Genomic DNA, 465,985 nt, shown 5'->3' with positions numbered 1-465,985 from the left:
AAGGCAATATTTGCACTACCCTCTTACAAAACCATATTTTGATTTCAATAAAATCTCTTGTACATTGTATGTCCCATGCTTAATACAGTTCGCTTTATTATTGTCTCTAAATCTGCATATGTTCCTTCACTACCATGAATCCAATATGTTTAATGCTTTTGATCACCAGATTTGCTTTTCTCTCCACTATTCCTATGTGATAGAACATTCTGACCTTTTTGGTGAAACATATTTCACAGATATTCCCTGATTGTCAAATTGGTTGGTGTATGTAATCCTTCTTGAAAATAAAGGTATACTCAGTTTAGGATCAGCTTAAACAATGTGTTCTGAGCAAAGCAGGAATTTGAAGAAAAAATATTGGCTTGCCTATTCCTAGCTGAAGAATATTGGCATTCCTATCCATATCTGAAGAATACTGGCATGCCCATTCATTGCTAAAGATTATTGGCAAGCCTATTCAGAGCTGAAGAATATTGGCATGCCTATCCATAGCCTATTTACTGTGTAGACACTGGTGCATACCTTCATTGTTTTGCATATTTGCATCCATGTGTTGCTATTGACAATGAGGAAAAGACAATGTACAATTGTATTATTCTGAATAATCGGACTTAAGCATCACAATAGTCTCCACCACCCCCTAACCCCATCCCCAGCGAGCTTCAGGTAAGCATGCCAATTAAGATGACTACCTCTACATTTTGACAAGTTTTCATATACACCTACTAGATTTGATTTCTAGCAGGCGGGTTAAGGTAGAATGGAAGATTGATCTCTTACTGTATCTATCATTTAACTTACATTTTGTTCCTATTTTCTTAAAGGTGAATTTATTTGTGAACCTATGTGAACTGAAGTCTGGCCCGGACATGCACATATTTTCATTTAAACCCATACGTGATCCAAACAAGACTACCCCATTAAATATTTTATTTTATATTTTAATATTTTAAAATTAAATATAAATATTTTAACATAATAAAAACACAGACAACCAGCTGTGGTATAACCTTAAAATGAATTAATGCAGTAGGACTAACTGAACATTTTCTAATGGAACTAGTGGTAGACTGGGACTATCAATGCAGTCCTAGTCTGTTTGATTCACTTAAACTCATTGAACATTTCAACACAGAAAAAATGGTCATTCATTCATGCCCAGCATCAACACTAAGCGATACAACTTAAAGCATCTTTAATACAACTATATTTAATTCATCATTAAAATTGAGCCTATAATGTAGTTTATGCCCAAGCTCTTTGTTTCTGTGTTTTTTTTGAATATTTTTGAATTAAACTTAGTCATTATCATCGATTGTTCATTTCATGTCTCATATTTTGCTCATTTTACCTGAAATTAATGCTAATGAAATTAATGCAGATATATACAATACGGTATATCTGAAAGTAACACAAATATACACAAATACTAAATATATAAAACTTTGCAAGCTTGATGTAGCCTAACAGTAACACAAACGCACAGAACTTTGAAAGTTATCAATGCTTAACATATTTTTATATCATTGCAGAACACAAAGTTGTAGTTAACACACTGGCTATGACATGAAAAAAAACAACAAAAAAACTATTAGATTTCAAAAGTCATATTGGATTTGACAAGATGTGACAAGATCATCTCATCCTCTCTGACAGCTATACCCTGTTTATACCATCATTACATATAAAAGTGTGTGGGGAGGAGCCATGTACTGCATTAGTGTAATGTTTTGCAGTCAAGTAGTCAACATTTGTTTTTCTGATTGCAGCTTTGTGTTTTGCTATAAGAATCTTAAGTGCTCATTTAGTTTGTCTCATGTCCTGTAAGACATTTAACAGGGACATGTCAGCATATAAATGACTCCTGTAACATAAGTCAGCAAGGATAGGAAAATAATTGGTACTCAAGCAATTTACACAGTGCCTGCAGCTAGAGTTACCATCAGGGAGATTTGGAAGCCAAGAAATTGGTTGAAATTGACTGTTTAAATGAAGGATTTATATTGAAAACCTGCCAATGCTTAGATTCCAAAAACATTCTAGTAGTTGTGTTATGCTGAAAAACATTTGCCTCTGACTTTGTAAAGTTCAATTCACCATGTGAAATTAATCGCACAATAAAATGCAGCTATATGTAGATACATTCATATTCACAGAAAATAGTAGCATGTATCGTTTTTGCTGCTCTGTGTCTTCAGATGTGCACTCAGTTGTACAGCATGTCCTGCTAGCACTCCCCTGCAGTGAGAAACCAGTGCAGCTGGCCTACTGCTGCTTGAGATAGCAGAAAGGAAGATTGAAATGGAGACTGAGAGATAGAGGATGAAAATAAAGAAGAGCTATAAAACGTTTTGCCATTGCCGTTCTTAATTGTCACCTTTATTTGCCTGTTTCATAGCTGTCATTGCTATTATCACCCAAACGGATGATTGTTGGAGATGCAGCAGTGTGTCTTGGTGCTTCAGCACCATCATTCCATCATCTGTATGATTGATGATGTTTATATTTTCTCCTGTTGCAGGTGAGAGCTGACCCCCTGTTACCCTCTTTTCCATTGTCAGAAAGAAGCCCCACACATAGGCAGAGCAGACCATTTAAAATATTGACATTTCTTTGCTATTGGATCCTTTTTTAAATATTAAAAAGTTTTAAAGACTTACATATGACAGTTACATTTTAGTACACAATCACTGCTAAGAGTCCAGTAAAGCAAAATATGTTGCCACTGGTCTTTCATTTGAACTCACCATGTCTATTGAGATGGTCGCGCTGCAGCTTATCAAAGTCAGGGGCTGTAGTCGAGAGCGCGCATCTCATCTCATCTGTCACGTCTAGCCTGGAACAGTACTTTGATTTCATGCAAACAAGAGCGCTAAGTCCTGCTTCGCACAAAGTGCTTGCGAAGGGAACTTTTTTAAAGTGCATCCGCTGCCTGCTCAGCTCATCACGTTTTCTTTCGAAACATGATTTTGGCTTCCCCATGTATTCTTTGTGTGTTGTCTCAAAGTGTCTTTTACATTTGTTTGGTTTCATACTCTCCGCACAATACCGCACAAGAGGCATTTGGGCTTTTCCGCGTTGTTCACGATGACGCTCGTAAATCCATACCGAAGAAATGATTCATCATATTTTCGAGACCGTTTTGAATGTTCAGTATCAGGTTCGCTTGATGATGTGGATGGTGGAGCTTAACAAATCGGTCCATTTTGTTAACTTGCTACCCGCGCTGCACAGGAAGGCTCCCTGTGCGCTGAATGACAGGTTGCGTCAACGTACCTGAAGTTCAAGGTTCATGCAGCACACCCGTAAATCAAGCAATTTATTTTTAACACGTTTTCGTGTTTAATAATTAAATTTAAATTAAACATTTTTAACACAAACTTGATTTAAATTAACTTCATATTTGTAAAATAAAATAAAATAAAATAAAAAAACAAAAAAACTTTATGTATATATATATATATTTTTTTTTTATTTTTTATTTTTTTTTAATTTTTTTTATTTTATGTGTTTCTATTTTCTTGCGACCTCATTTGCATATCAGGCGACCCCACATGGGTTCGCGTCTCCAAGGTTGGGAAACCCTGGTTTAACACAACTACTATATATGTTTTTGTTCAGCATTTTAAACTCCAGTGGACCAGAGAAGAGGGAGGGGGAAGGGAGGTTGTGTTGCCATTAAGATTCACTGTTGTAGCATATTCCTGCCCTGTCACCCCTTTCTGTTCACAGAAATCCCTGGACCTCTAGAATGTCAAGGCGACAGAAGTTACTGTACAATTAGCCCCGCAGTTGCTTCAAATGAAAGGCAGTATTAAGGTTGTTTTTATTCTCTTATAATTAGATTGGAGACATTTTCAGTTAAAGGGCGATTATTGTCATTGTTAAAAGGTTGTTTAATTGCCTTTTTCAAGCTGATACATTTGTGACTACCTGTGAATATTTCTGTGTTTGAAGACACGTGGTTCATATGCTGAATCAGTTCTTAAAAACCTTGATTGCCATGAAAATGAGAGGACATGGGTTGAGTGGGAGAAATTAATTATTCTGGCAGTCATTCAATCACTATGGTTATTAGCAAGTTTGCTGGATTAGTTCATGCCATATGCTACCCATTAGCAAATGCTTATAGGGCCGACTATATTAAAGGAAGGCATAGATGCAAATACAGGTCAGTGACTGTGCTCTAGTCATTGCCATTATAGTCACAATATCGTTCTTGATGGCCTGGTTTGCATTTGTACCATGCCAGTACCAACTTGTGTGGAGTTCTGCAGGGTGATGCAAAAGTGTATATTACTCAGGGAGTGGGTATGAAAGCAGCAATAGTCCTTTCAAAGCTAGAGCGATGTTCTTGTCCTATAAAGGGATACAGAAAAAACAAGAAAGGACAATGGTTGGGTGAAAAAATAAATGCCAGTAGAAAACCATTAGGAAGTTCTCTAAATTTTTTTTTTTTTTTTTTTGTGGGGGGTGGGGGTAGGCTATTGTCTTGGAGGCCAGTGATGGAACAATGTGGCTAAGCTTTGTATTTCCCTCTGTAGTCACATCTTAACACCATACCTTTCATCCCCATGCTGAATATTCTCCAAAACTGACTGTATATATCTGCAAAGCACCAAAGCAAATGTCCTCTCTAATACAAAGGCAATGATTGTATGTTAAGCACCAATAACTTGGGCATCAGATCTTCATATTGGATTTCTTCTTTTTCCTTCCTTATAATAATTACTGATTGCTGAACCAAAGGTGTGAGCTACCAACTTCAAAAGGAAAGTAAATTATTTTTTCTTCTGAAATTTTCCTCTGCTCCTAGAGGGTACATCAAGCAAACTCAAAAGCAACCTCCATTTTCATCATTTTACCCCAGAGAGACTCTTTTATCTCCTTCCATCAAAGGTGAGGATTGGATTTAAATAACATTATTTATTATTATATTCTTGATAATAATACGCATATGAAATATGCAATATAATACTTCATAACAAAGCTTTCATTATCAGAGAGCTCAAAAATGTATCCAAAAGCAATTACATTTCAGTGTATTCGTTTTAGCTACTCATATTGCCATATGTCGACAAATCCCCTCTTTCATAAAAAAATGTAATATGGAAGCCATGTTGAGTGCTGGATGATTTAGTGCAATAACTGAAGCTTATCTATATTCTTTACAGTGAAACTGCCTTCTGGACCAGTGCTTTACACCCCTGAGAATGACGGGTGTCTGCAACAGGACCATTGATCCAATCTCTTTAGTGCTGTCTTCAACATAGCCTGACAGCACACTGAACATACACTGTAAGCTTCATGAGTGTTTGGTATTACAATTTTGCCATGGTTTGAAATGGCAATATCGGGATTATTATCGCAAAGCTGACTTGTGATGAAATGAAGGCGAGGCTCAAAGGATATGGTTCAATTTAAGTGCCAAAATGGCAAGATGACCAGAACAGGCTGTGCTCAAAAAAAAAAAATAGAAATGACCAGATACAAGGGCCTTAGAACATGCATGCAAAGTATGTGCAGTGTGATATGGGCAGATCTCCTCCACCAAGCACTAGCACATCTTTGTGTACATATTTAAAAACAGGCTCCACTTTGAGTCTTGCACTATAGTCACAAATGGAGACCTCAGTGACACTCATCCCTTCCAATGTCAGTTACAAATGGTCCGAGGATCATAGGCAATATGATTCTGAGCTTATCAGTGGGATATGATCTGTCAAGTGACATTCTCATATCCGGTGACAACATACAGACCCCTATTCCTTCAAGTGTTTGTTTCTAACAGTCAAATGTTCTGGCCATTTCATAATGGTTTCCCTGCCAAGCCCTGCATCTACATTTTACACTAGGAAGCAGAGTTGATGCTGTGTGAAGCATTAACATTCTGAGCTGTCATCTGCTTCCTTGTGATGCAGAATGTTCTCCAAGCTGGAGTGGAGTGTTCTAATGCTCCGTTCCACAGAGCACATTTTTCAACAGGATGCTTGAGGAACATGAAGATTAGCTTATCCATCTGCCACGGCCCTCTCAATCACCAGACCTCAATCCCATAGAGCATTTCTGGGACTATCTACCACCGTTATCCTTGTGGAAGAGCAGATTCTTGGATGACAGCTCCATACACTTGTTGTCTGCATGCCAGCCTCCTTGCATGATGGCCCAACACACTACTGAATCACATTTTATTGGTGTTTACACTTTACTGGTGCAATGCAATACATTAAATATTAATATCATTGCATAGCATGTCCATAGTGCAGGGGTAGCGTTGGCATTCTTGAATGCATTTACTCCTTGCATTTCTAACTGTTAACATAACAGCACTGCATTATAGTACAGTAGTCACTATACATACAATTAATGAATTGTAGTATACCACTGCTACTACAAATATCAGTAATATAAAAAGCAATAAAACCTTCACTGACAGTGGCATTCAATATTCTTCTTTTTTTTCTAATCAAATGATAGAAATACTAAAGGGCACTTTTGATTTTGAATGTCAATTACAGAGAAGCTTATTGCTGGAAAAATATGACATTCATACCCTGCATATAGAATGCAAATGACACAAAATATGCAATTATGTGCAATTAAAATAGTCTCAGGCTTTTTATTTAATCATCTCTTCCATACCCCTGCTACATGATTGCAATGCATTACAGATAATAATACAGATAATACAAAAATCCCTGATGCAGATGCCGCAAAGCGTTAATCAACATTCAGTATTATTCATAATATTATTATTACACATTAGTCTCAAGCTAGCTGTGCCCTCCTTCGGAGTGTAAATCTAAAGCGTAATCAGAATTAGCCTTTGTAAACAACAGAAAAGTTGATTATGCTGTTTAAACTAGCATAGAACCATGATCTTTGCTGGCCATGCAAAGAAGTTTCCATATAAAATAAGTTACAAAGTTCAGAAATGAGAATTCCATTGCACACATTCAGGGATAAGGGGGAATTCACAGTATGGCATCCACTGGCTACCTTAGGACACATGGTCAGTTTTTTCTGTTCCCTTGTTTCACTAGTTATGTAGTGTTCTTCATAAATGTGTGTCAGCTTTGAATGTTGTGTGTGATAGGAAGAAAATGATGTGTGCAAACTGCATATGTATGTATATATGTGTGCATGCCTGCATGCTGGTGTGTGTGTGTGTGTGTGTGTGTATGCAAGTGCATGTATGTGTGGTTGAGCTTGTCATTCCTGACCCTCTCGACTCTTCTGAAGTTGTTCTTCATAGTACAGCAGCTGGTCCACCTCAAAGCAGTCACTGGGCTTCTCCACCAACTTTCCCAGGAAGTCTTTGATGTCAGCCTCACTCTCCTGTTGCTCTCTTGCCTTCTTCAGGTAGTCATACACTTTCTGGAACACCTCTGCACCCAGTCTGTCCATAATTGACCTAAATCACAGAAAAGGAGGCTTAGTTAACTTGTGCCACTTACCCTATGTCCTGCTCTCCAGGTGAATTCAGCCACATTCAACCCAGATTTAGCTGTCTCATCTGCAGCAAACCCCCTATCCATGGAACAATCAATAAATAGCAGCAGGTACATCATGAGCAATATAAGTTCAGTCCAAAGCCCTGCCAAATGTCAATATTTTATTTTCACAAAAACTTTTTCTCCATTCTCACACTGGTAGGGCAGTGCAGCCCACAGTGAGGAAGGGCTCTCGTGTGGGCTGTTTCCCTGCTGGATCTGTGGGCAGAAGTAGATGGACAATCGATAAGGACCAAGGACGCAGCTGAAGAGTGCACAGAGATGCACAAAGGCTTTGCAGGGTCCTTGGCCTGGCTGGCCTGTTGAGGCTGTGTATTCAGGTCGTGTGAACAGCTGTAGGAAGAGGCGAGGCAGATGCATATTGCAGGCACAAAAAATCTCTTCTGCAGATGAGATGATAGCAAAGAACAAGCCATTGACATGGGAGGCTTTTCTGGCTAAGCCCCCTGGTTTTGATGTCTCTTAGCGAGGTGCATTGTGGGGCAGTATGGTACATGCTTCCCTGGAACAGTCAGTGCTGACGTACATTAAAAATGCATTCTTCCTTCTTTGTCCCCTCCTCTCCTTGTGACCCAAAAGGGGTTAACTGGCAGCCATGGTTGGGAATATGAATTATTTAATAAAAGAAAGAAGTAAATCTGATACACTTTTATTCTGCTCTTTCTGTGAAGGACACAATGACACATCCTGTGCAGAAGAGTTGTGGACTATAAATGCAATTCCCACAACACTTTGCTTTGAATAAGGTATCAGAAGGAAATCAAAAGAGGAATGAAATAATAAAGATATATTTTGCAATAATGATAACAATAATGACAGATAACACAGCCATACATGTACGATAATATCAACGAATATCTTACAGAGGCAGAAAGATAATTAAAAAGTAACAAAAAAAACCTGTTGTTAATTTAATCAAGCATTCAATCAAGTTGTATTTGTTATAGCACTTTTTATTTTATGTACATAATGGGAAAAGTTTTTAAAGCATGAATGTGTTAACCACAGTTCTGAATCAAAAGTGTGGGCAGGGCACATGAGAAATTCTTGGCACGTTTCAGGAAGGTCAGATTTCATGTGTTACTTTGACGTTCTGTGACAAAAATTCAGTCAGGCAGCAAAAGAACAAGCCCTGCCTGACAGGTGTTAACCAATGAGAGAACAGCATATATGCAATCCCACAGCTGGGCTCCATTACAAAGGCCTCTCTATGCCCCACAGTCACAGAGATGGCACTACAGTAGCACAGCCATCACCTCCACCAATCACATTTTAATATCCAGCCCACCTAGTATTGTCTAAAAGAGGATATACCTTGAGGCTCATCATCAAGTATGGGGTCTTATCCCTGAGTTGATGCCAGAACGGGCTTGACATGTAATACAGGCCTGGTGTACCTGACATGTATGATGGGAGTCCTGTCATGTTCTCACTCATTAAATATGGCGATTTTGTGATGGATCACTTGCATTTTGGAGTCTACGCATTAAATATAGTAACTGTGGTACATTATCATGAGAACACGGTGATTCATCATCATCATCAGTTAATGGTAGTAGCTGACTGGGAATCGTACATCAGGGACTCAATCAACAGCGTACACCAGAACACTCGTCAATCACTCCATTCGCTCACTATTCATCCATCAGCTCTGCATCAGTGCCTTCAGATGGACTCGGTTATAGTAATATGTTGCTGAGCACAGTGCCCGTGTATCAACTGAAATATGCCAAACCTGCAGTAAGTTATATTATCACACAACATGGCCTATTAATGTATACAATACAAAAAATCTTTTCCCTGTATACATTATGCAAGAATTCCACACTACATTTTTTGTTCCATTTCAAGACTCAATACTCATCGTTTTGACTTGCATTTTCTTTTTTCGCATCTTAGAGAATGGTCATATGCAATATCACAGACTGCAGCCGGTCGAATTACCAGGGCTGTGGAGTCATTACTGCAAGGCTGAGTAAAGATTTATGACTATAGCCTAGATGATCCCACAGAAACTGACCCTCCAATAGGAAATAGTACTTTTTGGCACTATGAATCATTATATTGCCCAAAATTGCATTGTTTGAAGGATTTGAAATACTTAGGAATGAAAAATGAACCCATATCCCTTACAAAGGAAATATAAACTGGCCAGTTCACTCGATAACTCCACTCCACTTCCATGTGTCTTTGAAACATGTGACACTGAGCTGTGTCTTTGTTTCTCAGGCCCCAATGACCTTTGCCCTTCTCAGGTATAACCAATCAAACCAGTACATAAAGGGTAGACCCTAACCTTAACCCAAACTGGAAACCTGAGCTGTTTGGAGTTGAACGAATTGACAGTGGTTAATCATTTTCTGCTGAGGAAAGATGAATTTGGAAGAACAGAAAAGACACCACATTTTAGTCTGCAAGAACAGGGATACAAAGGACATGGATGGGTCTGTGATAAAACTGCCCAAAGCTTTATTGCAGACACTTTAGTGGTGTTAATATAAGACCAAGGTAGGGGTGAATCCTCTCTTTCATCGGCTTCTTCAGGCTCTTTTTCCATCTTTTGTTCTTTCTATGCAGTCACTGCATCATTATCTCTGCCCCACTGCCATTCTCTCACTGTCTCTCTTAGAAGCCAATATTTCAGCAAGCCAATACTTGTGGCAATCAAGCCAAGACATATACTAATTAAACAGTAGGTCAGTATGCACACTGTATCTTTCCCTCGCCTGAAGTACCATTCAACATTGAAGCATTAAGCTGAAACTATCCCTGACTCAGATAAACACAATAGATACCTTATTTCATATGCATGTAAAATACACTTTGTCTTTCAACATGTCCACACAAGTCTTGACTGTCTTTGACATTTCTTGCTTATGTTGGCATTAATTATGCATCTCCTCTGGTTAATTATGGACGAGCAAGGACGGACAGGCTCATTCAATTCTCCACTTTCATGGAGGTGCAGGCTACTGGCAGCTCGCAGATTAAGAATCAATGTCATCTCATCAACAGTGGTGATCAGTCAAACCACTTGTCTTTAAAGGATGCCTTCACACAGTACAGTGATCCATCACCATTCAGTTCCGCTATTACAGTACAGGCTGCACAAGGGTGGAGAGGATCAGGGTCATGTAACCACCAAACATGTACCCTTACAGACCCCAGCAAGGCTCGTACTCATGAACATGCATAGATATATGTACAATATACTCACAAATAAGATATATACACACATTCACATACCATACTGTATACAGAATACACACACATAACATACATAGACATTACAATATATATGAATGCAAACAAACACATTCAGATATACAATATACACAATATCTATATAATACATATACAATATCTATATAATACATGCTTACATATAGTGTAGTTACCCAGTATAAGCGCACAATACAAACACTATCAAATACTGTATGCACTTATCTCCAAAATGATTGGCTTGTTTCACTTAAAGCTAAGTCAAAAAAGTTTGTCTATTAGACAAAACAGTTGTTAATGACTTAGACAGATGAGACCAAAATAGGATTTTTTGGCCAGGTACACCAGAGTTTGGCTTGGTGAAATAAGGGGGTGGGTCTTTGATGTTACAGTGTTGTTTTGCAGCTACTGGTCCTAGGGCTCTTGTTAAGGTAAAATTAATTAAAACTCCAACAAGTTCCAAGATAATTAGGACATAAATCTAGTATCCACCTGCCAGGAAGCTCAAGCATGGCAGCAAATGGACTGCAAGACAGTGATCCAAAGCGTACCTCAAAATCGACCAAAAAGTGGTCAATTACCACCACCACAAAATTACTACTTTATAATGGCCATCTCAGTTCCCGGACATGAACTTGATTGAAAATTAGTGGTTTGAATTGAAGAAGGTAGTAGCTTTAGTTTTTGTATTTATTTGTTAACATCTCCTGACTTATGAAGGCCAACAACCCTTTGTCTTGTTTTTAGTTCTGAGAGTTCTTTGCCATTTCCTGTGGCGGTTGATGAATTTTACACGAGTGTTATCTCATTTTATATCCCAGTAAAACAGGAATCCATGGGAGGTCACAAAACAATTGGCTAAGATTGAGATGAACTTTTAAAAACTAGAATGTTAATGCAAATTTATTTTTAAATGGATTTTGTTTCAAATAATTATTCAGGCTGCAGAAAAAAACTAAATTGTTAAATGATTAAGCAAAATCTTTTCCTCTGAACAATTATATTACTATAAAATATTTTTATCCAGTTTTCTGAGCATACAGTACAGCTCATGAACATTACTGTTTCACTCGTGCTACCTTCTTTGTTCATCATTATCAAGGTATGAATCATTTTGGGGAGAATTGTAAACAGCCACAACAAGGTCAACTCTGTGTTTGCTACAAAAATCTTTCACAACTCGAGACACAAGAAATACATCGCTACAATTCATGTCGCTATTTAAGGTTTATTTACAACCATTACATTACAGGCATTTAGCAGACACTCTTATCCAGAGCAACTTACATTGTCTCCAATTATACAGCTGGATATATACTGGAGCAATGCAGGTTAAGTACCTTGTACAAAAAAAGAATTACCAGCCCATGCGCTCAAAGAAGTTTTTAACAAACTAGGCTATATAACAAATAAATGGTGCGTTGGCTTCTCACAGATTATTATAGAAAGGAAAGACGGGAGCCCGCACTCTTAATGAATAGATATAGATTATGAATGTCTACGCAACAAAATCATTTTCATTTTTATTCCTATTCGGACAAAAAGACAGACATGTTTCGGCCTAAGCCGCCCTCAGTGTCTTCAGGTTAAGTACCTTGCCCAAGGGTACAACAGCAGTGTACTACCGGGGAAATCGAAACTATGACCTTTAGGTTATAAGACCAACTCCTCAGCCATTATATTACTCTGCCATTAGCAGTGTTAACCAAAATTTATTAAGGAAACCTCTACATGGACCCCAGATTAAACAAAATCTTATGAATTTAAAATAGAAATGAGATAAATCTATCTTGATTTAAAAGAAATGCTAAAATGCATTAAACACTTCAAAACAAGCCAGAATATGCAAATTTCGAAGTTGTGCATCTCTAAAGGTAGAAAAACCTTGACTACATTTAAAAAATTGTTTCAGTGAGGATTTATGTTCAAAATTAAGGCGTTGAAACACAAGCATTGCTGACACTATTTATTACTTGTTTCAAAGGCTTTTATGCTCACATAAATGCTTTTTGTGCAAACTCCAAATGTTTTCAACATGTTTTATTTTTTTACATATACAGAAGACATACACAGAGGATAAAGCCATTACCCCATTAAAGTGTGAGATCACAAATGTGTGATTAGAATGTTCTTAACTGAAAATTCCAATGGTGGTGTAACAACCACTTCTCTAAATTGAAAGCAATGGAGTTCTAGAACATTGACTTAAAAAAAAAAATTATATTTTTTTGTGTCCATAACATGTATTCCATAAACTAGAGGATACAAAACAGTATTTCACAAACAGAAGAATGTGACAGATTTTTCAGAGTGGGGTTAGGTCTTCTTGGTAGTTTACAGTAATTTAAAATGACAGTAATTGTTTCCTCGTCCATAGCTTAGGGTAAACAACTCACAAAGACCATAGCAATTGCTGCATTGGTACAGAGTAATTAACAAATTCTCTCAGGCAAGATATTACTGAAATATCTGGAAAAGCATAGCACATGGCTAAAATGGCACAGTTAGTACTGTAACTGTTTCTGACCTAAATGGTAGAGATAACTGGTTGAAACTGCTCAGTGTTTAGTTTATTCATTGGTTATTTTATTTTTCTCCCTGTCCACCCAAGGGTAAAATAGGTTATTTGCAGTGAATGTTAATAACTGGACTGCCCTTCTACAACTGTCTATCTGGCCCTATTACTTTACTATGTGGAGTTTAATGGACTAGTTATAACAATACAGTTTCCAAACCCCATACTACTTCAATAAAAGTGATTTGATAAGAACTGCAGAACTTGTTGAATTATACCAAGTTTCTGGATCTTTAAAGGCTCTCTAAAATTGTATTATGTAATTATCTATATAATATCAATTTGCAGATTTGCTTAATTGTACAGAAGTAACTCCTCTGGTCTGCCTCCACTGTGTAGGTAGTGCAGTCCCCTTGCACAATGACTACGCAGCTCAGCTGACTGACTGCTGATTGAAATCAAGAAAAGTGGTTACATGCATCTCAGATGACATGTATGCTATACTCAGATTTGCATTAGCATGTCTAGGAATCATACAGGATGAATGGTGGGACATAATCGGCCTTATCCTGGAAGGAAGAGGCTGGAAGGAAGAGGCCAATAGTGAGATATTGCCTCTCTTCCAACTGTGACCTGTGGGTTGCAAAATGTTCACTGGGCTCCTGGGCGATTTCATTAAAGGGCACACTTCAATAGCAATGGCACTGTAATGACTTTGAATAGTAGTTTTGGGAAGGATCCAAAACTAATAATAAAAGAGCGAGAAAATAATTGTTCAAAAACACAAATGAGAATGATCTGGAAGGCACAATTGGGAAGTGAAATTAACTGCAATATAATTATGAGGTAAAACAAGTTCCATGTTGTCAAAAAAAAAAAAAAAAAACAATGCACAAAATGTGCATAGAAAATACAGCGGGTTTGTTTCATTGAAGGGAATTGTAACTGTCATGATGAAGTGTTTGCATAATCCTCTAATTGCCACGCTTGCGGAACAGGAAAGGGCGAGGAAAGGCAGTCTGGAATTAAATTGAATTGTGCTCTATGCCCTGTTTAGCATGAGATAAATGCTGTCTCCCTCTTCCTCTTTCTAGGCTGCTGTGCAAATGAAATATGGTTCTGTGAATTTTAGAATGCAGACAGATGGGTAAACACAGGGAGGGAGTGATCTTTTGGGCCCGTGGATGATTTCAGCTCCCTGTCTGCTGATATGCAAACAGCACTTTAGCCAGTGAGTTTTATTAAATGCCCTGTTTTCGCTTGCAGAGAACTCCAGGGACTGAACGATAAATGAACTGCCTCCCACGACAAAACATTAATTACAGAGAATCATGTAAAGACACAGCATTGATTGAGTCCACATACAAAAGTGGACACTGCTGTGAAGTAGGTGAAGATCTGGGAGGTGGTATATGCTGGGAACAATAAAGTTTCAAATGATCTATTAGCAGTCCTGAAGATTGGCAGATATAGTACCTAAAATATGTCACTCGTAGAAACTCTCCCTGTACAGGGTGAGTGTGAAAACTTCCAACACCCTGTTATCAACTATTCCTCAGCTCAGACGCTGTCAACCAATCTATCAGAATCACCAGACAGGGGCAAGTAAAGGGTCCGTCCATCTCTCTAGCTGCTCTCAATTCTTTTGGGTACATAAAACATTTTCCTTTTGAATCTTCTCAACTTCTTCTTGCTACTCAGCTTGCTCTAATTTGTAGGATAGTTTCTTATTCTCTGTGATAACTATCAGTGAATTGCTTTGTTCAGATGCAATGTATTTTTATTAATGTTTTATATAAGTATGACTATCTTTATTATTAACATTAACAAGGAGGTGAAGAAATGTAGTAGGCGAAGAGGACAAGAGAGGTACCAGTTTGAGTTCTATGAAACAAAACCCATAATAAACACAACTGAAAAATAATGCTTGAGAGTTTTCCCCTTAAACATTGAGATTTTTTGATGAACAGAACATGAGAATAGCTTTTTCATGAAATGACAAAGACATATGATTTTATATAGGCATGGCTACTCTACAGAAGTCGGTGAGATCATTATTTTCAAATAGAGATTAATGTCCAGCTTGAAAGAGTAAACAGTAATTTCATAAGCGATAAAGTATAACACATACTGTAACAGTACAGCACAATGAATCAAACTAGGACAAGAAAATGAGGTAGATTGTACTGTATATAAATCAATATATAAGATAAATCACAGGTACATAATACCTGTATTTCAATAAGAGGGCAAGCTTTGTCTCACGCTCCATGAATCAGGGAACATAGAGCTTAGAGTGATATCCTGGAATGTTTTAGACTAAAAATAAATGACATAGAAGTGAAGGGAAGAAGAGATAGTTTCTGAGTTCATACAGGAGGCTGCTCTCAGCCTTTCTTCTCATATGCCTTCATTCTCAGGGTTTGTAACAAGGGTCAATAGAAATTAATGAGTAAAACATTAAAACAACTGATTCCACAAGCCGTTATTGCATATGCTGTTCAAAGCTTGGGATGTTAATGGGGTGATCTCCATGACTCAACTGATTTTTTGAATCAGACCGATTACAGTATTTTAATTATTTGATGGGGTTTAAGAGAACAGTACCATGTGAGACAACAATTTCCAATGGATGAGATGTATTCAAAGATGTGTTCAGCCTCACCAATTTCAAGTTCTCAAACTACCACCAAGTTCATTGTGGAATGAATAAAAAAATATACCCACCAGAAAAGAGTGTAAGAGATGCGAAACAAACAGGTAACAGATAAACAAAGTGCTGCACTGCTTCTATGTTTGAGGTCTGGATGAGACTTTCCATGGATGAGAACTAAATAAACCCACATGGCATCCAGGTGAAATTTGTGGCAGTTAAATCACAAGATTTGTTTTTGCCATTTGGCATTTTCCAGTTTCAAAAAATTCAATGAACCCATGCAAGTGTAATTGCAGCCTTTAACAGACTGGGACTAAAACACACACATTACAGCCTGAAGCTACAATCAGAGCCATTAGCATGAGGGGTTTTGGATTGATTAGTGGAGGTAATCAGAACTTTGCAATCATCCAGGCTTATTTACACCCTCCTCCATCTCCTGGCCCAGTGACGGTGGGCCTGTAATCAGCCTAGATTCACCAAAACCTCTTAAAAAGTACACAAATCAGATGGAAGACCAAAATAAGGAGGGTGGCGTAGTTGATTTGCACACCCTGGGACCCACTGTCACACACCCAGTCAGGCTGAACATTTTTACTTGTAATTTCATAAAGCACCACCGCTTTCATCATTAATGGTCGAGATAAAAGGTCGGCTTTCCTCTATATACATGTTTTCTCATTCCTTAAATATACAGTGCATTGTGTTCTAATGTCTTTATCCCCTTGTTTTTTTCTATTTGGAATGCCCAAGTGTATTCCTCATTGCTCGCTGCAGCAATCTCCACTACAGATTTGGGAGAGTATAGACGTGCATGTGTTCTCCTCTAGAGTACGCACTGCTTTTCATGACACCGCAGTTCAAATCAGGCTGAAACCCTACCATCCCTGGCCAATGCTTGAGCCAACTCTGCATCACACTGCAGGGCTGCTGGCCACAGTAAGCACGGGCACAAGTCTATACCAGACTGTGGAGCCCATTCACATGCACTGAAACAGACCCTTAACAGAATAAGTCACTCAGCAGCCCATCTCACTGCCTTTTAGAGGAATTTTGCATTTGATGGAGTGCATCATCACCTTCTGTCCTCTGATGTGCCATAGAAAATATCCTAAATCAAATTAGCTCTTAAATTTATGCATAACAGATTGCAATAATAATGTTAATCACAAGAGAAATAAAGGTTACTGTGGAAACACAACAAAGGCCTTCACAAAGCATTGGGCAGAATAGGGGCCTGTCACCAAACCACTTGCCACAATCAAAGTCCACAGCGGGCTGCTCTAACTTTAACAAAACCACTACCATTGTAAATTGCAACTTGTTACAAAAGGTTTTTTTTCTCTCTTTCAATGTTAATAGTGTGGGAACTGGCAGGTGGCAATTCAATTTCCCACAGGAAGTGCACTTATTTGCAGGACAAGCACTTTGGGTTGTCTGAAAAGCAAGTAAAAGCAGTTTTGTTCATGACACTACAAAGTGCTCGGGGCAGGCATCAACAGCTTGAAACCTAACTGGGGGAGGTCATGCCAGCCTACCACTGTAATGCCATGTGCCAACAATAAACCAAGGTATTTCTGTGAAGTCTATGAATTAGGCATGACTGAATCTATAACTGCAGCCTTTCTCAGATGAGGAAGACACTATGCTACAGCTCTTGTGCATACAGTTGAGACCTAAAAAAAAAACCCCAAACTTCTGAAAACCCAATTCAAACCTGACCCTTTCTTTCACTCTGCACTTACGCTTTCTGCCATTATACACTAGCCCAACTCCCTTGCAGGAACCGCAGAAGAGCTCACCACATTGAATGCAACATGCTCCCTTTGCATGTCATTAAGGTCACCATTTTTCCTGTTTTCCCACCTGCAGTCATACCTCAGCATGGGGTTATTTGAGCCATTGATCAAACATTATCACATTAAATTCACATTACACCTCCCCAGTTATCCATGTTGAGTTGTAAGTCAGTTGCCACTGAAGTACGATTGGCATGAATGTTAAACCAGAAACATGCGACAGTTGTATTTTTAGTGTTGCGCTATATTGTTGTTTTTTATTTTATCTATGGAAAGGACCCTACACACACATAAGCAGGTGTAGACTATATTATGAACAGCCAACACACATATGAAGAGAAATTATATCACCTGCACAAAAATGATAGATGAAGAAGGCTATTTATAATGATGAAATTGTTTGCAGTTGAGGTAGGCTAATAAAAAAACTAAAATTGATGAACCCAATGCGTTGTGGCCAAAGCCAAAACACCACCTCCTCCGTATTTCACATATGAGGCGGTATGCCTTGGGCTGTTCTTTCTTTTATCCACACATTCAGTTTTCTGTCGTTTTGGTAAAGGTTCATTTTGGTCTCATCTGTCCATAAAACTTTGTGGTCACCCCTGACTTCTGGAGACTGCTGACCGTAGTTTTACGGTTTTCCTTAGGATTCATGAATCATCAACAGCTGTTCTCTTCTCTGGCCGACGTGTAAGGTGTGTACTTCGAAGACCACCAGTGGCTTCTTTTCAAAGACTTTCCAAACTGCTGTATTTGATATACTGTACCAAGTTTCTGAGCTATCCTTCTTAATGAATTCTTCTGTTCTCTCATCCTTACGAATTAGTTGTTTTTCAGCCAGTTAGTTCTCCCATCTTCATAATGGTACAGTATACGCCTTTTGACAAATGCAGTCTCCACAGAAGAAAAAAAGGGTAAAACCAAGACCAGCCACTTGTGCTCTTTTACGTGTGAACAATCCATGCAAAAGTAAACACCTGAGACACAGTTAACACCTACAGGTATTAGTCATCTGTTAACTTACTTTTGCACAGCTGAAACTGGAGGGACTCAACACAAAAAACAGTTTCTCTAAAATGGTAAAACACATATGCATGTAAATACCATGAAATAAAAGCTTTTTGTCTGTAGTTTTGTCTCATATTCATCTTTGGATCTCAAATGCAAATGTCTTAAGTATATAGCAAAAATAAATAATTTCCCTCTACCATTACCATACTTTTGGAGAGCAGTGTATAATGTCTGTGACTCCCAGATACAGCAAACATTCAAAATATTTACAGTGGATTTATATTGAGAATAAGGGTTCACACTTTCCATTTACTGCCCCCTCCCGGGCCGTGAGTCACGTGTATTCAGCCATGAACAGAGCGAAAGCATCCAATCACTCCCCCGTCTACAAGGCCACTTCAGTCCTCACTTGAAGCAGCCCAGAGCTGGTGCCCACAAACAGCAGCAGATTTATATAATCAAAGATGCAGCAGCAGAGGCCCTCCTCCAGAGACAGCACGAGTCAATTAGCGCTCCGCATCACTTACCCCTCAAGACGGTGCTCCAGTTTATTAAAATAAAAAGCCCCTCGTCTCTGAGGCCAGGCTTGATGCGAAGGAGGAACAGTTAATTGCTCCTCATAGTGAGCTAGTACCTCCAGCGAAGCAATACAGCAAGCAGACAGGCCTGCAACGTTCAAGAAAGCCAAGTCACATTGTTTATTGTGGTGACGTCTGACAACCAAGACTGTCCCCAACCAGAAGTGGATTTATATTATTTCCAACTGGCAACTGCAACCAAGGCAAAAATCTCAGATCATATCTAAGCCCTCCCGCCCCCCAGCTTCTAGTACTGGTAATGTAATTGTAGTCCACTTGTGGTATTTGCATATTATCCCTTGCTGATGATTAATTATGTGTCCTGTTCTCAGAAACCCACTTTCTAAGAACGGGTCCTAACCCATTTTCTGAGGATTTTGGGTTATTCTTCACTGCTGGATCAGAGCACATTGGGCTTGCTTAACTGAATCTTTACTGTGTTTTTGTGCACCATGGAAATTGATATTAGCTGGTCCTGTAGGAGATGGGAATGGGAATCTCCAAGATTGTCATGCTCATAGACAAAGCAGGCATTGCTCAGCGGTTCCCTCTGAGCCCGTTGGTTGAAAGTCCCAGAGGAAATCAACAAATGAGAGGTGGGCACCAGACCCTGACAGAACTGGGCTAGGGGACACAGACCTTATGACAGGAGCTTTCTGGCTGCCAATCCTAGTGGTGCTCTGAAGACCAGCCTGGGGAGGCGGGTGTCAGAAACAAAGGACTTGCTCACTTTGACAGTGAGGTGAGAGTAGGTGCATCTGAGGAATGCTGGGTTCTGAGGGTTTGCTTGCTGAAATACTTAAGAAGAAACAGCAAGAAATAGGTGTGTTTCACTTGGAAGAGAGAATTCTAAATATGGCAATATGAACATTAGGTTGATAATAGTGACGATGTATGTTTACTGCAGCTGAGCTGAATCACAAAGCTCTCTTCCCAAACTTACTCCCTCATACGCTGCAATCTGGTCTCAGCCATTGTGCAGTTGATGACACCGGGCCCCTGGGGTCCCACTTGGGCTTCTTCTGTCACCGTTTCTGATCCTGAAACAAACAAACAGAAGGCCACATATATCTTAGGGCCGCTCTAACCCTGGAATAGGCAGACAATCACACTCATGCACATATACATAAATATGTACCGCATGCACGACATACACATACATACAGACAGTGCCATGAAAAGTATTTGCCCCTTCCTGATTTCCTCTATTATTGCACATCTGTCACACTAGTTTCAGATATTTTGACAAAATGTAATGGCAGATCAAGGGAACCACAGTAGACAAAAAAGTTCTAATTATTATTTCATGTATTTAATGAAAAAAGTTATTAAAAACCCATATGAAAAAGTAATTGCCCCCTTAAACTTAATAGCTGGTTGCACCACCTTCAGCAGCAATAACTGCAACCAAAATGCTTCCTGTAATTTGATATCAGTCTTTCACATTGTTCACATTGCTGTGGAGGAAATATACCCCACTCTTCTTTGCAGAACTCCTTAACTACAGAGAAACTGGTAGATTTTTTTAAATGGAATGTTAAGTTTCAGGTCCTGTCACAGTATCTCTATTAGGTTCAAGTCACGACTGGACTAGGATACTCCAAAATATCAATTTTGTTTCTTTTAAGCTATCCAGATGTGGACTTGCAGAGAAGCCAGCATTTCTTTGCAAGTTCCTTTGGTATCTTTTGTCACTCCCTGGATGAGTTGTTGTGCCCTTGGAGAAGTTTTGGCAGGCCAGCCACTCCTGGGAAGATTTATCAACGTTGCAAGAGTTATCCATTTGGAGATAATGGCTCTTCCTGATGGTTGGGTGGAGTCCCAGAGCCGTAGAAATGGCTTTGTAACCCTTTCCAGACTGATATGTGTAACACAACAGTTTTTTCATCTGAAATTGCTTTGATCTTGGCTGCGTTCCATCAGTTGAATCAAATTATTATGTTTGGTTAATTGGTTGATTTAGTAACTAAGGAGGCAATTGATTTTTCACATGGGTGATTTGGTATTTGATATATTTTTTCGTTAAATAAATGGAATCATTTAAAAAATGTGTTTTAATAATAGAGGAAATCCTGTCCAGTTTCCTGCCCCAGCCATGTTTTTTCTCAACAAAGGGACCCAGGCCCACTTGACTTTTCAGTGAAAAGGCACTGCCAAGCTTCTATCTAAAGATATTTTGTAAGACCTATCAAAACCATGTGCCAGATGTAAGGTGCTTTTCTTTTCTCTTTGCTTTCACTGCTGAGATTATGACATTATCTCTGTCCGTGGAAGTCTATTTACAATTAAGTCTTCTGCTGCCTTCTCTAGAATAAAATGAAATTCATCTCTCTTTCCACATTGTGTTTGGAGAGCAATAGGGGTAATTACCATTTAACAAATTATACTATAACAGTGCTTCAGCTGTTCGAGTTATTAAAGCATAGATTTATGTAAAGAATCCTGCGGAAGTGTATTAAAATGTCATGCTTAAAACATCCTTATTGAGCCTATGAATCACAGTATATTGTACATTAGGCATATTTGTTGTGCTTCTCCTTTCATCTGTAGTCTCTACAATTTTTGGAACTATAATGAAAAATATTACATGGGGAAAATGAGAGTGGTCACTTTGAATCCACTTGATCTGTAATCCTATCCACATTTTCTAAAATGGTCACAGCACAGGATTGGCATGCAGAAACATGAGCATGCAAATATGTATGTGCAGTCTGTACAATTGATCTATAGTACTAAAAGTTAATAAATAACAATAACTTCACTTTCTCCACTGATTCCTACAGGGAAGGGAGCATCAGAAGCACCAAAAAATGTGCATAGAAACTTGAATGGTCATGTTCTACAGGGATTCTCAAACTTCCTTGAATATTATGCAAGCCCAGATCAAATAAATTCTAACATTTGAAAGCTGTGTTTCAGGTGAACAAACAGAGGAGAGCCATGTCCTTCATCTCTGGCAGGTTGACATGAGGCTTATGGTTCATTGGGTCTGTGTGTCTGTGTGCATGTGTGTGCATATGAATGTGCTGCAGGTGTATGTGAATGTGTATGTGTGCGTTCCTGCATATACTCTTGTGTTTACGTGCATTGTGTGTGCATGAAATAAAATTAAATAAAGTTACAGTTATACAGTTAATCCGTTTCTCTGCTTGGGACTCTGGCTTGGGGTACCAGCTTATCCTTTTATTTGACCTTCAGAGACAAGAGAAATGCATCTTCTGACTCCACCCCCCGTGTGCAATTATTCAGTCAGACATGGATAGAAATGTCATTTTAAACATGGGACCTTAAAGGTCAAGGTTGTTTGGAGTATGTTAACAGGAAATGAGAGGGGTGGGTGTCGAGAGAGTTGTCACAAATTCATTGTGTTATCGTTTTGCTCCACATTTTTCTGTACCTACTGTCTATGAACTGATGTTTTGCATCATTGCCGCACCAGTGAACAAATTCATTGATATTTACAACAAATGCATTAGACGTAATAGTGGTCTTAGTGATTAGGATCAACCATCCAGATGATCAGAATATCAGTGAATCTGTTCATCACTGATACAAAAAATAGGCCCCATTAACCAAATCGAATGATAGTGTAGCCAAGTTGAAAAGTGGTTGCAGCACTGAAATGCTACGCAAAAAATGTCCAATATTTATTCAACTCTAACAGAGTATATATGAGTCCAGTGGAGACCAGTATGTACTCTACAATAGACTTAACTCTGAGTATTTTACTGTGTACAGATCCTACAAGACCTCATGGTTTTGGGTTGGAATCCCAGCTTGGGCAGGGTAGAGCTGCCATAACCAGTATCCCAGGCACTTTACCTTGAATACTCAAAAAATACAGCCCTATAAATTGGTGACATTTTGTTTATTGGTAATAGTAAATAAGCTTAGATGCAGGGTATACTTTAGCCATTGATTTAATGGATGGTGTGCTATGTACTCACCACTGGACTCAGTGTCCAGAACATTCTCCATGTACTTCACCATGGCTTCCATGTCACTGTCCTGAAAAAGATATGAGAGAGAAAAATTAATTGATCAGTGGGGCAGTGGAGAGCATTCATCCATTCAATAGGAGAGGTTCACAGAGCACTAGCTATCTATGAAACATTCAGAGAATGCTGGTCATTATAGTGAGATTTATGGTCCTATTTAAAATGACTGAATACAAAAAACTAAAAACAATACAAAATATATTTTTTCAGAGGAAGCCTGTGGCTCCAGCAGGATTGGAAACCAACTGTAAATTCAACATTTATCAATTCTACTGTATTGCATCTCTGTCTCCTGACATCTGTTCCAGGATATAAGCAGCTGAAATCTAGGGACAGGCACAACCAAGAGGCGTGCAGTCAATGACGCTAGGGGGTGCCATTCCATTCTCATGAATCACCATGTCCCCATTTTATTTAGTTACTTTTTTATTAGCTATCCACAAAAAGAATAAGAATTTGATTTGATTTTAAAAATATGCTCGTAGAATATCCATCTATGTGTTAACTCGATGGTATAAACGGTTTTAAAATGTAGCCTATGTAGTGCCATGTCAGCAGAGCCTGTCAGTGGCTACTTTCTCCTTTTATTAGTGGGGGTGCTAGCCATTCAATTAACTATCCTGTGAACGTCGTTCACTGTTATTCAAGGCAGGCCTTGCAGACATCTAGTGAAAATGCCATGGAAGCAGTATCAGTAGCTAAATGGTGCTTATTCACGTAGGAGCTGTGTTGGACATTATTGCCTGTTATTAGCCTGCTTGCTAAAGCACTCCAAGCTAAGTAGTTAGTGAAAGCAAGCAAACATGTTTGTAGCTACTAGGCTATCAAGCTACCCAAATACCCAGGGACCCCAGGCCGAATCTGCACAAATTCCAGCCTGGCAATCCTGACTTTGTTAAACTAGAAAGTGTGTCATTTCCACGATATGAATTGAACTGAATTTAATGTGGCTTTATCATCCGGCAAGTTCGCAGCTAGCTGTCTATCTGCTAGTCTTTGAGATGATAAAGCCAGTTACAGAGCCTTGTTAGCTACCTTAATGGCTAAGAAAGCTACATACGAAGCTACGAAGTTAACCACCATACCAGTAACTTGTATGTACGCATGCGCAACAGTCTATGGCTGAAGTACACAATCATGACATAGACTTGTATCCATTAAGGGGTCGATGCGTCTAAATGACATTTGAACCAGAAACAGATTGACACAAGTTTTGCAGGTTCACTGTTTTTGCAACTACACCAGCTGGCTAAAAGACACACTTCATGTTTGTAATCAAAATAGTATGCTCCTGCAATCCTGGCCTGGGGCAAAAAGTGTTTATCACCTTGGTTGGCCATCAGAATGTGGCAGACTTGATCATCAACAATTTAATGTATTACATCTTGTGTTTCTGGTTCTTTTATTTAACTTTCATCTTTGCAAAGCTATAGAAAATATATAGCGTTAGAATAACTTTTTTTTTAGAACTTTTCTGTTGTGAGCTAGCCCATATAGTTGCATTTACGTTAAATTATCGTTACATTATCTTTAAACCATAAAAATCAGTGAGATGCTGCAAACATTTTTTCAAAATCGGTAGCTAACATGCAAAGTATAGGCTACCAGGGCAATATGCAGGGGAAACAGACACTGAACTTAGAAGAACACCAGAACCTGGATAAGTCAAGAAGCATTGTTTTTCTTGCTACCTGCAATCATGAATTACCCCCGCCCCCTGCCCCGGCATTCGCTGATCTCTTTTCTTTGGCTGCCTGATGACAGGCAGAGTTTTAAATCCTGCACACAGCCCTGGGTACACCTAAGAGGGAGACACACCATGTTTCCTAACAATTACTGACAGAGATCAGTTCATCATCAAGGTTAACTTAATGGGTTCAGAAACCAGGGACCTGGTTCCTCCCCTCAGCATGGTAGGGAGATGAAAGAGGCATGTAGCGGCAGACTAGGGGTGGAAGATTTTACAGCTTTCTATAAATGATGACAAGCTGATTTGGCCACATGTTTTCTTGAGTACTCTTCATATTTTTCATTTATATTATTTTTTGGAGGGGGGGCGGGTGGGGGGTGCATAAAGCCTGTTTTACAACAGCAGATGCACTTACAGGTATAGGTGTTGCAGAGCATTTTCCATTTTCTCTGGCTTTACTTCGCACTGAATACCAGGACAGGAATAAGTGAACAAGCACCCAACAGCTATCGGTCTCCTTTACAATCAGTATCAGGCTTTCTATTGATAAATATTTTATTTAACTATCCCTGGGAACAAAGACATAAAGAATAATCAAGATGATCACAGACCATTAAACAATTGCGTGAATATGACTGTGTTTGTGTTGTGGGAGGGTGTCTGTGTGCGAGGGGACCTTGCAGTCAAAAAAAAGTAGTAGAAATCTGAATAGGGCACTCTTTTTTGGCCCATCAGTTCAAAATATATAATCAAATAAATATATAGTCAAATGGTTATAAAAACAAGCAAAAATAATTTTTGGTATATGTTATTTGACATTTAAGTTAAAGTCAGAATAATGTCAATATTAGAAAATAATAATAAATATATGCCTTTGTCCCAAACATTAAGGAGCTCACTGTATATATAAAACACAATGTGATATTAGCATTTTTTTTCTATATTGGTTGCACCTTGTAACCTTGTTTTCACTAGACAAAAAATATCAAATATTCAGTTTACATTTTGTTCTAAACATTAAATAATCTGCCGGCGAGTGCTGGTGTACTCGTTTACGTAAACGTCCCACCCCTAATACTGGCACCATCACTTCCATTTATTCACAATACCCAAACTATTGCCTAGCTAACTTAATCTGAGAAGCTAGAGATCTGACCAGTTTTAGCTACATTCATTTGGGGCGCCTCACACAATCTTACATTAATTAACCAACATACTCTGCCTTGGATTCTAGCAGATATGGAGTTCAGCATGATCAGTATGCAGGTAGAGAAAGAGAAATACTCAGCAGTGCAAAAAAATACTTTTCTAACCATTCCACAACTGAAAGAAGAAAAGCCATTTAGAATCAGATAGAATAAAATTCTGAATGTGCACTGCTTCTGAACTTTCATTTCTAACTTACTGCTGGGCAGAAGTCAACCTCATCCCTCTCTCTAATTTGGTTTGGTTTTAAGATTCTACTTCCCCACTTTTGTCACAATGACAAATAGTTTTAATCTACCTCAGCTTGTCAGGACTAATATTTGAGTGGAGAGAAAACAGCAGGAAAAACAGCCCAGAGACATTCAGGACTACAATGGTATGCCACAGGAATCTCAGCATTGTGGCCTGTGATGTGAAAAAGTTATTTTTTAAGTCTAAGGAAAAGGTACATCAATTTCAATAATGATTGGATGAAAGCGCTATATAAAAAAATGCAGTCCATGATATTACTATGTTCTAACCTTTGTGACTGAAGTAATAATTAGGCTAAATCTGTTTGTATTGCACCTGAATTGCATTTCCCTACATAATATGCATTGGCATTATGCAGACAGAAACAAATTTACATGAGGTTCAAATCTGCCTGTTCTGCATCTGCCTGAGTTTGAAAATGCAAAGCCTAGACTCTCTCGGAAATAAAGTGTTTTGCAATGGCATCTGCATCTTGGTTTCAGCTCTGGATTTAATCTGTGTATAAGACTATTGCAATTATAGACTACTAAGAGAATATTTCCCATCTAAGGTGAGGAAGCAGATATCTAAACTAAGTAAATATTTATGTTAAGTAGCCAAAATAGTTTAAATGGAACCAGCAAATCATGAATGAAATTTCCTACATAAGGAAAATATTGTGCCGATTTAATTAATAAAAAGTCAATTGCAAACTATTGTTTAAAATATAAGGTGACAAATACTTTACTTAGCCTCACTAGTTGCAACATATTGTAATAGGAGCATAGCTATAAACCATGATTTGTGAATTCCTCTATTGCTTGTTGTGGACCATAAAATAATTGCAAACTCACGCTGATGAACACTTTTTTTTTCATTGGAGGTAATAAGCAGACATAGTAAAGTTTTCATAGCCATATCATTCTGCTGCCAAAATCATACCCTCCCCTATAAAAAATAAAAGGTCTGACAATGATCAAACTCACCAGGCATAATCACCTCGATATGCTGTTAATATTTAAAACCATTTGCTACTAATAGAAACAGGACAAGGTTTGGGGGGGTCAAATTCTGCAAGGTGCAATGTTGAAGCTGCCAAAATCTGACTCCTCTCCTATGCAAAAAAAGTCTAACAATTACCAGACTTACCATGCAAAGTCTGACAATCACCAAATTCACCATGCATAACCATCTTAGTAAGCTGTCAGTATTGACAAACTTTCATTACTGGTACTGCCAGGGGAGGGTATGAAGAGGGATTTTGGATAGGTGCAATTTTTCAGCTGCCACAATGAGACTCTCCTATATTCTAATTCTGACAATCACCGAATTCATTGTGCATAATCATCTCTCCATATGCTGTTTGTAATTACAACCTTTTGTGAGTAATGAAAACCAGTAATGACAGAGTAGAGTATGAGGGGAGGGGAGTCTGTCAGGTGGTTTACAGAAGTGATAACTGTGCTGACAGGGAGTCAACCGGGTTTGATAAAAAGTGAAATGGCAGTTGCTAAACATTCTACTGGATCAGCATTATGCCAGCCTTAAGCTTGTGTCTTTGATAGTGTGGTACAGTGGGTGCTGAATAACGAACACCATTCAAAAGCCGTTATGATTCTGCAGCCAGCTACAAAGGTTAACCTGGTCTGATAGGCTTACTGAGATAGCACAAAGGATTTTGTTTTGATTATCACTTTATTAGATGACTTGGGGTTTTCTTTGATCCTTGGGTATATAAGGGGAAAGTGGAATGGTTTGTGGAGACTCCTCAACATGGTCTCCTGCGTTATACAGTAATCATCCAGTGATCTAACTTTCTAGCTAGCTAAATGGATGGTGTTTACATACATGTCACAGTTTCAGGTCTAGCTAGATGTAAATGTATAAAAATATTACACATATTTTGTAAATAAACATTTTTGAGGTTAATTAATGCTGTTAGATAATTGTATGCACATCTTGAGAAGAACTAAATTATGTCCTGAAATAATACAACTGCTTCTGTTTCTACTGTATTGTTACACTGTATCCCAGTTTTTCGCCTTCAAGTATTTGCTTCTGGAATACCTACAGTAACTGTTATGGTTTAAGTTACTGTGAATTTTCCATTATGTTTTGTGCAGGTAACATAGGAGCATGTCCTCGTGAATAAGAAACATAACTAATGTGAATGCGGTTTTTCTTATTAATGGGAAATTCTATTACAGTTGATCTGCAAAAGTAAAAACACGTTTTTAAATAAAACATTCTGTTTCTTATGTGTGGTTGATTACTTGAGAGAAGGTTTAAATCGTAAGCAAACTGCCCAGGGGTGAGTTTGAAAAACAGTAGACACATGCTGTAGCAGTTGTCAAAACAGCTGTATTGATAGACCTTGTTGGGGTGCAGGCTGATGTTATCATTATGGCTGATAAATTAAATTTCCTTTCTTTAAATTTCACTTAAAACATCATTTTTTGTGATTAACTATTTATTGAATGAAATCTAATATTCAGTTAGAAATTTTGCTAATGTCAATGGTTCCATGTACCAGCTAAAACATAATTGAGGCTGGTGAGTGAGGCTACCCTGACTAATTTTCATTCTCTTCCTTATCAGAAAGTTGATGGTTTTATTGAATCACCAGAAAGGTGTACCTCTCACCTGCCCACACGTTCTGTGGAGAGTGTCCAAAGAGTTCTCAAAGTCTTTCTCCTCCTCTCCTGTTTCTTCTTCATCGGAGCAGGATTCAAATCCATCTTCATAATAGTATGCCTCGGCAGTCAGTGGATCCTCTGGGATCTCTGAAAAGGAAAAAGAATAGGAAACTTTACTACCCAAAAACATTTTTTCAATTCTTACAGCACAATGTTTCAGTTATTAATGAGATTGATTAAAATAAAATTTGTCTGAAAAACCAAGAAAAATGTTGAAACTGGGAGAGGGATTCAATCACATCCAAGCACTAAAGCTTAGTGATTAATGTCCAAGGTGTTTCATTTTATTAACAGATTTTTATGTCATATTTCATTATGTAAAAGAAGTACTGGTCTAAAATATCAGTAAATCTGCTAAATGTATTATGTCTATCCCCCTTAAGATAATGAATAATAATGAATTTGCCATTGTCTGTTCAGTTCAGAAAGGTCATGTAGCCTACTTGCACAAACAATTGATGGTAACCTGACTTTACAACTCAAATACACTTCCGTTTAAGATACAACTGCTCAGTAAAACACACAGCTCATCTCTTTATGCATTTATGGGAGACCTTACATTACAATGAAGAATTCAATTCTGACATGAATTGCTTTGTGAATTTATTTTTGTTCCATATTTCTCCAAATATATCTCTAAGATATTCTGAAGTGGCTGACACAGTTATAAATTTGTTTTTTAAAACTATGCGCTTCTCTCACACAGAATTGTGAGAAAAGGAGATTTGAGGACAATATGGATATGTTGCCGTCCTTAAAATGAGACAAAAATGGCATTTTATTTGTCATAGACAGGCATCAGATGCTGTGTTTGGCATATATACTTCTGCTCATGTAATCAATTGCACACGTGCTGCATGCTTTTGGAGACATCTCATTCACGATTACACACTTGTCCATGTAATCAAATTAAGGAGTCCAGACAGAGCAGACTGCAAGTCTGCAAGCCGATTAGAGAAAGCAGAAATCATCATCTGCAAATCTGAGCCTTAATACAAAGGTTCTAGAAATGAAGAAGAGCAGTCTGTGTGGGACTATACTGGTGAGGTGGTAACTGGCAAAGCTGTCGGACAGAAAGAGGACAAAATAGCCAGCTGGTTGTGGGGGCTGGTAGGAAGCTAAATGAACTCAAATATATTGTATTGGAGAGAGAGAAAGTGATAACAGACTGAGTGAGAACTGAGAATGTGTGAAAGGAAGTGGAAGGGATTAAGACAAACAGATTTTGTTTCTTTAAATTGGAAAATTGGACAGATTCAAAATAACAAATCTCAATTTTATCTTTAACATGAAGTGATAATCAATGAGGTCTCCCAAGATTGCAATCAGTGAACATATGCATCATGTGCATCACAAAAATGAGTAGATAAGGAGGCAACAATGTACTAAAAGTAATTAAAAACAAAAATTCAGTCCCAATAATGCCATCATAACCACTTCCTCTGCATGATCCCAAACAAATAGAAAGTTTGTTTCGGGGCAAAATTATGCATGGATATACGCAACATGGCCAAAAGTCTGTGGGCTCCTGACAACCAACATCTCATCCAAAATTATGGGCATCAATTTTGAGTTGGTGCCCCCTTTGCTGCTATAGCAACCTCCACTGTTCTAGGAAGCAAGGCTCCAACATCTAGTATCTGGGCATTATCTGATGCAGGGATTTGCTTCCATTCAGCCAGAAGAGCATTAGTGAGGTTGGGCACTGATTGGGCAATTAGGCCTGGCTCGCAGTTGGCTTTCCAATTGATCGAAAGGTGTTGGATGGGGTTGAGGTCTGGGCTCTGTGCAGGCTAGTCAAGTTTTTCCATGCTGTTCTCATCAAAACCATTTCTATATGGACCTCACTTTGCCCTCACCTGTTGAAACAAGAAAGGGCCTTCCCCAAACTGTTGGGGAAGCACAGAATAATTGAGAATGATTGTATGCTGTAGCATTAAGATTTGCCTTCACTGGAACTAAGGGGCCCAGCCCAAACCATGAAAAACAGCCCCAGACCAAGGGGTGACTAAATACATTTGGCCATATAGTGTGAATTTCACTGTGAATAATGCAAACGTGGACAGAAATCAAAAGCACACAGACCACATACCAGGTACTGTCAGACACCACCTCCCTCCAGATTCTTTCTAATGAATGGGGGCCACTGTGGGTAAGCCAGCAAAGGTAATTGGGCAGCATGAGTTGGAGAATACTTTAGTTTGAAGCAGTGGTTGACAGGCTTCAGTGAGCTTATAAATAATGGACTGTCCTAGACTGCTTGACAGATATTTTATGAGCTGAGGTGGGAGCGACAGGTAGAACCCCCCCCCCCCCCCCCCCAAAAAAAAATATATTGACCTCACCCAATGAAAGTGCATTCTTTCTACAAATCCCATGCACTTTACATTCTAAGAGTCCTTAGAATCAGTGTAATATCTGTGAGTAAATAGTAAATACAAAATCACATAGCAACCCCTTAAGAAATATTGGGTAGCATTGCTTTGGAACATAGTTTGTTTAATTTATGTGAGGTAAGAAAGCCAATATTGTTTCTTGTAACTGTTGATATCAATACTTTTAATGGCAGGCCTAGATTTACCAGTTTGAATTAATGACTTATAGACAGTGCTTTGTATGTGTGAGTAACTAGGCATTTTTGTACGTTGAAATCGTGTTTTTCATCACATACAATTTTACATAGATTGTGACACTGATACTGGCATTAGTGATGCAAGAGGACAACATAAGAATAACAGTTATTTATCTATAAGTTATTTATCCTTATATGCCCCGAAAAGACCTGACTGCAACCCAACCACCCCAAACTGTTTTAATTTCAGTTCTAACATTAAGCCACTTGCGATACCAAATTTATTTATAGCAAATCTCGCAAGTTTCTCCAAACATTACATCATATTTTATCCAAAAACCTCCCAGAAGACACATACAAGCATGCACGCATGCACACACACATACAGTAGGAGTAAAGGCATAGCCTCTGCTCCTTCCAGTTCAATTACTAGTCCACAATCTTTTACTAATCATACAGAAACTAGACCACTTGACCCAGGAATACATGCTGGGTGTGGAGAAAAAAAATTACCATTTATTTTAAATTTCTACAAAGAGATCCACAGTTGTGAGCAGTAATGTGCAATGGGTATTGTATTTATTCAGTTCAAGGGAAAGAGTTTCTGTCTCAAGTGGGCTTATTATGAAGTTTAAATTAGCATACGCTGCTGAAGGACTTAATTAAAGCAGGAAAAAGACAGCAATCAGATCGCTGCCACTAAGGCCATTCCCAAACACTCAGAACCCATACAATTTTACCATTATGAAAAATAAATATACACTCAGTGGCCGCTTTATAAGGTACAGCTATCTCGTACTGGGTAGGACCCCCTTTTCCCTCCAGAAGAGCCAGAATACCTGAATACAGCATGGATTCAACAAGGTGCAGGAAATATTCCTTGGGTCCAAGCTAACTTGTTAGCATCATGCAGTTCCTGCAGATTTTTCAGTCACACATTTATGCTGCGAACCTCTCGTTCGACCTCACCCCAAAGGTACCGTTCGATTGAGATCTGAGGACTTTCCATTAATCTTAAGTCACTGCCATGTTTGTTGAATCAGTCTGAGGTGATGTGTGCTTTGCAGCATGGTGCACTATCCTGCTGGAAGTATTGATTTGAAAAAGGGTATAAAGTGATGCAAATGGTCAGCAACAATGCTTAGGTATGCTGTGCCACTGAAATGATTTTCAGTTGGTATTATGTGTGTGGCCTGATGTGTGTCAAGAAAACATTCTCCACACCATTACACCTCCACAATCACCCTGCACAGTTGACACAAGGCTGGATGGATCCATATATTCATGCTGTTTACGCCAAATTCTGAACCTACCACCTACATACAGCCATACCACGGTTGCCTAGATCATGCATCTGCCCATTCTAATGTTTGGTCAAAAACAACTAAATCTCTTCATCATGTCTGCATGCTTTATATATTGAGTTGCAGCCACATGATTTGCTGTCTGGAGGAGCTGTCTATTTGCTGAGCTGCTGAGTGTACTGTATATGGTAAAACATGAAATATAAGGTAAAACATATGGTAAAATATGAAAAATAAGGTAAAACATATGGTAAATATGGTAAAACATGAAAAATGACAGCGGGTGCAACTCAATGTGCAAATCAAGCATATGCCTAGGGTGTGCTGCTGACTGCATTGTTACATTTATATTTTTAATTTATGAGAAGCACCATATAAATATTCACATTATTACTGGCCTGCTCTGTGGTTTCAGATTATTCAAATTTTATTCACACATAATTACAGACCCATAAATTTATCAGTAATTACCCATTAACTCATTGATGTGAATGGGTAATGTAAACTAACTGAATCGATGCCAGGGAAACTTAATTCTTGGTATTATTTCCACATCTTCAACTGTCACCGACACTGTGCAAATCAAAGATCAATTCATGAGTATACATTTGATGTTTACACAGGAATGTGAGGTCAGAGCACTCACAACATGGGCACCAGTGGGCTTTGAAAGCAGCAAAGGGAAACAGAATTGTAGTTGGCATTAAAACTTAAAATGTGTAGTATACTTACAAACTGCTTCCTGGAGATTCTAAATAAATTTCACTGAAAATGACAGAGGAAAATCCGCAGGGATTTCAAACACGAACATGAACTGCTCTGTTTGCACCAAGCTCAGATAGTGCTGAGAAGTCAAACATACAAATGTGTGGGTCTCAAGGTCTGTTCTGGTAATCTCTTTTAATCCCTTTCATTTCTATAACTGAAACCAAAATGACTTTGATAAGCTGTTTAAAGCCCATGTTGCACCAATACAACCATTCCATGATTGTACCCCGCAACAAGATATGCTTCTGCATTGCTAAATATAAATGAGTAATGTGCAGAAAAAAGTTACGACCCACTTAAATCGATAAGAGGAAAAACATGTCCTATGCTAGTACATTATTTAATTAGCACAATTAAAGATAGGCACAGAAAATCATGCCATTAGTGCAAATCATTATTAAAGTACTGCATCTGTCAGCAAAAAAGTACTATTTGTGCCTGATCAAGAACTGCTATTTGAACAAAAGCACAACATCCGAAGCGCATATAAAGGTGTTTTTAAAAAACTAAATGTTTGATGTGTATTATTACCAACCTTTTTATGACCCACCTTTTTATGACCAATATAAACCATTGTGGGGACTATTTAATTTTTCTATTATAAAATTAATAATCCTTTACTTTGTTCTGGCATTACAGTGTTACAACCAACTAGTTCTAATGCATGCATATAATCCCATTTCCTTTCTTTACAGATGCCATTATACACAGGAATTTGCTCCACATTCTGTTCATTTCCAGTGAAGAGCTGCGTCCACTAAAAAAAGTGGCACTAACATCCACCTAAAAGAGTAGTCTCCTGAACAGAAGCGATAAAGGAAACCATTAACAGAAGCCATCCATGTATTTATCACAAAAAACTGTAAAACTGAAATGTTTGCATTTGCCAAAAGCCTCAAAAGACAGGAAATTAAATTTATCTGCCCTAACGCTAACATCAGCCTGCTCTCCATCAAGGTGTATCAGCACAGAGCTTTGACAACTGCTACAGCTCTGTATATGTCTACTGTACTTCAAACAACATGTATTCACCACTAGGCAGTTTGAGGTTTGTCTGCACACAAAAAAGCGTACTTTCTTAATGCTAAATTATCAGGGTTTCAGGCCTCATTTCTAAAATCATTTTGGAATGAATCCTATGTAAACATGAGCATACGACCATTTGCTAAAATGCTCCCATGAACGATTCAGAAAATTTCCATATGCAAAATAGTTCCTAAATCCTTCCTACACATGATCTGTTTATAAATCAAAGATCATCCTAAAACTGTGCACACAAGCTTAACAGCTCCTCCCACTGAACACCCTCAAATATCTCTGTATGGCTGTGTTTTCTGCTATATACTCCCTATGAAACCATTGTCACACAATATAAAATGGATATATAGTCATTTTATATCTTTATCATTCTTTATTTTTCGATAGTTTACAGCAATGTTAATGTCACACATTTCAGTATTGCATAGCTTAGTATTTGTTGCAATCATTTTATTTCAGTGGAGTTGTCATTGGCAGCCATCAATCACCTTTGCACTTTCAATACTAATCGTTATCTGTAACCCTCTCTGCTTTGCCCTTGTCTGAATATAAGTGCGAAAATACATAAGAAGGGACGTCTGTTCGCTCATTGATTTTCACAGCTTGTCTCATGTCTTTGATTATGTTCAGGGCTGTCCTGAAGCTACATTAGCACCACCATCCCCTCACCTCTACCCCAGGGTGTGCCAGGGGGAATGAGGGGTTTTATTGGCTGTATGCAGAGAAGGGTAATGCCCAACAGACCCCCCAGCAGCCACACATCCCCTGAGAAGCAGGTTTCTCTCCTCTCTGCTGGAGCCTGGCAGCTAGAGCAAAACCACCCCCACCGCCTCAAGCCTCCACTCACTCCCTCACTATGGTGCCTAATGGGAAGAATGTCTCTCCTCTTCTCATCTACCCCCCTCCCACAGGGAGAAGCACCACCCCCACCGCCACTTCTAATGGAATCTACACATGAAGCAGGTTGCCAGGGCAAAACAACATTACACATTTTCTCCCAGATTTTCGGAATTTATATCAAGCTCATATTCTGTGTTTCTGCTGTAAGTACAGGGGTCAGAGGTTTGATTTATCCTGAGCCAGGCAGGGATGTCATTTTCAATCTCAGAGGTGTCTAACAATGTGTGTTATTTTATTTCACCTGAATAAACTGTTGCTTGATAACAGTGAACCTGTAATTGCTATTTTGCACACAAATATGCACACAGGCACACACAATTTATATCACATTATACTGAATATACTATATATATATATTTTTTTTTTTTCAGGCACACACAGCGTTTGTGTGTGTGTGAGTGCATGGGTTGGTGGTCTTTTTTTATTTGGGTTAATTTGAGATTTAATATAAAATGTCCAGAGGAACATTTATAATGAAATACAAACTATCAGAGGAATCACATTACCCTGAATTCTCTTTGTGGTAGTGAATGAGACTTCACACAGTAAAGAGACTTTCTAGCTTTGAATACAAGAAAAAACCATTAAATCCCTCCTCAAAAGGAATGTCAAATGTCTCACCAAACTGACTACTTTTATTTCTCATTTTCCCTTTCATCCTCTAAAAGGGGGAACACAACAAAAGAGAGAGCAGGCAGAGCAAGACTCCCTCAGGAGGGCCTATGAGCTCTGAGACAGATGTTCCAGACTGTACAATCCGCCATACTGTACTGTATGTGCTGTCTGTACAATATATTCACTCATACTACACTATATACTATTTTTCAGCTGTATGTTTTACCCCATTTTGTAATGCCATTGAGTTTCACAAAAAATGATGACTAAAAAAGGAAGAAGAACTCAGGTGAGCAGTATCATTGTGACTGGGATTATGAACATTATGGTTGAAAAGCCCAGCAACTGATGGTAAATTCGCAGCAGCTGTCCTTGTGGCCGATGCAAAGGCACCAGCTGTCAGAGTTTCCAAGCAGTCCAGTGAACCAGATCCCATTCTCTTGGCTGTGGTGACACCGCACAGCAACTCACCTTGTTCTCCAGGCTCAGACATTGACAGTCTGTCCGGGTGCTGCTTGTCCGTTGGCTGTGGGCATCCCAGAGATTGGTAGTCTCGCGCTGTTATTGGCTGGGTCTTGCTGGCTACCTCAGCCATGCTCTCCTGCAAAGCATAATTGAGAAAAGTCTCTGGAGGTGTCTTTCAATTATGACCATCTGATGGAACTGGCAAATACACGTTGCTGAAATGGAAATACACAAATGAACGCTCTCGTGTTGTAGTATATTTCAATGCCACAGCAGAAGTTTTGGAGCAAAAGAAATCTCTGTGCAGCTTAACGAAAACAAAACAACAACAAAAAGTTTGAATGAGAGAACTCACAGCTGATTGCATTTGCACATCATTATTAAATATAGCAGTTCTGTTTGTGAAGTCTTCTGTGCACAGTAGTAGCTGCCACAACCACGCCAGAATCCTGAAGAATGTTTCTGATCTGCCGGACAGGTATTTTGGGGTTTTTCTTAATTACTGCGAGAATTCTTATGTTATCACCTGGCAGTTTTCTTCTTATTTTTCAGCCTCATAATGGCTTCTTTGACCTTCAGTGGTTCTCATGGTGACAAACGACAATAACAGACTCCAATGCAAATCAAATGCCTAAAATCAAGACTAGATACTAAAAGTTGTCTTATACCTGCACCAAGAAAGCAACTGAACACACCAGATTAATCAGAAACACGTGTGAAGCCATTTGTCCCAAACATAATGGTGCCCTGAAATGGGGTGACGATGTATAAAAAGTGCAGTAATTTCTACAAGGTAAAACCAAAATGTATAAAAATAAACTTTCATAAAAGCTAAGAATCTGCACTCTCTCCACACCACATGAATTGTTGATTTCAAACCTATAATTGTTCAAGAAGAAACATGTCTTTGTTCCCAAACATTATGGAGCACATTGTATTTATCTGCAGTTAAACATTGTGTGCTTATACCCACAATTATATGCAGGCTATTTCCAGTCTTATAAGAATAGAGTGCCTTACATTCAGGACATCCAAACTGACTTTCTGAAAATTCCGGCACCGCAGCTCCTGCATCCGTCGGTAGTTTTCCTCATATTTCTCTTCAGCGAGCTGCCTGTTGTGTGACAGGAGATGAGGGTAAGCTATCATAAACTCTGTGTTCCAAAGTCAATTTATCATGCAGTGCTCTTAAAATACAGTTAAAAATGTCACAGCTGCTATATGTTTTACAGTTTTATGTTCTCTACACAATTCACATCTGTAAGCAGAGCTTTAAATAACAGCTTGTGCCCAAGTGACCGGTGGGACTCTCAGTGGAGCTACGATCTGTGTTATATCAGCTTCCTGCTAAAAGATTTAACACCGCCCGGAGGCTCCGTTCAGCATTCTGATACAGGAGTAGTCCAGCATGTGGAATATAGATCAGTCTAAATGCAATTACTCACTGTTACCATAATTACAAATAACAACAACATCAATTTCAAACACACCACTCATTATCCTTGCCAGGACTTGTGGTGCCTTTGGTTTCTCCCTTTGTAAAGGAAAGACTGGAGCCTAAGCGATAATAGTGTGGAACCTGGAAAGATGACAGGTGGCCGTTTGGCAATGTGGAACCTTCTCAGAGACCAGCATTAATGTGAGCGCTCAGATCTAAACAGGAGTGAGATCCCTTTACTTCAGTTTCCAGGCCTTCTCGTCCGCAGCCTGCAGCTTCCTCAGCCTCATGCGCTCCCTTGGTGTCATCTTCTGGAACTCCGACTTCTCCCGCAGGGTCTGCAGGTGAACCTTGTTTTGGCTGCGGGGGGGGGGGGGGGGGGGGGGAATATAAGATGGGAGGGGTGGGGTTGGGGGTCAGGAGAGCCAGGTAAAATGGTCGGACAGCAAGGCAGCAAAGCTTCTGTCTACTTGCCTAAAGGGGCTGCAATACAAGCAACTACTCCACAAATGAAACTTGAATGCACCACCATGTGATCTCACTTACTGCAGTGGGGATGCGATTCAGGTAAAATGGAAGGCAGAATTCACCGTGAAACCAATAAATACACACAATGCAGTGAATTGCATTTGTCAGTATAAGGAAATGGCGAAAGCATACAGCAATAAAGCTTTAGAGATGAAAATCTGTGAAGCAATATAAATGTCAAATATACATCTTCTGCATGTCAGAAAAGTGCTAGCTATATTTCTTTTCTTTTCTGTCATGACTGTGCACCAGGCAATGGCCGGTGATGTGGCACATAAGATGACAACGGAGCAATTAAAAGCAGACATCATGGCTGGGCTGATTAACACATTCCAAACACAAGATGTTACACAAGTGATACAGGGCCGAGTATTTTTAGGTCCAATCGACAGACTGCATCTGAAAAAAAAAGATCTCCCACATTGCTGTTGTCATGTGATTTTCATGTGCAGAGGTGAAAGTTATCTTCCTGGAAATGCTGGCACACTTACAGAGCTCTCATGATCTTTGCAGCATCTCTCTCACTCTTCAATGTTTTGTCTTTCAGCGTCAAGCTGGAAAATTTGTGTTTTATGCTCTGCGGTGAGAAGAAAAGATGTTAGTCAATGCGAAATTCCCGTAATTTTCACGGTTTGTAAGGATGAAAGGGTGAATAAAACAGTGAAAAATGATAAAAGCTTGGCCCCTCTGAGATTTCACTTTAAAGGAATACAGAATATAGGTCACTAGAGGAATTCAGCATTTTTCTACTTGATTGCTCCAAGAGAGAAGAGAATGCATTTCACAAAAGTGAGAAACTGACATCATAAGTAGTACTGTGCATAACCAAGCGTAGTTCCAGTGAAGGAGGAACATATTCTGGAAAATATACAAGAAAGAGAAGAAAAAAGAAAAACACAAAGAGCAATATTTGCACTCCCACTTATATGTCCTGGAATGCCATACAAACACCATGCAAATAATTATGGTAGTAAACCTCAGGCTTCAGCACGATGGAACATGATTTTGATTCTTGAGGCAATGATATCTGGCAACATCATAAATTTTGCTATAATACAATCCAAAGTGATATACTGTAGGTCAATATATATGATCCAGCTGATCCTGTTACAATGTACACATGTAACCAAAATGAGTCTGAGGGTGCAAAAACCTATTAATGGCACTTTTAAGGAAAAAGGGCACTAGCACAAATAATGATAGGGTTCAGTAGGAAACATAAACTGTGATGTCCGCAGTGTTGGCAGTGTGTAAGATTATGAACATTTAAATAAGTATCTTGCTATGATTCATAATGATACAGATCGATTTTTGCATATCGGATCAACTGGATCCGATTGGATCAGATTGTTGCCCTATGAACTGATACACTGATCCGAATCGATGTATCGTTACACTCCTACTAATAGTGTATTTTTAAGAGAATGCAATAATTACTTATTGGAGGAACTTGTGGATATAAAGCCTCCCTTGTCAAGCTATTGAAGGCAACAGTAATGTAAATTATAAAATGTGGGTAACGCAATGTTTTATGTCTAGGAGATACAGTATTATCGCTTTGAAAAATCTCATGTGCCAGGCCCAAACACTTCATACGCGTCTCCCTTTGATCCAAAATAACAAGAATGAACAAGATAGTAAGAATTATCCTCTGACTTGAGACAAAACACATTCAAGCAAGTGTTTACCATACCAATGCCCTGAATCCACGCAGATACTCTTTGCCATCGCCTGGCCAGCTCCAGTGGACCATACCATTGGACGGACAGCCCGGTGTAAACATTCACTAGCACCCTGGGACTGGTGGTGATATGCAGAGGAATTCACTCGCTGTATACCAAGCATATGCATAACTGCCTGAAGCACAGCAGAGGTGAAATTACTTCCCCCGGCCAGGCTGCAATCGAGAAAACTGTTCCAAAATCATATGTAGCGGGAGCAGGGAAACCGGTGGTGGTGCATGACTGGGCTTCCCAGCCAGCTGACGTATCACATGACTGGCAGAATTTCACAACATCTGCACTCAGCCCCGGTCACCAAAAACGGTGCCCAATCCGGGCTAATGTTTGGCACACATCACCATGACCCGCCACAGGCGCCTAATGAGCCATCCAGAACACACACTCCCAATATACCAGTGGTGACACGACCTAGTCAACCACGCTCCATTCCTCTGCCGGTGGAGGTCGCCACCGCCGCATCAAGACTTGGTCCTGTAAATGGTAGCTCCCAGTCCTCATAGATTCTCCAGTCTGAGCACCTGTAACGCTAAAGGTATCATTCAAAGCAGGGAATGCCTGCTGAGCCTCCACAAATTATTTTCGACTTAAGTGAGAATTCTGCTGTACTTCCATGAGTGAGGTTATAAAGGTGTCTGATAAGCCTGTATCAGACGCACCTATCTGATGCTGGGAGGCAGGACGCGGTCAAATTCAGCTTGAGTTTGAGTCAACACACAGGCCGTAAAAACTTTGTGAAGGAGTGAAGGAAATTCCCACTCAAGGTCTTTTGTGCCCACTTCATCACAAGGAACACTTGATACTGTGGGGTACCTGGGCACCAGCAAGGTCATGACGACAGTTATCATATCAGTACCAATTTATCACTGTCACTCCATCAGCCTGGCTGACGATAACAGCATTACCTCAGCAATTTTGCATGGCAGAGTGAATAGTTACTGTACATGAAACTGAAGTGAATACTGGTTTAGTCATATTAAAGGTCACACTGATATGCATACAACACATATGCTTCATACTTTCAGTGTATCATACAATAGGGCCATTAAAGCACATGCACAGTGACGCTTTCAACCCTTCCAGCTTTTGTTCAGTGCCAGAGCATTTTTTGGCTCTGGTAGCTTGTCATTTTAAGAGCTTCATAATCTTGATCACACTGCTATAAGTTCCTTGCCTGACAAGGGCTTACATCTGGACTGCACAAATCTGCAAAGCTGCTCTGAGAGAGGTAATCAATCCTACTGAGGAGTGAGTCGGTAATGGGTGCTAATTGATCATTTCTCATGGGTTAGGCAGAGGAGGGCGCCTTACATGCATGTTCTCCTCAATGAACTTCATCTTCAGCATATCCCCTGCAGACAGCCTCTGATCTGGGTCCTTATTCAGCATACTAACCACACAGAGAAAGACACAGGTTCAGATGTCACCTCTGGCACCATAGTCATTTGTTAGTTTAGGAGACATCATAAACCTCAGTGACTTACAATGCTTAAATCTATTAACAGGTGTGTGACGCATTTCTTACTGGGAAGTAATGGGAACAAAGGCGATTGCCTTAGGGTATAGCAGCATGACTTAGGGTATAGCAGCATCCTTAGGTCCTGACTCAACCCATTATTAAGAACCAGTTCCTAGGCAGTGTATTTTACAGAGCATACATCACATATATGTGCTTATATCAACAAACACAATTATGGGATTGATATATTTCACTTAGAAATATCCTCAGAACAGAATTTCTACCTACCTGGATTCACTGATTGGGCTTTTCCCCCACTGACTGGAACATTCTTACTTTGTCACTTCACAAAGATTTTTTTTCTTCTTTTTGGATATCTGCCATTTTTCATTCTCAACTTATTCTTGTTTTTATTCTAATTTGCTTTTGTTAGGAGGGTGTTGCTTAGGAATTATTATTACTTGTTTAACCAGCTGTTGTTGTCGTATTTTTTACTGTTTTTCTTTGGGTTAATGTCTCTTCCACCATTTTATCTGCCCTGCATCATCCACAAGTATTTTAGCCATATTTTTGTTTCTGATGCTGCTTTGTGTGGCTCAAAATCCAGTTCTGTTCCTCTTATCCAGATTTCATCCTCACCCATTTTGTATATTCACATTTAATACTAATTAAAAACTGCATTTCACTGGGAAAATATCCATCTTTCAGTTTGGCAAAGTATTCTATAATGAACCGACAGAAGGGTAATATACCCTGTATAACAAGCCAATTTAAGAGAATGATTTTATTTGCAAATGAAATATTTCTCAAGCGACTGTGCAAGGTAAAACAAAGGCTTTAGTTGTGTTTGACTTTAGATGACCTATGCTGGCCTCACAGTCAGTTCCTTGGGAATTGAAGAACTGATTGACTGTGCAGAATGCAGTGACCAATGTAAAAGGGTCCTTTTTGACAGCCTGGTATCAAATCATTAGGCCAACTGAAGTCTCGATCTCACCTAACGCCGCTGGCTCAATAAGAAAATTTAGACGTCAATCCAGCGTCAATCAAAAGCTCACAAACGGGTAATAACAGGAAAACAAGACCTTTAGTGATATTGCTGTCTGCAGTGTTCACAGATTAAAGGTACCTTTGCATTACTGAATTGAGCTCCTTGGAGTATTTCTCTGGGAGAGCTGGGGTTCCCCCTTCCACAATCTTCATAACAACTGTAAGGAAACTGTGTCCGTTGAAGGCATGCTCCAGGCAGCACATCTCATATAAGATGCAACCCAAGGACCTGTAACATTACACTGTATTACTTATTTGCTAAGAAGGCACCATTATGTTCTATACCGTACCAATCCCACAACCCTTCTATACAGTCTGATATGCATTCCATATATTTTGGTTGTAAAATCATTGCAATACAGTTTTTATGAACTATGGCCAGAAAAAGCAAACATACCACAAACAGCTGTCATTAGCTTGATAAAGGGGTTAATATCCCCCTTCTTCAGGGACGTTTGTGTCAGCTTCACCAAGGTTTGGCTTTTGTAAATCACTGACAAGATTAATATTTAACAAATGAACTTCGATTGTCCTTAGCTAAGGAGATACTCCCTATGAAAACTCCTTATCTTCCTGTTTGGCTGGGTATCGGCAAAACGACAGAACATGGAATGCATTAATGAAACTTTGTATCTGTAGATTGTTTTTTAAAAATGCCACAGAAATAATTTCAAGAGCTGGGTTGATCAAACCAACCTTTTAATGATGTAAAACAGAGCGTGTTTCACTCCTATTTATTTATTTATCCTGGAGTTCATGACATACCATCAAAACACAATTGCATTTTTCATCACTGCAAGTCATTTACTTCCTAACCATGACAGACACTGAGAACATAAATAAATAAGAAAATGTTGAATGAGAACAACTCAGTGATTAAGATTGATGTGATATAGAATTCAATGGAAATAATACATATCAATCATCTCACTCCCTCTGCCCATCTCTTCCTTTCTCTCACTTTGTCACAGGCAACCACATACACATACATGCACACACACACTTGCACACACAAGTGCACTTGCAAAGACACACGTACAGACATGCATGTACACATGCCGAATACACAAATAAGTACAGTACAAATGCACTCATATGCATATAGGGCATTATATACCCACATATACAAATACATTCATGCACAGACTTATATTTCCCACATACATAAACATGAATGCATGTACACTCTCTCTCTCCTTTCCTTTCTCCCCTTTTCTTTCACTTGTAATCTCTTTTCTTTCCTACCCCAGTCCTTCTCTCTCCTTCTCTGAAATGAGAAAAAACAGCATCCTATTTGGAAGAAATGAACTGAAACGAAGCCTCAATCAGGAGACCTACCCAGTTCCTGTTTCTCAGAAAATTACAATTTCAACTGGTTCATCATTTTTTCTTATGGCTGGCTATGTGTCAGGTGGGGTGCACAGAAACTGTTAGTTATGCATACAATTCTATCTTAAGTGGAGAAATCATAACAACTTAAGTTGTTAATGTCAATTTAAATTAAAAGCAAAAAAATGCAAATTAAAAGCAAAGCATTCTATTCAAATCCTGGGTACATCGTATGACGATATATGTCAGCAGATTAATAATGCTGATAAAAGACAGGCAACAGATAAAATGAGTGTAATCATTAAGAAGTAAAAATCTTTTGACCAGCCAAGACAAAACTGATGAAATTGGACGTGTACAGCAGGCTTCAGTTAATGGGAAACAGGACATGAATTCCATGGCAACCACCTACAAAATTGTTTCTGTTGAAAAGATATCTGCTTACTGCTATGGATGAAATGGGATGCATCAGTATTTTGAATATCAATATAATTTAATGGACATCATATATGCTTCAGCTAGAATGGAAACAATGGGTTGCAGGGAACACCACTTAAATGAGAGGGAAATATTATGCTGTCCAAAGTCAGAACAATATACCGGACAGAGGTGGAAAATCCAGGTTCAGAAAGTCAAAGTACTCCCCAGTAATTTGTTCCAATCACCCGGATTTGCTAATTAGCACAAATCTTCAGCCAGTTGGTAGAACTAATTAGTGACATTATCTGAGTTCATGGGTAGAAGAACATATGGCAGGATGTTTGCTGACCCCTGGACTTTCAGAACGAATACATAAAATAAAAAAAATACAACAATTCAAGGTTGTACAACAAGAACAAGGTTGTTCTGCCAGGCCGCAATTGTAAATAAGAATTTGTTCTTAATGACTTCCCTGGTGAAATAAAAATAAAAAAGGTCGTCTACAGGTGTTTTATTGGAATCATTCATCACCATCATCAATGGGACTTCAGTGTACTAGAGACACCGTTTATATTGCCTCCTCTTAACCCCTTTGCGGAAGCCTTCTAGTGGCCAGGATGCCAGCATCCTGTGGTTTCTCGACTCAGACATTCTGTGCTCCTGCAACCAAACTATGAGTGGAAACAACAAACTCTGAATTCTAGCTTTATTAGTAGATGATACACGACAAATATGCAAAATATGGAGTTTCTAAGTGCCACCATTGCCATAATGTTCCTCCATTTAACAAGCACATCAGTGTGATTGTGAGATGAGAGTAATGTAAAATGAGATTGTGCGATGTCTGATCCAGAATGCAATTTTATCCAAAATGCTTCCTAAGCACAGGAAGTTAGGCCAGTGTATAAACTGAATGAATAGTCACAAGTACAGACATTTTCTATGAAACAGGAATTTTTTTTGTCGTGAGCCAGTCTTCTCACATATAGTACCAGCACTTTTTCTCAAGTAAATACCATGACTCAATTGTGCTTCACTTCCAAACCCTGTTTGATTGCTCAAAAACTTCCAGCATGAGACTTGGCTCATATTCGAAAATGGCTCCAATGGGAGTTTATCATCTGAGGGCCCAAAATGTATCAGTGTCTGGATGGCAAGCAATATCCAAGAACTAACAGAACTATTTAGACTACGACGTAATTATTGTAATTATTTAATTATTAAACATGACATAGGCATTTTACCTCTAGTTTGACACAAGTAACTGGATACATCAGTAGGCCAAGTACCCTCTCTCCCCACAAGTTTAATCAAAGTTACCAACTGCATACTATGTTTATGTTGCTAGATATTTACTCAGACAAAGCAACTTACCAAGAGTACAACAGTAGTGTTCCGCATGGGATTTGAACATGCAGTTCTCACCAAATTAACTAGTTGCTGTATCACACAGGCACCCATATACTGTATGCGTCTCTTTGCCCATCTTTCTGTCACTCACCAGATGTCAGATTTAGAGTTGTATCCCTGATGGCTGAGAGCCTCAGGGCTCATGTAATATGGTGTCCCAGTAAAGGTGGTGGCTAAGTCACGTGACCCCATGAGAAGACAAGACACTCCAAAGTCACCTGAAGAAAAATAAATGCATGGCAGCAGCAACCCAAACCTTACTAGTCTATCCTTGGGACATGAAGTGAAACAACATGCAGTAAATTAAACCACAATAATGGTTTGTGGACTTATCTGTGGTGCCTGCATTTCAATACAGACCACTGTATCAATATGTCATAACTAAATGGCTCATTGTTTTACACAAAATTGACACAGTGTGACTGGTATCAAGCGTGGATCAATAAGAAGTTGAGGGAAAAGTCACAAATCAGTGTGTCTAATTCCATAGACTACAATAAAACAAATTACTTGTATAAATTTCTAAATTAATTTTTAACGAGCAGACCAACGCACAGAAGCCCATTGTTGAATAAGGACTTAAAGAGTCCTTTAGAATCTGGATAGTAATCCTGTCTCTACAGATCAGTCCTTGTTACCATACTAAAAGGAAATCAGTTTTTCAGCTCCACAAAAGTCTAAGTTGAGATTTCACACAAACATCAAACACAGCCATTCCCAAGAACTGAGGGAGAGATTGTTACCTATTTTAACAATGTTCTTCTTCAGAAAAATGTTTTTAGCCTTTAGATCTCTGTGGAGTATTCGCCTAAAAGAAGAAAAAGAAATAAATAAATAAAATATAAAAAAGACAGGAATGTGAGAGCATACCACTACAGTAGCAACCAGGTCTGCTCTTTAAAACAGTAGATGGCCTTTGAGAAATAAGAACTTTTAAAATACTCTAATGTGTATTTAATCTCTAGAGTGCATTACATGTGGTTTCATTTGAAGAAAATACAGAATTCCCTTCTGAACAATGTATAGGGAATCCAAATGACTTTACATGAAATACCAAAATAAGAAATGCTTTAAATACGTTCCTTGAACAACTAAAAACTTTTTGGACTTATTTTGGTATGGTTTATTTTAACAAGAAATTCATTTATATTTACTCACTGTAGGTAACCCAAAGGATTCGTGCTTTTCATGGACTAGAATTTGGATGTATCCAGGTGAACAACACACACCCACCTCTGGTGCATGTAGTGGACACCCAGCAGTAACTGAATGAACCACTCTGTGATCTGTTGCTCTGGGAGTGTCCTTCCTGTCTCTCTGAGCTCCTGGATCTTATAGTCCAAATCCTTGTCCTGCAATACACACATGCACGCCAGCAGTGATGCGTACTCTTGTTGGGCATCCTGGTGAACATCCAACCACATAAGACAACAAGTAACCAAGTAACTGGTACTAATGTGTTGAATAGACAATTTAGATAACATAAACACATACAGTGTATTGTTAATGTCCTGTGTAAGGACATATTTTCATTTTTTTAGTCCATGTGAGTAATAAAAATTATAGTTGAGGCTTGTTGCCTTGAGGTTATTGACAGTCATTTATCATGCACACAATTTCATAATACAAATTTGAACACAATTTATACAATACTCTGATGCCCCAGAAATATTTACACATGCATGAATACATACAGTATACATACAAGCAGGGGCTAAAAAGTTGGAAACACTTGGGTAAATGAAGAACACAATGTACATTCAAAGCTGATACATCCACACAGGCATGGTTCCTTAGTTAATTAAGGAAGTCACAGCCAATTCAATTCAATTGCATTTTATTTGCACAGCGCTTCTTGCATCACAGCATGGACATGATCACGTACAAAAACGGTGAGGAGTACATGTTCCTCGTATGGATTGGTGAACTCATCCCCATAGAAGTAAGAGGAAATGCCAATCACTACTTAATGATTCTGAGTGATCACCTTCATCCCAAGTTGCCACATTTCTTTCCTGCAAGAAGGGGTTTATTCCAGCATGACAGTGCCCCTAACAACAGAGCACGTGTGGTAACCTATTGGTCTATTGACCATAACAGTAATGTTATCCATATGGCCTTGTCACATGTGAGCCCAACCAACAATTTATGGGAGATTCCAGAACAACATTTGAAAGAGCATTTTCCACCACCCTTCGTGACTACATGATCTCAATGAACAAGATTGTATTATAGCGGGCAAAACAATTTTTGATGATAGTGACTCCTGGAGCTAGAAGTAAAACCTAGAGTGACATAACCCTTTTATCATTGTCAGTTAAGTCTCTGCAGGGTGGCCACTCGGGTGAAGAGTACATAGAGATCATAGGGATTGTCTAACCTAGTACAGTTGAGTTGCCTAATGTGTGGCTGTGCAAAAATGACATGTTGAAACTTCAATGGATGTCCTTACACTAATGACCGCAATCCATGCTGGTCACAAGGAGCACCGAGCTGCTTTCCCTCAATCTGTGAAAAGCAAATTGTTCAAAGGAAAAAAAAAAAAACTTGAGGTTTGACAAAAGCTGTTCTGTAACAAAGACCTCTGGGATTTGAGCTGCTCACTGTTAGTTTAGTCACAGGCAGAGTCACTCTACTGAGCAGAGAAACACAGAGGAAAAGGGTGTAAAGCAAACCACTGTCAATGGGAGATCTTCAGTGACATGGGTGGTTAAAGCATATGGTGACAGCAGCAGTTGCTGTTATCATGGGAATTACACCAAGGGTTTTGCATCATGTTTGGAACAGCATGTGAACCTACCCTTCAAAGTAAGGACTACACAACTTTAAGAGCCACAGCGTGTACAGTACATCGTTCCTGAACTTCAGGGAGTCGATCAAGGGCTGCCAGGTCATTAGCATGAGAAGGGAATCGGCCTAAAACAATTTGTATGCCAAACACTTTGAAAAGTAAAGAGAAGGAAAGGGACCTGCTTTCTTCCTTTTTCAGATTTCTTTTATGAACTCCAGGAGCTCAGTTTTGCTTGATGAGCAGGAATAGGAGCAGGAGACAGCGGCACTGATCAATCATTCACACTGCACTTCACATGCTGTGGAAGCCTCAGGAAATCAAAAGCATTTGAAAGATGAAGGTGAAGCCACACGTGCCAAACACAAATTTTCATCAAACAGTACATACAGTACAAAGTCTTTTCATATAGTTATTTGAGGTCTAGGGAGAATCATTTTTATAAAGCCATATAGCAGCACTTATTAACAGATTTATGCGGTACTATGCAGATTTCCTTTTCACATCATGTATGAACACTTGCAAGTAACTGTATTGTACTGGATAGAGTGTTTTGAATGGTATTATGTATAAAACAAGTTTCAAGTGCAGTATGATACAATAACTGCTCTATAGATAAGTGGTACCCATGGCCATTGGAGCCACAAAGAGGAACACCAAAATGGCTATTATTAAGTATTTTACTGAATGCATTTAAATTGCAACAGACCAATATTAGTTTTGCAGGAAAATATTCATAAGTGGAAATATATTACTGCTGTCAAATGTCGTCTTATTTACAGGAGAAAGAAGTGCTCTGGTAAAACTGTCTCATCAGCAGCAGAAACTCTAACAACCTGCCAAGACAACACAGGGCTTTTCCCACTGATGTGGAGCAACATCTAACCAATCATGTGAACTTCAGAAGGCGAAAGGCATTTTACCTCGCAGTATTCTGTTATTATGCAGAAAGTGTCCCTCTCAAGGAAGCTGGAGAAGAATTTCAAAATGGCAGGGTGGTGGAGTTGAGATAGGAGCTGGGCCTCCAGGTTGGCCTGCACTGTCTCATTGGGGTTAAGGTCACCAACAGGAATCTCCTTCAGCACCTTCCTGCAGAGTCAAAACCACAGCAAAGAGCTAAAGGGATGAGCTGTCCCCAAAATCAGCCTCATCAGGGTCTGGTACAATGTAGCCAACTGAACACATTCCCTGGTTTCTATTATCCATTCAGCCATCCATTATCAATACCCGCTTATACTGGTTAGGGTCGTGGGGGTGCTGGAGCCTGGTTCCATTTTCAAATGTCAATTTTTTATTGCATGATTGAACTGCTGTGCATTTATTTATAATGAGACATAAAATCTTTTGTGAGAGATCTAATAAATAACAAACACACTATATTGCATCTTCTGTTTTTGTGATGTGTACCATACTTTATATGCTTTGCAATGCCCCAGTGCTGCATATCTATGCATGTTTATGCAGTGAATGGTGCTTTATACAGTGAATGCAATTTTGGAATTTGTAAAGTGGAATGAAGCTCATGAAGCTGCCTGTTGGAAGATGGAACATTCTGGTAATAAATGGCATTCTACCAGTGCTGCCTGTGAAGAGACCTGTCAGATAACTGGACACAGTGATAGATTCATTCTAAATCACAGGCAAACAAGAAGCCAAGGCAGGCTCATTGGCCTTTTCTCATCATTAAAAGTATGCATAATTTATATGCTTTATTATGAATAATATAATTGAAACAACTCAAAATGATGTCATGGTTGCACAAAGTTTTATTCCATTTAAAAAAAATACATTTGAATTTGTAATAGCTACTTATAATAAAGCACTTTCTTTGACACAGAAATTCATGCTGGAATTTGTATTAGTGCTTACTGAGCATTTACAGATGTACATTAAATACAAGTATGTAAAAAGTAAATATTCAGAAAGATTATTTGACATTGGATGGGTCTGCTCTTTTTCTTTTTCCTGCAAGCTTCTGCAATGTTTACTTGATTTTTGTTGTGCAAATTTTGGGAGCGGCAGAAACTACAAATAGGCAGTTCACAGGAAAAACCCTCTGTTACCTTATAAATATTGTCAGGGAAGTGAGGATTATGTGAAATATGTACAATTTTTCTGAACCCAGCTGTTTTAATCGTTAACACCCTTGTTTGACATCCAGCACTGTGAATAACAAACACAAGTGCATCAACAGTTAAAACGCCTCACTTATCCAACATGTAAAATATATTTATCTGATTTAATTAGCTAATTATCCTCAAAGATATTACATTACATTACATTACATTACAGGCATTTGGCAGACGCTCTTATCCAGAGCGACGTACAACAAAGTGTATAACCATAACCAGGAACAAGTATGACGAAACCCCTAGAGAGAAGTACCGGTCCAAGTGCAGGGAACAACCGCATAGTTCAACTTGGACCCTGAAGGTTAAACTGATTAACACTAACAACGAGAACGGCAACAACGCAGTCTATGGAAAAAATACAAGCAGTAGTTAAGACAGTTAATGCACCTAAGTCACCTACGAAACAGCTGCCTAGTTACAACCCTAAGCTTACAGTCATTTACAGGGGGGTAGGGAGGGATGGGGAGAGGTGCAGCCTGAAGAGGTGAGTCTTCAGTCGTCGTTTGAAATGGGTCAGTGTCTCAGCTGTTCTGACCTCCACAGGGAGGTCATTCCACCATCGTGGGGCCAGAACAGACAGGAGACGTGTTCTGGAAGTGCAGGTGCGAAGAGGGGGAGGTCTTGAATGTAGGGTTTGAATATCTTGTGGAGGTATGCTGGGGCTGATCCCTTGACTGCCTGGTATGCTAGGACCAATGTTTTAAATTTGATGCGAGCTATAACAGGCAGCCAGTGGCGGGTAGTGAGCAGGGGAGTGACGTGGGAGTGTCTGGGGAGGTTGAAGACCAGACGAGCCGCAGCATTCTGAATGATATCGATTATCAATTAAATTGCAGAATTCATTGATAAGCAGATCAAACTACTGGATCAACCTTTATCAAACAACCAGATTAAGATTTTTGTTAGTTAAAGATTAAGTTACAACAAATATTTCCGTCTAATCTAAAGATGATGTTCAACTATCGTAAAACAATTAACAAAGGTTACAGACACAGAGAGTCACACAAAATATGAATGAAAGAAGATACCAAACCACAGCTTGTTTGTCCTAAAGTAATCTGAGTATGTGCCAAGACCAAAATTCACTATTCCAAAAAAACCAGAGATTAACTGTAGAACACCAGACCTAGATGTAGAACTCAGATGCCCAAGTCACAGTTACAAACTTCTTGCCAAGTTGCTAAAACTGACTGCTGATGAAAAGAAAGCCACATATTTTATCTAGTGAAAGAGAGGAGGGGGTTGAGGAGGATGGGCACCCACTCTGACACACACACAGACCCACACCCACACACGGACCCACATCAAATAGCAAGCCCCCCAGTTCCTGCTTCTTATCTCTTGCCTTTGAAGTTTTCAAGGACCCGCAATGGGGCACCAGGGCAAATGTGTGAATTTGAGGTTCTTGACAATATCAAAGCTTCATTTTTCAAGTACTATATTACATTATGATCAGCAGACAAATACAATGATTGAACCTGTCGCTGCTTCACAAAACCTATTTGCTTTCAGAAAAGTCATTACATGAGAACGCAATTATATTCACTGAATACTGGTAATGGTTTCACACCCACAGCCATACGCTAAATTCAAAGGTTCTAATGACTGTTCTGTCAGTATATAATAAAGAACAATTTATCCATCTATTACTGAATTACTCTAAAGCTGAGAGTAGCCTATACCTGATAAGAAGGCAAACTTGACTGAAACCACAGCTGAACACAGCGCCCCATACAAATGCATGTATACAAATTACGGGTTTGTACTGTTCGTTTAGTGTCACTCCACACCAGCAGGGGGTGCAGATTTGGATTCTGCTGTTGTGATAATAACGGGAAACACTGAAGCGACAATGTTTGCCACACCAAACACAGAAAACAATGGCTGCCGTAAAGAAGCAGAAACTGTGACAGATGGGCCTGGATAAAGATGGAAAGTTTGTTCGCTCAATCAGATGAGGAGACAGGACACAGCCAATGCAGCCACCCCTGTAATATTTTAGACCAACATCCCTGCTAGTGCACACTGCGGTGGCTAAATTCAATGCAGTTTTATTTTACTACTACTCATCTCCACTTTGGCTGGGACTGCCCACTCTTGGTTTGCTTCCTATCTTGCAGATAGGTCCTACCAGGTCACCTGGGTAAGATCTGTTTCTGCACCTCACCCCCTTGTTACAGGAGTCCCGCAGGGATCTGTACTGGGGCCTCCGCTGTTCTCTACATACACTAAATCTCTTGGTAGAGTCATTCATTCACATGGCTTCTCCTATCACTGTTATGCAGATGACACAGAAGAGTACACAACTCTTCTTCTCTTTCCCTTACAGGTCAACGAGAGAATATCTTCCTGCCTGGCTGACATCTCAACTTGGATGGCCAGGCATCATCTAAAGCTCAACCTCAACAAGACTGAGCTGCCGCATCCCCTGCAAGACCTCCCTACTACGCAAGCTCTCAATCGCAGTTGATGGCACCACAGTGACTGCCTCTCACTCTGCAAAGAGCCCTGGGGTGGTCCTGGATGACCAGATAGACCTCAAGATGCACATCAAGGCAACGTCACGGTCCTGCAGATTCTTCCTGTGCAACATTAGGAGGATTCAACCAAACCTGACCACGCACTCGACCCAGTTACTTGTCCAGGCTAAGGTGATCTCCCGTCTTGGATTTTCTTAATTAGTTGATAATTAGTTGAGTAACTAAGCGGCAATTACTTTCTCACATGGGTGATATGGGTATTTGCTAAAAAAAAAATAATAATTTTTTTGTGTTTTGTGTTCATTCAGGTTTCCTTTCTGTAATATTACATTTTGCTGAAACCATTCAGTGTGGCAAATATGCAATAATAGAATAAATCAGAAATCAGGAAGGAGACAAATATTTTTTCATGGCACTGTATCCATCTCACTCCTCAATGACCAGTGTTAAGTTGTAGAATGTAAGGGCAAAATGAATGCCAATGTAAAAAAAAATTTTTAAATTATATGACGGTAAAAACATATAGTGATAACATGGACCAGTTAACATAAAACTATAAGTGTGTGTGAGGATGTGAGTATGTGCATACATGCATGCATGCATGTGAAAGAGCATCAAGAATTCCCATTTCAGTTTATAGCATCATCACCCCTGACAAGATTAAATGTACACAAAATCAAAGGTCACAGAAGACTCCAGACTGTCAGCTGTTGTTCGTCCCTTCAATCTTCTGCTGTCACTTTTCAATTTCCCATTGTTTGGCACCTAACACAGGTGTCATGTGAAGACCGGATATATGTATGAGCTGTGTGTTCCTCAATTACTGGCACAAAAATGGCTGAGGAATGCCATTTATTGGTGATTGAGGAAATAGATTGGGTTTCTGACCTTTTAAAGTAACAGAGTGAGACTAAGGCTGAGTCCATTCTATGGATACAGTCTGTCATTAGACCTCTAATGATGTTGACTCAGGGCTGCATTGAGACACAAGGGACAGAAGGGCTTTCGGCACCCCAAGGAGCTCTGCATCAACAAGATGACATACTGTTCCATACATCATTGGACTGAGTACAAATGACCAATAGTGTAAAGTATAAACTAGTAAAAGTTGCATCCAACACAAAAAGGCGAAGAAACGCAGCTATCAACGCTTATCACACCAGAGTCTACAAGTCGGGACCACGCAGACGTCATGTGCAGCTGAACTAGCAGAGCACAGGCACCCATGCAGTCGGTAGGGGTCATTAGTGAGCAATGAGGCATTGTAGTCTTTGCCATCTGACACCCTCCTTCCCTGGGGCACACCAGCATGAATTGTGCGTTACCCTGTAGCTAACGGCCACAGTCAGCACTGGCACAGGCCTGATTAAAAACCCGACTATGCAGCCCATTCATGCATTGGAACAGTGCCTTAAACAGGATAACCCACCCTGCAGCCCCAAGTCATTTCTAAATTGTTATACAACTGAGTATATTATCTACTGAGCTTATCTCTTCATTCCAATGATTATATCTGATGATATGGCACTTTTGAGGTTGAGGGCAGCTGCTGTATGCCATGGAATATAAGTTTTGGACTATATAAGTCAATATAATATAAGTACAGTAAGACTTGAAATTCTAGCTTGGTTTCCTTCAGCAAAGGCCTGCCTGTTTCAGTGAGCTGCAGTGTCGCTTTGATGAATGTGCTTGCAGCCCAGTAAATGAACGATAACAGTGACTAATGACTGAGGTCACCCTGACGCACTACTGAGAAGTCCCTGAAGACTAACTCCAAAGCTGGAGATTAAGAAGTAGGCTGAGATTCATCAAGATGCTTTATGCACTTGGGATTTTATGCACTTTCAAATAGAGAACATATGTGAGACCGATACATCAAATATACCTTTCTTAATGTTAGCAATAGGATTGGGGTCCACCTTAGTGATGGTTTAACTGCAATGAATGACAGCTAGCCAGGATATATAAAGAAAAACAAATTAAATTACGTCATGCATTTTTAAAATCCAAAGTCTAAATCAATGGCAGTTATTTCCTTCAAACAGCAATAAGAGACCATTCAAGAATGAAATGAAACAATATATTAAATGACATTTTAAAGCTATGTCTTCATCCTTCCAGCCTTCAGGGAACTAATCAAAGACCACTACAGGAAATGACTGCAACACCATAGGCAGTTCCAGGGTTCTTGTCAAGGTTTTAATTGGTTTTCAGGCCATTGTTAGCTAGGTGCTAGGCAATCATTAAGGCTCTTGCTTTTCTTGCTCCAGCATGAATATTTAGACTGTGTGAGTCAGCCATAGCAACAGCCTTCACAGGTGATGCGGGTGCATTCTGTTTAGCTTTCATTTTTCCCTGCTTTGAAGAAATGCTTCCTGCCTATGACAATGAGTTATGAGTAAACAGTGAGCCCAATATAAGGGAGTGAGCCCAAAACCATCGTTTTGCCCACTGGAACAATTCTTAGTTCACTATCCTTGTTAGGCTAATCTGATTGATCTCACCTATTGGTTTGCCGTTTTTGGTTTTCAGTACAGTTGGTTTGCAGTACAGGTTTTTACTGACTGTATCATGCTAGGCATGCTCACTTAAATAATTTGCATAATGAGCATTGTAACTTAGACATGACTCTTGTCACTGTCTTGGAATACTGTAACATCAGCAAAATTTCAAAGGAGAGAAAAAGTAACATTAGATGCAGCATATTAAGGTGATATTACCCAAACGACTAGTGTGGATTAGAGGATTGACTGGCATTTTTATCATTCTTACACACACTTCCCCGTATGTGATTCACATTTGCCTGGTGATAACACAATCCAACCTGTCCATCAATCTAGGGATGAGGAGGAAGAGGAAGAGCACAGTGGCAGCATCACGATGACAGCACTGACAACCTTCCGGCAGCAAGCCCGAAGCCGTACTTGGATAGCACACACAGTCCCAGCAGGGACCCCGCTAATCATACTTTTTATGTGTCCCTGACCCACAGGGAGTCAGGAAATGCCATATCACGAAACCTGACAGGGTGCTTTGACACTTCAGCTGAGCTCTTTACTGTGATTACCCCAGAAGGCTCGAGAAATGTGGGTTTGCTTTTTTATGGTCTCAGTAACTGTAAGGCATTGTTCTTCTGCGCCTGCCAATTACAGTTGGGTTGCAACATGCTGTTCCAGGGCCATCTTAGTGACAAGTTAGAGCTTCTTTTACAGTCCTGTCAGAGCAGAATGACCCACAACACATTGATTCCCCATGAAACTGTAATTGCCGTTATGTACAGGCGCAAGATATGGTTCAGTAAGATGGCAAGCCTGTCACGACACCTTGACTAGACAGTAATTCTTAGAGATGAGCAGTAAAAGATATCAGAACATTTTCTGTCAAACTCTGACAAACTTGGTAGTAGGGACGTGAACAATTTGTCAATTCAAGTGACTGTGAGTCGCAAGCTCAAATGTCAAATGCTAAATAAGTGAAAATTGTTTTGTTTTTTTTGGTTTTTAAATTCGCAAACCATTCAAATAAAATATCACCAAATCCTACCTAGGCTTCTGATCTAAATGGATAATAGAGGGGGTGGGCAGGGCTTGTTGTCATTCTCTTTACTTGCCATCAGCTGAAAAGATGGCCAGCTTACAAAACAGTGCCGTGTGGAATGATTTTGAAAAGCTCAAGGAAAACTCTGTTCAGTGCAAAATATGTGCTGCCAAATTTGCGTATCATACGTCAACATTTAAGATGTTAACCCACCTAAGAACCGAACATCTGAGGCCAAGGGATCACAGCAAATAAGCACCCAACTTCATAGAGAGACCTTGTCACTGTGACAGCTGTCCAGCTGAAACCACAACAGATTTAATTACTAAAATAATAACAAAAGACTTTCTGTCTGTAAGCATGGTAGAAGGCAATGGGTTTCAGGACTTTGTGGCATTTGTTGAGCCCAAATATACTCCTGTGCGGTATAGTCTACTATTGCACAAAAAACTATCACAGATTGGCTTGAATGTAGTGAAACAGCCGCCTCTATGAGTGGACAGCACTAACTACTAAGTCTTAACGTGATTATAAATTGCCACTTCATTGAAGATTGGACCATGTGTTAACCTGTGCAGAGAGCAAAGAAGCATAAAATCATTCTGGAAAAAATATAGCTAGACTTATGTTTATATTTGCAATAAACACTTTAATTTTGTGATCAGTACTGATTCATTTAATTAGCGGTATCAACGGCATCATTTACAGAGGGGATAGAGGAGTTACAACCCTCCCCAATATTACAAAACAGATATTTTCCAAACAAACACCCAGCCGTAATGATCAGTAACCTGCAGCAGCCTATTTCCCCCATATAATCCACCAGAATTAATCATTTAAGAGCAGCTCTTAAAAAAAATGTGTTCCAGCGGCGCGTGCCCTATGGACCCACTTCTCAGGGCCTATGCATTTCAACCCCCACCCACCCCCCACGCCCCCCCACCGCCCCGCCAATATTCCAAGAAACGTTACACCCTTGAGTGATATCCTACATCAAGCGGTACAAAAATGATTAGTCGTAATCGCCTTTTTCGGTGAGCAACTACTTGACAGACAGAAATGTGTGTTGTTCACATCCCTACTTTGTAGTACCACTTTGAATTTACACCCTATGAAAACCAATGCTAGTTATTCTTTTTTACTTGCAGCTGTGCACATTCAGGTAGCAATTAGGAAAGTGCACATAATGTACATCTGAGCAAGGTGCTATCCCCGGATGATCAATGTTGGGACTTCTGCTCTTAGAATGCCTTGACATTAGCAGCAAAATCTGTAAATGACACAACACTTTGGGGATTGGCAAACCATTTGGAATCCACAAAAATAACCCTAAATTAATCATTGATCCAGAATCCAGGACTGGGCAGAATCCTGGCAAATTAAATTTGACCCAGTTAAAGTAAAGTAGTATACATGGGGAAATAACCATTTAAGACAGGATTAAATTAAGGTTGTGGCAAAATTAGGATGTGCTATAATTCTGAAAAAAGATTTGAGTTTAATAGTTCTCCAAGTCAATCAGGATCAAGATATTGCACTTCAGGATTAAATCAGGTCAACTGAATGCTGGGATAGCAAAATTTCCTGAGTGTAAATCACTGGAGGTTATAATAATGTTATATTATATTTTTGGCAGACCATTTAGAGCTTTTTCATTTCAGGGCACCACATTATAAGCTGGCCATCAGGTCCTTTTGGAAACTGAACAGAAATTTCTCAACAGAAAACTAATCTCAGGCAATGCCCACAAATGGTTATCCTCATACATTTTTTTCTGATTGCTCCTATCAGGTCATCTGGCATGGCTGTATCTCAAAGTCACGCAGCTTTGCCACAGGAGCCCCCCAGGATATCTGTTTCCCCCCTGCTGTATTCCTTATACACCAAATCTCTTGACTCAATATCTTCACATGCTGTCTACCACCACTGCGACGCTGATGACACACAACTGTTTTTCCCATGTCCACCCACAGGGGAACATAATGTCACATAAACCAAAGTTTGTCTAAATGATACTTTCTAATGATGATCAGTCAGCATCTGAAACTCATTCTTGCCAAAACTGAGGTATTCAAACAACCAGCTACATTCTCCCCCTCAGGGATCTGTCACCATTTCTAACACAACAATGTCTACATTCCAGACTAACATCTTGCTGTAGTCCTGGATAACAAACAGACTTTCACTGATAACTTTTGTAAAAACTACTCTGGGCTAGACAGCTCAGAGTAAAATCCATCCTTACAGCATATGCTACGTACTTCATTTTTCAGTTTTTATTCCTTCATGTACAGTCATAGTTTAGTTTGCATAGTTATACACTGAAAAGTCCCACCGTCAGTTCTCTAATGGTGTTCAGTAAATAAACATGTCCCCCAGAATCGTTGAGTGTAGCAGGGAAATGTTAATGACTTCACCTTATCCTTTACTGTGAGTATTACTACAGACATTTTGAGATTTTAGTAAAAATTGAAAAATTTTAACTTGAAACTTCAATCCTCACATCAAAGATACATGAAGAAAAAGAATCCCCATACACGGAGTTCAGGAGGTCTGCAGTGTGAAAATACAAGATCTTAGTGTCTCCATTCTCCACCAACAGTGTCAGGGATAGGGGGAGAGGGGGAGCGTGGAGCTCCAGTAAGCCTGTGCACCAGGTGTTACATTACCCCTTTATTTCACCATTTATGTCGAATATCAGATGAGCCCCATTAATTAACTTGTGTGTTCACCCTTCTCTCATGTCCATGATAGGAAAAAAGATGGGCCTTGAATCAAAGCAGTTCTCTTGGCTGAGGAAGTTGGTAAAGGACATCTCTGTCTCATCTTTGATGCATGTCATGTCATATAGAACAAAATATAACAGCAAAAACCTCTTTTCTATAGTCAACACTGGACTCAAATAAATATGCTATAGCTACTGCCACAAATGATTTATGATTTGTAGCCTGGTACCCAGTGATCTAAGAGCCCTGATCATAAAACACTGTGCTACATTACATTAATTAGCAGACACTCTTAAACAGAGTGACTTACCAACTCAAATCTGGTATCAAGAATAAAATGATAGCAAAAAAATCTCCAACTAACTCAGAGTAAGAAATGGCACTGTTGTAAAAAAAAAACAATCAGTTCTCCAATCAGTAATTCCATTAGTAATTCAACTTATGTCCACCCCACATGGAACTATACTTTATAACACAGGAACTATCTATGAGGACGGCAAGGACCCCATTGGACCTGCATGCTATAGAAGCTCTGGGCTTGCTTTCTCTCAGCATGCATTTCCACCTGCACGAGTATAATAAGATGCATAAATATGAATGGCGAAATCACCACTGAGCCCAAGCCTGCTTATGCACCTGCTATCCATTTCCGTGTCCGTTGACTGTCCCAGTCTTCCTGATAAAATACACTTGTTTGGGATGGCTTTACATAATTGCTGTTGATTTTATTCACCTTTTCTATTTTTTTTAGCCACTTATTTGATTTTGCATGTGATGCTCCACATATTGTATGTGTTTGTCTTTAATTCCAGGATGAAGCACTCAACAGTGTTTGTTTCCTTGTATGAAAGGTGTTATATAAATAAAGTTTATATTTATTATATTATCATTACAATAAACAACTCCACCACATCCCTCCTCCACTCTGGCTTGGTACCTACCTGGTACTTCTGTATTCATGGTGCTTCTACTACAATATTCATGACAGCCATATTCATGTCTCAGACTCTTTAGCCATTCCATTTCTTTTGTAGCGACACAAAGATTCACTAGTTTTCCATAAAATCTAAATCCACCTTCCTTCCGAAACTCCAATTAAGCATCAAACTGACAGAACCAAATGAGCCACATATATCAGCTGCTTCCGCATGATGGCTGATCGAGGTCAGTTAGACTGCATCACCATTTATGGAGATGGCTTGAATCAGGCTGGATGAAGCAGCAGCGCCAATTAAACAGGGACGAGGGGAGCCCCAGATATGTCAGTAGGCTGGATAAAAAGAACTCAGGGGAACTGCAGGGGTGCGCCAGTGCACTAGAACATCTCTGGGGCCTTGGGGCTGTGCAATGGCCCTGATTGAGAAGAGGTAAAAATAACTGCCGCTAGCAGGCATCTCAGGGGGCTGTGCTGACAGGTAAGAAGTAAAGGTGGCGAGGGGTGAGATGGATTGCTCCTGGATGGGGGGAAACCCTGGGAAGCACTTGTAAACCAATGTGACCCAAATTGGATGACGTACAGTGGGATATTTGTGTGTGTTTAATATATATTTATACAGTATATATATATATATATATATATATATATATATATATATATACACACATTTCATTGTTGAATATACACAGTAAAGAACAACATTTCAACAGAGCTAAGGAAACTGGGGTCATATATTTTTATAACCAAAGTTAATAGGTACCTTTAATGTCACTCACAGCTAAGTGATCTCTCCGAATTTCAGACAGGGAAGTTAAACTATATATATATATATATATATATATATATATATATACATATTATTGCTACAGCAAATGCTACCAAGTCTTGGTAAATTGTTTCAATGCAGCATAAATTCACATTTCATCTGTACTGGCCTTTGCAATGGATAACTGATGTAGTTATGCATTATATTGCTCCCTGTCCTGTCATATGTCTACAGTGAACATATAGTGGAGGTTGTTTTTGTCACAGGACATTGGCTCCAGAAAACCGAAAATAACTATTATCAAGTATTTTTTTTTTCAGTCAGTGTCCATCTTTGTAAACAACCAGCTATTGCCTAAATAAAAATTTCAAGAGGCTAATTAGTTGATAATGACTGTTTCTACAAATGCTCTGATGTGACTTAATGTGCTTTGAAGCACTGGGGTGACGTATAGTGGGTTTGCTGATTGCTAGGAGGAGGAGGCTGGAGAGAACATGAGAGAGAGAAAAAAAAAAGACACAATTATTACTTTATCCAGAATGGTGAGCGCTACTCACAAATATAAGTACTGCTCCCATTTAATGTCTTGCCTTCTTACATTGCCTGTCACTTTTATTTATTAAACAAGTGGTGGAACGTATTGCTGTTCATTCCAACCCTGCTTTTTTGACACCACAATGAAGTGGCTATCACTAGGGCTGAAATAAGCATTCATTATGTTCTGCTACCAGATATTAGTTACCAAAGACAAGCAGGAGGCCTGGCTTTCAATCTTGATGCAGCATAAAAAGCCGTCATTAGGGAAAATTATCTGCCACCCTGGGGAGCAGTGTTCTGCCCACATTTCTCTTTGTGCCAGTGTATCTGTTTTCATTAGCCCGCGATTCCACTTAAGCCTGTTGGAGTGATGGATATGTAATCAGTTATAACTAGTGGGTCATGGATACCGATTCCAACTGGGGGCAGTGTTTTTGACCCCCCCAAGGAAAATGCATCGCTCAAGCTATTTTAATAAAACAGATGAGAGCTTCTTGGCAAAATATGGCCTGGCTGTTAGTAACCAAATACCTCGGGCAATTCCATGTTCAATCTGACTGAGACACAAGGTTCACTTCACAGATACATTGTCATCATTGAGACAATTGACGTCTTCACTATTCTGGCTGTTTTTTGTTACAGTCATCCAGGAAATTCAGCCAAGTAAAAGGTCACAAACATGATCACCATCTGGTGCAAATAGGAATCTGCAATAAACACGTCGCTGAGCCCAGTTTTCACATATACAAATGATGAAATGATCAACCAAAGAATGTGCTGTGTGTTTGAAAGCGTCACTCTAAATCTTACCTATGGAAGTAAGATTTCAGTTGCAAGAGTTGACCATGGGCCAGTTCCCCAAATATATTTGTCTGTAGGTCAGTCTGCACATTACCATGCATGAAAAAGTGCACATTTCCCTCCACATTTCAGAGCAAGGAACTGTCAACTGTTGCTGTGTGTGTGTGTGTGTGTGTGTGTGTGTGTGTGTGAGTGAGGGTGTGTGTGTGCATGTGCATCTGCGTCTTTGTGAGTACACAGATGTATATAATGGATGTTTCCATGTATGTTTTATGTTCCACGAAAAGTATTCATGTGTGCTTCTTTTTGTGTTCCTGGAGAGTAACTGTCTGAAAAAATGTATTTTTTCATTCCAACCCTAATTAGGCACACCTGATTCTACTAATTAGCACCTCAACAAGATACACCTCCTGGATTGGCAGCCCTGGTCTAGGTTACGAGCAAGTTCATTTGTGTGTGCATCTTTCTGTCCGCGCATATGTACAGGTAGGTCACTCAAACCTATCCTTCACGTCGAGCATATTTATGATGGTCCACATCCAATCTGCTATACTACACAGAAGGTAATGTAAAGGTCTGTGCAAATAAGGTTTCTACTCATCAATAACATGTGTCTGATTCTTCATGCCCCAGTGGATCAGCCTTATCAGCAGTGCATACATGCACTGCCAATCTCCTATGAAATTATCCATATGAATTCATTTGAGTGTCATGCATCATAAGTGCATATATAAGTGCATATATATATATATATATATATATATATATATATATATATATATATATATATACTTACACACTCTTGAATAACAGAGCCCTCTCTCAGCAATACTGTAGCAATGGGAAAGTGTGAAAGATAAAATAGTGACAGAAACTGACAAAGCATTCAATGAAAAGGTGCCCTCAACTCCTGATGCTTTTGTTTATGCTCACCACAGCGTCCTTAGTTTAAAAAAACTGACTACAGATCAATGATGTGATCACTAAGGGGTCGTCCCAAATGTGCCCCGCTTTGAAAAATGTAAAACAGCAGACTGACTAACCACCTGGAGAACAAGCACCATATGTTACTGGTGAAGAACAAAGCCGTTGAGTTAATGAATTCAAGAGAGCAAACACGGCAAAGTTAATGCACTCGTAACATTTTTAAAGAGCTACAGTATACTACAACAGATTTGACCCAAACAATCAGTAAAACGGCAATAAAGATGATTGCTCCACAGTTCCTTTTCTAGGACTGAATTTCGCACCTGCGTGACTATCCTTTGTTTCATTATAATACCAAAAATACCCATGTGATATCATACCCTAGAACAAAAGATTACCTAAGCATAAGAACATTGTTAACATAAAACTGGGGTGGAAAATTAGTGGTATAGTAGGAAATGGACAACGTAGATATGGTTATATATTTTGAAGGCAAACTATACATGTGATTATGAAAATTCAGGGAACAGAGTGCCATTGTGTTAATTATGACGCATTTTCTTCCAAGGAGCACATGTGCTCCTAAGTTGAAAAATGTATGAGAACGTGAAATTCATCTCAACCAGTAGATGTGCTCCTAAATTATTTTTGCAGTTATCACACATCAGTTTACCGGAGCAAATACTTCTATAAATTGAGAGCAATGTAGACAGAGCTGGCTGTAGGATTTTGGTGGCCCTAAACGAGAATGAACCGAGGGGGAAGTGATTGTGGACCTGGGGGGAGGGTCGTGTGAGTGCAAGAGCAGTAGCATCGATAAAGCTATTCACACCCTGTGAATGCTGCAAATTTAAAAAGTGTCCCACAGATAGTTGTGGCCCTAAAATAACCGCATAGGGCGTCTATGCCAGCAGCTGGCTGTGACTGTAGAGTACTGAGAAAAAAGTCAAAAGAAGGAAGCAATTGGGCTCTATGCATTGCTGGGTTTGTGGATGGATCTGAACTCAGTTTATTTAAAAATCTTAAGTGACATGTTCAGTCATAAGATTTAGCTAGTGCTGGTTAGCTTTCATCATTTCATCAGTCAATTTTTCTGCTATATTTTTCATGGCTTTTGCAATTAGCACGATTTTGTGATGTGATGATGGTGGGTTTGGTCAGATCTCCCATGATTCAAAGGGCAGAGAAAGACAGAAGCTCTGTCTGAAGGTTTTGGATAATTTGTCCATGACTTGTATCCAGTACAGAGGGAATGGTTCACAGACAACAATAAGGCTGTAAGATTTTCTCTACATAGCTATTTTATTAACATATAGGAGCAGGAGAACAGAACACACAGACCATTCTGCAAATGCCTTTTGTGTATACCATTCTATTATTTTTCTTAACTTAATGTCAATCATCTATTTATCACCTCTAAGTCAATACCCGTATCACTTTAATAGCCAGATGCACCTAGACAATTTTAAACACACTGAAGAAGGCACTTGCAAAAAGTCAAAATGACTGTGTTCAGTTCCCCTGCTGCTATAAGTTAACAAAATAGGTGTATAAGCAGCTTTTTGCAGCCTTATTGGATGATAACCATTCCTTTGTCACTATATAATTAATTACTTTAACGCACCATTCTACTCTTACTAAGCAGTTGAGCAATTTCCATTACGTCTATTCACAAATGTTAAACTAGCTGGCCTAGCCATTTATGTGGACATATTTGTCAGAAATATTACTTCCGTGTGTATATTAAAATCAGACCGTATGAAGGTTTGTGTTTAGTTCAGCATGCTCTATGATATGATTGCTTTATCGCTAGTATTTTGAATGGAGGACCGTGGAAAGGTATTATTAAGAATCAGCATCTGGTCATTTTACAATTTTTTCCCCATTCAAACTAATTGCTGGAATCAAAATGCTGTCTTGGGAGCAGAGACATTTATAAAGCTTTGGTACTTTTATTTGAGTCTGTTGTTGTTTTAAATCATTGAAATGGTAAATGATTTTCTAGTAAATTACTGATGCTAATGTTATATCCTCAATTGTCAAAGCAAGTATGAAATCTTTTCTAGTGATAAAATTTGTAGGATATCAGACCAGCTCCACCTAAAAATTGTATTTCAGGTTTTCTTTTAAATACAATTTGGTGTTAAAGGTCCTGCCATAAGAAAAAAAAATCATATGCTTCTGCGGCCCTGCAGTTCTACAAAGCTGCATGACGAAAAGGTAAAAAACTGGATATAAGAATTTCAGCCACTTTGAGAGAAATGGAAGCACAAAAATATATTCATTGTTAACAAGCCCCAAAAGCCAAAAAACACCAAAAGTGTTTTGGCTTACAGCTGACAGAAAATTGACAGATGGTTGCTGAATATATGCTGACATATAACACAGTACAGCGCAATGCCATGGGGAGCAAATATTGCCAAATGCTCAGTACCCATAATGCAACTCTCTGGTGGATTGGAGCTCACTGTGGCCCCACTGGCCAAAACACAGAGAGGAGGCCACAGAGCTAGCTAATGAGGCACTGAAGGAGCTGGAGTGGGCTGTTCAGTCGCATGGCGCGTTGACATTTCTCAGTCATGAAAGGGAGGCATTTATCAAATGCAGCTTAAAGAAAACAAAAAGGAGATATGCACAATGACGCTTGGTAGGTGCGCGGCTCCGACAGTGAGAGGTGCTTCGACGCATCAGTGTTCTGTAGCAAGGCCAGGGTGCTTTGGGCAGCACGTCTGTGAGGGTCTTTCAGGGATGTGGTGATGAATGGAAAATAAAGTACAGTATCCAGCAGATAATGACCCCAGGCGTGGCATCTCCCAGCACCAAGACAGTGAATAGACCATAGGTCTAATTGGTTGCCATTTCTTCTTCTTTTATTGTGTAGAGATACGCCCTTTTGCTTTTAAATACTCAATAGGGATGCATGGTGATGCCAATGCTAATTCTGCAGGCATATTCGACAGTTATGGAACAAATCTGCCACAGCAAAGAAGTTCCCCTGGAAATGTTTGTCAAAACAGCACACAGTAGGATAATAAACATGATCTTTCGAAACCAAAGAGGGACATTTTACCTTCCTATCTACATGATGAACGACATACTATAATATTGCAGAGCCACATTTGTATTGGGGCTAGTTGAAAAACCTCTGATGGAGTGCCTGACTGTACAAGTACAAGAGTTTGATGGTTAAAACTGGGTTTTATGGTGATGTAATTTGGCAGTCCAGCTCAGTTTATTTACACATTCTGCTTGTAGTGTTTCTTGTGATATAAGGCTCCTATTTTCACATTTGGCTCAGGAGCCCTGGTTTTGTAGACAGCAGACAGAGAGCAGAACATGATCACTGCTGTTCCAGGTAATTTTAAGGTATTTGGGAACCTAAATCATGACATCAAAGTTCACCTCAAACGCTGAAAATATAACCTCAGGACATGACCATGCATCTGCTAACCAGGCGCCCTCCTATTTAATCAAAATACAATAACCTGTATGCTATTTTTGAATTAATTCTACTCACATCATTCATGGAAAATAATATTTCGGCAATGCTACTCTAACTTCTCCTTCTCTTGGCTAACATTTCTCAGTTTAAATAGTTGTTTTCCAAAGAATCCTTATTCAGTTTACAGACAATAATTTATGCAACAAGATTTTAGCTACTCTGCCAGTACTGCCATTTCTCCAAAGCAAGTGTATTCCTATATTCAGTATGCAGTATGTAACATATAGGCTACAGTATGTTACAGCCTTAAATTGGGGGCCATAAAAACATAGACCAGGGGTGTCCAATCTGATCTGAAAAGGGCCGGAGTGGGTGCAGGTTCTTGTTTGAGCTTAACACAAAGACAACAGATTCTAATTATCCATGTCTTCATTGAAGACCACAATTAGTTAATCAGTTGAATCAGGTGTTGTAGTGATGGGCTAAAGCAAAACCTGCACCCACACCAGCCCTTTTCGGATAAGATTGGACACCCCTGACATAGACCATTTCTGCCACCCAATGGCCATTTGCAGAATTGCTCAAATAAAAGTTGACTAAGTTGAGGAACAAGTTGCTAGTCTTCTGCACAGCAGACAATAATCAAACATGGGGAGGGTAGCGAAGTCCCCAGCAGTTGTGATGCATTGAGCAAGTAATAAGCAGCAGTGTACAGGCCTCAGGAGGTAGCGGTACGCCATGAGCTATGCTTCATAACCATCAACATGCATATAGCATTTCAGCCATATTGTTTATCATATGCAGTCCAGTTTGTGTGCCTAGTTTCACATCGTTTGTGAGTGTTGGGCAAAACATAAAAGCGCTGCAAAAGGCAATACTTTTCTATGAACCACAGCAAAGACAGCTGACAGGAAGCTAATTTAACTGGAAACAGAAACAAGCTGCAAATTCCCCAGGTGTCATTTTATCGCGAGGATACTAAGTCTTCAGATTTAGGAGCTGGTAAGATGTGGCTACCCTCAAGCCCTGTTGCCAAATTACACTCCCTTCACAGTGCTAGAAGAAATGATCTTACATGCTCAACTGGATACACTGGACAGTGCACAGTTATTATGCAGCCTGAGTACACATGACAAACTGACAACCTGCTAACAGACACCATTCTTAAATTTTTAATTGCATAAATGTTATCAACGCCAGATAAGGATAAAACTGTCTCTATGCTGAACAAAATCACTAGTCAGATGAATCAGAATACTGAACGCCTGTGGCATGGAACAGAACAAATGACATTTGACAGTAAAAGACAGTAATTAGGTAGTACCACTCAGTTTGGCCATGTTGTTATGTCTTCAAGAAGCAAAATTGGCTGTACATTTCAAGGCTGACTGCATGTTAAATTTATAATAAAACATTTATCTGCACCCCCTTGTCAGTCCATCATCTTAAAAAACCACCCTGCTTCGTTCTCTGAAAATCTATTAGTAATTCCTCAGCACAATTATCCTTTTATATGTGAGCATGTGTCTCCTTGGCACCAAAACTGGATGCTTCTGGATGCTTAAAATTAAAGCCTGCGATACGTGTATCAGTGAATGTAACCCACACATACTAACCCTCTGGATCTAATGAGGCTTATTTATTTTTTAAATGAGGTTTGTTTATAATTTGTCTGGGCTTTCATTTTTGCTGGCTAGTATGCTTTCAAAGTGGTCTAAAATCAAGCATTCAGCCTTTCACAGCCATGATTAGTAGCATGCGGCTACTGGACAATAGATATATCGACACTACATGCCAAATTAAACACAACTTTTCTTATTATCAGCACAAGCAATCACTCATTATAGCTGAACATAAAACCTCACTTTTTATCACCAGGAGCAGGTTATTTTCCTCTAATCACATGAGAGATATAGAGCATGCATTTGATCATTCAGCACAAAATACTGAGTGAGATTAATATTAGTAATTATGAAATTATGTTGGGGGGTGTGTGCATTTACATCTGCTTATGAATTTGACAACAACTGACCTTAAACAATTTTGTGTAGACAGTTGAAAAAGTGTAACATTAACTGATGTTTCTTTTCTGATGGAATGGGAAAAGGGAAATGTGGCTGTACGTAGACCTGAATCATTGCATTCATTACAGCATGTTATAAATGTTTAAAAGAAGGTTCACTTACAAGTATTCTCCCTCTCTGGATTTGGTGTCGTGCACAAGATACACCGTGCCAAAACTCCCACGGCCCAGTCTCTGCTGGATAATGTATCTCTTAGCTATCAGACTGCTGGGGTCAGCGGTCAACGAGGAAACAGGGAAGGAAGCTGACCGTGCTCCCAGCTCCCGGAACTTGGGCATCTTCACCAAGGTAGGCTGCCAGTAAGAGGACTTTCAAGCCTAAATCTCTGGGGACTGCGGTAAATATAAAACCACAGGACAAAACGCTTTATTACACCTGTAGCTTCTACAGTTTTAACAAATGACTACAAAAAATAAACTGGTCAGTTTTGCACAAGCTGCTTTGCTATTTTTCTATTTATTTTGGCTTATTTTTGGACAGTAATTGGTAATTAGCCTAGCATGTGGGCACAAATATACATAAAATCACTGTCATGAAGGTTCACAGCTCCCACTGTAGGGTGACTATACCTTTGTGTGTGCTGCAAAATTACAGTAAGGTGAGACCATCTTGTCTTGTGAGAAGCAGCATGAGAGGATCATGTTTCAAACTGTTAGCTGGGGATTTGCTATTCCCTGGTGTTTCCATGAGATACAATCACACCACACAAAAAATCCCAAACGTCTAGATGTTTAGATTTCAAATGCAGATTTCTTCTTTTCACTCAAGAGGCAGAAATATGACGCATGCACCTCCCATGTCACTATATTATAGGACACACACTGTGCTCCATACAGTTTCTTTATTTTATTTATTTTTTTAGTCTTTGCTGACCCATGTTTTCAGAATCAATATGAAATGAAAAAGAGAACGGTGGAGATTGACTGTGGCAGAGTCTACTTGTGTCTGGCAGCTGTACTGGGATGGTACATTAGCTGGTACATACTGAGGGCATTTATAACCCACAGCAAACAAATGACTCGAGAGTGCTAGTTTTCTTTGTTGTTTTTTTTTTTTTTGTTGTTTTTTTTTGTTTTTTTTTTACTGTGAAGCTGTGAATTAATTAATTAGCATTAACTAGTCATAATCACTGTGTGACTGCAATGAATGAGTGACAGACTTGGTTTTAATCAAAGCAAAGCATATTGCTGCATTATTTTTTTATGCAAGCATTTGTTTAGTTGCAATCTGTTGCAATCTTGTCCCATCCTTTTGCGAAAAGCAAACATCGACCCGACAGTATTTTTTTTTTTCTTTCGTCAGGATATTTGGAAAGACAATGCAATAAAAAAACTGTTACGAAAAATGTGCTCACCTTGTTCGTGATGCGTGGATTTATTGCGGAAACATGCTACAACAAAGCTGTTGTTCCACATCCGTGTTTATTCTTGTTCCTATGGAGACGAAGCAGAGCACATTTCCTTCTTTTACCCTGGGTGGCGCTCTTGTCCCAGATAACGACTTTATCAGCCAGGAAGGACATTGCAGCGCCCAAAACTTCAAAAAATGGTTCAGAATAATAGATTTAGCCACGGGCCGCAGTAGGTCCTCTGATAGCTGAGATTGTGGATCGTATGGTTTTCAGAATGCATACAATGTTGCCTACGTCTAGTCTTCTATGCGATATTTCTCTAGTTGATCATATTATTTGTTAAAAACATAATCGTGTTGCATGGCTAATTGGTAGATTTGTCGATACATTAAATCGTGATACGTTCAGTTGGCTGTTGTGTGGGCACATTTAAGTTAATGTAATGACGGAAAATTTTGATCAGTGTGCAGTGTCCATGTTCAATGAATGAATTAATGAATCAATCAATAAACATTTTGAGTTGATGCAAGATATGTGTAATGTGTCATCTTTTTTTTTTTTTTTTTTTTTTTAATAGAGGAGAGTCGCAATAAATGTTTTTGAATTTTGCTCATTTAGCCTATAGGTAAGTATACTTTGCATGCATTGAAAACCATACTATCCGCAAGCTGTGTTAGTTCAATTCCACAATCCACAGCATTAACTAAACCTTTGCTGGCTAGGCTTGTGACTACATTTCCCATGTGTACTTGCGGGCAAAGTTCTATGAACGTCACCTCCTTAATTTCCTTAGTTTCCTGTTGGAGTACTGTATGGGATATGACACAGACATTGAGGGAGCACAAATAAAAACAATTACCGAAACTCTTGCGGAAACGATTAAACAACCATATTGCATACTAGATTGGACAAGAAAGCAGCATTGTCAGAGGATACGACAAAGTAGTTGGCCGCAATGGAGGCAGTGCCTCGAATGCCCATGATATGGCTCGATCTAAAAGAGGCAGGGGAGTTCCAGTTCAGCCCGTCTGTCAAGCAGGTGAGCGGAGCATTCATGGTCGGAGCAACAGGGCGTCACAGAGCGAGCGCAATCGGAAGTGGATAAGGTTTACGGGACATCGTGAAATCTTATTTGTTATTAAATGTAGCCTGTCTCTGCCTCAAATCGGAGGTATCTTATCGACAATTAATGTTATATATAATAGCTATTATCAATATGCTGCTAGTTTGTTGTTAGAAAATTACCCGGTTAGTGTTAGCTGAGCTAGCTAGAGTCAGACAAGGCCGTGTGGATTTAAGTTAGTTTGTTAGCTAGCTAGCTGCCTGCATAACTTAATGTAAACAAAAAAAAATAAAATAATAATCGTTACTAGACTGTTTTATTTTCTAATCGCTATTCTGACTGTGTAACTAGCTGTCGAGATTATGTAGGTAGCCATCCTTAAAGGGAAGCCTCCTGCTTGTTTGGGGTTTGTAGGCTAATAAATACTGGCTAGTTAGCTTAACTTCCCAGTATTGCACCGGGGTTATTTGAATAATCAAATTTATTACGTTTATAATGCTAGTGTAGTGTTTCAGTTAAATAAAACTATGGCCTCCATGGCTTCAGGTGAGATATTCTTAGTTTCTTAGCAGTGGAATATTAGAATTTAGCTACATGATTGCAGGGTTCCCGGTGCATTATATAAAAATCAGCGCTGATATAGTTGGTCTCTGTTGTCTGTACTGTAAACAGGTCCGTTTCCCCAGTCTCATTGAATTGGGGGACAGGGAGTGGTCCCGGTTCTCTGCAATTCGCGCTCTCTCTCACAGTTCATCTTTAAAAAATAAAAACTGGGCACTGGTTGTAGTGCTGATGCCCCACCCTCCTGGTCAGTTGTGCTGCCGACATCTGTGTTGGCCCAGGCTCAGTGACTACAGTAGTCTCTGTGGCAGTCAGTCAGCAAGGGTGCAGTGGTGTCCCCTTCTCACCCCTTAGCAGATACAGAGTCATGGCCTCCAAGGGCCACTCTAAGCCCTCCATGTTGCTGATGGTGTGCTTACGCAGCATTTACAGGAAGCATTGGCCACTGTGTCAGGTTCAGCCGGAGTTGGGGTGGCTTTTGTATGGCTGGATTCCAGACCACCCTACCGAACCCAGTCCAAGCAGTGACTCTGCTTTGGCATCCTGCCGTTGTAGTATTTTGGTAATGGCTTAAATACATTTAATGTTATTTGACATTTGAGTTTAATTTGGCATGTCCCTGGTTAATTAAATGGTGCAAATTTAAAAAATAAATAAAAGTTGAGCATTGTACTGCAGTGTTCCTTTTTGTATTGTTTGGGGGTGAGCCCAATTCCTATGAGGACAGCATCTCATAAATCTGTGGGAAGTCTCCAAAGAAACACATTTCGCAAGATTTGATTCAGGTCGGGGAAAAAATGTTTTACTGCGAAATGAATGCTTATGGATGGTGGTGCTATTACTTGTTTCTGGATGGATTTGAGTGTTTGGTGGAGAGGTTAAGTAAGATAGTGGCTTAACTGAGTTCAGTATCTGTTGTAGGGTCTTATTTGGAAAATCCACCCCTGGTAGGCACCCTTGAGTGCAACTATCCTACATCACAGGCAGTTAGTTGATCATGCAACCATGCAGAGTTACCTGTAACCTACCATATAAGCTGATTAGTTTCGTTGTACTGTGGAAAAGGCATTTTTCATGTTAAAGTTCCTGAGTGGTTTCAGACATGATTAGTAGAGTCCATTATTCCTACCCAACTAAGAATAAGTTTTACCTACGGTACTTACATATGACATCCTTATTCTTATCCATGTTTCTTTGATAGTATCCAAGGTATAAACACAGAGTCCCATGGGATATAAGACCAAAGCTTTTATCAGTGAAGGTAATTAAGAGACTATATAAGCTCAATGGGTTATAATGTGACTGAGTTGACTGAGAGCAGATATTGACTTTTATCTCAACCTGTTAAAAATATCTAACCAGTGTATTACAAATATTACATTTTGTAACCGCACATGTCACTGTTGGCATGTATAATTCTAGCTATACAGGTTGAGACAACATGGACATTTTGCTAGTGTTAAATATGAAATGGCTATCAAACTTAATTTGGCACCTGCTTTTTTTATAGTTTGCCTTTAGTAATGTCACTAGAAAGCTAGTTGCACCACACTGCTTCAGAAAAATGTATAGAAAAAAGTAAAGCATTAGCCTTGCCACACAGCTCGTTGGTTCTTTGGACAACCAAATATTGAAAATATTACCAGAGCTCAAACGTATATAAAACAGTTTATTTACAAACATGCAGACACTGAGACTTTACATAGTATTACTCGGCCATTTGCATGAAATTTGTTTAGGCAAATTTGGCAAAAGCTTTGCTACCATACTGCCCGAAACGTTTTGTGAAAAGATCAGCTCCCATTAGTCAGCACAGCTGATTTTAAATAGGCCCACATTTAGTCACACCTGGGAACATTCCTATCAACCTTCAAGACAGACCATGAATATTAATCCATCAGTCAGTTTATGAAATGGTGAATACAGCTTTCAAGGCAGACATTTGTAAATGAAATTAAAATATCTAGGAAGAATACCATACCCACGCCCTCTCTCTACAGTGAGGGCTACTCCTTTATCATTGTTTCTACTGATCAATGTCAAACACCTAAAAAAGGTTTTGTATTACAAGTTGCAGCATCTCAGCCCAGCAACTGAATACTGTGGTCAAGTCCATTAGTTGTGGCCTACCCTTTCTGGTCAAATGTGTTTGTGTGCCATTCAGATCATATAGACATACTTTTGGATATCCATGTCATTCATCTCAAATTTCCCTCAGCCAAATCATATCATTTTATTTGTGTGTCAAGGACCCTGCACTGCACATGGGGCTAATATCAGATTTAGCCTATTTCACATGGGATTTAAAAAAAATTCTCTATCATTCTCCAGAGGCATTGTCTTGTATGCTATGTTAATTTTTGGAGTCTGAATTTGATAGGAAAATCTCCTGTGTTGTTAAAAGGGCAACACCCACCCACAGTAGGGATAGCAGATTGTTACAGAACCACTGTAGTGATCTATCATGTGTTGTATCCCATTTAATACATTTTTTCTCATTGTAGAATCAATCTGGTAGTCCTGTGCTAGCCTGTAGACTGCACCACATTGCTGTTTGCCTCAAATAGTCTTGTGGACTCTTACAGTCAGCCTGTGTCCAGAATATAATATTTCAAAACCTAATTTACAAAAATTCTTGGCAGTTTAGATTGTAAAGGATAGCAAGGTAGATAGCAAAGTTAGCAGGTGAGATTTGTTACATGATATAGACCACCAAAGTACCACCCCTTGGTTAATCCAGAAATAAAATCTGGAAAGTAGAAAATATGGTGTTTGTGCAGTTGATAGTATGTTCATGAATGTTCTATCAGTGCAGTTTATGAGGGAGGGAATTCTTACAGTAAATGTGTGTGTGTGTTGTACTTGCTGCCACTCCCTCGGTTTTTGGCTTGTGCTCTGTTATTTCTCACTTATCTTACAGTAAACTGGAAGCAGCCTGGGTTGCTGATGTCATCATGCTCCAATTGGGGGGCATGTGTTCAGATGATGTCACTGTCACATGCCTTGGACCAGTTTGTAAGAGAAAAGCCAAGACTTTTCTGTATTTTGATAATTTATAATGCGTGGAGTTTTTCTGAGCTTACCTGCCAGACTGATGTTTCTATAAGTCAGCGGGGTATCTTTTGTCATCTGCTCTTAGTTGGAATTTAACCTTTATTTCCATACGTGAAAAGTATTATAATTAGCTGATGACTTATAAATAGCTTGTTTTGTGCGACTGTCAGCTCTTCCTGTTTCAAATAAATAATACCCTTTGTACTTCCTGGTCTTAAAGTTCTAGAAGGCTCTGGGCAAACTGGCTTCACCTCAGGTTCCCTCATACCAAGAAATAATTGTGTGAGTTAGGAGGAGTTTATGAAGGGAACGGTGGGGGTGGGGAGGAATGAGAGGGCCTGGGAATGAGAAACAGGGAGTGAATTTAATGTTTAGGACAGTCTGGAAAATGGTTGTAACATCCATAAAAATAGTGGTGTGAGGGATGGTGTCAAAATTAAACACTGGTCCTAAAAGCACTGTTTTAACTTTCCAGAACCTTTGATCCTGATCTCAGTTGTGCAACCTAGAGGTACAAAGCACTAGGTTTTTGACTTGCCTGATTTTTAAAAAAAATTCAAAATGTTTTGTTTCCTTCACTGAACATTCACCCACTTACCAGTGTCATAAGACTTTACTGTCAATGCCCATGTAATAGTTTTTAGCAAAATATCCGTTCCTCTGTGCAAGATATTACATCAGGGTTGCACAACTCCAGTCCTGGAGGGCTGGTCTGTGTGTTGGTTTTGTTCCAACAAATTACCTTGGTTTTAGTTTTCTGATGGATCTATAAACTACACTAGTTTACTCCTGTTCTTGAGCACTGTGAAATTTTTAGGATATACTTGCAGTCTGCGGCTGTAGCTGATGCTCATACAAATGTCAGATTGAGATATGGCTGAACGAATTAAATAATTAAGAGCATGAGTTGGCACAAAATCCTGAAACAGATCAGCCCTTACTGTGCACCCTTGTATTACACCATAAGGCTTCTCATGAAAAGTAACTTTTTTCTGTTTTGGACAAGTGTGGTTGCATCTCCCATCATACCTGAAAGACAAAATCATTAAACATTAAACAAAAGTTAATAAATGTAAATTTATGATCATGGTCATCTTCTGGACAGACATTTACAATCTCTTTTGATTGCTCAGTCACTTTTCACTGTGGTCAAGCTGTCAGCCCAAAAATGAAGATCAAGGGCAATTTTGGATTTGTGTTTTTGTAAAACAACTTCATCAGGCCTGAAAATTTTATGTATCAAGTAGTGTTGTACTGATGCGGTTCAGTGTCAGTATTGGGAAGTCCAAAAGTGGGATTTCCCTGCTATGACGTGCAAATTCTTTTCTCCACCTAGCAATGACGAATGACTCTTCAGTGCAGCCTCACGTGTTGTGGATGAACAGAAAAATATGTTGGCATTCGACATAGCAGGAATGCTTCTATTTCTTGAGAACGTTACAGTTCTGTTCAAATGAACCCAAGACTAGGTAGCATTGGTTTAGTTAATTATGTGCAATTGAATAGAATCAAGATGATAGCAAACTTCAGCTGTAGGTCTTTGTTTTTCATTCTACACAATTTTATTTGTATAATGCTTTTCTACACGGCGTCAAAAGGCAGAGGAAGAGGAAAGTGTAGAGGAAAATCTATCTTAGGTTGTGAGCAGTGCCTTAAGGCTGACTTAGTTTTTTTTTTTTCCCCAGAATTTTTTATTGGGGTTTTAGATTATATATTTATTTATATAGCACATTTCTAGCATGTCACACAAAGTGCTTCACAGACAATAATAATAATAATAATAACTTTATTTGTATAGCACCTTTCATACAGACTGCAGCTCAATGTGCTTAACAGGAAAAATAAAAACAAAAGGCAAAAACAGGGAAAAGCGCAGCAATCATAGTCAGTTAATGTATACATAATCACAATGTATATTGATAGAGCTCAGCCTGTCTGCAAATTTTTCTTGATATAATGTAGTGTGTTAGTATGCTCTGTATCAGAATCTGCCAAAGGAAATGGTATTGCTGCATCTAGTACCAGGTATTGACAAACACATGCTATAGTTATAAAACAGTTATAGCCTATATTTTCTGTGTTTTGTCCCTGTTTTCTAATTTTAGATTTACTGTAATGCCGTAATTTATATCACTGTAGAAACTGTTTGATTCTGTTCATATGCCCAATGCTAAAGCACAATTGTAGTTCTGAAGGTCATTATGAAATACCAGCAGTTATACGGTTATCACCGTGAGATGATTAAAGGGGTGAGTTAAATGAAATCTCATTCCTGAGGAGGGCTGGGATCTCAGAAACAGAATGGTTCTGGGGAGGTGTGGGAGACTGGTTTCAGGGCCTCCTTGGGAGTTGCATGGCTCAGTGACTCGTGTCTCTCCTCTTTTCTCTGTCCCAGTTCATCCTGAAGAACTATGGCGAGAACCCAGAAAACTACAATGAGCAGCTGAAGAAGCTGGAGCAGCTGCGCCTGGTAAGTGATGGAGGAATGGGAAAGGGTAGTGGTCCGGGTTCAGGAGGGACTGTGGTGAAGGTGGTTTGTTTATGGCGAAATACAAGAGGGGGGAGGCCTTGAGCTACAAGGGTAGGGAGGCAGCAAGGAAACATTCTCACACTAACGGTAAGAGAGGAGGTGGTGTCGTTATTCTGTTATGAGCATAGTGTTCCTTATTGGAAGACACGCATATTTATGGTGAGAAAGATGTTCAGGAAGCAGAGGAGTGGAGATGCCCAGTCCCCCAGCAGGAGGCCCCAGGACATTGCTATTTCCAGTCTTTCTACATTGTAAAAATAGGGCATATCTGATCATTATTAATTAAGGGTACAGTGGATGGTTTAGTTTCAGGCTGTGTGTTTTTGCATGCCTCCTGGCTGAGCCTTCTGTGTGTCCCCTACAGAGCGCGGTCAATGTGACGCGGGACTTTGAGGGGTGTAGCACGCTGCGGAAGTACTTTGGTCAGCTGCACTACCTTCAGAGCAGGGTACCCCTGGGGACAGGCCAGGAGGCCGCTGTGCCAATCTCCTGGTGAGGACCACAATCATGCCGTGCATGCACGCACACGCAAGCACGCACACACACACACACACACACATGCACACGCAAACACAGATCCTTGCTGTCATCTCAGATTTCACAAGCCAAGTCATTCAGACACCTACATTGGAAACAAGCACCTGACACAGTCCTGTCCTGTTCACCTATCTATTTGTGTATTCTCTGTGTGAAAAGAAACTGCAGGGTATAGTGGCATCACACTTGCATTGTTCTTACTGAGGATGCATGTGCTGTTCTGAGCTTTCTGCTGTATTCCCTAATAAACATCTCTGGACCTGATGCACTGTTTGCTCTTTAGCCGGAATTTAGCATGGAATGTTGCTGTGTTAACATTTCTGGCAGCAGCACTGGCTGCTCTTGTTTACCATCTCATGACTATTCGTCAGTCTATGGGTTGGTGGCATTCACACACGACAGTGCCAGTGATTGTTGTTTGAACAGCAGCTGTCAAATACTCAAAATGAGGAAACAACAGGATGGAAGTACGTCAAAGGCAGGGTGTACGTTCTGGATTCACTTTTTTTTGTTGTTAAATTTGGCATCTCCAATCCCACCTGCGTTTGGAATGTCCAGTTCACTAACTATGCACAAACCTGCTCAAACCCCCTGCTGCCATCTCGGGAGATTGAAGACGACTTGCAGTTCTCCTCCGAAATACACATGGTGCCAGCCAGCTGCTTCTTTTCACACCGCAGCCACAAGCTGTGCACACGCAGAGTGGAGGCAGAGGAGACCCAATCGCACATGTGCTCAAGCCACGGGCAACTGGTGACTGAATCCCACCCATATATCCCTTGGGCGATGCAAAGCCAATTGTGCAGCGCAACTGCAGGGCTGCCGGCCACAGTCGGTACAGCCCCGGGCCGGATTTGATCAGGAGATTGTGGTGCTCACTCGCACACTGCAAGCTGTGCTGTTACAGAGTGAGATACTCAACAGTCCTTTTATTCACATTATTATTTTTTTGCAGTTGCGAGAAACTACGTAGCTGGATAGATATCTTGGCAAAACAAGCAGAGATTTGCTTTCTTGTTCCATTCATGTTGTGGCTTCTCACTAATGTTTAACCTCAACATTTACATTAATGTTACTATGCCTCAAGCTGGCACATTGCTCAAGAAGCTTTTCTCATTTTCTCATTCACACATGACGCCTAAATAGTGAAGTTCTGCAGCATTTTAGGATAAGGTTGTACTGTGTATGTGAAAGGGTTTTTTCTTTCTTTCTTTTCTTTTCTCTTTCCCTTTCACCCCCTCCCTTTCTCTCTGCTTCATCCTGTCTCTCACAGGACTGAGATTTTCTCTGGAAAGACTGTCACCCATGATGATATCAGCTATGAGCAGGCCTGTATTCTCTATAATCTGGGTAAGCAGTGGCTTCACTGTGCTGACAGCGTGCGGTGTCCTATTATAAAGTACCTCAGTGTGTTGACTGCTTTTGGCTGTTCGTATTGATAATGCCCCCTGTGCTGTCCTCCCTGTAGGTGCTCTTCACTCCATGCTTGGGGCTATGGACAACAGGGTGTCTGAGGAGGTCAGTTGGACTTTGAGTCAGTAGGAAGTGTTCTTCAGAGCTTAAATCGCTCATAGAGCTTCCCTCTGTCTCCCACTGTGTCAGTTCAGTTCAGTTGACTTTATTAGCATAAAATGACAGTATTCTCAAAGCTTAACATTAAATTATACATTTTAGTCAGTGACCATGAGAAGTAAGCAATGCTATCATGATAATGATAGCTGAAATCTTAAAAGATTTTTAAAAAGTAAGGCGAGGAGTGCTGCACAGATAAAAATAGTATTAAAAAGGTGCGCTTAGAAAAGAGGAGGAAATGCAAGTGTATAAAAAAAGAGGTTAACTTTGCCAGTCAAAAATATGAAATGGTAACCATGGCAAACAAGTGGGAGTCCGAGGCACACTTAATAGTGAAGTTAAAAGCTTTTATTTAAACATGGCAAGATGATTGAAAAAACGTTCTGGCCCGATGAATTGTGGCCTTAAACGGCCTTCATCAGGGTTCAGTTTTTAAAATAAGCCTGAAATAAATTCTTATACTGTATTTCTGATGCATGACTCTATTCTGTTAGTTTTCAGTAAGCAGTGTTGACTGAATTCTCATTCAAGCTGTGACAGGCTGACACGCTGTGGGGCTGTTGGCTCTTCCACTAATATGACTGGAGGCATTTTTTTTTCATTAGTGAAGAAGGAAATTTGTACATTTATTGAGACACACTTTCATTATACCTGAATATTTTCCACAGTGGAGGACTTTCCCCTCTGTCTCTATCTTTCCCGTCTTACAGTGAGTGACTGCATATGTTATTCTTTCAGCAACCGTGTCTTTCTCCCTCTCCTTCTTCTCTGTTTCACTCTCTCCATTCTCAGGGGATGAAGGTGTCCTGCACTCACTTCCAGTGCTCAGCTGGAGCCTTCTCCTACCTGAGGGACCACTTCAGCCACAACTTCAGTGTGGACATGAGTCACCAGATTCTCAACCTCAACATCAACCTCATGCTGGTAATCACGCCTATGATGATTTCTAAGGTTGTTATGGTTACCTGGTGTGTTGTAATACGTGCTCTGCTGTGCCATGAGGTTTTCTGACTTGGGGTCTTATGCTCTGCTGATAATCCCTCTTTTCTTGTGGATCAGGGACAAGCACAGGAGTGTCTTCTGGAGAAGTCCATGCTGGATAACAGGAAGAGCTTCCTTGTGGCGCGCATCAGTGCTCAGGTGGGTACCCATCCTGCCTCACATGTAATATTACCAGCTAGAGCGAGGGTCGAAGCAAAGTGACCTCAGAAAATGAAATATTATTTTACAGGTCAGAATAAGCTTTCACTCCACACCACTCCGCTGCCCCCCCCCCACATGCACACACACACACAGACACACACTCACACACACGCGCACACGCATACGCATGCTCATTTGCACAGCGCAGTTGTGAGTTTTTTTTACTCATGGACCCCTGCAGGTGGTCGACTACTACAAGGAGGCATGCCGGGCACTGGAGAACTCGGACACGGCCTCGTTGCTGGGGAAGATCCAGAAGGACTGGAAGAAGCTGGTTCAGATGAAGATCTATTACTTTGCAGCCATTGCCCATGTGAGTCACCACTCGCTTGCAACAGCAGTTTCAGGCGGCAGTACCACTGAGTCTGACAGAAATTTTGGGGCATGTCTCTGTGATGCTTTCATGATGAAGTCCGTATTTCAAACGCAAGTGACTCGTATGCATGGTATTTTTGGAAAATGACTCGCCTTTTCCCCCTCTTCAGCTGCACATGGGCAAACAGGCAGAAGAGCAACAGAAATATGGTGAAAGGGTATGTCTCTGTCATTTTTATTCATTAGAGTCTGCATCTGTAGGGTTCTTGATGCCCTGCTACACTAGTGCCATCTCTTTTATTTACAGTTCAAATATTCTGAATTCTCTGTCTCTCTGTTTCTCTTCCTCTCAGTCCCCCCTGTCTCTCTAACCTGTGTGTACCCTGTGTTCACTCTTCACATAGCTGGCATACCTGCAGAGCTCTTTAGACAAGCTGAGTGAAGCGGTGAAGCTGGCCAAGGTAACGCAGCGCTCTGTCACAATGTGCCCTCCTCTACCTCACCTCTCTATGAAGAGCCCTGATGTGTCTCGGACACTTCACAGATTTTGCACAGTACGTCAGTTGAAAAGTGAACCCTCTGCAGCCTGGAATATTCACCCCTTTTCTCCTTTCTTCCCTCCCTCCCTATTTCTCTCCATCTTCTCCCCTCGCTCCCTTTCCATTCTTTGCAGGGACAGCCAGACAGTGTGCAGGAGGCCTTGAAGTTCACCATGGATGTCATTGGGGGAAAGTAAGACTCCATCCATCTCTTTTTGAATCACTCTCTGCAGAACAATCTGGTGACCAATGACAAGTGACCTAAACGTTTGGTGGTTACATTTTCAGAACACTGCACACAAATCTTGCGTTTTGAATGTAGGTTTTACATCTGTGGTCAGATATAATTATAATGCATGACAGAATGATACGAGCCATTTGATTTAAGCTCCATTGATAGGGGAACAATGCTAAATTCTGCTCAGCCTAAGAGCACTAGGCTTAATACGTATGTAATGGTTCTTTACAACAGTAATCATGCAAACCCCTGCATTAGGTTTGTGTGGGTGTTTGATCCTAATCTCTGTTCTCTGCCTCATTCTTCCAGGTTCAACTCTGCCAAAAAGGATAATGACTTTATTTACCATGAGTCTGTGCCTGCACTGGACACGTTGCCCTCTGTTAAAGGTATGTGGGGCACACAGCCCTCATGTCCAGAGCCAGACTGCAGTTAGACCTGCTCGGCCCTATATGAGGATGTTGGAATTGTTCATTTGAGCCACTCTGAGTCCATTTTGCAGTGTCTGTATACTGTTAAGTTAACTGGACCCCCTGCATCGCTACAGGTGCCCCCCTGGTGAAGGCCCTGCCCGTAAACCCCACTGACCCCAGTGTCACCGGTCCTGACATCTTCTCCAAACTGGTTCCCATGGCTGCCCATGAGGCTTCCTCTCTCTACAGGTATGAGGCACTGCCCTCCCTAATTTTGGTAAGGCTGGCAAGACACAACTTTTTTCTGTTTTTTACTTCTTTGAAGGTTCCTGTCCTCTTCAGCTGGTGGACTGTGGGGTACCATGGTGTTTATTGATGGAGTACCTGCGGAAAAACTACATAAAATCACAGAAATTCTAGAATATTCTGTGGCATTCTGACTTTATGACCATACGAGTTCTGAGTGTAGTCAGTCTTTAAGGGCCATTGTACACCATCATTTTGAACAGTTCTGATAAGCATAAAAGTGGAACTAATTTCCTTCCATTTTCTTCTCCTAACCCCTTCACTCCAGTGAGGAGAAAGCCAAGCTGCTGCGGGATGTCATGGCCAAGATTGACAGCAAGAATGAGACACTGGAGTAAGTGTGAGAGAGCTGGGTGGGCAACAAGTACTGTATTTCTGTGTTCGTATGTTTAAATGTGTGTTTGTGCTTGTGGTGATAAGAAGCTGGTTAACAGAAAAATTACGTATGATTTGAAATCTGGTTGCATGTGCCTTGGTGAACTAACAAAGAACAGATCCATTGCCTTACACAGTTGGACACGCTGACCCTGTGTGTGTGTGGGTGCATTTTGCAGGCAGTTCATGGACTCTCTCAGTCTGGACCCTGACACTGTGGATAATTTGGACATGTACAGCCACATCCCCCCAGTGCTGATGGAGAAGTGTGCAGCCCTAAGTGTGAGACCTGATACTGTGAAGAGCCTGATCCAGTCCATGCAGAGTGAGTATACACACACACACACACACACACACACACACACACACGGGCTATTAACGGCACTCAGAGTAAAGGCCTCGCTAAGGTAATGCCATTCACCGAGCCCTGCCCCACACTCTCTCTCTCCCCTGCAGTGCTGTCGGGTGTGTTCACGGATGTGGAGGCTTCTCTCAGGGAGATCCGGGACGTCCTGGATGAAGACGAGGCGGGTGAGCGGAGCCTGGAGGACGCGGTGGGGAAGCAGGCCGGGCCCCCCGCTCCGCCCACCCTGGCGGAGGTGCGCCGGGACCTGGACAAGTACCTGGAGGCCCACGAGAAGGCCAGCTTCACCAACACGGAGCTGCATCGAGCCATGAACCTGCACATCAGCAACCTGCGCCTGCTGGGGGGACCGCTGGACGCCCTGAGAGACGCTCTGCCCCGCCCCGATCTGAGCGAGGGTGAGGGGGGGGGGGGGGGCGGGTCTGCTTCAAAGTCCTGGGCTGGGGAGGCCAGGAAACTGGCATAGATGGAGAAAATGGTGTGCGTGTGGACGTCTGTGTGTCATGCATGAAGAGAGGGAGAGGGAGAGAGCGAGAGAGAGAGATGCGCAGTAGAGAAAGAGAGAGAAAAAAAAGAGAGATGGGGAGGAGAGAGAGAGAGAGAGAGAAACAGAACGTGACCGAGAGACTCAGCTATGCCTCCTCGTGGACAGGAGGGCTAAGGAGAAGACATTATATGACTTCAGGAAAAAGCGTGAATGTGCTGGTGAATTTGTGCATGAGATGTTGCTCCTTTATGCCCCCTGGTGTTCAGAAGAGGTAGCGGGGCTGCAGTGCATGAAGCGGATCTTGGGGAAAGTGCAGGAGATGAGGGACCAGCGCAGCTCGCTGGAGAAACAGCTACGAGACCTCATTCACCAGGATGACATCACCGCCGCTCTGGTCACCACGGAACGTGCTGACATGAAGGTAGATGCCATGCTCCCAAAAACTTCTCCACTCTGCAGTTTGGTGCGCTTACATTATGGCATGGACTGCTTTTCCCATGGTGCAGTTCAGTTCCTCCACTATCCAGAACACGCAGCTCTTTGCTTAGTGGTCTGATCATTATAACTTTCATTAAATTTGCAGACCTAGTTGCAAGTACTTATACCATGCACATAATGTAAGACACAAACTTTAGATGTGCAACCTGGGCTTAAATTCTCCAGACACTTGTAAGAGTACAAATAGTTTTAATGCGCAGAAATCTTATATCCATTTTAAATGATCTTCACTAACCTTGCTATTCTCTTTGTCTTTCTCTTCCAGAGGCTGTTTGAGGAACAGTTGAAGAAGTATGAGCAGGTTAAGGTGTACATTGACCAGAACCTGGCGGCGCAGGAGAATATTCTGAAGGCTCTGACGGAGGCTAACGTGCAGTACGCCTCTGTGCGCAAAGGCCTGTCAGAGACTGAGCACAAGTGAGCATCCGCACGTACAGGAACTACAGCCATCACCGTACACAAGAACAGAAAAACGAACCAAACTAAACAAAACCAAAGTACCCAAGACCAGAAGCTCAACAAACACTTAAAGCCATAGGCTTGTGATTTTACTGAGTTCCAATGCATAAAGCATATGGACAAAATGACTGACACCACCCATTGACTTTCCATGGGCTTGTGAAAAGCGCTTTGAAACCGCGGAAGTGCAGTTTTCGTCTCGCCGTGTTGTACAGATTTGAGCCAGAAACTGCCCGATAGGGAAATGTCTGGACCCTTATATGGTCATGAAGCCCGGCATGGTCTGGGTCGTCCACAAAGCATACATTGACACGCAGTGACTTGCCAGTGACACAAACTGTCCCGATTCATCCACAACATGCTAAGATGCAGTCCAGATGACACAACAACTTAACAGATCGCCACATGGGGAGATATTAGACAAACAAAAACTAGAAATTCTTGTGGGAAAATAAATTCCTCAGAAGGACATCAAAACCTTAAGTAGCACTACGGGGCAGATGTGTATACGCCAGCCATTCTCAGTCATATGACTTTTTTGAAGATTGCCCAGGCTTATGTTGTTCTGAATCAGGCCTGTTGCCTGTTGCTGTGTATCTGCAGGTGGAACAGCACGGTACAGACCCTGGTCTCTTCTTATGAGGCTTACGAGGACCTGATGAAGAAGTCTCAGGAGGGGAAGGAGTTCTATGACGACCTGGAGGGGAAAGCCTCGCTCCTGCTGGAGAAGGCCAGAGCCCTGTGCAAGGCTCGGGAGGAGGAGAGGCAGGCACTGCTGGAGAGGTACTGTCATACCCGGGTCCCCTCCTCACCCAGAAACCTGCCACAGATACACCCTGACACTATTCTCACCTGACATCAGACACAGGTGACCCCTCGCTTTCAGGTGCTGTCCATTATTGTGTATTGGAGATGATCATTTCTAGAATCAGGCCACTGTTCAGCCATTTTATCTTTGTCTTCAAACCCTGTTTATCCCCTCACTGTCCTTTTTCTCCCTCTGTCTTTACCCCTCTGTTCTGTCAGAGAGGTGCAGAAGAAGACGCCACCGCGCCCCACTGCCCCCAAGCCCCCCCTGCAGAAGAAGCCCTCCGACATGGACCCAGCCTCCAGCCTGGAGGACCCGGAACTTGCCCAGCTGAGCGCGGCCATCCTGAGCCTGGGAGGGGACCTGCCCGAGGAGCTGCGCAGCATGCCCCCCGACTTCTCCTTCCCGGGCGGGGCTCGCCCCCCTGCCCCTGACGCCTTCCACCCGGGAGGCGGGGCCAGGCCCTCCCTCCACTGGCCCCACTTCCCCCCTCACCTGGCTCGGCTGCCGCGCTTCCCCACCCCGCAGCACCCGGGCTTCCCCCCCAACATGCCCCACCTGCCCCAGCAGCAGCCGCACCCGCCCCAGCAGGCCTTTCCCCAGGGCCCGCAGCACGCCGCCGTTTCCAGCTACGGGGGGCCGCCGCAGCCCCAGGCTGGCCCACTGAGGGGAGCCGTCCCCGTCCGCCCCTCCACAACCACAGTGGACAGCGTGCAGACGCCCATCGCCAGCTACACCCCCGCTTCAGGGCAGCCCGTCGCCCGTCAGCCCAACCCCCCTGTGCCTGGGGGATACGCTGTGCCCTCACAGATGGGCCACTTCCCCCCGTACCCCCCTCAGCCTGGGGTGCCCGTACACCCACAGCAGCCCTTCCCCCAGGCCCCCGGCCAGTTCCCTCAATACCAGCCGGCCCCCGTCCCCGGCCCCACTCCCGCCCCTGGCCCTGCCCGACCCCAGCAGCCCTTGTCCAGGCCCCAGGGACCCCTCCCCGCCCCACAGCCCCAGTACCCACACTACATGCCCCAGCCCCGACAGCCAGGGCCTCCCCACTTTCAGCAGCCTGCCTTTCCAGGACAGCTCCCGCCTCAGGTGCTCCCTGGCCTGCCGCCCCAGCCCCAGCCCGGGTACTTTCCACATGCCTCACAGTCCCACATGATGGCTGGCCCCCACCCCCCTCATCCACAGATGCCCCCTGTTTCCCAGGCACAGTTACCCCCTCATGCCCCTCATCCACAAATGCCCCCCTCTTCTCAGGTCCAGTTACCCCCTCATGTGCCTCATCCCCAAATGCCCTCGGCCTCCCAGGCTCAATTGCCTCCTCATGCCCATCATCCTCAAATGACCCCGGCCTCCCAGGCTCAACTGCCTCCTCATGCCCCTCATCCACAGATGCCTCCAACCTGCCAGGCTCAGTTACCCCCTTATGCCCCTCATACACAAATGCCCCCAGTCTCCCAGGCTCAATTACCGCCTCATGCCCTTAATCCCCAAATGCCCCCAGTCTCCCAGGCTCACATGGTCCCTGGTCAGCCACTCCACCCCCAGCTCCCCCTCCGCATGCCCCAGCAGCCTCTCCCCCCTCACTCAGGGACGGTGTGCTACCCTGGCAGTGTTCCCATGATGCCCCACCAGGCTGCACCAGGGGCCCCCCAGCAGCCCCAGGCACTTCCCCCCACTGGCCCCACGAACTACACTACCCCTCCCCCTCCAAGCGCTGCTGTCCAGGCCGGTCCCTTGCAGCACCCCACCCCTATGGCACCGCCCCCAGGACCCCAGCCCCTCCCACAGCACATGATCCCCCCCTCCCCTTCTGCGCCGGTCGCGCAGCCGCCCAACATCGTCCCACCCTCGCCGACCCCCTCGCCCTCCCCATCACCAGGACCCCCCTCCCTGGGGCTGATCCCCCAGAGACCCTCCCCTGCGCTCACTCCCGTAGGCGGGGCCCACCTGCCCCCAGCCGCCGCCGCCTCCTCCTCCGCCTCGTCCTCCCCTCCCAGCTCCTCCGACTCTCTGTTCCAGCGCCAGACCTCCAGCACTGACGACCTGCTGTCCTCCAGCCCCGAGAGCCAGCACGGGGGCGTCAAGGCCGCCGCCAACGTGCTGCTGCCCACCAAGGCCGACCCGCAGGACGGCCAGCGCAGGAGGAAGCAGGAGGCCGTGCGGCTGATCGAGGGCGACCCGTACCAGGCGCCCGAGCGGGTCTCGCGGCTCTGCGCGGAGTTGGAGCGCTTCCGCGAGACGGTGCAGTCCCTGGAGCGGCCCCAGGCCGAGTCGGGGGGGCTGTCCGAGCTGGACGCCCGCTGGAAAGAGCTGCAGGATCAGCAGGAGAGGGACGCCCGGCAGCTGTCCATCGCCATCGCCCGCTGCTACAGCATGAAGAACCGCCACCAGGACATCATGCCCTACGACCGCAACCGCGTGGTGCTGCAGTCGGGGAAGGACGACTACATCAACGCCAGCGCCATTGAGGACCTGTCGCCTTACTGCCCGCGCATCATCGCCACCCAGGCGCCGCTGACGGGCACTGCGGCTGACTTCTGGCTCATGGTGTACGAGCAGAAGGTGTCTCTGGTCGTCATGCTGGTGTCTGAGCAAGAGCTGGAGAAGGTACGTTTACTCTAAAGCCGACTTGTACAGGCCTGCAGTCCAGCTGAGGTGCAGATTTATAAAAATGTTTTTAGGGACTAGAGTGCATACAGTTACACTGTCAAATCAGCAACCTGGAATTTTATTCTCCCCTTCCAGCAAAAAGTGCTGCCATACTTCCCCTTGGAGCGGGGCCAACAGCTCTCCCAGGGCCCCATCACGCTGACCCTCACCACCCAGAAGACCACGCCCACTCACGTGGAGCGTATGATCGGTCTGCAGTTCCGTGACCAGAGCTTGAAGCGTACGGTCATCCACCTGCAGTTCACGTCCTGGCCTGAACTGTAAGTCCAATTATGCCGTGGGGACCTGCTTATTGTTCTGCTCATTCACTGACCCCACATTCTATATGCAGTGTCCTTTCTTAAACCGGTTTTAGCTGAGATTCTTTTGTTGTAATTTTTTCATAATTCGGGTTGGCCTAACCTTTTCCTAAACTGATCTCATCCCTTCAGCACCTTCTAAGGAGAGCACAGATTAGCCCTTATGTGCTCCAAAACCTGTGCTGCCAGGCACTGTTTCTTTCACTGTGCAGTCCAGCAGGCCCACATGTAGTCATTGTGTCAGATGGGTATACTTTATGCTCAGCTGACACAGGCAGAATAACAGAGACAACCCTACTGAAAAACTGACACATTCACAGCTGCAAGCAGTATTGAAGGAGCTGAGCACTGCAGTGCCACCATGCAACCAGATTGGTTGCCAAATTTTGACCAATTGCTGTTATGTTCCCCCAAAAAGTATCTGCTTTCAGTTCAGAGTCATTTTTGGTATAACGCTCCCAAGTAGCCAAATTTCTCTGTGCTCCCCAGGCCTCGTGATAACCATGTGTACCAAGTTTGATGTCAATAGACAAAAGGGTTGCAGATATATGGCCACTCATCCTTTCTGGTGACTTCATCACCAAATTCATTGCCGTTTTGTTTGGTTACAGCGGCCTTACTGTTTGACCTAGCAACTATCTTTTAATAACTTTTGGTCACAATACTCTCAAATTTCACAGTCATTTATTCTAAATGGTGAAAAATCCAATATGGCAGAAATTAACAAGAGTGAGCAAAAATGCGACTGTGGGCAAAATAGTTCAAAAGTTACAAGAAAGCATTTGGCCAGTTAGTAGTGCTAGAGGGGTGGAGGGACGGACCTGAATTTGGTACCTGGATACCATGGCCTGCCGTCTATGAACTTGCCAAATTTCACAAAAATCCACCAAGTGGTTCTATGTGCTGCCAAAGATTACTATTACGGAAACAATAATAGTGAGAAAAAAAAAAACTAACAATTACAATAGGTGCCTGTGCACCATTGGTGCTTGGCCCCTATTTAGAATGCTGCTACACTACAATTCTGTGATTTAGATCCATCGCTTTGAGCTAACCTACATTTGTAACACCCCAATAAAGCAATTCCTGTTACTTTACCCTAAGTAAACGCATTGCCATACCTGGAATGTTTCTGCTACTATATAAGTGCACTGTGGTTCAGACAAGTATATACACGCATGCATTCATGCATACAAACCCTGACCAATCTCAATCTTTGTATGTCTGCAGGGGCCTTCCAGACAGCAAAAGCAATTTGATCCGCTTCATCCAGGAGGTTCATGGGCACTACCTGCACCAGCGCCCGCTGCATACGCCCATCGTAGTTCACTGCAGGTACAGGGAGCACTTTCCTGTCATTTTTGATGCTGGTGGTTATACTGCCAGGATGCTGTGAAGACATTGAGATGCGTTGGGATGTTTATAGTTCAGAAGAAATATGTTCTCCAGCATATACATATTTTAGGATTAGCGGTCACACATTTATTTTAACATTGATATGAATGTTATTGTGTTACACAACTCTTTGAGCTCATAGTGAGGAGTGTGTCTGAGTGGCAGCATTCTCACAGTCACCCGATCTCCTCTCAGCTCGGGCGTGGGCAGAACTGGTGCCTTCTGCCTGCTGTACGCTGCGCTGCAAGAGCTGGAGGCGGGGAACGGCATCCCGGACCTGCCGCTGCTGGTGAGGAAGATGAGGCAGCAGAGGAAGAACATGCTGCAGGAGAAGGTGAGAGCAGGACTGCCACGGGAATGAGCAGACGCACGGGGAGGTCCATTCAGTGAACCTCCTGCAACGCTGGTACGGGTAGTGCAAGAAGGCTTTGTGCTGTAAAGCCTTCATTTGTTATTAAGCCACAAAGTTCCACAAGGTTGCTTTAAGTCTGTCAATCATTGAGCCATTTGTTCGGTTGCTACATTGACGGTTGTTGACTAGGACCGGCTTGTCTCCCTGCAGCTGCACCTTAAGTTCTGCTATGAGGCCGTCCTGAAGCATGCTGAACAGGTCCTCCAGCGCCACGGTGTCTCGACCGCCCCCTGCAGCAAGAGCAACAACAGCATAGCCCCAAAGGTAGGACCTGCCATCCTGTTAGCCTCTTACTCAACCCCATAACATTATGGCCTGAGCTTCCAAGATTCCTCACTTAGAACCAAGGACTTCTAATCCTTTCTGTTTGTCTGTCCTATATGCAATCCTTTGTTTGTCCTGTGTGTAATTCTGCCTGTTTGTCCTGTGTGTAATTCTGCCTGTTTGTCCTGTGTGTAATCCTGTTTGTCTGTCCTGTTGTCCCAGACTTACTCGCGGCAGGAGTCCCAGGACATCGTTCTTGGGGGTGACATGCCGATCAGCTCCATCCAGGCCACCATTGCCAAGCTGAGCATCCGCCCTCCCAGTGCCTCTGAGCAGGGGCTTGATTTAGGCCAGGATCTGCCGCCTCCTGCCTTAGCTGATGTCCTAATTCCAGGGGATGTAGAGCCCAGCTCTCTGTCACCTCCAGAGCCCACTCTCAGTGAGCCCCTGCCCCTGTCGCTCAGCCCCCCACCCTCCTCTCCTGAGAAGGCGCAGTCCCCTCCTCCCCCAAATCAGGAGCATGGCAATGGCCTGGATGGGCCTGTCCCTGCAACCGCCAATCACCATTCTGATCCCACCCAAATGCCAGCTCCAGCCCTGCCCCCTGCACTAGGCTCCTCCTCTTCCTCTTCCTCATCTTTGGAGCTGCTGGCCTCCATGACCCCCGAAGCGTTCACGCTGGACAGCGCCTATCGGGGGAAGCAGCGCATCAATAAGCAGAGCTTTCTCCAGCCGCACGAGGGCCAGGGCTTGCAGGGGGTGCCGTCAGAAGATGATCCGCTCAGCAACCTGGATCCGCTCTGGACGCTGAACAAGACTTGAGCCGGCCCCGTAGGTCCGGTTCAGCTCCTTCGCTCTTTCTCTCGCTCTTTGCCTTCTAGCGCAGGATCGGTCCAGTTCTGTCGGCCCACTATTATCCTTCATCCTCCAGAAATCGCCTGCGCGCGTGGGACCACTTCAGTGTCAGTCTGTCTGTTTCTGTGTCCTAAAGAGTCTTCTTCCAGCTGTGCCACCAAACATAAGCCCCCTCTCCCCTCCAGTTTGAGTCTGTCCAGTCATACCCCGTATCCCAGCATGCTATCCTGCTACAGTAACACATTGTCTCAGTACTGAGAGCATGTGAATGCACAATTGCAGCACGCTTCCTGCCTCCTGGATACCGGCCTTTTGGGGTGTGGGACCCCACAGAGTTAAGTTCACCAAAGCTGCTTGATGTTGACGGTGACTGTGGATCTCGGACACCTGGGATGAAGAAGCACTTGGCCATCGCATCGGTGTGCACTAACAATGACAAAACAAAGAGGAACAGCTTCCCATCCCATCAGCATGGGCAGTGGAGCAATCCCAGAGTCCACCTGGCTTCCTGAATCAGAAGCTTGCCTATCATAACAGTTACTGTACACACTGGCACTACAGCATCCCACGTGTGAGCTGTTGAGATTGTGTTGATCTGTATGTATGTATGTAGAATGGAAGTGTAGCGAGTAATGAAATAGGCCACATATTCTCACTTTAATGGCGTTACACAGACACACACACACACACGTTATCAGCAGACCTTGAATAATAACGCACCTTTTTAATGCAGTGACTATTCTCCTCCTTTCTGTAACAATGTAAATAAGTCTTAATTAAAATAAACCTGGAACTCACTGTCCTTGTGTTTTATTTAAGTCTCTGGATTGGTGGGGGAATATTAAATTGGGTGCTGATGGTCTTGTGGTGTGTAGAACTACAAAATGTATTATGATGATCATTAGAAATTTTTGAATGTTTGATGTCTAAATTGTGTGTACAACAGACACAAGGTTTTACAGAATCTACAGACGGGTGACAAATTAAAGGAAAAACCAACATTCTAATGCACTAATGAACTAATGCACAAGCATCTCAGTCATCAAATGTGCACTTTCGTCCACGTTTTCCGACCCTACTTACTGACGTCTTTCCCATAGATGGAGATGTCACTGTTCACATTGAAACACTAGCCAGTTCAGCAGTCTGTGTGACTGAAGCTCCTGCCATCCATGCCCCAATAATGAACCCTTTCAAACCAACCAAGTCCAACTGGGCGTGCTCAGCATTTTTATACATGCCAGAGCATAGGATGTTCATTGTTTAATTGTATCTAGCAGTACACCTGTATGGAAGAATCTGCATTTGTTTCTTCACTCATTTAATAAGGTTTTTCCTTTAATTTGTCACCTGTATGTGAAGTAATTTACAGAATACCTAACCGTATTTGGAGCACTATGCCATTTATCTAAATGAAAAATGGAGGCTTTCATTTGGCCAGAATTACAGCACCTCATCACGCACTAGCATCCCACGCTGGTCGATTGGGCACCTGCAAGTCCGTCTGTTAGCTGCACAAGAAGAGACTCCTCCAAGTCATGTCTGCAAACTGTGGTGTGATAGTGTGGCTGACATCACATGCTTCACAGAACACCTGCTCATTTGTCCTTTCCCAAATCGACAGCAGAGGTTGACACCGGGCACTGTTAAATATGATTGGCCATTCTAAACTGGGAAGAAAAAGTACTATAGATATACTTGAGAAAATGTTTTTTACTAATACCTAGACTTCTAATAAATGTAATGTTTTATGTACACAGTTAATACAGCCACAAAGCCATATTTGAACCTGTAAACCCAGCTTCTGAAGTTCAGATGTTCACATACATTACCAGACTAATTTGAGATGCTTCTAACGTGCCCAGGAGCAAGGTCAGATGTTCAACCAGAAACACTTCAACATCCTGCTGCACAAACTGATCCTGCAAAATGAAAACAGCACTGCTAAGCCAATAATGTTAACATTAGTAGAAAACTGCTTAATTATTAATGGTGGGAAGAACCTAAGGCAAAATTGTCTTCCTTTTTTTTCATATTGTATTCATTTCCAAAACTGGAATGCAAGTGGTAATGCAAGCAGCAAAAATCTTTTACACTATAATTTGCTGAATAAACACTGAAAAAAAACAGTAGACTGCTCCAAGGTATTAAAGCCTTTTATTTGCAAATTAGTATAAAGTTTTGCTCCTGTGTTAAAAATATTACAGATTGTTAGTTTCATCCTCTGCAGTATGTTTACACTGTATAGTAATGGAAGGGTGGGGTGGAGGTGGAATGGGGGCAGGTTTCAGAGTCTCACAATATTTACACCCAGTCACCCTACTCCACACCCACCACCCACAGGGCACATTCAGAAAGGAATTAGAAAATAAGACGGACGTCTAACAAGCGGACAAATGTACAGTATAGACTCATGGGAAATGCGGGGGAGGAGTCAGGTCAGGGCCCCGCCCTCTCCCTTTAACTGAACCACTCGTTCAATTTACAGGTATTCCTGCAGTCAAGGAGCAGGTACACTCACACACACACACACAAACGCAACGGTGCATGCACAAGCACATGCGCACACACCCGCAAACACTCATGCACAAGCACACACGTGTACGCATGCACACAACAGCTTGACACACCGTATGACTCAACAGCCCCGGCTCCCCCCTGTGGTATTTTAGAGCCTGGGTATGAAGGTTGAGCCCCGCAAGCTTTGGTTAGAGCCACTCAGGTTTCGATTAATCAGCCTTTCTGCAGGTCTACTTTTGTGCCTGGGATGTGACACATCTCACCACACACTCAAAAAGTGAGGGAGGAAAAGTCTCAAAACCATAGGCCCAGGTTCTGCTGGGGGAAAGAAGACAGATTCACACATGCACGCCTGATACTTCATAGCTGGCATGCGCAGCTACAGATGCATGGGGAATGGCTCCGCACTGCAAATGGAAGTTGGGTTTTCAACACATCCAAGACGCAGACCTGGCCAACACATCCAGTCACTGGACCTGGCCCGACCATCGAGATGTGGGTGAGCAAGTCAGTGAAGAATTTTATCAGCGTGTTTTATTCTTGCAGCCAAACTGCTACAGGGCTAGACAAGAGTCTACAAGCAAGAGTCCAATAGCATTTCCATGAGAGACCTTAACGCACGGTAATAAAACACGCAACACACCGCATCTTCGCAAGCAATCAGTCATCTGTGGTCCTCAAAAAAGGTTGAATATAAACAATGGCCACACACTCTTAACAGTGGATCACAAAACAGGCTATGATTTCAGCCCAACTGCGACCCATTTAAGTATCGGCTAATCAACAGCATACCCAGGGAACAACGACCCCCAGAAGAGGAGCTCAGATGTATGACGATGATTCCTTGGACACTCATGCAATGGCTAAGCAGTGTTAATTGGATAACAGATATTGGTTTCGGATATCAGGTAGACTGCATGAAAACCCTCCACAGTAACAGGTTAAGCACAGTTACAGTGCCCCACCCTTCCAATAAAATTCACTATGAAACCAAACTTACAACCGGGTCTGAAAAAGTATAAAGTTAAAAAAAGAATCACATTTTTTATCTAATAAAAACTCACTCAAATCAAATAGCATTTCTATAGCTTTCTCACCTAATATTTACATCCAAAAACTAATAAATTATAACCATTACATAAGACATTCTGTCTGGTGTGCATTTCTACTCGTTCAAATTGCTATTTGCAGGTGTATGTAAAAAAAAAAAAAAAAAAAGAAAAAAAAAAAAAGCATGCATGTCTGACCAAGTGAGTCCAATTTCAGCTTTATGTTTACATGTAAACAGGTTTAAAATGTGTTTGTTGCTTGCATGCCTGTTTGAATGCCTAACATTTGTATGTACGTGTTCTGTCCATCCATGTTCGTCTCAACTGCCTACATTTGCGCATCACTAAGTACAGAACAGCATGTCCTTATATACATGGGTTTATCAGTGTATTCTTGTCTTGCTGAAAACGAATAAAAAAACGTGTGGATGTGTGCCCTTATACGTATGGATTTGCGGTTAACATGCGTGTCTGTATGTGAGTACACTTAAATCTGCATGTGTGTGTGTTTGCAGGGCAGGCCCTGCTGTAGTACATACACACACTCATACTGGGCTGGGGAGAGTATTTGTGGAGTGAGTCAACAACAAAGAAAGCAAGGGCAACACTGTCACACCACAACGAACCCTGTATCATCCAGAAAACCATCAGACGTCTGATAAAAACTGAAGACCTCTCTGACAACAGACAGGAAAATGAGACAACGCACTGCCTTTAGAAACTACTGAACAGACCTCCAATGTGGCAGATTAGAACGTCCTAGAGCCATTCGGACGTCTGTCTCTAACGACCATTATCTCTCCCTTACACTCTCTCTCTCTCATACACATACACACACACATACACAGGTAAACATCCAAGAATGTCTACGTGGGACGTTCATTAAATTACCTGTGATCTACAGTATATTCAAACATTACTATTTATCTTTAAAACCCAATCCATTATAACCATGATAATAAAAGAGCTCAGTAAACATTTATAGCAAAAATTTCTATAAACATTACATTTTTCCTTCCAAAAAAAAAAAAAGTTGTGCAAGACAAGGACGGCGTCCTTCTGAAGGAGGAGAACGGGAAGCTGCACAGTAAGACGCCCTGAGCATCACCACAGCCCACAGCAGGTTAACGTTAAGCAGCGCACGGGCCTCCAGCCTATCAGTGATCTGCAAGGTCGAAAGAAACCAATCATCCCCTAATGTGAACGAATGAATACAGCCAATGCGTGACTGTCCTAACGGAAAGCTTTAGCGTAAATGTCCGACAATGTGAATGGACAGCACTCAACGCAGCAATAAAGCCTTTCGTGTCCGACTGAGAATTCTGCTTTAATTTTTCCGTTGGCTGATGTGAATGAACAAACAAAGGAATGATCCAATGAATAGACCATTGCACTAATCAGGAAATTTAGTCGTAAATGGACGATTGTGATGAATGAACTGGAGTTTGTTTTAAATGGAACACTGGCTAATTAGGCAAGGCCAGTAGCTGGGTCTCTGGAGGACGTGTGCAAAGATTCTGCTTTCTTTTTGCCCTCCCCCTTCATCATCTCCCTCCTCTTCAAACAAACAAACAAACAAACATCTGTCAGTTCTTTGACATAAATATTAATGTTAGTATAATCACAACTGCCAATTTTAATCGTTATACACCTTACATCCCAGCTTTGCACATTTTGCTTTTTTCATCCCCATTAAAATATTGAGTTTTTTTTTTAATTTCATACAAATTCTTTTTGTTATTTAAAATTTATCTAATAAATAATAAATTCAGACATTAAAAAATGACCCCCCCTGGAGGTTTTGCTAAGTACAGTATGCTGCTCTAGCAAACGAACACACACACACACACACACACTCGCACGCACGCACATGCACACAAACATACATTCAAGAGCAGGCGAACAGGCGCACACACAAAACGCACGGGCACAAACTTTTCAGTTTGTATTTTTTCTCCCCCAATTCTACTTAGTCAGTATTGTTCACACCTCTTTTTGTCCAGTCTCTGAATATACACACATTCATATTACCTCGCACGCGTGCGCACAGATACGCGCACGCTGTAGCTTATAACCGCTTCAGTGAAGCCCGCGGCCTGCGGACCCCGCGGCCTGCCCTCATCGCCGCGCCCGCTGGCCCCGCCTGCTGGGAGGGGTCTCCACAGCCCCGGTGACATCAGACGCGACGTCGCCTGGGGTAGCTCGCCTAAAAACACCAGCTACGATCAAAGCCAAGGGGCCAGCGGAAAACGTCGAGATGCGCAGAGGGCTGGCGGAAGCTCCGCCCCGAAGAGCCGGTCCTGACCAGGCCCCGGGCCGGCCCCCAGCCCATTCTCCCGCCGTCCACCGAGTCTGACATCACATTGCTATGGAAACGGAACCCCACCCCTCTGGCTATTAAAGAGGTCTACAGGAGGGGGAAAACAAAAGGATGGAAATAAAAGAGAAAACGATGGAATCCAGGAGTCAGCTGCTGTCAACAGTTGTTCTGGGGGGGGGGGGGGGGGGTGGTGCGAAGGGGTGGGCGGGTGGGGCCTGGGAGGCCGATTCACAGCCAGGGCGCTCAGTCCAGCTTCTCCAGCACGGAGGGCACGTACACCAGGCTGAGCTCGCTGCCGAAGTCGCAGACGATGGCGGCGTTGTCCAGCACCAGCAGCTGCCGCACGCCCTGGCCCTCGCTGCTCTGGCCCAGGTACACCGTCTGCAGCAGGTCCCCGTAGTTCAGGTCCCAGAAGGACACGCAGCCCTGGCCCCCCGTCACCAGCAGGCTCTCCGAGATCACGCCCAGACTGGCCCCGCAGCCCACCTCCTGAGGGGGAACAGGGACAGTGAGCGCAGAAAGGCAGCCCTGACCGGTGAAGCGGCGCAGGCTGAACGCTGTGACACAGACGCGCAAACGCGCTCGCGGTCACGCTCGCGCTCGCGGGCCCACGCACCTGCTGTATGGAGTAGAGCTTGATGTTCGTGCTGCGGTCCCAGATGCAGATGAGGTCGTCCAGCCCGCTGCTGATCACGCAGGAGGTGGTGCAGACCAGGGAGGTGACGTCGCCGCGGTGACCGTAAACGTGGCTGACCCTGCTTCCCGTCAGGACGTCCCACAGGCAGATGGCCCCGTCCTGCCCCCCACTGGCCAGAACCATGGTCTAAAAGACAAAGGCAGAAGGGGGGGCATAAGAGCCCAGCAGCGCACGGTTTCTGTTCCAGCATCTTAACCCATCAGGATTAAAACCCTTTAAAACCAACGGAAAAAGAGCACGCCCCCTAAAGTGAAAATGGCACACTGGGTGCGGCAGGGAAGGGGACAGACCTGGTCGATGTAGATGGCAGTTATACCCCCAGAGTGACCCTGCAGAGTGAAGAGACAACAGGAATCCTCCAAGCGGTACACCTGAGACAGAGGAAATGAGTTTGCCACTGTTATACATATAGACTGGCAAAAACACTGCACATATTAGTGTGTGTATGTGTATGTCTGTATGACTGTATGTGTGTATGTATGTTTGTATGCGTGCATGTCCGTATATGTGATGTGTGCAAGCGTGATGTGTATAAATGTGTGTATGTATGTCTGTATGTGTGATGTGTGACATCTGTATGTATGCCTGTGTGTGTAATGTGTGTATGTGTGCATGTCTGTATGTCAATATGTGTGATGTGTGCATGCATGTCTGTATATGTGATGTAGAAGAGAACACTTATTCAGAGGAGTCACTAGGGGGGTGCGGGGGGTGCGGACCGCACCGGGGGAAACCATCAGAGACATCAGTGACACCAAAATGTGTTTTGTGCAGCGATGGGTTGAAACAGCTAGTTTCTCCGATGCAGTTTACTGCCGGTTGATTTAATTTGCGGTATTAATGTGATGAGAAGTGCTTTGTCGTTTGAATGCATAACACGCAATTCCTTGCGCCCACTCCCACCAGTATTTTTTTACCTCAGATTTGACATCAAACCATTTTTTTTTAACTTCATCAGTTGTGCGCCCTTCTCCGGATACAGCGTTCACTGAACGAGTAATAGCATCCCATGCATCTTTTTTTGTGTTATTTTATATCCACTACTGACACTACTAAATATGACATGTCGTTTGCTGTTAACTTCCTGCAGCAGTACCTCCACTTCAGAACTACTGAAGTTTTTCTTACGTTTGGAGTCCGGGGCTCCACCGACCTTAGATTTTCGTTTGGGCATTCTTGACTTCTCTCCAGGCTTTTTTTTTTCTTCCGGTCCAGGTTTTTTTTTTTCTTCTAGTCCAGTTTTTTCTTATTCCAGTCCATGTTTTTTTTTCTTCCAGTCAGGTTTTTTTTTTTTTTTTTTTTTTGCAAGTTATTTCTCAGTAAAGGGACACCTCGGCCTTTTAACAGTTCTAAAATCAATGTGCTACAAAATCCAGCATTCTAAAGCAGTTTAAGGGGAGGCACCACCATCAAAAACGATGATTTTGGTTCCATATGTCAATTCTGATATTTTTTGATATAACTTCTATTGTTTCATAAAATGAACAAACTAAAGGTAAATAATCGTTATAAATTGTTAATTTAGATGATAATATAACACCATCGTCAAGTACACAAAGCATAAAATTAGCTTGTGATAGCACCTTTTATGATTAAATGCCTCTGCGGTTTTAAAACTGACCTGGTTGAATCATATATCATTAAATACAGCATGTATGGATGTCTCTATGCGTGTATGTCTGTATGTGTTATGTGTGTATGTGTGACGTCTGTATGTGTGATGTGTGTATGTCTATATGCGTGAAGTATGTATGCATGTATGTCTGTATGTGTGATGTGTGTATGTATGTATTTATGTCTGTATGTGTGATGTCTGTACGTGTGATGTCTGTACGTGTGTATGTATGTATGTATGTATGTTTGTATGTGTGATGTATGTATGCATGTATGTCTGTACGTGTGATGTCTGTATGTGTGTATGTATGTATGTTTGTATGTGTGATGTATGTATGCATGTATGTCTGTATGTGTGTATGTGTGCATGTGTGATTTGTGTATGCGTACATGTGCGCTCACACCCTCACCCTGACAGTGTGGTCCTGGCTGCCCGTCACCACCCTGCCGGCGGCGGCCCGCAGCACAGTGATGGGTTTCTGATGGGCGCACTGCACCGAGCGCGTCAGCTGGCAGCTGATCACGTCCTCACTGCTGTAGCAGGGAGAGGGGGGCATGCTGCCCCGCCCGGGGGTCCCTGCAGAGACACACAGAGCACTGAACCAGGAGCCCCATACGGGCACTTTACAGGACACCCGCCCTGGAGTCCCTGCAGAGACACACAGAGCACTGAACCAGGAGCCCCATACGGGCACTTTACAGGACACCCGCCCTGGAGTCCCTGCAGAGACACACAGAGCACTGAACCAGGAGCCCCATACGGGCACTTTACAGGACACCCGCCCTGGAGTCCCTGCAGAGACACACAGAGGACTGAACCAGGAGCCCCATACGGGCACTGTACAGGACACCCGCCCTGGAGTCCCTGCAGAGACACACAGAGCACTGAACCAGGAGCCCCGTACGGGCACTTTACAGGACACCCACCCTGGGGTCCCTGCAGAGACACACAGAGCACTTAACCTGGAGCCCCGTACAGGCACTTTACAGGACACCCGCCCTGGAGTCCCTGCAGAGACACACAGAGCACTGAACCAGGAGCCCCATACGGGCACTTTACAGGACACCCACCCTGGGGTCCCTGCAGAGACACACAGAGCACTTAACCTGGAGCCCCGTACGGGCACTTTACAGGACACCCGCCCTGGGGTCCCTGCAGAGACACACAGAGCACTGAACCAGGATCCCCATACGGGCACTCTACAGAACAGACAGGCGGACAAGAAGATAAACAGACAGAGGGAAGAGCAGTGACACAGGGGAAGTCAGTGAAGGAGTAGGCCTTGTTATGGGATAAAAACACACAATGATACGTTGGCAGGAAAGACAGGCAGACACATACAGAACAGACAGACGGACACTGAGACAGAGACACTGTCCAACAGACAGCCTGCCATCCCCTCTCATTCGGGAATCGGGTACACATTTGGACAGAAAAACGGTTCTAGCACGGCATTTACACAGAGAAGTGAATGCTTGGACTCACCGCGGTACTGCAGCAGGCCGAGTGGCTTATTGATGTCCACGGTGAAGAAGTCCAGAGAGCCGTTCAGGCGGGCCGCTACGATCCTGCAGCACAACAGCAGCATCAGGTGACCAAGCCTGCACTCCAGAGACCATCATATCCCCTGCCATGCACGTGTGTATGTTACTGTGTACTTCAAGTGTATTTGTGTGGTGCATGTGTGTATATGCCTGTATGTGTCTGTGTTTGTGTGTGTGTGTGTGTGTGTGTGTGTGGTGTGTGTCTGGTGTTCATGTGCTTGTTTTTGTGTCTGTGTGTGTGTTCGTGTGTGTGTCTGTGTGTGTGTCCGTGTGTGTGTCTGTGTGTGTGTTCGTGTGCGTGTCTGTGTGTGTGTTCCTGTGCGTGTCTGTGTGTGTGTTTGTGTGTGTGTTTGTGTGCGTGTCTGTGTGCGTGTCTGTGTGTGTGTCTGTGTGTGTGTCTGTGCGTGTGTGTGTGTGTGTTCCTGTGCGTGCCTGTGTGTGTGTTTGTGTGCGTGTCTGTGTGTGTTCGTGTTCCTGTGGGTGTTTGTGTGTGTGTTCCTGTGTGTGTCTCTGTGTGTGTATTCGTGCGGGTGTTTGTGGCTTGTTTACCGGTTATTAAGGAAGGCCAGCGCTGTGATCCCTGATACACCATCTTCATTACTGCAGCGCAGGCTGCCCTCCACTGCATCCCACAGCTGCCACAGGGAACAGACAGGAGGGCACTTACCGACAGCACTACAACTACACACACTCTACAGACATATACACACCCACTGCAACACACACATACTAAAACTATACATAGTGCACACACACAGGAATCCACTACAACTACACACACACTACAGACATATACACACCCACTGCAACACAAACATACTAAAACTACACATAGTGCACACACACAGGAATCCACTACAACTACACGCATAGCAACTACACACATGTACAGGGCATAACTACACACACAAACACTACAACTATATACACACTATAAACAAACAAAATAAAGCTATGCATACTATAACTACAGGCACAGACACACAAATAGCCACTACAATTACACACTGTGTAATTATACACAGCTACACGCAAGTACAGTACACCAATACAGACAGAAACTCATCACAAATGACACATTAGGTCCATCACTTCAAGCACAGAGAGTAACACGGCAATGCACACATGCATGCACACACACCACACACACACACACGCTCTCACCTCCAGCTTGCCACTGCTCCTCCCTGCTGCGATGAGGTTACCCCTGAGCTCCATGGCCCACACAGAGCTGTCCCAGTCGGGAGGGTTGGGGGAGGGGCGGTCCGGCGGCAGAATCGGGGGGTCCCCCAGGCTGCGGCGTCTCTGCTGAGCGGGCGGGGGCGAGGGAGGGAACCCCAGGGTGGGCGAAGGCTCGTGCTCCTGGTAGGCACGCTCCACCAGACCCCCAAAATCGAAACCAGAGTCGGGCAGCGCCTGGGACGGGGGCTGCTTGCCGAAGTTGGTGTCGATGAGGGGGGTGAGGTCAGGCTGGTCTACGAACAGAGTGGGGCGCGAAGGGGTGGCTCTCCTCCGCAGGGGGTAGCCCGCTCCGTCCGCCCCCACCAAGCCTCCGACCATCTCCAGCTCATCCACCCCACCCAGACTCTCAGGCTCGGCCATACCCACAGCATCCCAGCAGTTCTGCTGTTCCCAGCATCCACTGCTGCTACACCTGCGCAGACTGACAGAGAAACACTATAAGACAGACTGAGAGACACTGTGAGACACACTGAGAGACAGCCAGTATGAGACTCACTGAGAGACACTATGAGACACACTGAAAGACAGATACTATGAGACACATTGAGAGACAGACAGTATGAGACTCACTGAAAGACAGATACTATGAGACACACTGAAAGACAGATACTATGAGACACACTGAGAGACAGACAGTATGAGACTCATTGAAAGACAGACACTATGAGACACACTGAAAGACACACTATGGGACTTACACAAGCTGACAATGCACAGCCACAATAACTAAAAAACAAAGTTGGACTTATACTACCCAAATTAACACAATTTAATACAATCTGTAATGCTTTGTTAATATGTTCAACTAGTGTGGCTACAGCCAGACATAACAGATACCAACTGAGTTCCAGGCTTAAGCCCTGGTCACCAGGCTGGGCTGTTGCGAATGTACAGTAACAATTAGGGTTAGAGTTAGGGTTATAGTTCATATAAAAGGCTGTTACCCATGGTTTGGGATGAGCGTCAGACAGTCCCCTGTCTGTGCGTCCCACACACGGATCTGTCCCGCCAAGCAACAGCTGGCCAGCAGCATTCCATCACTGGCCAGACACTCAATATCCTGAACACAAGAGGGAAATGGTGAACTACAGACTTGCATTTACATTAAAAGAAATGTGCTGTACGGCTACTGTTGAACAGTGAGATATATAACCGAACATCAATAAACTTCATTCGTAATACTGTTCAACAGGCAGTGCTACTGAAAATGTTAAACTGTAAAAAATATGTGTGTGCTCGCGCACGCATGTGTGTGTGTGTGTGTGTGCGTGTGTGCGTGTGTGCGTGTGCGTGTGAGCGTCTGGAAGTATCATACCATGCTGTGCCCACGAAGCAGCAGAGGCGAGATTTCACTGACAGGAGGCGAGTACCCGTAGTCATCGCAGGGCAGGTCACCGCGACGACGGCGGCCGTGGGGTACCCCGTTCTGCCCGTAGTTGCGGGGACACAGCACCCGGTACAGGCAGAAGAGCAGGAGGACAAGAAGCACCCCCGCAGCGAGACCCAGGGCCGCCACCCTAAAAGGGACAATGGGACACAGCCTTAGACTCAGCTGCCTGGGACACGAGGAACATAGCCCACATTGCTCAAATTTCCTGGATCCCATTACGGTAGGAGCTCCCTGCCCAACAAACAATACACAATCTATGTGAATCGCACTAAGTTAGCATGGTTGGTATTGTTAAAAAAGTCCTGTCCAGTATCTGCTCAGCATTACAGGTTGAATGCAGAGTATTGTATTTTGTTTGTTGCAGGTGGGATAAGGTTGCCCTCTTGTGGCAAATCTGCAAACAGCAATGATACACCCTCAGACCTGGGAGGTGTTGGCTCAAATTCAGGCCTCAGGGAGTATGAAAGAGCAGAAGAAATGTCAGCAAGCTACAGACTGATAAAAAACAGACAAACTTCTTTCACATACAAACACAGCCACACAATGACACATATAACCCGACAGGAGTACCCAAACTCACACAAACTCACTTAACCGACAGACAAACATCCTGCTGGGTGTTTGTCTAATTCTGGTACTGATATTTGAAATGATTACTGCATGGATTTTAGATTATACTGACGATGCACCATGGATGATGGCGGTTTTATAGCTGAAACCATTTTGGGTCAATGTACCCAGCTGGACACACTGGAATGATGGCAAAATAAAGAACTGCTCTATTTCTACAAATGCTCAAACGCTCTTATAATGTCTCTTAGCACTGATTACTCATGTTGGGAAATAAATAATAAATAATCCAATTATACTATTATTAATTTTCATCTTAATATGAACCAGACATGACCGTGGCAGTAGTCAGTGGCAGTGCACTCATTAATAGCTTCTTAAGATGCAGACTTCTAATGTTACAAGAAAAATGTTTCAAAGCATGTTTGAAAGAGAAGGCAGTTCTGTTAGCCAAGAGCATTAGAGCACAACAAACATCAATTTTCCCATGGTGAGCGACGGCTGGTTAAGGGTCAAAGATAACTAACAAGAGCAATGTTGGCGTTGGCCCTTTCCTGGAAACCCGTAGCTGAATAAGTAATAATAGTGTACTTCAGCGGCCTTGAAAATCTGACCCTCCCATATCTGTCCTTCAGAAATAATATCCAAGAACGCACTTTAAATGACCTTCATCTTAGAACAGAAAATAAACATTGAAATTACATTCTGAAGAGTCCTTTGATCTTCCAATCCCCACAAGTACACTCATTATACACAACATATTGAAAACAGCTATATAAAACAAGCTTTGTATTGTAAAAGCTATACCATTGGTCTACATGTGGGAAGCAGGGTGAAAATACATGTGGCTTTCATTGTGCTTTTGAATTTCACCCTGATGATTACACATGCTGAAAACATCTCCCACTCCTGGAGTGACATCACCTACTGAACTGGTATCTTACGAGCAGGCCATTAGCCAATCAGCCGCAGCAGTGGGCGGGCACTGGCCACGGTTGTCAATATTTGTCAATAGTGAAAACGTATCCCGCCCTCACAGATAAAGAGGGAGAGAGAGAGAGCGCAGAGAAGACAGACGAGATAAGAAAGAGCGCTTACGCTCTCGCTCTCCGATAAACCTCAGCGTATTCACTAGCGGGACAGCGTTTCCACATCGGACCGTGAGGTCAGATTCCACTGAGCACATAATGGGCCGGTGCAGTATAGGAAGCGTGGGATACGCTCGGCCTCCAGACGCCTCGGCGGCTGTAAAAGCAGTCTGCTAACGCACTGAGATTGACGGCCGAAAGAGCACAACGCCTCCTTCTCAAACCCCCCCAGCCGCAATAACCTGTTTCCAGCCTGTTGAGTCATCGCACCGCCACGGCCCGGGGCAGAGCCAGCGCAGCTCAAAGGGGGGGGGGGCGGTTATCTGCAGACATGCAGGAAGTTTGAGCAGCGATAAGAAAAGCCAGAAACACAATGCTTTACGCAAAAGGGACTTTGTTCTGTGTAGTGAATACAGAAATATCACCCAGACAATTCATAAATGGTCGCCTCATCCACACCACTAAAGCAGAATGAGCTCTTTCTGGGTCAATGTGACAGTAAAGATTTTTGTATGTCTGTGTGCATGTATCTGAGAGAGCGGGCATGTATGTACATGTCAGTGAGTGTGAGATGGTGTAATGGCGTAACACTGCAGTGTTATTCTATAGTGCAGATACTGACTTGTAGAGAGTCAGGTCTGTCTGTAGGATGGTCCCATGTGGGCCACGAGGCAGCTTCAGTTCGGGGGGAGGAGAGTGGCGGGTGTCCTGGGGGTGACGCGTCTCCAGGGCCTCCTGGGGGCTCAGATGGAGCGTCACAGGGATAACAGGTAGGATGCTGATATACCTGCAGCACAGCCAGAGACACACAGCCCAATAAACATAGACACAATACTCTAATACACATATAACAAACAGCTCTAATACACATAAAACACAATACTCTAATACACATATAACAAACAGCTCTAATACACATAAAATACAATACTCGAATACATACACAGCTCTAATACACATATAACCACAATACTCTAATACAGTGTTTCCCAACCCTGGTCCTGGGGACCCACTGCCCTGCATGTTTTAGATGTCTTCCTGTTCCAACACACCTGATTCAAATGAATGGGTCATTATCGGGCTTCTGCAGACCTTGATGATGACCCATTCATTTGAATCAGGTGTGTTGGAGCAGGGAAACATCTAAAACATGCAGGGCAGTGGGTCCCCAGGACCAAGGTTGAGAAACACTGCTCTAATACACACACAGCTCAATGCAAATGTAAACACAACACTCATACACATACAACAAACAGCTCTAATTCACGCATAAGCAGACTACTCTAATACACAAAGCTCAATGCAAATGTAAACACAATAATCTAATACACACAGCTCAATGCAAATGTAAACACAACACTCATACACATACAACAAACAGCTCTAATTCACGCATAAGCAGACTACTCTAATACACAAAGTTCAATGCAAATGTAAACACAATACTCATACACATATAACAAACAGCTCTAATACACGCATAAGCAGAATACTCTAATACACAAAGCTCAATGCAAATGTAAACACAATACTCTAATACACACACACCAAGCAGCTCTAATACACATATAACCCCAATACTCTAATACACATCTCAATGCAAATGTAAACACAATAATCTAATACACACAGCTCAATGCAAATGTAAACACAATATTCAAATACACAGACACACACAACCCTAATACACATAAAAACACAATACTCTAATAGACACAGCTCAATACACATAGGCTATCCGTCCATACATCCATCTTCTAACTGCTTCATGCAGATCAGGGTCGCGGTGGCAACAGGGCAAGCACAGCAACCCAGGCGTCCCTCTCCCCAGAGACCTCCTCAAACTTCTCCAGGGGATCCCAAGGCAATCCCAGGACAGCCGGTAGATATAATCTCTCCAGCGTGTCCTAGGTCTGCCCCTGGGCCTCTTCCCAGGTGGCCATGCCCAGAATACCTCCATAAGGAGGCCCCCAGGAGGCATTCTTATCAAATGCTCAAGCCACCTCAACTAACTCCTTTCAATGCGGAGGAGCAGCGGATCTACTTTGCGGTCCTCCCAGAGGGCTGAGCTTCTCACTTTATCAAGGAGAGTAAGCCCCGCCACCCCAGGAAGAAAACCCGCTTTGGTCGTTTGTATGAGCGATCTCACCCTTTCGGTCACTACCCATAGCTCGTGACCACAGGTGAAAATAGGGACGAAAAGCAACTGGCGAATAGACAGCTCTGCCTTTCGGCTCAGCTCTTTCTTCACCACCACCGTCCAATAAAATGAATCACTGCGACCACTGCACCTAGACGCCGGCTGATCTCTCTATCTCTTTTTCCCTCACTTGTGAATAAGACCCTAAGATACTTCAATTCCTCCACCTGGGGCAGCTGGTCTCTCCTCACTTGAAGGGGTCAAATCATCTTTTTCCGGGAGAGGACCATGGCCTCAGTCTAGGAGGTGCTGATCCTCATCCCGCCTGCATCAGACTGCAAACCAGACTCAGCTGCAAACCATTCCAGTGCTCATGAAAGGTCACAGCATGATGAGGACGACATCATCCGCATACAGCAGAGATGCCACTCCTCTCTCCCTAACCCGACTCACTCCATACCTCGGCTGTGCCTTGAAATCGTCCATGAATACCAAGAAAAGGAGAGGATAAGAGGCGCACCCTTGGCAAAGTCTGACACCCACTTTGAACAAGCTCAACTTGTAAACACGACTCTTGCCACACACAACGTTACGGTGAGGCTCCATCTGTACAGGCTTGCAATAGCGACTCCGGCACCCAATACACCCGCAGCACCTCCCAAAAGATGCCCCGAGGAACACTGTCATATACCTCCTCCAAATCCACAAAACACAATGTAGACTTGATAGGCAAATTCCCACGCCCTCTCAAATATCTGCAAGAGGATAAAAAGCTGGCTGGCTGTTCGGTGGCTTGGCAAAACTTGAATTGTTCTGCAGTTTGACTATCAGTCGTAGCCTCCTTTCCAGCACCCTGGCATAGACTTTCTCAGGAAGGTGTGATTCCCTGACAACTGGAACACACCCACCGGTACATTTTCTTAAAGATAGGGACCACCACCCCTGGTCTGCCAATCCAAAGGCACTGTTCCCAACTTCCATGCAACATTGAGGATTCGTGTCAACCACGACATGCTTCAACATTTCTGGATGAATCTCATCCACCCTGGTGCTCTGTCACTGACAAGCCCTTGAACCACCCCAGTTACTTCTGCCGCAGAGATAGGCTCTGATCCCCGACTGTTCCAGTTCAGTCTCCTGAACGGAGGATCTGTCTGCCTGATTTAGGAGTTCCTCAAAGTGTTTCTTCCACTTTCTGACAATATCCCCAGTTGATGTTAGAGTTTCACTATCCTTGCTGAGAACAGCATGGATGGTGTCTCACTATCCCCTCGTGAGATGCCGAATGGTTTTCCAAAACCACTTTGGGGCCAACTAAAAGTCCTCTTACAAGGCCTCTCCCTGGATACGTGCCACGGACCCACTGGGCGGCCGTGGACCCCAGTTTGAGAACCACTAATCTAATACACAGACACGCACATGACTAATACACCATAATATATAAACACAATACTGTAATAAGGACACACCACTCTAATACACCAACACAGAGCTCCAGTTTGCACACACAGCTAAAATACAGAGAAAAAAAACTTAGTTTCGCAGAGTCACAAAGTGCTCACAATACACCAACACATCAATCACAGGTCAAGACAGAACACCAGCACATGTAACGCAGGCTAACACAGAGCACCAATGCATACAGCACAGATTAATGCAGAATACTAACATGTGCAGGACAGAATGACACACACCAATACCGAAGCCACACAGAGCAACAGAAACACGCAGAACAGAATCACTGACGTCTTAGCTGAGTGCTAATGGACAGAAGCACATAAACCCAGCAGATGCCGCTGCTCACCCACCTCTTGGCCAGAGTGATGTTGTAATAGCTGAAGAGAGAAGGCCAGTGGCGGAAGGACAGGCGCCTCCAGACCTCCTCGTCCTCTGGGCCCCAGCTGATCTGCGCGTAGGGAGGGACAGCACGGGCGGGTCCGGGGGGCCCGTGGCCCTGGGACTGGTTTTCAGGGAGAGGGGTGGGTTCGGGGGCTGGCAGGACGCTGAGCGTGCTGGTGGGGTCCCCTCCGGGGAACACAGGGGCCACGCCCATATGGGGAAGCCCCGCCTCTCCCAGGGGGCTCTGCTCGGATACCTGGGCTGCCAGGTACGTGCGCAGCCCCGCCGGATCAGTGTAGACCAGGATTCCGATCCAAATCACCGTGCCAACCTACCGCAGGACAAGCACACCTGAGACACGAGCAGCCCCCTTCCCACGGTCAGAACATCAGACATGGACTTCCCTCACCAGCCTCCTACTCCTGACAGGATTCAATGAATTCCATTTCAATTTTGCAATGTTTAGCAAAACAGGGGAGATGAACTATTTAACGAAAAGGCAAGTAATCAGAAAGGCAAATCGCTGAGAAAGAATGAAGTAGCTAATCCATTCTGACATGATGCTGCTAAAACATTCCATTGTTAGAATCCTAAAAAGGCCAGTAGACGGCTAACTACAGACAGTGTTCATCATAAACCACTCGATGAGAAGCATATCTGCTGCCCTCACTGAACTAAACAAGCTCATGCGTTTTGCCAGAGATGTCAGAGACTCCTCCTGGGACGAGCACAGACGGCGCAAAACAGTGGAAGCAGGGCAGACGGCTGGCATCTACAGTAATGAACAGAAACCACTGGCAGCTGAGAGAATGAAGAATTGGGCTGGGGAGGGCAGCGCTGGGAGGGGGGGGGGGGGGTCAGAGACGCGTCCATTTTACGGAGTTGCGTGCGCGGCTTACCATGATGATGCGCTGCGCCAGACGTGTGCGCGCCAGGAAGTACACCACCCGCAGCCTCTTGGGAAGGCGCAGGTTGCGGAAGGCGGGGGTCTGCAGCGTGATGGTGTGGGGGGAGGGCCGGGGAGGGGGCGGGGCCTCGCGGGGGCGGAGGGGACCTGGTTTGGTGGGGGGCATCCCTGCCTCGGCCGGCAGCCTCCTGTTCAGATCTGCCAGCTGAGGGGTTGGAGGTGGGGGGGGTGGTAGGGAGAGAGGCAGTCGGTCACTGCTGCGTACAGCTGGTTCTGATGGGGTAATTATACTGGTTGTAATGACTAACCTCCATGCGACGGATGTCAATGGACAGCACCGTGGTGAAGAAGAACATCTGCAGGAAGAAGTCAGAGACCAGGCCCACCACAGCAAACAGACAGAACTCCTGAGGACAGACAGACAGACAGAAAGCCACATTAAATATAGCTAAGTGATATTTATTGTACATGTTTGTGTGCGTGTGTGAGTGTGAGTGTGAGTGTGTGTGTGTGTGTGTGTGTGTGTGTGTGTGTGCGTTCAATACCTGGATGGCAGGCACGAGAGTGAAGTAGCCAATGAGGATGATGCCCAGCTCGGTGGCCATGTTCTTCATGATGGACCAACTCTCGTTGCTCAGGCCTGCAGAGAGAGCAGTGCATCATGGGACATGGCACTGGTGGTTATAATAATCCCTGTATCCGAAGGCCCGTCTACATAGCACCAACACCTGCTCACCTTGGGCAATGCGCAGTTTGACCTCCAGGTCCACAGGAGTCGATACCACTGACTTGGTGAGGACTAACACATTCTCCAGCCCAATAACAACCACCAGATAGGGGAAGATCTCCCTGAGAGAGTGAGAAAGAGAGAGAGAGAGAGAGAGAGAGAGAACAGTAGAAGAATTAGGTTACAGTCAGAGATAATCAAAATCTACACTTTGAACACATTACAATGTTATTTTGCATAACAGAGCCCATGTCAGTACATTATTGCAGCAGACACGTAGAGAATAGATAACACACATTTATCTGAAGAGAGAAGCCCTGTGTGTGCATGTGTATCAGTGTCTGCTGGTCATCTGCAGTCAGCCAGCCTGCTGGACCCTGGCTCTGAACCTGTGTGTGAGGTGAGCCTGCAACAGCACCGTCTGTGTGTGTGCACAGTCTACAGGCCTGCGACAGCACCGTCTGTGTGTGTGCACAGTCTACAGGCCTGCGACAGCCCCGTCTCTGTGTGCACAGTCTACAGGCCTGCGACAGCACCGTCTCTGTGTGTGCACAATCTACAGGCCTGAGACAGCACCGTCTGTGTGTGTGCACAGTCTACAGGCCTGCAACAGCACCGTCTGTGTGTGTGCACAGTCTACAGGCCTGCGACAGCACCGTCTCTGTGTGCACAGTCTACAGGCCTGCGACAGCACCGTCTGTGTGTGTGCACAGTCTACAGGCCTGCGACAGCACCGTCTGTGTGTGTGCACAGTCTACAGGCCTGAGACAGCACCGTCTCTGTGTGTGCACAGTCTACAGGTCTGCGACAGCCCCGTCTCTGTGTGTGCACAGTCTACAGGCCTGCGACAGCACCGTCTGTGTGTGTGCACAGTCTGTAGGCCTGCGGCTGCCCAGGAGCCTCCTGTCCCTGCATCCTCTTCTCCGCCACAGTAAGCCACGCCCCCTCGCACAGTGCCCCATTAACCCCGGTTAGACATTAACCCGCCACTCACACAGCTCATTAACCCGTACAGCGGCAGGTCAATACCGAAGCAGAAAAACCGGTTTGAAATTAATGAAGCATGAAATGTGGGCTAATAATCCCAGACAGCTGTGATTCGAGTGCAGAAGGGAGGGGCGTAATATCGCACGACAGACTGGGGGGTGCCTGAGGGGTTAGAACCTCGGACTTTGGTTTGTGAATGTAATCTGTACAGCTAGTGCTGGATATGGGAGCATTTTCCCAGGGTGCTTTCACAGTCTTAGACTGCGTCCTCTCTGACCCCACCCACCCTCCACCCCCACCAACACCACCACAGTGTGCCAGCCTGTACGGGTGGGAGTCCGGCTCTTACCCCCCATTCAGCGTGGGCGTCAGGCCAAAGAGGGTGCACAGCCCCACGGACATGAGGAGAGAGCTGAGCACCGTTACCACGGCAGCAAGGGCCAGACCCCATTTGGATTTCACCATGTCAATCTTCCCTGCGGTAGAGAAGAAAGACAGTGTGTTACAGTACGTTCGTGCACACACGTACGTGCGCGCACACACACACACACACACAAGAATTTGGGTGTGAAACTTTGTTCTGGCAACTCTGTGGTCTTATCTGTAAAAATTCTTGCTGGTGAATATCCCGTTCTTTAGCTAATCCCTTGGCCAGACTCGTACAGCCTTGGACAGGGTACAATCCAAACGGGAGCGCGCTGCCTAATCTTCCGCTTGGCATGGCCAGCCCTTTTCACACGGCTCCCCGGGCGACTGGAGCCCGCTGCGGGGGGTACCTGGCACCACAGCCAGGTGGGCCCCCATCAACCAGGAAAGCAGGCCGCCCCAGGTCCAAATTTTACCCGAGGGAGAAATGCGGCCGCACAGACAGGGAGAGAGAGAGAGAGAGAAAAGGGCGGAAAAGAGGAAAAGCAGAAAGATGAAGAGGGGGACAGAAAGAACAAAAGGACAGCGAGCCAGTGCTGTAAGAATGTGTGGCCGGCTGACTGTGGTGTGAGCGTGAGGGAGAATGAGGCCTTTTCAGACACTGGCTCTGAGTGAAGGAGAAAGAGAGTGAAAAAGGAGGGACAGAGAGAAAGAGGGAGGGACACGGCAGCTGAGGGTTAGGGAATATGCATGAGAGGAGGGAGAGGAGGAGAGAGGGGTGCGAAGGGAGGTAAAGTGAGGTGAAAAGGACTGACGGAGAGAGGGAGAGAAGAAATCAGAAAGGCAGACAGAGACGCTGATGCATTCAAAGGAGCTCTGATGGAGCGAGGGAGCGAGTGAAGGAGGGGAAAAGGAGAGACGTGGGGAGAGCTGCGTTACTGCAGGACGGCTGGGGTCCTGAAGGGGAGAGCGGAGGGATCGTACGCGTGGAGAAGTAGATGTACGCGAACAGGATGATGTAGGTGGTGACCAGGGGGATGAGCTCCGCGATGCCGATCTCCTCTTTGAAGTGCACGTGCACCATGTGGTCCTCACGCAGGCTGCAGTTGGCCGAGGGGTGCAGCTGTTTCAGACGGGACCGCAGGCTGCCCAGGAACCTGCCGGAGGGGGAACGGGTCCGTAAAGCCGGCTAATATCGCGCAGCAACTTTTTACAAGGCCAATCAGCACACAGGCGCTGTTACCTCCAAATCGGTGCACAGGCAGAGGGAGAGAGGAAGGCAAAAGGAGGATTGCAGGCACTAAAATGGCAGCATGTGATTGGCCACACTACTGCCAATGTGGTGGGTGCTGACCTGGCGTCGTAGCTGCTGAGTGCAATGGTGATGGTGTAGGTGACCACCCTCTTCCTGCTGTAGAGACTGAGTTTCCCCGGGACGCCGAACAGCAGGTCTGAAACATCAATGAACAAGTCAATGGAGTTAAACACAAACTAGAACAGACACGCGCACACAAATAGGACAGCCAGCCTGCAGCAATCAAAAGGGTCACTTTCGCACCAATCAAATCCCAGCTAGAGAAACAAACAGGATTCCATAAATATGCAGTTAGGCTGTGTGGCTTTGGGGTTTTGTTCACAATAATGAATGGCTACTACCACAGGAACCTGCTCCAGTTTCACTTCCACAACCAGTTCCTTTATGCCTACTCTCACTCTCGCTCTCGCTCTCTCTCTCTCACTCACTCTCTCACTCACTCTCTCACTCTTCTCACTCTCTCTTTCTCTCTCACCTCTCAGTGTGGCGGAGGTGTGCAGGCCCTTGGGTTCATGCTGGTGGACGGTCTTCAGGAGGTCGGGGTCTGAGTCAAACAGCTCCCGCTGGTTCTGCCAGTAGTTTCCGGGAGAGACCAGCAAGCAGCCGTGCTCCGGCAAAACGGCTTGCATGCGCCGTAACCCTGGCAACAGATCCGTCACCTGCAGGCAGAGCGCCTCCAGGCTTCGGACTCCGGTACTGCAGCACAGGAGAGGAGCATGGAGAAGGGGAGAGAGGGAGAGGAAGAGAAAGAAAGTGGGACAGAGACACAGAAAGGTAGAGTGTGAGACAGAGAAAGAAAAGGTAAGAGGGAGGGGAGGTGGAGGTTGACAGGAATGGAGAGGAGCGAACAGGTCAGCTACCTCAGGGCCTCAGTGACGGTGAATGCAGGGTGCTGACATCAGCAGTGCTTCACTAATGTAATTCTAACGCACTGGTCCTCAAGCATTAACTACATCTAAAGTGACAGCTTCCCACAAATCATCAGTGTTTGACTCCGCAGATTGTAACAGGAGCGCCGCGGGGCGGAGGGCGTGTCCGCGGCGTGCCGAGCGCGCCGGGTCGCCAGGTGCGGCGGCTGCCCTACCTGTCCGAGTGCACGTGGTTGCGGATCTCCTCCAGCAGGGTGAACACGCGCCCCAGCGGGGAGCGGAAGGCATCGACTGGAACCAGCTTGCTGTCCCAGGGGGAGACGGCGGCCTTGACCAGGACCTGCTGGATATAGGCCACCGGGGGGCCCCGATACTGTTGGGGAGGAAGGACAGGGGGGGAGGCGGGTTAACCGCAGGGGCTAGAGGAAGGTGGTTTGTTTCAGTGTAATCTGTGAAATGACTGGGCGCTCCATTCTTTTAGCAAACCGCTATTCTACCAAGCGGACATGAGACATGCAAACTTTACTCCCCATTAGGGGTCAGCACTTTCCATTAAGATATAGCTCTTTTGTTAACACCAGCACAACCCTAGCTAGGTGGAAGAATACATCTGTGTCAATCACTAGACCTGCCCATTAGTGAGACTATTATGATCATTTGCATCAGATCACCTTCTCTGATCTGACTGGTGAGATTGGCCTTGGCAGTATTCTATAAATAAATTGTCAGGAGTGTTAGAACAACCGCAGGAAGGTGCAGAACACAGGAATGTTACCAGTGCCTGGGGGTGTTGACAGTGCATAGTGTACTGTAGAGTGCGGTGTGTGCTTACCCACTCTGGATGCTCCCCGAGGTCTCCCTGGGACTCATGGGATGGGACAGCGTAGTCTCGCACACCTGTGGTGAACTCCACTGGCCCCGTCCCAGGCAGAGGCAGCTTCAGCAGGGGGTAACTGCCAGAGGGGGGGGGGGGGGGGAGGGAGGAAAGGGAAGAGAAGGGGACAGGAAGCAAAAAAGGATTGAGGAGAGGAGAAAAAAAGAGGAAGAGTAAAACGTTACCTCCAGCAAGAATGATTTTATCTCCCTTTCCAGAAACTTGTACGTCCAATACGATACGGTAGCTGTGTGCAGGGCCACGAGCACAAACTGGTGATGAGGACCCGAATCCACACCCCTCCCCCACCCCCATCCCCACCACAACCCAACTAACCTCCATTCCTCACATCACGGGGCCAGCTGGCCCCATGGGGGACATCAGCTGCAAACGGCATGCTGGGAAATCAGGGCCTGGCAGTGCGGAACAGGATTTTTAGACAGAGGAAGTGCTGCCTGGCAGATCAATAATGAAACAGCCCTGGTTCGCGGTGCAGAACAGGCACCATGCGTATCCGACCGTGTCCCGCTGTGCTTAGAAAACCAAACTTTGCTCTGGCACGAACCAAGGAAAGGGCTGCTCAGTACTAAATCATGTTTTATGATCCGAATAAAGTTCAGACATGCATAACCAAACACTGCAGAAGAGCACTGTGCAGGTGTGCAATTTGGCCCTGCTCATCCAGATGATGGACAGCCCTGCTTTACTACTTGCCCCAGCTTTTCTTTGCGGTGCACGGAGCAACAGAAAAGCGATTTCAACAGTTATACAGCTATCAGATCAACCGAAGGCTCAAAGAAGCGTGTAGAAAAACGTCTCATGAATGTATCAATGCCATTTATGAACGGTGACAATCGTACCATCAACAAACAGCGTGAAAAGTAAGATGGCGTAAGCACAGTGCTGCATTGTCAAATGATTTTCGAATATTTTCAGTCCCACATTCCCCCCTCGCCACTCCTCAGCCACCAGCCCAGGGGAGGGGAATGGCAGAGTGCTAATGCTGACACCATAGACCAGTCTCTGGATCTAGAGCATGAATATAGACCCCGAAACGTGGGAAACCTCCCCCTACTCGTCAAAACCAGACTGGAAGAAGTTCATTTTACAGGAGACCTAAACAAACAGTCCCATGAAGAATCACCATTCCTTCATCAGAACTCCCTCAGTGTCAGCACACAGCAAACAGCCACCCATTCCACAAAGGGCAAGCTTACCACGGGCTTCCTCTCATCTCAGACACAAAGACTACATCAATGCCTGAAATCACCTGATCACAACAGCAGCATAGATATATAGCAATTTCCCTGAACTTGGGCAAAGTCAACCAATGAAAATGCACATACTGAACAGGACCAATCAGAATTAGCCTGCAGTTGCATCCACATGTTCTCAGTGTTGAGAAAATAAATATGAAGTCTTCTGAATGAATTTAGTGCACCATACGTGAACCAAGATAAAGATTCCACAGGACTTCACAGCTCAGTGAATGAGAATGAACCATAATTAGCTGTTTTCATTTATGCATTTTATGAATATATAATTTAATAAAATGGTCAACAGAAATAGGATTTTCATCAATTCAAAATAGCACTTTGTATGATGACAACTTGAATTTAAAGGAAATATTCCACAGTTTGCAGGCAGTTACAGGAGTTGCATCATACACTGAAGTGATGAGGCTTAATGGGACTCCACAGACCACATTCCAGGGGCGTGGCTTCTCTTACCTCCTAAAAAGAAAGGTAGACAAGAGAGGCAGAGGGAGGGAACAGACAACACGAGCAACTGCAGGCCTCCCTGGGATCCTGTATTAACACATGTGGCACCCCCTCTCAAGGGGTTGATCTAGCTCTTTTAATAGCTTAAACCCAAAAGACCGTACCATTTCATCCCAGCAGGAGGGGTAAGGTAACGGAGGCTGATTTCATGTTCCACTGTGCGTGATTTACTGCATGACTTACTGCATTCTTTTATTAGATGGGCAGAAGGACCGACTTTGCTACCCGGAGGGACTCCTAAATCACGACGCAGAAAGATGTGGCACGTCCCTTCCTCCAGACTAACAGCTCATTATTCCCTAGGGCCATGCAGCAGGTAAAGCGTATAGTTACAGTGTTAGCGCTTACAACACCCATCTACAGTAACCAGCCGTATTCTGCCCCAGACAACAAGCAATGGGGCAACAAACAATTAAAATGGCTCACATACTAAATGCAATACAGACATTAATGTTTTCCTGTCTTTCTGTCAACCAAGGGGATGCAGAAAAAGGATAATAGTTTCTGATTAATGGAGGAGAAGGAACCCAAAGTAGTCTATTATTTAACTAGCAACAAAGTGAGTTATTTGAACATTAAATGTCAATAGTGAGCATGTCATGGAAATTTCTAAGCATTTCTAATGTTTTATTTTTGCCTACAAAATTGTGCATTCATAGCTGCATCTACAAATTATCAGGGTTTCTAAATGACTAAATAGTTTCAAATGACCTCCATTTCACAGACTGTGTTCAGGTCAGTGTGTGACTTTACAAAAGCGGGTTTTGTTCGCGTAGGAGACCTTCCTCCAGGCAGTCCAAAATGACAGCAGTCCCAGGTCATTTTCTCAGGGTCACTTTCTCACAGGCATTTGCCTGCGCTGCATTTTTAGTGCTCTTTCACAAACTGACCAAGCGCAGCGTCCTTGTAGTACGAATGCAATGAAATTTATGCGCGCTTTATTCCTTTTTCCTACTTTCCATCTATGCCATCGTACGGCCTGTTTGATGTTGGCAGGTGAAACCTTGCATTGATTCACGACCAAAGGTCTACTTCATCCAACTGTGCCGCTGTACAGGATCTCAAGGTTAGCCCGACCGCTGACCCTACAGTCCCAACCACCCCCACCCAGCCCTCTTTTCTTAAATAAATATAAACGACCGCTTCAGGGGCAATTTTCCTGCTTCGTCCCAATGATTAATGGTCTAGGGTCTCCAGAATTCTCTGATCTCCCCTCTGTTCAGCAGGGAAGTGGGGGAGGGGCTTCTGACCATCTGTTTATCGCAGCGGCGTGCTACGCTTTAGTCATGGTCCGGCAGCCAGACCCTGCTCTCCAGGAGCGGGAAGCACAGCCGCTATTCTCGACCGCAAATCCAGCCACGCCCCACCCACACGCCGCCTGCTTCCCACAGACCTTCGGCATTACGACTTCAACTGCAAACCAGGTGTCACGTTCAGAGGAGAACCAAGATTTCTGGCCGTGGGGTGTGGGGCTGGAAGAAAGGCGTCCACGCTGAAAAGGGTGACACAGCAAAACGCACGCGCCACTCACCAGCAGGTCAGGATGCACACCGCAGTGAAGACGATGATGGGGACGGGGTAGGAGGCGCACAGCAGGCCGTGCCTGTAGAAGCCAGCGGAGATCTTCTGACGCAGCTTCTCTCGAACCGTCATCCTCGGGGGCGGGGTCAGCTGGCTGCCATCAGGCGGGGTTACCGCGCGGCCGAGGGAGAGGCACCGGGGGGCATCCAGGGATCTGTGTGCGGACGGGGGAGGTCAGGGCGTTCGTCTCGCACGCACGTGCATGTAAATGCGCAAAACAAAATTCAACACTGAAGATGGGTGTCTCACGAGGAGTGGGGTTTGGCCTTTAAACACGATACAATGCATCGCAACTCAGCCAGCCGATGGCAATGCAACATAACCCAATGCAATGTAACACGATACAAAGCACTGTTACTCAGGGACCCAACAAAATTACACTAAGTGCAAAACAGCAGACCCCAATGCAGTGCGAATACAATAGCACATTGAAACATGACCCAAAGATGGGCAATAAAATGTAGCTAACGGGCAACAGAACACATCACAGCACAAAGCAAAGCATAAGACTGTAAAATAACAAGGAAAACACAGCAGCACAGTGCAGGCCAGCAAACAGAACTGCAACACGGTAAAAACAAACTCAAGCTAGAAAAACACTATGTGACAAAAAGGACACAAACGGGAGACATAACGTGAGATAATAATCAACTGTAACATGAACATGCCGCTTATGCCTCAACACTACAATGCGATAGTGCAAAGACTTCAGGACAACAGACCTCAAGGGCAACACAGCACCAAACACGCCCAGCAGAGCAGCCGGGCTGTTTACGTAACTCGATCAATTATGCTTTATAGAGGAGGCTGGGCCCTTTTCCAGACAGGGTATGACTAAAGAGGTTTTCAACAAAGCTATCCCACAGAATCAAGCTCTCTTTTTTCCAAATGCATACCTCGAGAGACTGCAGCTCCATCCCAGCATTCCCAACTTTCTCAACGGCCAATGGGACATCATCTGCCTCGTCTTTTTAGGGAATTTGGACTTAGTTCCTAAGGCCTATTAATATCCCCGAGAGCGCAGGCTTTTACAGGCTTTATTGGCAGTGCGCGGTTCAGACAGAGGCCTTTTGTCAGCTGGCTGCATCTGCGAATGCGCAGAGCTGCTCAGGAGAGGAGCAGAACATTCCTCTCCGAGTCCAAATCACCTCAGAGAAACAGAGGCAGCAGCGCGCCACTGACTATAAAACACGTAGGCCTACCACCTTCACAGAACAGCCGGAGGACAAAGACAGCAGCTGCAGCGGGTCTACTGGAGTCTGTGGGTGCAGGACTTTGCAATTCGTTCACCGCTCCTGGGTCCACATCAAAAACCAAGTGATGATTCCCATTCCAATTGAAATATTGGTTTATAACATGGTCTCTGTCACATCGGAAAGTACGATGGACTCCCTTTTTACACTCCCTCCCTACATGGACGTTCCCTCTGTCCCAGGTGGGCGTGGACTCGCTAGGATACGTCTCCACGGCCCATAAGTGTCACAAAAGCACCTGCAAAAGAGGTTTTGGTATCGCATTTCTCTGTGTGTGCTTTGAGGGGTTACTAAGAGGCCGCGATTTGGCAAGTGCTCAATGTCTGTGTCAGTGAGCTAATCCAGGATTGATCTGGTCAGGGCGGTGCAAACAGGGCTTGGCTCCAGCAGTGGCTGGTTGGAAACGGGACTCTCCCTCCCCTGCCACCCGGCTGAGGAAGCTTAGGCTCTCAGCAGCCTGAGGAACATACTGCACCCTGCTCAGTGCCAGACAGGCATTGCATTGATCACTCAACACCTCACAACTCTAGTGAGCCTCTGCAAGCTGAGACACCAAGCAGGCACGTGCTAAAACTCACACACATCCAGGAGGCTTGCTTAAGACGGGATAATAGGTTACTTTTCCCAGATACCCCGAGACCACCCCCCATCAACCAACCCCTTACAGGCCCCACCCCAACCTCCACCCAACACCATAAGTCTCCCTGACATTCCTACACTTAGCTGTGATCCAACCGCTGCCCCCCCCCCCCTCCCCTCCCCCCACCCAACCCACCCACACACTCTACACCCAGCAGACCAGATATTGCGAAACTCAGCACTGCAACATTTCAGCCTCAGGGTTAGTTTGCTCTCCTTTGTCAATTATGGGATGCCAAACCATGAGCACCTAAAACAAAGAAAAGGACACTCGTTTTGTTTGCAGAGCCAGGAAGCAGTCATTGTCCAGTGAGACAGTGTGACTAAGCCAATGGCTGGCTTGGACAGCAGGAGCAGAACCCATCAGCAGCTTCTGCCCTGGTTTTCTCTTTGCCATCATGCTGACCACAGAAAGAGCTGGATCTTCAGTGGCAGATTAGACATACAGGGTCACTGAGGTAGTCTCTCTAGCCAGAATAGAACACCACTGGCTCGGAGATGTAGTTCATCTAACCCATCAGTGCTGGACTATGCTGTGTGCACTATGTAATAAAGGTGCTTCCACTCAAACTACATGACCAAGGGCTCACTTTTATTCTATCCCAACAAATTCAATGTTGTGACAACCAAATAAAACACTTTTTTTAATTTCTGGGTGCAAAACTGGGATTTACAGGAATATTAAATGTGGGGGCAGTCATATCTGTATCATGATTTACTTAATTATTAAATGGGGAAGGGAATACAGTTCAGAATGCTTAATACACTACATTTACAGTTTGCAGTTCGTACTGAACTTACGCCAGCACCAACTGCAGCTGGACATGCCATGAGACGATGTACGATACTCCACAGTGGCTCCAGGGCAGTGAATATTTCAATTGGAAGTGCAACGCCTACTTCATTTCTCACCAGCTACTGCTCTGCTTGAGCAGCCGCACTGCAATCTGCCTCCATCAGCTGCACAGTGCTCTGATGCAGCAGCTCCATAGCCCAGAGGCAGAGTGAGGGAATTTCAGAAGGTGCACATGCCAGTCTATGGTCTCCTGAACAAACAGGGGCTGCTGCAGTGATGGATCAGGCCAACAAGCATCACTAAGCACAAATCAGTGTTATAAGATTTGCAAAAAAAAACAAAAAAAAACAAATTAACAGCCCAAAATGGCAGCTGGGTCACCTGTTGTATTTGCTCTTAGGAGGAACTTAGCTACCTTCTCCAAGATCCTGAAAAAGAATAAATTACTTCTCTTGTTTTAAAAACATGAGGCTAATGGTTAACTAACATGACTAGGCTATATTTTTAATGAATGAAATCCCCTTTTTATCGTTTCGCCTAGGATAATGGACAGACACATGCTTACTGTGTGAACTACACTTGCCGTTCATGGCTATGGATAACAGATACTTTATGAGAATTTTCACTTGTTGGACCTGTGTTCCATAGTTGTTCCAATGATAATCAGTACGCACTAATAATATGTTACATTACATTACATTACATTCATTTGGCAGACGCTTTTATCCAAAGCGACGTACAAGCAGTGCATTTTCATGATCGTAGACAACTGCTGAACACGGGTTCAGTAAGGTACAATTACTTATTTTGTACAGCTATTTCTAGCTGAGAACAATGAACACTATCCTGGTCTAACATCTGCAAAGCCAAACTAGGCAGAAGATTAAGCTAGAGTATTAGGACAAATACAATTTACCAAGAAGTGCAGGGATGGGGCAACATGTAACAAGTGACAAGGAAAAAGGTTTTTTTTTTTTTTTTTTTCATATGTCACTTCGGATAAAATGTAATGTAAAGACAAAATACACCTTTAAACTGCACCCACCAAATACTGTAAGCCACTAAGGGCTGCAGGTCATACAACTTTTTGGTCTTTGCGTCGAATTTATTTCTGGGTAGCGTATCTTACGTTTCCTGTTCTGTCACTGCAGGTTTCTTATCTTGTCAGCCTGATAGTTTTTTTGTGTATGTCATGACGTGAATGAATATCATCATGACATACACAAAAAACTATCAGGCTGACAACACCAGAAACCTGCGGTGACAGAGCAGGAAACGTAAGATACGCTACCCAGAAATAAATTCGAACAATGGCATGACCATGGTTGATCTAAGAACTTCCAAATGATTTGAACTAAGTTATGTATCGAATTGCTTATGAAGTGGCCTCCGTCCGGACAACTAACCACCCTCGCTAACAAAGTCGGAACACATCCATGCGTGTATCCTGACCGCCTGAACACTGCGAGATCACGGCAGAAGCAAAGACTACACACATACCAATGGATAAATCAATACCTCGGTTTGCGCTATGGTGTGAAAGGTCAAGAACATGAAAAGTAAGAATCTCCACTGTGATCCACGCCTATAAGCGTTAAGAAAACGCACGGACAGTACCACTATGATGAACGCACGCCACTGGCCGTGATGCAACATCGCTGCAACACCGCTGCACTGCAACGTATTAGCTAGCGAGCTAACTACGGAACACCGTTGCTCAACGACGAGCTAACTAACGACGTTCATGAAAGAGTACCATAAATCCAGCACTATTAGCTAACTTAGTCAACATATTTTGTGATTTGTAGCAAACCGTCGCAAAAACAGGATTAGACTAACGTTGTTGTCCCGAGAAGCCGCTAGCCTATTTGGCTAGCATCATCTAGTATAACTAATGTTAGGGAGGGCAAAACGAAGCTTTACTCTGGTTAACACTCCAGTCTAGTTGGCTAGTAAGCAAAGCATGGACATCTGCGTAGTAGCTAGCCATAACACGCTACAATTCTGTTTTACTTGCTAGATAACTTATTAGGTAACATTGAAGGCAGCTAAATTCTGAGCTGAACTATATCTAAACTTTTAAGTGGTTTTATTGTGATATCAAGTGACACTGACAGCCAAAAGTCCCAACACGCTTATAGCTTGCCTCTGCTGAGCCAGCAGCAATACTTCGACATTAAAAACGTTTTTGTGTGTTGTTGTAGATTTCTAGATAGCTTTATGTCAAAACTGGTGTCTCTGCGACGGTAATGTGGCTAGCTAGGTAGCTAGCAAATAAGATACATATAGAGTAGACGGCTCGGTAGCTATGGAGACACAGTATCGCTTGTCTCCTACTTGTCAAAGCAAATTAGCTGAAATGTACTCATTGGAACGCGCTCGTCCAGTCGCACTGTGGCTAACAAGCTAATGTCGGCTATTCACCCTCTTTACCATGCACGATGCCCTTTCATCTCTCAAAAACCTGCACGAGAAACCCCTACCCAAACACAACATCTCTATATCAATTCAGCCACTTTCCGGGCGCCACCAGCATTATTACAGTGCGACAAGTGCTTGGCAAATGAATATGAGTCCGGGGCCTGAAGCACAAACCCGGGGATAGCTAGCTGTCGAGCTAGCTAGCTAACTCAGCTCGACAGCAATCATTCCAAACTTAAACAGAACATCCAGGAACCACAGTCGTCCATCCACTCACCTAACTGCTCCTCTCCCGGCCCTCGGTTAACGCGGATCCTACTACCCAGTTGGTATTTTTGCGGATTTATTACAGTTCTTTCCGCACTTCAGTTCAACTGGAGGGTCCCTCCGCTACTGTGTCATAAAAGCACTACACACAGCAGCGTGAAATCCCGGGGACAGACCTCTCCACTTCGACCTCTCACCCCATGTCACAAACACTAAGATCGGTCATATGGCGGCCTCTGCTGGAAATGGTAGATTGGTGTCGGCTATTATCCCTATAGCGTTATTTTAGATGAAAATGGGTTCGCACAACTCTCCAAACTTACAAAATGCGGTCCCCCCTAACAATTATTTAAAATACAAATATGGTATGGTAAGGTTCATTCAATTCGTCTGTAGCTCAAAAAAGTAGGAACAGAATTTTAAGTTGAAATCAAGCCTTAAAATTCACAACTTCAAGCTCAGACACTAACCCTCACACACAAGAATGCTGACATTTAAGAGATAAAAATGAACTGTAACACTTAGTCCTATGCTTTTCTTTTATAATTCTTCTTTTTGACACATTTTAGCCTAATTGGTACTAGTGAGGTTGATTCATTATACAAAACATGATATAAAACGATTTAACCTCTCTCAGTTAGAATAAAGGAAATGGGAACTCTTCGGCCTCTATGCGCCCGCGCCCCCGCCCCTCCTCCTCCTCCTCCACTACAACGCAACCACTTAAATTTTGGCCCATAATTCCTGAACGTGGTCTACAATTAAAATTATTTTGTCGCCAGATCCTTGGCTCATGTCAAACAAAAGGTATACTCCCAATTTAATTTGTGCCATATTACATTTTCTGCCATTTAAAAAAATTTTGTAACATAAATATTGTCCCATCTTCACCAAATTTGGCTCAAACTTGGGAGTATCCTGATAATGGCTATTCAATTGATTTTTGAAATTCTGAACCATTCTACTGTAAAAAAAACTAAAAGAACCCTTTGGGCGTGACGGTTCTTAACATTAGGTGCAATTTCACCAATAGGTGGCGATATAACACAATTTTCTTCTGTTATCTGATGGTAAGCAATTAAACAATCATAACTCCTGCACTGTTTGACTTGAACCCAATGTCAGTCGTTGTCCCTCCTGACAAAAAACAAACTTGAACTGTAAGACTGAATATAGCATTTTTAAAAACACTACTTTCGCAAACTAGTGCAAGGCCATTAAGCTGAGCATTACCAAATTAGGCTTGAAAGGATCTGTGGAGTCTGAAATTAAATAATTATCAAAACAATGTTGAACTTTCAAAACAATATGTCCACTGTATTCAAATCAATTGTTGTGGGCATGGTCATTTTTCCTAGAACAGCTGTAACACATGAATGATTTGTCCAATCACAAAACCTGGAATACATATGCAATGGCTGCCTCTGAGGTAGCATGCTAATTTCGATGGACTACAATGCCTCAAACTCCACAATTGCTTGAACAATCAAGCTGAAACTTTGCATGCTATGGTGTCAGTGTCTTGGTGTCAGTCTCCCACTGGATGTACAATGAGATCTACCATATCTAATATCTAATAGCCATCAGCCAATCAGTTGTCAGTGGGCATGTGACCAGCTTAGCAATCGGGTGATCATCATGAAACCTGTCTTTATGGTGACCTCTAAGATAGGGAATACCATGTCAAATTTTGGGACAGAAACCAAAAATCTTTGTACCATTCATCCAATATGTCCTTACAGCTTGCAAATTCATAATTGTAGCATTCTTCAACTCTGTTAATTACCACTTGCAGTTATTACCTTTGACACAACCTCCCTAACCAGTAATCAGACTTTAATAATAAACACAACATTTATTTCATGTTTACTTTGATGGGTAAGAATTAATGGATTATTATAAATTAAGTAGTGGACCTTCCCCAGTCACACCACACCCCTCCCACCCCGTGTTAAGTCAGCTGATTCACCTCCAACCACTGCTCCACCAGACTGTTCCACACAATGATGTTTAGCAAAACACATTTATTAAAGCAGATACAATAAAGAGTCCACTGGTCCTGGCATTTATTATTTACCTTAGACTGCTGCTTTTTTTCGTTTGTAACCTGAGAGGTGGATGTTTGTGTTTGAATATCTGCTGTATTGCAGTCCTCCATTTCCAAGAGCTTCATACAATATAAAGAGGGAGTTTTCTGCCTAAATACTGCATTATATACCACATTAAGTGTACTTTCACTATGCTGATTATGCTTCTGTAATGCCTTCACCTGCATGGTATCCTTACTCCATAAAACGTTTACCAGTTTGAATTACATTTTAAAAAATTAAATCTGCCAATGTGCATACATATGCAAACATATCACAAGTGAGCTGTCACAAATAAGTCAGCCCTCCTGGCAATGAACTCTTGACAATATAATTCCACGTTTGTGAAGGCAAAGTATCTTTTATCAGATACTTGTTGCCACTGGACTGGCATTCTTCTCAGAGCATCCAAGGCCATCTTGTGTGTGCGTGCGTGTGTGCGTGCGTGTGTGTCCAGGGAAGCACATGTCCCTGTTACCCTCCAGCACTGGTCATAGCCAGGCTGTTGGGTCTCTGGAGGAGGACCATTGTGGTTGGGGAATCAGAGCACAGCACTGGAGGTGCCCCGGGCAAAGAAGGATGCCCCCTTGTCATGGACCTTGAACTGGAAGAGGTTCTTGTGAGTCTTCAGCCCTCCAACACAACTTCCACTGACCCGCCGGAACACCTCCATCTGGGGCAGAACCCACAGTCTCAGGTTATTTTACAATTTATACCTGGTCGCTCGGCGTAATAATCATTCACAATTTTCTTGCTTTCTGTAGTTCTCATATAGAGAAACTGGAAATATGTTTCTTCAATGCGATTGTTCCACAAAATTCACTCACGTAATTTCACCCAACATTTTTACAGAAAAAAAAAATCTGGAAAAATGTAAAAACATGGCAAACTGACCGTTTTCTTACTGATTAGAAACTTGAAGTGAGTGAACACATATTTAAAAATATTTGTTAGACACACACATTTCCACACTCACTCACTAACCTGCCCATGGATATCTCTGCAGTAGCCAGTAGGGAGCCCTTCCACTCGCAGCGCCAGGCTGCACTGGTGAGTGAGGCCCTTCAACAGTAATTCCGAGCCTTCCTCATCACCTTCCTCCTCCTCACCTCTAATTAGCATCACCACATTGCCCTGGATAGACAAACCATATTTTACAGACAGATTACAGACATATCATTATGAGAACAACAAATTCATTGTCATTTCTCCATAATAATATCATGTAGAATTCTGTGAAAATTCCCTAAGCTTCCAAAAATAAATACAATTTTACCTATTCAGAAGACAGAGAGTTTGTCTATGCATGCGTTAATCTATGGGTGTTCATCAGTGGCTATGTACAAGTACTGGTAAAATTGATAATGTGCAAGCTAGGTCTGTGAGCTGCTCACTGTTGCTACACAACTTATGGATAGTGAATTATCATGGTTTCTGTGTGCATCTACAGAGTATCTGGGCAGGCTAATGCAAATGTACTAATTTCAGTATGTGTAGTAAAATCTGTTAGTCTATGTATAAGTACTGCAGTCACAAATCTATACAGTCCATAGGTCAATCACCTGCAGCTTGGAGCACACAAAAGCTCTGCAATAGTGTGTGAAGTCCAGTACCGCTCCCACTCTTACACCAAGACTCAGGAACACTGTCAGGTCATCTACAATCAGCACAGGTGGGCCCCATTTTCCCTCTTCACCCTTTGTCATTAAAGATTCTTGTACAAACTCATACAGTCCCCGCAAGCCAGTATGTGGAGACCTGGAGGAGAAGAGAGGTGGGAAGGAAGAGACAGGATGTAGGGGATAAAACAAGACAGGGAGAAAAAAAATCAAGTAGGACTGGGGGCACAGCACAGTGTGTCATATTGCATATCACAAAGCAAACCAACCAAGAGACACTGATGAGAGACATAGAAACATACATTGTGGCCAATGCAAAATAAAGTAGAGCCTGACCAGTGGCTGTACACAAACCAGGCAAAAGAATCAACTAAACAGCGCTGAAAGACTGATCACAACTGTTTTGAGTAGTCAGTGATACCTGAGGAAGCCCAGTGTTTGTGCTGAAGGGTTGGGCTTCTCCTCTAGTAGAACTGCCAAAGCACCCTTTAGCCCCTCCAGGAACACCAGCTGCCCTTTCTCCCTGGCTTGGATAAGACTGACACCCTGCATACAAGCACACAAAATTAACACACACATACACACAGACAAATTACGATGCATTTGGTACTGTACTTACCAATCTCTGGCTGACAGCACTATAGTGACTGAAGGACTGCACAAGCCCAAGGAAACACACCTTACAGCCCGCTGAAATAAATGAACACACGTATTAATTACAACCTGACTGTTAAAGACCTGCATTTAAATAAGGTCTACCATAATTTGTCAATTTCCTGTGCAATTAGTCCTGTGCTTGTGGAGCATGTTAAGCATTGCACTTGTTTCATAAAACGTTCTATCAACTAATAGGCTATATTTTGTAAAAACACTAGTGGGAGTCCTTTTTCTAACTCACTCACCTCGCAAATAGAAAGAAAGGAAGTAGTGAATGAGAAACGATGCATCCGCTTTTCTGTCAGATACAAGAGTAAACTCCGTCTGAAAAAATATATAAATACAATTTTACCGAGCCACAAAAACAATATTAGTGCAGCTAATAAACGCAAACACCGCACGTCCATCTCAAACACCCGACCTGGAGACCGTAGCAAACTAGTTAACCCCAGTGGCTAGGTACGAGCTAGCCATGTAGTTACCTGCGGGAAATTCTCCGGACTGATATTAAGGATGCTATCCAGCTCGGAAAACATCTTGCTGATGACGCCACTTGGCGAAGATGGTCTGTCCAAAATAAAACTTTGAAGCTGAAAAAAATAATATTGCAATCACCATTAACGCACGTGGAATTCGCCAGCTGTCGAGCTATCAGACTTAACCGTCGTGCTACTTCAAGTACTAGGCCAGCAAGCTAATATAAACAAATGACAAAAAATCGATTCACATTACGATTCGTGAATCTAAGCTGACTGCAAATATGATGCTTACTCATGGTCAGAGTAACGTTACAGCGTTTTTACGGTCTTGTGTGGCCATCGCGTTCACGGTCTGTGTGAGGTCTGCGTTTGGGGCGGTAGAAAGTAGAATGAATCCCACAAAAGTTTTGAATATCACAAGTCGATCGATAAATTGTTGTCATAACAAATTATGTCTCACTCTTTCCAAAACCCATGTGGCAGAGCTTGTTTGCTAGCTCCTCGAGCAGTAGTTCCAAGCCAGGCAATAGACTTCCGGTGCAATTTCCTACGCAACTGCCAAAATAAAAGTCGTTTTTAAACCGTGAATTCTGGCTAAAGCGATCATCCAAAGATAAAATAAATCCAAGCCAGGCAATAGACTTCCGGTGCAATTTCCTACGCAACTGCCAAAATAAAAGTAGTTTTTAAACCGTGAATTCTGGCTAAAGCGATCATCCAAAAAAGCTTAACGGTCCATGTATCAAATATTCAAGCTATTTCGATATTGCCCTATGTGGCAAGCACTCCAACCCGAGGTTTATAGTACCCCAAATGTCTTTCAAATTGAGAAAAATTATAAATGTTTATAATGTGATCTTACATGGCTGCTGTGTGCTTCAAACAAACGAATAAATAAATAAATAAATAAATAAATAAATAAATAAATAAATAAATAAATAAATAAATAAATAAATAAATAAACAGTGTTTCATATTGTGTAGCATAAACTTCACTTTACATTTGAAATAGAAATAGTCTTCCTTGGCCCCTTAGATATGAAAGCTAAAACATAACATTCAGCATCTGAATACTGAATGAAATTAAACCCTTAGAGTTCAAGCAGACTAACTAGTAGCCTACTACTTCAGAGTAATATCCGAACTATTTGCCAATATGCCATAATATCATAAACCTATTTTGTGGGGCTGGAAGGCTCAGCAATGTAAGACTAACTGATATTTTAAGTTATGATGAAAATTGATATGCTGAGCTATTAGAGTTAAAATGATGATTCTTTACTATTATTATTATGCTCATAATATTATATAATAATAATATTGTTGTTGTCTCAGTGGGCTATCCTTGGAAATATTGTTGTTAGCCCAAGTAGTGTGAAACGTGTATTCACGTGTAGTTGTTTCTAAAACGAAGTTGTATAACTTAAGTTTTTACACAGAACGTAGCGGGGAAAGAAAGCAAGTAGGCCTACGAGATAATTTAAGCTTGCATGTTCTATAAGTGCTCCATTATGACATATTCGCTGTAATTCGAGTTGTTATGAAATTCCCTACCCGCAAACATTCTAAATAGGTGTTTCAAGGAAAACATAAAAAATGTACCTGACGACTTATTGTCAAGATAGCTGTGGCGTCACAATGATAGCGCCGTGCATAATATATATTTATGAAGTAGCCAGCGCAGAGTCGGATGATTGATTACACGAACTACGATGGCATGCTGTTTTCCTAATCCCACTGTCTCCTCCGTGTGAGTCATCACAATAATTTGAAAGATAAAATAAATTTCCATGGCCACCCCATGACCGCTATTGCCTGCATGGGTTATATTTATAGTAGGCTCGTCTAGATGCAACAAAAAGTGGTATGAAGTTGATTTAGCAGTGAGATGTTGTTATTAGTTAATGCGGTACAATAACCATCTAATAGGCTACCAACTGAAGTAATGTTTTATTTTTAGGTCTACGGACTCAGACGCTGCCGGGCAGGCAGCCATTCCCAACAAAGATCAGGAGGGAGAGACAGAGCAGTTTTTTGACAGCAACGATGAAGGAAAAGAAGACGATGATATGAATGCAAGAGAACAAGAGCAACAGGCTAAAGCAAAAGAGAGGTCACAACGCCCCGAGCCCAGCATTACACGCCTCTATCACAGCGCAGTCAATAGGAAACGTGAAATGGAGAGAATTGACAGGGAGAACCAGGTAGGCCTAAGGCGATATTCATTTGGGTATTCAGTAAAACGGTTTTTTGATGCTATATTTGGCATTGATGTTTTGATGGGTTGTGTAGGTTAGGCATTGGATTGGAAATGGATTTTGTTACGTATTCCAGTTATTGTAACAGCCTACGAGTAGGCGAAAGTAGGCATACTCCAATTGGAAAATTGCCAGAGGGCAAGAGGGCAATTGTGTCCTATTCACTTGCTAAACGGTAACTGGCTACTAGTCCTCACAGTGGGATGCTTCAGTCGTTTTTCTGTTTGCTTGTCCATTATTATTATTATTATTATTATTATTATTAATATTATTATCATCATCATCATCATCAAATGTGTTTTTAAAACTACAATAGGCCAATGCTGACACAAAATAACCTTATAAGCTAACTCAGTAGGCTATGGTAAGATCCAGAGACAATGCGGGACGGACCATGCAAACTGTCCTAATATGGTTCATTTTCATGTAAATGAGCGGCCAAGGGTGGCGTGTATTTACGTAACGTCGGGCCTATTGGCAACAGAAATTATTCAAATTCAATACTAGTTAAACGCTGTTGTTTTAAACTGGACTTTTCTCGTTATTTTCAGTTATAAATAGAATTCACGATTTCTGAATAATGTTTATCAGGCTTGTGTAATAATTTGGAACAGTTATAAGGTTACACATTGGAAATAGGTAAGTAAGCAATGCATTATAGCCTACTGCTTCTTTATGGTGTGCAGGCATGCATAAATGTATGCACACATACCCTAGAAAATACTGATTAAGGAGAGTCATTACCACAGTGTAGTTAAATTCGTTTCAAATGAAATTCTCCATTATTGTGCATTGTGTTAACCAGGACATTGTACCCAGTCTTGTGGCTCCATGCTCTCTGTTCTTGGATCGGGGTAACTGAACATGGCCCAAGAAAATATTATTCTCTGCCTTTCATGAGTACTGTATTCAACGCACTCCCCACACAGGCTAGAGGCTTTAGAACTGATTGCTAGAAGTTGGTTACATTCATTATTCTCCCGGACAGTGGTTCTTATCTTGTGCTGTCTGTACACATATTAATAAGATCTGAAACACAAAGCAGTTTCAATGTAAGCACAAGGGGTTGTACCATCATAATTCATCCTTTAATTGCTTTAGATTGAGTTGAGAATGAACCGATGCGCAGGCCTCAGCATGTTTGGCATGAGCCTTTGTGGAGCTGGATTATTCACTTCCCACACACACTGGCAGTGTGGAAATTCATGAAATTAAAAAGATATTTTTGTAAGGTATTGGTGAATAAGAAGTGAATGAAAGTATTACTTGTTACCTGAAGCACATACAGGTTGTACATTCCTTGGACGTACCAGCAAACAGCTTCTACATGCTTTAATGTTCTGACATGTGCTTTTGAAGGTATGGATGTATTTCGTCCTCAGGCTCTCCTGAAGAGGCTGGACACCATGAAGCCCTCTCGAGGAATGAGCAGAACCGAGCAGCTGGCTGACTATGACCGGCAGGCTCCTTACAGGGGACTACCCGCCCCAGGCCCCTCAAATTTATTGGAGATGCGCTCACCAGGTATTCTGTCTTCCACATAGTCCCACTTGCTGTTCTAATGACACTATTTTAACTACTACTTAACCTACCTGTTTGTTATTCCTCGAGAGTCACAAATATGTTACAAACTCACCATTAGATCGCATGACAGTATGACAGCAGCAATAACAGCTGACATACAAAGGGTTATTTTCACTCCGTGCATCTCTTCCTTGCGTCCTTTCCTCGCATCTTAGCTCCACCCAATGGAGGATGCGAGGAAGAGATGCAAGGATGAGATACGAGGATGGAGAAATCAAGGCAATATGTTATAACCAATAGAATGCCCTTGTTCAGCCAAGCATCAGTATGAAGCCACGTCAATTACAGACAGATGTGGAGGGCTGGATCCGCTGGTGGATCATTTATATGTCACGTGGTCTGAAAAAAGACTCAAAGGCCGCGCTCGTGTACCCTCGGTGAAGCATCCTCCAGGCACCTCCTGTCTCCTTGCTGCTCCTAGGAGCATTTAACGGATTGGAATGTCTTTAAAGATGGCAGACCAATTCCTAAGCCTCTTGAGGACTGAGGAGACTAGGATGGATAAAATAAGTGATTGGAATGTGACTCTGTGAATGTAATGCAAGAATAAAATAAAAAAAAACATAGCACTTAACAGGAGGCAGCTTCACCATCTGTATCAAACCTGGAATTACAATAGGATGAGTACAGTACAGCTCCTCCTTGTTGGGGGCCAGGCCAAATCAAGTCTCCTTGTCTCACTACAAATGATCAGAGCTGCATTCAATGGCAATGGCCCAAAGCACTGCCAACCAAAAGAGATTTGGGGCAATAAAAATCCCTCCCTGCGAATTTTAATTGAACAACATTCAATTGCACATCTCGAAAGGATGTGATAGGTGTGTTTGTTTTCCCATGCAAGCAGCGCCCATGCAGGTAGCTGCAGATACCTTTATGATTTAAAACCTACTGATATCAGCAAGTTTAGCCGTGCCCTTATGTCCCCACCCAATGCAGTTCAATTCAATTCAATTTTATTTGTATAGTGCTTTTTACAGAGAACATTCACAAAGACACTTTACAGAGTAGCAAGGTAAGCGACAGAGCAAAAAGAACAAACAGAAAAAACACCAGGCCTCAACTCACAAATAGCAAGTACATGAGGTAAAAAAACTTGCAGTGGGGAGAAAACCCTTAAATGGTGGTTCCCCAATGGGAAGAATTCTTGAGAGGAACCTGGCTATGGAAGGGGAGCCCATCCTCCACTGGCCGGCCTGGTGTAAAAATGCATGCACAACTGCATGATTTACCAAATAGGTTCTGACGAAATAAAACACCAAGAACAGGGGCCTGTATCACAAAGCAGGATGACTGAGATAGCTGGATAACTGCTCGGAGTAAAACCCAGAACCCTCCCAAATCTGGAACATGGATCAAACTAAAAATAGCTGTTCTGGGTTTTACTCACTGCAGTCATCGAGCTAACTCACTAATTCTGCTTTGTGATACAGGCCCCAGATGTATGAGGATGGTATGAGTAGGATACTAATGTGAATCCTAATCTTAATTCGTATGTACAGTTTTGTTTGATGGCCAAGTGAAAAACCATGTGCGGTTTTATTGTTTTTATTTTCCTATTACTTTCCCTTCTGACAATCTTTTGTCTTTATTTTCTTCCCCTAAAAGATCATTTTAAGCTGATGCTGAAAGCTCACCACTCCCGGGCAAAGCTGTCTGGATTCCTTCAGTGATTCCTGTCTTTCTGGCACCATCGTGTGAGCCTGTTCATGAGGGACCAAAGCAGGTCCCAAACACGCATTCCAGATACAACTCAGATTAGCAAATTGTAACTTCTGTCGTCTTGGGGTATCTCAATAAAGTTACTTGTTGAATGAAGCGTTGTATGTGTTATGTGACCCCTGATACTCACAAGTTTAGCAATAACCAGGAAGTTTGCCCTATGTGACAAACAGTTAACTTGCTCAATTTAAAATTAAGAAATGCACTGAGTGCAACCAGAAACCAATGGCAGGTTTATTTTTACATTCAAACAGAAATGTAAACATAACAAAGTGACCTAAAACGAATAGAAAAAAACTACGCTGAGGCTTGCTGAGAGCAGAGAGAAGAGATCTGACTTACTGGAACAAAAAAAAGAAACAAAAAGTCTTGCACATACTATCTTGGCTGACTCCTAATTATATTTTTTAAAAGAAGAAACAAGAGCCTGCCAAGAAGTTTGGTCACAGTTTAAATTAAATGTTAACAATAAATACCTCAGACCCAGTTGAGCTCAGTTACACACCAGCAACCAAGCTCCCAGCTCTATTTGCAACACACCAGGAGCAGCCATTTCTTAAGCAGTACCACAGCTTGTATAGGGTCAGGCAGGTGGAAGCCTTCAGGCATCATCAGCTCATCAAGGCAGGACTCAAAATCACTGGGAGAGAGAAGAGCGAGTGAGCAGCAAAGGATCACCAGCAGGGGGCAACAGCGTCACCAACATGTGAACAGCAGACACAGATCTCTGCATGCAGCAACGGTTTAATAGTGGAATATGCAATAGTATAATGTAATAGCAGCAATAATAATAATAATTATCTTAGTTGCTTTTCAATACTGTTTGCTTGAGATCCATGAGCCCATCAAGGGCAGATTTGAATTGAACTACATTTGTAAAATAGTACCAGAGAAACAGTCAATTGGTTTTTTTCAGTAATTCTGGGGAAATCTGTGTTTATATACAGCAGAAATATGACGTATATAGTGCCATGGCTGGGGCATGTGTTTTCAATATTAAATCTGATGGAGTGTTTTTATGAAACAATTTTGTAACAATTTTCTACAATTTGGGATTGGCATTTACCTCAGTTGACTGATATTCAATATGCATCCAAGGGGCACTCCAGCTGAAGAATGTGCAGTCCTCCAAAACATTCACTTCAAAGCTATTATGTATTCATCCACAGTATAGACAACACAGTTTGACAGGACAGTGCTGCAGGAGAGCAAGAGCCAATCAGAGGAGAGGGAGAAGAGAGGGACTGAGAATATGAATGATAACAAAAGTGATAGGAACAGGTGGCTGTGATTAGACCCTTGTGACTTATGCCATTCCTGCATTTACTGCTGCATTACCAGGTTAACTGTTCAAGGCTGTCAACATAAGGAGGGGGGTAATGACATGAGATGGGAGATGGAGGGGAGGACAGGGTTTTGGCAGAGAGGGCTGAGTAGAGAACACACAAAGAGGGGTCTGTAAAGCAGAGAGGGGGCCAAATACCCCCACTTCCTTTGCATTCTGTCACTTCACTTCTTCCTTGATGCAAATGAGATGTTTGTTCTCTTTGTGGGGAATGTGAAAGTGGTTGCACAGCACCAACATTTGTGGAATGGGGAGAGCGTATCAGAGGACAATGGTACCTCCTCAAGCTTCCATATATTTCATAAAAACGAGTCAGTTGTACATTTTCTGAGCATGCAAACACATGGAAACCAGAACAGTGATGGATCATCCCTCAGTATGCCTGTGCTACTTCTCAACTCTGTCTCTGTAATGTATACCCACTTACATCACATTGTTTTCTGTAGGGATATTTTTGGATCAATTTCTGAATTAGATTGAAACTAGACCATACACTAAAGACTGTAAGCTACAACCTTAAAATAAATATTACAGATATAATCAGTTTCATATTTTTTGTCATGTTTTTTTTTTTGTTTAGCTTAATCATGGCTCCTTTCTCATTTTGTTAAAGAAAACAGTTTATTTAACAGTTATCTCATATGGTAAGATATCCAACCTAAATATCATATTTGTCAGTTACATTTTTTTCAAACCATATGAAGTATGATGTCAATTAGGGTGTCAATTTTTCTAAAAGTCATGCATTATTTTTATTTATTTTTTAAGAGCTACTGTAGCAGTTTTGGGCCTGTAGCCAAGCTAATTTAAGCATTGTTGGGCTGAATTGCCTGTTCTCGTCATTATGTTATGATATATTAATAGAATCATCATGATTGAGTGAATGAATCTGGCTCCTGATTTTCCCAAAAAAAAAACCTTTTAAAAACAAAACAAATCCAATACACAACCATGTGCCAAAAATAGCTTGTGTAACCGATTTGAATGTTCAGGCCCCTCCCAAACTGTAGTACACTATATTGCCACCAGAGGACACCTAAGATCCCTGTTGGTTTGGCTTCAGCTTTTCCCATGAAATGCCTCCTGTTTTTGATTGTCTTTGCCTACATCCCTCAGGCTCACTCCAGTTGTATAATAAACAGGGAGTTGTCTTGCTGTTCTTTTCAGCATTCAAGATTGGTGGCCCCAAATAAAGTTGTCTGGGCTAGCATGGTTCGTTTTAACTTAAGAGCTTTCCAGACTCGGAAGTGCCCGTGTGAAGAATGTTTAATCCTGAATTATGGTGTTTTTCCATCTCCTTGCCATGTTTGGCCAGCTTTCAAAGCTTGACAATAGCAGGCTGAGTTAGCGGCGATGTTTCTGGGTTTGTGAGAGCTGGGGTGATGGTTGAGGTTTCTCTCAGCAATAAGCCTCTTCGCTTGCTTCTCGTCCCTGCCAATAGCATATGTCTTTCCCAGATCGGGCCAGTGTCTTTGTACCTCAGGATGGCTAATGGTGCATGGTAATTAAATCCCTGTGTCACAAAAGGGCCCAGTGCCCTGCAGCCAAGGAGACCACCCGGACCTTTCTCTGTGACAGCCATGCACCACCTTGCTCACACATGGGGAGACCAGGGGGCAATGGGTATGGGGGGGAGAGAGAGAGGGGGTCACATATAGCTCTGACTTATATATATGTTTGGCACAGTGCCCCATAAATGCAGATGTCTATGTATGCATTGTACAAGCATACATGAATATCACACAGGCTGGTGTTTATTGGTTTACTACAAGTGTGAAGGACTGTTATTGTATTCTGCGTGAAGGCTGTTATTGTATTCTACATATGGTATGGAATGTTAATGTAATGTTAATTATATTATTTTCACTGTAAATGATTTCGTTTTGAAGTTCAAGTCTGAGATATCCAGACTCAGTTGATTTCATATGGAATTAAATGCAGATGAAATTACATCAAGGTCTGACAGACTATTGTGTAAATAAAGTGGCTTAAAAAAAGATGTCCACTGCCTCTCTGCAGAACACATGCATGCAAAGTCATTTTAATTCATTTACGATGCAAATCTATTCCACTGGCCTGTTTTTTCTCAATTGTGCAACAATAACAGCTCCCCCCAGGATCTTTAATACTGTTTTCATCAGCAGTATACCTTGATTCAGAAGCACAATTAATTGTCAGTGCCATAGGTAATCATATGCACACACTATGTATGCATCAGTCTTGCACTTCACTGCTCAGAGAATCTGGGTCACACAGCCAAACTGTGGCAATCAGTGACCTCCATTCCTCACTACTGTTCCACTGAACCTCACTGCTCACTCAACTGCCAGGAGTTTGCTGAATCTGCATGTTTGCCTACAATTGTATTTCATTGTCTAATTTCCAGTGGTCCTTATTTCAACTTTCAATAAAGTTATGTATTTTCAACTTTAACACACACACAGAGTTCTCACGGAAATGCCAAAAGTGGTCACACACACACACACGCATGCACACACACACACACGCACACACACACAGTCTACTTACATTCACACACACACAGGCTCACACAGTCTACATACAATCACATACAAATGCACACAGTATGCTTATGTAATTCACATAGACACACACACTTTCAAATGAGAGGGAAACAATCTTTTTAAATGCTACACTTGCTACATTTTTTCAAGATTACTAGTTAACTGATTTCTGTGGTGAGTACTACTCCCTTGCCCTTTCTTTCTCCATGCAGCTCCTTACGCTATTCTGTTTCCTTTCCCTTTCAAAGACCTTTCTCCTTGTGATCAACGGCAAGTACAACAGTAAAACCCCTTTGAAGATGAAGGAAGTTTATAAGTTTATTTCAAGTAAATAGCATTACAAGATTATGAACATCAGAAAGCTTTTGCACACAGATTGTCTATGAATGTGGCCATTCCTTAGCATGAGTAACTGTTGTTTAACCACCATATTCATATATCCTATCACCATCTCTCTCAGGTCAATACATATAGTATATTAAAGTTTGTCAAAATATTATATATATCTTGTAGTTTCTATGTAGCCAGATATTTGATTTCTCATAATATATTATGCCACATTCACAGTGATATCGTGGTGTAGGTACCCTTAATTGTCAGGTCAAAGTAATTCAGCATTATGGTTTGCCTCTCTTCACTGTCTCACCCACACATACATGCTATGAGCACTGTAGCTGATGGACGTGCACTCCTCCAGTGCACACACCCGCAATCTAGGAAATGTTTTACACCCTGTGGTCCGCATAGCAGCACTGGAGAGGGCAGACACAAAAAGCCACTATTGGGTGGAACTAAGGCAGCAGTAGACAAGAAACCCTGGCCGACTTAAACACATCCTAACCCTGGTGGGATGAGGTGGACTTCCTGTCTGGCTTATGACATAGCCAAAGCTTACACCTGAAACCACCACCCAGCCTGCACTCATAGGGAGCCATTAAGATTGTTAGGTTTTATAGTCTTATTATGCCACTCAGTACATTGCTGTCTGGACTACCCTATTTGTGGCTAATGAGTTGGTCCACTTGTTTTGGATCAACAGGATCTTAATTTATAATACATCAGCATCAGCCAGAGTAGGACTATTTATATGAATTCATTATATCAGCAAGTATATTACAGTTTATTTGCTATTATGTTAAAGTGCATCAGTCAGTATATTATGATTTATCTGCCAGTATGTAAGTTCATCAGTCAGTAAACCACAATTTGCTTGCCATCATGTTACAGTGTATCAATTGAGTCTGGGTAATAAATCACAGTGAATTGCATCAGTCAATATATCATAGTGTAACTGTCAGAACATCATAAATATGTCAGTGGATATATAGTAACAGTATCAGTAAAGTACAGTACATTACTTCATTCGGTATGATGCAGACATATATAAGCATATTACAGGCAGTCACTAAGTAGTGCTGTTTATCAATCAGTATTTTGCAGTGTCTCAGCCAATGAAATCATCAATCTTTTTGCTATATCAGTGTTTTCCAGTGCATCAGTCTGGTTTCAGAGTATTCTAGTCAGGGAGATGGGGGAAAGCACAAGTCAGAAAGTGTATGCTTTGCCCCCTCGAGGCTGAGACATTTTGGTGGGCAGGGTGGGCAGGGAGTGGGTGCTGATGGGGCTGCCCACCTGCTGTGGAGGGACGTCCCGCTGTTCTAATTGGCTGTCTGCCCTGCCCCTCCGCCCCAGCTCTGGTGAGGAGTAGTGGTGTCTGTGGAAGCATGCGTCATGGTCGAGCGCTGAGGAGGCAGGGGGCTTCTTACTGCTGTATTTTAGGAGTCGCTCCTCCACTTCGACAGTTACCCCTCCCTGCAAAGAACAGCACATCTGCACAAGCTCGCACACACACACACACAAACACACACGTGCAAAGGCTTGTTCTCTATTTTTGTAAAGTCACATCCACGCCTAACTGAGTCTGTACTCCACCCTGATGGAACATGTAAGTATCCCTGCTCTGTATCCCTCCATAGTGCCATGGCATTATGCTGTGGTTTCATGTAGGGGCAGAGACAGCAAAGGGAGATGCCAGAGTGTGCAAAAGAACGTTACCATGGGAATGGGAAATCACTTACTATAGTGCAGCAGTTGTTCCCAAAATTTACATCTGAGAGGATTCATTAATAATTGTCAGCATTCCTCAGAATGAATTTGGTTGCAATGGTCTGTTCAATTCTACCAATTTATTTTCTTTCTTACTGTGCAGTCCCCAGCTGTAGTAATGGTTTCTCAGACTTCTAGTGTGACTGTCTGAAGGTGAGGCAGAGAGTGTGTGTGTGTGTGTGTGTGTGTGCGTGCGTGTGTCTGCATGTGTGTGTATTTGTGTGTGCCTGCAAACCCCACTCAACCAATCATGAGGCTCTCAGTAAAATCCAAACGCTATCGTTCCACCACATTCCTAGCCAATGGTAGCAGAGAGACCAAATCTCCACACGCAGAGCTTCCCGTGGCAGAATGCTGTCATGCCACTCCTCTGACTGGCCGCTCATTTCACTGACCACGCCTCACTCCTATTGGCAGATAGAAGCCTTGTGCCCATGGGAGCTGCTGCCTTGCTGAAGATAAACAGAAGCTAAGGGAAAGAACTCCCAAAGCATTATGATATGGATGAAATATTACCAATATTCATACACTAAGGGTGTTACGTTTCAGTCAGTTTTATCAAGTCCTACTGCCTGTCAGGCCAATGGGTAAAAGAGACACTGAGTAATCATCAGTTCAGGTTCATGATCAAATTTAATATTCACTTATATGAAGCTAAACTTAAAAACACATAAAACTCTTTATGATGAAATATACCGTACATGTGTTTGAGATATTGCACAATTGATATTCCTTTAATATAGCAGCTTAAGCACTCAGAAAGAATATGGTTCTCGAATCATCATATCGCCACTAGGTTAAGGCACATATGTATGCCTTTTATGGGGGTAGGAGGGAGTTAGGAAGCATAACCCCGCATTCAGGCTCAGAGAAAGAGTGGGAATATTCTTCTTCACAATGACTGTGGCTGGCAGCATCAGGTACGGTTGCTATGACAACAGTCCTACTGTAGTTAGTGTGTGGCGTGTGTGTGTGTGTGCAAGAGAGAGAGAGATAGAGAGAGAGAGAGAAAGGGGGAGAGAGAGACAGGTCGGGCATGAGAGAGAATTGCGAAGACAAAGCCACAGATAGACAGAAGGTGAGCGTGAGATAAAAATAGGGAGAGAGAGGGGGAGACAGAAAGTACTGATATGGACTGGTGGGGCGAGATGAGGGTTTGAGACATAGAGATGGGCAGAGGTTAGATGTGTATCAAAGTGAGAAAGACTTTAAGCTCTCCAGGTGTGCTGTCAGAAAGAAGGAGCAAAAGGGGAGGGAAAGAAAGAAGTAAGTGACCTCACACGGCAGGGCACTGGGGCAGCTGCTGGGTCCTTTTAAAGAGACTGCCCACCATGCAGTTTCACTGGCACAAGCCTGCCTCTCCTGCAAATATTAATCACATTTATACAGTGATGGCAGGCTGCCCCACTGCCCTCACACAACTAAACTCATAGCCAAGAACTGAGCCAATTTGTAGGCTGTGCAGCGAGGAACAGGGCCCTCTGTTGGGTCACCGGGTCAATTGCAGTGTACTTAGCTGGAGTTTAAACCTCAGGTTTAAATCTCTAGCCCACACAACTGCATTTCAACTGGAACAACACATTCTTATTCCACAGCTTTGGGTCACTGCTTTGGTTGTTATGCCGTTCTGTGATCTAGAGGTTTAAACCTGAGGTTTATACTCCAGCTAAGTGTATTGCATTGAATTCACTATGTTTTGGAAGTAGATCTATTTTGTTTATTTGTTAATTATTTTGTAGAATTGTGTGCATGTATTTTTGTGACTGCTAAGAGAGAACATTGCCTTGCTTTCCAAACATGTATTACCAAATGTCATTAACAGCTGGCTATACTCTGCATCCATTGCTATCTATCTTGCTGTAACTTAAAAGATGTAATATCCATGATCAATACTTATTGAGCATTACAGGGGTACCAAGATTATGTATAATGCTTGTTGTACAGTGAATAGCATGATTGTAATAGAGTCATGACTACACTGTAAACAACAATTCTTATGGCAAAATCTTTTCAAAACACCGTAAAAATCATGTAAAATAACTAATTTATAACTCATTATTTGACAGCCATCTCATAAACTAACAGGATTTATACAGTTGAATAAGAGGATTTGCACAGTTAAATAAGAGGATTTATACAGCTTTTCCCTTCATTAAATGGTTTTGCACTGGCAACATTGCTGCTGTTTTTTATTTATTTATTTATCTTTTTAATTGGATGTTTATACAGTTTATGAAAATGAATGCATTGGAGAATAACAAATTCTCTGATACATATACTGTTTTCATCCTGTTGCAAAGATTTACCAACGCCGCAAGCATTACCACATATCTCTGGCTTCTCTTTTCACTGCATCTTGATGCTCCTGCATGAACACAATGCTGCAGCTAATTAAATCACAAATATCGCCTGCTGATGCCAATTTAAGGGCAAACACATCCCACTGCAGCTAATGTTTACTTCATATTCATTTTGCTCAGTGCCTGTGCGTTCAGTCTTGGGTGCTGCCATTTTCACAGGCATAGTTACCATGGTATCCCACAGGGCTTCAGAAATTCAATTTAGAGGAATGTTTATAATGAGAGACCATGCAAACTGTGTGGAGATGGTCTTGAGCTACCCCAGCCCCCCATTGCCATTCCACTCAGAACCCCAGGACTAACAGAGCCCCTCTGTCACAGTCATGTGAAGATGGTGGTGTCCCCCATTATAAAGCACATAATGACACAATAAGGGACATACCAAACCTGACCTCCTGGTGCGCTGGCAACGCAGGGTCAGCAAGAAGCGACAAAGATAAACAGACAAAAACATGGGGAGATGGCAAGCAAAAGAGAGAGAGAACAAGAGAGAGAGGAAAAGAGAGAGTACAAGATCATGTATGTGTGTTTGTGTGTGTGTGTGTGTGTGTGTGTACGTGAGAGAGAGAGAGAGAGAGTGAGAGAGGTAATTGATATTGAATTGATATTCATCACTGCTTTCCTCTCAGGGATAGGTTGTGGTGGTGGTGAATGTTTTCTGTGTGTATGTGTGTGTGTGTGTGTGTCTGTGTGTGTGTGTGCATGTGCGTGTGCATGTGCATGTGTTTGTTTGTGGGAGGGAGGCTCCCTGGCAAGGGAAGCAGAATGCAGCATAGTCCACATACAGGCTTCTGTGGGAGGCATGTTCAGAGCACCAGAGCTCATTGTTTCAACTGTCAAAGGGATCAAAGGCAGAAACAATACAATGACAGAACAAATCTTATTCCAGTCCTCTCAACATATCAGTTCTCTCAGCGAAACAAAGACTAGCTCTGCTCACATCATACATGCGGTTGCTAAGCATTTTACAGCATCACAAAAAAACATTAAACAAAACTTCAGAGTATTCTGCAGTTCAAACAACAAAACTCATGACTGAAACAGTGTCTACACCTATAATATCAACTGAAATGGTAATTCCTTGAAGGAAATGCTCACAGTAAGTTAGTGTATTGCATATTGCGTGTGCTGGGAAGGCTGGAGTAAAAAAGCATGGGCCTGTGTGGCTGCGGCTTGAGCCGAGTGCGGGTTCATGGGTAATAGTGCACAGGCCAGAGAGTGGGCGTGAACATTTGAGAGCGTGCTGAGCGGGAAGACTGTGAGTGACAGGGGCACAGCTTTTGGCTTCACATCGTGTATATGAGCATGAGAGAAAGGTGAACAAGTAAGCCCGTGCAGAAATGAAAGGTAAGTGACCTGACATGTGCAGTCTTGAGGGGCGGGCACTAGCGACAGGTCATGTGTGAGCATAGAAGACTGGGAGAATGGCCGGGTATGTGTGAGTATAAGCGTGAGCGTGAGGGGTGAATAACCAGACGTGGGAGTCTACTTGTTTTCTGAGTGTGTGGAAAATCATGGGTGACTAGACTATCAGGCAACGATGAGGACAGAGAGAGGCGGGAGACGTGCAGGCAGGTGGGTTTCTATTGGTGAAGGAAAAGGAGTGTGGATGAAAGCTGGTGAGATCCAGGGTAGAAATATCTGTTTCGTAGGTGACTTAGGTGCATTAACTGTCTTAACTACTGCTTGTATTTTTTCCATAGACTGCGTTGTTGCCGTTCTCATTGTTAGTGTTAATCAGTTTAACCTTCAGGGTCCAAGTTGAACTATGCGGTTGTTCCCTGCACTTGGACCGGTACTTCTCTCTAGGGGTTTCGTCATACTTGTTCCTGGTTATGGTTATACACTTTGTTGTACATCGCTCTGGATAAGAGCGTCTGCCAAATGCCTGTAATGTAATATAAATACACCCTCAAGCTCAACAGTGGGATTTTCCTCAGTGTATTTTGGCGAGACACAGCGTAACTGGGAACTCAGTTTCTTTCTGAAGGCAATGACACAGTTAATAAAATTAATCACCATATTTTTCATGTTGGATGCTAAATCACTTTCCAAATAAGACTAAATGAAATATAGCACATGTGGTAGTTTTCTTCACGTGAACAAGAGATGTTTTAAGAGTACTTATCCTTCTAAAAGCCATTTTTGTCCCATGTAGGGGACATTAGTCTCTGGTTTTAAGCTCAAGAATCATATACTGCATTCTACTAAGCTGAAGCCTGCTGTTCTGTGTAGAGGACGTAAAATAGAAAAGTACTTTACCAATAAAATACAACATTGTTTTTCGCCCTCGTCTCTGGAGGTTATTAAATCTCACATGCACTGAGTGGCAAGACACCTCATTTCAAAAAAGGCAATGAGAGAATACTTTCATTGCAGACAGAGCATGTGGCAGTGTCCAGCACTGTGCTGTCCAGTCAGTGCGCCCGCTGTCCAGGGTGCTGAAGATTTAAATACAGTCCTTCAGCTCACACTGTGCCCCATGTGAACAGTTGTGCCCATATGCCTGTCTGTGCAACAGGTCGATACAAATCACAATACAAGGACTACGGTCAGAATTTACAAGGTAACCAGTTAAATAGGGAATAAAAGATGAGAGAAAGTGCTGATTTACAGAAGCACACCATCATATGTTTACTTTTTATAACAGATTTCATTAACTCAGATGGCAGAAGGCTGTATTAGGCTGTCACTCACCAATAAGGCAACCTCTAGATGAGAGTGCTATTGGCCTCATACCATGAAGGTGTGAAGGGATGGGGAGGGATGTAGGGAAAAAGGTCAGGGGTGGGAGGCAATGCATATAAAGCAGGTCGCTGTGCTCCTGGTGGTTATATGAGAAAGAGTCATAGCATGAGTACATATCTATCTGCATCTGTAAGTGAACAAAGGCCTAGCGTTCTACTAACTACTACTAACTGAGCATGTCTGTGACATCAACAGGGCACCTCTAGCAGCAGCGAACAGACACATACACGCACACAACCAGACTGTGGCCACAATGACACACACACATACCACCCGACAATCAGTCTCGGTGGGCTTTGGGATATGTACCAGTCATCAGGTCATACACAAGATATTATTATTATTATTGTGATCATTATTAATATTATTATAATTACTCATGATCATTCAATGACATACTTCTGGATAAACAATGTAACTCCATTCACATTGCAGCTGAAGTTACACGTATGTGAACTGGCTTCAGAAGAGTGCGTGTGTGCGTGTGTGTATTTGTTGGAAGGAGCGATATTTCAAAGCAGCCCATAGCTTCAAATACTAATCAGAGAGATAAAGAGAGAAAGGGAAGGAGGAGCAGAATAGACCAGGAACACACAAGAACTGCATCTTTAATGTTAAAAAGGTTTATTTCAACAACAGTCTGATTTTTTTTCTGTTTGTATTCCATATTCCCAAAAAGTACAAAAAAAACCCAAATACATCAAAGGATTAGAAATCACATCAATGAAAACGAAGACACATTGTGTTTTTATATCAATCCAAGCATTTTTTTCATATATTTATACATACTCACTGAATTAGTCAAACAAACATCAAAACCTCTCAGTAGCTTTTGTTTTGTAACTTTTTTCCCGTAAATCTTTTTCTTTTGTACAAAATACACCAACGCATGCCGTTATTCAGTAAGGCAGGGGAGGGCGACAGGGCGGGGCTGGGCTTGTGGGGACTAGGAGGGGGTTGGACTAGGGCAGGACATAAGTAGGTGTGTGTGTGTGGGGGGGGGAGGATCTGTTGAGTGTTTCTGCTGTGGCGCTGATCGGGAGTGGTGACAGTGATGTAGACGGCAGCGAAGGGGCGGGGACAGGTTGGGGTGGGGGCAGGGCGGAGGCGCCCGCGTGTGGCGGATTGTGGCATTACATCATGTTGTTCTGTAGTGAATTTACCTCCGAGGAGTTCTCCTCGCACGCCGCCTTGTTGTTCTCATGTTTGGGGGTGAGCGAGTTCTGGATGTTCAGGGGCTCGTCCTCCTTGGGCGGGGGGGACTTCACCGGGTCCTCCAGTTTGTTCTGGGCGTTAGGATCATCCTGCAGGACGACAACCCGTTAGCGTCACACTCACACACCAAATTCTGACCACAGGCGCTGGAAGGACCACATACCCACCCATGATCATGACCCAAACCAAATCAGGCTGTTGCTATACCATATACAAATTTTAATGATGTAAAAAAAAATGTATTACTATGAATAGATAAAAAAATGTTGCCTTTTATAAAGATGGTTCTTGTGCATCAAATACAAGGTCATAAAATTCAATACATACTGCATCGTGGTCATACAATCCATTGGCTTGCCCACTTAAAGTGTATGTTTTAATACATATACACTTCAGTTTGGTTAAAGTGACTGAGAATACCTATGTTAGACACTGCCTTTTTGTATTGAGAGCTCATATGGAACATAGCCACGATGGCTAGTTTTTCTGATCTCCATCTCCCTCTGAAGCTGCTCTGTGCTGACTGCAGCCCAGCACAAAATGAAGAACATCCCTGTGAAAACAGACTGATTCTGGGTATGTATTACAATCCTTGTTAAACAGTCCCTTCATCATAGAATTTAAATCATGGTTTCCTTATTGAAGTATACGTGGTCACTGACTAACTGACCACATGCAACGGACAGACAGAGTTAAAGGGGCTGCATCAGAAGACCCTCCCCCCACCCCTCAAACTCATGCATGCATGCAGCCTCCCCCCCAGCAATACACAACCCCTCAGGGCCCCAATACAGCCCCCTTTCTCAGACCTGTCCCTCCTGCCTTGTTCAATGTTCTTGTGGGAGTGAGAAAAACATTGCACTGCTTTGTAGCAAGCCTCAGTACAGTAACACCTGGAATTAATATGGCAGCCTCATTAGTGATGTAATGATGAAACAACTTTTCAAATCACTGCCATATAATCAAAACAGTAGGAGCAAGTGTATGTTTCTTGGCAGCAGTTCTCCCAGATTAGCCTCTTATGCCTGTAAAGTTTGCACTTTTACAACAAGGCAATGGAATGAAAGCAGCTTCTTCTTGCGTTCTCCTGCCAAGGAGCCAAAATGCACATGTGACATCTCAAGTTCATCCATTTGTCATCTGTTCCCACTGCAGCAGGATACAAATGCCTTCATCACATGCTAATGGTTCTCGTTCAGCTCAGGAGAGCAATCAAATGCACACAGTATGACAGGAGCCCTGTGGGCTGGCTGCTGCTGAATTAATGGTGTGTTCCCTTCATTTTGAATAGTTGTAGTAAACAGGAGCAGATTTACCCCATTTGGCGATGGCTAGATTGTGACTTCAGGCAGGATGTGGGTGTAACCGACCTCTTTGGCTACAGGATAAGGAGCTTCTTTTCCTCCATCGACGTGAAACTGGAAAATGTGTGTTTCAGCATCTTTTCTTATTTCAATTTTTTTTCTTTTATTGGAGAAGGGTGGGGGTGAGGGGAGTACTTCTGTTTTCCCAATAACACAGCAAAGTCATTAGGAATCAAGGGGAAGATGGCAATGAGTATGTCTCTCTCCTTCTCTTTTCACTGCATGATCTGCTGCTTGATAAATACTGTACTTTTCTCAATGCATCTTATACAGGGCTACCTGATCCTTTTTCTTTTGATTGACAGTAGTTTATTTGAACACAGATAATTTGCCCTTTTTTACTGTGTTGCACCTTTCAATTCTCCGGTATGGTCTTGTGAACTGAATGTGCTCTAAAGCTTTCACAGCCTGGTGTACCACATAATAATAGTTACTGACTCATATTATATGCCATTATGTATGTGCTAGGGCCAGACAATGGCTGCTGATGTTAAAAAATGTAATAAAGTTCTCCAAATATTGCTCCAGCAGTCATTAATTCAAAGGCAAATTAGATTAGATTTTAATTAGTCAGATTTAAAGAGGTACTAAAATGTAGGTGGTTGGTGTGACTTTCTTGGGCCAAAGCAATAACATTTAATGTTTTGATTGAGCATCAATGCAAGTTGTAAGAACTGCTGGAATGCATGGAAATAATGAGCTGTAGTTTTCTGCTCAATGGTAGATGAGTTTGAGTTCATCACACTCAAGACATTAATTTTAGAAATATACGTTTAAACAAAAAGGCATGGGACTCAAATGGACCACATTATGAGTCAGTGTAAATTTGTCACCAACTGCACAAGTGATTGTGTGCGAGTGACTGTGTGTGTGTCTGTGTGCGTCTGTATGCGCAAACGTGTTGGATGGATGAATGGCGGGTGGGTGCAGGGAGGAGGTCTGTGGACGGGATGGCAGAGATGAACATTATGGAAGGTTGTTGGAGTCAATACAGAAGGAACTTCACTGGCACAGCACAACATGGCTCAGCACAGAACAGCCCGTCAATCAGGACCAGACAAAAGGAGCATGGAACACGTCTATTTCCCTTTAATAAAGATGTTTTTGTGCATCTAATAGAAGGTCAGAGGAATCAATACATATTGCATTTTGGTCATATTATGTGTACTTTCCATAGAAATACTGATCTAGCTCCGCTCTAGTAGCAGAGGCAGTGTCCAGTTACACAGTGATATGGCCCATTTAATGTTCTACACCGCAAAATCGGTTCTGGAGTCTTAGCTCTTCTGTGACTGTCAGCGCAGCACAGGTAGGAATACATTTCATCCCAGTGTGATATTTTAAACAAAAGCACCCAATACCATTGGACCTTGCAAATTTATGATCAAATGCTTCTTCCAACCTCTTCATCAGCTTCCTCCTGACAGGAAGATGAATGGTCAGATGAACAAGTGCTGACATGTTTCTTAGGCCAAAGTCGGCAATGGCAAAGTCCACATTCAACCCGAGGCCATGAAGCTCATCCATGCACCGCAGTATTGTGCCCTGAAAGAATGAGCCATCCCTAAGCTCCATCTTGTACTGATTCAATAATGCAATATTTTATTCTTCAATATGGGGTGATTCTGTATTATAAGGAATGGGTGGCAGCCCTAAAGGACAAGGTCTACCAAAAGAGTAAACATTTCAAAACTGAAGCAGGACTACAAAAAATAGATAAAGACAACAATACATCTTATATGTAACTGTTGCTTTTTTCCTGTCACTTCCTCCCACTTTGCATAATCTTCACTGTTCTCAAGATGCAGTGGAAAGCAAACACAACAGTGTTTCCAGGAGCCATGTAGTTCCTGTTGCAGATAGTTCCTACAACCCAGTGGGAAAGGGCCAACTGACTCTAAGGGGTCAATACAAACAGGAACCAAAATGCCTTACGGTGGCAAACTGCTTCAGTTGTGTATTGATTGTATATGTATATTCACATTCTGCAATGTGCTCACATCTCTACTGTTGTGTGCACTTTTAAAGCATGCATTTAATCCTGAGATATGGGACCTATGGGACATATGAAGGTTGGCTGGATCTAGGTGGTTTAATTCAGTTGCCAACACTGCATCGATCCATGACAATCAGCATAAATTGTGCTCTTACGGGTAAGCAGAGATGCTGATGGACACAAACTAGCCAGTTATCTTAAAAGATAGCGTCTCCAGTGCCAGCACTTCATTTATATCAGCACCTTCCCAGGGTCCAGCCTCCCACTCACCCTTGAGCTGACAGGACAATCAATATCCAAGCCCTCAGCACTTGAATCAGGCATGGTTTTTTCAGGGTTTGTTCAAAAAAATTCACAAGCAAATAAGCAGAAGTCTACAATCTCAGGAGGGCCCTGTCATGCGTTTCTTTCTTTTTTTCTTTAAGGAATTGCAGCATCCAGAAAAGATGCCATTTGTAAACCCATCAACTTGACTTTTCATATTATAGCAAATGATTAATGAGAGTATCACTTGTGATAGTGGAGAAATGTATAAAGATTTCACTAATGAACTTGTATCTTTTTAAAATCATAAGTAAGGTATTTTGCCTGCCAGTTAAACCCTTGGTGGGCAACAGTAATAATTTGCATGATTCAAAATGATTTATATTTTCTGCCTTCCACTGGTTATGCATCTTAACTAGTTATTGTAACTAATTAGATTTCAGACTGCATGTTTAAGGATGAACCTGAAATTGATTACACCTGCAGTAAACAGGAAATGGACTGCACCACTGCACAGGGAAGCTGGGGGTGGAGGGGTGGGTCCACGTGTTGGTTCTTGGGGTCAGTTGGTTGACAAGGTAACAGGACAATGTTGCCCAAGTACTGCGAGGGGTGGACAGGGGGAGGGGGCGTCATCTGCAGATCTGCTTACCTCACACTCGGGTTCCTCTTTGGTCTTACACTCCCAGGTGTATCTGCTCATGGTTTTCTGGGTGGGGGTGGGGGGGTTGGGAAAGGGTTATAGTCCTCAGAGATAAAAACATATTTAAACAGGCAGAGAGAAGGAGAGAGAGAGACGATGGGTGGGAGCGCCAAAGGAGAGGAAGCGGGGGCTCTGAACCACCGCTCACCGGCTCATCCTGAAAAGACACCCTCGCCTCACCCACTACAGTGAGCCAGTTGATTCCCAGCTCATTTCCATATCATGGGAATTACTGTGGGCACAATAAATAGCCTTTTTACCAGCATTTCTGTTTTCGGTTTACCGTTCATTCAGAAATGGTCTGCAATAGGGTGGTATCTGGCTGCACCATGTTCGCTTTTGAGATATCTTGGTAGTCCTGAAACCTGAATGGATACAGGTTTGCAACTATTTACTCCTGCTGGGCGAGGCCAGACCACTGTTCACATTATAATGCCCTTTACTGGGAATGGGTCTGTTTTCAGCATTCCTATGATAGACACAGCCACTGAATGTAATGGCTTAATGCTTAATGACATGAATGAGCGGCGCTACATCTTTCTTTGTGTTAGCCTATTTCAATGAGGGTTAAAGCGACATGAGATTATTGGTAGTGGTGCTCTGATTGGTGTTAGTGTTGGCGTTGAGTGGCTGTGTACTTACAGACTTATGTCAACACACTGAGATTTTATGAGTGTTTTCTGTTGAGCAGGAAATTATAAAATGATGTCATGATATGCAGAGATCCAAATGACGATAAAAAATATCATATATACTCAGGAATATTACAAAATACTCTGCTAGACTGATATCATGGGAACTGAGCAGAACAGAGATGTTGTGGTCAGTGAATCTCTCTCCACCTCTCCTTTGATTGGGCACCATGGCCCAATCAAGTTCTGAAGTGGTTGTACCAGACCTGGCAGGCGTATCCCACCCAAGGGGACAACGTCCAAGTTAGCTCTACAGAGAGTGTTCTATTGTGCCTTGTGATGCTGTTAGACTGCGTGCTCTCTTCCGCCCCCTCCGGGGAGCAGTGAGGTGCTGCATCTCAGATGTTTATCCTGAACGGCCAGCCACCAGGATTTTTCCTGTAGCGTTACATTTTTCACACAGCGTCCACACCCCACCCCCACAAACAACTCAAATTAACAACACCCTCACTGCCCATCACAAAACTGTTTATCAGGATAAACACATGAAACACACAGATACAGTATAGCAGCAGCGTGACAAACATGCTGCAGTGCCACACATGACCAATGGGGGCACATGCGAGCAGTCAAGCATACAGTGACCGAATAATGCAAAGGTGATCAAAAAAGGAAAAAGGAAGAGAAGGAGAAGGGGGGGGCGCGGGCGGTTCTCTCAGGGTCGAGCTAGCAGGAGCTGGTTGCCCCAGTAACAGAAGCAGCAGCAAGCTCTATCTGTTCCATGGTTCTCTGATGAGTCTTAATCCCTCTCCTGTTACAGAGAGTGTTGACTGCAATGTGCAAATGTCTGCCTCGGTATTGATCTACTCCAGCAGAGTCAATAGATTTCTCATCCCTGCTGAGGCCAGACTGGACTGTATTCACCTTGAGGAGTGTTCTCTGCCCTGGGCAGATGTCTTGAGTCAAGAGTAGACAAGTGGTTTGCCTTATGGGTACATATATTTAGGTTACTAAACACAGCAATTAGGTAAAAATCTCAGTAATCTGCTGCTATAGACTGGCTGCAGTGAGTCCCGGTCAACAGGATGAGACAAGACAGAATAGGCTGTAGTAAGGCCCAGGGGGGTAGGCCAGGAATTTTGGACTTGGAATGTGCAGACTGTGCTGGAAAATACCTGAGCTTTTTCTGAGTGACCTTGGGACACTTTGATGATGGTGAAAGTGTATTCCCAACACTCCATCCACTTGAAATATGACCAAATGCAACCCCATAGAAACGTTCACATCAAAATGAAACCAGATATACAGTTGAACTGCAGAATAAAGTAGGTGTTTTCCCTATTATATCTTGCGGTGGCACTGTCTCATTTTATTGAGACGGTTGTCATGGAAAGCTTGTCCCATGGAGAGAACCCTCCCTCCCCCATGGTAAGCGTAAGACCCATGCAGGAAGGGGAGAGAGAGACAAGAGGAACGTTACCTGACATATAATGTTATCATAGTAAGCCAAAGCACGCGCATGAGGAAGGGTAGGCGGGGTGTCACAAAGTTTCCTTACATTTGGGTGGGAGCCCTCAGCGATGGTGGACAGAGAGAAATTATCATTGTGCTGCTCCGACGGAGGCCTGTACTTACTGCTGTGGGGGGAGTGGGGGGGGGGGGGTGGAAGAGTGGAAGAAGGGGAAGAGGAGAGGGAAATAGTAGAGGATAGACAAAAAATGAGAAAAACAGAAGGAAGAGGTGGGGAAGTGATGACAGAAAAACAACATGGATGTGTAGATGGATGGTGAAAGAAGGGCAACAGAGGAAAAGAATGGCAACAGAGAGGCAAAGGGAGGTGTCCAAAGAGGCGGTTATGCAAAAACAGAAAAGGTCAATTTTTGATGATGAGGAGAAGGGTATAAGAACCGGAGATGATTAAAAGAATATGGAATGATAAAAATGGAAAGGAGGGAGGGAAGTTAGAATGAAAAACAGGAGTACCGCGGGAGTAAAGGAGCAAGAAACGAGGTGTGGGGAACAAAAACAGGGAAAGAAAGAAAAAGAGAAGAGAAAAAATCAAGAGAGAGAAGCATTAGTGTGAATCCAGCACCTCAATTCACAGACAGACACACAGATCCCCACTGTAATACAGCATGGCAGATCACAAGTCTAGACAGACTGCTTTGCTCAGATGTGTGTTCTGTACCAGGATGCTGTGTCTCCCAGTACTTGCCATCCTGCCCCATCTCCAGCCTTGCAAAAATGTCCTACAGAACACCCAACATGACCTAGGCAGACAGTAAGATGTCCCAGCTTTATAGTCAGAGCCAGTCCTATAGGACATATTTGTAAGAGTGCCAAATGCTCTCATTGAGCCCTGTGGCAGCATCAGGGACCAAGAGCTATAGTATTCATCTACATCTGTCTTCACTGTCTGCTCTCATTCCAATACATCTGGGGAATATAGCTGTTGGCTGAATGCTGTGGTGCTTGTTTAGCCACTCCCCCTTAACCAAAGCCCTTCGGCCCCTCCCCATTCCTCCCCTCTGCAGTGTAATCACTGCACAGTCTGGCTCAAAGATAAATATTTAATCATCAGCATGATTGGCTAATCAAAGCTTCGCTAACGAGCAGAGAGAGCGCCTTCCAATTAGCCTTCCCTGGCTGTGAGTCTGGCTCTCCTTTCCATCTCCTGTGGAAGAGTAAGGGGGAGGAAGGGAGTAGCAGAGGGGGGAACTTAAAAACACCAATCTTATCATCCCCAAATGGCAATGGATGGGCTGTTTGTACTAGTAATTATTTTAAAAGCAGTTGGATTTGACATGGCAATGGATTGATATACCCAGTGCACCACTGAAGTCCCAGTCACACTGAGAACAGTAAAGATAAAACAGAACACGTGCCATAACAATAATAATTTGGTCACTACTTTAGCTCAATGCCAGAATGATAATTGTAAAAATGACTTAAAATGACGACAAAGTGACTTCATACAGCAAGAAACTCATTGATAGTTGTCTTGAATGAAAAATCAACTTCATGGATTGATGCTGGCAAACACTGGATCCATATTGTTATAGTTCACAGTAGTAGATTATACATTGTTGTAGTATTCAGCATGGAATGCATATATGTGAATTGTGTGTGTGTGTGTGTATGTGCTTATGCTTGGTTGTAGAGCATTTTGTGGCAAATGGACATATATCAACTAAATCAAAAGTTCCTCTTTATAAAATAGGTGTAGCAGTGCTTACAGAACACTTTGTAGCCATTCACTTCATACAGAATTACTGTATACGGCTGAGGTATGCAGCTCTTTATAGAGTGCTAATGCAGGTAAGGTGGACACATGGCCACTGCAGCTAAATCATGCTTAGGAGTCACTTCAGTCTGAGTTTACTGAACTGGAAGCTTTCTTTGTTGCTTTCGTATGGCAAGCTCAGAGCACAGAGTCTTCTGTCCCTGTATATTCTCAACTGTCCTTTTCTTTCTCTATGGCAACCTGTGGGACAGCACAGAGCCCAATGGCGTATTCCTAACACTGTGTGTGTGTGTGTGTGTGTGTGTGTGCGGAGGTGTGTGTGTGTGTGTGTGTGCGTGCCTGCGCGCCTGTGTGTTCATGCATGCATGTGTGTACGTTCGTGTGTGTGTTCATGTGACAGAGAGCTCTTGTACAACAGGTTTCATAATTTGAGAAGGCTTAATAAAGATCTCTCTCTCTCTCTCTCACTCTCTCTCTCTCTCTATCTCTCTCTCTCTCTCTCTCTCTCTCTCTCCCTCTCCCTCTCCCCCTCCCCCTCCCCTCTTCCCCAGTGTGAAAGGCCATAATTGCACTTCTTTCAGCTCTCTGAAGCAGCAGCTTATGCGCGCTCGGACTGCGCAGCCGGCTGCAATTATCCACAGCAGATGGAGCAGTGGGCGGCCAATGTATTCAAAGACCCCTTTGGCAGGGCTGATTCACACACACACAGACACACACACAGACACACGCGCACACACACACACACACACACGGACACACGCGCACGCACACACACACACACACACACACACACACAGACACACACACACGCGCACACACACACACACATGCGCACACACACACACAGCTCTATCATGAGTTTCCATGTTCCTCCTTTCCTACTCCCCCATCCTCCTCCTCCAACTCCTGCTACTCCTCCTCCTTCTCCTCTTCCTGCCAGTTTCATGCTGATGTGTTGGTTATAAAATTCTGCAACCTGTGTCTGATCAAAAGCAGTCCTCCATGGGCCCCCTATTCTGCCTAAAGAACAAACCAAAATGCTGCATCCTCAGAAGCAGACAGAGGGCAGCAGAAACAGTCATACCTCTGCCTATTCAGAAATGCTAGGTAAGATTACAAGCCAGCAGTTTTACCCTTGCACAGCATTGGCATGTAAAAACCAATGTTCATTACAATTAGTGTGTTTCCGGCTTTGATTGAGAAGAAAAGTGCCGACTAGCATCACTTCTCGGCTGTATTTTCCCTTTCGCTATCTCGTCCTTCCATTTTACTCTCCTTAGTATTCTCTTTCATATTTTCCCTTCGCATCCCCGATTTTCTCTGGCAGTGCTTTCTGCACTGTCAGTTCAAATCCCGCCTGGAAACCCTGCCCCCACCCCACACCCCCAGAGTCACACAGCTATATGTAGGTCAACCAACCCCCCCGCCCCCCTGCCCCACTCTACCCCCACCTGTCAGACTGCCCTACTTTCAGGAGGAGTTGATGACATCATTGTGTTGAGAGATGGACTGTATCATGGGATTGTGTGTTCGTCCTGCAACCTTCCCATCATCTCTAGACATGCTGGTGTCACATTTAGGGGTGCTTGGGACCCCTACAAACACACACACACACACACACATACACTCATAACACTAACACAACACTGCTGCCATCTTCCTCCTATCAGTTAATTCTGCCTCACTCTGGCACACAAATCAAGACCAACAATCAATTTAAAGGAAAACTCACATGCTACCACTGCTTCTTACTCTTTGACTCATCCACATTTCACCCCCTCTCCTTCAATTTATACATCCAATTTTATTTTCTTTATATCTCTCAATCTCTTACTCTCAAACCCTTCTCTTTCTCTCTCTCTCTTTTTTTTCTCTCTCCGTCTCTCATTCTTACTTTGCCTTCGTCTGTCTTTCCTTTGCTCTCTCTTCGTTTCTCAACATGATTCTAAAGTCCAGCTCTCCCTCTCCCTGGCCCATTCCCCCTGCTGTCCCTCACCTGCGTTTGCGCAGCTTGCTGTTCTCGGTCTTGAGCAGGTGCAGCTTCTTGGCAAAGCAAACGGTGATCATGAAGAGCAGCAGCACCATGAGTGCTGCTCCTCCGATGGCGATGCACATCACCTGGAACTCCGTGATAACGGACTCACACCTGGAGCCCTTGTGCCAGATGTAGTCCTGGACGTTACACCTGTGGGAGAGAAACAGGAAGAGAGGGATAGGAAAAGAAGATAGAGGAAGAGGATGAAAACATATGAAAATTCAGACTGTGAGAACTCTCCAACCCAAACACCCCATTGGTTGTTGTGACCACAGTTCCCCTGAGTAACCCAGCTCTCTAACACACTGTCAGAGAGAATCCCACCAGCCCACACAAATACAGCAGATTTGTAACTCTTGTTTCAAATAGGATACCTGCAAAGAAAGTAAGTAATGTCCAAGAAATAATGTACTTCCTTAGAGGTCCTTTACAGTGGCTTCAAAGGGAAACTACCCTGGACACAATAGGTACTACAGTGCTGTCTCAAGTTTGCATAGCCATTTTAGAGAGCGAGTCAATTCAAGACCAGCTTTGGATGAATACACCTCACAATCCTGGTCCTGGAGGACCACAGTCTATCATCTTTAACAGTGGGGAAATAAACTATCCTGGACACCATTCCTTCCCATCTTCTCATAAAAAAGCAGAATATGCAAAAGGAGCTCCAAGGAAATAAAGTCTCATCTTAGACCAATTAGGGTGGCTGCCTGACTAAACCAGGAGGACTGAGAACCAGATGCAAGTGCCTGTAGTCAAAAGCCAAAGGGATTTGTGCGGGCAGATGGAAGAGGAGACTGAAGCTGACAGGCACCAGCTATGTCTTGAGCTAAGCCTGGTGTTGCAGTGTCCATTTCCAAGACTCACACTCACATGATTTGTATCGTATGTAGTATATTCTAAACATCAGATTTCTGTTGGCAGCTCAAGCAATTGGGTTCACCATTACCATCTACCGCTCTCCCATTTTTGAAAAATTGTGTTCAGTTATATTTGAATAGGGCACGGTCCTCAAACCTCCCAGTTTCTGATCAAACACACACACACACACACGCATACACACATACACATTTAGCAATCGTCATGCCAGGAAGGCGGGACCGGCCTTGGAATATTGTCAGAACCAGTCTAAACTCCCAGCAGACAGAACTGACAGCAGTGGTTATGGAGACAGAGGGAGTCACCCTCCCAGATGTGTTTAAAATTCTGAGTCTCATTCTTTCTGTGTCTCTGCTGTGCCGGAAACAACAGGCTTTTGGCTGGACTAGACTCCATAGGTCTGGCAGAAAGGTGTCTGTAATCTGTCTCAGTGAAAACAAGCCCATTTCTCTTCAGAAAAAATTCTTGTCACCAGGTCACAGAATTCAAAGCACTGCAAAGACTGTGAGCTGTCTGCTGAACAATGTGTGTGTGTGTGCGCGCGTGTGTGTGTGTAAGCGCACGTGTGTATGTGTGTGTGTTCTTAGCTATACCATTCTAGCACATGCTGCTCTCTGCAATGTCCCTCACTTTTATTATTTGGTACTCATATTTAAGTAAAAAACAGACATGACAAAAATGTATATTTACCAAAGGTAAGGCAAATAATCATGAAAATAATTATGCATTAGGCTGTATTTACAACATTAATGCAATATAAAATTTAAAAAATGTATGAACACAATTTATAATGCTGTATTGTGCCTCAGTTACCTGCTTATGGTCTGTAACTATGCATGTGCTATCTTGCTTCTTCCATTAGTCCTAATTTATGAAGATTACACTGCTATTCATTTAAATGTAATAATCTAGCAGAGGCGCTTATCCACAGTCCATACAAAAAGGTTTGGCAAAATTGCAGTAATGTAGCAATTTTTAGAGTTTCCAGTAAGTGTCATAACAAACTTGGAACTGAATGTAGTAGGTGCAAAATGAAGATTGAGGAAACAACTCTCATACCACTAAGGTACTGAAGGGGGCAGTGTAAACACTGGCTATTAAAGTTCATTAACCATTCCATAATGTGTGTTTAGCCATGGCGCCATAAGCTAGCAGCCTGAAATGAACTCGAACATAAAAGAAATGGGACAGTCCATATCACCATCATCCTAGATGTTTGTCAAATCCACCCTAAAATATTTGTCCCTTGTCTCATGGCCATGCATTACAACAGGCATCATCTACTTACAGTACACCCATGTCCATTCTATTTACTGGGTAAGCAGACATACAGGAATAACTTAACAATGTGTGCTCCACCACCCAGTGGCAGAACTATATAGTGTACTACTTATGAAGTACTGATAACAGGAATATTATATAAAGGAAGAGTTTTTAACATGTTACTTGTGACCCACCTGAATCCCTCCAACCACCCATAAATATATCCCAACCCACAGGTTCAGGAACCGCAGTACTGTAGGAAACACACCTCAGCCAGAGAGGCCCACATCACAGTTTTTCCCTAAAACAAGCATTAGCTGTCTAGTACAGGCTATGACGTCACCACATTCAGATTGGTTCCACAGCAGCCATTGGCTGCCCTGCAGCAATGCTGCAATGAATAACAAATCAGTATCACACTGTAAGACTCACATTCTGAGTACCGTATCTGCCCTGTTGAGTGATCTGTTCATGATGGGAATGTCACATACTACATACATACTACTTATGTGACATTATGTATCGAGTCGGTTTATGTGACACTATATAACACTGTGTGAGAAGCTGGTCTGACAGCACTGATGTGTTAATGTTCAACCAAGAAAAGAACACATATATTTCTGAATAGTATCAACTAAATAATACATAAATACAGTAAAACTGAGCAGGCCGCCGGGTGGAATTTAAGAGTGCAAACGTAGTGCAAGTATTTTGAAAGCTGAAAGTTATCATTGGAAGAAAGGGACATGCCTCTACTCTTCTGGCCAATGGTACTTGTGATTTACTGTGTTCATTTGGAGATGGATTTCACTGGGCTGGGACAGGCAGTATCTCACTGCTACACTGCCCAAAACTTGTCTTAACTACAACAAGCTGTCTGCGACTTCTGCATTATTCACACCATCGCTCTTTATAACTAACAACCACACACAAACATATACTTTCTCTCACTCACACACACACATAGCTGTACACACACTCACACAGACACACAGACACACACACACACAACCTGGCTGACACAGTGTATTTCCATACTGACAGATCGGGGAATGTCTGAGTCACTCTCATTCTGTCTCCTAAGAAGCTTTAGCTTCGTTCACTCGACGCTGCTTTTGTTTCCAAAACGTCCTGGAGATTTAATTTTTCACCCCCCTTCCCTAGAAAATAAGAAAAAAAGGAAAAAGGTTTTGAGTGGAATAAAAATGTTTTTCACTGCATGTGATGGTGTTAGCTGGGAAAAAGGCACAGCAAGAAGCCATGGGTTATTTTTTATGAGTGTTAAAGTTTGTTTATTTATGTTGGCCCTGGAATGTGTAACAGCATTAGCTAAAGATGCTTTAATTAGTTAAAGCGTTGGTTAAACATCACTAATGAAAAACTCTCTCCTGGAGCCCTCTCAACCAGAATAAAATTTTAACACACACACACACACACACACACACACACACACACACATGCACACACGCACACACACAGGCACACACAATACAGACACAAACAAAGGTAGGTACATGCATACACAAACACACATCTGGGGCACAGAAGAGTATGTGAGGTGCACTTTAACATCCTTGTGCAGATGCTGTGCTTTGTGTAAGCTTTCTCCTGTGGAGTGTAAGCATGTGCTATTTTACTGAGCACTGGCACTAGGATTGTTTTTCTGTAAACACTGTAGAGTCAAAGAGAGAGGGGAATAATAGAGAAAGAGTTACTGGACAGATAGAGCAAGAAAGAGACATATGGGGACAAAAAAGAAATAAGCGAGAGACTTTCTGGGTTGCTTGTGTCTTTGTCCCTTCTTTTCAAGGGTGCAACAAAAAAACTGAGACAAAGACAGGGAGAGGATGGAAGAGAAACACAAGAAAGAGTGCATAACCCCAAGAGACATTTACAGACAGATTGTAACAGCAAAAGAGCTATGACTACAGCTCATATTTTTATAATGCTATAATTAAACTGCAGTTGTTAATGAATTCATATATTCAGATAAGCAAATCAGTAAACAAGCCCTCCTGGAATATAACTGACCACCACAACTATTTTAACCCAATGGGTTACAGCCAGACAATGGGGATGGGTGCTCTTCTCTGACCAGGAGATCTGCTCACTCACTGGGCACACACAGCAGAGCAGGGCCTAGATACTTAAATCTGGTCCTCAAGGCCCACAAGGCGCACTGCTTTTTCTATCTGATAGTCAATTGTTTGATTTGTTTCACTGATTGGTCAGAAATTCGACTCACCTGGTGTCCCAAGTCTAAACAAATCCCTGATTACAGGGAAAGAATTTACAGGAACAGATTTTATTATCCCTGCAGCAGAGCCTTAAACTGTCTACAGCTAACCACAGTACCTCACTATGTTCCAAAAAACAAAACAGGAACCAAGGCACTCTGCCTATTTGGAGTTAAAATGCATTTATTTCATTGACAGGTTCAAAATAGAAACAATAAGATATCCCAATGGATTTTGGCCACATGGTCTTCATCAGGAGGTAAACCAGAACTGCAGAACAATGGTTAAGTAGGAAAACAATAAGCCTTAATTAGCTTCACCTTTGTCTAAATCAATGGCTAGAAGTGTGGCTAACACGTTCACCTGTAGAATTAATTTGTCTTGCAGTATTACAATGCCCCCATGTACAAAGTAAGGTCCATAAAGAAATGGATTGCTTGGTGGGGAGTTTGGTGGGGAAGAACTTGACTGGCCTGCACAGAGCCCTGACCTCTACCCCATCAAACACCTCTGTAATGAATTGGATTGCCAACTGTGAGCCAGAGGAGTGGGGGCTATTACAGCTGCAAAGGAGGGTCCAGCTTATGAATCCCCATGGGTTTGGAACGAGATGTTCAACAAGAACAAAAGGGGGATGATATTCAGGTGCCCAAAATACTTTTGGAAATGTAGTGTAGGCTAACCCTCAAAGGAGATTATGAAAATTTGGAAGAATGATCAGTGAACAAATCTTGCGCTATGTCAGTCGATTATCAGATGGTGTTTCAGAACTCCTAGAAAGTGCAGCCATGGACTGCATTGTTTCTGTTTTAGTAGTACCAGGTCAGGGTGATGATCTCATCATTGGTCCCAATGAGATCAATTAGCTGATACATTGGATGAAAACCAGTGATGACTACTGGAGAGAGATAGCTCATGAAAATCCACAACCATCTCCAGAGTGTGAACAGTGTCTCAACACGATGGCAAGTCTAGCACGTTGGTGGGGTGGGGAGATGCCCAAGCAAGTTGGCACAGTAAAATTAACCCAATCAGTCACTTTATTTCCAAAACAAGAGCATTTAGTTTGGGACAGTCTGCCCAGTAGGGTTCTTATGCCACCTAGGAGTACAGTGATTATTGGGCCCACCACATCAAGGTCCATGCCACAGAATGTTTTAATGAGGAGGGTGGTCACGCCAATGTGGGGAGACCGCTGTTCCCCCATGAAGGTGCTCAATCCAACTAAGAAGCCCATCACATTGAAAAGAAATAGCTAACTGGCCGACATGTCTCTGTGTCTGACAGTAGATTTCACTGCTTTCCAGGGCTCATGTCAAAAAGCATGTGAACCCTCAGGGACACTGCTGCTAGGCAAACGATGTACAGATGATGACCCTGAAGTCAGGGGATATTGATATAGAGTCTTGCAGAGTCAGTAGTAGTAGTTCAACTAAGCTAGGTCTAGTGCAGTTACTGACAGATTACCAAGTTGTGTTTTTTAAACACTTATTTGACTGTGGTGAAGCCAAGGGTTTTGTACACTGAAATAGACTGACAGATAAACGTCCATTTTGGGCTTCCTGACCGAAGAATGCCTCCAGTGCAGGAACTAAGGCAGGTTCTAGTGGAAATGTAAGTTAGTGGTTGTATGGAAACAGGATAGAGGGCTCAGAATATGCACAGGCTTCTAATGGTGAAACACGAGAACCATCAACGATGTGCATCCACTCCCACACAAGTCCAACTGCCTAGCTGCACTCGGGGGCAATACTTACTTTAGCACTGTGGATTTGACTTTTGGCTTTTATAATCTCCCGAAATGCGAAGAAGACAAGAAATATACAGTGTTTTCCACTCCTTTAGGATTACACAAATATAACAGGATGACACAGGTACTCTGCAATAGCCCTGCCTTGTTCATGAGGAAAATGTTAAGTATATTTGGTGATATAAATTGCAGCAGTTTACTCTGTTACTTAGATGACGTTCTGGTATTCACACAAACAGAGCAGTAAGCTGCTTAATGCTTACAGATTATCACATCGTCAGTCATAAGGGAGTTGCAATGTATGCAACAAAAGTGGAAGTCATTTCCAATATGCCCAAGTTTGACCTAATGGATGATGATGGTTGCACCCCATCAGTGCATAGAATCAAGCTAATGCTTGTTTTAGGGAAAAACTGTGATGTGGGCCTCTCTGGCTGAGGCATGGTTCCTACAGTACTGCGGTTCCTGAACCTGTGGGTTGGGATATATTTATGGGTGGTTGGAGGGATTCAGGTGGGTCACAAGTAACATGTTAAAAACTCTTCCTTTATATAGCTAATATGAAATTTTACTATTAACATTTCATACTGAATTATTCTTTTGTCACTAAGCCACTATTTGCACTCATAGCAGCACAAAAAGAAAGCGGGAAAAATTCAGAAAAAAGATGAGGTGAGGAACATGGATGGTATCCATAGTGTGAATACAGGAGCACAATGGCAGATTAGACCAGAAACCATGGTGAAATCACCAAAAAATGACAACCAAACCCACCACTAGACACATCAACACTGCTAACAAAACTAAAATGTGCACTATTGTTAATTATATTGCTAGCTAGTAGGCTTTGCCGTGTTTGATTCCACATTTAGATCAAACAGGCTCAAGTTGGCTAAAGTTTAATTGCATTTAAGCACTGGTAGAACTGGTGATACTGCAAATATATTTCTCAGACCCACATAGGCTACTTCTGTCTTTATTCCATTAAAATGACAAGTCAAGCAGGTAGTTTCTCTATTGATGCGTTGCTTAGAAAAGCAACAAATGATGTTAATAAATGAACAAGAGACAAGCATGATATTGTTGTCAGATAATTTACTGAAATGTGTAGATGTGGAGAATATCTGTATCAGCTCTCGTAAATGTCAATGAAACCATATATTTCTCCTTGCCTTCCTAAATGCTTTCTTCTCCTCTCCCTCATTCTCTCACCACCAATACTCTATAAAAATGTCTGTTCTTTCCAGCTTTATTATGACAAGCTTCCTAATGCTTTCTACTGCTGGCTTAGCATATGTCAGCTTTGCAAACTGTCATTTATTGTAGCCCTTTTTATTGCTTCAGGTGAACAGTGCCGTGCCACGTATGTTGCCTCATTTTGTTATTTTAGCACCTTTAATAAACGGGCTGAACGACATCCGGTGTGTGCCCCCCTTAATATTCAACAATGTAGAGTGGCGGCCTGGGGTGGCAGAACAATTTTGCGTATAAAGTCCCAAAGCCACCAAATATTGATCAGAAAACCAGAGCACAAGAATTGTGATGGAATTTGGCCCCGCCCATTATAGTTTTTCCAGTGACTTGTCATGATGGAAATCTTTCTAAATTTTTCCAAGGGCATTCATTTTTCTCCCTCACCCAAATATATAAAATTACAATTGTTCACAATTTTTTCTGCAAACTTTATATATATTTAAAGAAGTTTGCTATATTACCTATGGGCTGTAATGCATTTGGATATATGTCTGGAGAAGGAAGCATTTAAACACAAGTTAAAGCAGATGTCTGTTATAGACATGGTCTGGTATAGATATGTTTGGAAAGAATCCTCTCCCTGCTTGCTTGATCTTACCTGCAGAAGACTCCTGCCCCCTCCACCAGATAGCACTGACCCCCATTGAAGCAGTAGCTCGGAAAGAAATCACAGACAGAGCGGCAGGTGGCATTGTGGCGCACGTAGCCCTGGCGACAGAGAGACCCATTGGTAGCATCCACCACTCCCGGGGCAGCAGGGGGTTCCTCATCCTCAGCAGACCCACTTGGCAGCTTGATGTCAGGGCGGCGGGGGTTAAAGTGCACCGAGGGAGGTGCAGTTGCGAAGCGCATTACGGACTCATCCCGCCTTTCGACGGTGGTGTACTGGTTCTCGATGGTGGAGTAGCTGTTCTCGTAGTTGGTGGTGTACTCATAGCCTTCAGGCAGCTCCCAGGAGTTGGGGTTGCCTCCCTGTAGCTCGTGGGCACCTGTGTCGGACAGGTCCAGGTTCCGACGGCGTGAGGCAGGGTCAAAGAAGTCCACAGTGAAGGCATCAGGTTGGAAGTGGGGCAGGCTGGGCGTGGGGCTGTGTGGTTGACGGTCCAGATCGAACACAGTGACTTCCTGGTGTTCTTTGGCCCTCTGCCAGGGAGGATCAGTGTGCGGCAGTTGGTCTTTCTCATCCTTGAAATCCAGATGTACGTCAGCTGGTCCGCGGGGTGCAGGTAGGGTAGGTAGGTTGGAACCCATGCCCTCAGACCCCACGTTAAGTAGGTGGTCGTTTTCCGCTGAATCCAGGCTGATCTCATGGCCATTGCCCCCAGGGGCGATACCCTCTCCCAGCATGCCGCTTCCCGGCTCCTCTCCCCCCCTTGGCTTGCGTTCAGCTCTCACAGGGAGGGAAACAGGGCTGATGGACCCTGTGACTCCAGCCATCTGCTCGTCCTCCCTGTTTAATGGTGAGGACACGTTCACCTTGTTGTCCGTCTCTGTGCCATTGGCCCCAAAGGAGTTCCCTACGAACAAACAAATTCCGGTCAGCGTGAGGTCTCAACTCCCATCACACAGATTGTGTTAAGTTTTTACAAAATGGAAGCCAAGCATTGGTTAATACAGTTATTAGAGCTTTATTTAGCATTAATAATTGTCTTGTTTTCTAAACTGCTGCTAGTAATTCCTTCAACTACTGATATCGAAGCTGGAGATGGTGAAACAATCCCAAACCTCTCGAGCGGCCCTCCTCCAAATCCCACCCCACCCACTCCCTACGCCTCCAATAATTCCATGTCAGGAGTGAAAAGTGAAACTCAATTCATTTATTACCCTAATTTAAAATGAAGGCCAGACAAGGATGAAACTTAAGACAAAGCAAAAAAGAACAAAAACAAATAAATCAATCTAAGCTCCTTTTGTCTCAGATCATATGCACTTGTGTTGGTTTCCCCAGTTTCTATCCACAGCCTCTTGCAAGCCTAGGATTATTACAATTTACTAATGCACTTCACAGGCAAGAAACTGGGATTAAGATTAGGATTTAGAGATAAGGCCATGGGGATTGTATCAGTTGCCACAGGGATAGAATGAGCAAAATCTTTACTGTATTCAGCCAGGTGAGCAGCTGTTCGTGTTTCTGCCTCTCATGACGTATGAATGACAGTCAGACACACGGTTGCAGGGTACATGGACAACCATGCCTGTTCCTATGAAACCAAAAATCACCTAATCAAGATTGATAAGAGATACATTTCAGCAGTGGGATATTTTATTTGCAAGATTGACTAAAAATTAAAAACAGAAGATGAAGATTAACACTCAACTGTATTCTTGTTGGAATGGATATGACAATACAAACTATGCTGTTTGCCTACGATGGATTCCTGCAAGGTTTCCATATATCCATTTTTAAATTTAATAACATTTATTTGTGATTTTAAGCTTTATTAGGGCCAAGCAAAGTTCAAAAACTTAGTTGATGCTGAAAGGACTGAGCCTGAACCTGTTAACAATGAATGATACATTTGCACCAGTAAACATAAATACTGTATTTAGTTCTTCACAGTATTACATTTTCTCTGCTAAGTTTCCTATAACACACCCAATTAAATAAATATTAAAATAACAGTTTTCTAACTTCCCAATAGTTAAAATATCAGGACAAAAAATATAATAAAGGAGTAGCAGATTTAGCTGCAAACATTGTGCAGATTCAAATTGGTTATTCTTCAGATTGACTAGTAGCCTTTTTAGCCAGTTAAGATTCATATTTTGGAGAAACCTTGTTTTAAGTATGAGCCAAGACTGTGCAGGAAGCCCATAATTCTGTATGCAGACAATTTAACTTTCTCAATAACGCATCAGCACACTTAGAACTCAGCAGAGGATTACAGCGAAAGCAATGGAAACAATATTTATATTCACTAATTCCAAGGTACAATTCGTCTGTTTTGAGTGGGCAAACTGGGTAAAGAACACAAAAGAGTAATTTGGAATGAAATGGAATGCCTTTTTGCTATTTAGGGAAATGAAAGCATGTAATAAATATGCGAGTGGCAGTAAAAAATGTTTCTTGGAAGGGTCTGTGAAATATTTCTGAGATTTTTAGAAGGGACACAGAAACACCGAGGTCAAAGTCAGGTAAAGACATTAGTTTCAAAGCAAAAATGGGGTGCGGGGAGATGGGGGATTGGGGATTGATAATATTCCCTTTCAATACGTGGTAGTTCTGTTGATGCAAAAAGAATTCACGTTACATATCACATAGCCAAATTCTGAGGTTGGATTTCCTGCTCAGAAAGCTTTTTGCTTTTGGGATAGCCTTAAGTTCCAAGAAAATGGAGTTCATGCGAAAGTCCCATCTGCAGCAAGTCACAACATTGCTCAGTCATCCCCCTCCTATTTCTAATGCAACAAAAAGGGGATAATTGAGTTTTGCTAAAAGTTAAGATCAATTTGCTGGCCTCAGACTGGATCTTATCAACATGGTCCTCTTCATATCTTGTAGTAGTCATAAAACAAACCCCTTATCAACAAATAAGTGAACTGATAATAAAAATGAAAATGATTTTATGGGTATGATGCTTTGTATTATGACATTCTTTGGTATTTTAGATATGAAATGGATCACATTTCTGAACATTAACCTTGAATTTGTCCCAGTAAAGCTTTTAACATTTTCAGTCTATGCTGTCTGCAATAAACCTATTTATTATAATACATAATAGCTATTTAAATATCAATGAAAAAAAATTAAATAACCAGAATTTATTGCCTAGTCAACCCGTTTAATCACTAAGCATTTTGGAGAGGTTTGTAGCCGTGGAGACCAAAACATTTACAGTAATCATGCCCCATCCTGAGCAGTTTGAACCATCAATTATGAATTATGATTAATAGGGACAAATATTTCTCAGGGATAAGACAATTATTTAATTACAAGGCCATTACAGGACCATTACACTTTTCAAACTATTTAATGCATTTCGTCAGTTAAGACTTGGATGTATGCCTGACATGACAAACCAGCCTTATGTTATAATATTTCAAAAAGTATCATTAGCCTCCAGTCAATGGAGTCGTGCTAGGCCAGTCCAAAAATAATAAATCTTGTGTTGTGACATCGCCCAGATAGAATACACACATTGGGGCCAAATCTCTTGGTTGGGTCATAGTTTCATATGGCTTTGCATTGACATGTGGACTCACAGACAGACACACACGGAGGAGAAAGGAGCATTGTCCTCTTTTGAGGCTCCTTGTAATGTGAAAAGCTTCTGGGCAGATGCCATCATCCTCCCTTACCACATTTACAGCATACAGTTTGTCTGCCGTGGGCAGTAAATATACTGTATTGTATGCGGCACTTAAAGATGAGGCAGGAATAAAAATCTACTGTCAGGAAATGATTTGTTATTGACAGTTAATGTGGCAGTGTTACTCATTCAATAATTACTGGGAGGGCTTGCCCAGGAGAGCAGAAATGCAAGTAATAAATACAAGTGAGCACAGTGAAGTGCATAGTCAGTGGCAGATCAGTTCCAAAGTCCTGGGGCTGGTAGGGGCTTCATTGTGTTAAAGCCCTGCCTATGGTGCTTAAACCAAGAATATTGCACCACTGCTCTTATCTATAATGCAGAGAGCAGATATGCTAAAATGATACTGACAGTCAATGTCATCAATCTGGGGAAAGGAGCTCATTGTGTTAGTGCTTGAGGCTAAAGGAATGAGGGATTAGCAATGCCCCAGGCACACGGGCAGAATAGAGAGTGAGTAAAGCGTCTGCATCTGTTAACCCTCGACTTCAATGTAAAGACTGAGAGAGATTTGATCATGATGTCATCTCACTTCCACACACAAACAGCACAAGCTTCTCCTCACATCTCCTCGTCAAAAATAGACATGCACATCAATACACACATTTTTATAAATACATAAGCAGAGAGCTGCACATTTAATCCTGTTCACATTTATTGCTATTTCATTCCTTTTTTTTTTTTTTTTGCATATGGCACAACGTAAATTCATGTCCAGATTTATATGGAGGTGCATATGTCCCCTTTCACATTTACTCTGCTATTCTTCACCATTGATTTCCACCCTCCATCTTCCTCTCCCTGGCACAAGTCCTCCCATTTCACCAATCAACAGGTGGTGGAATGGAGGTGGGAGGAGTTGCCATGGGAACAGACCAGCTCACACTGTGTAGGCATCAGTGCAGCATTGCTACCAGAGAGGCACTATGCTATTCACTGTGCTATATCGCACTCGGTCACATTGTATAGAAAGAATGGGCTGGGCCAGGCAAGTATAGGCTAGAAACTGAATATGGGTAGGGGGTCAGAGAGATGGATTCCACCTAAAAAATTTTCATAAATTTCCAAACTTTAGGTTGAATGGGGGTTAGGAAAATGTGATAAGAACAATGTGGGCCTTGTCCCAAACAGAGGTTGAACGGGTACCAAAGTATAAGTAGACCATGGATCAGACCATAACCGCACTTATCCACCCACAAAACCTGCATGGCATGTCTTTGTGGGCTCTCCATTTACACTGATTACATCATACACAAAGAGACTGATTAATGACAACCCTACATGATAATCACAGTTTTCCTGTGATTGGAAGAAGTACATTTCCAAACCTGTGAACCTGTGAGGGCACTTTGGACTCTCAGCTACATTTCAGTGATGACTGTAACCACAGTAGTGCTCGGTCCTTTTGATTTACTGCTGTTCACTCATTTCACTTCATCCATTCCTTTTTCATTATTCCTCTGGTGCTATTCAGCATCTCCAAATCAACAAGCATGTGTACTGTCAACTCTCATCTAATTAATTAGCCTAATGTGAAATTACTTTCTTTTAAAGGGAAAGCGCAACAGGCATCCAAGTGGAAGAAGGGTAGTGTAGGCCAACTTAATTTGTCCATAATATTATTACCTATTGTTTTTCCTCTGAAGTTTATAAGCTAACAGAGGTCATTTTCTTTGCAAGAAGGAGGCAGTTACTGCATTTATAAGACAGGCTAATTGAGAACAGATTAATTTGTTATTATGATGTAATTTGCAGGGCAGAGTGGACAGATCAGAGACGGATGGTGAAGTAGTGCAGTCAAGGAATCAAACTCAGGCCAAAGGGTTGTAAGCTGAAATGCCTAGAGGAAGTTTGCTGTTGTATCACTGAGAAAAGGACTTGACTGCACTTCTAGCTTCAGAAGGGGCCAATGTGTAAAAACTAGTTAAGCATAGGTAAATCTATTTAGCAGCGTTAAAGAAAATGTCTTGTGACTCAATGTGGACCCAGGTATCCCCTTGAAAGTAACTGTGCTGCCACATAACAAATAGGTAATAAGACAAATGCTAGAAACGTTAACCATAGTGATGGTGCCCATTCAGACTGGTGTCATGGGCACACAATATATATGATTTGTGAGATATATGAAAGTTGTGGTAAAAAAAGTATTATTTTAGCATGCCCAAATCCATATAAAACACTGACCTGCATTATTACATTGCTAAAATCCAGTAAAATTAAATGTTGAGGGTAAGGTGAGTGTGCTTTGAACTTGTTCCTGCTGTTATCACAGAGATAGCATCTAAGAGGGCTGAAAGGATACAGCTGTGCCTCAGAGAGCCCAAAACATCAGTGACCAAACCCTCACACTGGCTAGGGCATCATGGCTGTCTCTCATGTGGCAATCGCCATTATGTGAACATGTCATTTTTATTATATAAATACGGGTGAGATCCACTAGCATTACCTCATAAAATAAACCACTGTATAACTACACATGCACTTCCCTATGTGCTCCCAGACAGTGGAAGAACAGATGGTGCACATTGATTGTTTATTGATTGCCTACAGAGTTAATGCAGGGGTAATATTAACCATTATGAAAACTATTCAATATACTGCTGGAGACAGGGATTTTCTCTACAAATTAATACAACCCCCAAGAATAATATGTGAATTTATGAAGGGCTGTGTGATATTGTATTTTTTTAATGTATGTTGAATGATCAGCACATTTCTGTGAGCTGATTGGTTATTGGGGGATCTGAAATGTAATGTAATGACTGATTCTAGAGAAAGAGAAAAACTGTGGCTCACAAACACCAAACCCGAACTTAATTACATATACAACATTTCTGAGAAATGAGGATGGCTGAGTTCTTTTTTCCACCACCAGGCCCATTCCTTCCAGTGCCAAGTCATCCATTTATTCCCTGGAAACATTGGCCGGAGTCTTTCAAACCTTATGTACTAGCCCTGGAACTGTATGAAACAGTGGAAAAAAGACTAAAGAAAGAGGGCTCTCCTGTTGCATTGTCTTGAAGCAGAGGATCAACGACCCTCAGGAGGTTAATGACAGCTGACTGCAGTAGGTGACCTGGTAATTTGAATGTAGCTGGTCTCTTTCCTTGGAATGACAAATAACTTCTTCGGGTTCCTCCCACTTGCAACCAGTTATGCTCATTAGAGACAGCTGCTGAAGAAGAGCACCCAGTAGACCTACTCAACAGACAAACAGGCCACCACTCAGTAGTTATAATGAAGCAGCAGCTCATACCCCTTCCCACACTCTGGCCACTTCAGCCTTGCAGCACCAATGCTGGTTACCTGTGGCACTTCAGGTGTGGCCTTTCGAGTGGTTTTGTCAGACATTCATAGGCTCAGTGGCTTTTGCATCTTCAGCATTAACACCAGTTGAGTATAAATGTTTGGTGGGAGGCAGAGGTGCTTGCTTGTGTGTTGTCCTGAGAGCAATAGCACATGTTCTTCTATGGCAGACTGTTCACACCGCAGACTGATCATACGGTTCTCACCACCCCATGCCTCACAGGGTTCAGGACACAAACTAGTGAGACAGTTCAGGTGGGTGGACTGCCTGAACGGATTCAACTTCAGTCTTGATTTCACACAAGGTTGGGAGAATGTAAAGCCCAACCTGCTGTTGCGAGCCACTCAGCCTGTGACGATGTGGGGTTGGCTGCAGACATGAATGAGAGCTGGGTTCACATGCTCCAAGGCCCACCCAGTGTCATGGTTTCAGTATCAGCACTTTGGGAAGCATCAGAACATGATGCTCTCCAGGATGCTCTCGAACTGCTCTCAAACTTATGGTCCTTCATCAAGGATGGCTGGCCAGTGGATGTGGACATCTCACGTTGCCTCCTTGTGTTCCACAACCTCCACTCCATATAGCCTGAATCCATGGCATTGAGGTTAGTGACCACTATAACCATTGTCAGCAGCCTCAGTAACTTCTTTGGCCATTGGGGTCTACCAAGCATAATTACTACAGACAATGTCTCTCAATTCACATCAACAGAGTTCACCACCTTCCAAGTCAACCAATCAATCTGCCACTTCAGAACAGCACTGTATCACTGAGAGGGCTTAGCCATACCATAAGAAATGACACCAAAGCATGTCTGGTGGGACAACCCAGGTCCCTCTTCAACTCGCTCCCATGTCCAGAAGGCGTAACAATAGAAGAAGGAGATCAGCACCAGCAATTGAAATCTTCACTACTGATAATTTCTGGATTCAGCTTGCCTGCCTCTACAACAAATGTAATGGAGGAATTTGCGAGAAAGAAGAAATGGAAGCTAAAAAATTATGTGAGATAAAAAATACTGTAACAAACACCAAACCTGAGTTTAATTACATAACAGGCTGGTATGACTACTGAGATCTTTGACCTCAAACACACAACCAAAGTCACGACTTCACTAGCACATCTTTGTCTAAACAGAAATTGCAGATGAGGTTAATGAGTTGCACCCCAACTCTGAGACAGAAATTACATCATTGTACACCACACCCAAGAGACACATCAGCAAGTGAAGGAATGGTAGGCTATATAAATTTGACTATGTTGTAATTGCCATCCTAAAAATAACATGCCAATAATCACAAAATTGGAATGTATATGTTAAACTATCACCTGTCTGATTCTACCATGCAGTATAAACTGTACAGCAGGGAAGCTTCCCCAGTGACCTTTTTTGTTGTTGCAAGATTGCAGAAGTAGGCTCAGTCAGAATTTTGTGTGGAATACATTTGTAGGGAAAATGTGAATCTAGCCTTCTCTATGCATAGTCTTGGCGATTCAGACATGGTCATGTATGTGCGCGCCCATGAATCTTGGGCTCGCGCTCTCTTTCCTTCACTCATACACGCCCAGCCATCCTGTTGCTGGGCGGCGATGTGCAGAAATGGAGCTTGGAGCCGGTTGGATCAGAGCGCACCAACCCGCACAGGCGAGAGTACAACCTAGTGGGCAATTCGACAGGAATCTTAAGGGCTTCAGCGAGAAGCTTTTTATTGTAGAGATGTCAACGTGTAAAATTGTCAAGCCTCGGCTTTGTTGGTGTGTGTTGATATTCCGAGACCAGGATGCACTGTCGGAATGTCTGCCTATAACGAAGTAACCCTAATTGCGAAGCTGCATCATCGGTAAATGGCAGATAAAAAGAGTAATCTGTGACTGGTCTGCCAGGACAGTAATCACTGATGTAACAAAAGAAGTGTAACCAGTGCAACGACATTTGGTGGCTTTGACGGCGAATAATTTATTTTAACATAATTTTAACAGATAAATCAAAACCCCCGAATGATTCCTGAAAATATCAGACAATGGTAATGCCGCTGGAATAATTCGTTGCAGAACATTTGCGGTGGCTGTGAGAAAACATCCGTTGAGCCACGCGCAAAATGTTAAAGAGGGAAACATACAATTTTGCTGTTGTAACACCCAAATGAAAGCCTCGTTCAAAGCTCGTGTGAAAGCCGCTGTATGAGAATGTCAGTGTAGACATGAGCATGAATAATTCAACACAGTACCGCTGCCCTAATCCCGCTTTTGTGTCGCCCCATCATTGCTATAGAGACCGCAGCTGCTCCAGGGGAGAGCAATCACTGCATCAGCTCGCCGCCTTTCTCGTTTCCCCACCGTTACCTATCGGCAATTGTTATTGGTTAAGCGCTTGTCTATGGGAAACTGGATTTCACAACGCAACCGTGCCAACGTGTGGTTAAATACAGGCTACCTAGCAGGTTTACTTGACTGCATTATACATACATTTAAAACGACATCATATCGTTCTTTAACTTAACACAGTGAATATCGTGTGTCAGATTCGACGTGACACTGTTGCATTTCCAACGTCACCTAAAACTGAAAATTAAAACAAAGAAAAACATCGCCAAGATAAAGCTTAAAATCCCTGCGCGGCGTTTAACCTACATTTGACGGCATGAGTCCAGGGAAGCGCTCTATCAATAGTATGGAGCTCTGTGATACTGAACCGGCGGACTGCAAAAGTCGGATTTGACAGTACAATATTAACTGACTATAATACATTGTGTTTTGTTCATCTGGGTTTGCAAGTGTTGGTGCAACCTCCATGGATATTTGTAGTTTGTAATTAAACCAAGTTCTCTTACCATGTGCATACAAAGGAATCAAGTGCAGAACGAGAAAACTGGACAGCATCACCCATCTCCAGCATCCTGAACAAAATTGTGTCTCCCTGCCCATACTTGCGCCTACTGTTGTTCCAAAATACTAAAAAATCTCTTGAAAAAAGATATATTCTGAATAAAGGCGACCCGACTATAAATATTCCAAGTGGTAAATCCTTTTTGTGGTTTCCACCACGTTACGAATTTTGTTCTTGGCGTTTCTCCATAGTTACTCCGCGTTGAGAGATTTGTTCTTGTCCTGTTTATTTGCTTAGTTACTCCTCTATATTCACAGGAACTCGATCTCCTACGGTCCCATTGCCGCCGAATAACAGTCAAACACGCGCACACGCGGGCGGACAGCTCCACAGCTGACTAAGCGCGAGCAGGGCGTTTAGCGTTGCGCCTTCACCAAGGAATATAAAATTTCTTCCTTGCCTGTGATGCGATCTTGCCTGTGAGAGCCTGTGAGGGGAAAATATAATTGTGCTCCCACAGTCCCACTCTCCCCCCAACCTCAGTATCCCCTCCCAGGGTTTTTTCTTTCAATAAATTGCTATTCAGCTGAGTCTATTGGAGCTCTCTTGTGCGCACGCTCGGTCCACCACTCCAGTGCTTTTTTGATGCTGGTCTAAGCGGAGACTGTATTGAAAAAATCGTTTTGGTTTATAATGTGTGTCTGTGTTTGTGTGTATCCGAGTATGCGTGCATGTATGTGTGTGCGTGCTTCACAGATAGCTTCACGGATATTTAAGGGACTGTGCCTTGAGTCTGCATGTCTCAGAAGACAGGGAACACCAAGCTGCTGTCACAATCAAATCCTGACCATGCCAGGCCAGACCTGGCTAACCAGCAGTGCCTCACAATTTCCAGGGAGGGTGGAGTCTATTGACAAGATATTCCATGTCTTAGTTGCCATTAGAGACTCCTTTGGATGTTCAGGTACATGGTGGCACAGTCCTCCAACACCATGCTTGTGTATCTCAGTTAATCGACTGTGGAGTGAAAAGAAGATGTTGCAGGGAGCATGCATTTGTGTGTTAGTGTACCCTCTGCCAAACTGACGTATTCTGTGTCTTCTCAAGACATCTGTGCCATCTGGCACAACATGTCTAGCCTCCATGCCTTCCTGTGAGTGGGACTGGGTGTCAGAGCCCTGTATTTAGGTGAGAGGGCTATAATCCTCTTTGTGGGCAACAGACTGGGCTCCAGTACCTAGACAAATGGCAGGTGGCCATGTTATCCTCATCTCCCACAACTATGGGGTCTCTGCACAACAACCCCATAAAGCATACGTGGCTGAGGGTAAATAAAAATGTGTCCTTCCTCTGGATTCTCTTCCCATGAGCTGGGTGGTCCATTTACCAGTTCAGGGCATGGAGCATGTTAGGTGTCTTCAATATGGCAAATTATTAGATGGATTGAGTCAAAGTGCCTGGCATATTAAACATCATTTTAATTGTCCTTCATGTACCTGAACCTGAAAGGTGCTTCCTCCAGGGTATGCCTCAGCTTTTTTTTTATTCTAACAGATACCAAAGTTTGTCCTTACATTCCTGTCCTGGATGATGTTCCTTCGGCTTTATTATTCCTGATGATTAAATGATGATGAATTTAAGTGAAAGGAAAAACTACCATCACAGGAGGCAGACAGCAATTCCCTCATGAGTATAAACATATAGTCACATACACAAATATGTACACATATACACACATCTCCTTGGTGTACTGCCAGAGAACCTGTGCATTGAACATTGAGTGCTAATGTATAGGGATTTGATTCACCTTGGTCCTTCCCGATCCCTACATCTGCATTTCCAGCGAGCCTCGTTTGCATGATGCCCCTCCCCTCCGAGCTCTGTACACCGAGCCCGAGCGAAGGGCCGTTCCCACACGGCACTGTGAGAGCCTGAGTGGAGCGCCAACATTCTCAGCATCAATAGAACCTACAAGGACAAGGAAAGGGGGCTCATTGTTCACCCCAAACTCCCCCTCCCTTCACCCGCACCATCGAGAAAGGAACACATCCAAAATGCAGGGGAATCAGGGGCTGGGAGAGGCAAGAGTTGACACCTCCAGTGCCTTGAATAGGAAGCCCTCATCGCTATTCAGAACACAGGACAGAGGGGGGGGTGGTCGAGAGAAAAGAGCTGGCTGAACACACACGGTCTCTCAACCACAAGCATGCGCATGCACACTCTCTCTCTCTCACACACACTGACATGCACACACACACATACACACACACAAAGGATGCAGGAATGCGAACTGAAATCACAGGAGACAGAAAATCTTCAAATCTGCAATCATTAAAATGGATAAGTGGAATTTAATCAGAAATTTGAGCCAATTTCTCACAGATGTAATGTTAATAGCGTTTTTTCACCCCGTCAGACTAATTACAAAGTGTGCGGTTATGGAAGTGAGGGATTACAAAAGCTTTTACCTTGTTTGAAATGTACTATTGTAGTTTTGACACAATATTTAATTAAATGTTTCCATTTTATGTATTGTAAAGATGTGCTGTTTCAAATATTCGTTTTCCTGAAATCCACGTCATATACCAATGAGCAAAAGAGACATGAAATGTCTTCTTAGCTTAAAAATCTAATTGTTACAATTATATGATAATTGAGGAATGTGATGTTTATATTATGATTGAACCAGGCTTAGTGTTGCACTGGGGGCGACATAGCTCAGGAGGTAAGAGCGGTTGTCTGGCAGTTGGAGGGTTGCCGGTTCGATCCCCCGCCCTGGGCATGTTGAAGTGTCCCTGAGCAAGACACCTAACCCCTAATTGCTCCCAACGAGCTGACTGGTACCTTGCATGGCAGCCTTTCACCGTTGGTGTGTGAGTGTGTTTGTGAATGGGTGAATGAGAGGCATCAATTGTAAAGCGCTTTGGATAAAAGCGCTATATAAATGCAGTCCATTTACCATTCACTGTATGTCTGCAGATTCCATCAATGTGTTCTGTAGCTAGATAAAATTGAATGTAAGCAACCCTCTCATAGAAATGCAATGGCTCTTCTGGGCAATATGAGAGAAGTTCTTCCCAATATTAATTCAGCTTCAGAAAAATTGCGTTTACATGTTCTAGTGACTCTGATTGTAGTTAGTCAATAGAGAGAATTAGGGAAGTGATGTCAGTGTTATATCAGAAAGAAAGCTTTTAGTTATATCCCACATTCTTATTCAATCCATGTTCAATGTTCAGTACAGCTTTCCACACTCAGCGTGAACATCTGGAAGTCGGCTGTGCTAATAATAGAGCAGCCAAACCTAATTAACAAGGAGTATCATTTCTTCCATACATTCTTCACTGGAGTACGTTTGTCAGTATGGAAGAGTGGTGTAGGGGGTACAGGGGATTTCTAAGCCCTGAATAATTCAGTCCACCCTGTGCACTGAGGTGAAAACAGACGAGCCTCGCAGTAGATCCCTGAAATATGCAAGACACGTAATTCACGTTACACATATGAAAAATGCATGTCATTATCTGACCATGCATAGCATGAGCCCAAAGCTGAGAGGGGGAGGAGGAGACATAAGATGGGTGGCGAAGAGAGCCCCCTGGTGGTGGCTACTGGCACTGTGCCCTGTCACCCCAGGGCACAGACTCGGGGTACTGACTTCCACCCCAGGGCAGGTACTAGACAGCCATCCTATGCCAGCCCCTTAGCTATTTAGTTCAGTCTCTAAATATCCTACATGACCCATTCTCAAACTTCCCTCAGCTCAGCTTCCCTTAATTCATCCTTCATTCATAGTATTTTATACATGCAATTAAAGTTCCCCCTTATGTACACCTCAAGTATTTGTTGTTTTGAAACCATATGGCTTATGTGTGCTTTCCTACTGTACCTAGGTTATGCGAGACAGTTTGATGGGTATTGACTGAAGCACACAACATTTTTTCTGTGCAGAGTTAATTTAAATCATCACTCAATACTAAATTAAGTAGCCAACTGATTTAATTATTATCCACTGTATAAAGCATCTCAGTTACACTTCTTCCCTCTGTTACCAGAGCAGATTCAGAAACACTTCATACACACCCATTCACTTCTATTATTCCTGGGGTATAAACCATCCAATCTGTTTAAACTGGTGCAAGAGTGATGCAACAACAACAGAGATTAGTTATTAATCTCACTATAAAGCAGCCCTCACAGAATGGGGATCCTATGAACAAAGTATGGTTAACAGTGATTATATGTGCAAAGATGCTGAACTGACATCACTCCACAAAAACAGGCTGGAGATAATCACGGTTTGACCCCTGCCACTCATCAGACTACAAACAGCACAAAAACAAAACTCAGTTACCAACAACAACAGCAAAGTAACAAAAACAAAATTATTGGATAGATGTCACTGAGGGGCCAGCAGTTTCCCCAAAATAGCAGTTTCCCCAAAATATTGCCTCCTTAGATATTATATTTTGTACAAGACACTTCAGCAAAGTGTTGTAAGGGTTACACATATGCATAAAATTACCTGGCAGGGCTGCTCACTGGAAAAGTATTTAATGTGAAAAACATACCATGAGCACACGTTAAAGAGATTGAGATGTGTAAAATGCAAAATGGTTTTGAAATTAGGGGTCCAGGCAGTGGAAGATGAAAGATGTTAAATCATTCAAAAATTGTTTTCAAAATGACAGCACGAAACTGTTTTTCCTTGCTCTGAAGAAAACGTGGCCCGGATTACTTTCCGTCAGATACTTCTGGATATCAATTTACTCCTACAAAAATGGCCAAAGGGAATCGCTTAAAACATGGTGTGCGCTCCAGAAGTCTTCAAATGTCGCAAAAGTCACCAAATGTACTCATGGAAAAGCATACTATGCATACAGTGAACATGCTATTGTATATAACATCAGGTAATTTCTTGATCTGGATTATATTCTACCTTTGGAGAACATTTTCTGGTCATCAGCTCGCCTAAGCTCATCAATGATCTAATGAGTTTCCTCGAAAGTTGCATGCACTGCCAATTTCCAAGCTTGTTAGTAATAAACAGAGATGTAGTGATTATTTTTCTTGGTCAGTAAGTATTATGTTGCTTCATAGTGTACACTGCCTCTTGTTGTGAAATGTAATTTTTTGGCATATGTTTAATGAATGGCATGTAAGCCTACAGTAATGGTAATTTTGTGTTCTATTGGCAGTAATCATATTGCCCCTTTCCATTATGAAAATAAAAAACTGGGTCTGCCGCACATCCGACACCTACCTAGTCAATGGAGTGAGTGACCAGACCGAGAGGGAGTGCAATAGATTACAGGCACAACTCAATAACAGCTCCATGGCCACATTCCGTCTGGTGAGTGCATTATGGGTGCTCTGGCAGACCGGTCACTGCTTCCTGCAGATCACACAAGCCAGCTCCATGACCACATCTACACAGCAGCACACAATGTCTTTGCTATCAATATGATTGGGAAATTGAATGGATTTCTGTATATGTACACAAGGAGGGACATTTCTTTGCCTCCAAAACACTTAATAACATAGATGCCTTGTGCTTCTGGCTTTATGGGTTATCACATTGTTAGTTGGCAAATGATTTATTATTGAGAGACCATAATTATGCTCATGTTTATTTACAATAAGTGGGAGGTGACATACATAAAATGTTCATGGTCTTCCCCCAGTATAAAGGCAAAGATTTAGAAAAAATAGGTGTTGTGCCTGAGGCCCCATGAAATTCACAACAGGAACAGAGAGGAGCCTGGTCGTGATCACCCATGAGGTAGCAAAAACAATCATCAAAATCTCTCTACCCCTCACACACACACATAAACACACACACACACAAGCACACTCACACACATAACACTAATGGGTTTTCATCCAATACAGCAAGACCTCGATGTTTTAAATTCCTGAAGACATCAGAGTATTTTCACCTTTCATTGGAAAAAGCAAGGATCATTTTGAAACACTGCACATGGTCTTCAACAGGATTCAGGTTTCAGATGCATTTCTTTCCTCTATTCAATGTGGAGAGCTTGTTCCCTGTTCCTTGATAGATATTTCCTGTTCAAATAGTCCTCTTACTTCTCTGTTCCATCATTTTTACTCCCGTTATTTAAGTGCCATTAGTGCACGTTGCTATTCCTGGCTCTGGGCCGTAACGTGGAGAACACGTTGGTGTGTCGTTAACCAGAGCAGAACTAAGCTGTTTGTGCAGTATCCCCATCCCCCACATCTCCCTCTCCACATTAGTAGTAAGGCCTGCAGGAAACCAGGGTTGCAAGTACAATAGTATGTATATATGCATGACCCAACATCAGTTGTACGGTAGACAAATACAGTTGCATGCAAAACCATGGTCAAAATGTGCAGTTAGCTCCATAATGTTTGGGACAAAGATGTGTTTTTTTTTCTCCTTCTTATGCTTTGTACTCCACAATATTATATTTGTAATCAAGCATCTTCACAAGCGGTTAAAATAAACATTCTCAGCTTTTATTTAAGGGTATTTAAATCAATACCCTCAATCATAGTGCCCAAAATGAACAATGAACAACCAGAACTGTTCCAGGTCCAGTAAAGCAGACCGGCAGTCACATATCTGCCAGATATGATGCAAACAGAGGTCCTAATTTTAACCATTTGCTCACACTTTCAATCAAGCTATAATTACAAATTAATTCAAAGAACAAAGAAGGTTATTCTCTCCTATTTCAGGCCACCATTCTTACATAACAGCCTGTCTGAAAGGGTGACAAACAAGGGAGACAGGTAATGGGGTTGATGAGGCAAAATGGAATGTTAGATTGCGGAGTCGATTTTTGGGGAGCACTGAGGCATATGAAATGCAGGTATAAATGAACTGTGATGGAGGGACTCTGAGTGAGTGAGAGGGAAAATGACGATGCTGAATAGTGTCCCTATTGTCAGTGCCTCCTCATGTGTGCTCAGCTAATGCATTCTCACAAAATAACAACCAACAGACAAAGAGAAAATCTTTGATCATCCACTGCAGACGGGGATGAATTAAAACAGCCATTAGCTGTTTATATCACTGAGAATTCTTCTCTAAATCCCTCTATTTCACAATTGGTAATTGTGATAATTAACTAAGGCTCCTTTATTTAACTTCTTCAGAACTTGTATTTGATTCATCATCAAAGAAAGTCATGGATGAAAACAGGCCTGTCCATTCAATTGGAGAAAAAGAAAAAAGCAAAAGCAGAGGGACTGGGGGATGATTCCAGTGTTGGTCTGCTGTTTCTTCCCGAGCAGCCCAACAGGCAGACTGAACCATTGGCCTACTTTCTTTGACCCACTCCAACGCTGTTGTAATTAGCCACTTACATCCTCACCATGACTACACTTGATATGTTGCAACATTAAGAGAGAAGGAAGGTGAAGAGAACACAAAGTCACAAGTACACACACTAACACACACATACAGTCTCTAAGACACAGAAGCAAACACTTAGATACCTATTAGCATTTCTAAACTACAGACTATACTGACAATTGTAATTTCCACACAAACACAAAAGAGTAAGTACATTTTGCTTGACATGTGCAAATCAAATCTACCCATTTCTCCTCTAAGCATCGGTGCAGGGAGTCACAAAGGAATATTAATACTGGAGAATGGCTTGCGGCTTCCTGAGGTATTAGAATGTCCCAAAAGCTGCTTTGTTGTGGTGGAGACCTTTTGTTTGAGCTGTGCTTGGATAATTGAGCAAGAGGGCATCTAAATCTCCAGAATTTTCAAACTATTTTTCTTTTACGTCCTGTAAGGTTCATTTCACTGCTAGAGTCAAATGAGCTAAGGTGTAAAACTACACAACCTATATTTCCAGTGTCTAGTTCAGTGCTCACTGCACCATAATCACCTAATAAAGAAGTAACCATTCTATGGACGTAGGAGGGTGCATAAAGCCAATTTAGATTGAAGTGAGTGAGTGTGAGGGAGCAGAGGAAGTGATTGCTATTATTATCATTAAATTGCTTGACAAACACCTGCACTTATGCAAACCGCAGACAGCCGGCGACCATTAAACATGCATTCTATCCGTTATAGTCCAGTTCCTTAACCTCTGCCACATTACCTGTCACTGGCAGGTATCAGTATGCCAGCGCACAAAGATACAGCGATGAGGCTCAGTGTCAGGGCAGAGGTAAACTCCCAACATACGGGGCCAATCTCGATGTCCGCACTCACAAGCTCATGGACTTTGATCGGCTTTCTTGATAAGAGGGCTCAGGTCTGTACCACTGTAAGTGGCATACGCATGATCCCTCAAGGGGACCTGAAGGTGCTGAGGTGCTGACATGCGGGTGCATAGCCTGTCCCACATCAGGCCTACTCCAGTCCTGGATGTCAATTGGGTCAAGTAGAGCGGGGGGATCAAATTCATCAGACTGGAGCTTTGGCTGTTCCAGGACATCCCTATGTGCCAGGCACACATTACGGAGTAACACACTAGCCAGAGGAAACTCAGAACAGTGAGGAAACTAAGAACGCAGTGCTTTGAAGAGGGTGCCAGCCACTGTGCTTTCATGATGTCATACTCAATTACTTTATGGCCCCTGGCATGCTCATTGATAAAGCGGACACAGGGAGAACATGCAGACACCACACAGACAGGCTGGGATGTCCCCAGTTATGATCCCTCTCCTGGTGCAGGCCCACTGAAGGCCTGTCTTGACATCCTGATGTCCCTCTTCATGTCTTGTTCATCATCCATGCACATCCTGAGGACTGGCACATGGATGTTCAGCCTGGCATAGTAGGTTTCAGGCAAGAGCCTGGAGGATGTTTAAATCAGGCAGTCAGTCCTTTGCACACCCTGACTGCAAAGAAAATAAAAAGGTAAAATAAACTAATTCCACCATAATTGTGACCTACATGTTTGACAGCAGCATCTGGTGTCATCAAGGTAACATGTCACAAAGTGCTGAACCATTCTGTGTGTTCAGACCATTTTAACCCCATGCACTCTCTTGCACGTAATTATTGATAAGCACTCGGGTGATATTCGATTAAAGTCAGTGGTTCAGTGTGTAGGGCATAGGGTGGACATTGAAAATGGGCCACGTTCACCTACCTTCCACCTGGAAAGAGAATGTGGGAGTACCTTTCTGTGTGTTAGCGTTTGCCTGAGTCTCTAGCAGGGGAGAACAGCAGAGGACAGGCTGTTCTGTGCTCTCCCCACCCTGCCAGGGCCTCCCACTGCTCCCTTCTCTGTTTACATTTCCACCTCTCAACTATGCTCCCCGGAGAAAGGGGTGCCAATGTATATATCATTCTCATTGTCAATAATGTTCCAAATTTTGATAATGGCATTCAAATTCACACAGACAATGGTATTGATGAAACAATCTCAACCCTGAACATGTACAACATGTTCACGATACCCTGATTTTGGAGTTCAATTAAAAATAGATGTTAAGTTTCTGACCTGGCTTTTACAAGATGGTAAATGGCTAATGGCTGGATAAGGCCAATAGCTGAGGTCTGCGATCCTGGTCCTGGAGAGCCATGTGGACTGCTAATTTTTGTCTTCATGTTATAATCAGAAACCAATTTAGAACGAATCAGCCTCAGAGAAGGCCTCCAAGAGGAACAGCTGATGTTCCTGCTTAACTCAGCAGGTACAGTGGAGCATGGCACCACTCACCATATGTCACTGCTCTCCACCTAACAAAAACAACTCACCTTCCAGCCAAGGCCAGCATGCCAGAGCCCAATGTCACATGGTTAACTGTGGGTTATGAGAGCACTACTGAGCTGCTAGTGTTATTGTTAGCAGTGTTACAACTAGAGTGAATACTGCCACCAGGAAACTAGGCAACAACATCAAGACTTACATACACCATGCAGTTTCGTGGAAGGCAATGGCCTAAACCATCCACACCAAAACGAAGACTTGTACACCTTTTCCAGAACCATTAACTTACTTTAGACCAAAATTTGGCAAACATTTTGACTTCCTCAGCTTTTATCAGGAACACTGCAAAAGGTCACAAAATAAACAGCTGAAGCCACATCATAAGTCTTAAGTGGTCTAACATGGTGTGCATACTCTCACACCTCTCTGATGTGGAGCTTTTTGATTTATGCAGCTTTATATTAAGAAATTCAGATCTTCAGCACTAGCTCAACTACACTTACCAAAAAGGAGGTTTGGAACATTCAGTCCTTTGGTCAGCAGCCCAGTTCAATGACCATTCAGACCGAGTGCCCCTCTTGGATGAGGAGGGCTCGATTGAGCTGACGGTAGGATTAAGTACCAGTGGCCTCGGGGCATCATTATGAGGCTGACCCCCATCTATCCCTCCTGTCTCTGGGACAAATGGCAAACAGGAGCCTGACTGTCTGGGATGAGGCCAGCTCTCAGGAGCTTAATTGGCAACCGGCAGCCAGGAAGACCGTGCTACCCCTCAATGTTTTTGGGATGGGGATACAGATGAGAGCAAAATTACAATATTGGTACTGAGATGGGCACCAGCACTGGAACCAGAACACTGCCTAATTGATACAGGGCTCATCCCAGGCTACCCTGCCTCTCACCTAGCTCTGGCATAACCCAGCCAGCTGCACAGACGCCACGCTCCTGTCTTCACGATGGGGACAGTTATGCCATGACCTCAGATGACACGGAAAACCAGTTTTCCACAGCACCCAGTATCAAAAGCTTCAGCAATGGGAAAGACTTGCATAATAAATTTTGAATTTTCAAAAAAAATGTCAGCCGACCTTGAATGGTAAGCAAAAAGGGCGCCCCATCCTTCTGCCAGTGTGCAAGCTGCAGCAATCAGCAGTCCACACACAGTCCTTTCTTTTTTTTCTCAAATGTATTTTTAACCGTTGCCATGGGGACACACACCTGGGTTCTCTTCAGACAGGACCAACCTGAGTTTGTGCATTTACTGAGTTAGATACATTTATTCGGTAACACGAAATTGTCCTTTAGCTTTCCCCAAGGACACTATACAGTTAACTGTCTGCAGGTTTGAATAAATCTGAATTTGGAATTACAAAAAATTGGAATGAATGAAAAGCAATGTGACATTTAGGAGGTGCAGGACTGAGGACTGAATCATCGGTAAGAAGGAGCCCATCGACCACTGCTCTCAGCATCACAAAGCAACACCATCGTAAAAAGGTTTGGGTTATGGCTGGTGACATACTGCCATCCCTTTATAAGCTTGACTGCTGATGTGCTGCTTCATTCAGCAAAATTCAGAAAACAACCATAGAAGACACCATCCGTTACTGTGAATGGGACTGAAAATGTGATTCTGGGGAAAAAAGTGACCATGAGCCGTCCATGAGGTCTTTAAAGAGAAAACCAGACGAAGCCTCCCTTCTCTCCAGCAGCAGAAAGCCCAGTTAATACACATTAGTCCCCTGATATGTGGTGACGTGAGGAGACCTTAGTGCCTGCACTATGAATTCTGCTCTCCATATCACATGCCAGAGACTGCACTAGATCTGGCACCCTGGGAACTGATAGGAAGAAGGCACACAGGGTGGTGCAGGAAAAGAAGCTGGAAAACACAGATCAGAGATGGAGAGAAGAGATGGGGGAGGAGATAACAGAACCGAGGGAGGGGATAGGTACGCTTGAATTACAGGGGCATGAGCTCATTCATCGTGGCAGAATCAGTGCAACCCAGGGAGGCAGGAGGGCAGTTGGGGGAGGGGGATGCACAGGGTGTTAATTATGAAAGATCTGAACCAATTCAAGAAGCTTCTCAGCTCCTATTAAAACATACACGTCTGGTAAAATGACACACAGAGCCAAAAGGCTTGATGCAAGACATATTGGAGACAAGGGCAACATAGGCAATGGATCAGACGATAACATTACACCTCATCCTACTCAAACAATGGCCTCAGATCACATCAGGCATATATGCCAGGGAAGGGTGGCTCAACACTTATCCGCAAAACCTGCATTCATCACACACAAAACACACACAGGGTGGAGGTGTGAGTGCACAGCATCAGTGCTATTATTATGAGTTTTATTCATATATGCACGCACGCACGCACGCATGCACGCACACACACACACACACACAGTCCACCTCACAGTATGTTATAAGGAAGAGCTCTACACAGATTGGGACACACAATAAGGCCATATACAATCCTCAGTGTCGTAAGGAGAAAAATCACCAAATGCAACCATGGACAGCAGCTCCAACAGACAGCAGAGTCTTACACTAATGTCAGTTCATACAAAACCACTTTTATTCGACAGTGTTTAGGTCTCAGTACCAATTTAACAATAAAAAAAGCTACAAACTTCAAGAACAGAGAAAAAAAGTAAGCCTATGCAAAGTTCATTTTTATTTTTTTTAAAAATACATTACCATAAAATAAAAAGCAATAAAAGATATATAGGGCAACAGTTTTGGTTCCCATCACCTGTGAGAAAATGTTGTGGGGTGTGCAGTGGGGTGCACACGGGGGCAGAGGGGTGTGGAAATTCACCTGAGGGAGGACAGTCAGCCTCTACACAGCAGTCACAGACAGTACAGAGAGAGAGGGGAAATGAGTGAGATAGAGAGGAAGAGTGAGAGGGTGGCATTGCAAGCCTAACAGTGAGGTGCAGAAGGAAGGAGTGGCATTGCCAGCTACAGTATCAACACCAAAAGGGTGTTCTTAACAGACGGTAAAGAGTAAGACACCTAACGGCACCAGTGGAGCGGAGGTTCTCCATCGCTACAGGCTGAGGGTACAGGGGGAGAAGGGAAGCGCAAGGCCTGCCTGCAGTACAAGCTCAAACCGTGTACATGCCTTCACCTTCCTGTGAGTGTGTACACCTGTGCGCGAGTACATACAGGCAGTAACTATTCCCAGCACTCCCTAACTCCCCCCTACAAGCTACAGCAGAGGCAAGCTAAAAACTCACAGTCCATTGGAAGAGGTATATGCGGACATCCGTGGCACGCGCTGAGAGCAGGAAGTAGAGAGGCTACAGGGAAGATGTGGAAGATACAAATCTCTACGCTACCACTGTCCTCTGTGCTTTGGCAGAGGAGAAACACAAACACACACGCACGCACGCACGTACACACACGTGCGCGCGCACACACGCTATCCAGGGAAAGACACGCAACCCTCTTCAACGGTCCCACAAACAGCAGGCTGCACTGGACGATTCACTCCAACGCCGGTGTCGGCTGCTCCAGTGAATAGTCTGAGGAACGCAGCTTAAAGGTGAGAAGAGGCAGGCTGGGTGACGTGGGGCCGCGGTGGAAACCATGGAAACCGCGCGGCCCCGGCTGGCCAGATGCGGCCCAGCGACGTGCTTGCGCCGTGAGGTCAAGAGACAACCTCAAGCCTGCAAGCACCGGTCCCCAACCAACCTGATCCAGTGTGTGTACAAACGCACACACAGAGTGCGGCGGGGCAGAGGGGTGCGGGGAGAGGTAGACTTCCAGTGAGAAGATGAGAATGGAGGGGGGGGAGCGATCGAGCGAGCTGTCCCAGGCAGCGCCTGCTTTCATGTCAAGCGTAGCTTGGTGTCAGCTGTTACCAAAGCAGACAGGCGGCTACAGACGCTGTAAAGAGGAAGAGGGGGCAAGCCGCAGAGGAGCTAGCTATAGCGCTATCTAGTGGTGAGGGAGTCAGTGAAAGTAACAGAGGCTGCTCTTGTTCAGTCTATAGTGTATGTGCTCTCTGACAATCCTGTTCACACCAGACATGAACCAATATACATATACGCATCACATTTCAGGGAAAACAAACTCCTCTGGCTGTCTGGCCCTACTGGGGGGGCTGTCAGTGCTGCGCACTCCCTGTAGCACCCCCTGCTTTCCTCGGGCAACACTCACATATAACCAGTGTCAGTACTAGGTAAGAGACAGCCAAACAGTGGCTGTCTCCCAGCTGCCCTGCTAATGCTTGCCAGGATATCATTTCCTGTGTGATCCCCCTGTCTCTGAATGGCATTGCCTGTGATTACAGTGTGTGTGTGTGCATGCATCAGCAAATTCCCTGTAGAGCTCAGCGTGTGTGTGCGTGAGTGTGTGTGTCAGGATTTTCCCTGCAGGTAATGCATGTTTATGGGCATGAGGCTGAGGAGGGGGTGTGAATGAGGCAGCACCCTGCCAAAAACCTGAAATCGTAGAGGGGATTGTGGGACGGGGGAAGGGGTGGCTGAACAGACACGGGAGAGGGGTGTCTGTAATGTTCGTGTGGGGGGGGGGGGGGTGGTTGGGGTCCCTGGGGGATGTGTGTGTGTACATGTGCGGAGTGGGAAGAGGGGTTTTAGTTCTCGGCCACACGGGGCGCTGGAGGTCCCACGGGGGCAGGTGGCATCCCATCAGGCTGTGCAGGGGGAGGGCCGGTGTCTGTGAGAGAGAAATAGCAGTAGAGGGCAGTGGTTAGCAATGCTAACTAAGACCCAGTCCCCACTGCTCGAACACACTGATGGGGTGGGCAGCAGCTGAACAGACAAGTGATGACCTGCAGTGGCATCGGCCATTAGCCTGTACACCGGATCTCTCGGGGGGAAATAGAGGATATATTTACTCACATTACGGGCGGTGGACATTTGATGCAAAATGAACAATAAAACTACTGAAAATCGGCCCTTCCGAAATTGCATCCAAATTAATACCAATTAAATTACACAGCCAAAACCACAGCAAAATTCAATTTACAATGCAATCCATCCATATGTTTTGCTAGCATGTTTTCCCCCTCTGAATTTCACATATAACATACACTAACCTTGCAGTACTGTCTGAATATGTTGAGACATTATAAGAAGAACATGCATCTTTTGTGGCTCTTACAAAGCAATACAAGACCCAGACGCTATGGGTGCAGAGAAGAGGACGGCGGTGAAAACAGCCACAAGCAGACAGACGCACAGACAGACCAGTACAGACCACAGACATCCTGACACAGATGGAGAGCGGGACTCTGACTGCTGGCTACTCACACATGCCGTTGGGGGCTCCGGGGTGCCGGGGTCCCATCATGGGGGGCATGTTGGGCATGTTGGGCATGTTGGGTTGGGGCTGCCCGACGGGCGGTCCACCGGGCATCATGCGCCCGGGCATAGGCTGGCCGGGGACTCCCATGGGTCCTGCAGGGGAGGAGGCACACAGTGACACAAACCCAAACGCCAAGCAGACCTGGCCACAAAGCCTGCCCTTCCAGGCACACAACAGACCCAGAGATCACAGAACTCGCTCTTCACCAGGACCACGGAGCATGTGGGTGAATGACAAGGATCTCTTAGCTCAGTAAAAGGGACACGGGGTCACAGGTAAAAGGACTTGCATGGGCACAAAGCAGGCGGAATTATGCACCAGGTCCTGGGGAAGCTGGTGCCATACAGACATACAGCAGACACTTATTTGAACCGCAGTGCTGCTCACATGACCTCAGTACACACAAGTACTGCTGTCCCTTACGTAGAAATGACACATTCCACATTCAGGCTGCAACACAGGAAACAACCTGATCAGGACACAGTAACCAGGTCAACAGGATGGATAAGCAGCACTCAAAATAAATGGGCTCATGCACATTCAGTTCAGATGCCTCCGGCGTTCTTTGCCCTCTGAATGACACTGGCAGGCCGCTGTCTGTCTGGGTGACTCCAGGTTCCAGTGTCGAGTGTCGGTGAGCATGCTCAGTGGGTCCGTGCGAGCGCTCACCTGTCTGTGGGGGGTGGTGCGGGCCCATGGGATGGTGCATGGGCGGGTATCCGGGGGCGGGGTGGCCGAGGTGAACGCTGGGGTTCTGGGCGGCGGCGGCAGCGGCCTGCTGCTGCTGCTGCTGCTGCTGCTGCTGCTGCTGCTCCATCTGCTGGCGGGCCTTCATCTCAGCGTACTTCAGCTGCTCCATGTGGAAGGCCTGCCGCTCCGTCAGCAGCTGCTGCCTCTGCAGCTCCAGCTGTGTGTGTGTGTGTGTGTGTGTGTGTGTGCAAGCAGGTGTGTGTGTTTGTGTGTGTAAGCGATATGGAGAAAGACAGAGGGAAGAAGAGTTAGGACCAAGTCATCAGGTATGGACAGGTGAATAAGGAAGTGTGATTTCAAAGAGGAGAAAAAAAAACAAACAATCAGTGCATATTTTTCAGTATGGAGAATTTTGACAAGCTGAAAGGGAGGGAGGGACAGGGTATCCAGGGTTTCCTGTTGACCCATTTACCCCAGGCAGCACACTGGCACTGAATTCCCCTGCCACCAAAGGGAACACAAGGCTACTCCTAGAAGTCTATTAGCTATAGCTGCAAGTTTGCACTGATTGTTTGTTTGTTTGATAGCTGAATTGCATACTACAAGCAGATGGGTATAAGGAAGTTTCCTGATAAGTACATTCGGTGTGTCTAGCAGAAAAAACACAGAGGAGATATATATGGAAAATTGAACTAACAATAATAACAAAGCATAAAGATTCTATAAAAGAACAGTAGTTTGTACTTCCTGCAAGAAAACATTCTGTAAATAAAAAATTCACAATTATGTGACATAAAGAAAATGAATCCCCTAAGGGGGAAGCAGTATCACACAATTAAAATGGAAGCCATAGGCTAGGTATTGAAAAGTGCCTGATAGACCCATCAGCCCAGGAGGGAGCTTCAGAGCAGAAGAATATCAGTGAATTATTCATTCCAGTTTCAGGTTCCCATGGTGACAGAGGAGCACATTTCTGTCAGCTGTGCATGGTCTCAAAATGACCCAGCTTGCATTATAAAGGTAAGCCTACAGGCAGTATCTCTCACAGACAAAAGACTGCGCAGTTCTCTTCAGAACTGACTGCACATTTTGACGGACTGTCATTTTTAAGAAAAAGGCTGAGGACTTCATCTCGCTAAAAATTCTTCAATTAAACAATCATCTCAATCCTACAATTTGAGGTGCAGTGCGGGTGAGAAACAGTTAAACAATATTTCAGTGTTTACTGTGACTTAAAAATGTAAAAATGATGCTCAGGAAGCAAACATGAATAAAAATAAACAAATGAAACTTCTCTGAATTACATAAAAATGTTTCTTTATTATACCCTATACCCAGCTGGTAAACTGGGTTAGTAACTGTTCTCTGAAACTTTCTGAGCATGTTCCAATCTTCCAGGAGAAGCTTTCTCCACTCCAAAAAATTAATATCCACACTGAAGCCACGCCCCTGCCCAGTGAGCCTCACGCACATCTCACCAGTGGAGGAAGCTTACGCTTGGCTCCGCCCCTGTGGCAGATTATTTTTCACCATTTCTACATGTTATTCTCAGTCTGTGCACTGAGGTAACCTGATGCCCCCAGCCTCTCCCCTGCCCTCTCCGCGGGTTTGCAGCTAAGAGGCCAGACTGGGCCATTGTTCCCCCCTCTGTGAGCTCCACTCAAGGGCTCGACTTGTGTGCCTGACACCCCTGCTCACCGTTCTGAAAGACTCAAGGTATTTTCTTCACTTTCTAATTAAATCCAGACATATTCAGTCATAGGGGCGCCAGGCTGAGTTCCCGAAAGGTAGATCTGCTAGACGAGCACAAATGCTAGCCTTGTTAGCCTGTCATGCTAGTTTTCGCATAGCATGCAATGCGCACTGGTATCCAGATAAAAAACAGACTCACCGCTTCCTTCTCCCGGTCCATGATGGTCTCCAGCTCCTCGAAGTGCCTGAGTTTGATCTCCAGTTTCTTCATTTGGGTCTCCACCAGAAGGGCTACCAGAGACTTGATCTTCCTCTCCTCCACTGCTGCCAAGTGCTGAGAGAACAGAAGGGTTCAGAACAGGACCAAATCACAACACCGAAATACATTTTTAGTGACGCCATTTTGCTCCTCGGCTGAGGCTAAATAGCTTCATTTTCCTGCGCTGGTTGGCTTGTTGTAATGGAGGTGTGGAGGTGAGGTTGTGCCCCTCCGCCTGTGTGTGTGTGTGTGCTCCCGGCCAGCGAGCATCACCTTGGCCTTGGTGGCGGCGGACGCGAGGGCGGCGGCCGCGGCCGTGGCGATGTTCCCCTCCCCGACGTCGTGCTCCAGCTTCTTCTGGCCTTCCTCGCCCTCGGCCTCCTTGGGGCCTTCGGCCGTGTCCATGGGCTCCTCCCGGTCCTTATCTGAGACACAGAGACACGCGGGTCAGCCCGGTTCAGCCCGGCTCAGCCCAGTTCAGCTTGGTTCAGCTCAGTTTAGTCCGGTTCAGCTCTCCGGCTCGGCGCCAGGCCTGAGGGACGTCCGCAGCCCCTACCTGCGGTTTTGGCCTCTTCCCCTCCGTCGCTCTCGGCCTCTTCTCGGTCCGCCGGCTCGGCGGGCTCGGTTTTCGGCCTCTCTCCCTCCGCCGGCCTCTCGGCCGACTCGCCTGGCTTCTCCGCCTCGTCCTTGGACTCGGCCTGACGCGCCGCGGGGACGCATCGAGAGAAAAGCCAGAGTCACGCGCCTTAGTGTCTTTACATGGAGCTAATGTGCCCCGTGTTAAGAGGCATGTGTGTGTGGGACATCAACACTGTGGAAGAGTTAACGTTAACCTACAAGGGTCGCCATCTTGACCAGCAGCATAATCATCTTTAGTCATTAATTTGAGCAGGACCCATTGTGACTACGAATGCCTCACAGCAGTGCAAGTTCATTGATTTTTGGACAATAGCTAGCAGCATTAGTGGCAAGCAGTCTACTGTTTAGAGAAAGTGCTGCAACCGCTAACTGTACAAAATAGAAATGAGTACACAAAATCACACATGGCCACACCCTGATTTCTGACAAAAATAAGGTGAATAGTAACATGAGAATGTGGAACCATTAACTTTACAGCGGAGTGACAGAGAGCAGTCAGTAAATAACTTGCGTAAACCAGTAAGAAGCCACTCCTCCACACATAAAAACCATGGTCATCAACTCACCTTGTCAGCTTGCTGGGACTCGCCATCGGTCTCCGCCTTCTCCCCCTCTGATGACTCTGCAGGGAAGAGCGAGGGCTGAGCAACAGAAAGAGAACTAAAAACAAGCAAACCCGACAATCTAATCACCTCTACCCAGCATGCCCCTCATAACAGCTCTGCCACATTATGGACCCCACATTCAACAACTGGCCCCGGTGACCTGAAAAGGTACGGCGGAGCGGGTGAGCGGGTAATGCTGTATAATACTGTATCACTCGTCTCTTCATTTCCCCACAGAGAGGGTGTGCAAATTCAAGTACATTAACAACAATGAATCTAAATGCTTTTTAGTATCGATTACCCCCTGAAAAAGTATTACGTGGACTACTGCTCACAACTCTGACATGTTCAGAAAAAAAAAAATGGGGGGACGGTTTGACATGTATTTGTTTTGTCCACAGGAAAGCACTGATTTGGTTATAATGCACTATTCTAGCTACATCCACCTGTATCCCACATTATTAAAAAAAGAGAACTGGCTTTTACCATCGTTGAGAAAAAGGTACAACAGGCCTCCTTTAAGCAGAACTTCATGCCCAACTCCAAAGCAGACAGAAATTGTATCAAGTCAATACGATAGCATTATTTAGCCAAAGAGCTCCCTGTCAACCAATCATAAATTGTAGATGAACAGATCAACCAAGCAACTAAAAACCAAGACCATTTAAAACATGTACATAAAGGCTCTGTCCGTTGACATAAACCCAATGCGCTACTTTCGCCAACAGAGATGAGGCAAATTAATCCAGAGACAGGTGGCTGCTAATGGCCTCCGGTAGGAAACTGAACATTTCCTTTTCATGTCTAGCACACTGTGGCTCGGTCCAGAGAGTGCAGACAGCCAAGATAATGAACATCCATAATGGAGGAGCACATCATTTAGCTATTGGACTGAATGAAAGATTAATGGAGTAATGCCCATTTCAGCCAAGCAGTGCGATGCAGGGGCCCGGTCTATCTATGTCTCTCCAGCTAAAGTCAAACAGACAGAGGCAGCCTCCTCAAATGTACGACACAGACATGCTGCGTACATCGGTGCAAAACGCTCTCTCGCCTTTGAACACAGGAAAGAATGTCTGGCCTCCTTTCGGCACTTGGGAACAGGCCGCCGCCCCTCCCGGCCTGGAAGGCCAGGACGGGACCACATTTTCCAGGCCAGACTTCGGACAGAAGGAAAGCGGAATGCTTGGCGTGCCTCCGATCATTACCGCTGGTTACGGTCGGCACAAAGACGGCAGGAAAGGCTTCTCTGGCGGGAGAGGCCGCGTTAGAGCCGCGGCTTGGACTCGGCGGTGATTTAAATCACGCTGTTTTACGGCTTAGCGGACGCTTTTATGTGCAGCGGCTTACACAGCCGATATCTGACAGCGCGAGGTTAAGATCTGTGGCTCGGGTGAGGCTCCTGCCACATCGCGCCGGGGATTTACAGCGCGGCCTTTCACAGCGCGGCTTCATGATGCCGCCGGCCCGCCGCTGCTAGCGCTAGCCACGCGTGGACCAGACACAATCAGGAACACGCTCAACCCCGCATATCACGACGGACTTAAGAGTCATGGCATCTGCGACTCTCCTGTGGCAGATTAAGGGCATCAGCAGGTCACTCTGTAAGCTAGACGTCCATTTCATACTACAGCAAAAACCCTCATTAAATCTGATGGCACTGAAATTCATATAGCCGCCTGTCAAGTTCTTTGTTTCTAGTAAACGCAGTGATATTTAATGTACTCGTTTTCATTAACTTTACATAGTTTTTTCTAGTTGCAATTATATAAAATGGGATTTGTTATTGAACTTGTGCTAAACCTGACGACTGTAGAGAACCAACAGAAACTGATCCAGGGTCAGAGCTTGGGAGCCTTCCATCAACATCTGCAAAAGACATCCACGCCTCTCAGGGCGAACCGGTCAGGACATCAACAGGCTACAACAGAGCTAAAAGCAGAAAATGACACACACTGGTGCCCTGCTGCAGCAGGAGGACCAGGGTTCTTTTTTTTTTTTACTGGACTGAAGCTTGCGTTCACCAGCACTTAGGTGACTGTGCCGCTTAGCCAGCGTGGCAGGCTGTGGCACGCAGGGTTCAGTGACCCAGTTTCTGCTCCTCCCCCTCCACACGGGGACCCATCTGCTAGAGCTGCTCTAATCCACTTAACACTGTCCCCTGCTGGCCTGCACTGCTTCACCCTCAGCCGTAGCCTCGCCCCGGTCTCCACACTGCCCCCTACTGGCCAGCACGGCTTCACCCTCAGCCTCGCCCCCGTCTCCACACTGCCCCCTGCTGGCCTGCACGGCTTCACCCTCAGCCCCTCCCCCGTCTCCACACTGCCCCCAGCAGCTCGGTCCAGAACGCGGCCAGCCCCCTGAAGAACCTTCCGGCAGTACGGCTTCAGGGGCTTTGGGCTGAAAGTCTGCCCTCGGGAGGAACACCATTTCAATATTTATGCGCTTGTCAGGAATGTGAGGAGGACCCACGATTCTCAAAGCAGGGTTACGGGTCGTCTGGGAGAGACTGGGAACCGTTCAGGCACAGCGACAGCCTGTGCCACAAAGACAGCAGGCAGAAGCCAATGAGATTTGAGACCTACTGACCCGCAAACGTACTGCTTACAATAGCCTTGCACTTGTCTGCTAAAGTTAATGCTATGCTGCCCCCTGCTGACCAAACACACACATACCAGGAACAGTCCACAACAGGGACTACACTGTTCCTGGAGCACAGTGCTTTCCACTATACCTCAAGAACTGTGAATATTAATAAAATTAGGGGGGAAGTGCGGAAAAAGCCAGATGACGGTCACATTTAAGACGTATTGTGTTTTTTTTTTTTTTTGCAATCCTGCTTCAGTTTGTTTCCCCAGCATTGTTTATAACAGAGTGGTCTATGCCCAGTTCAGCTAAACGCATAGAAATCATTTGGTCTTCAGCTAAACACAGAGACCTTTTCTTTGAGGGTTGCCACCCGTTCCTTATAATTCAGATTTACCCCATTTAGAAAAATAAAATGTTGCATTCCTTACTGAATCAATACGGAGATACAATTTATACCATATTTTCCAACACAAAGTTCCTCACACGCACTCAGTCTTCACTATAGCGAGAATAACATTCTAAATAAAATGAAGATAATTTCACATGAAATTGAGACAGAGAATCAATGGAAGCAGCAGCCAACGCTGCAAGCACTGTTCCGCTGTGCGTGTGTGTGTGTGTGAGCGTGTGTGTGTTAATCAGTGCATGTCAGAGGTGTGAATGTCGTCAACTGCGGTAGCCTATCCTTACAGTAACCTCTGAGATGTGTCAATTTCCTAACGTTCCTCATTTCTCAGCTCTGAAGGTGCAGCCCTGTTTCTGTCGCGGTGTAAGAGCGGAGGGGGGCGCACCCGTCTTCTCGGGCTCTTCGGGGGCGGTGCCGGCGATGCCGCTGCTCTCCAGGCCGTAGGCGGGGTCCACTTTGCCCGTGCTGCGCGCCGCCTCCTGCACCTTCTTCACGTGCGCCTCCACCAGCTCCGCCGGGACCTCCTCCCGCACCCGCGAGAACTCCTCTGAGAACACACGCTCAGTCACACAGCGATCTGCACAGCTGCACCGCACGTTACACACACCCGTGCTCGGCCAGAGGCCCACACACCGATAAACCTCACACAACACCGGTAAACCTCACACAACACCGATAAACCTCACACACCATCGATAAACCACACACAACACCGATAAACCTCACACAACACCGATAAACCTCACACAGCACCGATAAACCTCACACACCATCGATAAACCTCACACACCATCGATAAACCTCACACACCATCGATAAACCTCACACACCATCACTTTGCTTACTCATCCTTCCCATTTCACTCATTTTACAACTTCAATGATGCCCTAACATAAAGAGACATTTCAATGTAAAGAAGGAAATGATGGAAAATAGAAATAAACTCCCTGACAACCCTATTAAACATTTTTTGACTGGACCGCAACAGCGGGGCAAGCCCTACAAACGCGAATGTCTGTGACTGAGTGACTGAGTGATGAAGTTACACCATTGGTCGGCCGGTCCAGCCGTATACTATTCTTTGACCTGGTCTTGTGTTTCCACAATTTTAATGACACCCAAATGTCCACTTGCGGATCATTCATCTATTTTTATAAACACATTTACTTCTTTTGCCCTCAGACCCTTCTCTTGTCCTCGCCCACAGGCACGCAGACACACACACTCACAGACGCGCGGACACGCACTCACAGACATGCAGACACACACACACTGGCAGACAAACCCACCAAGTGCAGCCTTGGCAGCGGCGGCAGCCACCCGCGGGTCAACCACAGAAGCCAAGAAGGCCACGGTGCTCATGACCGGGTTTCCGGACTGGCTGAAGGGGACGGGCTGGTAGGCCAGGGGTCCCAGCGAGGCGTCCGAGTTCTCCAGGTACGGGTCCTCGATGGGTAGCCGCAGAAAGTGCAGGATGCACTCGTCCTGCGTGCGGCTGCCCACGTGCTCCGACACCTTGTTCCAGTCGTCCTTGTACATCTCCAGGGCCTGAGCGACAGAGAGGGATTAAAGAGGCAGAGCAGAGCAGACAGAGAGCCAATGGGCGTTAGAGACGCATCACAAAGGGACCATCAACAGGTGAAGTGGCACATGAAATATGTTAAAGTGTGCACATTTAAATATTTCCTTAATGTTGCCAATATAGTCCATTACATAATTATTTGTAAGGGATGGGCGGGGCAAGAAAGCAGGAGAGGTAGAGGAAAAACTTTACAGAGTTACAGAAAGCAGGGAATAATTTTCTAAGAAGGGAGTGCATGAAGACCCAAAAGTCCACTATAGACCTACAGGTAAAAATGTATTACATTTCTGTACAATAATGACTGATTATCAAAGACTGGCACAAATACACAAGGGAAATTAAATTCACACAAACGATTGTAAGTTCAGAAAGCTATGGCTTTTCTCTGATTGGTGGGTGCAATAATGAGGTTGTGTGTGATTGGTCTTGTGATTTCCACTCACCTCCAGTAGCAGCAGAGTCTCCTGCTCAGTCCACTCCCTGCCGGCACTTGCACCTTTACTCTACAAAGACACAAAGCCTTATATTACAGTTTTTATAATAGCAAATAATTCACTACTCCACCTGCACTATGCACAATCAATTGAATGAATCACAAAGGAAGTTAATGTTCAATAATCGATTCATCATATTTCCATCAGTACATTTTACTACTTTCAATCTACAAACAAAGATAAAGAGTGTCCGATGTGGATGCAGGACAGGTTTGAGGGAAAGGGCAGGGTTAGGGTTAGGGTTCAAAGCCTGGATGGACAGCACGGGGCCCAACCTTGGGGTTCTTCTTGGAGTAGATGTCCGTGCGAAGGCCGAAGTTCTGCAGGTCCGATGGCTTGTCTTTGCCTTTCTCTGGGAAGCTGAGCATCTGCTGGGAGGCTGGAACCTGAAAGGGGGAAAAGGGAGGCCACTGTGACAGAGCACAAGCAGGATGCCACCTCCAGGATACCAACTGACAGGGGCCTATAATGTAGATTTAGGATCACTCTTATTGCATGTATCCTTTTTAAAAAAAATTTTTATCTTCTACCACTGTCATATTACATGCATCTTCATCCATACTGCACTTATATTGTTATTTCGATGTTGTAGGTCCATCGTATCTTGTTGTCATGCCTCTTTCTGCCTAGTTTGACATAACTCTCTGACCTGGCCTATGCTTATTCTGTGAACTGGACTTTATGTTCATGGCTACGGATAACTGTTACATAACGAGTATCGTACCTCATCGGACCTGTGTATTGTAGTTGTCCAATGACCTTCGGTATGCACTAATTGTACATCACCATGTAATGTAATCTATAAATATGCTTAGACTGAGTGAGGAGACAAAGCACTGCACTTCACCCTAACTGGGATTGAATAGATGTCAAACAAATAAATATTGTGATACCTATTTCTTTCCAAACATAACCATAAGCATTTGTAAAAGCTTTAGGTACTTCAGGGCGAGTTCTCAGCTCAGAGTTCACAGGACGAGTGAGCAGATGGGTGTGGGCAGAGGGGGGCGCTGCTGTACCTGTGGGGGGCGGTGGTGGAGGGGCACCAGGCCGGAGGGCGTGTCCGCCAGCACGTTGAAGTGGGGAGTGGGCGGGGGCCCCATGGGGAGGGGCCTGCTGTCAGCGTCCACCTGGTAATTCACCAGGCCCCACTGCTCCAGGAAGGCGTGGACTCTGAGAGGGAGGGCATTTAAAAAAGGCGGTTGTTTTGTTGGGTGCTTTCCAGAGGGCGGGACCCCCAGAGGACGGGGGCCCCCTGGGACCAGAGCTCAGCGCAGCGCCGGAGGGGCGGCAGTCCTGTAACTCACCTCATGACAGCGCACACGTCCCCCGTCAGGTTCCTGCGGCAGGACGTGGAGGTCAGGTACTCCTGGGGGTTCAGCCGGTACGTGTCAATCATGAAGTTTCGGTAGGCCAGGTATCTAAGAGGGGATGAGAATAAACACATTTATATGCGCATATATTAATGCAAATCAACGACCTTTACCAGCACTGCCGGTCAACACGTTTTCATCCATTCCAAAACGTTCGCACGGTTAGAAAATACGCTACTGCGGCAAAAAGGAGGCAAAGAGCTAGAGGTCTACATCGGGCTAGAAATGAGGACCGAACCCAACTAAGCCCCACATCCTTACGGCCTGACCCAAACAAGCCCAACAAGCTCCAGTCAAATTTGAAGCCCCTGACAAAATCACAGCATACCTCTGGGCCCTGTCAGGCTTGGGTCAGGATGCAGACCACTACCAATAGCCAAGTGTATTCACAAAGGACTCCACTTTTTAAACGTGAATAACAAAAATGTTAGCATTTTTGTAAAGGGAAACAAATTATAAATATCCTTACTCCGCAATTCGAGCTCATTTTTTTCCATCGCAACTTCTAACCGTTTGCTAACATTTGTCATTCCCTTTCGTGCATGCATGGGTGCCTGAATCGTATGTGCATGTGCGTACTCACATCTCTGGAGTCTTGGACTTATTCTTTCCATTGAAGAACTCTGGCAGTGCTCGTCTTTCAATTTCGTGGATGCTGCAGAGATAACCGACAGAAGGAGAGTGAGTATGGAAGAGAACACCACAGAGACCCAGCCGTGTCCATAATACACACTTAATGCCACCTACTCTCCAGTGATTCTTCAATACAGTGGTCAGCTACTTGGAGGACCACTAGCAGAAGGTACATTTCTCTAGTACGCTAAAAGCAAAGAGCTAGAGGCCTGCAAGGGGAGGATGCCAAAGCTCTCACCAGTTGTAGTCAAACCAAGCGGCGTAGCTGGGGATGATGATGTGATGGGTTTGCTCCGTCACATTGTCCTCACTGGAGTCCATCAGGCGATTCACCTCCGCCTTCCCTGGTTCCTCTTCCTCCTGCGTAAGGTGCAGAAAATGCAATAACCTCATGCTTAAGTGGTATTAATTGCAATTGCACACTGGGGCACCTGCATGGAAGAAGACCTAAGAATATTGCTGAACTTAAATGGCTCGGCACAGAAGAGTGAAGAAAAGATTACTGGCGACAGGGGCCCTGGTATTACCTTGCCTCCTGAGACCATGGAGTCATCTTCCTGTTCATCTGAAGGAGAAAGCGGAAACAGCAATGAGCAAACCATCTGTCTAGAGAACACAAAGATCACTTCACTCAACTCTCTCTCGCAAACGCACACCTGCACACACACAAAGCTCACCCAGATCCGCCACTGTCCCGCCCTTCACCGGAGTGTTCTCACTGTCCTTCTTGGGGTTCACTGCGGACACCACGGCAGGAGGAAAAGGACCACGGGGGAGTAAAACACAAGTAAAACATGGTTTCCACTCTCAGCACCACTTCAGCTTGCCATCACAGACATGCTCAGTGTCATAACGCTGTCCTACGAAGCTCCCCGCAGGGATGGCGGGTGGGGGTAAGGACTCGGCGTGAGGCGGGGCGAGCGCACCGTTTTTGGGCAGGGTCACCTCCTCCATGTTGGGGACCGGTGTGGGGTCCTCCATGTCCTTGGTCAGGTCCTCCTCCGGCTCCTCCTCCTCTCGGTGGCCTCGGCGCTTCCAGTACGGCCCTGGGTTCCTGGAAAGGAGAGGGAACAAGAGGGTCACCATGGTAACTAGCGCCCACAACAGACCCGATGGGACAGAACCTTGACCGGTTATTAACCATTAAATTGTGCTTTAAAAATAAGAAGGCTATTCCAGCGAGGCAAAATGAATGCACACACCATGCCCTGGGATAAACTGCTCTTTAATCAATCCGCATTTTGTCCCACTTTTTCAGTTTTGTAAATTTTTTTACGGTGGTGAGGGGGAGAGTAAAGCAAAGCCCTTACCCCTTTTTGCCCCCCTTCTTGCGGGACTCCGCAGGGGTTGCTGGGGGCGATGGCGAGCGCCTCCTCTTCTTTCCCGAGGCGGCCTTGCGGTCCTTGCGATCGGGTGTACGGGAAGACTGATCAGACGTTGGGATGGAGGATGAAAGAGAGAGCGAGAGGATGAGTGATGAGACGGTCTCACACAGGGTGGGAGGGCGGGGCGGGGGTGACTCAGGGGAGGGACGCGGGGTTGGGAGGGAAGGTGGTGGGGGTGAGAGTGAGGAAACTGTGTGATAGGATGGGTGACGGACGAACGGAGGAATGGACGCACTGCTCTGAAGCACAACGTTCACAGCTCCATGCAACTGGAAGCATACCCAGTACATGGCAGAAATCAGACACACCTCCCTCTGCCTCTCGCCTGCACATGTGTACACACACACACACACACACACACACCTCCCTCTGCCTCTCGCCTGCACACGTACACACACACACACACCTCCCTCTGCCTCTCGCCTGCACACGTACACACACACACACACACCTCCCTCTGCATCTCGCCTGCACACGTACACACACACACACACCTCCCTCTGCCTCTCGCCTACACACGTACACACACACACACACACCCCCCTCTGCCTCTCGCCTGCACATGTACACACACACACACACCCCCCTCTGCCTCTCGCCTGCACACGTACACACACACACACACCTCCCTCTGCATCTCGCCTGCACACGTACACACACCTCCCTCTGCATCTCGCTTGCACATGTACACACACACACACACACACATACACCTCCCTCTGCCTTTCACCCACACGCGTACACACACACAGAGCTGAAGCAAAAACTTCCTTCAAAGCTACATGCATGGGCGCGGCCATTCCCCCCACCGACTACAGCCCCTGTTCCCCGAGAACAGGCACACGGCAGGGGTGCCTACCTCTTCCTCCCGTGGGAAGATGCGCTGGCGGAAACTCACTGGCTTCTTGTTCTCGTCCACTTCATAGTCCTCCTCATTCATCCATTCATTAAAAGCGTCTGTGTCCAGGACCCACTTGGCATGAACCTGTGGGAAGAAACAGGGGTGTCGCGCCAGAAGTGAGGACAGGGGGGCTCAGAGCACGAATGACAAGCAACTCCAGATGTCAGTGCGTGGGAACATAAAATAAGGGGGAAAATAGTTTAAAACCGAAAACAATGAGCCTTATTTATAGTTCAAATGCAAACTGCAACCAAATATCACATATGTGGACAACGTGAGCTACTGGGTCACTGCACTGCTTTGCATGTGAATTTGAAAATGATACATTAACAACAAATAAAAACAAAAGGTACAGATTACTCCGATTAGGCGACATTGTGAACGCACTGACACTGTCACTTAAAGTAGACATTTGCACGTGGCTCCGCCCTCACCTTCCACGGTTTCTCTGGGTTGGGCGGCTCCTCCACATCCGCTTCCACATCACTGGCAGGCACCCATGTGTCATAGCTGCAGGGCAGGGAGAAGAAAGTGTTCAGGGCCTCAAGGAGAAACAAGCCCACAGGCCAAAAACCCAATTCCTTACTTCCCTTAATGAAAATGGCCATTCTAGAAATGATAGTCACAGTCGGACTAATAAGCCGATTCGCTCCCTGCACATTTTAAAAACGCAGGGCTCTAGAGAGTTTACCATTTTATTAGCATACGTGAGTAAAAATCTGCCAAGTGCCACTACCTTAGCCTCCTTAAAAGATGCTATACATCATAGTTTGATGTATTAGATCATCTCACCTGTCAGGGTACATGCCCCAGTGCACCAGCACCTGTTTGTCCTTCCGCATGACTGGGCGGAGCCACTCCTCTGAAAGAGAACACACAGATGCTTATGAAATGACACACAAAACAAAAGGTTTTGTAACAATTTGTCTAACCATCTACCAAAGCACAGCAGAGCCTTACACAGACATTCACAAGCAGCCAGACTTTCACACTCTAGTAGGTGCAGCAATAATAGTACATGCCCAATAAGACCTTGCACAAGTTAAAAGAAAAACTCCAGGCTAAAACACTTACATTTTTAGTGAATGTGTAGCAGCGAAGTGCAATTTATTCCAGGGTTTGTTAGCTGATACTAATATATATATATATATATATATATTTTTACTTCAAAGTGTTTCCAATTTTCATTGCCATCCTGTCAGGCGTCTTCCAGATCTATTCCAGTGCAATATTTTCCTGCTTTACCCAGAACTATTTTCACCACCCCCAAATGCAAGAAGGTTAGCTAAAAGGCTAAAAGCAAAAGTGGAGAGCTTGGCCACGTGAATGGCCACGCCCCCAATTACCTGCAAAGCCACGCGGTTCTGGACTACTAGCTGCTAGCATGGTGGAAATCAGTATGTTCTCTAGATAAATGACTGATTTCTCTCAATAGGATGTCACATCATCAAAAGAACTACTTGATTTTAACTTTTAAAAAACTGAAATGCTACACAAAATGGGAAAATAGGACTTGGGTTACGTTTTACGATACCAATATGCAGATTCTAACAATGTCAAAGTCGAATAAAGTTTTAGGTTGGAGTTCTCCTTTAAAAATATGTAGAGCACTGACAACTGTACTAAAAAATGTTTCCACAAAAGCACAAGGGTGTAGCATGGCTTTAAAGAACTACAACAGAACCTAAGTGCATCGCTGTGGCGAGAGACTGCCCCTTCTGTGAGGTGCACGGGCTAAATTTACACATTACCTTCCTCTGACTGGGCTGGGGAAGGGTAGATGTGGTGTGTGGCCTTGGACTTGTCCTCAGTGATGGAGCCCTGCAGATGGAAAAGACGGAAAGAGAGATCAGACATACGGGCCAGTCAAACTATTGATCCCGGGTTTTTCCTGCATAAACAATTCAGGACGTGGCTGCTTTTAACAAATTTTGGGCCGCTTTCGCAAAAAATTCTTACCGATGTTGGCACCAAAAAAAACATGAACACGAGCCCTGCGCTCCATGGATTTCTAGCGTTTGCGATTGAAATGGAGGTATTACTCTGATGTGGCGCTGTACCATAATCAGCACAATGCACAAGGAAAGTCCAAACCGAAGAAGAAAGCAAAGCCGCAGCAGCTGTAGTGCACGATCACACGTTACTGAGTTCCCTGCATTTGGACAGGAAGATCTAGTTTTCTTTTGCGCCCAAGCACATCAGTGGTTGCGCTAACAAAGGATTCCGTTTTTTTATGCAGAAAGAGCCAAAATGCCGCAAAAAACCACTGCATTCAAAAAACGCAGATATTCAGAGGTCCTGTTTTAGGAATACAAAACATGTACAACACACATTAATAACAAGATGCGGTAAATCACGTTATCATGATTAAAGAACCACCCTCTGCCTCATTTTGAGCCACTAAAAACCCAGGGAAAAATTCAAGATGACCAATGATTTGAAAATTAGCATTTACTGCATGTCAATGACATATGTTGCATCATCAAATTGTACCGCGCATTCATCTTGGTAACAGGCAAATACCAAGCTGCTATTATATGAAATCCATATGCCTTGATATTATTGTGCATCCCTAACAACAAAATAATTTATACACCATTAATTTCCATGCCTAAGAGTGAGTGAATGCAAATCGGCCTCAGAGAATGATCTGCATACTGTGCATTTCCATTATTCAGACATGCGTGTTTCTGTGGAGATAACACACAGGCGCACCCCATTCCCAAACCCTACCCACGGACCAGTGTTTCCATGAAGACAGCCCACCACGTTCCCACAACAAAAAAAGCAGTGCACATATGGACGACCGTCATCGTGAAGGCTCCCTACCTGGTGTCTCTTGATGATGTCCTTCAGCTTATTAGCCTGTTTCTGCTCCATTTCAGGGACCAGATACACAATTGGTCGCGTCAGGCAATTGTTCTAAAAGAGAGGCCTGTTAGTCAACCAGTTTACAAGGCAAGCAAAGTGATGCCACACTGACATCTCCATTACGACCCACATAACATTAAATGTCAATATGAACAAGAGAGCACAGGATATACCCTGCATCAGAAACTGCAACCACTGCTTCAGTGGTACATCCACGAGGTCACTCTAAACGCTTATTTTTGCATAGGCATTAGGAGGTCTGTACCTGCACCAAAGTCTTCTCCACATTCATAAACATCTCAACATTCCTGTCCATCCTGGAGGGGTTCTGTAGGTCAAAGCGGCGCCTGTTCAAAGGGAGCAGGACATGGATTGTACACCGTCAGCCCGGCAAACAAGACCAGCATGCCACCACCACCCTCCTCCTGGACATCGGCTCAACAACTAGTAGACATGGGCCGATATCAGTATTACTGTTCACTGCGGTATATAAAAATACAGATGGTGTTAACTGAATACTGTTCAAACCATTTTCAGAGTGCATGTGCGACAAACAGCACAGGAGCAACTTCCTCGTTCTTTCAATATCAGGGTCTTTCCTGCATGCGGGCCATCTAAGTTTATTTTCAAACTGCCTAAGCTGCCTATAGGAGAAATTATACAAAAACAAAAAACACCCACAAAATCAATTAGAAATGGTCCATGCATTTATTGGGACAATTTGCTCATGAATAATACTGAATTTCGAAGTTTTGACGGCTTTTCACTCTTCTTAAGAAAAAAAAACAAACACCAGCAGACTCCGTGCCTCTCCAGGACGAGGACATGAAAGAATACAAAGCTGGTTTTTGTTTTAGCCCAGCACCAAGACACTTGGTTATTTTTATTTAATTAATCAGTTGAATCATGATTTTAAAAATACATTTTTTTTAAATGTATTTCATTTTTTGAGCAAGTTAAATGTCATAAAACTTCTCTCATTTGGGCATTTCCTTCTAACAAAAACAAACATGCCCTTGCACAACACAAAAAATACTGTAACATATCCCTGGTAGTAAGTAATCAACCTGGATTTAACACCAGAGTGTTGCTTGTAAACATCGCTGTCAGTCATCATCTGTGCTTAATTAGTGCCAATTACTTTATCAACATAGTGGTGGTGCAAATGGGATAATTGTTTGAGAATTGCCTAAGGCATCTGCCAACTTTTAACATATTTATATATCATTATTTAATGTAACTGGACAGAATCCCATGAAAATATCCAAAATATGTGACAATGCTTTATGCAAGTATGCAATCTCTTTACAATGGAATGAATGGGAAAGATTTGGGATTTGACACTTCTATGTAAATACCAGAATTATGCGATAATCCATTATGCAATTAAGGGGATTTTACTGTATTATCATTACCCGAAAACATTTCATGTTGTTACATGGTACAAGTAAAACCAGTGACAAAATGCATTTTTTGAGTGAAAGCGTAAAAATAATTTAAATACATTAAGATGGCATTCGTGTGGATTAATTACGTTAAAAGGTTAATATTGTACCTTAGGTTTTGAGTGACAACCCCCCACCCCATTCTGGTACTTACAATGTGAAACCTTTCAATAAATATTTAAATTGTTCTTATGTCACTCACCAGCCTTGCTCACTCTTGAACTTGTACGCAGAGCCCAGGATGTGGCACAGAGCCCCCCCTGCCTTGAAGTCCAGGAAACTCTTTGCCTAATGAACAAAGGCAAATAAAAAAGACAAGTTATGGTAAAACCAGGAGACACCAGCGCTGATAAGCCAACTAATCATATTAAGAAAACACCATGAATTGGTTAAAAAAATTTAAAAAAAAAACTGAGAACATGGCATTTGCTGAAAACTAGACAGAGGTTTAAAAAAAAAACACAAAAGATATTAACAATTAGTTTGCAGAAAGGGCTATGGCTACTGAGAAGCTTTGGTCAAAACAAGAAAACTCACAGGCAGTTTGGTGAGAGCTGGGTTGTTGACTCTTCTGCCGAAAGCATCCTCCTGGAACTGCAGCAGCTGGACAACCAGGCTTGCCAAAAATTTGCTGGAGGGAGAGTCAGCCTGGACATACTGTGGGACAGGGGCAGTGCATACTCAGTGGCTAGAAAGAATACCTAATAATAACCTAATAATCAACTTGTAATATGTAACGTGATGTGAACACAAAAACAAAACAAAAAAATCTTAAATTCCCGGATACTGAGCACTCGGAAGAATCCCCATGAGCAGTTCATATAAGCTAGCCAACGCCATCAGCGGCAGTCCTTGCTAGCTTGACAGATTTGTCCGTGACGCACGGTAAATAAAATATGGTTGTGTATATAAAATGTACATGTAGATGTACTATACATAACAACCAGCCACTTATGTACCGTTATGGTTTATAGGCTTTTTAGCGAATTCCAACTCTTTCTCTAATCTCCTCTCCAACCCCGCCCCCGCTAGAAGCACGCCGGTTACTTTGATAGCAAAAGACGAAAGGCTCCGACACAAAAATGTCAAGCGACTTGCATATAAAGGAAAAACTTTTATTAGCAAGTTCTCTCTGATTATTTACTTTTTACATTATCAGTTACATGCAATTTTATATTTATCCTGAAATTTTAAAAATAAGTTTCCATTGCCTTTGTGAAACCTAATACAAACACAAACACGCACCAGAAGCCTTTGTCTGCTTATGCAGACTAAAGCGTGGTTATAGGGTATTTTCAGAAAGCCTGTAGGATGCATAGCTAACAAGCCAATTACCTCAATATGTAACGTTGCAGTCTGATATTGAAATGTAAACACCAATTCAATTCAACAACAAATGATCAAGGTAAACTATTTAGTCGAATTACTATAAGCAATCAACTGTCAGTGATGGCCTACGGGGTTTTCTCCATCCGGCCAGCAAGCTATGAAGCTCACCCGTATGTTTTCATTATTCGACTAATGATAATGTCACTGGAAAGCTTGGCTAAGCTTTTGAGTGAACTTGCTTTTCACTCACAATTACATGGATATAAAGATGCTGAATGATAATCCTGGAAATACCTCCAAAAGCTACTTTTTGTGTGATCTCATTCTCAACTCACTTAGCTCAGTACCTACCTAGCGCACAAGCGAACAATAAAACCTCTATTTCTGTTGTGTTTGCAAGCTAACTAGCGTTAGCTACTTCCTTTCTGGTTTACAAGAATTACATTTCCTACGCGTTTGCTTGTAAAAACACAGCAAGTTATCAAGAAATTCGGTGATGGCGAGAACACGTTTATTTTGTTGACACTGAACACAACCGAGCAAGCCAGTTGCCTTTTTAGCTGGTACCAGTTTAACGTCCCAACCCCCTCCCGTTAGTTAGCATTAGCCACAAAGCAAGCAACCCTGTTCAGCTGTTAACCCAATTTGACAAATTAGCGGCACCCTGCAACCATTAAAATTAAGTTTCTATGACGTTATATTATTTGACAAAGACGACAGATGAGGAATGCAGACTGTATGCATTGCGTGCGATGAACCGGCAAATGTACTGAGGCGCGGGGAAAGGCCAAGGAATCAATGGAGGGTAGCTAGCAAGCGCTAACCTTTTTGTAGTGTTTTCCGATCCACAGACGAACCGACTCTAACTGGGAGACTGTCTCCGCGCTCTCCCAATATTTCGAGGACGGACCACCATCTTTCTTCCTACCAACTGAGGGACCGCTGCCCGCCTGCCCCGTCGCTTGTCCGCTTGAACCCGTTCCCCCCGTCACACTTGCCGATGTCGCCATTGTTAGTTATCCACTGTTATTCCCCTCTAAAACGCGACACTCCACATCGAAGGCCAAAAGTACTATTGCGCAGGCGCGCAATGGAACTGTACAAAGTATCGCGATAAAGCACATTTCTGGGCACTAGCGAGTTCAGTGGGTGTTAGTTTACTCCCGCCATAGACACAGTTCATTGGCCTAAGAAAGCATAAGAAAACCAGACCGGAGCGCTGGAGAGGCTTTCTCCAAAACATGATTTTGAAGCCGTGGAAATTAACGATTCACAAAACATAGCTAATATTTACGAACGAAAAAGCATACATCTTAAATGTTTGAAGATCATTTTGTTTATTTTAATGAATTATATATATTTTAATTTTATTTAACCTTTATTTACCCAAGGTAGGTTCGCTGAGCACGGATGCTCGTTTGCATGAACCCCCTGCTTCACACTCATTCGCACCTGGGAGCTGCCCAGTACAACTACAATCCTCTATTGTTGGCCACTGAGCAGCTCCACTGGAGGTAGAGAACATTTTTTAGCCAATTAAATCAGGGGATGATTAGGTGGCAAGTTTTTTTTTTTTTTTTGCAAGAGCTAGATCTGGGATTTTAGCCAGGGCAAGGGAACCCCCTACTCTTTGCGAATAGTGTCATGGGATCTTTAATGACCACAGTGAGTCAGGACCTCTGTTTAATATCTCATCTGAAAGAAAGCATCTCCTACAACACAGTGTCCCCATCACTGCACTGTGGCATTGGGGTTTATTTGACCAGAGGGAAGATTGCCCCCTGCTGGCCCACCAACACCACCACTTCCAGCAGCAACTCAGTATTCCCTGGTGGTCTCCCATCCAAGTACTAAACAAGCCCACACTTGCTTAGCTTCAACCTATTTTTTACAGTCTCTGGCTTCAACCAGTCAGCAGGAGCAGAGTGCGTGGTGGTATGGCTGCTGGCCAGAGCCATTTGTACCCTTGGCTCTCTATATTATTATTATTATTATTATTATTATTATTATTATTATTATTATTATTATTATTATTATTAGTAGTAGTAGTAGTAGTAGCAGTAGTAGGAGTAGGAGTAGTAGTAGCAGCAGTAATTTTGCATGTTCGTTGGTTTGTTGTAATATGTATTGCCATTATTAGTGTGATTGTTGTGAATGTTAATGTTTGTCTGTAAATAATAATAAAAACATAGCTAATATTTGGTATGAAGAAATGTGATTATTTATTAAATGTGGTTATTTGTGAATATATTATTAAAACAGCAGCCACTACAAGAACAACAAATATATTTTAGGGTGATATTTAGCATCATTGAGGAGTTTCATATATGTACATTGATGTTAAAAATGACTGTGTAAGTGGATGACGGTGCATTAAAATATATTATTAAGAGCAACAATTAATGTCTATTCATTATTGTTTCTGCTTGGACCCTGAGCACCACCGTGTGACGGAGCTGAGCCATATGCACTGTCGGGCAAGTGAGGATTACAGTAAGTGAAAATACATTTATTTTTTTTAAATCCAGCAGCGTCAACAGTCAATGCCCTTGTTAAAATGTTCAGCACTCTGAATAGTGAACACAAGTGGTATTGCATGCTAGAGGCCCTCATTTCACCGACATATAAAATATATTTTTTTAAATTTAATTGAATAATTATTATTGAAAATGATCAATTAACACTTTCATACATTACATTACTGGCATTTAGCAAACACTCTTATCCAGTGCAACATATGTAACGTTTTACATAGCATCCATTTATGCTACTGGATATGTACTGAAGCAATCCAGGTGAAGGGTATAATGGCAGTGTCTTACCTGGGAATTTAACTTATGACCTTTTAGGTTACAAGACCAACTCCTTACACTTTATACTACACAGTCTCCCCAAAAAGGCAAGATCCACTAGTAAAATGGCAATGAGTCCCCATTAACATGGCTGCTTAATGCTAAAGCATTCTCATTACAGACACTGCATTTGAACAACCACGAAGGGACTCGAACCCTCAATCTTCTGATTCGAAGTCAGACGCCTTATCCATTAGGCCACGCGGTCATGTTCTGTATTTTGTATGGTGTCCAATGGACAGGGCTTGGTACCTAGCCAAGAAATTTCTGATCTCCAAACTGCTTGAAGGTAGGTTCCTTTGACCTTTAATTAAAATTTGATATACTACATATTGTTACATTTGATTGGATTTTCTCTAGTTAGAATGAAGGTCAGAATAGTGGGTTGAGGTGGAAATGTTTAAAGTACCTGAAAGTAACTGTGAAAACCTTCTATTCCTAGAGAACATAAGCACATAAGATGCAAGGAGCACTGTAAGTTTGAAACAAGTGTTTTTTTTAACTATCTGTTTTAAACAAAAAATTACTTTAGTTCTTATACTTTGTATGAAAAACCTTATGTCTACTCTAGTGGACATCATGCATTAAGTTGTAATCTGCTTGTGCAGCTTATGTTTTCATGGAGCCAACAAGCTTTTAACATCCTTTCACATGTCCTTAAAAGTAGAAAAAACCAAAAAACAATGTGAACAAATTATTGCTCTGTTTTGTAATATTTCATACATGAAAGGGTTGAATTGCCAAATTTGTTTGTAGGTAAGTTTATAGTAACCTAGTGGAATCAACCAACAAGTCAAAGAAAAATTCATATCAGGTTTTAAGATTAAGTAATCCATCCATCCAAGGGTCAGGGTCACAGAAGGTTCTGGAACCAGCATGCATTGGGCAATAGGCAGGAATACACCCTGGACATTTCACCAGGGCACACACACCATTCACTCACACACTCATACCTTTGGGCAATTTAGACTCTCCAGTTAACCTAACCTGCATGTCTTTGGACTGTGGGAGGAACCTGGAGGACATTCACATGGACACAGGGAGAACATGCAAACTCCACACAGGAGTTTGTTTACTGAATGCTGGTTCACTAGACGAAGGTTCACAGGCATATCCAGCATTACAAAATCGATTTCTGAACCAGCAACAACCTAATTTCATTAAAAAAAATTATTAAACCATATATTGCAACACTTTTTTTCTTGAAATAAAGGCCACAACTGAATCAATTTCAACAATTGTTTTTCTAAATTGTAGTGGTTTTGTTTTATAGGCCAAGGCAAAATGTATCAAGGCATATTACAGGAACATTGAGAAAAGAAAATAAAACATAAATGTGCATGGCAAACCACAAAATGGAAAAAGTAGTCATAGAAATACATAGTGCAATTTTTAAAAAAGTAATTTAATCAGTCAAAACGAATTCAGCACATTTCTCCCTCCTTTATCCTTGGAGTGCACTTTTACATAGGCTACGCACTGTTGCTCTCCTTTTATCAATTCCACAGAGAACGTGCTGCTTCAGTGGTTTCTGGGACCGCATGAGCACAAATCAGTTACATTTCAACAATATAAACTTGAATAGAGATAAGACCTGGGCTGCGTTTCCCAGTTTCGATGTACCTTAATGTTCTACGAAGGTTTCTGAAGTATACCTTTCAAAGGGAGCGCGCTATTTTACGAGTGTTTCCTAGACTATACCTTAGCAGTTGCCTTAAGGGACAGTTTCACAGGTACGTCGTAAGTTGGAGCTGGCCTTCACTGTGGTGCTGAAAAGTGTATCAATCGATGCCATGCAAATCGATTGTCTCACTTGTAAAGGCGTATGAATGACGTTTTAATATAACAAGTGTTTTCATAATCATTTTACATCAATCTAATATTGCAGAAGAGGAAGCTATGCCTACTAAAGATCATCTGCTAATCTCTTTAAGAGTCAAGATGAGACCTTGTGATAGTTTCAATAAATACATATACAGTAGGCTACAAAAGGTAAAATGAAGAGCATCAATCGGGACATATAAGCCATAGTCTGGGACTTCTTGGAAGCCCAGGAAAAAGGATATAGGCTACATATGGGTGAATTATTTTGTTCTTATTGAAACAAAGGTCTAATGTTAATTTGTTTTTGTCACACAATATATAGGCAACTGTAGCAGCATATCCACTGATTCCTGCTGACTTTTCTCTGCAGTGCAAAAATGATCGTAGATGAAAGGCAAAAGCGCGTCTGGAAATTGATCATGATTAATTCTATACCGGGTATGCCTTATGAATAGGCTTACCTGTTAAAGTGATATGTTCATCCACATTGATTTGCTGTTGGATAGTCTTAAGTTAAGCAATGACGATAGAATCGTAAACAACCCAGCTCCAGTGTGTGAATGGTACCGACCCACTAAATACCCACCTAAATGCTGGGTTTCAAGAGAACATTGGGCATTCCATTAACCAAAGTATTACCCACTAAATCTGATCTGAATGGGGCTTTAATTACATATATTAATAAACATGTGACACTGTATTGTCTCCAGTAGGCTACTCACAACAACTTGTGTCTCCATATCGTCCCTACCTTAGCTAACAAGAACGTTGCAGTTAGAAGGCATAGGAAGTGTATGGGCTTCGTATTTAAAGTGACCAATCATACTAGTGAATACATTAGCATAAGTCTCCACCCCATCCCCGCCCCCACACTGACAAAAATCAATTCTAGTCCGCGCCAGGAGAAAGTGGCTCTTCGCGAGCGCGGAGAAATATTTTGCGAGCGAGTAGAACCAGCTCGCGCGCGGCTCATTGTTTTACTCTCGGTGTTGAAATTTTCGTGCGCGAAAGTGGTTTTGTGCTCGCGCAGTGAATATCTGCGCGCGTGTCTGCTTGTTTTACTCGCGCAGTGAATATCTGCGCGCGCGTGACTGCTGTTTTTTACTCGCGCGGTGAATATCTGCTCGTGCTGATTATTGGCATTAGATGCCATATACTTGCTCTGGAAATCCGACTGCGCGAGCCGCGGAAATCTCACGGGAGCGAGGCGCTCAGTTTTCAGGGTTGATCTCCACCGGCTGCACATCTTCATGCATGATGGGAAACGACTTGCTCTGGTTTGAGCGAAGCGCCAATTGGCTCTGAAAAGCTGTCACCACCCACAAGGAAGTTATGAGACTTCTGTCTTATCCATCATTATTCCAAGATAAACTTCATGAACTATCAGACAGACACCAAATTATTTTTATCAGAGTACTGACATTCACAATTGAACACTTTACACATTCCTCATAAATGCTGTCTTAATAAATATCTCTGCAATGGAGTTTATATCGAAATAACTATCAAAACCCCTGAATAAAATATGAGAAAGTAATTAGAAGACACTCTTGGTACACAAACTCCTGTATCCAATAATAATAATAATAATAAATGAAGACTTGATTCACATCCATTTGTAGTGAGTGTTATTATATAGTATTTCTAGCTGTTCTTGTATACCCCCAGTAAAACAAAGAATAATTAGCTGGCCAAACATTATCAATGGTCTCGAAATTATAATTAGCCAAAATTGCCAGATGTAGTGGGATTTCTATTGCATCCACTTCATCGGCAACAAAGAACGCGAACGCGATATCTGCCATTGGCTTTGCTCACACGGGTTTTATATTCTTAATAAACCAGTGATTTGTTCCAAGTCAGTGTGATCATTGACTCACACACAAACAAACTGATTTCTACAAGGTATGCAGTCAGAAAAGCCATATCTGTCACGGATTGTCGAGGGAATGGACCCAAATGCACAGTTAAAAAAACCCATGAACTCCAAAAGTGAAATACAGACTTTAATGACAAAAAAAAAAAAAAAACAGAAAATCCAAAGAGAGACGCTAAACAGGTGAACAGGCAGAAGCAGGTGAACAAAAACAGGCACGGGGAAACACGGGCAAACTCTCAGGCAGACACATGTGGAACCACGAGCGAAAACACAACCAACAAGGATCCAGCCCCTGAGTCCAGGAGACGGGAAATTAAATAGACAGACACTGACGAGACACAGGAGGGCACCATGAACAATCAGGCCACGGAAGGGAAGGGGAAACGAGACAGCCAGAAAACAATGATTAGACAATTGAAAACAATCATACAATTAAACAGGGGGGAGCAGGACACAAAACAGAAGTGCCGCCATCTGCCGGCCCAACAAGGGAAACACAGACAGGAACACAGAACCATGACAATATCATCAGTAAGCTCCACTACGTAAAAATAATATAAGCTTATTTTTTTCACAAATTGGATTAGTATTATGGATAGGCCCTAATTTATTACCATCATGATGGGAATAGACAGGTGAAACGACAACATTCTCATGATGTGCTATGCATAGAAACGTGGTTTGGATAATAAATTTTCATAAAGTTATTATTAAGCTATGTCATTTGTGCATGCAAATGTAGGCTACTAGATGAGCAATGTAGTACAACTGTCGATTTAAAAAGCAAAATGTTGGCCTAATAATGCTAAAACTGTGAGAGGATGAGCGGAGCGCATAGCTAAGGGACAGCGAGTGCCTCAGACCACCCTTCTAAAGGTATACCTTTCAGAAGGTATACCTTAGCTAAGGAGGTGCTGGGAAACAGCTCGACAACTAAAGGAAAACTTTAAGGTATACGTTATGAGGCATTTAGCACTAAGGAGGCTCTGGGAAACGTAGCCTGATACATATCTTAATTGCCTCAAGGATGATCCCATTCATGTTTGTGGAGCAAAAGGGTGGGGAGCGGGGACAGGGAGTAAATAGATACATTCCTCTGATCATTCTAATGATATTGTTTGTTTATCAAAGATGATAATCGCAAAGACGAGATATCTGACAGTATGTTACAAAAATAATTAATGTCACTCTACCGTTACTATATTGTAGGAGGGCAGAAAACAATACAAATACAAAGAGCTTTCAGTGCAAATATTGGGAACTAATATTTACTGTACACTGGACAGTTCGGGGTAAAGTTCAGGTTTGCGTGGCTATGTAATGGAACAGATGTCTTTTATGAAGCCAAAATTCTTGAAAAAATACCATTGGTAGACACAGCTCTTCATAGAGCTACTATAACTTCTGCATTTGTGAAGCTCTCTTTCTCACTGCTATCTTTAATCAGTGTCCCAGAAAACAGATGATGATCCTCAAAGAACAAATTTATGGAAAATTAAGGTAGGTTTTTATGAAGTAGGTTTTTTTTTTTTTTTTTTTTTATTTTGAAATGCAGTCATATTTAATGAGCACAAACTGCTAAAATGTCCACTGTAAATTCAGGAGACAGCAAATAATCATGTGTTTTTCTTCAAAATGTGATATCAGTAGTTGCTTTGTATCATGCTGCAGTTCACAATTCAGGCTCACATGGACATGAGATTGAGAAAGACTTTATGTGCAGCTCAACTGGCAGCATAGATATGGTCTGGATTTGATACCTGACCTTGGGGCCTGTTCAAGCAGTTCAACAGTGCTTTAAGAGAATAAGCTACCCAGCAGCCCCTACATTGTGATTTATATGGCTGTAATACTACAAAACTATCTAACACACCCAAAAGTCTTTATTATCCAAATTATTGTAATATGCATACATGGTGAAGAATAAATACATGTGTAAAGTGAAAAACTGTAACTGGCCTACATAACGCAGAAGCAGGAATTTCAGCCAGGTTCTTTCCTTGTGCTTGAGCAAAACCAACTCACAGTGCAATTTAACATTTGATATAATGCTTCATAAAGCACAGTTAGGCTATATGGTGTAGTTTTTAATTATGTTGAGATTTTGAATTTGTCTTTATATCTTGAAAGCAAAAAAAGTTATTATATTGCAGACTGCTGAAGGATTTCATATTAGTCACTGAATCTTTGTTTCAGATGTAGGACTGTCAAAAAGTTTTGAACAATTGAAGAATGAATGTTGTTCAAAATTTTTTTCCCCAGTTCGACCTTAAAATTGAGAACTGAAATTTTTGTTATAGGTCCTGTCTTTTGTAATATTATGCAGATTTCATATACTAAATCACGTATTGAATGGAACTCACTATTTTCAATGCCTACATGCTGTGGCCATACTGTCACTCTATCACAGAAAGAAAAACACACAGGCAAAAGTTAACGCTCTCTACCCGCTCACAAGAGGAGATGATCAAGTAGGCTACCAGAATGAAACATCCCTCCAAGCTGACCAGAATCTTGTTGTCGAAACAGACTGAATAACTGAATTATCTGAATATTGGAACGAGTTGGCTATGTTCTTCTGCGGAGAGCACTGTGAACCGAAAACGTTCTGCCTTTAACTACAAGTTGACCATCTTGTGGTCCTTGCCGTTAATATGAAGAGATGCGTGTCCAGCACTATGGACAACTCTCGTAACTCTTAACCAGAAGGAATGTAACATTAGCCAATGTTTCCATGAAAAAAATGTTTCCATTTGTGCTGACTTCCAAGTCATTTGGCAACTGTGCCGCATTGTTTTGCAATGGTGAAATAATACAGGTCAGACCAGTTATGATTTATAGTATTTGATTTATAGCCCTATAGCTCAGTATGTCAGGGCTTCCAACTGATTTGCCTTTGAGAATGATTTGAAAAAGTATACAGTGTATTACAAACTTTTTAATTTATTTTTTAAAAGGAGAATTGCATGTTTTTGACACAAGAGATCTTAACCTTAAAGTAGACTGGAATTACTGTTGTGTTAAACATAAGAAGTTCCCTTAGAACATTTAAAACATTTCAATCATTGAACAAATTCATGCACATGTATGATAGTGAAGATCTCTGCTCTTCTGTTCTAGGATGAAGGGGGTCACAGTAATTATACTGACTGGAATCCTAGCTTTGGGACAATGTGAGGACCATGAACATACACTAGGTAACTGGCTATCGCGGAGGGGAGGGGAAATATTTCTTATTTTTGTCCTGATCGGCACAAAGAATTGCACAGACAAGTACTTTTTGTGCTGATGTTTTTAATGGCGCTTCATTAAATATAAGGAATCGATAGATGAATTGATAGATTGCTTTCTTGCTGATAGATGACATCAAGTGTGATAATACTCTATTTTTATAAGAAAAACTTTTAGAAGCTTTCTCTTCTGTTCATCTGACATTGTGAACCATATAATTTTCCATATTGAGACTTGGGCATAAAATGTGCAGATTCTAGTATGTCCATGAATATGTAATGATACATCAACTGCAATGATGGACACTGTCAGCCACAGAAACATATTTTGGTTCAGGAAACTCTGTGAGGTGGAGATGGATGCCAGTGTGATTCATAATGGTACTGAAAAAAGAATAAGTTTTATTGTCATGGCTAGGAGTAATAAAGAAGTATGCCATAGTTAAGAAAATAATTCTGCAATATCATATTAATATATGATAAATCTTTAATTTTTTCAATAATTACAAAATAATTGTGAAATTGCTGTTACTTGATACTTGGAACTTGATACTTTTGCTCTGTCTGTCCTATAGAGAATGTGGCCCTGAGGGGAAAGGCTTCACAGTCATCACAGTATAATTGTTTAGCTGAAGCCAGGAATGCAATTGACGGCAGACGTGACTCAGAATATACCTCTGGATCCTGCACGCACACTAAAATCCAGGATGACCCCTGGTGGAGAGTGGATCTGCTCAATGTATACAGCGTGACCTCAGTGACCATCACTAACAGAGGAGACTGCTGCAGTGAGAGGATCAATGGGGCTCAAATACGCATTGGGAACTCAATGGAAAACAATGGAAACAACAACACATTGTAAGAAATGAAGGAGTTAGCCATAGTTATGAAAATTCATAACCCTTATGATATTAATCTCACCCTTTAACTTATCCCAGGTGTGCTGTGGTGTCCACCATCCCAGCAGGAAAGTCCATAACTTTTCAGTGTCATGGAATGGAGGGGCGCTATGTCAATGTCTTCCAGCCAGGAAGCTCTGAAGTCCTAACTCTATGTGAGGTGGAAGTCAATGCAAGCTCTGTTCCTGGTGGGTATGAACAAGGGTCATTAGCCTGAACACAGACACATGCAGGTTTTGTGAGAAGGACATGTCTGCATTTCCTTGAAGGCACAATAAAACTTTTTAGGATAATTCAAATGTAAAACTGTAAGGGACTTTCAACTGTACAAACAGGTGGGCGGCACAGTGGCGCAGTGCATAGCACTGTCGCCTCACAGCAAGAAAGTCCTGGGTTTCAATTCCTTTTTGTGTGAAGCTTTCACGTTCTCCCTGTTTTCCTCTGTGTACTCTGGTTTCCTCTCACAGTCGAAAGACATGAAAGTAGGCAAATCGAACTCAACTCCAAATTGGCCATAGGTATGAGTGTGTGAGTGAATTGTGTGTGCGCCCTGTGATAGATTGGCGACCTGCCCAGGGTGTATTCCTGCCTCTCGCACAATGCATGCTGGGATAGGCTCTAGCACTATTTGCTCAGTGGTATCCCTGATTTTATTTTCTTACTCTACACAGGGAACATGGTGATGGATCCAGTGACCAGTGATGGAGATGAATTCACAGAGCCAAAGTGTCGAGTTACAACACCAGGTAAATTTTCACGGCCATTACTCTGACATGTGTCACCTCTAAATGCGTTGTGGAGCGTAGTGCTGTCATTTGTCCACATGGGGAATCATGAGCCGTACTGACTTGAGCAATTTAATATTAAATGGCAACACCAAATTGATAGAAGTGAATCTTTGTATTGACTTTGGCCGCCATTTTGTCTTTCCTGTTTCTACGGTAGATAATGCAGCAACTGGTGGAAAAGCAACTCAGTCTTCAACTCAACATTATGGTGGTGCAGACAGGGCCATTGACAGAAACCGCAGCCCATTGTATGATGCTCAAACCTGTACTCACACTACAGTTGAAAAAAACCCCTGGTGGAGAGTGGATCTCCTTAGAAAACACAGAGTCACCTCAGTGACTGTCACTAACAGAGCGGACTGCTGTGCTTCCAGGCTGGACGGAGCAGAGATCCGTGTAGGGGACTCTTTGGAAAACAATGGCAATGACAACCCAGTGTAAGGCATCGATGCCTGGCTTAACGTTAGAAATGCTTTGTCTATGTCATTCTGCTGATTTAACACTGAAGCTAAGTGGCACTGGTTTTTGTGTATTGTTGTTTCTTTCTGTCTCATCTTTACAGCTGTGCTGGGATTTCCCACATAAAAGGAGGGGAATCTGTCACCTTCCAGTGCCATGGGATGGAGGGACGCTATGTTAACGTGTTCCTCCCTGGGAGAGAGAGGGTCTTGACTCTTTGTGAGGTGGAGGTGGACGCCAATGTGATTCATAATGGTACTGAGAAAAGAATACTTTTCATTGTCATAGCTAGGAGTAATAAAGAAGAAGTATGCCATAGTTAAGAAACTAATTCTGCAATATCATATTAATGTATGATAAATCTTTAATTTTTTAAATAATTACAAAATAATTGTGAAATTGCTGTTACTTGATACTTGGAACTTGATACTTTTGCTCTGTCTGTCCTATAGAGAATGTGGCCCTGAGGGGAAAGGCTTCACAGTCATCACAGTATAATTGTTTAGCTGAAGCCAGGAATGCAATTGACGGCAGACGTGACTCAGAATATACCTCTGGATCCTGCACGCACACTAAAATCCAGGATGACCCCTGGTGGAGAGTGGATCTGCTCAATGTATACAGCGTGACCTCAGTGGCCATCACTAACAGAGGAGACTGCTGCAGTGAGAGGATCAATGGGGCTCAAATACGCATTGGGAACTCAATGGAAAACAATGGAAACAACAACACATTGTAAGAAATGAAGGAGTTAGCCATAGTTATGAAAATTCATAACCCTTATGATATTAATCTCACCCTTTAACTTATCCCAGGTGTGCTGTGGTGTCCACCATCCCAGCAGGAAAGTCCATAACTTTTCAGTGTCATGGAATGGAGGGGCGCTATGTCAATGTCTTCCAGCCAGGAAGCTCTGAAGTCCTAACTCTATGTGAGGTGGAAGTCAATGCAAGCTCTGTTCCTGGTTGGTATGAACAAGGGTCATTAGCCTGAACACAGACACATGCAGGTTTTGTGAGAAGGACATGTCTGCATTTCCTTGAAGGCACAATAAAACTTTTTAGGATAATTCAAATGTAAAACTGTAAGGGACTTTCAACTGTACAAACAGGTGGGCGGCACAGTGGCACAGTGCATAGCGCTGTCGCCTCACAGCAAGAAAGTCCTGGGTTTCAATTCCTTTCTGTGTGAAGCTTTCACGTTCTCCCTGTTTTCCTCTGTGTACTCTGGTTTCCTTTCACAGTCGAAAGACATGAAAGTAGGCAAATCGAACTCTAAATCGAACTCGACTCCAAATTGGCCATAGGTATGAGTGTGTGAGTGAATTGTGTGTGCGCCCTGTGATAGATTGGCGACCTGCCCAGGGTGTATTCCTGCCTCTCGCCCAATGCATGCTGGGAGAGGCGCCAGCACTATTTGCTCAGTGGTATCCCTGATTTTATTTTCTTACTCTACACAGGGAACATGGTGATGGATCCAGTGACCAGTGATGGAGATGAATTCACAGAGCCAAAGTGTAGAGTTACAACACCAGGTAAATTTTCACGGCCATTACTCTGACATGTGTCACCTCTAAATGCGTTGTGGAGCGCAGTGCTGTCATTTGTCCACATGGGGAATCATGAGCCGTACTGACTTGAGCAATTTAATATTAAATGGCAACACCAAATTGATAGAAGTGAATCTTTGTATTGACTTTGGCCGCCATTTTGTCTTTCCTGTTTCTACGGTAGATAATGCAGCAACTGGTGGAAAAGCAACTCAGTCTTCAACTCAACATTATGGTGGTGCAGACAGGGCCATTGACAGAAACCGCAGCCCATTGTATGATGCTCAAACCTGTACTCACACTACAGTTGAAAAAAACCCCTGGTGGAGAGTGGATCTCCTTAGAAAACACAGAGTCACCTCAGTGACTGTCACTAACAGAGCGGACTGCTGTGCTTCCAGGCTGGACGGAGCAGAGATCCGTGTAGGGGACTCTTTGGAAAACAATGGCAATGACAACCCAGTGTAAGGCATCGATGCCTGGCTTAACGTTAGAAATGCTTTGTCTATGTCATTCTGCTGATTTAACACTAAAGCTAAGTGGCACTGCTTTTTGTGTATTGTTGTTTCTTTCTGTCTCATCTTTACAGCTGTGCTGGGATTTCCCACATAAAAGGAGGGGAATCTGTCACCTTCCAGTGCCATGGGATGGAGGGACGCTATGTTAACGTGTTCCTCCCTGGGAGAGAGAGGGTCTTGACTCTTTGTGAGGTGGAGGTGGACGCCAATGTGATTCATAATGGTACTGAAAAAAGAATACTTTTCATTGTCATAGCTAGGAGTAATAAAGAAGTATGCCATAGTTAAGAAAATAATTCTGCAATATCATATTAATGTATGATAAATCTTTAATTTTTTAAATAATTACAAAATAATTGTGAAATTGCTGTTACTTGATACTTGGAACTTGATACTTTTGCTCTGTCTGTCCTATAGAGAATGTGGCCCTGAGGGGAAAGGCTTCACAGTCATCACAGTATAATTGTTTAGCTGAAGCCAGGAATGCAATTGACGGCAGACGTGACTCAGAATATACCTCTGGATCCTGCACGCACACTAAAATCCAGGATGACCCCTGGTGGAGAGTGGATCTGCTCAATGTATACAGCGTGACCTCAGTGACCATCACTAACAGAGGAGACTGCTGCAGTGAGAGGATCAATGGGGCTCAAATACGCATTGGGAACTCAATGGAAAACAATGGAAACAACAACACATTGTAAGAAATGAAGGAGTTAGCCATAGTTATGAAAATTCATAACCCTTATGATATTAATCTCACCCTTTAACTTATCCCAGGTGTGCTGTGGTGTCCACCATCCCAGCAGGAAAGTCCATAACTTTTCAGTGTCATGGAATGGAGGGGCGCTATGTCAATGTCTTCCAGCCAGGAAGCTCTGAAGTCCTAACTCTATGTGAGGTGGAAGTCAATGCAAGCTCTGTTCCTGGTTGGTATGAACAAGGGTCATTAGCCTGAACACAGACACATGCAGGTTTTGTGAGAAGGACATGTCTGCATTTCCTTGAAGGCACAATAAAACTTTTTAGGATAATTCAAATGTAAAACTGTAAGGGACTTTCAACTGTACAAACAGGTGGGCGGCACAGTGGCGCAGTGCATAGCACTGTCGCCTCACAGCAAGAAAGTCCTGGGTTTCAATTCCTTTTTGTGTGAAGCTTTCACGTTCTCCCTGTTTTCCTCTGTGTACTCTGGTTTCCTCTCACAGTCGAAAGACATGAAAGTAGGCAAATCGAACTCAACTCCAAATTGGCCATAGGTATGAGTGTGTGAGTGAATTGTGTGTGCGCCCTGTGATAGATTGGCGACCTGCCCAGGGTGTATTCCTGCCTCTCGCCCAATGCATGCTAGGATAGGCTCTAGCACTATTTGCTCAGTGGTATCCCTGATTTTATTTTCTTACTCTACACAGGGAACATGGTGATGGATCCAGTGACCAGTGATGGAGATGAATTCACAGAGCCAAAGTGTAGAGTTACAACACCAGGTAAATTTTCACGGCCATTACTCTGACATGTGTCACCTCTAAATGCGTTGTGGAGCGCAGTGCTGTCATTTGTCCACATGGGGAATCATGAGCCGTACTGACTTGAGCAATTTAATATTAAATGGCAACACCAAATTGATAGAAGTGAATCTTTGTATTGACTTTGGCCACCATTTTGTCTTTCCTGTTTCTACGGTAGATAATGCAGCAACTGGTGGAAAAGCAACTCAGTCTTCAACTCAACATTATGGTGGTGCAGACAGGGCCATTGACAGAAACCGCAGCCCATTGTATGATGCTCAAACTTGTACTCACACTACAGTTGAAAAAAACCCCTGGTGGAGAGTGGATCTCCTTAGAAAACACAGAGTCACCTCAGTGACTGTCACTAACAGAGCGGACTGCTGTGCTTCCAGGCTGGACGGAGCAGAGATCCGTGTAGGGGACTCTTTGGAAAACAATGGCAATGACAACCCAGTGTAAGGCATCGATGCCTGGCTTAACGTTAGAAATGATTTGTCTATGTCATTCTGCTGATTTAACACTGAAGCTAAGTGGCACTGCTTTTTGTGCATTGTTGTTTCTTTCTGTCTCATCTTTACAGCTGTGCTGGGATTTCCCACATAAAAGGAGGGGAATCTGTCACCTTCCAGTGCCATGGGATGGAGGGACGCTATGTTAACGTGTTCCTCCCTGGGAGAGGGAGGGTCTTGACTCTTTGTGAGGTAGAAGTAAATGGAAGCGCTGTTCTCAATGGTATGTGCTTGTACACAGTGGTGGAATTGTAAAATGATAAAAAGGGCATGATGTTTGTTAGCCAGAAGCAAGGGGTTGAGTGACTCTAGGGGATTCTAGAGGCCTGGTCTTTCATGACAAAATTGTTTCTAAACATCACACTGAAATGGATAATTCTGATGACCTCTGAGTGTAGAAAAAAACTTTATTCAACAGTTACATGACCCTCATGGATGCATTTTGCCAGCCTAAAACTAAAATGTGTGACTTACAAACAAATTCACCAGACCTAGCTTTTCAATAGCATAGCTATGCAACAAATGTCACGACCAGGATACTGTTTTTCATGGTAATCATTTTACATTTCTGACTATACTTATAATGTGTAAGCTAAATGTACAGTCCTTTCGGAAAGTATTCAGACCCCTTCACTTCACCACATTTTGTTACATTACGGCCTTATTCTAAAATTGAATAAATTAATTTTTATTCTCATCAATCTACAAATAATACCCCATAATGACAAAGTGAAAACAGGTTTTTATCAATTTTAGCAAATGTATAAAAAATAAAAAACTGAAATATCACATTCACATAAGTATTCAGACCCTGTGTTATGACACTCAGAATTTAGCTCAGGTGTATCCTGTTTCCATTGATCTTACTTGAGATGTTTCACCACTTGATTGTAGTCGACCTGTGGTAAATTCAATTGACTGGACATGATTTGGAAAGGAACACACCTGTCTTCATATGGTCCCACCATTGACAGTGCATGTCAGAGCAAAAACCAGACCTTGAAGTCGAAGGAATTGTCTGTAGACCTCAGAGACAGGATTGTGGCGAGGTACAGATCTGGCGAAGGGTACGAAAACAATACCGCAGCATTGAAGGTCCCAAAGAACACAGTGGCCTCCATCATTTTTAAATAAAAGAAGTTTGGAACCACCAGGACTCTTCCTAAAGCTGGCTGCCAGGCTAAACTGAGCAATTGAGGGAGAAGAACCTTGGTCAGGGAGGTTATCAAGAACCCGATGGCCACTCTGACAGAGCTCCAGAGTTCCTCTGTGGAGATGGGAGAACCTTCCAGAAAGACAACCATCTCTGCAGCACTCCATCAATCAGGCCTTCATGGTAAAGTGGCCAGACGGAAGCCACTCCTCAGTAAAAGGCACATGACATCTCACTAGGAGTTTGTAAAAAGGTACCTAAAGGACTCTCAGACCATGAGAAACAAGATTTTCTGGTCTGATGAAACCAAGATTCAACTCTTTGGCTACAATGCCAAGTGTCACATCAGGAGGAAACCAGGCACCGCTCATCACCTGACTAATACCATCCCTATGGTGAAGCATGGTGGTGGCAGCATCATGCTGTGGGGCTGTTTTTCAGCAGCATGAACTGGGAGACAGGATTGAGGGAAAGATGAACGGAGCAAAGCACAGAGAGATCCTTGATGAAAACCTGCGCCAGAGCACTCAGGACCTCAGACTGGGGTGAAGGTTCACCTTCCAACAGGAAAATGACAACTCATGAGAGACCTGAAAATAGCTGTGCTGCAACTCTCCCCATCCAACCTGACAGAGCTTGAGAGGATCTGCAGAGAAAAATGGGAGAAATACCCTAACTACAGCTGTGCCAAGCTTGTCGCGTTATACCCAAGAAGACTCGAGGTTGTAATCGCTGCCAAAGGTGCCTCAACAATGTACTGAGTAAAGGGTCTGAATACTTATGTAAATGTGATATTTCAGTCTTTTATTTTTAATAAATTTGCAAACATTTCTAAACCTGTTTTCACTTTGTCATGGGGTATTGTATGTAGATTGATGAGAATAAAAATTAATTTAATCAATTTTAGAATAAGGCTGTAACGTAACACAACATGTGGAAAGGGGTCTGAATACTTTCTGAAGGCACTGTATCTCCAAGGTTATATATTTAATCCATAACGAAACACTTCCAAACAACACAAAATATTGGGAAATATTACAGAATAATCAGAGTAAACTACAGAGCCATTAAAGTGAGACAAAGAAATAAAATATTACAGCAATTGCTTCCTTGTGTGTGCTTATCTTTGCCTGATCCTCTTGCACAACTAAGAATGGCATATATATGATTGGATCAGATGCAGATATCTTGCTCCAATCGCTGTTGAGGATATTTGCATATAATCACACAAATTGATTAGATATGGCTCTCATTCCATTGGGATGGCAGGTTGAGTTAAGTGTGAGGTTGGTTTTGCTGATGTGCTTCAACATTACCTGCAGGTTAGCTAACGCTGAGTTGAAACTAGGCATGCGTCAGTATATTGTCTAAGTAGACTGTTGTTGGGGAAGTGAGGATTAACACAGTTTTTTAGACGGATCAGACCAAAATAAACCTTTACCAAAACACTGGAAACCAAAAAGTGTGGAGAAAGGAAGGAACATCCAAAGCACACCATCTAATTTGTGGAATATGGAGGAGGTAATCACATGGATTTGGCAAGTATGAATGCTTCTGGAACAGGCTCACTTGTCTTTATTGATGATGTAATGGAGGATGGCAGCAGCAGGACAAGCTTGGAAGATTTTGTCTGGCTATGTACAAAGAAATTCCTTCACCCTCATCAGCTGGTGCTTCATCCTGTAGCAAGACAATGACCCTGTGGCAGGGCTCAGTTTTCAGGAGGAATTCAGGGCAATTAGAGGGCCACGCCTACTAGTTAAGTAGGCACACACCTGGATTACGTTATGAATCAATCCAGAATTTTAAAGTGTGCTTTTTTCCACATTAGGCGCCTGAGGCTGGGATCCCCACGACAGCGAGAGAGAGAGCACGTACAGGCTGTGGGAAAGGCTGAAAAGTGACCGTGTTTAATTTCATTTATTTGGTCTTTGTTGTTTTAGTTTATTGTTTTTGCCCAGATCCTGTGAGGGTGACAGGCGAAGGTTTTTGCATTTGTTTGTGCTCAAGTGTGCTTATATTCTCTTTCTCGCTATTTGAATAAAATGCCAGAGTTATCCGGAATCCCCACATCTCCCTGTGTCCAGCTCTTCTGTCCCTACCAGGGTGGTAGACCCCAAACACACGGTCTAGGCAACCAAAGGATTCATCAGTGCAGAAAAGCAGAAAGTTTTGGATTGGCCAAGTTTGCTGCAGATGAAACTGAAGACAGAAACAACCCAAAATAAAGATGAACTGAAGGCAACTGCACTGAAGGCCTGGAAAAATTTTTCCAAAAAAAGAGATACCAAATATTTGTTGATGTCAATGGGTCGTTGATTTGATGCAGTTATCATTAGACTTTTTTGTTTTGATTTACTAGTAAATTAATCCCTTGGGCTCTATCTTACACCCGGTGCAAAGTGGCGCCAAGCGCAACGCTAGTGTCTTTGCTAGTTTCAGGCCGACGCAGTTGTCATTTTCCCATCCAGCGCCCACGTTGTTCAAATAGCAGATGTACTTGCACCCATGGTTGGTCTTAAAATGAGGTGTGGTCAGGCGCATTGTTGGTGCATTGCTATCTTGAGGCAGCGGAAAGCGATTGCGCGAACAAAAACCTGGTCTTAGGCCAATGGTGCAGTATTTTACTGTTATTTTAAGGGCGCATTAAGATAGTAATATGCACCTACATAAGCAAATGCACAATGCGCAATGTTGGAAAACATGGGAGCTACAGTTTACCCCTCTGAGGTGTCTCACATTGTAGTGGGCCAGTTGCAGATAACATTGATTGTTTACCACCAAACCCAGTTAAATTGAGCTTTTAATCACACCCTTTGTGCTACATCCTCTACCCCCTTGTCCAGTCAAATTGTCTCCCCTTTATTTTTATTTTTTTAAATTTATTTTTCTACTTACAAAAGTATGGCGGAATAAATTTAACTCTTTAAAATTCCACACATAATATTTAGAAAAAATACACGTCATAATGGTTAGTCATAATATTTATTAGAATTATCCGCCATTATAATAGCAATCCACCAAGGTGCAAGCGCATCTGGCTTTTAAAGGAATGGGAGATGACACTCTGATTGGTTTATTTCATGTTACGCCCAAAACACACCTATGATTAATTAAGAGACTAAGTACAACCCCTTCGAACAATGTGCCTTACTTTGTGCTCAGATTATCCGCCGTTAAACTAGCAAAAGTGGATTTGGACACGCCCTAAATGCACTAGCGCCATGCGCTTTAGACTGTGCGCTTAGATCGTTAAAATATAGCCCCTTAACTTAATTTTGCACAGCTGAAAATGGGGGGACTCAACACAAAAACAGCTGTTTCTGTAAAATGGTAAAATGTATACACATGTAAATACCACAAAATAAAAGCTGATGGTATATTTGCCTTATATTTAGCTTGATCTCAAATCCTTAGTGAAAATAACAAATTTTACTCTACCACATACCTTCGGAGAGCTCTGTATTACAAGTATTATACAAATTCATAAATTTGTTGCATATATTTCAGATATTATCTTCATTCCATTAATGAATGCTTTTTCCTGACTTGATATGTGTTTTTAAGCATTAATAGGCCTAACTTTTCTTTATGTATAATATAATCTTTGTACATTTGAAATATTATCTGTTAAATCAAATCATCAAATCTAATAAAATGTATTTATTTAGTGCCTTTCTCAAACAATTGTCACAATACACTTCACAGACAATCCAGGCCTAAACCCCCACAGGAGCAAGCCTAAGGCAACAGTGGAAAGAAAAAAAACCCTGGTTACAGATAGGAAGGAACAGTTAGCAAGTTAACAACTTCTCATATCATTTCTTAATCCCGAAACTATGGAAAATAAAAGGGTTATTGATTGGTGATTTTAGCATATTTGTGTTAAATAATAATGGTGTATGTGAAATAGCCTGTATAATTTGCATGAGACCATGCCATTTGACATTTTTAAGTAAGTAGCATCATTTTGCCAAGTGGTGAGACTTCAATCTCTGGCATGCTTCTCCTTATTACCAAGCCGAAGCCAAATATTGTGATATGATTTTTGTGACTTAGGCTGATGCCAATAGCCTGTTATCCCTGCATTAGTGCTACTTGTACAAAAAACTAGAAGATAGTACATTTCTGTTATGTTTCTTTTAAGAGGGGCAAATCGACTTTTATTTCGCTGAATCATTTTATCCATGAGGATTGTTCTGTATTAATGCAAGCCAGCTTTGTAATTTAAGTAATTATTCCCATATATCACATATGCGTTGTTTATATATTCTTATATATTGTTGTAGATCTGTTATAAGCATTCAAAGACGTGTAACATATTTAATATATTATTTTAATTGCATTAATGAAGGTGTTATTCTTTGACTTGATTTTTAATTTTTTTTAATTACTTTTTGGCAAAAATAGATTATACCACTGATTGTTGAAGTACATAAGCCATTTTGGTAAATTGAAACAAAGCCTTTTAACAATGTTAAATTGAGCTGACACCTCACATTGAGAGAATCAGTAGGCTGATTCACACAACAAATGAATGATGAACTGAGGAATGCAGTAGGACTCATGGGTGAACTGAGCAACCTTTCTGTCTTTCCAGAAGTAGTGCATGAACAAACAAGCAAAATGAAGAACACTTAAAAGAAGTAAGTGAAAACTAAAGTTCCTATTATTTTTTCAAAACAGTATTTTTTAGTTGATTATCAGATTCAGGCAGTAGAGTTTATACAGAATTGTATACATTTAATTGTTTCTGTTACTTGATATCCACATATTCTTGTTTCTCTTGACAGAAGTTCCATCTAGTCCCTCCACTGACACCATAAAGCCCCATCCCAAACAGTACATTTTTCATTCTTGTGATTTTTCGGTGAAGTCTTCTCAGACTTGCTTGATATTTGTGGGGTAACAGTTTTTTAAATTATATATATATATATATATATATATATATATATATATATATATATATATATATCTTTAAAAGGCATCTTTGGTCATACTGATCTCTGGCCCCCAACGGTTTTGTGTTCTGTGTCTCATCAGGGGTAGTTTAGATGCTTGTAAAAATGAGATACCATGACACCACCTTTTTATGCCTGTTGATGGGAGGGGGAGAAAAACGGACCGTCTGCATGACTCTAATCGACCCAAGAATGTTTCGTTTGATGTTTATGGAGGGGGGAAGAGAACAGATAACATTCCTATGGTCACACAGGGCAAGGTTGCCAGATCAAATTATATAGTCTGTTTCTCAAAGGCAGTAATAAAAAAAACAGATATCCAACACACTCGGATATAATACTGCATGGTTAGATCTTTGTAATTGGCTGGGTAATTAAAGTATATTCTGAAGTGTTGGTTAGCATGCAGCTCTTAGATTTTTACAGATATCCTTATATGGATAAGATCCTGAAAGCAATCAGAACTCACTGTATTCTGACTGTATGTTTTGCATTGAGATCATCATCTAACTTTCATTAATCCCTCTTTTCTCCCTCTGCACAGAAAATCTGGCATTGAGGGGGAAAGCGACTCAATCAACTTTATATGGTACTGGATTTGCTCTCAATGCCATTGATGGAAACCGTGATGGTGATTATTTTCATGGGTCTTGCACCCACACTAAAGCTCCATCTAATCCCTGGTGGACAGTGGACCTGAGGAGGAGGTACAGAGTCATGTTGGTGACTGTCACAAGCGACTCAATCAACTTTATATGGTACTGGATTTGCTCTCAATGCCATTGATGGAAACCGTGATGGTGATTATTTTCATGGGTCTTGCACCCACACTAAAGCTCCATGTAATCTCTGGTGGAGAGTGGACCTGAGGGGGATGTACAGAGTCATGTCGGTGACTGTCACAAACAGACAGGACTGCTGTTCTGAAAGAATCAATGGAGCTGAGATCAGCATTGGGAACTCTCTGAAAAACAATGGCAACAGCAACCCCATGTAAGGCATCTAGCTTCTGTTTGATTGATGAAGGATGTCCAGGCATAGATAAAATATCATACAATTAAGTTCACACTTTCTGGTATTGAGATGCTGTATTAAATTTTTTAAAAACGAACATTTAATCCATCTGAAGGCAGACAAAACATCTTGTGTTTCATCTTCTGCATATTGTATGAAACTCTTGGAATTCCTAATAACTGCCCCTTGCATACTTTGTTTCCTCATATAGGTGTGCTAAGATATCCTCAATACCAGCAGGGGATACCATCACCTTTCAGTGTAAAGAAATGGAGGGCCGCTACGTCAATATTTTTCTCCCAGGAAGAGAAAAATACCTGACTCTGTGTGAGGTGGAGGTACATGGCATTGCTGCAAAATCACCTCAGGAAGAACAGAGCCTTTCCCTTGTAGAAAGCGTGGTGATGAGGAGAGGGAAGTTATATTTTTCTGTTAGAATGCCAAGCCAATGGCAACACAAGCGATTCAAGAAGCGCAACTAAATATTGATGTCTGAAACATAGTAAATGGTGCCATTTTTAATTGAACAGAAAAAATGTCTGTGTCCGAAATTGCAATACAATGGTCAGCTTCAGGTACTGCCTAATAGCCTAGCAGGTCAAAAATAAAATGAATTTACCAATGCAATACTTTCTTTACCTAGTTATTTACAAAATGACATTTGCACTTTTTAAGCAGGTTGGGTGGAATAGGCACTGGGTGCAGTGTGGTTTTAACAGATGTAAGTGGTCTGAACAATACACCAGCAGAAGCCTGTTCTTGAAGAAAAAAACAATCATGCACTGGCTTACCATGGACATTTATATGGTGCAGTTATAAAATAAACTTTAATGTATTGCAGACATTCACACATAGATCCTACTGCATATGTGTTCTTACATCACACTTTCATCTCATTACACATCAAAACCCTACCTAGCTGCAACATGTGCCATGTACATTTTGTATATTGCATCATTAGAATAGCATTTGATGGACACACATCATATGTATTCATACCAGAACTTGCACACTGCATTTGCTATCTGCATTAGTATTCTCAAATTAAGGCCCTGACGTTCTCTTTCCATCACAACACACTGCTACCCACATGAAATCTCATAGTATAGAGTCAGAGCCGAGACAGTTGGATTCAGCTCTTCTTCAAAGAGGCAGCATTTCAACTGAATACCACTTCAGCATAGCAGACATCTGGAATGATCAAGGATATATTACATCAGTCAGATACAAGAAAGCTTTACCAAAGTACAAAATGATTGTTTGCCTCAGCATTCTGGACAGTACATTGACATAAATACGGAAGTGTAGTATAATGGCTAAGGAGTTGGTCTTGTAACCTAAAGGTTGCAGGTTTGATTCCCCAGTAGGACATTGCCATTGTACCCTTCAGCAAGGTACTCAACCTGCATTGCTACATATCCAGCTGTATAATTGGATACAATGTAAATCGCTCTGGAGCGTCTGCTAAATGCCTGTAATGTAATGTAATAAATAGGTTAATTTGATTAATTAAATTCACTCATCAAATAATATGCTAAAGACCAAGTAGTGAGAACAGAACCCCAATGCTGTCAGAGAAGTTTTTTTTTTTTAAATCCCATCACCACACCCTCCCCCCTTCAGAGGACTACTTTATTGAACTTTATTATTAATAATAATATTTTAAAAATAAATAAATAATAAAATAATAATAATAATAATAATAATTATTATTATTATTATTGTTATTTAATTAGAAATAGCACACGTAGATATATAAAATGACACAGTCCCTACTACTTCAACCTTCATTTGCTATCCGACCCACCCTTGCCCAACATATAAAACAAGAAACATCAACTGTAACATCAGACATTAAATTAAAGCCTAAACAATAATATGAAAACAGTTAATGTTTGTACCTTTCAGTGATCCTATCCTCAATAGGATACACTTAACGTAGTTAGGTTTAAAACCTGACAGTTTAGAACAGGTAACAGTCTAAGTTACTTGTTAACGCTCGTAACGATGAGAGGTATGGGCTTAGTGGAATGTTAGTATCACCTGCATACATAGATACTTTTGCATTTATGCCATAAGTTATGCTCCCCAGGAAGTGATTGCTGAGGGTATTGTCCCAAGGAAGTTTTTTTTTTCTTCTTCGTAGGTTTCATGCAGTAAGCATAATATATTTTGAATGATGTTAGCATACTGTCAGTGTCTCCCATTACTCTTTTACACAGCATTCCTTTAAAAGGAAAATAGGAAGAGAAATAATAGAAAGTGTTCGCTTACCTTTGTCTTGATCTTTAATCGTAGGCAGCACCAGATCTGTGTAATATAAACCACATTACAGGGAATTACAACTCTGCCTTATATTATTCCTTTACATCATTAAAAAAGGCAATGTTTATTATCAAGACTGTATTGACTGTATTAACTGTCTGAAATGGTTGTTGCAAAATTTTCTGAACTGTATACAAGTGCTGTTACCTTACATCACTGGAAACACTTACCATTTGTGATGTTCTTCAAATTAATTTCAGCATATACTATCCCTGTATCATCTCCTAGAGGAAATAAAAATGACAGACCAGGGGAAGGAGCATGATGGTAATGTCAGCCTAAATCTCTCATTTTAGTTCTTACCATGATCTTTTCAGTATCTTTATTGTAAACAAAATACTGTGGATCATTTTATGAGGGAGAATGTACTCAGTTATTTCAAAGCTATTAACATATTAAGGTATTTCTAAGTCTGGAGCTGTTAACAAGGGAAAGATTGAGGGACAGAAGGATAGAACATAGCCTCTGAGCTGTGAACACACTCAGATCTTCATTAGAGTGATTATGAATGCGATTGCACGAGGCTCAGAAAGGTAATTCAGGGCTACTGGGTGGTTCATTCTATTAAGACACCCAGTCCAGGTATTGAGGGATTCGGTCAACAGGTTGACCATGTCTCATTTCACACCAGTGTCCTCCTCTGATCAATCAGGTGCCTGACTCTGACTCATCATTGTGCTCTCCTGAATTGAAGGAGGAGATTGCAATGATGATCTTGGCTTATGTGTACAATCAGGCATTCCAAATTGAACGAAGGGGAGAAATCCATCCAGTTTTGCTGAATTTTAGTGGTTCTATAATTGAAAATGGAATGGGTGCTACAGGCTTTGCACCAGATTGACTGGTCTGAAATTCTCAGGTCAGCTAGCAAAATAGCATTCAGATCAAAACTGACCCTTAAGGGTAATTTGGTTGTAAGCAAGATAAACCATGGCACACAATAATAAAATAAAAGACATGGAAATGAATTAAACTGAAAATCAGTCAGTTAAAATGCAATGCTTTTTCATACACCATGCTACAGTATGTATAAAATGTACTCTATATATTTCATAAAGTTAATCACAACAATATCTAGTTACAATGTTATATACATGGGGGTATTTTTTATGATGTGATATTAGATGTCATTATATGATTTGGTTTGTCGATATTACTGCATCATTTAATGCAGTGTATGAGTTTACTATTATTGATTAGATTCTCTTGAAGTACCACAGAAAATGTTTTGCTAGAGTTGGTAGCTCATATAATTGCTTTTATGAGGTTGATTTATTCTGTTAATACATATACCACCAAAATTTGTTTTGGGATGAGGGAACTGGAGGAAACATACCTTCGGGTGGTTGACTGTGAGCTTCCTCTTTATGCTTGTTCCTAAAGAACAAATTTTTACTAACCCCATTTTTAAGCAGGTAAAAGAGAAATGAATTATTTCAAGTAAAACAAAAAAGACCAGAAAAGAAAGTTAGTAAAGAAGCGTCCAAATGCACATTAGAAAACAAACAGAACACTTTAATATTTTCTCAAAAGCATTTCACTCCACACAAAAAACAAAAAGAAAAAACACATTAATACATCCATATGAGGCTCCTCAGGTGAGGAGAAGTCTGATATGGTGACGTGTCCACAGATTAATGTTTTTAATCTACAGGACATGGATTATTTTTGCGTCACTTTTGCCTTAGCTTTTTGGTATATAAAGCTATATGATAGGTACAGTATGCTACAAATATTACTGCCAGAAAATGTTCTGGACAAAAAGAGCACTCTATACGAAAATCTAACGGAAGACATTTTCTTTCCAATTTTTGATTTGGTGTGTTTTTTTAATTAATTAATTTTTTAATGAAAACTAACAGAACATGCTTGAGTTGTGCCACTAGACTCAGTCACTACACTCCAGGAATTTACAAATAAAGTTTGTAAACTTTTGGACACTTCCCCTTGTGCTTGTAAGTCCTTACTACCCACACCTTGATCCTGGTGCCACCCCTTGGGACGTACATACACAATTGACTTGTTAGCCTTAAATGGGCCATTGACAAATTGTGACCATGGCATGTTTTTACTTTCAATATTTAAAATACACTGTTTAAATTTATAGAGTTTTAAGTTATAGTTAGAAATATATTTTAAACAAATATTGTTTTCCAGAAAACAGCATGAGGTGCCTTTTAAGATTCGGAACACCATACCTGTGTCCAAAGCTGCAGGTTGGTACAGTTCCTTTGGAATCAGAAAGGGAAAAAGCAAGAAACGTCTTGTGAACCTTGTTCTGTGCACGTTCACGTTTCATCACAGATACAGATTGTTTCTTTGAAGAAGAACGGTTATTTGCATAAGAAAAGCATTCAAAATGATTTTTTAAAAATACAGTGACATCTTGAAATAATGCAGTGGGGTCGGTTCTAGTCATAGGTGATATAAGTGTGTGTGTGGGGGTGGGGGGGTGGGGGGCAGCAAACAAAAGGAACAAAATGGGATAATGGAAGGCATTGTGGTAATGCCAGTCCATTATCACTACCTCTGCAAACTAGGCTACACAACTACACAAAGGCTAGAGCTGGTCCTGAAGTGCAGATATCAAGTATTCACGCTGTTCATATTTAAAATGCATTTTATAATAAACCATGCTCAGAATGACCACATCGGTTCATTACAGTAATTCATTGCTGCACAGGTGTTTACATTATTTTAACATTCCAAGATGCCCTATGCAAGAGTAGCTTAACACAGGAGAAACTTTGTTTCTCAAGCTTTGCACCAGATTGACTGGTCTGAAATTCTCAGGTCAGCTAGCAAAATAGCATTCAGATCAAAACTGACCCTTAAGGGTAATTTGGTTGTAAGCAAGATAAACCATGGCACACAATAATAAAATAAAAGACATGGAAATGAATTAAACTGAAAATCAGTCAGTTAAAATGCAATGCTTTTTCATACACTATGCTACAGTATGTATAAAATGTACTCTATATATTTCATAAAGTTAATCACAACAATATCTAGTTACAATGTTATATACATGGGGGTATTTTTTATGATGTGATATTAGATGTCATTATATGATTTGGTTTGTCGATATTACTGCATCATTTAATGCAGTGTATGAGTTTACTATTATTGATTAGATTCTCTTGAAGTACCACAGAAAATGTTTTGCTAGAGTTGGTAGCTCATATAATTGCTTTTATGAGGTTGATTTATTCTGTTAATACATATACCACCAAAATTTGTTTTGGGATGAGGGAACTGGAGGAAACATACCTTCGGGTGGTTGACTGTGAGCTTCCTCTTTATGCTTGTTCCTAAAGAACAAATTTTTACTAACCCCATTTTTAAGCAGGTAAAAGAGAAATGAATTATTTCAAGTAAAACAAAAAAGACCAGAAAAGAAAGTTAGTAAAGAAGCGTCCAAATGCACATTAGAAAACAAACAGAACACTTTAATATTTTCTCAAAAGCATTTCACTCCACACAAAAAAACAAAAAGAAAAAACACATTAATACATCCATATGAGGCTCCTCAGGTGAGGAGAAGTCTGATATGGTGACGTGTCCACAGATTAATGTTTTTAATCTACAGGACATGGATTATTTTTGCGTCACTTTTGCCTTAGCTTTTTGGTATATAAAGCTATATGATAGGTACAGTATGCTACAAATATTACTGCCAGAAAATGTTCTGGACAAAAAGAGCACTCTATACGAAAATCTAACGGAAGACATTTTCTTTCCAATTTTTGATTTGGTGTGTTTTTTTAATTAATTAATTTTTTAATGAAAACTAACAGAACATGCTTGAGTTGTGCCACTAGACTCAGTCACTACACTCCAGGAATTTACAAATAAAGTTTGTAAACTTTTTGGACACTTCCCCTTGTGCTTGTAAGTCCTTACTACCCACACCTTGATCCTGGTGCCACCCCTTGGGACGTACATACACAATTGACTTGTTAGCCTTAAATGGGCCATTGACAAATTGTGACCATGGCATGTTTTTACTTTCAATATTTAAAATACACTGTTTAAATTTATAGAGTTTTAAGTTATAGTTAGAAATATATTTTAAACAAATATTGTTTTCCAGAAAACAGTATGAGGTGCCTTTTAAGATTCGGAACACCATACCTGTGTCCAAAGCTGCAGGTTGGTACAGTTCCTTTGGAATCAGAAAGGGAAAAAGCAAGAAACGTCTTGTGAACCTTGTTCTGTGCACGTTCACGTTTCATCACAGATACAGATTGTTGCTTTGAAGAAGAACGGTTATTTGCATAAGAAAAGCATTCAAAATGATTTTTTAAAAATACAGTGACATCTTGAAATAATGCAGTGGGGTCGGTTCTAGTCATAGGTGATATAAGTGTGTGTGTGGGGGTGGGGGGGTGGGGGGCAGCAAACAAAAGGAACAAAATGGGATAATGGAAGGCATTGTGGTAATGCCAGTCCATTATCACTACCTCTGCAAACTAGGCTACACAACTACACAAAGGCTAGAGCTGGTCCTGAAGTGCAGATATCAAGTATTCACGCTGTTCATATTTAAAATGCATTTTATAATAAACCATGCTCAGAATGACCACATCGGTTCATTACAGTAATTCATTGCTGCACAGGTGTTTACATTATTTTAACATTCCAAGATGCCCTATGCAAGAGTAGCTTAACACAGGAGAAACTTTGTTTCTCAAGCTTTGCACCAGATTGACTGGTCTGAAATTCTCAGGTCAGCTAGCAAAATAGCATTCAGATCAAAACTGACCCTTAAGGGTAATTTGGTTGTAAGCAAGATAAACCATGGCACACAATAATAAAATAAAAGACATGGAAATGAATTAAACTGAAAATCAGTCAGTTAAAATGCAATGCTTTTTCATACACTATGCTACAGTATGTATAAAATGTACTCTATATATTTCATAAAGTTAATCACAACAATATCTAGTTACAATGTTATATACATGGGGGTATTTTTTATGATGTGATATTAGATGTCATTATATGATTTGGTTTGTCGATATTACTGCATCATTTAATGCAGTGTATGAGTTTACTATTATTGATTAGATTCTCTTGAAGTACCACAGAAAATGTTTTGCTAGAGTTGGTAGCTCATATAATTGCTTTTATGAGGTTGATTTATTCTGTTAATACATATACCACCAAAATTTGTTTTGGGATGAGGGAACTGGAGGAAACATACCTTCGGGTGGTTGACTGTGAGCTTCCTCTTTATGCTTGTTCCTAAAGAACAAATTTTTACTAACCCCATTTTTAAGCAGGTAAAAGAGAAATGAATTATTTCAAGTAAAACAAAAAAGACCAGAAAAGAAAGTTAGTAAAGAAGCGTCCAAATGCACATTAGAAAACAAACAGAACACTTTAATATTTTCTCAAAAGCATTTCACTCCACACAAAAAAACAAAAAGAAAAAACACATTAATACATCCATATGAGGCTCCTCAGGTGAGGAGAAGTCTGATATGGTGACGTGTCCACAGATTAATGTTTTTAATCTACAGGACATGGATTATTTTTGCGTCACTTTTGCCTTAGCTTTTTGGTATATAAAGCTATATGATAGGTACAGTATGCTACAAATATTACTGCCAGAAAATGTTCTGGACAAAAAGAGCACTCTATACGAAAATCTAACGGAAGACATTTTCTTTCCAATTTTTGATTTGGTGTGTTTTTTTAATTAATTAATTTTTTAATGAAAACTAACAGAACATGCTTGAGTTGTGCCACTAGACTCAGTCACTACACTCCAGGAATTTACAAATAAAGTTTGTAAACTTTTTGGACACTTCCCCTTGTGCTTGTAAGTCCTTACTACCCACACCTTGATCCTGGTGCCACCCCTTGGGACGTACATACACAATTGACTTGTTAGCCTTAAATGGGCCATTGACAAATTGTGACCATGGCATGTTTTTACTTTCAATATTTAAAATACACTGTTTAAATTTATAGAGTTTTAAGTTATAGTTAGAAATATATTTTAAACAAATATTGTTTTCCAGAAAACAGTATGAGGTGCCTTTTAAGATTCGGAACACCATACCTGTGTCCAAAGCTGCAGGTTGGTACAGTTCCTTTGGAATCAGAAAGGGAAAAAGCAAGAAACGTCTTGTGAACCTTGTTCTGTGCACGTTCACGTTTCATCACAGATACAGATTGTTGCTTTGAAGAAGAACGGTTATTTGCATAAGAAAAGCATTCAAAATGATTTTTTAAAAATACAGTGACATCTTGAAATAATGCAGTGGGGTCGGTTCTAGTCATAGGTGATTTAAGTGTGTGTGTGGGGGTGGGGGGGTGGGGGGCAGCAAACAAAAGGAACAAAATGGGATAATGGAAGGCATTGTGGTAATGCCAGTCCATTATCACTACCTCTGCAAACTAGGCTACACAACTACACAAAGGCTAGAGCTGGTCCTGAAGTGCAGATATCAAGTATTCACGCTGTTCATATTTAAAATGCATTTTATAATAAACCATGCTCAGAATGACCACATCGGTTCATTACAGTAATTCATTGCTGCACAGGTGTTTACATTATTTTAACATTCCAAGATGCCCTATGCAAGAGTAGCTTAACACAGGAGAAACTTTGTTTCTCAAGCATACCATACTATTAGGCTTCAGACACTCACCTCTCTGCTTGAGCCAAAGCGCGAAGAGCATCAGACCCAGTAGGAGCATGGCACCAGGGATGCACAGGGCCAAGGTAAGGGCTGACGGCCCCTGATGCACGGAGAAGACCCGCTCCGCTGTGCCAAGCTGGTTTGTGGCTCGGCACACATACGTGTCACGTGAAGTGAAAGGGATGCGAACCACGATCCGGAAGGGATTGGTATCTGATGAAACAGGTATCAAGCCCGGTATCGCCAGGCCTGCTGGAGAGTGGTAGATTAGGTTAGGGCGTGGGCTCCCTTCAGCCACACATTCCAGGCTGACATTGCTGGGTGGAGGTCCTGGCACCAGGGTGAGGTTGAGGATCTCAGGCAGAGCTGGAGGAGAGGAAAAAATTCCCATCACATCTTCACCCTGGTGGTTTATTTCCCACCTCCTCTGTGTTACATTAAATAGCCCTTGGTCTATGGTATACTAGTCTAGACATTGAAAACATACCATCATATTTTCCATTTGAAATATATTTATGGTAATGTATGTCATCTGGAAATGAACCATGTGGAAAAAAGTCACCAACAATCAAGAGCCCAGATTTTCATTGCCTTAAAAAGGACCCATGTGCTACTATTACAGGCAGTGTGGTGCAAATAAAAATCAAACAACGTGACAATGTAGTTCCAAGTGCTAATCTAGCATCTACAGATGGCATATACATTGGTAGGTTGATTCGTAATCACACGCGAGACGGCTTAAATTCGACCCTCACCAGAGATTTGGAGCCAGGTTCCTGTTCTGTTCTGGTACATGGCTCTTCTACTCTTGTCCAGCTCCACTCTACAATAGTACCTTTTGACATCAGTGAGCTCCAGCCCCCGTATGAGGAGCGACAGGTTCCTGTCTTGTGGGTTCCCCTGCAGAGAGTAACGGTTTGGCACCTTGGGGTCTGAACAATGCTCATACCTCCCTTCAGTGCTGTTCATCACACTGCACTGGAAAATGGTATGCCCATTAAATTGTCCCGTTATCCATTTTACAAGAATCTCCCCTGTGAAAAAGTGCTGTTGTGGGTGAGTAAAAGTGCATGGTAGAATGGCATTCTGTCCCTTAGTACCATTCACCTGAGCTGGGACAGACATAGACCACTCCACAGCACGGCAACCTGGAGCAGTTGAGGAGAGAAACGGGTTTGTAAGAGTTAAGAAGCGAGCCAAAGTATGTGGTACATGGAGAGAGTGTGCTTGAGCTACACTAGATTCACTGAAGCATGCCAAGTCTAATAGGCATTTGCAACTACAAAAAAATTGTGTCAACATCAGATGCCTTTCTATGAAGGTCTCATGGCTATAGGCTATAATACCAGCTAACAATCATGTTTTAAGGAAGTATCTAGTAGGAGTCAGATTTGTAGAATGACATAGAATATCACATGCATGCACACGCACACACACACACACACACACACACACACACGCATACATACACACACACACACGCACACACATTTGTCTTTCACAAGAGGAGCTGATATCTAAAAATTCTACTGAGACACACTGTCCTTTCTTTGAAAAACTGCTTTCTCATTGACCCTTGGTCACATTAATAACTGCCCTTATTGGAAGACCTGTGAGATGACGGTGAAGCAGCAGCACTTCATTGAAGGCAGCTTACCTATAATGCAGCAGAGAAGAAGGAGGCACAGCACCCAGTGAGACATTTTCAGTATGCTGTATGCTCATGGTTCTGAAAGAGAAGAAAGAGCACCAGTTGAGAAATCAGGAAACTGCATTGGGCAACCATCTACCAACTAAAATAGATTTTCTCTGATTTGTCAGAAAAAGAGCATAAATGTTGTCTCTCCAATAGACATGTTAATTTTCAGAACTTTCTGCATTCATGAAAAAGGATGCCAATCTAGATCAGTTAGGCTTGTCGGTAAAAAAGCATTTCAGGAAAACAAATAGAAACAAATCAAGCCTGTACATTTCTCAACAATGTTACACTTAAAATAGACGCAGTGGTTCTCAAGAGGCTATTAATTAAATAAGCAATAGTCTGTATTTTAGTCAATGAGTCAATGCCTACTGTATGTACTACAGTGTGTACAACAGTCCTTGAATTTGTGTGCACTGTGGTTAGGCACACAGTTTGGAAGATAATAATGAACAGCAAAATTCATATAAAATAGAACAATGTAATATAAAAATGTGTGAACTCATTTCTGTTCTCAAATCATTTCTCATCAGTTCTTTCCTCATGTTTTTATTGACAAGACAATCTTGTGCGTCAGAGCCATCCTTGGCAGTCTTCTGCTGTGATTGCCTCACAGACTAGACTGTATTTGTTGCATCAGTGAGGCACATTTTCTCATGGGGTGGTGATCATAAACTTTTCATCTCCATACAGAGATGAAATGACATCGAATACGCAGAGCTAATTGGGTCAGGAAACTCTTGTTGCCACTGACCAATGGTCAGCCTCAGAGGAGTATTACCTAGCTGAATATGACATAAATTTAAACATCTTTTTATCATTTGAACATGGCTCATTTTTAGTAGCCCAAAGCATTGCACAGCGTGCAAATAAATTTCAAAGGCTTTCAACCATAAACCTTTTCATGTAATATAATGAAGAACAGAACATGGTCACTTACCTATCCTCATTTGTGTATTTTCCCATTATTGATGCTACAGTGGATCGGTTCAAATTGGGGTGCACCATCTGGCCAGCTTCCCTCATTGAAAGACTGATTTATTCCATGGTCTACAACTGTGAGTCTAATTTCATTTGACACTTTGACTCCATTTTCCACATTCATCTGGCTGGTGTACCACTAGACATACAGACTGCCCTTCCTCACTGGGCTCCATGTTGTGCTGCTCCTCTTCCTCTCTGCTGGCATTCTCTTCTGTTTGCCTCCATTTCTCAACAACACCAACTCATTGGTGCTCTCTTTCATAGCTGATTATGGACTGTTGGATGGATTGTTGATCTGACAATTGTTTCGCTTCATATTGTTATCATCTGCTGTCACCAAGTCAAGTCAGTTTATTTGGGTGGGACTTGATTTTTGTATCATGTGTTAAGTCTTGTGTTTACAGTTGTGAAAAATGTTTCTCATTTGTATTTTGAGTGAAAGCAACATAAATGACAAAAATAGATAGTGTTTTGTTGATTTAGGTTCATGTGTTGACATGTTAGACTATAGTTTCAATGAAAGTGTAAATAAATAGAAAAAAATCCTGCCGTAAGCAGTTAATACTGTTTAAAACTGTAGAGACAATAAAAACATTAAGAAATGAGACTCAGCGTCTGTATGTAAGAATTAAGTAGATGTGTCCAAAAAAGGGATTAAAAGTCGACCAAAAGTACTATTTATTTCAAGTATTGTTATTGGTGACTGATCACTCAGTAACTGAATGATGGAAGAGAACTGCTCTGCAAATGAGTGTCAGTATTATGATATATAATACATAATATATAATATATAAGTATAACAGTAAGGAACAAGGAACATCTCCTCTGAGGAAATATTAAGTACAAAAGTGTGTGCATGTATGTGCGTGTGTGTGCATGTGCGTGTGTGTGTGTGTGTGTGCATGAGCATGTGCGTGTGTGTATGAGCACATGTGTGTAATAATGTCAATGTAAGTAGCTGTGACAGAGCCTGGAACAGACATGATTTAGTGGCATGTGTCTGTGTGTGGTGCACGTGTGGATGAAGGATGGGAAAATATCAGGCCTGGTCACGTTGTTCGAGTGACAGTGAGTCAGGGCAGATGTGTCACAGTGCTCTGGTCTGGTCAGTCTCACGCCACCACACTAGGCTCAAAGGAAGAGCAGGAGCAGCATGGATTCTCAATACCTCTGCACCTTCCTATTCGTCCTACTCCTACACCCAGCAGGTGAGTGGAGCCACTTTCTTATTGCCGGACAAACTGATCTGCCAGTCCAACTAAAAGTAGGGATACTGAATTATAATTTCACTTGGACTTGAAGAAAATTGTGCCCAAACACTGTGGTATTTTTAAGGAATTTTCAATGGTGCATTGTGTCAAAATAAAGAAGGCTGGGTTGACTTTTATCGCTGTACAAATCAACAGGATATATGATGACATTGTTATAATAGCCTATTATAATATAAACACATTTAAATATACCTTTCATATGCACCAGACGTCATTTGCTGAGAGAGAGTTTGCACTGTTAGGTACTGGTATTAAAGGGGTAGTTCACCCAAAAATGAAATTAAGCCCCAATTAATGTTTCCATTTACTAAGAGTAAGTGCTATCTATTCATCTGGATAGTTTTGGATATGTTTATGAGTACCTATGTCACTACATATTTGGAAAGCGACATTGCTATTGAGTTTCATATTCCCCATTGAGGTCTGTTGTATCAGGGTGAGCTGCAGCAGATATCTAGTAAACTCATCAAATGCCAGCGTAACTATCAGGATGGACAGATAGCGCTCACGGCAAATGGAAACATAGCTATATTTCAGTTTTGGGTGAACGTCCCCTTTAAGTTCTTCTCACTCTGTGCTCTTCCACCTTTTTCAGCTGGGCATGATGATGGCTGGTCAATGAAGGTGCCTCCAGAGGTACGGGCGATAGAGGGGTACCCCGTAGTGCTGCCTTGCTCCTTCACCCATCCGCATCGCACACACCACTCCTCTATGTTAGTCATGTGGAGACTGGGTCACGGTTCGACTGCCACAGTGCTTTTCCAGTGTGCCAGCCACAACGACAGCCATCGTTGCCAGACGGTGCCTCACCAGGACCACCGCTACCGCCTGGAGGGTAACCCGCGTGAGCATGACCTGTCACTCAGGATTAACAACGTTGCCTTGCAAGACAACGGCCGCTATTTCTGTCGTGTTGAGTTGCCAGGCCACCCATATGCCAGCTTTGAGAACAAGATGGGCACACGCCTGAGGGTAGAAGGTACAGACAACTACAGTGCTTTTCAATGTACAAATATGCACAGATAAACTAAAACACTAGATTTATTATTGTTATGTATGTGTGTGTGTGTGTGTGTGTGTGCAGCTGGTCCACGGATCCTTGGGCTGTCAGTAGAGGGCACTGAAGAGTCAGGGTATAGGGCGCTATGCCGTGTCCAGGGATCCCCTCTTCCAGACATCCAATGGACTGGGCCTGGAGAGGCTCTGGAGGGTGCCCCGCTCTCTCCTGCTGCTCACGAGGCCCCTGCACAGCACCACACCTCCAGTCTTCTGCAGGACATCGTCCCTGGAGAACAGTACACATGTAGCGCCTCCAACCCCCTGGGGAAGGATCAGGCCACCCTCTACCTGCTGACCTCGACCCCTGTCCCGACTTCCTCTGGACCTACCCCAGTCCTGCTGCTACTCTCCTTTTCCCTGGGGACCAAGATGATATTGTTCCTGGGATGGGGTGCCTGGCTGGTCAGCGATGGGGCTTTATCTTCCTGGGTCAGCAGTGAGACCCAGTGAAACAAACACACGTGAATGTTCACAAACAGCCTAGTCGCTTGTCTCTTACTCCATACATATCTGGTTGTAACCTATAAAACTGTGCTTGCAGAAACAACTTAATCACATCGGCTTCAGTCATATGGAAGGGACAACGTATCATGTGACGGAGTTATTGTTACCCTCTTATTAATATTCCTTTCAACACAGCCATAGCACACATGCCACTGATTGATCTATTTCTTATCATCAATACTTGAGGCAAACATTAGGGATCATGTTGCCTGGATCAGTATGTTCATTTTGACATGACATGTCCTGCCCAATGGTAAATTACTGTAATATCAGATGTGTGCATGTAATGCATGCAGGTTAGCTGTGTTGGTAAGTTTAATTGCACAAGACTACAAAATTACTTCAGACTATGGAATAAGACCTATCAAAAAACCAGAATACAGATAATAACAAATTAAAGGGTAAAACTGGCAGTGTAATTACACTCTCAAGAGATAAAATATTTCAAAGGTAACCTTTATTTTGAAACACTCAATATTGCTGGTAATAAAGTTAAAATAGCTTAAAAACTGACTTAAAAACTACAACAACAGTTGACAACCAGCAAATGTTTTCTTTTCTGTTTCTTATCCAAGGAAATGCCTCCCTCAGAGGAATAAGTCAAGAAATATGATACAACTTATTCATTAAACAGAATGTTTTACTCTGAGAATAATTAATTTATTTCTTATTAAATTCTAATCTTACTAAAGCTCTTTGCTACAGGAAATATGCACTGCAAAGTAAGATTGATGCCAGGATTTCATTTGAAACATATTTTAAAAAGATTATATTCTTTAAAATTCTACCATAATACAAACACGGTGAATTTAAACATTCTGAACAGATTGAAATCAACAAAGGATGAGCGGAAAATATGGGTTACATACAACCTGAAGAAAAATCACTGTGTAGGGACTGTTAAAGTGCTCTTTTAAAAGGTGACTTTAGCTCCAGGTTAATAGCAGGTAATGGTTACAGGAGAAGGCAATGTGGATAACAGGCTGTGTAACAGATGAAGGTATCAGGCTGAAGACAGTGTAAGGGCACTATGGAAAAGGAATGTCATTCCCAGGCTCAAAGCAGATGAAAGGCAGTTGGTTACAGCAGCTCATGGCACTCCAGGTGAGATGTTCCTCAGGCTCCACAGACATTGTGGCACACTGGGTAATCAGGGAGCTATCTGGTTCCCCTGATCCCCACTTACTCAATTCCACCGGCTCCCTGTTGAGCCTGTGCCACTCTCTGGACAGCAGGCTCCTGCGCAGGCCCACCAGGCTTGACTTTTCTGGGCCCCTCCCAGGGCCCCTCCCTTGGGCAGCATGGCGCAGGAAGTTCAGGCTATTCAAACTTGCCAGCTGGCTGTTGAGATTCCAACAGTGCTCCCGTGCACCTGCTCTTCTCCTCCTGTACCAGGACCACCACACCAAGGTATGCCCTACACTCACAAGCATCTTAACACAAAAACAAATATAGAGATAACACTCATATCCTCATCTTAGGAATTAATATTTGCATATTTAAAAATAATGTAAACTAGTTAATTGTGTTTAGCTAATTGAAATAAGCAACTGCCCTCTCTTTCTTAAAGCCCTTGTATAATGAAGTTTAATGTTCAGTAGTGAAGTTGGGAAGTTGTCAATCATGCACTTCTGGCACTTGCTGTCTCTCTTGGGACTATATTTTCCCCCTCTAGGGAATGACAACACTTCGCACTTGTTTCCAATCTGCTGCTCTAGATAAGGGCTGCTAAATGATAGCAAACTAAAACCCAGCATATTAATCCCAGTACCCCACCATGCTGCTCACTTTCTATGTCATTAAAAACATATTATCCTACACAGCTTTTAGTCTATAAACTGCATGTCACTGTCCTCTGCATGTAGTCTTCCTGTTTGGTCAACAAGCAATGATTCTGCTCGTTTCAGTACCCTTTTTGTTATTCTATTTCTGTCAGAGTCACTTCTATCCGTCAGTTGACAGAAAGCACACTTCCTTGTTTGAGTATACACAATTCTTTTACACAATATCACATTTCAATATGTTGGCACATCACATTGAATATTACTGATGCGTGTCAACACAATATTTTGGCCACTCACACACAGCAGTATTTCTTTTATAAACAGGGGTTAAGATGAGTCAATTTTGACTAAACAAAATAAACAAGACCTCCAAACCAATTTCATCACTTCAATTAAATTAAATACCATAGGAAAAATACTTCACAACTAAGGTGCAGCCTGACAAGAATACACTACCTGTGACAAACATTACCCATCTTCCGAACAGTCCAAGCAGATCTCCTCCCTTGGTTTAGCCGTGCAGGACACAGCTCTGTGGGACCCCCCCACTTGTCCTCGGCCTTCATCCTGCTCGACACCAAACCACCGGTCGTCCTGGGCTGAGGTGGTGGTCCGCGATCCCAGGGGGGTTACAAATGGGATCGCCTTATCCCCTCACCTAAACCTCTCCAACCACTACGCGGCCCTATCTGAAGATGCTCCGATCTACCCAACTGACGCTCAGGTGCGCCCAGCTGTTGTTCAAGTCCACTCAGCTGATGCCCCGGTCCAACCAGCTGTGGCTCCTGCAGCGCCGACCCGTCCCGATCTGGACCCCTCTCCAGAAATGGCACCTGCCGTCTCTGCAGCTTTCCCACTGCTGGTGGCTGGCAGTGTTCAGGTGGGTCACCGCTCCACTTCGTGCCATTTCAACGGCGCCCATCCCGGGAAACGACCTCCTTTTAAACTTATTAAACAGCTGTGGGAAGTCTGTTTAGGTCAGACGGAGTCCATCCAAACAAGCAGGGTAGCCGAATGCTAGCGGCTAACTTGCAGCACGCTATAGTACTCTCCACGTGACTGACTGTTTACCTCTCCCACACGTACCCAAATTCCCCTCTTCTTCTCCGGTTTTATTTCAGGCCACTGTTTCCAGTACTAGCACCCCCTATCTGTTAGGAGTGCAATTTTTTCCTTCGTCCTCAGTGGCCTTTCCTTCTCCTCCGGTCTGTACCACTGGCTCTCCCTACTCTCCTATCCTTGAACTTAATGTTCAACAGCATATCTCTCCTCCCATCATTCCTACCCGAATCTCTGTTAGATATCCCACTCATTATCCAATCCGTGCTGTTACTGTTTCCAATTTAATTACAATTCCCCTTCAGCCTCCTATCACCAGCTCTGTTCCCACTCTATTTAATCCAACTACCTTCAAAAACAAAAAAGGATTAGGAATTATTCACTTAAATATTAGAAGTTTACTTCAGAAATTAGATCATGCAAATATACTAGTCATGCAGACTGACCTTGATATACTGGTTTTAAGTGAAACTTGGCTTAAAAATAGTGTCAGTGACTCGGAGGTAGCTCTAATGGATTACAACTTATACAGAGTGGATAGAACTGGTAGGGGAGGAGGGGTGAGTATTATGTTAAAACAGGTTTCTCTGTAACAATCTTAAAAACTGTCACAATTCCAAGAAATTTTGAATTCCTTGCACTGAAGGTTCAGCTGGGGCCTAACTGTAATTGTGGTTGTGGTTGGGGTCTATAGACCCCCATCTGCTGAGTTAGGCTCCATTGATGCAATAGCGGATCTACTGTCTCATTATTCCGATGTTGAATTGATTGTTATGGGTGATGATACTGATGAATGATACTTCCGATCATTTCAAGGAGGTTAGTGCTGGCCATAACTTATTCCAACTAATAACAGAACCCACTAGGCCAACTCTGAAAGACAGCTCAAAATCTACCCTAATTGATCTTATCTTTTCTAATAGGGTTGATAATATCACTGCCTGGGGTGTCTTTGAGCTTGGAATCAGTGATCATTACCCTGTTGGATGCATTAGAAGTACTCGGCTAATGAAAAAAAAATCTCACAAGGTTATAAGGAGAAATCTAAGACATTTTAATGAGCAAGCCTTTTTATCTGACGTTTGCCATAGTAATATACAATACACATCTGAGATTACTGATGTCGACTTGGCTCTGGATTTCTTCACAAAGACTCTTCTTTCTATCATTGATAGACATGCTCCACTAAAAAAAACTTAGGATTAAAGATAGAGTCACCCCCTGGTTTTCACCTGAGCTAGCAGCTTTATTTAAAGAAAGGAATAGAGCCTGGTCTCTTGTCAGACACTCTGGTGACCCTGCACACTGGGCAGCTTTCAGGCAAATCAGGAATAGATGCACATCTTCGGTAAGAGTAGCCAAATCCAAATATTACCTAGATCTAATTACCTGCTCCTATGCTAACCCAGCTAAATTCTGGAAGGCAGTGAACTCCATCAAAAACAGACCCACTACTTCCCTACCTTCACACATTGATTCTGGTGACTGTTTGATCTCTGATCATAATGAGGTTTGCCTAGCTTTCAACAAGCACTTTGCCGAGGCTGGGCATTTATTCGAAAAGGAATATACAGGACCCCCTCTTATTAGTGATGATTGTGTATATACTGTGAACCAGGCCTTTCAGTTTTCCTTTCAGCCCTTCTCTGCTAGTGTTGTTTTTGAGACCTTGCAAACCATTGATCCCAGGACCTCTACTGAAGCGGAAAAATTAGATCCTTTTTTTCTAAGAGCAGTTATCACACATATTCAATCTTTCTATTTCAACAGGCATATTCCCTAGTATCTGGAAATTGGCAATGTATTTCCACTGCACAAAGGAGGTGATAGAAATGATCTAAACAATTATAGACCAATCTCCAAATTACCATGCCTAGCTAAAATTCTGGAATCTCTGGCAAATAATCAACTCAAAGTATTTCTTTCTAGTCATTCAGCCCACATCAATCCGGATTTACAGCCAAGCATAGCACTATCTCAGCTGTTACGCTAGTTACAAACAATATTATGTCTGCTCTAGACAGTAAGAAACACTGTGCTACCCTTTTTGTAGATCTGTCTAAAGTCTTCGACACAGTGGATCACGCTTTGCTTTTACAGAAGCTGTGCAGCATTGGTTTAGATGGTAAAGCTTGTGAGTGGTTTCATAATTATTTGTATGGGAGACTTCAGTGTGTGAGCACCCAGTCTGGCTTCCTGCCGGTGTCAAAGGGGGTTCTGCAGGGATCAGTTCTGGGCCCTATCCTTTTCACCATTTACATTAATAATATTGTTTTCTCACTAAATGATTGTCAAGTCCATCTATACGCAGACGATACTATTGTATATTGTATTGCTGATTCTGCTCAGCTTGCCATTGAGAAACTGCAGCTTGCTTTTAATGCCCTTCAGTTAAGTTTAAGCTGGTTCTTAATGCAAGCAAAACAAAATTCATGTTGTTTACTAAGGCCAGAAGCACTGATTATGATAGTATATTTATATCCACTGCAAATAGTTCTAAAATTGAGAGTTTCTGAATAAAAATATCTTGACATCTGGCTTGACGAGAAATTCTCATTTAAATTCCATATAGATGATCTTGTCAGCAAACTGAGACAAAAAATTGGCTTCCTTTATAGAAACAGATCTTGCTTCCCTATGATCAGTAGAAAAAGAATTGTTAAAGCAGTTTTCCTTTCAGTGTTAGACTATGGTGACATTATTTATAGAATTGCTGCTCCTTCTTCTCTTAAGCGCTTGGACACAGTCTATCACTCTGCCCTCAGATTTATCACTGGCGATAGTTATGGTACCCACCACTGTGTTCTCTATGCCAAGGTGGGTCTGTCCTCTCTGGCAGTGAGGCGTGATAAACACTGGTTTTTGTTTATCTTTAAGGCCATGCTTCCACCTTATATTACAAGGTTGTTAGAGTGGTGCTCTGGACCCTATTGAACCCAATCAAATGGCTTGCTTATGCTTAAGGTCCCTCGGGCTCGATCAGAAATTGGGAAGTCAGCATTCCATTTTAGTGCCCCATCCTCCTGGAATGAGCTCCAACAATTGCTGAAAATCAGTTCTCTACCAACTTATGGGCAGTTCAGATCGCTAGTTTTGAACATTCCTGTCTCTGATTGTATCTGTTTTTGATCTTATCTGTGCTTGATTTTATTTATTTTATTATTTATTTTATTATATTTTACTTTATTTTATTCTAGTTACTTTATTATATACTATCTTAGTTACTGCTGCTATATTGTGATATGTCATTATACTTATTGTGTTTTAATTGTGCTTGTAATCTCGGCTACATTGAAAATGAGGGCCTGGCCCTCAATTGTACCTCCGAGAATTTAAATAAAGGTTCTGACTGACTGACTGACTGACATGACACCAAGTTCCAAGAGACTGACAGAAACTGGCATTGAGGCCTGGGTGTACTAGGAGCAGGAACTTGGGGGGAGCCAGGTACTCAGAGGGCAGAATGCTTTCTGAACCAGTGCTGTCAGATTTCAAGAAGTGACTGATTCCTTTTGTGTAATACAGAGAGGGAAGGCAGAAAGATTCAATAAGCTTCAATCCTTCCTGGGAAGCTGTCATACAAGTTGAGAACCAAGATCTATGCTGACATATTTGCATTTTCAACATGCATGAGATAATCCGACACCGGTTTCCTTTCCAGACCTTATTTGTCATGCCAAATTTATATTGCAAATCTAGTAGTAAAATCAAGGTGTTTCTCCACCGTAGAACAGGGTTTAATTACTTTTGTGCATACTGAACATGCATGCCAGTGGCTGCCATCTACAAAATTCCATTTGAAATGCAACGTGTATTTATGCTTTATTAAAAATAAACATTTCTGTACAAATACTTTTTAGAAACACCATCTTGTCTCTGTATGCCATTTGCTAGGTGTTTGAGTATACCATTAATCTCCCCAGACCACATCTATTAAAAAAATTAAACAAGAAACTTCACCTGGTATATAATTTTTTTTGAAGATGCCAAACAATGATTTCCGATCAGTGACTAGAAGATCAACCTAGAGTGGAAAAATGATCAGATCCGGGTCGGTATTTTAGATTATGAAAATTTGGAGGGACCATGTATAAAAACACTGTAATTCCTAAATGCGTCACAGGGTATGGATGTAAATATCCTCAAATTATAGCCGACAGCCTGCACTTTAATCTCATAATCATTATCTAATTTCAAATCAAATATGCTGGAACACAGAGCAAACACAACTAAAACTGTATCACTGTCAAAATACCTACTGCACTGTGTGTGTGTGTGTGTGTGTGGCAACAGTAGAGTGAAATTTGTTATTTTTGTTATTTTTGCTATATACTTTTGGATTTCAGATCAAAAGACAATTTAAAACCGCAATAGAACAAATAAAACATGCATCCACTGTAATCAAACTTAATTTGCACTTGAAAAAACAAAACTCAATTTAAAAAAGTTATGTAAATCTGTACATTTAATTTGTACTTGACAAAGAACAAAATCCCCCAAAAAATTTCAAAAAACACAAACAAAATTCAAATACGTAAAAAAAAACATTACTACGCTGTCTCTACAACTCAAAGATCAAATTATTTCTTAATTCGGCAATTCGTTGTAATTGTTCACCTACATTGACCTTCAGACATTCAAAGAAGGTTCCGTCCAGAGTTGCCAACATGGACTTTTTCCACCAGAATTAGTCTTGTAAACCATTCTTACAAAATCTCACGAAAACACAAAATGAAAAGTAAAACTAAGAAACATGAGTCAACAATTAAGAAGTCCATGAGCTGAGCATGAGTTTGTCATAATTGTCAAAAATAACTGAAATATGTGGAAAATACTTCCCTCAAAAAATGCAAGTCCTGCCAAGAGCAAATAACACCCATCCACAAGAACCATTTTGGAAACATTCTGGTCTGAATATTTGGCAACATTGGCTTTGTGTTTCCGCCACCCCAGTGAATAAATGTATGAACAGGAAGGGATGAGTTTCAGCACAGTCAGCAATCGCATGACACTGAGGCGGACACCAGCTCATCAACAAGTTCTCCACCTGCTCCCAAAATGTGCTGTTCACAATCTTACATGACCCCTCCACGGTTGTCTTTTTTAGAATATTCCCGACCCCCTGCTTGCCTGACGGAGCCCCCTTTTCCCCTACCAACACCTCTCTTTCTCCTCTGCCCCGGCCCTGCCTCCTCCTCTCTGGCAGCCTGTGCCCACAGGGTGTTGAAGGAACCGGGTGCCTGGTACCCTGGCTGGGTGTTGTCAAGGGGGTCCTTGGAAAGCAGTACCCAAATGGCAGGCACATTTCTGCTGACAGTGAGGCTATCCAGGCCTGCACCAGGCTCCAGGGGTTCCCACACCTCCTGTACAGTGCGGTACAGCAGCTGGGTGTACTGATGCAGGCCACGCATACGTCGTTTAAGGATCTCAGTACAAGTGATAGCCTTTGCAATGCTTTTACCAGCACCAGAGAAGAGGATCTGCCGGCATGTATCGGCCTCCATGCGGCCCATGGCGAAGCCCATCAGGTTGCGGATCTTGCTGCCCTCCTTCACCCTAACCTCGGGGGTATCACTGGCCAATCCAGGGAACTGGCAGGGGAAAGGCTGCTCCACTGTGCGCGCTTTCTGATAATTCTCCATCAGAACTGCACAAGGGAACCAGCCCCACACCCGCACCTTAAAACTGCAATAAAAAAAGTCAGCGTCCTGACAGCCAGCTATACAAACAGTTAGCATAACCCAGTAATGCATATGTGTGTAAACCACATGTCACGTGCTACTGAACTACAGCATTTAGCCTAGCTAGCTGTTATAAAAAAGTTAATCTGCCATTCCTCAAGCCAAGCAACATAATACCATGCTAATAACAACTGTAGCCAGCAAATCAATATCCTAGCTAGTGTGAGATTGAGCTAATGTAAGATAGCCAAGGTAGCGCTAGCGAATCTATTTAGACAGTACTTGCTATAACTAATTCAACTGAACAGTGGCAGTACAGTGCACTTTGCCAGTATTGCCGATAAATTGAAACACGAACATTATCAGCAATTTTGAATACATTTTGATTAGTCTGACAATGTCTTACCAATTTCAACTCGCACGTGTTTATTACTAAAGCTGCCGTGAACCATAGACATACATACATCTATATCTATGCCGTGACCTGCTGAACCCTCCTTCTTCTTCTTCTTCTTTCTTTCTTCTTCTTCTTCGTCTTCTTCTTCTTCTTCTTGTGATTTTCCGGCAGTGTACACGCTAATATGCGTATTACTGCCCTCCACTGGTCAAAGCAATAATATCGGCTCGCGTCTTCAGTTACGTAAAAAAACAAAAAACTGCACAACTTTTCTTTCAATGAGCTGATGATTATCGTTTCGGCCAAGGATAGATTTAAGAGGAAAGACAGAAATTCCTAAATCTGATAGATATTTAAAGAATGATGCCCTTTCTGCACTGTATTTCGGGCACAGTGGCACACTAAAAGTACATGTTTAAATACTGCCTATAACATACAGGCACTTGTTAAAACCACAATGACCCAGCATGATAAGCCACAATGGCTTATCATTTAGACCCATCTTGTATGAAGTCTCTCTCTTTCTGCATCATCTTACATTTTAGCACATTTTACATTCTCTTTAGGTTTGCATATCTCACATTTATCAGATTCTCTTCTTCATAATAAAAAAGTTTTGTATTTAGATTGCATGTGTCTATGGTCAAAACCCTGTCAAGCGCCATGACCGCCAATCGCCCGGTGAGACTAGATTCCCTTGTGGGTCGTCTGTACCAAGCGGCCAAAACCAGACTTCGTTTTTGAAGCTCATTTCCTGGTGTTGTAGTTCCTGGTTGCTCATTAGCGCCACTACGGATGGCTCCAGTATAGGTGTTTTCATATCCGGTTTCCATGTACGTCTACGGTACAAATGCGATTAAAATACAAAGTCAATAATTTTTTCTCACAAGAACAAATAGTCATAATAGGTGTATTTTATTTGTCTTATGACTGTCCATGGGTCGATTTCATGATTTATTGCGTCATTTGGGCACAGTGCCAATATTTGTTCTGGACCAATGAGGTACAGCTTGCGTCACTTCCGGATTACTGCAGAGGACTGAGCTACAGTAAGGGCTACAATCTGTGGTCACTGGGGTGGGAGGTGGCGTCTCTTGGCCTTGATATTGCGGCTCCGACCACGGTCCACCTGTGCGAAGTCAGAAAATGCAGGCATCCCATTTTGTAGTGGTTTCATTATAGCGTGTGCTATTTACAGCTGCACTAGACGACCATAAAATAATCCTCCTCTGAAGTTTTGCGGTAGCCGAGTCATTTTTACTATTTCCTTTAGCCCACTTAACCAAATAATTCGTTAGCAGAAAGCGTAATCAGCTAACGCTTATTTGCTATATGTGGTAGTCCAGTAGCCTATGGTAAAACAGTTCGCAACTTCGGCTACCAAGCCATTTGACTAGCTAGCTAACCCTAACCGGAAAATATTCCATCTGTCAAACGTGTTTGACGGCTTGTCAGTCGTGTACATTACGTAAATGTCTACCTGGGCTAGGCTGCACGAATGTGACAAAGCTAGAAGCTAGCAAGAAAATAATAATAATTAGAAATTCAATGTACATTATTTTTGTCTTTATGCAACAGGTGGAAAACTTGCTTTTCAAAGTGCGTTGTCATATTTACACGCCTGTAGATCAGTTATTAAAATACTTGGTAGATTTGTTAAACACCGCTGACAGTGTTAATTTTTATTCGGTAGAAAGTGACTTGCGAACGATCGGTCAGCTAGCGTCACCCAGCAAGTGAACACCACAAACGACGATGGAGTAGCTAGTAGCAGTTACTGGCTCATTAACTGACTGTGGCGAAAACCTACGACGATAACTTGCTCGGTTAACAACAGGTCTACCAGACAGTTATCCGAAAATTAGCCTAGTCAAATCACCAGTAGCCTACACATCTCTGATTGATTGACCATCATCAGTGTGGTCGATGTTCTTCCCCTGTGGTTCATATTGCTAATGCGTGAGCTAACCACGGATAGCCTACCTAGCTCACTGGCAAGCTGATACGCTAGCTAAGCATATTCGTTTTGCTGAGAAACATAAATCGAAGATAACTGAACATAATTGTATTATTAATGCCATACATATAACGTGATTACATGACACAGTACAGTCACGGATGGAAATTAAACTCTGTAAACATGTGATAATATATTTCAAAACAACGGCAGACAGTCAGCTAGCCTCAAGTTCGTTCTGCAATCGTTCGTTCAGGTTGATGGGCTTTTCCGCACCGGACTGTCAATCACATTGTAAAAATCACAAGAACGCTTAACTCTATGGTTTTGGCTCCAAATCGAGAACATGGCCGCGCCCGCCATTGAGCTTCAAAACTTGTTTTAGAGACCCACGGAGAGTCAATGGGTGACGTCACAGTAGCTTTGTCCATATTTTTTACAGTCTCTGGTCTGTACCAAGCGGCCAAAACCAGACTTCGTTTTTGAAGCTCATTTCCTGGTGTTGTAGTTCCTGGTTGCTCACTAGCGCTACTACGGATGGCTCCAGTATAGGTGTTTTCATATCCGGTTTCCATGTAAGTCTACGGTACAAATGCGATCAAAATACAAAGTCAATAATTTTTTCTCACAAGAACAAATAGTCATAATAGGTGTATTTTATTCGTCTTATGACTGTCCATGGGTCGATTTCATGATTTATTGCGTCATTTGGGCACAGTGCCAATATTTCTTCTGGACCAATGAGGTACAGCTTGCGTCACTTCCGGATTACTGCAGAGGACTGAGCTACAGTAGAGGCTACAATCTGTGGTCACTGGGGTGGGAGGTGGCGTCTCTTGGCCTTGACATTGCGGCTCCGACCACGGTCCACCTGTGCGAAGTCAGAAAATGCAGGCATCCCATTTTGTAGTGGTTTCATTATAGCGTGTGCTATTAACAGCTGCACTAGACGACCATAAAACAATCCTCCTCTGAAGTTTTGCGGTAGCCGAGTCATTTTTACTATTTCCTTTAGCCCACTTAACCAAATAATTAGTTGGCAGAAAGCGTAATCAGCTAACGCTTATGTGCTATATGCGGTAGTCCAGTAGCCTATGCTAAAACAGTTCGCAACTTCGGCTACCAAGCCATTTGACTAGCTAGCTAACCCTAACCGGCAAATATTCCATCTGTCAAACGTGTTTGACGGCTTGTCAGTCGTGTACATTCCGTAAATGTCTACCTGGGCTATGCTGCACGAATGTGACAAAGCTAGAAGCTAGCAAGAAAATAATAATAATTAGAAATTCAATGTACATTATTTTTGTCTTTATGCAACAGGTGGAAAACTTGCTCTTCAAAGTGCGTTGTCATATTTACACGCCTGTAGATCAGTTAAAATACTTGGTAGATTTGTTAATCACTGTCAGTGTTAATTTTTATTCGGTAAAAAGTGACTTGCGAATGATCGGTCAACTAGCGTCACCCAGCAAGTAAACAACACAAACGGCGATGGAGTAGTAGCAGTTAATGGCTCATTAACTGACTGTGGCGAAAACCTACGACGATAACTTGCTTGGTTAACAGCAGGTCTACCAGACAGTTATATGAAAATTAGCCTAGTCAAATCACCAGTAGTCTACACATCTCTGATTGATTGACCATCAGTGCAGTCGATGTTCTTCCCCTGTAGTTCATATTGCTAATGCGTGAGCTAACCACGGATAGCTTTCCTAGCTCACTGGCAAGCTGATATGCTAGCTAAGCATATTCGTTTTGCCGAGAAACATAAATTGAAGATAACTGAACATAATTGTATTATTAATGTCATACATATAACGTGATTACATGACACAGTACAGTCACGGATGGAAATTAAACTCCGTAAACATTTGATAATATATTTTAAAACATAACGGCAGACAGTCAGCTAGCCTCAAGTTCGTTCTGCAATCGTTCGTTCAGGTTGATGGGCTTTTCCGCATCGGACTGTCAATCACATCGTAAAAATCACAAGACCGCTTAACTCTATGGTTTTGGCTCCAAATCGAGAACATGGCCGCGCCCGCCATTGAGCTTCAAAACGTGTTTTACAGACCCACGGAGAGGCAATGGGTGACGTCACAGTAGCTTTGTCCATATTTTTTACAGTCTCTGGTCTGTACCCAACAAGTCTCACTCTCTGGTCTCACCCGTCAGTCGCCAGGACCCTCGGAAGTTGCATCACGTGGTGCATCACGTGGAAACAGGAGCGGAGCTGGAAGTCCCCCGCCAAGACCCTGCCAAGCGACAAGACACGTTACTAATAAGGTAATATTTAAGTTGTATATGATGAACTTGAAGGTAATTATTTATGTGTATATATGATAAACATGAAGTTCATCATTTAAGTTATAGAAAAAATTTGCTTTACATGTTTACTGTTCATTTTATTGGTCATTCTTTTTTGTGTGTGTTTTTCTTACTTATTTTTTCTTACATGTTCGAAATAAAATCTATTCAATTCAATTCAATTTAATTCAATTCAATTCACATTGAAATCACCCGTCTCCTTGCATAACTTTGTAGCCATGGATTTATTATTGTGATGTGTTTACTTTTGTGGTTTTCCAAACAGCCATAATGTCATGCTTGTGAGCCTTTTGATGTCAAAACCTGCGATCGGCACCTTGGGCTTATTGAACATTGTATTTTTCAAACACCATCACAGCCTACATGTATTTACACAATCACGTTGAATTATGCTAAGTTGGAACGGTCCTGGCGCTTGACGGGGTCTTGATGGTTGACTTCCGCAGCCAGACCCAGGGGCCAGGGGCTTTATCACTCGCAAGTTAGCAGCTAGCTAGCTAGCTACAAAGCCTTGTTAGCTACCTTCATAGCTATATACAGGCTAGTAAGTTTGAATACTGACTGAGGGCCTTTCTGTGGCCTTTCCACCTGTTTCCACTGGGTACTCTGGTTTCCTCCCACAGTCCAAAGACATGGAGTAGGCTGATAAATCACTAAAGGTCAGAATGTTTGAGTGAAAGGTGCGTGGTCAATGCAATGGACTGTCGAGGGTGTGCTCCTACCTCTTGCCCACTGCATGCTAGGATAGGCTCCAACCCCATCCCTCTGCCCCTCCATGGTGTCTGTAATGCTCACTTCCTCCACAGATTTTCTTTTTTGCTATTGCTCTACAATTTGCAATCTCATTGCACAATTTGTGCTGAAACGTCTGTTCCGCAATGTTTTCACTTGATGACAGAATTTAGGTTATTCCAAAGGCTACTAATAACAGAGCAAATTTTAAGACACAAACTATAACTGATTCCAGTTAATCAAGAAATGCTGTATCTTTAAAAATAACTTAATTGAGTTGTTAAATTGTGCAATTTTGAAAAAAAAAACTAGACTTTTAAAATATTCCTGTCAGATGAGATTCCAAATAAAAACAATCCAGTACTAGGTAATCTGCTTTCCATGTATTAAACCAGGGCAACATTCCACTGTAGCAATTGCAGTTTCAACAAAGTCACATTTACAGTATCATAACACAATGTTATAATTCCATAATTAATTTTGGAAGTATATTAATATACAAGCCTGTGCTAGATAATGCAACATTGAGCTATATATAAAGATTTTCTTCCACAAATACAATTGAATAAATCCCCAAATAACACATACTTGCATGCACCCAGATTCTTTACTACATTAGTAGTTGACCACATGCAAAATGATTCTTTATTTTATTGCCTGTCTAATCAGGGTGTTGAGAGCATTTCCGCTTTTTTTACAGCCTTACTTAGCACATAAACACGCAATACCATATAAGGTCAAAGGAAATTACCCTTCCTCTTTCTGAAAATAGTTCCTCATCTACTGCTACAAATTTGAGATTGCTTGCTGTCACGTCTTTTTTGAGATGGTACTTTAAAAACCATAGGCAAGCAAATAAATGTACTGGAAAGACGATAGATTTTATCAGAGAAACAAAGGCATCTCTGAGATTTCTCTGCTCTGCCGTAGTGAAATTCTTCTCACCCAATAACAGTGAATCAGAAGCATATTTCTCTTCTGGGAGACAATGTCATCCCCTACTACAAAACTGGAGGCTGAACTGAGCTGTTCTGTTTGCCTGCGCATCTACAGGAACCCTGAGTTTCTTCATTGTGGACACAACTTCTGCCGTGACTGCTTGTGCAAGGGATGGGAAAACCAGGACACAACAAAGATTTACAGTTGCCCTGAGTACCGGGCGGAATTTAGGGAGCTTCCTGTTTTACAGAGAAACATCAAACTTGCTAGCATCGTTGAACATCTCCAAGTTGTCAGAGAGTCATCTTTGTATTCCCTGGAGTCATCAGAACCTTCGCTTGGGCAGGGAGGTGACAGTGGACATTCTGAAACTCTACCTGTCATAGCAGACTGCCCAGAGCATGGGGAGCCCTGGGAGTATTACTGTCCTCAGCACAAGGCTTGCCTCTGCCGGTCCTGCCAGGAGAGCCATAAGGACCATAGCTGTCAGTTGCTGGACAAGGCCATGGCACAGATGAGGGTTGTGCTAATGGGAGAGATTGGGAGGCTGGAGCAGTCACAGAAGGCTTTGCAGGAAGTTGTGAGCTGGTTGCAGGATGCACAGGAACACGTGATCGCTGACCGGAGCAGGCTTAAGAAGCAAATCTCTGGGCTGTTCCACATGATCCATGAAATGGTCTCAGCAGATGAACAGAGCATATTGGATTTTATTGATGGTGAGGAGAACCGTCAGCACGCTAGACTGGACTCATACGAAGGGGAGATGCAGAAGAAGAAGGATGCCTCAGAACAGCTCCTTGTTGAAGCACGGGAATTACAGCAGAATCCCATGCCAGACTGGGAGTTTGTGAATTCCTGCCAGAAAATGTTGGAGAAGCTTTTGAAAGTTGACATCCACATTCAGGGCTACACATTGACAAAATGGGAGCTGGACAGGGCTTCGGTTAAACAAATTGAAAAAGAGGGCAAGACATTAGCAAGAAGGTTGGGCAAAATGATTCAAGATAGGCTTAGCCATAGTCAAGAGATCCTGTTGAAACTAACTGTGCCTACAAGGTCACAGGCTTGGAGAAATATGAGCAAGATCCAAAAGAGCCCCCCTCAGTTACAATTACAGAGAGCCAAACTAACACTGGACCGCAATACTGCTCACAGCAATCTGTGCCTGTCTGGAGACCTCTTGTCTGCAGAGTGGGTAGAAAAAGGACAGGTATTTCCCTCCCACCCAGAACGCTTTCGGCTGCACCCCCAAGTCCTGTGCTCCCAGGGTTTCTCAACAGGGCAGCATATGTGGGAGGTGGTTCTGTCAGGAGGTCGGAGGTGGGAGGTGGGAGCCACCTGCAAGGGTTCCAACCAGTCCTGGGTGGACACCTGCATTGCCTGGGCCCTCCGCTGGGACGGTCGACGGCTGCAAGCCTTCGAAGGCCCTACCCGACACTCCAGTTCAACACTGAGCTCTGTTCTGCATGCCCCTGGCAGGATGAGGGTATGTTTGGACTGTGAAAGGAGAACCCTCTCCTTTTTTGCTTTAGAGGAAGAGGTTATTCAGACCACCAAAGGAGAGATTAAGAAAAGGACCCAACTTCACACATTTCATATCAAACCTACTGGTCCTATCTTCCCTGGATTCTATTTGGAGCAGTCCAGTGTCAGGATCATACAGAACAATTCCAACACAAATGTAGTGTGAATCATACAAAATACTGGGTAAATGTATATAATAAACTATTATACCACTATATATTATTATACCACTGTATATATTACTATACCGTTTATTGTGCTAGTTTTAATGTTTAATGCTTTTAATGTGTATTTTTAGTGAACTGGAAACTGGAGCCAATTCTGTTTAATTTTGAAGCTGCAGAAAAAAAGATGTTTACAAAAAGACAAAAAACAATAAAATGGGTTGTATGTTCTCAGCAACATGGAAGGAATGTTTTCATATTTTCAGATTTCACAAGCACACTTTGAGATAAAATAAACAAATGCTTGATAAAATTGTGATCACTGTAATTATGTGACACAAAGTTTGAATGACACATTCTCTTCAAATGGTAAGATGAAAAAACACTGAGCCAAGTTACATGATTCAGGCAACATTGGGCAGCATTGCTTTGGAATAGAGCTTGTTTAGTTTTTGTGAGCCAAGATAGCCATTTGTTGTAATTTGGTCTCATTTTGATATCAATGACAGGCCTGGATTTAGCAAGTTTCAGTTAATGACTTATAGACAGTGCTTTGTATGCATGAGTAACTTGACGTTTTTGTACATTGAAAACATGTTTTTGTTCAGATACTTCTTTTTGTACTGTGTTTGTTATGAGTAACTAATAATAATAATACAAATAAATGTATGAATCATATCAGATAATACAATTTAGAGACTGAAATGCATACACATTAGGGATGTTAACAAATAATTCATTAACTGTAAATTGTTAATAAACGTTGATTGATTAATTTTATTGATTGAATGGATACATTTCATTAAACCATTGCAATGAATAACCTAACGCTGAAAACTATTGCTCTTATATTCTAAACAGTACGGTAAAATGTCCCCTTTCGGTAAGTTTCGTTTTCCTGCAGTGAGATAACGCTTGGCTGTATGCTGCTCACAAGGTAAACGTATATGCGCAGAAATATCATTTTATGAAAATTGTTCTTTTTGTTAATATAAAATTTGTGTGTGGGTGAAATAGAAAACTTATTTTACCTTAATGTTGATGGTTTGTTTCTTAATGTTAAGTATGCAACTACAGAAATACTTTAATAGACCCGTTTATGCCAGCTTTGTTTTGTTTATTAATTATAGCTTAAAAATGTATGATCTGTTGATGTTTTATTCATATTTGTGCAGATACTGTGTATTTGTATAACGAATGTTGCTATTTCATTGGGGGATTTATAGGGTGACTGAGGGCAATTGTAGCACTTTTTTCACCCCGCTTCACCTATACCAGTGATTTTTATGCAAAAGTCTTTATACTAATTGTTTATAGCTTTTAAATGTATTTACAGACAGTATATGTGCCACAATAATGTTTGTAATGTTTGACACAAGTCAGATGTTACAACTACCCGAGTACATGTTTTAGTAAAATCAGTTAGCTTTATTCAGTAATTGAATGAAATCGTTCAAACATTTTAAAATAATTATTCAAATCCCATTCAATTCCTGAATATTTTGGCCTTATCTAATAATGTTTTAGTCAAGTATGTCATAATAGAAAAAGCTGCTTATTAGTCTGTTACATTTTACAGTTCTCTTCCTTACATCACTTGAAGCTTTTGTTTTCAGTTCAATACTACATTTGCCACCTACCAAACTAGCGATCCAGCTATCAATAGATTCATAAGCAAAGTTTTGAATCAAAATGTCTGCCTGGAACACTGACCTTATTTACATAGCACCTAAACTTCATGAAACAGTCTTATAGTGCCAAGAGTTTAAGTGAAAAGCCATGCTCATCTGTTTAATCAGTGGCTTGTTGTTTGACCATCCTTCAACAAAACCACAAAACAAGTAATTCATACACAGAGGTAGAATCACAAGGAAAGGAATATCCATCCATCCATCCATTATCTATACCCGCTTATCCTGAGCAGGATCACAGGGGATGCTGGAGCCTATCTGGAATACACCCTGGACAGGCCGCCAGTCTATCACAGGGCACGCACACCATTCATTCTCACACTCACACTCATAGGCAATTTGGAGTCTCCAGTCGGCCTACCTGTATATCTTTGGACTGTGGGAGGAAACCCACACGGACACAGGGAGAATATGCAAACTCCACACAGAAAGCTGAGATTTGAACCTGCAACCTTCTGGCTGTGAGGCGACAGTGCTACCCACTGCACCACCATGCTGCCTGGAAAGGGATATATATACAGGACTGTGCAAAAGTCTTAGGCACCTGTAAAAAAAAAAAAAATGCTGTACAGCTAAGATGCTTTCAAAAATGATGAAATGAAAGGTTATAAATATCGAAAAAATAATATAAAGAGCAGTACATAGTTAAAAACTAAATAAAATCAATGTTTGGTGTGACCACCCTTCGCCTTTAAAACTACATCAATTCTCTTAGGTACACTGTCCTGCAGTTTTATAAGAAAATCGGCTGGTAGGTTGTTCCAAGCATTTTGGAGAACTTGCCACATTCTTCTGCAGACTTTTGGCTGTTTCGCTTGCTTCTGGCTCTCCAGGTAATCCCAGAGACCCTTGATCAAGTTTTTGTCTGAGAAGTAGTCTATTACTTAAAATATTACTTTATTTAACAAAATACAGAAATGTATCTGTAAAATTTCATTTTTTGGAAAATTCATGTTTGGAAATCTCAAATTTGCTCTTTTCTACTGACACACTAATGCAGAAAACAAAAAGACCAAATATATACTATATATTATATTTAAAAATCTAGGGTGATTAAGACTTTTGCACAGTACTGTATATACTTAAGCTTTGCATTACTCTGCTATGTACAAATCAACAGCCAATCAAAAAAAGAAACATTCTTGAATTGTTGCTACAGTAGTTACTGTCATTCAACAATTGTTTTTATTGGACTGATGTCTTTACAGTGGGCGTGCTCAGCCATCAAACTCCTACTGAATCTATCAAAAAGTGCTAAAAATGCCACATTCGCTGAATCCACCCTACTACATTTTAAAACTCTCAGTCAAATTGGGCACAGGTGCTAGGCTCATAAATGTCAATATTGTGTTGTGTACTATTGCACCACAATCCTAACAAAAACAACAGGTTCCCCCTGTGGTGGTTTGGACCCCTTATAAATAAATGTATAAAAATAATTCTAACAAAAAGTAGTAGTGTTCTGGCATCTGCGGTGCAGAAACCTTATGTTGTGGTTGTTCCGTCATATTTATGCTATTTAAACTGTATGATAAACTGATAAGCCTATGAAACAAAATACTGTACATTCCCTCTTGTTGGTAATCACTTACGTGTGCACCTACAAGGCTAAACTACAACATAAAGTACTACAGAAAAGTCAAAAACTGGATTAAAGCTAAACATAGAGCAAGCTTGCAAGATTAATTTTTTGCTCCATTTTTTACAGCATCATGTGGACTCAGGATTTTCTCAAGTACATGGCTGAAAGCACAGATTTTTTTATTGATCTGCATTTAAGAAACACCACACTTGTCATCGATGGCAACAGTTTGTACCGCAGACTGTATTTAGTTTCATGCTTTGATCAACAGCGTGGGGGAGAATATGAATCCTTTTCTCATCGCATCCGTAAATTTTTTAGGGCCCTCTTCCTCTGTAACATACGCCCCTTTGTTGTGCTGGATGGCAGTATGGATCACACCGACAAGAAGTTCAAGATTCTCAAGCACCGAGCCCAAACTAACATTACAGTGGCTCACGCCCTGTCAACAGGATCTCGGGGGACAATCCTACCTGTCCTTGGTAAAACTGTGTTCAGGCAGGTCCTGTCTGAAATGCAGGTGCCATTTGTTCAGTGCATTGCAGAGGCTTCGAGGGAAATAGTGTCCCTGGCCAACCAGTGGAATTGTGCAGTGCTGACCATGGACAGCATCTTCTACATCTTTGATTTGAAGGGAGGGTGTATCCCCACAAATTATTTTTGCTGGGACAATGTGAAAGCGTGTAAGAAGACTTCGGAGAGGTACATAGATGCTCGGCTCTTCTCCATCAATAGATTCTGTACACACTTCAACCACATGAATAAAGAGCTTCTACCACTGTTTGCTACCATGGTCGGTTATACTGCCATGGCTAGCCATGATTATACTAATCTACAACACATCATGGAGACATTCTTCATCCAGGCCAATTTCCCAGAAGGGCCACGCAAGTCCAAAGATAGGACCCATGATTGCATTGACAGCCTCCTTCACTGGTTGGCTCAGTTCACAGGTCCACAGGCGGCCCTGAAAGGGGTGCTGGAAGTTCTTGGAGGTGCCCACAGTAGAAGGTATGTCCACTCCCTCCTCTCCTCTGGATTGAAGTACTACCAGCTCTCTGCCAGCAACCTGGTCCCATTCTTCACAGAGGGAGCCCCACAGTCCAACATGCCAGATGGCATTAGGGCCTTGCCAACATGGATCCTCCTGGCACTGGCTAAGGGGCAATTGGGCTTCTTCATCCTAAATGTACTGGTGTTGCGAAGAGTGATGCTGTACAGTCAAGTTGAGGATTTCCAGCTGCCAAGTTGCAACACAACCTCACATCCCATTCGCCAGGTTCTATACAGCCTGTTACTTCATGGGAAGCAGAAGCAAACTGACAGAAAGATGAGCCTTGTGGATGCAAGGGTGAACTTGTGTTCTGCTTACTGTGTACAGGAGTTTGGGAGACAGGGTCTGTTTCTGAAGCCATCTTCTGTTCCTGCTGAGCTGATAAAAACTGTTCTGTACCTACCTTTGGAGAGCCTGAACAAGGTAATAAATACCATCTATCCTCATAATTTAGTCACCTGTATTGTTCTACATTGTACTGTGGCCCTCCAGGACCAATTTTCAGTTGTTATGTGAACAGAAACTTGACAGGCCACTACCGAGAGCCAGTAGGATGGCATTAAAAAATTGAGGGATCTACAGTCCCTTAAAATCTGGACTATAATAAGACTGCATTTTGGACGGTATGGGAATTCTCTCCTCGCCCCTCTGTGTGCAAACCACCATTTCCATCCCTCTCTGTTAGATAGCTCCTTTCAACTATGGACTCGTAATGGCATTATAAAAATGAAAGATCTTTATATAAATGGCATGTTTCCTTCTTTTGAATTACTACGCAGTAAATTCAATCTGCCTCAAACCCATTTCTTTCAATTGCTACAAATTCGGAACTATATTAGATCTAATACAAATACCTTTCCTAATGCACCTAATAGCACCAAGATGGAATGCTTGTTTTCTGTTGATCCTTTGTCTAGGGGGGTAATATCTTATATCTATAACTGTATGTCTGAACAATTAGATATATCCCTAGATTTTCTGAAATCCGCTTGGGAGGAGGACTTAGTCATTGGCTTAACAGGGGGAGCAATGGATAGAGCACATGTTCTGTCCTATTTTTGGAATTCTATTTTTAAAACTCAGTCTGATATCCTAGGGCACATGATAGAACATGACCCAGTATTGGCAGTAGTTGGGGTGCCAGGAGAGGATAGTCCTCTTAGAGGACTCAATTCCACTGTGGCAAGGTTCATAACCCTTCTGGCACGCAGATTAATTCTATTGAACTGATAACAGGCACAGCCTCCCACTCACACTGTGTTGATAAAAGATGTAATGCAACACCTTAAACTGGAAAAACTCAGATTCACCCTACGAGGTTCCATTGAGAAGTTCCATAAGACTTGGCAACCCTTTATTGATTATGTAGGCCGGGCAGTAAACACCCTCTTAATTTCTTTACTACAATAACTAGGCTATACCTAATATAAGATGTCAGTAAATACCACATAAAGCAGCTTTGTACCTTGGTTGATATTTACACTGTATACTGTATATGTACTATGCCTGTCCTATGTGTATGAAAACACAAAACACAAAGTTTTTTGCAATATTTTATATAATTTGTATACTGTGATTACTGTTTGTTTGTTTGTTTGTTAACTAAAATACCAATAAATAGACGTTAAACATAAAAATAAAAAAAATTGAGGGATCTTGTGTGGCACACCCAGCTTTTCACTTCTTAGTGTGCTGTTCCAGTAGAAACTGTGATTGGGACTAACTTGAGGGAATGCATGATTGACCACAGTGTCAGCCAAGAAGGGGGGGGGGGGGGGGGGGGGGGGGGTGAGTCAGCAGGGGGCTCCCAGTAATGACTAACTGATTGGCACTGCAGTCTGCCTACATCAGTTGTGCATGGACTACAGGCTGCAGTGGTGTAGTATGTCAATGCCCTTTTCTTCTTGTGAATATCCTGGCTTTTGGATTTTGAACATGACTAAAAAAATGTGATTAAAAATGACTTTCATATTCTGTCAATTCTTTGAAATTTCTTGTGCTCTTTTGGGAATTCTCCTGAAGAGTCACAGTCATTCTAGCACAGCTGCAATATTGTTTAACACTGAAATGTTAAAATTCTTTAACGCCATGCAATGTAGTGCTATGATACGGGATTTTAAAGGTTGAAACCGCTAGAACCCTTTCGTTCTGACCATCCGGGTGTGTCACGTTCTGGAACACAGGACAAGCATTGTGCTATAATGGTTAATAAAATTTCATTATCTTGCAGGTGTGGGTCCAGATCCGGCTTGAGTTCCTATTGGAGACTCTGAAAGTGAAACCATCTTTGCTACGGCTGGTGCCCTCTCACCTACATCTACCTGTGTGCGTAACCTGTTTTTGGCTGACTCATGCTGAGCCCAGGCCAGATCTGCAGCATCTTCAAGCATTGCTGTTGGGATTTGTGTTTGGAGAGCTCAGTCGAGTGAAAATCCAAGAAGGTAAGTTGCCTGTAATTCAAGTATGCTCCATAGTTCTTCATATAATTATCCTGGGGACAGATTTAGTCAGAAATAGTCCTGCATACAGGCAAAACTGTTTCCAGGTATTACCAAATAAAACAACATTAATAAGATATCTTGTATATGCGCATGAACAAATTAGATGCTTTCTTAAAATGTCTTGCTATTACTTAGACCCTCAGGTCCTCCAAGTTTTGTCATGCTGATTGCATACAGGAGCAATGCGGTGGCGCTGCTCTGTTGTCCTAGCTTTCGGTACTGCATTAGCTGGGGGGGGGGAGACATTTGGAGAACCAACCCTGTCTAAAGGAAGGGGGAGGTAGCCTGGTATGGGGGAAAATAAAGCATGCACAAGACTCCTCTTTGTTTGGTTAGGACAGACCAAGTGGGGCCGGGACCTGGCGGCAGTCTGGAAGAGGCTGAACCAGTTGCGGGTGAAAAGACAGAGAGACAAGGGGCCTGACCCAGGTGTGGCCCACACTTTTTGCCAATGGCAATCCTGCCTCCGGATGAGCCTTCTCCTGAACCAGCTGCTCTGCTTTCCTCTGCCGGAGCCTGAGTGTGCCTGGTGTGCAGTAACCTCAGTTTGCCCTCATTGTCAACTTTGGTCCATTTCTTTCAGATTCACCAGTTTTTAATAAACACATACACATAATAACATGCAGTTTTTTCTGCCTGTGATATTGAAAGTGTGCTCAAAGGAGTAAGGTTAAGGTATTTTCTGAGAATCTGTAGCAATTCTCTGTAAAAGCCATCCTTTATACAAGTGTTGTCTCATTAAGAATACACCATAAATTGTAGATTTAATTTTAAAAACACTGGAATTGCATCAGACTGGTGCTTTATAGTATACTAGCAGAAAACTGAGAATTTATATCCCCTCTGACAGGTTGTACAGGGGGACACTGGTGCACCAAGTGGTGAAGGAGATGAAAGAGGGAAAGGCCCCAGAAGACCTGTTGCAGGGACCCCATCTTCCTGGACAACTCTTCAGAGACCTGATGGGGGCTGTACAGAGCTCTGTGGGTGCAGGCTTCTTCACGAAAAAGTGGAGGAAGACAGGCCAGCGACAAGCTCAAGAGCAGCAGCAGAATCATACAGAGAGTCCCCAGGCCACCCAAGACACCAGCAACAGCTCTGCACAGCTGGAATGTGACGATGACAGAGAAAATGAAGATAATTATGATGGTGATGACCATGGCGATGATTGCGATGACGACGATAGTAATGATGATGACCAGGAAGAGGATCAGCAGTGCTGGGAACCAGCCAGCCCAGTCCGAGTGCGATTCGTGACCACGTGTCGGACTAACCGGACTCGAGACCGTGTGAGAGTGAGAAAACCACACCGGGTAATGTGGTAAACAAAGACAATCCCTTTGCCATGCCAATTTAACAACTGTCAAAAATGCTATGCGATACTTTATACGATGCGTTACTTTATACGATGCGTTTTAACAGAAATAAGAATATTGTAATTGGCCTAATAGAGTGTATTGTTGGAACCACTGAAAAGTATAGCAGATTATGCACAGCAGTAAAAAGCCTTTTGACTATTGTTCTAATCTGCCCTTTGGCTCAACAATGCTCAGGGATACCACCAAAACCTTTGTTCAAGAAACCAGAATTACCAAGAATCCACATCATTGCAATATAATTGACCTCAGATGCCTCACTGATTTTAATCAGAAATAACCACCATTAAAGCATGATCTTTACCTTCCGCCTGTGTTAGAACTACAAAGACCCCAACAAGATGGGATTGTCTAGGTCCACTGAGTTTGGGAAAAGTTTTTTCAGTCAAAGCAACAGCCTTGTCGAATTCTGTATTATTTATTATGGAGTATTATGTAGTGTACAAGTCTCAGGGTTTGCAGAAAACTAAAGTATGGATCAAAACAAAGAAATTATGTGACCATTAATATTTTACATTGTATAGTGACCAAGTAATTTACATGGATGTGTGTGTGTAATGCAATATTGCATTATGCATCTTTTATTTAGTTTTCCTGCCCATGGAGAACAGGCAAAATTTTGCTTTATAGCCAACTCTGGTGAGCTTGATGCGATTGTGCAACAACACATAGAATACAATAAGGAAAATAAATAAGGTGTATTCAATCTTTTATTTATTTATATTTACCTTTATTGTGCCAAGTAGTTCAAGTGAGTTTTAAATGTACTAAGGACCTGGGGTTTGTAACGTGATGGTCATAGTTTGAGTGTTGTATGAGTATGCAGTTTTTTGACCATGAAATAATTAAATTGAGATTATTTCATGGAGTATCCCTTTATCCTTAGTTCCTCTGCTTGATTTTAATACGGACATTTCAAGAGTAATTTCATACAAAATTAGAGACAGGGCTAAAAGGTTTATAAAAATTTTAATGTACAGATTTATTCTCCAACTGCCACAACAGAGTACTGGTTTCAGCTGTGTGAACACAAAACAAGAAGCACAGCCAGTATTTTCACACTGATGGTCCTTACTTGTACCTTTTGGAAGAGAAGCAGCACACACACAAGGGCTGTTACTAGCTCAACTTGGACCTGTCAGGTGGATCAAAGCAAAGAAAAGCTATGAGGGGTCAAAAGTCACCCCAGTTAAAGAAACATCAGAGAGAAGCTGCTGCCTCGCCTGTGGAGAAAAGGCCTTGAATCATTTGGTGAGGTATCTGAAGATGTAAACACTCCAGTATATGTGTTGAGAAGGCCCTTCTCTGTCATACAAATCAAAGAAATACAGTAGGTTATCTTCCTATCAAGAGTGCAAATGGATATCATTGGATAAATGACAGATAAATAATATCACACATTTTACAGCAAAAATTGTACAAATGAATATATATTCTACATTCTGGTTTACTTGATTATTCATTCTGTGGGTACAGAGGAATGTGGGGTGCGGGCTGGGAGGGGAGGAGGGGCATGTGAAGTGGAATCAACTTGGAATGAGCTCCCTGTGAGGTCATGGCTGAACCTGAAAACGACCATCATCTTAACCCCTTTCATTAATCTTTTTTTGTGCAAATCTTAAAACTGGGGGAGGAATTCAGTCCAACTGCAACTGCAGTATCTTCCTTAAAGGTCCAGGAAACTGAAATCTTTGAATTCTTTGCTGATGTGTTGTTTTAATATTTTTTTGCATTAAAAAAAATTGGCTTGCTTTCCCCCTTGGATAAACGTCAGGTTTTCAGTGGGCGGGGTTAACTAGGTGTTGGTTACGTAACAAAAGCGCTAAGCCCAGTGAAATCCTTCCCACATGTAATATGTAAATGATGCTCTTGCCACTATTTTGTGGGGAATATACCCACAATTTGAATCCAGTTTCCTGGACCTTTGAGTGACTTGTAAGCAAGTGTGTTGTTCTTTCTAAAACACATTACCAGAAGTTTGTCAGTCACTGAAATGAATGAATTAGTCTGTGTACATATAAACGTAATACATTTATATATATATATATATATATACATATATATATATGATTTGTTATTCAAAGCTAAGGATAGAAGCCTGTAGCAGTTAAACTCAATTAATTTATTCAATTATACCCCAAGTATGTCTGACTCAAAAAGAATAAAAGGGACTGATGATGTACAGAAAATTGTCAATTTTCCTTGGCTACCTATTACCTTTGTAGGTAAAAATGAAAGAGTAAAATAACCAAACATGGTGAAATCACAGCACTATTCCAGCACCCTAGGCATGCAGCAGATAGCAGTGGCATTGCATCCAACACCAAACCATACTGACCACATTCACACATACTCCACTTTTGGACAAACTAAATTCTTTTTCATCCCCCCCCCCCCAAAATAAAAATCTATTCAGCCACAAAATACACAACTTTATAGTGGTAACTGCCTCCAAAAATCTGTACACAAAATTATCGCACACATTTCTTTTACAGAAGTAGTCTTCTAAATTGTGAAGTTACATATTTCAAAGCAACTACACGGGGACTCAAACCAGTCTAGCAAGATGAGCTGGAATGCGTGAATGTGAGAGCCATATCGTTCCACAAAAGCTATAATCAGCCACCTGTGCTCAAAGAAAGGTGGTTTAAAAAAAGACAGAAAGCTTCCTTTAAAAATGAGAATGATGTCAATAACCGCTCTTTGTTAACAGTTAACCTCATAAATAATGTTCTTGAAAGGTTGTACAGTTTCAAGCAGCAAACCACAGCATTGAAGCCTGGTTGTGTTTCTGACCACTACTGTCCCCTCTGAGGTAAGGACAGCACAACCCATCATAAATTACACTCGAAAAGCCCAAAAACTGAACAGTACACGGAAGGAAAACCTGCTCCCGTGTTTACTTTCCAGTCTGTGTCCTCTGCAGGGCACCACCCCAAAAACCCAACCCCACCAATCCAACCCCCCCCCCCCCCCCCCCCCCCGCTCTCTCCACACTGGACGCAACATGCGTCATACTTCGTGGAAAGAATCTGATGTCTCGATTTTGCCTGTCCCTCGGCCTCTCCACCTCTCCATCTTCTTTATTAGCTCAGAGACCACGCACACAGTGGAGGTCAGCCCCACGAGGAAAAGCAGATCTGCAAAAACACAAGGGGCACTTTACATCAGTCCTGCACATCATTTCACCAGCTGAACAACAAACATAAATGGAAAATGAAAGGATTAATTAAAAATAAATAAATATATAAATAAAAAGCACACTGTGTGATCTACATTTTGGTGCTGAAAAAAAGGGTGCAATAACCCCCCACCATAGACTGCAGTGGTCTGGTCTTACCCAAAATACTGAGGCTCTCGGTCTGGAACACCTTCTGTAGCGGGGGGAAGTAAATGACCAGCAGCTGGCCCATGATGGAGCCCAGAACTGCATAGCAGAACATCCTGTTGCTGCACAGGCCCATCTCATGCACCATACGGGTCTGTCAGAGGGTGACACGCAGGGATCAGTGGAGAGCTCCAACTGCAAGTTTGCCTTCATTCTACCTTATCCAGTATCAAATTAAGCATTCAGATAACACCTCTTGGTTTCCACAAAGAATGGCTGTTTACATGCCTATTCAAACATATATTTCGCGCTGCTGTTGTGTGTCCATTTGTATGGAATAAGAGCATGCCAGTAAGCAGAACACCAAAATCAAGTCAGGATGAATCACACTAATGCACTAGGTAACTGTGATTGTGGTGAACTGCTTACTGGCGTGCCCTTATTCCATAAAAATGGATACATAGTAGTGCAAAATATTTTTTTGAAAAGCATGAACCACTCAGAATCTTTTACTCTTCTTGGAAGAGGTGCTCTTGCCATTCTGTCAAATTTAGACAAAAGGTCGATTGATCCGATTGGCCATAATAACACAACTTTGTCATGACTACAAGCAATACAATCTGTGGAACAAAAACTTTTCACAGCTGACCTGAAATGTATCCACTGGGAGTGGAATATTGACACGAGCTTAAGATCAGAGCCCGGTCCTCCGGTCAAAGTCAAAAAGCACACAGCGCACGCAGCGCTTTCCTGTTTGAGTCCAACACCGAGGCGTCCTACCTGCGACCTGGAGCTGAGTGCGTTGAACATGTCGAAGAAGACGAAGCAGGTGAAGGTCATGGTGGTGTCCCGCGGGGTGATTACGTTGTCTTGCAGCTGCCGGGGAGCCACAGAAAAGCTTGGGTTTGAACACTTTCACAGCACAACAACTTAAAGTGTGTTAAAACATGGGAATAAATGGCCTTTTACAGGCCGGATGATGTCAAGGTTTTGCCTTCACCCCCAGCCCTCAGTGTGTTTGCTTCTATATCAATACAATCCACTTATTAAAAGAGAACAAAACATTTAATGAAATGTCTGCTTTGTTAAGGCTTCCCGGCAGTTAACTTTCATCTTGTCTGTTGACATGGCAGAAGCCCTCAACCCAGGGCAACAAACATCAAAACAATTCACAAACACAAAAATACAATCAGAACAGAACACATATCACCAGTGAATAAAAGAAACAATTAATCAGCAATTTACTGAAGTTCTAATTAAACAGTGGAAACAGTTAAGTATTCTAGTTTTTATGCCTGCAACTGTATAAATCTCTCACATGTACACTGACCATCACCCTGAAAAGGGGTATCTGCTATGTGATACAATGGAAATTGTAAAAGGAAAAATGTGCTGTACTAACTCAAGAACAAGAGGAATGTTACAATCTGGAGAATTGAAAGTGCATTAGTCCACCATATCCACAGGGTACAAAAGATAGCAGCACTGGATAAAACGTCAAAATAAAGAAAGAGAAGCGACGTATAATATAAGTGTGCGCTCCACAAACCTCTCTCCAGAACACAAAGAGGGTCCCGCACACGATGATGAGAGACGAAACCAGGATCTTCACAATCAGGGTGCGGGTGATGATGCTGTCTCTTACGTTACGCGGAGGCTTCCGGATCACATCCAGATCCACTGGCTCCACGCCCAGACTGGGGAGGTGTTGGGAGGGGCAGTGTGAGGGTGGGGTAGAGGATATGGAAAACAACAGAGCATAACATCACTAATCCGCCTTAAAAACAGCACAAAGCCCGCAGTTTTTCTCCCTAGAAATCACGTGCTATCCAATGTGAGTTACCTTTGAGCTGGCGGTCCGTCCATTATGATATTAATCCACAGAATCTGCATGGCATTTAGGGGATTAGGGAAATTCATCAAAGTAGCCAAGGAAATTAGAGTCAAAGCCGCAATACTCCTGGAAAGTCACAATGAAAACACAGTTATTCAGACTGTGAAATTACTGCTATTAATACATTGTTTTTGTTACATTTACAGTGCCGCTTAAAAGGGATATTTTGCCATCTGGGTTTTTTATTGGTATTTCAAATTAAGCGTATGATTATGATTGGCCCAGACAATTTTAGTGTTCAATGAAGGATATTTCTGGTACTTAGAGAAGTTTTTGTAAAGCCAGACTTGGTGGTTTTACAATTGCAGGTACAGCAACATTTCCAGAGGCTATACACATAAATAGATTTTTTTTCTGGAGCGTAGCTGCCTAAGCCTGCAAGCATCATAGCAAATTGTTCAAGTGAAAATAATATTGAATGTTTTATAAAAATATTTTTTGAAGAACAACGTTGCTGTGCAAGCAGCTTTGGCCTGTAAAGCTGGCATTATAAAGCTGGCAGGTCAGAAACATGCAAAACAGCATTTATCACGCACAAAAACTGTCTAGGTCAACCAACATATTCACAAAAACGTAAATAATCCACTTAAATACGACACACAATATCATGCAAAGCTAGGGAACTTACGTGCTGAGCTGAAACCTGACAAAATTCTTAATGTTGTTGTAAATTCCTTTGCCTTCCTCAATGGCTGACCTGTTGAAAACCAATAATGCAAGCACTAATTAAAATTTCCTAAATAGTTTTGGAAAAAACAATCATTCACTAGGCTTGTTGCGGCATTTGGTTTGGCAAAGGGTGTATGAGCCTATACGGTCAATACCAGTATTTTGCTATTTTTTTGTACAAAAAAACACAAATAACAATAATAATAACAGTGCATGAAGAACTTCGACATCAATGTTATTAAATGAATATATGTACATCATATTATATTCACATGGTTCTCCTCGTTTAAGAATATTAGGAGAGTAATACAATAATTTTCATTGGCATCACAAAACTGCGCACATTGTATTGACATTATTCAAAACCGTGGATACATGCACTCTTCTTTCTCCGCGCTCAGACTCAGAGAATATTCATGGAAAAGACCTGCAATGTGCATGTTTGGTGAATTTCAGTGACTGGAAACATGTGGTGATGCACAAGTACAGAAAATAATTATTGTTTATATTAATCAAATGGCCATGTTGTTAAAGCAACAATAAAAAACAATCAGAAAGAATCACTAGTTTATACTGGCCACATATAAACTTACAGTTAAAGATGTGACCCTCGTGTGCACGTTTTTATAATATGTAACATCTGACAGATGGAAATGTTAAAAACCCAGGCATGAGGCGTTCAGGTGAAAAGGGCCTTGGAGTTCAGGCCTTGGCCATTGGAGATCAGTTCTGCTCACATGATGGTCTGGAAGTCATCATCCACCAGGATCATGTCAGCTGCCTCCTTGCAGACGTCTGTCCCCGTCTTGCCCATGGCCACCCCGATGTCCGCGGCTTTAAGGGCCACCGCATCATTGACCCCGTCCCCTGTCATTGCCACCACCGCACCGATGTTCTGCAAAGACTGCATGGGAAAGAACACAGGTTTACACTTCTACCCCCGTATGCACCGTAACACAGCAAAACTTACTATCAATCTGAACCATTACAGTCTGTGCTTGAAATTCTTTTTCTGAAATTAATGAAATGTCCTCTGATGCAAAGGCTGTAACGATTAAAAAGAACAAAAAAGATAAAATCAGAGGAAAAGCATTTGGATGTATAGACTGGTAACATAAAGACATTCACCGTATTAGTGAGTGTGGAAGTATTATGCAAGTACACATTTTGGAATAGTCTTACACAATATGTTAAACACTCAAAAAAGAAAAATAATCAAATATATATTTGAGACAGATTTTATTGTCTTATTTTCTTCTCACTGAAAGTTTATTTACTTTCAGCCACAGTCCAAGGAATTGCATACATTAACAGCCATAACAATTTATTTCACTAAAAACAATTAGCACTGACATGATGGAGACCTTTCATTAATGAGAAATTAAAGAAAATAACATCAATAATCTGCCATTATATTCATTGACACCGGGTGCTCATGAGACCAGAACAACAAAGCAGTAGTATTATTCTCTCCATGGTAGTGCTAAGCTAAGTGCAGTGTGGAAGTATCACATGGCAACTGACAACGATCACAGCTCACCTTGACAATCTTCAGTTTGTGTCTGGGGCTAGCTCTGTAGAATACCACTATCTGTGAATGCACAAAAAAGACAATTATCCTCCCCATCTGGCTGCAGAAACGCAGACAAAGGCAGCCCGTTTCCCAAATGTTTCCCGTCGCCTGGGCTGAACGTTGTCTGGGACACAGCAACGGCCCATCTAAGAGTGCTATCTCTCTCACCCTTTCTCTTTCTCTTACCCCTTCCATATCTGTCTACAAATACATCAATCTTCGTAAACAGATTTTCCAGCATCTTCCCCCCATATTTCTATCTTGAATCATATTCATCTTTATAGTAATACGTCCATCCACCATCTCTCCATTTTTCCATCCATCCACTCAGTTTCTCTCTCACACACAAACACACTTCTCTCCCTCTCTCTCGCTCACACCCTTTCTCAGTCACACACGTGTGCATGCACACATATCTTTGCTCTCTCACCCACATGCAAATAAACATGCATACTTTCACTCTCTCACACACACACGCACATTAAGAGGACTACTAAACAGATGTTACAATGTTATATCATTTGTGATGTACAAGAAGCTTTGCGTGGATTAAAAAAAAAAACTTTACTTTTAATTTTTGAAAGGGGTATACATGGGGTCAAATAACATTCAAAGTAACATATTGATTAGGTTAATCACATTAATTGTTCTCACATTGATGTTCACAGTACTATTTCATAATTAGCTCGCTGCTGTGTCCAGGACCATTATGAGCCGTCAGTCTCTCTGTCTGTGGCCAACTATGTCACCCATTTGTCCCAGCATGTCAGTGCGTGAATGTCAATGCGTTCCATACAGTGTATATTTGCATGCATTAAGACTGAAGTATGCATAGCGTCATACCCGGGAAACTATATGTGACAGCTGCTGAATGTCCATCTGGTCCACTTCTTCTCCAGAGAGGGACTGGGACCCTTTGGTATACAGGCCCAGTCGGCTGGCTGCAGGAGGATCAGAAAACATAACACTTCATCAGCACAGGGGCCGGGAGGCACAGTCAGCGCAAGCGTCTCAGACGCCTCCACTTCAGACTAAGTGTGAGTTCACTTGTCATTTTTGCTTGCTATGATGATACAATGGAAAACCCATGATAAAACCACATCAAGATCTGAATACCATATTAAAACTAAATAAAATGTAAAGCATTGAAACATAAAAGTAGCAGCAGGTTGAAAATAAAGCTGTTTTGAAGGCAGCTGTAATGTGAATTGTGTACCACTGACATGGGCATTCATCACTAAGCCTTGAAAACAGCATGGTCAAGACATGGTAGGTACAGAATGAAATGCATGGTCTGGGGGGTGCATCTGAGGCCAGGCTGACTGGTCAGACACAGAGAGGCAAGACCACAAACATACCAATAGACACAGCGGTCTCCTGGGAGTCTCCGGTGATCATCTTGATGGCCACACCCGAGCTGACGAGCATGCCCACTGCTTCTTTTACCCCTTCTCTAGGGGGGTCGATGATGCCCACAAGTCCCAGGAAAGTGAGAGTTCCCAATTCCGATCCCGACGCAAATGCCAGCACTGCATGATTGGGACCAAGACCTCTCCAGTCAAATAAACGTCATCCTAACGCCATCCATTATGTTTAGGCATTAAATATTGTTGTTTCATTAACCCATTATTCTGACATGACTGGATGTTGCCTCGTGGAAATAAACACTATTTGTACAGACTAACGCTGTGTACATTCCACTAGGTACAGTAGGTACTGGAGAAGACAATCGTTTAATATGAGACTGTTGCCTCCATTGTCAGAATTACAGCATTGAGTGAAGTGTTTTCAGATGAAGCAGTAATTTGTTTCACGATGCATTGTGAATAATTAAGCCAAATAATTAAGCCAAACTTAATTATTCACAGATTTATCATAGCCAATGGACTGTGTTGAGTATTAAAAAAGTGGCCACAAAGACATAGTGGGTTTCAGTGGAACTTCAGGCAACCAAATCTGAATGCAGAAAGAGCAGAACCTTAATTATTATGCAACAGATCAATGACCTACCTCTCAGACCAGCTGTGCCCATGTAGCTCTTTTGTTGCTGGTACAGCTCCCTCTGCTGGCTGGTCAGCGGCAGTGTCACCCCTTTGCTGTTGTAGGAACTGCAGAAGCGAATAACTTGTTCGTAGGCACCTTTCAAGTAGTATGTTCCCGGTTTGTCCTTTGATTTTGTCATAAAAATAACCATGAGAAAAACAAACAATAAGAAAACCTCAGTACAAATTGAATATGTACACCAAACCTTTGCCAACAGTTTCACTTGCACTACATCCACTGTTGCAAAGACTGACTTCCATTCATCTGAATTTCTGCAAACCTGCTGAGTTTGGTGGACAGAGCGGACGGCCATCCACTTCTGCTCTGAGGAGAAAGGGTGCTCCTCTCTTCGGATGTACTCCTGATTGACCCCCTCCAATCCCATCTGCAGCAAAAAAAACAAAACCACCAAATCATATTAGTAACACTCCACAACCACCGTAGAACCCTGTGTACAGCTTGCTCTAAAAAAGCCGAACCAGTGTATGAGCAGTCACTCCCACCCCTCTGTAAAAACAGGCACAGGAAAACACCACAGAAATATACTGCTATATAAAAGTCACCCCTTGAGCCCCTCAAGATCCCAAAAGCAGTGTCGCACTGTGCCTGCTGAATTTGCCCCGAGTTTTTGGAACAGCAAATACTTCCTTCCGTTCAATTCTCATGGGCCCCACTGAGCAACCAATGAAACAGATTATTTGTCTGTATTGCTAATTTGTTCAGAGGATTCACTACAATTCACACTGATTTTTGTGAATTGATTTTTTAGAATTGTTTAATAAGTCCAATCATTACCACAATCTTGCATTTTGGCTAATTTTCTTGAAAAGCACAGGACTGACATGTGCATGAATATGCATATCAAGTCTATCCTCCACTGGCTAGCCCAGAGTCAATGGTGGAAGACAGACACATTACCTTCATGGCCAGGGCAATGAGTGCTCCTTCTGTGGGACGTCCCATGAGTGTGTTGTTCCTGATGACGGCATCGTTGCAGATGCAGCCAGCCTAGACGATGCGAAAATAAAGAGTTTGTGATTGGAACATCGTTCTTTTAGCTTTTAATGTTTTTAGCTCACATGGTCAGAACAGCCAGTGTCCACACTCACCTCCACTATTTTAGTGACGGATGAATTGGAGAAGCCGTGGACCACTTCTCCGTCCAGCAGAACCTCTCCGGCGTTGTTGTAGCCGACGCCCGTGACCTGTGAGGATGGGGCAATAACAGTACAGCTTTACTGGCTTGTTTCTGGAGACACTTACTCTGGCAATGGGACAAGCCTAATATTATGATGGGTCATTCCAAACGGGGAATGGACGATGAAGGCTCCCTTCAAACAGCGTTTTTAACAGTGCTTGAGGAAACATCCCACACTGCACAGATGTTTTATAGTGAACAATGTGCCATTTCCCTTCAGACTATGCACTTACAAGCATTTCTTGGTCAAATACATTCTAACATGTTTTAAACCAGACTTATGCCAATACAGCCATTTTAAAACCCAGTTATTTTTTAATCAAATTTGGAATCCAGTTTGGAAACAGGACGAGCTCCAGGCCGGGATCATGCATGCATCATCATGCTCTGCCCGGTCTCTCTTACCTCTGCGTGGAGCCCGTCGGAGGTGAACAGATGAGTGACCGTCATCTCGTTCTTCGTCAGGGTCCCCGTCTTGTCTGAGCAGATCACATTGCAGCAGCCTGTATGATCAAAGGGCAGACCTGGTGTTAAAAGACGAAGCGTCCAACAGCACCAGCAGTGAGGCACAGACCCACAGAGAACAGGCCCGAGAGAGAACACATTCACTACTCCGCCCTTCCCCACCCACTTCTTTCAAAGGACTGTATTTTATAACATCACAAAAGGTTGGACAAATCAAAGTGCAATGCAAACAGCTCAACAGAGACAAGGCATCACAAATAAACCGCCCATTCAATACAATGCCCTACTGTCTCAATACAGCCCAAGCGCATGACAGACAGGACACAAGACTGAATTAATGGCAACCACGCTCTGAGACTGCTACGCTCAAGGACGAAGTACCAGCATGACATAAAAACCCATATTTATACTAATAAATATGAATAAACACTACAAAACGACATAGTAATGTGGATATTATTACACCAAGCACATACTATACCAACTACTGCAAAGCTATATTTAGACATAAACATTAAAGAAACCTGATAATGTTGAACAACAGGTGCCTAACCCTAGGTGCCCTTAACCCCCCATTGGATTGTGTTCTTATGGGACTGCAGTGTCCTAAACTTTATTTTAGCACATCACGTTTCACAGGCACAGTGCAGGAAGACCGTGCCGGCAGTGGCTAGAGGATTTCTGGGTTTGGGCCATGTTTCTTCGGCAGCTAATGGAGCATGAAATTGTAATCACTGTAATTTTGCCCTCCACGCAGCCCGTAGCGTGACAAACCAGGGGTGCAAGTGAGGAGCGGCAACTTGGGTTCTGCTACCCCGGTGTTGCCCAAAAAATGTTGAAATTAATCTGAAAGTTATATATTGCCTCATCTTGTAGAAGAATGAAAGGAGAACTTTCAAGCAGAACAAAATTTCAAGCATACAGTATGATTTCATCACAAAATAAAGCATGTTTACACTCAATTAAGCAAGCAAGCACACATACACACACGGACACACAAAATATTTTGTGAGTTTTACTATATTACCTGTGATTTCCGTCATAAGGGGACACCATTGAAACAGTAAATAAATATCATGGTTATCTCTAGGAGCTATGCATTTATCCAGGGAACCATAAGGAGCATATGTTGCATACATTATCCATTTGTGCAGCTGGACATTAACAGGTGAAATTTAGTTGTAAATAGCTTCTTGGGAAGTACATGGGAATCCATCCTTCAATGGTCTGGCTACAACATAAATTCCTTAATCACAACACCACTATATAAATCAGAAAACATGCATAAATAAATAAAAAAAGACAATCATTAAAGTGGACATCTTGGGACCTCTGCAAAAATACCAGAGACCTTCTGACAGGGGACATACATACAAGAACTTACTGCTGTTTCACACACTATACAGCCATATACTTTGACTGCTTTGTATTGCGTGTACTCATCTCAGAAAGAACGGATTACATGCATTAGTATTCAAGAGCCTGTTGCTAGAAGCAGCACTGTCTGTGAGCTTGGTTGATGAGCCAGCATACCCAGTGTTTCAACGATGGGGAGCTTCTTGATAATGGCGCGTTTCTTGACCATCCGCATAACACCCAGCGCTAGTGTGACGGTCACCACGATGGGGAGCCCTTCTGGGATGGCTGCCACCGCCAGGCTGTGGGGAGCATGGCAATTACTGAGACAATGCACTCTCACCCAACCCTATCACCACCCCCAACACACTCCCATAACTCATATAAGGGTGTGATTCACTGTATACGTGCCTATGAATGGCATTTGAACAAGGCCAACAACTGCTGGTATTGGGGTCAGCTCCAGACTCTCAATCTCTGACAAAGCATCTGGTCAGCTGTGTTAACTGCCTGTGCTTCCTTCAGGCTGACTGGTGCTAGCAGACTTCTGGAACTGGCAATGATCAACCATTTGGTTGGTTAAAAATAATGCTTACTGAAGGCTTACTGAACTACCAAATGCTTACTGAACTACCAAATTTATTCATGTTATTTACCACGACAACCACTTGACATATTTGAACTTGTATATGAACATAAGTTGCTACAATAACCACGTTTTCCACTAACGATAGCTAGGGTAACCCAAATTTGTTTCCTGAAGTTATTTCACCTCTATTTTGATCAGTAGTAGGGAAGGCAAGGAGATCGGCAAGGCATACATTTAACCTGTCCTATTAGAGCTCCAAGTAACTGCTGCAGAACCCTGTGAAATAGTCACACTCCCCAAGTTTCATCCAATTTCCCAAAGGTGTTGAGCTTTACAGTATGAATAAATGCTCTTTGGAATACAGTACTTTTGCTCACATTAAGCCTCCAAAGGTAGGACTGGGAGACTTAATGTGGATACAGATATCATATCATCAGCTGTAGCCTCATTTTTCACTTTCATAATTACGGATCTGTGTAGTTTCAATTCTGTTTTCTTCCAGTTCTGTGTTTTGCTAATATTTCAATGGTCAGTTACTACATCAGTGGGTTTTTTTCATTAATTGCGATCACATTGACCCAAGTGGTGTTTTTCAATTTCCAACCAAGAAGTGACTGCAAACTGCAAGTAAATAAAGTTCATTTAGAGAGATATTTCAGTGTTTAAATAATTGGCATCATCCCATCCCCCTATACTGTTTGAATAACAGCATCCATCTTAATTTCCATAAATTAATCCTTTAATCCAGTCACTGTGACCGTTTCTCAAACCAGAAACAAATATGGTGCTCAAGGAGTTATGTGACACAATTAATTTAAAAAACCCACTGATGTAGTAACTAACCATTGGAATATTAGCAAAACACAGAACTGGAAGAAAACAGAACTGAAACTACACAGATCCATAATTATGAAAGTGAAAAATGAGGCTACAGCTGATGATATTATATCTGTATCCACATTAAGTCTCCCAGTCCTACCTTTGGAGGGTTAACATCCAACATGACCTCCAGAGCTCTCTAAACAAATCCTAAAAAACAACTCATTGAGCTCGACCTGCTGGTTAAATTGGCAAATTGCCTCTGTTACAGTTGTAATTATTCAAATCAAGTGGTTAAGTGCAAAATTGAAAGGGGAAACTCCATGACTACTTACTCTATGACTACTCTGTGATTACTAAGGATTGGCCACTCATTGTCCTAAGACCAGCATTTGACCAATAAGCAAATTCATACAAGTCAAAGCCAACCAGAAGGGTCAGCAATCCTGCTGCCATTCATGAACACATATGTTAACAGCCTAATCATGTTCTGTTTGCACTGTTACATACACAGTTGTACATTTGAAAAGAGGGAAAATGTTGTTATATTTGAATGTCTTACCTGACACCAATGGTGAACATATCTAATATATGTTTTCCCTGAAGCCATCCAACAAGCATGATGACTCCTGAAACAGGCAAGGAACCCATTCAAAAGGTCAGGAAAGGAGTCAGATCAAAAGGTCAAGAAGTGTGAACGGACAAGTTATAGACATGTACTAATGACAAATTAACACATTAAAAATACATATGAATAATTTTAAGGACATGCAATAATATTGGTGTTTTACCAGTGACAGCCTAAAAAAACAAACTTATGTCTATTGGCCCCAAGATGAGATTTGAGCTCAAGCTTCATAATACAGAGTGCTGAATAATAAAGTAAGCAAGTTAAAATATTTTACTGATAAATAAAACTTATTATATGTTTGCCTTTATAAGTTTGTGTCACTGCTCATTTACTTCTTGGTTACAATTCTGCAGTAAAGTACAACAGGGCAGCTATCAGTATCGACCAATACGGGCAGCCAGATAACAGTTATTGATATCGGTGCCAAAATTTCCATATTGTGATTCCTAATAATTGCATCTATATACATACAAATATACCCATATAAAGTTTAAGTATAATTTACACCATTTTAGAACATGAAAGCTTACCTATGATACCAAAAGAATAGAGGGATAGCTGCTTTCCAAGAAGATCCATGCTTTTTTGTAAAGGGGTTTTTGGGGCCTGTTAAATTAAAATAAAAACACAATAATGAACTATGATACAAGAAACATATCTCAGTCTTTTGAACAGGATAAGCTGAAATCAAAAATATCCTGCCACGTTAAATCCATGCGACCACATCAGTTTAATGTCACTATATACGCTCCTGAATATGCGCAAAAGCAGTTTTTTAAAAAACTGATAACATACCTCTTCTGCTTGCATCATCTTGAAGACCTCGCCAAACTCCGAGTTTTCTCCAGTTCCAATGACAATGCCCTACAAAAACAATGCAAAGGACAAAACTCAGAAGTCAACGTACTGTTTTTCCTCACTGTGGAGTACGTACTTTTCTCTAATCTCCTTTTCTTTCCCTCTCTAATGCATGACAGGTAGTTTAGCATTGAAATTTAAAATTGGAGCATTCAAAATGCTTATCATTTGAGCACTGAGCATTCAGTCAAAATGATAAAAATGAAAATGTTATTGGCAGAGAAAGAGGTGGTGGAGTAGTGGCTTATAGGCTTGGTTTTAAAACAAATGAACAGGCTTAGTATCAATACCGGCAATGGTGAAAATAGAAGTCGATTCTTATGTAAAACAGCAAATCCTACAAACAGGAGTGTCAAACCATCTTCCTCTCAGGACAGTTCGTGAAGAAAAACCTACTCAACACTATTATACATCTAAAAGGTGAAATATTTTTCAAATATGTACCCAATATTCTAGAAATTTCTATCAGTGAAGTAACCTATGTCTGCTGTTTAAGGGGCAGGGGCAGTACCTTCGCTTTGCCACAGCGCACCAGAGTTCCCATGAAGGCCACATTGCTGCGGGAGGTTATGTCCCCATTTGTGGCTGCAGGCTGGGGAGCTGAGGACTTGGGGCAGGGGGCTGTCTCTCCTGTTAGACTCGACTCGTCTATCGACAGGTCAGCCGCCTGAGAGGGGTGAATTGGAACAGGGAATAGTTACGCACTGAGGAAGGTCACTTTCACCTGCGGTTAAGACCAAATTCTATTTTTGAAACAGACTTCTCCAGAGACAGATTCAAGCTAGTGCTCAAAATGCTCTCATAATCCTCTATTTGAAAGAACAAATAAAGCAGCTTCGGAACTGCTGTGTACTCTAGTGTATTGGTAAATTAGTTATTCTGCATGCTCGCTACATTACTGTACCACATAAAAACGATTCCAAGCAGTTGAAATAACCAAGAAATTACACATCACCAGTATGCAATTTTTCATCTTCGTCATTGTTTCCATGGCTATAGTTTTAGACAGGTAACGATCTAAAATTTCCTCTTAAAAACATTAGTGAATGTAAAAAACATTAGGAGGATGGGGGACATCGCGGGCAGACTGGAGGGAACGTACCTCAAAGAGACGCAGGTCGGCTGGGACCCTCTCTCCCACAGACAGGCAGACTGTGTCCCCTGGGACCAGCTCACGTGCCAGAAGGTGCTCCATGTGCCCCTGCCGCACACTGAATATGGCCGCAGCAGATGGAGGATAGAGACACAGAGAGAGAGAGAGAGAGAGAGAGAAACAGACAGACAGACAGACAGACAGAGAGACAGAGAGACAGAGAGACAGAGAGAGAGAGAGAGAGAGAGAGAGATGTATTGGCCTTGTATACGTATGTAGACGTATAACCACTCATTTGCTGCCTGTGTCCTTTAAAAATGAACCCAATGGAGACAGCAGTAAACCATAGTAGTATACACATGTGCTGCATTTCTTCTGTGCTTCTTGTGTGTTGCTCTGTCTAATCCAAAGCCACTGGCAGAGATGGAACCACTCACCAGTGGCATTCAGGAGGCACCAGTTTCCCCAGCTCCTCCAGGGACTTCTCAGAGCGATACTCCTGCAAAGCAGAGCGAGCAGAGCTGAGGCCACCTCCGGAGCAGGAGCGCTCTCCACAGATCAAGCCAATCAAGCTAATCTTCGCAAATGTTCTCCAGAGAGATGCATCTCATAGACACACTATAGTTCTGCATTTCCTCTGGTCTAATTTCAGAACAAGTGCCCCTCCAAAAAAAGAATCTATTATTTCAAAGAATGTCTCTTTTTATACTGACACCATAGTAAACAGAACTGCATTTTAAATGGGAAAAGGGCCTTACCTGAACAAAGGCAACAGTAACAACAATAATAATGGCCTGTTCGGGAAAAAGGAAAAGAAAGAGGGTTAAGTCTGTCAGAAACATACAAACGTAAGGAACGTAAAACAAAAGCAAGAGACGCTGCCCTTACCACGGTGATGCTGACGGCATCGTCAATCTGTCGCATTAGCACGCTGATGACAGCGGATGCCAGCAGCAACATGATGAGGGGATCTTTAAACTGTACAAAACAGAGGAGAGGAGGGCGTAAGAAAGGATAGTGTCCCACACAGTGTCGGTGAATGGAATCACTGCCGTGATATCTATTGCACTGTGTAATGAAATCTGCATTTTAAAGGGCGTCACTCAGCGCTGTGGTGTGGTATTAGCAGCACCTGCTGAAAACCGCCTGGCTCATTCAGCTGTAGCCCTGGAAATATCTGCTTGCTTGGATAGAGGTTCACCCACCATCTCAGTTCAGACTAAGACTACAGATGACATTTTTGATTAATGATATTTCATAAACGCTTTCAATGTGACAGCGATCTGCTGTTCTGCTACAAAAGCAAATTCCATTTCGTAAAATGTCCAAAGCCTACCTCTACTTAATATTTACTCACAATAATCCAGGACTAGGGGTTTTTAATTTGTAATTACTAAATATATTACATCAAATAATCCTGACAAAGGCAATGAGGTAAATTGGCCATGGTGGTATTCCAAAATAAGAGAATGTTCTCAGTTTATTCCAAATTGAACATTAATTTATGGCCCCAGGGTAACAGTGACTGCTAAGCAAATCCATTCTAAAAAGACTGTAATGTCTCAATCATCCCATTGGGGTCACTAGCTAGACAAAGAAATGATAGCAGCAGCCAGCGTAATATTTCCTACCACCGTCAGATGGCACGGAGTGACACCCAAAGGACCAACCCTGTTCCTGTACATGAAGAATGCCAGCCTCTTCACAAGCTGCAATTTAATATATGAAGGGACCCAAAGCAGGTTATTTTCCTCTGAGAATTGCACAATGACTAGTGCTAATTTGCGTGGGGATTCATGTTCATAGATTTTTATGTCTTTGGCAACCAGCATTTAGGGTAAATACACTACAGAAATGTGATTATTTCCTTTGACTCTGTAATCAGACCCGCAAACTCATCAGGGGTGAAAAAGGTGACAAAGATGTGAACCCCCTAGGGGGGTCCGGGGGCATCCCCCCCCGGGAAGAACATTTTTAAAATATCAGCTTTAAAATGTGGATTTACAGTAGATTTTAGCATGAGGATATAGGGAAAAACTCAGCCTAGAATTAATGTAATCTTACTGCTAATGTCCGCCTTACATTACAAAAGTAATGTACGGGGGACATCAGTTCAGGGCACTTAAAAAAATCTTTTTTTTTTTTTTTTTTTTAAGTCAAGAGAGTGCAGAGCAGGGTCCAAAATTGTATTAAAATGCATTGCATCCACTATACAATAAAGTTGATCAAACAAAACAAAAACACAATATGCACAACAACTGACAAATCAAATGGAAAACACAACTTATGTTATATTTTGGTAGAGAGAGAAAGAGAGGGAGTTTTTATAGTGGCAATATGGTGTGGCAACCTGTGTGTTCTATTACACACATTATTTAACTGACTAGTAGCCTACTGTTAGTTTAACTTAAGGCACAGTGGCACATAATCCTGTGCCTAAACGAGGAAAAGCAACAGTCTTCAACTGCAGGATGAAATTGTTATGAAGCAGAAAGCAGGAAAAAAACAAAAAACAAGTGAGGCAGCTCAGAGGGGGGCTTAATGCTGTGTGCTACTTTCACACTGCTAAAAATACTGCAGAGAATTTACCAAAAAAAGAATAAATCTGTTTTTCCAGCTTTCGCTTTGAGCGAGCTTGACATTCATAGTTAACATATGATCAAGTGTTCAGGAGGAAAATTGATTCTGACACAAAAAGTGTAATGCAGTTGAAAAGAAATGGGTACATCCGCTGTGCTGCAGCATCAACACAGATGAAAGGTCAGGCTCTGTGCTGCATTTAATGGCGGGCAAGTGAAAAACATGGTCCCCTGAGAAGCCTTCCCAATTTGCAGTGCTTAAAGGACGCAACTGCACCGAGCATCCAATCACGACACAGAAAATTACCTGTTCTGGCAGCATTCTCTTTCAGAATAAGGGGCAACACAATTAGGTGAACACCACGGCTGGTTGGTTTGAAATGGTTTTTGAAGGGGAAATCTCTCCCACATGCGCGCACACACACACACACGCATGCATCACATTACCGTTTCAAGATGTGTGAATTCAGAAGCTAGAGCAAAATAAGTAAAACTGTTTTGACTGCTGGAAAAGTATCTATATTGATTTCTGTTCACGCGTTTATGTATAGCACTGCTATTTGTTTTGCTATTATTATTATTATTATTAATTTTTTTTTTTGCTATTCTGTATTTTGATGACAAATGTTCAGAGCTTATTATTTTTAAGATTATTTATTGCTTACAATGAGAATTGATTTTTATAGCCAGCAAGCTGGGTGTAGGCTATATGTTGTTGAAAATGCAGTGAAAAATATACAACGCACTGCAGGTGACTAGGAATACGTTGTGACTTGAATAATCACATTTGTGCAACAAATAATGTTACATCTTTAGCAGACATCTCACACGCCTATCGAAAGTGAATCTTTTGGACATTGTCACAGACCAAACTGGCAAAACTGGATAAAGGATACAAGTTCGAGCAAGTGGGTGAGTGAGCTCCTTACAACATGGTAGTTGCCTAATAGATATTATCGTAAGGTGGCACTTTCCGTTTCTAGCTTGCCAACTAGTCCTCACAACAAAAAAAGGGAGAGGGACAAAGGTATACATTTCAAGCAAACTTTTTATTTGGTAACTGAACTGGCTAGCTAGTTCGACATCTATTTGACACAGGTGGAAATGCGATCTAACTAGCGATCACACCAAGTTATATGCTGTGTACATGGGCAGACTTGTCGAATATAAGCTAAGCCCAAATACCTAGCCAATGTGACATATACGCTCCCTTCATAGGCTGTTCCACTTGCTAGAGTAACTTGAAGCTAAGAAACGTAGCTGTCTCCAAAGGCAGTTGCCTACTTGGTCGACGAAGTAGCTGCCCAAGTAGGCAGTTGCCTTCAAAATGGAACAAAGCCTACATTTAGCCAAGATCCAGGGCACTGCTATCCTGTAGTCACTGATGGCCAGGATAAATCCAATTCTATGTTAATTCTATGTAACAAGGCTGTCTGTTCATAGCTTTTTTGCCTTTAAATGGGAAGAAGGCCCCAAAAAGTAGCAGGCAGCTCTGCAGCAGGCTTTTACAAAATCGAGGCAATTTATTTTGTGGTCAGTATTACCATGTACTCCAATAACACTCATATGGAATTGGAAACCATATTTCTCATGCCTTCTCTTCCATTAAGGAAGGGGAATCTAACTGATTACTGTAATTCCATCATTTCCTCACCATTAATATTTTAAATATTGATTTTTTTTTTATTGTTTTACTTTTTTGCACAAGAGACTGCAGATTCAGCATATACTGTATCCATTGCTGAAGAGCCATACTACAGAATATTTCTGGAAAGGTATAATTTACGAAATGAAGTCAGGGGAATTGGCAACAAAAAAACTTATGACTGTATGTTACACTGTAAAACTCATACTGCACATATGTAATTAAATTAGATGTATTTTTACTGTGGTTCGTAAAGTCATAAGCATGTCTAATCCAATAAAAGCCGGAAAAACCAGAACCACCAATTAAAACATTTTTTCATTGTGTCACGTTAACAAAAAGACAATTCAGTTCTGGTTAAAAACGTTAAGTCCTTAACTGGCAGCTCAACATGTTGACGTCAGTGGGAAGCCTCCTTCAGGGAAACGATAGGCAGTAAAATGACGTTACAGGGCTTCTGAGATGAGCCGCATGTTGCAGTTTATTTTCTAAACTGTAACATGCTGCATTTAATGTTTGGCTGCCGAGTGCTGGTACTACTGATAGGACGATTGTGCACGATGTGACACTGATTCATAAATTCATTACCCGCTGCTTCTGGTTAAAGCCCGAGCACACCCACCAAAACAGGAGCAAACATGTCTCAAAAGCTGCTGCAAAACACGGCAGACAATTTAGAGTGAATGTAAAAAACATTGAAGCTTTGAAAATGTAGGAAAGTATCTCAATGGTATATCAAAGTGGTGAACTGCCTTATTATACAAGACATGCCTTATTATATTTCCCTTATAAAGACTTACACTCAAAAAACTTTCACTATTCTTGACATTTTGCTTCTTTCTCGCTACCTAGCCTCTAAGATACACCAAATTAAATAGCCTGCCTCCATGGCAAGCATTTCCAGGAAATTCATCAGTCACAAGCTGTTGCCACATAAAGCACACAGTATGTACAGTAAACAATTAATCCCAGGTTCCTTTTGCCAAATAAGTACAGATGTAGGCATTCACCAAGTCAGACCCACCTCCAGACAGGTGTGCCCAGGTACATTAACCAGTGGATGCCCGTTTCTAACAAAGGAAACAGGAAAAACCTGGGTTCGCAAGCCAGAGGAAAAGGGGGTTTCGGAGTAAGACCTCGAACCCATGCTCACCTGAGAAATGTACTTCCTCCAGAGTGGCTCATCTTCACTGATATCAAACTCATTCCAGCCATGGTAGGCACGGCGATGGGCCACCTCACTGTTGGTCAAGCCGTACTGCAGGTCAGCCTGGAGGGGCGACACAACAGGGGGAGAACATTAATGAAGAAACGCAGCAGTGTGTCCAAACTATGGCGGCACTCACCAAACACTGAATGGAAAGTCTTTCATGAGGTTAGAAGGATGTGTTTGTGCGTTTGTAACATGCTTCTTGGTGTGTAAATTTGAGCAGCTGGAGAAAAGGCTTATCTGTTCAATTTCAATAGAGTAATTGTTTCTTGCACAGCTTATCATTACTTAGAACTTGCGATATGATATGTCCTCCAGTGTTACCCTAGTATGAAGCAGCACACAGACGAAACAGAATTTAACAGGACATTAGAGAAAGTGCAAGTCAGTCCCAAAATCTCACTAAATTTTCCCTCATCACATTTTATTATAAGGGGTATTCAACTTTTACCTGCAACAAACACGCAACTTCATTCACTGGTAATTCACTGGCTTTTTTCGATGTCAGTACTGGAACCATTGTCTCATCTTCACAGTGGGATAGATCTTCAGCAAGCTGGAACAAAAAATTAGATAACATTACATTTTTAACCTTTGTCAACCTTGAGTAACATATAGTCAGTGGTCGAAGGAAAAACAAAAAACATGCCTTTGCACAGGCAAAAAATAACCTGCTATACAACGTTTTTGGCAAACAAACTAGATTTTTTATTTGGGAAATCTCTAGTCACAAAAATTAACTACCTGTTAATGTACAAAAAATACCTTTAGTGATAACATTATCATAACATTGCCACAGCGGGTATGAAAAATGTAGCTATATAATTCTAGCATACCATGGAATGCTGCGGACGAGGTAACATATAAAAAACTAATTCGGAATGCACTTTATTAAACAGTGGACAATCTTGCACAGTACTACTACTACTATTTCTTTTTTGATATTCCAGAATTTAATTGGCTACAATACAAAGATGACACGCACAGAAAACAAATGAAACACATCCTAAAAAAAGCTATGAAGAGTGTGATCGTTTTTGACTTCTCATTCAAATGTAGTTTGTCTTTGAATCTCACAATGCTACCAAATTCAGGGTTTCAAAGTCTTGTTACAAAACCAGCCCAATGGCCTATCAAAACCAGCCCAATGACCAATAAAACCAGCCAAAATCCAGTCCAATACCAAAGCTCAAAATATGCCCCTTCCAAACCATATACACTGCTTTTAAAGTCCAACAGCATTACTGTCATTGCCAAATCTCCTGTAATATTTACAATGTAACATTTTATTGCTGCAGTGGGCTATTAAAAACAGGCAGTTTTCTCTAGTTTTTTCTCCAATGATCAGGTGCAGGTGGGAAAAAATAACATGTAACTGGTTAAGGATACTTTATTGTTTGTGTTCTTTTTCAAACTTTCACGTGCGGATCCAGTTTAGTATAAAATGTCACATGATTTCCACCGTCTCACAAAGTGAAAAAAAAACAAGCAGTTTTCTCTAAATATTTCTTTCACCAATTATAAATTTGTCGGTTCACATTTACACGTTGTATCATGTAGGCTAAGCTTGACCTTATCTGCTGAACAGGTTACAATAATTTAATAGTGTCTATTACAATTTAATGGTTATAATAGGGTTAAAAACTTGAAAAAAATTTTAAGAACACAATCAATTGTCACTTCTGAGGAATATAACTACAATTTGAATCCAGTTTCAAGGACCTTTAAGTGGATTCTATAGTATTTGCCATAAACCTACACTGTTTTTACCTGTCTGTGCAGCCTGAACAGTATACATTCCCGAAAAGCATTTAATGTTGTTTAAGGTACAAGTAACACCACTGACATAAGAATGGTGCAAACATTGTTTGAGGGAATGTAAAAAAGTTATTTAAATACAGTAAGCTGTCATTTGTGAGGAGCCATTGAATTAAAAGGCTAATTAATATTGTACCCTAATATTGAGTGTAAAACAGAAAAGCATTTCAAGACATATTGCAATTCCAAAAATCACTATTCTTGCAGAATAACCCCCTTACAATATGTAAATCCTTCAGTATAGACAATGTTTCTCCCCCCCCCCCCCCCCCCCCCACCCATTACAAAGAGAAACCCTTCAATAATATTTAATTAAATTGTTCCAATTTGAGATTTTTCTTCATGCGTTTCATTTTTATAGCTCATCTAAATGCATTGTGGTGGCTAAATATAGCGAGAAATATATGACGGCAGTGGACCAGCAGCAGTCACGGTCACAAAGTCACCACCTAAGTCCTATTCTGGGCCAGGAAAACCCCCAAATAAAAACAAACAAATACACAATAACAACCAATACAGGTTCTACGCATTTTAGTTGGGGTGTTACACACTGAACTTCTGACCACTTCATCCACGTAACAGCCATTTCATGAACCTTTGTTTCGCTTGCCGCTCTTTTCATACATTCAGGTTTTCTGTAAATACATAACTTTTCTATCAAAATGTCATTCCGGAATGTGATTTGTTAAAAACACCAAAAACAATCTATTTGTGCAGTTCCTACAGGCTATATGGCATAAGAGACTGACTTACTCCGGGTTCCATCGTGAGAAGTGCAATCTCCAGCACGGAGTCCGGCTTCCAGGTGAAACGAGGAGAGACTTAATAGTACATTCAGTAAAAAGACTACTGGAGTGTTAAGTCTCTTACTTCAGCCTGCTTTCTTCCAGAATTATGTGAATGCATATCTTCATTTGTAAATCAACCTCCTCAATGCCTCCTCAACTGAGGTATGTAGGTTCAGATGCGCATTGACGCATTTAAGTTTACAGTCACTGAGTAATACCGGTTTAGCTACATTTTCATACAAAGCCAGTGCTCATATGCAGAAAGGATATTGGAATTATAAGCATGGGGCAGGTCTGAAGTTCAGCCCTGCCATGCAAAACTTAAATAGAAATGCTGACCACAAACCAACCTGCTCAGCCCACTAGTATTTGTATTTCAATGTACAGTATTAGCTTAAGGCGGATAGAGCCCTGTACAAATATTTGGTAACCGTGACAAAAACAAACAATGATGCCTTTTTCAGGCAGCACAAGTTTCGTTACAAGGTGACATCTTTCTGCGTTCAAACATAAATCGCAAGCAAATAGCCAAAGACAAATTACAAGTAAAAACACATGTCCCAACATGAGGTTTGTTAATTACAGTGTAGATAATCAAACCTAGTCATCATGACTGGTTAAAAACCAGACAATGGAGGAAGGCACCCTCTCAGAAATCCCTTCGATCAGGGGAGCTTTCATTGATGTAGCCTACAACTCAAAAACATAATTCCTGAATCTCTGGAGTCGCAGGAATTCATAAAACCACCTTATCTTGAGAGACAGCCTCTATAGGTTATGAGCCCATAAGAACCCAGTTCAAAAGTCCACAAAACCATAAAACAGTAGGTGTTCCTTACTGTGTGACAGAGGGGAAAAGCATTTAAGATTTGGATTTAGGGTGCAACAAAGAAAGATGGATGATATGATGTCCAAACTGGAATGCTACATTGACAGCACAGTTACACCAGGAAATAAAAATATTTCCAAGATCTTCAAAAAAATAAAAATAAAAACTCCCTTCCAGATAAGTCATACAAAACACCAATAAGAGGTCAGGACCAAGTCACATGATTCCATAAGATTCTGTCAGAACATCAGAAAACACGGTTACATCAGGGCGTAAGCATCCTTTTAAGACCAGCTGAAAAGTGTCTACCAGAAAACATCTTAATGGAACAAGTGACAAACATGCTTTTCAGCATCAACATGTCAACATGTCGTGTTAATTTGAGCTGTGGCCAACAACTGGCCAACCACTTCATGCAAAGATATTCAGTTAACGCAGCCTAATCAGCACAATTAATAGCTTTTAAAAAAATACTTCACAACCCATCCTCCAAACAGCTGAATCAAATCACTATTCCAATAATGAGTCTTGAATAATCACATTATCTTCAACCTTCATGTGACCAAATAGTTCAACCGACATTAGAAGATAACCACAGAAACGTTAATTTTCAATAGCAGGAAAAAGGGGGCACTGCTCTTTGGATTATATGGGTTGGTTTCAGTTAAACAAAAAATATGAAGAAAGCCATTTGAGTCATATCTCTGTAATTTTTCTTAAAGAAAGGTGTGCCTTGGATTCAGTAGAGAAGAAACATGCTTTTTACATTTGCAAGAGATAGGACTAATGCAAAGTCACTTTCTTCACATTTTTCAGTTTCATTTTCAACCTGCAAGCAATTCAAACCACCATCACAGGATGACCACAGAGTTCCCTTGTAATCCCAAAGTTTCATTTCTTATAAAGCCACAGCATTGTGCCATTTTAAAACTTTACATTTTATCCTTCATGCAATCTCAGGGTAGTCAGACATACCAGTAGGTCTCATATACATGCAACCGTAGTGCAACTGTCACTCACATTACACAGCTATGGCAACATAGTGCAACACTACAGTGTACAATGCGATTTACAGCTTTTGGAAACAGTGTTCGAAATGTTCAATTAGACTGCTGAAAGATATAGCCTAGCTAGTCTGCAGCATAAAAGGGAGTGAAGACATCATTGTTCCCATTCATTTTTTTCCTTTTGGCACAAGTCCATATAAAAGAAAGAATCTAGTCATTTACGCCTTTTTCATTTAATCTATGCTTTCAGGTAGCTCAGAAAGGCAATCAGAGCTTCAGTGGTTGATGCTTGCCCAGGCCAGGCCTAACTCTTCCATGCAGACTGGTTAAGCTGGAGAGCCATGCCCATTGAGCACATGGCAAATAAACTCTCTGAAGCCTTGGCAAAGTCGCAGTCTGGGATACCTGCACTCTCTTCTCTTTCATCTCCTGCAGTTCTGGAAATTGTCCATGTTCATCGCAGACAGTGTCATTCCGTCTTTACTGACCTGCTGACTCTCTTAGTCAGGAGAAGAGAACACAAAGCCTCTTACATAAGGGAGGATTCCAACTAATAAAGGCTGACATTTGCAGGATCAGACCCTCCCTTTCCATCTCAGTCTGTCCTCAGGATAATGAATGAACAAAACTGGGAATGCAGGTATGCCACCTGCCATGTTACGGCTCGGCGGGGCATGCTCCATATCGATACAGCACCGAGAGTTTGACACTTCTCAGGGATCCGACAGAAATAACCACAATGGCCATAGACTCTCAGCCCTTAAGAGCATTCACTTCTGTAACTTCTGATATCATGTACACTCCTGGGCAAAAAAAATGGGCCATGCCCAAAATGGCAAAAAATTAAGCTTTTAATGGTCTTAACAACAAATCATTGGTCAGAAAATTAGCAAGAATTAAACAAAGACTTTTAAAAATCTAGGCCTGAAATTAATGCTACCCAGTGTTACCCAGTGTTTACTAAATTATTTCACGTAAATTTGGTTCTGTGTTTTTGGCTGGACCGCAACAGTGGGGCCAGCCCTACAAACGCGAATGTCTGTGACTAAGTGAGTGAGTGAGTGACTGAGTGAGTGATGAAGTTACACCATTGGTCGGCCGGATCACGTGTGCTAAAATAGCACTTAGAGTTCTGAACAAGAGACTCAGCAGATGAGTGTGTATTGAATTGTATGTTCCAAGCATTCAAAAAGGCCATTAAGGGCATCTACCTGAATTTAAATACTGACCTTTCTCGAGCAATTTGAGCCATACTGGTTTTTAACTGAATTGGTTTACTGTCTGTCAATTGTTCAGTCGAAATGCTCTTTTCCAACAAAGATTCTTTTAGTTGTGCAATTGCTGTGTTTTTACATTTTTTAAATTTTTATTAGGCGTAAGCTATAGCACGCAGCCAGCTATATTGAGGAGATGTAATTGTTGGGCGCGGTCTATACACCTATGCCTTTGTCTGCCGAGGGAACCAATGGCTCAAAATGTGAACTCCCTTCTGTGTTGCAGAACTACAAACTGTAACTGTCTATTAGAGCGTTCTCATGCCACCGGCAGGGGTTTCCATAGTGATCTGTTGCCCCAACACACGCGATCCCAACATCTTCTTTAACCGCGATCTAAAAACGGCTCTCACAATTTTGTGGTTGCAGAACGATTCGATCTACTTCTTTAAAGTTGTCGCTGTTGCTGTCTATGAAGAAATGCGCTAGCATAGCACGTAGCAGTATACTGGAAATTCTGTTCAGCAGGACTTCCATTTTACCCCCCTATAGCATTCTGACCATTTTTTTTGTGTTACGTCACCACCCATCCGACTGCCAGGAGAAAACCGTTGATGTGATACTCAGTGGTTTTATAGGCTATTTATATTAGCCAAATATGCATATTACAGGAAACAAATAGGGGTGGGGATAGAGTGATACTCGGTTTGCCGCTGGGTCCATCCTGGGTCCATCCTAGATCCATCAAGTCGGGACTGAGAGAATCAGCACAGCAATATTGCAAATAGTTGCAAATGCTTGGATATATTTCCGGTTTCATAGTTTGTGAGCAACACCAGCACATACGGCTAACGCGCCCTAAATACGTCACTAGAGAAGAGTCCAGCAGGAGGCTGACACTCTCAGAATTACAACTGTCAACACTGGCCAAAATCTTTTTTGAATGACATGCCGGAACTTTATCAACTCTCGGGCTGTGTTAAAATGTGTTGCGTCCACAAGACGGCAAACCAATACAACAGACACTTACACGTACGTACATGGGACAATGGTTCAGTTCATTAAATATATTTCACCCATCCATATGCACAATAATTAGATTCTTTAAGCAACATTTCTCCAAAGTCCACACTCTACAAAGCCTCCACACCTACTTCATGGCAAACAAAACTGTGACCATGGAAAAAACACATTTTCTGAGCTTTCAGCTAAACAGATCTCAGACTCTCACCCATAAACAATCATATTCACTTTGACCCCGTGTAGGTCCCTTTCACACAACTGCGTCAAACAAGAGCAACCCAACAGTTTCCTCACTACACAGAATTTCCAACTCATCTTGTTGGTTAGCCAAGTTCCAACATGGTATAAAAAGCAAAATCACCCACGGCATGGTAAATGGTAAATGGACTGCATTTATATAGCGCTTTTATCCAAAGCGCTTTACAATTGATGCCTCTCATTCGCCAGAGCAGTTAGGGGTTAGGGGTTAGGTGTCTTGCTCAAGGACACTTCGACACGCCCAGGGCGGGGTTTGAACCGGCAACCCTCCGACTGCCAGACAATCGGTCTTACCTCCTGAGCTATGTCGGCATGGCGGCCCTACTTTCATATAGGCCTACATGTAGCATATTTTGTGGTGGCAAAACAATGGGTGCAGGGCTGAGTAGTAATCCCGTCACCAAGTGTACTTCATTGTTTTTATCTCCAGTGAACATACAAAATTGCACATTGCAACAATAGGATGCAGAATTTGTGAAGTAAACTTAAGGTGAATTGTCTGTCTGTTTTGTTCTGAATCATCTGTCTGTTTCTGAATTTCCAACTCCACAATTCCATTCAAGAAAATGACGTGACGTTGTAAACAAGACATGCAGAAAAGAAAACACAATGAGGTTGGTTGAATAAATTCATTCCTGCATATTCACATACTGAAATAATGGTAGCTGCCATGCTTATTTATGTTTAGAGTCATGTTTTTTAAGCAAAATTCATGTACAACTGTGTTAAATTGCAGAATTTGTCTGTAAAATATGAATCACAAAAACGAACTACATTTTGTTATCCATTGAAGGCAATCTAGCCACACTATATGTGATAATAAACTGCTGATCAACACACTAATTTTGAAAAATATCTTGGATAATTGCAGAAATTAAAGTTTCTAACTCCACCATCTCCGCTTTCTAGAATTTGGATAATTTTGGATTCTGTGCGATGGTATTTCAATCTCGGTGGGTGTGAGCACAATTCAGTCACCCAGAAATGTGAAAAGACCTCCAGAGTAGCATACATTGATGTATCCTTTACTGGGAGGAGAGGAGGAGCCGAGTTTGAAGTCGCTTATCCTCCAATATGGGAACACTGTAGGGAGGGAGGACACAAAGTTGGTTTCTGGGGCATGGAGGAGATGAGGTTGTAGGGGAGGAAAGGAAGATGCATTTTTCAAGTACTGGGACCCCACAGACTGTAGACATCACCTATTGAGGTCAACCCATGGGCTCGATGAAAAGCATTTTGAAGCCCGAGAAGTGCAATTTGTGGGTGCCGCCATGTTGTACAAATTGAAGCCAGAGACTCCACAGTAGGGACATGAAGTCTGGTCATCCACTAAGTGAGTGAGATACAGTAGTACAGACTTGGAAGTGATACAAACTGGCTCTGATTTGTCCACAAAATATTGCAGCCGAGGCCAAATAACACTAACTTACACTGGCAGATGGGGAGACATTAGAAGAAGAAAAAACACCAACCATGACTACATTTTCTTGTGGAAAAAAATGATTGACTTCATATTTTGACCGTATTGTTACCATTGACTACCATTGAAACAGGGGGTTGAAACACCTAGGCCTACACAGGAGCTAACTGCACTGGCGCTAGAGAGCAACTTCCCCCCAACAAGACAAGGAAGTGAGCTTCAAAAATGCAGCCCGAGGGTGTGCCCCATTACTTTTCACTCCTCACCTCCTTTCCTCCACTCCCCCACTACCACTTGTCTCCTACCCGGAAGTATGTGAATGAAAGGAGGGGAAGAGATGAGTTTGAAGCCAGTTCGCCAATACAGTTCTGTATGCTTTGCACATCTCCTCCAATATTGGGACATTGGAAGGAGGGAGGACACAAAGGAGCAGAGGACAGGAGATGGTAGTGGTGGAAAGGAGAATACATTTTTGGAATACTGGGATGCACCCTGGTTTTGGCCTCTTGATTGGGACACACCCCTGATGAGTACGCCTGACCTACCACCCAGTGCTACCTACCGCCCTCTAGTGGGGAAAAGTGAAAGCCCGAAATACATACAAACTATACAAACACCAAAAAATGGCCCAATACAGTGTAGGTATATAAACAGAAGTATACATAGAATTTTGAAAAAATGGGAATATGAACATAGTACTCGGCTGTTCGACTGTATAGATGGCCTATGGAACAAATAAAACAAACATTTTTAAGAATTTAGAAATCCCAAAAAGAAGAAATGTCAGGGAGAAAGAGGATATCTGGTCACCCTATTTAATTCCAAACTCAGAATATGGGATTTGCTTGATTATTTTGTACAGTAGCCTAACATATGCAGTTTGTGTGTGGGTTTTAAAGTTTCCTATCCAATTTATGACTATTATTCAGTACTTCACACCATTCATGTTCATGTTCATGTTCCCAATAAAAAATTGTGAAATTTGTTATTACTACCTTCTGATTGATGCTCATTTTTCTACAGTCACAGTATTTCAGTCTTGTGCAATTTGTAATGGAAAACCACATACCATCATAATATGAAAATTGAGATATGATATTTTGTCCATACTGACCAGCCCTACTAGTTGTAAAGTATTGTGGGCTTAAATAATGTGGCTGTCATACCCTGGAGCAAACACATCTTCCTCAACACTCCCCCAAGGCAGTTTTGGGTGTAATGAGGACAAAAACCTGACAAAAGTCCAAACAGGTTTAACTGCATTGCAAATAAACTAACTAAAGCAAAACGATGCAAAATGGTGAGTTCTAGTGCATCGTAAGAAGACACATCTTCACTGATTTCAATGTATTTTAAGTCTTCATTGCCTTGTACAAATATTCAATTTTGAATGGACAAAATCAGATTCGTCCAAAACTCCTTAAAGACATTCAGAAGGAGATCACCCTCTGAACTGCAGCTTGGAAGTCGCTGCCTCAGCTGTTGTATAGTGTGAATTAAGCTTATTAAAAAGAGTTCAGATGCCAAGGGCCCAGGACACTATGACCACCTTTGTCCCATTTACCTCTGCATTTCATAAGACACCGTAAAGCTTCTTAGACAACCTTTTTCAGACAATGCAAGCCAGAGTAAAGTGTACCATAGAACAAGTGGGGTAGTACAGACGCTCTGGAAAAAGATCAAAGAAGAACAACCAAATTGCTTCCTGGAATGAAAGATAAAAGATATGAGAAAAGACTTACAGTAAGATGCTTAATCTACTCAAGCCTAGTAAAAGGAGACTCATGGGGGATTTGATTGAGGCTTTTAAATTCATAAAGGGGTTCAACAAAGTGAACTACAAGAGATTCTTCAGGTTGAGTTCTGTTAGTAGAACAAGGGGACATGAATGGAAATTAGAAAAAGGTACATTCCATACAAACATTAGGAAGAATTTTTTTCACACAGAGAGTAGTCAATGTGTGGAGTAACCTGCCAGGTCACATAGTACAGGCAGAAATGTGATTTTCAAGACTAAGTTTGATACAGTGTTAGACGCTATGGGGGCCCCTGTGTGCCACCTTCTCAAATAGTAAATGGACACAAATAAATATAGTTTAAATTATTTAATTAGTACTTAATTTATTTTTCATATTTAGTATTTTGCTCATGAATCACAGATGTATTATTTTATTTATTTAATTTCACCACTTTTTAGTATTTTCCTTCTTCTATTTCCTAGTTTCTTGCTCCAATATTATATTCATTGTATTTATATTTTGTATTTTCCTTCTTCTATTTCCTATTTTTTTGCTCCAATATTATATTTGAGAATGTGGCACATTCGGGCCACGATATTATAAAGAGGTGACGAGGTCTGTCAATCAAGCAGCATCAGTGGACAGACAGGGCATTGGCAATCGAGTAAAGACCACAGGCAACAGCAGTTTTCTTCAGGATGAAATTGCCCGTACCCGCGGGTCCTAGATCGTACAAGCACTTAAAGGTAAAATGAAAATAAATAAACAATTATCAACCAGACAAAAAAAAATCAGCAAATAACCTTAGCTATCTAGAAGGAAAATACTAAAAAGTAGTGAAATTAAATAAATATAAAAAATAAAATAATAAATCTGTGATTTGTGAGCAAAATACTAAATATAACAAATAAATTACGTACTAATTAAATAATTTAAACAGTACATGACCACTGGCTGCCTGTTATGGCTCGCATCAAATTTAAGACCTTGGTGCTTGCATACCAGGCAGCTAAGGGGTCAGCACCAGGGTACATCCAGAGGATCATCAGACCCTACACACCAGCCAGACCTCTCCGTTTTGCCACCTCTGGACGCTTGGCACCTCCCCCTCTTCGCGTCTGTACTTCCCGCTCCCGTCTGCTGTATGTCCTGGCCCCTCGCTGGTGGAATGACCTCCCCGTGGCGGTCAGAACAGCAGAGAATCTTACCACCTTCAAGCGCAGACTGAAGACCCATCTCTTCAGGCTGCACCTCTCCCCACCCCTCCCTAGCCTATAGTTTAGCTCACTGTACCTAGTTAGGATAATATGATTACGTTAGTGTATTTGGCAGGATTGTTGTTTGTGTCTGATTAGGCAAATGTGATTCCAGTGCTAGTTTGTACTTGGTAGGATTCTTGTTTGCTGAACAGCTTACTCTACAGGGTTGGAGTCCTGATCGATGTGGTCACTTCTGGCACTACGATCCTTACTTCACTCTAGTGTTTCTTTTGCACCTCTACATCGTGAACCAATGCACTTGTTGTACGTCGCTCTGGATAAGAGCGTCTGCTAAATGCCTGTAATGTAATGTAATGTAATGACTATTTATTTGTGTCCATTTACTATTTGAGAAGGTGGAACACAGGGGCCCCCATAGATACTATCTAGACTGAAGATAATCAGAGCACTGATTTAGTCATGAAAATGCCGATTGTTGTTGGGCTGAATGGCCTGTTCTCGTCATTATGTCATGTTATGTAAGAGAAAGAAATGGTAGGAATGAATGGATATAGCATATGGGGGACAAACGTGCCAAAATTAATTAAATAAATAAATAAATAAGTAAATAAATAAATATGGAATTATATAAATAAATAGGCCAATAATTAAAAAAATACTTTTTTGAAAATTATGAAATCAAAAGAGGAAGTTTGGAAATAATAAAAACGCCATTCAGAACTGAGTCATTCGGAAAAGTGTCATTATGAAATGAAAACAGCCATTCAGAAATACAAATTGTTATTATGAAATAAAATATGATACCGTTTTTGTATAAAGGTATTTATAAAGTATTTATTAAAGTATTTATTTCATTATTTACCAATTTCCTTATTTATATATTTATTTATACAATCCCACATTTATTAATTTAATTTTGGCACATTTAGTCCTCCATAATAGCACAGATTATGTTGATTTGTTTGAAGAGAGAATAACTTGCTGTTTGGTACCCGATCCAATCACTTTTTGGTTGATCAGTCAGTGTGTAGGAAATTTTAGAATATTTAAATCGTAGTTTCATTTGCTTAACACTTGGCAACTTCCAGCATCAGCTGTTTGTGATGATGGTGACGGGGGTGGGTTGTAGCAGCCAATAATGTAATAACTACCGTTAATGTAATAACTGCCAATAACGTAATACTTTTTCCGTTCTTAATGTAATAAAAGCCGATAATGTAATAACTGACCAATAATGTAATAAAATTTCTGAACCAATAACATAACTTTTTGCACATAATGTAATAAGTTATTAGATTATTGACTGGTTATTACATTATTAGCTGGGTTAATAAAAATCATTAAAAATGTAATAATAGGAGCCGATAATGTAATAATATACTTGTGTCACTATGTATAAGTTTTATTTATTATCAAGTGTCAGACTTCCATAACACTTAGGCCTACCCTTACTGTTGCTTCTTTCAAATAGCCTAACTGCTCAAAAACCAGGCCAATCCTGACCCCTGAATCTTAGTCCTAACTCTGAGAAAACACACACACACACCTACTCTCTCTCTCTCTCTCTCTCTCTCTCTAGGAATGAATTGTTTGTGTAACTTGATGGTTAGACTTATCTCCAGCCCTGCCTTATACTCCTTTGCCATTTGAGTCAATAAATTTTAAGGTGTTTTAATTAGATTAAATTACATTATTTGTGGTATTATCATTTTCATTTTTCAGTGATATACATTTTACCCAGTATTTCAAAATAATCTAAATGTAAAAAAGTATGAAATTATTTAATGAAAATGTTTATTATAATGACACCACACCATACTCTCCTATGGATACAACACCTGCTAAGTATAGGCCTAGAACCTGCGAGTGCAAAGCTGTAGGAGATTATTCATGTTTTGTGCGTTAAAACCATAAGAGTAAGTAGTCTTGGCAGATACAACAATTGGCTTGGAATATTTCACAGAGTAATTCCAGTGCTTGGTTTATCTTACCAAGCACAGGCCGTAAAAAAGTCCTTATAAAGTTAACCAGAAACTACAGATCATTTAAGCTGTCCTTCTTAGGTTTGGCTAACACCTTAGAGTTAGGCTTTTTGATCAGACAAAAGTAAGTGGACACATGACGTTCAACATCTCATCCAAAATTATGGGCATTAAATATTGAGTTGGTCCTCCCTTTGCTACTATAACAACCTCAAATCTTCAGGGAAGGCATTGTATTAGATGCTGGAACATAGCTGCACGGGTTTGCTTCCATTCAGCCAGAAGAGCATTAGCGAGGTCAGGCACTGATTGGGTGATTATGCCTGGCTTGCAGTTGGCTTTCAAACTGATTTTCAGTTACATATTTTCAGTTACGTAGATCACCACAATGAAAAGGAACACAAAACAATAAGATAAATTATCAAGTATTGTATTTATCATTTGATTGTTATATCAACAATGGTTCAGTTGTTTGGGTCAGGTCATCTTGGCTTATTTAGTTTGTACACAGTATTTCTCAAGCACATCACATTACTGTATGTTACCCAAAGAGTCAGCATTAGGTACATCGTATTTGTGAGTATCACACTGTCAATGGTTTTAAAAGGGTTGTAATGTAACAAAAAAACAAGATGTGATGTGGGCTTTAGTATAGCCTATATATATATATTTAAAGCCGCGTTTCCACCGCAGGAACTATACCCCGGAACTAGGAACCTTTTGAGGAACTCAGTGCGTTTCCACCGCAGGAACTAGGGTCTAAATTTAGTTCTGGGGGCTTTGTTTTACCCCCCAAAACGTTCCTGCTCGGGGGGTAGTACTTTCCGAAAGTACAGGAACCTTTTGGGTGGAGCTTGCAGCGCTGAACATTTCTGATTGGTCGAGTACTCGTAGCATTTGTGTTGTATTTATTTTCCGCCATTACCCGCCATGTTTGAAAATATGCAGCGGCAAACCAATTTATTTTCATAATAACTTCAAATCAAACTTGTATGTTATGCGGCGCAGTAGCCTACTTTTGGTTATAGCCTATCAACGTCTTGGAATTATAACGTGTGCTCTTCTGTTCTTTTCTTGCATTAGTATTCGTTTTATAAAATGCTAAGCATTCGTGCTGGGACAGCATATTACGTAGGCTACCAAAACATTCAAACGGATTAATTCGGTTGCTGGTTGAATAATTCCGGATTTTCTTTGTTAGCCCGTTGTAATTGACTCGAAACGTTTGATACAGTTATGTGAGGTATGCGGTAGTTCTGCATAATTAACATTGGTGATACAATACAAGCAAACTGGAAATCACCTTCCGCACTTTTTATCCGGGTAAAATAACAGGTTAATTCTAGTAATCTTCCCTTTAGCTTTTTCAGACTGCCGTAATTTTACTGCCATTTTTCAATTCCACGAAAAGACCAGGAAGACTATGGACTCATTTATGGTGCATGGTTCGCATCTGGAGGGCACACTTCGCTGCTCGGCTAGCAGTAACTTCGAAGGAAAGCAAACGGTGGCTGTACCACTACTAACTAATTTACATTTTCACGCAAGTCCGAGTTTTCGTTCTATTCTTGTCATTTTGCGATTAGCCTATATGGAATTGACGACGAGAAAGTAATAAAACAGCTAATTGTTTACAACGTGTGCATGTTTTCTGCTGTTAATAAATGTGTTTGAGACGATATATGAAAATCAATAAATACAAAAGTAACCATATATAGTCATTGTTGGTAACCCGTTGTATATAAGTGGAATAAACCCCTCCGGGCTGTCCCGGTTATTAGAAAATAATGTAGGCTACTTCGGTGGTAGTATGGGGTTACAGAAGAAATCATATGACAGATGGACCGACGACAACGTCAGTGGGCTAATTTGCCTAATCTTCGCGGTACTTTAGACCCCGGTGGAAACGCAGACAACCATTGGCTGAAGGAACCTTTTAGTTCCTGGTAAAGTAGTTCCTGGGACTGAAAGTTCCGGGTAATTTTGGTGGAAACGCGGCTTATAACTCCTAAAAAGCACTTCATTCTAAAAGGCAGTGATAAGATCCACAATTTCACACTAGGGAAACAAGTCTTCCCAGCAACACCACTAGTACGGGCTGTAACAGCATCTTGTCTCAGTACTTAGTCAAATGATCTCACAGATGCCACAGTCCTCTCCTCCCTGCCAGCTACAGCCCTGAAACCAACTCAAAACAACTCCTTGTCAAGCGTCCTCTGAGGACAGTAGCTGCTTAGCTGTCTCCAAATGAATTTGACCTGTGAAGACTCACATGTTGGTATTCTATGTCTCTGGCTGATCATTTTCTACCCACAAGCTTGTCACCGATAACATCTGGCCTCTTGTGCAATTACCAGGGCCAGGTGGTAAGTGATAGCAAATAGACCTCTCAATTCAGTAGAATTTGCTTTCTCATTAAACAACAAAGTAGGTATATGATGTGTCCAGTTATTTTTTTCATTTATACCCAAATTCTGGGTTTCTGGGCTCTGCACACAGGCCTACATTCATATTTCTGTTTATAAAACTTTCAATAAACTTTCATGTATTGGCTATGGAGAGAGTAGACAAAATCATGCCTGAAATTGCACTGTTACTATATGACCATGTTGCATCAACTCAAGATCATGTTCCCTCCCTGTTTTCTTGAGAAAGGGAATACCTGATCATCATCATGAACAGAGAGAAGTCCGTTCTCACATTAACTGTTTGGTTTACATTTATATGAACATGGTGCCATGGTGTTGAGCACAGCTGGGCTCTAAACTGATCCATTTAAAAAAATCTGAACAGTGATCAATCCTTTACAACTGTGAATCCACAATACATACTAAGGGGCAACTGTAAACTGTTTCACTAACAGGTGGTCAATTTTGAACACAAATTTAGCCATATCATTTACTATTAGGAGAATTACTTTGGTATGTGTAAAAAGCGTAAAGGCTTCAATGAACAGCTAAACATTGGACTGTGCTTGCCCTTGAACATCTGGCTAAACCCTTTTCTTCTGGTCAATGTTTGGGTGCTTGTAAGGCTTTTCTTCAAAAAACTCACAGTATAAATAAATTTCATAGTAAATACTAGTTTACACTGATGCACCCCTTAAAAAAAATAACACAGAGGTAAATGCAAGATAATTTGTCAGAGAAGTGCCTCAAGATTCCCTTCAAGACAGAGGGTCAGAGAAATGGGCAGTGTGCACAGAAGCCAGGAGACACTGTGGCTGCTCCGTTTGGGCCTGTGATTGACTATCACTTCTCTAACAGGTAAGTCTCTGTCTGCCCTGCAAAAACCTGCCAGATCACAGAGAGGTGTAAACCACAAGGACTCTGGTCAGTAAGTCTGGAAGATGGAGCTAAGCACCAACTGGCTACAGCTGCCAACTTGGCCTCCCATGTCTGCTTGGCACCAACCTTTAGCAAATACACACCAAGAGCAAACACCCCCCTCCTCCACATTTTCCTTGCCAATCGTGTATTCCCAGAATCGCAATAGCATCTCTCTGCCAGTCTAGATACTGTGCATCCGGGCCTGCTAAAACCAGTAACCGTAGCAAGAAATCAAACAATCTTTATATGCTTAGCAGAAGCACTTCCCTGACGTGGCCTACATTTTACACAAGACCTGTTCATTCCCGTTTGTGACATAAATGGAAAGATGGATATCCACAGAGGTAATGCAAGAGAGTTGCTTCTGCTCTGGGGACAACAGCAGTGACCCACATTCTAGCCGGCAATTTCCCCATTCACAAGTACAGTTCCCCATCCACTTGCTGCTTAAACCGTACAGAAATGTACCTTTAAATACACTATTTTACTCAATACAGTATTAATTGTCATCCTAATAAAGCTATTTGAAAATCAGCAGCTGGTTGGAGATACAATGGCAGATACTTTCAATGCTATCTGAAGGACAAGATGCTATTATTATTTACCATGCATAATTCTTTGCATTAATTGGCTCAGAATTAAAATTAATAAATCTAATTATCTCAAAACTACCTTTTCAAATTTTGCTCAATTTTTCATATGTTGTTCTATATAGTTTGATATATCTAGATGCCAATTCACAGAGTGGGATCCCTTGTACTTACAGTACTATTACAAGGGAAGATTGGCTGGATTAAAGCATGGGTGCACAACACCAGTCCTGGAGGGTTAGTCTGTTTTTGTCCCAGCCAATTAACTCAGTTTTAGTTATCTGACAAGTCTATAAACTACGCTGGTTCACACCTGTACTTCAGCACAGTAAAATCTTTAGTATACACTTGCAGTCTGCAGCTGTAGCTGAAATGTCAAATCAAGATATCACTGAGCCGATTAAATAAATTGAGCATGTTGTTCCCACTTTGTGAGTAACTCCCAAGAATGCACTGCAACATTAGATTTTTAAATGCTCACTTTAGTGTTACAAAGTGTCGTGTTATTTTCATATCATATACATCAAGATATACACTGACAAAAACAAGACATTGAAAAGCATCAGTTTGAAAAAACAAAGTGAGCATTTTAAAATGTAATTTTGCACTGCATTCTTGAGAGTTTCTTATTGAAAATGCTTATTTAAATCTTTGTTCAACTGCGCCTGTGTCTAATGTATTAAAAAAATAACTATTAGTTATATAATGTCGTTCTCACTTCATTGCCAATAGTTATTTATTAAAACATTAGATACAGGTGTAGTTGAACAAAGACTTTAATAAGCACTTTCAACAGCACCAATACACATCAACAAAAATACAACTTAAGGCCACTTGAAGTATAATTAAAGTTTATATCAACTATGCTTAGAATACTACTTTTTCATGTGCTGCAACATTGTACTTTTTAAACACTAGTACTAACAAAGCATGTGATATCAGCCGCCACCTCTCATCACACCACAATCTACATGTCGGGGTCATGCAGACATGAGTCAGAGGAAGACACTTCACGTGCAGCTCAAAAGGCAGATCGTGGGGGCCAGATCCCTTCTCTGGTTGATCCTAGCAAAAACTGCAAGTTACCCTGCGGGGTTGCTGGCCACAGACAGCACTGGTATTGCATGGATTCAAGACAATAACCGTGGGCCCATCCACTGTAATACGTTCTAACCTTACTTGCAAAATTTTTGATTGAAGCCTTCCCTGAGACTCCCAATAGGATAATGGAACTTGTTATTGCCATGTAAGCAGTATGAAAGCAAGAGGGAGCTAAGGTTTTAGGCCGGTTATGACCGTCACCTCACTACAATTCCATTAAAAGTCCTTGACAGCAGACTGCTACCAAGGTATATGAACCGGGCCCAGCAAGCCTAATCAGCAATTCCAAAACTGTGACCTGTGGAAGGACAGAGGTGGGTCACAAGGTGAAGTTGAAAAAATAACAAGTGTACTGAAAGCACTTGCCACTGGTATTCACAATCGTCAAATGAAAAGATTATGAACTCAAAAATTTAAAGGACCATTGCCCTAGACTGCTGTACACGTGTTATGGAATGTATTAATGCAGAAACACCTCCAACTAGCTCCACAGCAAGATATTAAGCCATATTAAATGGAAAATGGACTGCATTTATATAGCACTTTTATCCAAAGTGCTGTACAATTGATGCCTCTCAATCACCAGAGCAGTTAGGGATAAGGTGTCTTGCTCAGGGACACGCCCATGGTGGGGATCGAACCGGCAACCCTCCGACTGCCGGACAACCGCTCTTACCACCTGAGCTATGTCGCCCTATTAAAAAGGAAGAGTTTTAAGCAAATATATACAATCTTCTGTCACTTTGAAAAACAACCTAGGCTAATTCAAACATCTTACCACATATATAATACATGGATTACATAACGTGGACATTACTCAAAAAATTGACAAGGGGGTCAGACAATTCCAACACACTACTGTAGATATCAGAGTGATTTTCTCACAAAAATATCGAAGCTAAAATATATTAAAAATGATTTACAGGATTGTTCTCATATATAATAGGCTACACTTCTAACCAGCAAACTGTAAATACGTTTACAAAGCAGTCAGACGGCATATCTCCTCTTATCACTGAAGGCTCAGAGCACGTTCCTGTGTCCGAAAGATGCGGTTGAAGGGAAGATAGTAGCTATGACCCATTTGTGTTAATTGACCCGTCATCCCACAGAAGCCCTTGTGTTAACAGCTAAGTCTGCCAACTTTAAAACAATGCATGATAATATTGTTTTATACAAACTGACTATAAATTTGGTAACTACGGGATTTTATGAAACCTTAACGATAACACGTTTGGCGATGCATTAGAGGTGGGTCCAAATCCACATCAAAAACATGCTGCACAAACGTGCTTTTTTTACCCAAGTAACAGTCCAGACTTGGGCACGTAGCTAGTAAATTGATAATGCAATGCATAATTCAGCACCTCATGTTGTCTGTGTAGCTAGGTGATAAGCTTGATAATCACATTTGCTACTAACCGACTAAAATGAACTATCAGGAACACTTGGCTACAGACGTAAATTAACGTTATCAAGCTGACCGATAATGATTAGAAAATAATATAGCTAAATCCAAAGCGAAACTGATCATTAGCTTCATCCTGTCCGATGTATGGTTATGGTTATACCATACATGTCCTGGTTATGGTTATACACTTTGTTGTACGTCGCTCTGGATAAGAGCGTCTGCCAAATGCCTGTAATGTAATGTATCTAACGTCACGCTGCTTCATTGCAATGGCAAGCTTGCTAGCTAAATAGCTAGCTAGTCTAGCAATGTAGCTTTGTCAGCTTTCTTAAGAATCGTCGCTGTATCCGGACATCAGTCATATCGGCAATCATCGCCAGTCTTAGCTTAATAATTAGCAAACGTTAGTCGTTATAGCCATCTAGTGGTGTTGATGACACTGCTGTAAAACCGACGTTACAGCTTACGTTAACTGACATTGTGTACTACACTCGTGCACAGCACTTATTAGCAAGCTAATATAGACTAGCTATATTAGCAAGCTAGCGACCAATATGTATGGGGGCGATATGTATGAGGCTTGGTAACTAGTCTACGTTAACGTCAGTTAGGAAGTTAATAAAATAATCTAGCCAGCGAACATCGAGAATCTATAAAATTTTCAGATAGCTAACTGCCCAAAGTAAGCAAAGCGATAGCCAGCTAGAACAGCTTCCCTTAACTTGTAGCTTACCAGCAATATTACTGAATTGCTCTGTGTACTGTATTTTGTTCGTATTACTAAAATTAGCAAGCTAAATGTAACTTTCTTTGGCAACAAGACAATAGCAAACGTACTTGATAACGATGGCCTATCGAATAAACAACCAAGTCAATGGCACAGCTAGCTAGCTAATTGTTAAATATAAGAATCAACACGCTGGATAATCCTTCACATAATAACAATTGTTAGCTCCTTTATTTTCCATGCAATATGTACATTAGTTCGCTTGGTGCCGTCGTGAATTCAGCATACAAAATAATTCGAGCCGGCGTAAATGACCCCTATTGACCCAAATAACTAAAGAAATAAATTAAGAGGAGGAACACGAGTAAATTGAAACTTACCAGCGGCTGCCTTTTCTTCTGCATCTTCCGTGAAATCCACTGTGAAGACTGACGGGCGGCTCGACACGCTACAGTGAGGTCAACACGCTACAAAGCGTAGAGAAGGCGTGGCTACGCATTGACGGTACCCTAAACATTAGTTCAGCCTTCTGGCTCTTTCTCTGATTCGTTCGCTCTTTTTTCAAAACACAGGCTTTCAGTGAAACATTGCTCGTGTCAATATTTCTGAGAGTAAAATATTCAAAATATTGAAATATTAGGTTAGCCCAGTTTAACCCGTATCATATCATGTCAGCCCAGTTTAACAAACATATCTGTTTGTTTTGCATTAACTGAATGGAATTGTATTGATTTTGTCATGTCTGTTTTTGAATGTTAGAGGACCACAATGGAAATAATCCTGGCTTTCTTGTGTTTCTGTCCTCGACAATTCATGAATGAATGGATTAATGCAGTCTTATAAAATGTCGTTTTTAAATTGTCAAATAAATTCATTAATTCATATACCATTTAGTTTAAACGAACAGCCGCTTGTCCCCATTTTTCCAGATTCTGAAAGTGTGCTGCTTACACAAAACACAGCCACAGGATGGCAGTTCCAAAAATGTAATGCCCAAGATATATATCTGAATTACAAAAGAGAAACACATTCATTCCCAAAAATTAATTCAGCATTTCCCTTTTGCAGCCATATCACCTTGCAGCGTACGCTGCTTCTGCAGAAAGGCAGAGGCTAAGCAAGTGCAGGCTTGGTTATTACTTGGATCGGTGGCAACCTGGGAAAGCTAAATTGCTGCTGGAAGTGTTGTTGGTGGGCCAGGTGGGGGCAATATTTCCTGTGGTCAAATAAACCCCAATACCCCAGTGCAGTGATGGGAAACTGCTGTAGGAGATGCAGTTGTTTGGATGAGATGTTAAAATGAGGTCCTGACTTGTTGTGGTAAATAAAGACCCCATGACACTCATCACAAAGAGTTGGAGGTTCCCTGGCATTCTGGCTAAATTCCAAACCTGGCTGTCTTATCCTGCCACCAAATCATTCCCTGATTTAATTGGTCAACAATTGTTCTCTCCCCTTTCAGCTTAGCTTATCTGTGGTGAGAGTTCTGGTGCAAAATGGCTGCTGTGCATGACCCAGGTGGGTGCTACACATTGGTGGTGGGTGAGGTGAGTTCTCCCTCATCACTGTTAAGCACTTTGAGCATCTAGAAAAGTGCTGTATAAGAGCAATGACTCATTCCTTCATTCCCTTTTTCCAAACAAAACAGCTGGAGGAAAAATTGTGACATAATATTCATAATTTATAATTAAAACAAAACATGAGAGGTATGACTTGTGACTGTGTAATTACAATTTGAGGGACAGAGGGCAAGGTATTTGATAAGAGACCAATTAGATAAAGTCACCTCTGTCCAGGTGCACACATAAACATTCCCTGACTGTATATATGGCATCATATTGTGGCTCTAGAAAACTCCTTACAGTAATGTTATACCACCTGAGGCATATGAGTTGTTTCATTTTATAGCATTTATGCACAACTTTTAACATGACCTCTTATATTGTGCTGGTACTTTTATTTTCATTTCAAAAGTGGTGAAAGCTTGTCATTTACAGTGGCTTGGTTTAGAGGCAGCAGGCCCTGAAAGGGAGCAGCCTACTGCCTGTATGTTGCATATCTAATGCGAACCAAGCTACTTAATTGAAGCTATAGTTAAGTATGGATTAGAAGCTGCAACAGACAGAGACAGGTCAAGGGAAGTAAGATGGTGTGCTGGCACCTGTTTGAGGATGATTAACCACAGTTATCTCTCTCTTGCTGAGAGACAACTGTGGTTATCAGGCTACATGTGCCATAGGGACCAGAAATAATTTAAAAATCTAGTGAGGTACAACCTGTGGAGGACGACCACCGCAGGAACTTTACCCCGGAACTAGGAACCTTTTGAGGAACTCAGTGCGTTTCCACCGCAGGAACTAGGGTCTAAATTTAGTTCCGGGGGCTTTATTTTACCCCCCAAAAAGTTCCTGCTCGGGGGGTAGTACTTTCCGAAAGTACAGGAACCTTTTGGGTGGAGCTTGCAGCGCTGAACATTTCTGATTGGTCGAGTACTCGCAGAATTTTTTTGTGTTTGTTTTCAGCCGCCATGTTTAAAAATATGCAGCCGCAAACCAATTTATTTTCATAATAACTTCAAATCAAACTTGTATGTTATGCGGCGCAGTAGCCTAGTTTTGGTTATAGCCTGCCAACGTCTTGGAATTATAACGTGTGCTCTTCTGTTCTTTTCTTGCTTTAGTATTCGTTTTATAAATTTTTTTTATAAAAAGCATTAGTGCTGGGACAGCATATTACATACCAAAACATTCAAACGGATTAATTCGGTTGCTGAATATTTTCTTCCGGATTTTCTTTGTTAGCCCGTTGTAATTGACTCAAAACGTTTGATACAGTTATGTGAGGTAGGCTATGCGGTAGTTCTGCGTAATTCACATTGGTGATACAGTAAAAGCAAACTGGAAATCACCTTCCGCACTTTTTGTCAGGGTAAAATAACAGGTTAATTCTAGTAATTGTCCCTTTAGCTTTTTCAGACCGTAATTTTACTCTGCCATTCTTCAATTCCACAAAAAGACCAGGAAGACTATGGACTAATTTATGGTGCATGGTTCGCATCTGAAGGGCACACTTCGCTGCTCAGCTAGCAGTAACTTCGAAGGAAAGCAAACGGTGGCTGTACCACTACTAATTTAAATTTTCACGCAAGTCCGAGTTTTCGTTCTATTCTTGTCATTTTGCGATTTGCGATATGGAATTGACGATGAGAAAGTAATCAAACAGCAAATTGTTTACAACGTGTGCATGTTTTCTGCTGTTGTTGCCAGTTATACATATAAATGTGAATGCATTCGGTCGCTTCGGATGTCAAGACATGAAAGCGAATGTTCGCATAAAAACATAATGAATGTGTTTGAGAGGATATATAAAACAGTTACAATCTGACTATTGGCCTGTTATATCCTATTTGTTGCATAACAACGGTCCAACTAACAACGACAGTTTTGCTTGACAACGGTAAAATAAGCCCAAACGGCTGCAGAAGAATATTTCAATTCCAGGTGATTAAATCGATAAAAAAAAAAAAATAAATACAAAAGTAACCATATATAATCATTGTTGGTAACCCGTTGTATGGAATAAACCCCTCTGGGCTGTCCCGGTTATTAGAAAATAATGTAAGCTACTTCGGTGGTAGTATGGGGTTACAGAAGAAATCATAGGACAGATGGACCGACGACAACGTCGTTTTTTCATACGTCAGTGGGCTAATTTGCCTAATCTTCGCGGGACTTTAGACCGCGGTGGAAACGCAGACAACCATGGGCTGAAGAAACCTTTTAGTTCTTTGAAAGTAGTTCCTGGGACTAAAAGTTCCGGGTAATTTTGGTGGAAACGCGGCTTATAATGTCACTGTACAAGATGCTGTGGAGTTTCATCTTCCACTGCACAGTAATCTCATTCAAAATGCAATCTCATCCAAAGGAAACTCATTTGAATGAATCAGAAAATGTATGTTTAACAATTTCGTTCAGTGTTTGTGCCACCTGGTGGACAAAATGAGGAATATTTAATAAAATTTGTCAAAATGTTTCTGGTAATCTGAAGTATCTGGTGGGATTAGGATTTGAGGCGTGCCTTCACTAAAATTACTGAATGGAATTAGTAGGAAAACGTCATATTTTTCAGATTTTATGGAAATGCTGAACTGCATTAAATACACTGCCTCCATCTCTTTTTATTAAGTGAAACCATAGCAAACTAAATTGGTATGGGCTGAATTGGTAGAGAAATGCCCTATAAGTGTATGTATCAGACTGTGTGGATGGTTTCACAAGCAGGGCCAGAGGATTTCAAGATCTGCAATGGATACCTTGCAGCATAAAGTATTAAGAACAGAAGAGGAATGGTCATTATGTGGTCCACTTGTATAGTAATCTATGACCTCATCTAGGTGCATGCATGTGTATTTTAAGCAACGACGCACAAGTGTGTTTTAATTAGTGATAATTTCAGATTAAATCATATATTCATTAATTGATACAATAGAAAATGACAACAGAAAAAGTCATGAACACTTTTTTGGCGTTAATCAGGGCACACCATGCAAATAAGTTTTCAGTGAGTGGATCACTGATAGGTAGAACTCCATCCGCCCTTTGGTTCAGTTTCGTTGGTCCAGGTCCAGGTCCAATGTCAGTACCCTGTGGTTCAGAAAGCAAGAGATTGTCAGGAAATTGTCAAGTAACCAGCCAATCAAGAGATGTTTCCCTCTACTCCCGGATACACTTACATTGGCTACAGGAAGTAAACAAGGCACGACATATATTAGCGGAGGGATATTTATTGTGAATCTTTGCAGTATGTAAATGCAGTTGATATCGTTTGTAAAGACATAGCGAGTTAACTAGTATAGATGTTTCATGTACTCGTTTTGAGACGCGGCCAGTGTCATCCTGTAAATCGAAATGTCGGTTGCTCTGCCAAGAGTACGAAATTCCTTCGCCACAGAGAAGTGAGTCAGCCAACTAGCTAGCTAGCAAGTTATCGCTCCCTACCGACCAACCGCAGCACCACCGAGGTAACCCAACATTAATTAAATAATAGCTTGCATCATACTGCCTTTATGTGCATAGAGCTGCAATGTCGTCTTTCATTAATGTGGCTAGCTAATGGCTTTCCAGTTTCTAACCAGCACCGATAGCTGTCTAGTCGCGTTGTTAGTCAAATCAGCAAGTTCTACTGTAGTTAGCTAGCTGGCTAACAGACTTGTCCATTTTCCATTGTCGTTGTCTTGCGAGCCTAAAGACTGGTTTTAAGTGTATCGCTCACAAATTAATAGCGGCGTTGTGGATATAGGAGTTAAACACAGATACAGACAGTCCTCGTGTGAAGTTAAAACGACTATTATGTTCACGTTTCATTTCTAAACACTTTGCTAGCTGTGTTATGCGCATCACGTGCCTTGTTTTTACGCATGTTGGCAAGAATTCCTTTTTACTACGATTATTGCACCATAAGATGTTTGTGTGACTTGGTCTGTAATCATTTATATTGAGATTTGATGGCTAAAACCTGTGGTGACATATTCTGATGCTGTTTTGTATTTTGGGTCTGGCCAGAGCTTAACATTGAACATTTTAAAGAAACCAGAAAGTGAAGTGGCACTATGGGCAACCAACTTGCAGGAATTGCCCCATCTCAAATCTTGTCTGTGGACAGTTACTTCTCAGACATTCATGACTATGAGTATGACAAGAGTCTGGGCAGTACCAGGTTCTTCAAAGTGGCACGGGCAAAACATCGGGAGGGACTGGTGGTCGTCAAGGTCTTTGCTATCCAGGATCCTTCGCTACCCTTGACCAGCTACAAACAGGAGCTGGAGGAGCTCAAGATCCGGCTGCACTCCTGCCAAAACTGCCTGCCCTTCCAAAAGGCCACAATGACAGAGAAGGCGGCCATGCTTTTCCGCCAGTATGTGCGGGACAATCTGTATGACCGTATCAGCACTCGGCCTTTCCTCAACAATGTGGAGAAGAAGTGGATTGCCTTCCAGATCTTGATTGCCGTGGACCAGGCGCACAAGTCTGGCGTGAGGCATGGTGACATCAAGACTGAGAACATCATGGTGACCAGCTGGAACTGGGTCCTTCTCACAGACTTTGCCAGCTTCAAGCCCACCTACCTCCCCGAGGACAACCCGGCTGACTTCAATTACTTCTTTGACACCTCTAGAAGGAGGACATGTTACATTGCCCCGGAACGCTTTGTTGATGGCAGCATGTTTGCCACAGAGAATGATCAGACGACCCCTCTGGTGGACCTGTCCAGTAACAGCCAGAGGACCCGAGGAGAGCTCAAGCAGCCCATGGACATATTCTCAGCAGGTGCCCTTTTCTTCTCCCAAATATTCAGAACATCTGTGATTTTATAATGGAGAAATTGACCTATTTGTGCTGCATGCTGTCATCTATATGAGATTTCAACAGCAAAACAGTATTTTCTGCTGGTTACCAAATTTTTAAGAGATTAAGAAAACAGTGGCTGTAAATGTATTTTTTTGATTATTTCAATATTTTGTCAAATGTTTTTCAGGTTGTGTGATAGCAGAACTCTTCACCGAAGGAAATCCTTTGTTTGACCTCTCTCAGCTGCTGGCTTACCGCAAAGGACACTTTCAGACCGAGCAAGTCCTCATGAAAATTGAGGACCAAAGCGTGAGAGAATTGGTAATAGAAGAAGCCCTTCTTTCATATAACATTATGGGAAAAAAACAGGCCCTGCATGTCAGACAAAGATTTGTTTTTCTCCCGGAAGAATTTTGGTAATTTATTGCCTTTAATTTAGCCATTTTAACTGGTGCAGTTTCAGTGTCATTGTGTTATACTCTTTCTGTACAGTTGCCACTCCCTGTCCTTCAGATTTTCATGTTTGTTGCTGTTGCTATCACAGCCTGTCTGTCTTTGTTCATGTTGTTGCATTTTGATAAAAAACCATTCAGGTCGCACAGATGGTGCAGCGACAACCAGAGAAACGGCTGACAGCGGAGGAATATCTGAAGCAGCAGAAAGGCAAGGCCTTTCCGGAAATCTTCTACACCTTTCTGCAGCCCTACATGGCCCAGTTTGCCAAGGAGACCTTCCAGTCGGCAGATGAACGGGTCCTGGTGATTCGCAAAGACCTGGACAACATTCTGCACAATCTGTGCGGCGGCGAGCCCAGAGAGAAGGCAGCGGTGGAGTCCGAGACCACCAAGGAGCACGGCCTGGTGGTGCTGGTGTCTGTCATCACGTCCTGCCTGCAGACGCTGCGCTCCTGCGACTCCAAGCTGGCGGCGCTGGAGCTAGTGCTGCACCTGGCGGAGCGGCTGAGCGTGGACATCCTGCTGGACCGTATCACGCCCTACTTGCTGCACTTCTGCAATGACCCCGTGCCCCGCGTGCGGGCCGAGGCCGTCCGCACCCTTACCAAGGTGCTGGCGCTGGTCAAGGAGGTGCCCCGCAACGACGTCAACATCTATCCCGAGTACATTCTTCCTGGCATCGCCCACTTGGCTCAGGACGAGGCGACCATCGTCCGACTGGCCTACGCAGGTGAATGGAGAGAGCCTCTGTGAAAAAGAGTGTGGGATTATGAGAGAGTGCTCATGAATGTAATTGCATTAGGCAAAATGTTATATCAGCTAAATGTATATTTGTTGCTGTCCCTTTAAGGGATTGTTCACTTTCAGTTTAAAAAAATAAAAAATATCATGATTAATATACAAAAATGCTTTTTATGCAAGTGACCTGGCCAAGGGCTGTTCTGCCGCTGCCTGTGCTCAGTTGTAGCATGTCTAACATTGGCCAAGCTAATTATTAATTGAAAATTGAAGTTACGATTATCTATGAAACAGTTAACTATGAGTTGACAGTTGGCAAGTCAAATTTCTTTGAGCCTTAATTTATGGGGGTGTGAAGAAGGAATATGAACTAACATCCTGTTTGTGGACAACTAGACACATTTCAATAGATCTGGGTTATCTAAAGATACTTAGTGAAAGGGAAATTATATTTTTTTCTTACAAACAGAAAACATAGCCCATTTGGCTGAGACAGCCCTGCGGTTTCTGGAACTGGTACAGGAAAACAACCTGAACACTGAACAGGATCTAAATGGGGAGGACGTGGAGGAAGCTCTTCATCCCAATGAGAATTATGACTCTGGTAATACTCAAATACTCCTCTTGCAAAACAAGATTTTAATGTGTGAATGACAGATTTGCTCTCTCTCTCTTAGAAAAAGAAGTTTTACTTTTCTCTTTCTCTCTTTCATTTGCATTTGTTAAACTGTCAGTAATGCATTTTCCACAGAAATCAATTTAAAAAAATAGTGACATAAAAACCTGTATTGCATAAATCATAACACAATACCATGTATTTCTATCCTTTGTATCTGTGTGCATTTGTATAAAGTACTGCATGTGTATCTTTCACATTCAGTTGAGGTCAGACAACATAAAATGCAACAGAACCGTGTTTTATTGGGGAAACTGGCTGAGATTCTATAAAAACAGTGAAGTGTTTTTGGAAGATGTTGTCTAAGATAATACATTTAAGTAGATGCAAGTTTGAGCATTGCCTGTGTGAATGTGCATGTCAGTGTTTTTGCATGTGTGCGCGTGCATGCGCATTGACAGTATTTCACTTCTAGTGGTCTCTGTGTTTTTCTGTATGATATGGTGGCGTGTAGACAGTGCTGCTGTGTTCTTGCCTCCCTCACGCACCCTCTTCCACCTCTGCTTCCTTTTCCTTGCCATTCCTTCTTCCTTCTCTCTCTCCCAATCCCTCCCTGCATGCAGAACTGCAGGCCCTGCACGAGATGGTCCAGCAGAAGGTGGTCACCCTGCTGAGTGACCCGGAGAACATCGTTAAGCAGACGCTGATGGAGAATGGCATCACACGCCTCTGTGTGTTCTTCGGCCGTCAGAAGGCCAATGACGTGCTCCTGTCGCACATGATCACCTTCCTCAATGACAAGAATGACTGGCATCTCCGCGGGGCTTTCTTCGACAGCATCGTGGGTAAGGGTGTCACCCCACTGACCAAGTCCTTCTTCAGCCTGGGGTGCCATGAAGCTAGAGGGGTTAGGTGCAGTTTCCCAGCATTCAAAGATTGTGGATTTTAAGACTGCTTTTTAGTGGCAGATAGGCTAGATGCCTCCACAGGTTACCCAGTGCATTTTTGAGTGCAAACATTTCGCTAGAAAAATGGAATAGCCCCAAAATACATGCAATTCTCAATAAACATATAATTAGTGATTCCCTCTGCTATACCGCTAATCCACAGGCCACTGATGCACTTAAAGAGAATATAAACAAACTGATCCAGTCAGCTGAGCGTATAGCTGTAGTCACATAAGTGTGACTGCATTCATAATGAAAGTTACATGTTGCAAGCATACCAGGAACCTCACAAAGCCTTTATGCTGATTTCTCACTGTCTGTTCAAAGAAATTTCCCTTTACCTTCCTACTACTGTAAACGTAACTTATTTTTTTAGCTGTTGACATTCCCACTAAAACCTGTCTCTCTCCTGCAGGTGTGGCTGCCTATGTGGGCTGGCAGAGCTCCTCTATCCTGAAGCCACTGCTGCAGCAGGGCCTGAGTGATGCCGAGGAGTTTGTCATTTACAAGGCCCTCAATGCCCTTACCTGCATGTGCCAGCTCGGCCTCCTGCAGAAGCCGCACATCTATGAGTTTGTCAGTGATATCGGTAAGGGGCAGGGGCAAGGGTGGAGTCAGGATATCAGTATGGAGCATGGGTGGCTCTGTGGTGTACATAGCATACTTCTGTTATTATAGCTTTTTTTGTTCCGTAATGTATAGTAAGTAGTATATTTGAGCACTAGTTTTGTTTTGACTGTCGGTGGTAGCTGCAGCAATTCATGCAGAGTCAGTTTTCTCTCTTCATCTATAGCAAAATCTCACATGTAAAGTAGGAAACTGAAGGGAAAGTTCAAGGGCCAGGTATCCTTACCATGAAAGTTCCCTCCAGTCAAATGAAGACTTAACATCCTCGACTTCCTTTTGTTTGCATCAGCGGAAAGTAATATTAAAATGCTGTCCTAGCTACCAGAGGCAGTGAAACACATTGCCCACTATTGCATTTTCTAAACTGGATGCATAATAAAATCCATTGCTTCCAAAAGGCCTTTGATTGGGTAAATGGGGATCTCCTTGCGGTGAAAATGTTGAAGATAGAATTGATGAGGTTAATGAGGAAGAATTGGATAGAATTGATGAGGTTAATGAGGAAGTCTTGGATAGAATTGATGAGCAAGTTCTGTAATTCAGTCAGAGCTTTTTTACCATGTTACACAGGCATGCACAGTGAATTCAAGACAGGCTAAATTATGCGAATCTTGTGTTTGCCCTGTACTGGACAATGCCACTGGCATATAGGATTTAAAGAGCTTGCAAAATGCACAGCCTCACAGAATAGAGCAATGGATGTATACAAACTTGCTGCAAGACTAGCCATGGCCGTAGACATGTGATGGGAATTATGTGATGTCAACCGCGAGGGAAATATGAAGACGCTACAGAACAGGCTCGTTAATGTCAAAGGATAGACTTGCATAACAAATATACAACTGGGGTATTATCCACAATTATACATGGTCAAGGCAAATATCACATATATCTTCTGAAGATGGCCTTAGTGGAGTTATATTTGTAGGAATAGACTAGGTTTTATTGTTAAGCAAATGAAGGACCTGCTTTTCTGTGACTTTAAGAGGAAGTGAGCTAGTATTATTTTGACTGTGCCCAAACTTCAAACTTACGCTACTTTGAGATACCAGTATGCACCTGAACCTTATGTTACTCTTAATCAAATGAAGAGTCAAATGCACTCTACCTGTGGCCATTGAAACCAGGCAATTCAGTTCCACTCCCAAAGAAGAGTGATAGTGTTCCTTTAGTGATCTGTATAAAATATCAAATGGAATCCACTTTTTTGTTTTACTGCCCATTCTACAATGACTTGAGAATGAATTTCTTTAGCGAACATATTTCATTTAATTTCCCTTGATGAGGGTCAAATGCTAAAATTTCTAAATAAGCTGAAAGTTTATCTAAATGCTCCTGGTGTTGCTCAATATATAGCTATAGCTTGGGATAAAAGGAAAAGTACCCTATTTTCTAATGATGTATTGTAGAGGCCTGATGTATTGTAAGAACTGCATTTTCTAAGTGAATATTTGTGGTCATTGTGTCTTGTACTCAATTTTTAATGCAACGTACTGTGTAGCCTGTGTGTACATGTATGTACATTATACATATATTTAACATTTGCTTTGGTCACATTTTAATGTATAGTGTCCTGTACATTATAAGTCTATAAGGGCTGAGTACAAATGGAGTAAGACAATCAATCTAACAATCAATGTAACTTGATCCCTTACCATTTATAAGCATTAGTGCTGTCCCTTTTTGTCCTTGGTAGTATGGCAAGGCAAAATGTAATGCCTACTTTTTGTGCTCCAGCTCCTTTCTTGTGCCACCCGAATCTGTGGATCCGGTATGGGGCAGTGGGATTCATCACAGTGGTGGCACAGCACCTCAACATCGCTGATGTCTGCTGCAAGCTAATGCCCCACCTCAGCCCATTCATCACGCAGCCAATCATACAGGTTCGACTATATATTATAGCTAGCAGATGATATTGCTAAACTCTATGGACCAGTTTCACGGACACAAGTTAAGCCTAGTCCTAGACTAAATTCAATTTAGAATTCTTACAAAACTCAATTTAGTCCAGGATTAAGCTTAATCTGTGTCTGTGAAACCAACCTTATGATTGCTAGTTTGCCTAAACATCATAGAAATGAAAGTACAGTTGTTTGCATTTTGCCAAATTTTGTACAAAAATGCAGTTGCAGTAAAATGCAACTGCATGTCTAATGGTGTTAAATACAAAATATTCACCCCAAACACCCATTGCTACATACAGTTTAAGCCTGTTTGCAATAGCTGCGAAGTGTGATACTTTACAGAACAGTACAAGTAGATCAATACACCCACTGATACACCCACAGAGCTGATGTCTGTGGTAATATATTATAACTGAGACCATTTCCTGTGACAGATTGACAAGGAAATCGTACTACTGAGTGTTCTAAAAGAGCCAGTGAGCCGCTCCATATTCGACTATGCACTGCGCTCGAAAGACATCAGCAGCCTCTTCAGGCACCTGCTGTTCCGACAGAAGAAACGCAATGGCTCAATCCCAGAATGCCCCGTTCCCGAAGATCCAGCCATTGCCCAACTGTTGAAGAAGCTGCTCTCACAGGTGAGAGGCTAGAAGTTGGAGGTCAGAAATGGGAGATTAGAGGTTTGTGCCAAGAGAGTGGTTTCTATTTTAATGGAGTTTTACAGACAGTTTGATTTAGCAATGAGATAACCATCTCAGTGTAATTCATAAATGAAAGTTCTATTAAAGCCAATGGCCATTCCACCCCCAGAATATTTTGATCTGAACCCCTCCATAACTTCAACTAAGCTGCTTAAGTAGGAAGAATGGATTGAATAGTTTTGGAAAGCGATACAGGGTGTGGTACTTCTGTTATCAAGATTGTCCTCAAGTGTTCTCTATTGTCTACAATTTGTCCATTAAAATGCCTTCCCCTGTTCTCCCCTCTGCCACACCCCCCCTTCCTCTCCCCACAGGGAATGACGGAGCCTGAAGAGGACAAGCTGCTGGCTCTAAAGGACTTCATGCTCAAGTCCAACAAGGCCAAAGCCAACATTGTGGACCAGAGTCACCTAGGCGAGGGTGCTCAGAGTGGGATCATTGATCTGGCCAATTTAGGCATCACTGGCCGGCAGGTGGACCTCATCAAACCCAAACCGGAATCAGAGGACAAGAGAGGTAGGCTCTGCCTCTGTCACTTCCTGACAAACAAATTGGCTTTATGTTATTATTACTCTTTCTACCCATAGTTCAGTGGTCAGTGAAGGCCAAGGCTACCTGTTGTTCTAGATTAGTCAAGATTTAATTTTTTTCCATGGTATTTTATGAACCAAATCGTATTTTTGTTTGTACATTTGTATGTATCTACTATGGAGTGGCAAGCAGAAAATGTGTAACGATACTTGATATGTCAGTGCCGTGAAAAAGTATTTGCAAGATTTTCCTCTATTAATGCGTATTTGTCACAGTGAATGGTTTCAAATCTTTAGACAAAATATAATATTGGGAACATGAAATACATTTTTTTATATTATCATTTCATTTACAAAAAGTTATCAAACACCCATATCGCACATGGGAAAGTAATTGCCCCCTTAAACTTAACAACTGGTTGCGCCACCTTTGGCAGCGATAACCGCAACCAGATGCTTCCTATAATTTGATAGCCCTTCCTATAATTTATCCCACTCTTCCCCCGCCTATTTATGCTCTATGATCATAGCTGACCTCACTCTTTCCATGTTGACCGACAGGCCGAGTCGTTTTGAAATAAATACAAGTGGAAACAAATAGGCCTAGAAATAAGTACACAAGGAAATTAGTAAAAGAGCCAGAGTGCAAGTGTTCATAATAAATAAAAATGTCAGAAAATAAATAAGGCATAAAATAAGATATTTATTTATGTCCTTGCTTGTATATTTAATCTTATGGGCAGCACGGTGGTGCAGTGGGTAGCACTGTCCCCTCACAGCAATAAGGTCCTGGGTTCGAATACACTGATACTGGGCTTGGAGCTGGTTAAGACTGTTATGAGGCACACACTTGTTGGCTTGACTCCCCTTTTTGATCGTCTTTATTCCTGAGCTTTATGATTGTCTTTCTTCCTGAGCTACATTAAGGAATTTTGTTTTTACCATGGTCACATTTAGCTTGCTGAGTTGGGACTTGCCAGTTCAAGCTGACCCTTAGCTTATTTATTTCCTCACAATAGACATGGCCAAAATTCATATTTACTACATGTAGGGTTAAGGAAACAGCTGAGGTCAGCAAATGACAAATGTTAACGGGAAAAGCAGAGCAGTTTTGTAAAGATGGAAGGCGGGGGGAGGATGGGGGAACAGTCCAGGATGCCTGTGTTCTGAGTTGTATTTGGAAGGAAAGTCAGAGCTGTTCAAGGTGGATTGGAATATGGACCATAGCTGTCACAGCATCTGTAATCATAGGACACAGCTTACCTTTATCATTATTTGGGACACTGCTGGTAAGCTGTGCAGTTACTGTTGTTTGTTTTGATCAAGTGGCACCGGTACTATCTGCCCCTCTCAGATTACACTAGATATTTTTGATAGGCATCCGTGAAGCCTTTTCCATTTGGAGCCTTTGTCTTGAGACATGATTTGCTTTGACTAATATGTTACCTTATCGAACCAAATCATTTACAAATAATGGACATGAGTAGGATTAGAACTTGTGTGTAGACTACTACAGGGATGTATGCTATTTGTTCAAGTTAAACTGCATTAAAAAAGTCAAAGTAAAGAAATCAACACATTGTGGTGATGATGGTCAGTGGTCGCTGCACATCACCTTCCGGGGTCCACAATTTCACAGTTCCTGTGTACAGTTTCCTGATATTCCTCATTATTATTGTCATCATCCTCCTCATGCTTCCACTAAACACAATTCTAGTATATACATTATTTTTTATTGCATTAACAAAGTCTTTATTTTGCCTGCTATATTTTACAATAGAGAATTCACTCACATCCACATTTACATTGAGGGTTTCCAGTTTTTAGCCCCTTCCATTACCGTCTAGTCTGTTTTACTGCACTGAATGACCGTTAGTGTTTTTGTTAGATCGTGGTCTGTGGCATTCTGCCATTAGCTGACTTTGTATTAGATTGACACGTTAGGTCAGGTATGGGCTTGTTTTGAACGGTGTACTTTGAACTGTCTTTTTCCTTTTATTTGTTTACAGACCTCATCATGGCTGCTTCTGGTATACCATTGAAATGAATTTGCCTTGAAGTGCATGGTGTGCTTTGAAATTGTGTGAACAAAACACTCTTAGTGTTTCAATGCACTTAACTCCACTGCAGCTTGTATCAGACGTTTCCTTCTTGTTTTCTGCGTTAAATACAAGCAGAGATTAGCATTTTAATGTTCTGTTTAATGGAAAATGGTTCATTTGAATATATCTGAAATCTCATATGTATGTATGTATATATATATATTCATTTATCATGAAGGTGAGTGTAGAGCTAAAAGAGTTAATGGCTAAAAAAGCACTTATGTCAAGTACTGATGTGCAGACCTTGCAGAAATGTGGAACTCATACAGTGCTGTTGCTATCAAGTGGCTGTTACACAGCAAGAATGAACTGACTAGCCATTGTTGTGATACAGGTGCACTAAATTAGTGGAGTGTGCATTTACCGATTCTAACAGCAGCCTTGTCTTACAGTTGGTATGCTACAGTCGCATGGAAGTGTCCTGTTGGAATGTTGGAGTATTGGTGATTAAATTGACTTAATTACTCACTCATTCATAGCTGTAGACCTTCTTTTTAGATATACCTAACCCACATTTTCTGAGGTTTTTTATGCCATACCAAATATTGGTATATTAAAATATTGGCATCGAGGAATGGAAAACATGAAACCTTACCAAATCTGTCTGTGTATTATTCAACATATTTCTGTTGTTTCAGTGATATTTTAGACAATGTCCACACAAGTTTTTTTTTTCATTTTGGTCACGCATAGGTATTTAAGTTTTTATCACATGCTTGGTATGGCATAAGAAATTGTTGTAAATTGTATGTGTAGAATTAGTTTTTGGATGTATACATTATTCTCATTATTAAGTGTTCCAGTTTCCCATTTGTTGTTGTTTTGAATGACTTATTTTAGTATCTTTAAACACCTTTTTTTCTGCTGAGTGGCACCATTCGGTTAAGGTCACCACGCGGTGGTGCAAAGATGAACCTCACAGTCTTGGATCTAATCCAGACTATGCCAGTGCCAACTGTGGCCGGTGGCCCCTGGCAATTGCGTCGCCCAGCGTTTGGAAGGGTTCATTTGGTTAAGGGTCTGTGTTGCTCTCTAGTGACCCCTGCTGGTCAATCGGGCGCCCGAGGACTGCATGTCAAGCTTGCATGTGATAGGCCTTCCTCCAACTCCAGTCTGTGCGAGCCTGGTTGTAGACTGTGGGGTGAAAATAGACTGGTGAACCACATGTTTCAGAGGAGAACAACAAATGTCGACTTTCTCCTGAAGTGGCATTGGGGATCATGCATGAATGCATTTGTGGATAGTTGGGGTGGGACTTGGACATGTTGGGCGGCAAATAAATAAAAAAAAAATCCTTTTGTTTGTTATGATCTTATAATGGACTCATTATATGTTATCTATTATCAAATTATCTTTGTCTAAAAGTTAATGATAGTTACTTTAACAGTAGGTATTTTAATGTTAAGCAAATGTTCAGATATGATGGTTCAAGGGAGGTTTTGTTTTATCTTCCATGTAGATGGTTGTGATTACTCCTGATTAAAGACATGAATGTTATTTTTCTGCCAGTGGCCAAATTATAAAAAACTGTGTCATCTCCTCTGTATGATGTTTGACCATAAATGAACATAAGGCAGAATTTTTCTTTTGTATAATCAGTATTTTGGCTATTTGTCCATTTTACACTATTTGTTCCAGTTTCTTAACAAATAAACAAATAATACTGTCTGACTTCTCAGTAAATTCAGTAATATCCTTTATGGAAGTGCACAGATAGGGAGCTTGTTAGCACAAAGAATTATTGCCGCCCACATACTGTTTTGTTTATGTGTTTTGTTTCCTCTTGTTTCTGTTTTCCAGCTAGGAAACACACTAAGCAGGACTCCAACATGAACGAAGAGTGGAGAAGCATGTTCGGTTCCCTGGAGCCCCCCAGCGCCACCCCCACACCACCGATGGTATCTAAAGTTCTTGTTCCACCCGGTGGCGAACCAGAGGGAGCTCCGCCTGGAAAGCCCCTGGGATCCGACTCCTCCCCGATTCCTAACCTCCATCATGTTCCATCCTCAGGCCAGGTCGACCGCAGGGCCCACAGCATCACACCCTCCTCTTCTCTGTCTCTCTCCCTTGCTGCCCAATTCCTCCCTCCATTTTTATAATTTATACTTCTATCACTATCTCCCCTTTTCTCTCCCTTACCACTCCTTGTTTGTGTCCTTACCACTGACCATTCATCATGGGCTCATTTACCTGTCTTTGTTCGCATGTGTATTGATCTCAGGCATTCTCTGAAGTTGAAGAAAAAAACAGGCTATTTTTGGTATAAAACAACCTCAAACATCCTCCTCTTATGTTGTTACTCCAGCAATCAGTTATTTTCTTCTTCTTTTATTTCCCCATTTATTTTGGGGTAAGGTTCGTATAGCTTTCAAGTGGAAAGTAATTTTTCATGACACTGTAGTCTTAAACCTCACTGCTGAATCCATGTTTTTGAGTCTTAAGTTGTCAGTCATCAATGCAGTCACCCAGTATTTGTGATCATGGCACATACTGTACTCTCATACTGGCGATCCCAAGTTGATGGCTGTATGGACAGGTCTTGGTCGTATTTACTGTAATTAAAGGCCACATATGGTGCTGTTGCCTGACCCTCTCATATTTTGCAATAGTATGAGCTCAGAATGGCCTTCTGGTAAAGGCCTCTTATTCACTTATTGTGGACACTTACCAAATGACTTGTTGAAGAGGAAATTAAAAAATGATTAATTAGAATTTTCAATCATAATTCCTTTTATGTTATTTTAGAATTTATTAGCCCACTTGACAATTCAAAAGGAACCATGACTTTCCAGGTCATAGTAAGATCCTATAAATTAAAGCTATTCATATTTTTAAAAAAAGGATCTTTCAGTTGAAAGTTTATATTTACAAAGGAACGGAGATAATTTACCTGCACATTAATACACAGTTATCGTGATAGTGTAACTAGTGTTTTTTAGTTCTTGTACTGTATTTGTATGTGTGATTGTTTTACACCTTGCTTTTTTTCAGATGTTGATATTGGTGAGATCTGCTCTGAGCAGATTTTACCCTTGTGGAATTAATAATTTTATATATGCCTAGGAAAGTTTAGCTAATCAGTAAGCCTTTACTCTTAAGATACTCTAAGTAAATATTCTGTTATATATTTACACAGAAAACACAGTTCTAAAGGAATATGTTTTGTTTAAAACATAATTCTACAATGTGCAACATCCATGCCATGGAAAGCTCACAAATGTTAATGCAAAACGGTTGTTATAATTAAGGTATGATTAACAGCACGTGCCATCATGAGGTGCATCAGGTTGTTTTCTTTCTTTAGCCTGGAGCTTTGGTGTCATTAGCTGAAAGCTAATAATAATGATAAGAGGCACAGTAAAAGTTCCATTCCCTCTTGAAGTTAATAACTTTAAGTTGACATTTTGTCGTCATTATTTCCTCGTCCAAAAGATGTTGTGACGTCAATCTGAGAGGGTTTGAACAAAGACCTAGTTGGGTTGTCAAAGAGTTTCCCTTAAGAAAAATTATTTTGATAGATGAAGTTGCATTTGTTACGTGCTTATCCTTATCAGCTTCGGTTTTAACATGGCTACTTCTGTCTAGATATCTGACTGAGAAAATTGAAGTTCAATTTTAGAACTTGTGGACATTGTGGCAGTGTGTTGGGTGAGCCTGGGAGGGACTAACTAGCTTTTGAAAAAGGACTTTTCCTAATGGTGACATCAGTCCACCCCCCACTTTGTCATATTTTCTGTACAGATAATCAGCTTATAGTTAAGATGTTCAGCGATGATCCAGTGGCTCTGACTGTCGGGTTGTCTCCTTGCTTCCCCTGCAGGTGACTGAAGGAACAGGAACCCAGCCCAGAAAGACTGCTCTGCCTGCTGTGCCAGTGTTGCAGTCCATGGGCGGGACTTCCACCTACCAGCGGCGGCTCACCACCTGCAAGACGGAGCTGCAGCAGCTGGTCCAGCAGAAGCGTGAGCAGTGCAATGCAGAGCGCATGGCCAAGCAGATGATGGAGAGCGCTGAATGGGAGAGCAGGCCACCCCCACCAGGTGGGCTAGTGCTGGAGAAATTTAAATAATAATGGTGTCATTTGATGTGGTCTGTGTTACGCGTATCTGTTCCAATTTTCTGACCTCAGCAAGTAGAGAAAAACTGTAATTTCTTTTGTTCTCCTGTTTTAGGTTGGCATCCCAAAGGCTTGCTAGTTGCACACCTGCACGAGCACAAATCAGCCGTCAACCGAATCCGTGTCTCTGATGAGCACTCTATTTTTGCCACCTGTTCCAATGATGGAACTGTGAAGATCTGGGATAGTCAGAAAATGGAGGGAAAGACCACAACCACCAGGTACCTTTGCATGACACCTCACCCCTTACTCAGCGCAGGAGTACAATGACTCTGCTGACCGGAGCAGCTGCTTTTTCTTGTTAGAAACAACAAAAAAATTAAAAATGAGCTGTGTTCAGTTTCCTTCAGCAGTATGCATTACATTACATTACAGTCACTTAGCAGATGCTCTTTTCCAGAGTGATGTACAGTGGTGGGTATGCACTCATCCTTGCACTACCAAATGTGAAATTGAGTTACACAATACTAGTGCTGCTAAAATATGCGGTTGTGTGCTTGATACACTTCTTTGCTGTGAATTCACCTTTCTGTGTATGGGAAATACAAATTAAATACTGGATTATTTTACTGGAGGTGGAAAATTGGGATGTGTTTGTGGTGATCGATCTGGCGAAGGTAGTCAAAGTAGTCTCAGCCATACCTACTGGTGAAGTGAGCACACATACCTGGGCTGTGTAAACCAGTCAGCCCAGGTGTGCTCTTCTGCACAGTATGGGACCATACATGCAGAGAAAGCGCAAGTCTCTGAGTGGAAAAGACTAATCGAAAGTAGCATAGCTGAGGAGCTGGCCCGCCGAAGAGAGCGAAAGCGGGAAAGCTTTGGCTGTGTTTTCTTCGTTTTGTCTTTTTGGTGTCTTAGTTTATTATTTTTGCCTGGAAACCGTGAGGGGGAAGAGTGAAGATTTATGTTTGTTTTCATGTCTGTGTGGGTGTAGAACGTGCTTTCTCTATGTGGCAATAAAACATCGCGGTCAAAACCAGTTCTAACGCATCTCCCTCCCAGGGGTGTCACACATATATATAATATAGATTTATAGCAAGAAGCTGCGATGTATCCCAGGAGCAGGACTGATTCCTTGGTATAATTTTATGTGATTTCAGGTCTGTGCAAACCTACTCACGCATTGGGGGTCATGTAAAAACCTTGACCTTTTGTCAGGGGTCACATTACCTGGCTGTGGCCTCCGACAATGGATGGATCCAGCTTCTGGGGATCGAAGCCAACAAGCCGCCCAAATCTCCCAAAGTTCACCCCTATCAAACCAGGTATTGTCAAACGTTTCCGTAAATTCTTTTCAAACCAGTAATGAATTCGTTTTTTGGTTAACCAGGCACTGTCATTTTTAAGTTTATTCAGAACTCAGTTTTTATCATTTCATTTTGTTTGTTTTATGATGACAGCAACATGAACATTCAGATCTGTATAGTGCATGTAGCCTCAAAGAAAACTACAAGAAATTTTGGAGGAACAGTATATACTGTTATATACTATTCATGCATGTAATCTATTTTACACACACACACACACACATATATATATATATATATATATATATATATATATATATATATATATATATATATACTAAATTCCACCTGGTGGTTGCGTCCCGTCTGTCTTAAGGTTCCTGGACCCGAAAGATGATGGATGCGTTGTTGATGTCCACCACTTCAACTCAGGGGCACAGTCAGTGCTGGCTTATGCCACCGTCAATGGCTCTCTGGTGGGCTGGGACCTGCGGAGCTCCACCAATGCCTGGACTCTTCGACATGACCTGCGTCTGGGCCTCATCACCTCCTTCGCTGTGGACATGCACCAGTGCTGGCTGTGTGTAGGTGAGTGACTGTTCAGAACTTACAAACGCTTTTACCACATGCAAAATGTGTTTGCATTCAAAGACCACTGTCTTGTACACTGAAGTCGGTACAAATATTGTTTTTGCTGGAGCTTGTACTGTTTGTAATGATGATGAATATATGCACAATATAGGATATCAATATAGGCGAGCACCATGAACAGTTCAGTGAAGCATATATTATATATATATATATACTCTACATACTTTTTTCAACATCGTTTTGAACCTATGTGCACCTTACTCTGGCAAAACTGAGTTTTAAAGTTTTACCTGATGAGGATCCACACAGGATAAATAAAGGCTTACACTTTTTGCACATATAAACACATGTATTAAAGCTAGCTTTGAATTGTAATTGTGGGGAAAAAATCTGGAAACTGGTGAAATTTTTTCTTGGCATTTTAATGTTTTTTCCAGATAAGTTTTACATTTACACAACTTTGTGTTCTGATGTACAATTTTTTGATACTTGCTGCTATAATTGTGACTCCTTCCCTAATATCCATCCTTCCTCTTTCCTCCACAGGCACATGCAATGGCACCATGGCATGCTGGGACATGCGGTTTCAGCTCCCTATCTCTAACCACTCCCACCCAGCTCGAGCAAGAATTAGGCGGCTACTCATGCACCCTCTGTACCAGTCTTCTGTCATTGCTGGTGAGACTAATCAAAAGTGAAAAAGAAAATGCACACCTTGTTTTAGCGAGGTGCAGACCAGAAGGACATGCAAGTGAAAGTCGCACACGCTGTTTACTCCAATGCAGATTTTTATCTCCAACGTTTCGGCAGCAAGCTGCCTTCGTCAGGGCTGTAGAACAGCAGATCTCACATATACATATAGGTTACTGGAAAATTGGATGCATCTGTGAGACAGACAATCAAGATCATGTGGTGTTTATATAGATTCACATAGAGTTGTGAAAGAACACACAATCAATTCAATTATTTCCACTTTACATTCAATGTTTTTAGGATCTATTCAATAGGAATTAATTCATAAGAATCACGATCTTACACATAATATGCATTTTATATTGTGCGCATACATTTGGACAAGAGCAGGGCACCTTAATAGAACATACAACAAAGAAGACAGAACCAGGTTACATACTAGGCAAAAAAGTAATCGCATGTTAAATTTCAAACAATCATCCCATAGGAAACTACAACCCTTCTTTCCCATCTTTTCTAAAGGTGGAATTATAAAATGATTTTTATTTTTATTTTTTAACGCGGGGCTATTTGTCTGGATTTCAAAAAAGACACCTGTTCATGAACACCTGTGTTTTGCATGCACCATAGCTTTTAAAATGGCCACTCCACTCCAGTTACATCAGTTTGGGCTTTTTCTTCAAATACATGTTTATTGCCTGATGTTTGTGAAAATCTTCATCTCCAGCATACTAAAACTGAACTTTGTGTAAACTTTTCCCCACATTTCTGCACAAATTGTGTTGTCTAAATAATTACTTTACAAACTTACACAATTTTTTTTGCGTGAGTAGGTTTGCAGAGACCTGAAATCAGATTAAGTTACACCAAGGAATCCATCCTGCTCCTGGGATACATCATAGCTTCTTTCTATAAATCACAGCCTTGTTCTGGCCTTTTTCAGTTACAGCACAACTGAATTAGACAGATCCATAAACATTTACTCCTAAGTCTTTTGCAAATTGAATCAAATATAAATGTACTCTTTAACATTTATGCTGCCCTTGATAACTGATAAAGTATGAATACTAGAGTTCAAAGCTTTTCAGGGAACTTGAAGATATGTTTCTGTTATGCTTTAAAGCTGTCCAGGGGAATAATGAGGTGTCCATGTGGGATATGGAGACAGGAGACAGGAAGTTCACTCTCTGGGCCAGCTCTGCCCCTCCCCTCTCTGAGATGCAGGTCTGTATTTCATCACATTGTCTGTCCTCATCCCAGATTTAAAGGAATTAAGTGATGTGCACTTTTGGTGTTCCAAGAACTGTCAGTGATCTCATGGTTCGGTGGAGGAGGATGTGGAGATGGTGGGAGTCAGGATAATTTCAGAATTTTGCATGTAAGTCTTGGCAACTTTGGGAATTTATATTTTTGAAGTCCTGCACAGTCAGCACAGTGAATTTTCAGCTTGGATCACATCCATCTTTACAATTATTATTAGAAAGTGATTCCTAATCTTTGAGATGTAGCGCTAGTTTTTAGAAATCTGCATTGCCATGTTCTCTAGCAAGCATACAAGATGTATCTAATGTTATTGCTACATTTGTATGTATGCAATGCTTCAAATACTACCCTTGCCTGTGTGCAGGGCCTATCCGTGCAAACCTGAAATGAACCAAGTGCTGAGGAGTCTATCACACAAAATGAATGAGCTGCTGCCAACACATGAGCTTAATTTAATTTCAGACTTTCTATTTTTGCATCAAATAAGTCCTCACAATGATGCTGATGAACTCCTGTTTTCATGCTTTATTTGGCACCAGCAGTGAAGTTTCAAGCCTATTTGCTCTTATTCTAATTTAACCAACATACACAAGATTGCCATCTTAAATACCCACAAATCACAATTTAGTAGTCACATAAATCCCCAAAAATTTACATTTTAATTTTTAATAAATTTGCACAAATTTCTAAAAACCTGTTTTCGCTTTGTCATTATGGGGTATTGTGTGTAGACTGATGAGAATAAAAATAAATGTAATCAATTTTAGAATAAGGCTGTAACGTAACAAAATGTGGAAACGTGAAGGGGTCTGAATACTTTCCGAAGGCTTTGTATACACATACATACATTGTATAATACACTTTAAACATAATGGTGTTCTAGAGCATTGACTACTCTAGGTATGTTTTTTTTTTTTTTGTCTGCATGTTGGTAGCCCTCGCCCCACAGCGTACACGGGATATACTGCAGCCCTGCTGAGGGGAACCCCCTTCTCCTGACCGCTGGCTCGGACATGAGAATCCGGTAGGACCTCCACGCACATACTTATCTCTTATGATCCTTATGACACTCAAAAGTGTTCATTCAGTATACAACCAAACTCGTAAACTGGTATACTGTGTATTCAGTTTAAATCTACAATGTTTATATTCAGACAATAGAGAGAAAGTAAATGAATAATTTACTATGTAAATACAAATAACCGCATTAGGGATGTACATTTTCATTCATTTGATATTCAAGAGTTTTATGGATCCCATGATGGAACATTGTAATAACTGCACCTGGTTTTTCTATGCACTGCATGAATCAGTTCAGTATAAATAACTCTCTTCAAAGACAGAGGTGTGAGTCTAAGAGTTGATTTGACAGACTGTTTAGGGTAGTTTGGTGTTCATGTGTGATTTGTTCCGTTCAGATTCTGGGACCTTGCCTACCCAGAAAGATCCTACATTGTAGCAGGGGGAGCTAATGACTCTCTTCACTGTCCATCGGTATTTTACAACCGCAAGATCATTGAAGGAACTGAGGTTGTGCAGGTTGGTGGAAGTTTCAGTTCTCCTCGGTTCAGTTCAAATTAACTTACATTATTGGCATGACAACACATTATGATGTTTTATGTATCTCTGAGGTTCTGCTGTACTAATATTAACCACAATGCATGGATGGAAAATACAGAAGTAGATGTTTTACAGAAAATGTATTAATTTGAAGCTGGTGCTTGTTGTGTCCTTTCGTTTGTGACAGGAAGCCATATATTCTGATTCCAGTATTGCACATTTTCATTCTCTTCGATGGGCAGTTTTTGAACTGTAGATGTTTGGAGTTTACTTAATTGAAATTGATTTTTCTGATAATTGAATGAAATAATTTTCTTTTCTGTATTATAATTGTGGCTTTTTTGCAATTCATAATTAAGCGCAACTCTGTCTCTACTTGCAGTTACCCACAGTGGTAGAATAAATGTATCCTCATTAAAGAGTCAGGAGTACCTAGCTGTACTCACTACTTAATCAATTTCCAGCATTTTGCTATTTTTAGGTGTACTTCATTACATGGCACTTGTTGATTGTGTTTGTAAGGTGTGATCCTGAGGCTGGTTGGTGTACCGTAAATGGGTGTTAGTGCTCTCCGCCCAACTATTGGATTTGTAGGTTATTTTTAAGAGGGGTTTGTTTTTTTGGTGCACTGTCCTCTTCTGGATTTTGATGAAGAATAGATTTCTACATTCTGCCCAGCATGCATTCTTTTTTGGGTTACATTTGCTTATTCCTGTATTCGGGGTTTCAGTTAGATGTTTGTCCTGTTTGGCATAAATGCTTATGACTGACTATGAATGCTAATTAAGAATGTGATATAACTAGGACCCTTCCCAGAAGGCATTGCCATATTATTACTGTTTACTCACAGGAGATCCACAGCAAGCAGAAGAGCGGCTCCACAGAGGACACCCCACGGCGAGGCCCAGAGTCCCTGCCTGTGGGTCACCATGACATCATCACTGACATTGCCACCTTCCAGACCACACAGGGCTTCATTGTTACTGCCTCTAGAGATGGCATTGTCAAAGTGTGGAAATGAATGCTGTTTATAGACTAGTGTTCTACAAACTAGTGTACATAATATAAATCAACGTAATATAAAGAACAAGCATTGAGAATCAATGCTACAAAATTGTACTGAGGATGGTAGTTCACTGCCTATATGTATTATATTTACTGCTACTGATATTGAGCTTCAGACTGTAGTACTAATAAATAAATAAAAATTGGTTGAGTTTAAGAATGCGATTTGTTAAATAAACAGAATATACCACATTAGTCTCATGTTTGGTGAAACAACCACAATTTGTTTTTATTGTATTTCTCTATTCTCGCCGATCTCTATAGTAATTTACTATTTAATACCCAGCTAACACAAAATGATTTCACAAGGTTACTGGAATGTTTTGCCAATGTTATGTTATAACATGTTATAACATTGATACTAAATTGCAGCAACATTGTGAGAATGTTTTGTATTAGCTGTTAGTAGATAAGGAACAATTATGTCAAAAATGATGCCTGTAATTTATAATTTATGAAGGTGTATACCATTTGCACTTGTATGTCGCTCTGGATAAGAGTGTCTGCTAAATGCCTGTAATGTCATGTAATGTATGCAAAACAGCATATGTAATGTTAATCTTGTGTATGAATTTTAAACAGAAGTGAGTGATGTATTTTACAAATGAAATTATTCAGAAAATAGCCAACTTCACACTGGTCCGTTAAAAGAATTATCCATCTAGTGTTTCAGGATTTCCTGGAAGTCAAAAGCATGAAGTTTCTTGGCTAAAATTAAGTTTTTTTTTTTCATGATCCGTTTGAAAAACTACCTGGAACTACAGTTATGTAATTAAATTTTGCACATAATACTAGGCAGTATATCACACTTGGGAGATCTGTAATACTCATCAGTCTGTCAAGCTCCTTCCCAGCCAATCCAACCCCAGTGGGATTTAAATGGTAATGCAGGTTGAAAAAAGTTTTAGACAGGTACCCTAGTAAAAAAAACAAAAACTCCTACTTCCTGTCAGATTTATGGGACCCAAAGATAGTTCCACCTCTTCCTCTCAGTGGGACCTCTTAAATAGGGTGTACTTCCTGAAAAGTGTGCTCCCTAATGAACGCAAAGTATGTCATAGCGTACTTGCCTACTATTGACTATATAAGTTAAGCTGTTTCAGTCACAGCCGTAATTAACTGGTGTCGCTACATATAATCCATGAATAAAAAAACAACATTTGTCATAAATATGCTGACATATGAAGTATGTAAATTTGATGCAGGATCTGATTTGCGTCATCAAAACTTCAGAGAAACAACATTTCCCCAAACAGGTGGTTTTGTTGGGCGTTAAATAAAAATAGTCTGTCTCAGGTAATAAGTGAAACTGGGGCTTTGTCAGGTGATTTACATATTAAAAGATACACTGTGGAGGACTACACTGCACATGATCTTCTAGCATTGCAGGAGCATAGCCCCTTATGCCTGAGCCTGTACATTCATAAAAGCAGAGACCATTGTTTCTTGTCTGGTCAGATATTTAAGTTAATATTTGCTTTAGTTTTAGCTGGGGTTTGTACACAAAAAAGAGACTAAACCAAATTAAGCAAATACATATGCCACTACAATTCTTAGTTGCTTGATTAGTACAGCTGGTTTAATATATACATATGCCTATACACTGTGCTATTGTGTTTCATCTGAGAATATCAGATGCAGATCTCCCGACCAGAACTCAGAAACAGAAATCCCATAGTGCATTGATCTATTGTTTCTAAAAATAAAACACCACATCTTTTCAAATGTGAATTACAAACAGGAACTAAATTATAATGTCCCCATGTACGTTTTGAGTTTCCAGTATTTTTTTTCCAGTGCGGGTTCCCTTTATTAAAGTTAAAAAAAGAAACTTTTCAAGCAGTTTCACCATTCATATTTAGTTGAATTTCTCATTAAAAACTCCTAGTAGGGAACATATATGAAACCGGATTCCCTTATTTATTTTCTCACTCTATTCACAACCTAATTTCAGATGCTGCACTGTAACACACAGGCTAAAGAAAGAAAGACAGAAAACTGATATCGGTATGGTCTGTAAGTTTTAAGTTTATTGTGCATGTAATGAATGCATTTAGGACTGAAAACTGTGCTGCTAAAATCCACAAGATTAGGGGTTTCCTTTAGCTTTCTGAGATTAAAGAATGTTTCCAATGTTTCACTCCTGTATCCAAGCATACTTCACCTGCAATTTATTTTACAACATAAATGCCAGAGCTGATGGTTATATTTCTGAATATTAAGCAAGAAAGATAATTTGTACAGTAGATGATTGAATGGTTGAATGAATAACATTACATGACAGGAACTCACAGGAATATATTGACTCATGGTTTATGGCCGAATGTGGGATTACCTCACATTAAATTATTTGTGCAAAAATATAGGCTGAATTACTAATGCTGTAGAATTGTGAACTATTGAAAACATTCAAAAGCTCATGGCCATTACTTTACATACTGATGAACATTACATACTTCGCGTCCTTTTTCTGTCCAATTTTAGCACCAAAGACGAAGATTGCGATTTCTAATAGTAAGAAACTCAAAGGCCACCGCTGGATAGTTAAACAATAAATGGAAAATGTAAATGATCCAAATGGTTATCTTTTTATAAATATATCCCTGATACCAGACAATGTCCCTAAAATAGGGACATATTTACACTCATGAAAACAGACAGCCAACAGTAGGTTTCAACAGGCAGTTAGTTTCTCATATTCCGTGAAGTTTTAAACAATCAGTGTAGAAGTACCCACTGGAGCAGTGCACTTTTCCATTTGATAATTTCACACAGTTTCAGATAATTTCAGACAGCATAACAGCCCATAATAACATTCAGACACAAAGGATTGTCTCAGTGTATAACATTGATTGTAATCAAAAGGTAGTCAAGTAGCAATATTGGTTCTTTGTACTTATATTGACAGGGATTTTAATATTTCATAATTATATACTGTACCGTGGCTTCAACAAAATAAAACAACAACCATAATAAAGCAAAACATCTCCTTTTACCAATTAACTGTCTTCTTCCACAGTACTATGTCTTAAAGGTCCAAGAAACTGAAATCTATGAATTCTTTGCTGACATGCTGTTTTAATACTTTTTCCGTATTCACAAACAGCCAAGAAATATTTTTAAATGATTTTTAAAAAAAAGAAAACAAATAAAAGCCCATGCCGAAATTGGCTTGCTTTCCCTTTTGCCAAATGCCAGGTTTTCAGTGGGCGGGGTTAACTGGACATTTTTACATAGCAAAAACTTATTTATATATCTGCATGTGATATGTAAATGATGCTCTTGCCACTTCTGTGTGGGTAAGGCAAGCTAAGTTGTATCCAGCACCTGAAACGCTAACATATTTATTTCATATTTATTCAAGAGGACTGGATGCCATTACCTATTATGCAAATCCAGTAAAAATACACATAATAAACTATCTAAATGAAAAAAACTACTTCATACATATTCATTTTGTTATATTAATATGGCCTCTTTTACAATGTCAACTATTAGATTAGGAACACGTTTGGAATTCCTTAATCATGCCCATTAAGTGCAATGGGGCAAACGTCACTTCACAGTTGCCAACTGCTTTCCTAACGGGTATTCTGCTTCCTGCGACTTGAGTTACAACTGTGAATATATACGGATTGCTATAAATGGTGATAGGGACAACCCTTTCTCATATTAACCTCAAATATGCAAGATAGGACTTCTATAATATGATCTAAAGTAACGACAAGTTCCATTAATCTCTACGGTGGTTGATACATGTCCCCATAGCTAATGCTAGTGCTGGGCGAATCCTAACACATTTGAAGGCACAGAAAAAAAATGCAGAAGTACTTAAAAAAAATAACCCCTGAAGGTTAACAAGGACATTTTTGCCAATATCTATTACGCGAACCCAGTACTCTCACGCTAAAGCCTAGTTTATGCGGCTTTCTTTCATTTTGTCTGGTTGTGTGAGGCTACTGCTACAACTGGCTCTAACCTAGCTAGCAAGGTATGGTTTACACATATGACCTGTCTTATGGATATGAATGTTAATGAGTGCAGGATACATGCCTACTCTGTCCTTGTCTGCTGAACAGGTCTCAATAATCTAATAGTGTTCATTACAATTTAATAGTTATAACTGGGTTAAAATCTTGAAAGAAATATTAAGATGACAATTAATTGTCACTCCTGGGGAATATAACCACAATTTGAATCCAGTTGCCTGGACCTTTAATCATAATTATTAATATATGAAATACCAGATTTTCTGATCACATCTGTAAACATAAAACATTGGGGTGTAATTTAATAGGCTAAAGTTAACTGATTCTGGGGTCTTCCTTATCGTACTCTCAGACAGAGTACCTCACACGCCTCTTGAGTTTCAAACCTATTGTCGTTCCCACCACACCCGCCATACCAGAAGCGGGAGCACTCATTCTGCTTCACGTCGAAGTACCATTTGAGGGTGTAGTTTCCACAGCTGCCTTCATCCTGCTGTAGAGAACACACAGCTGTGGAGACCAAACAAGAGCCAAGATGACCATGTGGGACACATACTGTACCAATCCATTCATTTGAGACAAAAATCAGCTTGGGATCTTTCATACCTTTGACTTCTGGTTTACATTTGGCTGTAAGAGACTCAATATATCATATATATGTAGGCCTACTGTATGTGACAGACAAAGTATGTAAAATGTATGTACATATTACTGCTACCACAACTACTACTACTACTACTACTACTAATGCTAATAATAACAATAGTATCATCATCATAGTGTAAATATGACTACAAATTGAATGCAAATGTGAATCTGACTGGAAATGTGCATAGAAAATATTAAAATGCAAATGACTACATCTCACCTTTACTACTACTACTACTTAGTTGTCCTACATCTTCAGTCCCCTGGAGTACAGCTGGAACTGCAAACACAAGCCAAAATCAATTAACCACAATAACACAGCAGATATAATTACATTAATTACCTACTACTCAATCACAACTAAAAACCAGGAAAGGTGGAATCCCAGATTTAGAATTTTGTACCTAATGAATGCAAAATAATTTGGTGAACTGAGGCTCTTATGATTTAGTCACAGTTTTTATTTGTTTATTCTTTGTACTTTAAGAAATACACTGTACGTTTATGTTAATACCTTGTCATATGCACTGAGCTGCCTTCATCTCACTGAGACACAGTGATTCAACAAATGAAGACAAAAATGAACGCAGTATATTGCCTCTTTTCATTGTCATTTGAAATATTAATGTACCAAAAGGTACTGTTGAACCTTGCATATAAATTGTTTTCACAACGGTCAATTTAAAATGGTTACAATAGCTTTAATCTAAGTATTGTTATTTGTGATTAGATAATATTTAAAATAAATATTTTAAATTAAATAAAACATTTCCTGATATTATAGGGATATAGAAATATCAAACATGATCAAGATTTACTATCATTTTGTTAAATTGTATAGAGTGAAAATAAATGTGTTGTTTTTGTTGGTATATTTTATATTTATTGCATTATTTAAACTCTCACAATGTGAAAATGAAAATACTAAGGCATTAAAGTCACATTCACTCCATGCCAGTTAACATCACTTGCAGTGGAAAGCAAGGCCAGTCAAATGAGTTAAAAAACAATCATAAAGTCTGGGTTATTTCATTCATCATCTTCATAAATTATGCTGTCAAAAATGGCATAGTTCTTTTTGCTGTCAGGAACAGAGGAATCAAGACAGTTTGCCATGTGGCTTGCATCAACAATTGTAGGTACTGAAAGTTAGCATTTCATTTTGTGCTGAATAGTTTAGCCATCTCTTCAGCAGAGTAGCCAGATCTAGCCAAATAAGTCATGAAAAACGCTTAGTTGGCAACACCGGTGTGGGGGATGATGGACTTACTGTAAGAGCCACACGTGTGGAAACATTCGTCTTCCGTATTAAACCTGTTGTTGTTACCGCCACAACCGCCGTACCAGAAGGGCGAGCATGCACTGATCGCTTTATTAAAGTACCATCTTTGCACATAGTCCCCACAGTAGGTACCACCGTCCATGTCCAAGTCACACTGGGCTGAAAGCAAAACTTGTTCACTCCCTGTCAAACCACAAGACAGCAAGCAGGATGCATGCATATGCAAGTTCCAAGCAAACACGCAGTTGCAACATATCACAGCACATTAAAAAAAAAAAATATATATATATATATATACATGCAATTAAGTTTCCTTGTTTTTGAGATCTGTAAAATAAAAAAAATGTTTTTACAATATGAATATTATGCATATATGCATGTAGTATATGTTATATGCATATATTATATATAATACATACAGTGAGCTACATAATTATTTGGACAAATACATATTTTTCTTGATTTGGCTCTGTACTCCACAATTTTTGATTTCTAATAAGAAATTAATGTGGTTAAAGTGCATATTCTCAGCTTTATTTAAGTGTTTTTATACATTTTAGTTTCACCATGTAGAAATAACAACACTTGTTATACATAACCCAATTTCATGGAGCCATAATGTTTTGGAAATATAAATGTTATGTAAATGAAAGTAGACATGTTCTATACCTTGCTGCCTATCCTGCAATACTGCATGCAATAATTCCTTGAAGTCTAAGACCCACAGACATCGCCAGGAGTATCTTCTCTGGTGATGCACTGCCAAGCCTGTACTGCAGCCATCTTCAGCTTCTGCTTGTTTCAGGAGCTAGTTGCATGTTGGCCAGTCAAGACTTTTCTACTTTTTGGCTTTGAAAAATTCCTTTGTTGCTTTAGCAGTATGTTTGGGATCATTGTCTTGCTGTAGGATGAAGTTCCGTCCAATGAGTTTGGAGGTATTTGCTTGAACTAGGGCAGATATGATGCTTCAGTACACTTGAGAATTCATTCTGCTGCTGCTATGAGCAGTTACATAATCAATGAAAACACATGAGCCAGTTCCTGTGGCAGCCATGTTTCACAGAGGAGGGGAGGATTTGGATCTTAGGCAGTTCCTTTTGGTCTCCACACTTTGCTTTTGATATTACTCTGATACAAGTCAATCTTGGTCTCATCTGTCCACAAGACATTTTTCCAGAACTCTTCAGGCTCTTTAAGGTACTTCTTAGTAAACTGGAACCTAGCCATCCTGTTTTGTCTGCTAACTATTGGCTTGCATCTTGAGGTGTAGCATCTGTAGTTCTGTTTGTGAAGCCTTCTGCAGACAAGAGTCACTGACACATCCACACCTGCCTCCTGAAGAGTGTGTCACCGCACTGGTGTTTGGGGGTTTTTCTTCATTATGGTGAAAGTTCTTTGGTCATGAACTATAGAGGTCTTCCAAGGTCTACCAGGCCCCTTATTGACCTCACCAATCTCTTTCTTCTTAATGACGCTCCAAACAGCTGATTTTGGTAAGCCTAAGGTTTGGCCTATGTCTCTGACTGTTTCATTCTTATTTCTCAGCCTCATAATGGCTTGAAATTTCGCTGGCAGAACTCTGGTCCTTATGTTGACAAACACCAATAACAGAATCCAAAGGCAATCAAAAGCCTAGAATCAAGACTACAGTAGATACTGAAAGCTCTCTTATATCCACTAAGGAAGCAATTCAACAAACCTGACTAATCGTAAACACCTGTTAAGCCATTTGTCCCAAACAAAATGATGCCCTGAAATAGGGATCCATGTATACAAAGTGCTGTACAGTAATTTCTACATTGTGAAACAGAAACGTATATACAAAAGGCCTCCCGGCCAGGCCCCTGTTAGGATGAGAATCTGCTCATTAACCACATGTCAATTGTTTGATTACAAATCTAAAATTGCCACAGAGCAAAGAAAAAATGTCTTTGTCCCAAACATTATGGAGCTCTCTGTATAACATATGCATTCTTTCTATATATTAAAAAATAATATATATTCATATTATTTCACAATTGTATGATTAAATAAAGCCTAATAATTTTTACTGATTTAGGATGCATTTCGATTACAGTTATGCATCTTTTAATATCTACTTCACTGTCTGGTCAGACACTACTAAAGTTAAAGACTAATAAAAAAAGCAACTATACTCTATTTCTTTATTAGCTTCACTTTAAATTGCATATGGGAATTGCATATGGGGTGTGATGCTGTGACCATATCCTACATTTACCCCTAAGTCCTTTTGCTCACATGTATTGAACCTGGTGTTATCAAAGCCCCTTCTCATAACATTGAGGAAGTCGCTGCACTCCCTAAACCCAGAGCGTGCTCTGTCAATATATGTTCAACTGCGCAGCCTATTCAAAAATCAGGTCAGCTGTTTGTGTGTTATGGTGCTGCTGCCCAAGGGAGAGCTCTTACGTAACAAAGTCTTTCACACTAGGTCACAGGTGCAATTAGCTTGGAATATGAGAGTATGGGCTTGCCCCCTTCGGTGGGGGTCCATGCCCACTCTACTACAGGCTGGGCAGCATCTTGGGTGCTTTTTCAGGGGGTAAGCATGCAGGAGATTTGTACGATGGTGTCTTTGGAATTCAGCATGGTTTTGCATGGTTTTTATGTTTATAGTAAATTTATCATAATGAGGCACCCATAAAGCATACCTAAAACCTCTGTGGGCATGGAACTATAATTATACATGCTGTTGGAAGATATGTTTTATGATGACCATTGACACTGATTTGCCAGATTCTTTTGTGTGCATTGTCTCATTTTTCACATAACACATAGTATACAGTATCAGAATGTTCTATATTAGGTATGGTAAATCTTTATGGGAAAACTTTCAGTGTCACTGAGGTACACTGTAACTTTCAAGAGGGTACAAGAGGGTACCAAAGCGTGTGGAGAACCCATTCTCATCTCCGCGTCCTGGGCTTGGCTGGCTTTCAAATTCCTCCACAATGGTGGGAGTGAAGTGCACTTGTGGTTCCTCTGTCCGATCGATGTACTCCACCTCGTCTTCCTCTAGGACAAGAATACTGGGTGCTGGGACCCTGGGGATGAACAGAGAACATTTGTTGCTATTGTTAGTGAGTCATGATGAGATCCATTATTACTGTCTTATTATTGCAATATTATTTATTTGTAGAGCCACATATTTGTGAAGCAGTTCCTCAAAGGTAAAACAGCAGTGCCTCAAATAGAATTTAGACAAATTGTCTTCTGATACAAGTTAAATTTGCTAAGCATGACAAAATTGTCCTTGCACTTTTTACCCAATGGGCTACTGAATGCATGAGTTATAGCATATACTAAACTATACTAAATAAGGTCATGTGTTATGTAAACAGCAAGTTATAACAGAACAATTCATTTTTACATCAAATGTAATGGAAAGCAGTAATGGAGTATAAGTGACCGCTATTGTGAGGTTAAAAGAACCCTAGTGTTGCACAAACCCAATCATGGTCTGAGACATTACCTGTCAATGGCCTGGCCTTCCAGTGCTTCTCCCTGGCCAGTCAGCAGCGGTACATTCTCACATTGCTTTTTAAGGGTGGCTGTGGGATATGTATTTATTCCTCCTGTTTGTGCAAGGGTGCAATGCAATCATTTTGGCAGAAAAACACTGACACACACATACCGAACCCGTAAACTAACCCAGGTGTAGAGAAACGTGCAGTGGAATGAATATTACTGCAAAAGGCAAAGGAGTCCAATTTTGGAAGGCTTCTAGCTTTCTCTATGTTTGAGTGTATAAATCTGAAGTAACATTAGCTGGCATTTGTTTTATGAGGACAAATGAAAATAATGAAGAGAAAAAAGTTAAATACACAGGAATATGTTCAAATATATAAAATATACATACACGACATGGCCAAATGTATGTGGACGCCTGACATCCAACATCTCGTCCAAAATTAAGGGCATACATATGGATTTAATACGGTCCATCCTTTGCTGCTATAACAACCTCTATTCTTCTGGGCTTTATACTAGATGTTGGAGGACTGCTGCAGGGACTTTCTTCCATTCAGACAGAAAAGCATCAGTGAGGTTGGATGATTAGGCCTGGCTCACAGTTGGCTTTCCAAATGATCCCAAAGGTGTTAGATGGGGTTGAGGTCAGAGATCTATGGAGACCAGTCAAGTTCTTCCACACCAATCTCAACAAAAACATTTCTATATGGACCTCACTGTGTGCCCGGGGGCACTGTCATGCTGAAACAGGAAAGGCCTTCCCCAAACTGTTGCCATAAAGCTGATAGCACAGAATCATCTAGAATATCACTGCATTAAGATGTGCCTTCACTGGAACTAAGGGGCCTAGCCCAGACCATTAAAAACAGCCCAAGGCCAAGGGGTGTCTACATACTTTTGGTCATATAGTGTATGATTACCATGAGTTTAAATAGATCTGATCTCCAGTTGATTCATTTCTTTGTTGGGATTGTATAATTGCATTTCTTATTCCATAACCTTTCATGTTATACATCTTATGATTTGTATTGTATCAATGTAATACACAATACAAAATACAAAATGTGTATTGCGTATACTTATTAGTTTTAAAAAAATAAATAAATAATAATTATTAATACTGATTAATACTTATATTAAATGACCTAATGTCCATGTGACTTACTTCTCAACATGTGCAGGAAGCTTCTGAGGAATCTTTGAGCATACTCTTGTTCACCGTGCTTCATGTGACCCAGGTGGACTATGTGCTGCTCCAGCGGGAAGCTTGCTAGCTCCTCAACTTGTGCGTAGTTCAATTCATCACCAACAGTGAGGATGAAAACCACCACACCCCGACACTTAGCTTGCTGGGCTATGGTGTGCAGCTTAGCTGTGTCCCAGTGGCTGGTCTCCCCTCCAATGATGGCTAAGACCATCATGGTTGTGCGAGGATTGGCAGCCTTCAGCATGATGTTCTGTATGGTCCACTCTATGGCATGGCCTAGCCCTGAAGCACCCCCGATCTGTTGCATAGCCTGGAAGATATGTGTCTTCATTTTGTTGCGGTCCTTGTAGCCCAAGAGGTCAAACTCCACCTTTACTGGCACCTGGCCTTCCCTGGGGGGGTAGCTGGATGTGCTGTGCTGCACCAGCGCTACCCTGGCTTTCTTGTTGGGCCCACCAGGCTGAGTGCTAACCACAATCTGGTCCAGCACAGTGCCCAGCAGCTGCTTTATGTCCCCATACTGGTCCGCCTGCATGTTGCGAGAGCTGTCCACCACCAATGCCAGGTCTATGTCCAACTCCTGAGGCACCGGTACCAAGTTGATGCCCATGCAGGCCTCAGCAGGGCTGCAAGGGTCTGAGAGACAAGGAATGTGGTCAGTGAATGGTGTGTTGTCCATCTGTTTTCAAATGTTAAATTTTAACCCTAAACATTTAAAATGAAAACACTAAAGATGCTTTAAGATAGCTTTCACCTGTAGTCAAAAAATAATATCATTGGATATAATCATGTAATATAGTGTCTGACAAATCATTGAAGGCTTTTTTATTGAAAAGCCATTAAGATTAAAGTTTTGATTTAATACAAGGGACATTTACACATCCCTTGTATCCACTGTGCTGTATGTCCTCTTCTTGCAGGAATTAAGAACCTCCAGCAGGCTTACCGTAGCAGATGACACACTGCTGCACCTGCCTCAGGTCAGAACCCAGATCCTGTGGTCTCCTCATGACAGTGAGCAAAAAGCTCCTGGTTTCATCAGCCTGAGCAAAAAGTAAAAGCAAAATGGCATCACATTGTAAACCTAGGGAAGCAGTAAGGCATGCTTCAGGTTTGAATTCTATGTGTAACTATTCAGTTTTTGCAATACAGTGCTGAACTATCTACCTGGTTCCACATTTAAATGTAAATATCCAGCAGTATAAATTCATATATATGCAACTTGTCATAGGGTAATTTGCACAAAACAGTAGAACCAAACCCACGCCCCCCCCCCCCCCCCCCACCCCCCCCAGAAAATTTAAGTTCAAATCATTTTAGTTACTATACTGTAAATAACATTTAGGAAACGTATGTCTGTAACCCATAATATGGCTTCTCACATTTGCACTTTATTACTTTGGGGAACTTTGGGTTATGTTGTGCCACTTTGCAAGGATTGGAACTCTTGATAAATGACCTCCAAAATACAGCTGAGAAACACTGTATGGCAGTTACAAATTATATAAATTAAGAGCAGTCATACAGAATTACTAAATACAAAATGATGGCATCCTTTTAGAGCAATTGCATATTTACCTTTAATAAAACAAATAATATAGAAATGCAGCTTTGCTGAAATTCTGAAAGTTGTGTTTTTTGATTTCATTTTTTATTCCAAAGTTAGTTTGACCTTATTACACATAAATCATAAGCATAACTATGTACATTCTTTCTTGAAAAGTTATTGTTTAACATGCCTATGATGCATACCCCTTTTCCATTGATAAATCTACATGTCCTTTATAACATTCCCTTGTAATTAAACACCTTACACTTTTGACTCTTTTCATTTTGGCAAACAGCTTTCCGTTTTTACCAGCTAGCAAAATTTCAGCTTTTGGTGGATGTGGCTCAGTTCCATGTGTAAGACATGCCCCTCATTTCCAACATCACCCATTTGGCCCAAACAGTTCTGAGCCAGACACACATGCTCTATTATACCTCAAAAGCACGGCGGACATTGGGAGGGTTTCTGAAAGCGAGGACTGCGGGGGTGATGTCGAGGGCCTTGAACTCCAGCACTGCTGTGGTGATTGCAGCCATGTCCTGAGACGGCCCGTTGGTGAAGAAGACCGCTACCTTCCTCATCAGCACCCCTTGGCGGACCCGCTTGAACACGTTCCGGGCCACGAACCTCATGGCTGCCCCAATGTTTCTGCGGTTAGAGGTCCTCTCCAGGGGGATGTTTTTCACTGCCTCCATGAGGTGGTGCTTGCGGTGGTAGTCAGAGAAGCGGATAAGGTACTTGGTGTTGGAGCTGTAGGACAGGACGGCTACACGGGCCCCTGTGGGGCAGTTACTCTCAGCAATCGACATGTCCTCTAGCAGGGTGAGGACCACTCTGCGCATTCTTTCAAAGATCGGGGGAGACACATCTTCTGACATGTCCAGGGCAATCACCAGCTCTGTTGGGTAAGCCGGACATTCTGTCCGACCTGTATTCATGTTGTGAGAGAAAGAATAATGATTAGAAGCCTTTCTGCATGAGGGACTTTGCATGCTGTTAGAAATTACAAACAAAGATTACAGAAGTATCGATTAATGGCAGGACTCACCAAGGGAGCAAACTGTATGAATAGAAAAATAAAACAAGATTAACCAGAGTAACAGCGCAACTGTGTTGCATGCACAGATATGTCAGATTGCCCTTACAAAATATAAACATCTTCTTAAAAATCAGTTCAATTGTCCATTAGAATAATATTAATTCCTTTATTTTTAAAAAAAAAAAACATTACCAATAAAACCTGAATTTGGAATGTCAAATCTGTGAACTATGTACAAGCATAAGGCTCCTGCTGCTGGCTCAGGAGAGTGAAGGCAATCTGCGTTTCTACTCCGAAACATGTGCTGCCAGCCAGATGCTTCTTTTCACACCACAGCCGCAAGTCACGCAAGTATAGAGCAGGAGTGGAGGAATCCCATTCATATGTATGCGCAGAGAGAGCTAACCAGGTGCCCGGACAGCCAGTAGGAGTCCTTCATGCTATGAACAATGCTATATATCCCTACCGACCAGAGCTCTCAAAGTCCATCCAAGCCTGTCGGGACCCAAACACAATTGATTCAGGTCAAGTCGGGCGTGGGCCAAACAGTATAAAAATTTAAAATAAATAGTCTGTCTGTGTGTGTCTTTAATGGAACAGACAAACAACATTAAAATTAAAAATAGGCCATGTGGATGTTTTAATATAAAGCATTATATTAAACTCTCTTGAGTTTTTGATCATGGGTGTGTGTTTTAGTCCATCTTGTGGCGTTCCTGCTCTTCTCTCTCTCCTCGTTGTGCTATGTATATGCATGCAGTCTGAGTCTATGTAAGATGCACAACTTTCTTCTGGCAATCGCCGACCCACGTTTTTTTTTTTTCCGGATCGGATTGGGCTCAGCTTAGTAAGTGATCTCGGGCCGGGCCAAGCACAGGCTTCAACTCATTCGGGTGGGGTCGGTCTTGAATTTACTGAATGTATCGTATCCCTGAGGAACACAAAGTCATTATGCACAGCTTCTGTGGGGCTGCAGGCCACAGTTTGCACTGGCTTGGGTCAGATTCAATATGAGACTGCAGTGCTCACTCATGCGCCACGAGTGCCGCTTTTACCAAGTGACGTAGCCAGCAGCTCTCAAAATAATAATTTGAATGAAATATAATGCCGAATGCTGTTAGACACTTCCACCATTGATTTAAGGAATATAAAAACATTGGTGGCAGTCGGTCTTGAATAAATAATAATATTGGAAAATATACAATATATATAAAGTAAACTTACCACAGTTTTCCCTGACATAATTTACCAGCTCACAGGCCTGGAAGAATAACATAACACAGACATGGAGATGCATTATATAGTTACACAAAATGTTCAGCAGAAAAAATTGAACTCCATGTACAATATTACATTACATTACATTACAGGCATTTAGCAGACGCTCTTATCCAGAGCGACGTACAACAAGTGCATTGGTTCACGATGTAGAGGTGCAAAAGAAACACTAGAGTGAAGTAAAGATCGTAGTGCCAGAAGTGACCACATCGATCAGGACTCCAACCCTGTAGAGTAAGCTGTTCAGCAAACAAAAATCCTACCAAGTACAAACTAGCACTGGAATCACATTTGCCTAATCAGACAAAAACAACAATCCTGCCAAATACACTAACGTAATCATATTATCCTAACTAGGTACAGTGAGCTAAACTATAGGCTAGGGAGGGGTGGGGAGAGGTGCAGCCTGAAGAGATGAGTCTTCAGTCTGCGCTTGAAGGTGGTAAGATTCTCTGCTGTTCTGACCGCCACGGGGAGGTCATTCCACCAGCGAGGGGCCAGGACAGACAGCAGACGGGAGCGGGAAGTACAGACGCGAAGAGGGGGAGGTGCCAAGCGTCCAGAGGTGGCAGAACGGAGAGGTCTGGCTGGTGTGTAGGGTCTGATGATCCTCTGGATGTACCCTGGTGCTGACCCCTTAGCTGCCTGGTATGCAAGCACCAAGGCCTTAAATTTGATGCGAGCCATAACAGGCAGCCAGTGGAGGGGGGTGACATGGGAATGTCTGGGGAGGTTGTAGACAATACGTACAGACATTGATCTGGTTCCAGCTGGTCCTCTGGGCCCCTGATTAAAAAATAAATAAAAGGCTGCAGTCATTAAACAAATTTCATTTTGAAAATATTTTAAAATATTTGTCGGTTTATAAAATAAGGGTAGGTTTCCAGGCAAACATAAGCAGAACTGGGGTAAAAAATATATTAAAAAATCAGGAGCTGACCGGGTGTCCTGGAAGCCCTGAAGCTCCAAGTTCTCCTGGTTCACCTGGCCTGCCTGAGTTCCCCTGAAACAGCCAGCCAGTTAACAAATCAATACACCAAGCAAGCACATTTAATGTGGCAAAGAGCTTTATATCTGACCATGCAGTTAACCCAAACTGGATTAGTACTGTTTACACATAATCACAATAATCTACTGTTCTATGTCATGTTAATTCATCTAGGGTACAGAAATTTCATCATTAGATGCAGTAGAAAATGAGAACAAATAGAATGAAACATTGCTTTCAATTTTTTTACGAATTCATTAATTACCTAAAAAATTAATTACATCAAAATAATGACATGTTACATGACCTCCTTTCATCAGCTTGCCAATAATAAATGCTGATATAAAAAAGACGTCATAGGCACAAAGGTTCTGCATCCTGCAATCACTACTATGAACATGCTGTTATTGTCTGAAATAGAAACATATGACAAACATAATTTTACATATGACCAGATTTCAAGTTACAGTATGTTCTCATATCTCATACCAAAGAACACTATATTCTTTTTTAAATTATCATTGAAAACGTGCTCTTACAGCTTGGGCCAGTTAATGAACTGCCCCTTGTGTTTTGCATTGTGTGTTGCTAACACTGACAATACTGTAAAAGGTGTTTCTTTAGAGTTAGTGTAAAATTGAGTGTGTTTCATAGCTGTCTTTGACAGCACAGAGGAGTTACTGCCTCAATATACTTTAGCCTTCAGCATCTGCTGGTCACAACTTGTTCCTATGTGTCTGTCCAGTTTGCTTAAGCATTGACTTCTGATAACTGCTTTTTTTATTTATGTATTTATTTTTTTCTAAGTTCTTTTGCTTAGTTAATCTGGTCCTGAGCGGACTGTACATTCATGGAATTCACTGTTATACACAGATTTTCATATGGCAACAATACACTGCCATAGATACATGACCATATAAAACTGACTACTCTCTTCTGAAATTATACAGAGACCCATACCCCTCTGCCACGGTTTCCTTTGGGACCTTGACCTCCATTTCCCCCACGGAATCCATCCTCTCCCTGGAGAAAAAGAAAATGCCTCGCCCTCAAATAATTTTAAATAAAAGGGTTGTATACAGTACATTTACAGTGTTAAATTAACTTTTGCAGCATACATGTGGTCCTAATTCGACTCATATAAACTCTTAGAGTTGAATTAACACTGGAAATTCAACTGTGTAGCATCAATTGTTTATTGAATTCCCATGAAGTAAAATACATATACATGTTCCTTTTTTCATTATAACAACTCACCTGGAGTCCTGGGTAACCTGGGAAGCCTGGTTCTCCCTTGAAAACAAAATAATTACACAATTCATAAATTGTTTCCAAAATAAATTATAATTGTACAAATTGTACAAAAAAGCTTACACCTTCCATACGTGTAAGTACTCATACATGTTAACCCTAGAGGTGCAAACACTAAACAATGTAATTTCTAGAGTAATAACACCCATAGTTAATGATATATTAATACAGAACAAAGATGTAAAAAAAGTATTGGAAAAAAAAACATACAAGACTAAAATTTTAAATGGCATAAATGAAGAATGTTCATTTCTTTATTTAAGGCACTAAAGACAAATCATAGAAACATTTTATTTTGAAGTGAGAAAACAAAAACATACCATACCACTTTTCCTATAGAAAGATCTGATTTGACCATCATAAAGTGAAACTGTACCTTCAGTCCTTTGGGTCCAGGCAAACCATAGCCATCTCTGCCATCAAGGCCCTGTTTGACAGCCAAAATGTTTTCAGATCAATATTACTTTCAGATTTCAGAGTATGCTTTTCATTTTTAAATGTTTAATGTTTGTGTTCCAACAAAATGCTCAGATGCTCTGAGGAAGAAACTTGAAACACATAAATTGCTTGGTGTGATAATTATTTGAATATAAAGAAGTACTATGAGCTTCGTATGTTTGGGACTAAGACATTTTTTCTTTCTTAAATTGGCTCTGTACTCCACAATGTCTACTTTCATTAACATTTATATGTCCCAAACATTATAGTGCCCTGAAATGGGGGGCAATGTATAAAAAGTGCTTCTACATGGGGAAACCAAAGTGTGTAAAACTAACCTTAATTAAAGCGGAGAATATGCACATTCCACATGTGACCTGTTTGATTATAAGTCTAAAACTGTGAAGTACAGGGCCAAATCAAGAAAAAAAAATGTATTTGTTCATTATGGAGCTCACTGTATATCTTTTGGGGAGCTGTGCACCACCCTACCCACATATGAACTTTAAGGGTCCAGGCAAATGAGATTCAAAAGAGGGACTAAATCATACCGGCATCCCTCTTGGTCCCAAGGGTCCGACTGGTCCTTTCTCTCCAATGTCTCCTGGCTGGCCCTGCAGGGGAAAGCAAATTCAGTGGAGAGACTTGAAAGCAGTGAAAGAAATGTGTAACAATTGACCTCCTCAGCAATGGCTTTGGAGATATAGGGCTATATTTTAACGATCTAAGCGCACGGTCTAAAGCGCATGGCGCAAGTGCATTTAGGGCGTGTCCAAATCCACTTTTGCTAGTTTAACAGCGGATAATCTGAGCGCAAAGTAAGGCGTATGGTTCAAACGGGTTGTACTTAGTCTAAATTAATCATAGGTGTGTTTTGGGTGTAACATGAAATAAACCAATCAGAGTGTCATCTCCCATTCCCTTTAAAAGCCAGGTGCGCTTGCACCTTGGCGAATTGCTATTATAATGGCGGATTTGCCATGTAGTAGGAAAGAATGCTTCTCTGCAGAGAAACGGAACCATTATGACAAGTATTTTTTTTAAATATCGCGCGTTGTGCACCCACCAATGTAGGCGCATATTACTATCTTAATAATGTGCCCTTAAAATAACAGTAAAATACTGCACCATTGGCCTAAGACCAGGTTTTTGTTGGTCAATCGCGCAATCGCTTTCCGCTGCCTCAAGATAGCAATGCGCCAACAATGCGCCTGACCACACCTCATTTTAAGACCAACACGCCCATGGGCGCTCAGATGGGTGCAAGTACATTTGCTATTTCAACAATGTGGGCGCTCGATGGGAAAATGACAACTGTGTCGGTGTGAAACTAGCAAAGACACTTGCGTTGCGCTTGGCACTGCTTTGCGCCTGGTGTAAGATTGAGCCCATATACTTTAGTCCCATATTCTACAGACTCTTCTTGAGCATGTGTATGTTATATATTTATGTACAGCAGAGAGCATAAGGCCACAAATAATCTAGCAATGCTGAGTTCAAATCTCATACCTTTTGTCCTTTGAAACCAGGACTTCCAGGCAATCCTTTGTCACCTGCTGGACCATGTGTCCCCTAAGCAGAATACAGAAATCATGATTTACTTGATTTACTTTCAAACCCCATTTTAAGAGTTAATTTTATTCTAGTAAAGTGCCAAAAAAAAAACTTCACAAATAACTGTTAAAACATTTTCCATATAAGAACAGGTCAGTTGTTCTATGGTAAGGCACCCTGGGATATGCAACCAAAGCTGTTTTTAAGGCTATTCATTTAGTGTTTCAGATTGCTGAGGTAATAGATCATGGTAACATTCAGTGATCTTAAGAAGATGAGGGCCCAGCAAGAGACCTGAAGATGTGGCCAAGCAGTTCGGGGGCTCACCTGTGGCCCAGGAAGACCTGGAGTTCCGAATGGTCCAAGTGGACCCCTGGGTCCTCTCACGCCCTGACAAAAGTGAGAAAAATTATCTTGATAATTATCCTGACTAGTGTGTTTCATTATTGTGCGTACCTAGTATGCATTACATATATATATATATATATATATATATATATATATATATACAGATGGGTGACAAAGTAAAGGAAAAACCTGATGAAATTAGTGGAGAAACATAACGAATGCAGATACTTCCATACAGATTCACTGCATGATACAATTAAGCAATTAACACCTACCATTCTCTGTGGAATGTATAAAAATGCTAAGCAGGCCCAGCTGACCTCGATTTTGGATCAAGATGTCAGGAGGAAAAGATCTAAGTGACTTTGAAAGTGGGTTCATTATTTAGGCATGGATGGCTTCAGTTATACAGTGTTCAACCAGCTAGTGTTTCAATAGGAACAGTTACTAAAGTGACATCTGCATTTAGATATATCGGAAGGACATCAGTAGGCATAGGGTTGTAAATTGTGGTCGAAAACTCACATTCAATGACCGTGATCATCGTGCATTAGTGCAATATGTAAGGAAAAACAGAAAAGCAACTCTGCCTCAAGTGACTGAGAATGTCAATGTCTGACGTTATCGGACTGTGTCAGAAAGAACAGTCCGTCGACAGCTACATAGAAAGGGATATGTAGGGTTGCAGGGCATAAACCCCTCATTATGCACAAAGATGAATGCACATTTGAGAGTTCAGTGGTGCAAAAACCATAGGAAATGGTTGACAGAGATGTTGAAAAAAGTGATATGGTCAGATGAGTCATCCTTCATCATATTCTCGAAAAGTGGGCAAGTGCACGTGTGGTGTACACCAAGAGAACGGTACAGGCCTGAATGCTTGACCCCCACAGTGAGGGGGCTGGTGGCTCTGTTATGCTGAGGGAACCATTTTCCCGGTATGGTTTGGGTCCACTTGTCCCCTTAGAGGGAAGGGTCACTGTAAATCGATACAAAGTTATTCTGAGTGATCTCCTCTATCCTATGATTAAACATTTCTATCCTGATCTTCCAGGATGACAATTTCCCCGTCCACATGGCACAAGAGGTCACTGAATGGTTTGATGATTATGAAAATGACGTGAATCATAAGCTGTGGCCTTCGCAGTCACCATATCTCAACCCAATTGAACACCTATGGGAGATTTCTCCACCACCATCATCAAAACACAAAATGAGGAAATATCTTTTAGAAGAAAGGTGTTCCATCCTTTCAGTAGAGTTCCAGAGACTTTTAGAATCTATCCCAATGCACACTGAAGCTGTTCTGGTGGCTCATGATGACTCAATACCTTACTAAAACACTTTACAGTACATTGGTTTTTCCTTTAATTTGTCACCTGTCTGTATATACATTTTAAGTCCTCTTATATGTTCCAGGGATAGTTACACATATCTTACACAAAATTCTGAAGAGAGGGAGAGAAAATGAAAGAGAAAGAATGTGAGCCAGACAGAGAGAGACGGGGTGATAAAGTACTTGCTGAGTAATTTCAGTATGATAATCTTCTGATATCTGATATTGGGAAATCACAGGAAGTACGCTCTGATGAATAGTACACTCATCAGAGCATACTTTCCGTGATTTCCCAATATGAATGTCTGCTTTTTTGGATGGCCCAGTATATTAGGGTATGGAGGGGAGACAAGGGCAGTGCTGTTGCCTCATTGGACTCCTAGCCAGAACACTTTGCAGTTGCCTAGTCAACCCCTGTGAATGGATGTGGAAGGTATCTGCCAAAATTGAATGCACCAAAGGGCAGACACAAGGTGATGGCTGCCATTCCAGCTAATTCCAGCGATTCATTGTTTTGAATTTTATCAAGCATTCATTTGAGAAGTAGCAAAAAGTAGCAAGAATAGAACAAAGATTCAAGTGTTTACTTGGGTGAACAGATAAAGGGATATGGGGTGTCATGTGTCACCTGTGGACCACTGGGTCCAGGGCTCCCTTTAGACCCCAGCTCTCCAAGCTCTCCCTTCTTCCCCTGCAAATGTCAGGATAGAGTGTCAATCAACGCACAAGTGTACACACACACACACACACACACACGCATGCACACACACACACACAAAATCACGCGCATGCACACCCGTATACAGTACATATAGAAGGGTATATAAAAGGTAAAACCTGGTTTCCACCTCACACATGATTAGTAACTGGTTAACAAATGAAGTAAAGCCCACAGAAAACTTGTGGAAAAGGAGTATTTACTCTTCCTTATTTACATGACATAGACAAAATAAGTGTATTCAAACAATGATAAAATCACAACTCATCCAATTCTGCATATGTACCGTTTTTGGCAGTAAGCTAAAAAAAAATCATGACATTCCTAATTGGTTGCTAGTTTAAACATCCATGCACTGTACACTCGTATGAACCAACAGCATTTTGTCCAGTAACTATTGCAGATAATGACTAATTTACGCAGTTATTTTTCATTGTTACAACTGTACTGCACCTCTGTTTCAACTGTTTCAACTCGAATACTACGCAGTTGTAATATGCTGCAAAGTTTTTGCCCACACTTGTACCACTGCTGAAAACATTCATTTACAGCTTTGCCCAGATCTTCATAATCTTAAGTTGAACCTTTCAATAAATGTGCACTATTTAACAAAATCGGCATCCTGTATTTTCACCACGTCAGGTGTAGGTCATACTATGCGAATACCACGGCTTGCCACTTCATGCCACCGCTGCTCACCCTCTAAGGTTTTTCCCTCCATTAACTAGTTTCCTGGGGGAAACCTTACACACACACACACACACACACACACACACATGCATTCCACACATATGAAACAAAAATTGTACTTTACCTTATCTCCAGGTGGACCTCTTCTACCCTGAGCACCCTTTAAAAAGATGCAATGTCAAATGTAAATGTATGCAATACAAAAAAATACATGAAGAACAGTTTGGGTGATCTTTTGTTGATATTTGGGACAACAAATAGCACCGACAAATAAATGCTTACTCCATGTCCTGGAATACCATTTTCTCCAGGAGGGCCATCCTCTCCTGCATCTCCCTTTCAGAAGAGAAGAGGGAGAGAAACAGAGATAAAAACATGAAACAACAGGGTTTTTTGGGGATTGCTTTGGAAATGACCACCCTTCTCTGTGTGAACGCCTGTTTTGCATTTTGACCTCTTGTGATGGATTACCCTTTTGCCTCTCCCTAGATAATGAAGTCAGAAAGCACATTGGCTGTCTGGTAGTCTAAGTCTGCCTAACATTGGAGAAACATTTTTTTCTTTCCTTTTGTTGCTTTTCCACCCAGTAATATTACTCATTAATATTAGCCCAGTGCAAAAAGTCACTGGTCTTCATATCTCTTAATCTGTGCTCCTTTACTGTATATTTAGCAACGACTGTGCCAGCTATCTGATTACTCTATTGGAAAGTATTCCAAACTTCCTCTTGAATGTGTTTTTCTTTGTAGTGTTTCTTCAAGTTATATTAGAGAATGTAAATAGCAAGAAAAAGTTTTACTTGATTGAATCACTTAAACCCCTCTCTTAACTGTATTCCAAAGTAGCTTGGATCTAACTAGAATAGACATGTAGCAAATTTCACTTAAAATCTTTTTAAGTGAACAGCTTTTTTGTGAGCATGAAACTGCTTCATCTGCACAAATCTGATTAATGATATTTACTTTCGACACTGTGTTTATGGACACAATATGCCATGAATTTTGGCAGGGAAAATAAGAACACTAGCACCACACAGTCTGTGTTTATACATGAACTGAGAACAAATAGCTCTCTCACATAAAAGGGTTCTGGTAACTACCCTTTTTTGTCAAAGCAGTTGTACCAATGTCTAACTTGGATGAGTCAATAACACGTGGTTTAGAGAGAAAGTGCCCCCAGGTATCAATTAGGGATCCATTTTTGACATTACTCCAACCATTTTATGATCAGCATGTGTACACCAATGAGAAATGGTTTCACAAGACAGCACCCTTCAAGACAGCACCCTAATTGATAAAAAGTGAGTCACAGGTTGAGATGTGTGTTCTCAGTGAGGGTGTGTTTTGTCATATACCTGCATGCCTGGGTTTCCATTTTCACCCCTCGGACCAGGGACTGTGTTATCTTCACCAGGCTCCCCCTGGAGTGCAGACAAGACCAAAGAGAGGCTGAGTAAAGGACAAGGAGTTTACTACAACATAAAACGTTATTATTCTGGCACCCCATAGAGGCACTGTATCAAACACCAAAGGAAGACCATTGACCATCATTTCAGATACAAGACATTTTTAAGGGTATAGGTCTGCTTCCACTGCCCAAACCAGCCACTCAAAAAAGGTACAATTTGCCCTTAAAGTTAAAGACCCCCAGCCAAAGCCAAAGGAAGCAATCTCACTCTTACTGATTCTTCACAGGAGTGATGTCACATTCTATTGTGGTCACTGATGTCATAACTCATGTTTTCTGATATCCCCTATTCTCTCGCCCTCTAAACTACACCTCAGCCAACTGATAGGCATCAGTATTAGCTTGCTAAGATAACAGGCATTCAACTCAGTGATCAGCGAGGGCTGCAGTTTGAAGACTCACAGCAAACCTAACCCTATTCAACACTGTCATTCACCAAACACACTTAAAGACCCCACAAAAAGAGCAATTGATGTATGCATTACTCTATAGTCTGAACAAAAATGCATGGCTAACTCTCATTGAACAGGTTTGTCCTTTTTAATCATGTATTATTTTCAGTACAATTAAACTTTGATCTGTTTCTGCTGCTTTTATGTTTTGTACTTCCCAGTTAGCATATGGCCAGAATGCTGAGGAAGTTTTATGAGAGAAATACAATTGGTAGTGAGATAAGGTTTTGACTAGTATGTTCCCTTAACAGTCTTTGAACCTTTTATTGTTCAAAACCAGTTATTTCACAGAGAAACTTACCAGGTCACATACAAAGTTACTGGTAATATACCCTGACAGCTGTCATTTAGTCATGATAAAAGGAGGATATATGTCAAATACTTTTAAGAATTCCAAATGAAGAGTTCCAAATGAAAGTAGTGAAATGGTAGATTTGTTTAACATGACCTTCCGCAGTTCAGATTCTGTTTTTTTCCTTTAAAAAGGACAGCTGACAGACCACCCTCCTTTTGTATTTCTCGCTTTATTCAAACAGGGTAACACATAGAGTAGGGGGGATTGTCCAGAAAGTGCCAAGGCTGATTTCAAACCCCCGCGTATACAGGGGAATTTGAATTTGACTTGAGAATCTGGCCCACCAACAAACTCTCCTAGCCTGAAAATATATTTTTTAAGTTGAATAACAAAACTGAAAATAAAATGTTTTAAGGCCATACCTGCAATGTTCCTTGTAACGTAATGATAATATTCAAGGGTATACCCTGAGAACCTTTATTAGTTTTATTCTCATTCCAGGAATGTTCTGAGAACCTAAATTAATTTATGTTTCAAATGAGATTAAATGAAAAACTGGTTGTGTTAGCATTGTAATTACTGTGCGGTGTGGTAGGGACTGAATATCAGATGATACTTACAGGGTCACCTCTCAGACCAGGCTGACCTCTGACCCCTGATTCTCCTCGGATGCCCCTACGGCCCTGCAATAGATACCCATCAGGAGTCAGTGATCACCTCCACTTGACCTTACACCACTGCACCATTCTTGATGTGATATTTTGATGAACTGTGCCATCTCTGTGCCACTGTGCCATCTCTGTTAGATAGGGATGTACATACTGTATACTGTACCCCCCAAAAATCTTTATATGAGTTTTTATCTCATATAAAGACAGCGTGGATGGTAGTGTATACAAGTGTATACAAGTTCAGATAAAAATTGCCCTTGGTATAGAATAGAGTATAAGTACTGTGTAAACAGTACTGCAGTAAATGGTTTAAAATAAAAGTCCTTAACTGGGCTGCCTGGACTTCCTCTCTCTCCTGAGGCACCTGGCGATCCAGTCAAACCCTGTCAATTCAACAAAATTAATATTTAATATACCAGCCAAAAAACAGATAAATTAATCAAACAATCTGTCAACCAATCAAGAATTTAAACGTCAAGAATTAGTCACTCTGTCACACAAACTAGTAAATGAATGACTGAATTCACATAATGAATGAAGAAATTAATGTATTAATTATGAAATTAATAATTAGTAAATTATTAACCATGAATCATACCACTGAAATCAGATTCCATTCAAATTCAGTTCATTAGGACACAAAATTAAATTCATAAATTCAAAATGCCTGCAATGTTCTATAAAGATTTTTCAATTTCTTGAATTTCAATTTATTTTCTGATCTTACACAAATTGAATGTAAATGAAATCCTATAAGCTTAACACGCCAGGCAACTAAATCCTCCTGTATTCTGGCAAATGTCATTGGCAAGTGTTAGTTTAACACTGAGTAAGTATGTGTTACTGTAAAAACATAAACAAATGACTGAAACATTACTCTCTGTTATTATGCCAAAGTCATTTTTAAAAAATAAAATCCAAATAAACATGCTGGTTTGGTGCCCTCTCAGATGGCAGGAAATTACTGTAGAATAGTAATATGAGTTAAGAGACAGGAATTACCTGCTCTCCATGGACCCCATCCAGTCCATGATCTCCATCTTCTCCCTGTCAGAGAGAAAGCATCATATACTCCATCATGGCATCAGGTCACCATTTGTAGAAATGATTCACCATTGCATATGTAATATTTTTTTCTACACAATCTGAACCTGTCATGTAAACTGCACCTGTGCAAGGAACACTACAGCTGAAACATGCAATACTTTGATGTATTTTCCCATAAGCCACTAACTAGTTTACACTATATCCAGAAAGCTTTCATCTTAAGCAAAGCTAAGCAGTGCCTAGTGTCAATCGGTAATACTGAGCAACACATCAAACCTTATTTTAAATACAAAGTGGCAACAGATGTGGTTACATTTGATAAATTGTACTGTTAGAGACATCAACCGCGAGAAATAGGGGAGCTAATGTTAGGTAACAGTGTCATGTTTTTTCACTTGTTTTTATCCACAACTGTAAAACTAAGAAAAGGAGGAGGTTAGCTGATATTTTTATTAGCACAGTATAAACCCATCAAACAGCTTTTACTGAAAGTAGTTTTGAAATACAGCAAGTATGGTGGGATTGTCAGGCCCGATGACAACAATGGAAAATAGCACATAGCATAAATATCATGCAGAGCAGCAATTACAGAATACAAATACAATGAATGGATATTGCTACAAAATTCCAGCGTGAAAAGATATCAAATATGGCATTTTTAATATGGCATTTATAATATGGAAAAAATTAAGGACTATAGCTTTAAGCAAACCTTGGAAAGGGATTGTAAACAATCATATTTCTGTTCCCAGATGTCACATTTCTTCATGAGTACTTCATTAAACAGGTTTAAAAATAATAAAACTTTTTAAAGATAATGGCACATTCCATGTGTGTGAAAATGGTTTAAAGGCACTTACTCTATTGCCCCTGTAGCCTCTTGATCCCTGTAAAAACAAAACAGGTCAAACTCACTTATTCGCTCATTTGAAATGCTGACCATTTTGTATGCATACAAAATGGTCAGAATTTTTGATTCACTTTATGAGGGTTATGTGCTTCTTACAACAAAGGTCAATTTACTGACCATTACTTCGTCTGTTGGTGAAATGGAGATATAACTGCAAAATACAGAAGGATATTTCTGGGACTGGGGACTTCTGAGGCAAACACATATTTGGCTGAAAAGAGCATCTTACCTTGATTCCTCTTTTCCCAGAACAGCCCTGTAACCCTTGTGTTCCATTCAATCCTGGTGGACCTCTCCCCCCCTGAAAACAGCCCCAAAAAAGAAATATATCCATAGGCAGTTCCACCCTCCCTATAGCATAGGTCTATCCCTGAAACTCATTTACAGGTAAGTGATTAGGACTTAAGCCTTATTGTATTATGCTCATTTTGTAAGCATTAACATGTGCCTGAACATGAAATTAATTACTCACAATCCCCCCTTCTTCTCCTGGGAATCCAGGGTGACCCTTTAGACCTGAAAGACCCTGTTTGGGAACAAATAAAAAATGTATATTATTCAAAATGTACACAACGAGGATCAGGAGCTGGACTAGGCACTTTGCTTTTGTCAACAAAAGAATTCCCCCAATTGCACTGAAAACCACCCAATCACAGCATGGCCACATCAGCTGGAGTCTTACCTTTCCCCCTGGCACCCCCCTGGGACCACGGACCCCCTCCTGACCAGAACACTTACACATCACCCCACAGCATTCCCGTCCTACCACAGTGTCCTACAGAGGGAGAGAGAGAGAGAGAGAGAGAGAGATAGATAGATAGATAGATACACCTCTCGCTAGTAATTTCATTATGATAATGTAATTGCAATTGTGCATGCCTTTGTGCAGTAGTGTCTACTCTTGACCATGGGATCCTTTTCTTCTAGCCAAATAAGGTTATTAAATACATGTTTTTAATTTTTTATCAGTTTCAATTCAAAAAGAGTTCTTAACACAGGTTTGGTGCATTTTTCTAATAAATATCCTATTTACTTCTCTATTCTCTATGCTCTTCTTTTTCCACGAATTACTTTGATATATTGACTAGACGCCTGATTTATAAAATGGTCTTAAAATCAAACAGTATCTTAAATAGGGTCTTATGCTGAAAAACATGATTAAGTAGCTATTCATAAAATCCCACTTGGATGTGAATATGAGGTCTCTATGTAAAGGTTACACTAGACATAAGCTAATTACCTGCCGGTTTTGAAGATGTACTACACCTTTCAGTAAGGGGAGCCGTTTAGTGTACCATAAATGACAAACCAATAGATCTGTCAGTGACAAACCAATAGATGTGTCAATAGCAAATCAATACATATGTATATCAAACCTATATATATATATATATATATATATATATATGTATACATATATATATATATGTATACATATATATCACGCAAACCGATATAATCATACACTAAATGGATTATTGTTCTCCTAAACTGAACTTCATATTTGAGGGCTGCATGGAAATGCCTGAAGTGTATTGTGGGCACACTTTAAGAATAACATTTAATTGATAATCAATTTTAAACATGAAGAGTGCAAGAAATGCAAGCCTATTTACAGGAAAATGGAGCATCGCGTAGTTCTGGCAGGCCACGAGAGTCAAGCGCTCCGGCTGAATCAGCTGATGGCTCAGCTGAGTGATGTTTGCCTATCACAGTACATTCACTAACAGGGCGGTCTACTTAAACAGCCTCCCTCTACTCATTCGGCTGCTCCTCCTGCATGCAAGCGCTGCACGTTGCTTCGTAAATCCCCTCCACCACCCCAGCTCCATCCCCATGTGTCAAGAATTTGCATTTATCAATTCCTATGTGTTAAGAAATTGCATTGCTCCACCCCTATGTGTTAAGAACTTGCTTTGCTGCTGGATCTGTTCTGTGTGTACCCCTCTAGGGGGGTTTGGCTGCTGGCCTCCCGGCCTTATCCACGCGGGCTGCGTGGTTGGCGGGAGAGCTCCAGAACAGAGCCATACCGCCAAACATAACTGTATTTCCTTTATTGTCAATAAAGTTCTACTTTGATGACAGTGGTCCTGACAGAAATGGCTGTTATTAACTGCAATCACAAGATGGGCTCATTGTAAATGACATGTTCAAATTGAAGTTCATTAGAGATTTATATCTATATTGTAGTTGCGTATAACATAGATACACCAGTTTGAATCAAGCGTAAGCATAACTTGGGAAATGATCTTGAGTTACAGTCAAGTTTACATCCAAGAACTTTTTTATAAATCGGTGTTCACATTTAGGGTTTCAGGTCCATTACTGAAAATATGTAATTTCTATCAAATTGAATCATTTGCCATAATACATTACAGCTAGTGAAAGTATTAGCCTAGTTGTTCAAGACCTCATCTGTTGCGAAATGAATATGGAATATTCCTTCTTTGTAACATAGACTAAGTGGGTGTATTAGGCATTAAAAGTGAAATAAAAAGAATTTACTGGAAAAACATTAAAAAATCACTGCAATGTGTGGAATGAAAACCACCATACATGAAGGCCAGGACCCACAAATTTGCCATTAGCTAGCATATTTGGTAATATCATAACCTTCAGATTTGTGATCTAGAGCGCCACTTCACAATGGTCTTGATATAAAATATTCAATATTATATTGAGCTTTAAAATATTAACATTAGGAGTGCAAGTGAACAATTCAAAGCAATTGAATCCAGTGAAAGTTACAACTGATCAAAGAACAAACTTTCCAGAGGGGAACCTACAACAAAAGCTGACTGAAACAATTAAATGTGATACTCACGATTTGCTTTAACATGACACTGGCAACATTCTGCATGCCAATGGACAGGGGCTGCTTGTAGCCAAAACCTCTTCCAAATTCAACCATCTGAAGATCGCTGGGGTTCCGGACACCCTCCAGACCCACTAACAGCAATGCTTGAATTCCTATTCCAGAGGCACGGAGGAAAGCAGTAGGAAATTGTGAGGAAACAACTGAAGAAACAATGAGAGGCCCCAAAACTCTGCCTGTGGTCTTCTGCACTTGCCATACCTTCTCTTCTGAGGCGGTCTGATTCTGCCTCTAGCTTTTCAATGATGTCATCAAATCCATCTGTGAATATTATCATGATCTGTAGGAAAACATAATGACAAAACAAGACTCTTCCAGACAAGCCCTGATTAGGCACAACACAAATTTGCTAATAAAAAGGGTGTATCACATAATATAACTAATGAACCTCAAAACTTCATGACCATAGTGATTTTGTAGAACAACGGCTCTGTAATTAATCAAGAAAGCAATGTTTTTATGAACATATATAGCCATGGAAAATGTTGAAATAAAACCAATGAGTAAATCTTGTATCCTGTATCCCCACGCAAACCTTCAGTCAACTTACCTTCACTCCGGCACGGGACTGTTTTTGGAACTTTGTAGAGAAGGCTTGCAGCAGCTGCACATTAAAGAAGGTTGGCTCAGAGGTCTGCAGGGCCATCACCTTCTGAACCACCTGCTCATTATACCATTCAAACTCGTAATCATTAATGACCCTCCCATCTTCGCCAGCCACCAGGAAGCCAATGTTGGGCTTGATGATTTTGCCTTCAGTGCAGCAGAGTTCATCCAGGGAGGATGAATAACGGATGATGTCAGGCAGGTATGCCTTCAACTTCTGCTGACCATTGAAGAGCAGATCAGCTCGCGGCCTCCGGGAGATGTCAAATCCAATTCCAATGTCCACAGAGCAAACTGTAGAGAAAAACCATCAGACTGTAAAAAGGTTTCACCACTACAACAAATATATATTGATTGTTTCTCATCTCAGGACTCACCATCTGGGCGGTCACGGGGTGGATTGCATATGGTGTCCACCACATTGTCCTTGATCTTCTCCAAACCGGCAAAGTTTTGGGCAGTGAAGAACCTATCCTGGGACCCAGCGATTTGCAGCAGCTCGAAAGCATGGATCCGACCCACGCCGATGACAAACACATTTATGCCCATGGACCTTAACACCTCGGCTGAATGCTCCACATCATCTTGGGATTCCCCATCTGTGATCACCACCAAGTTCTGAGAGACTTTCTGGGCAATCCGGCTGCCAGTGGAGGCTTGAAAGAACTGCTGGATGAAGTACAGAGCTTTGCCGATGTACGTGCCCCCGCCAATCTGCTCAATGGCCAGGATATTGTCCTTGACGTCACTTATGTTGTCATACTTGTTAAGATAAAAGTTTTTATGGGGGTCCGTGCTGAACTGGGCCATCCCCACCCTCACATGTTCCTGGCTTACTTGGAAACTGCCAGTCAGGTCTGACACAAACTTCTTCATCATCTTAAATTCCACTTCCCCAATGCTGCTGGATCCATCCATAAGTACAACCAGATCAGCCTTCTGCTTGACACACACTGGATGGGAGAAATAATGAGTGTTAAAGTGGAGTGAGAGCATTTAAATTAAAATGATTTTTAATGTCTCCCCCCTTTTTCTCTCAATTTGGAATACTCCATCACATTCATCATGACTCATTGCTGCAACCTCCACTATTGAATTAGGAGTTCAAGACAGCATGTGATGTCAGCTGCAGCCTCCTATCCCACCACAAGACAGGCCAAAGACATGCCAAAGGAAGACACTTCATGCGCAGCTCAACTGACACATTTGCAGGTGACCAGATCATGGTGCCCATCCATGCACTAGAACAGTACCTTAACAAGAAGAGCCACCCAGCAGCTCCATTTAAATTTTTTACCATCATTAATAAAACTATTTCACTATTCAATTATTATTTTAGTTATATATTAATGGATGCATAACACTATGTGCATAAAATTATATATGTAAAGTAACATGTACAGTAGAATTATATAATTCTACTGTACATGTTACTTTAATGTTCTGATTTAGAAGATATTAGTTCAACCATAAGTCACATTTCTCCATTTGTACAATTGTTCTTTAGTATATTCTTTCCCATTAAAGCTGCTTTTTGTCTCCAGGATACCCTTTACTAATTTTCCTAAACATTACCTTCCCCATTAATGATTATGTTCATGCAATCATGCTTTCTGAAAGTAAACTTGAGGTGAACTTGAACCCACCAGATTAACTTAAACAGTGGCAGAAAGTTGGAGGCCACAAATAGCGTGCCTACCTGGTTTCGTTTCAACACACAGCACATTGGAGAGGTTTTTGTAGAGCACTTCCAGGGCTTGATAGCTGTCCACGTAGAACACCTTTGTTGGATCCCCTGTCATGACTTCCAGTTCCTTCTTGTCAGCACCCCCCACTCCGACGCCATAAATCTTGATGCCCTTCTCCCTCACTGCCCTGGACCACACCGGAAGGGCCACTGCATCTGTGGCCTCCCCATCTGTGATCACCATCAGGATCTGAGGAACCTTTTCAGCAGCACGGCCACCGTACTGTGGTTCAAAGAAGGCCAGCGAGTACTGCAGGCCCAAGGCTGTGTAGGTATTACCGCCAGGCGGTTCCAGGGCAGCAACAGCTCCTCGAACTTCTCTCTTGGTGTAGTACTGGTTCAATGTAAAACTGGTTTTGGGTGCGTCCGAGTACAAGATAGCTCCAAACCTGGTACGGTTTTCCCCAACATCTGTGTTGTTGACCACTGATGTCATGAATTTTATCATGCTCTGGAAATCACTTGGCTGGATGCTGCTTGAACCATCCACTAGAAAGATCATGTCTGCAATCTCTGTCTTCTTGCAGTCTGTTTAAATGCATGAAAATGAATACTAAATAAGATATTTCAAGAATCATGTTGCCAATTACACAGCATATGTGCATTTTAAAACAATGCCTTTCAACATTTTTTAAAATGGCAATCTTTATTTTTTCAGTTTTGGTGGATTTAGCGACATCTGTGGTGACAGGTTGTCACAAAAGGTGTTAGCATGTTGCTGAAGGCCCAGTCTCTGGTCTCACTGTCTGCTACTAGTCGCACCCGTGGGGAATAGCATATTAATGAGCAATTGCAGAACGCAAACACATTGAATCAATATTATTACAAAAATGCCATCGTGAGAAGGTATATAAAAATATGGCATTTTTTAATATGAAAAATTAAGGATTGTCCCTATAAGCATTTAAAAATATATCTTAAAGAAGCATTTAAAAACAATACTCACCGGCCTCAGGGTGGCACAGCTTAAAGAGAATTATTTTTTCTAAATGTTGGAGGGCATCAAAGTCCCTCTCAGTGAAGACCCTTTCCTGGGACCCGCTGATCTCCAGCAACTGGGAGTTGTTGGCATTGAGAACTCCAATTGAGTAGATGATCACACCTTTGTTTCTCAGCTCTTCAGCTGGCTTGGCCACTTCATCTTGGGCCTCGCCATCAGTGATCACAATCAAGAACTGCCTAACATTCAAACGCCCTCCTTTGGGTGAGTCAAAGTACTTTGAGGCAAAGGACAGAGCAGTTCCTGTGAGAGTCCCTCCATCCAACTGCTGAATGGAGCTGATAGCCTGATCAATGCTCCCTTTATCATAGAACTTGTTCAGGGGAAATTCCTCTTGCTGTTTTATGCTAAACTGCAAGACACCAACATGGAGCTTGTCCAGACCTACTACAGACTTGTCAACTATAGACATCATAAACTGCTTCATGTGGTTGAAATCAGAGGGGCTGATGCTACTTGAACCATCAATCAAGAACAGGAGATCTCCCTCCATATCTTTGCAAACTATGAAAAAAAGAAAACATAGAGATTTAGATATTTTACCAAGGCACCCTGGAATGTTCTCTGAAACCTCCTAAAACTAGATCTAAAATAATTGGTACATAAATTAATCTTTGCTTAAATTCTGAAACCTGGTTACTGATTTAGTTTTTTTATTCAAAATCTAGTTTCACTTATCAAATCTGAAACACATAATTCTATATTCTAAGTAGTTATTGTTAAACAAAGACACCAGCATAATGCCCCCCCCCCCCCCCCCCCTTGCCCAAATAAAAAAAATCTGTGTATGGCCCTTCTTTGGAGTGTATGGATAAAAGGTACATACCCTCCTCAGAGCAGATGTCTGTGACAATTTCATCTTTGATGGGCTTCAGAGCATCAAAGTCATTGACAAAGAACTCCCTGTCTGGAGAGCCAGCAATCTCCAGCAGCTCAGCCTCGTCAGCACCCCTCACCCCAATGGCATAGATGATAACACCCTGATCACGCAGCTCTTTTGCTGGCTGCTCAACCCTGTCAGTGGACTTCCCATCAGTGATGACGATGAGAAACTCGGGCACCTTTTCGCCCCGGGTCTTGGAGGCATCCTTGAACAGTGGACCCATGAAGGTCAGTGCTCGCCCAATCTCTGTACCCCCACCCACCTGAAGGATATTTTCAACAGCTCTCTCCAACGAACTGCTGCTGGTGTGCTCTGTCAGACGAAATTCCAGTGTAGGGTAATCTGCAAATTTCACTACTCCTACCCGAACCTGGTTTGGCCCAATCCTGAACATGTGCAGAAACTCTAGGATGAACTTTTTCATGTCCTGGAAGTCACTTGGATAGATGCTCCCAGAGTGGTCAATCAAGAAGTAAAAGTCTGCTTGCTCCGTCTGAACACAGCCTGAATTATCCAGGATATAGCGTGAGAGGTGAACATAGTGAGAAGGATGGTGTTAAAGAGAGTACAGGTAGTTGCAGAAGAATGTGACAAAGTTGTGACTTACTTTGAGTAATTATTTTGACTGCTAGTATTCATTTGGTCAACTACAAATTTTTCCTAGTAATAGCATGAAAGTGGCTTTTAATAGCAAATGGAATTTAATCAAGTAGATTTTCACATTTGTGATACACAAGGACTGTAAAGGTACTGCTGCAGCTGCTTAACTGGTATACTACTATGAATTTAGAAAATCATTGCGTTACATGCTATAAACTTTATCAGTCAGTCAGTCTGTGAGTGACTGACAACCTGAGTGAGTGATAGATATTGTTCGTTCTAGGCTGCTTTTTCCAGTCACAAAAAAGCACCAGCTTTGCATTTGATTTACTTCACAGTTTATAATTTACCTGTTTTCAGATTGAAGCTTCTGACAGGAACAGCAAAGGCTCTTTGAAGGATGTTGTTACACAAAAGCTTCTGAAGGCTCTTCTCCAGTTGAGTGAGGCTGTCAGCCTTGAAGACGTGCTTCCTGGCTGGATGGGAGGCGATCTGGTTCAGTTCCTTCTGGTCAGCATCCTTCACCCCGACAGTATATACAGTGACCCCTGTGCGGCGCAGTGCCACTGCAGCTGTTCCAACATCATCCCGGGACTTCCTGCTGGTGATGACGATGGCCAGCTGCTGCACCCCCTGGTCCTTCCGGCCCCCCGCACTCTTGCTGAACATGTTTTCACGGGTAAAGTTCAAGGCAGCGCCAGTCTTAGTTCTCCCCTCTTGGTATGGCAGGATGTTAATGAACTGCAGGACATCAGCCTTCTCCTTAATGCTGTTCAGGTAGACCATTGCTTTTGGAGCACTGCTGTACAATACGATACCCACCCTCACTTTCTTGAAGCTAACATCGAGGCCATCTACAATGCGGGAGATGAAGTTGCGCACTTGCTGGAAATTAGCCTTGCTGCCAGATTGCTCCACAATGAAAACAATGTCAGCCATTCTGGCTGACCTGCAATCTGAAAAACACAGACTAAGATTAGTGGTGAACGAAAATAATTAGTATAGTTTCATATACAGATTGAGGATTTACGGCAAAGAACATCAGCAGAAGAAATTGTGACATTACGTGATGCCAATACACAATAAATGAATAAATCTTAATTCCATCATGAAGGCAGAGCAAGATCACAGAAGAGATTGACTCACATAAAATGTGGAATATAACGTAAGTTTTTATTTTCTGGAAACCAGGCCAGGGGAATGTTATCTCATCATACACATAACACATGTAAATTCAAAACATAAATTAAATAAATGACAAAATTTAACTGAATAACTGAGAGTTGAATCACCTGAAGGCCCTGTTGCCAGTCCCAAGTGGGCTTCCTTAGATTCAATGATACCTTTCACCTCCTGAGGTATCAATGCAATGCTCTGTGGTGAAGTCTGGAACACATAGGGTGATGTGGCAATGAGTTCCAGCTCCTGTCTGTTGGTTTTAGGCAGTCCAATGGAGATGACGGTCACCCCCTCAGTCTTGATCGACCGTGCGGCCCTTATCACACTGTCCTGTGACTGCCCAGCGGTGATGACCAGCAGGAACTGCGGGAAACCTTCAGCAATCCGGCTGCCAGCAGCTGCGTTGAAGAAATTGACACGAGCATGTTCCAGGGCCCGCCCTAACTGACGGTCCTTCCCAGGCCGCAGTCGGAACTGGTTCTTCAAATGAAGCAGGACTTCGTCTTTGGTCCGATACTTGTTCAGCAGGAACTCCACCTTAGTGTCAGAGCCGAACTGGGCCAAGCCGATCCGATGTGCCTCACTGCCAACATTCAACTGGTTGACTGTTCGGTTCAGGAGGATTCTCACCTTTCCCATCTCAGCTGTGCTGTCCACCAGGATGAACACATCAGCAAACCTTGGAGCTAATGTTTAAAATGAAAAGTTTACATTTTTCAGAGTGTAATAACATGCGGTAACATTTTTCAAGACAGCTGAGTCACAGCACAATTCATACTACATTCACATACAATGACTGACTATAAGGAAATAAAATAGATAATAATCTTAAAGTGCCTATCCTCAATTTTTTAGTTTTGGTGGATTTGGTGACATCTGTGGTGATTGGTTGTCACAACAGTTTGTTTTCATACTATAAATTTGAAATAAAACAAATCAGCACAGTTTGCTTGGGGGTGTAAAGTGTGAATGTTTCAAGATAATCCAGCAGAAGCATATTTTAGAGAAAGAGACGGTCAGTAATGCTGTTTGACATGGTAATTCTAAGCAACATATTAAACATAATTTTAAAGACAATGTGTCAACAGATGTGGTTACATTTGATATATTTTACAGTCAGAGACATCAACGGCAACAAATAAGGCAGCTAACGTAAGGTTACAATGTCAAACTGTCTAAGTACAATGTAAGTATGTACACTCTCCTTTACTATTCTTTTTTCCACTGTTCTGTAAAACTAAGAAAAGGAGGAGGTCAGCCGATATCTTGATTAGCGCAACATAAACTGATCAAACATCTGTAAACTAAAGTATTTTAAAATACATGGCTGAGCTATAATGCCCTAAATAGATATATAATACGGACTTGCTCTTCATTATTCAATATGCAAGTTCCTGTGTGCGTGTCATCACATTTTAATACTTTATGGGACTGTTGCACCGACGCCAACAATGGAAAACAGCATATGGAGAATCAATTACAAAATGCAGATAGATGGAATAGATATTGCTAAAAAAACATCTTTTCTACAACGGCATCTTTAATATGAAAAATGAAGGACACTTTATTTGTGTTATCTGACAGAATAGAGTTGTGCATGTAAGACAAGGTGGATGTCAATTTTCACATTACAATTATGGTATATTATAATGCAAATGGAATGGATGCTGGCTGTTTGTACAGCATGATGCTCAGAGCTTATTCATCACCACTTAATATAAAATATTTTACCTTGTATCTGGGTTTCCACGGAGGTACACACAGTCTGCAGGAAACTCTGAGTAAGCCGCTGCAGTGCCTGATAGCTATCAATGTTGATAAGGAAATGCTTGTGTGGGCTGTTGGCAATCTTCTCAAGCTCTTCTTTATCAGCATCCTTAATTCCAATGGCAAAGATGATGACACCCTGCTTCCTGAGTTCCTGAGCAGGAGCCTCAACTTCATCAGTGGAGCTCCCATCTGTGATCACCACAGCGATCTGTGGGACATTCTCACTAGCCCGGCTACCCCCAGCCTCAGTGAAGTAGGTAGACTGGAGAAACTGGAGGGCTTTTCCTGTTTGGGTGCCCCCCGTCCTGTATTTCAATTTGTCTATCTGCTCCAAGAGAACCCTTTTCTCCATTTGCTCTCCCAGGAGAAACTCCTGGTGAGGCTCACTGCTGAACTGGGCCAGTCCTATACGCACTTTGTTAATTCCCACATCGAGGCCATCCACAAAGTCATGAAGAAAAATCCTAATTTGCTGGAAATTATCAGGGCCAATGCTTGAGGAGCTATCCACAAGAAACACAATGTCTGCCATGGTGGCCTTTCTACACTCTAGAAAGAAAGAGAGAAAATCTGATGTGCAACAAGAAAATCGTTGTAACTTGGATCTATTACGGATGCATTGATAAAAAGATAAATGTAAAAAGAAAATAAAATAGGATTGTATTTATAAGTGTACATGTGTGATCACACACACAACTGCTTCAATTTCTTGATTTATGGATCATCTGTTTTAATTCAGCATGAGATTTTATGTGGCAGACAAACAAATCATAAACTATTCAATGTGCTAATGTTCTTAAAATAACAATTGAAAGATATTCATAATGACAGCTCTAGTTCTATTGTTACAGTTACTTTGGCAGAAGTTCAAAGCTGTGAATGACTGACAGTATAGTAAAATCAGTGTAAGTGGAGAGGGGAGTTACCCTGGGACACCTGGGCAATCTGACGCTTGGCTTCTTCCACTGTGGTGCAGAGCACCTGAATGACACTCTGGGAGATGCCTTGTAGAGCAGCAAAGTCAGACACACTGTAGACATGCTTATCATCTGGGTCACTGGCAATCTCTTGCAGCTCCTCCAGCACTGCATCTTTGATACCGATAGCATACAGTGTGATGCCACGTCTCTTCACCATCTCTGCTGGCTGCTTAACGTTGTCCTGGGACTGTCCGTCTGTTATGACCACTGCAAACTGTGGGACCCCCTCATTGGCCCGACTACCAAACCTCTCTGCAAAGTGCTGGGAAAGCATGAACTCCAGGCCCAGCCCGGTCTTGGTGCCACCGCCCCTGTAGGGCAGGTTCTGAATGTGCTGCAGAATCTCCTGCTTGTCTGTGTAGGCATTCAGAAGGAACTCGGTGACAGGTTCAGTGCTGTATTGAACCAGACCTATCCGAACCTGGTCCGGGCCCACGTCAAAGCTGTCTACCAATGAGACCAGGAAGGCACGTATCTGCTGGAAGTTCTCTGTGCCAATGCTCCAGGAGCCGTCCACCAGGAACACAATGTCAGCCACTGCCTCCTGGGTGCACACTGCAATACAAGACGTAACCAGTCAGCTGCAACTGAACATAAGTCAACCGCAACAGCTGTGTTACTGGCTCCATCACCAGAAGGAGTGTGGTTTAATACAGTACCTGTTTTCTGGGCACCACTGCTGTAAAGACAAGACGCCAAGATAAAAACAGCCACAGACGTCCTTATTGCCTCCATGTTGCCAGCAGTTATGAACTTGCTCTTCATGACAAACAGACACACAGTGACAGATAAAAACCAGCTGTTAATTATTTCTTCATTTTCTTCTACAAGGCTGCTGAATGTGAGCGCAAAGAATTGGAATGCAGCATTTAACAAATATTTCACCCCAACTGTGGACAGAACAGACCATTCTACAGAAAAGTAATTAACGACCATCTGGAACTGGCATTTTCAATTTTGAAAGTTTTAGACTCAATGGTGCCTGGACTACTTATGCTCTGTGTTAATTTACAGTCACATTTTCAGAAAGCTGTTACGTAAATTCTTTAATATGTTAAATATGGTAGGAATGCCATTGCTTCATGCAACAAGCAAAGTCAAATGTACTGATAAATGTAACAGGGAATAGTGCCATAAATCATTTTTGGAGTACTGATTTCCAGCAATAAGGAATTTAGAAGAATGAATACAGACTAAACAATTCCTTCCCTCATTGTTTTCTAAACCATGCTTTTATTTTCAATAGACTTAGGGGGAAACATTTGACCCCTCCTTTTGAAGCTACTTCTGTGGAAGCTGTCATGTACAGTTTGGCTGCAGTTTTAGAGTATGAGAGCCAGACAGGAACCCTGGACCACATGATATACTGTAGATTTTGGCAGGAAGCAAAAGGCATGCTATGTAGACCTCTGAATAGTTTAGCATATTTCCCATGGCCAAACAAACCACAAATGTTTGATGTTGCCTTTAGAATACACATACACATTGTTCCTGATCTGATGTGATATCAAGACTGACCTTAACAAAATTTTACAAAAGTCAAGTGAGACACTATTTTCTCCTTGTTGCTTTACAGTCATTTAAAAATATGTCTTTTAAAAAGACTCCATGTAATGCATTTTAAATCATTACAAATGTCTGCTGGGGCTGGGGTGAAAGCCAGGTGCAGTGTAAAATTAGCACAAAAGAAAGACAGACTAAAGCTGTTCAATACTGAAAAACAGAGCAAAGCATTCAAGCCTCCGGTGATTCTGAAAAGAAGCCCTGCTGTTTTTGACACAAACACCAGCCAGTCAGTTATCTCAAAGCCGCCTGTAGTTTACTGTACAGTGGCAAACATGCTGGCCAGTTGAAAGTACTGCTAACACCAGCAGCCATGTGTTGGATCTCATCACTTTTATAAAAAATGACACCATAGACCAACATGGTAACAGCAGCAGTGCAAGCATGTAGGGATGCTGCTTAGGGCAGGGGCTGAATCATTTAAGGAAAATATATTGTACATTTGAAAAACTGTAAAACTCCTTCATTGGTTTTGCCATTTAACACAAGCATCAGTTTACCAAGCCATTTTAACTATCCATCCATGGACATATTTCTATCAGGCTAATGCAGTTAGTTTAACAACAACCAGTGTGGTTTTCCTCCATATTAAAAAACATAATTATATTGAACCTACTTAAAGGCATACAATACAGCATCTTCCACTTGAAAACATTGTAAAATAACTATGCTAAGGCATATCTATGGTCCACTGTAAAACTCAATCTTTATGCACTTTTGCCAAATTCGTGCACCTTTTACCTGTATTTGTTATTCTGAAATGTGTTCGGGACATTTATGGGTGTGGTGCTCTTTTCTGTGTGTGTGTGTGTGTGTGTGTGCAAGGCATGGAGGGGTGTGGCAACAGAACCTGAGGTCTGAATTCAGATTCCAGTGAAGTGTTGCTAGTTAGCTGCTGCAATGGCAGATGCTAAGAAGCCTAGATACAGCAAAGCAAAAAGAAAGCCAACAGGGCTCATTCAAAAACTGCAGTAAACCTTGGAATCGCTTTTGCTTGGTGGCATCACCCAGGGGATGAAAAGTGACACGCAGTTGGCCTATTTTCTGTTGGACCTGTAAGTAATGTTACTTTTAGCTAGTTACATCTAGGCAGCAGATGCCTGAGGTTGAGTAGCTTTTGTATCATATTCTCTTCTCCCATCAAGATGGCCTCCCTGCCATGAGCACTGCTGTTACTGTTTATGCTTGTAACTTAGCTGGCTCAGTAATTCTGCATTTATTTCAATCAGGGGAGCTGAATTCATGCATGCTATCTATCAGAGTGTAGCCTACTTCACTAACAAAGCTACCAAAGTTTCTAATCAATGGCTTAGTAAACATTCTATTAATAAGTTGTAGTACTTCCAATGGATTATAGAAAATGATGCTGAATGAATAAACTTTCAACACATTATTTCCAACTCTATACTTCAGAGGTATAACAATGTAATATTAGATTACATTACATTTCATTTGGCAGATGCTTTTATCCCAAGCGACGCATGATAACTGCATACTGAAGGTCGCTGGAGCAAGAACAGAACACAGGTCAGATAAGGTCCATGGCCATGAACATACACATATTTTATGTTACAATTGTGAAAATGAAGAAGTTAATATTTGAATTTGCTACGAATAACTTCATGAAAAAGTAATTCACTTTATAAGTGTATTAGCTAGCTATGATAGACCTATGGCCTGCTATCGTTACTTATTTCCGAATAAGTATAAGTACCATATAATCACATAAGTATCACATAATTTAGGACATTTACGTGGCCATACCACGGATGAATGGACACGATTAAATGTAACAAAGTTCTCAACAGCAGAAGATTGGCCACATTTTAAGTCAATCAAGCATACCTGTCTGTCAGGCAGAAGCAGTAGGCAATGAGATGAAAACGGGAAGGTTTAGGCATTTTTTTAATGACATGGCGATCTACCAGCATGGCCTCTGCGATCAACATATTGGGCACCCTTGACATACAGTACACTTATTTGTCATTAATGGTGAAGAAAAAATGATAGAATCCATGCGTATGTGTTTCTGTCATCTAGAATGTGTATTACCATGCATGTATGTGTATGCATGTCTCTTGTAGCCTACATTTATATATGAAGTACTATTATCACTAATGCATAACACAGTATGATGAAAAACACGTTTTCAACGTACAAAAATGCCAAGTTACTCACACATACAAAGCACTGTCTATAAGTCATTACTTCAAATCTAGGCCTACCATTAAAAGTACTGATATCAAAATTGTGCCAAGTTACATGGAACAATATTGTCTATCTTAGCTCACACAAATTAAACAAGCTGTATTCCAAAGCAATGCTACCCAATGTTTCCAATATTATTTCAAGTAATTTGGCCCTGTGTTTTTTAAATCATACCATCTGAAGACAATGTTGTCATTCAAACTTCATGTTACATCAAAGTGTCTAATAACAAAAATTGCCTCATGCAATGCATTTAAATGAATGTATGAAACTTGAAAGATGTTACACATCTACCTCCTGTGCCACTTTCTTGTTACATGTACCTCCATCCAGCACTTAAATTGTACTTTGTATCATTATCTTGTTGTTGTAGCTTGTTATGCATCCTAGTTTGACTTAGCATAGGCTAGGTCAGAGAGTAGTGTTTACTGTGTGAACTGGACTTAATGTGTTCATGGCTATGAATAACTGTTACAAAATGAGAATTGTACCTTATCGGACCTGTGTTTTGTAGTTGTTCCAATGACCTTCAGTATGCACTTATTGTGCGTCACTTTGGATAAAAGCATCTGCAAAATAAATAATATAATGTAATTTACAGCTTGTCAAAATTTTGGGATCACAGTTGTGGTTGGAATGAAAACCAGCATACACAGGGGGGACCCAGAACTGAACTTTAGAACCACTGTGGTGCTTCTACCTGCACAGGGAGTAGCGGCAGTTGTACCTATCAGTGTGACTGGGCGAATTCTATAAACCTAGTCTCCTAAGATTTAAACAACAGTAAATGGGATATCTTCTAAGAGGAGAAAGCAGACATGTTCACTGTAAAATGTCCTTCTTTTCAACTGAATGCCAGTAAAATATCCAGGTCAATGCTATGAAGCCTGTTCACCGTAATTTATCTTTTAATGCTAAACACATGTCCAGGAATTGTGACCATCGGGCTGACCTGAAAATGCAGTCAATCGTTAGCTGTACATGAGGTCATTCATCTCACGACATACCAAGAAATGAGTGCAGTAAAGCTGCAACCAGCTGTTTTCAAATACCTATTTTATGCAGCCCTGTAAAAAATTGAGACCACTCCATATTTTTTGAAGAAGAATCAGGGTTACTCCACCCTTCCTAAGCGAAGACACTGTTATGTTTATTATTTATTTATGGATAGGAACTTGTTTAGCTAGCATAATTCAATGTATGACAATACTGCATTTTTAGTATTTTGACCAGTTGTCATTTTTGGCAAATAAATGTTCTGAATGACAGTAGCTTTGTTTGAAATTAAAATTAAATGTGTAGTTCTCATGAAAGCATATCAAAGGTTAGTTTTACGCAGACACATAGCCACAAACCGCGAATCTGAAGTAGGCTCAGTTTTTTATACTTCAGCTGTTAGCTTGACAATTGAATGAGAGATGATACACTTCAGATCTGTAACATTGATTTAACACTTCGGTCTTTAAAGTTGTTACTTTTATAATTCAGGATATCAATTCAGAGGACTGGTCAAATTAGCATGCAAGGTGCTTCTGCTTTTTTGAGTAATTTGATGCTTAAACCAACCAACTTAACCCAACCAACAAACTATATTAGCTGGGTCACATTTTCTGGAATGATTGCATTTAAACCAATCCCTGTGATTTCTTTTTGTTGTATAATAAAGGGAAATTGTGTTGATGCAAGAAATCTAATCGACTAATATCTCATTGTATAGCTACCTATGGCTCCTCGTTGTGTGTAAACCTATAGACAGCGGTGTCTAATGAAGGGGCTTACAGTACTGTACGTATAACTGCGCACCCACACACATCCCCTTTTTGTCATTTCCATCAAAGATCACTAACTCTCCACCAGAGTTTTTTTTTTTGGATCAGCATTATGCTTATAGACCGTGAGAATAGGGGTGGCAGTGTAGTATAATGGTTACAGAACTAGATTTGTAATTCAAAAGGATATGGGATCAATTGTTGATTGGTTGTGGGAGCCCATCCTGGCATTCACTGGGCGAGATGCACGAACACCCGCTACAGAGATCGCCAATCCATCAGAGGGCACACACACCACTTACTCACATACACAATTTAGAGTCTGCAATTAGCCTACCTGCATGTCTTTGGACTGTGGGAGGACACCAGAGTACCCGGAGGAAACCCACATGGAGACGAGAAGAACTCCACACAGAAAGGCCCTTCTTGCTGTGAGGCGACAGTGCTACCCACTGCACCACCACGCTGCCCTTCTTTGAATGTCCATGTCTCCAATTAACATGCAACAGCATAAACCATCCTGCATTTCACTGAGATAAGGTCTATGGTCATTTCTAAATGTGCAACTCTTGTGCATCCTATTGGTGTGGTCAAATTGTTAAACTTGTAAGGGCTGCTCAACCTTTTCTATCCAAATAACTAACATGCAAAGCACTGGATATGCTCATTTTGACAAATTCATGCCAGTAAAGCCAGGGCTGCATGTTGTTCCCCTCTCTATTTTAAACAGAAAGGGTTTCTATTTGTTTCTTACAAGTTTGAGTTATTGCTTGGCGGGTTGTGCTGATGTATGAGTCCCATGTAATATAAACCTCAGTATTTAATTGTCAACCCACAGTACTTTGAATTGTGCTTGGCCAACTAGAAACAATTTTGTGAACATCATTTTTTTGTTCATTAAAAGGAAAAAAAACCACTCAGGATGATTGATTACCATTATCGCAGTTCATCTGTTTGTCACCAAAAGGAACCCCAGGACCACATTAAATGGATAGAAATTAAATGTAGCTACAGCTGTAAAATCTGGACATTACTGGCATGTCTCCATCAAACAGCTACAGCTACAAACTACGATTTTTATTTTTGCAGTCTGCTGAACAAAGATTTATTTTACAGTAACAAATAAAGATTTGCTTTGTTACATTTTTGAATTTGTTCATTGATTTCATATATGATAACAGATCATTACATCCATTGTCCAGACTGACACGTCTAAGCATGTTCTAGTTTTGAGAAGACACAAATGTTATCTATTTTGGCAAAACTCATAATTGCACTGATAAGAAAAATGAAAAAACACTTCTAACAATGTTCATATGACTCATGATGGAACCTGGGTTGTGAGTGCAGCCCAATTGGACCTCACTGGCAGGACAATACAGTAAATGTGCATTGTATCATACACAATAACAACAACACTCCAAGTGATAACAGTTCACACACTTTGCTGTATTGTACTGAATTAGAATTAGGTTTACCTAGCAGATGCACTATTTATATGATGATATATTTACTGTATTGTATCATGGCAACAACCTTTATATTTACTGTAAAATTGCAGCATGTTTTGGGACCCCTCGAAAAGAAAACTAAAACTTCAAAAAAGGAGAAAAAATAAGCAATTTTTACACAATTTTATACACTTGAATATGTAACATGACCTCATGAGGCCAGAACATATGTACCATATTTTGATGGTTGTGTTTTTAAATTTATCGCACCAGTCTGAAATCAATGCTCAATAAGACCTATTCATATGAGGCCTGTGTGAATCATTTTGATAGAAAAAGTCAGTTTTGAGAAGCGAGAACATGGTTTTGAATGCATGAATGCATTTTGCAAGAGATTTGTGTAGTTTTGGCAAAAGGTTAACTGTTGCTGTGCTTTGTGTGTAGAGTTTTGAGAAATTGAGCTATAGTTTTTGGAAACGCGTTTAAAAAACTGTAACAATCAATCAGGACAGCTCTCTGCTTTGTCTGCCTGCCTGTCAAACCAGTTACATGTTCACACAGTGCTGCCACAGCAGACAGGGTGAGCAGGGCTACACAGATAATAGCAGAGCAAAGGTTACTGCAGAGATGGCTAGTTCTAAAGATAGACCACCAAAAGAAGAAAACCACCTATATTACATTGTCCTCTTACATTATAAAAGCTTCAGAACTATATTTTACACTGAATTTCACATTGAGACCTACAGATGATGAAAGCCAAGACATGAAGTAGTTGCTACGTGTGACTGGTGATAAACAGCAGTAGATATGGTCTTACGCAGTAGTCAAAAGCAACTCCAGTGCTGGCTTATCATCTTATTTTTAAAACCTGTAAAACTATATTTGACACTGAATTTTACATAAAGACAAACAAACCATGAAAAGCAAAACATTTCTCAAGTAAAATCATGATTGTGTGACTGGTGACAATAAGCTGGCTAAAGTTAGCTAGCATCAAAATGATGCAAAACTCTGGTGCTGTCATCTTACATTTAAAAGCCAAGATACTGGCTTTTAAGATATTAAAGATTAAACCCTAAAATGAACATTTTTGACATAAACATCAATTTTACGATTTATTTGAAATATAAAATATAAATATATGCCATAGTGACTTATTATAGAACGTGACACACATCCTCTCTCTCCAGTACTCAGATGTCAAACAGCACCTGTGCATGTGTTTGGAGGGAGCATCTTTGGAAGAAAAGCTGAAAGGAGGTCAAAGAATATTTTTCCCACGACGCGCAGGAACTGCCGCCATGGGGTATGCGTGGCAAGTTGTGGTCACTCACTCACTCACTCACTCACACACTCACTCACAGATGATCTGAGAGGGACATGTAGTATGACACATGCGCATGTGGTGCTTCGTTTAGTAGGAGTAGGCGAAACGGGACGCATGCGCAGGTGGTGATTCATTTAGTAGGAGTAGGCAAAATGCAAACATGTTAGGGTTAGCTAAAGTAACATTAGGCAATAAAGCTGTGCTTAAAAAAATTTTGTGCTGTTCGAAGTGGTGATTTTGGGAGATGCAGACAGATGAAGGCATTGCGCCTAGGCATTGCGCCTAGGTTAACATAACTATGTTAACCTAGTTAGAGCATACGGATCGCCTACTTTCGTTAACCTAGTTCGCGCGTACGTATTCTCTCCTGCACGCATGAGTAGGACCTTAAGGACACACAGCTACAACCACCGATACAGATGTATGGATACACGGAGGACAACAAATAACGTTACAGAGGTGAGCACATGCCATAGCTACCTAGCTATATAGTTAGTACAGTTGGCCGTGGGTCTGGACGGTTTCGTGCTTGTTTTTCTAAATCTAGCTCTCTCTTGCTCACTTATCCAAACTTGCAAGGGCACCTTCAATAGGAAACACAAACAGGAACTTAATTTACCAGCATGACACCGGATGGTCATTTTTGGTTTTGCTGGTTTTGTTGTTTCTGTGTGGCTCACATCACACTCTACACGCACAACACCTGCGTCGATATATGGACCCAAGGCCTTATTCTCCCTCCCATAGAAACCGCTGTATATCCAGAGCTGTCAAATAACGTACACACCAAGGCTCGGTCTGGGAAGGCTATTCAGTGCTGTCAAGTGCTGCAGACAGTGCTTCTAAACAGCTCTGAGTAATGGCACATTTCCTGAATGTCTAACCTAGACAAATAAAATGAACAGGAAACCAAAGTTACCACCAATATCAACAGATTCTGGACTCCTTGGTTATCAAGGCAAGAGTGGGGGATTAGCAGCATTCTCCCTTCCTCTTGGTGTGTGTGGTCTGACCCTTTAGCGGGACTTTAAAAGAGATGACCAATACACAGGGAATATGCAGTCGCTCAGCTGTCCTCAGAATAAAGCTTGTCTTGTTTATAAGTGAGGACACACTTCATTCAGTTTCCACTCGCATCGCAACACGCTCACACATTCTTTGGATTTGAAATGATCCTACTTATGCAGCTACATGTGAAAGATATCCATTCTGAATATCAGCATGCTCATACTGAAGCTTTTCTCAAATTTATTGAAAAGTTCTGTTACGTACAAAAAACTTCAAAACCTAATAAATTAGGAACAACATTTGGGACACATTAGCTAAGAACTCATACGGAACAGTTTGTGCAGGTCATATTTTTATGACAAATAACCAAAAATCTATAAAACTAAGCCAACCTTCTACATTCTCACTCAGTGTCAAACTTGTAGATACTATAGGCTAAACACTATAAGCACACAAGTTGCAATACATTAAAATTCATGGAAACCACAAGCAAAACAACTGCTAATTTCTACTCTCTGGGGCATGCTAAAAATACTATTGTCATGAATAACCATACATACAAACATACAAAATACATTAATTGACCTTAAGGGCTATAAATCCACCATACATACAATAACCTATTTACATTCTACAGGACTTTTGAGGTTGGGGATTTGAATGAAGCAGAATGTAATGTTATTGTGATTCCCAATTGTATTAAATTCTTTATAAATTCATCTTTATTAATAATCACATAACATGCAAACTGCATATATTACTACAGGCACAAAAATGCTAAGCCACCCATCTGCAGGGACATGGTGGTACAATAGCAGAGAACTTAAAATTTAAGAATTGACAAAGGTCTGTGCCATACATTCCTAAAATTTGTTTTGATTTACAATAAAATACTACAGCCTTGTATTGAGGAAAGGGGGCAACATAACCTTCATATATCACAGTACACAAATATTTAATCTTTACCCTGGATGCACTAAATCTATGCTTATAAATTTGAGACACCAAATTAAACACCAAAAATACATTTCATTATTGAATTATAGCGGAACACAAGGGGATTTTGAATCCAGATCAGTATTAAATTAACAGCGTGTTCAAGAAACATTCATTAAAACAATGTTTATGAAAATCTAAAACATAGAGCAACACACTAGGGCCAGGGCTAGAAAACTCAACCATAAGGTATGTGTAAACTAAGGACAGCTGGAATATGCTGAACAAAACCCCAGTGTAAACTGCTTTTTTTTTTATTTCTCACCACAAATTGTTTAACACAACATGAACTAGGCAGGAAAAAGGCAGTAAAAATACATAGAGTGGTCTCATTCTTCTACTAATATACTCTTCAGATTCATACAGAAAGTCAAATCATTAATACATTACAGCAATTCTATAATAAATTATGGTTGTTTTGCTATTTCTTGACATGTCTAGTTCATTTGAACTTATTTTCTTTCTATTTATTCAATTAAAAGGAAATTGTATTTGTTCATTATTTCACATCGATTTGGAATGTTTGGTAACAACTGTAGAGCCAATCGATTGCTGCTACATCCTGTGCCATTTCAGCAGACTGACAGCTACCATGTAAAAATCTGCAAAAACTGGTAATACCCAATGGTATTTTTCTGCACTGAAAGTAGCCTAAATAAAATCAACCCCAATAAAAGTGACTAGTCGGGCACATCATGGACCAGGGATAATCAAATAGGGCTCTCAAGGGCAGTAGTACTGCTGTTTTCTACCTTATACAGCAGTTATTCGATGATGAGTGCATGTGATTGGCCTGAGATTAAATTCATCTGGCACCCCAGGGCTCAATCAGTCTTTTTTCAGAGGAGAAGTAGGAAAATCAGCAATACAACAGGCAGGATTCATACACTTTTTCACCAATGATGTTCAATGACTTTTCCATGACTTCTCCACAACCTTTAACTGAATTTCCATGACCAAAACAAATGACTTTATCTCAGCGGGACGATTTAATATGATTTATTGTAACACTAAGTAAAATTAGGTCTGCATCCGAAACATATGGTGCCTCTCTAAAACAAATAAACACCAGACAGACACACTTAGATACATTCTCTCATATTTTAATTCGAATAGTTTAACATTTTTGTCAATGTCTCAAACAGGGCTCGAAATTGCCACCATTTTGGTCGCATATGCTCCCGAAATTTAATCTGTGCGACCTCGAAATATAATTGGGAGCATATTTATTAGCGTTATCGAAAGCTGAAAACTTGAAGTGAACATTTTTTTTCGAAACGTTAACGTAATGTTTTGTGTAGCGACCCGGTTGAAACAGCTAATTTCTCCGATGCAGTTTACTGGCGGTTGATTTAATTAGCGGTATTAATGTGACGAGAAGCGCCTTGTAGTTTGAATGCATAACATGCAATTCCTTGAAGAGTCGACACATTTTAGGCGTGACAGTTTAACTGTTACTTGTAAACCGTACTGTTATATTGTCGTTTTTTATCAATAAAAAAACTATTGCATATATTGTTGGTGCTCCTTACATTTTGGTGGGTGCTCCTAACTTTTTGAAGTTGGGAGCACCAGTGCTACCAAGTTAAAAAGTTAATTTCGAGCCCCCTATTATTGAAGCTGCACTTCCCTGGCATATTGTCGGCACAGTAGGGCCTACGTTTACTAACTGCTACATTAGCATAAGCGTGCCTGTTGGGCGTGCCTGTAAACAGACTGAGCCAGACCGAAAGAACTTCTCACACCACCAAAAAGGTTACGTGCCAATTTACGTTTTATTACTATACATACTATTTTTATGATTGGATTAATTAGTAATTATATTTTATGCAACTTTAGCTATATTTCCATTACTTTTCCAAAACTTTTCAAAAAATATTATTTTCCATAACTTTTCCAGGGCCTGGAAATTGCATTTTAAATTTCAATGACTTTTCCAGGTTTTTCATGACCGTACGAACCTTTAACAGGCCTCAAGGGCTAGATTTGTGTATCACTGTCATGGACTGAAACAAAAGTGTGCATGTGCATGTACTCACGTACTCATGCATACTGTTGAAAACTATGCGCCCTCACCCCTGTTTTTCCGCTGTTTTTTTTTTTTTTTTGTTGTTGTTGTTTGTTTGTTTTGTTTTGTTTTTTGCTATTTAGTTGCTTATTGCTACACTATACTATACTTTTGTATTCGTTTTTTTTTTTTTTTTAATGTCAGTGACATACAACCGACTCTCGTTTCGCTGCATGAGCTGGCCCTTCCCCCTCCCTCTCATTGCTGGCATATGTAAAGCAAATCAGGGAGGACAGTGCCTGAAGGTGAGGATACAAAGCACAGTATGTGCGACCGTATCTGTGCCAGGTAACAAAATATTTAAAGTTTTTAAAAAACGGTAAATTTAACAAATAATAAAAAAGTCTCCTCTGCCCTAACCAAGACTGCAAAGATATCAACGTTATTTGGATTAAGGCTAGCTAGCACTTAGCAAGCATCCGCTTTCACCCAGCTAACTAAGATTAAACTTTCACTTTTGACAGAGATAAGTATAAAAAAAATATCCTTTAAAAAGAGAAATCTAGAAGACCAGGAGGGAGAAACTGCACCACAGATAGGTTGCCTCGACATTACTGTTATAGTAACAGTAATGGTTAACTTACTTTAATTAAAATGGATGAAAATCATTGTGTTATAAATAGTGCAGTTTATGCTCTATTCATAAACACAATAGAGCATTTTATATATCAGGCACCAGTGACTTTAAAGGCCTTAACTTATGTTTAGAATTTGTATGTGATTATATTATTCTCCTTATAATAATAGAATTACATGCAACTCATTCTGATAGCAACTGGCACCATTACTGCAAAAATAGTTTTAGTTTGGGTTCCTTTAGCATTCTGTTCATTCTCTCTGTCACTGGTACAAATTGACATGAGAAGTGCCATACAGATTTCATTTTCATCTGGAGACACGGTCAAAGCAAAAATTAATTAATTAATACAATTGCTAACACAATATAAATGAATAAATAAAGTGCCCTAACACAAAATATTAACTGTCTCGGCAGCAAAATTTAACCTCCTCTTAAAAGTTACAATAGTTCCCAGTGAGTGTATAAGCAGGGGAATATGTTAGCGTATGCGAATTGACAGAACCACCAGTCCTCAAGAGAAGTCTTTCATCTATATTCTAACAAAATGTAATTTCAAAAGCCCAAGGAAGTTTTCACAATATCCCTACAAAGCTTTCCTCAATACCTATTTAAACCGGGCATGCCTAATTCTGTAAACTGCTTCCAACTCATTTGCAACTAATAAGAGATTTCCAGAAACAGTATAGAAGAGATTCAATAGATGTTGTCCAACTTTCTGCATAATTTTCAAGATTCCATTCATAGAGATGTGTACTGTAACTGATAGTTCCAAAGTCAAAAACATAATAAACAACTGCTAGCCAATACAAAAAACCTAATTTCATATAATTTCATAATCATCCTTACAATGGTTAACTTACTATTGAATGCTTTGCACCAATTAGGATTAGATATACCATGTGCTGAAGGACCACAGCAATACAATGCCTCTCAGACACATTGACATCCAACGGCAAATCTCTGTCAACTTTTCACTCTGATGACAAATCCCATGCCAGCATTCTTCATATTTACTGTGGTTTTTGAGGGGAAGCATTCAAGAGACTGTACTAGGAACAATGAGTGACAGTTCTAAACATAAAAACGTAACGATTTACAATAGATAGCAGTTAATAACTCGAAAATAATCGTGTGCAACGCATCTCCTAACTTCCATTTTTCTTCTCAAACAGACTATATATCCATACATAAAGCTTCGAATGGACATGCACGGAACCACTAAAACAAAGGTAAATGTGTTGTTCTCTATAAGGTTGTGCATACTTATGATAGAATTAGAACGATATTGTTTCAAACTGCAAAAAAGCGGCGTGCGTAAATTGTTAATACTTACGTTATGCTGGCGGGCGCTTGAAGGACTCTTCATAGAGATCAGACGCCGAATCTTCTGTTGCAGCTGCCCTGCCACTCCTCCATCCCACGCCCCAAACACGGTGCAAGTTTACAAAATGATCTGATGTTGGAGAGGGGTGGGGTTAAAGCCGTTTTCACTGGAATGTCGAACAATGTTAGGCTACCTCTACCAATTACTATAAGCAATTTCTAAGTTAAAATCGAAAAGCAACCTGTTTTTTTCTTATATTAAACCAACGGTTTATGACAACATTGTTGTTTCTAATATTATCATTTTGCTTACTGATTATTTCTTACTGATTTCTTACTGATTATTTTACAGGGACAGACTGATTATTTCTTACTGATTATTTCTTACTGATTATTTCTTACTGATTTCTTACTGATTATTTTACAGGGACAGACTTATTCAGTCTATCCTTGTAAAATCCCCCCAAATACATCGAGTTGATATTAATAATAACGTCAGGTGCATGTACAGTGGGATGGCAGTGAATGGTAAATATGATTTCATTCGTGATATATCTATATTCAGTGCGCAAATTATCTTTCCGAAATCATCATTTTATTACCATTTTCTAACATTTCACAGATGTCCTCTTAACACAGACCCAATCCCGACATAGTACATCTGCTTTCGGTTACCCGCAGGCAAAGCTGGAAAAGCGCGGTTTTTTTTTCTTCTTTTTCCAAGAACACTCAGACCCACTGAAATGAGCGGTAGTTTTCAAGCACTAGGTCAGCTGCGGCATAACTGTGCAACATCAATACGTAAGGATTCCATCACTGGTAAAATCGCAGATTGGCTCCCAAGTGTTGGGCAAGTATTTTATGGATTCATTTTACGTAGGTCATGCGGCAAAAAGTATAAAATCAGTACACTTCACACATTTGTATGTCCTTTTGAATTATGAGTCAACAGAGTGTTTGTAGGGTACACAGTGCATTATAATAATAATAATTATTATTATTATTATTTATAGCAGTGGTAATAGTAATTTGTGAAGCAATCATGTTTAAGATAGGCTCGTGGATTGTTTGTACATCGATATATTACCAATCGCAAGATGGATCAATTCAAAGAAACATGTAAGAATGTGTGGGTAGTGGCAATTTTACGTTACAAATGTAAGGCTGGTTTAGAGATGGAACCGTTGCTACTATATGATAACACAACTGCTCCAGTCACCCTTAGTATTCTGTAATCCTTTTGCTTCTAAATGTCTTTTCAAATATGGGAAATGTGTCCTCTGTACCTTTTTCTCGTTTGAACACATGCTTTAAATTTAGCACATGCATGAGAGCTGTCTCGGTAACAAATTTATGAGGGTCATCCCCTGCACGTAATGTTGATATTTTGTTGTAAAATCGTAAAGATGAAAAAACTGTTTTCTTATAATACAAATAATCGAATATTTAAGTATTCGTTATCCTGAAGTGTATACCTATGAGTATGATTTATGCATTGGTTCGATACCATTATCTCCGGTGACTTACTGCAGTATAAAGTGCCATGCTTGATTAAAATAAATATATAAAGTGAAATAGTGGCATACAAGTACCTGGAAAGTAATATTAAGCCCTAGTAACAAAAAATTTACACAATTCCCTTAGGAATTCCAGATATCAATCAGAGCTGAATATATGTAGCCATGTGGCTACTGTTCTTTGACCATCCCTTTCATCCTCCTTTGGCCTCAGCTGGATGGCGTTCTGCTGCAATGAGAGTCAGAGCTGACCCTGGGCGTGCACCTCTCTGGCCTTTGGAATGTTAATGGACTGTAGAAAGGTTTAGTTTGCAAGTAGGCAGTCAAAAATAAATAAATCAGAGACTATGCTTCCTTGGCAGGTTTTTGGCTCAAGCTACAGCCAACCTAAGGGACCTAAGGTGACGCTCCCTCTGGCAAATGTAAGGGAAGTTTTGGCCAGCTATCTCAAGCTTGGCTTGAATGTTTGAAATGTTTTTGCATTGCGGGAGGAAAGCCTTCATCAGAGTTTGATATTATTAGATAATATCTATATTATCTCCAAAGAAGTGGTCCCCAGCAAGGAGGAAGTAGCTGTTGAAGGAGTATTAATGCCTGGCAAATCCATGGCAAGTACAACTCCAAATGTGCCTGAAAATGTGTATATTTTATAAAAATTGGATAAATGATTAATTTTCAAAGAGGATCCTTTCAGTCCTCTCCCTAGGGCTCTGATCGCAATCATTGCTATTTATAATTACGTTTGGAAAAGAATACATTTCCTACAGCTTCAACCAGATCCAGCCTCGCTGCTGAGAAAATACTTTCTATGTGTTTAGCTGGAGGTATAAATATCATTGTATGAGGTTGGCTTAAAGTGATTTATTTTTGTAAATCAGGGACACGTGAGCTGAGTAGGAACAGGAGATACATGTAACCATTCTTTGGTCATTTACATACCAGTAACATCCAGTGTTTAGCATGCGTTTATTTTCTGCTCTGAAATGACTTCAGGCCTGTGAAGGCAGTGATATGCTGTGCCTATTGTGCATACCCTGAAAATACGTCACTGGTATAAATGTAAATTTATGGAGTAAAGCTGGGCATTCAATGTAGCAATTTGGGATAAATACGTAGCTATTACCACCCCTTTAGAAACTAACACTGAACATTAATAACCATCTTTCGATTACGATTTATGATCCCTAACCACTATTCTACTAGTTTATATGAAACTAGTTTATCTGTTACAGGCTATTGTCATGGACTATTTCCTATAATGCATAAGCACTGTTTGCCAGATTGGAGAGGAAAAATAGCAGGAAATATTTTATGAGCTGTTTTTTATGGGAATATGTTTGATCACTTTGCTCAGGGCGAATAGTATTTCATGCTGTCCTTCATAAGATGTCTGGCACACTGACCTAAACTAAATGATATCTGCTTCCTTAATCTTAAAGTGCTGAATTAATTCATGTTGAATAAAGATTCTTAAAAGATATTTGACACTACTTCACACTCATCAGAAGTTGACATTCACAAAGTCAAACACAGTGACTTCCAAAATGATTGGCACCCATGATAAAGATGATCATTGCACCCAGAATATTATATCCAGAACATCTGAATAAACATTTACAGTTGGAAGCCATATTATACATATTATTGCTGAACATAAGACACCATAAGGCCATGCACCCTTTCTGGAAAATTATTCAAATCTTAAGGCTTAGCCATGAAGATGACAATTCCTGTTTCAAAGGCTGCACTGCTTTCTGTCTGATCTCTGGCCTCTGCCAAGCCAGGATTGTTTATGTCTCACTCTAAAGTTCCTTCTGTGTCAGGCATAGAAATAATATTTGTTCATGGCTAGTGTTCAGCATTATCTGTGGCTTTCAGTGGCATTGTTGGCTGCAACATTTCCTGTCTGTCATTTGGCAATTCACAGTGCGCAGAGATCAGTCAGACATAATGTAATTTGGTCTGCTTCTGATTATGGTGGTGTAGTCTTGAATTCTTACTATGGTACTCATTTCCCTTTTCAGTTCTCTGGAACCAGGCTGCCTAATCCTGCCTCTGGGGGCCTAGTCCTGAGCACGGTTTTTCTATATCTCACCCAATCTGTAGAGCTAGATAGCAAGAGTCTAGAGAGGCAGCATCTAATTTGTGGTTGTAGTTTACATCTGTATTGATGTATTATAGGAATAAAAGGAGACAATATATATGTTAAAAAAACAGCATACATGTACATTTGATCCCAGACACATGAAAGTGTTACTGGTGCACTTATTTCCAAAATGGTCCTCGATGGAAAAAACAAAGAACGTATAGCAAATTTAAAATCACAGAAAAGCATAAATGAACAAAGACACTACATACAAAAGCAATATAGCATGTGTATGCATTGAACAAAAGCAATTTACAGCACATAAAGTATTTGCAGGCATAAGAGCACATGCATAGCACACGCAAAGGCAGGACAATAAGCAGCAGAGCAGCATTTTTAAAAATAGAAGGCAATTAAGTGATGCAGCAGTGGACACGATCAAGCTAGACTGTTTCATCTTACAAGCTTAAGTTCAACACTTCATTTTTAAAGATCCAGGTCTCTGGTACTGCATACTCAAATAGTTACTCACAGCTCCAGTTTATTTCTTTACAAAGCTCAAAGGAATTTGCATGCACTGAGCCACTTACAATTGTAGAAGTAACTTGATGAAAGCATTTTTAGATTTGTATTTTGTTGCAGAGGCAACTGGGGGTCAAAAAGATGTGGCAAAAGTAATATTTGAATTACAGCAGAATACATGACCTCAGGCACTTTTGTACTTGTATATGAAGGAGTGAAGGTGCTGGCTGCCATCTCCTACCCCTGGGGCCTCCCCCTGTGTTTTGACATGTTCCAGCCAGAGAACCTCTATTCTCAACAGCTTAACCTCTGCATTCTAAGGTGGAAAGAGTGACCGTGGAAGTGCACAGAAAAAGAGGTGCAGATCCTTGCTGTCTTCACTGTACACAATGCTTATGCAGTGGAGGATGACTACCAAAGCTGATGTGATTACCAGGTTCAATCATCGTCCCTTTAACAAAGGAAAAGTTTATGAAGGAGTTGATGGAAGGAACCACCTAGCTCCCTTGTGTGGTTAAAGAGATCCTCCATAAAACAGCGGTTAACTCAGAGTTCCTCTTGGTCTCATAAAAGCTGTATTACAGTTAGATTAACAGTGATGATTTTCCTGACAACCTCATAGATCTTTAGTAGTTCTGCATATCACCCTCAGATTTTGCGCACTTGTGGTCAAGGTTATGATCCAGAACAAGTATAGTTTTACCTGTTTTATATATTTAATATATATTTAATCTTTCAGTATTTAATTTAAACTAAAGGAGAAAAACTTTTTTATTTTTGCCAAGATAATAGAATTTGTGGTACTTTATTTCTACCTACATTATGAATATAAACTAATCGTATTATTGTAAACGGTACAAGGGTACCATGGGTAAATGGTAACTGCTTCATTAAAGCAATTTGCCAACTCTCTGTGATGCTCACATCTGGAGTTAATTACTGCCTTAAATAGAACTCCCCCTAAAAGGCATTAGTTAACTCCAGATTTGGCATCTGCGTGAAGGGGTTAAAATTAATGGCCCAGTTCCCTTAAAGGGATATTTCACTAATAACGCAAGTAATTTTGTCGAGCTTACCCCATTGTATTTGCGTATCGTGAATACTCGTAACATCAGCTATGGAGGATAATAGATTGCTAAAAGAGCACGCACGTCAAATGGTCCCTGTTCTTTTTTTTTTTTGAGCAGATAAACTGTTTTTAGGTTTAGGTTAGCTATAAATAGAGAAGTTTCATATTGGCTACTGTGTAAAAATACAGCAAGCCATAGTTTGATTTTTTAAAGCATGCGCCCATGTGAACATGTTTCTGTGCTCACAGATGCATCGCTTAGTTAAAGAAACAAAATCTGTTCTGTTATTAGCCAATAAAACATTGAAAATATATCAGATATTCAAAAAAACGGAGAACATTTGCTGGTAGTACGCCCAGTGTGGCACACTGGGTAAGGAACTGGACTTGTAACCGAAAGGTCATAGGTTCAATTCCCGGGTAGGACACTGCTGTTGTACCCTTGGGCAAAGTACTTAGCCTGCATTGCACATTCTAGAGCATTCTTTTGTTTATGCTATGCTCTAGAATGTGCACATTTTGCATTGATGTTTGAAAGCAATCAATCAGACAATCAATCAATCTTTATTGTCCCATGTGAGGAAATTTGGGTTGCAGCCAGGGTTTAAAAGGTTTACCAGTAACTACATTAAAATTGACAAGGGCAACCATGAAACAATAACACAAAATAAACAAACAAGAAAATAAATAACAGCAATGTCATCAGAAATGGGGTAAAACATTAATGCAAGGTCCAAAGAGCAGTACCAGAATGGCCATGATGAGCATGAGCTGTTTCATATTGAGACTGTCGATTGCCTTAGAGAGAAAGAAGACTTTGGATTACTTAGTCCTCCTGACAGGCACCCTAAAATGGTGGCATGGGGGCAATAACTCAATCTTCAGGGGATGGTCAGGACAATCTAAAATTGCCTTGGCCTCCCTGCTGCTCAGATAACAGTATCCAAGATGAATTGTATCAGATTCATGACATATTATCCATTTTGGCAGGTGGACGTTTATTGATTAATGCAGCTTCTGCAGTATAAATGGTCATTTTTGTCATGCACTTCATAATATATTTTGTAAGGCACTTTATCACCAGTATGGCACCGACAAAGAATGGTCCCGATCTATCTATTATCACCCCAGTAAACTCACGTCAGGTCACAAAAACCATGTTAGTGCATCGAAAGAATGGCAGGGTCAAATTACAAAAAAGCCAAGCCTTGTATTTGGGTTGACAAGTAACTGCATGTCTGGCTGTTTTGCTTCTGTGACCTTACCTTTAAGGGAGAGAGGAAAGTGAATGCAAGCTTTCTCCAGTTCTCCTCTCGTCTGAATGAATCAATTTTTCAAGATTTATTTGATTCTTTGTGTGTGTGTGTGTGTGTGTGTGTATTTCTCTGAATGTCTTAATACATCAGTGATGTACAGCTTACCACGTTGGAGCTATGATTAGAGTTTGTAGTACTTCCAGTTTTGGAATACTTAGTCTAGAAATACATATTTAGTCAAAAATATCCCAGGAAGGTGTTTCTGTCTGGGATTCGGGGGGTTGGACCCAGGCGCAGAGTAAAAAAAATACAGGAGACTCCAAAAGGGAAATTCAAACAAAGACTTTACTAAATAACAAACAGGGCCACGAGGGTCAAAACCATAAACAAAAAGATTCTCAACTGAAAAAAAACAAAAAAAAAACAGAACACAGGCAGGACAGAATACGGGCAGGGCAGAATACACACAAGCAGGAACACAGGCAGAAACACAAACAGAAACACAGGCAGAAACACACAACACACAAGCAGGACCGAAGCGGGCAGAACACATACATTCAGAATCGAACACAAGGAACCAGCACCCGAGTCAAGCGGACAAAGACCTTAAATAGACAAGACACAGGTGAACTCAATACATAATCAAACGAGGGAAGGGATAACGAGACAGGTGGGGACAATGATTAAATAACGAGACATAATGTAAAACAATACAATTAACACGGGAAACCAATGAGGGAATGAACAGAAATACAAAAACTGAGAAGTGCTGCCAACTGGCAGCCCAAAAAGGAAAAAATAGAAACAAAAAGACAGAACCATGACAGTTTCATCATCAAACACATACACGCTGGCTAGTAGAAGCCAATAAAGGTCATTATAGCAGGCCATTATTTCCTTCAATTAACCCCTGTATACGCTAAGGGACACCTAAAGGCTGCCTAGCCACCAGATGCCACCAAATTCCACGGGCAATGCTGCAGCTTTGGTGTCGTCTCTTAACCTGCACGTGCTGCAATACTGAAATGTAATCATGGTAGTATGAGTGGACTGAAATGAACTGAGAATAATATAAACAACCGTGAGCCAAGGATACTGTTGCCACTACTGTCAGAATAATTATGGGAGTCTGTACCTTACACTCAGAATTCTGTGCTTGCATGGTTGAACCTACAGTTGTGTCACCCACTGGTTCAACAATATAAACATTGGTGAAAAATTATATAAAATTACAAAACAATGTATAACACAGCACTGTGCACAAATATGGCATTAACAGTGTAAAGCATTATCAAATGTAGGAAATTTGGATTATACCAATGGGACATTATGATATTTATTAAAATTATAGTAATATTTATATGTACAATAATATGAACTTATAAAACGGATAGTTCCAGTCCTGGATGCCGCTTCACGTTCTGCCAAACAATGCCCTTTAGCCATGACTATATTCAGAATACAGCATGGCCTCTCGTGCCTTTCTGCTTAAGTATAACACTCAGTAAGGTTCTTTGTGTCTAAACTTCACTAACTCTGTTGACTCACCAGATGCCTCCTGGGTCAGATCTTTGTCAGGCAGAAGCTGCTCAGTATTTTATTTCTCAGAACAAGGTCTTATTTATGAACCAGTGAAAGCTTTAGTTTGGAGAGAGGGAGATGGGTTTGACTGCCCAGAAGAGAAACTGGAAGAGCACAATTTGTTCTATGTTTTTTGGAACACCATGAATATCTTTCTTAAAATTAAATTTTTGAAACTACCTAAAAAGGCCTTGAGCCATACTGCACATACATGATAAACACTCTTGATATGAATGAGCAATATACTGACTGAAAGATGTAATAGAATTTCACTAAGGAATTTCAGTATAAAATAATACCATGTGATATATAGATTTTGTGCACCTTTACCTGTATTTGTTATTCTAAATGTCTTCATTTCTGTGCACGGCGCTCTCTTCTGTGTGGGGAGTGGTGGGTGTGGCTACAAAGCCTGTGGTTTCCGTAGCAATATATAAATATAAATATAACTGGGCTCATTCAAGAGCAAGAGTTAACCTTGGAGTTGGTGTGGAGTTAATTTGCTTTCTGTTGGACCTGTAACTAACGCTACCTGCTGCGTGGAGCTAGTGACAATAAGGACTTTCCTGATGGTCTGAAATTTTCAAAATAAAAGTCCCAATGATAAAACTGCTATTGCATTCAACATAATGGAATTAATTAAGCCATAGCCGATGTTTAACATAATGGGATTAATTAAGATGAAATTGAACCTGCCGGTCACTCATTTCACGGTACTTATGTTACCTCTAGCTATCCAGTGAACTTGTTATGTGGGGTTTTTGGGTTGAGTGAGAGGGGTTGAAGATGGAGGAGGAGATTTATTTGGTTGGAAACACAGGACCACAGAAAACACAGGACCACAGAAAAGCTAAATAATTCAGCCTGGCACCCCTAGTGGCCAGGATGCTGCCATCATAAGATTACTAAACCAAGCGGCCAAAACCAGACTTCGTTTTTGAAGCTCATTTCCTGGTGTTGTAGTTCCTGGTTGCTCACTAGCGCCACTACGGATGGCTCCAGTATAGGTGTTTTCATATCCGGTTTCCATGTAAGTCTACGGTACAAATGCGATCAAAATACAAAGTCAATAATTTTTTATCACAAGAACAAATAGTCATAATAGGTGTATTTTATTCGTCTTATGACTGTCCATGGGTCGATTTCATGATTTATTGCGTCATTTGGGCACAGTGCCAATATTTGTTCTGGACCAATGAGGTACAGCTTGCGTTACTTCCAGATTACTGCGGAGGACTGAGCTACAGTAGGGGGTACAATCTGTGGTCACTGGGTGGGAGGTGGCGTCTCTTGGCCTTGACATTGCGGCTCCGACCACGGTCCACCTGTGCGAAGTCAGAAAATGCAGGCATCCCATTTTGTAGTGGTTTCATTATAGTGTGTGCTATTTACAGCTGCACTAGACGACCATAAAATAATCCTCCTCTGAAGTTTTGCGGTAGCCGAGTCATTTTTACTATTTCCTTTAGCCCACTTAACCAAATAATTAGTTGGCAGAAAGCGTAATCAGCTAACGCTTATTTGCTATATGTGGTAGTCCAGTAGCCTATGCTAAAACAGTTCGCAACTTCGGCTACCAAGCCATTTGACTAGCTAGCTAACCCTAACCGGCAAATATTCCATCTGTCAAACGTGTTTGACGGCTTGTCAGTCGTGTACATTCCGTAAATGTCTACCTGGGCTATGCTGCACGAATGTGACAAAGCTAGAAGCTAGCAAGAAAATAATAATAATTAGAAATTCAATGTACATTATTTTTGTCTTTATGCAACAGGTGGAAAACTTGCTCAAAGTGCGTTGTCATATTTACACACCTGTAAATCAGTTATTAAAATACTTGGCAGATTTGTTAATCACCGCTGACAAGTGTTAATTTTTATTCGGTAAAAAGTGACTTGCTGGGTGACGCTAGCTGACCGATCGTTCGCAAGTAAACACCACAAACGGCGATGGAGTAGTAGCAGTTAATGGCTGACTGTGGCGAAAACCTACGACGATAACTTGCTTGGTTAACAGCAGGTCTACCAGACAGTTATATGAAAATTAGCCTAGTCAAATCACCAGTAGTCTACACATCTCTGATTGATTGACCATCAGTGCAGTCGATGTTCTTCCCCTGTAGTTCATATTGCTAATGCATGAGCTAACCACGGATAGCTTACCTAGCTCACTGGCAAGCTGATATGCTAGCTAAGCATATTCGTTTTGCCGAGAAACATAAATTGAAGATAACTGAACATAATTGTATTATTAATGTCATACATATAAAGTGATTACATGACACAGTAGGCCCTACAGTCACGGATGGAAATTAAACTCCGTAAACATTTGATCATATATTTTGAAACATAACGACAGACAGTCAGCTAGCCTCAAGTTCGTTCTGCAATCTTTCGTTCAGGTTGATGGGCTTTTCCGCACCGGACTGTCAATCACATTGTAAAAATCACAAGACCGCTTAACTCTATGGTTTTGGCTCCAAATCGAGAACATGGCCGCGCCCGCCATTGAGCTTCAAAACGTGTTTTACAGACCCACGGAGAGGCAATGGGTGACGTCACAGTAGCTTTGTCCATATTTTTTACAGTCTCTGTACTAAACTCAGACATTCAGTACTTCTGCAATCAAACTATAAGCGGAGACAACAAGCTCTGTATTCTAGCCTTATTTGTAGACAATGCAGGACAGCTATGTTAAGAACATAGTTTTGAAGTTCCACTATTGTCGCATAGGTCATTGTCATAAGCACCCCCTTCCTGCATCGAGGCACTTCTGATCAAAAAATGATGCCTGCTAAGGTGCATTCAAGGCAACACTGTATGTAATCTTCACCGGCAAGGATATCCCATAGGTCTTTGCAATTACCTCAGGCTTTTTACTTCCATTAAAATGATGGCAGCTGAAAACAGCAGCTGAGTGACAGAGAACTTGATTATTTGCTGTAGATATACTTTTAAAAATACATTTTAATTATTTAATACACTGAACTAACCAAATTTAATGTTTTTAAGCCTCAGTGAGCTTTCCATGAACGAACCAGTTAACCTACTTGTAATCATGCATTGTAATTACATTACTTTCTGTGATGTCATCCTGACTTCAAAGTGTGTGCCAAATTCATTGCCTTTTGAAGTTCCTTTTCTGTTAAAGTGGAGAGAATTGACTTCTCAGGATGCAGGCAGCAAAGTAACTGCCTTCTGTTTGAGACGCAGCCATAGTGAGCTTGTAGAAACTTTGTGTTAAGGTTCAATATGAGTGAGGTTTAGATTCTACAGGTTTAGATGGCTGCTGTGTTCAATCAGCTAAATACAATTATCAGTCAAATTAGGTTAATTGATTCATTGCGTAACTAGGGGGCCAATTTTTTTTATAACATGGGTGAAATGGGTGTTTGATGACTTTGTCCTCAAATAAATGAAATAATTTTTAAATGTGTTTCGTATTTACCTAGTTTCCCTTTGTCAAACATTAAATTTTGTCTAAAGATCTGAAACCAGTGTGACAAATATGCAATAACAGAGGAAATCAGGAAGGGGCAAATCATTTTTCATGGCACCATAGCTGAATAATCAAGAACAATGCAAATTATATCTTAAAGCTGAACAGGGACATATCGCTCAGCATCACCAACTTTCATGAAATAATAAAATAAGTAAGTGCTTGCTGCTTTGTCTCTGTAGACATACACATAACGCTCAGTTTGGAAGGACTTGCCGTACCGTTCCGACCTGTCTTTGAACTTCATTTCCTTGCCAGTGAATCAGAGGCCTTGCACTGTAAGGACGTCAGTTTCCTTACATGGTGCTGAACCACAAGACAGGAAATGTCACCTAAAAATTATTTTTGCATGTGTATAGTCACACATGCGCTGTGTTCCCCCGAATGGTGGACACGTGGAATGTGTCTCAACCAATCATAACTGACCACAGGGAATGTATGAGGTCTGGTTTTTTTATAGGCACAATATCAGTCGAGGAAAAGTAAAGAAGCTTAAGAGGCAAGAGTAGTTACTTTTGTTATTTTAAGGAGGGGAATTCTGACAGGTCTACCGAGAAGTAATGAGATAAAAATCCATTTTTAAAGGCAGCTCAAGCCAGAAGCCTGCAACACAAAACATTAGTGGTGTTATTCATTTTTAATAAACTAACAGAAATACTACTACTACTGCTGCTGCTGCTGCTGCTACTACTACTGCTAATAATTATTATTATTATTATTGTTGTTGTTATTATTTTTATTGTCTTTCGGTGTGCTTTTAAACTGAAGTATCTTTTTTAAAATTCTCTTTGTGGGCACAAAGAGATATGCATGTTCTTAAATATGTAGGTCCGATTTCATTCTATGTGTAGAATGTTCCTGTGTGGGGACAGACTTAGATGGACCAATAAGTAAAACAAGTCAAACCTATGCCGATTTGGAATCAGGAGATGAATAATCAAAATATGTGTATTTTAAACATGTACAGTTAAGCTATGCCATTGTTTTGAATGATGGACTTGTACATTATATTTATTCTTTCTTTTTCATCTGAGCAACACCAAGACAACATTTTACTTTTGTGAATGGGATCACTGGCATTCTATGATCTCCCCTGGTTTTATTTTGTTAAATAAAACTTCAAGGTGCTTTTGTACTAATTTCTTAGTTATAGCGTAGAGCATTTAAGCTAATTAGCTACAGGTTTAATGGGAAATTAAAACTGGCCAATGATAAACATTTAGGCAATGTTATAATTCTGATGGACGAAAATTTAAACAAGTTCTGTCGAATTTCTCTCATTTACCAGATTCGTTCTACTCAATTTTGGAAAAAAAATGCCTAACTCTGCACTTCCTGCAAAAGAACCTGTTGTGAGAAAGATCTGATTAGTATATCGTTATCCGTGTCTTCTGTTGCAGTGGTAGATGCAAATTATGGAAACTGACAACATGCCCTGCAGCAATGCGTAGTTTGCATGAAACAAGTTCATTTGATTGGCTATTAACAAATGGAGCTACCCCAGACCCACTGATAATATTTTCAGTATGAAACCGCCCTGTCGGCAGGTGCGCCACGCACTTTATGCTGTGCGCTGCTCGTCTGGTGTCTTGAAAATACCAACAATCGTAAGCCACGCCCAGTGTGCCACGCCAAGTGCGCTATGCACAGCGCCACTGACTGCGCCCCTGCAACATGCGACATTGATTCCAGAAAATAGAGCCCTTAATATATGCTTCATTTTCAGCTGGGGTTTGTACACAAAAAGGAGACCCACAGCAAACAAATATACCACAATGAATCATAGTTGTTTGGTTAATACAGCTTGTTGAAAATATACATATGCCTATACACTGTGCCATTGCATTTTGTGTGAGAATATCAGAGACACACAGATTTCCTGATCACAAGGGGCACTTTATTATTCTCAGTATCCATTGATGTAGTTTTAAAGATCTGAAGAAAAGGCATTCAGTAACATGCAAATATATTAAATCGAATCACCTTGAAAACCATTTAACAGGCCTTTCAGAATAATTTAAATTGAATTTAAAGGTAGCCTTTGGAACCTCAGAGCCAGAAACCCCACATTTCATTGATTGATCCATTTTTTTCTAAAAAAAAATACCAAATAAATACCATATCCTTTTCAAAAGTGAATTGCAAAAGAGCAAGCAACCTTAAAACAGGAACAAAATTATATTTTTTTAATGTCCCTTCTCTACATTTTGAGTTCATATTTTTTCAAGTGGAGGTTACCTTTAATAGAGTACCAAATGAAATGTTCATGCAGTTTCAACATTCATTTTTAGTTGAATTTGTCATCAGAAACTTGTATGTGCCCTAGTAGGGCACATACAAGAAGCCAGACTTTATTTGCTCTCTATATTCACAACCTAGTTTCAGATGCTGCACTGTAACACACAGGATAAAGAAAGGAAGACAGACAACTGATATCTGTATGGTCTGTAAGTTTTAATTGTATTGTGCATGTAATGACTGCATTTAAGACTAAAAACAGTGCTGTTAAAATCCACAAGATTAGGGGTTTCCTTTAGCTTTCTGAGATTAAAGAATGTTTCCAATGTTTCACTCCTGTATCCAAGCATACATCACCTGTGATTTATTTTACAACAGAAATGTCAGAGCTGATGGTTATATTTCCGAATACTAATTACATGACAGTAACTCACAGGAATATATTGACTCATGGTTCATGGCCGAATGTGGGATTTCATTTGATAAATTCAGATAGTTTCAGATCATTTCAGATAGTGTAACAGCCCATAATAATGTTCAGACACAATACATTTTCTCAGTCTATAACATATAACAACTATAACAACTTTTGATTGTAATCAAAAGGTGGTCAAGTAGCAATACTGGTCCCTTATATTGACGTGGATTTTAATCTTTCACAATGATATACTGTACGCATAAGTTTTTGGCCATGGGTTGACAGGGGCTTCTACAAAATAAAACAACAATAATAATACATCCAAATAACTTCCTTTACCCATTAACAGTCTTCTTAAACAGTACTGGGACTTAATCATAATTATTAATAAAAATACCAGATTTTCTGATCACATTTGTAAAAATACAACATCGTTTGGGGTGTAATTTAATTGGCTAAAGTTAACTGATTCTGGGGTCTTCCTTATCGTACTCTCAGACAGAGTACCTCACACGCCTCTTGAGTTTCAAACCTATTGTCGTTCCCACCACACCCGCCATACCAGAAGCGGGAGCACTCATTCTGCTTCACGTCGAAGTACCATTTGAGGGTGTAGTTTCCACAGCTGCCTTCATCCTGCTGTAGAGAACACACAGCTGTGGAGACCAAACAAGAGCCAAGGTGACCATCTGGAACACATACTGTACCAATCCATTCATTTGAGACAAAAATCAGCTTGAAGTCTTTCATACCCTTGACTTCTGGCTTACATTTGGCTGCATATGAAATATTAAAATGCAAATGACTACATCTCATCTTTACTACTACTACTTAGTTGTCCCACATCTTCAGTCCCCTGGAGTACAGCTGGAACTGCAAAATCAATTAACCACAATAACACAGCAGATATAATTACATTAATTACCTACTACTTAATCATAACTAAAAATCAGAAAAGGTGGAAACCCAGAGTTAGAATTTTGTACCTAATGAATGCAAAATAAATTGGTCAACTGTCTTATGATTCAATCAGTTTTTATTTGTTTATTTTTTTAACTTTAAGAAATACACTGTATGTTTATGTTAATACCTTGTCATATGCACTGAGCTGCCTTCCATCTCACTGAGACATGTTGATTCAACAAATGTAGACAAAAATGAACGCAGTATGTAGCCTTTTCACTGTTATTTGAAATATTAATGCAGCTCCTTAAAAAATTTACCAAAGGAACTGTTGAAGGCATATACTGTAAACTGTTTTCATAATGGGCAATACAAAATTATTACAATAGCTTCAATGTAATTATTATTGTTATTTGTGATTAAATCATGTTTAAAATGAATATTTAATATGAAATAAAATATTGGCTGACATAACAATATGGAAATATCAGAAAGGAGCAAGCAAACCATTCATGGATAAATATCAACAGTATTTTTAAACTTATTACTGCCAGTTCTTCCTTAATTTATATTTATATTTTATATTTTACGAAACAGAGTAACAAGATCTAGCCAAATAAGTCATGAAAAATTTCCACTGGTACAGACACAGTATTTTTTTTCCACCAAGGCGTTAACTGGGCGAGATGGCATACCTGCCATCCCAATATTCTCTATTAGGTATGGGAAATCTATATGGGAAAACCATGAATGCTTGCAGTCTGTGGTCACTGAGGTACACTGTGAGGGTACGTGACAGTACAAGAGGGTACCAAAGCGTGTGGAGAACTCACCCTCATCTCCGCTCCCTGGGCTTGGCTGGCTTTCGGATTCCTCCACAACGGTGGGAGTGAAGTCCACTTGTGGTTCTTCTGTCCAATCAATGTACTCCACCTTGCCTTCCTCTAGGACAGGAATACTGGGCACTGGGATCCTGCCGATGAACAGAGAGGGTGATGAGACCTATTATTACTTATTAATGCCATTATATTGATTTGAGGAGCCACATATTTGTGAAGCAGTCCTCAAAGGTACAACAACAGTGTCTAAACAGAATTTAGACAAATTATTTTCTGATACAAGTTAAATTTGCTAACCTTTAGAAAACATGCTGCATCCCATGACTGCTAATAACCAAGCCCATCCTTGCACACATTGGCATAAAAGGATTGCTGGTCCTTGTACTTTTTACCCAATGGGTTACTGAATGTATGAGTTGTAGCATATACTGCATGTACAATAAATAATTCTGAATAAGGTCATGTGCCATGTAAATAGCAAGTTACAACAGAACAATTTATTTGTTATATAAAATGTACTGTAATAGAAAGTATGGTGCAGGTGACTGATATTGTGAGGGTACAAGAACCCTAGTGTTGCACAAACCCAATCATGGTCTGAGACATTACCTGTCAATGGCCTGGCCTTCCAGTGCTTCTCCCTGGCCAGTCAGCAGCGGTACATTCTCACATTGCTTTTTAAGGGTGGCTGAGGGATATGTATTTATTCCTCCTGTTTGTGCAAGGGTGCAATGCAATCATTTTGGCAGAAAAACACTGACACACACATACAGAACCCGTAAACTAACCCAGGTGTAGAGAAACGTGCAGTGGAATGAATATTACTGCAAAAGGCAAAGGAGAATTCAATTGGAATTGGAACACGTTCTCAGCCTAAAATATATATTTGCCCATGAGAAGAGAACTGGCCCTCAAAGGTATGTTTGGGTGTATAAATCTTGATATTTTGGGAACTGAAACAAAAGTAGTCACTGAATGGATTTATATGTATATCTTCCTGATTCTTCATATTCTAAATAAATTCATGATTCATGATTTATTTAGAATATGATTCTTCATATTCTAAATAAATAAACAGTACATTATAATATCTGATTACCAGCATAGTTTAAATCTCATCTCCAGTTAATTCATTGTTCTTGATTGGCTTTTCTTTTCCCATCACTTTTGATGTAATACTTGTGTTAATTTGTATTGTTTCATTGGAATGCCCTCTGTAAAATACCCTGTAAAACACTCCATTGCTGGGTAGTACATCCATGAATGTGGCTGGCAGCTCAGTAAGGTTGTCCATTATTGGCCATAGTGTTGCCAATATCAATAGCTGGCAGAATGAGACAACAATGAGACTGTTTGGGCAGTCCAAATTGGAAGGAAAGAAAAAAACTGGGTATACTTATTAGTTAAATAAAAAATAATACATCAACATTATGAATGCTGATTCTTATTTAAATATTTAATACTTACTTCTCAACATGTGCAGAAAGCTTCTGAGGAATCTTTGAGCATACTCTTGTTCACCGTGCTTCATGTGACCCAGGTGGACTATGTGCTGCTCCAGCGGGAAGCTTGCTAGCTCCTCAAATTGTGCGTAGTTCAATTCATCACCAACAGTGAGGATGAAAACCACCACACCCCGACACTTAGCTTGCTGGGCTATGGTGTGCAGCTTAGCTGTGTCCCAGTGGCTGGTCTCCCCTCCAATGATGGCTAAGACCATCATGGTTTCGCGAGGATTGGCAGCCTTCAGCATGATGTTCTGTATGGTCCACTCTATGGCATGGCCTAGCCCTGAAGCACCCCCGATCTGTTGCATAGCCTGGAAGATATGTGTCTTCATTTTGTTGCGGTCCTTGTAGCCCAAGAGGTCAAACTCCACCTTTACTGGCACCTGGCCTTCCCTGGGGGGGTAGCTGGATGTGCTGTGCTGCACCAGCGCTACCCTGGCTTTCTTGTTGGGCCCACCAGGCTGAGTGCTAACCACAATCTGGTCCAGCACAGTGCCCAGCAGCTGCTTTATGTCCCCATACTGGTCCGCCTGCATGTTGCGAGAGCTGTCCACCACCAATGCCAGGTCTATGTTCAACTCCTGAGGCACCGGTACCAAGTTGATGCCCCTGCAGGCCTCAGCAGGGCTGCAAGGGTCTGAGAGACAAGGAATGTGGTCAGTGAATGGTGTGTTGTCCATCTGTTTTCAAATGTTAAATTTTAACCCTAAACATTTAAAATGAAAACACTAAAGATGCTTTAAGATAGCTTTCACCTGTAGTCAAAAAATAATATCATTGGATATACCGTAATCATGTAATACAGTGTCTGACAAATCATTGAAGGCTTTTTTATTGAAAAGCCATTAAGATTAAAGTTTTGATTTAATACAAGGGACATTTACACATCCCTTGTATCCACTGTGCTGTATGTCCTCTTCTTGCAGGAATTAAGAACCTCCAGCAGGCTTACCGTAGCAGATGACACACTGCTGCACCTGCCTCAGGTCAGAACCCAGATCCTGTGGTCTCCTCATGACAGTGAGCAAAAAGCTCCTGGTTTCATCAGCCTGAGCAAAAAGTAAAAGCAAAATGGCATCACATTGTAAACCTAGGGAAGCAGTAAGGCATGCTTCAGGTTTGAATTCTATGTGTAACTAACTATTCTATAGTTACAATTCTGTGTTTAATTAGTTACCTGGTTCCAAGTTTAAATGTAAATATCCAGATGTATATATTAATATGCAAACAATTTGCTATGGGGCAAGGTGAACCAAAAATAAATAAATAAATACATTTTATGTATTCTAAAAACATTTTGGAACATTCTGGCTTTGTAACCCAAAAATATGGCTTCCAACATATTCCTTTAATTTTTTTTTTTTTTTTTTTTTTTTGGCAACTTTGCAAGGCTTGGAACTCCACCTTTGATTAAAATAACTCAGCAGTTATAAATAATATTAATCAAGAGTAGTCATACCAAATTATGAAATATAAATTTTGGCATCCTTCTAGAGCAATTTCATATTTACCACACTATAAAATAACCCCTTAAACATTCAGCTTTGATGAAATTCTTAAATTTGTATTTTTTATTTCATTTTTTAATCCAAAGTAAGTTTGACCTTATTACTCATAAATCATAAGCATAACTATGTATATTCTTTCTTGAAAAGTTATTGTTTAACATGCCTATGATGCATACCCCTTTTCCAGTGAAATATAAATGTCCAGTATGGTATTCCCTTGTAATTAACAAAAACTTTTGACTCTTTTCATTTTGGCAAACAGCTTTCCGTTTTTACGAGCTAGCGAAATTTCAGCTTTTGGTGGATGTGGCTCAGTTCCATGTGTAAGACATGCCCCATTTCCAACATCACCCATTTGGCCCAAACAGTTCTGAACCAGACGCACATGCTCTATTATACCTCAAAAGCACGGCGGACATTGGGAGGGTTTCTGAAAGCGAGGACTGCGGGGGTGATGTCGAGGGCCTTGAACTCCAGCACTGCTGTGGTGATTGCAGCCATGTCCTGAGACAGCCCGTTGGTGAAGAAGACCGCTACCTTCCTCATCAGCACCCCTTGGCGGACCCGCTTGAACACGTTCCGGGCCACGAACCTCATGGCTGCCCCAATGTTTCTGCGGTTAGAGGTCCTCTCCAGGGGGATGTTTTTCACTGCCTCCATGAGGTGGCGCTTGCGGTGGTAGTCAGAGAAGCGGATAAGGTACTTGGTGTTGGAGCTGTAGGACAGGACGGCTACACGGGCCCCTGTGGGGCAGTTACTCTCAGCAATCGACATGTCCTCTAGCAGGGTGAGGACCACTCTGCGCATTCTTTCAAAGATCGGAGGAGACACATCTTCTGACATGTCCAGGGCAATCACCAGCTCTGTCGGGTAAGCCGGACATTCTGTCCGACCTGTATTCATGTTGTGAGAGAAAGAAAAACAATTAAAAGCCTTTATGCATGAGCGACTGTGCATGCTGTTAGAAATTGCAAAAAAACATTACCAGCATGATGACATGCAATTTCAGAGTTATCAATTTCATATCACATGAGACAAAATAGCCTTTCATTGTATAAACATTGTTTCTACTTTTGAAAAAGATGATTATGTACTTGTTTGTTACATTGGACAGGTTGTTGCACGCAGTGCAGCAAAGTAAGATTTAGTAGAATACAGAGTAGTAGAACAGAGTTTAGTAGAATGGAGTAGACTTGCTAATATGCGAGAGACACTCTGCTGAATGTGACAAATGAGCATTTTGTATAATGTAGGCTTTGTGACCAAAGAAAACTGTTTTAATACCTAAATATATTGCAGTCATTTTTGTATATTATGCTTATTAACCACACAACATTTAAATAACTAATTTCCATGTAAACAGAAGAAGCTAAAAAACTATCCCTATCTGAACAGGCATGAGAAACTTTCATAATCAAATGACATTATACACAAATGAGTGCATTTGTGGTAATGGTCAGACAGAAGTATTGATTAATGGCAGGACTTACCAAGGCAGCAAACTGTACGAATAGAAAAATAGCACAATATTAATCACACAAGAGTAACAGAGTAACTGTGCAGCATGCACGGATATGTCATAGTCTTTATAAAATCAGTTTAAATGTCAATCATAATAACATACATAATATGCTGAATGCTGTCAGACACTGCCACCATTGTTTGAAAGAACACGAGAACACTGATGCCAGTAGATACTTGAATAAAGAACAATAATGGGCCATATTTACTTATGATTTTTGGGACCTTTATAAATGCTAACACAAATATCGTTTTTCAACAATCACTAAGATGCTGTGCCGGAGGTAAACAAGAGAAATGTGGCATCCCTAAAATATGCAGGTTTGGGTTAATGCCTATGTATTTTAGGGTGTTCTGATGTTAGACCACAAAAATATGGGAGGAGAGAATGAAAATTTATGCATATGACTAGAAACCGCTAATCATGGCTGATATCCATTGTGGCAAAGGTAATTGCTTCTGTTTTTTAACATCTGGCAAAAGCAGGTGCTAACTTCTTTCCAGCATGATCAGAGTGTCCATAAATGTGACAGTTTTCAGATTTTGATCATTTATTCAGAAAATACTGTATTTAGCCTAGAACTATGGAATTTTACTTAAAACAGCTTTTACATGTCAGTAGTCTTTATCCATTTCAATTACATTCATAACTTAATCAAGCCGGATACAATTAAAACCAAGCTATACGCAGTCCGATGTTAGATTCATACCACCAAATCGATATGATTGTATCAAAGGTGCAGAATAATTGTAACAGTAAATGAAAACACCCTATAATGTGTGTACACAGGTTTTTTCTGTACATACTAATGTTAATCAAGGAAACACATTTCCATAGGTAACATGGGATCTGCCACATCCTCAGGTTATGAAGCCTAGGGTTTTATTCATGAAAAACATTGATGCATAACCAAATTTAACACAACGTGGTTTGTGGTAACGTCCAAATAGATGAGGAAAGCAGCTTCTGTTTGTTTCTTAACACCCAGGTAAGCTTTTACGACCATACAGACAAACCTGGTGTGCACTCATTATTAGAACAATATTGCTTTCCTGCCATGGGCAAGACACATTTTAAATACCAGCAGTGCATTTAAATGAACTCACTGCAGCTGTTACAGCTAGCTAGATTTAGCTAGCTAGCTAAATTTAAAACATGTGGGGACGCATAATTTTGCGACCCTGACGGTAATTTGTGGCATGCTTATTAAATATTGCCCAATAATAGAATGTATACAATACATGTAAAGGCAAACTTACCACAGTTGTCCCTGATATAATTTACCAGCTGACAGGCCTGGAAGAATAAAATAACACAGACATGGAAATGCACTATATAGTTACACAAAATTTTCTGCAGAAAACATTGAACTCCATGTACAATACGTACAGACTTTGATCTGGTTCCAGCTGGTCCTCTGGGCCCCTGATTTAAAAAAGAATAAAAGGCTGCAGTCATTAAACAAATTTAATTTTGAAAATATTTAAAAATATTTGTAGGTTTATAAAATAAGGGTAGGTTTCCAGGCAAACATAAGCAGGACTGGCGTAAAAAATATATTAAAAAATCAGGAGCTGACCGGGTGTCCTGGAGGCCCTGAAGCTCCAAGTTCTCCTGGTTCACCTGGCCTGCCTGAGTTCCCCTGAAACAGTCAGCCAGTTAACAAATCAATACACCAAGCAAGCACATTTAATGTGGCAAAGAGCTTTATATCTGACCATGCAGTTAACCCAAACTGGATTAGTACTGTTTACACATAATCACAATAATCTACTGTTCTATGTCATGTTAATTCATCTAGGGTACAGAAATTTCATCATTAGATGCAGTAGAAAATGAGAACAAATAGAATGAAAAATGGCTTTCAATATTTTTACGAATTCATAAATTACCTAAAAAATTAATTACATCAAAATAATGACATGTCCATGTTACATGACCTCCTTTCATCTGCTTGACAATAATAAATGCTGATATAAAAAAAGACAGATCTGAAGTCATAGGCACAAAGGTTCTGCATCCGGCAATCACTACTATGAACATGCTGTTATTGTCTGAAATAGAAACATATGAAAAACATAATTTTACATATGACCAGATTTCAAGTTACAGTATGTTCTCATATCTCATACCAAAGAACACTGTATTCTTTTTAAAATTATCATTGAAAACGTGCTCTTACAGCTTGGGCCAGGTAATGAACTGCCCCTTGTGTGCTGCTAACACTAACAATACTGTAAAAGGTGTTTCTTTAGAGTTAGTGTAAAATTGAGTGTGTTTCACAGCAGTCTTAGTAAATTTTACAGCACAGAGGAGTTACTGCCTCAATATACTTCAATGTGCGCCATGTGCGACGGTTGCAGACCTCCTCAAGAAATTAAAAGCGCGTAGTTAGTAACCAGTGCCCGCATACGCCGTAAAGAAGATGATTGGTTGACTGCTGACATGAAGTCACTGGCATACGGCTCTGTCTAGGTTATAACAGTTGATTCACAAAACCGATAGGCAACGTTAAATATGCGACTAAATGCGCTTTTGTCAGGTGAATGTCTTCGTTGCAACAAGTTACATCTAGCTGAGCATTTTTGTGGTCACTGGTATAGTATATTGTAGGTTTGGAAATATTAATGAAGGTGTTGTCTTTTGAACTATAACGGTCAGTAACAAAATCTAATTACGTGGCCTGCGCAACCTGTGCAATATGCCGCACAAATGATTTGGCCCTTCTCGAGTGCCGCACACAACGGAAACTATGCAGACTATGCGACATAGACTGGGGGCGACATAGCTCAGGAGGTAAGACCGATTGTCTGGCAATCGGAGGGTTGCCGGTTCAAACCCCGCCCTGGGCGTGTCGAAGTGTCCTTGAGCAAGACACCTAACCCCTAACTGCTCTGGCAAATGAGAGGCATCAATTGTAAAGCGCTTTGGATAAAAGCGCTATATAAATGCAGTCCATTTACTATGCAAAATTATAACACAGCATTTAGATGGTCCGGCGTGTATGTAGAGCTGCGCAACTAAAATAGGCGTCAAACACATATTCCAATCCATTGCTCAGTTTAGCAGAGAATGAACATTTCAGAGCGCCTCAGAGACAGATAGAATAATAACACATAAATACACATTTCAAATAATAAATACGACATTGAGAAAAAACCGAAACAAAAGACGAAATATCAGCTCGCGACCTGCGTGCTGTGCGCAGAGTAGCCTACCATGTTATTTATTTAGACATTGGCAGATAAGCAAATTTTCGGTTACGCTGGCCTATAAAACGCTATTCCAAGAGCAAATTTAGACATGTCATACATCGTTAGAAAGCTTATACTCTCACCTACTGATTAAATGAATTGTCAATCAAGCCAAATTGTATTAAAAAGGGCGACGACGCCGCAAGCAACAGGTGTGGTATTACGCACAGCTATTTTTGAAGGTAGCCTACCCAGGTATCACAAATGCGCGTATATTTCACAAACGGATTGTCCAAGACAATATGACCACTCAGTCTCAAAAGGGACATCTCTACGTGTAAAACCAGTGGTAAGATTGTATATTTATTCAATGTTTAGTCCTAGATATTGACTGTAGAATGACGTTGTATAATTTTTAAAAACTTTGTCTCGTTTATTTCGTTATTCAGTGAGCAGCGTTTTCACTGCTGTATTGGCATATTTTAGGGCTAATGTCCGGTTTATCTTGTTGCTACGGAATACATTTTCTCTCAGCATAAAACACTATCAATAAAATGGTTTAGCTGTTTCTCAGCATAATGACAGATTCAAAGACTAAACGAACTCACCCGATATTGTCTACAAATGGATCCATGCCAAAGGAAAGTAATGATTCATCTTCTCAAAAAGCTTTTACTAACAAACTTCTAGTAGCAAAAAACGAAATATCCACTCGCCATCCCTGCTACCTGCGTACTGCGCTCAGAATATCGTATTGTTTATTTAGACATTGGCAGACTACAGCATAAATTGTGTATTTTGTTTATATTCAATATTAGCAATTGCAGCGAGAAACTGCAGCTGTAGACACAAGATAGTTTATTATGTTATGGTAGCAACGGAAAGAAGCGGACTATATATGTATTACCGTCATTGTTTTATTATACCAGCGTGTTTTCGTGCGTTTGCACAGAAACTAAAATACTATCAATAAAATGGTTTAGCTATTTCTCAGCATAATGACAGATTCAAAGACTAAACGAACTCACCCGATACTTCAAATGGATCCATGCCAAAGAAAAGTAATTATTCATCCTCTCAAAAAGCTTTTACTAACAAACTTTTAGTAGCCTAGCATGCACTCTGGCTGGCACTGTCTTCCATTGCTTCCCCGACGTTCAGACCTTTCCCTCACTGATAAAAACTAGACCCTACGGTGTCGGATTACTTGCGTCGCCATGGATGTCTTCTAGCCGCTTGCCGTAAAGAAGATGTGGAGCTACAGCTCTTCCGCACCGCAACTAATAAAAAAGTCCAAATGGCAGGCAAACAATATGGCGGACATAGGTGCCAATGGCAAAGTTGTAGAGCACATTCAGATGCATCGGTCGATGACGTTTTGTGTTGATCTGACTTAAGATGTGGGAGTTATGACCTTTTAAACATGACCCTTTGTTATAGCGCCACCATCTGGCCGACATAGGTGACTTGTAGTGCCTGAGTAGTGGGGGCCCATAGGAACCCACCTACAAAATTTGGTTGCTCTAGGACTGATGGGTGCTGAGCCTCAGACACTAGCGGAGAAAAAAATAAAAATAAAAAATAATAATAATAATTCTAACAGATACAATAGGGTTCCACCAGCTTCGCTGCTTGGACCCCTAATTAAATTCAGCTGATTGAACACAGCCAGGTTTGTTTGCAGCCAGCTCTGTTGAATCTAAACCTCACTCATAGGGATCTTTACCATCAAAATAGTCACCACAATGTGTCTACAAGCACATCATGCTACAATGAGATGAAGAGATGAGAAAAAAACATTGTTGAAATATATGCAGTATGTATCGAAATGGTTACAAGGCCATCTAAGGCTCTCGGACTCCACCAAACCACAGTGAGAGCCATTATCTCCAAATGGAGAATACTTGGAGGAGTGGTCAATCTTGCCAGGCGTGGCTGGCCTACCAAAGTTTCTTCAGGGGCACAGCGACAACTCATCCAGGAAGTCGCAAAAGATCCCAGAAGAACATCCAAAGAACAGCAGGCCTATTAAGCAATTTGTCTGAATTAAAGCTGTTCTGCAAAGAGGAATGGGATAAAATTCCTCCACAGCAATGTGAAAGGCTGATATCAAATTATAGGAAGCATTTGGTTTCAGTTAGTGGTGCTAAAGGTGGTGCAACCAGTTATTAAGTTTAAGGGTGCAATTACTTTAACACATGGGTGTTTAATAACTTTATTTTTAATGAAAAAATACTGTTTACTTGGGTTTCCTTTGTCTAATATTACAATTTGTGGAAAGATTTGAAACTATTCAGTGTGACAAACACACAATAATGGAGGAAATCAGGAAGGGGCATGGCACTGAGACTGTAGAACAACATCCACATCAAAAGATCAGATGCTGGGTAGAAACAGACACACAATCCACTTATTTGATTTTTATATGGCAGCCACAAACTGCCATAAAATACATGGCTATATAAAATTGACTTCTCTCTCCTGAAATTATACAGGGACCCATACCCTTCTGCCACGGTTTCCTTTGAGACCTTGACCTCCATTTCCTCCAGGGAATCCACCCTCTCCCTGGAGAGAAAGAAAATGCCTCACCCTCAAATAATTTCAAATAAAATAGTTTTACACAGTAAAATTTTCAGTGTTAAATGAACTCTTACAGTGTACATGTGGTCCTTCGACTCATTTAAACTCTTAAAAATTAACACTGGGCATTTTACTGTGTAGCATCAATTGTTTATTGAATTCCCATGTATTTGTGCTCTAAAATAAAATTAATTAGATGACAGCAATGCTAAAAGCATGATGTAAAGTGCATGCATTTGTTTTATAACAACTCACCTGGAGTCCTGGGTAACCTGGGAAGCCTGGTTCTCCCTTGAAATCAAAATAATCAGACAATTCATTGTTTCCAAAATAAATTATAATTATACAAAAAAAGCTTACAGCCACCATAATCACTCACACATGTTAATTTTAGAGGCACAGACATTAACAATGTCATCTGAAGAGTAATAATGGCCGAAATTTATTATGTATGTATTTATGATATATTACTGTAATACAGTTCAAGGATGTAAAAAGTATTGGAAAAACACACAAGACTGAAATTTCAAATGGCATATGTGAAGGACAATCATTTCTTGATTGAAGCCGCTTAGATAATTATTAGATCATTAAAACATTTTGAAAAATTAAAGTGAGAAAACAAAAACAAACCATGCCATTTATTCTAAAGTTCTGATTTGACCCTCAGAGACGGAAACTGTACCTTTAATCCTTTGGGTCCAGGCAAACCATAACCATCTCTGCCATCAAGGCCCTGTTTGACAGCCAAACATTTTTCAGATCAAGCAGGCTTTTTATGTTTAAATCTGCAGTATTTATGTTTAAAAAAATGTCTTCCTCACATCTGAGGAAGAATATTTAAACATAGGTAGCACAAATAGTTATCATGATAATAATTTGGATATTACTGTAAGTAATAGATCTTCTTTTTTGCAGCTGTGGACCACCTAAACCTGAATATGTCCTTTTATGCCCCACTCATAAATCTTGCTGGCTAATAAATTGCTAATGTCACACAATGAGTAAAATTACGAAGATATGGTACTATAGTATATAATTATTCTCCTAATAAAAATAACTATGAAGATCCTCATGAGCACTTCAAAAGGAAAAACTGGCATTTAAAATAACGCCATCTAACACCATCTTATACATTTCATTCTTCTTCTTTGTTTTTGATGTCGAAGTGTTTTTTTAGTCCTTGCACAGCTCGTCACCCTGGAAACAAACTCATCACTTACTCAACAATGAAGATATCAAAAGGAATAGTTAGCTAATGTTTGGCCAAATAAGCAATGCTTAAAGGGGAATTACACTTTATAACACTTCTCCTTCTCCTGACTGATATTGTCCTTCTAATGAATGTGTCGCCCTTCATTTTTCGATTAGTTATTTCATTTTAAATGTCTAACATTAGATACAAAGACCTATTTTTTTTTAGCGCAAGTCCACATAGTAGTACGGTTTCTGCTTTTTTCTTCTTCTTTGATTTCGCTTTGCGGCAAAGCGAGGAAGCGAAGCCCAAACATAACAGCCGAAGAAGTTCGCAAACGAGGACTAAGGGTGTGCAGCAACTACTTTGAAGCCACCGACTACCAAGGCGACCGTCTGAAGCCTGGAGCTGTACCCACCGTTTTCCCATCGTTGGTCGAACCACTCGAGGTAGGTACTATGCAGGCTGGCTAACGCTATCACGTCTGTCTGTGATACATAGGATGTCTACCATCAGTTGCCGTCTGTCCTGGGAATAGCCTGTGGTTCCTCAATCTCGGCCTGCTCCTGACTCGCTCTCGCACGATCAGCCTGCAAATGAGCCAGCTCTTCTTCTGTGTATTCCGGCTCGAATCGATAGGGCACAACAATCCCATGATCAAAAACTAAATCTCCTTCATCCTCAGACATTTTTGGTTTCGCTAGCTAGTAGTCATACAACACTATTTCTACCACAGACATATATATGTCTATGATTTCTACGACCAACCTAATGTTATTGTCTGCAGGAACGGCCACATCAGAAGTTGCGCAATGATATGCATCCTCAAGTTCGACACTAAACTGCCTGGGCCTACTTCCTGCATTTGTAAAGGAAAACAACAAAACAGCGTAAAATATTAACATAATGCAATAACTAATAGAAAAATGAAGGGCGGCGCATTCATTAGAAGGACAATATCAGTCATGAGAAGCAGAAGTGTTATAAAGTGTAATTCCCCTTTAATTACCTCAGATGTACTTGCCACAGTAGCATTATGCAAATTGCAACAATAACAAAGGCCAAGAAGGCTAAGTAAAGTTGTTTCCCAGGGCCTCGTTTCATAAAACTGATTTGCAAGGATTTTCATTTACAAATCACAATAGTGTGTCAAAATGTGTTTCATGAAAATGTGCCACTAGGTTACCAAGACATCCATGCAAGACGTTAAAAGCTTGGAGTACCATGCTCCACCAAAATTACTGAGTAGGCCTTTAACTTATGAATGGAAAATTATCGTGGGCCTTTTATTGGTGAATATTACAAAATGAGTAGCATTCCACCAGTTTCGGAGCTGGATTGGAGTGAGGTAAACCAGACAGTAAATCACTGCATTATAGGATAGCAGGCAGCACCAGCTCAAGAAAGTGCCAGACAAATAGTGGTTGACTTGGCGCATAATCTGAAATATCGGTGGATGGAAAGAAGGACTAAATCATACCGGCATCCCTCTTGGTCCCAAGGGTCCGACTGCTCCTTTCTCTCCAGTGTCTCCTGGCTGGCCCTGCAGGGTAAAGCAAATACAGTGGAGAGACTTGAAAGCAGGGAAAGAAATGTGTAACAATTGATCTTCACCTCCTGAGCAATGACTTTGGAGATATATACTTGGGTCCCATATTCTACAGATTCTTCTTGAGTTTGTGTATGCTAAATATTACTGTATACCAGAGAGCATAAGGCCACAAATAATCTAGCAATTCTGAAGCCAACTTGCATACCTTTTGTCCTTTGAATCCATGACTTCCAGGCAATCCTTTGTCTCCTGCTGGACCAGGTTTCCCCTAAGAAAAATGCAGCCATATACAAACCAAGTTTTTTTTAAAACTATGGACAATATCTTTCCAGTGTTATGAATTTAGCTTTTCATTGTGATCAGAAGTCAAGCACATAGGCAGAGTACAGTAAGGTCATAAACCTTATTGCTTCATTCATTATATAGCTGTACTCCCCCAGATAGGGGCCTCTTCAAAACAAGTAACATAAACAGTGAATGTTTTTTTTAATTTTCGAGCAGCAACAATGACAACATTGTAAATTGTGTTTGTTCTTTTATGAGTGGTAACAGCTGTGGTAATCAACCTATGGTAATCCAACAAACTGCAAACTCAAGTATCTCAAAGGTGGCAAACTGTAAAGTTTTAATTGTAATATGCTGTTACTACTCAGTAATGACATATTTTTACATGAGCCAGATATCAAATATTAACACAATGCACAAGCAGACCTTCATTTTCAAACCCCATGAGTTCATTTTACTCTAGTAAAGTGGAAAAAAATGTACTTCACTCACCAAATAAGAACAGGTCAGTTGTTCTATGGCAAGGCACACTGGAATATGCACTCCATACACATGTTTTGAAATGCAACCAAAGCTGCAGATGTTTTTAAGGCTGTTCATTTAGTGTTTTCTGAGGTAATAGAACATTGTAACATTCAATGATCTTAAGAAGATGAGGACGCAGCAAGAGAAGACCAGGCCTGAAGATGTTTAATGGCTGGACGAGCAGTTTGGGAGCTCACCTGTGGCCCAGGAAGACCAAGAGTTCCGAATGGTCCAGGTAGACCCTTGGGTCCACTCACGCCCTGAAAAAATAATCTTGATAAGAGATTGTCTTCAATAGTGTGTCTCGTTATTTTGTGCAATGCTCTATGTATAACTGTAAATACTCATTAGACACACACACACACACACATATATATATATATATATATGTATCTTTGGGATATTTCATGCAACTTTATTGCCTATTTTACTTACACTACAACACTACATTTGGCTACCTGTGGTTTTATTTAAAAAACTAAGCAATTATAAGATATAAGATACTCCCACTTTGCAAATTGACTGGATCAACTGTACTACAACAACCAGTTTTACTATTTGGGTAATAATGGTCTCAATTAAAACCTTGACTTGACAAGTCGATTCAGGTGTGTTAGTGCTGGGCTAAAACAAAAGCCAGCACGCACAGCGGCCATTTTCGGATAAGATTTCACAGCCCTGTTCTAGTGTTTGCTTGGGTGAACAGATAAAGGGAAATGAGGTGCCATGTGTCACCTGTGGACCACTGGGTCCAGGGCTCCCTGGAAGCCCCAGCTGTCCCGGCTTTCCCTTCTCCCCCTGAAAATGTCAGGAGAGAGAGTCAGTCAACGCACACACGTGTACACACACACACACACACACACAGAAAGGTTTCCCCCAGGTATTACTAGTGGAGATGCTGAATTCGCAAATGTCTCCACAAATATCAGACAAAAATCATAAAATTCTAATTCTTGCCATAAACTGCGAGATGTTTCAGCCACATGATTCGCTGTTTGGAGGAGCAGGTTATTTGCATTAATGTTGTTCTATAATGAAGCATGCCATGTCATTTGTAACATTTAAACCTATTCCTTAAGGTTTGTGCAACAATTAGTTTCTCTGTGCAGCAAAGTTTTTGACCATACTAGTACCAGTGCTACTGGCAAAAAAAGGTATTTAACAAAATCTGCATTGGGTATGCATGTTTTCACCAGCCCAGGTGTAGGCTATGCCATGTGAACACCACAGTTCGCCACTTTACACCACTGCTGCTCACTTCTGCCTCCACTAACTTTTCCTGGGGAAAACTTTACACATACACACACACACACACACACATGCACGCACACACAGTATGTATGCATGTCATACTAAAATTGTAGTTCACCTCATCTCCAGGTGGACCTCTTCTACCTTGAGCACCCTTTAAAAAAAAGACGCAACATCAAAAGTAAATGTATGCAATACAGAAGAGGTAACATCAACATACGACGAGCAGGTGATTTTCTTTTTACATTTAGGACAAAAAATAGGACTGACAAATAGATGCTTACTCTATATCCTGGAATACCATTTTCTCCAGGAGGGCCATCATCTCCTGCATCTCCCTTTCAGCAGAAAAGAGGGAGAGAAACAGAGATAAAAACATGAAACAACATGGGGATTGCTTCGTGAATTGCTACGATTTTCTGTGTGAATACAAAATTGTTGCATTTTGAACTCTTGTGATGGACTCAGATGACCTTTTGGCCTCATCCTTGATAAAATTATGATGAAAATGTTCATCAACGCCTAGTTTTTTTATGACGATGACAAAGACAATAATGTGACAAAAATGCCTTTTTGGAACAATGACCCAAAGTGGGTCTTGCTTTTAAACAACAAATCATATGGCCACTTATTTACCTAGTCAGTGATTTTATTTTAAATGGCTGGCTATTTCCTTGCTTCCTCCTGTCAGTGATTTGACCAAACCCCTTTTCAGTCATAACAAAAGAGATCAGCATGTGTAGACCAATAAAAACAGTTTCACAAGACAGCACTCATCATTCATTTTTAATAAGTAAACTGGAGGTTGTGTTTAATAGACATATGCTATGAAGTCTGTGGAGGTGTTGTCTGACTCTATAATCAACGAATAATTATCAATTTGAATCTAGAAAACTGATCCAATCTAGTCTGCTTCTAATTTGGAAGGAGTTACATTCTCTTAGATGTAATTGTTTGTGAGAGCTGGCCCCCAAGTGATAAATGAGTCACAGGTTGAGATGTGTGTTCTCAGTGAGGGTGGGTTTTGTCATATACCTGCATGCCTGGGTTTCCTTTTTCACCCTTCAGGCCACGTACTGTGTTATCTTCACCAGGCTCCCCCTGGAGTGCAGACAAGACCACGGAGAGGTTGAGTAAAGGACAAGGAGTTTACTACAACATAAAACGTTATTGTTCTGGCATCCCATAGAGGCACTGTATCAAAGATCAAAGGAAGACCATTGAAACGCAATTTCTGATACAAATAATTTCTAAGGGTATAGGTCTGCTTCCACAGCCCCAAACCAGCCACTCTACACAAAAAAGAAACCATTTGCCTAAAAAGCTAAAGACCAAGGTCCCCAGCCAAAGGGAATAATCTCACTCTTACTGCTCCATCCCAGGAGTGATGTTACATTCTATTCTGGTTACTGATGTCATAACTCATGTTTTTAATGATATCCCCTATTCTTTCCCCCTTAAAACTACTTGCCAACCTCAGCCAACTGATAGGCATCAGTAGTAGTTTGCTAAGATAACAAGCATACAAGTGATCTGTGAGAGTTGCAGTTTGAAAACACAGCAAACCTAACCCTGTTAAAAATAGTCATTTTTAATTGTCATCATACCCCACAAGGGCACACCTGATGTATACATTGCTCCATGGTCTGAACAAAAATGCATGACTAGCTCTCATTGAATAGTTTGCCTTTTTAATCATGTTTAATTTTCAGTACAATTATCCTTTGATCTATTTCTGCTGCTTTAATCTTTTGTACATAATCCCATTTAACACACGGCCAGCATGTTGAGGAAGATTTCTGCTAGAAATCCAATTGGTAGTGATATAAGGTTTTTATTATTTCCCTAAACATTCTTTTAACCAAAACCAGTTATGTTGCGGAAAAACATACCAGGCATGTTGCATACAAATTTATTGGTATTATCCCCTGAGAGTTGTTATTTAGTCGTGAAATAATGTCATGGAAAATGTCTGTCAAATACATTTTAGGAATGTTACAAATGAAAGTAGTGAAATGGTAGATTTGTTTAACATGACCATTGACAATTCAAATTCTATTTGTTTATGTAGTAAGGAGAGCTGACAGGCCACCCTCCTTTAGTATTTTTTTGCTTTATTCAAACAGGGAAGGGGTGATTATAGAGAAGGGGTGATTGTTCAGGCAGTGCCATGGCTGGTTTAAAAACCATACATGTGCAGGGGAATTTATATTTGACTTGAGAAATGGGGCACCCAACCAACTCTCCACGCACCTTGCCTCAAAATCTTTTTTTTGAAGTTATATAACTAACTAAATAAAATATTTTAAGGTCATTCCTGCAATGTTCCTTGTAACTTAGTGATAATATTCAAGAGTATACCTTGGGATCCTTACTCACATTCCAGGAATGTTTTTAAAACCAAAAACAGTGAGCTGGGTATGATTATTCAAAATGTTGTTTCAAATGAGATGAATTGATAAACATCGTAAGTACTGTGGGGTGAGGGTACTGCACATTAGATGATACTTACAGGGTCACCTCTCAGACCGGGCTGACCTCTGTTCCCAGGTTCCCCTCGGATGCCCCTCTGGCCCTGCAAAAATACCCATCAGGTGTCAGTGACCACCCTCACTTGACATTACTGTACACCACTACACCATACTTCAACTGATATTCTGATGAATGCTACACTGTATCATCTCCGTGAGATGAGGATGTACAAAACATGTAGTAAAGATTGGGTGATCAAAGCTTACTGTTTCAGTTTTCATATACAAACAGCATGGATGGCAGTGTATTATTGTATAATACACCTAATACAATGTTCTAATACAAATTGTGCATGGTTCAAAATACAATAAAAGAGATGTTTGAACAGTACTCTTGTAAACGGTGTAAAATAAATGTCCTTAACTGGGCTTCCTGGACTTCCTCTCTCTCCGAGGGCACCTGGCAATCCAGTCATACCCTGTCATTTAATAAATTGAAAATGAATCAACACATCAAAAAATTGATTAATTCATCAAACAATCAATCAGTTAATAAATATATTAGCTCTTAATTAAACTAATCAGTCACTTTTTCACACGGAATAGTGAATGACTGATTTAATTCAAATAAAGAATGAAGAAATTAATCAATGTATTAATTTAAGAATGAAATAGTCAATTAATAACCATGAATCATACTACTGAATTCAAATTCCATTCAAATTCAGTCAATTCAGTAAAACAAAAATTATATTCATGAAATCAAAATGCCTGTAATATTCTCTGAGGTTTTTTCAATTACTTACTTGAATTTCAGTTTATTTCCTGATCTGAATAAAATAGAATTTAAATGAAACTGAATGAAATGCTACTAGCTGAACGCTCCGAGCAAGTCCTCCTGAATTCTGGGAAATGGCAATTGGCAAGTGTTTGTTAAACACTGTGAGTAAGTATATGTTACTGTAAACACATATGCCAATAACTGAAACATTAGTCTGTACTATTATGCTGGAGTCATTTTTTGAAAATAAAATCCAGATAAACTGCTGGTTTGGTGCCCTCTCAGACTACACAAAATAACTGTAGACTAGTAATATGAGTTAAGAGACAGGAATTACCTGCTCTCCATGGATCCCATCCAGTGCGTTATCCCCATCTTCTCCCTGACAGAGAGAAAGCACTCTCTCCATCATTGGGTTATTGAGCAACATATCGTACCTGAAGTGCCAATAGATCAAGTAGAACTTTACGTAGAACTTTATTTGTCCCCAGAGGGGCAATTGGTTGTGCAGCAGTGAAAACAGTAATAATACAAGATCAAAAACACCCAAGGCAAGTGCCAATAGATGTGGTTACATTTGATAAATCTTACCATTCGTGACATCAAAGGCAATGAATAAGGGGACTAATATGAGGTAACATTGATATTAGATATAAGACTGTGTAAGTACAATGTGAGTAGACAAACAGTGTGTACATGTTCACAATTTTTTATCCACAACTGTAAAACGAAGAAAAGGTTAGCTGAAATCTCAATTAGCACAATATTATCCCATCAAATAGCTTTTATCTAAAATTGTTCTGAAATACATCAAGTATCTATAATGTCCTAAATAGCTATATAATAGACACATTAGCTCTTCTGCATTTGACATGCAAGTTCCTCTTTGCATCATCACAAAATGCCAGAGCGGAAAAGTATCAAATTAAGGTTAACAGCCTTAAACAAGCCTTGGAAAGGCATTGTAAATAATCATCTCAATATGTTTTCAACATACAAAAATGCCAAGTTACTCACACATACAAGACATACACCATCTATAACTCATTCATTCAGACTGCCAAAATCCAGGCCTGCCATTAAAAGTATTGATATCAAAATGACGCCAAGTTACGTTACTACAAACAAAAAAGGCTATCTTGCCTCACCGAAATTAAATAAGATGTATTCCACAACAATGAAACCCAATATTTCCTCAATTCTTTCAAGTCACTTGGCCCTGTGTGTATAAGCATGCAGTACATGGACAGGCCAAACATATGCGTGGATGGCTTTCTCACAGTCAAGATTGATTGCATAGGCGTCTATATGTCCAATTTGTATTGGTATCTATGTATTTCGCTGCCCAGCCTTTTTGTTGCGTGAATGATTGTATGTTTCTTGGTATAAATGTCTGTTCGCAAATGTGAATGTAACATGCTGCGAGGGAAATGTCCCCATGGGGATAAAGAAGTTCTCTACGTATGTATGTACATTATGTATTTTACATGCAGTATTTATTGTACGTAGCAAATATACAATAACTTGTACATTTACTGAAATTCAGTTCAGAAGCAAGTATCAACATGTTTTCTGGCGAAATATGCTTCCTGTAGTAACTCACCAGCAGTTTTCTACATGAATGTCAATGTGTTCCATGAGGCAATTCGAAATATTTGACACTTTGATCTGACACAAAGTTTGCAGGACATTGTAAAATGGTAAGATTACAAAACACAGGGCCAAGTGACTTGAAAGAATTGAGGAAATATTGGGAAGCATTGCTGTGGAATACATCTTATTTAATTTCGGTGAGGCAAGATAGCCTATATTGTTTGTAGTACTGTAACTTGGCGTCATTTTGATATCAATACTTTTAATGGCAGGCCTGGATTTTGGCAGTCTGAATGAATGAGTTATAGACGGTGTATGTCTTGTATGTGTGAGTAACTTGGCATTTTTGTACGCTGAAAACGTGTTTTTTATGAGATATCATTTCTTTTTGCAAAGCGTTTTATTATGAGAGTGAGAAATGCAAAGTGACCCTATAAGACGGTTGTGGATTATGGCTATCCTTGTGTGAATTTGTACAGTCTGATGAGCGTGTACCGTTTAGCAGTTTCGGTTTGCTATATATGTAAAACAGTGGCTGTGACAAAGGGTGCGGTGGCGTAAGTGTAAACGCATCAGAAACGCAGGTGAAATATGACCAGTGTATGTACTCACGGATTTGACGGCCATCCAACGAGCCTTGATTGACAAAAGAATCAGCAAGCCCGTAGAATTAGAGCTCCCTAGGTCGCAACTTGTGTACCCTTCTGTCCTGCTGCGTTGTCTGTTATTTTGTGGAGATGCACTTTTAACGTTTGTAAGGTTTATAAAGCATTTTGATAGGCTTATCTGCAGGTAGGAATCCTCTTCGCTGTTTTGCTAAGCTAGAACCGGAAAACTTGATAGGGGAGAATAGGAGCAGATGCATATGTCCCAGCAGGCTTTGTATGTGAGAAAATAACAATAGGGGCGAGGTAACATGAATGTAGAAACGTGGCGTTTGGTGATAAGAAGGTTTTGTATGGTAGCCAAGTGAAGAAATATAGTTAGTAGAAATGGCACAGTGGTGAACTGGTGTAACTTTTTAATAAAAGGAATACATTTGCCATCATGAAATGCATATGGGTGGTTGTGAGTGAGTTTTGGTAAAGCAAATATAAGCGTAAGAAAACGTTAGTGTAAAAGAGGAAATTATCTGCCTGAGGGCGATGCGGGATTCAATACTTCAACCGGAGGTTTACCAGTCTGTGACTTTGTTAGTGCAGCACCATGATATAGCTATGCAGTGCGTGAAATATCATTAGCAAACCTGTCCATGGTATTAAAGAAGAACACAGGGCAGTAAGCACAGAAGAGCTCCCGTTGAATCCATATGGCTTTGCAATATTGTTGCCGGGTAATAACTGAACGTGCAGACTGTACGTCATAATTCAGTGTATATGTTCGGTGAACAGTGGGTAGATATGGTGCAAAAGCAATAATTGAGAAGTAGTAGACAATTATTAGTGAGGGTAAAAGCAGGTTAAAGAAATGTGTTCCTAGCTGGGCTTGAACCTAGGACCCCATGTTCCCAAGACTGTAACTTTGCCCACTAGGCCACAGGCAGACTAGCTGGTTAAACTGGAAATGTTTCTGAGTAAAAAGGTATGGGTATTTTGCGTGTGTATGCGAGTTTTTGATTGGGTCGTGTAGGTGAAGATTTGGCTGGTGTCGGTAAAATGTCCAATGGGGAGACATGTTGTTAGTGGGATAGGCGGCAGGAAAAATAAGAAGAAGAAGAAGAAGGAGAAAACGCAAAACCCCCTTAGTTTGGGGCTTTATTGTGTGGACATGTGAAGTTGTTCATGAATTCTGTCTGTTGAAATGGGGTGAGAATGTACAGAATTTAATGTTTTTAAGGGCTGAGTGTCTGTGGCTGTTGTGGTTATTTCTGTGGGGAACCCTGAAAAGGTGCCACTCTCTCGGTGCTGTATAGGTATGGGGCATGTCCCTGCCAAGGCGTAACTTGTCATCCCAACCCAATATTTTCGTTCCCAAGATGTCGCATTTCTTCATGAGTAAATTTTTAAATAGCTTCAAAAATAATAAAACTTTTTAAGAGATTGGCACATTCTATGTGTGGAGCAAATTGAGATTTTTAGTTAAAGGTGTCAAAACGCACTTACTTTATTGCCCATGTAGCCTCTCGATCCCTGTAAAAAAATCACATGTAAAACCCATGTAAAATTCTGAATATATGTTCAGACCAATGCATACAAGATGGTCAGAATATTTGATTCACCTTACACAACTTGTGTACTTCTTTCAGGTCTATTTACTGAAAATTACTTTGTCTGTTGGTGAAATGGAGATATTACTGCACAATACAGAATGATATTTCTGGGACTGGGGACTTCTGAGGCAAACACATTTGGCTGAAAAGAGCATCTTACCTTGATTCCTCTTTTCCCAGAACAGCCCTGTAACCCTTGTGTTCCATTCAATCCTGGTGGACCTCTCTCCCCCTGAAAACAGCCCCAAAAAGAAATATATCAATAGGCAGTTCCACCCTCCCTACAGTGTATAGGCAATCTCTGGACCTCATTCACAGGTAAGTTCCCTCACAGAATCACACCGCAGCAAAAATCATTCCAAAGGAGTCTTAAATGAACACACTGCTGTAAAAAAAGTTGGTACAATAAACAATAAATTGCATGAAAACCTTGGAATAGAGCTATGGTAATTAGAAAGGAAGCTCCTTAAAGGAGACCTGCACACATTACAAGAATATATTATAACATTTTTGGAATATGATAACCATGGAAAATGGACAATGTTACTGGGGAGAGAGTGTCAAATGTTGGTCCATCAAACAGGCCTGCAATGCTTTTGAACAGTTCTAAATAATTGTTTAAGTTGTCAGTCATGCACCTCTGTTGCAACACAATTTAGATTAAATTAAATTGCTTCTACTATGTAGCATAACTGACATTTTCTGTGCATTTGCTCTTTAAATCTTCCTTTGGTTACAAAGAAAGGGCTGAAGGTTACTTTTTTCCCATATGTTTCCTCACACAACATTATAGAATGTAAAACTATTAAGTTACAAATTAGCAGATGCTCATCGAAAGGACATTCTGGAGAACATCAGTGTTAATCTCAGGAAAAGAAAAAGTGCAATATCTCCAAGAAGCTACAGAAGGCCCATTTACAATCATTAGGTGTAAAGTTACCCAGATAAACCAATAATTGGTTTTGTAAGCAAAAGTTGATGCCACATTACAGCTACTTACCTTTTTACAGCTAAAAGTATAACACGACCCCAAAACTGAATTCAAAAACAAGGAAAGAGGATAGCGGTTCAGGGGAACCGTGGTTCAGTCTGAAGAGGTGGGTCTTCAGTCTGTATCGGATGTTGGCACTTTCTGTTGTCCTGATCACCATTTGGAAGTTCATTCCATCACCGAGGCACCAGAACACATAGGAGACATGACTGGGAAGTGCAGACATGGAGGGGGAGGAGCCACACGCCCAGAGATAGCAGAACAGAGAGGTCTGGCTGGTGCGTTTTGTGTGATGATCTTTTAAAGATACAGTTAAATGCTAAAGTATTGGGACAGTGACAATTTTTAGCTGTTTTGGCTCTGTACTCTCACACATTTGAAATAAAACTTGAAACGAAGTAATTAATATAAGTGTAAAGGGCAGACGGTCAGTTTTAATTTAAGACTATTTACATCCATCACATTCTTCACAATTCTGTGCTTCCTTATCAGTTTTGGGAAGGCTCTTTCCTGTTTCAGCATGACAGTGCCCCTGGGCACACATCGAAGTCTATAAAGAAATAGTTTTGTCGAGAACAGTGTGGAAGAACTTGACTGGCCTACACAAAGCCCTGACCTCAACCATATCCAACATCTTTGGGATCAACTGGAAAGCCAACTGCTAGTCAGGCCTAATTGCCTGATGGGTGCCTCACAAATGCTCTTCTGGCTGAATAGAAGCAAGTGGAAGCATGTCTGCACTTTTGCCTGCCTAGCAATCCCAGCAAGCTAGCATCCTATATCAAAACTATGCAATCCGTTTGTCATTAAAAGACTGTTTACGATTACATACATTTGGATTTCTTGACATACACACACAATACCAAAAAGCCAAAAAAACACTTCCTTCTGGTAAAAAATTCACTTTCATATAGCCAAGACAGACTTTTGGCAATATCTCCCGTTGTTCGTTGGAGACAAAGAGATGGTAATTCTGTGTGTTTAACCTGAACTACATTGTTCAAGCTTGAAGCATCTAACTAAAAAGTCTAAAAAATCTAACTGTTACATTTTACCCCATATTAGATTTGCCATACACTCCCCTATATGCTTCACAGCCTCAGCATCCGGACATGTATCACTCTCTGAATCAAGTGCAGCAAGTGCCCTAGCCAGCTGTGTGTTGCCTTCACTGAATCTCTGATCCATCTCTCAGAGCACTGAATTAATAGTTCTGCAGTACAGTCTCTTCAGTTCCTTTTTTGTTGTTGTCATCCCTTTGTCCTGTAGTTCCTTCAACCACATGTTTGTCCTTATTCTTGTTTGTTGTGCTTCTCTGTTTGGAGGTCATGGAGCTCAGTGATGCATCGGCAGCTGTGGCCTTATCCCGCACCGTGGTAAACTCCTGATCACAACAAAATTTCCATACACAATCTTTTGCACTAGCCACAATACTCAAACCTGTCAACAAGTCAGCATCCTCTCTCTGTAGAAGCTTGTTTGGTGGGTCCAGCAAGGCAAACACTTTGTGGATGAAGTTTCCAATGAATGAGAAGCTAGGCCCTGTCATCTCTTGTAGCAGGCCTGCAGCCTCCATGCGTAGCTCTATGCCATGAGCCTGTACACGGTGAATCTCAATCAAAAGAGATGTGATCTCATCAAAAGATTTTTGAATTGCAGGCATGGTGGTGAGATGCCCTGTCCATCTCTTTTCAAGCAGGTGTTTGAGTCGCTCACCTTTGTAGTGCACAGCTTTGGATAGTTCTGCCAAAATGGTTTCCGTCGGGCATCACCTCTGTCAGCAGTTGCTATGGTTAGCAGGCGCTCAAATGACTCATTTACAAACCGCATGACAATAAATATATTGTGAGGTCACAGGTTCCATCGACTTTTAATATGCAAAAGCAATTGCCCACTTCTTCCACTCTCAGTCACCACACTGCTCACACTGAATAAACAAAATGCCGCACCGGCTTTGACACTATACTCCAGCCAGTCTCGGTTGTGATACCAAGTGGAGACAAATGTGCGCTTCCTACTGCTGAAAATGCAGGATGGGTATTGTTGTAAAATGGTCTGGTTTGGTTTATCAGACCTGAGATCGTCTATGGCTTGTGGGCCCATGGACGACCCAAGCCAGAGAGCTAACGTTAGCTACTGAATGATCACAAACAGGTGCACGGCTGTGCACCAAAGGCTCCTTCAAGGAGGCGGTGGTCTTTAGCTCCTTCTACCTTAAGCTGTGATGAGGTGGTAGATGCTGGAGGAGTCCTTGAAGAAGCATTGTGAAAACATTTTCTTATAGCCATTGTCTGCTTTTTTAACTAACTTACTTTCAATAGCTAGCTAGGTCTGACCACATACTCCCATCAACATCAGCCACTATATACGTTAGTAACGTAATGACATCAAATTCAAACCACATTCATGAATGAGCCCACTTCCACCAAATTAGAAATCTAACGTAAATGACTGGCAGGGTGTACAGTTTTTGATCCAGGACAAGTATAGTTTAACCTGTATTTTGTATGAGCTCTCTCAGTATGAATCAGAAAACTAAAAAAGAACAGCTTCATTTTGCTTTTTGCCAAGATAATTGCATTTGTGGCACTTTATTTCATCCTAAATTATAAATATAAACTAATCTAGTATTGTAACTGGTACAAATGTCTTGCTTCATTTAAGTCATTTTCCAAGTCTCTGTGGTGCTCACACCTGGAGTTATAAAGCTTTACATAGGGTAACCCGTAAATGGGCAAGGACTGGGAAGATTTTGCATCTGCCCAAAGGGGTCAAAAGGTAAGGTTACCAAAGGTCTGTTTTAGGTGTGTTCTAAATCCCAGCTGGAAAGATAAAAATCCAAAATCTTTTCCTTTTTTAAATATTCTCTTTACAGCTCTAAACACAAAACTTTTTCGCCATGTTTTAGTGACTAGGTAACATAAACTGAGTAGGCTCTTGGCTATAGAGAAGAACCCAGAAGTGCTTGACATGCTATTATTTTTACAATCATTTGAATTTTGTCTGTATAGTGAACATTTTACTGTACAACATGTAAGCGTTAATTTGTGCCTCCAACAAAATGAATAACTCACAATCACTCCTTCTTCTCCTGGGAATCCAAGGTAACCCTTTGAACCTGGCAGGCCCTGTTGAAACAGATACAAAAACAATGCATTATTCAATATGTGCATAGCAATGAGGATCAGGAGCTGGACTAGCCACTTTGCTCTTTTCAAAAACAGTATTCTCCCAATTACACTGCAAACCACCCAATCACAGCATGGCCACATCACTGGCTGGAGTCTTACCTTTCCCCCTGGCACCCCCCTGGGACCACGGACCCCCTCCTGACCAGAACACTTACACATCACCCCACAGCATTCCCGTTCTACTACAGTTTCCTACAGAAAGGGGGGGGGGGGGGGCAGAGAAAGGAGGAAGAGAGTAAGGCACTTGCTGAGTAATTTCAGTATGATAATATTTTCTGATCTGATATTGGGAAATCAGAAAATATGCACTGATGAATGAACTGCTTAGTGGAGTGAACTCAAATGAACTTGTGGCTTAATAACATTTGATAAACAATGTCTGCAAGAAAACATTCCGTTACCACCAATATTACGACAGCAGGAGTCCTACTGGGGAATTGAACCTGCAAAGCTGGGGTTATAAGTCTAGTTCTCTAACCATTATATTACACATTTGAAGGTAAAAAGTGGGCAAAGGCAAAAGTGAATGTTGAAGTTAACTCGTAGAGCTGGTATTACTAAAATCCCCCAATGATCATGAAAAAAAACAGCTACTGTAAGTTAGCATTAGCATGGCTACGCATACAACAGATACTCAAACACATGTAACTCTCGTATTTCACCTAATGTTTCACACTGGTTACCATCAACAAATAATACATGCATGAAATTAAATCTGTAGAATATTATAGATTATTTGGATATTTCCAAAATTTTTAAATAATTTTTTTCATAATGCATTGCCTTGAACCACCTACTGTGTAGAATGTTTGTACATGCCATCGCACAACATATTTGCTGTGCAAGTAAACAATGTAAAGCAGTTTAAATCAGAGCAAGGTATAAATGATCAAAGAATAACATTTCCACAACAAAAGCCGACTGAAACAATTAAATGTGATACTCACGATTTTCTTTAACATGACACTGGCAACATTCTGCATGCCGATGGACAGGGGCTGCTTGTAGCCAAAACCTCTTCCAAATTCAACCATCTGAAGATCGCTGGGGTTCCGGACACCCTCCAGACCCACTAACAGCAATGCTTGAATTCCTATTCCAGAGGCACGGAGGAAAGCAGTATGAAATTGTGAGGAAACAACTGAAGAAACAATGAGAGGCCCCAAAACTCTGCCTGTGGTCTTCTGCACTAGCCATACCTTCTCTTCTGAGGCGGTCTGATTCTGCCTCTAGCTTTTCAATGATGTCATCAAATCCATCTGTGAATATTATCAGGATCTGTAGGAAAACATAATGACAAAACAAGACTCTTCCAGACAAGCCCTGATTAGGCTCAATACAAATTTGTATATTAGATAATATAACTAATAAACATCAAAATTTCATGAACATGGTGATTTTGTAAACGGCTCTGTAATTCATCTGTGTGAACAGAGATGTTGGGAAAATGTTGAAATAAAACCAATGAGTCAATCTTCATTTAAAGGATCAATTCAAATGACGCATTCATTTGATCAAATGCATTTCACCCCAGGGCCTGTATCCCCACGCAAACCTTCAGTCAACTCACCTTCACTCCGGCACGGGACTGTTTTTTGAACTTTGTAGAGAAGGCCTGCAGCAGCTGCACATTAAAGAAGGTTGGCTCAGAGGTCTGCAGGGCCATCACCTTCTGAACCACCTGCTCATTATACCATTCAAACCCGTAATCATCAATGACCCTCCCATCTTCGCCAGCCACCAGGAAGCCAATGTTGGGCTTGATGCTTTTGCCTTCAGTGCAGCAGAGTTCATCCAGGGAGGATGAATAACGGATGATGTCATGCAAGTATGCCTTCAACTTCCGCTGACCATTGAAGAGCAGATCAGCTCGCGGCCTCCGGGAGATGTCAAATCCAATTCCAATGTCCACAGAGCAAACTGTAGAGAAAAACCATCAGACTGTAAAAAGGTTTCACCACTACAACAAATATATATTGATTGTTTTTCATCGCAGGACTCACTATCTGGGGGGCCAACGGGTGGATTGCATACGGTGTCCACCACATTCTCCTTGATCTTCTCCAAACCGGCAAAGTTTTGGGCAGTGAAGAACCTGTCCTGGGACCCAGCGATTTTCTGCAGCAAATCATGGAATTTATGGATCCCACCCACGCCGATGACAAACAGGTTTATGCCCATGGACCTTAATTCCTTGGCTGCATGCTCCACATCATCTTCGGACTCACCATCTGTGATCACCACCAAGTTCTGAGAGACTTTCTGGGCAATCCGGCTCCCAGTGGAGGATTGAAAGAACCGCTTCATAAAGTACAAAGCTTTGCCGATCTGCGTGCCCCCGAAAACTTGCTTAATGGCCAGGATACTGTCCTTGACATCTTTTACATTGTTGTACTGGTTAAGATAAAAGCTTTCATGGGGTTTCGTGCTGAACTGGGCCATCCCTACTCTCACATTTTCCTGGCTTACTTGGAAAGTGCCAGTCAGGTCTGACATAAATGTCTTCATCATGTTAAAATCAGCTTCCCCAATGCTGCTGGATCCATCCATAAGTATCACCAGATCAGCCTTCTGCTTCTGACACACTGGATGGGAGAATCAATGACAGTGTTAAAGTTGAGCGATTACATTAAAATGATTTTTAATGTGTCCCCCCTTTTTCCCTCAATTTGAAATCACATTCATTAGCACTCATTGCTCCAATCTCCACTATTGAATCAGAAGTTCAAGACAGCATGTGATGTCAGCTGCCGCCTCCTATCCCACCACAAGACAGACTAAAGACATGCCGAAGGAAGACACTTCATGCACAGCTCAACTGACAGAGTTGCAGATGACCAATTGGCCAGAGGGGTTTACCTGCGCTAGGCAAAGCCAGTACCGATTGGGTTGTTGCCCAGGGGATTGCTGAGCACAGTAAGCAATTTGACATTCTGGATTAAATCCCAGATCATGGCGCCCATCCATGCACTAGAACATTACCTTAACAAGAGGAGCCACCCAGCAATTCCATTTAAATAGTTTTTTTTAATTTTATTTTAAGACCATCATTAAATAAAACTATTTCACTGTTCAATTATTATTTTTGTTATGCATTAACAGGTGCATAACACTATGTGCATAAAATTATATACGTAATTCTACTGTATAAGTTACTTTAATGTCCTGATTTAAAAGATATTATTTCAACCATTGGTCAAATTTCTCCTTTCGTACAATCATTATTTAAGTATATTCTTTCTCATTAAAGGACTGCTTTTTGTCCCCAGGATACCCTTTACTCATTTGCCAAAACATTACCTTCCCCATTAATGATTATGTTCATGCAATCATGCTTCCTGAAGAGTAAACTTGAGGTGAACTTGAACGCACCAGATTAACTTGAACAGTGGCAGAAAGTTGAAGGCCACAAATAATGTGCCTACCTCGTTTCGTTTCAGCACACAGCACTTTGGAGAGGTTTTTGAAGAGCACTTCCAGGCCTTGATAGCTGTCCACATAGAACACGTTCTTTGGATCCGCCGTCATGACTTCCAGTTCCTTCTCCTTAGCTTTCGCCACTCCAATGCCATAAATCTTGATGCCCTTCTCTCTCACTGCCCTGGACCTCTCGCGAAGGTCCACTCCATCTGTGGCCACCCCATCTGTGATCACCATCAGGATCTGAGGAACCTTTTCAGCAGCACGGCCACCGTACTGTGGTTCAAATAAGGCCAGCGAGTGCTGCAGGCCCAAGGCTGTGTAGGTGTTACCGCCAGGCGGTTCCAGGGCAGCAACAGCTCTTTGAACTTCTCTCTTGGTGTAGTACTGGTTCAATGTAAAATTGGTTTTGGGTTTGTCCGAGTAAATAATTCCAAACCTGGTACTGTTTTCCCCAACCTCTGTGTTATTCACTATTGATGTCATGAATTTTATCATGCTCTGGAAATCACTTGGCTGGATGCTGCTTGAACCATCCACTAGGAAGATCACATCTGCAAACTCTATCCTCTTGCAGTCTGTTTAAAGCCATTAAAATTCATATTAAATTAGATATTTTTCTGACAGTGTCATTTTGCCAATTACATCGTACATGTACATAAGAATTTAAAAACACATTTTAAACAAACAATACTCACCAGCCTCAGGGTGGCAAATCTTATAGTGAATTTGTTCTTCTAAATGTTGGAGTGCATCAAAGTTCCTCTCAGAGAACACCCTTTCCTGGGTCCCACTGATCTCCCGCAATTGGGAGTTGTTGGCACTGAGAACTCCAATTGAGTAGATGATCACGCCTTTGTTTCTCAGCTCTTCAGCTGGCTTGGCTACTTCATCTTGGGCCTCGCCATCAGTGATCACAATCAAGAACTGCTTGACATTCAAACGCCCTCCTTTGGGTGAGTCAAAGTAATTTGAGGCGAAAGACAGTGCAGCTCCTGTGAGAGTTCCTCCACCCAACTGCTGAATGGAGCTAATAGTCTGTTCAATGCTCTTTTTATCATAGAACTTGTTCAGGGGAAACACCTCTTGCTGTGTGTCACTAAACTGCAAGACACCACATTGGAGTTTGTCTGGACCTATTTCAGACTTGTTTAATAGAGACCATATGAACTTCATCATCTTCTGGAACTCGTCGTTGGAGATGCTGCCTGAACCATCAATCAAGAACAAGACATCTCCTTCCACATCCTTGCAAACTGTAAAGAAAAAAGAACATGTACATATTTTACCAAGGCACCCTGAAATGTTCTCTGAAGCCTCCTAAAATTAGATCTTAAATAATTGAATCTTTGCTGAAATTCTGAAGCCTGTTTAGCAATTTAGTTTTTTTTTTTCAAAATAGTCACACATTAAACACAGCATTCTATATTATTTAAAAATAGTTATTGTGAAAAAGACACCAGCATAGTAACTTAAAATAAAACCCCCTCATTAGTTGATAGTCTAAAACTCTCGAACGTGCTGCGTCCAACCAACTTTCCTCTTTTCTTTCTAAACATAACCTCCAAGACCCTCAGCAGTCTGGTTTCAGACCCGGTCACTCGACGGAGACTGCCCTGCTCTCCGTCACTGAGTCTCTCCACGCAGCACACGCAGCATCCCGTTCATCTGTCCTAATTCTTCTTGACCTCTCAGCTGCCTTCGACACCGTTGACCATCCTACACTTCTGTCTTCCCTGACAGAATTGGGAATTTGCGGACCAGCCCTCAACTGGATTGCGTCCTATCTCTCCGGCCGCTCCTTCCAGGTTGCCTGGGCCGGTGCAGTATCAGCTCCTCGTCCCCTCACAACTGGGGTCCCTCAGGGCTCTGTCCTTGGTCCCCTCCTCTTTTCTCTGTATACTAGGTCCCTTGGCCCTGTTATTGCCGCCCATGGCATGTCATATCATCTCTATGCAGATGATATTCAACTTCTCCATATTCCTTCTCTTACCTCTCCCACTTCTCATCTGCCCATTTCTTTAGGAGTCACTCCCCTACACCCTTCGCAGAGTGCCCGAAATCTTGGAGTTGTGCTGGACAACAGGCTGGCACTCTCTGAGAATATCGCGGCAACCACCCGGTCGTGCAGGTTCATCCTGTACAATATCCGCAGAATAAGACCACTCCTCACCAATTATTCCACACAGCTCCTGGTCCAGGCCATGATACTGTCACGTCTGGACTACTGCAACTCCCTCCTGGCTGGCCTCCCAGCATCAGCCACCAGACCCCTTCAGCTCATCCAGAATGCAGCAGCACGTCTGGTTTACAACCTCCCTCGTGACTCCCACGTCACTCCCCTCCTCATCTCCCTCCACTGGCTACCAGTGCAAGCTCGCATCCGGTTTAAGACACTGGTGCTTGCTTTCCAAGCAGTCAAGGGGTCAGCTCCTGGTTATCTGCAGAAGATGATCAGACCCTACAAGCCGGCCAGATCGCTCCGATCGGCTACTACAGGGCGGCTGATTCCTCCCCCTACACGAGCAGCAACAAGGTCTCGACTCTTTGCAGTTCTGGCCCCACGATGGTGGAACGATCTTCCAGTGGAGGTCAGAACAGCAGAGTGTCTGAGCACCTTCAAACGGAAACTCAAGACGCACCTCTTCTCTGTATACCTCTCTCCTCTTCCCTAAACCCTCTCCCATAACTATTAAAAAAAAAAAAAAAAAAAAAAAAAAAAAAAAATTTTTGGTTCAGACTATCTTGTTTCTCCTTACTGTATGCTACTATAGTAAAGGCTTTCTATCTGCATTTTATTCAATGGACTTAAGTGGACTTGATCCTGAGTTTGGTTACACTGTTGTAAGTCGCTCTGGATAAGAGCGTCAGTTAAATGCCTATAATGTAATGTAATGTAATGTAATGATAAAGCTAAATAACCATTCATTACATTACAGGCATTTACCAGATGGGCTTATCCAAAGCAACTTAAACATTTTTTCATATAGCATTTACACTGCATCCATTTATACAGCTGGATATATACTGAAGCAATGTAGGTTAAGTACCTTGCTCCATGGAAAAACTGCAGCATCCTGTCTGAAAATCAAACCTGTGACCTTTAGGTTACTGTACAAGACCAGCTCCTTACCAATTATGCTACACTGCTACTGATTCACACAATATTGACCTATTAACTACCATAGTATCACTTATTTAAAACTGCCTATAATGTTCTTTGAAGATTTTTAAATTCAGTAATTGAATTTCAATTCATTTCCTGAAATAACTGAATTGAAATGGGATTGAAATTAACCTTGTTAAATATTGTGTTTTCCTATTTTGATGTCTCAGTGATATGTCTGGGAATTACATCCCCCATATTTAAATAAACTGCAAACTGTTTTAATAAATACTTCCAAAGTGCATTCTTTGAAGCTGACACATGCACAGCAAGGCACCAACATACGGTTGGAAGAACTTGACTGGCCTGCACAAAGCCCTGACCTCAAACCTATCCAACACTTTTGGGATCAATCTGAAAGCCCACTGCAAGCCAGGCCAAATCGCCCATTCAGTGCCTGACCTCAATAATGCTCTTCTGGCTGAATGGAAGCAAATCCCTGCAGCAATGCTCCAACATCTAGTATAAAGCCTTCCCAGAAAAGTGGAGGTTGTTATAGCAGCAAAGGGTGAACCCCATCCCCATTAATTCCATATTAATGCCCATCATTTTGGATAAGATGTTAGATGCCAGGTGTCCATATACTTCTAGCCATGTAGAATATGCTGAAGCATATGCCCCCTGCCCTGAGACAAGAAAATTACAATTTTTCAAACCTACCTCCCCTCCTCCCCCCCATGCAGAAAAAAGTCTGTGCGCATTCCCTTTGTTGGAGGGTATGGATATAAGGTACATACCCTCTTTGCTGCAGATGTCTGTGACAATTTCATCTTTGATGGGTTTCAGAGCATCAAAGTCATTGATAAAGAATTTCCTCTCTGGAGAGCCAGCAATCTGCTGCAGCTCATCCTCGTCAGCACCATCGTTACCCCTCACCCCAATGGCATAGGTGATAACACCCTGATCACGCAGCTCTTTTGCTGGCTGCTCAACGCTGTCACTGGACTTCCCATCAGTGATGACGATGAGATACTTGGGCACCTTCTCGCCCCGGGTCTTGGAGGCATCCTTAAACTGTGGGCCCATGAAGGTCAGTGCTTGCCCAATCTCTGTATCCCCACCCAACTGACTGATGTTTTTCACAGCTGTCTCCAACGAACTGCTGCTGGTGTAGTTTGTCAGACCAAATTCCAGCATAGGGTAATGTGAAAATTTCACTACTCCCACCCGAACCTGGTTTGGCCCAATCCTGAACATTTTCATAAACTCTAGGATGAACTTTTTCAGGTCCTGGAAGCCACTTGGATAGATGCTCGAAGAGTGGTCGATCAAGAAGTAAAAGTCTGCTTGCTCCGTCTGAACACAGCCTGAATTATAAAGATAGAGGGAGAGGAGTGAAAGGATAGTGTTAAAGAGAAAAGACTTCGTTGCAGTAGATTGTAACAAAATGTTGTGGAATACATATGGTAATTGGTTTAGTGCTTGCATTCTTTGGATCAACTGCAAACTTTCTTGCAATAATTTGATAGTGGCTTTTAATAGCCAATTAAAATTTAATTACTTTAATTAGTTACTTAATTTTCACATTTGTGATAAACAAGAACTGAAACGGTTCTGCCGTGGCTTCTCAGCTGGTATTCTACTATTGATTTAAAAAATCAATGCTGTACATGCGATACACTTTAACAGTCAGTCAGTCATTCTGAGGTGAGCAAGTCACTGAGTGAGTGAGAAATATTGCTCTTTGTAGGGCTTTGCATTTTATTTACTTCACAGTTTAGTGGTTACCTGTTTTCAGATTGAAATTTATGGCAGAAGCAGCAAAGGCTCTTTGAAGGATGTTGTTACACAAAAGCTTCTGAAGGCTCTTCTCCAGTTGAGCAAGGCTGTCGGCCTCGTAGACGTGGTTCCTGGCAGGATAGGAGGCGATCTGGTTCAGTTCGTTATGGTCAGCATCCTTCACCCCAACAGCATATACAGTGACCCCTGTGCGGCGCAGTGCCGCCGCAGCTGTTCCAACATCATCCTGGGACTTCCTGCTGGTGATGACGATGGCCAGCTGCTGCACCCCCTGGTCCTTCCGGCCCCCCGCACTCTTGCTGAACATGTTTTCACGGGTAAAGTTCAAGGCAGCGCCAGTCTTAGTACTCCCCTCTCGGTATGGCAGGATGTTAATGAACTGCAGGACATCAGCCTTCTCCTTAATGCTGTTCAGGTAGACCATTGCTTTTGGAGCATTGTTGTACAATACGATACCCACCCTCACTTTCTTGAAGCTAACATCGAGACCATCTACAATGCGATAGATGAAGTTGCGAACTTGCTGGAAATTAGCCTTGCTGCCAGATTGCTCCACAATGAAAACAATATCAGCCATTCTGACTGACCTGCAATCTGAAAAAACGCAGACTAAGATTAGTGGTGAAAGAAAATAATTGGTACAGTTTCATATATCAATTGTGGATTTATGGCAAAGAGCATCTTGATTCAGCAGAAGAAATTGTAACATTATGTGATGCCTATATTCAATCAATGAATATATCTTAATTCCATCATGAAGGCAGAGTAAGATCGCAGAGGAGATTTCAAGGGGAATTGCACTTTATAACACTTCTGCTTCTCATGACTCATATTGTCCTTCTAATGAATGCGTCGCCCTTCATTTTTCGATTAGTTATTTCATTATGTTAATATTTTACGCTGTTTTGTTGTTTTCCTTTACAAATGCAGGAAGTAGACCCAGGTCGAACTCGAGGATGCATATCATTGCGCGACTTCTGATGTTGGCGTACCTGCAGACAATAACATTAGGTTGGTCGTAGAAATAGTGTTGTATGACTACTAGCTAGTGAAACCGAAAATGTCTGAGGACGAAGGAGATTTTGTTTTTGATCATGGGATTGTTGTGCCCTATAGATTCGAGCCGGAATACACAGAAGAAGAGCTGGCTAATTTGCAGGCTGATCGTGCGAGAGCGAGTCAAGAGCGGGCTGAGATTGAGGAACCACATGCTATTCCCAGGACAAACGGCAACTGGTGGTAGACATCCTATGTATCACAGACAGACGTGATAGCGTTAGCCAGCCCGCATAGTACCTACCTTCGAGCGTTTCAACCAACGATGGGAAAACGGTGGTTACAGCTCCAGGCTTCAGACGGTCGACTTGGTAGTCGGTGCCTTCAAAGTGGTCGCTGCTTACCCTTAAAGCCGGGCACCCACCGCACGCGTATCGACCGCGAGCGCACTACGCGCGTAACTGAAGCGTAGTTGAAGTACTGTTATTACAACGGCAGCGGGCGACGTCGTCTCCACCAGATGCGAACGCGTCGCGTACCGGCTGCGAAGCTCGCGCGACACAAGCGAACTGAAGCGTAGTTTTTCGCTTCTGTTCTATTTTTTCGGCTTGTCGCGCGTCACGATGGCCTGTTTATACACAGAAATATGCTCTAAAATGCTAGGTATACATGCTCTGATTTATATTTCATCCTTATATTACTGGGGGTGTGTCCCTAGTTACCTCCCAGATATTTTATAAGCAGCTAAAAAAATACAAGCCTTTTCGTTTTGTAAAAATAAATAAATAACTGGAACCTGGGGAAAAGGCTAACTTAGTTTCGCTGTCTTATTTTGCGGAGGGGGTGGGGTAAATTTGAAAATACACTACAGAAAGACGTAGCCTATTGAATGACGTAGAAGTGAATGCACCGAGCAGCGGTTTGTTAGCTCGAGTGTTGGAAGGTAGTTTTTAACCAACCATTGCTCAGCCTATTTGACTTCTCCGATGTCTTCGTTCGCCGTGCTTTCAAAAAGGGCTTGTTAATAAAAATCAGATAATCCACAGAGCTTTAAAAAAATCTGATTATTTAGTGGTCTTGCCGATGAAAATGCACCTATTTTATAAATGAAGTTGTAAGCAAGCCTTTATTGCACTTGTACTTCAAAGCTTCCGGTGTTCATGGCGTTGTGGTGTTCATATCCCTTCAAGATTAAACTGTTACTGTCTTTTTCATGATTAGCTGATTTTACTAAATCTGATCCTATAAATGTTTTGACGTGAATGACAAGACAACACGGGAATTCCCAATGGTTGATTACGGATTATTTATTATTATTATGATCATTACATATTCTTCATGAAATTGGCACGCTTGTTAACCAAGCAAATAAATTAATACAGTTTGAGATTGATTGTTATGCAGGCTACGTTGCGATTTAAGTTTATGGTAATTATTGAAAGCGTTTACTTTCTCACGTATTTACGAGTTAACGAAATATTACCAAATTAACAAACTGAAAAGGGTCTCTCATCAAAGTATTCAGTTAACCCATAATCAACAGTCGTGAACAAACGTGAAATACACGATGTAATCCCACTGCAGACTGCGAGAGCTATTAGGAATATATAGCTTTTACGCAAGCCTTTGCGCGACACAAACGGAACCAGTGGAGACACCCTACGCGTCGCGCCGTGCTGCTTCGCCCTGCTGTTTACGCGACGCATACGCGACGCGTGCGGTGGGTGCCCGGCTTAAGCAGCACGGCGAAGCAGCACGGCGCGACGCGTAGGGTGTCTCCACTGGTTCCGTTTGTGTCGCGCAAAGGCTTGCTTAAAGCTCTACATTCCTAGTAGCTCTCGCAGTCTGCAGTGGGCTTACATCGTGTATTTCACGTTTGTTCAGGACTTTTGATTATGGGTAAGCGAATACTTGGTGAGAGACCTTTTTCAGTCTGTTAATTTGTGTAAATATGTGAGAAAGTAAACGCTTTAAAGAATTACATATTCTCCATGAAATTGGCACGCTTGTTAACCAAGCAAATAAATTAATACAGTTTGAGATTGATTGTTATGCAGGCTACGTTGCGATTTAAGTTTATGGTAATTCTTGATAATTCTACGTTAGTCCTCGTTTGCGAACTTCTTCGGCTGTTATGTTGGGGTGTCTGATTACAACCAGCCATGTCTGGCACAAAGTTGCATCGTGTGGAAAACTATGAAAATGTGCTTTCAAGTAAAGTTTAACAGGGGCATTATACCAACTGGGTACAACGCACCTCATTATTACACCAATATCGCATCAAACAAAAGCTAGAATACGTTAGTTTGTTAGATTTCAACGCGAAATTAACGGAATGTTTTGCTAGACTTCTTCTCGATTTTGCCGTGAAACGAAATTGAAGAAGAAGACAAAACCGGAAACCATACTATTATGTGGTCTTGCGCTAAAAAAAATAGGTCTTCGTTTCTAACGTTAGACATTTAAAATGAAATAACTAATGGAAAAATGAAGGGTGACACATTCATTAGAAGGACAATAACAGTCATGAGAAGCAGAAGTGTTATAAAGTGCGATTCCCCTTTCAGGCACCTAACTTAAAATGTGGAATATAATGCAATTACCCATCCATCCATCCATTATCTATACCCACTTATCCTGGTCAGGATTGTGGGGGGTGCTGGAGCCTATCCCAGCATGCATTGGGCAAGAGGCAGGAATACACACTGGATAGGTCGTCAAACTATTGCAGGACATAATGCAATTATAAAAGCTGTAATTCTTGAATTTCTGCAAACCAGGCCAGATGACTGCTACCTCATCCTATGCATAAAATATATACATGTGGAAAATAAATGACACAATTAAATTGAATAATGTAAAGAGTGGAATCACCTGAAGGCCCTGTTGGCAGTGTCAAGTCCTTAGATTCAATTATACCTTTCACCTCCTCAGATATCAATGCAATACTTTTTGTTGATGTCTGGAACACATAGGGTGATGTAGCAATGAGCTCCAGCTCCTGTCTGTTGGTTTTAGGCAGTCCAATGGAGATGACGGTCACCCCCTCAGTCTTGATTGATTGTGCAGCCCTTATCACACTGTCCTGTGACTGCCCAGCGGTGATGACCACCAGGAACTGCGGGAAACCTTCAGCAATCCGGCTGCCAGCAGCTGCGTTGAAGAAATTGACACGAGCATGTTCCAGGGCCCGCCCTAACTGACGGTCCTTCCCAGGCCGCAGTCGGAACTGGTTCTTCAAATGAAGCAGAACTTCGTCTTTGGTCCGATACTTGTTCAGCAGGAACTCCACCTTAGTGTCAGAGCCGAACTGAGCCAAGCCGATCCGATGTGCCTCACTGCCAACATTCAACTGGTTGACCGTTTGATTCAGGAGGATTCTCACCTTTCCCATCTCAGCTGTGCTGTCCACCAGGATGAACACATCAGCAAATCTTGGAGCTAATGCTTAAAATGAAAATTATATTTAAATCAGACTGGAAGAACAAGCAGGCAAAATACATTTTCCAGAACAACTGAATCATTAACAGCGCAATATATAACACATTCACATGCAATGATTGATCAACGACAGAGTAATGAAATTAATAATAAACTTAAAGTGATTGTCCTTAATTTTTCAGTTTTGGTGGACATAGAGTTTGGTGACTGGTGGTCAAGATTGTTCACATACACCAAATTCCAGAGTTCCATTTGAAATGACGCAACACCCCCAAACAAAGTGACATAGTATTTGGGGGTAGCATATTTTGTAGAAGAGAAGACTGCCAAGAGGCAGTCAGCAATTACATCTGACGTGGTATTATTGAAAACTGTGTCAGATGATTACCACGGCAATATTATAGTGCATAATCTTATCTCCTCTGTTTCTTTTTTCTCTGTTTCTCTTTCTATGGGGCTCCCACCCCTACCTCGCCCCGAGTTCAAAGACTGCTCCTCACTCTGAGTCCACGAGATCACTCCAGTCTTGTCCCTCGCTCCATGGTCATGGACCATTTCAGTCTGTTCCTCCTCTGCCCATGCCCTGATGCAGCCTGGACCTCTAGATCTATCACCTCACTTCGCTAAACTGCACAATACTGAACTATGCAATTAGGTATTCTATTATTCTTTTTAGGCATCACCTCAACTGTAACCTGCTTAAACCATTTTGTTGCTGCGATAGATCCCTCATAGCATTTCTGCTACATTCCATTCTACCACTACTTTACACCAGGGCAGCCAGAGGAGGATGTGCTCCCCTTCTATGTCCAGGTTCCTCTCAAGATTTCTGCCCATTGGAGAGTTTTTTCTCACCACCGTTTGAGGGTTTTCTCCCCACTGGGAGGTTTTTTGTAACCTCATGTGCTTGCTGTTTGGGGGTTCAGGCCTGCTGTTTGCTCTGTTTACTCTTTTTGCTGTGTCTTTTACCTTGCTACTCTGTAAAGTGTCTTTGTGACAGTTCTCTGTAAAAAGTGTGACACAAATAAAATTGAACTGAATTGAATTTAAATTGAAAAAGATATCAAATCTAATTTTAAAGACAAAGTTTCAACAGATGTGGTTACATATAATAAATTTCACTGTTAGAGACATAAACTGTAACAAAAAGGGAGTAACTTTAGGGCATGATGTCAGACTGTATAAATATGATGTAAGCGTCGGTCTATATGCTCACTTTCATTATTTTTTATTCATTGTAAAACTAAAAAAAGTGGAGATTAAATCAAGTAACATTGTCAGACTAAGTATGATGTAAGTAGATGTGCTGAGTTTCACTTTTTTATCCACAACTCTTTAAAACTAACAAAAGGAGAGGATTAGCCAATACCTTGATGAGAGCAATATAAACCAATCAAACATATTTTAAAGTAGTCTGAACTACATGAAGTCTCTGCTATAACAGCCTAAATAGCTAAATAATAGGCACTTGCTCTTCTGAATTTGACATGCAAATTGGCATCTGAGCTTGATGCCCAGAGCTTTCCAATCACCACTTAATATAAAATATTGTACCTTGTATCTGTACTTCCACACCAGTACATACTGTCTGCAGAAAACTCTGAGTCACCCGCTGCAGTGCTTGAAAGCTATCAATGCTGATAAGGAAGTGCTGGTGTGGGCTGTTGGCGATCTTCTGGAGTTCTCTGTTGGCATCCCCAATTCCAATGGCGAAGATGATGACACCTTGCTTCCTGAGCTTCTGAGCAGGAGCCTCAACATCATCAGTGGAGCTCCCATCTGTGATCACCACAGCGATCTGTGGGACATTCTCACTGGCCCGGCTACCCCCAGCCTCAGTGAAGTAGGTAGACTGGAGAAACTGGAGGGCTTTTCCTGTTTGGGTGCCCCCCGTCCTGTATTTCAATTTGTCTATCTGCTCCAAGAGAACCCTTTTCTCCATTTGCTCTCCCAGGAGAAACTCCTGGTGAGGCTCACTGCTGAACTGGGCCAGTCCTATACGCACTTTGTTAATTCCCACATCGAGGCCATCCACAAAGTCATGAAGAAAAAGCCTAATTTGCTGGAAATTATCAGGGCCAATGCTTGAGGAGCTATCCACAAGAAACACAATGTCTGCCATGGTGGCCTTTCTACACTCTAGAAAGAAATAGAGAAAATCTGATTTGCAACAAGAAAATCGTTGTAACTTGGATCTATTATAAATGTGCCGACAAGAAGATAAATATATGTATGTAAATAAAAAATACAGCGGAATTGTGTTTACAAATGTACCAGTGTGATCACACACAATTGCTTCAAATCCTTGATTTATGGAGCATTTGTTTCTATTCAGCATGGGAGTTTATGTGGCAGACAAACAAATCATAAACCATTCAATGTTCTTAAAATAACAACTGAGAGACATTTGTAATGATAGCTCTAGTTGTTACAGTTGTTACGCTATTGTTACAGTTACTTTGGCAGAATTTCAAAGCTGTGAATGACTGACAGTATAGTAAAATCAGTGTGGAGAGGGGAGTTACCCAGGGACATCTGAGCAATCTGACGCTTGGCTTCTTCCACTGTGGTGCAGAGCACCTGAATGACACTCTGGGAGATGCCTTGCAGAGCAGCAAAGTCAGACACACTGTAGACATGCTTATCATCTGGGTCACTGGCAATCTCTTGCAGCTCCTCCAGCACTGCATCTTTGATACCGATAGCATACAGTGTGATGCCACGTCTCTTCACCATCTCTGCTGGCTGCTTAACGTTGTCCTGGGACTGTCCGTCTGTTATGACCACTGCAAACTGTGGGACCCCCTCATTGGCCCGGCTGCCAAACCTCTCTGCAAAGTGATGGGAAAGCATGAACTCCAGGCCCAGCCCGGTCTTGGTGCCACCGCCCCTGTAGGGCAGGTTCTGAATGTGCTGCAGAATCTCCTGCTTGTCTGTGTAGGCATTCAGAAGGAACTCGGTGACAGGTTTGGTGCTGTATTGAACCAGACCTATCCGAACCTGGTCCGGGCCCACACCAAAGCTGTCTACCAATGAGACCAGGAAGGCACGAATCCGCTGGAAGTTCTCTGTGCCAATGCTCCAGGAGCCGTCCACCAGGAACACAATGTCAGCCACTGCCTCCTGGGTGCACACTGCAATACAAGACGTAACCAGTCAGCTGCAACTGAACACAAGTCAGCCGCAACAGCTGTGTTACTGGCTCCATCACCAGAAGGAGTGTGGTTTAATACAGTACCTGTTTTCTGGGCACCACTGCTGTAAAGACAAGATGCCAAGATGAGAACAGCCACAAGTGTCCTTATTGCCCCCATGTTGCCAGCAGATATGAACTTGCTCTTCATGACAAACAGACACACAGTGAGAGATAAAAGGCAGCTGTTAATTATTTCTTCATTTTCTTCAGTTTTGAACTGGTCTACAAGGCTGCTGGATGTGAGCACAGAGAATTGGAATGCAACATATCACAAAATCACAACTGTGGACAGGACAGATCATCCTACACATCATCCTACATTAACTGGCCATCTGGAACAGGCATTTTCAAGTTTACATGTTTTAGATTCTTAGATGGTTCTTGGATTATTTGTGTTAATTTACAGCTTGTTAGATTTTCAGAAAGTGGTTACATAAATTCATTTATTTGTTAAATATGAATAAAAATGTCATTGCTTCTTGCTAAAGGCAAAGTGCTTATACTGTAAATGTAATAAGGAATAGTACCATAGTACATATTTTCAAGGAATTTAGAAGAATGAATACAGACTGAATATTTTTCTCCCCTTATTGTTTTCTAAACCACACATATTTTCTCAACAGAGTGGGGGTAACATGTGACCTCCTCCTTTTGAAGCTACTTCTGTGTAAGCTGTCACGTACTGTTTGACTGCAGTTTTAGCGTGTGAGAGCCGGACAGGAACCCTGGACCACATGATATACTGTAGATCTTGGCAGGAAGCAAAAGGCATGCTATGCAGACCTCTGAAAAGTTTAGCATATTTCCCATGGCCAAATAAACCACACATGTTGATGTTGCCTTTGGAATACACAGAACATTGTTAATTATCTGTTGTGATATCAAGACTAGCAAAATACTAAATTTTACAAAACACTATGTAAGACACTATTTTTTCCTTGTGTCTTTGGTACCTTTTAAAAAGAATCTATATAAGGCATTGTGAATAATTTCAAATATCTGTTGGGAGTTAAGGGAGTTTCACCCCTGAAAGAAAGCCAGGCGCAGTATGATATTAGCACAGAAGAAAGGATACAGCTGTCCAATATTGAGAAACAAGGCAAACAATTCAAGTGTCCAGTGATTCTTAAAACCCTTGTTGCTTTCGCCAAAGACAGCAGCCATTCAGCAATGCCAAGGCCCCCCTGAGTTTATAGTGGCAAACATGCCAGCCAGTTGAAAGTACTGCTAACAACAACAGTCAGGCCCTGGATCTCATCACTTTTATAAAAGATAACACTGCAGACCTGAAAAATAGAACAGCAATGTAAATATGTTAGAAAAGCTGCTCAGGGAAGATTTGAAAAACTGTAAAACTGTCATTGAACACAAACATCAGTTTATCAAGCAATTTTAACCCTCCATCCTAGGACAGATTTGTCTGTACTCCAATAAAAAAATCATTTTCTGCCTCTACTCAAAAAAATGAATGGAACTATTTGCATTGTGGTTTCTGAGTAATGTGTTCTTAGGGTATTAAGTAAATGCTATGCTGATCATTTTCAGACTAACACAGCTAGTTTAAGTACAACATATATTCCTCCATATTTAAAAGCTTAATTATTTTCAATCTATTTAAATATTTATGTTCATTTTCATTGAGATATTAAGTTAAGTATGCTCAGTATGTTGCTTCAATATTTTTGTAAAAATTAACTTTTTCAGGGAAATCAAGAAAAGGAGCAATCATTTAAAGGATGTCACCTTTTTAGTTCTTACATGGTCAACTTCGTAGATCTGTGATATTTGTGACAATAGAGATACAGCTATTGAATTCTGCAAGGAGCAGGCAGGAATTTAACTCAGACTATCTGGGCGAGAGGTAGCTGTGATAACCACAGACCTAAAGGTGAAGTCATCAAAGTCCAGGTTCAGTTCCTGCTTTGGCATTTGACCGTGACTTCACTTGTAGTGGAGCTGTTAACGCAGCCGCCACTCACCCAGAAAAATATGCTTAGTTCCTGCCTACTACCTGCTCGGTCAAGAGAGATTTTCTCAAAATACTGTTTATTACAAGAAGGTTAGTCAGTGTAAAACAAGTATTTTCTTTTCTCCTGCAAGATCTGTGTTTTATTGTCATATTCCATAAATTTTATTATGCTGCATTACCTTCAGTACTGCAGCAGTCACCACTGGTACATTATTTGAAATAAACAATCTAAGGCCACAAAATCTAGGATCTCTTTCTTCTTTTGTGTGGGAAGTGTCTTCTGTGGATTACTGTATATTGAATAAGTTGCAAGTTATTATTGGTAGTCATTGAAAATGTGTTTTTGCAGACTTGAGTCCAATAAATTAATCAATCAATCATCCTTTATTTATATAACACATTTCATACACCTTAGTGCCACACAAAGTGCTTCACAATGAATAGATATAAATAGAATAAGAACAGATATATTAAGAACATAAAATGTATTTAAAAGTATAACAAAAATAAAAGAGGCAATAAAATCAATAAAAATAAAATACACATAATAAATGAAATTTAAATAAATTTAATGAAATATTAAAACATTAAAAAACATGTTTTAAACAGGACCAGTAAGAATTCATGTAAAAGCAATGCTAAAAAAAAGTATGTCTTTCTTTTTAAAACCATCCAAGGGCAGAACAACCCACAGACCCTCTGGTAGACTATTCCAAAGGCTGGGGGCATAGACACTAAATGATGCCCTGCCAAAGGTCTGAGAACTATATCTAAGTATGAGTAATAGGTTACTGCCAGAGGATCTGAAAACCTTTGTTAAGCACATACCTTAAAAGCAAGTCAGATAGGTAGGGAGGAGCTAGGCCATGAATAGACTTTTAAACCAAAAAAAAAAAAAACATTTTTTTTTAAATCAATCCTAAAATAAACAGGTAGCCAATGAAGCACTTTTAAAATGTATAAATATTATGTAGGCTCTTTTTTGGTTTTAATGAATAAACAAGTAGTAGAGTTTTGGACTAACTGTAAACGTAACTAAATGTATTAGTTTTGCTCCTGTGTTACAATGTAAAAATGGATGGACCTCAGTAATGGATTTACGATGACAGAAAGCTGATTTATTTATGCGATTAATATATGTCTCAAAGGTTAGCTAAGGGTCCATGATCACACCAAGGTTCTTCACCTGATTTTTGGCACAGTCAGTGACGTAGGTTTAGTTTCAACATTGAGGGGGACACATTAAGCAGGGGTCTGGGGGTCCTCCCCCTGAAAAGTTTGAGCGTCAAACACTTCATTTCCTGCATTCTGGTGAATTTTAATGCACCAATTTGTGCCTTTTCTGCATCAATTTATGGTGGACATGCTTCTTTCATGTTTTTACTGGGGGGGGGGGGGGGACAAATGCATGTGTTCTAAATATTGAGGGGGACATATCCCCTGCGTCCCCCCCCCGAAATCTACGCCTATGGGCACAGTCTACTATTCTTATTCTACTACAGTTGGGGGTTGTAAATTATATTGTGCTATATTTGTTTTTGATGTGATAACAGATTTAAGTCGGTGATACTAAGGAAAGGATTTGTTGCCAATATTGTACTTCTGGACCAAGTCTTTAAATGTCATGAACTTGTTGTTTTGGATACGGTGCTGGAATTGTGAAATGCCTTTCTGTTTCCAGTTGGTGAATTTTAGTGGTTTTCTGTTAAATACAAAGTGAGGGTTATTCCATAATGGGGTGCATTTGCATGGTGCCATTGATGAGTTAGTGACTTTGTGGCTGTCCACCATGCTGTCAGAGCTGTTGCTATGGTGATGCTTTTGCAACAAGTATGACCTTCGAAGGGAGGATTGATCAATGGGTCTGAGAAGTTTATTGCATTGCAATTTATTATTATTATTATTATTATTATTATTATTATTATTATTGTTGTTGTTGTTGTTGTTGTTAATAATAAATCAAATCATACATCTTTTCACAAGTTATCTGTCCTTGCAAATTTATTATGGTTTTTGAAGTGCATTGTAGCTGAAATTAGATGTAATGTGATGCTAGGTGACCAAAAAAATAACATGATGCCCCCATCTGTATAAATGTAACAGCTGTTACAGCTATGCCGCCTCTGAGTTCCTATAAGAAACAATGTATTTTTTCTGGGTCTTTCCTGGCTCAAAATAGGAGTTAAGTTTCCAGCTTGATTTCCACCATCAACTTGACCTGTCATCTCCCTGTATTTACCCACATTTAGAATGTAATGTTCTGTGGTCTTCAGGAGACCACCACAATGCACTGAGATATAGGCAATAAAAATGAAATGCATGACACAAATAAAAAAAGTGTAACAACTTAAATACTTACTGAAGGGTTACTTATTGGAGAAAATACCTATACTGCAAAATTTACTCATTGTAAGGGGGCTGTTCTACAGGAATAGTGGAATTAGGAATTGTCATGTCTTGAAATGGGTTTCATTTGTGTCACTAAAAACTTACCCTAACTTACAATATTAGTTGATATTTTAAACGTAATGAATTAACACAAAAGCCAGCTTATGATATTAAAATTATTTATTATTATTTACTATTTATTATTGTACATACACTCGAATGTTTCCACCGCCCTTTTTGTCACGGGCGTTACTTCTCCCCTACACAAAATCAAAGGCTTTTTTATTTCTCAGTTCCATCCGTACAGATAGGCAAAACAGTGCATGTTACCTCAGAATCAACTAAATTGCATAACAAATTATCGTTTAATTCTGATATGTGCATATAATTACCATATCCCGAATCATTTCTTATTCACTGCATTGTAAAGAGATCTTATTTGCATAAGCCAGTAGCGGATATTTCGGGTATTTTCATGGAATTATGTCCAAATAACATCGCACAATGGTGGCATAAATGTAATGTTTGATAAATGCAACACGGTCAGTTACGCAATGTACAATGCGGCTACCGTATTGTAGGCTGCATTACAGGTTTGTACATGTGCAGTTGAGTCCTCTAAAACCTACTGAAAGAACGGAACAATGTGATAACCTTTGCGGGAAATATTTGCAAAAAATGTTTTTAAGCGACACTACGTGACATAAATGTTACACGTATAAATATTTGTATATAAAAACGACGTGCTTTTTTGTTAAAGTATTTACAGAGAAAAGAGAAAACGAGAGGGTTGGTACCCAGGGAGGTAATAGAGACTTCAGATTTGGAGTGACAATAGATAGAGTTGCAAACCATACATACAGTGTCCGTTTGGGGAGACCTTTAGGATAGCTTGAAGCAGGACTGGTGAACTTCGCTGAATATGAAAACGCAAGAAAAAGGGAAACAAATGCCTACTCCGATAGGTAGTCTACGTCGTTCTAAGAGTGTCAATGCTTATATTTGTTTTTTATTTTCTTTTAGTTGGTAAGCTATATTAACAATATGTCATACATCGCAGGCAGTTATCATTGAATCGATCTACCTAACGTTTCAGCACCTTTAAAGCGGACAGCGGTGCTGAAGATACGCTTTAGTATTTTGCGCGTGCTGTCTAGTCATGTGTTGGCTCGGGAAAGACGCATACAAAAATTAACGAACATCTTCATGATTGCGCTTTGAAAACAGTCTTTATCAGAAAGATTGTTTGGCAGCGGGAAAAGAGGGCCAAATCCGTTTCAATGGGATTCAATAAATGTTGTCTTTCCGTATAATGGTCAGGATTTCGTTCACAGAGATGTGTAAGACTGATTATTTTAAAAATTGATTAAAATGAAGACCTGTTCCAAAGTCAGAAACCTAACAAATATGGAGAACCGTTCACAACGAAAAATGTTTCTTCACCCTTATAATGTGGAGCTTACTCTTAAATGCTTTGCACCAGTTGCAGTGTCTTACATTTGCTGAAATAACTCAGCAATACACCGCCACTCAGATACATTGACGTCCAGAAGCAAATCTCATTCTGTCAACTTTTCACTCTCTGATGACATAAGGCACCATTTTTATGGTTTTTGAGGTGAGAAAATTCAAGATACTGTACTAAAAATAATACTGACTGCCAGTTCTAAACAAAAAAACCTAATAACCTCAAACATTGTGGAATGGATAAAGCACAGCTAACGGTTAACATCTCCAAAATAATCGTGCGCAACAAATCTTCTAACTTTTTAGGAGATTTGTTGCACACAGATATATAGTCCGTTTTTCCTCTCAAACAGACTATATATCTGTCCATAAAGCTTCGAATGGACATGCACGAAACCAGTGAAAAAAGGGTAAATGTGTTGCGCTCTCTGAGGTAGCACATAGTTGTGATAAAACTACGATATCGTACCTGAAAGTTACAAAATGCCTACCGTATCGTTGCAAAACGCGGTCACGCGTGCGTAAATGTGAAGTTCTGCTGGGGCTGCCGGTGCTGACGCCGAATGCTGTTCTGCAGCAGTCCAGCCAGTCTACCTTCGCACGCCGCATACAAGGTACAGTGTGCTATATGAGCTGATAGTTGGGAAGGGGTGTGATGGAAGGAGCTTTCACTGGAATTTCAATGTTGCCTCTTCCAATTATCGATGCCAGTAAGTTAACCCATTTTGACTATATCATAAAAATGATATATTAAGAAAAATGATCATAGAGATCATTCTGTCGTAAAAAGGTGATTCTATTCAAATCTTTGAAATTCAAAACTTCCATTATGAACATTAATGAGTAAAAAATCAATTTCTGTGTTGAATTCGTATGTTCTCCCCGTGTATGCGTGGGTTTCCTCCGGGTATCCCCGATCACACAGTCCAAAGACATGCACATAGGCTAATTGGTGACTCTCAGTTGCCCTTAGTGTGTGTGTGTGTGTGTGTGTGCGCGCCCTGCGATAACCTGACGACCTGTCCAGGGCGTATTCCTGCATCTCACCCAATGCATGCTGGGATAGTCTCCAGCACCCCACAAATTAACGGGTATAGTTAATGGATTGATAAAAAGAAAATAATCATGGATAGGAAGACATTTCTGAACGGAAGAACTGGCGTTATACAGTAGCAACCTTGTTTCCACGTAGTCTAAGATTGAATGAGCTTCAATAATATGGTTTAATGGAAACGTGTTTGTTTTATAAATTTTATTATTCAAGTTCATGCCTTTGCAAACGTTTCCCCTAGAAATAAAGGATTCCCTACTAAACACGCACTTTCAAAAGGATGTGTTAATATCAACACACGTTTTGTGTTACTGTTGTTACAATTTGTTTACAAAAAAAAAAAAAAAAAATCTGACAATTCATAAAATACATGTGTGAAGGAGTAGCCTTCACTGTAGAGACAGGACATGCATGTTGTTTTCTATAAAATATCCAGATATTTTAATAAACAATTGTCTGTATAACATGCTTTAATCACCATTTTCATGAACTGGCTGTTGGATTAAGTGTGCATAGTGTCTTGCCGGCAACTGATTGATTGAAATGTTTTCAGGTGCGTCAAATTATGGGCCTATTTAAGATCAACTGTAGGGGGTGATCTTTTTGAAACTAAGTTTGGCCAGTATGCTACTAAAGCTTTTGCCGGTTTTTTTCTAAAGGCTCCAAATAATTTAGATGTAAATGTCCTACAACTATGTAAAGTCTCAGTGCCTGCGTTTTTGGTTTGTGTAAATAAACTAGTTTTTTTAGCTCTGGCAATATTAAAAAAAACCTTGTTCGAAGAATCGGCCATCTTTGTGCAAATGGTGTCAGAAGTGGGATCATACCACCAGCTTTTTGGTGGTGATGAATTGATAATTTTTTTGCTACTTTGGAAGGTTTTTGCCAGTTAAAAATGGAGACTGGTGTGTGGATTGGTGCTTTGTGGGTTGAAGCAAGACTGCTTCTCATGCTCAGCACTGCAGCAAGCTGAAGAGGGAAGCCAATGGTGAATGCAGGTGTGCTGGCCATGTGCATGTGGAAGAGACCCGGGGAAATGGGGACACCAGGTAGTGACCCATGAGATTGGTGGCCCTTGTAGTTGTGGTTGTGTGGCCTGAGCCCATTGAGAGCCGCTTGGATTCTCTGTTGCTGATGTGAGCCAGGGTAGAACTGTTGCCATTCAAGGGGAGCCACCGGAATGAACACTGCCTAGGAAGCCCATAGCTCAGAGGGGAAGCAGCACAGGAACCCTGAGATGAGGCTTTGATGGCAGAAGGAGGAACTGTTCTGATTTGAGCAGGGAGGGCAATCTCTCCAGCCTCTGGTGGGTGTTTGTACAGCCGGACTGGTAGTTGTCCAAGTAAAGTGAGTGCCAGGTGGACAGCAGACTGTTCTCACTAAGGGAAGGGTAATGTGAAAGAGCAGCCTTCACTGCAGCGATAAGACATGGGTTTTTGTTTTCTCCAGATATTTTAATTTTTAAATTGTCTGTATAATATGCAGATCACAGTTTTCATGAACTGATTGTTGGATTAAGTGTGCATAATGTCTTTCAGGTAACTGATTGTAATGTTTACAGGTGTGTCTAATTTTGGGCTTATGTAAGATCAGCTGTGTGGATTAATAGGGGGTGATCTGTCTGGTGATCAGTCTCTTGATATATATCCGTAAAAATGGAAGAAAAAAAACTAGTTTACCAAAAAATACAAATTTCACTCCATTATGTGCATTCTGTTGAAAAGAAAGAACGGTGTAAGTAGGGGAGGACATTCATTCTTACTACAATATCTATTGCTGTTCAGTTAGAATAGCATTTATGTTTTACAAAAAAAAAAAAGTTAAGCATCAAGGTTGGAAGTACATTTAATTATTATATTCTAATGTATTCCACCATTTACATTAATTGACTGCTGAATTAGTGCTTATTGTTAATAATCTTAACGTTAAGTCTTATAAATAAAAGTGCTACTCTGATTAATTAACCAATGATCACTGCATCATTTTAGCATTCCATTCCAGTCCTGCTTGTAATTGGGTCACCTGGTAAGTCTAAGCCAGTGGTGTCAAACTCGTTTCCATGGAGGGCCGTGTGTATGCAGGTTTTCATTCCAACCAATTAATGCTGCCTTAATTGAGTCCAATTACTCATTCAGCCATATGCGTATAACTGCATTGAAGCACAGAATATAAGAACATTTTTATTTAGACAATGCGGGTCACCATAGACGTCGGGTCACCATTGTGCACAAACCTGCATCCCTAATTCAGCAAATAATTTAACTAATTATATAATCAAGATCTGAGGCTGGAATGAAAACCTACATACACACGGCCCTCCATGGCAACGAGTTTGACACCACTGATCTATAATTTAGTAAGGATTCGTAGAAATTAGTAAAACCTAGATATAAGCAGGAAGTAAGTAAAACTGGAACTGGAGACGGGAAAGAAGGGGGGAAACCACGAAAACCCGGAACCACCCGAATAGTGAAATCACGCAAATACAGGGGAGTGAAGCAGCTCAGGGAACACAGACACAGAGACGGCACTGGGGAGGCAAGTGACCGGGAGAATGAAAATACTGGGACGGAGGATGTGGAAAATAATAAACTTACAGAAACATAAAATAAACACTAACAGCAAACAGATGCTAATACAGACTACAACAATGTTGTCCTGTGACGTTTCTGTTCACCCTGAAGAAACAACTCCAACATGAGCATCAGCTGGGCCATAACTCTGCTGCTGCTTGTGAATACTGCCCGTTCTTTTAAAAAGAAGCATAAAGAAGAATTTTATGGTAGGACAAATGTTTCTTATGGTTTAGTAGCCGAGTAGTTCAAATATGAGAAAAAAGACAATTATTTACACCCCTGATAATTTTTTGGAATAATCCAACAAAAAATATCAGGGAAATCTGGACTTTTAAGAATTCAAAAACTTGTCGTGGCTTGTTTCACTGGGCCATATAAATGAGGTAACACATAAAAGTGTCACCCATCGCCTTGAGGAGAGGTAAAGAGCTTATGTTGAAATGAATGGCATTAATACAGTGGGAAATGATGGGGGACTTCAGATGTTGTAGGGTAGTTTTGTACCTACTTGTCCTGTCTTGCTAAAGTCAGTGAAAAGATTCTCTATGAAGATATCACCCATATCATAGACCTATATTACATTACATTACATTACAGGCATTTGGCAGACGCTCTTATCCAGAGCGACGTACAACAAAGTGTATAACCATAACCAGGAACAAGTATGACGAAACCCCTAGAGAGAAGTACCGGTCCAAGTACAGGGAACAACCGCATAGTTCAACTTGGACCCTGATGGTTAAACTGATTAACACTAACAACGAGAACGGCAACAACGCAATCTATGGAAAAATAAAAATAAATAAAAATACAAGTAGTCGTTAAGACAGGCGCATCAACTAAGTAACCTATGAAACAGCTGCCTAGTTACAACCCTAAGTTTAGTCATACAAATGACTCTGATGACTCAATGACTCAAAAGAATCTGCTCCCCCCCGCACCCCCCCCCCCCCCCCCCCCCCCCCCCCATCTAATAAAACACTATAGAAGGGTTCCTTCAGATTGGTGAACATACTTGCTATCCTTAAAGGGTGTACAAACTGCTCAAAGCAACATACTATATTTGTGATACATCTAGGCAAATAAATGTATAATTTGAGAAATTTTTGATTAGATTATTTTCCACATGTTTATGAAATGACATATACATGTAGCTCAGTACTTGTAATATTTTATGCAGTTTTCTATTCACCTTTAACAAGCCTGTGAATAATTTTGAAGGGCACTGCATATTATATTTCTATTGCCAGATGACATATTTATTGTCCCAAAAACCTTACGTCAAAGTCACAGGAGAAAGATTTCCCAGCTTTGTTACATTCAAATGCACTGGTAAAATCCCATGATGCTCATCATTTAGCAATTTTATGTTTGCCACCTTGATTTTCATAATGTTTTCAAATGTGCGCTCTCCATCATCACAGTACTTCAATTTCTAATCTGTATTTACATAAATGCATGTCTTTTGCAAGAAAAATATGGAAAAACATGTTCCAGAAAAAGAGCACTATTATATGCCTAGAACAAAGTAAAGAATTGAACCAAGTAAAACATGTCTGGAAAAACTTATTCCAGTTCCAGAGAACTTCAACTGAAATATTTTTTAACTGAACATGCATGCAGTCTTTGCCAGTTGTAATAGCAGCAACAGCCAAGCTTTGTTCTTTCCTTGGCATAGACCACAGTGCTACTATATGTCATCTTTAAAGGATGTTTGAGCAACAGCAACAGCAGTTTGGACATTTCTTCATAAAATAGGAAAAGAGTATACATTACACCAGGTCTTTGTTTTCACATACGACATAATGTCTCTTAAATCAAGATTTTTCTGGCAGAGAGCGTCTTAATATCCTGAACTTTTATCGCACTGTTCTCAGGAAGTTGATCTGCAGTAGGCAGGCTGCTCTGCAGCTGAACACTGGAGTGTGTTTCCCAGGAAATACTAGCCCAGTTCTTCGGAATTCCTCTTAGGAGCAGATCGCCAGCATGGGGGACATAAATACAGTATTGGAGAGTTATTGCAGATGTTTCTCTTTGGTGCAGAATACTGCAAAATGAGATTTAAAAAACTACCAGAGGGACTTCTCATTCAAGAGGATGGCTTACTAAAGAAATACATCTATTTCCCATAGATAATTAGACCGGTTCATTAAAAGGCTTTTATGAAGGGATGCAGCTCATGTGTCACTGACTTACTGACCAGGGACACAGCAATCTGAGTACGAGTCTGTCCTTTATTCACTCTAACAGCATCTGATGTCTTACAATGCTGTGAAAAAGCATTTGGTGCCTTCCTGATTTCCTCTATTATTGCACATTTGTCACACTGAATGGACTTTCATTAGGCCATTTTTGAAAACTTTAATTTTGTTTATTTTTCATCATTCAGATGTGGATTTGCTTTCGTGTTTTGGATCATTGTCTTGATGACCGGGCATCCTCCTTAAGAATTTTCGGGTACAGAGCAGAATTCATGGTTCCTTCAATAATGGCAGGTCATCCAGGTCCCAAGGCAGCTAAGCTTCCCCACATTACCACCCTACCATTACCATGTTTGACTTGGTATGATGTTCTTACTGCGAAATGCTGTATTTGTTTTATGTCAGACATAATGGGATCCATGTCATCCAAAAAGCTCCAGTTTTGACTCACTGGTCGATAGAACATTATCCCAAAAGGCTTGAGGATCCTCCAGGTGCTTTTTTGAAAATGTGAGACAAGCATTGATGTCTCTCTCTTGGTTAGCAGCAGTTTCCACTTTGCTGCTCTCTCATGAATCCCATTTTTGCCCAGTCACTTTCTTATTGTGGAGTCATGAACACTGACCTTAGCTGAGGCTAGAGAGGCCAGCAATTCTTTGAATGTTCTTCTGTGATCTTTTGTGACTTCCTGGATGAGTTGTTGCTGTACCCTTGAGAAATTTTATAAGGCCAGCCGCTCCTGGGAAGATTCACCAATATTCCAAGGGTTCTCATTTTGAGATAATGGCTCTTACTCTGGTTTGATGGAGGCCCAGAGCCTTAGAAATGGCTTTGTAACCCTTTCCAGACTGATATATTTCAACAATGTTTTTTCCTAATCTCTTCTGGACTTTCCTTTGATTGTGGCATAGTGTTACATTATACTTCTAGAAAATTTGTTGTGACTCCTTCACTCTGATGGTTAGGTTCAATATAAGCGAGGTCTGGATTCAACAGGGTTGGCTACATTCAGGCCTGGCTGTGTTCAATCAGCTGAATCTAATTATCAATTACATTTGGTTATTTAATTGATTGAGTAACTAGGGGGGCAATTACTTTTTACATGGGTGATATGGGTGTTTGACAACATTTTTCATTGAAATGAAATAATTTAAAAAATATGTTTTGTTTTTACTTTGTCTAATATTACATTTTGTCAAACGATCTAAAACCATGCAGTGTGACAAATATGCAATAATAGAGGAAATCAGGAAGAATGCAAATATTTTTTCATGGCACTGTATACAGATATGTCTTATACAATCTCCTTTACAGGCCTTTTATGCTCTTGCATCTGTAGATAATTTACCAGCCTTGATCTGCTTAAAGATAGCTCTGGAAAAGTGAATTCGAGGAAAAACAGGTGCTATCTTATTTCCCATTGCTCTACTAACTTTGTAGTAATTCATATTTAAATAAATAGATGTCAAATGTGCTATCAGATATTGAAATTAATGTGTGCCAAAGGAAATATTGATATATGAAAGAATAGAGGAATATTGATTTCTGTTACATTATAGAGAAATGGTTTCCTAATCATCTCTGATTCTAGTTTGGCATGAGAAAACAATGAAGATTAGGAGCCAAGTGTCCTGAATAAATTTGTAGATGTTTGCCAACTGCTGCTTTGTTGAATGAAAAATCATTTACACTTCTTTCGTATATAGGAATGTCAGCTAAAGGCAATCGAATTTGAAAGCCTTTATTTAAATAAGATCAACTTTTTCGAAATACCTGAACAGCACAGAAAAACATCTGTATTGTCCATGATACTCAATAATTTTGTTATAAAAAGGTGTTTGGGGGATAAAAACATTTATTGTTTTTTTAAACTACTTTTATATAATAACTTTTGTGGGTAGGTAGTGAGTACTATTCTGCAAATAGTTTATTCAATTCTGTGTAACTTTGTGTCATTTTATTCAGTTTCCTCAGATGAGCTACTTGAGATGTTTACATCTACAATCCCTTTCATTTTGTCATTTGTCTTGCCTTACAAACAATCAACCTAATTCCCAGCCTCATTCCTGGTGAAACATGTACTATTATAAGGGACTGTGTAACAACATTCCTTAAAAGAATGCAGGCAGTGAATCTCCTGGCCCCAGGAGTATGTGGCTCTATGCTGAAACGCTGATCTGCCCTGCTTGCCAGTGTATTCCAACAGCTGTTTAAGCTATTAGTGAGCAGAACTGATGCTCAAGTGTAAAAATACATCCCCGTCCAGCAGACCAAAACATGGGACCCAACAAGCTCTGTACTCACTAGTGCTGAAATCCTTTAAGAGGATCATTCAGTTGTACATTCTAAATGCGCAACCGGTGTCCACATACTTTTGGAAATGTAGTGTAACTCTCCATCTAAGTTCCATCTAAGATAAAAGTGTACGTATCTGTTATATCCAATAGCATATGTTTACCCAGTTACCTACTCGCTTTCACAAAATCTCAACCTCCTAAAATCACTGTAAAAAATGCAAAGTTTGCATAATTTCTCACAATGGGTGCTGCCCCTAGGGAGTCTGCTATGTTTAGTGACCAATTGAATCTCTTTCCAGTTCAGTTTTATGCACCGGAACCAGTCCCCACCAAACAATGGGGTAATTACCCCAAACCACATGCAATTCAAACAATGGGATAGTTACCCTAAACCACATGCAATGCAAGCAATGGGATAGTTACCCTAAACCGCATGCAGTGCAAACAATGGGATAGTTACCCTAAACCACATGCAATGCAAAATGGGATAGTTACCCTAAACCATAAGCAATGCAAACAACGGGATAGTTACCCTAAACCGCATGCAATGCAAACAATGGGGTAATTACCCTAAACCACATGCAGTGGCATTACAGTCCATTCATTCCAACTGTCACTTTAATGATCCTCTTGGTAGCGACAATCTTCCAAGTATATGTCCAAAGTATAGTGTCATAGACCCTGTTTACACTTGGTTTTAAAATGCGTCTTGGGCGATCGAATCACAAGTGGACAGCGCTAAATACAGGTGTAAACGAGCACCAAGACGCATTGTGATCCGATCACTCAAACCACTTGCCGAGGTGGTCTGGGACTCATTTGACCACATATCTTTTGTAGTGTAAATGCTAACGCGTCCTGATGCGTCCCCGACAAGGACGTAACAGGAAAATACGTCATCGATGCAATTTTTCGTCTTGTCCTGTGTTCTTTTGCAAGTTGCAAATGACTTTGTCCTGCCAATCTCAACAGAATAGCCTGTATATGTATATTAGTTCTTGAAACATTTTTGTTTTCTTAGCTAGCCCGTGCAAAACAAATCTGGCGCTTGTCTGGCAGCAGACTAACTTAGGCTGTGCACAGGGCTCTTTGGCCTTCTAGTGAAAGTGACGTAGGCAGTAATGAAATCTGAACAAAAGTGGTCAGCTGGACACCTTGGAGATGCATGATAGACACAGGTGTGAACGGCGATGTGTCTCGGCTGTCCACTTGTGTTCGGATCACCAAAATGCATTTTAAAACCAAGTGTAAACAGGGTCTGAGTTCTTAAGAGGCACAAGATTGCTTCATATTTGTCCTTTAAAATCACTGAAATGGCAGCACCGTAGACCATGTTTTCCTGTCAATTTCTGGTTTCACATATTGTTGTGCTGTTTCCCTAAAGTGTCAATATCTGTTTGAATTTGTTGCTCTCTCTGTCACTGGATGCTGCACATAGCATCCTGTCCTTTTAACACGCTTGTCACATTCATCG

General features: G+C 41.4%; 18 protein-coding genes and 1 non-coding gene across 52 annotated transcripts; 8 read left to right on the top strand and 11 right to left on the bottom strand.

Moving 5' to 3' along the window:
* Positions 1-6,597: 6,597 nt before the first annotated feature.
* On the bottom strand, positions 6,598-70,744 carry nek11 (NIMA-related kinase 11). The gene is made up of 16 exons (XM_035406692.1): positions 70,669-70,744; positions 69,417-69,646; positions 49,869-50,034; positions 47,391-47,509; positions 46,901-46,965; positions 46,249-46,375; positions 43,078-43,227; positions 41,801-41,879; positions 39,242-39,327; positions 38,463-38,582; positions 37,805-37,898; positions 36,791-36,920; positions 29,070-29,209; positions 23,249-23,309; positions 20,245-20,341; positions 6,598-7,417 (listed from the first exon to the last, which is right to left on the bottom strand). The coding sequence occupies exons 2-16, from the start codon at positions 69,590-69,592 to the stop codon at positions 7,216-7,218; spliced, it is 1,812 nt and encodes a 603-aa protein (XP_035262583.1). The 5' UTR covers positions 69,593-69,646; positions 70,669-70,744; the 3' UTR covers positions 6,598-7,215.
* Positions 70,745-71,463: 719 nt separating this feature from the next.
* Positions 71,464-92,680, top strand: ptpn23a (protein tyrosine phosphatase, non-receptor type 23, a). The gene is made up of 25 exons (XM_035387861.1): positions 71,464-71,704; positions 77,739-77,813; positions 78,238-78,365; positions 79,684-79,760; positions 79,879-79,928; positions 80,775-80,906; positions 81,042-81,122; positions 81,367-81,498; positions 81,671-81,718; positions 81,905-81,961; positions 82,174-82,232; positions 82,587-82,666; positions 82,825-82,939; positions 83,265-83,330; positions 83,551-83,696; positions 83,828-84,133; positions 84,489-84,643; positions 84,986-85,137; positions 85,783-85,962; positions 86,206-88,594; positions 88,733-88,917; positions 90,187-90,291; positions 90,547-90,685; positions 90,914-91,027; positions 91,250-92,680. The coding sequence occupies exons 1-25, from the start codon at positions 71,621-71,623 to the stop codon at positions 91,847-91,849; spliced, it is 5,655 nt and encodes a 1,884-aa protein (XP_035243752.1). The 5' UTR covers positions 71,464-71,620; the 3' UTR covers positions 91,850-92,680.
* Positions 92,681-94,022: 1,342 nt separating this feature from the next.
* scap (SREBF chaperone) lies at positions 94,023-124,883 on the bottom strand. The gene is made up of 23 exons (XM_035387993.1): positions 124,690-124,883; positions 119,254-119,457; positions 115,900-116,020; positions 115,283-115,440; positions 114,674-114,894; positions 114,238-114,334; positions 113,868-114,040; positions 112,867-112,993; positions 111,540-111,652; positions 111,349-111,443; positions 111,112-111,210; positions 110,796-111,008; positions 109,866-110,227; positions 106,540-106,704; positions 104,185-104,386; positions 103,814-103,929; positions 102,792-103,290; positions 102,177-102,262; positions 101,569-101,651; positions 100,493-100,659; positions 98,759-98,839; positions 98,388-98,594; positions 94,023-98,260 (listed from the first exon to the last, which is right to left on the bottom strand). Exons 2-23 carry the CDS (start codon positions 119,373-119,375, stop codon positions 98,015-98,017), a joined length of 3,753 nt encoding a protein of 1,250 aa, XP_035243884.1. The 5' UTR covers positions 119,376-119,457; positions 124,690-124,883; the 3' UTR covers positions 94,023-98,014.
* Positions 124,884-126,686: 1,803 nt separating this feature from the next.
* Positions 126,687-130,077, bottom strand: elp6 (elongator acetyltransferase complex subunit 6). Of its 3 annotated transcripts, XM_035397740.1 has the most exons (9): positions 129,982-130,069; positions 129,814-129,884; positions 129,525-129,632; positions 129,288-129,366; positions 129,005-129,075; positions 128,807-128,931; positions 128,329-128,524; positions 127,751-127,900; positions 126,687-127,439 (listed from the first exon to the last, which is right to left on the bottom strand). In XM_035397740.1, the coding sequence occupies exons 3-9, from the start codon at positions 129,576-129,578 to the stop codon at positions 127,308-127,310; spliced, it is 807 nt and encodes a 268-aa protein (XP_035253631.1). In that variant the 5' UTR covers positions 129,579-129,632; positions 129,814-129,884; positions 129,982-130,069; the 3' UTR covers positions 126,687-127,307. The 3 variants fall into 3 exon arrangements, with proteins under 3 accessions (XP_035253631.1, XP_035253719.1, XP_035253541.1); XM_035397828.1 differs by lacking the exon at positions 129,814-129,884 and having other exon boundaries at positions 129,982-130,077; XM_035397650.1 differs by having other exon boundaries at positions 129,814-130,063.
* A 630-nt stretch (positions 130,078-130,707) lies between these two features.
* On the top strand, positions 130,708-135,177 carry LOC118212967 (cilia- and flagella-associated protein 97-like). 2 transcript variants are annotated; one of them, XM_035391552.1, is made up of 4 exons: positions 130,708-130,725; positions 131,481-131,724; positions 133,161-133,302; positions 134,968-135,177. In XM_035391552.1, coding segments are annotated over exons 1-4 (453 nt in total). In that variant the 5' UTR covers positions 130,708-130,723; the 3' UTR covers positions 135,033-135,177. The 2 variants fall into 2 exon arrangements, with proteins under 2 accessions (XP_035247443.1, XP_035247436.1); XM_035391545.1 differs by lacking the exon at positions 130,708-130,725 and adding an exon at positions 131,031-131,270.
* A 4,079-nt stretch (positions 135,178-139,256) lies between these two features.
* On the bottom strand, positions 139,257-176,192 carry LOC118214434 (chondroitin sulfate proteoglycan 5-like). 10 transcript variants are annotated; one of them, XM_035394414.1, is made up of 7 exons: positions 175,447-176,191; positions 165,597-166,515; positions 157,580-157,768; positions 153,898-153,973; positions 151,657-151,713; positions 147,329-147,469; positions 139,257-140,781 (listed from the first exon to the last, which is right to left on the bottom strand). In XM_035394414.1, exons 1-7 carry the CDS (start codon positions 175,538-175,540, stop codon positions 140,497-140,499), a joined length of 1,761 nt encoding a protein of 586 aa, XP_035250305.1. In that variant the 5' UTR covers positions 175,541-176,191; the 3' UTR covers positions 139,257-140,496. The 10 variants fall into 10 exon arrangements, with proteins under 10 accessions (XP_035250305.1, XP_035250296.1, XP_035250277.1 ...); XM_035394405.1 differs by having other exon boundaries at positions 153,898-153,976; positions 175,447-176,190; XM_035394386.1 differs by lacking the exon at positions 151,657-151,713 and having other exon boundaries at positions 153,820-153,973; positions 175,447-176,192.
* An 11,484-nt stretch (positions 176,193-187,676) lies between these two features.
* smarcc1a (SWI/SNF related, matrix associated, actin dependent regulator of chromatin, subfamily c, member 1a) lies at positions 187,677-210,427 on the bottom strand. Of its 4 annotated transcripts, none has more exons than XM_035434235.1 (28): positions 210,175-210,427; positions 208,559-208,678; positions 208,224-208,309; positions 206,842-206,923; positions 206,535-206,627; positions 205,457-205,526; positions 204,498-204,567; positions 204,140-204,215; positions 203,664-203,789; positions 202,730-202,845; positions 202,346-202,473; positions 202,097-202,156; positions 201,947-201,984; positions 201,658-201,779; positions 201,370-201,441; positions 200,721-200,834; positions 200,433-200,586; positions 199,689-199,799; positions 199,363-199,422; positions 198,627-198,885; positions 197,723-197,884; positions 194,304-194,359; positions 193,655-193,796; positions 193,372-193,523; positions 193,039-193,173; positions 191,127-191,364; positions 190,403-190,549; positions 187,677-189,806 (listed from the first exon to the last, which is right to left on the bottom strand). In XM_035434235.1, exons 1-28 carry the CDS (start codon positions 210,358-210,360, stop codon positions 189,724-189,726), a joined length of 3,258 nt encoding a protein of 1,085 aa, XP_035290126.1. In that variant the 5' UTR covers positions 210,361-210,427; the 3' UTR covers positions 187,677-189,723. The 4 variants fall into 4 exon arrangements, with proteins under 4 accessions (XP_035290126.1, XP_035290135.1, XP_035290145.1 ...); XM_035434244.1 differs by having other exon boundaries at positions 202,730-202,821; XM_035434254.1 differs by having other exon boundaries at positions 203,703-203,789.
* A 1,910-nt stretch (positions 210,428-212,337) lies between these two features.
* Positions 212,338-212,410, bottom strand: trnar-ucg. The gene has a single exon. It is a non-coding gene; the product is annotated as a tRNA-Arg (tRNA).
* Positions 212,411-217,253: 4,843 nt separating this feature from the next.
* LOC118208809 lies at positions 217,254-228,594 on the top strand. The gene is made up of 18 exons (XM_035383710.1): positions 217,254-217,405; positions 219,026-219,102; positions 219,711-219,993; positions 220,074-220,222; positions 220,706-220,780; positions 220,980-221,259; positions 221,385-221,536; positions 221,734-222,016; positions 222,097-222,245; positions 222,741-222,815; positions 223,015-223,294; positions 223,420-223,571; positions 223,766-224,048; positions 224,129-224,277; positions 224,761-224,835; positions 225,035-225,314; positions 225,440-225,591; positions 228,353-228,594. Exons 1-18 carry the CDS (start codon positions 217,368-217,370, stop codon positions 228,358-228,360), a joined length of 2,940 nt encoding a protein of 979 aa, XP_035239601.1. The 5' UTR covers positions 217,254-217,367; the 3' UTR covers positions 228,361-228,594.
* Positions 228,595-231,087: 2,493 nt separating this feature from the next.
* LOC118229134 (fucolectin-like) lies at positions 231,088-232,978 on the top strand. The gene is made up of 4 exons (XM_035420866.1): positions 231,088-231,091; positions 232,027-232,189; positions 232,224-232,475; positions 232,708-232,978. The coding sequence occupies exons 1-4, from the start codon at positions 231,088-231,090 to the stop codon at positions 232,976-232,978; spliced, it is 690 nt and encodes a 229-aa protein (XP_035276757.1).
* A 21-nt stretch (positions 232,979-232,999) lies between these two features.
* On the bottom strand, positions 233,000-243,226 carry siglec15l (sialic acid binding Ig-like lectin 15, like). 10 transcript variants are annotated; one of them, XM_035383723.1, is made up of 12 exons: positions 243,132-243,226; positions 242,230-242,622; positions 241,484-241,840; positions 240,892-240,922; positions 240,028-240,086; positions 238,956-238,986; positions 238,092-238,150; positions 237,020-237,050; positions 236,158-236,216; positions 234,992-235,045; positions 234,771-234,806; positions 233,000-233,687 (listed from the first exon to the last, which is right to left on the bottom strand). In XM_035383723.1, the coding sequence occupies exons 1-12, from the start codon at positions 243,175-243,177 to the stop codon at positions 233,656-233,658; spliced, it is 1,188 nt and encodes a 395-aa protein (XP_035239614.1). In that variant the 5' UTR covers positions 243,178-243,226; the 3' UTR covers positions 233,000-233,655. The 10 variants fall into 10 exon arrangements, with proteins under 10 accessions (XP_035239614.1, XP_035239631.1, XP_035239639.1 ...); XM_035383740.1 differs by having other exon boundaries at positions 236,158-236,198; XM_035383748.1 differs by having other exon boundaries at positions 238,092-238,132.
* A 927-nt stretch (positions 243,227-244,153) lies between these two features.
* Positions 244,154-247,340, top strand: si:dkey-11p23.7 (V-set and Ig domain-containing protein). Its single transcript, XM_035393360.1, has 3 exons — positions 244,154-245,365; positions 246,024-246,407; positions 246,513-247,340. The coding sequence occupies exons 1-3, from the start codon at positions 245,311-245,313 to the stop codon at positions 246,935-246,937; spliced, it is 864 nt and encodes a 287-aa protein (XP_035249251.1). The 5' UTR covers positions 244,154-245,310; the 3' UTR covers positions 246,938-247,340.
* Positions 247,341-249,749: 2,409 nt separating this feature from the next.
* Positions 249,750-261,049, bottom strand: rpp25l (ribonuclease P/MRP 25 subunit-like). Of its 3 annotated transcripts, XM_035393375.1 has the most exons (3): positions 260,923-261,049; positions 260,041-260,127; positions 249,750-255,519 (listed from the first exon to the last, which is right to left on the bottom strand). In XM_035393375.1, the coding sequence occupies exons 2-3, from the start codon at positions 260,082-260,084 to the stop codon at positions 254,910-254,912; spliced, it is 654 nt and encodes a 217-aa protein (XP_035249266.1). In that variant the 5' UTR covers positions 260,085-260,127; positions 260,923-261,049; the 3' UTR covers positions 249,750-254,909. The 3 variants fall into 3 exon arrangements, with proteins under 3 accessions (XP_035249266.1, XP_035249274.1, XP_035249283.1); XM_035393383.1 differs by lacking the exons at positions 260,041-260,127; positions 260,923-261,049 and adding an exon at positions 255,922-256,680; XM_035393392.1 differs by lacking the exons at positions 260,041-260,127; positions 260,923-261,049 and adding an exon at positions 255,980-256,680.
* An 871-nt stretch (positions 261,050-261,920) lies between these two features.
* On the top strand, positions 261,921-263,561 carry LOC118229057 (E3 ubiquitin-protein ligase TRIM7-like). The gene has a single exon (XM_035420757.1). It carries the CDS (start codon positions 261,921-261,923, stop codon positions 263,559-263,561), a length of 1,641 nt encoding a protein of 546 aa, XP_035276648.1.
* Positions 263,562-264,377: 816 nt separating this feature from the next.
* Positions 264,378-272,476, top strand: LOC118214005 (protein asteroid homolog 1-like). The gene is made up of 5 exons (XM_035393347.1): positions 264,378-264,496; positions 266,959-268,309; positions 270,117-270,327; positions 270,724-270,916; positions 271,238-272,476. The coding sequence occupies exons 1-5, from the start codon at positions 264,483-264,485 to the stop codon at positions 271,710-271,712; spliced, it is 2,244 nt and encodes a 747-aa protein (XP_035249238.1). The 5' UTR covers positions 264,378-264,482; the 3' UTR covers positions 271,713-272,476.
* Positions 272,477-274,734: 2,258 nt separating this feature from the next.
* Positions 274,735-314,673, bottom strand: atp2c1 (ATPase secretory pathway Ca2+ transporting 1). Of its 2 annotated transcripts, none has more exons than XM_035393324.1 (27): positions 314,550-314,673; positions 294,165-294,269; positions 293,657-293,773; positions 289,168-289,257; positions 289,038-289,073; positions 288,717-288,778; positions 288,289-288,397; positions 287,698-287,853; positions 287,124-287,192; positions 286,859-286,934; positions 286,260-286,326; positions 284,467-284,591; positions 282,874-282,971; positions 282,380-282,475; positions 282,189-282,278; positions 281,551-281,655; positions 281,238-281,394; positions 280,586-280,756; positions 280,071-280,168; positions 279,195-279,245; positions 278,392-278,558; positions 277,614-277,682; positions 276,935-277,051; positions 276,641-276,788; positions 275,872-275,967; positions 275,104-275,245; positions 274,735-274,903 (listed from the first exon to the last, which is right to left on the bottom strand). In XM_035393324.1, the coding sequence occupies exons 1-27, from the start codon at positions 314,571-314,573 to the stop codon at positions 274,776-274,778; spliced, it is 2,769 nt and encodes a 922-aa protein (XP_035249215.1). In that variant the 5' UTR covers positions 314,574-314,673; the 3' UTR covers positions 274,735-274,775. The 2 variants fall into 2 exon arrangements, with proteins under 2 accessions (XP_035249215.1, XP_035249223.1); XM_035393332.1 differs by lacking the exon at positions 314,550-314,673 and adding an exon at positions 296,285-296,507 and having other exon boundaries at positions 274,776-274,903.
* Positions 314,674-318,893: 4,220 nt separating this feature from the next.
* Positions 318,894-340,309, top strand: pik3r4 (phosphoinositide-3-kinase, regulatory subunit 4). Of its 4 annotated transcripts, none has more exons than XM_035432062.1 (21): positions 318,894-319,189; positions 319,731-320,495; positions 320,704-320,837; positions 321,110-321,701; positions 322,179-322,313; positions 322,949-323,170; positions 323,688-323,861; positions 325,637-325,782; positions 326,238-326,441; positions 326,819-327,020; positions 329,044-329,064; positions 330,937-331,151; positions 332,957-333,176; positions 333,309-333,474; positions 334,357-334,521; positions 334,880-335,091; positions 335,641-335,772; positions 336,911-337,011; positions 337,986-338,074; positions 338,469-338,589; positions 339,461-340,309. In XM_035432062.1, exons 2-21 carry the CDS (start codon positions 319,778-319,780, stop codon positions 339,629-339,631), a joined length of 4,140 nt encoding a protein of 1,379 aa, XP_035287953.1. In that variant the 5' UTR covers positions 318,894-319,189; positions 319,731-319,777; the 3' UTR covers positions 339,632-340,309. The 4 variants fall into 4 exon arrangements, with proteins under 4 accessions (XP_035287953.1, XP_035288121.1, XP_035288217.1 ...); XM_035432230.1 differs by having other exon boundaries at positions 318,895-319,189; positions 330,937-331,034; XM_035432326.1 differs by lacking the exon at positions 329,044-329,064 and having other exon boundaries at positions 318,895-319,189; positions 330,937-331,034.
* A 1,370-nt stretch (positions 340,310-341,679) lies between these two features.
* LOC118234892 (collagen alpha-6(VI) chain-like) lies at positions 341,680-392,402 on the bottom strand. Of its 3 annotated transcripts, none has more exons than XM_035431781.1 (42): positions 392,328-392,402; positions 378,684-378,783; positions 377,971-378,579; positions 377,006-377,593; positions 375,388-375,960; positions 374,446-375,051; positions 373,439-373,999; positions 372,559-373,116; positions 371,565-372,140; positions 370,243-370,818; positions 369,810-370,159; positions 369,461-369,539; positions 369,209-369,354; positions 367,067-367,159; positions 366,857-366,910; positions 366,614-366,685; positions 366,335-366,361; positions 365,430-365,474; positions 364,757-364,810; positions 364,377-364,439; positions 362,897-362,962; positions 361,825-361,878; positions 361,667-361,702; positions 360,763-360,825; positions 358,778-358,840; positions 358,406-358,468; positions 357,448-357,510; positions 356,835-356,885; positions 356,405-356,440; positions 356,108-356,170; positions 355,100-355,162; positions 354,910-354,945; positions 354,106-354,142; positions 352,891-352,902; positions 352,277-352,770; positions 351,240-351,336; positions 350,252-350,929; positions 349,088-349,190; positions 348,499-348,659; positions 345,583-345,777; positions 344,533-344,592; positions 341,680-344,174 (listed from the first exon to the last, which is right to left on the bottom strand). In XM_035431781.1, the coding sequence occupies exons 1-42, from the start codon at positions 392,358-392,360 to the stop codon at positions 344,002-344,004; spliced, it is 8,430 nt and encodes a 2,809-aa protein (XP_035287672.1). In that variant the 5' UTR covers positions 392,361-392,402; the 3' UTR covers positions 341,680-344,001. The 3 variants fall into 3 exon arrangements, with proteins under 3 accessions (XP_035287672.1, XP_035287749.1, XP_035287839.1); XM_035431858.1 differs by having other exon boundaries at positions 345,583-345,753; XM_035431948.1 differs by lacking the exon at positions 345,583-345,777.
* A 13,879-nt stretch (positions 392,403-406,281) lies between these two features.
* Positions 406,282-457,098, bottom strand: LOC118215314 (collagen alpha-6(VI) chain-like). 2 transcript variants are annotated; one of them, XM_035395993.1, is made up of 40 exons: positions 456,878-457,098; positions 450,605-450,704; positions 449,892-450,500; positions 448,921-449,505; positions 446,800-447,372; positions 442,918-443,523; positions 441,927-442,496; positions 438,722-439,279; positions 438,029-438,601; positions 436,607-437,188; positions 436,174-436,523; positions 435,803-435,881; positions 435,551-435,696; positions 434,703-434,795; positions 434,487-434,540; positions 430,582-430,653; positions 430,315-430,341; positions 426,957-427,001; positions 426,264-426,317; positions 425,880-425,942; positions 424,403-424,468; positions 423,652-423,705; positions 423,486-423,521; positions 422,852-422,914; positions 422,314-422,376; positions 421,512-421,574; positions 421,235-421,297; positions 419,245-419,295; positions 418,815-418,850; positions 418,482-418,544; positions 414,362-414,424; positions 414,172-414,207; positions 414,042-414,078; positions 412,751-412,762; positions 411,660-412,153; positions 410,705-410,801; positions 409,712-410,389; positions 408,854-408,956; positions 408,239-408,378; positions 406,282-407,158 (listed from the first exon to the last, which is right to left on the bottom strand). In XM_035395993.1, the coding sequence occupies exons 2-40, from the start codon at positions 450,678-450,680 to the stop codon at positions 406,986-406,988; spliced, it is 8,106 nt and encodes a 2,701-aa protein (XP_035251884.1). In that variant the 5' UTR covers positions 450,681-450,704; positions 456,878-457,098; the 3' UTR covers positions 406,282-406,985. The 2 variants fall into 2 exon arrangements, with proteins under 2 accessions (XP_035251884.1, XP_035251892.1); XM_035396001.1 differs by having other exon boundaries at positions 446,800-447,366.
* Positions 457,099-465,985: the final 8,887 nt, after the last annotated feature.

Source organism: Anguilla anguilla, chromosome 1, assembly GCF_013347855.1.
Source record: "Anguilla anguilla isolate fAngAng1 chromosome 1, fAngAng1.pri, whole genome shotgun sequence".
In the NCBI taxonomy this organism is placed as follows: domain Eukaryota; kingdom Metazoa; phylum Chordata; class Actinopteri; order Anguilliformes; family Anguillidae; genus Anguilla; species Anguilla anguilla.
This window is presented reverse-complemented; position numbering and strand designations above follow the sequence as displayed.

Excerpts from the sequence above, each read along its gene's own strand:
- elp6 (XM_035397828.1), bottom strand. The coding sequence starts at position 129,578 with ATGTTTTCCGAGCTGGATAGCATCCTTAATATCAGTCCGGAGAATTTC. Across the intron at positions 128,932-129,004 it reads GTGCTGTCAGCCAGAGATTG|GGTGTCAGTCTTATCCAAGC; the intron begins GTAAGTACAGTA and ends GCTTGTATGCAG. Across the intron at positions 127,901-128,328 it reads TTGTGTGCTCCAAGCTGCAG|GGCAATGTGGTGATGCTAAT; the intron begins GTGATTGACCTA and ends TTGTCTATCCAG.
- LOC118212967 (XM_035391545.1), top strand. The coding sequence starts at position 131,233 with ATGGCATGCTGTTTTCCTAATCCCACTGTCTCCTCCGT. Across the intron at positions 131,725-133,160 it reads GAATTGACAGGGAGAACCAG|GCTCTCCTGAAGAGGCTGGA; the intron begins GTAGGCCTAAGG and ends TTTCGTCCTCAG. Across the intron at positions 133,303-134,967 it reads ATTGGAGATGCGCTCACCAG|ATCATTTTAAGCTGATGCTG; the intron begins GTATTCTGTCTT and ends TTCCCCTAAAAG.
- pik3r4 (XM_035432062.1), top strand. The coding sequence starts at position 319,778 with ATGGGCAACCAACTTGCAGGAATTGCCCCATCTCAAATCTTGTCTGTG. Across the intron at positions 322,314-322,948 it reads CAATGAGAATTATGACTCTG|AACTGCAGGCCCTGCACGAG; the intron begins GTAATACTCAAA and ends CCCTGCATGCAG. Across the intron at positions 326,442-326,818 it reads TGAAGAAGCTGCTCTCACAG|GGAATGACGGAGCCTGAAGA; the intron begins GTGAGAGGCTAG and ends CTCTCCCCACAG.
- LOC118229134 (XM_035420866.1), top strand. Across the intron at positions 232,190-232,223 it reads ACAGTGGACCTGAGGAGGAG|TCAATCAACTTTATATGGTA; the intron begins GTACAGAGTCAT and ends GTCACAAGCGAC. Across the intron at positions 232,476-232,707 it reads AATGGCAACAGCAACCCCAT|GTGTGCTAAGATATCCTCAA; the intron begins GTAAGGCATCTA and ends TTCCTCATATAG.
- ptpn23a (XM_035387861.1), top strand. The coding sequence starts at position 71,621 with ATGGAGGCAGTGCCTCGAATGCCCATGATATGGCTCGATCTAAAAGAG. Across the intron at positions 83,331-83,550 it reads AGCAAGAATGAGACACTGGA|GCAGTTCATGGACTCTCTCA; the intron begins GTAAGTGTGAGA and ends TGCATTTTGCAG. Across the intron at positions 90,686-90,913 it reads AGAACATGCTGCAGGAGAAG|CTGCACCTTAAGTTCTGCTA; the intron begins GTGAGAGCAGGA and ends GTCTCCCTGCAG.
- LOC118214005 (XM_035393347.1), top strand. Across the intron at positions 270,328-270,723 it reads TCGAGTGAAAATCCAAGAAG|GACAGACCAAGTGGGGCCGG; the intron begins GTAAGTTGCCTG and ends TTGTTTGGTTAG. Across the intron at positions 270,917-271,237 it reads CCGGAGCCTGAGTGTGCCTG|GTTGTACAGGGGGACACTGG; the intron begins GTGTGCAGTAAC and ends CCCCTCTGACAG.
- LOC118208809 (XM_035383710.1), top strand. The coding sequence starts at position 217,368 with ATGATGATCCTCAAAGAACAAATTTATGGAAAATTAAG. Across the intron at positions 219,103-219,710 it reads GGACCATGAACATACACTAG|AGAATGTGGCCCTGAGGGGA; the intron begins GTAACTGGCTAT and ends TCTGTCCTATAG. Across the intron at positions 222,246-222,740 it reads CAATGCAAGCTCTGTTCCTG|GGAACATGGTGATGGATCCA; the intron begins GTTGGTATGAAC and ends TACTCTACACAG.
- si:dkey-11p23.7 (XM_035393360.1), top strand. The coding sequence starts at position 245,311 with ATGGATTCTCAATACCTCTGCACCTTCCTATTCGTCCTACTCCTACAC. Across the intron at positions 245,366-246,023 it reads CCTACTCCTACACCCAGCAG|CTGGGCATGATGATGGCTGG; the intron begins GTGAGTGGAGCC and ends CACCTTTTTCAG. Across the intron at positions 246,408-246,512 it reads CACACGCCTGAGGGTAGAAG|CTGGTCCACGGATCCTTGGG; the intron begins GTACAGACAACT and ends GTGTGTGTGCAG.
- smarcc1a (XM_035434235.1), bottom strand. The coding sequence starts at position 210,360 with ATGGCGACATCGGCAAGTGTGACGGGGGGAACGGGTTCAAGCGGACAA. Across the intron at positions 205,527-206,534 it reads ACATCATCAAGAGACACCAG|GGCTCCATCACTGAGGACAA; the intron begins GTAGGGAGCCTT and ends TTCCATCTGCAG. Across the intron at positions 203,790-204,139 it reads ACCCAGAGAAACCGTGGAAG|GTTCATGCCAAGTGGGTCCT; the intron begins GTGAGGGCGGAG and ends TTCTTCCCACAG.
- scap (XM_035387993.1), bottom strand. The coding sequence starts at position 119,375 with ATGACGGTTCGAGAGAAGCTGCGTCAGAAGATCTCCGCTGGCTTCTAC. Across the intron at positions 101,652-102,176 it reads CTGGCCTTCCTTAATAACCG|GATCGTAGCGGCCCGCCTGA; the intron begins GTAAACAAGCCA and ends GTTGTGCTGCAG. Across the intron at positions 98,261-98,387 it reads AGCTCTACTCCATACAGCAG|GAGGTGGGCTGCGGGGCCAG; the intron begins GTGCGTGGGCCC and ends GTTCCCCCTCAG.
- atp2c1 (XM_035393324.1), bottom strand. The coding sequence starts at position 314,573 with ATGCAGAAGAAAAGGCAGCCGCTG. Across the intron at positions 288,398-288,716 it reads GTGCCTCCTGAATGCCACTG|TGTGCGGCAGGGGCACATGG; the intron begins GTGAGTGGTTCC and ends GGCCATATTCAG. Across the intron at positions 279,246-280,070 it reads TGTCACATATAGTTTCCCGG|ATAGTGGTATTCTACAGAGC; the intron begins GTATGACGCTAT and ends GTGCATTCACAG.
- LOC118215314 (XM_035395993.1), bottom strand. The coding sequence starts at position 450,680 with ATGGGGGCAATAAGGACACTTGTGGCTGTTCTCATCTTGGCATCTTGT. Across the intron at positions 424,469-425,879 it reads CCGGTCTGAGAGGTGACCCT|GGGGAGCCTGGTGAAGATAA; the intron begins GTAAGTATCATC and ends TCTGCACTCCAG. Across the intron at positions 419,296-421,234 it reads TGGGACCAAGAGGGATGCCG|GGCCTTGATGGCAGAGATGG; the intron begins GTATGATTTAGT and ends GCTGTCAAACAG.
- LOC118234892 (XM_035431781.1), bottom strand. The coding sequence starts at position 392,360 with ATGAAGAGTCCTTCAAGCGCCCGCCAGCATAAC. Across the intron at positions 370,819-371,564 it reads GTGTGTTGAAACGAAACCAG|TGTGTGTCAAGCAGAAGGCT; the intron begins GTAGGCACGCTA and ends TCTCCCATCCAG. Across the intron at positions 355,163-356,107 it reads AAGGAAACCGTGGCAGAGGG|GGGAACTCAGGCAGGCCAGG; the intron begins GTATGGGTCTCT and ends TGGCTGTTTCAG.
- LOC118229057 (XM_035420757.1), top strand. The coding sequence starts at position 261,921 with ATGTCATCCCCTACTACAAAACTGGAGGCTGAACTGAGCTGTTCTGTT.
- nek11 (XM_035406692.1), bottom strand. The coding sequence starts at position 69,592 with ATGCCCAAGTTCCGGGAGCTGGGAGCACGGTCAGCTTCCTTCCCTGTT. Across the intron at positions 23,310-29,069 it reads TCCACAGAACGTGTGGGCAG|GACAGTGACATGGAAGCCAT; the intron begins GTGAGAGGTACA and ends TATCTTTTTCAG. Across the intron at positions 20,342-23,248 it reads TCTGGACACTGAGTCCAGTG|GATCAGAAACGGTGACAGAA; the intron begins GTGAGTACATAG and ends TGTTTGTTTCAG.
- rpp25l (XM_035393375.1), bottom strand. The coding sequence starts at position 260,084 with ATGCACCACGTGATGCAACTTCCGAGGGTCCTGGCGACTGACGG. Across the intron at positions 255,520-260,040 it reads AGGGTCCTGGCGACTGACGG|TTTTAAGGTGCGGGTGTGGG; the intron begins GTGAGACCAGAG and ends TTTTTATTGCAG.
- LOC118214434 (XM_035394376.1), bottom strand. The coding sequence starts at position 175,540 with ATGGGCAGGGAGACACAATTTTGTTCAGGATGCTGGAGATGGGTGATG. Across the intron at positions 166,516-175,446 it reads GATTCCTTTGTATGCACATG|GGAACTCCTTTGGGGCCAAT; the intron begins GTAAGAGAACTT and ends GTTTGTTCGTAG. Across the intron at positions 140,782-147,328 it reads GCGAGGAGAACTCCTCGGAG|ATGTGCTGTTCTTTGCAGGG; the intron begins GTAAATTCACTA and ends GAGCTTGTGCAG.
- siglec15l (XM_035383723.1), bottom strand. The coding sequence starts at position 243,177 with ATGTCTCACTGGGTGCTGTGCCTCCTTCTTCTCTGCTGCATTATAG. Across the intron at positions 240,923-241,483 it reads GCTTTGGCTCAAGCAGAGAG|GAACTGTACCAACCTGCAGC; the intron begins GTGAGTGTCTGA and ends CTGATTCCAAAG. Across the intron at positions 238,987-240,027 it reads TCACAGTCAACCACCCGAAG|GAACTGTACCAACCTGCAGC; the intron begins GTATGTTTCCTC and ends CTGATTCCAAAG.